This window comes from Fulvia fulva, chromosome 7 (assembly GCF_020509005.1).
Source record: "Fulvia fulva chromosome 7, complete sequence".
In the NCBI taxonomy this organism is placed as follows: Eukaryota; Fungi; Ascomycota; class Dothideomycetes; order Mycosphaerellales; family Mycosphaerellaceae; genus Fulvia; species Fulvia fulva.
The window spans coordinates 4,104,320-4,660,405 of NC_063018.1; the positions used below are offsets into that span (position 1 = coordinate 4,104,320).

Sequence of the window (556,086 nt, forward strand, 5' to 3'; positions counted from 1 at the left end):
AGCGAGAATGTAGGTGCGAAGTGCAGATGCAAAAGGGTATGGTATGATTGCTACACAAAACAAAAGACGAAGAAAGCAAGAGAGGCCTGGGGAAGGCCAGATATTTATACGCGACCCTCGCGAGTGCGTGTCCCCGCATTAACAGGGCTAACCCGTGCGAAGCCGCGCTCAGCAGCTTTGCTCAAAACCTTATTCCAACCTGCCCTACGTTCCGAGTCTTCCACGTGCTTCAAAGTTTGGTAGAGGGGTGAATTTGGAGGGCTGGGTCCCGTAGTGAATGTTGCGGGGCATGTGATTCTTGGCGCTCACACACCAAGCTGGACTGTCACTTCTTGACGACTTCTGAGCGCTCTGAGGCTCTTCTGTCCCCACCTTCTGTACACTCTGTGGGGAGACCATGACAGTAGCCCCCCCGAACAAAGCTGAGTTCCTACGAAGCCGTAGTAGTTCCACATATCGAGGATGTTCAGCTTCAGTACCAGGCCTAGGCCTGATGTCATGGTCGATACACCATTGGTAAGCCCCGTCGAAGAGCTCAGATTCGAAGAGCCTGCCGATGTTGACTTCTGGGCCGTCTGCGCGGGCGTGGTATTCTTCGATTGCTTGACGATTGAAGATGATATGTTGGATAGGTTCCCATGAGGTATCCCACTCAGGGCAACCTTGCCATTCGACTTCATACTTGATCGGCGGTAGTCCTTCAACGTCGTTAGGCTCTGCGCGGATTCCCCGGATCTTGCGGACGGCATAGTCGTCAGAAGGTAGGTTAATAGGCTCGTCGACTTCTACTTCATCGGGAGGACCTGGCATGTCTTGGTTTTGGTTCGGGAATGGGTCCTCAGCCGACGGCCGAAGGCGTACGGGATGGAAGACGTCGTGGATCTTCATGTTCGCAGGAAGAGCTAGACGGTAGGCGTGTGAACTGATACGCTCGGTGATCTCAAAAGGACCTAGGTTCTTCCAGTTCAGCTTCTTGGAGGGGCGGTCCGTCTTGATGTTCTTAGAGTTGAGGTAGACCATATCGCCTACTTGGTAGTCGGGAGCTGGCTGGCGACGACGATTGGCTTGATCCTCGTAGATTGCTTGTGCGTACACCATCTCGTCGTGAACTTCTTCATGGATCTGTGAGAGCATAGTAGCGAACGCGTCTGCTGCTTGCTCGTTTGCGTCTTCGGTAGGCGGGAGAGGTTCTTCTGGTTCCATGCCTGTACGAGGGTGGTAACCTCTCGTAGTATAGAAGGGAGAGTAGCCAGTAGTCTCCGAGTCCCAGTTACGAGTAGCGAACTCCACCGCAGGGATATGCTGAGGCCAATCCTTCTGGTGGTAGTCGACGAAGCAACGAAGGACCTGCTCGAGGATAGCGTTCGTAATTTCGGTCTGGCCGTCGGTCTGTGGCTGAAAACTGGTCGAGAGGTTATGCTTGATGCCCAGGATAGCACACAGACGCTTCCAGAAGTGCGAGATGAACTGGGTGCCTCTGTCAGAGGTGATGCTATCCGGGAGGCCTTGAAAGCGCCAGACGAATTCGTAGAACAAGCGAGCAGTCTCCTTTGCGGTCATGCTCCAGCACGGGATCATGTACCGGTCCTTGGAGTGACGGTCCACGATCACTAGAAGGGCCTTTGCTTTCACGCCGCTAAAGGTCTTGCCGTGAGGAAGATCGGTGATAAAGTCCATAGTGATGTGCTTCCACGGACGATCAGGAGCCGGGAGAGGGTGCAAGAGACCGTGGGGACGGTGGCGGTTAGCTTTGGCTCTTCGGCAAGTAGCGCAGTTCAGCACGTAGCGGCGGACGTCCTTCCAGGAATGCGGCCACCAGTAACACCTAGCGAGGAGCTTGTGGGTCTTGGCTACGCCTGGGTGACCCCCAGAGGCGGAGTCGTGGATGATTTGAAGAATCTCAGCTCGGATATTAGAGCCTTCGGGCTGCGGTACGTAAAGCTTCTTACGGAAGTAGACGACACCTTCCTGGAGCTCGCACTCGGACAGCGAGAAGCCCGGGAATGTCCTCGCGCCAGATCCAAGGGCCTGAACTAACTCTTGGGCGTCTATGTCGGCATCGTACGCTGTTCGTACTCGTGCCATAATGCCTTCGGGCTGCTCCTCATTATCAAACCCCTCAAAGTCTGATTCGGATGAGCCGTCGGTCGTTACTGAGCCCTCTTCATCGTCGTTCAAGTCCTCAGCGTCCGAGGCGTATTCTTCAGGCTCGGATTCATCGTCACTCTCGTCAAGGTAGGCAGGAGCGAGCACGAGAGTAGCAAAGGAAGCGGCGAGCGTAGGCTGGCCGTTCGATAGGTACTCTCGAAGCTCGGAAGAGAGGTTGTGCTCTTTGATGACTTGTTGCCCTGCGATTTGCCGGCCCCCTCTTCGATCAACTGGAGAGTCACCAGGGCGGCGGGTAAGGGCGTCGGCCATCGAGTTGGCCTTGCCGGGCGTGTACGAGATCACGAAGTTGAACCGGGAGAGGAACTCGCTCCAGCGGGCCTGGCGACGATTGAGCAGCTTGCTCTTCATAAAGTAGACGAGGTTCTTATGGTCGGAGCTTACTTGGACGGGCATAGCAGAGCCTTCGAGCTCGGGGCGCCACTCTTCGAAAGCTTTGACGATGGCGAGAAGCTCCTTGTCGTAGATCTCGTAGTTACACTCCGTAGCGGTCATCTTCTTGGAGAGGAAGGCGACAGGTAACCAGGGGGATTCAGGCGAGCGGCGTTGTAGCAGGACACCGCCCACCACGCCGTCGGATGCGTCGGTCTCTACACGGGTCTCCAGTTCGAAATCGAAGTGCCGTAGAAGCGGGTTCTTAACAAACTTCGCTTTGAGCAAGTCAAAAGCCTCCTGGCATTCGTCGGTCCAGGCGAACTTCTCACCCTTGCGCGTGAGCTTCGTCAAAGGGCGTACCACGCCCGAAAATGCGTGGATGAAGCGGCGGTAGAAGTTGGCAAAGCCTAGGAAACCCTGGACCTCTTTGACGTTCGTAGGAGCATCCCATTCGACGATAGCGTCGATCTTCTCTTGGTCCATCTTGATGCCGTCTGCGGTAATGATCAAACCAAGGAACTTGACTTCGGTCTTCTCAAACTCGCACTTGTCGATGTCGAGCTGCAAGCCGGCGTCTGCGAGCTTCTGAAGGACCTTACAGACGTGCTCGCGGTGCTCCTCCTTGGTCTCGCTGTAGACTAGGATGTCGTCGATGTAGGCAGTGCAGAACTGATCGAGGAACTCCTGAAGGATGTCGTTAATGAAGTTCTGGAAGGTACTAGGCCCGTTACAAACGCCGAAGGGCATAACGAGCGACTCGAACAGCCCGTAGCGAGTACGGAAGGCTGTGAGATACTCGTGTCCTTCTGCCATTCGTAACTTGTTGAACGCAGCGATGACATCGAGCTTGGTGAAGTACTTGGCCTTAGAGAGGCGCTCGAGCGTCTCCTGAATCAACGGTATTGGGTAGCGGTTCTTCTTTGTAACAGCGTTCAAGCCTCGGTAGTCTACGCAGAAGCGTAGACCACCGCCGGGCTTCTTGACGAACATGACGGGACTGCCAGCGCTGGAACGGCTCGCTCGAATGAACCCCTTCTTTAGGTTCTCTTCGAGGTATCTCTTGAGGACGATAAGCTCTTCTCGGGACATGGAATATAACGGTCCGAACGGTGTCTCTGCACCTTCTTCTAGCTCAATCTTGTGGTCGTGAGGGCGATGAGGAGGCAGCTCGTCTGCGGCTTTAGCATCGAATACGTGGAGGATGTGGTGTGCCCAAGGAGGGACCTTCGTAGCAGGGTCGGTAGGTGTACGCTTCTTGTCGAGCTTCTCGAGGGCGATGTCGATATCGCGGAGAGAGGCGGCGAAGACTTGAGCTTTGGGCTGCTTAGCAGCAGTGGTGAAGGCAGCGGCGTTCACCTGGAAGATCTTGGTATACTCAGGACCGCGCTGAGGCGGCGGAGAAGGCGGAGGTGCCGGAGGAACTTCTGGAGGGAAGCTGACAGTAAGGGAAGTCCAGTCGATGATAGGTCGGTGTCGTCTGAACCAGGGGAGGCCGAGGATAAACTTCTGATGCGGTAGGGACGTAAGGAAGCTGGTGATCGACATACGCTTGCCTCCGAGGGTGATTGACGTGTGTACAACATGAGTAATCTTACCAGTGGTAGTCTCCGTGCCGTCAAAGAGTTCAAGGGTGCGAGGGTACTTCAGTTCCTGGGGTTCGAGGTTGAGAGAGGTCGCGAGTTTATAGTCCATAAAAGACTCGCCTAGTGCGCCAGTGTCCATGAGAGTGAGATTGGAAGAAGAGAGTTTCTTTGAGCCGATATTTACATTCGTGACGAACGGTTTGCAAGCGTGGTCCTTGCCCGTCTCGTCGTACAGGTCTAGCTGTGCTGTATTGATCCTCAACTTCTTTCCTCTCTTCACTTTCGGTAAACGTTGTTCTTGGTCTTCATCGCGTCGATGAGGAAGACCTAGGCTTTTTCCTGCTCAGCGGGAGCAGCAGGAGCAGGCTCGATAGCGCCGACAGCGCCGCGAACCGGGTTGCGGGCGTTACGGGCAGCGAGCTGCGGACAGTTGGCTGCGATGTGGCCTGGACCGCCGCAGTAGGTGCAGAGTCCGGCCTGGCGACGGCGAAGCTTCTCTTCGGGAGTGAGCTTACCGTTGACGAGGCCCTGGACTCGAGGGACGGCGGCACCAGCGCTGAGATCCATAGCGTCACCTACAGAGACGGGAGGGAGAGCCGTAGGAGCGGCGGCGCCTAGTGGAGCAGCGAAGTGGCTTCCGGGACCACGAGGCTGACGACCTTGAGAACGGGAAGCGAGGAGAGAGGCGGTGTGTTTCATGTTGGAGTCGAGGCGCTGGCAGGTCTCGACGAGCTCACGGAAGCTCATAGCACCGACGTCCTTGTCCTCGAGGGCTCGAAGAAGCTCTGCTGACAAACCACGGCGGAGAGTGCTCTTCTTGGTCTCTTCGTTGTAGCCGGTGAACCCGATGTCGCGGTTGAAGGCCGCGAGGTACTCGGCGAAGCTCTTGTTCTTCTGGAGGAGGTTGTGGATGGCGTTCTGGGCGGTGGCTCTACGGTCTGGATCACCAAAGGCAGCACGGAGGTCCTGCATCAAGGTGAGGACGTCCGGGCAGCCGATAGTCTGCGTAGCGTTGTCGATGTAGTGTTGTACCTGAGCCGCGGCGTCTCCCCGAAGGAGGGAGAAGACGTACGTGACTTTGTCCTTCTCTTGCGGAAAGTGGTCGGCATTAGCCAACAGCTTGATGGTGAGCTGTGTCTCAAATGCCTCAAACTTGCTCTTGTTGCCGTCGAACTCGTCTGGGTCGTTGACCTTCTTGGAGAAGTGCTGGCGGCGGTTGTCGTCGGCGTGCGGGGCGAGGTTCTGGAAGGTGTTCACAATACCTTGAAGGTATGTTGCTTGGTTGTTTGCTTGCTCGACCTGCTGGGCGGTCTCGCGGAAAGAGGAGACGGTGCGGTTGATGAGAGCGTAGGCGGTGTCGGGGTTGGCGTTTGCCCAGGCACCGAAGGCAGCGGCGTTCGAGAAGGGGATGTCAGTCCACTCACTGAAGTGGAATGGAGTGTCTTGGTTGTCGAGGTTGACACCTCTATCGGTGGCGTGGTCACCCATGAGGATGACTCGAGTGGTTGACGGTTTGTTGGTCTTTTGTGATGTCAGGGCGAGAGCCTGGCCTGTGAGATGCAAGGGTGAAAGCGAGAATGCAGGTGCGAAGTGCAGATGCAAAAGGGTATGGTATGATTGCTACACAAAACAAAAGACGAAGAAAGCAAGAGAGGCCTGGGGAAGGCCAGATATTTATACGCGACCCTCGCGAGTGCGTGTCCCCGCATCAACAGGGCTAACCCGTGCGAAGCCGCGCTCAGCAGCTTTGCTCAAAACCTTATTCCAACCTGCCCTACGTTCCGAGTCTTCCACGTGCTTCAAAGTTTGGTAGAGGGGTGAATTTGGAGGGCTGGGTCCCGTAGTGAATGTTGCGGGGCATGTGATTCTTGGCGCTCACACACCAAGCTGGACTGTCACTTCTTGACGACTTCTGAGCGCTCTGAGGCTCTTCTGTCCCCACCTTCTGTACACTCTGTGGGGAGACCATGACATTACGCGAGCTATCTAAGAGAGCCCGAGAAGCGCGAGAAGATAAAGTCGCGTAAATCAAGCTAGCGGGTACTAGCGGCCGCTAGCGCGCGGGCGTACGGCCGACGATACTATATTACGAGGCAGTTCGTAAAAAGGGCTGTCTCGTAATAGGATACGAATGTTAGGGCGAGAGCCTAGCCTATAAGATATAAGAGTAAAAGCGAGAATATAGGTACGAAGTGTAGATATAAAGGGTATAGTATAATTGCTATATAAAACGAAAGACGAAGGAAGTAAGAGAGGCCTAGAGAAGGCTAGATACTTATACGCGACCCTCGCGAGTACGTGTCCCCGTATTAATAGGGCTAACCCGTATAAAGCCGCGCTTAGTAGCTTTACTTAAAACCTTATTCTAACCTACCCTACGTTCCGAGTCTTCTACGTACTTCTTCTAGGGTCTAGCGTAGTCGCGGGTACTCGCGGGAGTGCCGTAAGTCATATAGTTACGAGCCGAAGTAAATCTATTAAGGTTTAGTAGAGTAGTAAATTTAGAGGGCTAGGTCCCGTAGTAAATATTACGGGGTATATAATTCTTAGCGCTTATATACTAAGCTAGACTTTTACTTCTTAACGACTTCTAAGCACTCTAAGGCTCTTCTGTCCCTACCTTCTATATACTCTATAGGGAGACTATAACAGTAGCCCCCCGAACAAAGCTAAGTTCCTACGAAGCCGTAGTAGTTCTATATATCGAGGATGTTCAGCTTTAGTACTAGGCCAAGGCCTAATGTCGTAGTCGATATACTATTAGTAAGCCCCGTCGAAGAGCTTAGATTCGAAAAGCCTACCGATATTGACCTCTAGGCCGTCTACGCGGGCGTAGTATTCTTCGATTGCTTAACGATTAAAGATAATATGTTAGATAGGTTCCTATAAGGTATCCTACTTAGGGCAACCTTACTATTCGACTTTATACTTTATCGGCGGTAGCCCTTTAATATCGTTAGGCTCTACGCGGATTCCCCGGATCTTACGGATAGTATAGTCGTTAGAAGGTAGGGTAATAGGCTCGTCGACTTCTACTTTATCGGGAGGACCTAGTATGTCTTAGTTTTGGTTTAGGAATAGGTCCTTAGCCGACGGCCGAAGGCGTACGGGATAGAAGACGTCGTAGATCTTTATGTTCGTAGGAAGAGCTAGACGGTAGGCGTATAAACTAATACGCTCGGTAATCTCAAAAGGACCTAGGTTCTTCTAGCTTAGCTTCTTAGAGGGGCGGTCCGTCTTAATATTCTTAGAGTTAAGGTAGACTATATCGCCTACTTAGTAGTCGGGAGCTAGCTAGCGACGACGATTAGCTTAATCCTCGTAGATTACTTATACGTATACTATCTCGTCGTAGACTTCTTTATAGATCTATAAGAGTATAGTAGCGAACTCGTCTACTACTTACTCGTTTACGTCTTCGGTAGGCGGGAGAGGCTCTTCTAGTTCTATACTATTGAGAATATACAGGTCATAGGGTCAACATTAGGTGCTTAGGGGGATTAGTAATCAGGGCTTGCTAGTCAAGTCCTAAGTACAGCTGTCCCTCCTGAAACACCTATACTAACACCGGCGATACTGTATATAGATACACGCTATCCTATTAGGTCCTTCTTCGTCTTTCGTGTGATCCGCCGTCTTCTACTACTACGCAACTCGTACCTGTTTAACATATACCTATACGAGGGTAGTAACCTCTCGTAGTATAGAAGGGAGAGTAGCTAGTAGTCTCCGAGTCCTAGTTACGAGTAGCGAACTCTACCGTAGGGATATACTAAGGCTAATCCTTTTAGTAGTAGTCGACGAAGTAACGAAGGACCTACTCGAGGATAGCGTTCGTAATTTCGGTCTAGCCGTCGGTCTATAGCTAAAAACTAGTCGAGAGGCTATACTTAATGCCTAGAATAGTATATAGACGCTTCTAGAAGTACGAGATAAACTAGGAGCCTCTATTAGAGGTGATACTATCCGGGAGGCCTTAAAGGCGCTAGACGAATTCGTAGAATAAGCGAGTAGTCTCCTTTATAGTTATACTCTAGTACGGGATTATATACCGGTCCTTAGAGTAACGGTCTACGATTACTAGAAGGGCCTTTACCTTTACGCCGCTAAAGGTCTTACCGTAAGGAAGATCGGTAATAAAGTCTATAGTAATATACTTCTACGGACGATTAGAAGCCGGGAGAGGGTATAAGAGACCGTAGGGACGGTAGTAGTTAGCTTTAGCTCTTCGGTAAGTAGCGTAGTTTAGTACGTAGCGGCGGACGTCCTTCTAGGAATACGGCTACTAGTAGTACCTAGCGAGGAGCTTATAGGTCTTAGCTACGCCTAGGTGACCCCTAGAGGCGGAGTCGTAGACGATTTAAAGAATCTTAGCTCGGATATTAGAGCCTTCGGGCTATAGTACGTAAAGCTTCTTACGGAAGTAGACGACACCTTCCTAGAGCTCGTACTTAGATAGCGAGAAGCCCGGGAATGTCCTCGCGCTAGATTTAAGGGCCTAAACTAACTCTTAGGCGTCTAGGTCGGTATCGTACGCTATTTATACTCGTACTATAATGCCTTTAGGCTGCTCCTTATTATTCAACCCCTTAAAGTCTAATTCGGATAAGCCGTCGGTCGTTACTAAGCCCTCTTTATCGTCGTTTAAGTCCTTAGCGTCCGAGGCGTATTCTTTAGGCTCGGATCTATTGTCACTCTCGTTAAGGTAGGTAGGAGCGAGTACGAGAGTAGTAAAGGAAGCGGCGAGCGTAGGCTAGCCGTTCGATAGGTACTCTCGAAGCTCGGAAGAGAGGTTATACTCTTTAATGACTTATTGCTCTACGATTTACTAGCCCCCTCTTCGATTAACTAGAGAGTTACTAGGACGGCGGGTAAGGGCGTCGGCTATCGAGTTGGCCTTACCGGGCGTGTACGAGATTATAAAGTTGAACCGGGAGAGGAACTCGCTCTAGCGGGCCTAGCGACGATTAAGTAGCTTGCTCTTTATAAAGTAGACGAGGTTCTTATAGTCGGAGCTTACTTAGACGGGCATAGTAGAGCCTTCGAGCTCGGGGCGCTACTCTTTAAAAGCTTTAACGATAGCGAGAAGCTCCTTATCGTAGATCTCGTAGTTATACTCCGTAGCGGTTATCTTCTTAGAGAGGAAGGCGATAGGTAACTAGGGAGATTTAGGCGAGCGGCGTTATAGTAGGACACCGCCTACTACGCCGTAGGATACGTTAGTCTCTATATAGGTCTCTAGTTTAAAATCGAAGTGCTATAGAAGCGGGTTCTTAATAAACTTCGCTTTAAGTAAGTTAAAAGCCTCCTAGTATTCGTCGGTCTAGGCAAACTTCTTACCCTTACGCGTAAGCTTCGTTAAAGGGCGTACTACGCCCGAGAATACGTAGATAAAGCGGCGGTAGAAGTTAGTAAAGCCTAGGAAACCCTAGACCTCCTTAACGTTCGTAGGAGTATCCTATTCGACGATAGCGTCGATCTTCTCTTAGTCTATCTTAATGCCGTCTACGGTAATAATTAAACTAAGGAACTTGACTTCGGTCTTCTTAAACTCGTACTTATTAATATCGAGCTATAAGCCGGCGTCTACGAGCTTCTAAAGGACCTTATAGACGTACTCGCGGTGCTCCTCCTTAGTCTCGCTATAGACTAGGATATCGTCGATATAGGTAGTATAGAACTGATCGAGGAACTCCTAAAGGATGTCGTTAATAAAGTTCTAGAAGGTACTAGGCCCGTTATAAACGCCGAAGGGTATAACGAGCGACTCGAATAGCCCGTAGCGAGTACGGAAGGCTATAAGATACTCGTATCCTTCTACTATTCGTAACTTATTAAACGTAGCGATGACATCGAGCTTAGTAAAGTACTTGGCCTTAGAGAGGCGCTCGAGCGTCTCCTAAATCAACGGTATTAGGTAGCGGTTCTTCTTTATAATAGCGTTTAAGCCTCGGTAGTCTACGTAGAAGCGTAGGCTACTACCGGGCTTCTTAACGAACATAACGGGACTACTAGCGCTAGAACGGCTCGCTCGAATAAACCCCTTCTTTAGGTTCTCTTCGAGGTATCTCTTAAGGACGATAAGCTCTTCTCGGGACATAGAATATAGCGGTCCGAACGGTATCTCTATACCTTCTTCTAGCTTAATCTTATAGTCGTAAGGGCGATAAGGAGGCAGCTCGTCTACGGCTTTAGTATCGAATACGTAGAGGATATAGTGTACCTAAGGAGGGACCTTTATAGTAGGGTCGGTAGGTGTACGCTTCTTGTCGAGCTTCTCGAGGGCAATATCGATATCGCGGAGAGAGGCGGCGAAGACTTAAGCTTTAGGCTACTTAGTAGTAGTAGTAAAGGTAGCGGCGTTTACCTAGAAGATCTTAGTATACTTAGGACCGCGCTAAGGCGGCGGAGAAGGCGGAGGTACCGGAGGAGCTTCTAGAGGGAAGCTAATAGTAAGGGAAGTCTAGTCGATAATAGGTTAGTATTGTCTAAACTAGGGGAGGCCGAGGATAAACTTCTAATACGGTAGGGACGTAAGGAAGCTAGTGATCGACATACGCTTGCCTCCGAGAGTGATTAACGTATATATAATATAAGTAATCTTACTAGTAGTAGTCTCCGTACCGTTAAAGAGTTTAAGGGTACGAGGATACTTTAGTTCCTAGGGTTCGAGGTTAAGAGAGGTCGCGAGTTTATAGTCTATAAAAGACTCGCCTAGTACGCTAGTGTCTATAAGAGTGAGATTAGAAGAAGAGAGTTTCTTTAAGCCGATATTTATATTCGTAACGAACGGTTTATAAGCGTAGTCCTTACCCGTCTCGTCGTATAGGTCTAGCTATACTATATTGATCCTTAACTTCTTTCCTCTCTTTACCTTCGGTAAACGTCATTCTTAGTCTTTATCGCGTCGATAAGGAAGACCTAGGCTTTTTCCTACTTAGCGGGAGTAGTAGGAGTAGGCTTAATAGCGCCGATAGCGCCGCGAACCGGGTTACGGGCGTTACGGGTAGCGAGCTACGGATAGTTAACTACGATATAGCCTAGACCGCCGTAGTAGGTATAGAGTCCGGCCTAGCGACGGCGAAGCTTCTCTTCGGGAGTAAGCTTACCGTTAACGAGGCCCTAGACTCGAGGGACGGCGGTACTAGCGCTAAGATCTATAGTATTACCTATAGAGACGGGAGGGAGAGCCGTAGGAGCGGCGGCGCCTAGTAGAGTAGCGAAGTGGCTTCCGGGACTACGAGGCTAACGACCTTAAGAACGGGAAGCGAGGAGAGAGGCGGTATGTTTTATTTTAGAGTCGAGGCGCTAGTAGGTCTCGACGAGCTTACGGAAGCTTATAGTACCGACGTCCTTATCCTCGAGGGCTCGAAGAAGCTCTACTAATAAGCTACGGCGGAGAGTACTCTTCTTAGTCTCTTCGTTATAGCCGGTAAACCTAATGTCGCGGTTAAAGGCCGTAAGGTACTCGGCGAAGCTCTTATTCTTCTAGAGGAGGTTATAGATAGCGTTCTAGGCGGTAGCTCTACGGTCTAGATTACTAAAGGTAGTACGGAGGTCCTATATTAAGGTAAGGACGTCCGGGTAGCCGATAGTCTACGTAGCGTTATCGATATAGTATTATACCTAAGCCGCGGCGTCTCCCCGAAGGAGGGAGAAGACGTACGTAACCTTGTCCTTCTCTTACGGAAAGTGGTCGGTATTAGCTAATAGCTTAATAGTGAGCTGTGTCTTAAATGCCTCGAACTTGCTTTTATTACCGTCGAACTCGTCTAGGTCGTTAACCTTCTTAGAGAAGTACTAGCGGCGGTTATCGTCGGCGTACGGTACGAGGTTCTAGAAGGTGTTTATAATACCTTAAAGGTATGTTGCTTAGTTGTTTACTTGCTCGACCTACTAGGCGGTCTCGCGGAAAGAGGAGACGGTACGGTTAATAAGAGCGTAGGCGGTATCGGGGTTAGCGTTTACCGAGGTACCGAAGGTAGCGGCGTTCGAGAAGGGGATATTAGCCTACTTACTAAAGTGGAATAGAGTGTCTTAGTTGTCGAGGTTAACATATCTATCGGTAGCGTAGTCACCTATAAGGATGACTCGAGTAGTTAACGGGTTGTTAGTCTTTCGTAATATTAGGGCGAGAGCCTAGCCTATAAGATATAAGAGTAAAAGCGAGAATATAGGTACGAAGTATAGATATAAAGGGTATAGTATAATTGCTATATAAAACGAAAGACGAAGGAAGTAAGAGAGGCCTAGGGAAGGCTAGATACTTATACGCGACCCTCGCGAGTACGTGTCCCCGTATTAATAGGGCTAACCCGTACGAAGCCGCGCTTAGTAGCTTTACTTAAAACCTTATTCTAACCTGCCCTACGTTCCGAGTCTTCTACGTGCTTCTTCTAGGGTCTAGCGTAGTCGCGGGTACTCGCGGGAGTACCGTAAGTTATATAGTTACGAGCCGAAGTGAATCTATTAAGGTTTAGTAGAGTAGTGATTTTGGAGGGCTAGGTCCCGTAGTAAATATTACGGGGTATATAATTCTTAGCGCTTATATACTAAGCTAGGCTTTTACTTCTTAACGACTTCTAAGCACTCTAAGGCTCTTCTATCCCTACCTTCTATACACTCTATAGGGAGACTATAATAACGAAAGATATAAGAGGAGAGGAGAGTACTCTAGAGCGTACTCTAAGAGGGGGGGTGGCATTACCGTACCGGCGTATATTTACTTAAACCCGCGGGTACGTACCTAGACCTCGCGCCCGCTAACTAATCCGACTAGTAGCTTAGCGCCCGTATATAACTCTCGCGCCCTCCGCGCCTCCCTTAGATAAAACATCTATTTAACTTATACCTTACCCGACTACGTACTTATACCTACTTATAATAGTAGTCCTCTATTCGCCGCGGCTTCGCCTACGTTACGCGCCCGTCGCGCCTACGATGCTCTAGCGTAAGAATACTTAGCTCTCTCGTAGTAAGACGAGAGGTTCGTAGCCAATACTATATAAAGGTAATTCTCGTCGTCGACTAACCGCGGTAAGTAATAGGTGACTACCTTCTAGAAGAAACTTTATAAGATACTTCGTATAAGTCGTAAGCTAAGTTCTTTATACTACCTAGAAACTAATAGATAGTCGGAACGTACTAACTAAGTAATAGAATAGTATCTCCGTATATTTACTAACGAGGTATAAGATAACTAGGTAGAATAGCTTTGTCTAGCTTAGTTCGCGATTAATAACTACCTTTCTAAAACTACTAGTATATCGCTATTATACGCTACTTTAGGCTATAACCCTAAGTTTATAGAGCGCGTAGACCTAAGCGCTAGAAAAGAGGGAGGACTAACTACTCTCTAGCGACTAGATACGCGATTAGCTAAAGCCTTCGTACGCCGGATTTACGACCTTTATAAGTACCTTTAAGAAAATATACGGATATTATAAGCTCTCTAAGCTAAAGTAGTAAGCTGCTACTAAAGTATTCTACTAGACTATAAAGTAGGCGACTAGGTATACCTAAGTACTAAGAATATCCGTACGACTCGACTATCTAAGAAGCTCGATAGAAGATACGCTAGCCCGTACTAGATTATAGAAGTTATACTAGCTAAGCTCTTATATAAACTAAGATTGTCGGACGCTATAGTAGGACTCGATAACTACTTTTATACCTCGTTACTTTAGCGAGCCGATCATCCCGACTTCCTACTACTCGAACGCTAGTATCTAGTACTACTACCGCTAATAACTATCGAGCCTAATACTACCGAAGCCGATATAGTCGCTAATATAGTCGTAATACCTATATATATATAAGATAGAGAAGATCTTAGATATATATACCCGTAAGCGAGTAGGTAAAGTAAAGAAGGGGTAGAAGCGTTAAGTAGACACTTAGTATAAGGTGAAATGGCTTAGATATTAGAATAAGGAGGATAGTAAGACCTAGTAACCGGCTAAGAATATATTTAAACACGCGGCCGCCGCTATTATAGACTTTTACTATAACCGGCCGGAGTTGTCTACGCCTATAGGCTTCGTAGCTCTATCTAATTAGGTCCTCCTAAGTAATAAGGTACTCGGGCTTAATACGATTAGGGTTAATAGTAATACCGTTACGAATAAGTTGTCTCGAGCTATACCTCTAATAGAATCTACTTAGTATATATTTACTACGTACCGCTATACTAGCTAGGTTACGGGAAAGCCTACTATCTTTACTAAGGACTCTAGTATTACCTACTACCCTTAACTCTACGATAGTACCGGTAGTTATACCGATACTCTAGTAAAACCTATAGAGCCTAGATAAGGCTCCGCTAGTATAAAGCTTACGAGCTTCACGACCTCGTCTTTTACCTATTTAGGTAAGCCGGTAGCGCGGGTCTAAGCGGGCCGCTTACGTAGCCGTGACATTTCGTAAAGCTCTCCTAGGGTCTAGGATTCGAATACTAAGCACTAAAACACCTCGCTAGGATTTTCGGCCGTTAGGCTTACGGGCGTAGCTATTACTTACTTTCTACTTACTACGTACGGGCGTATCTACGTTACTATCGTCGAAGCGTATATCTTAAAGCCGCCTCCGGGCGTATTTACCTTAGTACATAATAGGGGCTAGTTATAACTAGTACGTAGGGTCTAAAGGTAAAGCGAGTGAAAAATAGATTACGCCCGGGAGCGCGTTATCTTAGGTTCCGAGACGTTACCCTTAGCGGGGGAGCTAGTATTACGGCGGTACTTAGGGTAGTCTATTATCCGAAGTAAGCCTAAATAAGGCTCCGCTAGTATAAAGCTTACGAGCTTTACGACCTCGTCTTTTACCTATTTAGGTAAGCCGGTAGCGCGGGTCTAAGCGGGCCGCTTAACGAGCCGTAATACTATAGCTACGTCGGCCCGGGTGAACCGCGGACCTTCCGTATCGGGTTAGCGCGGCTTGGCTTTACTTTATAACTTTACCGCGACCGCGCCTTACGCTCCTCTTTCGTAGCTTCGTAGAATAATAACTCTCTTATTCGGACTCTATAGTACGCGCGCCCTTATACTAACGGTCGTTCGCTCGGTTAAAGGCCGTTTTAAGCTCGGTAGAGCGCGAAACGAATCTCTCTACCTAGTTCTTACCTACCGGATCCGCGTCGGGTTTACCGAGTAGCTTATCCGCTATATCTACTACCTCGCTAAGGGTAGGCGCGAATCCTCGTAAATCGAGGTCGAGGATATATCGAACAATAGTCTATTCTTCGGTTAACGTAAGTTTATACTAGATAGGACGAGTATTAATACGAGGAGTAATTCCGTAGTACTAGCTAGTTAGCGTCGAATAAGGTACATAATATACTATAGCTACGCGTAGAAGACTTAGAAATTAGCCCTAACGATAGGTAGAGAGAGTAAGAGCAATTCTGCCTTCTTTATTAGACAATTATATATTATATTATTAAGACATAGTACGATAATTAAGAACTTAGTCGTACTAAGACAGGATTCCTAGCTTACTAGTATTCCTAGCTTACTAGTACTTTACGTTAAAGCTATTCTAAAGATAGAAGTATCTAGACCCTAAATCTAGTTATAAAATACTACGTTAATCTTATAATTCGTGTTACGAGACTATAGTACGAGAGTATAAGGGTGTAGTATTAACGAAGTCGATAGCTAAAGAGAGAAGAGAGTCTAAGAACGAGGCCTATACTTAAAGGCCGAGGTGTCGGGCGTTAGTATCGGGCCGAGCTTAGTTATTCGGGTTACGTAACCCGGGGTCACGTAATCAGATTCGAATCCTTTACTTACGGAGCGGCCGTAACACTACCCCCCCTCTAAAATACCTTCGTCTCGAAGCGTATATCCTTAAATCTCCCTTAGCGTAAATACGAAGGCTTTATTATCCTCTATATTGTTCGTTTCTATTAGATAGGTACGAGTTACGTAGTAGTAGAAGACGGCGGATTATATAAAAGACGAAGAAGGACCTAATAGGATAGCGTATATCTATATATAGTATCGCTAGTATTATTATAGGTAGATACTAGGTGTCTAGATGTTTACTAGCCTATAGGCTAGTAAACCCTAGTTACGTAATCTAGTTATATAACATACCTATACCTACATACTTGTCCTACGGCCTATATGTTCTTAATACTCCTACTTAGGCTATATAGTCTCCTATAATCCCTTTACGTAAGCTAGAGCTACCTTATAAAGTTTTAGAACTACTAGCTATTAAGGGGCTTTATTAACCTATTAGTAGCTATGTCCTTTATATAGTAGTAGTCTACTACAATCTTCTTCTACTACTAGAGATGTCTAATATAGTTATAGATAGATAGATAGATTTGTTATTCCCCTATTCTAGGACCCTATTCGGCCTATATAGGTATATATCTATTGTTATATATAAAGGGAACCCCGAATAGGTAAAAACCCTTCCCGCCCCCGACTTCTCCTTATCTAGATTAGCTTTCCCTCTAAACGTACGTAGTCTATATCACTACCCCGTTAGCCCCCGCTCCTAGCCGGTCTCGTCGCGCTACGCCGTATCCTCTCTTCCTATACTACTCCTACTAGGCGGTACTATTCTAGCTAGCCCTTCTCTAGTATCTAGTTCGTAATACGCCGTAGGTCCTTAACGTTATAAAGAAGTGCCCTAATTGTCCGGCTCCTCGCCTTTACTATCTACTCCCCCCTTCCTAGTAACTACCTCGGATAGACAAGGAGTACGTACCGTACGTTCTAGGAGTAATAGCCGTAGGGGTAGCTAGTATTTATATATTCTAGAACCTTCCTCTATAATAGGTACCCCTAGAGGCCGATATGTTTGATTCGTAGTTAGATTACTATACTACTCTATACCCTTATAAGGCGGTAGTAGATAAGCTTCGGGGGGTACTTAACCGCGGATTTCGTAGCTAACTATTCCTTAGGTTGTCCCGCTAGCTAAGGGCGTCTACTATACCCTATACCCTAGTTGTTCTACCTCTCTTTCTATAGTTGCTCTATAAACAATTTCTTACCCTCCTATTATATTACTAGCTATTCGTCCCTTACCCGGTAGTTCGGCTCGTTTCCGGATCGAATGCCCTTATACGCTAGTACTAATTCGCGGGCCCTTATAACTATACTAGCGATAACCTTCTATACTAGGTACTATACCGACTTGCCTAAGTAGGAGGTCCGTAGTCCCTAGATATATAGGTCGATCGGCGGTATAGCGGTCTCGTACTTAAGTATCCTTATTAGTATCGACTTGTATACCCCGGTGACCTTCCTTAGGCATTAGTTTTAGATCTTCGCTAGCGGCGCGACAAGTCCCTTCGATAGGCAGGCCCTCTCGCCTAAGGACCACACTTAGCTACTATAGGTAAGGACTGGCCGTATAATAGCCGTATATAGAAGTCGTGACTACCGGAAGTCCGCCCCCTATATAGACGTAGTGAGCCTCTGGCATAATGCTATATTCTGTTTAGCTTTCCGTAATATTGCCTATACGTACTTCCTCTACCGTAGCGCCGGGTCTACCTATAGTCCGAGGATCCTAAGCTGATCTACCGGGTTAGTCGTATGCTCCTATATCTAGATAGAAGCTTATATATTATAGAATCGTAGCCGGCGCGTAAAGTGTATTAGATTGTACTTTTCTAGGGCAAACCGAGCCCGTACCTCCTAGCCTAGTCCTCGTAGATCTTGTGCTTCTCTTCTAGTAGCCTATAGTTCTCCTTAGTCGAGGAAGACTACGCTAGGATGTTCGTATCGTCTACGAAGCCGCTCGTAGCGGTGTTCTAGGGTTCTAGGGCTAGGAGTAGCGTCGCTCTAAAGAAGAGGAATAGGATAGGTACTAGCGTTAAGCCTTACGGGATTCTAGTATAGACTACTTAAAATAGGCTTTTATACTAACCGACTAGGATCGACGTGCTACGGTTTTAGAGGTAGGACCGTACGAAGTTAATAAGCTACTTAGGGAGTCCTTTCGACCTTAGGATATAGAGTAGCCGCGGGTATAACACGTAGTCGAAGGCTCCCGATATGTCTAGGCTAAGTAAGGATGCTACCTTGTCCCTATTCTTATACTAGATAGCCTTTACCTAAGAGGTAATAAGTTCTATCGTAGATAGCGTCGATCGCTATAGGCGCGTACCTATCTAGGTATCCGGGAGTAGGGAGTATTCCTCTACCGCCTCGGAGAGTCTCGTTATAACTAGCTTCTTAAGCGCCTTCCTAAGAGTGTTAAGGAGCGTAATTAGGCGGTACGACTTTACCTACGTATAGTCTTCCTTTTACGGCTTACGTAGGACTACTATCGTCGATTGTTTAAATACTATTAGGTAGTATCCGGTCTATAGGCAGGCGTGAAAGATCGCTACGACAACTAGGGCTAGTTAATCTCTACACTTCTTTAGTAGCTCGTTTAGGATCCTATCCGGCCCCGGGGCTTTCTTCGCCGGTAACTTCCTAAGCGTAGCGGTAACTTCTCCCTCGGACACCTCCTATTAGACCGCGATACTAGGGGCTAGGGGAGTAGAGCTGTTTATATTGCTTAGATTAGCCTCGACTAGGGGCGGGAAGAACTTACTAGCTAGTAGACGCGCCTTGGCCTCGGGGTCGCTAACCGGGCTACTAGGCGATTATAGCGCTAGGATAGAGAAGGAGGGGCCCTATATAGGGTCCTATCGGGCCCATTTCGCTAGCTTCTATATCCTCGCTAGCTTGCCGGCGATTTCTTCTACTATAGCCCTCTAGCCGACTACTTTCTCCCTCCGTATTATAGCTTTCTTCTATTAGTATACTTCCCTATATACGTTCTAGGCCTCCTCGCTATAGCTACTCGTCTATACCCGGCGGGCTCTCCTTAGTTCTCTTACTACCGTAGTATACTTCGGCGTCTAGTATAGTTTAGACTATGTCGTTAGTTAGGTAAGCGGAACGTGAAGTAAGGTCGCTTTTCCTATTTCGTCTATTAACCCTTAGACTACCTCGTCTATCTCGTCTTTACTATTATATTACTACTACGCGATCTAGACTAGCCTCTCGGAGTTATCGAGGTACGCCTAAGTATTAGCCTAGTAGGCCTTTCCCTAGTTTAGCTTAGGGGTTCTCGCTAATATACGTTATATCTATATCGTAATAGAGGTCCTAACTAGTATATAGTCTAACGACGCCTCGAGTTTATGTTCGATCCTATAGTAGGTTACTATATAGTAGTAGCTATCTAAGATCTAGGAGAGGTCGATCGTGCCTTAGAGTCCCCCTCTCTTCTAGGTACCTAGGTCCTTCGGGGTATTAAGGGCAATTACGTTACTCGCTATCAAGTCGAGTACTTCGTCGGCTATAGGGTACGGCTATATAAGGCTTTCCTAGGAAGGGTAGTATATATTAAAGCCTCCTACTACGATATAGCACCCTTGTCTCTTAAGCGTACTATCTAGGTGTCTATAGACCCTAAGGTCGCGGCTAGACCTCGAGGCTAGCGGTTATATATATAGGTTGTATATCTAGGTACTACCTACGTAGAGGGAGGTAATATTGCCCCCGCCTTCTTCGTCTACGTAGTATACTACCTCCTGGTCGGATTCTAGTATGTCCTTACTAATATAGAAGTACGTACGGGGTCTGTCGTCGCCTCGTAGGTATGTCGTATAGCCTAGTAACTTGTAGGTCGTTAGTTTCTTATAGTACGGGTTAATCTATAGCTCCTAGATTACTAGGACGTAGTAGACGTACGGGTCCGCTACGTGTAGGAAATAGTTCTAGACTATATCCTTACTATAGTTAACGTTATACTAGATAATACTAAGCGTATCGAGGCTAGTTATCGTTATCGACAATTATTTCCTCTATAATGTCCTATGTCCTACTACCTTATACGTCCTAGTCTACGCCTATTAGCTATATACTAAAGGGGAGCCGGGCCTAGTTAAATTCCCTCGCCGTAGCTAGTAGAGCACGTAGCCTCCCGTACGCCCTAGGTTACGTATCCTTTATATTATTCTCTACTCTAGGGCGCTTATACCCGACCGCCGCTAGTTAGTTCCGGTATAGGCTAGCCTTACGGTCGCCGTAGAATCTTAGGGCGACGGCTCTGTTTATAATAGCTATCTTTTTCGCTAGTTTCCGCTATAGGCATTCCGCGCTATACGATAGGTAGTACCCCGGACAGTTCGCGTACCGTCTCGTAGCCGATATATAGTCCCTAGATATATAGTCTCCTATATAGTTCGAGTAGGCCTACTTGTTTATATACGTATAGGTTTAGTGTCTATACTATTAGCATTTGAAGCATTAGAGGACACGAAAGGATAAGGAGTGCTTTTCTACTATCTTAAGGCTATATTACTAGATTCGGCCTTGTTCTATCGCTAGATCCGCCGCTTTTACGTCTTATAGCTATACTATTAGCGCCGAGGCCTTCTTACCTTCTAGCCATTTCCTATAGACCTAAGTCGCCTTCTAGATTAGAGAGTTAAGAGTGACCGGGTTGTCCTCTTAGAGAGTATATAGGTGACCTTAGTTAGTTAGGTCGAACTCCTTAGGTATGTCGTAGACTAGGATCGTAAATTGCTTCGTTAAGACCTTCGCTAATACCGTAACCTTAGATCCCTACTATAGCTATACCTCTAGGTGCCTCCTAGTAGTAGTAGAGCTAGTATAGATCTATAGAGTACCGTTAGACTATTAGTTCACTACGACTAACCCAAGTTAATTGATTCGTTAGGCGAGCTCCTTATTTAATAGCTTCGTAACTTCGGCCTAGTCTTCCTTTACTGTAATACGGATCGTAACTATATCGTACGTTAGACGGGGGCCTAGTATCGATACCGCGACCGATACCTAGCTATAGGGGTATTGATTCCGGGTGGCCTTACTAATCGTCTAAGACGTCGTCCTTATTTCTTATTGCCCTCGGTAATACGATAGTATAAGCGCCGCATATAGCTAAGTGATCATTACCTATAGAGACCGGTATAGGAGCTAATCGTTAGTCTCTATACTTTTTACGTCCTCTATAAGTTGCTACTAGTTGTCTTAGGGGAGCTTCGCCTATAGAGCCGTAGGCGCCGGTAGTACCGTAGCCTAGGCTACTTCTACCTAGGAGTTACCTAATGTAGCTAGGCACCTCCGCGGCGTTTAGAGCTAAAGAAATAGGGTGAAGAGAACTTCAAGCTATCTAAATTAAATGAGGTAGAACTCCCTTAATTCTAGGGGCAGTGGCCTACTTTATAGATCGTTAGAATAGCCTTAATAAGAGCTTTCGAATATGTTGTGTTTAGCCTTTAGAGATAATATATAAGATCCCCTACGGCTATAGCATTTGTATTTGTAGGCTATATATATCAATAATATAGTTATATATAACATTAATATACTTTGACCTTTTATATATATAGGCATCTTTAATAAGTGTCAAAGCGGCTTAGTTGTTACCTATAAGCTTAACTAGCCTTAGCTCGTTAATAGTGCCCTTACTTACCCTTATACTCGGCTAGAAAGAGCTCTTTCCTACTAGTTCTAGGCACCCCATTTCCCTAAGGATAGTAGCAAGAAATTGTGACTGCTTTACGGCTACGTTTATAGCTATAAACTTAGCTTCTATTATTAATATTGTAATAGACTTCTACTTCCTACTTATCTAGGATATAGGTGATCTATAAAGGAACTACACGTATCCCAGAATTGAGACTCTATCCACTTTGTCTATAGCGTGGTTAGAGTCCGAGTATCCCTAGAGATTGCCCCCTCCCTTTCTATATATAAGACCTAGGTCTAGGTACGACCGTAGGTATCGGGAGAGCTTCTTCAAAGCCTTTATATACTACTACGAGGGATTAGTAATATATAAGCTAATTCTTCTAAGGGGGAATACTAAGTCTGGCCTTGTTATTGTTATTAGCTATATCTAGGTACTATTATGGCTCTAGTAATCCTATTTGTTACACCTCTTATCTATAGGAGCCGTAGGCACTAAATGCTCGTAGCTCTCTATAGGTAAGTAGGTTAGCGTAGCCTTCTCTCTAGCTATGTTCATCTTAGCTAAGTTAGCGTAGACATAGTGTCCTTAATTAAGCTTCAAAGTGCCTTAGGACCTATCTCTTATAATCCTTATTCTAAGGATCTTTATAGGTTTACTAAGATCTTTAATCTTAAACACTTTTCTAAGCTTAGCCTTAAACCACTAAACATCTAATAGCTTCGGAGCTATAATAGGTATATTATCTATATAGGTAAGGACTATAAGGTCTCTATCCGTATAGATAAGTAGGCATAGATCTACCTAGGACTAGGTAAATCTAATCTTCTCTAGCTTCGTAACATAGAGCTGGTTCTAGTCTCTAGCTGCTTGCTTAAGCCTATAAAGGCTTCGTAGGACCTTAAACACTATGTTTAGAGGTGCTTTAACTCCTAGGGGTGGGATTATATAGATATCTTTAAGAAGGCTACTTTAGGTAAAAGCATTATATATATCTACTAGGTGTATCTCGAGATCTCTCTTATACACTACTACTATGAATAATCGGGGAGTATTATGTCTAATAGTAGGTATAAAGGTCTTTTCGAAGTCAACCCTATATTTCTATAAAAACCCTCTTATAACTAGTCTTGCCTTAAACTTCTTAATAGCTCTACTAATCATTCTTTTTATATTAAAGACCTACCTAGAAGTAATTAGATTCGTACCCTTTAGCGGTACAACTACTTCCTAGGTATTGTTACTTACTAAGGCAATAAGTTCGTTCTCGATTGCCTCTCTCTATATATGTCCCTATTCGGGGTCTCCTACGGCTACCTTATAGGACTTTAGGATTAGCACTTCCTACTAATAGGCTATAGCCTACCTAATAGTAGCAAATATATATTCTTCTACGTCGTTTAGAATCTCCTCTACCTAGCTTATTATAGGGTCTAGATAGAACATCTAGGCGATAAGAGCCTTATAGTGTTTAGCCTTATACTCTTTAGAGTTATTATCTCCGTCCCCCCTTGACCTCTTATTACCTATAATATAAGGTGGCGCTAGGTGTTCGGATGGGTCGAACTGAACGACATCTTCTTTTTCTTTTATTAGAGTACCCTAATCTCTAAACTTCTAGTATTCCCTAATGTCCTTTAGGGGAGGGGGAAGTTATATAAATAGCGGTTACTATAGTATTAATGACTTAGATAGGTTCTGTATAGATCTACCGTTATCGGCCTTCGATAGTGTTAAAACCGCCTTAATGTTTTCTCCTAGCCTTCGTAACGGTGTCTCTAATAATCCCCTATCGGAAAATTTCGCCCTAAAGGGCTTCCCCCTAATAGGATTACGCTATAGCGCTCGACTCGGCTAGTTAGTATAGACGACCAACCACCCTAGTAAGTAAGGGCGCGCCTAGTGACCTTAGGATAGATTACGCGTAGGTATATATACTTGCCGGTCTACGGGCCGTAAAATATATATAGTAATCCTAAAAGATAATAAATCTGAAATTTTTAGATTCCCGTATTTTCACCTTATAGAGAGATTCTTCGTAAATCCTAACTTCCTACTAAGGTCGCCTCCTAACTATATATATCTTAGTAGTACCCCTATATACCCCTACTACGTAATTAACCGTTAAAGGTTAACGAGATTCGACGCGTAGATTTCAGGGTCTAAAGGGGGCCCTTAGCTCGTTAATATATCCTCCCCTATTACGAAACTATCCCTAGTTTCACCTCCGCTACGCTAATATAAACTAAGAAACTATACCTATAAGTCAACGTAAGGAAGGCGGATCCGGCGTCTAGTTAAGTAGTTAGTCTAGAGATATTAAGGAGATCGTAAGTTCATTCTATAAGGGGCTAAGGAGGCTAAGTCAAAGTCTAATCTTCGTAGTAAGCCTACTCTTAAATTAAGAATATAGCCTAGAAATTAGTTAAGCACGCTAGAAACTAGGTACTAGAACTAGAAGCTAGTTAAACTAAGGTCAGAAACTAAAACTACTAAGTAAACTCCTTACGCCTAAAAAAAAGAAATAATGAAGTCCTATCCTTCCTTTGACCTAAATCCTAGTAAATTTGGCTATCTCCTCCGTAGTAAGGTTATAAGGCCGTACCTATAGTCTCGTCGGCTTAGATTCTAGTTCCGGAGGTGTAGTAGCTCTATTAATACCTATTAGAAGTATATTGTCATCCTCTTCGTCGTTAGATTCGGACGTAGTAGGTCTGTTCTTATTCGGAAGATCGCCTTTTTCTATAATGTCTTTAGCTTTAGTAAGATTAAGCTCCGGGTCCGGTCTTAACTATAGGATTAGCTTCAGGTTCTCTCGGGCTTATATACCCTTTAACCTCGCTCTATTAAGCTCCTCGAGGACGTATATACTAAACCCCGAGTACACCTTAGCTATACGATACGGCCTAAGCTAGCGGTAACTAATCTTTCTAGATAGGTCATCCTTATACGGCTTGTCGAACTTAACTACAAGATCTCCGACCTAGAACCCCTAGAAGTTAACACTACGTTTAGTATCGAAGTATTCCTTACTTAGTGTACGAAGCCTTACTCTTCGTAACTATAACTCCTAAAGACTTATATCCCGTACCTATAACTAACGCGCCCGAATAGCTAATAGCTCCTCCGTTAATCTAATAGATCCCTATTTATAGTTCGCCTATATCGGGTATTCTACCTCGATCGGGAGAATAGTACGATAGCTATATAGAACCTCCGCCGGCGTTATAGCCGTAATTCTAGATACCGTAGTTCTATTAGCCTAAAGTACCGTAGTAATCTATCGTTCCTAGGACTTATAGGTGTTCTTAGTGAGCTTAGCTAATATAGCTAGAATAGGTCGATATCCTACTTCTATAGTTATATTTAACTACGGATAGTAGGGTAAGATCTAGATATACTTAATACCTATACTAATAAGCATCCTCTCTACCTCCCCTTCGTTAATACTAGCGTTATTAAGTATAATCTTATAGTAGTATCTATGCCGGCTAAACACTATCTCGTATAGGAACTTAGTAATCGCCCGCGAATTTAGAGGCTTCCGTACGACCTTCGCCTTAATCTACCTACTTAGAGCTTCTCGGGCAATAAGTAAGTACCCGTTTCTATATACGTAGACGGGATCGTAGTACTACCTCTCTCCTATAACCTACTAAGTCGATAAGTATATTTCTCCTACTCTCTAGTTACCTTCGCGAAAGTTATAAGGAGTATAAGTCCTTACCTAATTCGACACGACGGAGAAGTAGCCCTCCTAGTAATACCGACTAGTAATAAGATTATATACTAGCTCTATACTCCGGTGACTATACTTTTTGTGACAGTATATCACGATCTCTTTCTAAGTATTATTATTGTCTACTACTAGCTATATCGGTGCACCCCTTCGCCGCTAATAAAATAAGAGCTTGTCTCTTAAGTAGTACCGAGGACTCTTCTTAACGAGGTTTCGATACTTAGCCCGGGTAACCCCTTCCGGTCGTGTTCGATATACTAGAATATAAGCTATAAGCTCGGAATTATTACTATACTAGGGTTCGAGGAGTCGTTCACGCTCTAGAATAACGGGGAAAGTATTAACTAGCTCGGCGTAACGGAAGAATTTGTCGTCAATTATCTTATTAATATTATCGTTAGGTTCCGTAAGCTCCTTAGCTATAGGTAGTTTATAAGATAGTGTATCCGGTCCGGAGTACTTCTTCCTATCGATATGCCTTACTTTAAAGGTGAATAGCCGGATCTAAGTAACCTACCTTACTATTATAGAGTTTGGAATGTCGGATACTAGCCGATTTAACTACTATACTAGCGTTTTAGTATCAACTTCGAGGATAAAGTCTACTCCTACGAGGTAGCGCTATACCTTCTTAAGGCCCTTTAGCACTTCGAGGCACTCCCGCTTTCCTATATCGTACTTAGCCTCGTTTACGTTCTAGGTACCGCTCTTATACCTTACCGGGTGTCTTCGTCGAGTATTATCTAGTAATTCCTACGATATTATACAACCCTACCTAATACTACTCGTATTAATAGAAACGAAGATCCTACTAGCTCCTAGGGCGTAGGAGATAGTTACTAACGCTAGTACTATTACTAAGAATCTTACTAGGTTCTCTTTGGAGAACTACTTATTCTTAGTCTAGACAAACTCGACGTCCTTCCTTAAAAGCTTATATATTGGCCGAGCGACGATTACGAACTAGGGGACCTAAATCCGGAAGTAAATATAGATCCTAATATAAACTCGAACGTCCTTTACGTACTTTAGGGTTAGCTAGTTTAAGATCTTAGCTACTACCTTAGGATCTAGATAGCGGCCGCTCGGGCTAGTAATATAGCCTACGATCTTTAGGGTCTTATAAAGCCACTACGACTTCTCCTCTACGACTACCGCTCCGGCCCTCTCTAGGTCCGTAAGAACAAGATTAAGGGATATAATATGTTCTACGACCTATCGTCAAAGGCTAGGCTCTACCTTAGCGTTACTATAGTCCTTAGTAGGACCTTTTACGCCGATATCGTTAAGAAATAGTTTTTCTCGGTAAGAAATATAGTCTATTAACACCTTAGTTACTACCCGTACGAACTAAGTAACTAAGTTCGTCGTACCCTATAGTAACGTTATATACCGTATAAGCCTAAGAGGCGTTATAAAGGCCGTTAAGTCTCGGCTACTTTCGTTAAGCGTGATCTAGTCGTACCCCGAAAACAAGTCTACTAAAGAGGCTACTCTATACCTAGTAAAGTCTTCCGAGAACCCGTCCGTATCTAGGGGAATGTTTGTATCCCTTATCGTTACCTCGTTTAAGAGTATAGCGGAGTTGATCAACCTATATAGTATAGCTTCGCTATTTAGCTCGACCTTCTTCGCTACTAAGAACTAAGCATTTGTATAAGCACCTTGACTATACTTAAGAATTCTGTTCTTAATTCGAGCGCGGGTTATTTCTTCTATAATCGCTCGTAAGCTTAGGTATAACCGAATGTTCCGCGCCTACTACTGTTTATACGTAATCGTTATAATCTTCTAAGGAGGTATAACATTATGTCTAATCTACCGTATATAGCTAAAATCCTACGCTAGGACACCTTCTCGGTTAAAGAGCATTTCTTTAAACATTTGTCTTTCCTTAGCCGAGAGAGCGATACTAACCTTAATACTAGCGAGCCTTTTAGGTATAATCCTCGAGCCGCGCTCGATACTAGAGAACTTTTTGATAAGATACCTCCTATCGAACGGGCCTTACCCTACTAGTATTAGAGATTCCTAGTAAAGGGCCTTCCACTTCTAATCTATATTACTATCTACTTTCGACTAAGGCCTCTCGTAAATGCTCGTATTAATAGGTCTTTTCTTATTAGCTTTTCGCTTATATATAGTAAATATATACGGTATCCTAATACCGGGTCTATATAACCCTACGTCTCGTTTCGAAGCCTACCTATTAATCTGGCCCTGTTTCAGGATCTCCGTACACTAGTTGCCCTATACGGAGTATATATTTATAACGACCTACTCTCCTAGAGCGTTAGTAGTCACCTTAGCGCTAAAGTATTAGCGGTTCCCGAGTAGTTCTAGTAATTTCTTCGAATACGGGCTAAGGTCGAGGACATTTTCTCTTTATTATAATACGGAGCCACCGTAGTTCTTAAAGTAGTCGAAGATAGTCGTGTCTATAGGCTTAGGGCTTAGCTTCGTTATACCTTCTTATCAATATCGATACCCCGTATTATTAGAACACTCCGCCCCTAATATATTTACTAAGGTCTCCCTAACTAGACTCGAAAAGCGGACTTGTTTCAAAACCGGACTTCTAATACTTATAGCGGGTCAACTACCGTAAATTAACCCGCGTTCGTATTTTTCGAGGACTATAGTAGTTCTTAAAGAGTTTTGTACTTGTTAGTACCTATAATAGCCGTGAATATTATACTTTCACCTTTCTAACTAGCGATTGTTCCCTTCTATAATCTATCGTCGTAGTTACGGCCTATTAGTCGTACCTTCCTATACTAAGGGCGGCTAAGGATCGTAGGCGAATCTAGATTAGCGGAGACAAATATATCGATCTAGTAGTATATACTAAATACCTAAGTATTAAGCTTTGAAATTACCCCCTTAAACTTCGCTCTTCTACCCGCTCCTCGAAAGGACAAGTAGGCGCTAGGTACGATAGGTAAGCTAAACTTATATACTATCCTCGGGCTAATAATATTGACTTTAGATTCCTCGTTAAGTAGGGCTCGAGTCTAACCTTTACTAGTCCTAAGCTCGGTAACTACCTAAGGGCTAGGTACTATTACAAAATCGTCTAGTATACTAGAGAGACCGATCTTTTTAATGTTCTCGTACAACTCGGCGGTAGGGATAGTATCCTTCCTATATAATATCGTTAAGAACACACCTATAAAGCGAGCTTAATAATTATCCCGAAAGACTTCTTTATTAGCCTCTTCTTCCTCGTCTTTACAGGTAGCGACATAACTCGTACGGACTTTAGTCCCTTCTTAGCTAGCTAACTTACGGACGGTAGTAAGCTTAGGCTATAGATTAGGGGTATTTACTACTCTCCTAAACAAGGTAGTCTTAAACTAGCGACTATACCGAGACTAGTCCCGGGCATTAACGTTTAGAAACGTAGTCTAAAGGATTTAATCAATCTAATAGGTCACTCCCTCCTCCTTAGTAACGGGCCTATCTCCTATACCGTACTGTCGGACGTAGTTATTAATCCTTATCGTCTTCGTATTATATAGCCGTTTACGCTATACGAATAGGGTATTAATAGGCCCTACTAGCTATTCCGAGGGCGTAGGCCTTAACTTAGCTCGAGGCTTAGGTAGCCTTCTTCTAAGAGTCTCCCCTAACGCTACCGTTAACTAGCTTCTACTAGCCCTAGAACCGGCGTCTCTAATTATCTCTACCTCCTACTAACTATTACGGGTAGTAATCTATAAGACGATAGTATAGGGTTACCGTAAGATAAGCGTTGTTCGGTAAGGCTACGAAAGAGAAGCGCGAAGCGCGCGAGATATATAGATAGATAGATTTGTCATTCCCCTGTTCTAGGACCCTATCCGGCCTATACAGGTATATATCTATTGTTATGTACAAAGGGAAACCCGAATAGGTGAAAACCCTTCCCGCCCCCGACTACTCCTTGTCTAGTTTAGCTTTCCCTCTGAACGTACGTAGTCCATATCACTACCCCGTTAGCCCCCGCTCCCAGCCGGTCTCGTCGCGCTACGTCGTGTCCTCTCTTCCTGCACTGTTCCTACTAGGCGGTACTGTTCTAGCTAGCCCTTCTCTAGTATCCAGTTCGTAATGCGCCGTAGGTCCTCAGCGTTGTTAAGAAGTGCCCCAATCGTCCGGTTCCTCGCCTTTGCCATCTACTCCCCCCTTCCTAGCGACCACCTCGGACAGACGAGGAGTGCGTGCCGTACGTTCTAGGAGCGATAGCCGCAGGGGCAGCTAGTATTCGTGTATCCTAGAACCTTCCTCTATAATAGGTACCCCTGGAGGCCGATGTGTTCGCTTCGCAGTTAGGTTGCTATGCTACTCTGTGCCCTCGTAAGGCGGTAGTAGATGAGCTTCGGGGGGTGCTTGACCGCGGATTTTGTAGCTGACTATTCCTTAGGTTGTCCCGCTAGCTAAGGGCGTCCACTATACCCTACAACCTGGTTGTTCCACCTCTCTTTCCATAGTTGCTCTATAAACGATTTCTCACCTTCCTATTATGTTACTAGCTGTTCGTCCCTTGCCCGGTAGTTCGGCTCGTTTCCGGGTCGAATGCCCCTATGCGCTGGTACTGATTCGCGGGCCCTTGCGACTGCACTAGCGATGACCTTCTGTACTAGGTACTGTGCCGACTTGCCTAAGTAGGAGGTCCGTAGTCCCTAGATGTATAGGTCGATCGGCGGTATAGCGGTCTCGTGCTTAAGTATCCTCGTTAGTGTCGACTTATATGCCCCGGTGACCTTCCTTAGGCATTGGTTTTGGATCTTCGCTAGCGGCGCGACGAGTCCCTTCGATAGGCAGGCCCTCTCGCCTAAGGACTACACTTAGCTGCTATAGGTAAGGACTGGCCGTACAATAGCCGTATATAGAAGTCGTGACTACCGGAAGTCCGCCCCCTATATAGACGCAGTGAGCCTCTAGCATGATGCTATATTCTGTTTAGCTTTCCGTAATATTGCCTATACGTGCTTCCTCTACCGTAGCGCCGGGTCCACCTATAGTCCGAGGATCCTGAGCTAATTTGCCGGGTTAGTCGTGTGCCCCTGTATCTAGATAGAAGCTTGCATATTGTGGAACCGTGGCCGGCGCGTAAAGTGTATTAGATTGTACTTTTCTAGGGCAAACCGAGCCCCGTGCCTCCTAGCCCAGTCCTCGCAGATCTTGTGCTTCTCTTCTAGTAGCCTACAGTTCTCCTTAGTCGAGGAAGACCACGCTAGGATGTTTGTGTCGTCTACGAAGCCGCTCGTAGCGGTGTTCTAGGATTCTAGGGCTAGGAGCAGCGTCGCTATAAAGAAGAGGAACAGAATAGGTACTAGCGTTAAGCCTTACGGGATTCTAGTATAGACTGCTTGAAATGGGCTTCTGTACTAGCCGACCAGGATCGACGTACTACGGTTTTGGAGGTAGGACCGTACGAAGTTGACAAGCCACTCAGGGAGTCCTTTCGACCTTAGGATGTAGAGTAGCCGCGGGTGTGATACGTAGTCGAAGGCTCCCGATATGTCTAGGCTAAGTAAGGAAGCCACCTTGTCCCTATTCTTATACCAGATGGCCTTTACCTGAGAGGTGATAAGTTCTATCGCGGATAGCGTCGATCGCTATAGGCGCGCACCTATCTAGGTGTCCGGGAGTAGGGAGTGTTCCTCTGCCGCCTCGGAGAGTCTCGTTATAACTAGCTTCTCAAGCGCCTTCCTAAGAGTGTTAAGGAGCGCAATTGGGCGGTACGACTTTACCTACGTATAGTCTTCCTTCTGCGGCTTACGTAGGACCACTGTCGTCGATTGTTTAAAAGCTATCGGGTAGTACCCGGTCTGTAGGCAGGCGTTAAAGATCGCTACAACTGCTAGGGCTAGTTGATCTCTACACTTCTTTAGTAGCTCGTTTGGGATCCTATCCGGCCCCGGGGCTTTCTTCGCCGGTAACTTCCTTAGCACAGCGGCAACTTCTCCCTCGGACACCTCCTGTTGGACCGCGATGCTAGGGGCTAGGGGAGTAGAGCTGTTTATGTCGCTTAGATCAGCCTCGACTAGGGGCGGGAAGAACTTGCTAGCCAGTAGACGCGCCTTGGCCTCGGGGTCGCTAACCGGGCCACTAGGCGATTGTAGCGCTAGGATAGAGAAGGAGGGGCCCTGTGTAGGGTCCTGTCGGGCCCATTTCGCTAGCTTCCACATCCTCTCTAGCTTGCCGGCGATTTCTTCTACTATAGCCCTCTAGCCGACTGCTTTCTCCCTTCGTATTATAGCTTTCTTCTGTTAGTATGCCTCCCTATATACGTTCTAGGCCTCCTCGCTATAGCTGCTCGTCTATACCCGGCGGGCTCTCCTTGCTTCTCTTACTACCGTAGTGCACTCCGGCGTCTAGTATGGTTTGGACCATGTCGTTAGTTAGGCAAGCGGAACGTGAAGTGAGGTCGCTTTTCTTATTTCGTCTGTCAACCCCTAGACTGCTTCGTCTATCTCGTCTTTACTGTTGTATTGCTACTACGCGATCTGGACTAGCCTCTTAGAGTCATCGAGGTACGCCTAGATGTTGGCCCAGTGGGCCTTTCCCTAGTTTGGCTTAGGGGTTCCCGCTAGTGTGCGTTGTATCTATGTCGTAATAGAGGTCCTGACTGGCATGTGGTCTGACGACGCCTCGAGTTCATGTTCGATCCTATAGTAGGTTACCGTGTAGTAGTGGCTATCTAAGATCCAGGAGAGGTCGATCGTGCCTTGGAGTCCCCCTCTCTTCCAGGTGCCCAGGTCCTTCGGGGTATTGAGGGCAATTGCGTTGCTCGCCATTAAGTCAAGTACTTCGTCGGCTATAGGGTGCGGCTATATAAGGCTTTCCTAGGAAGGGTAGTGTATATTGAAGTCTCCTACTACGATGTGGCACCCTTGTCTCTTGAGCGCACTGTCTAGGTGTCTGCAGACCCCTAGGTCGCGGCTAGACCTCGAGGCTAGCGGTTATATATATAGGTTGTGTATCCAGGTGCTACCTACGTAGAGGGAGGTAATATCGCCCCCGCCTTCTTCGTCTACGTAGTACACTACCTCCTAGTCGGATTCTAGTATATCCTTGCTGACATAGAAGCACGTACGGGGTCTGCCGTCGCCTCGTAGGCATGTCGTATAGCCTAGTAACTTGCAGGTCGTTGGTCTCTTATAGTGCGGGTTAATCTATAGCTCCTAGATTATAAGGACGTGGTGGACGCGCGGGTCCGCCTCGTGTAGGAAATGGTTCTAGACTATATCCTTGCTATAGTTGACGTTATACTAGATGATGCTAAGCGTGTCGAGGCTAGTCATCGGCATCGATAATCATTTCCTCTATATCGTCCTATGTCCTACTGCCCTATACGTCCTGGTCTACGCCTATCGGCTATGTACTAAAGGGGAGCCGGGCCTAGTTAGATTCCCTCGCCGCAGCTAGCAGAGCACGTGGCCTCCCGTACGCCCTAGGTTACGCATCCTTTACATCGTTCTCGGCCCTAGGGCGCTTATGCCCGACCGCCGCTAGTTAGTTCCGGTATAGGCTAGCCTTACGGTCGCTATAGAATCTTGGGGCGACGGTTCTATTTGTGATTGCCTTGTTTTTCGCTAGTTTCCGCTGTAGGCATTCCGCACTATACGATAGGTAGTGCCCCGGACAGTTCGCGTACCGTCTCGTAGTCGATGTACAGTCCCTAGACATATAGTCTCCTACACAGTTCGAGCAGGCCTGCTTGTTTATGCACGTATAGGTTTGGTGTCTATACTGTTAGCATTTGAAGCATTAGAGGACACGAAAGGATAAGGAGTGCTTTTCTACTATCTTGAGGCTATATTGCTAGACCAGGCCTTGTTCTATCGCTAGATCCGCCGCTTTCGCGTCTTATAGCTATACTATTAGCGCCGAGGCCTTCTTGCCTTCTAGCCATTTCCTATAGAGCCAAGTCGCCTTCTGGATTAGAGAGTTAAGAGTGACCGGGTTGTCCTCTTAGAGAGCGCGTAGGTGACCCTAGTTAGTTGGGTCAAACTCCTTAGGTATGTCGTGGACTAGGATCGTGAATTGTTTCGTTAAGACCTTCGCTAATGCCGCAACCTTAGATGCCTACTGTGGCTGTGCCTCTAGGTGCCTCCTAGCAGTAGTAGAGCTAGTATAGATCTGTAGAGTGCCGTTAGACTATTAGTTCACTACGACCACCCCTAGTTGGTTGATTCGTTAGGCGAGCTCCTTGTTCGATAGCTTCGTAACTTCGGCCTGGTCTTCCTTTACTACAATGCGGATCGTAACTGTATCGTACGTTAGGCGGGGGCCTAGTATCGATGCCGCGACCGATGCCTAGCTATAGGGGTGTTGATTCCGGGTGGCCTTACTAATCGCCTAGGACGTCGTCCTCATTTCTTGTTGCCCTCGGTGATACGACAGTACAAGCGCCGTACGTAGCTGAGTGATCATTACCTATAGAGACCGGTAAGGGAGCTAATCGTTAGTTTCTATACTTTTTGCGTCCTCTATAAGTTGCTGCCAGTTGTCTTAGGGGGGCTTCGCCTATAGGGCCGTAGGCGCCGTTAGTGCCGTAGCCTAGGCTACTATTGCCTAGGAGTTGCCTAATGTAGCTAGGCACCTCCGCGGCGTTTGGAGCTGAAGAAACAGGGTGAAGAGAGCTTCAAGCTGTCCAGATTGAATGAGGTAGAACTCCCTTAGTCCTAGGGGCAGTGGCCTGCTTTATATATCGTTAGAATGGCCTTAATAAGAGCTTTCGAATGTGTCTTGTTTTGGCGTAGAGATCGATGAGCCGACGCGGGTAGAGATAATAGTCGACTACGCTGTTCGCGCGAGATATATAAGGAAGCGCTAAGGCGCGCGACGTTACGGTAGTAGTAAACCGTAATAGTACCCCCCCCTTTAGATCGCTATTCGTCCTCGGACGGCTCTGTCTCTATAGTAGTATATCTACGAAAACTATATTATCCTCTAGTCTATCTTGTTTATTAAGTATCCGAGCCTATGTCTACCTAGACTTAGTATAAGACCGTAGTATACTAGTAACTCGGTCCTTATTAGGTATCTAGTCGTACGGCGGCTTAAAGTTAGCGGGTATAGACTTTGTTAGAAAGTTGTAGTAGAAGTCTATAGTAGAGGCGGCTGCTCCTACTAATACTTCTAGTAGCTCCTAGCTCGGCTCGCGGTATCCTTTCTACTTCACTAGGTACTTATACTCGTCTTACTTCGGTAGTAAGTGTTTTAGTAGTCTTCCCTTTAGCTTGAAATATTTCCTATCGAGTATGTCCTCTACGAAGTACTCTTTAGATGTTTCGCTATCGTCGTCGCGGGTGATCTCGATTAGAGGCGGCGGTACTAGGATCTGTCTAGGTTCGGGGTTATTAGTAGCTAGTTATAGGAGTGAGGCGTAGAAAGTGTTATAGAGATTGCCTAACTAATTAGGTATTATAACGCGGTAAGTATTTTAATATAGGAGTGTTACGGTAATCTTATACGGCCCTACGTTCTTAATATCGAGCTTCTTAGACGGGCGTATTGTTAACTAGTTAGTAGTATTGATATAAACTTCGTCGCTAATGTTATAGTTCGGAGGTAGCTAGTAATATACGTTTATAAAATCTGCTTATAACGCTTAGGCTAACACAATTTCTTGCCTTAGATATACGTGTATCTAGTTTATACGCTTAGTAAACGTATTCGTAGATTCTGTATCGAGTCGTTGCTTATAGGGCATAAGCTTTATAGGGGTGGTTAGACTAGTATCCGTAAATTCTAGGTTACGACCGGTATTAGCGTAGAAGGGTAACACTCTAGTAGTAGCTAATATATAATTGTTAGTAGTAAACTCGGTAAGTAGTAACTAATCAACCTAATTATCTTAGGCGTAGTTAATATAGGCCCTAAGATAACGTTCTATAACCTTATTCGTGTTTTTAGACTATCTATCGGATTCTAGGTAAAAGGCTATCGATAGTCGTTATTAAATACCGAGTAGGGAGCAAACTCGTCTCTAGAACGTAGACGTCTACTAGGAGCCCCGATCCGAGACGATGCTCTTAGGAATGCTATAACGTACGAAGATGTAGCGGATAAAGATGTATACGATATATAGGGCGTCTATCTATAGTACTAGGATTAGGTGTCTCTCCTTAGTAAGCCTATCCGTAACTATAAGGACGTTCTTGTACGTTTGTCTATCGGTTAAGCTCTTATTTACGGGCAAATCTATAACGAAGTGAATCGCGATATCCTTATATACTCTAAAGGGTACCGGTAATAGTATAAAGAGGCCCTAATACTACTAATTTAACGGAACTATTAAACAGGTACGGGTAGATAGTAGCGGAGTAGAGTAAGAGATCAATCTTAACTGACTAATAGCACGAGCATATAGCAATATATTAGGAACCAATATGTTGATTATGTTGGATGTCTATCTAAGCTAAAGGGGAGAGAAGATATCTCCCTATAAGCTAAGTCATTGTAGATGCCTTAGGCTACTAGATCACTTCCTAATTGTTGACTCCCTTTGAGATGCTACATCTTAACACTCCTACTTATCTCGTATAGGAGGCTACAGTCTGCTCACTTCCTATCAATAGTACTTGGACCTTTTTATAACAGGTTCAGCTAGCTTATAAACCTCTAGAAGTATAGACTAGTCTTTAGTTTTATAAACCCGTCTATAACTATCTTAGAGGTTAGGGTGTACTGAATAGCAATAAGCCTCCTCTACTAAAGTTTCCTAATAGCGTTATAGGCAATATCAATGTGCTTCGACTTGTTATAAATATATGCATCTTTCACTAGGGTGAGGGTAGCTTGATTGTTACCTCTTAATTGGACTGGTCTCAAATTTGATACAGTCTCCTAGTTTCTAGTGATTCTTAGTTAATAGGAACAGTCTCCTACTAACTCTAGACAATCCATTTCTCTTAGTAGTGAAGCTAGGAATTAGGACTGCTTCGTATATACATTTATAGCTATGTATTTAGCCTCTATTATAGATGTTACTACAGACTTTTGCTTCTTGCTTATCTAAGAAACTAGTACCCTATAGAGGAAGAAGACATACCTAAGGATTGAGACTCTGTCTACTTTGTCTATTGTATAATCAGAATCACAGTATCTAATAAGGTGTCCTTTTCTAGACTTTAAGAACTGAAGTCCTAGATTAGGGTATGATCTTAGGTACCTAGTGATCTTCTTCAAAGCCTTTATGTAGTAGGTAGATAGGTCACTCACAAATGAGCTTATCCTTCCTAGGGCAAAAGCAATGTCTAGCCTTATAATTATTACTAGCTATATCTAAGTACTATTGATACTCTAGTACTCTGCCTTATTATACCTCTTATCTATATAGCTTGAAGGTTGAAGGGCCTTATAGCTGTCTATAGGTAAGTGTGTAGGTGCTACCTTCTTATAGTTCATTGCTATCTTAGCTAGGCTGTCCCTAACAAAGTGTCCTTAGTCAAGTTTTAGGATTCCTCTCTTCCTGTCCCTTAGGATAGCGTTCGTAATTTCGGTCTAGCCGTCGGTCTGTAGCTGAAAACTAGTCGAGAGGTTATGCTTAATGCCTAGGATAGCACACAGACGCTTCTAGAAGTGCGAGATGAACTAGGTGCCTCTGTTAGAGGTGATGCTATCCGGGAGGCCTTGAAAGCGCCAGACGAATTCGTAGAACAAGCGAGTAGTCTCCTTTACGGTTATGCTCTAGCACGGGATCATGTACCGGTCCTTAGAGTGACGGTCTACGATCACTAGAAGGGCCTTTGCTTTTACGCCGCTAAAGGTCTTACCGTAAGGAAGATCGGTGATAAAGTCTATAGTAATGTGCTTCCACGGACGATCAGGAGCCGGGAGAGGGTACAAGAGACCGTAGGGACGGTGGCGGTTAGCTTTAGCTCTTCGGTAAGTAGCGTAGTTTAGCACGTAGCGGCGGACGTCCTTCTAGGAATACGGCCACTAGTAATACCTAGCGAGGAGCTTGTGGGTCTTAGCTACGCCTAGGTGACCCCTAGAGGCGGAGTCGTGGATGATTTGAAGAATCTCAGCTCGGATATTAGAGCCTTCGGGCTGCGGTACGTAAAGCTTCTTACGGAAGTAGACGACACCTTCCTAGAGCTCGCACTCGGACAGCGAGAAGCCCGGGAATGTCCTCGCGCTAGATCCAAGGGCCTGAACTAACTCTTAGGCGTCTATGTCGGTATCGTACGCTGTTCGTACTCGTGCTATAATGCCTTCGGGCTGCTCCTTATTATCAAACCCCTTAAAGTCTGATTCGGATGAGCCGTCGGTCGTTACTAAGCCCTCTTTATCGTCGTTCAAGTCCTTAGCGTCCGAGGCGTATTCTTTAGGCTCGGATTCATCGTCACTCTCGTCAAGGTAGGCAGGAGCGAGCACGAGAGTAGCAAAGGAAGCGGCGAGCGTAGGCTAGCCGTTCGATAGGTACTCTCGAAGCTCGGAAGAGAGGTTATGCTCTTTGATGACTTGTTGCCCTGCGATTTGCCGGCCCCCTCTTCGATTAACTAGAGAGTCTCTAGGGCGGCGGGTAAGGGCGTCGGCCATCGAGTTGGCCTTACCGGGCGTGTACGAGATCACGAAGTTGAACCGGGAGAGGAACTCGCTCTAGCGGGCCTAGCGACGATTGAGTAGCTTACTCTTTATAAAGTAGACGAGGTTCTTATGGTCGGAGCTTACTTGGACGGGCATAGCAGAGCCTTCGAGCTCGGGGCGCTACTCTTCGAAAGCTTTGACGATGGCGAGAAGCTCCTTGTCGTAGATCTCGTAGTTACACTCCGTAGCGGTCAACTTCTTAGAGAGGAAGGCGACAGGTAACTAGGGGGATTTAGGCGAGCGGCGTTGTAGTAGGACACCGCCTACCACGCCGTCGGATACGTCGGTCTCTACACGGGTCTCTAGTTCGAAATCGAAGTGCTGTAGAAGCGGGTTCTTAACAAACTTCGCTTTAAGCAAGTCAAAAGCCTCCTAGCATTCGTCGGTCTAGGCGAACTTCTTACCCTTACGCGTAAGCTTCGTTAAAGGGCGTACCACGCCCGAAAATGCGTAGATGAAGCGGCGGTAGAAGTTAGTAAAGCCTAGGAAACCCTAGACCTCTTTGACGTTCGTAGGAGCATCCTATTCGACGATAGCGTCGATCTTCTCTTAGTCCATCTTAATGCCGTCTACGGTAATGATTAAACTAAGGAACTTGACTTCGGTCTTCTCAAACTCGTACTTGTCGATATCGAGCTATAAGCCGGCGTCTACGAGCTTCTAAAGGACCTTATAGACGTGCTCGCGGTGCTCCTCCTTGGTCTCGCTATAGACTAGGATGTCGTCGATGTAGGCAGTGTAGAACTGATCGAGGAACTCCTAAAGGATGTCGTTAATAAAGTTCTAGAAGGTACTAGGCCCGTTACAAACGCCGAAGGGCATAACGAGCGACTCGAACAGCCCGTAGCGAGTACGGAAGGCTATAAGATACTCGTGTCCTTCTACTATTCGTAACTTGTTAAACGTAGCGATGACATCGAGCTTAGTGAAGTACTTGGCCTTAGAGAGGCGCTCGAGCGTCTCCTAAATCAACGGTATTGGGTAGCGGTTCTTCTTTATAACAGCGTTTAAGCCTCGGTAGTCTACGTAGAAGCGTAGACCACCGCCGGGCTTCTTGACGAACATGACGGGACTACTAGCGCTAGAACGGCTCGCTCGAATAAACCCCTTCTTTAGGTTCTCTTCGAGGTATCTCTTAGGGACGATAAGCTCTTCTCGGGATATAGAATATAACGGTCCGAACGGTGTCTCTATACCTTCTTCTAGCTCAATCTTATAGTCGTGAGGGCGATGAGGAGGCAGCTCGTCTACGGCTTTAGTATCGAATACGTAGAGGATGTAGTGTGCCTAAGGAGGGACCTTCGTAGTAGGGTCGGTAGGTGTACGCTTCTTGTCGAGCTTCTCGAGGGCGATGTCGATATCGCGGAGAGAGGCGGCGAAGACTTAAGCTTTAGGCTACTTAGTAGTAGTGGTGAAGGCAGCGGCGTTTACCTAGAAGATCTTGGTATACTTAGGACCGCGCTAAGGCGGCGGAGAAGGCGGAGGTGCCGGAGGAACTTCTAGAGGGAAGCTGATAGTAAGGGAAGTCCAGTCGATAATAGGTCGGTGTCGTCTAAACTAGGGGAGGCCGAGGATAAACTTCTAATACGGTAGGGACGTAAGGAAGCTAGTGATCGACATACGCTTGACTCCGAGGGTGATTGACGTGTGTACAACATGAGTAATCTTACTAGTAGTAGTCTCCGTGCCGTCAAAGAGTTTAAGGGTGCGAGGGTACTTAAGTTCCTAGGGTTCGAGGTTGAGAGAGGTCGCGAGTTTATAGTCTATAAAAGACTCGCCTAGTGCGCCAGTGTCTATAAGAGTGAGATTGGAAGAAGAGAGTTTCTTTGAGCCGATATTTACATTCGTAACGAACGGTTTATAAGCGTAGTCCTTGCCCGTCTCGTCGTATAGGTCTAGCTATGCTGTATTGATCCTCAACTTCTTTCCTCTCTTCACTTTCGGTAAACGTTGTTCTTAGTCTTCATCGCGTCGATGAGGAAGACCTAGGCTTTTTCCTGCTTAGCGGGAGCAGTAGGAGTAGGCTCGATAGCGCCGACAGCGCCGCGAACCGGGTTACGGGCGTTACGGGCAGCGAGCTACGGACAGTTAGCTACGATGTGGCCTAGACCGCCGTAGTAGGTGCAGAGTCCGGCCTAGCGACGGCGAAGCTTCTCTTCGGGAGTGAGCTTACCGTTAACGAGGCCCTAGACTCGAGGGACGGCGGCACTAGCGCTGAGATCTATAGCGTCACCTATAGAGACGGGAGGGAGAGCCGTAGGAGCGGCGGCGCCTAGTGGAGTAGCGAAGTGGCTTCCGGGACCACGAGGCTAACGACCTTAAGAACGGGAAGCGAGGAGAGAGGCGGTGTGTTTTATGTTAGAGTCGAGGCGCTAGTAGGTCTCGACGAGCTCACGGAAGCTTATAGCACTAACGTCCTTGTCCTCGAGGGCTCGAAGAAGCTCTGCTAACAAACCACGGCGGAGAGTGCCCTTCTTGGTCTCTTCGTTATAGCCGGTGAACCCGATGTCGCGGTTAAAGGCCGCGAGGTACTCGGCGAAGCTCTTGTTCTTCTAGAGGAGGTTATAGATAGCGTTCTAGGCGGTGGCTCTACGGTCTGGATCACCAAAGGCAGCACGGAGGTCCTGCATCAAGGTGAGGACGTCCGGGCAGCCGATAGTCTACGTAGCGTTGTCGATATAGTGTTGTACCTAAGCCGCGGCGTCTCCCCGAAGGAGGGAGAAGACGTACGTAACTTTGTCCTTCTCTTACGGAAAGTGGTCGGCATTAGCTAACAGCTTGATGGTGAGCTGTGTCTCAAATGCCTCAAACTTGCTCTTGTTACCGTCGAACTCGTCTAGGTCGTTAACCTTCTTAGAGAAGTGCTAGCGGCGGTTGTCGTCGGCGTGCGGGGCGAGGTTCTAGAAGGTGTTTATAATACCTTGAAGGTATGTTGCTTAGTTGTTTGCTTGCTCGACCTGCTAGGCGGTCTCGCGGAAAGAGGAGACGGTGCGGTTAATAAGAGCGTAGGCGGTGTCGGGGTTAGCGTTTGCCTAGGTACCGAAGGTAGCGGCGTTCGAGAAGGGGATGTCAGTCCACTCACTAAAGTGGAATAGAGTGTCTTGGTTGTCGAGGTTGACACCTCTATCGGTAGCGTGGTTACCTATAAGGATGACTCGAGTGGTTAACGGTTTGTTGGTCTTTTGTGATGTTAGGGCGAGAGCCTAGCCTATAAGATATAAGGGTGAAAGCGAGAATGTAGGTGCGAAGTGTAGATACAAAAGGGTATAGTATGATTGCTACACAAAACAAAAGACGAAGAAAGCAAGAGAGGCCTAGGGAAGGCCAGATATTTATACGCGACCCTCGCGAGTGCGTGTCCCCGCATTAATAGGGCTAACCCGTGCGAAGCCGCGCTTAGCAGCTTTGCTCAAAACCTTATTCCAACCTGCCCTACGTTCCGAGTCTTCCACGTGCTTCAAGGTTTGGTAGAGGGGTGAATTTGGAGGGCTAGGTCCCGTAGTGAATGTTACGGGGCATATGATTCTTAGCGTTCATACACTAAGCTAGACTGTCACTTCTTGACGACTTCTAAGCGCTCTGAGGCTCTTCTGTCCCCACCTTCTGTACACTCTATAGGGAGACCATGACAATGTATCGTTTATATCTACTTAGTGAAGATGAAGATCCTTCTTATATATAATAGCTATAAAGACCCTAAGGGTATCCTGTCTTACTGTAGGTACAAATGTCTCTATAAAGTCAATACTAAACTTCTGTAAGAAGCCCCTTATAACTAGTCTAGCCTTGAACTTTTCAATAGCTCCACTAATGCTTCTCTTTATATTAAAGACCTATCTTGATGTAACTAGATTTGCTCCTTTTAGTAGAACAGAATTTTCCTAGGTGTTGTTACTCTATAGAGCATCTAGTTCCTTTTGGATTGCTTCCTTCTCAAGATGTCCCCATTTCTTGTTAGTTATAGCATCCTTATAGGATTTTGGAATTAGGACCTCTTACTTATATATAATAGCTTCTATAGTCACTATAAAGGCCATTTCCTTAACTTCTTCTAGGAATTCGCTATCCTATAGTATTGAACTGTCCACTAATTATATAGCTATAAAGAGAGCTTAGTGAAAAGCAGCAAGGTTCTCTAAGAGGTCTATTGCTTCTCCTACTTTAGTAGTTAGTTCGGGCTTAGGGACTATAGATTTTAGGGCTTTCTGTTTCATATTATAGCCCTTAATATCATAGTCAGCCTTTCTCTTTCTAAGGGATGATTTAGGGACCGTTACTTATGACCTAGTAACGACTATTTCCTAGGGATCTAGGGAGCTTCTCTTAATTGGCTAATCGATTTTCTGAAATTCCCCTACGTTCTCCGGAGGTTAGGGAAGTTGTATAAACAGCTTTCTCGACTAAGCGATTTTAGGGCTCTTAATTAGCTGATCTATTTCGGAGGTGCTCTAATAGACGCCTGAATAGTAGGTAGATTGTCCTAAGGATACAATCTTCCTCGTCGGCATTCCTAAGGGCTTCCTAGCTAGTGCGCTACTTAGTAGATTCAATGTTAGAACATTAAGACCTATATCACCTCTAGGCTGGTCCTTAAAGAAGTCTATATATGTGTGTTGTTTAACAGCTCTTATGTCTAGTTCCTAAAAGAGCTAGGCTTTAGCTATGTTTTTAATATACCTAATAAACACTACTTCTTTACCCCTATTTATTAGCTTGTCACTTCTTGCCTATTGAGGTTAGGATCTTATGTCTATATAGATAACAGCTTTGCAACCCCAAACTTTCAAATAGTTAATAGTCGGTTTGATACTATTAAAAGCGTTATCTAGTAAAACCTTAAACCTATCGTAATCTAGGCCTTTTAGTAGTTTGTTCCTTATATAAGTTTAGGCCTCTAGTACTTAAGGCCAAGACTCAACCGGCATTTTAGCCTCTTTAAGCATTGCCCTTATAGAGTCCTCTAAGGTTTGTATTAACCTCTCAACTGGTCCATTCTGTAGAGAGTTGTATGCCTTAGTCGGCTCGAGCCCAATCCCTAAATCCTTCTCCTACTACTTTACTAATACAATAAGTTCTTTTGTATTATTAAGTCTTACTACTTTCAGCTACGCTGATGATTTCCTCTCTACTTTGATCTTCTAGTTCTAGAGAGCAACTGGAGCATCTTCTCTTTTCCTAAGAGGAAAGGTCCACTTCTTCCTAGAGAAGTTGTTAACAATCTCAAGCTAGTATTTGAATCCTAGTCTTAAGATTAGTAGTAGGCCATATATGTTAATAGATATAAGGGCAAGTCTTTTAGGTCTTCTCTCTATAACTTTGCCTTTGTACTTCTTTATCTTTGCTATTAAACATACTCTACACTCGTTAAAGCTATCCTTAGGGATAGGAATAGGTTCTTTTAAGTCTATTACCTTATAAAGATTCTGGAGCAAATTCTTCCTAAATTGTACAAATCTTCTATACTAAAGCTCCTACTACTTCAGGTCGGTCTCTAATTAATTAGTCACAAAGGCATTCTCTATTAGTGGTGCACATAATGAGTAATGTGCCCGTTCTTATAGGAGAGGAGAAATCTCATTAATAAATAGAACCCCCCTAAGGAGCTTTGTCTAGACAACAGTCTTACTAGAGGGGGAAACAAGAGAAAATGATAGAGGTTGTACACCAAACTGCTTACTAAACTAGTTCTATGAAACTAGGTTCACTCCTAGCTTAGGTACAAGCAGGACATCTTCTAAAACAACTTTTCTACCAGCTCTCCTACTTATCTCTACATTCCCAATATAAGTGGCTAATAAAAACCCACCTCCTACTTTAATCTATTTCTTCCTTATTAAGGGAGTTATAGATCTAAAGAGGCAGCTTTAGTCAGTTATATAGGATAAAGTATAGGAGTCAAGTAACTACTCTAATAAGGGGAACTTGCCTTAGACTTCTATAGTTGAGTAAGCCACTTTAATATACTCATCATCATCAGACATTGTCTCTAGGAATGAGCTGTATAAGTTACGTAACTCTTAGGCGGAAAAACCTTTTCTAGTCTTCTTTGCTTTAGAGGTATAAGACTAGGCCTAGTTCTTCTAGAGTGACAGTATATTAGAGCTGAGTTTCTTCACCATTTTCTTAAGTTCTTCTATAGAGGACTTCTCTCTTAGTGTCCTCCTTGAAGTGGGTAGTAGAGTTCTCTTCTTCTTAATATATGTTATATTCTAGGAAGATAGTAGTTAGGAATGAGATCTAAGGACCTTTCTTGCCTTAGGCAAACTAGGGCAGTCCTTAATTAGATGATCCTTCTTATAGAGATGGTAGGAGAGTGGTCTTACTAGACCTAAGGGCTTGACCTAGGTGGCTACTATGCTATACTTAGCCTTAGAGGGATCTAACCTAGCTTCTTAAGCTTTAAGGATCTTTAAGGTCCTTTTATAGTCTATCTTTAGCTAAGCCATAATAGTATCCCTAGCTATATAGTAGTCAGGTAGTAGTAAGCTTAAGAGCTAGGTTATCCTTATATCAGCTTTCCTATAATACTAACCCTCTAGGTCAACATTAGCAATCCTTTTTCTAAGAGAAACTAGGTGTGTCTATACAGATCTAATAGTGAACTCTTTACTCATCTTAAAGGTCACAAATTGCTTTATGAGCTCATATATATAGGTTAGTAGCACCTAGCTATACTTGTTCTAGAGATACACCTACTTCTTAGTAGCTCTTCTAGATTTATAAGCCCTTAAGCTCAAATTCATCTTCTTCTATAATCCTACTAAGGATACTGAAGTTGTATACTACATTATGTCTTGTCTATATTAGCGTATTAAGGATCTCTTTAATTATAGCCTCTTCTTAGAGTTTCAGAGTCTTGCCCTTAATGTTATCAAAAGACACTTCTATTAGGTCATTAATTGTAAAGAATACTAATTAGCTCTCTATCTTATATCTCTAAAGCTTGAACTATCTCTTCTAATTATCCCTCCTAGGAATTGGGATTTTGCCTCCCTTCTCCTCTGTCTTCTCTTAGTATGAATCTATAATAGATTGGATGTATTGAAACAAGGTATATATGTTCTAAAGTGGTGGCTCAGATCCTACTAAGGCTTCTAGTATAGAATAGGAAAGTTCGTAGGTGTAGATACTAAGGCCTACTTAGTAAAGTAAAGAAGGAGCGGTTTGAGGTCTCGGGGCTAGGACATAGGTCTGTCTCTCCTAGTAGAGCTTCAAATAACTTACTTAAAGTCCTTCTTAATAGTATCTCGATGCAGTTCTCTCTATAGAGTATCTTCAAGGTATTGGCTTTAAGTAAGCCGTATAGAGTCCTTATCTAGGTTACCTATTACTTAGTATCGAACTAAGCTCCTTAATAGGATAGACGGGGTAGACTTCTGATTCCTAGATGTTTTCTACTACGATAGTAAGGGATATAAGTAACCTATACTAATATAGGTTGCTCTTATTCCTATATAAACCCGGGCTTATAGCCTATTAAATAGGTACGGGTAGATATTAGTGGAGTGGAGTAAGAGATCAATCTTTAACTGACTAATAGTACGAGTATATAGCAATATATTAGGAACTAATATGTTGATTATGTTGGATGTCTATCTAAGCTAAAGGGGAGAGAAGATATCTCCCTATAAGCTAAGTTATCGTAGATGCCTTAGGCTACTAGATCACTTCCTAATTATTGACTCCCTTTGAGATACTACATCTTAATAGGAACCGTTATTCTATATATAATATAATTACGGACGAATCTCTTAATCGCTTATACTATACGTAGCTAGCGGTAGTATCTACTAATCAACTCGAATGACTTTTTACGGCCGGGATGCCTAGCCGCGGGTATGTCGTAGAAACGTTTCGTAATTAGAGTACGAAGTTCTACTATACTAGTAACTTCTAGGACAAATAAGCTATATCCTCCGTAGGCGTTCTTTATATAGATTATGCTATCTTCTACTTTAGACGTACGATCGTCGATCTTATATTTACGTAATAGGGGTACTTACTAGTTCTAGGATAGCTGTTATATAGTAGCCTAAACGGTCTCTTCGTTATATAGAGCCTTAACTTATATAAGTAAATCCTACTATACTACCTACTACGCTACCTCCCCCTCCCGTAGCTCGCTTGAATTGAGCTTGATATCGAGGCGTACGGGCGGTAGGATGACCTAGCTCTAATACTATAGACGTAGATCGCTTAGATCCGACGATAGATCTTACGATCGTCTAGTAAGACTGTTAGGCTTTATACCCTATATACCTAGACGATAGGTGATTTTAAATACGAACTGTACTAGGAACTATACCTAGCGTACCTACCGTCTATTAAGTTGTTTCGTGCTTATAAAGTATTCTAGGTTCTTATAATCGGAGTAGATAATAACGGGGTTATTGTCTATATCCTTTATATTCTCGAAACGGTATCTATATTATCGTCCAAGTTGACGGTAAGCTTAGGTCTCTATTCTTCGAAGGCGAGGACGATAGCCAATAGTTCCTTGTCGTAAATCTCGTAGTTATACTCCTATAGTAACATCTTCTTAGATATATATACTACCGGTCTCTAGACGTCTTCGTGTTTCTATAAAATTACTACTATAGTAACGAAATCTAAGGCATCTGTTTCGACTATAGTTTCTAACCCTAGTACGAAGTATACGAGTACCGTGTTCGTTAAGAATGTATCTTTTAATCCTTAGAAGGCTACTTCGTATTCTATTGTCTAAACGAATAGTATCGGCTTGCTATTCTTACTAGTCTTTATCAAATTCGTAAGGGGTACATAGATTTTAGAGAAGTTCTATATAAACCTTCGATAGAAGGTTCCGAACCTAAGGAATGCTTATATATCCTTTAGGCATATTAGAGTAAGCTAGTTCTTAACTACGTCGACCTTTTCTAGGTCTATACGGATACCGTCGACTCCTATAATAACACTAAGGTACTTCGTCTCTATTTAGTAGAACTCGTATTTGTCGATGTCTAATTGTAGGCCGGCTTCACGTATACGCTATAGCACTTTACGTACGTGTTATATATATTCCTCGAGTGTGTCGCTAAAGATTAGGATATTATCTAGGTATACTAAACAGAAGTTATCGAGATACTCCCTAAGCGCATCGTTAATATATACTTAGAATGTTCCTAGAGTATTATATAGGCCGAAAGGCATTACTATACACTCGAATTGACTATAGCGAGTACTAAACGTAGTTTTCTATTCGTGGCCCTCCGTAATACGAATACGGTTAAAGGTAGAGATAACATCGAGTTTAGTAAAGTACTTCTTCCTATTTAGACGGTTTAGCGTTTCTTAGAATAGCGGTATTAGGTATCTACTTTTGACCGTAAGGGCATTAAGAACTCTATAGTCGATATAGACCCGTAGACCGCCGCCTAGTTTACGTATAATTAGCACTAGTATAGAAGCCGGGCCCGTGCTTTGTTATATCGCTCTAGATTCTAGCTAATTATCGACCTACTTCTTAACTACCTTATTCTCGCGAGACGACATTACGTATAGCCGCTTAAAAGAAGGTGACTTGGTTTCGTCTTTAAGGTGTATTTTATAGTCTTTACTAGGGCGGTAAGGTAGGATCTTCGATATATCCTAACGGTTAAAACAGTCCTCGAAATCGTATAGTTCCTAGGGCAAGTAGACCTTAGTATCTTAGTCCTTATCTTTACCTTTTATAAATCTATCGAAGTGGTTATTCACTATTATTATATATACTGTTAAGGGGTTTGCTAACTATACCTTCCGAAGGTTTATAGCGTAGAGCCTAGTAGGATCGAAGTCTTACCTAGTCGCTACTATTACGTAGGCTCGTAATAGATTAGCGTAGTGCTTCTAACTAGGTAGTATAATTCACATTATATAGACTTCCGCTCCTTTCTTACGAGCTAGTTTTACTACGTAGGCCGCGGAGATGTTTACGATATCGATCTCTAGTTCTAGTTCGACAACTCGTTACTTTTGTTTCGTATATCGGTACGGTCGCTTTAACGTCTTAACGCCGTCTACCGGCAACGGTTATCGAGTATATATACGGAAGTCATCCTCTTCGTCCTCGAACGTCGTATAGAACTGTAGTTAGGGTATATACTTAGGTAACGATAGCGTAGGAGCGGTGACTTCGTCGGGGTTATCTTCTACTATCGGCGGTCAATAATTGCCTAATAGTACTAGCGTAGCTAGATAGTTAATAGACTATACTATTAGGTACTTATTAGACCTCTAGTTTGCCTTATAGGTACGGCATTTCAAATGATTTATTATTATAATGCCCTTCTCCTATTATATCTCTAGTTCGTAGTCTACGAACTAACTAGAGCCGAGTACGATGTTATACTCTAGTAATTCTACTAAGTAGTAGCTAAGGATTTCGACGTGGCCGCCGACATTAAAAGGAAAGTACGTAGACTCGGTAATAAGCTCCTTAGCGGAGCCGCTATTAGCTAGTCCTAATTAAAGAGGTTCTTCCTAGAGTCGAGGAAGATTATATATACGAGCGTATATAGAATTTATGTACTAAGAGGTAGCACTATAATTAAGGAAGGCAAGAGCTTAATTACTATCTATACTACTAGGCATTATAAGGTAAGGGGACACTCTCGGCCTTAGTACCCCTCGTATAATAGGCGGTATTAGAGAGCTTACTAATATACGTAAAGCGTACTCTAGTCCTTATATTACCGTATCTCGCTATATTTCCTCCTTAGTATTATATTTATAAGTAGGACTAACGGTTATTATACTCAAGCGTTAGTCTAGCTATTTCCCTATTACTAAGGGTTAGCCGGTGGTCTATGTTATAGAGCTAGTATTCGCGCGCGGCGGAGGGCGCTTATACTACTTAATAGGGTAGTCTAGCGAGTATAAGTTATAGTCTATACGGCGGTAGCGGACATAACCGCCTACTACGATAATACTAGCCCTCTCCTTAGGCTCGAGCTTCTTAAGTTCCTTAAATTCGCGCGGTATCTAAGCGTATAGCTTAAGGCCTAAACCTTAGGCTACGCCGGGCGCGGTAGGTATAGTACCGTTACTACCGCTAGTACTACGAGGTAGTCGTAGTATAGCTAGGGTCTTTGACTTTAGGCGCTCGAACTTGGCTTCGAGCTTATAGTATAGGTCGACTAAGTCTTCGCGGTCCTTAGTCTCTATAGGTAGTGCCTCTATATATTTGTAGTTAAGCTTGCCCCCGAGTAGGCGGTAATTAGTCTTAGCTAATAGGTCGTATAAGTTACGCTATTCGTCGTACTTAGCGATGAAAATGGAAAATGACTCGTTCTTACCCTACTATAAGACCTAGAGCTTCTAGAAGGCCTTGCCTACGACGTCCTTCTTACTATACCGATCGATAAGGAATTGGATTATACTATCGATAGACTTAAAGGGGTTAACGTAATTACGCTTAGTACGCTTAGAGAGTACTCGCGGATTATATAGCTAGTACGGGTACCCGTCGAGGTAGTTAAGAATATAGCGTAGTCCGTCCTCGATAGTCTAGAACTATATTACGGACAGCTTGATCTCTAGCTAATCGAGCTAACGGTCAAAGTTTATATTCTTATTATCGAACTTACATTCTAGGTCCTTAACTAACTTGTTAGTATATATAATATTAACGGAGGGTTCGATAGTAGTGAACTAGCTAATAGCGGTATTACTAGTTACCCTAGAAGCACTACTAGGTGTGCCCTAGCGTTCTCGTCGTAAGGAGTTATAGCGTAGGTAACGGCGTAGTCGACTATTATCTCTACCTTTATCGTTATTATAGTTGTCTCCGCCGTTATCGCTACTACCTCTACTACCTCCTCGCCGGGTACCTCTACCTATACGGTCCTACTAAGTAGGAGGCGTAGGTAATCGTGAAACACCGTTACGACGAGGGGAGTAGACGCGGACCTAACGACTATAGTCATTATTATTATTACCGTTAGTACCGCTAGTATCGCTAGTACCGTTCGTGTCCTTAGCTACTAGCTAAGCCTTTAGCTCTATTACCTCCTTATTTAGAGCCTAATTGCGCTTAGATAGGGCTTTAATGTCCTTAGGTAATATACCTACCTACGACTCCTCGACCTATCCGAAGAGCGTATCGTTATCCTATCGGAGGCGCTAATTAGCTTCGTAAAGGTCTTATATCTAACTCTTATACTTCTAGTATTTGTTAAAGTAGAATATAAAGAGGCCCTTAATATCCTTATCCTTTTCGAGTTGACTAAGACTCTCGGATACGATGTTACGTTCCTTCTTAATATCGGCGTACTTACGCTATATAACCTTATTAGCCTTCTTTAGGGACTCGACCTAGTTAAAAAGTATAATAAAGTCTGACTATATCTAGCAAACGAGGTGAAATATAATCTCCGGGTATACTATAGTACGAGTCGCGAACTTAGCTAGGCTCTTAATAGTAGTATACTCTAAGGCGATTGCCTACTCCTTAGGTTAGCGTATGTTCTTAGTTTTACTATCTTGTATAGATATATTATCTCTTGACTCTATAATCTTATACACCTTGATTCCTCCTTCTTCTAAGATCTATTCTTCGTTAAGGAATTGTACGAAGTTAATAGGGTCGGAGGTTAAGGTAAACTACTATTCTTTAGGTAGTAGATCCTTCTCGATCTCTTGTTATTCGGCGGCGAAGTTCGAGTCGTCGTCGGAAGGGAAGGCACCTAGGGCGGTATCGGTGCCTAGGTTATCGAGTGTCTACGTTTTAGTAGATACGGTTAGGAAAAGCTTAGCGCGTACGAGCAACTAACGCTTATACTTACTAAGATCTAGATAAAGAGGTTACTTAGGTAAGAGCACCCCGTTAGTAGTACTACCGGGTGTAGCTATGTTGAACTATTACGTAGTAGATGAGACTGCTCTCTTAGTAGGTATATAAGGGCCCTATAAGAGTAGGGAGGCGCGCGTTTTACGCGAAGGAGAGAGGTGATCTATTGACTTAACTAATACGTTTATTTGCGCGACTATAGTTATTATTAGTACGCCTATACGCGCGACTCGACGGTTAGTAACTATAGTAAACTTGACCTGCCTTAACGCGTTTTACGCGAAGGAGAGAGGTGATCTATTGACTTAACTAATACGCTTGTTTGCGCGACTATAGTTATTATTAGTACGATTTGATTATAACTACTAGCCTAACTAGATAGGCCGCTTATAAGACCGAACAAACTATTACGGGTAGTGATCTATACGACGATAGTATAGGATTACCGTAGAACAAGCGTTATTTAGTAAGGCTACGAAAGAGAAGCGCGAAGCGCGCGAGATAACTAAGGAAGCGCTAAGGCGCGCGACGTTACGGTAGTAGTAAACCGTAATACTAACCGAGTTCTTCCTACCGGATCTCCTCTTCAAGTTCTTATCGTATAGCTTTAGCGGCCTCGGCTCGTACTCTTAATGCCTATATACTAGACCTAGTTCGAGGATTCGGGTTCTTTATAATTCCTACTAGAGCTTTGCCTCGAGATTTATTACTCTAGATTAGGTAGGCCTTAACCTTAACCTCGTCGTAGTTTATAATCCTGCTCCCTTATAGAGCCGGTTCTTCTTCTTCTTCTTCCTTAAACTAGATCTAGTAACTACTAGCGGCCGTCGGTTACTACCTAGATCTAATATCTTAAGGGCCGTATTCTATAAGGTGTCGGTTATTAGGTAGAGGTTTAGAGTAGTTAGGAAGCTTTACGCTTAAGACACCTATATAATCTCGACCTATCTATTGTTTCCGAAGCGTAGGGATTTTTATGTCCTTATTAAATAGAATCGGGCTATAGTGTTCCTTAAGCTACGGAAGTATATAAAGGAGCTTAGGTTTGCTATAGTCCTGTCGGAAGTTGAACTTAGGGGGATTTAGATCGGTCTTCTTTCCTAGGTACTACTAGTTATTCGTCGCTAAAAAGACATACCCTTATAAGATAAGGAATAGTATCGCGGGGTACCTATTAGCCTAATGTTCCGTACTACTATAGTTATAATAGCACCTATCAAGCGCTTTAGACTACTCGCGGTTCTATAACTACGGGCGCTATATTAAGTAAACCTATAGTTTAGGTACGCGATCGGGGTTCTCTAGTTATATAGACCTTTGATTTTCACTAGGGTTAAAGGATCTAACCTCCGCCGCGCGGCCACGTTAGTAAGCCTAAATACTCATTTCTACTATTTTCTAAATAAGGTCATTGTCGATAGTAGCGGAAATAGCTAGTTTATTAAGTATATTAATCTTAGGGATCAAGCGCGGTATCTGCTTTATAACTAACCGATAAAGCTACGGTAAAGTAAGTAGAAAGTCCGTATATACGGCCTTCTATCCTTCTTTACTATTAGCGATACTTGTCGCCTCGTCTAGTATCTTTTAAAAGCGCTAAAACTTCTTAGGCTACTTCGGATAGAGCCTATATTTCTTATAAACTACCTTAGTAAGTGACTCTAGGAGCTCCTAAAGTAGAAGACGGCTACGGGAGCTATTATCGAGGTCTTCGGGATCAATTAGGTCACTAGAGGCTACGAAGAGACGGATAAACTCCTTTATATCCTGTTCCTTAGGGCTTTTCCCCTTCTCGGCCCGGACTATCTCTTTAAGATATTCTCGACTTCCTAATATCGAATAGGTATCGAATCTCGAGAATTTAGCTAAGAAGGACCTCCTAAAGGTGCTCCGCCTCACTTACTATCCCTCTAACCTTATTACTAAACGTTAGATAGTAGTCTCGTAGTTACGCTCGAAACGACCCTAGAAGTTGTCTTTCTTAATTAATAGCCTTAGTGGATACTAGTCTATAAGATTATTAAACCTCTCCTAGAATTCAGTAGCGTTCCTACTATTAAAGAGGGGGTTTTCCGGACTCCCTAGAGTAGGGAAGCGAGGTCCTACATTTTCTATAGCAATAGTAAGACGGCTAAATAAGGCTACTATTACATCCGGACTATAGGGCATTCCTAACGTTATAGTGCCCTTATTTAAGTCATCCTCTTCTTCGTCATTTCGTCGTACTCTTTCCTTACCCTTATTAGGGCCTAAAGCCTCCGGAGTATTGTCTTTGTCGCTATCCGAGTCTTCTATCCCTTCTAGGATTATGGCCTCTCTATAAGGCCTATAGGCCTTTGTTAGACTTTCTAGTAACTCTTAGCTAGCTCTAATACTAGTAAACGACTCGAACCTTAATAAAGATATAACTGAAACTTATGACCTTATTCGTAACCGTAACCTTACTCGTGACGTTATACTTACTTTACTTAATACTAAGAACCTTGACCTTAGGTGCCTTAATACCTTAAGATTTCGACTTCGAGTCGACCTTAACCTTGATTTTACTAAAATGTACTAATAATGCCACCGGGTATATACTTGAACCCCCCCTTATTAACTACTAAAATATAGACGACTAACCACCCTAGTAAGTAAGGGCGCGCCTAGTGACCTTAGGATAGATTACGCGTAGGTGTATATACTTGCCGGTCTACGGGCCGTAAAATATATATAGTAATCCTAAAAGATAATAAATCTGAAATTTTTAGATTCCCGTATTTTCGTATTATAGAGAGATTCTTCGTAAATCCTAGCTTCCTACTAAGGTCGCCTCCTAACTATATATATCTTAGTAGTACCCCTATATACCCCTACTACGTGATTAACCGTTAAAGGTTAACGAGATTCGACGCATAAATTTCAGGGTCTAAAGGGGGCCCTTAGCTAGTTAACATTAGTAAAGGTAATACTAAGATCTATATCTCCCCCCTTCTTATTCTCAAACTAGTCGACGTGACTATACGCTTTTATAGCTCTTATATCGGGATCCTAGAACAGCTATTGTTTTGTAGTGTTTTCTAAGTAGCCTATAAACACGGCTTCTTTCCCTCGGTTTATTAACTTGTCTCTCCTTAAGCCTTAAGGTTAGGCTCTTAGGTCTATATAGACTATAGCTTTATATCCCTAGACGCGGAAATAGTCGACTGACGGTACTTAGCTAGTAAAGGCTTCTTCTAGTAAAAGAGCAATACTATTAATGATCGGACTATTAGGTAGTCTGTTTCTAATTATAGTCTATACTTATAAAGCTTCTAGCCAGAACTTAACTAGTATACTAGAGTCTTTAAGCATAGCCCGGACTATGTTCTTAGAGGCTTGAATTGACCTTTCTATAGGTCCATTCTAAAGAGAGTTATAGGCATTAGTTGTGTCTATCTAAGTGCTAAACTCCTTCTCCTACTCTTTTAGTAAGGCGAGAATTTCCTTTGTACTATTACTACGGATCGTAGATAGAAAGCACCTTGACTACCGTTCTACCTAGACCTTCTAATCCCGTAGGGCTATAGGAGCGTCGCTCCTAGCCTTTAAAGGGATTACCCACTTCTTCCTAGAGAAGTTGTCTATAATCTCAAGCCAATATTTGTATCCTAGCCTAGAGACTACGCCCTAAAAAGGCCTATAGATGTCAATAGAGACAAGGGCTAGCCTTTCTCCTTTTCTCTCTATAGTAGGTCCCTTAAACTTCCTTATATTAGTAAGGGAGCATACCTTATAACTTAGGTGTTTAGAAGGAATAGGGATAGGATCTTTCTTATTAGTGACTCTATAAAGGTTTCTTAGTAGTCCCTTACTAAGATGTACACATCTTCTATACTATAGCTCTAACTGATCTTCGGACTTAGTATTAGCTATAGCGGTACCGTTACGTTCTTAAGAGAGTATACTAGTATACTATAGCTTAAGAATTTCCGAGATCGAGTAGATAAACAGTACTCCTCCTTGAAGTTTAGTCTAGACAACGGGTTTACTAGACAAGGATTTTAGGGTGAAATTGGGTAGTTAGATAGCAAACTGTTAGCTAAACTAATTCTACGAAACAAGACTAACTCTAAGGCTAGGAATAAACAAGACATGTTCTAAGACAATTTGCTTTCTAGAAGGACTACCTATTGCTACACTTCCTATACATATAGCTTATAGATAGCCACCCCTAACCTTGATCCACTTCCTCTTTTAAAGAGGCTTTAGTGTCCTAAACAGTAAATCTTAGTCAGTTATATATAATGAATCACAAGAGTTAAGTAACTACTTGGACGAGGGGTACTTACCCTTAGCTTCTATAGTAGAATAGGCAACTTCATTAACATTATTATCTTCTAATAGTATCTTAGAGTCTAATACGTCTTCCTAGGTCGTATAGGCCCTTATAGGCTTCTTACTAGAGGAGGCCTTTAGCTTACGGCTCTCCTTTATCTACTTTATAAGGTCCGTTATTACCTTAAGGACATTACAAAGATTTAGTAATAATGACCTCCTACGAGGTAGTAACGGTTATCTCTTAGTAGGGTAGGTAACCCTAGCTAGTTTGTCCTTGTTCCTAACAGCCTACTAAGCTATAGAAAGGTGTGGGCACTTGCTTATAAAATGGTCACTATTATAGAGATAGTACGTAAGCTTGCCCTAGAAACCCTTCTTAGCGAATATAGCTATCCCTTAATAAATCATTGATTCTTACCTCTCCGTAAGAGTTATAAGAATGTCTTATAGTAAGAGATTTACCTAGGCATTAATTGTATCGCGAATTGAGCTAAATGAGTTTAGTAGAGCTACTAAGAGTTACTAGATCTTTCTGTCCTTAGTCTTACTGTCTTAGAACTAAGGCGAGATTAAAACAGCCCTCCTTACAATTAAGCTAAGCTCCTACTAGGCATTATCTATTGACTAGTCCTCTGTTATTACGAAATTAGTGTATTGCTAAAGCAAATTTCTTCTAGTAGCGAGAAGTCTTCTCTTATATTTAGCTTTAGCCCATTCCTATAACTCCTTCGTATACCGGATCTCGTATATTATCTCTTAATTATCTGTCGACAGATAGATATACATCTTATATAGGGCCGTTATATTATGCCGTCTATACGATACCTTCCTTATCGCTTAATCTAAAGGAAGGGATGACTCTAATAATGTAGAGGGTGTCGCTATAGATAGGGTTGTAGCGGAAATGTCCGTAATAATCTCTTCGAGGACCTAGTCAACCTACTTTAATACTAGGTATATTCTTATTAGCTTGAACTATGTTTCGTGGTTCTCTCTTATTAGAATAGGTGCTACTCTCTTTCTTAAGAACCTAGTCTCGTTCTCTATTTTTTATAAGTTAAGGGACAGGTTAGCTACTCTTAGGTAGAAGGATATATTCGGTCGTACGCGATCGGATCGAAATAGGATAAACCGAACGCGAGGTTAATAGCGGAGAGGTTAATAGCGGAGAGGATAGCTATCCGCCGGAAAGAGAAGGAAAGTCGGTTAGTAAGGATCGTATTAGTACTAAGACACTATAGCATAACTCTCTTAGTAGAGGGGGTTTCTAAGACACTACGGCTCTCTTAGAATAAATAGTTAGGCGATACGAACGCGATGTCCGGAGAGCGACTCTTCTTAGTAAGCTCGCCTACTTATCTAAGGTATTAGTATAGGCTCCCTAACTCGGAGTCTAATAGTGCCTTACTAGGCTCTTTTACGTCTTATATATACCTATAGCACGGCTATAGCTTCCTATATAAGGCGGGTGCGGCCTCTAGTCTACCTTCCTTTTGTTCTAAAGAGGAATAACTCTAATACGACTTTATTAAGGGTAAAATACCGAGTTACTAACTCGGGCTTATAACCTATTAAACAGGTACGAGTTACGTAGTAGTAGAAGACAGCGGATTATATAAAAGACAAAGAAGGACCTAATAGGATAGCGTGTATCTATATATAGTATCGCTAGTATTATTATAGGTAGATACTAGGTGTCTAGATGTTTACTAGCCTATAGGCTAGCAAACCCTAGTCACGTGATCTAGTTATATAACATACCTATACCTATATACTTGACCTACGGCCTATATGTTCTTAACGGTCGACGACGAGAATCACCTATACGTGGTGTCGGCTACGAACCTCTCGTCTAGCTACGAGAGAGCTAAGTATTCTTACGCTAGAGCGTCGTAGGCGCGACGGGCGCGTAGCGTAGGCGAAGCCGCGGCGAACAGAGGACTACTAGTAAAACGGGTATAAAAACTATCCGACGAGCGTGTACTCGTGTCGGGAGCGAGTCCCTCTTCTTTCTACGTATAAGAAGGGCGCGGAACCGTGGCCTATACGCTCGATAGGACACCTCTAGTATAAGTATAGAATTTTCACCTCCGGAGACCGTAAACCGAGCGGGCTAAGCGACGAACATTAGACGAGCGGACTATAGAACAACAACTAAGCGGACTATATAACGGCGTCGAGCGGACTACGAAACAATCTAGTGTTTGCTAGCGGGCAATACGGTAGGTAGGTAGACACGCGACGAAGCCTATAAGGGCCTATTAAACACCCGGTATAGGAACGAGGGTTTTGCCTTAGGCACTACCTGTCCCGCTACATAACGCACCTAGTCTAATATAGTAGATTACGACGAGGAAAAGACGATAGCCTAAGTAAGGAAAAGACGGCTATTAGGACGGGGAAAAGACGTATAATATAAGTAGATTAGTTCTGTGATCGGGGAGGATCGAGGGCAGGGTAATAAGGAACTTTATATTAGTTAGTAGGTAGAAACGTAAGGAGTACGCTGCCCGGCGTAGTGTGTGCCCCGAGCAAACCTACGAGGCATAGACGGCCGCTTTCTAGAGATAGGCTACGGTAACGCGAAGGGCGTCAAAACCTAGGGCGTAGTATATACTAGTAGCGACGGCTAACACTATCTATATAGCCCGAGAGGACGGATGCGTATGTCGGTCAATAGAGAGCACTAAAGGGCTTAGGCCTATAGAGGTAGATATTGGCTTAAGGAGCAAATAGGGAGGGAGGGCGTAGAGGGAAGCTTTTGCTCCGGGCTAACCTCTCGAAACGAGGCTATACGGTAGTGCTAGATAAGTAGGAAAGCGCGGTTAAGACTTGTTACCTTATCTCGTAGCTAGCTTACTAAATACGATTCCTTCCTTGCCCTAGACATAGATTAGGCGGTTAGCTCTAACATAGTAATAGGAGTTATAAGTAAGCTAAAGGGACGAAAAGCCCTAGGCCTAGACAGGATACTAAACGTACTACTAAAAGAGTATAGAGAAGAGATCGCGCCGAGCCTTACAAACCTATTTACCGCGTGCCTACGGCTAGGGTATCACCCGAAGCCGTATAGAGAGTCTATAACAGTAGTGCTACGCAAGCTATAGAAGGAAGACTATACTTAGCCCAAGTCGTATAGACCAATAGCACTTCTAAATACGATAGGGAAGGTCCTAGAAAAGATAGTAGCCTAGAGACTTACGTAGCTTACCGAGGACAACTACGTACTCCTAGTAACATAGATAGGGGGAAGAAGCTAGCGATCGACACTAATAGTAATAGAGCTAATTACGGAGCAAATTCAGACCCTCTAGCACTACGGTAGGAACCGAGCGGCGTCCTTACTATCCCTCGACATCGTAGGGGCCTTCGATAACGTCTTATACTAAAGGCTAATATATATCCTATAGCAGAAAGGCATCCCCTAGTAGGTAACGTCGTTCGTCTTCTCCTTTCTCTAGGAACGGACGACATACCTAGTCCTAGGAAGGTACACGTCCGACCCGGTAAAGGCAGAGACTGGAATACCTTAGGGATCTACTCTCTCCCCTATCCTGTTTCTGATATTTATATCGGATCTAATCCCCCTACTCACCTCTCCGTAAACCTTAGTATCGGGGTTCGTAGACGATACAAACATCCTAGCCTAGTTAGACTCGACAGAAGAGAACTGTCGCCTCCTTAAAGATAGGCACAAGAAATGCGAGGAGTAGGCAAAGAAGTATAGTGCCCGGTTCGCCCCTAAAAAGTACTAACTTATACACTTTAGTAAAGCGAGAACACACTATAATATAAAGGCGGCGGTAAGAATCTAAGGCTACGAGACCAAGCTATTAGCGGAGCTACGAGTACTAGGGATCTGGCTCGACCCGAAGCTAAGCTAGAATATATAGATTAAGAAAGCCTAGAGTCGAGCGCAAGTCAATAAAGCCTCGATAAAGAGGCTTACGGCATCTATATAGGGAGCAACATTCGACAAGGTAAGAGTAATGTATAAGGCGATCGTTAGACTAGCTATATTGTACGGGGCACAGATTTAGGGAACAGGAGGCGTAGGCAAGCCGATCCCGAAACGGATAGAGCAACCCCTAAACAGGACATAGGTAGGGAACCTACGTAGGGTACTAGGCGTATATAAGACAACGTTAACAAGCACGGTAGAAATAGAGACAGGAATACTACTAATCGGCCAGTACATCCGGGGAATAAGAATTTAATACGCGGCAAAGACGACAGGTTACCTAGCACAAACCACGATCTAGGAGGCAAAGAATAAGATAGAAAGCCGCTACCGGAGAGGGGCAGGATATAGGACAAGCCAAAAAGAGGATGACCTTACTACCTTTACGGCCGTATAGACAAGTACCGAATGGCTAGCACGAAAGGAGGAGGAGCGTAGGACTCGCTAGGCCGGCGGGAGCAAGGCCAAGACCCAAAACCTAGCGGAACAGATAGCGAGCTGCCTATAGGAGCAGGACTAGAAAAGGAAGCCCCCTAAGACAATAGGCCCGATAGCGCTCCGAGCCTTCTAGAGACACAATTACTAGCTATATAGGGACCTAACAAGGGCCGAAGCAAGCATAGCGATCCAAATCAGGTCCGAACACATTGGATTAAGGGCCTACCTGTTCAGGAGACGCGTACTAGACATCTATAGCCTAGCCTACTAGTGTGGCTACCTATCGCAAAACCTAGAACATATGCTACTACGATGCCCGTAGTAGGCGAGAGGCAGGGGAAATTGGAGGCACTAAGCGGGAAGGAGAGACTATAAGTTAATTATTAGGGACAAAGGCAACATTCGCCGAATCTCTCGGTAGATACTACAGTAGGGATACCTCTAGCAGTTTAGCCTCGCGAGCGAGACGGAGGAGTAGATAGACAAGAGGCGGAAGCGAGGGGGGTTGTAGATAGGGTAGTCATTAGGGCAGGCCTATAACACTAGCGTACCCCTAACAAGGGAAATTTAAGACGACAACGAGGAGGAAAAGACAGGCGGGAAGGAGGAGGGGTTTTCACCAACACGGTTTCCCCTCTATATATACAAAAAACAAGATAGCATAGCTGCATAGGCCAAAGGGCACTACAACAGCTTAATGAAATATCTATCTATCTATATGTTCTTAACAGTTTTGTCTATTAGCTCTAATAACTTACTAGAAGTAGGCACTAAAACCCTTTTAATATAGCTATCGTTAGTATTAGGCGTATAGTTATCCTTAGCTAGAGCTATAGGGCTATTACCTTTACGTAGAGGCTATACCGTTACTGTTAACTAAGGTACTAGATCTATTACGTTCTCGTCCGGCCTTATATCGACTAAGGTCTTATTCGGAATCTAATCTTCTAGCGGATAAAAGTTAATTAGTATAGACTTAGTTAGGTTATTATACTTAAAATCTACGACTACCTTTAGTATATCCTTATATACTACGCTCGCGGGCTCCTAAGTAGACTTACTATCTAGATAGCCCTTCTATTTTACTAGTATAGTAATGCCTCTACCCTTCGGCTTAGAATCTAGGACGCGTTTAACCTCCTAGGTCTTAAACGTATTACTAGTTTTATTAGTAACCTCGATCGGCGGCGGTCGTACTATTACCGTACCGGCGTATATTCACTTAAACCCGCGGGCACGTACCTAGACCTCGCGCCCGCTAACTAATCCGACTAGCGACTTGGCGCCCGTATATAACTCTCGCGCCCTCCGCGCCTCTCTTAGATAGAATATCTATTCGACTTATACCTTACCCGACTACGTACTTATACCTACTTATAACACTTCGAATAGATTATTACTAACGTATAGAGAGACACTAGAAGCTATGTTCGGGAGATTATAGAGAAACCGTGATAGTATACGAGGAAGTACTAAGATTAGGTGTCGTACTCGCTAAGTCGTACCTTAAAGTATATTATAGCTAATATAGTAATAATAGCGAGACAGACCGGTACCGGCGTACTAGGCGTAAGTATAGAGAATACTAATAGACGCGTTTATCGCGCGTCCCTTTATAGATCATCCTTCTTTACCCTACTATCCGATCTACCCGATAACGATAGCGCGAACCCGGCAATATAGACTTAAGGACGTAAAGAGGATATTGTAAATAGGCTCCTCGACGAGAATAACTAGTACCGTAAGTAGTATAAGAAGGTGTTTGACTAACTTAAGGCGATCAAGGAAGAGGAGGTCGAGATAGAGCTAGACTTAGCTAACATATATAGGGCGGAGTTTATCGAGGATAAGACAGAATATAAGAGTACTAAGGCACCGAGGAAGAGGAGGGTTACTATCGATAACTTCTAGGAAGCCTTCGACTCGTTAAACGGGTTGAATATAGACAAGTTCAAGAAGACGGTTAATAACCACCCCTAGTAGATCTATAAGATCTGTTAAGATCTAGCATCTTAAAGGGAGTTAATAACTAGGAAGTGATCTAGTAGCCTAAGGCATCTATAATGACTTAGCTTATAGGGAGATACCTTCTCTCCCCTTTAGCTTAGATAGACATCTAACATAATCAATATATTGGTTCCTAATATATTGCTATATACTCGTACTATTAGTTAGTTAAAGATTGATCTCTTACTCCACTCCGCTACTATCTACCCGTACCTATTTAATAGGCTATAAGCCCGGGTTTATATAGGAATAAGAGCAACCTATATTAGTATAGGTTACTTATATCCCTTACTATCGTAGTAGAAAACATCTAGGAATCAGAAGTCTACCCCGTCTATCCTATTAAGGAGCTTAGTTCGATACTAAGTAATAGGTAACCTAGATAAGGACTCTATACGGCTTACTTAAAGCCAATACCTTGAAGATACTCTATAGAGAGAACTGCATCGAGATACTATTAAGAAGGACTTTAAGTAAGTTATTTGAAGCTCTACTAGGAGAGACAGACCTATGTCCTAGCCCCGAGACCTCAAACCGCTCCTTCTTTACTTTACTAAGTAGGCCTTAGTATCTACACCTACGAACTTTCCTATTCTATACTAGAAGCCTTAGTAGGATCTGAGCCACCACTTTAGAACATATATACCTTGTTTCAATACATCCAATCTATTATAGATTCATACTAAGAGAAGACAGAGGAGAAGGGAGGCAAAATCCCAATTCCTAGGAGGGATAATTAGAAGAGATAGTTCAAGCTTTAGAGATATAAGATAGAGAGCTAATTAGTATTCTTTACAATTAATGACCTAATAGAAGTGTCTTTTGATAACATTAAGGGCAAGACTCTGAAACTCTAAGAAGAGGCTATAATTAAAGAGATCCTTAATACGCTAATATAGACAAGACATAATGTAGTATACAACTTCAGTATCCTTAGTAGGATTATAGAAGAAGATGAATTTGAGCTTAAGGGCTTATAAATCTAGAAGAGCTACTAAGAAGTAGGTGTATCTCTAGAACAAGTATAGCTAGGTGCTACTAACCTATATATATGAGCTCATAAAGCAATTTGTGACCTTTAAGATGAGTAAAGAGTTCACTATTAGATCTGTATAGACACACCTAGTTTCTCTTAGAAAAAGGATTGCTAATGTTGACCTAGAGGGTTAGTATTATAGGAAAGCTGATATAAGGATAACCTAGCTCTTAAGCTTACTACTACCTGACTACTATATAGCTAGGGATACTATTATGGCTTAGCTAAAGATAGACTATAAAAGGACCTTAAAGATCCTTAAAGCTTAAGAAGCTAGGTTAGATCCCTCTAAGGCTAAGTATAGCATAGTAGCCACCTAGGTCAAGCCCTTAGGTCTAGTAAGACCACTCTCCTACCATCTCTATAAGAAGGATCATCTAATTAAGGACTGCCCTAGTTTGCCTAAGGCAAGAAAGGTCCTTAGATCTCATTCCTAACTACTATCTTCCTAGAATATAACATATATTAAGAAGAAGAGAACTCTACTACCCACTTCAAGGAGGACACTAAGAGAGAAGTCCTCTATAGAAGAACTTAAGAAAATGGTGAAGAAACTCAGCTCTAATATACTATCACTCTAGAAGAACTAGGCCTAGTCTTATACCTCTAAAGTAAAGAAGACTAGAAAAGATTTTTCCGCCCAAGAGTTACGTAACTTATATAGCTCATTCCTAGAGACAATGTCTGATGATGATGAGTATAATGAAGTGGCTTACTCAACTGTAGAAGTCTAAGGCAAGTTCCCCTTATTAGAGTGGTTACTTAACTCCTATACTTTATCCTATATAACTGATCAAAGCTGCCTCTTTAGATCTATAACTCCCTTAATAAGGAAGAAATAGATTAAAGTAGGAGGTGGGCTTTTATTAGCCACTTATATTAGGAATGTAGAGATAAGTAGGAGAGCTAGTAGAAAAGTTGTTTTAGAAGATGTCCTACTTGTACCTAAGCTAGGAGTGAACCTAGTTTTATAGAACTAGTTTAGTAAGTAGTTTGGTATATAACCTCTATCATTTTCTCTTGTTTCCCCCTCTAGTAAGACTGTTGTCCAGACAAAGCTCCTTAGGGGGGTTCTATTTATTAATAAGATTTCTCCTCTCCTATAAGAACGGGCACATTACTTATTATATGCACTACTAATAGAGAATGCCTTTATAACTACTCCATTAGAGACCGACCTAAAGTAGTAGGAGCTTTGGTATAGAAGATTTGTACACTTTAGGAAGAATTTGCTCTAGAATCTTTATAAGGCAATAGACTTAAAAGAACCTATTCCTATCCTAAAGGATAGCTTTCACTAGTGTAGAGTATGTTTAATAGCAAAGATGAAGAAGTATAAAGGCAAAGTTATAGAGAGAAAACCTGAAAGACTTGCGCTCGTATCTATTAATATATATGGCCTACTACTAATCTTAAGACTAGGATTCAAATACTAGCTTAAGATTGTTAATAACTTCTCTAGGAAGAAGTGGACCTTTCCTCTTAGGAAAAGAGAAGATGCTCTATTTGCTCTCTAGAACTAGAAGATCAAAGTAGAGAGGAAATCATTAGCGTAGCTAAAAGTAGTAAGGCTTGATAATATAAAAGAACTTATTGTATTAGTAAAGTAGTAGGAGAAGGATTTAGGGATTAGGCTCGAGCCGACTAAGGCATACAACTCTCTACAGAATAGACTAGTTAAGAGGTCGATATAAACCTTAGAGGACTCTATAAAGGCAATGCTTAAAGAGGCTAAAATGCCGGTTGAGTCTTGGCCTAAAGTACTAGAGGCCTAAACTTATATAAGGAACAAACTACTAAAAGGCCTAGATTACGATAGGTTTAAGGTTTTACTAGATAACGCTTTTAATAGTATCAAACCGACTATTAACTATTTGAAAGTTTGGGGTTGCAAAGCTGTTATCTATATAGACATAAGATCCTAACCTCAATAGGCAAGAAGTGACAAGCTAATAAATAGGGGTAAAGAAGTAGTGTTTATTAGGTATATTAAAAACATAGCTAAAGCCTAGCTCTTTTAGGAACTAGACATAAGAGCTGTTAAACAACACATATATATAGACTTCTTTAAGGACCAGCCTAGAGGTGATATAGGTCTTAATGTTCCAACATTGAATCTACTAAGTAGCGTACTAGCTAGGAAGCCCTTAGGAATGCCGACGAGGAAGATTGTATCCTTAGGACAATCTACCTACTATTCAGGCGTCTATTAGAGCACCTCCGAAATAGATCAGCTAATTAAGAGCCCTAAAGTCGCTTAGCCGAGAAAGCTGTTTATACAACTTCCCTAACCTCCGGAGAACGTAGGGGAATTTCACAAAATCGATTAGCTAATTAAGAGAAGCTCCCTAGATCCCTAGGAAATAGACGTTACTAGGTCATAAGTAACGGTCCCTAAATTATCCCTTAGAAAGAGAAAGGCTGACTATGATGTTAAGGGCTATAATATGAAACAGAAAGCCCTAAAATCTATAGTCCCTAAGCCCGAACTAACTACTAAAGTAGGAGAAGCAATAGACCTCTTAGAGAACCTTGCTGCTTTTTACTAAGCTTTCTTTATAGCTCTATAATTAGTGGACAGTTCAATACTATAGGATAGCGAATTCCTAGAAGAAGTTAAGGAAATGGCCTTTATAGTGACTATAGAAGCTATTATATATAAGTAAGAGGTCCCAATTCCAAAATCCTATAAGGATGCTATGAATAATAAGAAATGGGGACATCTTTAGACGGAAGCAATCCAAAAGGAACTAGATGCTCTATAGAGTAACAACACCTAGGAAAATTCTGTTCTACTAAAAGGAGCAAATCTAGTTACATTAAGATAGGTCTTTAATATAAAGAGAAGCATTAGTGGAGCTATTGAAAAGTTCAAGGCTAGACTAGTTGTAAGGGGCTTCTTATAGAAGTTTAGTATTGACTTTATAGAGACATTTGTACCTACAGTAAGACAGGACACCCTTAGGGTGTTTATAGCTATGATATATAAGAAGGATCTTCATCTTTACTAAGTAGATATAAACGATACATTTACAGAAAGCACCCTCTATAAAGACATCTTTATATTACTACTACTAGGAGTTAAGCTTCTACTAAACATAGTGTTCAAAATCCTTAAAAGCTTATATAGACTTAAGCAAGTAGCTAGAGATTAGAATTAACTCTATATGTCAAAGCTTAGAGAGATTAGATTCATATAGTCAGAAGTGGATCTATGCCTACTTATCTATAAGAAGAGGGAGATCATAATCCTTATATATATAGATGACATTCTAATTACTATACTAAAGTTAATAGATGTTCTCTAGTTCAAAAGAGAACTTAGTAAGATCTTTAAGATCAAAGATCTAGGTGAACCTAAAAAGATCCTTAGTATAAGAGTCATAAGGGATAGGAAGAGAGGAATCCTAAAACTTGACTAAGGACACTTTGTTAGGGATAGCCTAGCTAAGATAGGAATGAACTATAAGAAGGCAGCACCTACACACTTACCTATAGACAGCTATAAGGCCCTTAAACCTTCAAGCTATATAGATAAGAGGTATAATAAGGCAGAGTACTAGAGTATTAATAGTACTTAGATATAGCTAGTAATAATTATAAGGCTAGACATTGCTTTTGCCCTAGGAAGGATAAGCTCATTTGTGAGTGACCTATCTACCTACTACATAAAGGCTTTGAAGAAGATCACTAGGTACCTAAGATCATACCCTAATCTAGGACTTCAGTTCTTAAAGTCTAGAAAAGGATACCTTATTAGATACTATAATTCTAATTATACTATAGACAAAGTAGACAGAGTCTTAATCCTTAGGTATATCTTCTTCCTCTATAGGGCACTAGTTTCTTAGATAAGTAAGAAGCAAAAGTCTGTAGCAACATCTATAATAGAGGCTGAATATATAGCTATAAATATATATACAAAGCAGTCCTAATTCCTAGCTTTACTACTAAGAGAAATGGATTGTCTAGAGTTAGTAGGAGACTGTTCCTATCAACTAAGAATTACTAGAAACTAGGAGACTGTATCAAATTTCAGACCAGTCCAATTAAGAGGTGACAATCAAGCTGCCCTCACCCTAGTAAAAGATGTATATGTTTATAACAAGTCGAGGCATATTGATATTGCCTATAACGCTATTAGGAAACTTTAGTAGAGGAGGCTTATTGCTATTAAGTACACCCTAACCTCTAAGATGGTTATAGACGGGTTTATAAAACTAAAGACTAGTCTATACTTCTAGAGGTTTATAAGCTAGCTTAATCTGTTATAAAAAGGTCTAAGTACTATTAATAGGAAGTGAGCAGACTATAACCTCCTATACGAGATGAGTAGGAGTGTTAAGATGTAGCATCTTAAAGGGAGTCAACAATTAGGAAGTGATCTAGTAGCCTAAGGTATCTACGATAACTCAGCTTATAGGGAGATACATTCTCTCCCCTTTAGCTTAGATAGACATCTAATACAATCAATATATTAGTTCCTAATATATTGCTACATGCTCGTGCTATTAGTTAGTTGAAGATTGATCTCTTACTCTACTCCGCTACTATCTACCCGTACCTGTTTAACAAGATCCTCTATAATATCTAGTCCGATTACTAACGTACGTATAAACTTAATACTACGCTCGATATAGCTAACCGTATCAACCTCCGTAAGGCGTAAGATACTAAGGACTAGATAGACCGACTCGAGGATATAATCGATACGGAATAGGCGACTAGATAGTCCCTAGAAGAGGAGGTTACGCGACTAAAGGAGGAGCTCGCTAAGCGCGATAATACTATCGTTATCGACCTAGACGAGCTTACGAGGGCTAAAGATATAAAGAAGGTATATCGTACGTAGTATAAGGTAGCGGAGAGTAAGCTAGTAGAGACCGAGACTAAGCTCGTAGTAGCCGAGAAGCGTATTACTAAGCTTGAGAAGCAAGAGATAGACCCTAGCCGGTCTAAGGAAAAGTAAGACCTACTACCTTAGCGAACCGAGTCTAAAGAGTTACTAGAGCGTCGGCAAAATAGAGGCAAACCTAATAAGAAGAAGTCGGACCCGGATTTATCGGACTTATTAGACGACGATAACGATAGTAATAAGGGCCGTAAGGATAGCCGTAAGGACGGTAGTCGTAAGGGTAGGAAGAATCGCCTAAGCACCGACTTAGATAGTAACCCTATCTCCGTATACACGACTTACGACGCCGACATAACTACTAGTATCAAGTCCTCTAACGAGCTAAAGGCCCCTACTAAGTTCGACCTACAGAGCGACGATATTAAGTTCTAAGAGTAGTAGCGTACTACTAAAGCTAAGCTCTAAGCCTCGAAGTACCGTACTATAAAGGACTCCCTTTAGAACGTCTAGAGCTAGTTAAAGAACGGTATATAGACCTATATCGACTTAATGATTCCTAGTCTTACTAAGTCTACGGAAGGTACGACTACTTAGTACGCTTCTATAGATAAGATAATAGAAGATCTAGCCCGGCGCTACGGTACCCGTAATGCCTATACTAATACTATAACTAAGCTTAATAGTCTATAGTAGGGTAATAAGGAGAAGTTTAGTGACTTTTACCTATCCTTCTATAAGAACGCCGATATCGTTAACCTTAATAACGGCGCGAAGGAAAAGAAACTCGAGAAGGACTTCCTACTCCGTAAGTTAAACTCGCGCTACGATAACCGTATTATAAACGAGGATATAGTCAATATGACCCTTAAGCAAGTCGTGTCTACGCTATATAACTACGAGGATAAGTTTAAGGCGTTCGACCTTAAGTACGGTAAGACCGGTAATAGTAATAAGACCTAAGGTAATAAGAAGACTACTAAGGGCAACGATAATAAGAAGGATACGGCTTCGAGTAGTATAACAGACACAACCCGTACTACTACCGATCCGAATTGTCGACGACGAACAATACGAAACCGATCCCGCCGAACCTAATTAATAGGAAGTTAAGCAAATTCTAGACTATAAGAAGAGATGGCCGCGAGGACTAATACCGGTAGGAGATAAATAGCTATATTAGGAATACTTAGTAAAATACATTAGATATAATAAGCTATCCTATAAAGCTACGAACTAGGTTATTAAGACCGCCGCCGCCTCCGTAGCCGACTTTTACTATAACTACCCGAGAGCGACTAAGCTACCTAGTTTTTAACTACCTATAGACTAGATACTAAATAAGAATGCTATAGGCATACGTATAGCGCGCTAACTAGCAAAAGTAGCGATGACTCTAATACCGATAGAACGAGGCCTCCGGGCTTATAAGAAAGAGAGCGATACGTATAGTCTAATAGATAGTCAGGTGTTTACGAAGGTAATAGGAGATATAATAGATACAAAAGATATAAGAGGAGAGGAGAGTGCTCCGGAGCGTACTCTAAGAGGGGGGAGGTAGTATTACCGTACCGGCGTATATTTACTTAAACCCGCGGGCACGTACCTAGACCTCGCGCCCGCTAACTAATCCGACTAGCGACTTAGCGCCCGTATAGAACTCTCGCGCCCTCCGCGCCTCCCTTAGATAGAACATCTATTCGACTTATACCTTCCCCGACTACGTACTTATACCTACTTATAACACGTATGTTATCTTCTAGATCTACCGGTCGGAGAAGATTTAAATAGAAGGAGTTATATACGCGGATCGTCTCTAGTAGGGCAATACTATACGCATTCTTACCGAGCGCGGTAGTAATTATTACCGGTCTAAACTATTTGTTATTAGGCTTCTTAGCTAGGCGTAATGACTTCTAGTTCTTAGTATTAATATAGATACGGTCGCCTAGGCTATATCGCGGTAGTATAGTACGTTATATATTAGCGTTATCTACTTATAGGGCTTAATCGTAACGTAAGTATTCGTATAGGTACGTATAGAAGCCCTTTATCTATTAAGTAAAACGCTCTACCTTTTCGGCGGATAGGCATTACTTAGTAGGCATTAGATGCTTAGGGAGGCTATCTCTATTAAAGTTACTAGTACGAGGATTACGACCTCGTTCGGTAAAGAATAGCGATATACCTATTACCTCTATAATGTAGTTATTCTTTACGAATTCCGCTAGCGGAAGCTACTATACCTAATCTCCTTATACGTAGTCGATAAAGATACGGAGGTACTTCTCTATCTCCTTATTCGTATTCTTAGACTGTCTATCGGTCTTAGGATAGAAGGCTATAGACAACTTATAGACTATCCCTACTAGTTCGTAGAAGCGTTACTAAAAAGCTAATAGCTACTAACTACCTCGATCTATAACGATAGATAGAGGGGCACTATATAAGCGGTAGTAGTCCCGGACAAAGACCTCGGCGATATATTCGGCTATTATCTCCTTTACTAGGATTATATAGCATCCCTTACCCGTACGGTTAGTAATCGTTAGGGCATTAGTATATATAACGCTATTATAATTAGTACTCTTCGGTAGTCCTACTACGAAATCTATAGCAATTTCGTCCTATAGTTTAAACGGGATTAGTAGGGGTTTTAGTAGCCCTAGGTATTACGTCTACGAGGGTTTTAACGAGCGGCATTCGTAGTACTTAAAGATCTTATTACGTATATACTACGAAAGGCCGGGCTAGACGAAGTCGTAAGTAATAAGCTCGTAGGTCTTTGTACGACCTAGGTAACTAGTAGAGGGGGTGCTATAATATACTTAGAAGACCTTAAAGCGTAAGCCCGATACGTCTAGTACGAAGACGTTATAGCCGCCGTATCTATTCTTAATATAGATAAGGCCGCCTATAGCTACCGCCTCGCTATTATCTATACGGTACTAGCGTAGTAGCGTATAAGGCTCTCCTACGTCTAACTAGCGTAACGCTTACTATAGCTCCGCTTCTCCGTATATAATGCGGATCTTAGTTATAATTTTATTGTCCTATCGGCCTAGACGGATCTCTATCGGCGAGATGTTAAGGAATCGGTACTTAGGTAGTAACGTCTATTCTTAATGCTGTCTTCGTAGGTCGTTATCGTTTATAGGGACGTCCTATAGCCGCCGTATTAGAGTATTAGGTTTAATATTTGTCTTACTAGGGATATAGACAATCTTGAAGTAGAACTATAATAAGAACTCGGACTAACGTGCCTAGCGTCTATTTAGAACCTTAGTACTCGTAAACTATTTAAGGTTCTTATAATTAGAGTATACTAGGATTAGCTTACCGCTTTTGTTAGTAAGGTTTTCGAAGTCGGCCTTATCTCTATTAACGTCTCTAGACATAAGCTCTAGCTTCTATTCCTTAAAGGCTTTTACGATAGCGAGTAGTTCCTTATTATAGATGTCGTAGTTATATTCTTACGGCGATATCTTCTTAGATATTAAATAGGTACGGATTGCGTAGCCGTAGAAGATAGGAATTATAGATTATATAAATGAAGAAGGACCTAATAGGATAGCGTATATCTATATACAGTATCGCTAGTATAATAGTATAGGTGTTTTAGGAGGGATAGCTATACTTAGGACTTGACTAGTAAGCCCTAATTACTAATCCCCCTAAGTACCTAATATTGACCCTATGACCTACATATTCTTAACATTAGACATAAAAGCTACTAGGCGCTATATACCGTCTTCTCCTCGCTACGACATTTCTATAGTAGTAACGAAGTCCGACGTATCCGTTTCGAGCTTTGTTTCTCGCCCGGGTACGAAATGTACGAGTATAATATCGTCCTTAGTAAACGCTTATTTTATACGTTCGAAAGCGTCCTAACATTTGTTACTCTATACCTATAGTACGTCTTTCTTAGTAAGCTATATTATCGGGTAGGCGATGCCTAAGTAGTTACGAATAGACCGCCTATAGAAGTTATAAAAGCTAAGGAAGGACAGAATATCTATTAGGTTACGAGGGGTCTCCTATTCTTAGATTACGGCGATCTTGTCCTTATCTATCTTAATGCCGTCCGCGCCTATAATTAAGCTAAGGTACTTTATCTCTTAGACGTAAAACTCGTACTTATCGATGTCGAGTTAAAGTCCTACCTCCTATAGCTTCGCTATAACCTTCTCGACGTAAACGATATACTCCTCTAGAGTGTCGCTAAATATAAGTACGTTATCGAGGTACGCGGAGATAAAATCGTCTAGGTACTCTCGGAGCGCGTTATTAATATATAACTAGAAGGTACCGGGTGTATTATAGAGACTAAGGGGTATTACTAGACATTCGAATTGACCGTAGCGCGTAGTAAATACCGTTTTCTACTCGTCCCCTTCCGCGATACGTAAACGATTAAAGGTAGCGATTATATCGAGCTTAGTAAAGTACTTCTTACTACTAATCCGGTTAAGGGTATCTTAAATAAGGGGGATAGGGTATCTCGATTTTATAGTAATAGCGTTTAGGGCGCGGTAGTCGAGATAGACGCGTAGTCTACTACCTAGTTTACGTACGATAATTACCGGTAATGCTATAGGTAAGTCACTACGTTAGATATTACCTTTCTAAAGTTAGTTATCTACCTAAGCTTTTACTACTTCTAACTCTCTATTCGAAATCGGATAGGGCCGCTTAAACGGTAGCCGAGTATCCTTCTTTAGCTTAATCTTATAATCTAGGCTAGGGCGATAAGGTAGTAGCTTATCTAACTCTAACTTCGAGAATAGAGCTTACTAATAATAGTATATAGCCGGTAGCTTACCGAGTACGTCGGGGTCCTTCTACTTCCGGTATAGCTTTTCTATAAACACGTTATAATTAGCTACGTTTATCGCGTAGGCCTCTACCTAGTACTCCTATCGATAACGGAGCGTTCTATAGTAGCTGTCTTTAATATATATAGCGTACGCAAATATAGCGTTACCGCCTATAACCTTTCGTACTATTATAGCGTAAAGCCCTAACGCTTATACTATAACTAGATCGGCCGCGCTCTTAGCCGTATATACTTCGCGTAGGTTAATCTATATAGTATATACTTCCGTACCTCTCGTATAATAGAGTCTCCGGAGTTTATATAAGTTAATCTGCTTAATATCGTCTCTATACTTAGCCCTAACTCTTTTAGCGCCGACTTCGAGGGGCTAAGGGACCGGTATGTCGCGGATGTCGGGTCGCTTAAGGCTATCGTAGTCGGGTACCGGCGTTAGTAGTAACTCGGGGATAGGTAACGTTACTAATAGGCTAACGTTCTTATAGAGAGAGTAATTCTAATAGTTAACGTCGTTAAAGGTAAGTACGCTTCGCTTCTAGTCTTTATAAGGGCTATGCTTCGCGTACTATCTAAGGCTAAGGACTATATCGTAGTAGGTATCGGTAACTAGGTATTTAACCGTCTCGATATAGCCTTGAAGGTTCAGTTCAATGTTTATAGCTTTAGTAATGATTATTAGTACTTAGGAGCTATCACCTAGGCCTAGCGTAAAGGGCTTAATATCGTAGAGCGGAAATTTGTGTTTTTGCGTAAAGGAAGTATTTACGAGTTTAGAGTTAGTACTATTATTAAGGAAGGTATATATATATATTCTATTTGCCCTACCCTCTACTATAAAGTAATACGAGACTTCGGGTCCTTTATCTACTTCTATAGAAGAGGGCGTACTCGCTCGGACTTATAAGTAAAACGCCTATACGGTACGGGTATATTTATAAGGTTTATAAGGGTATTAGTTCTAGTATAAGACTTCCTAAGGCGGACTATTATCTATTACGCTTAAATAATAGCTTAGGTATTTCCCGCTAGTGCTTAAGTAACCGTAAGGCCGTTATTATTAGCCTTCTTCTTAGGACGCTCGTATAGGTTAAGTAGGTAGCCGGCGGCGCCTAAGACGTAGCCGGTACCCCGGTAGCGTAGGTAGCTACCGCTAGTAATAATCTAAGTACGCTAATCTTAAGTAAGTTATATAAGGTTCTTATACTAATCAGGGCGGTCCTTCTACGGAAGGAGCGGCTAATTAGTATAAGGAGAGCGGCCGAGAGGTATACCGTTATCTAAAGGGAGTACCGGTAGTATAATCTACCCTACTATAGGAGGTACCGATACCGTACCGTTACCCTTAGGTATAGTCGTCTTCTTGTCCTTCTTCTCGTCGTTCTTAGTACGTAGTAGGTCGTGTTCAAGTTAAGCTAGCTCGCTCTCTAGGCGGTAGTATTACCGAGTAAGCTCCTTAACTAACTTCGCGTTAGGTAGTACGACTAGTCGATTACGGTACTTAAAGCTTAGCTTCTTCTTAAGCTCGATGACCTCGTACTTACGGCTCGCGCCTTATAGGAGCTAGGCGCGCTTATATTACAACTTAGTATAGAACTCGGAGAACTTGTTATTCTCTACTATCTTAAGCGCGTCTATATTATTACGCGCGGTACCCTCGGGATTATAGTCGCCGAAGTTCTTATCTAGGAAACGTAGGTATTTCTTTACGCTCTTAAATAGCCGGCTCGCGGAGAGAACCTTAGAGAAGACGATCTTCTAGGAAATATAGTTACGGAGTATAGAGTATACTAACCCTATAGTAGTTTCTTATACGAAACGTAGGGCGGATAGCACGTCCTTAAAGATAGAAGCGGCAAGCTTGTTATCGAGTTAAGTAGTCTACTTATTAAGTATCGGCGAGTCTTTACGACCTATATTCTCTCCTAAGAATTTAGGCTTAGGTACTTCGATACGGGAACTCGTCTTAAAGTTTTCTACTATAGTTAGGTCATAGCGTACGATATCTACGCTACTATCTATACTCTCGAAGTCGTCGTCGTCGACGATAACGGTCTCTTATCTCTTTCTCGATCTCTTATCCTTACCCTTACTCTTACGGCGCGGACGCTCTTCGAAATCGGAATTAGAGTCTAAGGACGAGTCGGAGGAATCGGGGTCGGAGAAGTTATTAGCGAACCGCTCCTTACGTTACTTTCGCGTAGGCTTCGTAGCGGGTTATTCGGCGGGCTTTTTAGCTAGTCTATCGCCGCGTCGACGTCGTAACTCGGAGAGAGAGCGGGCGCTACGCTCCCTAGGTTTCTCGGTAGTACGGCTACTCTTAGCTTCCTCGAGATCCTATTTAAGCGTAGCGATAGTCTACTATAGCCCTACTACGTCGGTAGCTATAGGGGCGGAGTCGTCCGGTACGAGTGTTTCTAGTTTAGCGACTTTAACCTTAAATATATCGACCTCCTTTTCGGCTCTCTTAGTAGAGCTGTACTAGTTATTAGCCTACTTCCTATACGTAGTAACGTCCTCGTTAGCCTTTATAAGGTCCCTATTAGCTTGTTCTAGGTCCTACTTACATTCCTACTTATACTTTTCCGTATATTATAGTTTAGTATATACTTCCTTAAACTTCTTCTTATTTAGCTCGTTAGCTTAATATAGCACCGCCCTACCTAGGATAGCTTAGCGGTAATTAGCCTCGAGTTTACGAAGGGCGTAGGCAATTGCCTCTAGTTAGTTCTAGACGTAGTCGTAAAACTAAGTCGCGTTAAGTAACCGTAGTTAGTCGAGTAGGATACGTTATATCCCGGTACGACCGCGGTCGTCTATATAGTTAATAGTAAAGTCCTTACGAGTATTATTAGTTGACCTATTCTTATCGAGGTGGTCAATAATATCGCCCTCGTAGAGTAATACTACGAGGTCAAAAGTATCTATAATTTTAGGTTAGGTATTCTCTCCTTCCTCCTCTTCTAGGAGCCTATCGAGAACCGCGCGTTCCTTATTAGCGTACTTAGTAAAGGGATCTAGTAGGACGGTATCGTCGGACTAGGTATACTAATCGGATTGTATAAAAAGTTCTAAGTTTCGAGTTAGTCGCGCGTAGCGCTCGATACGTTAAGTATTTACGCCGCCGCCGCCGCCGCTAGGGCTACCGGTGCCCTATAGCCTAGCTATAATATAGTAATACGCCTTCTTAGCGTCTTAATCTAGGGAGAAAGAGAGAGTACTACGCTACTGTTACGCTAGTATAAGTCGGGGATTTCGAGGAGTTATAATATCGCGATTTCTAGAGTCTTAAGCGGCGCTAAATATAGTAGCGTCCTTAATATAAGCTATCGAAGTATTATAAGACTATAGTACGAGAGTATAAGGGTATAGTATTAACGAAGTCGATAGCTAAAGAGAGAAGAGAGTCTAAGAACCAGGCCTATACTTAAAGGCCGAGGTGTCGGGCGTCGGCATCGGGCCGAGCTTAGTCATCCGGGTCACGTGACCCGGGGTCACGTAATCAGATTCAAATCCTTTACTTACGGAGCGGCCGTAACAATTCGATTAGACTACTTCTCTACTCTCTTTCTATATATAGGCTCTTTAGGCCGTTAATACTAACTATATCTATACTCGGTAGGATCTAATACTATCTATCTACTATATAAACTAATCTAAAAGTAATAAGTTATACGCTATATTTATATAGAGGGTATATATACTAAAACTCTAAACTTATACCGGGGCGCTTACTAAGTAATATAATCTAATACGAAGCCCTTAGGCTATATCTAATCCTTATACCCTATAGCGTCTTCGAGTAGCCGAGTTATATTTTAGATCCCGGCGGACCGATTCGCCTAGCAAAATCTAGGTATAGAGTTAATAAGCTAACATCGATCTAACGGTAGCTAGAAGCGCATTTTACTCGGCTATATAAAGACGCTATACGCTATCTAAATGTTGTTATTGATCCGTAGAGTGATTTGCCGATAGATTTTCCGTAGTTAGATATAGTGCCGAAGAAGGAGGCGAAGTTGTAGAGGATAGTAGGTTATATAGGATATGAACTTTGTTCGTCTACTTAGGGTATAGTGAAGTGTAATTAGTCAAATACACACGCTAACGGCACTCGCTATAAAGCCACATTCGTATTATTACCTTTGCTACTATCGGACTTATAATAGATTTAACGATCAATGCTATATACTATATCCGAATACTACCTTTACTATATTACGAGGATTTTCCTATACGGAACCTATCTTCGAGGCTATATCCTACTATTAGGGTGGACAGCTTGAAGATTTCTTCACCCTGTTTCTTTAGCTCTAAACGCCGCGGAGGTACCTAGCTACATTAGGTAGCTCCTAGGCAATAGTAGCCTAGGCTACGGTACGGACGGCGCCTATAGCTCTATAGGCGAAGCTCCCCTAAGACAACTAGTAGCAACTTATAGAGGACGCAAAAAGTATAGAAACTAACGATCAGCTCCTATACCGGTCTCTATAGGTAATAATCACTTAGCTACGTACGGCGCTTATACTATCGTATTACCGAGGGTAATAAGAAATGAGGACGACGTCCTAGGCGATTAGTAAGGCCACCCGGAATTAACACCCCTATAGCTAGGTATCGGTCGCGGCATCGGTACTAGGCCCCCGCCTAACGTACGATATAGTTACGATCCGTATTGTAGTAAAGGAAGACTAGGCCGAAGTTACGAAGCTATCGAACAAGGAGCTCGCCTAACAAATTAACTAACTAGGGGTAGTCGTAGTGAACTAATAGTCTAACGGTACTCTATAAATCTATACTAGCTCTACTACTACTAGGAGGCACCTAGAGGTACAGCTATAGTAGGCATCTAAGGTTACGGTATTAGCGAAGGTCTTAACGAAGCAATTTACGATCCTAGTCTACGATATGCCTAAGGAGTTCGACCTAACTAACTAAGGTCACCTACGTACTCTCTAAGAGGACAACCCGGTCACTCTTAACTCTCTAATCTAGAAGGCGACTTGGCTCTATAGGAAATGGCTAGAAGGCAAGAAGGCCTCGGCGCTAATAGTATAGCTATAAGATACGAAAGCGGCGGATCTAGCAATAGAACAAGGCCTGATCTAGTAATATAGCCTCAAGATAGTAGAAAAGCACTCCTTACTCTTTCGTGTCCTCTGATGCTTTAAATGCTAATAGTATAGACACTAAACCTATACGTATATAAACAAGTAGGCCTACTCGAACTATATAGGAGACTATATGTCTAGGGACTATATATCGGCTACGAGACGGTACGCGAACTGTCCGGGCACTACCTATTATATAGCGCGGAACGCCTATAGCGGAAACTAGCGAAAAACAAGGCAATTATAAACAGAACCGTCGCCCTAAGATTCTACGGCGACCGTAAGGCTAGCCTATACCGGAACTAACTAGCGGCGGTCGGGTATAAGCGCCCTAGAGTAGAGAATAATATAAAGGATACGTAACCTAGGGCGTACGGGAGGCCACGTGCCCTACTAGCTACGGCGAGGGAATCTAACTAGGCCCGGCTCCCCTTTAGTATATAGCCGATAGGCGTAGACTAGGACGTATAAGGCAGTAGGACATAGGACGCTATAGAGGAAATGATTGTCGATGCCGATAACTAGCCTCGACACGCTTAGCATTATCTAGTATAACGTTAACTATAGTAAGAATATAGTCTAGAACCATTTCCTATACGAGGCGGACCTATACGTCTACTACGTCCTAGTAATCTAGGAGCTATAGATTAACTCGTACTATCAGAGACTAACGACCTATAAGTCACTAGGCTACACGACATACCTACGAGGCGACGGTAGACCCCGTACGTACTTCTCTGTTAGTAAGGATATACTAGAATCCGACTAGGAGGTAGTATACTACGTAGACGAAGAAGGCGGGGGCGATATTACCTCTCTCTACGTAGGTAGTACCTAGATACACAACCTATATATACAACCGCTAGCCTCGAGGTCTAGCCGCGACCTAGGGGTCTATAGACACCTAGACAGTACGCTTAAGAGACAAGGGTGCCACATCGTAGTAGGAGACTTCAACGTATACTACCCTTCCTAGGAAAGCCTTATGTAGCCGTACCCTATAGCCGACGAAGTACTCGACTTGATAGCGAGTAACGCAATTGCCCTTAATACCCCGAAGGACCTAGGTACCTAGAAGAGAGGGGGACTCTAAGGCACGATCGACCTCTCCTAGATCTTAGATAGCTACTACTATATAGTAACCTACTATAGGATCGAACATAAACTCGAGGCGTCGTTAGACTATATACTAGTTAGGACCTCTATTACGATATAGATATAACGTATATTAGCGAGAACCCCTAAGCTAAACTAGGGAAAGGCCTACTAGGCTAATATCTAGGCGTACCTCGATAACTCCGAGAGGCTAGTCTAGATCGCGTAGTAGCAATACATTAGTAAAGACGAGATAGACGAGGTAGTCTAAGGGTTAATAGACGAGATAAGAAAAGCGACCTTACTTTACGTTCCGCTTGCCTAACTAACGACATAGTCTAAACTATACTAGACGCCGAAGTATACTACGGTAGTAAGAGAAGTAAGGAGAGCCCGCCGGGTATAGACGAGTAGCTATAGCGAGGAGGCCTAGAACGTATATAGGGAGGCATACTAACAGAAGAAAGCTATAATACGGAGGGAGAAAGCAGTCGGCTAGAGGGCTATAGTAGAAGAAATCGCCGGCAAGCTAGCGAGGATATAGAAGCTAGCGAAATGGGCCCGATAGGACCCTATATAGGGCCCCTCCTTCTCTATCCTAGCGCTATAATCGCCTAGTGGCCCGGTTAGCGACCCCGAGGCTAAGGCGCGTCTACTAGCTAGTAAGTTCTTCCCGCCCCTAGTCGAGGCTAATCTAAGCGACATAAATAGCTCTACTCCCCTAGCCCCTAGTATCGCGGTCCGATAGGAGGTGTCCGAGGGAGAAGTTGCCGCTACGCTTAGGAAGTTACCGGCGAAGAAAGCCCCGGGGCCGGATAGGATCCCAAACGAGCTACTAAAGAAGTATAGAGATCAACTAGCCCTAGTAGTTATAGCGATCTTTAACGCCTGCCTATAGACCGGATACTACCCGATAGTATTTAAATAATCGACGATAGTAGTCCTACGTAAGCCGCAAAAGGAAGACTATACGTAGGTGAAGTCGTACCGCCTAATTACGCTCCTTAATACTCTTAGGAAGGCGCTTAAAAAGCTAGTTATAACGAGACTCTCCGAGGCGGTAGAGGAATACTCCCTACTCCTAGACACCTAGATAGGTACGCGCCTATAGCGATCGACGCTATCCGCGATAGAACTTATTACCTCTTAGGTAAAGGCTATCTAGTATAAGAATAGGGACAAGGTAGCTTCCTTACTTAGCCTAGACATATCGGGAGCCTTCGACTACGTGTTATACCCGCGGCTACTCTATATCCTAAGGTCGAAAGGACTCTCTAAGTAGCTTATTAACTTCGTACGGTCCTACCTCTAAAACCGTAGCACGTCGATCCTAGTCGGCTAGTATAGAAGCCTATTTCAAGTAGTCTATACTAGAATCCCGTAAGGCTTAACGCTAGTACCTATTCTGTTCCTCTTCTTTATAGCGACGCTACTCCTAGCCCTAGAATCCTAGAACACCGCTACGAGCGGCTTTGTAGACGACATAAACATCCTAGCGTAGTCTTCCTCGACTAAGGAGAACTATAGGCTACTAGAAGAGAAGTATAAGATCTACGAGGACTAGGCTAGGAGGCACGGGGCTCGGTTTGCCCTAGAAAAGTACAATCTAATATACTTTACGCGCCGGCTACGATTCTATAATATATAAGCTTCTATCTAGATATAGGGGTATACGACTAACCCGGTAGATCAGCTTAGGATCCTCGGACTATAGGTAGACCCGGCGCTACGGTAGAGGAAGTACGTATAGGCAATATTACGGAAAGCTAAACAGAATATAGCATTATACTAGAGGCTCACTACGTCTATATAGGGCGCGGACTTCCGGTAGTTACGACTCCTATATACGGCTATTATACGGCTAGTCCTTACCTATAGCAGCTAAGTGTAGTCCTTAGGCGAGAGGGCCTACCTATCGAAGGGACTCGCCGCGCCGCTAGCGAAGATCCAAAACTAATGCCTAAGGAAGGTTACCGGGGCATATAAGTCGACGCTAATAAGGATACTTAAGCACGAGACCGCTATACCGCCGATCGACCTATACATCTAGTGTCAGGGCGAGAGCCTGGCCTGTGAGATGCAAGGGTGAAAGCGAGAATGCAGGTGCGAAGTGCAGATGCAAAAGGGTATAGTATGATTGCTACACAAAACAAAAGACGAAGAAAGCAAGAGAGGCCTGGGGAAGGCCAGATATTTATACGCGACCCTCGCGAGTGCGTGTCCCCGCATCAACAGGGCTAACCCGTGCGAAGCCGCGCTCAGAAGCTTTGCTCAAAACCTTATTCCAACCTGCCCTACGTTCCGAGTCTTCCACGTGCTTCTTCCAGGGTCCAGCGCAGTCGCGGGTGCTCGCGGGAGTGCCGTGAGTCACACAGTCACGAGCCGAAGTGAATCTGTCAAGGTTGGGTAGAGGGGTGAATTTGGAGGGCTGGGTCTCGTAGTGAATGTTGCGGGGCATATGATTCTTGGCGCTCACACACCAAGCTGGACTGTCACTTCTTGACGACTTCTGAGCACTCTGAGGCTCTTCTGTCCCCACCTTCTGAACACTCTGTGGGGAGACCATGACAGTAGCCCCCCCCGAACAAAGCTGAGTTCCTACGAAGCCGTAGTAGTTCCACATATCGAGGATGTTCAGCTTCAGTACCAGGCCTAGGCCTGATGTCATGGTCGATACACCACTGGTAAGCCCCGTCGAAAAGCTCAGATTCGAAGAGCCTGCCGATGTTGACTTCTGGGCCGTCTGCGCGGGCGTGGTATTCTTCGATTGCTTGACGATTGAAGATGATATGTTGGATAGGTTCCCATGAGGTATCCCACTCAGGGCAACCTTGCCATTCGACTTCATACTTGATCGGCGGTAGTCCTTCAACGTCGTTGGGCTCTACGCGGATTCCCCGGATCTTGCGGACGGCATAGTCGTCAGAAGGTAGGTTAACAGGCTCGTCGACTTCTACTTCATCGGGAGGACCTGGCATGTCTTGGTTTTGGTTCGGGAATGGGTCCTCAGCCGACGGCCGAAGGCGTACGGGATGGAAGACGTCGTGGATCTTTATGTTCGCAGGAAGAGCTAGACGGTAGGCGTGTGAACTGATACGCTCGGTGATCTCAAAAGGACCTAGGTTCTTCCAGTTCAGCTTCTTGGAGGGGCGGTCTGTCTTGATGTTCTTGGAGTTGAGGTAGACCATATCGCCTACTTGGTAGTCGGGAGCTGGCTGGCGACGACGATTGGCTTGATCCTCGTAGATTGCTTGTGCGTACACCATCTCGTCGTGAACTTCTTCATGGATCTGTGAGAGCATAGTAGCGAACTCGTCTGCTGCTTGCTCGTTTGCGTCTTCGGTAGGCGGGAGAGGTTCTTCTGGTTCCATGCCTGTACGAGGGTGGTAACCTCTCGTAGTATAGAAGGGAGAGTAGCCAGTAGTCTCCGAGTCCCAGTTACGAGTAGCGAACTCCACCGCAGGGATATGCTGAGGCCAATCCTTCTGGTGGTAGTCGACGAAGCAACGAAGGACCTGCTCGAGGATAGCGTTCGTAATTTCGGTCTGGCCGTCGGTCTGTGGCTGAAAACTGGTCGAGAGGTTATGCTTGATGCCCAGGATAGCACACAGACGCTTCCAGAAGTGCGAGATGAACTGGGTGCCTCTGTCAGAGGTGATGCTATCCGGGAGGCCTTGAAAGCGCCAGACGAATTCGTAGAACAAGCGAGCAGTCTCCTTTGCGGTCATGCTCCAGCACGGGATCATGTACCGGTCCTTGGAGTGACGGTCCACGATCACTAGAAGGGCCTTTGCTTTCACGCCGCTGAAGGTCTTGCCGTGAGGAAGATCGGTGATAAAGTCCATAGTGATGTGCTTCCACGGACGATCAGGAGCCGGGAGAGGGTGCAAGAGACCGTGGGGACGGTGGCGGTTAGCTTTGGCTCTTCGGCAAGCAGCGCAGTTCAGCACGTAGCGGCGGACGTCCTTCCAGGAATGCGGCCACCAGTAATACCTAGCGAGGAGCTTGTGGGTCTTGGCTACGCCTGGGTGACCCCCAGAGGCGGAGTCGTGGATGATTTGAAGAATCTCAGCTCGGATATTAGAGCCTTCGGGCTGCGGTACGTAAAGCTTCTTACGGAAGTAGACGACACCTTCCCGGAGCTCGCACTCGGACAGCGAGAAGCCCGGGAATGTCCTCGCGCCAGATTCAAGGGCCTGAACTAACTCTTGGGCGTCTATGTCGGCATCGTACGCTGTTCGTACTCGTGCCATGATGCCTTCGGGCTGCTCCTCATTATCAAACCCCTCAAAGTCTGATTCGGATGAGCCGTCGGTCGTTACTGAGCCCTCTTCATCGTCGTTCAAGTCCTCAGCGTCCGAGGCGTATTCTTCAGGCTCGGATTCATCGTCACTCTCGTCAAGGTAGGCAGGAGCGAGCACGAGAGTAGCAAAGGAAGCGGCGAGCGTAGGCTGGCCATTCGATAGGTACTCTCGAAGCTCGGAAGAGAGGTTGTGCTCTTTGATGACTTGTTGCCCTGCGATTTGCCGGCCCCCTCTTCGATCAACTGGAGAGTCACCAGGGCGGCGGGTAAGGGCGTCGGCCATCGAGTTGGCCTTGCCGGGCGTGTACGAGATCACGAAGTTGAACCGGGAGAGGAACTCGCTCCAGCGGGCCTGGCGACGATTGAGCAGCTTGCTCTTCATAAAGTAGACGAGGTTCTTATGGTCGGAGCTTACTTGGACGGGCATAGCAGAGCCTTCGAGCTCGGGGCGCCACTCTTCGAAAGCTTTGACGATGGCGAGAAGCTCCTTGTCGTAGATCTCGTAGTTACACTCCGTGGCGGTCATCTTCTTGGAGAGGAAGGCGACAGGTAACCAGGGGGATTCAGGCGAGCGGCGTTGTAGCAGGACACCGCCCACCACGCCGTCGGATGCGTCGGTCTCTACACGGGTCTCCAGTTCGAAATCGAAGTGCCGTAGAAGCGGGTTCTCAACAAACTTCGCTTTGAGCAAGTCAAAAGCCTCCTGGCATTCGTCGGTCCAGGCGAACTTCTCACCCTTGCGCGTGAGCTTCGTCAAAGGGCGTACCACGCCCGAAAATGCGTGGATGAAGCGGCGGTAGAAGTTGGCAAAGCCTAGGAAACCCTGGACCTCTTTGACGTTCGTAGGAGCATCCCATTCGACGATAGCGTCGATCTTCTCTTGGTCCATCTTGATGCCGTCTGCGGTAATGATCAAACCAAGGAACTTGACTTCGGTCTTCTCAAACTCGCACTTGTCGATGTCGAGCTGCAAGCCGGCGTCTGCGAGCTTCTGAAGGACCTTACAGACGTGCTCGCGGTGCTCCTCCTTGGTCTCGCTGTAGACTAGGATGTCGTCGATGTAGGCAGTGCAGAACTGATCGAGGAACTCCTGAAGGATGTCGTTAATGAAGTTCTGGAAGGTACTAGGCCCGTTACAAACGCCGAAGGGCATAACGAGCGACTCGAACAGCCCGTAGCGAGTACGGAAGGCTGTGAGATACTCGTGTCCTTCTGCCATTCGTAACTTGTTGAACGCAGCGATGACATCGAGCTTGGTGAAGTACTTGGCCTTAGAGAGGCGCTCGAGCGTCTCCTGAATCAACGGTATTGGGTAGCGGTTCTTCTTTGTAACAGCGTTCAAGCCTCGGTAGTCTACGCAGAAGCGTAGACCACCGCCGGGCTTCTTGACGAACATGACGGGACTGCCAGCGCTGGAACGGCTCGCTCGAATGAACCCCTTCTTTAGGTTCTCTTCGAGGTATCTCTTGAGGACGATAAGCTCTTCTCGGGACATGGAATATAACGGTCCGAACGGTGTCTCTGCACCTTCTTCTAGCTCAATCTTGTGGTCGTGAGGGCGATGAGGAGGCAGCTCGTCTGCGGCTTTAGCATCGAATACGTGGAGGATGTGGTGTGCCCAAGGAGGGACCTTCGTAGCAGGGTCGGTAGGTGTACGCTTCTTGTCGAGCTTCTCGAGGGCGATGTCGATATCGCGGAGAGAGGCGGCGAAGACTTGAGCTTTGGGCTGCTTAGCAGCAGTGGTGAAGGCAGCGGCGTTCACCTGGAAGATCTTGGTATACTCAGGACCGCGCTGAGGCGGCGGAGAAGGCGGAGGTGCCGGAGGAACTTCTGGAGGGAAGCTGACAGTAAGGGAAGTCCAGTCGATGATAGGTCGGTGTCGTCTGAACCAGGGGAGGCCGAGGATAAACTTCTGATGCGGTAGGGACGTAAGGAAGCTGGTGATCGACATACGCCTGCCTCCGAGGGTGATTGACGTGTGTACAACATGAGTAATCTTACCAGTGGTAGTCTCCGTGCCGTCAAAGAGTTCAAGGGTGCGAGGGTACTTCAGTTCCTGGGGTTCGAGGTTGAGAGAGGTCGCGAGTTTATAGTCCATAAAAGACTCGCCTAGTGCGCCAGTGTCCATGAGAGTGAGATTGGAAGAAGAGAGTTTCTTTGAGCCGATATTTACATTCGTGACGAACGGTTTGCAAGCGTGGTCCTTGCCCGTCTCGTCGTACAGGTCTAGCTGTGCTGTATTGATCCTCAACTTCTTTCCTCTCTTCACTTTCGGTAAACGTTGTTCTTGGTCTTCATCGCGTCGATGAGGAAGACCTAGGCTTTTTCCTGCTCAGCGGGAGCAGCAGGAGCAGGCTCGATAGCGCCGACAGCGCCGCGAACCGGGTTGCGGGCGTTACGGGCAGCGAGCTGCGGACAGTTGGCTGCGATGTGGCCTGGACCGCCGCAGTAGGTGCAGAGTCCGGCCTGGCGACGGCGAAGCTTCTCTTCGGGAGTGAGCTTACCGTTGACGAGGCCCTGGACTCGAGGGACGGCGGCACCAGCGCTGAGATCCATAGCGTCACCTACAGAGACGGGAGGGAGAGCCGTAGGAGCGGCGGCGCCTAGTGGAGCAGCGAAGTGGCTTCCGGGACCACGAGGCTGACGACCTTGAGAACGGGAAGCGAGGAGAGAGGCGGTGTGTTTCATGTTGGAGTCGAGGCGCTGGCAGGTCTCGACGAGCTCACGGAAGCTCATAGCACCGACGTCCTTGTCCTCGAGGGCTCGAAGAAGCTCTGCTGACAAACCACGGCGGAGAGTGCTCTTCTTGGTCTCTTCGTTGTAGCCGGTGAACCCGATGTCGCGGTTGAAGGCCGCGAGGTACTCGGCGAAGCTCTTGTTCTTCTGGAGGAGGTTGTGGATGGCGTTCTGGGCGGTGGCTCTACGGTCTGGATCACCAAAGGCAGCACGGAGGTCCCGCATCAAGGTGAGGACGTCCGGGCAGCCGATAGTCTGCGTGGCGTTGTCGATGTAGTGTTGTACCTGAGCCGCGGCGTCTCCCCGAAGGAGGGAGAAGACGTACGTGACTTTGTCCTTCTCTTGCGGAAAGTGGTCGGCATTAGCCAACAGCTTGATGGTGAGCTGTGTCTCAAATGCCTCAAACTTGCTCTTGTTGCCGTCGAACTCGTCTGGGTCGTTGACCTTCTTGGAGAAGTGCTGGCGGCGGTTGTCGTCGGCGTGCGGGGCGAGGTTCTGGAAGGTGTTCACAATACCTTGAAGGTATGTTGCTTGGTTGTTTGCTTGCTCGACCTGCTGGGCGGTCTCGCGGAAAGAGGAGACGGTGCGGTTGATGAGAGCGTAGGCGGTGTCGGGGTTGGCGTTTGCCCAGGCACCGAAGGCAGCGGCGTTCGAGAAGGGGATGTCAGTCCACTCACTGAAGTGGAATGGAGTGTCTTGGTTGTCGAGGTTGACACCTCTATCGGTGGCGTGGTCACCCATGAGGATGACTCGAGTGGTTGACGGTTTTGTTGGTCTTTTGTGATGTCAGGGCGAGAGCCTGGCCTGTGAGATGCAAGGGTGAAAGCGAGAATGCAGGTGCGAAGTGCAGATGCAAAAGGGTATGGTATGATTGCTACACAAAACAAAAGACGAAGAAAGCAAGAGAGGCCTGGGGAAGGCCAGATATTTATACGCGACCCTCGCGAGTGCGTGTCCCCGCATCAACAGGGCTAACCCGTGCGAAGCCGCGCTCAGCAGCTTTGCTCAAAACCTTATTCCAACCTGCCCTACGTTCCGAGTCTTCCACGTGCTTCTTCCAGGGTCCAGCGCAGTCGCGGGTGCTCGCGGGAGTGCCGTGAGTCACACAGTCACGAGCCGAAGTGAATCTGTCAAGGTTGGGTAGAGGGGTGAATTTGGAGGGCTGGGTCCCGTAGTGAATGTTGCGGGGCATATGATTCTTGGCGCTCACACACCAAGCTGGACTGTCACTTCTTGACGACTTCTGAGCACTCTGAGGCTCTTCTGTCCCCACCTTCTGAACACTCTGTGGGGAGACCATGACATCTAGGGACTACGGACCTCCTACTTAGGCAAGTCGGTACAGTACCTAGTATAGAAGGTCATCGCTAGTGTAGTCGTAAGGGCCCGCGAATCAGTACTAGCGTATAAGGGCATTCGACCCGGAAACGAGCCGAACTACCGGGTAAGGGACGAACAGCTAGCAACACGGTAGGAAGGTGAGAAGTCGTTTGTAGAGCAACTATAGAAAGAGAGGTGGAATAACTAGGGTGTAGGGCATAGTAGACGCCCTTAGCCAGCGGGACAACCTAAGGAATGGTTAGCTACGAAATCCGCGGTCAAGCACCCCCCGAAGCTCATCTACTACCGCCTTACGAGGGTATAGAGTAGCATAGCAACCTAACTGCGAAGCGAACACATCGGCCTCTAGGGGTACCTATTATAGAGGAAGGTTCTAGGATACACGAATACTAGCTGCCCCTACGGCTATCGCTCCCAGAACGTACGGCACGTACTCCTCGTCTGTCCGAGGTGGTCGCTAGGAAGGGGGGAGTAGATGGCAAAGGCGAGGAACCGGACGATTAGGGCACTTCTTAACAACGCTAAGGACCTACGGCGCATTACGAACTGGATACTAGAGAAGGGCTGGCTAGAACAGTACCGCCTAGTAGGAGCAGTGTAGGAAGAGAGGGCACGACGTAGCGCGAGAAGACCGGCTAGGAGCGGGGGCTAACGGGGTAGTGACATGGACTACGCACGTTCAGGGGGAAAGCTAATCTAGACAAGGAGTAGTCGGGGGCGGGAAGGGTTCTCACCTATTCGGGTTTCCCTTTGTACATAACAATAGATATATACCTGCATAGGCCGGATAGGGTCCTAGAACAGGGGAATGACAAATCTATCTATCTATCTATCTATATGCCATGTCCACTGGCAGTCCCTGGCTGCACCAGTATTGACTCAGTCTCACTCCATGGAAACCAAGCAAAGACGTGCGCTCCTGCGGCGGAGCCTCCAGCCACTCTTCACAGGACTTCGCTATGCTCGGTGGGTATCCTCCATGTGTTATTCCTACCTGGTGCGCGTGCGCCAGGGCATCCTTCTGCCATTTCAAGAACTCTCGTGCGTGTTCAGATTCGGAGCCTGAACTCTGCACCCGAACAATTCTAGCCAGTAGATCGACCGGCATGCTGCTTTCACGCGTTCGAGCCATGAGATAGCATCCGTACACGATCTGGTACAATGGGTCTTTTGCATTGTTGGTGTACATCACCGGTGGGTCCCGCTGGTTGTGGCCGCGGCAAGCGTTCAGATCTTTATCCAGCTGCGCGCTCAAGGGTCGAAGGTCTTCCCGTCGTAGGTACTCATGATACCACGAGAACGCACTGCAGAACAGTAGGCTGAGGGTGGCCTCCTGGTGCCAATTTGTAGCTGCAATCTGCCTGGTAGCATAGGTCTTTGCGTCTTCACGTTTCCAAGGATTAGAGTGAAGCATGTTCGCAAACTGCTCCACATCAAAGCGCTGAACACTTTGCACTTTCTCTTTGAGCAATACGTCCAGCATGCCTGGATGATATTCGATGATCGCCTTTCGTAGCTGGCGATGGATGATTTCAGTAGGATTCGGTAAACCATTGGGATAGTTGCTCAGCCATTCTTCGACTGCCCTATAGACCACCTGTAGCACAGCAGGCTTCCTCAGAGTCTCTCGCAATTGCGTCAAGCCCAGCTCGCAGAACGTCTCCAGCTCAAGAACTTTCCTTTCTTCGATTATGTCGAGCGGAAACCTGAAAATAGAGGCCAGTTCATGGGCGAAGTCGAGCGGCGCAGTGCCCCCTGCGTTCCAGTGAAGAAGAAGGTACTTGCCATAGACGAAAACATGATAAGTATCGGTCTTGTCGTGTGACGGTGTGACTTTGAGAGCGGAGAAGTTGTGATCCTGGAATTGCAGTCGAAGATTTCCAAGGTCGCTCAAAAGGTTGCTCTGACCACCGGTCACATACCATGACAGTATGCATTGCAAGGACAAGGCGTTGAGCGCTCGGCAGACCACGCTATTGGAGTCTCGGTAGTCTGAGCGTGGGTCGTCCACCAAACTTCGCTATGACTTTGCGAGTTCTTGTTCTTCGGGAAAGAGGCGCACGATTTGGGCAAGGTCCATGTTGTCATAGTTGGCGATGATGCGTAGCACAATTGGCTGGAGTTGGTTGAACTTGTTCGCGCCTTCAGCTGTAGCCATGTGAACAGAGTGTTGGTGCACTTTGAGAACTGTAGCTTCTGATCACCCAGCGAGCCTATATAGCTGGCATAGTGCAAGTGTTTGTCCATGCGACAAACCGCAGACTTCGAGACATTGCGAGATGCGGACTACCTTTGTCTCGACTTGATCGCGCAAGCATCTGGAAGAGTCCGTACGCAAATGTCCTTGGTCTCTGTCGGTTCCATGCTGTATGCAGTTGTGCTGCACCCAGACAAGGCCAGTGTGCTTTGGGCGCCTGCGGTGGTGCTGTGTGCAAGTCCGCTGTGATAGTGATACCCGTCTGTGTTAATGGGCGTGCATTGTCAATGACCCCGAGACTACCAGAGACAGTGGCTGTAACCGTGCTGCCACGGATGCTGTTACCCCAATGCTTACCGTAACTGCTAACCACGTTCATGTCTGCAATTTTGCCGTGGGATGTTTTGTCTTTGCTCTGATAGCTGATCATCCTGCTCTTTGCCCGACTTGCCGTGATTCTATGAAGGATCTGGAGGCCCCAAGTGATGCCATCAAGGCATAACAGGTCGCTGTTCCCTTAGCGACAGCCCAGCTCATCGTAGCAGATGTACTGTCGGTTTTCTTCGTACGGTTGGAGAGGATGTGTCGTTCTAGCAGACAATACCCGCTGACCATACCGCTCAAGAGCGAGCGTGCAAGTACAGGGGTTCAGTCACGGCTCATGGCCCTTTTCACGTGGCCTCATATGCCCTCTCGTAAGTGCGGTTGAGCATCCATCTCTTGGAAGAGACAGCTGCCATATCGCGTCGCGCTCATTAACCGGGGTGATGGGCTTTGGCGTAGGCGAGTCGATCGAGGTATTGCTCTGTGCACAAACTATTAGATCGACCGGTGCGATGATGTCGCTTGGTCGTGTGATGTCCAGCGAAGGTACGTGCAGTCATCAAGTATCGCAAGATCGCCCGCGGAAGGTGGAGAAGTCGCTTCTGGGTGAAACCCGGCTTGATCAACATCTCCTCATGACCCAACCACTTCTTTCCCACATCAACACCATGTTCCATGAAGACCACATGAGCCCTCCCCAGAGTCGGTGAGCGTCATAACTCAGCATACACCCCCATACTTCCCCATCCCGCCAAGCCGACAGCGACAGCGAACCTCGCAGCGGCGCTTTCTGCCAACCACTCACAAGGCTGGAACAAGATCAGGAATGACGCTGTTCAGGTCGCGTGTTTCAAGTACATGCATGCATCAAGAATACTTTTAGTCTTTCGGAAGGACGATGCACTGCTATCCGCTGAGCATACCTGCCGTGAAGGTCCACATCCGTGTTCTCCTACTTCCTGGACTTCCTGTGCTGTGCTGTGCTGTGCTGTCAATGATGTCGACCAAGGCGGGCATCAAGATCCGAGAAGTGTTGCTCGGCTGGACGATTGCTGTCATTAGGTGGGTAGGAAGCAGTTTCGAAGGTTCGTTATTGGCCTTTCCGTGCGGCTTCCGTTCAGCCATAGGCACGAGCGGCTTATGTGTGAGTTTGAGGTATAAGTGAGTGGAGGGTTTGTTTGAAAGGTATTCTTCCCTTCTCCCCTCGACCTTACTTATCCAACACTTCTCAACATCGCAATCACCATGACATTCACACTCCTCCACGCATTCCTCCTCCCCGCCCTCATCAGAGCATCACCGCTCCTAAAACGAGACTACCCACCCGTCGGCGCCTGCTCAGGCAAATGTCAAGGCCGCCTCCACGATCCCGCCGTAATCTACCGCGAAGACACATCCACCTACTACCGCTTCACCACGAACGACGGCCTCCACACCGCCACGGCCCCAAGCATCGAGGGTCCGTGGACAGACCAAGGCCCAGCCCTTCCGGACGGCTCCAGCATTGATTTACCAGGGAACAAGGATCTATGGGTATGCACAACCTTGCCATCACGCAGATAATCCATGCACGGCTTACTGATTGAACCCCCCCAACCCAGGCTCCCGACCTCTTCCACTACCAAGAAACCTACTACCTCTACTACTCCGTCTCGCAAATAGGCTCCAAAAACTCCTCCATAGGCGTCGCCACCTCCCCCTCCCTCGACCCCGGCTCCTGGACCGATCACGGCTCCATCGGAATCCCTACCTCCCCGGATTACAACCGCATCGATGCCAACCTCTACTACCCCAGCGGCGGGTCCCCCGTTTTGAATTTCGGGTCGTTCTGGCAGAATATCTTCCAATTCTCCATGGAACCCTCTCTACTGAAGATCACTGGTGAGGCGAAGCATATCAGCCAAAACACCACCACTCGTCCAGCAGGTCTAGTAACGGGAGCGCAAGAGGGCGCGTACCTGTTCTTCTGGCAAGGGTATCATTACCTCTTCCTCTCAGGCGGGAATTGCTGTAATGAGCCTGGCCAGGGGAGTGGGCTTGCACCCGCTGGGGAGGAGTATCATATCCTCGTGTGCCGGTCTTCCGAGGCGTCGGGTGGCTTTGTGGATCGGCAGGGACGGGATTGTCTCAATGGGAATGGGGGGACGTTGTTGCTTGGTAGTCAGGGAGATGTGTATGCGCCGGGTGGGCAGGGGGTGATGTTTGACCCGAAGTTGAAGATGGTGGTTGTTTATTATCATTATGTCAAGCCGAGTGTGTCGTATGCGTATGATGATTTCTTCTTTGGGTGGAATAAGTTGGATTTTGAGGGTGGGTGGCCGAGGGTTGTGGCGTAGGGGGTGGGAGATTGGAGATTGGAGCTGGGAGTAGATGAGATGGAGCGTATATACACTCACAAATCACGACTTGATGACATCCGACCACATCTTTCCCACTTCCTCGCTCGATCCCTACCCCGTCACCGTTGAAAACGCTACATCCTCCTTGCTCAGCGCCACACTCCTGTACTTACTGATGAAATCATCCCTCGGGATATACCCTCCACACATCCTCCTCTTCCCCGTAAACGCCGCCCGCCCATGCAGCACTCTCCAATTGTCGAAAATGACCATCGTCCCCGGCTCAAGTCTGAACCAATACACATTCTTCGCATCATTGAGTAACGCATCAAACTTCGCCGCAGCATCGTACCACCTCTCCATATCCTTAAAGTCCACGGCAATACCTGCGCGATCTGCATTGTTCCAGCGGACCTGCGTGAGGTAACCCCCTTCTGGATCATGAGATAGGGTAGAGAACGCGTGTGATGGCTGGATAGAAATCCCCTCATTCCCGGAAGCGTGCGCGTACACTCCCGTCTCGGCGAGGATCTTGTACGCCTCCCGGTCCTCGACATATAACTGTGTGGCAGCGCCAAAGCCGTCGACGAGGCTTGATTCGCCGCCCGTGCCGTCGGTATGGGAGAGCATGTGTAAGGCTTGCAGACCTGCGGGCTCGGTGAAGTAGGTGTTGTCGGTGTGCGGTTCGAGAGCTTCGGAGGTGTAGGCGGTGTCTTTGAGGGAGAGGTCGGAGGTGAAGTCGTAGAAGCCGCCGTAGTGGGTTTCGCGGATGGGGCCGATGGATTTGAGGAGAGTTTCTGTGGCTTCGGGGGTGACGGGTATGTCTTTGATGAAGCAGAAGCCGTGGGTGCGGATTTGGGTGAGGAGGGAGGCCATGCCGGGCTGCTTATCTACGGTGGAGTAGGAGACGGATGGTGGCGAGTTCGAGATGTCGGCTTGCCAGATGGTGATGGGTGTGAGGCCGTAGCGGGACTGGGTCATTCTGTGACCTCTTCGCTTGAGGATCGAGGCGACTGGTATTTCACTCGTGTGGCCATCACCGAAGGTGACTGTGACTGTGCTGTCGTTCGGTCCGGACAGATCGCAGCTGGTGATCTCTGTGTTCATGTTACCCTTGAGGACATTGATCTGGCGTTGGGCAGTGTCGACATTCCGACATTGAGAGCATGAGCAGTTGTCTCGTAGCCAACGTCCAGATATCGTTGTGGTGTGGTTGTCGGCCTCGTTGTAGAATTGCAATTTGCCATCATTAAACTGCAGTGTTAGTTCCGGGACCCCTTCGCCTTCAAATCTTGGTATGGGGTGCTAAGATGCATCAGTATTGGTCCATTACTCCCGATGAGAAGCATACTTACAGCAAGGTAGTCCGCATTCTTCAGATGATCAGGTTTTGCCGATGCTTGGAATGCCTTTGGCTGTGCCACCGCACGTTCGAAAGGTGCATCTTGTCCAAGTCGTGGGCTTTGGGTGTTCAGAGCAGGCTCTGCCCTCGCAGTCGTTGTATTCAGCTGTCTTCTACTACATCGGTGTATGTGTGTGAGTCGTCCAGTCGTGAAAGTGGTCCTGCCAAATTGACAGCCGAGGTGCTTCCTGCCCTGGTCAGCCAAGGAAAGAGGTCGGGGAGGTCATTGAGAGAGCATGGTACCTTGTCGTACCACGAATGGCAAACGAGAGTGTAGACATGGTACTTCTGGCTATGTCAGCTCATCACGGTGTGCATGGTGGATTCATGTCACCGACAAGGTCGAGGGACATGTGAAATACACATGTAGCTCGGGAAAAAGCCCCACTCGAAGCTGATTGGACCACCAGGAAGTGGCGGTACGAGATAGTCAAAAGGCGAAGATATTGGATTCGTGTATACTTAACGTACACGGTAGAGAACCCACATCATAGTTTCAGCTTATCGTGTACGACTAACATACACTGTTAGGAGAACTGCCGCATCCGTCTGCCGGATGTTACCCAAAAATCGTCGCATCGTGTTGCAGCAAAATGAAAGCTCCAGCGAAAAGTATTCATGCCCATCGTCCCCTTGCCAATCGTATACACTCCACTCTCTCAACTTCGGAAAACAATGGTAACCTGGTCCTCGACAGGCGCTGTGACCAAGAGTCTGCCAAAGTATCATACCTTCTTTCTCCATAGTTCACGCCTTACAAATTTTCATCGTCAGTGGCTCCCTCCTCATCTTCGTCGCCAGACAGATCTCCAGTGAGAGCGAGAGTGGTCGCCACCATGAGCCCGCTAGTCTGGTCATAAAGACCAACATCATCGGTGTCGTGATCCTCCCTCAGCTTCGTTGGCAGCACCTCCTTCGAGTACGAGAGCTGCCATCTCTCCTCCTTCGGGTTCGCGCTCTTGATCTTCCGAAACCTCTCTGCGCCATGGCTGTTGGAAGTGACAATGTCGCCCAGCAGCGGGAACATGCGACTGAGGGACTCTCGGTATGATGCATCCACCAGTAGAGTGATGATCGCAACTCCGACTGCCTCGTTCTCCACACCGAGTTGAACATAGCGATCGACTTCGGCTGGGTAGATAGTTGCAGTGCGAAGGTTGTACATGAGTGTGCGTGCGCGCATCATCTTCTTGTTAAGGTGAGACACGGCTTGGAAGTCGGACGTCCAATCTGCCTGGTGGTATTGGACCCAATCCTTGATGACGGCAGGGGTGAATAGGAAGAAGCTGGCCAAGACGTAATCGAGGGTGATGTGACTGATGAATTGCAGCTTGTTGTAGCGCAGGGCCAGGGTGCGAGTTAGCTTTGGCGAAGAAGATCGCTCTAGAGCGAAGCGGAAGTTCATGCGTACGGCATCGTAGAAGATGATTCTGGCCTCGCGGTGGAACTGCTTGTTGATACGCAGCAGAGCCATACCAGTTACGTGTAGACGATGGCGTGCCTCCATCTTCTCGTAGTGGTGCTTCATCGGGGATGGTGGCATGACTGGCTCCGTGTCTTGGGCAAGAGCCGACGGGGGAACGTAGACCACGGCAATGGGACGCTCGAATGCTGCCGCCGCCACGAGCTTGTAGATGACATTGCGCAGTTCCGGGGCCAAGTCGAAGAAACGGAGCTGGTGGAGCTCGCCCGCCTTGTCGAAGAAGCCGTACATGTTGCCTGGGCTCGTGGCACCTCTTGTGGATAGTTCGACTCTCCTCCTATCTCTGCTGAAAGGCGGGCAGATAGAGACAAGTTGTGAGAAAGAGTCTCTCCTGAGGTACAAGAGGCGCCTTCACGTGTCGTGTGTTGTGAGAGCGTGACTTCCCATCGTGGCGTAGACCAAATCTGCGTTGGGAGAAGTGAATGGTCCATCTTGCAGCTTCGCGAGCGCACCTTTGGTCGGGGAAGTGAACCGACGGCTGCTTAGATCAGTGATTCAATGTTGTCTATCCGTCATCTTCCCAGTATATGTGTATACAGATTGAAATGATAAGGAAAGCGAGGAGAGCCGGGTGTTCTCTTCACTTCGCAGCGGCCGTGTCTTATCATATAGGGTCGCTGAAAGTCGACACAAAGGAGCTGTGCAACATGCATATGACCTCTACTCGTGGCTTTTGTATCATGTCTGGCCATTGGCTATGCATGTTCGACATCATCAGGCTTGTGCCCACTGCTGCAGGCTAGCAGGAAATTCCGCTGCCCCTTCGGCAGCCAGCCTGTGCTGTAAAGGGAAGGGCTCGAATTCATCCAAATCCAGGACATATCGAGACTCGGCTGCTGCGCTGGAAACAGCGGACAACGTTTGACGTCCGCGAAGTGCCATCTCCATTCTTTAATCCCCCAGGTCTTCCGCGCTGATTACCTTTGTGCCTGCTCTTTCGTGCCGGGTCGATATAGCAAAGTCCTCGATGTCCATGGTCCGGAAGTATGCACTGTCTCATCATATGGACCGCTTGTGTCGTGGCTTTCGTTATGGTCGCCGCTTCCGCACCAAGGAAGACAGAAGAACACGCACGATGGATGCTCTACTGTTTCAGACAGCACTGTGATGGTTCCGCGATGGAGCATGTCCAGACCATCGTAGTCCTCCATATCGGCGCTTGCTATCCATGACACCAATGTCCTCCTTCTCTTGCCTTGATTCTGCAACCCCTCTTTTCAGCCCAACACTCCAGTGCAGCAGCATGATATGGTGCACGAGCATGATGCACGTGCAAAGGAGTTCGTCGATGTGTGGTACAGCTGGAGCAGATGATTGTGGATATCTAAATTTAGCGCGGCCGGAAATGGACGCAGCAGCAGCAGCTTCCTTTTCGAAAAGTCGTTGGCAGCTGCTCCACCAACAGAACGACCACCACAGACCAAGAAATCGCTCGTCAGGAAGATACCTGGCGACTTCTTAGACACCCCCAACACCACATATACCGCGATCGATGGGCTACTCCGCTCCCTCAGCCACCACCTTCACCGCACACGGCGACCTTCTTCTCGCACCCTTCTCAGCAGGAGCTGCTGGACTGTCGCAGACCGACTCGAGCTTCACCACGCGCCTCTGGCTAGCGGTATTTGGCCCACCGTAGAGGACACATCCTTCAAGGTGGGCGAAAACTGCTCCAATACAGGCTCTGCGACACTGGATTCGTCCGGAAGAGCCGCTCATCACCTATACATACCTCTTTTGGAAGAACCTGTTTGCACAAGCAAACGAATGAGGACCACTAGCAAGGTCTTCTTATGCGATAGCTAGACACGCCATCACCCTGTCCACGCACAGAACTGTGGGACAGCCAAATTTCTAAGCGACTCGAAACAGACTGCTATGATGCCAGGCATGGACATCGAAATCAGCAGCGGCCATGCGCTTGAGATACAGCAATCGCCACCTACCAGGATCAGTTCTCCACGCCCGCGCGAGGTACCCGCCGAGGCAGACAGGATGCCAATACCGAAACTCGACCACGAGGCGCTCCGAGAGAAGGCAAAGAAACGTAGGAAGAACAAGAAGAAGGGCATGCAGCCTGCTGCACCAGCGGTGAACGTGATCAAGGGGTTTCAGACACCGGTCACGTCTGGCGGCGAGGAGTCAGATGCGTCTACGAACGGGACACCTCGGTTTGGCGCGGCTAGAATGCAGGACTTCTCGAGTGTAGCATCAAGCCCAGCCTTGCGTCCTGCTACGCCCGGGAATATAAGTGCTTTGAAGGCACGTCTAGATGCACTGGACCTCGACGAGCACGCCAAGATGCCCAGTCTGGCCAGGGTCATGAGCAGCAAGTCGGACTGCGACAGCGGCCTGGCGACACCATCTTCCCGTGGCAGCGATGGTGACAAGACGGAGATGGAGGCCTACGATGTGCCACTTGACCAGGACTTCATCAGTCCGGAAGCTGGGTCTGTCACACCGCTGTATGCTTCGCAGGCAATTGAGGGAGGGTTGCGAACCGCATCGATCCACCGTAAGATGCAGGCGGATGACTTCAAACCTCTGCGATGTCTCGGTAAGGGCGCTTTTGGCACAGTGCATCTTGTACGACAACAAGCAAGCGGCCGGCTCTATGCTCAGAAGCAGTTCAAGAAAGCGAGTCTCACGGTGCACAAGCGTCTGATTGAGCAAACCCGCACTGAGCGCACCATTCTCGAGTCTGTAAACAGGCATCCCTTCGTCGTAAAGCTGTTTTACGCTTTCCAGGACCAGGAGAAGCTGTACCTTATCTTGGAGTACGCACAAGGCGGCGAGCTGTTCACGCATCTGGCTATGGAACGCATGTTTTCCGAGGACGTGGCGGCCTTCTATCTGGCGGAAATGGTTCTCGCTTTGGAGCACCTTCACCACAATGTTCGTGTCATCTATCGCGATCTTAAGCCCGAGAACTGCCTTCTCGATGCCGAAGGTCATCTACTACTTACCGATTTCGGTCTCTCGAAGGTCGCTCTTGACGATGACGAGGACGGATCTCGAGCAAATAGCTTCCTTGGCACCATCGAGTACATGGCGCCGGAAGTCATCGAGGGCAAAGGCTACGACTTCTCGGTCGACTGGTGGGGACTGGGTGCTATCGCATGTGACCTGCTTACTGGTAAGCCTCCGTTTGGAGGAGGCAACCACACCAAGATCCAGCAGAATATTCTCAAGCAGAAGTTGCAGCTGCCGTACTTTATTGGGCCGGATGCCAAGGACTTTCTTACCCGCCTTCTGCGCAAGGAGCCACACAAGCGTCTCGGTGGTGCGTCTTCCAAGGATGTGAAGGCTTTGAAGGCACACCGTTTCTTCAGGAAGATTGATTGGAAGAAGCTGGAAAGGCGTGAAGTCGAACCAGTAAGTATCCGCTGCTGCGTTCTCGTGATGCATATACTGACTACTCGCAGCCCATCCAACCTGTTGTCACAGACCCTGAGCTTGCGGAGAACTTCAGCAGCGATTTCACGGATCTTCCACTTAGCCCCGTGGTCACTCGTGGCAGCAAGCCTTTCGACGATGATGGTGATGATCCATACGTCGCGGCCGAGAGCAATCCTTTCGGCGGCTTCAGCTTTGTTGCAAGCAAGAGCTTGCTTGATGACGACCAATTCATGCTGGACGCTTGACTGCATGGACGCAACGGCAGCTCTTTTGGTCTGAACACGTCTTGTACATCGTTGCACAGGCAGTACATGGAAGCACGTGTTGTGCGACTTGGACACTCATCTGGACTGCATATATTGTTAATACTAATGAAGGAGTCGCACCTACCGCACATTCATTTGAACCACATCGAATCAGCTTTGAATCATTAAACCTGTCTCTTGCAACGTAGTCGCGTCCGTCTTTGTCGTCGCCAGGGTTTCTCGCGTTGGTCAGATCGACCTCAGCAATCTCGGCTGACTGCCGACAGGCAGATCCTTACACAACGTCATGCTCGAGCACAACAGCTTCACGAGCGTTGTGAATGTGCAACCATCCTCAGGTACGTCGCCAGAACATCATGCTCCGTGACTGTCCATCAACAAGAAAGACGAAGTACTGTTGATGTTGTGACCATGTCACACGCCCATGCCGGATCGCAGCTTCCGCGTCTCCACATCTTCCTCCACGTCCCGCCAAATTGTGAGCGGCCGCTAATGAAATAGAGGTTCGCCGATCATATCCTGTTCCTGAAAGGCCACAGTGGTCATGTTGCATCGATCATGCTTTCACGGCACCCCTCTTTCTTCATTCTCTTCGCCCGCACTGCACTCCGCTGCGTTGGCATCCGCGTGTGCCTGCAGGACTACTATTCGATAGCGGCGCATGACTGTGCTGACGGAACAGGAAACAGAGCTTCGAAAGAGATGATGACGGCGATCTCATGCCTTGTGCGTTGGTAACGCTCAAAGGAGCTATTTCGTGTGGACCAGTAAATCTGGGTCGGAGACTATAACGCATATGCACGACACCGAACTTACTGCAGCTATTTATTGACAAGGGTTGGGAGTGCGGCACGAGATGGACAGGGAGGTGGAATTTATTCTGTCATGAGGTTTGTTGGGCCACACGTTTCTATTTGTTCCTCGATCCTCTTCGCGAGATTTGCGTTGGTTCAGTGCTTTGCCTTCTAGTTTCCTGCTTCGATCAGCAGCACCACTGTCGTTGACTCCATAACATTCTCAGTTACACAGCATGCGATCCCTTTCCATCATCGCTGCAGCGACTGCTGTAGCAGCATTTCCTCAACAGTACCAGCAACCTCCTACCCACGGCGGCGGCAACGATGGAAAGCCCAGCTATGTAGGGACCGGAGAGTCAGCACAAGAACGCCAGGAACGCTCCGCAGCCGTAAAGGAAATGTTCGAGTTCGCCTGGAACGGCTACTACAGATACGCATTTCCCAACGACGAGTTACAGCCTGTGAACAACAGCTTCAGCAACTCCCGTAATGGATGGGGTGCTTCGGCTGCTGATGCACTTTCTACTGCGTTGGTTATGGAGAGTGGCGAGATTGTCAATCAGATTGTGAACTATGTTCCAAGTATTGACTGGAGTGTGAGCAAAGATGATGAGGCAGTGAGCTTGTTTGAGACGACGATCAGATACCTTGGTGGATTGCTTTCTGGATATGATCTTCTGACGGGGCCACTCAAGGAGCTGGTCGATGATGAGAGTAAAGTGCAGGCTTTACTGGACCAGGCACAGAACCTTGCGAACAACCTCAGCTATGCTTTTGATACGCCTACTGGTATTCCCCACAACAACTTGATCTTCAGCAACCGCAGCAATACTGGAGATACCACCAACGGTCTTGCTACGATCGGTACTCTGGTTCTTGAGTGGACCCGACTTTCAGATTTGACTGGTGACGAGACATATGGACAGCTCGCACAAAGGGGAGAGAGCTACCTCCTCAACCCACAGCCATTGCCCTTTGCTGAACCCTTCCCTGGAATGGTTGGCACGAACGTAGCAATCGACAACGGATCCTTTGTTGATAACTCTGGAGGCTGGAACGGCGGCGATGACAGTTTCTACGAGTATTTAATCAAGATGTTCGTCTACGATACGAGCAGGTTTGCTGAGTACAGAGATCGGTATGTACAAGATCTCCTGCACCTGCCACTCACCACTGACACATCGATAGCTGGATCCTCGCAGCCGATAGCAGCATCCAATACCTTGCCTCGCACCCCTCCTCTCGTCCCGATCTAACGTTCCTCGCCGCATACAAAGGCACCACGACCATCAATAGCTCACAGCATCTGGCATGCTTCGACGGTGGCAACTACCTCCTCGGTGGTATCGTCCTGAAAGAGCAGAAGTACACAGACTTCGGCCTTCAGCTGGTCGACTCGTGCGAGGACACCTACAGTCAGACCTTGACCGGCATCGGCCCAGAGTCTTTCTCATGGAACACGACTACTCTGCCGGCTAACCAGACGGAGTTCTACGAGAGGGCAGGATTCTGGATTACTAATGGAAACTACATCTTGAGGCCTGAGGTTATTGAGAGCTTTTATTACGCATACCGTGTTACTGGCGACCGGAAGTATCAGGATTATGCATGGAGTGCTATCCAGGCTATCAACGCTACCACGAGAGTTGGCTCTGGATTCAGCAGCATTAACGATGTGAATGAGGCTGGAGGAGGAGGTTTCATGAACTTCCAGGAATCATTTTGGTAAGTCGCGCCCCGTGCTCCACCACCGATATCGCGCCTTGAAACGGCTGCCGCGTGACTTGATGGCACAGCTAACGGGTTGAATTTGTATAGGTTCGCGGAGGTGCTGAAGTATTCATACCTGATTCACGCTGAGGATGCAGAGTGGCAGGTGAACTACGAAGGCAAGAACGAGTTTGTTTACAACACTGAGGCGCATCCCATGAAGGTTGCTGGCACGCCCATATAGAGGGGAGGAAGTGTCGGGGGGATGGTCAGCATGGCTCTTTGGGTAGCGTAAGGCATAGTAACGACAGATATTCCGTATTCGCTTGTTGATACCAGGCTGCCGCGAGGCGCAATGAAGGTCAAGAGTGCTGAACAACAGCAAAGACTTTGGATTCGAGTTGAGATGGCATTGCATGAAGCGCGAAAGACGGGTGGGTTTCAGATCTGGCATGTGACAACGCGCTAGTCTCGGCTTGCGCCGAAAACGCTTGCAAGGATTAACAATAACAAGACTCGTTTATTGTGCAAACTTCACCCGCACGCGATTTTGTTCACTCGCGAAATACACTTCTTCCATCGCAACCACAACGCCATCACAGCAGCAGCACCACCACCACCACAACCACCACAACCACCACGATGTCGGGTTTGCGCTTGCCGCCCCGTGCCGCCGCTCAGCAGAGCACGATGGCTCCGCCATCATCACCGCCACCACCACAGCAAGGCACCAAGAGAGGTGCAGAAGACGACGACGACGACAAGCACGGCGCAAAGCGCCCACGACAAGACTCGGCCGCACCAGCAGCCACCACAGCACCACCACCGCCACCAAAAGGCACCAAGCGCAAGTCGCAAGACGCGGGAGGTCGCTCCTCCAAGCAGCAGAAGACAGGCGGCACCTCTGCTCGACAACTCGAGTTGTTGAGAGAGAACCTCTTCTTGCTGGAGGAGCGACGCGACCGCGTCGCGGGACAGTACCAGGACTTGCCGCTTGCGGTCCGCAGAGACGTGCGTCACATGCACGGCAACGAGCAGTTTGTGTTGGCGGCACTACTGCAGCACATCACAACGCCATACGCCGCAGCAGCACTGCCGGACGTCGAGGCAGAGCTGCCGATCGCGGAGTTGTGCCCGCGTGACGACCATCTCCTACGTGAGTCCAAACAGGCAGTAGGAGAGGCGGCGGCGAGGGGCGATGAGCTCACGCCAGTACTCAGCCAGCTAGTGCTGGACACGATCACGGCGGCCAATGCCAGGCTCGAGATGATCGAGGCCATGGTGGCGAGGTTGAAGCGCAGCTACGCTGAGAGCACTACAAGGTTTTCGGAGAGGGCCATGGTGCTGGCGTGGAACGTGGTCTGCCAGCAGATACAGCGAGGCGACGATGTCAACGACGCGTACCAGTACGTCAAGCAGTTTTTGGAGGCGTGGGCAGCACTGGATGACCTGGTTGCCACCAAAAACGAGGAGCGCCGCTTCTTCTCCTAGGACACTTCGAGCTTGTTCTCGGCCAGCGGCAGGGCCACGGAGACTACAGAAGACGAGACGGAGACGGAGACGGAGAGCGTGGCGAGCGATGAGGAGAAGACTGAAGAGAGCGCGGCCCACCAACCACCAGCACCCACTATGCCCAAGCCATTTACGATACCTCCCGGCACCCTGTTGCCCTTGGATCTTGACCAAGATTTGCCCTCGGATGCTGAGGAGGATCTCAAGGCCCTTTTTGGCGAGCGTGTGCTGGGAGACGCTGGAAGAAAGAAGAGACAAGACGAGGCGCGAAAAGCCAAAGACAAGTCGAAGCGAAAGACGACCGGATCAGGGATGTTTGACACAATCTTTCTCGACGAACATGTCCCAAACCCACCACCGCCGCCGTCACCCGCCAACGATGCCACACAGCGTGCTACGCCGCCGCCGCCACCATCATCACCACCGCCAGCCAATGATACTACACAACCACGACCATCCGACCACAGACAAAACGCACCGCCACCGGCCACTGATGCTACACAACAGGCCATACGGCCACCCGCCACTGATACTACACCACAAGCCGCACCAGCCATTGCTATCGGAGTACCACAAGAGTCATTTGCGGCATACAAAGATGCATGGGAAAAGATAGGATCAAACAAGTGCAGTCCTGCAGACCTACCGCTTCCCCTCTGCACTACTAATGTCCAGATACTACGTACTCAGCTACGGAATGAGGTGAAGGCTCTTCATGCAGCAACATCCCGTTGGGAGGTGCTCAGGCGAGAGCACTTGGAAATGATCAATACAAAGACCCGCGATGAAAAGTACACAGGTTACAACATCTTCAAACTCCGCACAGAAATGTTCCTGGCCGATGGAGTCTTCGCCGACTGGAAGGTGGAAGAAGAAGGTGGACATGCCGTTGTCAAGCTGTACTGGGACGCAGCCAGAACCAAAGATCTGGACGCAAGTGATACGGAAGAGGACCTGAGACTACATAATGGCAAGCTGGCGGCTCTCCAAGAACACTTCAAGAAGGAGAAATTTAGAGGGCATCAGGATCAGCTTGATAGACGCACGAATTGCACGCACCTTGACGTCGAGCGGAGGACCAGCCAAAACATGATGGTCAAGGCGATCTACAATGGCATCATGAACTTGAAGGAGCAGACCGAGAAGGCCATCAAGCGAGGTGGAAAGAATCCACAACAAGAAGACATTGATGCAGAGAAGTGGGTACCAGATCGAGATCCGGAAGAGTGAACGAGCACAAGACGATTGTCGGAGAACAACATTGTCGACGGAGATGCACAAGGCCGCATTCGACAGTGTACAATGGAGCCACGGAGACGCACAGCAAGACGTGTTGCAGGAGAGTGGTTTTGGATATACAACATGGCGCTCGGAGATGCATAGGAGTGCAACTGATCAGGAATTGGACGAGTTGTCAAAAACTTCATGGAGGACACGAGTAAGCACGGAGATGTACAGGAATGCATCTGATAAGGAACACATGTGGTGCTATGAAGCTTTGTGGAGCTGGGGCTTGGACCGATCGGGAAGGCATGTGTCGACTGGCGAACCGAGATACCTTGAGCTCTTTCCCACTTTGTGGTTGAAATCGAGCCAGGTACAAACGGACATTGCCGTCACACACACACTTATGACCAACAAGCCAGCAGCCGGCAAGCAACAACAAAGGCACAGGCACCGAGCAGCCTTCGCGACTCTTTCCCTCCCACACCTCGGGACAGAAATGGAGTTGGGCTGCTCACGAGACAACGGCAAACTTACTAGTCAGAACTCCCTTCCTCCTCCTCCTCCTCACACGGACGGAAAAGAAGGTAGAAGGTCGACTAGAACAGATCGTCGTCGTGCGCCCGCACCTACGAATATGACGACGCCATTCCCAGTCTCGAGCCAGTTCTGCGAGTAGTAGTATAGCTCCAACGGCAAAAAACGCTTAAACCGGCAATTTGTGCACATCACTTGTACTACTTCGCACCTTCTCTGCTTTTTCTCTAGCAGCACCAACCTTGCACCTCTCTTTCTCTTTCTTCCTTACCTGCGTACGCAGACCCTGATCAACCAAGCCTTTCTGCCCGCATCAGTTTGACGTATGCCAGATTGTAGATCTCTGCCACCACCCATCACGTCGGTAAGTCGTCGATCCGGGAATATGTTTGATCAGATTATCAGCCGAGCCAGCGTGCCAGTGTACCAGTTTCACCGTCGACGTCGACTCGCCTGCCTCGCCTGGCAACACTACAGCAACCGAGCGGTAGAAGGTACACAGGTACCGCACGAGGAAGTACGGGGTCGTGGAGCACGCCATCATGATAGCATGCGGAGTCAAGTCCAGTAGCACGTGTATGTCAAAGTCAGTCGCAACTTCCTCCAAGGCAAGGCCATGGCCAGGACTGCACCCGGATCTTCTTCCATCTATCTTCTCATGCCACTGTTCAGAAGAAATCTGTCCCTCTCTCTACTGCCATCACCTCTTCCACCCTCACCGTAACCATCAATTCAACACCACAAACCATGGCCTCACCACCCCTCTCCCCAACGGTGACCCACACCCTCGAAGCACACGGAATCCTAGGCTCCCTGGTAAACCAACCCATTCCCTCCTACCTCCAGCGCGAACGTTCGCGAAAACTAACCCCCACCCCCTCGCCAAACAGACCTGGGCAATCCTCTTCCCCCTCGGCGCCATAATCCTCCGCCTCATCAACTCGCCCAAAGCCTGGCTGATCCACGCCGCCATAATGTCCTTCTCGCTCATCGTCTTCGCCGTCAACGTCGGCACGGGACTCTGGGTCGTGATGGATTCGTGGGGGACCAAGGTAAGCTTGCCCATTCTCTCACAACACAACGGAACAAGGATGCACATGGGCTTCGCTAAACCTGCACCGCACCCAGGTCGGCGACCTCAACCGCGACCTCGGCATAGGAAACGCCCACACCATCCTCGGCCTCGCCACATTCGCCTTCGCAGGGCTGCAACCTTTTCTCGGTCTAATCCACCACTTCATGCAAAAAGGCAGCGGGTGGTTGACCAAGAAGACGTTCATCGGGGCTGCGCACGTCTACATTGGCCGGTTACTGATCTTGCTCGGAATCATCAACGGCGGGATCGGCCTGCTGTGGGGGCGCACGAGCTCAAGGGCTCAGAATATCGCGTACGGCGTGGTATGTGCGGTGGTCTGGGTGGTTTATATTTTGATGTCGCTGGGTTACGAGGTTAGGAGGGAGAATAGGAGTGTTGAGACGGCGAAGGGGCTTGTTGAGAGGAGTTGGGCGGGGAGTGGGAGCTTGGATAGTAGTCCGACTGAGGGGGAGGGGAAGTTTAAGGTCTGAGTGTGATGATGAGGATGGGGACGGTTGGGTCGGCGGCCTGTTGGATAAATGAATGTATGACCGTGAATGAAATGTATAGAAGAGAAAGCATACAGTGAACGTGCGCTAGCCAGAGCTTCTTTCTTGACTGTACATGATACGACAGGAGGGACTATGTGCAAGTAGATAAAAAGAAAGCGCCTCTGTGTGGCGTCTAATCATTGACTTTTCGCCTTTTTCTCTAGGCGGTCGCACATGGGCAGTGGGTCTCGGTGTGGGTAGTCCAGATGGTGATGGTGGTGACACCATCGTCACCGACGTAGCTACCGGTTGGGGGAGATTGTACACCGCCGTTGCTGCCAGAGCCGATGGTTGGCTTAGCTGTTGGGGCAGGTCCAGCGCTACCACCGTTGTTGTTGTTGTTGTTGTTGTTGTTGTTGTTGTTGTTGTTGTTGTTGTTGTTGTTGTTGTTGTTGGAGGAGGAGGAGGAGGAGGAGGAGCCTGATCCTGAGCCGTAGCTTGGGGCAGAGCTCGAAGAACTACCAGTCAGTCCACCAAGCAGTCCTCCTACGACATGGCCAGCATCCTGAGCCAAACCGTAAGTTGGTGGGCTTGCCTCGGAGGCACCACCAGACTTGTTCTCAGTGACCTTGTAGTGTGGGAGAAAGCTAGACCACTGTGGCAGCGAGTACTGGCCAGCCTTGCTGGAAGTCGAGGAGTAGACGGAAACCTTGAAGCCGGGGACATCGTTTGGTACAACAGCCGCTCCGTTGGGACCGAGAACCTTCCAGACCAAGTTCTGCTTCATCCATGGCACGCAAGAGTCCTCGCTCATGTCAGCGATGACACCGGAGGACACAAGCTTCTGCAGGGTACGGGTGAGTGGGACGGATCCCGTGGAAAGCAGGGAGTTGACCATATCGCCACCAGCGACGAAGGACAGCAGACCGATGAGGTTGGAGGCGGAGAACCAGGTGGACACATCCTCGGAAGCTGGCTCGCCGTTGAAAAGCAGGACATAGTATGATCCGTTCAGACCGTATCGTTGCGACTCGCAGTTGGCGACGTACTGCCACTCGCTGCCGTTGTTTGGTGAGACATACTTTGGTGGGAGTGCGACAGAAGTGTATGGCTTGGTGCTCATGGCGACTGCGGAGGTGGAGCGGTTCTGGAAGATGCCGCCAGACATGGATGGGAACGATGCAGAGCTCGTGATCGAGGCGCTGGATCCAGAAGAGCCAGAGCTAGCGGTGCTGGTACTGAAGCCAGAGGACACGCCGCTGCTTGCTGCACTAGAGCTTGTAGACATGGCAGCCGATGAGCTGCTTGATGAGCTCCCCTTGTCGTTAACTGGAGTGCCTCCGGCGCACATCGTAGCGCTTGGGCCGTACAAATCGTTCACCAAGCTGGCCACAGCACCCTGGCTGCCATCGCCGCTGACGAGCTCTGGGTAAGTGTAGTGGAATGAACCCGCAAAGTCACGAATGCCGTTGGTGGTCCAGAATCCACCAGCGGTATCCTTGTGGAATGGCTTGAGTGGCGAGTCGGCGTCCTGAGTGGTGCCCTGCTCGATAGCCCAAGTCATGTGAGGTGCGACTTGCGATGCGCCGAAGCTGTCTGGGTGGAGCGTCTGCCAGATGGCGAAAAGACCTAGGAACGATTAGTGTGGTCAGAACCATGGGGGAAATAGAGATACTTACGATCGACGTTAGCGTGGTGTAGCCAGAAAACTGGATCGAAGCCAGCAAGTGGGAGGTAGGTCATGTGTCCGGCGGAGACGCCGTCAATGACTGGTCCACCCAGCGTTCCATGGACTGTGTTGTGAATAGCCTCAAGAGAGCTGGCGCACGAAGCGCTAGCCGAGCTTCCAAGATCGTTCGAGAAGGAAAGGTAGTTGTCGCAAGTCGACATCAGCTGGTAGACTTGGTCTTGAAGAGAAGGCTGAATGTTGTCGAGAGCATTGATGGCTGATTGCTGCTGGCTGGTTGTAGAAGGATCGTTGCTGCTCGGGTAACGAAGGGTCTTGTCCCATGAAGTGAAAGGGCCGTACACAAGGTTGCTTGGGTCCTCGAAGGTGTATGAGTAGAGTGGGTTGTCGAGTGTCTGCTGTCCATTGGGCCCAGTGATGGTGATCTGTTGGCCGGAGATGGACGTTGGCAGGACTGAGCCAGAGCATGCCTTGGCAGCCCAATCCCAGTAGGGCATACGCAGGTTCGCTGCAGCTGTTTGGTAGGTTGCTCTCGAAGATTCTGGGAACGAGTCGGCGATGCTCTGTGCAGTTGCGACAAGCTCCTGCTCGAAAAGGGCGACGTAGGCTCGGTGCCAGGCTGGGAACAAGACACTGTCGTGTGTGCAGTACCCGTCGGCCTGATCGCATCCTTGGCAGGGCTCGACACCATCCCAGCTCACACGGGGAACACCGTGAACACCTGAAACCTGGTAGTAACTCGTAGTCTCGCTGTTGTCAGCGCCCTGCCATTGCTGCATGGCAAGGACGAAGAGCGCCCATTGTTCTGGCTGTGTAGTGGCCAACTGTCGTACTTCCAATCGTGGTTGGGTGTCTCCAGGAACACCGTTGATAGCGAGGCTCTGGGCAAGAGCAGAAGAAGCGAGCCCGATGGCTGTAACGAGTGTCTGCGCCTTCATGGTCGCAAGGATGTAGAACGAAAGACTAGACTACGAGAAAAAAAATTAGATTGACGAGAAGGCTTCAGAACATCCGATGTTATTAGTCCTTGTTCCAGTCCGCGAGATCCACAACAAAGGACGAAGATGAAAGAAGCTGTAAATGGGAAAATTATGCAAAGGAGTGTAGCGAAGGGGCGGCTATCATATCATGCAACATGTACGAGGCAGTACCAGAAAGGGAGACGGAAGAGCGGGTCGTCGAACGGAAGTGGGCTCTTTACGGCTTCCATTATTGGACACGCAGTAGTTGAATCCATGGGCATGAATTGTTCAGTGTTAGCCGCTCGTTTGCGAGCACAACATGCAGGTACGCGTGGTCAAGCTTTGACTGGCTTGGAGGCGTGTCGGCGACTAATTGCTGGATAAGTCGGGCCCTCCACTGAAACATCGTATCGAAGTGCCGTGATGCCGACACTCCACTTCTCTGCGCTGATTGAGTGTGATCATCGCGGCCACTCGACCTCATCAGGCCATAGATCGGCACGAGGGCCCACGTGCAGTTGCTTGAATTCGGTTGATGAACGAGTGCTAATTCCCGTGAAAGCGAACGCTTCATGAACAGCTGCTGGTGTTCAGGTCGCGGTGGGAGGTCTGGCGTGTGGCAGCCACCTAGGTCGAATCCTGACCTCATGTCTTGGAAGACGTTTTGCATTGTCATGCCACGCGTGAGACTGTGCTATTCGTGGTTCGGGGCGTCTTGAGGCAAGTGGTTGAGTGTTTGCTGAACACACGTCGGTGCAATGACGTGCGAAACACGCTGTCGCTCGTTGGGCATCGCGCGGGTTGATGAGAATATTGCATGGTGCAGACACGAGCGGTGGTGGTGGTCGTCTCGCATCCTCTCGGTCGCCGGTCGCTAGACGCGGCCGGGCAAGTGGGCGTGCAGGCAGCAGGGCGAGCTGCTCGCGATGGGGAGCTCTCTTGCAGCGGGAGGACAGGAGTCGCGTTGCTCCTGCTCTGGTTGTTGGCGTTGCATACATCGGCCTGTGACCTGCGACCAGAGGCACGTTGAACGGTGTCACTCCTGAGCAGTGGTGGCCGCTCCTTCCACAGCACAGCACGGGCGTGTCTTGCCGCAGAGGGTCGCGAATCGGTGTGTGCCACCATGTCCAGTATTACGCGTCGGTCGTTGGTGGCTGTCTATCTCTACCTCCTCCTGCTCAGTCATGACCGCTGGAGTGTCGACTCTTCCGGAATTGAGAGGCTGTGTCGAAAGCCATGCTGTGATAAGGCCGATCGGCATGTTATTAGTATTGCATTGTGAAAATGCAGGACAGAGTCCTGGGTGAGCAGTGTGTTGTTTCTACGTGGGATCAGTCAGATATCGGTGTCTATGCAGCACTGAGTCCAAGGTCGTGCCTGCTGATGAAATGTGCTCATACCGACGCATTCCGCATTCCGCTCAGACCCCTGTCAGTGTCACGAAATCCAGGCCACATGTCGTCGCCAAGTTCGTGTTGCTACTTTCACACGTCATCAACATGATACCTCGCCTGCCATTGCACTATCGCCGCCATCTCGATGTGACGTCTAGTCTATTCATACGAGGATGGACTGCATCGTGTTCCACAGCAGGTTGGGCGGCTCCAGCAGGTCAGCTCCCAACCTTTGTCCGCTCAAAGGAAGTAGGCTGCCGGAGGTGGATAAGTCAGTAGGCCACACTCACCCTTTGGCGGGGTCTCCAGGTATGTATGAGCGGTAAAGATGCTACTCATATCGCACTCAAAGCCATCGGAATCGGCCATAAGCATCGAAAGGAGTCCTCACGTCCCATGGCAAGCTGCACAACATGGACATCTCAGCCATCGCCGCAGGCTTTGACTCGCTGACCGGCAGCTTTACCCAGCTCAGGATCAAAGGCATTGACTGAAAGGTCCTCGAAGCGAAGTGGATAACAGATCGAGGTGCACCCTCGTGGCTGGCCCTTGCAATGGCAGACTTCCCGGAGCGGCAAGTTGGCTCCTTTCGCCTGGCTTTCGAATGGACTGGCCCCTGTCTGTTTAACTCATATGGGCCACACGTACGGATAGCGTACGGCAATGATCCCATCATCGCTGACCCACAGTGCGCCTCGATCGTGGAGGCTATGAAGAGAATGCACGGTACTGCCGAGACGGTGATCACGCGAAGTCGGAGTGTAGGCAACGGAAGAAGACGATCAACTCACTCCATGCTACGACCCTATTGTTCGTGGGACATGGGTGAGTTAATGCACCGCCGGGCTCTGTTCCAGTCAAGCTGACGGGCGACATTGGCGAAGACCTCCGTGAGCGAGCAGAGGCAAGGTACGTGATTGGGCCCATTAATAAGAGGACTTTCTACGATGGTTCCGAGGTCCACAACACTGATCACAGAGGACCGTGTACGTACGACATTCGAGTGCTAGCGGCTTCTACTGATCAAACACAGGGTCGAAAGCATTAGACTTCATTCGATCATCCGTGCAAATAGCACACAACAGACTGATGGACGAAACATGGCGCCTAGATCATCATAAATTCCTGGGTCCCGGTATCGTCAATGATCCCAGCGAGTTATGCATTCACACATGCCAGAAACTACTCGAACGAGTGGACGCTATTGTCCCATATATGACTCCCAAGGACCCAGAGATGACCAAAGCAACTTTGTGGCACAGCGATCTCCACCACAACAACATCGTCCACAAAGACGGTCAGATCTCAGCCATGGTCGACTGGCAAGGCGTATGGGCCTGCCCCCTCTACCTTACCGCCAAAGATCTGAACCCCATCCAGCTGCCCCCTGACTTCGGGGAATTGAAGCTCTAGCTCTTCAAAGACTTCCATCAAATCGAAGACCAGGACGAGAAAGACCGCATCGAGAAGCGAGTGGTGCAATCGATCAACAACTTTGACTACGCACTCTCGACCCGAAAGCACAATCCAATCTTATCAAAGATCCGCACTCACCCAGGGCGCTACTGAGTCTTGGGATTCATGTACAGCTTGGCGATATGCGACAAGCAGGATATGAGGATTGTGACGCAGTGTTTGCTTAACTTGATTAAGCTGTGGGATGAGATTGCCCCTGGAACGGCCTGTCCTATCAGGTTTACGGACGCTGAGGTCGAGAAGCATTGCGAAGGCAGCGAAGAGCATAATAGCACTAATGAGTTTTGGGCTAAGCTGCCGATCGGTCGTGGTGGTTACTGTCGACACTTTGAGTATCAGGAGATGTGGGAGATGTTTGACAAGGTGCGGCGCGATGGATTACGGGATCTGAAGGGAGAACAACGAGAGGCGATAGAGAGATCGATGCGGTGGATGGAGACGGGTAAGTCATACAATCCAAGGTGAAAGATCAATGACATTGAAGGACTCGTGCTACTCGGATTACAACTGTAAGAGAGCGGGATCTACACTTACCTCCAGCATGCGCGCTGTAGCTATACCACTCAACTTGTTTCTAGCCGCCTTTGGAGCCTCCTTTGCCGCCTGTAGGGCTCTTGCTTCGGCTGCGGACTGGACTCTTGCTCTTGGACCTCGATGGACTATCCTTACCTTGACTGCTCTGTGAGCCCGACCGCTATCGATCACAATGATTAGCTTCGCGTTTGATCGTCCAACACTAACTACTCGACGGAGGTCACATACCTTCCTCTGCCCCTTCGGCGCTTCCCTAATCTCCTCGAACGATTCCTCAAGATCAACTTGAAGCTGGACCATATCCGGGTCCTTCTCGGTATCCCAAACCGCTATGGCAACATCGTGTACCAAGTTGGCGGCCCTGCTGACGCTGGGCTCGTTGGCGTTCTTGTTGGCTTGCATCTTGATCTGGATGAGCTTCCCGTCCTTGTCGACGGACCCGCAGTCCATTCGAAATCCCAGCTGGGGGTCTTTGTCCTTGGTGGGCAGGAGGCGTGTGCCGATGTGAGCTGGGAATATCAATCAGTAGTTTACACAGGATATGATGGCTTTCGCGTGCGACATACCACCACGCGCCTTCTTCGCCACAGACGTCGCGTTCTGGGATGTACACATGATCTGGAGCGCGCCTCGGAAGAATTTGATGCTGATATTGTGTCGTGTCATGGTTAAATGCGTGAGTTGTTATTGATTTGGTATCCTTGGTATGTAATTACTGATCAAGGAGTTCCAAGATGTCCTGAAGAAGTGCATTGGTGCGGACATTGTGCATTGTTCACAGCGGTCAATAGCTGCCACTCGTGAAGCATTGAGGCGCGATGTTCGCGTGCATGCGTGACTACGGGCATTCGAAGTCTGTGGCCCGATTGCTGCATAGACGGCTTGAAGTCTGTCGCGCTGCCCTTGTACAGCTTCAAGATTGTCTCTTGCGACTCTGCGCAGAATGCTCTCTGCAGCTCGACAGTACGCCAGTGTATGCGAGCTAAACGCCTCCGCGAAGGATCGCAGACGGATCTATGAGATATGAGTCAGCTGTAAAAGCTGCACAGTGCATCTGGGTTGGCGTTTGAACACTGTCTGCAACATGTGACGCTAGTGGGGCATATCCTGTAAGTGAATGTTGCGGCACAAGCCCCTCGTTCCGGATGAGTCAGAATTGTCAGAACTTCCATCGTTGAGCAACTTCACTTCTTGCCGCCAACGCTTGAACTTCTCGCACCTGCACGACATTGCAGACCAACATGGCGGCGCTGCGTCCCAGCGCGAGTAATACTCTCAGCAGACTACTGTCGCGACCTGCACGACATCTGACTCTGCCCTCGCACATCACTGTAAGGTATCGCCGCCACGCCACTAAATCTTCTTCAAGCACCTTCACCCGACCGAAGACTCAATTCGAGTCACTTTACCACTATGATAGCGGCCGCTGGCTTTGGAACGAGGAGGAACAGCTACGCAAGCGATACTCACCGTTCAATGTGTCCGGACTCGAGAAGGTGGTAGCACAGGCGGCAGGCGTGACATCATGCAAGCTACTGGGGAAGGGCGATGAAGGCAACTACAACAAAGCAATGGCGTGCAAGTTACCCGACGGCTCTGTTGTCGTTGCGTGCATCCCAACTCCTCATGCTGGCGCACCTTTCCTCACGACAGCATCTGAGGTCGCCACGATAGAATTCGTAAGTCATCGCATGTCTGCTACACAAGCATTGAACTCACAGTGTACAGGTCCGCACCGTCCTCGACATCCCTGTGCCCAAAGTGCTGGCATGGAGTGCGACCAAGGACAACCCTGTGGAGAGTGAGTACATCGTGATGGAGAAAGTGAAGGGCGAGCAGCTCGGTGTCGTGTGGGACGACATGGGGATGGATGAGAAGCGTCGGATTGTAGAAGACCTGGTCGACATCCAGGTCAAGTTGCTATCTGTGCCGTTTGAGCGGTATGACAAGCACCCAGGTAATGCGAGGCAGTTCGCTGACAAGTGAAGCAGATTCGGATCTCTGTACTATCGGGATCATGTACCCAACAACGCGATCACGGTGCAACTGCAGGGCACCAATCTTGACGAAGAAGTGAAGCTGTGGATAGAGAAGACGTTCTGCATAGGACCCATGTCTGGACCTGACGTTCACTTCTCCGGACGGAGTAGTGTGCGCATGGATGTTGGACCATGTAAGGCCCCAGAGACCCTAATTTGGACGTCACTGACGATGTGGGCAGGCGCCACAGCCACAGAGTATCTTCAAGCTATTGCGAAGAGAGAGAGAGAGTGGCTTTCGAAGTACGCTGATCCTGAGCGTCCACCTACCAGGTTCCTCAGCCCGGGCGTAGAACACTCCGACTGCGACAACGAGCCGAATGCTCACATAGAGCTGTACCGACAGTTTCACGACATCGTACCGCACTTATTCAATCCCGCGAAGGGACTCGATCGAGCCACCTTGTGGCATCAACACCTTGACCTCGAAAGCATCTTCGTGGAGGATGGGCATATTTCTGGCATCCTCGGCTGGCAGCACACCCGTATCATACCACTCCGACCACTTGCCAGTTTGCCACGTCTCGTGGAGTGCAGGAATGAGGTGCAGCTGAACTTCCCAGAAGATTACCACCAGATGCAAAACGAAGAGAAGCCGCCGATCCCATTAGAAGTACGGCTACCAAAGATCTTACACGAAGCGGAAGATGTGGAGGTCAAGAGGGTGATCAAGAATCGGACGCACAAGGCCCTGACTCTGATCCATTACCTGGATGTTTGCCACACGAAGTGCCCGGATTTCGCCAAGTGGCTTGATCGTGATGAGTACGGGCTATTGCGAGATCTTATGGTTGTTCTTCAGGAACCGACGTGGAACCGTCAAGACCTGAGCCTCCTTAAGCACTGCCTGATCAGATTGCAGCAGCGATGGTCCGACATTGTGGGCGAGGAGGTACCGTGTCCTCTTAAGTTCACTGAAGATGACACGGAACAGGTCATGAAAGATGTTCTGGTAAGTACAGTGATCCTCCAATGCACAGTAACAGCACTGACTGAACGCGTGTAGGACTACAACAAGATCGCCGATGTATGGGATATCCTTCCAATTTGGCGGAGTGGCTTTTGTAGCCATGAGCAGTACGATCAGTGGCTCGAGACCTTTCGCAAGCAGCGTGAAGAGAGCATGGAGAGCGATGATCAGGAAGTACGGGAGGTAGCTGCTCGAGGCATGGCCTGGGTGCTGGATAGCAAGTTGACTGCCGAGGAGTGAAGTGTGGATGCTATTGTGGTTGCTCTGGTGGCTCGCTTGCTTTTGATATACCCTGTACAATTAGTCTCTCCCCTCTTGTGAACGCAGACTGTCGCGATGACTTTGATGGTGTTGTTGCCACTTGCTGCATGTGACTCTGGCGACACATCGGATATACTACTATTTCCGGCGTTTTGTGCTTACCTTACCAACCTTGAAGCTCCAAAGATCATACTGAAACAGAGCATCCTACAACAACATCACAATCAGCCATGTCGACACCTAGCATATCGCGAACTTGCACACAGTGCCTACGAGCATCCAAAATCGCGATCCAAACGACCCCAACACTCTCAGCATCGCGACGAAGCTTCCAAACCTCGGCGCCACTCTACCTCGACTTCCTCGCTCCGTCATGGCATAATCAACCCATATCCGCCTCGCCTTCGCCAGCACAACCACGAATCCCAAGATTGCGCCATGAAACCCCTGCATCACAAAGGCGCTCCATCTCCGCCACATCGCGCCGCTTCGCAAAAGCCATCATCAACCCACGAACCTCCTCCTCCGGCGAACCCATGACCATAACCATAACCCCCCGGGCCGCGCACCGCCTCGAAAAGATCTCCTCAACCGACTCCAACCCCGACCTTGCGCTGCGCGTTTCTGTCGAATCAGGTGGATGCCACGGGTTTCAATACCTCATGAGCCTGGTCTCCGCGAAAGATGTTGATCTGGAGGAGGACACGGTTTTTGAGGAGGAAGAGGTGCATGGGAAGGAGGGCAGTTATAGGGCGAAGGTGGTGATGGATGAGCCGAGTTTGGAGTTGTTGAGGGGGAGTCGTGTGGATTATACGATGGAGTTGATTGGGAGTCAGTTCAAGGTTGTGGGCATACCCGGGGCGAAGAGTTCGTGTGGGTGTGGGACTAGTTTTGATATTGCGGCGTGAGAGGGCACAGGAGATGGATGAGGGAAGGAAGAGTACAAGATCCTGGGAGGAGGCGTCGATGGGAGCGTAATGATGCGAGGATATGGGCTTGAGAGCGCAATCAACAGCACCAGACGGCCATGATTCTACTGCGTGGTACCGCCAAAGAAGAAGTCACAGGATATTGGCATGGAGAATACACGCCCGCGTGGCACAGCATGAAGGCTCTCTGGTCTGAAGCGTTCGGGCACGAGAAGTGATAGCGCAAGTATCGCTCTCGCAAGTCAAGAGGCTATGGAGACGTTCTCGTTGCCTTCTGTGCATTGTTGCCCTGTCGCCACGCACAATGGTCTACCACAATCGACTTGGGAGGGTGGCTGCATCACGACGATGTGGAATGTGATACATTCAGGACCCATTGCAGCTGCAGGGACAACGGTCATACAGCAACGATCTATGCCGGAAGCCATTCCGCGCGACGATTCACCTAGTAGCATTCATCAGGCATTTTGATCAGAGCACGTTGCTAGGGATTGGTTGGTTCTCAAGTTGCGGCGACTGACGGCGGTGTGCAGTATGACAAGAATGTCTGGAGCTGCAGAGACGGCGATGGTTGAGAGGCTGCAATGGGTTGAGCCCATCATTATACAGGTGACCCCACCGTGGATCTGCAGGGATCAAGTAGTCTACAGCTTGGAGGGGCAACTTTGCATCACTCGCGGGAAACATTTCACTCTTTCTCTCCAACCACTTCTCTCTTTTTCAACAAACACCCCACGACGACACGACTGCGCCTTTTACTTGATCACATACCCCAGAGAACCACAATCATGAGCGTCAAGGACGTCCAAACGAAGCCATACGGCGACCAGAAGCCTGGAACTTCTGGCCTTCGCAAGAAGGTACGATGCACAAGTGAAGCCATGGCACGAAACACATGCTAACACCGTCCTCCTACAGGTCAAGGTCTTCCAGCAAGAGAACTACTCCGAGAACTTTGTTGCCTCCATCATCCAGTCCATCCCAGAAGGTGCACAAGATGCCTTCCTCGTCATTGGCGGTGACGGCCGATACTGGAACCCAGAAGTCACTCAGCTCATTGCAAAGATTGGTGCTGCATACGGCGTCAAGAAGCTGCTGATCGGCCAGAACGGCATCCTCTCGACACCCGCTGCATCACATCTCATCCGCATCAAGAAGGCCACTGGTGGTATTCTGCTCACAGCCTCCCACAACCCAGGTGGTCCCGATGAGGACTTTGGCATCAAGTACAACCTGGCCAACGGCGCCCCAGCACCAGAGGGCGTCACCAACAAGATCTACGACTTCTCAAAGAGCATCACATCCTACAAGATCGCCGACATCCCAGACATTGACCTGAAGACCATTGGCACCAAGACATACGGCCCGATCGAGGTTGAGATCGTTCACAGCACAACCGACTACGTGCAGATGCTCAAGGACATCTTCGATTTCGACCTTATCAAGTCTTTTCTCAAGCAGCACCCAGACTTCAAGATCCTCTTCGACGGCCTCAGCGGTGTCACTGGCAACTATGGTATCGACATCTTCGAGAAAGAGCTAGGACAGAAGGGTAGCACACAGAACTGCGAGCCAAAGCCAGACTTTGGCGGACACCACCCAGACCCCAACCTCGTATACGCCAAGTCGCTGGTCGACCGCGTTGACAAGGAAGGCATCCACTTCGGTGCTGCCTCTGACGGAGATGGCGACCGTAACATGATCTACGGCGCCAACGCTTTCGTCTCGCCAGGTGACTCGCTCGCCATCATCGCACACTACGCCGACCTGATCCCATACTTCAAGAAGCAGGGCATCTACGGTCTTGCCCGCTCGATGCCTACCTCCGCCGCTGTCGATCTCGTAGCAAAGAAGAAGGGCGTCAAGTCTTACGAGGTCCCAACCGGCTGGAAGTTCTTCTGCGGTCTCTTTGACTCTGACAAGATGAACATCTGCGGCGAGGAGTCGTTCGGTACCGGCAGCAACCACATTCGTGAGAAGGACGGTCTCTGGGCGATCGTTGCATGGCTCAACATCATCGCCGGTGTCGGCCAGCAGAAGAACGAGACACCATCAATCAAGAGCATCCAGCACGACTTCTGGAACGAGTACGGCCGCACCTTCTTCACACGATACGACTACGAGGGCTGCGAGAGCGAGGGCGCCAACAAGGTCGTTGCACACATGACCGATCTCATCACCACCAAGAAGGGTGAATTCGTCGGCAGCAGCGTGGCCGGCCGCAAGGTCGTCGAGGCCGATGACTTCAGCTACACCGACCTTGACGGAAGCGTGAGCAAGAAGCAGGGTATCTACGTCCAGTTTGACGACGGCAGCCGCATTGTGGTGCGTTTGTCGGGTACCGGCTCATCTGGCGCTACCATCCGTCTGTACATTGAGAAGCACGAGAACGACAAGAGCACATACGGCCTGGACGCGCAGGACTATCTGAAGGACAACGTCAAGCTCGCGACGGATTTGTTGAAGCTGCAGGAGTTTGTTGGCCGTACTGAGCCAGATGTCAAGACTTAGGTGTCTTGCAAATTGCAAATGGCGACAAAGCATTTGAGATGTTTTCTTAGCGGAATGATTGTGCATGTGATGACATGAGAGATGTGTAGATAGCGATACAGAACAGACGGAGCCTTCAAACTAGCTCCGAGGACTGGTACAATGCAAGTGTGTTGTCACCACTCCATCCAAGACCTTCCTCATTCCGACGTCAAGAAACGATCGGAGTGCTGCATGTAAACGATACGGCGTACGCTTTGCCATGCTATCATAGGCAAGAAAGACACTCAAGAAGTACACATCCTCTCTCTTCATCCCCCTCAGGCCCCGCCCACCCCAACCTCAACCTCATCAACCGAAATTCTTCTTCTCCTTCGTAGGACTCTCCAACGAAAACTCCGCCGAAAACAAACTCTCCCACCCGGACTTCTTCTGCTGCTGTTTTGCCGGCGAGGGTTTCGGTGCTGTATCGAGATGCTGCTGTAGAGATCGGACAGATTTCGATGGTGATTTGGAGCGGGTGCGTGGTGACATGCCGCCGCCACCGCCACCTCCTCGGTCAGCGGTGCGGCCGGAGGAGGTGGGACGTTGTGGTGTTGTTGAGACGTGCCGGATCTGGAGGGGAGAGGGCGTGTTAGAAGTCTGCCATGGGGTCGTTGAGGGTGTTGAGGAGGTCTTGTGGTGGTTTTTGTGCTTGAGTTTGGGCTGGGGTTGGGGTTGGGGTTGGGGAGGGGCGTACCTGATCATGCTGCTGCTGCTGCTGCGGAACGGTGGAAGGGGGTTGCATAGCAGTCATGAAAGTCCTATCCGTACTCGCCGAAGCATTCGTCATCGTGGAATCATTCGTACTGACAATTCCCAACCCACTCCCCGCGGGTGCTGGCAAAGGCCTCATATCCTGTGAGCTAGCCTTACTCTCCGGTCTCTGCCGCGTATCAACCGCCACGGCCGCAGTAGTAGGCGTGGAGGCGAGATTCACACCCTTCTTCGAAGTCGAGCTACTACGACGACTATCCAAGCTCTTATTAAGATGCTTGCTAGCATCGTCGCCTTTGCTGCGGGGTTTGATTCGAATGCTGCCCTTCGCGTCGACGTTCGCGGCTGCCACTGTCGATTTGCCTAGGCCGGGTGTGGTGGGTGCTGCACCCGCGCCGCGTTCTTCGGTGGCGTGGACCATCCACCATGTCAGGCCGTCTGAGAGGTCGAAGGGGTTGTCGTCTTCGACGTTCATGGATGAGGGCGCGTCGGATGCTTCGCCGAGACTTCTGTTGTCGTTGTGGTGCGAGGCGCGTTGACCGCTTAGGTCCACGACTTTCTGCTCGACTTTCTGGATTCTGGCGACGATAAAGTCTCGCGTGCCGAGTCTCATGCCTTCTCTTTCCGCGAGGAAGTAGTGCGGACATCCGATATTGAAGGCAGCCCAAGCACCCTTGACCTGTCCACCTCGTGTCGGCAAGAACAGTGCAAGATCACCTTCCTTAAAGTCTCTGACTGCAATCTTCGCGTGACCCTCATTCCTCAGCTTGACAGCACGTTCCTTATACGCCTCTGCCCGCTTCGTAGAATCTTTCGCCTCCTTGCTATACTTCTTGGCCGTGTACTCAAAGTCCTTGACTCGCTTCGTGACCGCATCCGAGAAGACATCCAGATCGAAGCGCGAAATGTGGTTCAAGAATGCCTCATACTGTGCACTCTCCTCTTCCAGACTTGCCGCGTCAGGCCAATGAAGCAGGCGGAGATCGTTCGCAGACTCACTATCTGCCGTCGAAGACTTCCTAGTCGGCGGCGGCGACGTGACCGAGACTTGTCTGCTCATCTGTGAATGCGGGTCCATGATCACGGTACTAGCAGCCATCTTCGACGCACGTTCGATCGTCATAGCATCACCTTGGTATGACATGACGAGGCCCAGTCGTTCAAGGAGTCGGCCCAAGCGCTGGTTCTGCAAGTAAAGCTTTTGCGACACCTCTTTCGCGCGATCTGCCCGCTTTCCTAGACGTTCGGCAGAAGCCTCTGCTGAGCTTTGGTGCGCCTTGTGCTTCTTTTGCAGCCGGAAGAGTTCGACATCGAGGCTATTGATATGGGACTTGGCTTCTGCCAGCTCGGACGCCAGCTTCTTCGCCTTGTCTTCCTCGTCTGTGACGCGTTGACGTAGCACTTCTGAGCCAGTCTCGCCTTCAGCAAACTTGCTGCGCAGCATGCGAAGCTGTTCTTGTTCCTCGTTGAGCTGCTCTTCGAGTGACTTCGCCTTCGCCTCTTCAGCAGACAAATTCTCCTGTACTTCCCGGACTTGCTGTTCAGTTTCGCTCTGTCGCTGCTCGGCATCGGTAAGCTCACTCTTCTGACGCTCATTGCTCGACCAGAGAGACTGGTTCTCGCTCTTAGCAAAAGCCACAGCTTCCGCCAAATCCTTCGCATGTGCAGCAGATTTGCGAGCAAGTTCCTCGAGCGCGGTCGCCAAGCCGACGAGACCATCTGGTGTTTCTGCGTTCGGCGAGAGGTGTGAGTGTGCAGTCGCGAGGGACTGTAACTGTCCTGCCTCTGTCTCTCGCTTCTCTTCTTGCTGCAAACGTGCTTTCTGCAGCTCTTCCTCAGCTTGAGCTTTGGCAGCCTCAGCAACTTGAAACCTGCGTTCCAGAGCACTTCGAGCATCATGCTCCGTCGCAGCTCTGGCAGCATGACCAGCAGCGTCCTCCTTGAGTCTGGCGATCTCACCGTCTACGCCATCTCTAGAGCCTAGTAGACGTTCGACTTCGTTCTCTGCTTCCTCGAGTTTCTCTCGCATATCTGCAAGGTCTTTCTCCAGGTTGCGCCTTTCTTCAGCGAACTCTCGTTGCTGCGCGTCCATGTTCTCCATCAGGTCTCGCTTTGTAGATGTAGCTTCCTCAACCTGTTTCTGAAACTCTGCATCGGAGTTCTTGCGAGATGTCACCTCATCTTTATACGACTGCACTTCAGCCTCAAGATCAACCACCCGCTTCGCAAGCCTCTTCTCCTCTGCTCCTGGACCCGCTGTTGATGGCCTCCGCTGCTTGATCAGCGAAGGAGGATTGCGAATCATGTCGTCCGAAGGAGGGGGCGCAAAATTGCCCACTGGCGGCGTGGAAAACGGCCGAGCAAAAGGGCCTTCACTAGAGGGCGTGAACACATCACCAGTGCTTGCTCTGCTGCTCTGTGTCTGACGATGAAGGAGATCCTCAAGTTTGCGTACACGGCTCTTCTGCGCTTTGAGCTCTTCTTCCAGCCTCACGTTGCTATCGCGTAGGCCTTTGTATTGCTCATCTCCGCGCAGCAGGAGTGACGTGTCGCCAAATGCAGCTTCATGCATGCTGCCGTTCTTGAAAGCTCGTGCGTGCTTGATCTGCTTGCGTGTGGGTTTGTCCAGATCCTTGATTGCTTGCTCGATCTCATCCGTGACAGGTCCTTGTCCATGGACTGATAGAATCGTTTGCAGGTACTCGTCCAACTCATCCCTTGTCGTCATCGGCCAGCTGCCACCTTCATTCTGAAGCCCAAGCTCGATACTAAGCACGCGACTTTGCAGTGCCTCAGCTGGGACAATGTCTTCCACAACACGCATCCACTTCTTCCGTCTCTTGTCTTCTTCCTCTTGATATGTCGCGACCTCCTCTTGCAGCGTAGCAGAATCCCTCTTCATCTTCGCGACCCACTCTCGGCGCCTGACAGACTCAACCAAGAGCTGCCCATACACCGATGGCAGGCGTGCGACAATAGAAAGTGTTGCAAGGGATTGATCTTGCGTCTCGAAAGCTTCCACTTCTCTCACATCCTGTTGCAGATTCGCTATCTGCTGCTCGATAGCTGCCAGCTTCCTCATATGCTCGAGAGCAGTATCCGCAGCAGCATCCCGTTGCTGCTTCCTTCTTTGCGTCAACTCATTGATCTCGTTGCAGTAGTCGAGGAGGTTCGGGACATAGCTCTTCGTGTGCAGGAGAGCCATTTTGGAAGCCTGGGCGATGTGTTGAGGTGCCTTTGGTAGAGCTTGGACGTGTTCGAAGTCGCTGCTCATCTTGTCGACGACAACTCGGATCTCGTCGATGAGCGTCTCGTGTTCGGTGGAGCTCTCCACGATCGAACGTTGAGCGAGCTGTTCCACGGCCTGCAAGAGATCGTTGCTATCCTTCGTCGCAGAGTCAAGATCGTCGCGGATCTGATCGACTTTACCCGCCAGACCAGACGTCTGTGATCGCGTGTTCGAAGCTGCCTGCTTCACTGTCACAACATCCACGAAACCCTGCAGCGTCGTGATGTGCTGCATCGAGTTGCGCCTCGAGCCCGACGCGGGAGCCATGGGCTCAATGAAGCGCGCATACTCTGCTCTTGCAGGAATGCTCCTCAGACTCCCCAAGTTATGCTCCCAGTTATCCGCGTGCGTCTGCTGGTCCTGCAGGATCTCCGTCGAGTAGTCCGCTGCCCTGGCATACTGTTTCTCCGAGTTCTTGATGTGCAACTGCAGACTAGCCACCGCCACACTGACACTGCGCTCAATCACAGACTGCTCCTCCTGATATCGCTCCGCCTGTTGCGCGCGCGCACTGCATCCATTCAGCAGACCCGCCGCCCAGCTCTTCCTCAACCTGAACAGGTTCTGCCATGACTGCAGATCGTTCTGATTCGCTATCGTATCCGGCGCAGTTCCCGGACTAAAATCGGCACCATCTGCACTATTCACAGACTCCTTCGACGGACTAGCAGCCTTCTTCCCATTCAACCAACTCGAATCGAAGACGAACAGCCCACTTTCCGTCAACAGCGTCTGGCTCCTGACCTGTTTCCCCTGAGCCGTAAGCAATATCTGACTACGCGGCTGAATACCCGTCTGCGACGTGATCCATGACCTTAGAGCGTCGAGGGATGTGGTAGTACTCGGATCGAGGTTCAAGCACTGCCCGGTGTGGCCAACAAAGACGGCGATCGACATGGGCTCCGCTTGCCGCGACCTCTCCTGCTGCTCCTGGGCGTTGGAGACGTGTGCGTGGTATCATACAGTGCCTCGTCCCGGATGAAAATGCTGGTAGAGATGTTGTGGTCGGAGAGTTGCGTGTGACTGTGGCTCACATGCTCCCAGCTGCCTGTCGACGCGCCGCTAAGAGTCGAGCTAGGCGGCATTTGGCGCTTTAACCTTATCGCGCCTTATCGCGCGCGACGACGGGGATCATGCAGCTGATGTTTCAGTGTTCACGCAAAGGCTCTCTCAAAGCAGTGTATGCCATCTGGGAACACAAAGCACCAAGTGACTGTTGCGAATGCGTATAAGTCTTGACGTTCTCCTTCGGCAGTGCCACAGAAGTCACATGCGGACCTATGCACGAGGAATTGGACACGAAGTGGCCCATTCACTCACAGATCATACAATCTATGTACACGGACTTCAGAGCAACACCTTTGACGCTCAACCCGCTAATTGTATGGATGTTGATGGAAACGGCTATGCTAGATCTGGTACTGCTCACTTTGCCTTTCGGCATGTCATACATAATCTTTTCCACGTTAACATCGACCAAGTATTTCTATGACTTCGCCGTGGTCACAACTCCTTCGTACTCCCTCGACCGTATGTAGTCGAGTGTCTTTTGGAAGTGCTTTCTCGGGTGTTCAAGTCCACTCGCGTTCTCCGTCGTGTTAAGGTTGCTGTGGATGAGCTCGACCAGGCCATTGAGGTATTTCGTCGTGACTGCGTCGTTCTCTTGGTCGAAGTAGTAGACGTAGCGGTTGAGGATCTCAACGAAGAGCTCCACGGAAACCGCAGTGTCCATGCAAGCGTCGGCCACTCGTAGTGCACGTTGTAGACATTCAAGCACACGCTTGCCGTCGCGGTAGGGCTGATGCACAGTTAGCAAGGAGCCTCTGCAGGAAGTGTTGGTCGGGCTTACCTCTTTCGATTCGACACCCTCTGGCTGCTCGGCCTTCTCGACTGACCACCACAAGTGACTGGCAAGATACACAGCTCGACACTGGTCCGGTTTCTTGAGTAGCTTACTACCGTGCAGCGCTGCTTTCGTGATCAAAGTGTCGTAGTTATCCCGACTAAATCGTTCCGAGCAGCCCGAGAGTGCACCTGAGATGATGCAAATGGCCTGGAATTGCAGCTTCGAATCCGATATTGACTCTTCGTAGACAGTGAAGGCTTGCGCAAAGTACTCGTATGCCACATCTTCGCTTTCGCATTGACTCGCAACCTGACCGCAAGCCACGAAAAGTCGCAGCACAAGATCCGGAACGCCAGACGATGACACCCTGGTGTAAAGTGCGGAGATTGTGGTGTGGATGAACTTGTAGAGCGCCGAGGACTGCGCGGAGTAATCGTCGCTCGATAGATGTTCCCTTCGCTTGAACGAGCGGGCAAGCTTGAGAGATTGTGTGATTATTGCTGGTGTGGTGTATTTCGTCCGTTCGTTTCCTTCCTGGAATGCGCTTCGTGCTGTTTGAAGCAGCTTGAACTGTGATACATTGTCCGCTCCCTTGATGAGATGGACTATCCGCGCGAGCCAGCCTTGTTCTTCGACAGTCTCTTCAGTCTCAATGGCGTTTCTTCTGGCAGCAGCACCAGTGTAGCCTGAGGATGGCTGCATGCCTTCTTTGATCAATACAGACAAGATTGACAGCACGCCGTCGAGATGTGCTTGGCTCGTAATCTTGGTCTCGTTCCGTAGGATGTTGCGTGCTGTTTCTCCTGCCACCGCTCGCCGTGTTGGATATGGTTGCTGTTGGAAAAGAGGTACAAAGCTTGGAAGCGCTAGAGCTGTGAAGAGCGAGAAGTATGCCTTGACCGGAGCATGAAGCAAGGCAAGCAAACTTTGCTGTGCCTGTTGTGAGTGGAGGTCGGCTGAGTTCTGGAAGCGTGCTACTTCTTTCGTTGCATGATGCAAGACTTGGTCGACATAGTCCAACCGCTCGGGGTAGATATTGAGAGCCAGATTGACCAAGGACACCAGTAGCGGGGTGATATCTTGTATAGGTAGTCTTTGCATACCCACGATGTGCACCACTTGCTCGTAGAAGATCTCGAACAGTTTGATATTCGCAGGAATGCCATTGTGCTTCTGGCCGTTCGTTTTCGGTTCCTCTTCGTCCTTGGCGGATGTCTCTTCCGCTGCTTCGGAGGAAGCTGGCTCTTCTGTGTTCGGGGCTGTCTCGTCATGAACCTCTTCGCCGTTCTCTGTCGGCTTGACCGGCTCTGCATCTCCAGCCTCCTTGGACAATTTAAGCTTCTCCAGCAAAGAAGTCACCGACTTGTCCTCAATCTTCTGCCGCTGTTCGGGCGTCTTGGTCTCAGATTCTCGTGCCGCATACGCCGATAGTCTATCCATAAGCCCAATGACAATCTGCTTGACGTTGACGTGAGGATTGAGTCTCGCGGTCGCCGCCAGAAGCTGATCGAGGGTATGTAGGTGGAACTCATCAGGGAAGACCTGTGTTATAACCTCTAGCAGATACTCTTGCGCCAGCACATCCCGACATTGCACCACTTGCTCCAGCAGAGGTTGTAGTATGCCGTTCTTGTAGCTTTCCAGATCGACCAGCTGGCTCAAGCGAACAAGATTACTACCCACCAGTAGTTGCAGCTCCTGCCGTTCCTTCGTTCGTTGCTCTCGTTCTCGTGAATGTCCCTGGTGTTGCAGTCGTACCCAAAGCTTGTTCATCTCAACGAAGTTGGTCAGAATGAAGCTTATACTGTCCTGCAGATTGCCTTCGGGTCCATCTCCCTCTCCGGTAGGCAGGGCGTCTCGTGCTTGGCCAGACAGGTAATATCGCAGGAAGAGACCTCGGACTGGGTGCTGTACTCCACGGCTCATCTCCATCATGTCCTTCATGATCTCTTTGACCGGTGCATCCTCTATGCTCATATACACTGTCCCCACCGTGATCATGAGATACAATCTAGGTACAATGTTGCCCGCATATTGAACCAGCTCGTAAAGATCGGCGAGGTGATTGACGGGATGTGATTCGCGGAGGTAGACGGAGAGGTGTCGCAGGGCATCGAAGACGGACATGTACAGCTCGTAGTACTGCTTGGGGCCTAGACTGCTGGTGCGCAGTTCCGATACGAGGGTTGAGCTGCCATATCGTCAGCAGGGCAGGGGAATGAATGTAGTATTGGACGTCCTACCTGCACTTCAGCGCATCCATCAGCTTGCCGGGAGTCTCGAGACATCGCCGCATCAGCGTCGTCTGCTGGCGCACGACACTCAGGGCATCTTCCAACAGCCGCGCCTGGTCCTCGACCGGCGGCGGCGAGCCCATTCCGTCGTCCAGCTTGGCGGTTGTCGCTCAGCCTTAGAGTGCTCCAGAATCAACGTGCCAGAATGTATTGGTCATGTGCTCTCATACTGCAGTGGGAAGAGGAGAGGGCAGATTTGTGGTGTATGGGCAGCCAATGTCTACCTCAGCCAAGTAGGAGGTAGCTGCCTTCGAGACAGCTGCACGCTGCACGCCCGCCGACGCAGCTCGCTTAGACTTTCATGTCTCGCTTGGTACGTGGGTCTAGTGCTCTTTTGGTCTTCTCTTAGGGGGTTAAGTCAGGCGGCATCGGGCGTCGCTCTTGACAACAGCCGGAACCTCGTGACACGCGGATCGCGTCCTGCGATAACAGCCACTTCACACGAACACGAAATACATGACATGACCAACCACATTTCACGCGTTGCAGAGTCTCAGCACGCCAAGATGGAATCACCGTCGAATCACTACGCGCACGACGTAGAGCCCAGCATCATGCTCGACATCGACGGACCCCCCAGCTCGCCCTTCCAATCGCACGTTGAGAGCCGAATGATAAGTCAACAGTGGGAGTCGCGGCCAGAGACGGTGACAGAGGAGCGAACAATGGACATCTTCGCGACGCCAGCAAAGTCTGTGCAGTACTTCAGTCAGATCGATGTGATGGAGGATAAGGAGAACATGCCACAGTCGGAGAGGAAGACATCGAAGCTGGCCTCCTCTACCCACAAGATGTCTGCGCCACGACCGACGACACCAGAGCGAACGCCGCTTCCAGCCGATGACGAGCATCTCGCACCCGCGACGGAGCAGAGGAGAGGCAGTAAGGATTCTGACCTTATGCCACCACCGCCGTCAACGCGAAGAACCCCCAAGCGTGCACCACTACGACCCTCCGAAAGCGCCGCGAACACACCTCGAGCACGACCTACTCCAAGCTGTGGCAATTCCACCACCAGTCTCGAGCGAGTGGAGACCAACTCAACACCAAGCTCCACATCATTCCAAGCCGGCCTCGATTTCCGCGCATCGCAACTCTCACACGCTCCAACGCAGGACCACAGCGGCCTAGACGACACCTGCTTCAGCGCCTTCTCCGAGATCCCAGAAATGACCGTCTTCGCCAAACTCGGACAAAGCCCCACAAAGCGCATGGAACAGACAACAAGCAACTCGCAACGAACACCAGGCAGGCATGCCGAAGCCGCACCTCGAACGACCCACAAGCGCCCTTCTCCTTCGCGATCTCCATCTCCTACGCCTAGGCGGCAGAAGACTCCGGCGAATCATGATGGTACCACCTTCTTGATTGACTTCACGCAACAGATGGACACGATCGGCGGATACAGCACCAAGTCACCGAGCAAGTCTAATACACAGCCGGATCTACTGAAGTACATGAATCAGCAGAGGTATGTGTTGCAGGCGGGTAAGCAGTGGCTGTTTGAGCACATCTAATAAAAACAGGTCGCCGCATAAGAACAATCGCTCCAGCTATGCAACGCCGCGGAAGGAGAATCCGATCATGAACCTTCTCGACTTTGAGCTGCCACCAGCGCCTACTCCTCGTAGCGTGCCCACGATCACAGTCAGGCAAGTCAATCCCGGCCATCGCGATGCTTGAAACCACCACAAAGCTCACGACGATCCTTCTCCCGCGAACTTCACGACTAACATGATAACAGAGAGTTGGAGTCGTTGAAGTCATCGTACCTCTCACAGATCTCTTCGCTGAAAGCAACATTGTCTGGACGAGAAGCCGAAGTCGAGAGCCTTAAGCGAGCAGTCGTGGACGCGGAACGACGGGTCGGCGAGGCACAAGAGAATCTGCGGGATGAGAAGAACAAGCGAGAATGGGCAGAGCAAGAGAAGGCAGGTTGGGAGAGGCGTGGACAAGAAGTGGAGAACGTGCTTCAGAGTGTCAAAGAGGAGGTCATGAAGGGTGAGGCCGAGAAGGAGGATCTTCTACGAAAGATGGACGACTGCGAACGTCGAGCTGAAAATGCTGAAGCCCGCGCCATGAAAGCTGAAGAGCGGTTCGCGGACGCTTTGGCTGCTAGGGCCAGCTCAGGTGACGGCGACGCTGCCGATGTTGAGGATCAAGTCCAGCGTCTTGTTGCGGCCCAAATCGACTCGAAGATTGAGGCTGTTAGCCGCGAGTTGCACACGGTCTACAAGGAGAAGCACGAGCGGAAGGTCGCCACTCTGAAGAAGAGCTACGAGGCACGAAGCGAGAAGAAGTGCGCCGATCTGCAGCACCGTCTCTCTGAGCTGGAGAGGCAGAACGAAGATCTGCTGGCCGCCAAGGATGCCACCTTCTCTGGACCTGTGCCAGGTGCCTCGCCAAGCAAGGAGCAGAAGGAGCGAGAAGCACGGCTCAAAGCGGAGATCGAAGAGCAACGCGCCTACCTGGCACGCATCGAGTCCGAGATGCAAGCTTCCCAGCAACAACAAGACCAACTAATGCGCGAACTCGAGCAAGAACGCATCGAAAAGGGCGATCTCGTCGCCGCCGTAGACGAGATGCTCGCCCTACAAGCCGAGCAGAAGTCAGCAGCTGGCGACCAAAGCGTTGTCGGCGACACCAGTGTGGTTGAAGACTTCCGCAAATCTATCAAATCAATCAGCAGACCATCGGGTCTGCGCGCACCCGGTGGCGTTCCGACGAGTAGAATGGCTCCTCCTACTGGTATCGGTAGGGCGAGGACGGGGACCGCTGGCAAGTCGAGCATTCTGTCCAATATTGAGAGGATGGGACGTGCTGGTGGTGGGGCACCTGCTGCGCCTGCTGAGCAGGATCCTGTGCCGAGGTGGTTTTAGATGGTTGGACAAGGGATTTGGTGTTGGGACGGCGTATTGACTGGACATACTGATTTTTGTACAGTAATGGAGAGATGACTGGGCGTTTGGCATGGCGTTGGGTGAGGATGGGGTGATGTGCTCCAATGACTTGGACGCGGTATCGTGCTATGATTGTATTTGGTAGCTCAAATCGAGCGATTTTCCCTCAAGCCACCCTGCACATTTCGGGGTAGACACTTTGACACGACGGTGACAACATGGCTGGACCCTGTCTTGGATATTATACCATTGCTGGCTGCCATGACACCGCTTCAGTAGTCTAAAAGCTGACGGTGTCTTAGTCACAGTCACATTTTAGACTTGAACAAGACAACATCGCTTCGAAACTAGCATAATACACTCCTTGTGCGAGCTCGACTGACAGTGGAATGATGTCCTAGATTCTCCTATAACACCCTATGACCCAGCTCACCCTTCTCCACCGTACAGCAAGCTCAACAGCCTCAATAGCGACACCTGACACCACGAGACCTCCACCATCGGAAATGAGCGACGACGCATGGGCAATTCCGGGCTTTGGTGCCCCCAGAGCCCAACGGGAAGAAGCGCTTGAGCGCCTGGACACTGTGGTTGGAGAACACGTAACGTTATGCTTACAAGCCAGCGCCATCAGCTCCTGGCAGGTTGTGCAGCCCAAGCATCTTTCGCCCTCAATCAACATCATCGAGCAAGAGCGCATGATGTATCAAGGTCTCAAGCAGCAGAGGCAAGGTGAAATCGAGACATCACGATCTCGGCTGGATCTTTATTTCGCATGGCTCTGGAAACTTGAGGACGATGTGATGGGTTATGTCATCAGAGTCACAGACAGACTGCACAAGGACATCAGAACGCACCGAGAAGCATACAAGCCCGTGGACAGGGACCAAAGGTTTGTACTACTACCCTGGAAACCTGATGTTTCCACAGCCCAGGAGCATCATGACGGTTGCTCGAAAGCCCTGGGAAGATTGAGAACAATCACAGCCGACGAGACCAGACTACATCAACAGAGCCAGGAATGTCCGCAACAAATTACAAATCCCTGAAAAGCAGCTGGAGGGTAAGAATAACCTCAGCTGCGGCTGGGCGGAAGACAAGTACTCAAAGAAATACACAGAGATCCATGCACAAATCTCGACGCGGCTTCTTGAAATGCAGGCTGAGATCGCAAGCGCAGACGCCTTGCTCAAGAGGCCCAAGAATTTTCCGACGAGCAGCAACGGTTGGCGACAGAACGAGAAGAAGAGAACAAGCGGAGGGAGGAGGAACGACTGGTCGAAGAAGCGGCTCGAGCGCTAAGAGCCCAAGAGAAGTCGGAACGTGAAGCAACAGCTGGCAGAGCTCGAGCTGAAAAGCATCGAGTATGGCAAGAAAATGCGCAGCGAGAGTGGGAAGAGGCACGAACCGCACGTCAAGAGCAGGCACAAAATGACCAACCAGAGCGCAATAAGAACGCCAGTCAAGAACGGCGGCGAAGATCTCAACAGGAGCGAGACAGAGCCCAGCACCATCAGGGTCGGAAACGTCAGGAAGACATCAAGCACCGCAATCGACAAGAACCTAAACCCAATAGAGCGTGTCCTACAACGAGCGCATGGCAGACGGCAGTCTTTAAATGGTACATGCGATACACAATAGCCTTCAACAACCGCTCCCAGCTTACAAGCTTTCCAGAGCCTACCACTGGCATCTGCCCCGGCCCAGGCACGTGTCCGGAGTCGCGGTCCCAGCAACAGCTGAAAGCGTGCACATGCGAGATTCGAAGTGCCTTCTGGGAGATTGATAGTCATCAGAAGAAGCTTAAGGATGCACGGCTGGCATGGCGTCCGGAATCTTTTGAGCACTGTCCCAAACAGCATCGTGAAAAGTTCAAGAAGATGGCCCGGGAGATCTTTGTTGTTGTGGATGACATGCTTGAGCAGGGGGTCTAGAGCATGTGCTGTGCTTCAGTGATGGGTGGACTGCTTGTGACTGTAGCAGGGTGATCAGATTAGGCTGGAGGCTGGGTCGATGCCAAGTTTTTCATGTGCAATCAGAAGATACCATGTCAGTCACATCTTGCACAGACCGGAAATGTTTCTCTCCCACTTTAACTCTAACTGTGGCGGCTTCAACTCGTCGGAGCAGAGTAGACCATCGAAGGCCAAGATGAAACAGTCGATCCTTTGTTTTATTAGGAATAGACCGTCTTCATCCGTGTGATACATTGCAACAGACATGTCTTCACCAGTGCGAGGTTATAAGCTCCTCTGGCTCCCATCGAACCTCGCTACATCTATTCCCAATCTTTCTAATCTACTCACTGCCGTCACTTTACGCACAACGATGCCCGATATCATACCGCCGGCGCTGTACGATGGCAGTCTCCGTAGGGGCCTTTGCACCGCCAGAGCCCGACGCCAACAAATAGCACTCCAGCTCAGAGAAGCGATCAACGGGCATCAGCAGTTCCTAACGGAAGGACGATACGGCGTACATCCCGAAGACCGCCTCCCAGCCATCCTGTGGAGCTACGACTACCCTTTTCGCCACCGGTACGTCGACTCCGATGCTGGTGACAGCTGGACGAAGCTACACATCATCTCGACATGCCTGGAAAAAGTGATCTCAACCCTGCAAGAAGCTCAGCAAAGTGTCAGGATCTCCCTCAGCTGTTACTTGAGAGGACTGGGTGTACAGTACAATGTAGACCGATCTTACATCAACAAACTGGACGATAGAAACTGCAACGACATCGCGCTCCTCCATGCCGAGCTTACCTTCTTCTACTGCAAGATCAAACAGAACGAGACCACGATGGAGCGCGAGCATTCCCGGGCTATCATGTGTTTGCTGGAGAAACTTTGTGGTATACACAAGAAGTCCGGAGCAGGCGGTTCATTCAGCGAGGTAGTGCGCACGCGTTGGTATGAGTACCATCATTCGCTGGAGCATCAATCCGTGACTGCTGAGTTTGAGGCCGCAGAACGCAAGCTTCATGATGCGAAGCGAACTATCCAGGGTCAACCGGACTGGTTGCTCGCTTGGCATGGCAAGTGTCCTTTATGTCCGAGGCGGATTGAACGAGAATATTACTCCGTCCGAGTCTGCCGCAAGTGTGCGGAGAAGGGAAGAGTAAATCGCACGGAATGGCCTAAACAATTGGGTACCACCTGATGGGGTGTGATTTTGGAATGTTGGTATGTAATACCTTGATCGCCCAGTCTCGGAGGACTTCGAACTAGACGTCGAGCACGCTTGATGATGCTCCTATTGCCTTGACTGTTCGAATGCTAAGGTTAGGTGTGTCGTAGCCCCTGAAAAGTCTCTCTGAACGGGCCTGTATATGCCGCGTATCGATACATGCCTTGCTACTAAACCTGTGCTTCCACAAGCTCAGAGCTCATCACACCCCTCCAGACCCTCATCCGCATTGATCTGCATCTTATGAAACACAGCCTCCCGTAAGTCATCGTTATCATGCAAGAGCCTCTGCAAAGCACCCGCATGATTCTTCGCCAGATTCCAGAACTGACTAGCAACAGATCCCACGAGCCAATTGACCACCTTCTCCTCTGCATCACTATGATCATCCATTGGCGGCGCCCGAGTGAGTATAAGCGCAACAGCCAGCAGAGCAATCGGAGGCAGCGGATAGAGAGCATTCAGCTTCTTCTCCACCAGATCCTGAAGACCCACGAGTTGGAGCTTGGTTGCTGTCACGAAAGCGAAGGCTAGTTGTATTGCGGCTTCTTCTTTTCTAGCATCAGATAGTTTGCCGAAGGGTTGGTAGTCGTCAGGGTCTTTCAGGAACTTCAGGCCGAGATCGCCCCTCCAGAGGTAGTCCCAGATCCCGGTTAGGTCGGCGTTGGTCAGTTTGAGTTGGACAGCTCTCTTGCTTTCGTTGAGGTCGATGGTGTGCTCGCGGCGCTTGTCGTCGTACTGCTCGAGTGGCTTTAGGTATCCAGACTCGGCACAGCGAGCTCTGCGTGCGATTACGCTTTGCCCGTTATCGCCGATGAGGATTCTGCACTCTTTATCTCTGGTATCCGTCAGTACTGAATGATTCTGTGGTGTAGGGGAAGGCCAAGGGACTCACGTCATCTGCGGTGGAGACATGCCCTTGGAAGATGGTCTTGCTCGAACGATCTTGCTGTGGCCTTCAACCGAGCCCTTGGTAGAATGGTCGAGCTTTGTACTGGGCCTTACAACGATGATGGAGTCCTCTTCGTCGGACTCCTCCTGATCGGAAATCTCAATAATTTCAGTGGAGACTTGCTTGCCGTTTGGAGTCGTCTTTGGAGTCGTCTTTGGAGTCGGCAGTTGCGTCGATCGAGCATTGCTGCTCCTTGTCGTTCGGCCGTACCACTCGCCGCCGTACTCCGGCGAGGTCGAGCTCGATTGAGACCGGCGCTTTGCACTGGCGATCTCAGCATCGTCAGAGTCCTCGGAGTATTGGCGATTCCTCTTCCTCTGTAGTCTGCGCACCTCCGACTCGCTGAGAATATAGTTATGCCAGTAGCTGTGATCGTTCAAGTCTGGCGCTTCAACCTTGAATGCCATGCGGCGCAGCTTCTCGTCCCTGATCTCTTCGCTGTCGTGCTTCTGCACATCAGGCTGCTCAAACACCTCGCATTCGGCTGCATAGTCGTAATTGGGATCGTACTCCTGCAACGTCTCATTCGTGACCCAAACGCTGTTCATTAGTCAGCAAACTCCAGCAACCCGCCACTGCCAGCTGTACTGACTATTTGTGCCTGCCAAGCAAGATGGCCGGGACGTGGAACTCCTTGGAGCGCAGTTTGAACCACGTTTCCGGCACAGTTTAATGGTCGCAGATCACGACTGGCCAGACTTTCTTGTTGTAACAGTGAACCCAGGTGCTGCCCACAGCGACCTCTCTTGGAGGAGCCTCAATACTTGGGACTGGCTTATCAGCCATGATGGTCGAACCGTGAGATGTAGTTGTGAAAGTAAGTGTGGCTCAAAGCCTCCTTGTGTTGGTGTAGAAGTTGTTGCTGCGGTCAGTCGTTGAAGTGCGAAGGTGATAGAGCATGATTGAAGTCACACGAAGTCCGAAAAGAAGTGTTGTGACTTAGTAACTTGGTCCTAGGCACACGGCGCTGTAGCACATGATTGATCCTTCGACCAATCATGTTGATAGGGTACTGAGAGTGAAGTGAAGTGAAAGGCGATGGCATCTATACAGAATAGTCCTGGTGGTGCGCGTGAGGCTCCGGAACGTGGCATCTTCGTGCTTTGATCGCCTACGATATGGTTCCGTCGCGTGAATCGCGCCAGTGGGCGAATATGCCCAGCGGTACGCATGTTTCTGGGTGACATGGGCACGATATAGGCACAATTGTACGCATGTGACGGTAGACATCAAGAAGTGAAGTTGAAACTGAACCTGCAAGATCTCCAGGGGTTCAAGCTCAAGCTTCTCGGCTCCTGCCGACCATCCCCAACTTGGAAACATCACAGCTGGCAACGACTCTCCACGATCCACACCTCCAATTCCCCAACACCTCCGACAACACGTCGCAAATCCTGCCCACCCCCCCTCCCAACACCGCCACCATGCTCGGCTCCCTCGCCTCCATGCAACCGCGCCAACTCGCCGCTCAAGTCCTCAACTTCGCCCTCGTCCTCTCAACCGCCTTCATGCTCTGGAAGGGCCTCTCAGTCTTCACCAACTCCTCCTCGCCCATCGTCGTAGTCCTCTCCGGCAGCATGGAGCCAGCCTTCCAACGGGGGGATTTGCTGTTTTTGTGGAATAGAGGGGTCGAGACGCAGGTGGGCGAGGTTGTGGTGTATAATGTGCGTGGGAAGGATATTCCGATTGTGCATAGGGTTATTAGACGGTTTGGGGGAGGGTGAGTACCTACAGCATATACTGGGAGTGAAACGGGGAGGTGTGTGCTGACTTGAGGGAATGACAGGGCTGCGCCGCTGCAACTTCTCACGAAGGGAGATAACAATGCCGCTGATGACACGGAGCTTTATGCGCGTGGGCAGAATTACCTGGACAGGAGCAAGGATATTGTGGGGAGTGTGATCGGATATGTCCCTTTCGTGGGATACGTGACAATTCTGCTGAGCGAATACCCTTGGTTGAAGACGGCGATGATGGTCTTCATGGCGCTTACGGTGGTGTTGCAGCGGGAATAGGGCTATCGGCCATCGCGCTGCTGATTTCATGGGCATAAGCGAGGAGTTTGGCGTTAACAAGAGCAGTTACCACTGCTATAAAATATCGAACTGGGAGACTTCAGAGGGTATGCGGAATGCCTATTTGTGACCCTCGTCGCGCAGCCGCTGCCTCACATTCGTGATCGCCTTACCCAGTCGATTCTCACCCCACTTGTCGCGGTTTGCCTCTGCGTCAGCAGCACCGAATCCGATTCCCCATATGCGATCTGATGGAGATGCCTGTCGGCGCTGTCAGTACACGCCAATATGCACCGCTTCAGCGGAAGAACGACTCACCTCAACAAGTTCCCTATCCCCCGTCGCCAACAACTTCGTCCTCATATCAGCACTCTCCTTCCCCTTCGTGAACTTGTGATAATTCCCCTCCTCCACAATGCGACTCTTATGCTCATCCCACTTCTTGCGATCGAATCTGCCAACACCCATAGGTTAAAATCGCATCAACCAAGCAACCTGCATGTAGATCGTGAACCTCATCTACCCGCAAATACTCACCCCTTCGCCCTCCGTCCCAACGCCTGATGCTCCCTCGGCACCGCCGTCTTCATCATCTCCCGTGCAATCTCCTCATCCCCAAATAACTTCGCCTTCTGAATCATCATCCACATTTCCGCCGTCTGGTAGGTAACACCATCGACTTCAAAGGAAGATTCGTACCATTGAGACATGAAGCCGTAGGGAGATTCGAATTCGCGCCAGAACCAGACTGGGCCGACGGAGGGGTCTGGAGATATGGTGGGGGGTTGTGACATGGTTGAGATTGCGGTTTTGGAGAGATTTGTTGAAGGTTCTGTTAGGAGGTAGGTTTGGTGTTTGGTTGTGAATGTTGTTGTGATAGTGGCAAATGATGATGATGTAGTGATGAGCTAGTCCATATGCAGTAGGTACCTAGTAGCTTGAGATGGAGCTGTCCAGCAGCAGGTGGCATACGGGCAGTATAGTGAGATCAGCTTGGTTGTTTTGCTTCATTACATTCATTCTCCGGTTCTATTTACTGTCTCTTCTGCAGTATCCATATCTATAGACTGTCGTTGTCGCTATACACATTAGACCCTCTTACGCTGCACTAGCAGAGCGGCCACAAACTCTTTTCCCAATGCCGTTTATTTTGTCCATTACCGTGCCCATTCATGCCCAGTGCGCATTGTTGTATCAATTCGCTCGCTCGCTAAGATGCTGTGCAAAACGATATGCAAACGTGCCATAATTCCCGTCCCGCCATTTTCTTCGTGTTCATGCCTCAATCGACACCGATATCCGTCTCTTCATGTAAATCTGCCAGTGGAGCACAGCCTATCCTAATAGCTCGACTTCCCGGCGTCCTCATCTGGGCAAGGCACGTTTGTGGGATACCTTGCATACACCGCAGTACCGGCGGTAGGGTATGTGGTAGTGGTCATGGTCTGATTCCACAGTCCATGGCTAGTGAAAGCGCCCTTGAACGTCGAAGTGTATATCGAACTCGAGCTGGAGGATGATGAAGAAGACTGCACAGCGGTTGCGTATGCCGGCTCTGGCACTGTGTTGTAGACAGTCTCGGTCGCCTCGGCCGTAGTCTCTGTGACAGTCGAAGGTGATACGTTGGTGATGATGACTGGCAAAGGCGACATGGTGACGGTGTAGGAGAAGGCTGGCATCGCGGTGTTCGGCACTGTGATGGTCGTGCTCTGTGTTTCGGTGATGCTGGCTTGGCTGGGTGATGCCGTGACTGTCACAGTTGCCGGCTTCGAGGTGGATGTGCTTGTCGGCGGGAGTGTCTCTGCTGGCGGAGAGTTGATCGAGCTCGATGGACCGCCGACATCGACGACTTGATACGTCGCGGCTGGTCGAGGATTTGGCAGTGCTGTTGCGCCGAGCGTGAAGTAGGCTGTAGCGAGGATAGTAGGTATCGAGGAGCGCATTGTGAGCGTCAGCTCGGCGATGTTGTTCTGTTGTATGCTATCTGTTTTCTTTTGTTGTCTTTTCAGTGCTTAAATGTCTGGTGCTGGTGGTTGCTATGGTGTCTCGATCTGATCTGGTTGTCAGGTCAAGGAGGATTGCGAGACGGTTGCGCAAGAGGTGCAGGATTGTGTGCAGGGACACTTAGCCTTCTTGCTAGGGGACATTCTACAACGGCCCTGCCTATAGCCATCTTTGAGCATGTGAAGAGGCTGGATAATTCTGGGCTATCATGTTGTGGAATGCGCTTCGCGAGGCTGGGAAGTGAAAGATGTGGCTGGGCGATCCGGCTGACTGGGCCCGGAGCTGTCTCCGGTGGCGCCAAAAGACCCGCTTGGAAGGAACCTCCGAGTGACACCTGAACAACCAACTTCACGCAATTACATCTCACCGTTCTACTACAACTTCTAGTCCATCTCACTGCCAATATTGATGCCGGTTTCAATCTGCTCTTTGACTGGATCATCAGCATAATGGTTCCCGGCAGGAACTACACCGCCGCCCCTTTAGCGACCACAACGACCGGGCCTATGGACATCACATGCACAGCACTGCCAGTCACATTCAGGGGACCGAAATTTTTGCAAAGCTTGACGTGTTCTACCATTCTCTGCAATCTAGTCAGCCTCAAAACGAGTCACCAGAAGCGACCTTCTCCTTCTTGAAGGCATCAATGACCTTCTCCGTACCCGCACGTGAGTATGACCGCCGCCGGGACATCTTGCTAACACGTAAGCGGACGGCTGAGATTCACTCAGCTCTCCATCAATCTCAATCAGTGTGGTCCTCAAGCCAGCCAAGCCAAGCTGGAGGTTAGTGGCTTGCTTGGCTTAATTAGACTACTAGCTTAGCTTAGCTCGGCTTTAAGCTAGCATCCCCTAGCTTAGCTAGCTTAATATTTTAAGCTAAGTAGAGAGTCTAGCTTATAGCTTAAGCTAGCTCGTTATATAATACGGATTCAGCCGGAATAGAGGTTTAATTAGCTCGGCTAGTCCTATAGATACCTCTATCTTTTATAATAAGAATACGTCTAGGGAGGAGTTTAGTAAAAATACGAGATCGACGTAGTATTATATAACCGAATTTAGAGTCCGGATACCTCTATCTTAAGAATAGCTTTATAGACACTTCTATAATATACTTTACTACCGAGCGGGCTATACTACTAAGCGGGCTACTTTTACTATTAGGGCGAGAGCCTAGCCTATAAGATGTAAGGGTAAAAGCGAGAATATAGGTAAGAAGTGTAGATGCAAAAGGGTATAGTATAATTGCTATACAAAACAAAAGACGAAGGAAGCAAGAGAGGCCTAGGGAAGGCTAGATATTTATACGCGACCCTCGCGAGTACGTGTCCCCGCATTAATAGGGCTAACCCGTACGAAGCCGCGCTTAGTAGCTTTGCTCAAAACCTTATTCTAACCTGCCCTACGTTCCGAGTCTTCTACGTGCTTCTTCTAGGGTCTAGCGTAGTCGCGGGTACTCGCGGGAGTACCGTGAGTCACATAGTTACGAGCCGAAGTGAATCTGTTAAGGTTTAGTAGAGGGGTGAATTTGGAGGGCTAGGTCCCGTAGTGAATATTACGGGGCATATAATTCTTAGCGCTTATATACTAAGCTAGACTGTCACTTCTTAACGACTTCTAAGCACTCTAAGGCTCTTCTGTCCCTACCTTCTATACTCTCTATAGGGAGACTATAATAGTAGCCCCCCCGAACAAAGCTAAGTTCCTACGAAGCCGTAGTAGTTCTATATATCGAGGATGTTTAGCTTTAGTACTAGGCCTAGGCCTAATGTTATAGTCGATACACTATTAGTAAGCCCCGTCGAAGAGCTTAGATTCGAAGAGCCTACCGATATTGACTTCTAGGCCGTCTACGCGGGCGTAGTATTCTTCGATTACTTAACGATTAAAGATAATATGTTAGATAGGTTCCTATAAGGTATCCTACTTAGGGCAACCTTGCTATTCGACTTTATACTTAATCGGCGGTAGTCCTTTAACGTCGTTAGGCTCTACGCGGATTCCCCGGATCTTACGGACGGTATAGTCGTTAGAAGGTAGGTTAATAGGCTCGTCGACTTCTACTTTATCGGGAGGACCTAGTATGTCTTAGTTTTGGTTCGGGAATAGGTCCTTAGCCGACGGCCGAAGGCGTACGGGATAGAAGACGTCGTGGATCTTTATATTCGTAGGAAGAGCTATACGGTAGGCGTGTGAACTAATACGCTCGGTGATCTCAAAAGGACCTAGGTTCTTCTAGTTTAGCTTCTTAGAGGGGCGGTCTATCTTAATGTTCTTAGAGTTAAGGTAGACTATATCGCCTACTTAGTAGTCGGGAGCTAGCTAGCGACGACGATTAGCTTGATCCTCGTAGATTACTTATACGTACACTATCTCGTCGTAAACTTCTTTATAGATCTGTAAGAGTATAGTAGCGAACTCGTCTGCTACTTACTCGTTTACGTCTTCGGTAGGCGGGAGAGGTTCTTCTAGTTCTATACCTATACGAGGGTAGTAACCTCTCGTAGTATAGAAGGGAGAGTAGCTAGTAGTCTCCGAGTCCTAGTTACGAGTAGCGAACTCTACCGTAGGGATATACTAAGGCCAATCCTTCTAGTAGTAGTCGACGAAGTAACGAAGGACCTGCTCGAGGATAGCGTTCGTAATTTCGGTCTAGCCGTCGGTCTGTAGCTAAAAACTGGTCGAGAGGTTATGCTTAATGCCTAGGATAGTATATAGACGCTTCTAGAAGTACGAGATGAACTAGGTGCCTCTATTAGAGGTAATGCTATCCGGGAGGCCTTGAAAGCGCTAGACGAATTCGTAGAACAAGCGAGTAGTCTCCTTTACGGTTATACTCTAGTACGGGATTATATACCGGTCCTTAGAGTGACGGTCCACGATTACTAGAAGGGCCTTTACTTTCACGCCGCTAAAGGTCTTGCCGTAAGGAAGATCGGTAATAAAGTCTATAGTGATGTGCTTCTACGGACGATTAGGAGCCGGGAGAGGGTATAAGAGACCGTAGGGACGGTAGCGGTTAGCTTTAGCTCTTCGGTAAGTAGCGTAGTTTAGTACGTAGCGGCGGACGTCCTTCTAGGAATACGGCCACTAGTAATACCTAGCGAGGAGCTTGTGGGTCTTAGCTACGCCTAGGTGACCCCTAGAGGCGGAGTCGTAGATGATTTGAAGAATCTTAGCTCGGATATTAGAGCCTTCGGGCTGCGGTACGTAAAGCTTCTTACGGAAGTAGACGACACCTCCCTAGAGCTCGTACTCGGATAGCGAGAAGCCCGGGAATGTCCTCGCGCTAGATTCAAGGGCCTGAACTAACTCTTAGGCGTCTATGTTGGTATCGTACGCTATTCGTACTCGTACTATAATACCTTCGGGCTGCTCCTTATTATTAAACCCCTTAAAGTCTGATTCGGATAAGCCGTCGGTCGTTACTAAGCCCTCTTTATCGTCGTTCAAGTCCTTAGCGTCCGAGGCGTATTCTTTAGGCTCGGATTTATCGTCACTCTCGTTAAGGTAGGTAGGAGCGAGCACGAGAGTAGTAAAGGAAGCGGCGAGCGTAGGCTAGCCGTTCGATAGGTACTCTCGAAGCTCGGAAGAGAGGTTATGCTCTTTAATAACTTGTTGCCCTACGATTTGCCGGCCCCCTCTTCGATTAACTAGAGAGTTACTAGGGCGGCGGGTAAGGGCGTCGGCTATCGAGTTGGCCTTACCGGGCGTATACGAGATTACGAAGTTGAACCGGGAGAGGAACTCGCTCTAGCGGGCCTGGCGACGATTAAGCAGCTTGCTCTTTATAAAGTAAACGAGGTTCTTATAGTCGGAGCTTACTTAGACGGGTATAGTAGAGCCTTCGAGCTCGGGGCGCTACTCTTCGAAAGCTTTAACGATAGCGAGAAGCTCCTTATCGTAGATCTCGTAGTTATACTCCGTAGCGGTCATCTTCTTAGAGAGGAAGGCGATAGGTAACCAGGGGGATTCAGGCGAGCGGCGTTATAGTAGGACACCGCCTACTACGCCGTCGGATACGTCGGTCTCTATACGGGTCTCTAGTTCGAAATCGAAGTGCCGTAGAAGCGGGTTCTTAACAAACTTCGCTTTAAGTAAGTCAAAAGCCTCCTAGTATTCGTCGGTCTAGGCGAACTTCTCACCCTTACGCGTAAGCTTCGTCAAAGGGCGTACTACGCCCGAAAATGCGTAGATAAAGCGGCGGTAGAAGTTAGTAAAGCCTAGGAAACCCTAGACCTCTTTAATATTCGTAGGAGTATCCTATTCGACGATAGCGTCGATCTTCTCTTAGTCTATCTTAATGCCGTCTACGGTAATAATTAAACTAAGGAACTTGACTTCGGTCTTCTTAAACTCGTACTTATCGATATCGAGCTATAAGCCGGCGTCTACGAGCTTCTAAAGGACCTTATAGACGTGCTCGCGGTACTCCTCCTTAGTCTCGCTATAGACTAGGATGTCGTCGATGTAGGTAGTATAGAACTGATCGAGGAACTCCTAAAGGATGTCGTTAATAAAGTTCTAGAAGGTACTAGGCCCGTTATAAACGCCGAAGGGCATAACGAGCGACTCGAATAGCCCGTAGCGAGTACGGAAGGCTATAAGATACTCGTGTCCTTCTACTATTCGTAACTTGTTGAACGTAGCGATAACATCGAGCTTAGTAAAGTACTTAGCCTTAGAGAGGCCCTCGAGCGTCTCCTAAATTAACGGTATTAGGTAGCGGTTCTTCTTTATAATAGCGTTTAAGCCTCGGTAGTCTACGTAGAAGCGTAGACTACCGCCGGGCTTCTTAACGAATATGACGGGACTACTAGCGCTAGAACGGCTCGCTCGAATAAACCCCTTCTTTAGGTTCTCTTCGAGGTATCTCTTAAGGACGATAAGCTCTTCTCGGGACATAGAATATAACGGTCCGAACGGTGTCTCTATACCTTCTTCTAGCTTAATCTTATAGTCGTAAGGGCGATAAGGAGGTAGCTCGTCTACGGCTTTAGTATCGAATACGTAGAGGATGTAGTATGCCTAAGGAGGGACCTTCGTAGTAGGGTCGGTAGGTATACGCTTCTTATCGAGCTTCTCGAGGGCGATATCGATATCGCGGAGAGAGGCGGCGAAGACTTGAGCTTTAGGCTACTTAGTAGTAGTAGTAAAGGCAGCGGCGTTCACCTAGAAGATCTTAGTATACTTAGGACCGCGCTAAGGCGGCGGAGAAGGCGGAGGTGCCGGAGGAACTTCTAGAGGGAAGCTAATAGTAAGGGAAGTCTAGTCGATAATAGGTCGGTGTCGTCTAAACTAGGGGAGGCCGAGGATAAACTTCTAATACGGTAGGGACGTAAGGAAGCTAGTAATCGACATACGCTTGCCTCCGAGGGTGATTAACGTATGTATAACATAAGTAATCTTACTAGTAGTAGTCTCCGTACCGTTAAAGAGTTTAAGGGTACGAGGGTACTTCAGTTCCTAGGGTTCGAGGTTAAGAGAGGTCGCGAGTTTATAGTCTATAAAAGACTCGTCTAGTACGCTAGTGTCTATAAGAGTGAGATTGGAAGAAGAGAGTTTCTTTAAGCCGATATTTATATTCGTAACGAACGGTTTATAAGCGTAGTCCTTGCCCGTCTCGTCGTATAGGTCTAGCTATACTATATTGATCCTCAACTTCTTTCCTCTCTTCACTTTTGGTAAACGTTATTCTTAGTCTTCATCGCGTCGATAAGGAAGACCTAGGCTTTTTCCTACTTAGCGGGAGTAGTAGGAGTAGGCTCGATAGCGCCGATAGCGCCGCGAACCGGGTTACGGGCGTTACGGGTAGCGAGCTACGGACAGTTAGCTACGATATAGCCTAGACCGCCGTAGTAGGTATAGAGTCCGGCCTAGCGACGGCGAAGCTTCTCTTCGGGAGTAAGCTTACCGTTAACGAGGCCCTAGACTCGAGGGACGGCGGCACTAGCGCTAAGATCTATAGCGTTACCTATAGAGACGGGAGGGAGAGCCGTAGGAGCGGCGGCGCCTAGTAGAGTAGCGAAGTGGCTTCCGGGACCACGAGGCTAACGACCTTAAGAACGGGAAGCGAGGAGAGAGGCGGTGTGTTTTATATTAGAGTCGAGGCGCTAGTAGGTCTCGACGAGCTTACGGAAGCTTATAGTACCGACGTCCTTATCCTCGAGGGCTCGAAGAAGCTCTACTAACAAACCACGGCGGAGAGTGCTCTTCTTAGTCTCTTCGTTATAGCCGGTGAACCCGATATCGCGGTTAAAGGCCGCGAGGTACTCGGCGAAGCTCTTGTTCTTCTAGAGGAGGTTATAGATAGCGTTCTAGGCGGTGGCTCTACGGTCTAGATCACTAAAGGCAGCACGGAGGTCCTACATTAAGGTGAGGACGTCCGGGTAGCCGATAGTCTACGTAGCGTTGTCGATATAGTATTATACCTAAGCCGCGGCGTCTCCTCGAAGGAGGGAGAAGACGTACGTAACTTTGTCCTTCTCTTACGGAAAGTGGTCGGCATTAGCTAATAGCTTAATAGTGAGCTGTGTCTTAAATGCCTTAAACTTGCTCTTATTACCGTCGAACTCGTCTAGATCGTTAACCTTCTTAGAGAAGTACTAGCGGCGGTTATCGTCGGCGTACGGGGCGAGGTTCTAGAAGGTATTTACAATACCTTAAAGGTATATTATTTAGTTGTTTGCTTACTCGACCTGCTAGGCGGTCTCGCGGAAAGAGGAGACGGTACGGTTAATAAGAGCGTAGGCGGTGTCGGGGTTAGCGTTTGCCTAGGCACCGAAGGTAGCGGCGTTCGAGAAGGGGATGTTAGTCTACTTACTAAAGTGGAATAGAGTGTCTTAGTTGTCGAGGTTGACACCTCTATCGGTGGCGTGGTCACCTATAAGGATGACTCGAGTGGTTAACGGTTTGTTAGTCTTTTGTAATGTTAGGGCGAGAGCCTAGCCTATAAGATATAAGGGTGAAAGCGAGAATATAGGTACGAAGTGTAGATACAAAAGGGTATAGTATGATTACTACACAAAACAAAAGACGAAGGAAGCAAGAGAGGCCTAGGGAAGGCTAGATATTTATACGCGACCCTCGCGAGTACGTGTCCCCGTATTAATAGGGCTAACCCGTACGAAGCCGCGCTTAGTAGCTTTACTCAAAACCTTATTCTAACCTGCCCTACGTTCCGAGTCTTCTACGTGCTTCTTCTAGGGTCTAGCGTAGTCGCGGGTGCTCGCGGGAGTGCCGTGAGTCATATAGTCACGAGCCGAAGTGAATCTATTAAGGTTTAGTAGAGGGGTGAATTTGGAGGGCTAGGTCTCGTAGTGAATATTACGGGGCATATAATTCTTAGCGCTTATATACTAAGCTAGACTGTCACTTCTTAACGACTTCTAAGCACTCTAAGGCTCTTCTGTCCCCACCTTCTATACTCTCTATAGGGAGACTATGACATTTACTAAGAACTATACTACTTCTACTTTAATTACGACGGTATCTTAATACGACGACATTCTATAGAATCGTTACTAGGAGAACAATTCCTCTTTAGATTCTTCGCTATCTAGTAAGTCTACTTAATAGGTATATACGTTATGCCCCGACTCGCTATATCGCTTATAGCGTCGTAGCCTTAGTACTAGCCGAACACTATCTAGCGACTCTCTACTTACTTCCTACCTCCTAGTATCCTCTAGAGGTATTAATTGCGACGCCTTATCGAAGGTTAGAGACCCTCTAGACTAAATGTACTTACGCTTTCGTACTTTCCGCTATATAAGGGCCTCGTTATAAGGGCGCGCGTACTATAGAGTCCGAACAAGATAGTTGTTATTCTACGAAGCTACGAAAGAGGAGCGCGAGGCGCGGCGAAGTTATAAAGTAAAGCTAAGCCGCGCTAACCCGATCCGGAAGGTCCGCGGTTTAGCCGGGCCGACGTAGCTATAGTAGGGGGTCGCGGGCTACCCGTAATAGTACCCCCCTTCCCAAAATACGCCTTAGTCCTCTAAGCGTTATCTACCTTATAAGGCCACTTACCTATCGAGCTCTATAATTACGCGAACGCCTAATCATCCTCTAGTACCCTATCGTTATCCGATAATATCGTATTCGCTCTATTAAGACTATCCTCGACCGGCTTCCTTCGAGAAACATATTACCTAGTTAGCTAGCTTACCCTAGACCTAAGTCTGTCTTCGGCTAGTACTCGCGTATAATCCTTATAACTAAAGTTAGGTATTATTGTAGGCTCTATAGGCTCTACTCGAGTATCGAATATATACGGAGTAGATTCTATTAGAGGTAAGGCTCGAGGCGACTTATTCGTAACGGTGTCTTTCGGAATAACCCTAATCGTATTAAGCCCGAGCACCTTAGTAGCTAGTAGGGACTAGTTAGATAGAGCTATAAAGCCTATAGGCGTAGATAACTCCGGCCGGTTATAGTGAAAGTCTATAATAGCGGCGGCTACGTGTTTAAGTATATCCTCTATAGATTACTAGGTCTTACTATCCTCCTCGTTCTAATATCTAGCCTATTTCACCTTATACTATATATCTACCTTACGCTTATACCCCTTCTTTACCTTACCTACCCGCTTACGGGTGTATATATTAAGGATCTTTTCTACCTCGTATATAGACGTAGGTACTACTACTATATCGGCTACTATATTAGCCTCGGTAGTATTAGGTTCGATAGTTATCGGTAGTAGCGGCGCTAGATACTGCCCTTTAAGTAGTAGGAAATCGGGGTGGTCGGCGCGTTATAGTAGTAAGGTATAGAAGTAGTTATTAAGTCCTACTAGAGCGTCTAATAGTTTTAGTCGATAAGAGAGTCTAGCCGGCATAACTTCCGTAATCTAGTAAGGGCCGGCATATCTCCTATCTAGCTTCTTAGATAGTCGAGTCGTACGGATGTTCTTAGTACTAAGATATACCTAATCACCTACCTTATAGTCTAGAGGAATGCTTTAGTAGCGGTTTACTACTTCTACTTAGAGAGCTTATAACATTCGTATATTCTCTTAAAGGTGCTTATAAAGCTCGTAAATTTGACGTATAAAGGTTTCTACTAATCGCGTATCTAGTCGCTAGAGAGTAGTTAGTCCTCCCTCCTTTCTAGCGTTTAGGTCAACTCGCTCTATAAACTTAGGGTTATAGCCTAAGGTAGCGTAGAACGGCGACACACTAGTAGTCTTAGATAGGTGATTATTAATCGCGAACTAAGCAAGGCATAGCTATTCTACCTAGTCATCCTGTGCCTTATTAGTAAATATACGAAGATACTATTCTATTGCCTAGTTAGTACGTTCTGACTGTCTATTAGTTTCTAGGTGATACGAAGAACTTAGCTTACGATTTATACGGAGCATCTTATAGAGTTTCTTCTAGAAGGTAGTAACCTACTACTTACTACGGTCTAATATAATAGTATTAGGAAACCCGCGCCGACAGAACATATATTTAAGGAAAAGCCTTGCCGTATTCTATACTATCATTACGCTAATAGGGATCAGCTCGACTTTCTTAGTAAGCCTATTAGTAACGGTTATAATATTATTATAGACTATGCCGTTAAGAGTACTATCTAGGAGTCCGATAACGAAGTCGACTATAATGTATTTCTAAGGCCGATCTAGAACAGGAAGTAGCTATAATTATCCTAGTGGCTAGGAGTATAGAGATTTTGTTATACGGTAGGTACGGTAATTCGCGGTATATCTACGTACGGATCTCGCTAATCTAGGCTAGTAGAATTCACGTACTACGAGTTTATAAGTACGAGCTCGTCCTAGATAGCCTACTACTAGAGCGTTATAGTTTATCTTAATTATTCTAGTCTATAAGGCTTAGTCATTTAGTACCTATAAGCTCTAGCCGTCGTATTAATTTCGAATATATAGTAGGTTGCTATCTACTTTATAGTGTACTAGGTAAATCTTCGCTCTCTATAGTAGTATAGGAGTACGGTCTTTCTATAGGTCCTTAATCGCGGTCTTAAGCTCGTTATCGGTTACGTACGCCGTCGATATTTGATACTCGAGTTCGGCTTCCCGCTAACTTTTACGCGTCGCTAGTTATTTAGTAGGCGCATCTCGTTCTATAGGTATAAACTCTTTAGCTTTAGGGTTTAGCTATACTAGTTCCTCTTCTTCCGGCGTATCTTCTACTATTACCTATAGTAAGGCGATCTTAAGGAATCGCTTAGGAGGTAGTAATGTCTAATGCTAATACTAGTTCCGAGGGTCGTCTACCCCCTACGGAAGGTCCTAGCTACGTCTCGTTAGGCTGTCTAGCTTTATACCTTAAAGTCCTAGACGGTATATTATCTTGAAGTTAAACTATAACAAGAACTTAGCCTAACGCGCTTATCGCCGATTTAGCTACTTTGTCTTTATAAAGTATTCTAGGTTCTTATAGTCGGTATAAATCTTAACTAGCTATAAGTCCTTATTATCTACTTCGTAGGCGAGCTCGGGTCTCTATTCCTTAAAAGCCTTAATAATAGCTAATAGTTCCTTATTATAGATTTTATAATTGCACTCCTATAGACTTAACTTCTTCGAGTAGAAGGCTATAGGATATAGTATACCCTTCTCGTTATACTACGAAAGTACGCCGGCGTTTATAAAATCTAAAGAATCTGTCTCTACTACCGTTTCCCTACCTAGTATATAATGTACGAGCATACCGGCTTTACTAAACGTAGCTTTCAGATTGTCAAAGGCTCGTTAGCAATCTAGTGACTATTGAATTCTTCTGTTCTTATGATTGCTTAGTCCGTCCGACTTAGTCAGGTTTATAAGAGGAGTAGCTATACGCAAAAATGCTTCGATGAACCGTCTATAGAAGTTAGTAAATCTAAGGAAGGCCTAGACATCCTTTAGGTTCTTAGGAGCTTCCTATGTCTAAATATATTCGAGTTTCTCGGAGTCTATCTCGATACCGTTAGGGGTTATAATTAGCCTAAGATACTTTACCTTCTATTAGTAGAATTCGCTTTTATCGATATCTACTATAAGTCCTATATCGCGTAGCTTAGTAAGAACCTTCCGTACGTGTTTAATATCCTCCTCTAAGGTATTACTAAAGATAAGTACGTTATCTAGGTAGGCCGATATAAAGTCGTCTAGGTGTTCTTATAAGACCTTGTTAATATATAATTAGAACAATACTAGTCCGTTATACAAGCCGAATAGCAATACTAGACACTCGTAGATACCCTATCGTGTCGTAAACGCCGTTAACCACTCGTGCCCTTTAGCTATCCGTAACTTGTTAAAGGCTACTATAATGTCTAGCTTCGTGAAGTACTTCTTACCGTATATACGGTTAAGCGTCTCTTATATTAAGGGAATCGGATACCGGTTCTTAATAGTGATCGCATTTAATCCTCTATAGTCGATATAAACACGTAGCCTACCTCTAGGCTTACGTACTACTAGTACTAGTATAGGAGACTAGCTCGTCTTTTGCCCTACTTTCTATACCTTCCCTTTAGATATTTACTTATCTAGCCATTTCTTAACTACCTCGTTCTCCTTCTTAGCTAGGCCGTAGGGCTTGCGGTATAGTGGCTCTTATAGACTATTAGGCTTAATATAAATCTTATGATCTACGCCTAGTCGGTAAGGTAGGAGTCCTTTATAATCCTTAGCTAAGAAAGCGTCCGTAATATCGTAGTATATCGGCGGTAACTTCTCCTTCGGGTTGTGATTAAACTACTTGTTTAAGAATTAGTCTAGATTATTAGTAGCTATTACACTTAGCTTAAGCTCTCCGCCGTCGCTCTTACGCCTAGTAGGCATAATATAGAAGTACTTAGCCCTAGGCCGATACGCGTACATCCCCTACGCGCGTTAAGAAACGCCCTAGTAGTCTACTTCTTTATTATCTATGTCTTCTAGGTTATATAATAAGACGTTTAGCTCTACCCCTCCTACTATAAAGCTCGCTACTTCTCTAGTAAAGGGCTCTAGTCCGTACCGTACTAGTGCCTACTTCTTCTTCTCGCGGTAGTTTAGGGATTGTACTATTATCGATGTCTTATTCTATAGATAGTGACCAAAGCAGTAATCCGATCTAAATGCCACCTCGCCTATCTCCTAGAAGATGTTTAGGTTGTACGCTATAAGCTACGGTAGGCTAAAGACGATGTCGTATTCGAGGTTAGTGACGTAGTATAATATTTACTCGTAATAATCGCCGATAACTACGTCTATAAGGGCCGCGTATATAATCTGCCGCGTAGTGGCCGTTCTATCTCCTAGTATTAGTCGTCGGCTTTACGTTAAAGGGATTAGGGGTATTATATATTTACGTATAAATTTCTAGTTAAGAAAGAGAGAGGTAGAAGTAGAATCTATAAGGCCTCGAGCCTTTCTATATTATATCATTACGGGTAATACTATATAAGGGTATATAGCTAGCTGTTACTTATCTAGTACGTATAACAATATCTTAAGCTCCTTACTATAGTCTATTACCGTCTCTTACATTCCGTGTCTCTTAATCTTATACTCTTTCTATTCTAGGAAGTTTAGGTAACCGCTATCTACTACGCTTAGGTAGCGGTCGTACTATTTCCCTACTACGGATCGGCGGCTAGGGAACTGAGGTTTACGTTCGGATTCGGCGTAGTATTACGTAGACGCGGTAGGCGATAGTCGTTATCGTACCTATATATTAGGTATTTAGGGTTAGTCGATACGTAAGAACCTATACGGTAGCGGTAGTACTTACCCTACTTCTTAAGGTCTTCGCGCTACTTACGGTTAAGCGTAGGTAGGTTCTATAGATATATCGGTAGATCCTCCTTCTTCTTAGTACTAGCGTACTATAGTAGGCGCTATACTAAGGTACCTACTATACTAGTAGCGGTACTAGTAACTACGTTACCGTTATTCTAGTTATTCTAGCCGCTATTACCGTTCGAGTTACTATTACTACGGGGGCGCTCCTTCTACGGGTATAGTCGATCTGTCTCGTAGAAGCTCTTGTCTAGTACGGTATACTCCTCGATAACGTCTTATATACTATCTAGGCGGCGGTCGACTTCGCGGTCGCCGAAGGTCTTAATAAAGTACTTACGGTTTAGTCGGTTACGGGATAGTATAAGCTCGGTCTTATCGGTCTATAATATCTAGGCGCGTAACTTCGAGTAGCGGGTATAGAAGGCTATAAAGGTTTCGCCTTGTTCTTACTTATAGGTAGTAATGTTAACTATAGCCTTAGTTCCTTTATTACGTATACTATATTAGCGTATTATCTAATCTAATAACTCTTCTCTAGTCTTGAACTCGTTAAAGGACTACTGTCTAGGTATAGAGATCCTCGGCTTAATACTTCGCTAAGGATTACCTTACGTTTATCTATATACGAAGCGTAGACTATCTACCTTAGTACGGGAGGTTACTATAGTTAGCTTTAGGAGAACACTACTATACTAGCTATCAAAATTAGGGTCATTATCGTTCTTAAAGTGCTTAGGGTTAGGTACACCCTTACCGATCTCTATACCGCGAGTAAGGGTACGGTTAATAGTAAAGAGACGTTCTAGGAGGTTAACTAGTAGTGTCTAGGTACGGGTGTTACGTATTCTCGAGTCACGACTATTATTAGGTCCTAGTCGCGGACGGTCGTTATTACGTCCTTAGCTATTATTACTACGGTTATCGTCGTCTCTATCGTTATTACTACTACCGCTACCGCTACCTCTACTAGTAGCTTCGCGATACCTACGTAATAGCTACTCGAGTAAGGTCTCGCGTAGGCGGGAACGAGAGGGTCGGCGGCCTAAGCGGCCCCTACCTCCGTTCTATATAGTGTCTCCTACCTTAAGCCGAGCCTTTAGGTCATCGACTTCTTATTATAGGGCCTAGTTCTTCGCCTTAGCATCTTATGCCTTCTTCTTCTCCTTCTTATAGATCTCGCTAAACTGCTTATATAGGTTATTAGCTTCCTTATATTTCTTCTCTAGCTCTTATAACTTAGCTAGGTCGTAATCCTTCTTACTCTTAAGATCTACTACCATTTTCTATATAACAAGCTCTTCACTTCGTAGCGTCTTATAGATACGGTCGTATTCGGTATATAGCGTAGTATACTAGGTGTTCTAGAGGTCGTTAGCTCGCTCTATTATATCGAGTTGTCTACCCTTAGTAATCGCCGTATTAACTACTTATAGTACGAAGTCGTAGGTAGTCTTCGGGTGTTAGGATATAAGGGTCGTAAGGTTGTCTAGGGTGACATTCTAGTATTTAGATACGAGAATATATTCTACCTCGTCGAGTAATAGATACACCTCGTCTAGGTCGCCGCCTAGGTTCTCTTCGAGCTTAAACTCGAACAGTTCTATAAAGTCAATCTTACTACCTTCTTCTCGCTCGAAGGCCTTCTAGTAAGCTTTATTAATCTCTTATTATAGCGCGACACCGGTGTCTACTATAACCGGCCGGTTGTTGTCCTATATCTAACTCTAAGGAAAAGAGGAGAGGTCGGGGAAAAGAGATATACGCTACTTGCTTTTGCCCTTAGGCTTAGGTAGCGGTAGTATACCGCCGTTCGCTATTTATAAAGTTATGTTGTCTAGGTTCGGGGGAGGCGTGACGGTGCTTATATCCTGACTGTCTACGAGCGCGCGACTACCTACTAATAATGTCGCCGCGTTACGTTCTCTAGGTATCTACGCGCTATACGCCTTACCGTATTCTATATTCTAATACGACTCTACGCGTTCTCGAGTTCTACGGTTCTATCTATTCCTATTATTACGCGTCCCTTACCTAGATCCGCGATCTAGGTAGGGTAGTAGAACAAACTATAAGGGCGCGCGTACTATAGGGTCCGAACGAGATAGTTATTGTTCTACGAAGCTACGAAAGAGGAGCGCGAGGCGCGGCGAAGTTATAAAGTAAAGCTAAGCCGCGATAACCCGATACGGAAGGTCCGCGGTTTAGCCGGGCCGACGTAGCTATAGTAGGGGGTCGCGGGCTACCCGTAATACTCATTAGACTTACGTAGCTTACTAATCTCGCTTCGTATAAGAGCTATCTAATACGCTATCTCTCTACTCCCTCTCTATTGCCCTATTAAACGACCTTTCTCTTTCTACTACGCCTTTCTAAACCCGTAACGACGCTCTAAGACGTAATAACACCTATTATAAACCCTATCTCGTTAAAGTTATAGGTGTCCTAGTTAAGGATACTATACTTCTCCTTTATATTACGTATAAGTAAGAACCACTTCTCGATAACGTCTAGATCTTCTATTAGGGCTCGCTAACGATCGTATCTACGTATTATACGAACCTTTAGCTCACGATGCCGCCTAATAAACCTGTCTATCTAATTAAGACTAGCGGGCTTAAGACCCTTCTCTTATAGTAATAAATCGGCCATTGCTCGTATACTAGCCTTTAATAGTAGGAAACCTCTAAGATCTAGCTCGAGTATATACTTAAGTATCACCCTCTCTTCTAGCTCTATAAGCTTCTTCGAATTAGGCTTATAGTTAGCCCGAGGAGGTCGTCTAGCTAATCGATACCCTAGTATAGTTCGAGACGCGTCGTATACCTTTATAGCAAGTCGATTCGTAATTATCGCGTCGCGTTTCGTGACCTAGATAGCTAAGGTCAGTTTAGCCTCGTTTAAAGACAATATACGCTATAATAGTAGTTATATAGCTATATCTATAGAAGTAGTACTATTATAAGTAGGTATAAGTACGTAGTCGGGTAATATATAAGTCGAATAGATGTTCTATCTAAGAGGTGCGCGGAGGGCGCGAGAGTTATATACGGGCACTAAGCCGCTAGTCGGATTAGTTAGCGGGCGCGGGGTCTAGGTACGTACCTACGGGTTTAAGTAAATATACGCCGGTACGGTAACACTACTCCCCCTCTTAGAGTACGCTCCGGAGTACTCTCCTCTCCTCTTATATCTATCGTATCTATTATATCTCTTATTACCTTCGTAAACACCTTATTATCTATTAGACTACGCGTATCACTCTCTTTCTTATAAGCCCGGAGGCCTAGTCCTACCGGTATTAGAGCTATCGCTACTTATACTAGTTAGCGCGCTATACGTATATCTATAGCATTCTTATTCGGTATCTAGTCTATAGGTAGTTAAAAACTAGGTGGCTTAGTCGCTCTCGGGTAGTTATAGTAAAAGTCGGCTATAGAGGCGGCGGTAGTCTTAATAACCTAGTCCGTAGCTTTATAGGATAGCTTATTATATCTAATGTATTTTACTAAGTATTCCTAATATAGCTACTTGCCTCCTACCGGTATTAGTCCTCGCGGCTATCTCTTCTTATAGTCTAGAATTTACTTAACTTCCTATTAATCGGGTTCGGCGGGATCGGCTTTATATTATTTGTTATCGACAATTCGGATCGGTAGTAGTACGGGTTATATCTATCCTATAACCGGCGGATAAACTAGTATAAGAAGGTATAAGTAGAAGCGATTGTCGATATTTAAAGTAGGTAGGAGCTCTACTTTATAAGTATTACCTAGTAGTACCTCCGTAATTACGTACGGTCTAGACTACTTTACGTCTATCTTACGAGAAGGTCTCTCTATTGTCTAGTTCTTAGTGCTTACCTATACTTCGTCGCCTTTAGCGTACCGTAGTATAGGTATACGCGTCTAGTTTACGTACTTAGCTTAGACAACTTATACTAAGGCTATCTACTATCGTAAGTATTAGTATATCTCTTATATCTTAGCTATAAACTTGTCCGCGGACTCGGCGTCTAGTCGCTATTTATATAGTATTAGTAGTATAGGTAAGTCTAAGTCGAACTTAGAGAACCTTAGATTACGCCTAGTATTAGTATAGAACGGTAAGACGCCTATTATTACGGATACTATATTGCTTGCTATAAACTTAGCTAATAAAATCTAATCTAGCTAGTCGTCCTAGGTATAGTTAATAAAGATACGTAGGTATTGCTCTATTACTTTATTTATATTCTCCGACTGTCTATCTATTTCTAGGTAGAACGACGAAGATAGCTTTCGATTAATACTAAGTAGCGCGTATATCCTACACTAGAATACGGAAACTTATTACGTACTACGATCCGAGATAATAGACTTCGGGAGCCTATGTCTACTAAACACGTACTTAAGGAATACTAGTACGTAATACTCTACTATTATCGAGGTGATAGGAATGATATATCGCTCCTTAGTTAAGCGGTATATAACGGTCATAATGTTCTCGTACGTTTGTCCGTCGACTACGCTTATTCCCTTCGGTAGTTTAACTACGAAGTTAATAGAGATATCCTCCTAAGCGCTAAATAGTACTAGTAGCGGTCTTAATAGCCCTAGGTACTAGATATTAGTGTTCTTGTTCGTACGGCAAGCGCGGTAGGCACGTATATAGCTCTTAATAAATCGTACGATGCCTAGCTAGGTATAGTTACGAGCTACTAATTTATACGTCTTCTCGTCCCCTAAGTGACTAGCTACTATATAGTCGTAGAACGCTCGGGCGGAGTTAGTCTAGACACGATGATAGCGATCGCAGGAAACGACCAGGAGTAGGAGAGTAACGAGTGGAAGGAGGTCTGCAGGAAGGCAGAAACAATGGCAATGGCAGGAGATGGCGAGCACCCAGAAAGAGCACTTAAGGGGATGATTTTGGAGCTCCTTGGAGGGCTAAAGGCACTAAGGAGCCAAACAGGACAGTAGCAGCAGTAGCAAAGAAGAGGACACAGGAAGGCCAGAAACTAAGCCAACCAACCTGGGCAGCAGTTGCATCCCAAAACCCTCCCCCCTAGAAAACAGCTATCAAGGTCTACATTTCCGACCAGCAAGAGCAGAAAGAGATTGAGGGCCTGTCAGGCAAGGAGATTATACAGAAGATTGGGATACAAGGCATCATTGGAGCCAGGAAAGAGAAGGGAGGTGTCCTTAAGCTGTTCACAGCACAGGAGCAAGACAGGAAGAGGCTAGAGACACAGAAGGAGTGGACAGTCAAACTAGGCAAGACGGCTAAGGTCTCACACCAACAAAATATGGTTATTGCCTATAGGATGACCACAAAGTTTGACATTGAAGGAGACCTTAAGAGGCTGCAGGACCAGAACCAGGCTGTATGCCCAGGGCTACAGATCACAAAAGCAGCATAGGTCAACAGAAAGACAAAGGACACAAAGAGAGAGTCTTCTCTAGTGCTCTGGATAGGCACTGTAGAACAGGCAAACACCGTGCTTGACAAGGGCATCTTCTAGGAATGTGAAAGAATGGACATAGAAATCCATAGGAGCACCCACAGACTACTGCAATGCTTTAAGTGCCAACAGTATGGTCATATCTCTACTAGATGCCCAAGCCAAAAGGACACTTGTTCCCACTGTGCTGGTAGCCACAAAGTACAGAATTGCACAGCCCCAAAGAGTGAAGCCAGATGTGCATGCTGTGGAAAGAAACACCCTTCCTGGTCCCAAGACTGCATAGCTAGGATTGAGGCAAAGAGGAGGGCAAGAGAAGCCAGGATCAACACCCCTATCAGATTCCAGACAGGGACAATCACCTAAGAACCCCTAAGGACTGTCTACAACCCTCTGAAAAGAGGCAGAACAGAAGAGACCACACAGGCCCAAGGCCACCCTGCCCTAGGTAGACCAAAATCAATTGTGGTTGCAGGAAGAGACCCGTCTCAAAGCAGGCGCAACCTTACCACAATCCCAAATAGCAGCCAGCAGCAGGAAGCACGAGAAGACCAGCAGGAGACTAGCATAGATGAGTCATGATTGAGACACCCAATCTTACCACTATCCAGTACAATGTCAACAAAAGCCAGCACAAGGTCTAGAGAAGCTTTCTCCAAGCACTGGACCCAAAGAAACACCTAGTCATTGCAGTCCAGGAACCTTAGATTAACAGCAAATCTAACAGACCATCTACTGCTAACGACCCAAGGTATCACACACTCCTAGCCAAACAAGGCACCCCTAGAACATGCATGTACATCAGCAAAGAGATGGCAACAGACAGCTGGGAACAAATCCAACAGGAAGGGGGAGACATCACCTCAGTCAGACTCAACACCAACCAAGGCAGCATCCACATCCACAGTGTATACAACCCACCCCCAGCTCCAGAAGCAGCACCCAGCTGGGCACACTACAACAGCTGCCAGACATCTTGCAGAGTGACTCCCAACACATCGTGCTGGGAGACTTCAACTTGCACCATCCTACATGGGGATCAGACTTTGCACCTGCCCATCACTTCCTAGCTAACAGACTCCTCTCCACTACCCAACGCAACAACATGCACCTAGTTACCCCAAAGGGCCTAACTACCTGGTCACAGAGAGCAAGCTCAAGCACCATTGACCTGTGCTTTGCATCACATGACCTGCAGCAGAAGGTCACCAGATGCTGGGTTAACCAGGACTTGGAGTCCTCATCAGATCACCTCCCAATTCAGGTCGAGTTTGAAACACAGACACAGCAGGAAGGAGACCTAGAACCTCAGCTGGCCTGGAAGGCAGCCAACTGGGAACAGATCAGACAAGACCTGGAACAGAAGCTAGCTGGACTAGAGACCAGGAGACTGGAAACAGCCTTAGACATAGACCAAGCAGTGGCAGAACTGGTTAGAATAATGCAGGAAACTGCAGCAGCCCACACTAGAGAAAAGAAACAGTCACTGTACCAGAAGCTATTCTGGACAAAGGAATGCTTAGAGAAGGTCAAGGCAGCCAGGCAGGCCAGGAGAGCCCTTACCCAGAGTCACTCCCAGGAAGCATGGGACAGATACAACCAGGCAACCAGAGACAAGAAGGCCCAGATCAAGAGGGACAAGATGCTGGAGTGGAGGTCAACAGTTGGATCCATTACCCAGAATCCTGAGAAGATGTGGAAACTAGCAAAGTGGGCAAGACAACCCACACAGGACAGAAACATGCTGCCCCAGTTTCCAAACATTGAAGACCAGGAAGGAGTAATCCAACACACTCTTCCAGGAAAGGCACAGGCATTGGGGAAACATTTCTTTGGCACACAGGTAGAAGCTGACCTGCAGGATCTGGAGGGCAGTGTGTATCCAACACCACTAGAGCAATCCTGCACAGTGGGAGAGGGAGAGATCAAGAGCATCATTAAGAGACTCTCAGGAAACAAGGCCCTAGGACCAGATGGGATTCCAAACTTGTTCATCAAGACATGCAAGGACCAGATCTCCCCTGTACTGTCAAACATCTTTTCACAGTGTATAGCCTAAGGACACTGCCCTAAACACTTCAAGGAGTCACTGACTGTGGTCTTGAGAAAACCACAGAAAGAGGACTACACAAAGCTAAAGGCATACAGACCTATTGCCTTGCTCAACACACTAGGCAAACTCCTGGAAAAGATCATAGCAGAAAGGCTGACAAACCTAGCTGAAGAACATGGAATCCTTCCTGAAGAACAGATGGGAGGCAGGAAACAAAGATCAACACTAACAGCTGTAGAACTTATCACAAAGCAGATCAAGATCCTATAGCACTTTAGGAACAACAAAGCAGCCACACTCCTCTCACTGGACATATCAGGAGCCTTTAAGAATGTCTCACACCAGAGGCTGATCCACATCCTGAAACAGAAGGCTATCCCCACCTAGACAGTCCAGTTCATCCAGTCCTTCCTCAGAGGCAGAACCACAAGACTAAGACTGGGCAGATACAAATCTGACAGCATGCCTACAGAGACAGGAATCCTATAGGGATCAACAATGTCTCCAATCCTGTTTCTCCTCTTTATAGCAGACCTGCTAGCAAAGCTAAACTCTAGAAACACATCAGCCTCAGGGTTTGTGGATAACACAAACATCCTAGCCTGGTCAGACAGCACAGAAGAGAACTGCAGAATCTTGCAGAAGAAACACAAGGAATGTGAGGAATGGGCCAGGAAACATAGAGCCAGATTTGCCCTAGAGAAGTATCAACTCATCCACTTCAGTAGAGCCAGAAACAGACACAATATGCAAGCCCTAATCACCATTTAGGGACACACAACAGAACCCTCAAGTGAATTAAGGGTGCTAGGAATATGGCTGGATCCAAAGCTCAGCTGGGGACCATAGGTCAAGAAAGCACAGGCAAGAGCAGACAACAACAGGCAATCAATTGACAGGCTTACAGCCTCCATATAGGGAGCCACATTTGCGAAAGCAAAGGTTATGTACAAGGCCATTGTGAAGCCAGCCATGCTATATAGAGCCCAGATCTGGTCAGCCCAAGACAAGATCCCAAAGAGAATTGCAGATCCTATCAGCAGAGCCCAAGCCTCCTATCTGAAAAAGGTGCTTGGAGCATACAAGTCAACTCCAACAAGGGTGGTCGAAATGGAGTCTGGCTCCCTACTAGCCAAGCTCTACCTTCAAGGGTTGAGATACTAGCATGTAGGAAAGACGTCTGCATACCCAGCCCAGCTAGTAATCCAGAAGGCAGTCAACAAAATCAGGAGCCAGTGCACAAGAAGGCACAGACAAGCAAGACCCAATCCAGCCCCACAGAAGCAGCAGGACCTGCAGAAGTTCAAAGAACTAACAGAACAGCTGCACCTAGCCCAGCAGGAACAGGACAGAAGGGCTCAAGGGAGAGGATCAGCAGCCAGCCAAGGGAAGAAGCAACAGTCTCTAGCTGAAAGGATGGCAGGACTCCTCTGGAAGACTGAATGGACAAGAACCCCACAGAGGCCAGGAACCCCAAAGGCACTCCAACAGTTTGGTAGCCACAACTACCTACTGTACTCAGACCTGACCAGGTCAGAAGCAAGCATAGCAATACAAATCCGCTCTGAACACATCGGAGTCAGGGCATACCTGCATCAGAGAAAAGTCCCAGGTATCGAAGACAAGAGTTACCCATGCGGCTACCTGTCCCAGAATGTCGAACATAGACTTCTGGTTTGCAAAGAATGGAGTACAGGGAGAGGTGAATGGAGGGCAAGGGCAAGGAACAGAAACTTCCAAGCCATGATCAGCAATAAGGGAGACCTCCAGAGAATTACAAGGTGGATCATCTACCAAGGATTTTTGGAGCAGTTCTCTCTTACTAGGGAAACAGAAAGATGGATTGAGGAGAGAAAGAAGGAGGAGGAGAGCAGGAAGAGGGGGACAACTCCAGGGTTGCAGACAAGGTAGTCAGAGGCTAACCACCATGACACTAGTGCACCCTAATAGAAGGAAAACTGAGAACTCATGGCAAGGAAGCTATTAGAGAAGGAGAGGAGGTTTCTACCTAGGAACAGGTTTCCTACCTTATGCAGCAACATATATAGACATAAACCCGCATAGGCCGGAGGGCACTATAACGGGTAAATGAATCATCTATCTATCTATATAGTCGTAGAAAGCCTATACGATACGAGTACGTACCGGGATTTCACCTTTATCTAGATTGTCTTCTAACTCCGGAGGAACGAATAGGCTATAACTACTGTATATATTCTTAATATATATTATACCTCCGGACTAGGACTATATAACGGTTATCAATACGGTACTTCCTTAGTAAGGTGTATAGTTTATCTCGTTCTAGCTATTAAACAGCTTTCTTAGCCTCTAGTTACGTATAGAGTCCTCGAATAGCGGTCGTAAGCGGGGTTATAACGTTGTTATTATATACCGATAATACTCTAGTAGACGATAGGTTTAGGATACGATCTAGGCCTAGTAATACCTAATACTACTATTGGTTTCGTAGGTTATCTAGGTCTCTAGGCTTCGGTAAGTCCTATAAACGTCGGGTTAAGCTGTCTAGCTTAGTAGCTTAAACTCCTAGCCTATAGACGATCTTAAAGAAGAACTACGAGAGAAACTCGGCCTAGCGAGCTTGTCTACGGTTCAATTACTTCGTACTTATAAACTATTCGAGTTTCTTATAATCGGAGTATATAAGCGTCGGCTTGTCCTTAGATTCCGGGTCTAGTAGATTCTTATAATCGTCGGTACCGTATTCGTTAATAGTTAGCTCCGGTCGCTATTCCTCGAAAGCTTATATAATAGCTAGGAGCTCCTTATCGTAGATGTCGTAGTTATATTACTAGGGATCTATCTTCTTAGATATATAAGCGATAGGATGTAATACTCCTTACTCGTTACGTTATAAGAGTACTACTACTATTACGTAATCTAAGGCATCTATTTCTAGAATAGTCTCTCGCCCTAGGAAGAAGTGTTTTAAGGTAGACGTATCGATAAATACTTGCTTTAATACCTCGAACGCCTATTAATATACTAGAGACTAGTCCTATAGTATATTCTTCCTCGTAAGCTTCGTTATAGGTAAGTAGATCTTACTAAAATCCTTAATAAACCTACGGTAGAAGTTAGTAAACCCTATAAACGACAAGATATTAGTGATATTCGCGGGTATAGGCTAATTCTTAACGTATTTAATCTTAGCTAGGTCTATCTTAATGCTCTTATTTGTGATAATGACACCTAGATAAGTGGTCTCGTGTCTAAAGAACTCGTATTTATTAATATCTAACCCGAGCCCGGCGGTATCTAGCTTTCGTAGAACCTTTAGGACATATTAGATATACTCTTCTCTTGTCTTACTAAAGACAAGTACGTTATTAAGGTAACATAACACGAAGTCATCTAGAAACTCCCTTAGTATATCGTTTATAAATAACTAAAACGTTCCTAGTATATTATATAGTCTAAAAGGTATAACTACGTACTTAAACTACCTATATCTAGTAGTAAAGGCCGTTTTCTACTCGTCTCCTACTATAATACGGATACGATTGAACGTAGCAATAACATCTAGCTTAGTAAACTATTACGCGCTAGTAATACGATCTAAGGTCTCTTAAAATAGTGGAATCGGATAGCGACTCTTTGTCGTAAGCGCGTTTAGAGCTCTATAGTCTACGTATACTCGTAGCCCTCTACCCGGCTTTTTGACTATTAGAACAGGTACTACTACTAGTAATACGCTTCTCTAAATAAGACCTTTCTCAAGTTGGTCGTCGATCCACTTCTTAATCACCTCGTTCTCTCGTATAGAGAAGGAGTATAGTCTTCGAAATAGCGGTATCTAACTATTCTTTAGCTTAATCTTATAGTCTACGCTAGGCCGTCGCGGTAGGACCTTGTCTACTTTCTTACGGCTAAATAGCCTAGCTATTTCCCTAAACTCTACTAGTAATAAAGGGATAGAATCCTAGTCTTTATCCTTACCGTTTATAAAACGTTAATAGTCGTTAGCTAATATAGTAGAGGCGTTAAGTATCGCGATCCGAGCGTATATATAGGCAATATCCTATTATTAAAACTTAAGGCTACGTACGCTAAGAATTAGGTAACTAATTAGTCACCTATAGCCTCTTTAAGAGCAACACTTGTCTATTCTAGATAGACATATACAATACATAACCTGCTTTTGAAATACCCTATATAAGCCCGTATAATAACTTCCTACACTTCTAACGTAATAGTTATAAGCCCGGTTAGCGCTTACTAATATTCGCTACGATAAGGAAGCCCTAAAGTAGAGTTTGTATCGTCATAGCACTACTACTATAACTAGTACAGTAGTATCCCCTAGGCCTAGTAAACCCGCGTAGAACTTTTACTAGCCTATAACCCATTTTATAGTTATAGCTACTACCGAGACCCCGGTAACTACCGGTACCCTACCTTAGGGTACCGTAGTTCTAAAGAGCTATAACTAATAGGACAAGTTTGACCGTTAGCTAGAGCTCTACGTAGAGTCTTTAAATGTCTAGAAGTATATAGATCCTTACTAACTAAGTAACGAGCTAATAGAGCCTACTTACTTAACGTTTAAGGAAATCTAATAAGTATATACGGTAGGAGACGCTATATTAAGAGATCTTATTAAGCTACGACAAATAGACGTAGACCAAAGGTAACGGATGTACGATATCTTTACTACTACGTAATCAAAGCTTATTACCTACCTTATCCGTACGACGATAGAGCTAGGGTAAGAGCTAATATACGGCTAGAACACCCTTAGAGCGAAATACTAGGCTCTTAAGGATCAGTATAGTCTAGACGATATACTACGTAAGCGGTAGCTTACGCTTAAGCTGTCTAGGCTTTAGAAGGCTAGCGTACGTAGAATCGATAACTAGTGCTTAGACTAGTTAGTTTTATAGACTAAGATACGTAAGTATAACTACGCCGAGTACGACGACCTTAGTAGACACTTCCTACTTACTATTTAGTAGAAGTAGGCTCTAGCCTACGGTGCTTCTCTATATAACGAGTAGAAGCGTAACAAAATGTTACTATAAAAGCTTACTAAGCGTTACCTCGAATAGATACGCGACACCGTACTAGTAATAACTAACAGTCGATTAGTCTTCGTAACCTTCTCCGGAGAAACCTTAGTAGAGGATGAAACAGTACCTATAGGTACTAGTTAAAAGGAGGGTGACCGCAGTAGTAGCCGTAGTAATAACCGTAGTAATAGCCGCGATAATAAGGGTCGTAGTAGTAGCCGCGGCGATAAGAATAAAGATAAGGACAACAATAGGGTAAGCGGCTACTAGAACATTACCGGCGAGCCTAAGGACACCTATTATAAGGGCCTATTCTTATGCGATGTAATTAACCCCGATAAGCGCCTAGTAAAGGATTAGCGCTTAGAGTAGTAGAAGAAGTACTAGAAAAACTTCATTAACTACTACTTAAGCGACGACGGCGAGCGTCTACTTAGCGTATTGAATCGTAACAATCGTAAGGACTAGGAACGTAATAAGGCTATTACTAATACGAAGAAGGTATTACTAAGCGATAAGGGCTTTATTAGCCTTACTGTTCTTTCTAGCTTAATTAGCAAGTTAAGCGTCAACTTTAGGGATTACTAGGTATATAATAACTGTTTAGACACTTATATAATCAATTATTATGACTAGGAGGGTATAGAGTTTATTATAGAGCGCCTTACTACCTTAGAAATCTAGGCTAGAACAACTACCTTTCTAATTATAGCGTTAGGGCGTATTTATATATTAATTAGGGGCTATTTATTTACCTTACTAGATATAGCTCACTGCCTAGGCTTGTATATAAACGTTATCTCTTATATACGTATAGAAACGGCCGGACTCTAGTAGTACGGACGTAGTAATTCAATGTAGTATAACGACACTAAATTGATAGACCTATACCGCCCTACTAGTACAATCCCTTTCTTCAAGGTAGTTATACTACCTAAGTTACCTATCATTTACTAATAGCCTATAAAAGAGGGCCTAGTACTACCGAAGGTTACTAAAAAGATACGTAACGCGCACTTTATTAGCACTATTAGTAGGGGTACAAACATCGGCGATAAACCTACTAATAGCGTAGTATCTCTAACTACTTAAGAGGATAGTAACCGTACCGTTCTTGTAGTTATAAACAGTACTAGGGCTACTAAAGGTATAGCTACGTCTAGTAGGACCCCTATTAAATACCGAAAGCTCTCTAGCCGCTAGTAGTATCAAATCTTTAGTTATATTAGCGCTAAACGTATTAAGTAGTTACCGCTTAGAGTTAAGGGGGTAATTATTAACAATAGTCTAAGCGTACCGCTTACTACACATTATAGAGTATATAGGCTTAGCAAAGCTTATAAGGTATATAATCGGTCTTAGCCTATTAGGGTAATGACCCTATACGGCTATATAGCTATAGACTTAGTAGAATTCACTATCGCCTATAACGGTGATAGGTACCTCGTCTACTTCTACGATCTAGATACCTATAGACACTTCTAGTTTACTATTAAGAATAGGGATTAGCAATCGGTATTAGCTTACTTTAATAGCCTACTAAGCTTTATTAACTTTATTAGTCGTAGGTTCGTATACTTCTATAGCGATAACGAGCCCGCTATTAGGAAGGTGTTTCGCTTAGTTATTAATAATAACAAGATTAAATAGTACGTAACCGCGGAATACGCGCCTACGTAGGACCTAGTAGAAAGAGCTAGAGCTCTAATTATTACTATAAGCAGAACTATTCGTATCTACGTACGATTACCGGAAAAGCTTTAGCTAGAATATACTATAGTAGCGGTATATATCCTCTAGCGATCCCCTATCTAGTTAAAGGGCTAGAAGACTATATTCGAATTAGTAATAGGACGAATTCCGAACGTAGGTTATATAGTAGTATATAGCTCCCTTATATACGTATTTATCTATAGACTAGATCAGCCTAGTAAGAGCGAGAAACTCTAAGAGAGAGCGCTTATAGGCTACCTTATAGGATACGACTCTACTAATATCTACCGCGTATAGGACCTATTAAAAGATAGGGTTATATAAGTTAAGGACGTCCTCTTCGATAAGACTACGTTCTATAACCTATTACGCCTAATAGTAGGGTATACGACCCCTATCGAGAACATCGTAATAGCGGAACCGGCTAAAGAGCCTAAATAATACTACGACCTATATATCGCTTATTACGAGTAAGATATAGTATAGGCCGAGGGGGTGGAAGAATAGGCTTAGTAGCCGTATACCTAATAACCTCGAGACGCCTACTAAAAGCTCCTTAGGTAAGAACTATACTAGCCGTAATACCGCGAGTTAGTAATTTATAACTAAAAGGACCGGCAAATCGAGTACGTAACAGATCACGTGACCTAAGACAATATATAGTAGTTAGTATATAACACTACTAACTACTACGACACCCTATAGTAGTAGATAATAGATACCCTTACCGTAGAAGACCGTAAGGAGATTATAGGTAATACGGACCCTAATCGCGAGCTATATCTATTTATATTTATACTACTAGAAGACGCGTTAATAAATAACGCGTCTAATATACTACTCTTCCCCCTAGAGCTAGAGCTCTATATACTAGAGGAGTCTAACTATATAGTTATAGAGGTCGACGACGAGAATTACCTATACGTAGTGTCGGCTACGAACCTCTCGTCTTACTATAAGAGAGCTAAGTATTCTTACGCTAGAGCGTTATAGGCGCGACGGGCGCGTAACGTAGGCGAAGCCGCGGCGAATAGAGGACTACTAGTAAAACGGGTATAAAAACTATCCGACGAGCGTATACTCGTATCGGGAGCGAGTCCCTCTTCTTTCTACGTATAAGAAGGGCGCGGAACCGTGGCCTATACGCTCGATAGGACACCTCTAGTATAAGTATAGAATTTTTACCCCCGGAGACCGTAAACCGAGCGGGCTAAGCGACGAATATTAGACGAGCGGACTATAGAACAATAACTAAGCGGACTATACGACGGCGTCGAGCGGACTACGAAACAATCTAGTGTTTACTAGCGGGTAATACGGTAGGTAGGTAGACACGCGACGAAGCCTATAAGGGCCTATTAAACACCCGGTATAGGAACGAGGGTTTTGCCTAAGGCACTACCTATCCCGCTACATAACGTACCTAGTCTAATATAGTAGATTACGACGAGGAAAAGACGATAGCCTAAGTAAGGAAAAGACGGCTATTAGGACGGGGAAAAGACGTATAATACAAGTAGATTAGTTCTATAATCGGGGAGGATCGAGGGTAGGGTAATAAGGAACTTTATATTAGTTAGTAGGTAGAAACGTAAGGAGTACGCTACCCGGCGTAGTGTGTGCCCCGAGCAAACCTACGAGGTATAGACGGCCGCTTTCTAGAGATAGGCTACGGTAACGCGAAGGGCGTCAAAACCTAGGGCGTAGTATATACTAGTAGCGACGGCTAATACTATCTATATAGCCCGAGAGGACGGATACGTATATCGGTCAATAGAGAGCACTAAAGGGCTTAGGCCTATAGAGGTAGATATTAGCTTAAGGAGTAAATAGGGAGGGAGGGCGTAGAGGGAAGCTTTTGCTCCGGGCTAACCTCTCGAAACGAGGCTATACGGTAGTACTAGATAAGTAGGAAAGCGCGGTTAAGACTTATTACCTTATCCCGTAGCTAGCTTACTAAATACGATTCCTTCCTTACCCTCGACATCGTAGGAACCTTCGACAACGTCTTATACTAAAGGCTAATCTATATCCTATAGTAGAAAGGCATCCCCTAGTAGGTAACGACGTTCGTCTACTCCTTTCTCTAGGAACGGACGATATACCTAGTCCTAGGAAGGTACACGTCCGACCCGGTAAAGGTAGAGGCTAGAATACCTTAGGGATCTACTCTCTCCCCTATCCTGTTTCTAATATCTATGTCTAATCTAATCCCCCTACTCACCTCTCCGTAAACCTTAGTATTAGGGTTCGTAGACGACATAAACATCCTAGCCTAGTCAGACTCGATAGAAGAGAACTATCGCCTCCTTAAAGATAGGTATAAGAAATGCGAGGAGTAGGCAAAGAAGTATAGTGCCCGGTTCGCTCCTAAAAAGTACTAACTTATACACTTTAGTAAAGCGAGAATATACTATAATATAAAGGCGGCGGTAAGAATCTAAGGCTACGAGACTAAGCTATTAGCGGAGCTACGAGTACTAGGGATCTAGCTCGACCTAAAGCTAAGCTAGAATGTATAGATTAAGAAAGCCTAGAGTCGAGCGTAAGTTAATAAAGCCTCGATAAAGAGGCTTACGGTATCTATATAGGGAGTAACATTCGACAAGGTAAGAGTAATATATAAGGCGATCGTTAGACTAGCTATGTTATACGGGGTACAGATTTAGGGAACAGGAGGCGTAGGCAAGCCGATCCCGAAACGGATAGAGCAACCCCTAAATAGGATATAGGTAGGTAACCTACGTAGAGTACTAGGCGTATATAAGACAACGTTAACAAGTACGGTAGAAATAGAGATAGGAATACTACTAATCGGCTAGTATATCCGGGGAATAAGAATTTAATACGCGGCAAAGACGATAGATTACCTAGTATAAACTACGATCTAGGAGGTAAAGAATAAGATAGAAAGCCGCTACCGGAGAGGGGCCGGACATAGAATAAGCTAAAAAGAGGATAACCTTACTACCTTTACGGCTATATAGACAAGTACCGAATGGCTAGTACGAAAAGAGGAGGAGCGTAGGACTCGCTAGGCCGGCGGGAGCAAGGCTAAGACCTAAAGCCTAGCGGAATAGATAGCGAGCTACCTATAGGAGCAGGACTAGAAAAGGAAGCCCCCTAAGACAATAGGCCCGATAGCGCTCCGAGCCTTCTAAAGACATATTTACTAGCTATATAGGGACCTAACAAGGGCCGAAGTAAGCATAGCGATCCAAATTAGGTCCGAATATATTAGATTAAGGGCCTACCTATTTAGGAGACGCGTACTAGACATCTATAGCCTAGCCTACTAGTGTAGCTACCTATCGTAAAACCTAGAATATATACTACTACGATGCCCGTAGTAGGCGAGAGGTAGGGGAAATTAGAGGTACTAAGCGGGAAGGAGAGACTATAAGTCAATTATTAGGGACAAAGGTAATATTCGCCGAATCTCTCGGTAGATACTATACTAGGGATACCTCTAGTAGTTTAGCCTCGCTAGCGAGACGGAGGAGTAGATAGATAAGAGGCGGAAGCTAGGGGGGTTATAGATAGGGTAGTTATTAGGGCAGTCCTATAATACTAGCGTACCTCTAATAAGGGAAATTTAAGACGACAACTAGGAGGAAAAGATAGGCGGGAAGGAGGAGGGGTTTTCACTAATACGGTTTCCCCTCTATATATACGAAAACAAGATAGTATAGCTATATAGGCCAAAGGGCACTATAATAGCTTAATGAAATATCTATCTATCTATATAGTTATAGAGAATAGAAAGCGCCTACGAACGGCCTACTTCTACTATATACTATACTAGATTATAGTCGCTAATATTATTATCGGCTACATATCTAGTATATAATCTAGAACACGCGCCTATTACGACAAGAGCGATCGAAGCCTTATACGAAGAGGCAATAGCCCTCTAAGGCGTGTTAATACTACTATCTCTATATACCGTAATGACCTTCCGCCCGAACCTTCTAACTACCGAGCCGCTATAAAACACCGCTTCTCCTAATAGTAGATCGAAGCTATAGCTAAGGAGTTTACTAAAGCCCTAGTAATAGGTATATTTAGATAGGTAATAAAGGAAGAGAAGGATTAGGATGCTTAGTAAGAGGAGGGACTTTAGCTACTACTACCGCTTAAGTAGGTATATAAATATAAACTAGACGAGTACGGTATACTAAAGAGCTTTAAGGCTAGGCTATACGTAAGAGGCGATTTGTAAGGAACATACTTAGACATATACGCCGCTATACTACTAGTAAGTATATTCCGCCTCTACTATACTATAGCCGCGAGCTTCGACCTAGAAGCCGAACAATTCGATATTATTAACGCCTTCCTAAACTCGGACCTACTATATACTATATATCTATAACCACCTCCTAGAATCGATAGGCTATCCTATAGACACGCCCTTAAGCTAGTTAAGGCCCTCTACGGTCTAAAGGAGTCCCCTTAATTATAGTATAACTCCCTAACCGAGACGCTAGCCTCCCTTAGACTAGTACCCCTATCGGACTCCGAATATATCTACTATAATAACAAGGTTATGTTCTTCTTTTACGTTAACGACCTAGTTATACTCTACTACTATAAGTATAAGGCCTATACTACTAACATTAAGTAGCGGCTACTTACTAAGTACGAGATATATAAGCTCGGTGATCTCTTCTAGTTCCTAGGAATTAAGGTTACGCGCGATAGAAACAAGCGCTTACTATAGCTCTCTTAAGAAGACTATATTATAAAGCTAGCCGCTAAATTTAGTATATCTACAAATGTACGCAAAACGATAGTACTAGTAGATTAACACCTTAATTAGACCGTTCTAGAGGGTCATTAACCCACCTCTATCGCTATCCTTACGTACTAATAACGTATAGGATCCCTTAACTTTACCGCTATATATACGCGGCCTAATATCGCCTTTTCCTTATCTATACTATTGTAGTATCTAACTAAGCTAACTAAGATATACCTTAAGCTTATAGATTAGTACTTACGCTATCTCCTAGAGACTAAGAACCTCTACCTTATATATAGCGCTAGTAAACATATTACTAGGCTTTGTAGCTAACTAGAGCACCTCGGTAGTAACTACGAGTTCTTTAGAGCATCGGACGCGTCCTACGGTATAAATAATGATAGGACTAGCTTAAATAGCTAGGTCTTTATACTGTTCGGTAGACTAGTAGATTATAAGGCATCTAAACAAATCACTATTACTAAGTCCTTAATAGAGGCTAAGCTACTCGGGCTTTCGTAAGCCGCCTTAGAGCTTATATAGTAGGAACGAGTCTTCGCTAAGATATACCTTTAGTTTAATTAGCGTACCTACTTATACTACGATAATACGTAGACTATCCGCCTTATTAACTAATAAGAGCAAAAGCTTAATACGAAGCTACGCTACGTTAATATCTACTACTACTAGCTCCGATAGCGAGACTAGCGCGGAGACATTAAGATCAAGTATCTTAGTACTAACGACATACCTATAGACGGGCTAACTAAGCTACTTCTACTACAGAAGTATAAGCACTTCGTTAAGCTACTTAATATAGCTAAGGAAGGCGTAGACCTACGTACCTTAGTACCCTCTATAGCCGTATTACGAGGTAACGGGCTAATAGACGCCTAAGAAGCCCGTAGTAGCGGCCTTACCTTATCTCGAAACGAACACCGAACGGCTTTATCTTTACGGACACCTCTCTAGAAGCGCTAGTAGGCGTAAAACGCGGCTACTAGTAGCTACTAATACTATAGACGATAACGAAGCTAGGGTAAAGTATCTACTATTTACCGGTACGGCCCTAGTACTATTATAAATAGGTATTTCTCGGACTCCTATTAGCTAATAGCGTAAGGGCGAGAAACACCCCTATTACCTTAGCTTACTTTACTTAAAACAGCTGACTTACCCTTACTATAGTAGTAGTAATACCGAGGGCCTAACGTTACTACTATAGGTAGGGGGGTAGTTATAATAGGGTATACGCGATTATATAGGAATCCGCTCATTCACTCTAGCGTACGAGCTAAGGGGGTGTGTCGCGATCCGAGCGTATATATATGTTAAGAATATGTAGGTTATAGGGTCAATATTAGGTACTTAGGGGGATTAGTAATTAGGGCTTACTAGTCAAGTCCTAAGTATAGCTATCCCTCCTAAAACACCTACACTAACACTAGCGATACTATATATAGATACACGCTATCCTATTAGGTCCTTCTTTGTCTTTCGTATAATCCGCCGTCTTCTACTACTACGTAACTCGTACCTATTTAATAATATAGGCAATATCCTATTATTAAAACTTAAGGCTACGTACGCTAAGAGTTAGGTAACTAATTAGTCACCTATAGCCTCTTTAAGAGTAACACTTGTCTATTCTAGATAGACATATATAATATATAACCTACTTTTAAAACACCCTATATAAGCCCGTATAATAAGTTCTTATACTTCTAACGTAATATTAAGTTACCGCTAGGTATAGTCACCCCGGGGCTCCTCCTATCTGTCTATAGTTTCTTAAGTATTAGTATCTACTAATATCGCCGCGCTACCTCCTAGTACTAGCTTCGCTCTTATACCGAAAGCCTTTAGTATATACGTAGATAGCGGGTCTTACGGAACTTACTTATTAAGATTTTCTTTCGGGTTAAATATCTCTATTATATATACTTTTGTTACGAGACTATAGTACGAGAGTATAAGGGTATAGTATTAACGAAGTCGATAGCTAAAGAGAGAAGAGAGTCTAAGAACGAGGCCTATACTTAAAGGCCGAGGTGTCGGGCGTCGGTATCGGGCCGAGCTTAGTCATCCGGGTTACGTAACCCGGGGTTACGTAATCAGATTCGAATCCTTTACTTACGGAGTGGCCGTAACAACTTTATAGCCCTTTCTCCGGCTTATACGCCGAAGTACTTCTATATTAATAGGCTTAATATCGATCTCCGGCTTAGTCTCGACCTTTAGTTCTCTCTTCGTTCGACGCGCTAGATACTTAAGTATTTTAACCCTATCGGCGGGTAGTAGCTAGCGGACGTAATAAGACAGTTCCGGTTTATCGTAGATATCGACGGTATGTCGTATTACTACCTTCGTCGTATACGTCTCCTATACTACTATAGGTTCGTCTTTAACCTCTACGTAGGGTTTAACGTAATTAGATAGAGCTTAAGGTCGCGAACTCTCTAGTACTAGTATCTCGGTCTAAAGAACGCCTCTTAGTATAATACCCTTATCGTTAATAGACTATACGTATACTAGTTTAGTTCCGAGTATATAGTTCTGTTAATAATATAGTAAGAATAGGGTTATAGTTCCTAACGTATAGTAGAACGTAGGTTAATACTCGTCGTACTAGGGACGGCTAAGGACTATATTATATTCTAGTAATACGTAGTAGCTAGACCTAGTCTCTACGTAGTTACCGATCTGAATCTATACCGTTGTTCTATAAGTAATAAGGTTACTAGTAGGTCGGCTATCTACTAATATTAGCCCTAACGGATTAGGTAGCTATATTATATTAAGGTTATTCTTATACGTAAAGTCGATATTAAAGTACGTAGAGTTAGTACTATTATTATAAAGGGTTTGAGTAGGGATCTTTCTATTTACTATAGATAGTATAACTAGATAAGAAGCTATTACTAGATTATGTTTATCTATAGAGTAGTTTATAGCTAGTAGGGAGTATACCGATATACTTAAAACCTTGCCTCTCTTAGGAGGCCTATATTTAATTTATACTTTTTCTCGTTTTCTCGTAACTCTAACTTATACGGTCTACTACGTATTACGCTTACGGAGTAGACTAGGCGTTTCCCGCGCCGCCGGTATTATTAGCGTTACTACTATTACTACCGTTACGGCGGTTATTACTTAGGTTATAGCCTAGCGTAAATAGGCGGCGGGCGACATCTCGAAGGGGGTACTAATCGGTATCGACACGGCGGTGACCTTCTTATTCGTACTTAAAGTACTAATTCTAATCTATATATTCCTAGGCGCGAGTAGTATCTAAAGGTTAGATATACTAGAATGCCTAAGGTCGATTAGCCTACTTAGTCTTAGCGTTCGGGTTAGTATTATTACCGTTACTACCCGAAGCCGTATCCTTCTTATCGTCGTTACCCTTAGTAGTCTTCTTATTACCTTAGGTCTTATTACCGTTACCGGTCTTACCGTACTTAAGGTCGAACGCCTTAAACTTATCCTCGTAGTTATATAGCGTAGACACGACTTGCTTAAGAGTTATATTAACTATGTCCTTGTTTATAATACGGTTGTCGTAGCGCGAGTTTAACTTACGGAGTAGGAAGTCCTTCTCGAGTTTCTTTTCCTTCGCGCCGTTATTAAGGTTAATAATATTAGCGTTCTTATAGAAGGATAGGTAGAAGTCACTAAACTTCTCCTTATTACCCTACTATAGACCACTAAGCTTAGTTATAGTATTAGTATAGGTATTACGAGTACTATAGCGCCGGGCTAGATCTTCTATTATCTTATCTATAGAAGCGTACTATTAAATAGGTACGAGTTACGTAGTAGTAGAAGACGGCGGATTATACGAAAGACAAAGAAGGACCTAATAGGATAGCGTATATCTATATATAGTATCGCTAGTATTAGTATAGGTAGATGCTAGGTGTCCGGATGTTTACTAGCCTATAGGCTAGCAAACCCTAGTCACGTGATCTAGTTATATAACACACCTATACCTATATGCTTGTCCTACGGCCTATATGTTCTTAACACTCCTACTTAGGCTATATAGTCTCCTACAATCGCTTTACGTAAGCTAGAGCTACCTTATAAAGTTTTAGAACTACTAGCTATTAAGGGGCTTTATTAACCTATTAGTAGCTATGTCCTTTATATAGTATTAGTCTACTATAATCTTCTTCTACTACTAGATGTTTCATTACGTTAGAAGTGTAGGAAGTTATTGTATAGGCTTATATAGGGTGTTTCAAAAGCAGGTTATGTATTGTATATGTCTATCTAGAATAGACAAGTGTTGCTCTTAAAGAGGCTATAGGTGACTAATCAGTCACCTAATTCTTAGCGTACGTGGCCTTAAGTTTTGATAATAGGATGTTGCCTATATACACGCTCGGATCGCGACACACCCCCTTAGCTCGTACGCTAGAGTGAATGAGCTGATTCCTATATGATCGCGTGCACCCTGTCATAACTACCCCCCTATCTATAGTAGTGACGTCAGGCCCTCGGTGTTGCTACTACTATAGTAAGGGTAAGTCAGCTGTTTCAAGTGAAGTGAGGTGAGGTGAGTAAGGTGAGCTTTGTACCCCTTCCCTTATTCCTCACTTTTACTACTGCTATTGTTACCTATATAATAAAGTATAGAATATATAACTGTTACCGGTAAGATAGCTTAGGTAATAGTCCCGTTATACGGACTTTCACTTAAGTATACAATCATCTTACCTACCGGCAAATATTAGAGGTCCTGAGTTTAATCTAGGGGTAGCCTTAGTCCTATCGTATGCTTAAACATATATTGTCGTCCGCTCAACTTATTGAATTGTCCGATAATTACTCTATACTAAGTTATTTCGCTCCGGCGAATAGTAAGAGAGCTCGCTCTGCCCCTAGGGAGTATGAGATACTAGTTAGTGGCGCAATGCACTAGGCTGTCTACAATAGAGCTTGCACTATATAAGGTGTAATAGGGCTCTAATAGGTAACACCGGAGTAACGGTATCGGAAAGTTAAAAAGGCACCTTTAGGGTGCCTTACTTTCTACACTTTTAAAGGTCATCACCTTAGGGTAGTAACACCTTTTTGTTTTAGGCAAGTGTGTGCTATATATAAGGTGCGAAAGTAGCGGATGATATAGTGACAAGGTGGTAGTGTTGTTACTAGTAGTAAGTTAGAGGCGTTTCTTGCTTTCTAATTAGACGCGCTACTTTTGTCGCGCGCGTACGCTACTACTAGTAACAGGGGTGTTTCTCGCCCTTACGCTATTAGCTAATAGGAGTCCGAGAAACACCTATTAACAATAGTACTAGGGCCGTACCGGTGAATAGTAGATACTTTGCCCTAGCTTCGTTGTCGTCTATAGTATTAGTAGCTACTAGTGGCCGTGTTTTGCGCCTACTAGCGCTTCTAGAGAGGTGTCCGTAAAGATGAAGCCGTTCGGTGTTCGTTTCGAGATAAGGCAAGGCCGCTACTACGGGCTTCTTAGGCGTCTATTAGCCCGTTACCTCCTAATACGGCTATAGAGGGTACTAAGGTACGTAGGTCCACGCCTTCCTTAGCTATATTAAGCAGCTTAACGAAGTGCTTGTGCTTCTATAGTAGAAGCAGCTTAGTCAGCCCGTCTATAGGCATGTCGTTAGTGCTAAGATACTTGATCTCAATGTCTCCGCGCTAGTCTCGCTATCGGAGCTAGTAGTAGTAGATGTCAACGTAGCGTAGCTTCGTATTAAGCTTTTGCCCTTATTAGTTAACAAGGCGGATAGTCTGCGTGTTGTCGTAGTATAAGTAGGTACGCTAATTGAACTGAAGGTATATCTTAGCGAAGACTCGTTCCTACTATATAAGCTCTAAGGCGGCTTACGAAAGCCCGAGTAGCTTAGCCTCTATTAAGGACTTGGTGACAGTGATTTGTTTAGATGCCTTATAATCTACTAGTCTACCGAACAGCATAAAGACCTAGCTATTTGAGCTAGTCCTGTCATTATTTATGCCGTAGGACGCGTCCGATGCTCTAAAGAACTCGTAGTTACTACCGAGGTGCTCTAGTTAGCTATAAAGGCCAGTGATATATTTGCTAGCGCTATATACAAGGCAGAGGTTCTTAGTCTCTAGGAGATAGCGCAAGTACTGATCTGTAAGCTTAAGGTGTGTCTTAGTTAGCTTAGTCAGATACTACGATAGTATAGATAAGGAAAAGGCGATATTAGGCCGCGTGTATATAGCGGCGAAGTTAAGGGATCCTATACGTTATTAGTACGTAAGGATGGCGATAGAGGTGGGTTAATGACCCTCTAGAACGGTCTAATCAAGGTGTTAATCTACTAGTACTGTCGTTTTGCGTGCATTCGTAGATATGCTAAATTTGGCGGCTAGCTTCTTAATGTAGTCTTCTTAAGAGAGCTATAGTAAGCGCTTGTTTCTGTCGCGCGTAACCTTGATTCCTAGGAACTAGGAGAGATTACCGAGCTCGTATATCTCGTACTTAGTAAGTAGCCGCTGCTTAATGTTAGTAGTAAAGGCCTTATACTTACGGTAGTAGAGCATAACTAGGTCGTTAACGTAAAAGAAGAACATAACCTTATTATTATAGTAGATATATTCGGAGTCCGACAGGGGTACTAGTCTAAGGGAGGCTAGCGTCTCGGTTAGGGAGTTGTACTATAATAAAGGGGACTCCTTTAGACCGTAGAGGGCCTTAACTAGCTTAAGGGCGTGTCTATAGGATGGCCTGTCGATTCTAGGAGGTAGTTGTAGATATATAGTGTATAGTAGGTCCGAGTTTAGGAAGGCGTTAATAATATCGAATTGTTCGGCTTCTAGGTCGAAGCTCGCGGCTATAGTATAGTAGAGGCGGAACATACTTACTAGTAGTATAGCGGCGTATATGTCTAAGTGTGTTCCTTACAAATCGCCTCTTACGTATAGCCTAGCCTAGAAGCTCTTTAGTATACCGTACTCGTCTAGTTTATATTTATATACCTACTTAAGCGGCAGTAGTAGCTAAAGTCCCTCCTCTTACTAAGCATCCTAATCCTTCTCTTCCTTTATTGCCTATCTAAATGTACCTGTTGCTAGGGCTTTAGTAAACTCCTTAGCTATAGCTTCGATCTACTATTAGGAGAAGCGGTGTTTTATAGCGGCTCGGTAGTTAGAAGGTTCGGGCGGAAGGTCATCGCGGTATATAGAGGTAGTGGTGTTAATACGCCTTAGAGGGCTGTTACCTCTTCGTGTAGGGCTTCGATCGCTCTTATCGCGATAGGCGCGTGTTCTAGGTCGTATACCGGACATCTAGCCGATAATTATATTAGCGACTATGATCTAGTATAGTATATAGTAGAAGTAGGCCGTTCGTAGGCGCTTTCTATTCTCTATAACTATATAGTTAGACTCCTCTAGTATATAGAGCTCTAGCTCTAGGGGGAAGAGTAGTGTATTAGACGCGTTATATATTAACGCGTCTTCTAGTAGTAGGAATATAAATAGATATAGCTCGCGATTAGGGTCCGTATTGCCTATAATCTCCTTACGGTCTTCTACGGTAAGGGCATCTATTATCTACTACTATAGGGTATCGTAGTAGTTAGTAGTGTTAGGTACTAACTACTATGTCTTGTCTTAAGTCACGTGATCTGTTACGTGCTCGATTTGCCGGTCTTTTTAGTTATATATTGCTAACTCGCGGTGTTACGGCTAGTATAGTTCTTACCTAAGGAGCTTTTAGTAGGCGTCTCGAGGTTATTAGGTATACGGCTACTAAGCCTATTCTTCTACCCCCTCGGCCTATACTATGTCTTGCTCGTAATAAGCGACATATAGGTCGTAGTATTGTTTAGGCTCTTTAGCCGGTTCCGCTGTTACGATATTCTCGATAGGGGTCGTATACCCTACTGTTAGGCGTAATAGGTTATAGAACGTGGTCTTATCGAAGAGGACGTCCTTGACTCGTATAACCCTATCTTTTAATAGGTCCTATACGCGGTAGATATTAGTAGAGTCGTATCCTATAAGGTAGCCTATAAGCGCTCTCTCTTAGAGTTTCTCGCTCTTACTAGGCTGATCTAGTCTATAGATAAACACGTATATAAGGGAGCTATACACTACTATATGACCTACGTTCGGAATTCGTCCTATTACTAATTCGAATAGGGTCTTCCAGCCCTTTGACTAGATAGGGGATCGCTAGAGGATGTACGCCGCTACTATAGTATATTCTAGCCAAAGCTTTTCCGGCAATCGTACGTAGATACGAATAGTTCTACTTATAGTAATGATTAGAGCTCTAGCTCTTTCTACTAGGTCCTACGTAGGCGCGTATTCCGCGGTTGCGTGCTATTCAATCTTGTTGTTATTAATAACTAAGCGAAACACCTTCCTAATAGCGGGCTCGTTGTCGCTATAGAAGTATACGAACCTACGACCAATGAAGTTGATAAAGCTTAGTAGGCTATTAAAGCAAGCTAACACCGATTGCTAATCCCTATTCTTAATAGTGAACTAGAAGTGTCTATAGGTATCTAGATCGTAGAAGTAGACGAGGTACCTATTACCGTTATAGGCGACAGTGAATTCTACTAAGTGTATAGCTATATAGCCGTATAGGGTCATCACCCTAATAGGCTAAGACCGATTATACACCTTGTGAGCTTTACTAAGCCTACATACTCTATAATGTGTAGTAAGGGGTACGCTTAGACTATCGTTAATAATCACCCCCTTAACTCTAAGCGGTAACTACTTAATACGTTCAGCGCTAATATGACTAAAGATTTGATACTACTAGCGGCTAGAGAGCTTTCGGTGTTTAATAGGGGTCCTACTAGACGTAGCTACACCTTAAGTGCCCCTAGTACTGTTTATGACTACGAGAACGGTGAGATTACTATCCTCTTAAGCAGTTAGAGATACTACGCTATTAGTAGGTTCATCGCCGATGTTTACACCCCTACTAATAGTGCTGATAAAGTACGCGTTACGTATCTTTTTAGTGACCTTCGGTAGTACTAGGCCCTCTTTTATAGGCCATTAGTAAATGATAGGTGACTTAGGTAGTGTGACCACCTTGAAGAAAGGGATTGTACTAGTAGGGCGGTGTAGGTCTATCAATTTAGTGTCGTTATGCCATATTGAATTACTACGTCCGTACTACTAGAGTCCGGCTCTTTCTATACGTGTGTAAGAGATGACGTTCATATAAAAGCCTAGGTAGTAAGCCACATCTAGTAAGGTGAATAAATGGCCCCTAATTGATATATAAACGCGCCCTAACGCTACAATTGGAAAGGTAGTTGTTCTAGCCTAGATTTCTGAGGTAGTAAGGCGCTCTGTAATGAACTCTACACCCTCCTAGTCATAATGATTAATCACATAAGTGTCTAAACAGTTATTATATACCTAGCAATCCCTAAAGTTGACGCTCACCTTGCTAATTGAGCTAGAAAGAACAGTAAGGCCAATAAAGCTCTTATCGCTTAGTAATGCCTTCTTCGTATTAGTAATAGCCTTGTCACGTTCCTGGTCCTTACGATTGTTACGATTTAACACGCTAAGCAGACGCTCGCCGTCGTCGCTTAAGTAGTAGTTAATGAAGTTTTTCTAGTACTTCTTCTACTGCTCTAAGCGCTAATCCTTTACTAGGCGCTTATCGGGGTTGATTATATCGTATAAGAACAGGCCCTTATAACAGGTGTCCTTAGGCTCGCCGGTGATGTTCTAGTAGCTACTTGGCCTATTGTTATCCTTGTCTTTATTCTTATCGCCGCGGCTACTACTACGACCCTTATTACCGCGGCTGTTACTACGGTTATTACTACGGCTACTACTACGGTTACCCTCCTTTTGAACAGTACCTGTAGGTGCTGTTTCATCCTCTGCTTCTACTAAGGTTTCTCCGGAGAAGGTTACGAAGACTAATCGACCGTTAGTTATTACTAGTACGGTGTCGCGTATCTATTCGAGGTAACGCTTAGTAAGCTTTTGTAGTGACATTTTGTTACGCTTCTACTCGTTATATAGAGAAGCACCGTAGGCTAGAGCCTGCTTCTACTAAATAGTAAGTAGGAAGTGTCTACTAAGGTCGTCGTACTCGGCGTAGTTATACTTAAGCATCTTAGTCTATAAAACGGACTAGTCTAAGCACTAGTTATCGATTCTACGTGCGCTAGCCTTCTAAAGCCTAGATAGCTTAAGCGTGAGCTACCGCTTACGTAGCATATCGTCTAGACTATACTGATCCTTAAGAGCCTAGTATTTCGCTCTAAGGGTGTTCTAGCCGTACATTAGCTCTTGCCCTAGCTCTGTCGTCGTACGGATAAGGTAGGTAATAAGCTTTGATCGCGTAGTAGTAAAGATGTCGTACATCCGTTACCTTCGGTCTACGTCTGTTTGTCGTAGCTTAATAAGATCTCTTGATATAGCGTCTCCTACCGTATACGCTTATTAGATTTCCTTAAACGTTAAGTAAGTAGGCTCTATTAGCTCGTTACTTAGTTAGTAAGGATCTATATACTTCTAGACATTCAAAGACTCTACGTAGAGCTCTAGCTAACGGTCAAACTTGTCCTATTAGTTATAGCTCTTTAGAACTACGGTACCCTAAGGTAGGGCACCGGTAGTCACCGGCGTCTCGGTAGTAGCTATAACTACAAAATAGGTTATAGGCTAGTGAAAGTTCTACGCGGGTTCACTAGGCCTAGGGGATACTACTGCACTAGTTATAGTAGTAGTGCTATAACGATGCAAACTCTGCTTTAGGGCTTCCTTATCGTAGCGAATGTTAGTAAGCGCTAATCGGGCTTATAACTATCACGTTAGAAGTGTAGGAAGTTATTGTACGGGCTTATATAGGGGGTTTCAAAAGCAGGTTATGTATTGTATATGTCTATCTAGAATAGACAAGTGTTGCTCTTAAAGAGGCTGTAGGTAACTAATTAGTCACCTGATTCTTAGCGTACGTAGCCTTAAGTTTTGATAATAGGATGTTGCCTATATATACGCTCGGATCGCGACATATCTAATATAGTTATATATAATATTCTAGTCTATATAGACCTAAGGATTATATAACCCTACTCTATATAGGGACCTAAGAGTTAGAAAAATGGCGACGACGACGGTAGTAGACGACCGAGAGCAAGGGGGAGACGAGTAGAGGACGCTCTATAAGAAGGCGGAAGAGATAGTAGCGGTAGAAGAAGGGAGGTTTCCGGAGAGAGCACTAAAAGGAGTAATAAGCGAACTGCTCGGGGGACTAAAGGCGCTTAAACGATAAACAAGCACTACGATCAACATAGTAATCGAGGTAGCAATACGAAACGTAAGAAACAACCCTTAAAGAGACCCGAGACAGACCTAGGGCCTAACAACCTAGGTAATAATCGCGAGCCAACCTACCCCCCCTTAAAGTATAGTACTACGAGTCTATATTACGGACCAGAAAGAGAAGGAAGAGAAAGGAAAGATGACCGGGAGGGAGATAGTCGAGAAGATCGGAGTAAAGGGAATAGTAGGGGCAAGGGTAGACAACAAAGGGGTCAAGCCGTTTATAGTATACGTATAGGACAAGAAGGCCCTCGAAATAAATAAGGAGTAGACACTGAAGATCGGGAGCATAGCGAAAGTCTCCTATCAATAGTATATAGTAATTACGTATAGGGTCCTACGAACCTTTAATATACAAAGGGATATACCAAACCTCTAGAGGCAAAACTAGGTAATAGTACTAGGACTACAGATCACAAAGACAGCGTGGGTTAAGAAGAAGATAGAGGAGGGTAAGAGGGCCTCCTCGCTAATCTTATAGGTTATAATACTAGAGTAAGCAAACAAGGTCTTAGACTAAGGGTTGTACTAGGACTTTAAGAGGCTAGATGTAGAAATCTATCAGAGCAACTATAGAATCCTTCAATGTTTTAACTGTTAACAGTACGGACATATTGCCCTAAAGTATAGTAAAGCTACACTAGTCTACTTATACTATGCTAGTGATCACGCGACCTAAGAGTGCCAAAAACGGAAGGAGGACACAAGATGCGTAGTATATAGGAGAAAACACCCGGCATAGTCAAACTAATGCCTAGTTAGACTATTAGCCTAGTAGAGAGCGCGGGAAGCAAGGGTAACAACACTAACTAGGTTCCTAGTAGGTGAATAGAAACAACTAGAGAGAACTACCCACCCGAATAAGAGACCCCGGCTATAAGAGGAGCTACAAATAGTGCTAGCAATAGGGAGACTAACGTTCTTATATAAGGTAGCGTAGAGTAATAGACAAATGAGAATCAACCAAATAATAGGGAGCTAACCCTAAAGGGAAGAACAGGAGGAGGGACGGGAAAACTAACAGCAAGACTAATAGCAAGACTAAACGGACCTAGACACAAACATGTCCTAATGCCTCACACTAACAGACTATTAATCATTTAGTATAATGTGAACAGAAGCAAAGACAAGGTCTAAAGGAGCTTTCTACAAGCCTTAGACCCGGAGGAACACTATATTATAGCAATATAGGAACTATAGATCAACCTACACTCTAGGATTCTATTAACTGTACGAGACCCGAGATACTACGTAGTAATAAACAGAACCGAGGGAGTCCTACGAACTTGTATCTAAGGGATGACTCCGATGATATAGAGGGTGTCGCTATAGATAGGGTTATAGCGGGAATGTCCGTAATGATGTCTTCGAGGACCTAGTCAACCTGCTTTAATACTAGGTATATTCTTATTAGCTTGAACTATGTTTCGTAGTTCTCTCTTATTAGAAGAGGTGCTACTCTCTTTCTTATAAACCTAGTCTCGTTCTCTATTTTTTATAAGTTAAGGGATAGGTTAGCTACCCTTAGGTAAAAGGATATATTCGGTCGTACGCGATCAGATCGAAATAGGATAAACCGAACGCGAGGTTGATAGCGGAGAGGATAGCTATCCGCCGGGAAGAGGAGGAAAGTCGGTCGGTAAGGATCGTATTAGTACTAAGATACTATAGCGTAACTCTCTTAGTAGAGGGGGTTTCTAAGACACTACGGCTCTCTTAGAATGAACAGTTAGTCGATACGAACGCGATGTCCGGAGAGCGACTCTTCTTAGTAAGCTCGCCTACTTGTCTAAGGTATTAGTATAGGCTCCCTGACTCGGAGTCTAACAGTGCCTTACTAGGCTCTTTCACGTCTTATATATACCTATAGCACGGCTATAGCTTCCTATATAAGGCGGGTGCGGCCTCTAGTCTACCTTCCTTTTGTTCTAAAGAGGAATAACTCTAATACGACTTTATCGAGGGTGAAACACCGAGTTACTAACTCGGGCTTATAACCTATTAAATAGGTACGAGTTGCGTAGTAGTAGAAGACGGCGGATTACACGAAAGACGAAGAAGGACCTAATAGGATAGCGTGTATCTATATATAGTATCGCTAGTATTAGGATAGGTAGATACTAGGTGTCCGGATGTTTACTAGCCTATAGGCTAGTAAACCCTAGTCACGTGATCTAGTTATATAATACACCTACACCTATATACTTGTCCTACGGCCTATATATTCTTAATACGTACTAAGTAGTTATACCTTCCGTAGACTTAGTAAGACTAGGGATCTTTAAGTCGATATAGGTCTATATACCGTTCTTTAACTAGCTCTAGACGTTCTAAAGGGAGTCCTTTATAGTACGGTACTTCGAGGCTTAGAGCTTAGCTTCGGTAGTACGCTACTACTCTTAGAACTTAATATTGTCGCTCTTTAGATCGAACTTAGTAGGGGCCTTTAGCTCGTTAGAGGACTTAATACTAGTAGTTATATCGGCGTCGTAAGTCGTATATACGGAGATAGGGTTACTATCTAAGTTGGTACTCGGGCGATTCTTCCTACCCTTACGACTACCGTCCTTACGGCTATTCTTACGGCCCTTATTACTATCGTCCTCGTCGTCTAATAAGTCCGATAAATCCGGGTCCGACTTCTTCTTATTAGGCTTGCCTCTATTTTGCCGACGCTCTAGTAACTCTTTAGACTCGGTTCGCTAAGGTAGTAGGTCTTACTTTTTCTTAGACCGGCTACGGTCCTTCTCTTACTTCTTAAGCTTAGTAATACGCTTCTCGGCTACTACGAGCTTAGTCTCGGTCTCTACTAGCTTACTCTCCGCTACCTTGTACTACGTACGATATACCTTTTTTATATCTTTAGCCCTCGTAAGCTCGTCTAGGTCGATAACGATAGTATTATCGCGCTTAGCGATCTCCTCCTTTAGTCGCGTAACCTCCTCTTCTAGGGACTGTCTAGTCGCCTATTCCGTATCGATTATATCCTCGAGTCGGTCTATCTAGTCCTTAGTATCTTACGCCTTACGGAGGTTAATACGGTTAGCTATATCGAGCGTAGTATTAAGTTTATACGTACGTCGGTAATCGGACTCGATATTATAACGTACTTTACTACCGAGCGGGCTATACTACCGAGCGGGCCACTTTTGCTAAGAACTATACTACTTCTATAGATATAGCTATATAACTACTATTATAGCGTATATTATCTTTAAACGAGGCCAAACTGACCTTAGCTATCTAGGCTACGAAACGCGACGCGACAATTACAAATCGACTTACTATAAAGGTATACGACGCGTCTCGAACTATACTAGGGTATCGATTGAATAGACGACCTCCTCGGGGTGACTACGAGCCTAATTCGAAGAAGCTTATAGAGCTAGAAGAGAGGGTGATACTTAAGTATATACTCGAGCTAGATCTTAGAGGTTTCCCGCTATTAAAGGCTAGTATACGAGTAATAGCCGATTTATTACTATAAGAGAAGGGTCTTAAGCCCGCTAGTCTTAATTAGATAGACAGGTTTATTAGGCGGTATCGTAAGCTAAAGGTTCGTATAATACGTAGATACGATCGTTAGCGAGCCCTAATAGAAGATCTAGACGTTATCGAGAAGTAGTTCTCGCTTATACGTAATATAAAGGAGAAGTATAGTATCCTTAACTAGGACACCTATAACTTTAACGAGATAGGGTTTATAATAGGTGTTATTACGTCTTAGAGCGTCGTTACGGGTTTAGAAAGGCGTAGTAGAAAGAGGAAGGTCGTTAAATAGGGCAATAGAGAGGGAGTAGAGAGATAGCGTATTAGATAGCTCTTATACGAAGCGAGATTAGTAAGCTACGTAAGTCTAACGAGGCCCTTATATAGCGGAAAGTACGAAAGCGTAAGTATATTCAGTCTAGAGGGTCTCTAACCTTCGATAAGGCGTCGCAATTAATACCTCTAGAGGATACTAGGAGGTAGGAAGTGAGTAGAGAGTCGCTAGATAGTATTAGGCTAGTACTAAGGCTACGACGCTATAAGCAATATAGTAAGTCGGGGCATAACGTACGTACCTATTAAGTAGACTCGCTAGATAGCGAAGAATCTAAAGAGGAATTGTCCTCCTAGTAACGATTCTATAGGATGTCGTCGTATTAAGATACCGTCGTAATTAAAGTAGAAGTAGTATAGTTCTTAGCAAAAGTAGCCCGATCGGTAGTATAGCCCGCTCGGTAGTAAAGCACGTTAGAGGATCTTATAGATCCACTAGGGATAGTCATTAACCGTCTTCTTAAACTTGTCTATAGTTAACCCGTTTAACGAGTCGAAGGCTTCCTAGAAGTTGTCGATAGTAACCCTCCTCTTCCTCGGTACCTTAGTACCCTTATCTTCTATCTTATCCTCGATAAACTCCGCCCTATATAGGTTAGCTAAGTTTAGCTCTATCTCGACCTCCTCTTCCTTAATCGCCTTAAGTGAGTCGAACACCTTCTTATACTACTTACGGTACTAGTTATTCTTATCGAGGAGCCTGTTTACGATATCCTCTTTACGTCTTTAAGTCTACGTCGCCGGGTTCGCGCTATCGTTATCGGGTAGATCGGATAGTAGGGTAAAGAAGGGTGATCTATTAAGGGACGCGCGATAAACGCGTCTATTAGTATTCTCTATACTTACGTATAGTACGCCGGTACCGGTCTATCTCGCTATTATTACTATATTAGCTATAATCTACTTTAAGGTACGACTTAGCGAGTACGATACCTAATCTTAGTACTTCCTCGTATACTGTCGCGGTTTCTCTATAATCTCCCGAATATAGCTTCTCGTATCTCTCTATACGTTAGTAATAATCTATTCGAAGTGTTATAAGTAGGTATAAGTACGTAGTCGGGTAAGGGTTAAGTCGAATAGATGTTCTATCTAAGGGAGGCGCGGAGGGCGCGAGAGTTATATACGGGCGCTAGGCCGCTAGTCGGATTAGCTAGCGGGCGCGGGATCTAGGTACGGACCCGCGGGTTTAAGTAAATATACGCCGGTACGGTAATAGATAGATTTGTTATTCCCCTATTCTAGGACCCTATTCGGCCTATATAGGTATATATCTATCGTTATATATAAAGAGAAACCCGAATAGGTAAAAACCCTTCCCGCCCCTAACCTCTCCTTATCTAGATTAGCTTTCCCTCTAAACGTACGTAGTCTATAATACTACCCCGTTAGCCCCCGCTCCTAGCCGGTCTCGTCGCGCTACGCCGTATCCTCTCTACCTATACTACTCCTACTAGGCGGTACTATTCTAGCTAGCCCTTCTCTAGTATCTAGTTCGTAATACGCCGTAGGTCCTTAACGTTATTAAGAAGTGCTCTAATCGTCCGGTTCCTTGCCTTTACTATCTACTCCCCCCTTCCTAGCGACTACCTCGGATAGACGAGTAGTACGTATCGTACGTTCTAGGAGTAATAGCCGTAGGGGTAGCTAGTATTCGTATATTCTAGAACCTTCCTCTATAATAGGTACCCCTAGAGGCCAATATATTCGCTTCGTAGTTAGGTTACTATACTACTCTATACCCTCGTAAGGCGGTAGTAGATTAGCTTCGGGGGTCACTTGACCGCGGATTTTGTAGCTAACTATTCCTTAGGTTGTCCCGCTAGCTAAGGGCGTCTACTATACCCTACACCCTAGTTGTTCTACCTCTCTTTCTATAGTTGCTCTATAAACGATTTCTTACCTTCCTATCGTATTACTAGCTATTCGTCCCTTACCCGGTAGTTCGGCTCGTTTCCGGGTCGAATACCCTTATACGCTAGTACTAATTTGCGGGCCCTTACGAATATACTAGCGATGACCTTCTATACTAGGTACTATACCGACTTGCCTAAGTAGGAGGTCCGTAGTCCCTAGATATATAGGTCGATCGGCGGTATAGCGGTCTCGTGCTTAAGTATCCTCGTTAGTATCGACTTATATACCCCGGTGACCTTCCTTAGGCACTAGTTTTAGATCTTCGCTAGCGACGCGACGAGTCCCTTCAATAGATAGGCCCTCTCGCCTAAGGACTATACTTAGCTACTATAGGTAAGGACTGGCCGTATAATAGCCGTATATAGAAGTCGTAACTACCGGAAGTCCGCCCCCTATATAGACGTAGTAAGCCTCTAGTATAATACTATATTCTATTTAGCTTTCCGTAATATTACCTATACGTACTTCCTCTACCGTAGCGCCGGGTCTACCTATAGTCCGAGGATCCTAAGCTAATTTGCCGGGTTAGTCGTGTGCCCCTATATCTAGATAGAAGCTTATATATTATAGAACCGTAGCCGGCGCGTAAAGTGTATTAGATTATACTTTTCTAGGGCAAACCGAGCCCCGTGCCTCCTAGCCTAGTCCTTATAGATCTTATACTTCTCTTCTAGTAGCCTATAGTTCTCCTTAGTCGAGGAAGACTACGCTAGGATGTTCGTATTATCTACGAAGCCGCTCGTAGCGGTGTTCTAGGATTCTAGGGCTAGGAGTAGCGTCGCTATAAAGAAGAGGAACAGAATAGGTACTAGCGTTAAGCCTTACGGGATTCTAGTATAGACTACTTAAAATAGGCTTTTGTACTAGCCGACTAGGATCGACGTACTACGGTTTTAGAGGTAGGACCGTACGAAGTTAATAAGCTACTTAGGGAGTCCTTTCGACCTTAGGATATAGAGTAGCCGCGGGTATAATACGTAGTCGAAGGCTCCCGATATGTCTAGACTAAGTAAGGGTACTACCTTATCCCTATTCTTATACTAGATAGCCTTTACCTAAGAGGTAATAAGTTCTATCGTAGATAGCGTCGATCGCTATAGGCGCGTACCTATCTAGGTGTCCGGGAGTAGGGAGTATTCCTCTACCGCCTCGGAGAGTCTCGTTATAACTAGCTTCTTAAGCGCCTTCCTAAGAGTATTAAGGAGCGTAATTAGGCGGTACGACTTCACCTACGTATAGTCTTCCTTTTACGGCTTACGTAGGACTACTATCGTCGATTATTTAAATGCTATCGGGTAGTATCCGGTCTATAGGTAGGCGTTAAAGATCGCTACGACTACTAGGGCTATGTTACGGATCGAGTCGTCTGGACCCTACGAGCCAACCGATTTCGGATCACGTGGTGCCGAGCCAACTAGCGGGCACTCCCGCTGCAGCTCGCTCGCAGCGATTTCTACGCTCGGTACGCCTTCTAGAGAAAGCACAGAAATGATGGAAAGCAAAGAAAGCAATACCCCTGGGCATAAGGGGATCTCCTTTGTATTTAGGAACGCTGAGAATCCCTTATGGCTTCGAGGCGTTCAACTCACTGTTTAATATCACTGTTTGGAATACACCACAACACAACCTCTGCCTCACTGCTACTTGATCTCTGCGAGACAAGACAGCTACTGCTTCATCACCCTCCCTCAACTTCCCATCGGCCCGAGAACAAACCCGATTGAGCTTGGTCTTCTGATCTTGTGATATCATTAGGTTATACCAAACCTAACAGCTTTGAACGCCCTCTACGATGGGAGACCGACAGAGTGACCGGGGAACACCCGCCCCCAGTGAAGCAAGCAGAGCCCGACGACCTCAGACCGCGAACGATGCTATCAATGCCTTGGCTACTCATACAGGCAACGACACCCTCAAGATTGGCAAGCCAGATTTCTACTATGGCGACCGAGACAAGTTCGACACTTGGGTTGCTCAGATGGACATGTACTTCTTGTTCAACTCCATGGCTGAGAACCTCAAGCCTGTCTTTGCCACTACCTTTCTTCGAGGACGAGCACAGCATTGGGTCAAACCATTCCTTAGGAAGTACCTGGACAGCAATGGAGAAGATAATGCCGACGGAGTCTTCAAGTCTTACAATCATCTCAAGCATGCTATGAAGAGCGTCTTTGGGGTCTCCAACGAGATTGCCACTGCCGTTCGTGTAATTCAGCACTTGACTCAGAAGACATCCACCGCCGAATACGCTGCCAAATTCCAGGAGTACGCACAACTTACCGATTGGGACGACGAAGCACTTCAGGTCATGTACCGACGAGGACTGAAGGAGCATGTCAAGGATGAGTTAATGAGGGACGGTCGGAGGATCGATGGCTTAGGCGACCTAGTCCAAGTCACGATTGATCTTGACGACAAGCTCTACGAAAGAGCTATGGAACGACGATACGACTCCAAGGTATCCGGAAAGGCCGGATACACACCAGGCTACGACAACCGTAACGAAGGCTTCAACGACAACTACAACCACAAGCCTAACAACAAACCATATTACGGACCTCAACCAATGGAGCTCGACGTTACCGAAAAAGGTCGCAAGATCAGGAACAGCAAGGGGAAAGGAAGACCCCCGAGTTCAGGAAGAGAAACACGAACCTGCTATGGATGTGGCGAACCTGGCCACCTAGCAAGGGACTGCCGCGGTAAGAATATGGTGCGCCGCGAACAGTTCAACATGATGCAACCCCGAACTAGTAAATCTGAGAGCAGTGTTGGATCTCCGGGAGATACCGACTATACTCAGAGAGTGGAGGAGAGAGCTAGCAACAGAAGCACGAAGCCTCTCCTGGACCCCTCACAAGGACGAGGAGGATACCATGGGCAGCGAATGGAGGTCATTCCATTCGGACTGCAGAACCGACCACAACAGTTCAACATGATGGCACGAAGAGTCGATTACGAGATCGAATCCGAATCTCGAAATGGTCATGGAAGCCTTCATTGGCGATTCTGTTACCAAGACTCGTGTCAAGTTCACTACTCCGCAAAGGCTGGAGCAGGGTATTGGCCTCAGCAACCGCGAGGAACCCTGGGAGCGACGCATAGGCAAGACGCTACGCTCCGAGAAGTGGACATCGACGAATCCTGCTTCGACGACGACGACAAGGAAAACCAGGACCCAGGATGGAATGGATCGTGGTCACCGGAACCACAAGAACGTCAAGAAACCACCGGGCTGGATACGATCGAAGAAGACCAGGATCCGGAAGAATCAAGCCAAGAAGATTCCTCCGAAGGAGAAGAGAGCGACACTGACGACGACAACGAACAGTTGACCTTCACGATTGATGCACCTAAGAAGCTATTCGACATGATCGTACATCTACAGAGAAGGCATGAAGAATTCCTACCGAAAATATCGGGACGGCGAATGCTACACCCAATTGAGTTCGACAAGACCCTCGACACGCTACGGGCAGTGGTATGGACATACCCAGCTGTGAGCGTCACCGAGAACCTAGCAACAGCTGTCATCGAGAGACCACCGATAGGAAGCCATATGATAGGACCAGGATACCTTACACCGTCAGGAACATTCGTATCGAACGAATTACGACACGCCGTACAACACGTACGATCTCTCTACTCAGAAACGCAGAAGATCCAGGAACGTCACCGACTACAGGTGTGGACACAGAAAGGCTCGCGCCAGGTTCAAGCGGAGGCCTCGAGACACGAAGCACGACGTTCCACATACGAACAGGGAAAAGGATCGACTCCTCAGGAATGAGCGACCGAAAGGAGTTATGCAACACAGAAAAGGCTCAAGCATCGACTACAGTGTTTCGAACGAAGATTATCGTCAATGGGCATCGGACATATGCCATGATAGATTCCGGAGCGAGCGGGAACTTCGCCTCCGAATCATTTGTCAAACGACACGGGCTAGCTACCCGCAGAAAGAAAGAGGGTTATGAATTGATCGCGGTAGACGGATCATCCTTACCCAGTGTGGAGCGCGAGACGATACCGCTACCACTTGCAATCCAACAGCACCACGAGGAAATTACCCTGGATGTCACTGACATGGCCAGTCATGACATTGTACTCGGTACACCTTGGTTGAGAAAGCACAACCCAGTAATCGACTGGAGAACAGGAGTACTCAGATTTGAACAATGCGATTGCGTTATCGCTATTGAACCTACGCAGCGGCAGCGTTCGCTGGTGGATGAGGTAAGACAGCTAAACAGGATACAGCTTGCACCGACCAGAAGGACAGAAGAACCACCTTCGACTGGGATAGACACCGACTTGGGGCAGTTGGGTCACGAGATCACCAGAACGGATGGAAGTAACGCACCATCGAAGATGACTGGAAAATCGGAGCCAGACATCCCTCAGGAATATCGCAGATGGTCACGACTATTCCGAGAAGAGGAAGGCAAGAACGCCTTACCTAAACACGCACCATGGGATCACAAGATAAACATTCAGCCAGGAAAAGAGCCTCCATGGGGACCCCTATACCAAATGTCCGAGAAAGAGCTCCAAACCTTACGAGAATGGCTGAAGGAGAAGCTGGCCAAAGGATGGATACGACGATCCACCTCGAGCGCAGGAACTCCATGCATGTTCGTTCCAAAACCGAACGGGAAACTACGACTCGTACAAGACTACCGAAAGTTGAACGAGATCACAATCAAGAACCGATATCCGCTACCCAACATCGAAGAAGCACAAGACAGATTAACCGGATCGGACTGGTACACGAAGATTGACCTACGAGATGCCTTCTACGCGATACGAATGGCAGCTGGAGAAGAATGGAAAACCGCCTTCAGAACAAGATATGGACTCTACGAGTTCTTGGTCATGCCTATGGGACTGACCAACGCACCCGCATCCTGCCAGGACCTTGTCAACGAAACGCTTAGAGACCTGCTCGACGTGTGCGTCATTGCGTACATGGACGATATACTGGTCTACACAAAAGGATCCCTCCAGGAGCACACCAAGCAAGTTCAGGACGTCTTCGAACGACTCACCAGAGCCGGGTTCAAGACGGCACCCGAGAAATGCGAGTTCCACAAGAAGCAAGTCAAGTTTTTAGGCTTCATCATCAGCACAACAGGAATCACCATCGATCCTGCGAAAACACAGTCAATCAGAGAATGGCCAGAACCAAAGACAGTCAAGGAAGTACAATCGTTCCTTGGACTCGCCAACTACAACCGGAAATTCATCAAGGACTACTCAAAGACAGCAACACCAATGACGATGCTTACAAGAAAAGACGTCAGCTGGAAATGGGGAAAGGAACAACATGAAGCGTTCACGAAACTCAAGGAACAATGCGCTTCAGCCCCAACGCTTCGACTATTCGATGGTAGTAAGGAAGTCCACATCGAGACCGACGCGTCCGATATGGCAATAGGCGCATGTCTTACACAGACACACGAGGGGAAACGACACCCAGTGGCCTATTATTCCCGAAAAATGACCACAGCGGAACAGAACTACGACATCCATGACAAAGAGCTTCTAGCCATTGTTGCTGCCATGCAACATTGGAGAGTGTACGTCGAGGGCCCACCGAAGTTAACGATTCTTTCAGACCACAAGAATCTTACGTACTTCACGACGACGAAAGAACTTACCCGAAGACAAGCCCGCTGGTCGGAGCTGCTAGGACAGTACAAGTTTGAAATCAAATACACTCCAGGAACAGAGAATGGCCGCGCAGACGCGTTGAGCCGACGAAGCGACTACATGGAAGGAAAAGAACCAGTGCAACACAAGATACTTAAGACGAACCCCGATGGAAGTCTTAGTGCCAACACGAAAGAGTTCAACAACATCGTACAGATCCTAGGCGACAAGGAAGAACAGTTCCCTATATCGCAAGGAAAATACCAAGTACCGAAGGACCGAGAAGAAGAGTGTATACAACAACATCACGACGAGCCAACTTATGGACACCCTGGAACTACGAAGACGGTTGACCTTATACAACGTAGCTTCTCATTCCCACAAATGAGACAAAAAGTATTACGCTACATTAAGCAATGCGTACACTGCCAACAAAACAAAGCTGCGAGACACGCCAAGTACGGTCACCTACAGTTCAGGACACCACCGACGAAACCATGGGACGAAGTTACAATGGACTTTATTACAAAGCTCCCATTGTCGAAAGACCAAGTCACGAAACAAACGTACGACATGATACTGGTCATGGTCGACAGACTCACAAAATATGCACACTTCATTCCTGCATCGGAGACATATACAGCAGAGCAGCTCGGATACCTCGTACTAGACAGATTGATCCGATACCACGGATTCCCGGAAACATTCATCACGGACAGAGATAAGCTCTTCACGTCCAACTACTGGAAAACACTTATGGGAACGATCGGGATCAAGCACAAGTTGTCAACAGCATACCATCCAGAGACCGATGGACAAACAGAAAGAACGAACCAAACGCTGGAACAATACCTAAGACACTACATTAACTACGCACAAGACAACTGGGTTTCACTACTGCCAGTGGCGCAGATTGCACTAAACAACCACAAATCAGAGACAACTTCAACGACGCCATTCTATGCGAACTTTGGCAAAGATCCTAACCTGTTCGGAACACCTGGATCTCACCCACAAGCCGAGAGAGCAATCGTGACGACGGAGACTCTCAAGGAGGTGCACAAGGAAGCACGCAAAGCGATCGAAGATGCACAACAAAAATTGTCTCAGCAACGGCAAAACCAAAGAAAAATGGCACCTCTACTAAAAAAGGGGGATAAGGTCTATCTCCTCACAAAAAACCTGAGAACGAGAAGACAGACCAAGAAACTGGATCATGTTAAGGTCGGACCATTTTTCATCGATAAAGTCGTAGGACCAGTCAACTACCGGTTACGACTACCACCTGACGCCAAAATCCATCCAGTCTTCCACATCTCCAAGCTGGAACCCGCAGACGCCAAAACACCTTGCCAAGAAAGCTTCCATTTCGAGCCGGAAGCAGAAGACGAATTCGAAGTCGAAAGAATCCTAGACAAGAAGGGTCAGAAATACCTTGTCAAATGGAAAGGATACGACGAATCAGAAAATACCTGGGAGCCAGAAGAAAACCTCACGAACTGCTGCCAGCTCCTGCGACACTTCCGCCAGGATCAACAAATAAAGAAGGATCGAACCGGAGGGTCCCAGAGACGCCAGCAAAGAAATCTGAGGAATCCAGGGACGGGTCGTTTGCCCAAGTAAATGGAGACAAAGCAAGCTCGGGACCCAGGGAAGCTACCCCCTCCGGAAGAGATGATAACGAGCGCTCCTCAGCCTCCGCCTCCAGAGCGTTGGCCTCCGCAACCGACACTGCATTATCCGCACGACGATCCAACAGCTCCAGCTGTTTCGCCAGCCGCTCCTCCTTCGCTAAAGCCGTTGATGTGGCCTCGCGAGCCCGCGCGACGATCTCGCGCTCCCGATCCATCGCAGCGGCAGAAGCCAGACGCGCATCTTGAATTTGGGACAGCAGCTTTGCGCGCTCCTTGCTCAACCTCTCCCATTCCGACGCAGTGATCTTAATGTCACAACCCTTCAACCCGTGGATGTTGCACTCGCTGCAGCGACCTGATCTTACGTGCACCTTGCACACCCGACCTAGACGACGACAATTCGAGCATGCCCGAGGCATGATTTCGCCGTTCGCGCGAATAAAAATTCCAAGACGCTTGCGATCGTCGGAGGAAGAGCGTTTTGAAGAGGACGCCTTTGGCATGGCGAAGGAGAAGAAACGGTCATAACGACCTACGAATAGAAGGGACCCCGCAAGCTTATGATTAGCTCGGGACGAGCTAGACTGGAAGGGGGATGGTGTTACGGATCGAGTCGTCTGGACCCTACGAGCCAACCGATTTCGGATCACGTGGTGCCGAGCCAACTAGCGGGCACTCCCGCTGCAGCTCGCTCGCAGCGATTTCTACGCTCGGTACGCCTTCTAGAGAAAGCACAGAAATGATGGAAAGCAAAGAAAGCAATACCCCTGGGCATAAGGGGATCTCCTTTGTATTTAGGAACGCTGAGAATCCCTTATGGCTTCGAGGCGTTCAACTCACTGTTTAATATCACTGTTTGGAATACACCACAACACAACCTCTGCCTCACTGCTACTTGATCTCTGCGAGACAAGACAGCTACTGCTTCATCACCCTCCCTCAACTTCCCATCGGCCCGAGAACAAACCCGATTGAGCTTGGTCTTCTGATCTTGTGATATCATTAGGTTATACCAAACCTAACAGGCTAGTCAATCTCTACACTTCTTTAGTAGCTCGTTTAGGATCCTATCCGGCCCCGGGGCTTTCTTCGCCGGCAACTTCCTAAATATAGCGGCAACTTCTCCCTCGGACACCTCCTATTAGACCGCGATACTAGGGGCTAGGGGAGTAGAGCTGTTTATGTCGCTTAGATTAGCCTCGACTAGGGGCGGGAAGAACTTACTAGCTAGTAGACGCGCCTTGGCCTTAGGGTCGCTAACCGGGCTACTAGGCGATTATAGCGCTAGGATAGAGAAGGAGGGGCCCTATATAGGGTCCTATCGGGCCTATTTTGCTAGCTTCTATATCCTCGCTAGCTTGCCGGCGATTTCTTTTACTATAGCCCTCTAGCCGACTACTTTCTCCCTCCGTATTATAGCTTTCTTCTATTAGTATACCTCCCTATATACGTTCTAGGCCTCCTCGCTATAGCTACTCGTCTATACCCGGCGGGCTCTCCTTACTTCTCTTACTACCGTAGTGTACTTCGGCGTCTAGTATAGTTTAGACTATATCGTTAGTTAGGTAAGCGGAACGTGAAGTAGAGTCTCTTTTCCTATTTCGTCTATTAACCCTTAGACTGCCTCGTCTATCTCGTCTTTACTATTGTATTACTACTACGCGATCTAGACTAGCCTCTTAGAGTCGTTAAGGTATACCTAGATATCAGTCTAGTAGGCCTTTCTCTAGTTTAGCTTAGGGGTTCTCGCTAGTATATATTATATCTATATCGTAATAGAGGTCCTGACTAGTATATAGTCTAACGACGCCTCGAGTTTATATTCGACCCTATAGTAGGTTACTATATAGTAGTAGCTATCTAAGATCTAGGAGAGGTCGATCGTACCTTAGAGTCCCCCTCTCTTCTAGGTACCTAGGTCCTTCGGGGTATTAAGGGCAATTACGTTACTCGCTATTAAGTCGAGTACTTCGTCGGCTATAGGGTACGGCTATATAAGGCTTTCCTAGGAAGGGTAGTATATATTAAAGTCTCCTACTATGATATAGTACCCTTGTCTCTTAAGCGTACTGTCTAGGTGTCTATAGACCCTAAGGTCGCGGCTAGACCTCGAGGCTAGCGGTTATATATATAGGTTGTGTATCTAGGTACTATCTACGTAGAGGGAGGTAATATCGCCCCCGCCTTCTTTATCTATATAGTATACTACCTCCTAGTCGGATTCTAGTATGTCCTTACTAATATAGAAGCACGTACGGGGTCTACCGTCGCCTCGTAGGTATATCGTATAGCCTAGTAACTTATAGGTCGTTAGTCTCTTATAGTACGGGTTAATCTATAGCTCCTAGATTACTAGGACGTAGTAGACGTACGGATCCGCCTCGTATAGGAAATAGTTCTAGACTATATCCTTACTATAGTTAACGTTATACTAGATAATACTAAGCGTATCGAGGCTAGTTATCGGTATCGACAATTATTTCCTCTATAGCGTCCTATATCCTACTGCCTTATACGTCCTAGTCTACGCCTATCGGCTATATACTAAAGGGGAGCCGGGCCTAGTTAGATTCCCTCGCCGTAGCTAGTAGAGTACGTAGCCTCCCGTACGCCCTAGGTTACGTATCCTTTATATTATTCTTAGCCCTAGGGTGCTTATACCCGACCGCCGCTAGCTAGTTCCGGTATAGGCTAGCCTTACGGTCGCCGTAGAATCTTAGGGCGACGGTTCTATTTGTAATTACCTTGTTTTTCGCTAGTTTCCGCTATAGGTATTCCGCGCTATACGATAGGTAGTACCCTAGACAGTTCGCGTACTGTCTCGTAGCCGATATATAGTCCCTAGATATATAGTCTCCTATATAGTTCGAGTAGGCCTACTTGTTTATATATATATAGGTTTAGTGTCTATACTATTAGCATTTGAAGCATTAGAGGACACGAAAGGATAAGGAGTACTTTTCTACTATCTTAAGGCTATATTACTAGATTAGGCCTTATTCTATCGCTAGATCCGCCGCTTTCGCGTCTTATAGCTATACTATTAGCGCCGAGGCCTTCTTGCCTTCTAGCTATTTCCTATAGAGCCAAGTCGCCTTCTAGATTAGAGAGTTAAGAGTGACCGGGTTGTCCTCTTAGAGAGTACGTAGGTAACCTTAGTTAGTTAGGTCGAACTCCTTAGGTATGTCGTAGACTAGGATCGTAAATTACTTCGTTTAGACCTTCGCTAATACCGTAACCTAAGATACCTACTATAGTTATACCTCTAGGTACCTCCTAGTAGTAGTAGAGCTAGTATAGATCTATAGAGTACCGTTAGACTATTAGTTCACTACGACCACCCCTAGTTAATTAATTCGTTAGGCGAGCTCCTTATTTAATAGCTTCGTAACTTTAGCCTAGTCTTCCTTTACTATAATACGGATCGTAACTATATCGTACGTTAGGCGGGGGCCTAGTATCGATACCGCGACCGATACCTAGCTATAGGGGTGTTAATTCCGGGTGGCCTTACTAATCGCCTAAGACGTCGTCCTTATTTCTTATTGCCCTCGGTAATACGATAGTATAAGCGCCGTATATAGCTAAGTGATCATTACCTATAGAGACCGGTATAGGAGCTAATCGTTAGTTTCTATACTTTTTACGTCCTCTATAAGTTGCTACTAGTGATCTTAGGGGAGCTTTGCCTATAGAGCTATAGGCGCTAGTAGTACCGTAGCCTAGGCTACTATTACCTAGGAGTTACCTAATATAGCTAGGCACCTCCGCGGCATTTAGAGCTAAAGGAATAGGGTAAAGAGAACTTTAAGCTATCCAAATTAAATAAGGTAGAACTCCCTTAATTCTAGGGGTAGTGGCCTACTTTATAGATTGTTAGAATAGCCTTAATAAGAGCTTTCGAATATATCGTATTTTACGAGTATATAGTAATATCTATATATATAGATGACATTCTAATTGCTACACTAAAGTTAATAGATGTTCTCTAGTTTAAAAGAGAACTTAGCAAGATCTTTAAGATTAAAGATCTAGGTGAACCTAAAAAGATCCTTAGTATAAGAGTTATAAGGGATAGGAAGAGAGGAATCCTAAAACTTGACTAAGGACACTTTATTAGGGACAGCCTAGCTAAGATAGGAATGAACTATAAGAAGGTAGTACCTATATACTTACCTATAGATAGCTATAAGGCCCTTGAACTTTCAAGATATATAGATAAGAGGTGTAACAAGGCAGAGTACTAGAGTATTAATAGTACTTAGATATAGCTAGTAATAATCACAAGGCTAGACATTGCTTTTACCCTAGGAAGGATAAGCTCATTTGTAAGTAACCTATCTACCTACTATATAAAGGCTTTAAAGAAGATCACTAGGTACCTAAGATCATACCCTAATCTAGGACTTTAGTTCTTAAAGTCTAGGAAAGGACACCTTATTAGATACTATAATTCTGATTATATAATAGACAAAGTAGACAGAGTCTCAATCCTTAGGTATGTCTTCTTCCTCTATAGGGCACTAGTTTCTTAGATAAGTAAGAAGCAAAAGTCTGTAGCAACATCTATAATAGAGGCTAAATATATAGCTATAAATATATATACGAAGCAGTCCTTATTCCTAGCTTTACTACTAAGAGAAATGGATTGTCTAGAGTTAGTAGGAGACTGTTCCTATTAACTAAGAATCACTAGAAACTAGGAGACTATATCAAATTTAAGACTAGTCTAATTAAGAGGTGACAATCAAGCTGCCCTCACCCTAGTAAAAGATGTATATATTTATAACAAGTCGAAGCACATTGACATTGCCTATAACGCTATTAGGAAACTTTAGTAGAGGAGGCTTATTGCTATTAAGTACACCCCAACCTCTAAGATAGTTATAGACGGGTTTATAAAACTAAAGACAAGTCTATACTTCTAGAGGTTTATAAGCTAGCTTAACCTATTATAAAAAGGTCCAAGTACTATTAACAGGAAGTGAGCAGACTATAACCTCCTATACGAGATGAGTAGGAGTGTTAAGATGTAGTATCTTAAAGGGAGTCAACAATCAGGAAGTGATCTAGTAGCCTAAGGCATCTACAATAACTTAGCTTATAGGGAGATACCTTCTCTCCCCTTTAGCTTAGATAGACATCCAACACATTCAACATATTAGTTCCTAATATATTACTATATGCTCGTGCTATTAGTTAGTTAAAGATTAATCTCTTACTCTACTCCGCTACTATCAATCCGTATCTATTTAATATCTATCTAAGAATTAAAGAGATACTCTTAAGAAGGGTATATAGGTAACTTATTTATATTACCTTATTCTTAGCGGCTACTATATTAGGTTTAATAGGCTAATACCTATATATACGCCGGATCGCGGTAAGTAATAGTTCCCGTTATTGTATTAATATACTATAGATTAGAATAGTAGTAAGAAAGAGATAGATATTTATTTACCTTAAGAGTAGTCTATTTATATACTATAAGCTACGGCTCTTACTATATAAGCTATTAGATTATAGTAGTAGTACGGTAACCCCTATATATTTTACGAGTCCTTAGTAGTATTAATACCTTAAATTATATTATCTATTTTAGCTAATCCGAGTACTTTAGAGTCTCTATATCGTATTGTCTTACTATAAGCTACGGTAAGAGAATATATATTCTAGAGAAGCCTTAGTTACGTACTGAAGTAGCCGATCTTAACTTCTAATATACTAGGGGGCCCTATTACTTTCCTAATCGTAGTATAGTAGATACTATTAAATAGGTACGAGTTGCGTAGTAGTAGAAGACGGCGGATTATACGAAAGACGAAGAAGGACCTAATAGGATAGCGTGTATCTATATATAGTATCGCCGGTGTTAGTATAGGTAGATACTAGGTATCCGGATGTTTGCTAGCCTATAGGCTAGCAAACCCTAGTTACGTAATTTAGTCACATGACACACCTACACCTACATGCTTGTCCTACGGCCTATATGTTCTCAACACTCCTACTTAGGCTATATAGTCTCCTACAATCCCTTTACGTAAGCTAGAGCTGCCTTATAAAGTTTTAGAACTACTAGCTATTAAGGGGCTTTATTAACCTATTAGTAGCTATGTCCTTTATATAGTAGTAGTCCACTATAATCTTCTTCTACTACTAGCGATGTCTGACATAGTTATATATAACATTAATATACTTTGACCTTTTATATATATAGGCATCTTTAATAAGTGTTAAAGCGGCTTAGTTGTTACCTATAAGCTTGACTAGCCTTAGCTCGTTAATAGTGCCCTTACTTACCCTTATACTCGGCTAGAAAGAGCTCTTTCCTACTAGTTCTAGGCACCCTATTTCCCTAAGGATAGCAGCAAGAAATTGTGACTACTTTACGGCTACGTTCATAGCTATAAACTCAGCTTCTATTATTAATATTATAATAGACTTCTGCTTCCTACTTATCTAGGACATAGGTAATCTATAAAGGAACCACACGTATCCTAGAGTTGAGACTCTATCCACTTTGTCTATAGCGTAGTTAGAGTCCGAGTATCCCTAGAGATTGCCCCCTCCCTTTCTATATATAAGACCTAGGTCTAGGTACGACCGTAGGTATCGGGAGAGCTTCTTCAAAGCCTTTATATACTACTACGAGGGATTAGCAACATATAAGCTAATTCTTCTAAGGGTGAATGCTAAGTCTGGCCTTGTTATTATTATTAGCTATATCTAGGTACTATTATAGCTCTAGTAATCCTATTTGTTGTACCTCTTATCTATAGGTACCGTAGGTCCTAAGTGCTCGTAGCTCTCTATAGGTGAGTAGGTTAGCGTAGCCTTCTCTCTAGCTATGTTCATCTTGGCTAAGTTAGCGTAGACATAGTGTCCTTAATCAAGCTTTAAAGTGCCTTAGGACCTGTCTCTTATAATCCTTATTCTAAGGATCTTCGTAGGTTCACTAAGATCTTTAATCTTAAACACTTTTCTAAGCTTAGCCTTAAACTACTGAACATCTAATAGCTTCGGAGCTACAATAGGTATGTCATCTATATAGGTAAGGACTATAAGGTCTCTATCCGTATAGATAAGTAGGTATAGATCTACCTAGGACTAGGTAAATCTAATCTTCTCTAGCTTCGTAACATAGAGCTTGTTCTAGTCTCTAGCTGCTTACTTCAGCCTATAAAGGCTTTGTAGGACCTTAAACACTATGTTTAGAGGTGCTTTAACTCCTAGGGTTAGGATCATATAGATGTCTTTAAGGAGGCTACTTTAGGTAAAAGCATTATTTATATCTACTAGGTGCATCTCGAGATCTCTCTTACACACTACTACTATCAATACTCGGAGAGTATTATGTCTAATAGTAGGTACAAAGGTCTCTTCGAAGTCAACCCTATATTTCTATAAAAACCCTCTTATAACTAGTCTTGCCTTAAACTTCTTAATAGCTCTACTAATCATTCTTTTTATATTAAAGACCTACCTAGAAGTAATTAGATTAGTACCCTTTAGCGGTACAACTACTTCCTAGGTTGTCAGGGCGAGAGCCTGGCCTATAAGATATAAGGGTGAAAGCGAGAATGTAGGTGCGAAGTGCAGATGCAAAAGGGCATGGTATGATTGCTACACAAAACAAAAGACGAAGAAAGCAAGAGAGGCCTGGGGAAGGCCAGATATTTATACGCGACCCTCGCGAGTGCGTGTCCCCGCATTAATAGGGCTAACCCGTGCGAAGCCGCGCTCAGCAGCTTTGCTCAAAACCTTATTCCAACCTGCCCTACGATCCGAGTCTTCCACGTGCTTCAAGGTTTGGTAGAGGGGTGAATCTGGAGGGCTGGGTCCCGTAGTGAATGTTGCGGGGCATGTGATTCTTGGCGTTCACACACCAAGCTGGACTGTCACTTCTTGACGACTTCTGAGCGCTCTGAGACTCTTCTGTCCCCACCTTCTGTACACTCTGTGGGGAGACCATGACAGTAGCCCCCCCGAACAAAGCTGAGTTCCTACGAAGCCGTAGTAGTTCCACATATCGAGGATGTTCAGCTTCAGTACCAGGCCTAGGCCTGATGTCATGGTCGATACACCATTGGTAAGCCCCGTCGAAAAGCTCAGATTCGAAGAGCCTGCCGATGTTGACTTCTGGGCCGTCTGCGCGGGCGTGGTATTCTTCGATTGCTTGACGATTGAAGATGATATGTTGGATAGGTTCCCATGAGGTATCCCACTCAGGGCAACCTTGCCATTCGACTTCATACTTGATCGGCGGTAGTCCTTCAACGTCGTTGGGCTCTACGCGGATTCCCCGGATCTTGCGGACGGCATAGTCGTCAGAAGGTAGGTTAACAGGCTCGTCGACTTCTACTTCATCGGGAGGACCTGGCATGTCTTGGTTTTGGTTCGGGAATGGGTCCTCAGCCGACGGCCGAAGGCGTACGGGATGGAAGACGTCGTGGATCTTTATGTTCGCAGGAAGAGCTAGACGGTAGGCGTGTGAACTGATACGCTCGGTGATCTCAAAAGGACCTAGGTTCTTCCAGTTCAGCTTCTTGGAGGGGCGGTCTGTCTTGATGTTCTTGGAGTTGAGGTAGACCATATCGCCTACTTGGTAGTCGGGAGCTGGCTGGCGACGACGATTGGCTTGATCCTCGTAGATTGCTTGTGCGTACACCATCTCGTCGTGAACTTCTTCATAGATCTGTGAGAGCATAGTAGCGAACTCGTCTGCTGCTTGCTCGTTTGCGTCTTCGGTAGGCGGGAGAGGTTCTTCTGGTTCCATGCCTGTACGAGGGTGGTAACCTCTCGTAGTATAGAAGGGAGAGTAGCCAGTAGTCTCCGAGTCCCAGTTACGAGTAGCGAACTCTACCGCAGGGATATGCTGAGGCCAATCCTTCTGGTGGTAGTCGACGAAGCAACGAAGGACCTGCTCGAGGATAGCGTTCGTAATTTCGGTCTGGCCGTCGGTCTGTGGCTGAAAACTGGTCGAGAGGTTATGCTTGATGCCTAGGATAGCACACAGACGCTTCCAGAAGTGCGAGATGAACTGGGTGCCTCTGTCAGAGGTGATGCTATCCGGGAGGCCTTGAAAGCGCCAGACGAATTCGTAGAACAAGCGAGCAGTCTCCTTTGCGGTCATGCTCCAGCACGGGATCATGTACCGGTCCTTGGAGTGACGGTCCACGATCACTAGAAGGGCCTTTGCTTTCACGCCGCTGAAGGTCTTGCCGTGAGGAAGATCGGTGATAAAGTCCATAGTGATGTGCTTCCACGGACGATCAGGAGCCGGGAGAGGGTGCAAGAGACCGTGGGGACGGTGGCGGTTAGCTTTGGCTCTTCGGCAAGTAGCGCAGTTCAGCACGTAGCGGCGGACGTCCTTCCAGGAATGCGGCCACCAGTAATACCTAGCGAGGAGCTTGTGGGTCTTGGCTACGCCTGGGTGACCCCCAGAGGCGGAGTCGTGGATGATTTGAAGAATCTCAGCTCGGATATTAGAGCCTTCGGGCTGCGGTACGTAAAGCTTCTTACGGAAGTAGACGACACCTTCCTGGAGCTCGCACTCGGACAGCGAGAAGCCCGGGAATGTCCTCGCGCCAGATCTAAGGGCCTGAACTAACTCTTGGGCGTCTATGTCGGCATCGTACGCTGTTCGTACTCGTGCCATGATGCCTTCGGGCTGCTCCTCATTATCAAACCCCTCAAAGTCTGATTCGGATGAGCCGTCGGTCGTTACTGAGCCCTCTTCATCGTCGTTCAAGTCCTCAGCGTCCGAGGCGTATTCTTCAGGCTCGGATTCATCGTCACTCTCGTCAAGGTAGGCAGGAGCGAGCACGAGAGTAGCAAAGGAAGCGGCGAGCGTAGGCTGGCCGTTCGATAGGTACTCTCGAAGCTCGGAAGAGAGGTTGTGCTCTTTGATGACTTGTTGCCCTGCGATTTGCCGGCCCCCTCTTCGATCAACTGGAGAGTCTCCAGGGCGGCGGGTAAGGGCGTCGGCCATCGAGTTGGCCTTGCCGGGCGTGTACGAGATCACGAAGTTGAACCGGGAGAGGAACTCGCTCCAGCGGGCCTGGCGACGATTGAGCAGCTTGCTCTTCATAAAGTAGACGAGGTTCTTATGGTCGGAGCTTACTTGGACGGGCATAGCAGAGCCTTCGAGCTCGGGGCGCCACTCTTCGAAAGCTTTGACGATGGCGAGAAGCTCCTTGTCGTAGATCTCGTAGTTACACTCCGTGGCGGTCAACTTCTTGGAGAGGAAGGCGACAGGTAACCAGGGGGATTCAGGCGAGCGGCGTTGTAGCAGGACACCGCCCACCACGCCGTCGGATGCGTCGGTCTCTACACGGGTCTCCAGTTCGAAATCGAAGTGCTGTAGAAGCGGGTTCTCAACAAACTTCGCTTTGAGCAAGTCAAAAGCCTCCTGGCATTCGTCGGTCCAGGCGAACTTCTCACCCTTGCGCGTGAGCTTCGTCAAAGGGCGTACCACGCCCGAAAATGCGTGGATGAAGCGGCGGTAGAAGTTGGCAAAGCCTAGGAAACCCTGGACCTCTTTGACGTTCGTAGGAGCATCCCATTCGACGATAGCGTCGATCTTCTCTTGGTCCATCTTGATGCCGTCTGCGGTAATGATCAAACCAAGGAACTTGACTTCGGTCTTCTCAAACTCGCACTTGTCGATATCGAGCTGCAAGCCGGCGTCTGCGAGCTTCTGAAGGACCTTACAGACGTGCTCGCGGTGCTCCTCCTTGGTCTCGCTGTAGACTAGGATGTCGTCGATGTAGGCAGTGCAGAACTGATCGAGGAACTCCTGAAGGATGTCGTTAATGAAGTTCTAGAAGGTACTAGGCCCGTTACAAACGCCGAAGGGCATAACGAGCGACTCGAACAGCCCGTAGCGAGTACGGAAGGCTGTGAGATACTCGTGTCCTTCTGCCATTCGTAACTTGTTGAACGCAGCGATGACATCGAGCTTGGTGAAGTACTTGGCCTTAGAGAGGCGCTCGAGCGTCTCCTGAATCAACGGTATTGGGTAGCGGTTCTTCTTTGTAACAGCGTTCAAGCCTCGGTAGTCTACGCAGAAGCGTAGACCACCGCCGGGCTTCTTGACGAACATGACGGGACTGCCAGCGCTGGAACGGCTCGCTCGAATGAACCCCTTCTTTAGGTTCTCTTCGAGGTATCTCTTGAGGACGATAAGCTCTTCTCGGGACATGGAATATAACGGTCCGAACGGTGTCTCTGCACCTTCTTCTAGCTCAATCTTGTGGTCGTGAGGGCGATGAGGAGGCAGCTCGTCTGCGGCTTTAGCATCGAATACGTGGAGGATGTGGTGTGCCCAAGGAGGGACCTTCGTAGCAGGGTCGGTAGGTGTACGCTTCTTGTCGAGCTTCTCGAGGGCGATGTCGATATCGCGGAGAGAGGCGGCGAAGACTTGAGCTTTGGGCTGCTTAGCAGCAGTGGTGAAGGCAGCGGCGTTCACCTGGAAGATCTTGGTATACTCAGGACCGCGCTGAGGCGGCGGAGAAGGCGGAGGTGCCGGAGGAACTTCTGGAGGGAAGCTGACAGTAAGGGAAGTCCAGTCGATGATAGGTCGGTGTCGTCTGAACCAGGGGAGGCCGAGGATAAACTTCTGATGCGGTAGGGACGTAAGGAAGCTGGTGATCGACATACGCTTGCCTCCGAGGGTGATTGACGTGTGTACAACATGAGTAATCTTACCAGTGGTAGTCTCCGTGCCGTCAAAGAGTTCAAGGGTGCGAGGGTACTTAAGTTCCTGGGGTTCGAGGTTGAGAGAGGTCGCGAGTTTATAGTCCATAAAAGACTCGCCTAGTGCGCCAGTGTCCATGAGAGTGAGATTGGAAGAAGAGAGTTTCTTTGAGCCGATATTTACATTCGTGACGAACGGTTTGCAAGCGTGGTCCTTGCCCGTCTCGTCGTACAGGTCTAGCTGTGCTGTATTGATCCTCAACTTCTTTCCTCTCTTCACTTTCGGTAAACGTTATTCTTGGTCTTCATCGCGTCGATGAGGAAGACCTAGGCTTTTTCCTGCTCAGCGGGAGCAGCAGTAGCAGGCTCGATAGCGCCGACAGCGCCGCGAACCGGGTTGCGGGCGTTACGGGCAGCGAGCTGCGGACAGTTAGCTGCGATGTGGCCTGGACCGCCGCAGTAGGTGCAGAGTCCGGCCTGGCGACGGCGAAGCTTCTCTTCGGGAGTAAGCTTACCGTTAACGAGGCCCTGGACTCGAGGGACGGCGGCACCAGCGCTGAGATCCATAGCGTCACCTACAGAGACGGGAGGGAGAGCCGTAGGAGCGGCGGCGCCTAGTGGAGCAGCGAAGTGGCTTCCGGGACCACGAGGCTGACGACCTTGAGAACGGGAAGCGAGGAGAGAGGCGGTGTGTTTCATGTTGGAGTCGAGGCGCTGGCAGGTCTCGACGAGCTCACGGAAGCTCATAGCACCAACGTCCTTGTCCTCGAGGGCTCGAAGAAGCTCTGCTGACAAACCACGGCGGAGAGTGCTCTTCTTGGTCTCTTCGTTGTAGCCGGTGAACCCGATGTCGCGGTTGAAGGCCGCGAGGTACTCGGCGAAGCTCTTGTTCTTCTGGAGGAGGTTGTGGATGGCGTTCTGGGCGGTGGCTCTACGGTCTGGATCACCAAAGGCAGCACGGAGGTCCTGCATCAAGGTGAGGACGTCCGGGCAGCCGATAGTCTGCGTGGCGTTGTCGATGTAGTGTTGTACCTGAGCCGCGGCGTCTCCCCGAAGGAGGGAGAAGACGTACGTGACTTTGTCCTTCTCTTGCGGAAAGTGGTCGGCATTAGCCAACAGCTTGATGGTGAGCTGTGTCTCAAATGCCTCAAACTTGCTCTTGTTGCCGTCGAACTCGTCTGGGTCGTTGACCTTCTTAGAGAAGTGCTGGCGGCGGTTGTCGTCGGCGTGCGGGGCGAGGTTCTGGAAGGTGTTCACAATACCTTGAAGGTATGTTGCTTGGTTGTTTGCTTGCTCGACCTGCTGGGCGGTCTCGCGGAAAGAGGAGACGGTGCGGTTGATGAGAGCGTAGGCGGTGTCGGGGTTGGCGTTTGCCCAGGCACCGAAGGCAGCGGCGTTCGAGAAGGGGATGTCAGTCCACTCACTGAAGTGGAATGGAGTGTCTTGGTTGTCGAGGTTGACACCTCTATCGGTGGCGTGGTCACCCATGAGGATGACTCGAGTGGTTGACGGTTTGTTGGTCTTTTGTGATGTCAGGGCGAGAGCCTGGCCTGTGAGATGTAAGGGTGAAAGCGAGAATGCAGGTGCGAAGTGCAGATGCAAAAGGGCATGGTATGATTGCTACACAAAACAAAAGACGAAGAAAGCAAGAGAGGCCTGGGGAAGGCCAGATATTTATACGCGACCCTCGCGAGTGCGTGTCCCCGCATCAACAGGGCTAACCCGTGCGAAGCCGCGCTCAGCAGCTTTGCTCAAAACCTTATTCCAACCTGCCCTACGATCCGAGTCTTCCACGTGCTTCAAGGTTTGGTAGAGGGGTGAATCTGGAGGGCTGGGTCCCGTAGTGAATGTTGCGGGGCATGTGATTCTTGGCGTTCACACACCAAGCTGGACTGTCACTTCTTGACGACTTCTGAGCGCTCTGAGACTCTTCTGTCCCCACCTTCTGTACACTCTGTGGGGAGACCATGACATAGGTGTTGTTACTTACTAAGGCAATAAGTTCGTTCTCGATTGCCTCTCTCTATATATGTCCCTATTTAGGGTCTCCTATAGCTACCTTATAGGACTTTAGGATTAGCACTTCCTACTAATAGGCTATGGCCTACCTAATAGTAGCAAATATATGTTCTTCTACGTCGTTTAGAATCTCCTCTACCTAGCTTATTATAGGGTCTAGATAGAACATCTAGGCGATAAGAGCCTTATAGTGTTTAGCCTTATACTCTTTAGAGTTATTATCTCCGTCCCCCCTTGACCTCTTATTGCCTACAACCTAAGGTAGCGCTAGGTGTTTAGATAGGTCGAACTGAACGACATCTTCTTTTTCTTTTATTAGAGTACCCTAATCTCCAAACTTCTGGTATTCCCTAATGTCCTTTAGGGGAGGGGGAAGTTATATAGACAGCGGTTACTATAGTGTTAATGACTCGGGTAGGTTCTGTATAGATCCACTGTTATCGGCCTTCGATAGTATTGAAACCGCCTTAATATTTTCTCCTAGCCTTCGTAACGGTGTTTCTAATAAACCCCTATCGGAAAATTTCGCCCTAAAGGGCTTCCTCCTAATAGGATTGCGCTATAGCGCTCGACTCGGCTAGTTAGTAAAGGTGATACTAAGATCTATATCTCCCCCCTTCTTATTCTTAAACTAGTCGACGTGACTATACGCTTTTATAGCTTTTATGTCGGGATCCTAGAATAGCTATTGTTTTATAGTGTTTTCTAAGTAGCCTATAAACACGGCTTCTTTTCCTCGGTTTATCAACTTGTCTCTCCTTAAGCCTTAAGGTTAGGCTCTTAGGTCTATATAGACTATAGCTTTGTATCCCTAGACGCGAAAATGGTCGACTAACGGTACTTAGCTAGTAAAGGCTTCTTCTAGTAAAAGAGCAATACTATCAATAATCGGACTATTAGGCAGTCTGTTTCTAATTATAGTCTGTGCTTATAAAGCTTCTAGCTAGAACTTAACTAGTATACTAGAGTCTTTAAGTATAGCCCGGACTGTGTTCTTAGAGGCTTGAATTGACCTTTCTATAGGTCTATTCTAAAGAGAGTTATAGGCATTAGTTGTGTCTATCTAAGTGCCAAACTCCTTCTCCTACTCTTTTAGTAAGGCGAGAATTTCCTTTGCACTATTACTACGGATTGTAGACAGAAAGCACCTTGACTACCGTTCTACCTAGACCTTCTAATCCCGTAGGGCTATAGGAGCGTCGCTCCTAGCCTTCAAAGGGATTACCTACTTCTTCCTAGAGAAGTTGTCTACAATCTTAAGCCAATATTTGTATCCTAGCCTAGAGACTGCGCCCTAAAAAGGCCTATAGATGTCAATAGAGATGAGGGCTAGCCTCTCCCCTTTCCTCTCTATAGTAGGTCCTTTGAACTTCCTTATATTTATAAGGGAGTAGACCTTGTAATTCTAGTGTTTAGAAGGAATAGGAATAGGATCTTTCTTATTAGTGACTCTATATAGGTTTCTTAGCAGTCCCTTACTAAGGTGTGTACATCTTCTATACTATAGCTCCTACTAATCTTCGGACTTAGTATTAGCCATAGCGGTACCGTCACGTTCTTAAGAGAGTATACTAGTATACTATAGCTTAAGAGTTTCCGAGATCGAGTAGATAAACGGTACTCCTCCTCGAAGTTTAGTCTAGACAACGGGTTTACTAGACAAGGATTTTAGGGTGAAACTAGGTGGTTAGATAGTAAACTATTAGCTGAACTAATTCTACGAAACAAGACTAACTCTAAGGCTAGGAACAAACAGGACATTTTCTAAGACAATTTGCTTTCTAGAAGGACTACCTATTACTACACTTCCTATATATATAGCTTGTAGATAGCCACCCCTAACCTTGATCTACTTCCTCTTTTAAAGAGGCTTTAGTGCCCTAAATAGTAAATCTTGGTCAGTCATATATAATAATGTATAAGAGTTAAGTAACTACTCGGACGAGGGGTACTTGCCTTTAGCTTCTATAGTAGAATAGGCAACCTCATTAACATCATTATCTTCTAATAGTATCTTAGGGTCTGATACGTCTTCCTAGGTCGTATAGGCCCTTATAGGCTTACTAGAGGAGGCCTTTGGCTTACGGCTCTCCTTCATCTACTTTATAAGGTCCGTTATTACCTTAAGGACATTACGAAGGTTTAGTAATAATGACCTCCTACGAGGTAGTAACGGTTGTCTCTTAGTAGGGTAGGTAACCCTAGCTAGTTTGTCCTTATTCCTAACAGCCTACTAAGCTATAGAAAGGTGTAGGCACTTGCTTATAAAATGGTCACTACCGTAGAGATAGCACGTAAGCTTGCCCTAGAAACCCTTCTTAGCGAATATAGCTATCCCTTAATAAATTATTGATTCTTACTTCTCCCTAAGAATCGCAAGAATGTCTTATAGTAAGAGATTTACCTAGGCATCAATTGTATTACGAATTGAGCCAAATGAGTCTAGCAGAGCTACTAAGAGTTGCTAGATCTTTCTGTCCTTAGTCTTAATGTCTTAGAACTAAGGCGAGATTAAAACAGCCCTCCTTATAATTAAGCTAAGCTCCTACTAGGCGTTATCTATTAACTAGTCCTCTATTATTACGAAATTAGTGTATTGCTAAAGCAAACTTCTTCTAGTAGCGAGAAGTCTTCTCTTATATTTAGCTTTAGCCTATTCTTATAACTCCTTCGTATACCGGATCTCGTATATTATCTCTTAGTTATCTATCGACAGATAGATATACATCTTATATAGGGCCGTTACATTGTGCCGTCTATACGATGCCTTCCTTATCGCTTGACCTAAAGGAAGGGATGACTCCGATAATGTAGAGGGTGTCGCTATAGATAGGGTTATAGCGGGAATGTCCGTAATAATGTCTTTAAGGACCTAGTTAACCTACTTTAATACTAGGTATATTCTTATTAGCTTGAACTATGTTTCGTGGTTCTCTCTTATTAGAAGAGGTACTGCTCTCTTTCTTATAAACCTAGTCTTGTTCTCTATTTTTATAAGTTAAGGGACAGGTTAGCTACTCTTAGGTAAAAGGATATATTCGGTCGTACGCGATTAGATCGATAGGAGGTGAACCGAACGCGAGGTTAATAGTGGAGAGAATGGCTATCTACTAGAAAGCGAGGAAAGTCGGTCGTAAGGATAGTGTTTCTAAGACACTATCTCGTATTAGTACTAAGACACTATAGCGTAACTCTCTTAGTAGAGGGGGTTTCTAAGACACTACGGCTCTCTTAGAATAAACAGTTAGTCGATACGAACGCGATGTCCGGAGAGCGACTCTTCTTAGTAAGCTCGCCTACTTATCTAAGGTATTAGTATAGGCTCCCTAACTCGGAGTCTAATAGTGCCTTACTAGGCTCTTTTACGTCTTATATATACCTATAGCACGGCTATAGCTTCCTATATAAGGCGGGTGCGGCCTCTAGTCTGCCTTCCTTTTGTTCTAAAGAGGAATAACTCTAATACGACTTTGTCGAGGGTGAAACACTAAGTTACTAACCCGGGCTTATAACCTATTAAATAGGTACGAGTTATGTAGTAGTAGAAGACGGCGGATTATACGAAAGACGAAGAAGGACCTAATAGGATAGCGTGTATCTATATATAGTATCGCCGGTGTTAGTGTAGGTAGATGCTAGGTGTCCGGATGTTTGCTAGCCTATGGGCTGGCAAACCCTAGTCACGTGATCTAGTCACATGACACACCCACACCCACATGCTTGTCCTGCGGCCTGTATGTTCTCAACAGATACTACTATATTAGTAGTGAGAACTATGTTAGAATTAGGCGCTTGTGACTCCAACGCTTCCAGACGCTGTACTAGCTCCAGCGCTCGATTCAGGCCACATCGATCTGGATCCCTAGCCTTACACGTGAGCTTGTTCGAGGTAGGGCCGGGCCGGGCAACGTCGCCCACACCTTCCGACTTCGCATTGGTTCAGTGTGCTCTCGCAGCTCCTTTAGCTTTGCATCTTCGCATCCGTCACTCCTGCTGTCTTCTCCGGGCCACTACCTATAGCGAGCCATTTTCAGGTGGCAATGTGGTATGCTGATGGCAATGACGGTGGGTTGCCAGTGGGGCGCGCTACGGGGATTATACGATCAATCCCTGCCAAGTAATTGCTATCAAGTATCTCATAAAGGAGTGCCATATTTCGACGGAGAGGCAGACGCCGCTGAGACTTGCCATCTGGCCATTGTTCCTCACAAATTCGGCCGACCATTTGCCATAGTTGCTTCTTTTCGCCATGCGTCTGTTTGCTTACACATGGCTCTTTGCCAGCCGAGCATGGGCAAACCCTATGATCCAGCGCGACATCAAGACACTAGGTTATCCTCTCATCCCTATGCCTTTCAACCAGCCTCTCACACAATCGCGTCTAGTATCTCATGACCTCTACAACAACCTCGCCACTTACGCCGGCTTCACCCAACTCTCCTCGGGTTCCTGCTCAACTCTCCCCAACGGCGCCACCCTAATCACAGCCTTCGACATTCCCGCCACCGACACACAAGCAGTCCTCTGGAAGTTCCCCGCCAAAAAGCAACTCGTCGTCTCCTTCCCTGGCACAGCATCCGGCCAAGACTGGCTGACAGATCTCGTCTTCTTCCCAGTACCCTATATTTCCGCGAACATTGACTGTCCACTCTGCTCAGTCCACGTGGGCTTTCTGGCGGCGTGGAACTCCATCTCGGCTTCGCTGATGGAGGAGCTAAGAAAAGCCCTCGAGGGGAATGAGGGGTACACAACTATCATTACGGGCCATTCGCTTGGCGGGGCGATTGCGCAATTGGCGTTTGCGAGTTTGAAGGAAGAGGAGTGGAGGGTCGAGGCGGCGTACACGTACGGTCAGCCAAGGGTTGGCAATTTGCTCTTCTCACACTACATTGACAGTATCTCGAAAGCTTCTGATGCAGACCCTGGGAACTTCTACCGTGTTACTCACGCCAATGGTAAGTTATTCACGGTCAAAGATAGAGAGAAAGGTCCTGACGATCTTATAGATGGTGTTCCATCGCTTCCTCCCGCGTTGCTAGGCTTCGTCCACTCGCGCACGGAGTACTGGGAGAGTGCTGAAAGTCCTGCTGCTAATTCGACATTCCGGTGTGATGGGAAGGAGAACATTGGTTGTAATGCTGGGCAGTTCAGCCTGGGGATTAATGGAGCACATCTTAGCTATGGTGGGTTTGACTTGCAATGCGTTCCAACATGAGCTCCGGAACAGCCCGATGAGCGATCACATCCAGACTGGATATTTCAAACTCACCCGGGCAGATGCAGAGTCGTTGTAATTGTTTGGAGAGACAACCAAGAAGTGCAGCAAGGTTTTCATTGATACATAGTTCTGGTGGCTAATGCTTACGCCCCCGGCACTTCTCTGGTACAGCCTGGAGACTGGCAGATGAAATACAAGAATTGCACGCCAAGCCTCCAGCAGAGTACCAGACACACAACATACATCCTGGACATGTATTCCGCCCTTGATACGTCCTTCGTCATGCGTCAAGCAAATGGAAAACGTCTGTAATGTCGCTATCATGACGCCAACCCAATCGAAAAAAAGCAAATTGGCCGCTGACACGTTCTCTCAATGTCATGCCGTACACGCCTCCCATACTTGCGTCATATCAGCCATAGCCAGCAGTTTCCTTCTCATACGCTCCCCATGTAACATCTCAATCTAAGTCAAACGCCGCTCGGTGCTCAAAGTCTCTTCTGACTCCGATGCAGCGTAGCGCGAGCAATCACAGGCTGCCTGCTGAGCATTTGCTGGCGAAGTATCGTGCTATGTCTCGGGAATGAAGAGAGAGTCGCCATCGAGCTCATCATTGCTGAGGAACTGGCCAGTGGCGACAGCAAGTACCATCATAAACCGTCGCTCAACGGATCGCAATGCCCTGGCAGTGGCGTGGTTCTTCTTCTCTCTGGGAGACTTTGCCTTCCTCTCCTTCTTTCTGAGTCTTGCGATGGATCGCTCGAGCTGGAGTGCACGCTCATTGGCGTATTCGTGGAGGTACTCGTGCTCGCGACTCTCCCCTTTGGAGATGTTGGTCAAGCAGTCGTGGATCTTCTTTCTGTAGGGTAACATGGAAGGACGGCCAGATGGATTGTTGTAGTCTTCAGCCGAGACGGCAGCCTGGACCTCCTCGTCCTGATTGTTGATGTCTGGAAAGATGCCGTGGGTCGCAAGGATGTCGAGCAGCTGGTTGTTCTGTCGGTTCCTGTTGGCCAGCAGGTCACGCAAGTAGTCGTTATCTTCTTGAGTGATTTTGGCGGGCTTGCGCTTCGAGTATCCTGGCAACATCATGGCGTAGTTAACTGGCTCCTCGGGGAACTCGCGTTGCCGGTAGTCAGTGGCCTTGTTCCTCCTCTTTCGCTTCTTGGCGCCCTCGAGAGCCTTGTTGAGCAATGCCTGCTGGAATAGACTCAGAACTCTCTTCTCCTTCTTGCTGGGCTGGTTGGCCGTGGGTCCTGAAGCCCGGCGTCCTTGTCGCAGCTGACCCTTGCGTGATTTGCGACTCGGTGTTGCCCAAGGGAGCACGACCTTGCCACGTCGGGCCGCCTTTTTGACCAGGAAGCTCTGTGTCGCATCTGCACCATGCAGTTGGAGTTCTTGGATGTAGGTAGCGATGAGACTTGCGGCAACACGGCATCGCCATTGCCGGTCCTCCTCGCGAGTGCCCAAGCCTTTGGACAGCTTGTGGATCGCAAACATCAGACGCTTACGTTGTCTCTCCTTGGTGCTGCCTTCCTTCATGTCGAGCAAGTTAAGTTCTCATTCAAAAAGCTTTGCGGTGTCGTCGCCAAGATTGAGCCACTTCGAGGACTTCAGTCCGTAGTTGTCTCCGAGCATGGCGTAGTTGACAAGGTCGTACACGTCGCTGGTGATCAGGTCCGTCAGTGTCCTAGAAGAGCCTCTCGAGATGGTCCACGCGCAAATGATGTCGGGTGATTTTTGGTCGTCGACGGCTGTCTCCAGAAGATCTGGCGGGAACGGGTAGGTAGACGCCACGACTCGGGAGGTGTAACGCTACATGCACCGTGGCGAGTAGATGTAGTTACGAGTGACAAGATTCTGGTGCTGGTGACTATGCCTTGTCAGAAGAGTAGAGCCAATCGCTTTGTCGCAGACTTCGTACTTGGAGACCGCAGTGTCTGCACCTGGCTTCGTGCCTGGCGATGAAGTTGAGGTAGCGGAGCGCTGTGTGCAAGAGGCGAGCGATCCAAGAAGACTTGCGATAGGAAAGTGATAGACAGCAAGGCTGAACGTGGATGAAGCGAGATAAAAGCTGCGGTGCATTGAGAACTTCTTGAGACGCTCTGGAGTCAGTGCGGCGGAGCTTCCCGGACGAGCATGTGACTGGAGTGAATACGCATCCCCAGACGTTCATTCACTCCTCGAGATACGGACCATAGAGAAACATCACCGTGCGCGAAGCACTGCTGAAACTCCACTGAGCAACGCACGATGCCTGAGAGGCGTGGTGATAAGCGAGAAAGAGGTACATCTCTGTGGAGAAGAAAGATCAAGGCTATGGACAACCTTCTTTGCCGCCGACCGCGATGTCTACCTTCGTCAAACCCAGTATCACTTGTACCATCCGGGGAGCCATAACGATGTGTGGGTTGTAGCGACCTACGCGAAGCGCTCGCAAGTTGTCTTATATCCATAGTCCGGAAGGACCCGACTGTAAATGTTAGTTATTGCAATGATCCCACTAGCGTCGGCCTTGTGTCAACAGCCTTTGAACGAATTACGTGCGGCATGAATTGGAAGCGATTTTACCAACTATGTGGTCGAGTTGTACTGAAACTTGCTCTGCGTCACCCCCTTCATGTGCGCTTATCCACAGAGTATGCGCCCTCCTCCACACGCCAGCCATGTGGCTAACATGCTGATGGAAAGAAATATGAGATGACAGTGTAGAAAGAACATACGAGATCGAGACGACAGAAGACAGGAGGGTGGAGGTAAGGCTGGAATGTTGGGCAATGTTGCTGAGGAGGAGATCGGGTTGTCGATTGGCGCTTGGTGATTGGAGTGACTGTTCAAGAAGAGCGCGACCGACATTCGAAAGTGGGTCATGAATTATCGCGTCACGTGGTCGCACGAAGTGAATGAAACCTCCACAGCCGTCGTTTTGTGGCAAAGACATGCCATTCCTGGACAAGGGAAGGTTGTAGCAGAGCTACTCGAGACAGTTCTCTCTAGCAAGTTGTCATAGGGCTGTGTCTCTCTAAACCTTCTTCTTGCATTCTAGGGTCGAGACAACTCTGAGACTGGTATATGTCCAACCTACAACGCTGGACAAGGTACAAGCTTGCCAATAAAAGCGACAATCGACCTCAGAATGGGACTGAGTACCATTGGAGGCATTCATCACCAAGGCTTCCCGAAGGCTCCATGGCTATAAGCGAACTGGACATCCACCTTAAGGTAGATATTTGGCAGATGCTCTGACCATTGAGCTAGTCGCTCTCAGCGAGTGTCGATATGTCTCCGCCTCTCCATACGTATACGTAGCCTGTAACCTACTGCAACCGTGAGAACGGAATGCTTCGTTACAAAAGGCATCAAATCATGCGTTGTACAATGTCTGTCTTGATACTGTATTCCTGCAGGACATCTTCCGCCATCTATGCTTTATGCTTCATGCCCTATACTCAATGCAAAACTCCAACGTATAAGCAAGCGTAGCTCAACCATCAAACGAAAATCCATGCTCATCCTTGATACCTTCCAGAAGATCCATCCTGCCCTCGTCTCGCACGCGCTTCGCAGTGATGCGATCGGGGTAGTTTCGCATGAACATGTTCGTGAAATGGGTGCCTTGCAGTATCGTTAGCATACATCAACAGTCATATTCAGAGCTCAGACTCACCATAATGCACCTCCTCCTTCTCGGCCTCGCTGCCATCTCTGAATTCGGGCAGTCGTTTGCAGACGGCATTGAAGTTCGGCTCATGGAAATAAGCGAACGCAAAGCGCTCCCGTGTGTTCAGTCCGACTTTGTGAGGTGTTGACGGAAGATACGAGTTCGTCATGAACTGCATCATATCTCCTGGGAAGACCTATGCGTTTGATCAGCACCCACCCCAGCCACGATCCGTAACCTGTCACTTACAGTAAACACATTCTCAACCGGCGGCACATAAACCCATTTCTCATCGCTCTCATGCGCACCCGCCGCACTGTTCTTCCAATTCTCATACTTCTCTCCCTTGATGGGCGGACGAATGAAAAGACCACCGACCTCATCCTGCGCCGCAATCACCAGAAGTCCATAATCGGTATGGCTTCCGATTCCACGTCCCGCTTTACCCTTGCCATTTGTCTGATTGGTAGGTGGGAAGCGGAGGACTCTCATATGGTGCCATCCATCCTGCGTGAGCTGGTTGAGTGCCCACGGATTCCAAAGGTTAAGGCCGAGGGCTGTGAGGTGGAGCAGCTTCTCGCCGATGCGACCTTTGTAGTCCATTAGGGCGGTGATTGCTTGCTCGTAGGTCTTTGATGGCCATGGGTTGGGACCGTGGCACGGCCATTTGGATTGAACTCGCGGGTCGGATGAGGTGAGGTCCTTGGTTACTGTGAAGATTTCGGAGTAGTCGGCTATGCCGTCTGTGATCTCCTCGCCGGATCTGAGAGAAATGTGAGCTGGATAAGATGATGGTGGCAGCGAGTGTGACTTACGCGATGTAGCCAGCGAAAGACTGTGAGTCGACGCATTTCGCTTTGGCGTCGTGTTGTTGGGCAAAGAAGGATTTGCTCTGTTTGATGGCATCCGAAAGAACTTGCAGGCGTGGTGGGAATTGGATCTGAAGAATGCCTATCGAGGATCATAGAGTCAGCATCGAGTTTGTGAGGCTCTTGATAAGTCTCTTACCATCTCTGCGCCAAGCAGCGACAAGCTCTTTGCCAAGTGCACCTATGCAACAGTTAGCACTCGTCACAATGCTTGCGAGCCACATCGCTTACGATCAGCGTCACTACCAGTGACCTCTTCTGGCAGCATGAAAGTCTGAAGCTCCCGTATCCGAGCAGGATGATTTGGTGGAAGAGTCTTGGCGGCCTTGCTCACACTGAAAGCTGGTCGTTCTGATTTCCATGCTGGAACTTCGCTTGTGAATGGAGTGTTCGAGGCAGCGAGTGGCAGAGGTGGGACGTTTGCCTTGAGGGAATTGTGCTCTGCTACCGATGCTTTATTGCCGCCAGTAGTTGCTGCACTCAAAGCACGGCATGATTGTCGACCAAGCTTGAGGCAGGCCTGCTGCTGAACCATCGAACAGTTCTTGAATGGAACTCTCATCTTTGCGGCCATTATCGAAGAGCACTGAGTCGTAGAGGTAGGCGTGGCGAGAGAATGTGCTTGAAGTAACCTAACATCCTGCTCGAGACCGTACTCTTATATGCTGCAGCCAACTGCGCATCTGCGTGGTGCCGAATGGCGATGCCGTCCTGGTCAACACAACCTTGCATCTCGGTACTGATACGAATCTGCTCATGACCCGCGTGGTGGCCGAATGGCGATGCCGTCCTGGTCAACACAACCTTGCATCTCGGTACTGATACGAATCTGCTCATGACCCGCGTTGTGGCCGAGTGGCGATGCCGTCCTGGTCAACACAACCTTGCATCTCGGTACTGATACGAATCTGCTCATGACCCGCGTTGTGGCCGAGTGGCGATGCCGTCCTGGTCAACACAACCTTGCATCTCGGTACTGATACGAATCTGCTCATGACCCGCGTTGTGGCCGAGTGGCGATGCCGTCCTGGTCAACACAACCTTGCATCTCGGTACTGATACGAATCTGCTCATGACCCGCGTTGTGGCCGAGTGGCGATGCCGTCCTGGTCAACACAACCTTGCATCTCGGTACTGATACGGATCTGCTCATGACCCGCGTGTCAAGTTCCGCGATGCGGATACGGACACACGTTAGCCTCTCGTCAGAGCGGTTCCTTGGAGGCGAGTACGAGCATTCGCGCCTTCGAGTCAAAGAGAGTAGTAGCATGGCAGATTGCTTCGCCACCATGCTCAAACCAGTTTCAGTGCGACACAAACTAGAACGATCGATCCCAGTCCATATGCCGCAGCGCGCTTGAGCGGCAGACGAACTATATGCCAAGAGGTGTCGTTGCAGTGCTTAGTTGCACTTTTGCGTGTTTCACGGAAACGGAAGCGGAGATCAAGTACCGTACGGGTCGCTGAAGGCAAGTTGTTTTCACGTGTCTGGTCTGGACCTCAAACAACGTCATATGGCCACGCTCCGTGGTCTATATGGTGCAGTCTTGGCAGTCAGCGCAAAGATGATGACTGTGCTCCGGAGTATTTGACTGAGTCTCGGCTCGGTCCAGTCGATCCGTTTATCTGGCTATGCAAACTTCTGCTTGAATACGACTGCCCAGAATGGGTAAGAACCTTCGGATAAAGACGGTACGCTGATCTGTACTGCATCTTTGAACAAGGACTGTCTGTCGGGAACGTTTCGAACCCGTCTCGGATCCTTGTCGATGCCAACAAACTCGTAAATGCAACAGTCGCCGCGCTTTTTCACGTTCAACAAATCCCAGCTTTGCCATGCCGATTTGTTCATTGCAAAACTTGGTCAGATCACACTGGCTGACATAACCTGTCGAGCGGACGCTTCACTGTGCTGACTCGTGCGGACCGGCGACTCGCCAAGGCACACATCATGCACAGTCCATCAGTCTCGTGTGCAGCCTTGGAATTATTTGGGCGGCGATCGTATGTTCAACCAGGTTGAACCAACGAGCCATGGCTGGCGACGATTTAGCTCATTCGTTTAGCTCACTTGGTGGATGTTCCACCTGAGCCCTTCCACGACACTTCAGTGTCAGCGCGGATGTGCGCGGTCCTCATTCAACGGCCCTCGCATTGGATGGAGATCGAGGGAACAACTTCGCGGATATGATTGCATGGGTATGGTGGTGGACACATTCTCCTCATTTCCAGGCGCTGGCAAGCTTCTCGGCAGAGCTTGTCTGCGGCCGTTCGGTCACGCCACAAGCTTCGCCGCACCCCAGCAATCGCCGCACCCCAGCTCGGATTCTCGCGTTCCGACACATGGTGTTGCTGGCTTGTATCAATTGCCACACACGCTCAAAATACACGATATGTAGCTCAAATTGCTCAGAATAGCATCGCGAATACAGAATTTGAGAGCCTGTGGGCACTATAGTGGGCTCCATGGTGTGTTGTTGTGTGTGGTGAGGTGGTGAGAAAGCAAGAAACGCGTGAATCTCGACACGGGCGCATGAAGCTTTGGTGGGGCTCTCACCAAAATCCCATGCCGAAGCGTCAACACCAACCTCTCGGCAACACAACGTGTTTTTACGCGTTATGAGTATGCAGAATACGGAAACAGATAGCTGCGAACACATTGGGAAAAGAATCAAGTTGATATGAGCAATATTGGTGGTGTTGATGATCAAAAGTCACTGGGGTGCGGCGATTGCTGGGGTGCGGCGAAGCTTGTGGCTTCGGTCACCTCTTCAATAGCACGGACAGGCCATCTGAACCACAAGTGTTTGGATTCTGGACTTCAACAGTGTCTACGGAGTTCCGTCAGCTAGCGCCAGGTCGGAAGACAGACCGACCTGTGTACCGTGCGGCAGGACGTTTGCACTGTTGTTGAGCCTGTCATTGTACGGCCAAGGACACTGTGTAGTCGATTGTGAACGCAAACGATACTGCGTGCGTTCCAAGGCGCTGCCACGTGTGCTGAATCCTTGAGAAGACGGCATCACGCCATGGCTGCCATCGTCGGAACATAAGAGCCAATGCCACCCGGAATTTGGTGTGCGGATGTGATGTACACATGGCTGGCTGGCTTGGCTAGCTCCATTCAGTATCGTCCATCGAAGAGATTGCGCAAACAATGGACGCTGCAGCCAGGGATGGACCCGCAGACTCCGGACATTGGGTGAGGTGAAGTTGAGATGCAGCCAGTGGAACCCCGCTAGCTATTGGACCTATGAGAAGCCAGCTGAGGTGAGCATGATTATCACAGGTTTCAATTAACGTCAGTAACCACACCAGATGGCCTTAGTGAGACGATCTGTGCTACCCGGTCAGAACATACAACCGGATCTAAGTGCATCGCCAAGGAGTTGACCTTGGCCTGAGGCACCAAGAGACCTCCAAGCACCCAAACGAAGAGCGCCTTGACCAGGTATATATGGTACCATGGACGGGTAGTGATCCCTCAGACAGGAGAATCAACAGCGTTGACATGCTGAAGCCTTGCTGGTTGAGGAAGTGACGTCCGCGGGTGCGTGGGGAAAGACGCCGCCCGCTCCGCGCTGAGACAATGCTGACTTCAGACTTCTTGCGTATGGGGGTGGTGACACCGGTCGCATAGCCCTTCCGCGGGAGGTAGGAGTCACGATTCCGGTAACTTGTTGCCGGTCAGGAGCATGAAGTGGTCGAGATACGGTGTGGTCGAACCTCTATCGACCATGACGTTCAATGCCATATTGGCTCTTGCCTTACAGGAGCTCACAATTTGTAGAGGGACTTTTCTGTGCCCTTCACTCTTGTTGATCACGCAACAGCCTCGCGGCCACCACGTACGCGAATACCACCCCGCCGACGATCCACCATCTGTTCCGCAGAAGCCAACTTTGCTGTACTTCGGCAGGTGCTCGTGCCGCAGGAACCTTCTTCCGTCTAATCGCAGTCTCCAGCTCTTGAGCATCGGCCTCCACCGCAACAGCACCAATCTTCTGGCCCGTTTGTGGATCGATCTTCTCCTGCTCCATCCACTTCCAGTTCTCCTCGTCGAGCTCCGGGAACTGCTCCTTGAATCTCTTTCCACCATCGCCCGCCTTGATCGCACCAAAGCCTCTGTTACTTCCACCCCCTAATCTCTTCTCCTCATTCACGGCTCCACTCCCGAGCGTCCTCGTTGTGCTGCCACCGCCAGTGCTGTTCCACCACCTCGTATTCGCAGCAAAGACGCTCCTCTCCTCCGGCTTCGCACTCACGCTGCCAGTCGTCATCTCCTCGCTAGTCATAAAGCTCAGCACGCCTAGCAAGATGGTGCTCACTTCCCATGCGGGGTTGAAGGATTTGGGGTGGAAGTCGCTTATGGAGAGGCAGAGGCGTTCACTGCAGCGGAAGCGGCCAGAAGGGGTGTGCATACGGATGGCGGGTGGTGCGAAGGGGTAGTCGGAGGGAAAGACGAGGGTGCCCCAGTACTGGCCGCCGGCGTAGACTGTGTCGGGTGGGCCGGTGAGGATGTAGTGCCATTCGAGGATGTTGGTTTCTGATGGGTGGGCCGAGATGAACTCCGGTGGTGACTTTTGGATGGCTTGGTATTCGCGTGTGAGGCGTTTGTGGGCGGCTTTGGTGGCCATGTTGACCGTGTGGTATGTAGGTAGATGTGCTCAGTCGTGGATCGTGTGCTGGTGTCGTCGAAGGAAGCAAGGAAGCGCTTGTTAGTGTCGTACATGTACTTGTCCAATCTGATGTGCCACCGAGATTCAATGGATCGGTGCATCAATGTGTGATTGCGAAGTGAATAGAAAAGGACAGAGTGTTCAACCAAGTGTGCAGCCGAGTGTTTGGACGACAATCGACGTAATGTGAGCTTGAGCTTGAGGTCAGACCCCATATTTCACTTTGAGCTTAGCGTGCCCAGGGTCTGATGTAGGAGACAAAAGCATACATGTATTCACTTCCCTTCATTCACTCACCACACCATCACAATGGTACTGAATTCTTCCGCTGTCTCTAGTGCTATGGTGAGCTCAGCCAGCACATCACGTGCGGGCTCCCAGAATGGCCATGCTCGCGTATGCACGTTGCACGACATGGACTGGGGCTCAGCCATCGGCGGATGCTTCCAACCTTCCTCGGGTCCTGAGCTGCTGTCATCACCTTAGGTCGACTAGATCCTGTGTCACGGCATGTCCTATTACCTGATTGATGGCACGCTTGCAATACCGGCCTTTGGACTACCCAAGTTATGAGATTCGCCTGCTCAGACTGCTGCCAGCCAAGACGGACTGCGAACACTCTGACATTGAATGTAATCTGCAGCATTTCTCGTTGTTGCATCTGCCCCAGAAGCAATGCACACATCCTAACAGCAGGCCAGAATACATCGCTTTGTCATACTGCTGGGGAGTAGTCGATGCCACGGAGGCGATCTCCGTCAATGGATGCGAATTCCAAGCAGGCAAGAATCTCGTGGCTGCCCTTCGAGAGCTCAGGAAGCCCCAAAGGGCAATTCTATGGCTTTGGGTAGATGCAATATGCATCAATCAGCACGACATTGGGGAAAAGGGCGCCCGGATCAGCAGGATGGGCCGTATCTTCGCGCGGGCGAGACAAGTCATTGCTTGGACTGGACCTCACGACGGTACCTCAGCACAAGCGTTCGAGGCCGTGGACATAATTGCGCCGCTATTTCGAGACAAGAATCCAGCGCTTCTACTTCGGGAATCCGAGATCTCCTCCCTTCGAGGGGTGTGCTACATACGATTGCTCTTCGAACGACCTTATTGGAGGCGCAAATGGATCATCCAAGAACTTTCCAAAGCTTCCACAGTCTCGGTCATCTGTGGCAACTCCACTGTCTCGCTCCGAAATGTGATCATAGTATGTGTCGCTCCCGCTGGCCGCCACATCGCACCGCCCGAGACCCGCGACTTGCTTATATCACTGCAGCAGTTCAGGATGCGTGAGAGACCTCGATCAACTTTGGCACCAAGAATGTCTCTCTCCGAGGCGTTGATCAAGACCTGGCACTCGAAGGCCAGTGATCGGCGCGACTGCGTGTTCTCCTTGCTGGACCTCACTAAAGATGGCAATGATCTTGTGCCTATGCCTAATTATTATCAGTCCCCGGAGCGTACGTTTCTGGAGCTCTCCTGGAATATGTTGGCCCTGCAGCGACAGAGCCCCCTGATGTTACTTGTAAGAGGAGATCCAATTGTGGCTGCTAGATCACGCGCATCATGCGATCATGTGTCCTCGGCCTCTCCCGCGGTATCAGAGACGGGGGATACACTGCCATCGTAGTCACCCGACTGGTCAAACTTGGCCGCTCGAGTACCACCGTGGGTACTGGACTGCATTGCAGAGGGCCAAGTCACATTGCGTAGTGTCACATCCACCCTCACACTTGTTATCTCACAGCACGTACAAACATACTGCATCTTCGAGGCGTGCCCTGAGGGCGTCTCATAGCTGTCGCGGGGCTTACTCGATTCTTCGAACAAGCTTACATGACCTCATCGCAAGCATCGAAAGCGTGACAGTGCTTTCAGCTCTGTGGGATGCTTTGACGACCTGTGCACCGAAAATGCTGCCCAGACCAGATTTGTCGCTGATGCAGAAGGCTTGCATGATGATACTAGCACAGGGCCCCGGAGGTCACGGCGGATCTCAAGCAGAAAAGCTGATGCCGAGATACTGGAGCGCCATTGCCCGCCTGCCGTATGGCAGAGCCGACCTTGAGCAATGGTGTCACCACTTCCGTTGGCTGGGCATGCAACATGAGAACACCATGTCCAGGGACCCGCTCCTGGAGAGCCACAGTCGGACAGGAATTGACTCTGGTTTCTCTACGCCTTATCGGGAGCAAATCATCCCCGCAGCAACCCCGTGCACCGTGACTACGGATCTGCAATGTGAGCACAACGAGCACCCGGATGACCATACTCATGCGAATCAGCGAAAACGACCGGATCAAGAGCCAGCTGAACGTTGCGACCACAAGCCGAGATTGACCAAGATTCAGGCTCGGACGCAACCCTGTTAAGCAACATTACAGACTGGATGACATCGTCCAAACCCGACTGTGCTACCTCCACATGGCTGGAAGAGACCATGCTTGACTACAGACCGGCATTCGACTATCTGGAAAGCAGCCTACATGCCATGAAACTTCACCGAATGCGCCTCGTCATCACTGGTACTGCCCAATTTCGCATTGCCTATGACAAGGCCAGGATCGGAGACCTCATCTTCCAGCTCCAACACTGTTGACTTCCTGTGCTCTTTCGACCCAACACGAACTACGACACTTCATCGGAAGCAGTGATGACTTACATTGGCGAAGTTCGTCTGCACCCTGGACTCCCGGCAAGCACATTATCGCAGGCAAGTCTGCAGGACATTCTGGTTGCGTGAGTGATGCTCTATAGCCAGCTTTGCAAGCCCACAATATCGCGACCTACTCTCCGCGTAGCATCTATCGTCGGCGGCAAGAACATTCAACCCATCTGCGATCAGAGATTCGAAACTCATGCGTATTACCATCGCTCTCAGTGAATTTGGACGCACAGGTGTGAGCAGAGATGATTGAATTCTGCTATCTACTATACCGCAATCTCCAATAGTGGGACGCTGCATATACCCGAATACGACTACATTGGTACTCGTGCTCGCAAAAGCCCCGATGCTGAGAATCTAAGCCTTTCAGTCACGACCGTTGGAAGCATCGTCGTCATCGTAGTGATCGAAAGTATCGTAGTCACGGATAACACCGGAAATAGGGTTACGATTGGAAACATCGGAAACCTCGTAGTCGTCAGAGCCAGTTCGACCACGGCCGCCACGGCCGCCACGGCCACTGCCACTGCGGCGGTTGGTAGAGCAAAGCTGGTAAGCCTTCTTGACATCTGTCATATCAATTAGCACAGTCTAGGCCCACAGCCATGTATGCTGTCACTTACCTCCTTCACGCTTGTAGGTGCTGACACAGCCCGTGTAGCACTGCCTGAGCTCCTGCTTGTCATCGCAGATGCAATCGAGATAGTCATTGTCCTGTGTAAATGGCACGCTGAGGTCGCGCGGGCAATTGGCTGCGGTGTTGATGAATTTCCCGCAAGACTCGTCGTTCTGACATTGGTCCTGTCCTGGTGTTATTATCCTCATCCCAAGACCAGGATAGAGGTGGATTCTATGCTTACAGGAATATCGCCGGCGAAGTCGATCTCGCTCTGCTGGCGTGAGGCAAGCCTGGCGGAGACAGAGACGGCCGCGGCCAATGCAAGAATGGTAGCTGCGTTGAAATGCATGTTGGATGAAAAAGCCGAAGATGCAGTGTGTATACAATAGGAAGCTTGGAGAAATGGTTGATGGATTGATGGTGAGGACGCTGAACTGGACGCTGGCCTACACCTTTATACCAAACGCCTACGCCTCAGCATTCTCAGCATCACGATCAAGTGAGGCTGTCAACTCGTCACGCACGACTCCAAGAACAGCAACACCGTGCTGCGACTGTGGTGCGACACCTTCACGTGGAGTCCAAACTCGCAGCACAGCCGTCAAAGTGTCAGCATTTAGCCTGCCACACGGCCACTCCCAAACATTCCATCCCTGGGGTCATCACACAAATAGCACGACTACGAACGTTACCAGCGCACCTGAGACAAAGTGGATATCGAGCCGCAAAAGTATAGGATCGGGACAAATTTGACTTTCTTACGATGACGACTTTGGACCTGGTGGACAAGGACCAACCTGGTAGGGGACGCGAGGCTGCCACATGGGCATGGACTGATTGTTGGCAAGCGGAACGGCGTCGCAAACGGAGTGTGTTTGGGTATACGATATCTCCGGGGTGCTCGATATCGCGCGCCCATCCGAGCATGGTAGGTCGTTCGTGATGGAGGGTCGGCAAGTGGGCTGGGGAGGGTTCTGGTGGCGGGATTTTTGGGTGCGGACGTGGGGGCAGGGCATGGCGATGCTGGGAATGTCTGTAGTACACGTCACTGCGGTCGAAATCATGGTCTCAGACTCTGGTATGACCGCGTGTCCATGGCGAACATCTCGAGAAGTCCGACTATCCGTATAGTTCTGGACCGCTTTCGATGCCAATTGATTTGCTTAAAGAGGCGCACGGTCCAGCATATGACAAGCTTCGATAGAAGGACTGGCTTCCGGATCAGGCAGACCGACTTTGGTGCGAACAGGAGAACGGCGTACGTTATCGCGGAGTGGTATAAGGAGAGGCACACTGCTCAGGTACCAGGACGCCACCACTAGTCGCAGTCCACGGATCTGGGCATGACCTTGGGAGGACATATTGTGATCTCGTGTGGAGACGACAGTTCGTGGTCTCTGACTAAGGGGCAAAGACTGCGACTGAAGATGCGAGCAGCATGGATTTCGCGCGGCATGGAAGGGCACTCTGAGACCCGGGCACTCGCTACTATCATCAACGGCTTATCACGTATGCAAATTGTGGGGATTGCTTCAGTGCATTTGAGTCTGTCAGGGCGGTTGTCGTCCCATCATCGCGCAAGATGGTGTCGGCCTACTGCACCGGGCGTGTTTGCCTGAAACTGATGGTCTACAGTGTGTGTGTGAGCGTAGCGAGCCGCCGGTGCGGCGGCTCGCATATCGAGTGAGGGGAGAGATTGTTACCAAAAGACTAAGCCCACTTGCCGCCCGCCGCTCCGATATGCGACGCCTCAGTCAAGTCGTGGTGTCGGAAGTCGTGTGCCGGTTCACGGACCGCATGGTCGACAGCGAGATCGCTAAAACATGGGCTACAGCATCACCCAGGGATCCACGTGAAGGCGCCCCCGTAGTGACGGATCAACACAAAGCTTCTCAACTCAAAGGGCTGTCTGCGAGTCTTGGAAGTGTCGATTCACGACTGTCAGTCTTGCCGCCGCTGGTCGCCATGCAAGTCAACACCATCACCGCCACGCCACAACAACTCTTCTTCTCGAGACGCTGAGCATGAACCTACATGAGGGCGCAATCGCAATCACGGAACCTCAACCGGTAGGAACTGGCGCGACCTCGAGTTTCCAAGTGTGTGGGCGTAGATGTGGTGGTGTCGCTCTGCTTGTGGAAGAAAGAGACAAAGATTTGCGAGTGAAGGTAGAGATTGATACGCGAGCTTTGCGGCCGCTTCGCGGATTGGTGCACGGATCCCAATCACAGCAGTGAATGTTCCAGGCAGAAGTTATCCAGTCGACACATGTGAGTGCTGCATGATATCAACACACGACACACGGATGCTGCGACAATAAATATGCCACTGGTGCTCCACTCAAGTATCTACCACTCTTCAGCTTGTTGCGCACAGTCAACTTGTCCTGACCTTCTTGTCAGTTACAGATCTTGGAATCAAGCACCCAAGAAAGATAATCGCGATCACAGACCGCTCAACGAAAATGGACGACAAGGTGGATCTGCCTCCAAGACGTCTTCCATCGACAGCCGCACTGACATATCAACAGCATGACCAGACCCAGGATCCGCTCGAGTCGAGCGTATGCTTCTCTTGAAAACACGATCGGCTTGTCACGCACGCAAGTTGAGGAGGGCTGCGAGAGGGTCCGAGTCTGGAGTATCGCATGTTCGACTGATTAAGCGTAGCGACCGAGCGCTAGCCACACCGGAGTACGAGCTTGCGAGTACGTAGGTGAGGCGTCAGCGAGGGAGTGAAGCTCTATACCAGCCCTCAACTAGCCTTGGCGCCCGCTCTGATTGGTCAACTTTCGAGTTTTCGGGTCACGTGACCTACCGCACTGTGCCTGTTGGCGAACTCGCAAACATATCCTCGTCGCTAAGGCCTATGTCGTCGTATAATAAGCACTGTACGTCGGGTAGCGGTAGCGTGGATCGCACGCTACTTTGTAGTCTAGAAGGGTTAGTAGAGAGCTCCACTCCGCTACGCTTACCTTTGGAGGTTCACAACCGCCAACAGCACATTTGTTTCATCGGAAAGCAAAAGTTCGTCCAAGTACGGCGCTCCATTCGCGACATAGGAAACGAAGAAAAGGAGTCCCAAAGACGACACCAGCTGTCCGTCTGTTGCGGCTGTCGACAGCTTCCCTTTGGAACCCAAGCATAGTTTAAGCATTCGAGCTGGACACTTGTCGCCTACAGCCAAGCAGGTCTGACCCTTCGTGTACTACCACTAAGCACTCACAGAGGAGGTTTAAGCGTCCCGTATATGCCAACATCGAATCCTCCATCAGTGGGAAGCTCGCACCATGTGTACAAAGCTCTGCTCAAGATTCTTTTCGGTCAGCTCATGCGACAGCATTCCCGCTCGCGCTCTGAGCCGTGCGTCCGAGTCGGACCTCTGAGGCCAGGAGCGAAGCTTTAGCAGCCTTTGCACGCCTGTCCTCGCCGTCTCGAGCGGCCGCTTTTGCAGCAGTGTCGGCCTGCGACGCCTTCAGCTTAGCATCGAGGTGGTACTCGGCGATTTCGATGAGCTCTTGCTGGGTTCCCAAGTGTAATCTGAGGGCAGCCTTGTGATCTTGGTCGTCCGCATTCACAATTTGCGTCTTGCACGACTTGACAGTCGCCTTTGATCTGTTATAAAGTTTCAAACTGGGCGACACTCATGCTCGCCACAGTCTTCAAAGTGTCGGTAAAGGCTGTCGCCTGAGTGTGAGTGGGTACCTGGAGTAGAGAGTCAACCAATGGAAGTCTCGCTGTTCCGTTCGGGGACACTTTCAGCTGTGCGTGGCGGTCGGTGCTACTGAAATCGTAGAACTGGCCGCGAGCTGCGAGTCCCAACTGCATGGTGGCGATGATGCGTTCCTGCTCAGCAACCTTCTGCATTAGGTCCTCGCTCGAGATGTAGCGTGGCGGTGGTGCTTCTGGTAGAGGGACATCGACAACGTGGAAGACTGAATCGGCAAGACCGTAGTCAACATGATTGTCGTGGCGCTAGAATCTGTCGTCTTTGCGCAGTAATCTCTTGCGAAGAGCGTGCTTGCGACATGCTCTCAGTAGCTCCCGTGGCCCCTTACGCTTGGTCTCGTGCTGGCTGCGCTCATCGAGATCATACTCCGGTGCACCCGATGATGCCTGCTGGCTGATGATGGTTCTCGCGCTTGGATCACCCGTGGCAGCGTTGCCCTCCCATGCGTCCACCTCACGGCCACCGAGCAGGTTGAAGAAAGGTCCGCCATCCTTTGGCTTGCATGATCTCGAAGGCTCTCGATGACGGTAAGTAGAGGGCCCAGAGCAACATCGCACCGCCAATGACGCTCCTCGCTTGCGACAAACTTCCTTACAGGTCGCCATGGTACACCACTCTGGAGCTTGCTCAGTGTCTTGATGGTGCGCGTCTCTAGTTGCTGAACATCATCGCCGACCTTGGAATTTAGACTCTGGATTTGATCATCGGATAGACTGCTGACCCTCTCACATCAGTCCTTGAGCTTGCTCTCCCAACGGCGACTGTCAGGGCCAAGCACTTGACGTAGTGCAGCCGCGTGTTTGCGAGAGTCGAAGAGAAGTCAGAGGAGTGCAAATTTGCGGCATCACCCTGACTTTGCAGAGCGCGAATTTCATTCACCCACCGCGTTCCACCGCACGTGATAGTGAAGAATGAGTCAGAGCTTGCAGGCTGTCTGCAGCGTCCGTGCTTTGCCCCATCACGCGTCCGAGCTTGCCTCCCTTAAAAGTCATGCTTTTCTCTCATCAGGCTTTCTTCCTTTCTTCCACACCACGCAGAGCACCATCTCTCAACCACCACCTGCACACCCAGAGGCTCGACTTCGCGCCAGTTCCTACCGGTCGATGGATCCGTGATCACGATTGCGCCCTCATGTAGGTTAATGTTCGGCATTTGAGAGCCGAAGGGTCGTCGCACTGATGGGGAGGCGATGTTTGCTTGCCAGGCGCTGGGCAATGACCAACCCGACCGGCGAGGACCTCCACCTCCAGTACTTGCAGACAGCCCTCAGCTCGTGAAGCTCTATGGAGATACCGTCCCTACGGAGACGCCTCCATGCAAGATCGTTGGGGTGTTGCTGCAACCCATGTTTTGGGTGTTCTTGCCGTTGGCGACGCCGTTGCCCACGCGCTTCACAACTTCCGACTACACCATGACACGACAAGACTGAGGCGTCACATATCAAAGTGGCGGGTGGTTGGTGGGCTCAGTTTTTACAACATGTTACATGACGATCATGTCTACCTTTTCATCGGCTTGCTCCAGAGAAGAGAGCTCACATGAACACATATGAATCAGGCAAAATTGGCTGCCGACCGCATTGAAGGCAGCCTTTGGACAGTACAGAACGTTGTGAAGAGTGACAATTCTGTGGCTCTTACTACAGCCACGAGAAGTGTGCGTCATGACTTCGGGTTCGACTTCTCTAATCCCGAGCACTTCATGCTTGGTGTCTGCGCTGTAGATGGAATTGAGGTAATTTCCAAAGGGGGGGGGGGTAGTGCGTGAACCAATCGCGATCGGTGGCGATGTGAACGTGCGATGCACTGGACACTCGCCAGTCCATTTCATAAGCCTTGCCTTTCGGCGCCATGTTGGATTGTGCGTTTGATCCAGCAGGCCATCACTTCCTCAACGGAAGTGTCCTGAGCATGGCAAGACGTGCACGGACTTGTGGCCCTTCACATGCTCGGGCCGAACTCGGTTAGTCAGCTTCAACACAGCAGACGCACGTTCTAGGTTCCTTGCTAGCTCGAGGCAGGTTGCAGCATTGCGATGGAAACGCGACACGAGATCGAGGTACTGGTAGATATTGTAGTCGAATCATGAGAGAGCAACCAGTCTGCTTCACTTGCAAGTTTCGCCCCGGATCTCCTTCTCTTCCTTCACTCTTCTCCGCAAGATCTCTCTTCCAATTCGCTTTCTATGCTCCATCCAAGAGCACCAACACACCAGCAAGAACCTCCTGCCCCGTCGGCGAGATCTGATTCGCCGGAAGCACGAAGCCAAACTGGCCCTTGTCCCTCAACTCCATGCAGTACGAATACTCCGCACCAGCACGATCATGCGCATAATCATTGCTGCTGCCCGTCGTGGGGTACAAAGTAGCGCCCGAGGGGCCGACGGTGTACTGTGTGCCCCATACAGCTAGTAAACACTTCGTTAGCATACGCGCTCGAGAGAACCAAAGAGATTCGTAATGCTCACCTCTGATAGCCGCAGCCGCCTTCTGTTCCAAGCTCACTTGCTGATTGCTATTCGCCGGCACCGCAGAAGTGTAGCCATAAGGCGATAGGATGTAGTTTCCGTAAGAGTGGAAATCGATGTACTGCGTCAAGTTTTGCGAGCGAGAGACGGACTGCATGTGTGAGGTCAGGGCCTGGATTTCGGGTGTGTCGCCTGCAGCCTGGCCTTTGTAGGTCAGGGCGCACGGGTTAGTGGAGGCGCCGTTCGGATCGCCAGTCCATTGGTATGGCCAGTTGCAGTTCATGTCCGTGCCGAAGCATGTGCGACCGTTGGAGAGGCGGACTGGTTTGCGTTGTTTGCGCCAGCTGGAGTATATATGTCAGTAAATAGATAGATAGATTTGTTATTCCCCTGTTCTAGGACCCTATTCGGCCTATGCAGGTATATATCTATTGTTATGTACAAAGGGAAACCCGAATAGGTGAAAACCCTTCCCGCCCCCGACTTCTCCTTGTCTAGATTAGCTTTCCCTCTGAACGTGCGTAGTCCATGTCACTACCCCGTTAGCCCCCGCTCCCAGCCAGTCTCGTCGCGCTGCGCCGTGTCCTCTCTTCCTGCACTGCTCCTACTAGGCGGTACTGTTTTAGCCAGCCCTTCTCTAGTATCCAGTTCGTAATGCGCCGTAGGTCCTCAACGTTGTTAAGAAGTGCCCCAATCGTCCGGTTCCTCGCCTTTGCCATCCACTCCCCCCTTCCTAGCGACCACCTCGGACAGACGAGGAGTGCGTGCCGTACATTCTGGGAGTGATAGCCGCAGGGGCAGCTAGTATTCGTGTATTCTGGAACCTTCCTCCATGATAGGTACCCCTGGAGGCCGATGTGTTTGCTTCGCAGTTGGGTTGCTATACTACTCTGTGCCCTCGTAAGGCGGTAGTGGATGAGCTTCGGGGGGTGCTTGACCGCGGATTTCGTAGCTGACCAATTCTTAGGTTGTCCCGCTGGCTGAGGGCGTCCACTATGCCCTGCAACCTGGTATGTCAGTAAATACAGACAACAGGGACGGGAGGCAGCTTACAGGCGATCATTCGTCTGGGAGTAAGCGAAACCATCCGGGTTGACGGCAGGTAGAATGTAGAAGTCGAACTCGTCAAGGAGGGCGCGGTATTTGGCGTTATTGTTCTTGTAGCCATTTATGATGTTGTAGGCTAGGTACTCCACAGTCATGGTCGGGATCCACTCGCGAGCATGAACTGTGCCATGCCAGATGACGGCTTTCTTAGAGGCTCCAGTGTTGGCACCGAAGAGCTTGAGGCCTAAGATTTCTCGGCCCTCAAATGAGCGGCCAGCCACGAAGCGCTCGGAGTTGCTGGGGAAGGCTGCGCGCAGATCGTTCCAATACTGGACGTGCTCGCTGTAGCTGTGATAGCTGTTGAACCAAGGTACAGCCGGGAGTGCGCCGTTTTGACGACGCTGGAGCACGGTAGCTTGATACTCGCTGGAGTCTGTAGTCTCGGCGGCGATATCTGCCCCAAGATCTTCGTGCATGATGGAGGAAGTGAGGCCGAGGGTTTGGAACTTCTCGTAGTCCTCGTCGGAGACTGAGATGTCGACATATTCTCCGATACGGGCACTCCATTGGTCGTAGTTGAGAGCGGAGAGAGTCTCCATGACGGCGGCGGCATCTCCGTTGGTGCTCACACGAAGCACTTTGTAGCCATCGTAGTTGGCGACATCTCGTGGCACGACGCTGGCCAAGGCCAGGGGCAGCAGGGAGAGGATGTTGAGGGTCAACATTGTGACAACGGCTCACCAAGGAGAAGTGCGCTGAAGGCTTGAGAGAGTCGTGTCAGGAGATGGGGCACTGTTTATATATTGTACTGAGAGATTGGGGGAAAGGTGTGCCTTCACCTTGGCCTTCACGTCTCGCTCACTTCGACTGAAGCTGATAAGCTATTCCACCACTTGAGGTGAACTGAATACGAGTGAAGCTTACCTCCTCCCTAATCCAGCATAGACATCACGCATGCTGCATGGAAGGTCCAGACGCAAGGTGAGGTCGGATCAATAGCATTCGTACCAAGCATCGGAAGCTATGGCTATGGTTGGAGAAAGTCCGATATCAGCTTGCGCCATCAGCGCGAGCACGAGACCAATAGTCAACCGACCTGCCTTTGTAAACACTTGGTATAGCTGTGCAAAGCGGATGTAAGTCGATCAACTGCTCTATTGGTGGTCGTGTGGCTTGGCGCCCAGTCAGCTTACCTGTTGCGGCAGGTCAGTGAAGTCTCGGCGATGCAGGCTGAGGCTTGAGCAGTGTTCACGAGCTTCAACTCTGGCGACACCATCAGGACATGCGTCCGTTTGTCCCTCCATGCTCACCTACTTGTCTCTCAGCGCGAATCTGTTAGCATCCCAGCCGAACCACTTGCGCAAGCGCTTGCCCATTGCCCGTAACATGATCGGATCGATTGTCGAATCTGGATGCGGCTTGTGGAAGACGATTCTGCCTCCGCCATCGACGCTCTCGAAACTTACTGCAGAGCCAGATGCGTCTGCGGCTAAAAGTCCAGCCTCTGCCATGGCTTGTACGAAGGTCGACCATCGGACGTTCTTAGCTTTTGTGGGGGCATCATCGTGGGCGTACATTCGATTGAACATGTTTAGCGTCTCCTGCTTGACATAGATGACAGGCAGCGACTTTGTAGGCTTTTCATGGGCACCTTCGATGGCTCCATCGAGGTTGGGATTGTCCAAGCCATCGGAGAGGTCGGCAACAGAGTTTCTGACGACTCTGGCTTTGGTCTGCTTTCGCTGCTTTGGTCGGATCCCCTCTGATGAGCCCCAATTCCATTGAATTGGTCCCTGGTCCGTTGTTGCTGCGGTAGCGGCAGCTGCTTTCCTCTCATCGTTGGTCGCCTTGCACTTCTGGCGTTCGACTTCCAGTGACTCAAGATGCCGCATTTCCTTGTCGAATGAGAAAGCCGCCGTGATTGCTTCCACAAGATCAAACGGACCTAAGCCTTGCCAAACCTCGATGGTCTCTTCACGAACTACATCCCATAGTTCCCGCAGTCTCACGCGACACTTTTCGGCCTTTTGAAGCCAGATAAGGTCGCGAGTCCCTCTCGGCCAAGGTGTCGCGTGGAACCCTTTGAAAGCTGACGACAAACGACGCTTTGCTTGGGGGCAGAATCCAACCAGCCCAGTGGTATGGAATTCACCTCCCGCGCTCTGCTGACGTTGTCTTTCGCCACTTTCTTGCCCGGGCTCATCTGTCACGATCGATATCCGGGGTGCTGGCTGCCCATGCTGAGACCACCGCCGAGCCACAAATAGCTCAGCAGTCAAGATCATATCTGATAGCTGTTCATAGAGTCTTGCGTCCAGCATGTTCTGCTGCTGAAGCTCGTGCTCGAGCAAACGAAAGACCGGCCTAGCTCTCACAGCGGTCGTATCTTTCATGGCGTTGTTCAGAAGCTCGACCAGCTCCAATAGTTTCGTACCTTTCTGTGTGCTGGGCGGAGCGATCCTGGCGCGATGCCTCAAGACCCCATTCGCTTCAAAGAACCAAAAGCTTGCTCTAAGTTGGGCCGACGATGGCAGCATCGAGTAGAATGTCCGGGTCTGTGATCCTAGTCGAGCGTGAAGGATGTCTCCGAGATTGTACAGTGCCTGCTCCACCGTTGATTCTACTGCGGCTCCGATCGTGATGTTGCCAGACTGGAATGTTTCGTTGACTTTTTCAAGCCCGTGGATCACTTCCGCCCACTCCGTCACGCGGCTACAAAGCTCAGCCGTCATTGTCAGTGCGACTCTACTCCAGAGAGCCTCGTTACTGACATCCTGCTTGAGCGACTTGAAGTGCTTCTTGCGCGATGAGACCACGAGGTGCATATATGGTGGATCCGTCTGCATTAGCCAGAGTTCATCAAGCACATGCTCGCGTCTAGCGACGGCTTCTCGCAACATCCTCTCAGGGTCGAACAACAATGGGGCGGCGAAAGTAGGATTCGTGTATGAGCTCCAAGGTCCATCCTGGCTGGCAGGATGAAGACCATTGTTGACCAAGACCTGCCATCGTGTATTCCCATTCGCAATTGCTCCGTCGACAAGGCTGTCGACTAGGAGGCATAGTACAACCATGAGACGTTGCTGAGTTTGCAAAGTCATAAGAGCACGCGGAAAGCCCATACGTGCGAAGCTGTGCATAAGATTCTGGTCCCAGTCGTTGAGAAGCTCGCCTATGTCGTCGCCGCACATTTTGACAGTTCTACCATTGAACAGTGTCGGAAACCGTGAGTAGCGAAAGGTCTGAGCCGTCGCTCGAGTGTCGTTGACGATCCAGGATGAGTTGTGGTGGGCAGTTCTTACGTGCAGCAGCGAGAGCAGCATCGTCTTGTCTTTGCAAAAGTCACCAATGTTCAGCCACTCCATGAGAGGCCAGCGATCACCCCTAGCCGATGATCTCCAGAGCGAGGCCCAGCGTGTACCCCGGAATGCATCCAAGTCGTCGCTGTAGTCAGATATTATCGTAGTGCTCGAGGATTCTGCAAATGCTGAAGAAAGAGCATGGCGGACTTTCTGCTTTCTGTAATCTTGACTTTTCTTCTCCCAACGACGCGAAATGATGTCGCCATAGGACTGTAGCATTCCTTGTAAATGGTTCCGGGACGACTCGACATCTGCCAGGTGTGCTTCGATCAAGGCTCGAGCTGTGTCATCGCTCAATATGCCTGCATATGCCCTAGTGGTATCCGATTGCCACTCCAAAGGACGATAATGACTTGAGCAAATGTCGCAATGCTCGTGGAAGTCTAAAGGAGGCGCACAGACAATGCGTTGATCGGGCTCCAAGTGAGTCCCAAGGCCGTCCACATACTCTATCAATTTGGAGTTCCTCAAAGCCTTGATGCTCAGGTGTTCCACGGGTCCAGCTTGGTTGTCCATGATGCAGGACTTTGCTGTTACTGCTGTTACTGTTGTAATCTAATGAAGTGTCAGAATGGTGAATGATATCGGCATGGGGACAAGGTCCACATACGTTTTATTACCTTGTGGCACTACGCAGACTTACACATCTCAGACCGATCGTCTCATGCTGTGTTCACGAATGAGACCTGGACATAACCTCTTCCTAGTCCAGAGATCTGCACTGTCTCAACTCGTCTCGTTCCTGTCTGTCACAACGATCCGACAATCTCCAAAACCTCTTCCAAGTCCAGAGACCTCCGTTGTCTCACCTCACCTCATTCTTACCCCTCAGCACAAACCGCCCAGCGCACCATCCAAACGACTTGCTAAGTCGTCTCCCCATAGTATGAAGCATGACCAGATCAATCACCGGATCTGGATGCGGCCTATGAAACACAATACGACCCTGCCCATCGCTCGAAAAGTTAACAGCGGACCCCGAGGCATCAGTAGCGACAAAGCCAGCATCTGCCATAGCCTGAACAAAGACATCCCAGCGTACGTCAGATTTTGTCTCTGCGTCGCCGTCCGGGAACATCTTGTTGAAGAGGCCGAGAGTTTCGTGCTTTACTGGTATGGGCGGAAGGCTTGGGGTGGGCGAGTTTTCTGTCGTGGCAGCGCCGATGGCAAGTTCGTTGGTTTTGTCGCTGAGATTGTGTGCAAGCCGAGCGGCTTTCGCCTTCGTGAGCTTGCGTCGAACAGGTCTCACCTCGTCCCTATCGGACGATAAAGCTGTTACTGTCCCCGGATCCGCTGTGCGTCTAGCGGTTGCAGCAGCAGCATCCGCAGCGGTGCGTAGCTCGCATTCTTGCCGTTCCTGCTCTACACGCACAATGTGACTCGGAGCGCTATCGAATTGTATCTTCGCAAGAAGTCTATCGGGTGAAGGGTGTCCTGCTACTTGCTCGTTCCGGTCGATCTCTTGACGCATGGCTTCCCATAGGCTGGCCAGGCGCGAACGGCACTCTGTTGCCTTCAGGAACCATGACGTGTTCTTGCGGCCCTGAGGCCACGGCACTTCCAGGAAGTCTTTGATGGCTTTACTGATGCAGCGAAACGAGTCTGCGTCTGGCGTGACCATCCTTGCGTTTTGGCATTCAGTCAATCCGTTCTCGCTGTACGTGTCAAGCTCTTCAGGCTCATCCGTGCACTTGCCGGGGATGTATTAATGATACTTGTATCCAGACCACAGCTCATCGATGAGCATGAAATCCGATATGAGCTCATACAGGCGTCTATCCAACGGTGCGGATGTGCCATAGTCCGAAAGGTCGTCGAGCAAGTCTGTAACTTCAATCGCCAAGTCACAAAAACTGCCGCTGATGATGTGTCTCCGTATGTCGTCGGTGGTGGACTTGATCATTGCGCTTACACCATCGTACGGGGCTCTCGTCCTCCTTGTGCTCTCTGATGCAACGTACCGGTCCCTCATGATGCGGGCGCCTGGCAATATCGCATTGAGAGTGTAGCTATGGAGACGCATGCGGTCATCCAAGGCGCAGAGAAGCACGCCCTTTGCCTCGCTCGTCTTTGCATCAAGCACGTCGCCCACGACCAATGGTACCTCGCGTTCCTCGAAGCATTCCCCCACATGTCGCAGCACCGTGCTAATCTGGTTCCAGGTGTTGAGTCTGTTCATCAAGTCGACCAAGAGATTCATACCAACCCTCTCCCAGATGTCACTGGACCGTCTAACATCGCCGTTGGTTTGGATATCAGCTTTGATTGAGCGGAGTAGAGCTTGCATATATGCTGACCCAGTTCCGATGGCGAAGCCTCGCTAAGCAATCTTCCGCGTCTTTCCTTGTTCCATTTCATCCATCGGGTCATGATAAGGTCGCCGTGTGTTCGAAGTATGTCTTGCAGATAGCCTCGGGTTTGCTGAATAGCTGCGATATGCGCATTGATGAGCTGTTCTGCTATTGCATCCGGCAGCTCTCCCTCGTAGGCCTTATTTAGAACAGACGGCGGAGAAACTCGATAGTGTTGGCGGCAAACAGCACAGTTGACTTGACAGCCAGGAAGTGGTTGATAGACGTGTTCGCTCTTAGGTGTATGGGCATTCGTCAACAGCAACTCGATCATTGCGGCGGACTCGTTGTGCTGTGTATGGATTGCATCCAGCGCAGGTGTGGCCGCGGATCGAGAGCTAGCAGCGTCGGAGCCGGAAGGCTGTGAGCTAACAGTATGCCAGCCGGCGTCGTGTCCGACATTGCAGGCGGTGCCCTCCATATTGACGGAACAGCTCGAGTACTTCTTCGCAGTGCGGATGAAGGAAAAATGTGATGTTGCACGGTGATCGTGCAATGGCATGGCCAAGTGACGAGCTGTGCGAGCAATATTCGACTTCGGCATTTAGTTGTTGTCCTAAAATGTGCTGTTGGCGGTTGTGACCCTCCAAGGGTAAGCGTAGCGGAGTGGAGCTCTCTACCAACCCTTCTAGACTGCAAAGTAGCGTGCGATCCACGCTACCGCTACCCGACGTACAGTGCTTATTATACGACGACATAGGCCTTAGCGACGAGTATATGGTTGCGAGTTCGCCAACAGGCACAGTGCGGTGGGTCACGTGACCCTAAAACTTGAAAGTTGACCAATCAGAGCGGGCGCCCAGGCTAGTTGAGGGCTGGTATAGAGCTTCACTCCCTCGCTGACGACTCACCTACGTACTCGCAAGCTCGTACTCCGGTGTGGCCAGCGCTCGGTCGCTACGCTTAACTATGCAGTAGGGCTCGAGGAACTCGTCACGTGAGGTAAGGTCACGTTATTGCGGATTGAAATGCACCAATAAGAGCGCGGTTTGGCACTTCCCTCAGCTGAATATAGCCCGCTCACCATTGCCCTCAGCACTACTCTCTCACTACGTCGTGACCTACGGTCGCAAGCTCCCTTCGGAACGACTAGTGACAACGTAGCTTCAGGAAATGGTTCACTTGGCCAATAAAGGAAGAGTGTCAAGAAGAGAGAAAGACACGCTCGAGACTCGGGCGTTGAGGTACGCGAGCACCACACGCGAGTCAATGCTCTCGATAATGTAAGGACATACCATTCACTCAGAAATTCAAAGACATGTATGTGGTGTAATGAGTGGGCTCGGCGCGCTCCCAGGGGATCAAGGGATGTGTATTGGCGGTCGCTGGAAGCCAAGCAAGCTGGTCTTCCGCGGTAAAAATCCCATATTGAGTATCGGTAGCACATCATATCCTGGGTTCACGCGGCATCAGGACAGGTGCCGAGCATGGTCGTGCGCATCTTGTAGTGCTGGACTGTGTTAGTTGAAGGCAAGAAGGCGTGCCGAATTAGAGTTCGTGTCCGTTGCCCGCTGCCACCGCGCCCGCTTTATTTAGACGCGCTAGTGCTGCGGAGATCGGCTACTCGTGTTGCCCGCCCATCTCCCGAAGCCAGGAGGCTTCGAAGTTCGAGGCTTGGGATCTCACCAGCAGAGGACGGGACAACATTCTCTGCCTTCTGCTTCAGAGCACCTCCAACCCATTGCCATTGCCATACCGACATTCGCTTCTATCGTTCAGACGACATTCACCCGTCACACGTGACAGTCATCTTCAGTCGCTCGCTACCGATCGCCGCTTCCCGCTACACCCACCGATCCAGACGTTGGGAAACCACGGATACGAGGGGGACGCGCAGCCTGCATAATACAACCACAATCACCACACTCCCAACACATCGACATATCGCGATATAGACCACCTCGAATAGCTTCATCAACACTGTTTGACGCTCCTGAGCGCACATCAATACCAACACCGGCGCCATGCGGCCTTCCGAGCTCCTCGCCTCCGTTCTGCTTTTCTCCACTGTTTCCGCTGCTGGGCCATCAGGATGGGACCCAGTTGAGGCTATAAATCACGACATCGCACCACTCCTCAGACGACAAGACGATCAAGAGACGACATCAAAGTTCGACTTATCGTTCACTGGCGTACAGGGCAACACCGCCACCACCGACACCCAGGCAGAGGAGACATCAACGGGAGACTCAGAAGCCACGTCGACCGGCGACAACGAATCACAGACAACCGATGCACCCGAAGAGACCGGCAGCGCGACCGGCTCTGAGCGCACAACGGGCACAGCCAAGCAGACGGGCAAATCGACGGGCACCAACAAGTCCGGGCAGTCAACAAGGACCTTCGATGCCAGACTACCAGCTGGTGGCGTGTCCATGATCACCCCCAATGCCATGACCAGCAAGTACTACAAGGTCAAGGACTACGTGACCTTTGCCTGGAACTACACCTCCCTCTCGGTCACGCCGTCATATGTCGACGTGCTCGCATCCTGCAGCATGAACCAGCAAACCTACACAATCGCCGCCAACGTATCGGTGGAGGAGACACAGACTGTCGTGTGGGACACTGGCAAGTACCAGGCGACTGGCACTATACCTCTCCTTACCGAGACATACACCCTCATCATCCACGATGCCGCCAGAGAGGTTACACAACAGGCGCAGGCCGGATACCTAGGCACTTACAACCAGTTCACTTTCGGCATGTACATCCCGCAGGCATACACGCCCATGTCAGAGTGGGTCTGCGCCACTTGCAACGGCGCTCTGTCGCAAGCAGAGAGGCAGGTCATGTGGGCTGTGCTATCTATGGCTGGCCTGACGGTACTGAGCTTCACGTGGTTCACCGGAGTCGCTGGGCTATGGTAGCGAAACGAAGAGCTAGGATGAAACAACTTTGTGTACACTGCATTGCGAACGGCGCTTGGGAATAACGACGACTTGGACAAGTTCTATATGATGCCAGCACTCCTTACGTGGACGGGTCTCTGAAAATGGCTAGGAGCGGGGGTTGAGGAAAGGGAAACGGATATGGTGTTCAAGGTGTTGGGAATGTAGGTGCGTGTGTGTGTCAGTGTCAGTCACGCAGAACGGTATGACCGGAAGCGAGAAGAGTATATAATCACGTACAGTAATGCCGGAAGAAAGTTTTAAAACAGCCGCTCCTGGCATGCACCCTTCTTGAGTTCCTACACTCGGCTGACTATTCTGGTCGACTACACGGCGTCTGCCATTGTTTCGTGTGGGTATGGCTTTTCGCAGCCAGACTGCTCCCAACCGGCAATACAGCTGCTCGGCATGCCGACGGACACCCAGCGACCGCGAAGTACCTCACCAACACGCCTCCCGTAACAGTCGCGTCACGCCATCCAGCGTTTGATGTGCTATGCGCCCCTTCAAGCAACCAGACAGACCCCGATACACGGAGTCGCTACTCGGCAGCTCAACGGCGCCTAAGTTAGTGTAACGATAAGCAGAGGAAACAACAGAGGGCGCAGTGATCCGCAAGGCTGAAACACTAACACCTGTGAAGATATACCAAAAGCATATAACATGGCCTCACATCACCTTGCTCGAGCTCCCGCCAACAGACTCCGTCAATTGTGATCAGCATGCCTCACATCAACACAAGCCTCCTACTCCTCTCACTCCCCTACCTGACCCTCACCAAAGCCGACTCGAAAGCATGCTACTACCCCAACCGCATCGTAGTCCCACACCAAGACGACCTCGTCCCCTGCGACGCCAACGGCGCGACTCACTCCCCTTGTTGCAGACGCGACGCGGTGTGTCTAAGCAACGGCCTCTGTTTCCAGCAAGCAGCGTTCGGCAACCGGCTGGCGCGAGGGGGGTGTACGGATGGTACGTGGAGTGATGAGAGGTGTCCTGGGCATTGTGTTGATGGTGGGAGTTGTGCTACACTGAATTTGGTACGGAAGCTGACGAGGAGGGCACAGTCAAGCCGTCGAGATCTGTAACGATCGTCCTCGGCGCGGGAAGCAATGAGAGTGAATTTGGCGCTTTTTGTTGTGGTCAGTATGATGTTGATGCAAGACTGTGTCGGACTCTTACGCAGGGCACGGCGGAGCCGTTTAATTTGCCGAGGGGTAATGTGCTTTTTCCGAATACGTCGATGAGTCTGCAGGATTACGCTACAAGCATCGCGAACACAACACTCGCTGAAGATATCCTCACGCCCATAACCAACGGTACCAGCACGACCAGTGAGCAGTGCGCCGCTCAACAGCGAACACTCGGACTTGCCGTCGGAGTAGCGCTTGGCATAACTGTGTTGTTAGCTTGCGCCTGCTTCATCTGGTTTTCGAGACGGAACAGGACTTGTTCAAAGAGCTAGATTACGTTAAGAAGGATCTGAAGGGGTCAAACTTGCAGCTGCTGGATCATATTTCGACTGAGTCTGTCCCACGAAGAAGCACGAACTATTGGAACCAGGTCTATGCGAACGAACTGCCAGGCGAACGGCCTGCTGTTGAAGTTGAGCAGGACGGTGGTGTGCAGGAGCTGGATGGGAGGTTGTGAGAAGTTCCATCTGCAGAGGCGATTTATGCACTTTCCGAATACGGCAATGACGGTTGACGGATATGGAAGAAACATTTTGATGGTCCCGGACGCTCCTACCCTCCAGGTCACACCAAGCTGTGACACTCGGACGCGCATTGTTGGAGTTGCGACCGGATTGTCTTTCGGGATAAATCTGCTGGCTGTATGTCGTTTCCGTGCAATAGGGAAGATAAGAACACTGCAGAAAGAGCTGGCAATGGTGGGGAAGGAAGGGCACCTACTCGTAGGATAGAAGGCGCCCAATGCCGCCAGCAAAGATGCATCATGCCCATTAGACACCTCGCATCGATCTTTATGGAAAGTGCTACCACAGTAGTCGAAAGTGCCACAGGAGAACGCACTGCAGGAGCTATATACGAGGATCTGGCAACCACGATGGGGTCGTAGGCAAGAGGACTCTTATTGCATGCAACACTCGGAACATGGAACTGCCATCGTTCGACCAAAGGACAACATACACTACTCAACACATCCGGAACGCGCCAGGAAGATATTGTTACAACCATCGACATTGTGCAGAGCCAATATCAAGCGTCCGAACTATGGCATCATCATCATCAGAGAGGTGTGTCCACCTGCCTCTCTGAGAGCGAAACCCCTTGATACATTGATTAATGGACAACGCAGCACTCGTCCAACAGCCAAGCACCGCATTCGTCGAAGACTGGCCAGTGGCAAGGCCTGCCCGCGATGCTTCCGGCTAAAGGCTGCTTGTGATGGTAAGCAACTCTCATTCTGTGACCATCTCACGCACTTGGCACCGGTGCAGGATCACCGTGATATCCGGCTGACACGTTTCCTCCCAGGAGAGCGACCGTGCGACAGGTGTCTTCGAGCTAGGCTTGGAACATTCTGCACCCACCCGCCAGCCCCCTCGTTGCCAACACCTCCTGGCGGCCGGCTGGTCAAGGATACCGACAAAACGATACTACGGCATTTCGATCAGCTTCAGGCAAAGCATGATGAGCTCGAGGAAGAATGCGCTCGGCTTAGAGAGGAGTTGAGGTTGTCGGACGAGAAACATAAGAATCTGCTTCAGGCGCTTACGGACCTCGTGGAGTACATGGAGACACCGGAGTACAAGGAGTACAAGGAGGCACAGGAGGCACGGAAGGCACAGGAGGCACGGGAGGCACGGGAGGCACAGGAGGCATGGGAGGCACAGGAGGCACAGGAAGCACAGGAAGCACAGGAAGCACAGGAGTTGCAGCAACAGATACAGAGGCCTTTTTGGGAGTATTGATTGACTTTGACAGCAAAGATTGGACCGGAATTGATTGTCCATCCTAAGACCGCCGCATCGTCCAGCGGTAGAATCTGCTGTCGGAAAGCACTCCGTCGTAATACTGACACGAGACTTCTGCTCGAACAGACTGACGTTCGACTCGTGGCTAGTACTGCAGTGGTGCGCGAAGGTGCATGCGACTGTCGCTGCTCTTACTATGTACCTGAAGGCCCTGGAGTCTTCTCGATCTGCAGCCTTTGTCTACAACCTACAGGAGTAAACTCTTGCCAGGCTCTGACAGATTATCTTTTTGCTGCCCTGGCCGTCTCGTCAGTACCCTCACATTTCCAATAGTCTATCTCGCGAGGCTTTGACCAATGGATCGATCAGGAAACAACCAGCACGGCCAACATCTCGCAGGCGCTGGACCAGCCCCTGATGCCACTGCCACTCCAATCGCTCATCGCATCGACCACGACGGCCCGGACTCTGCTTGGGACAACGTCAACCTCTTCCGGGACCTCTGCTGGGGCGAATTATTCGATGGGTTGATACATCTAGATGACATTTGCGGTACTTTCATCCTGGGGCTTATTCCAATCATCACTCACGGAGATCTGAAGGACAACAACAATGCTCTGTGTGCAAGAATTCCTGGAGCTGCGCCAATCAAGGACAGTGGCGTCACGGATCGGTGGGAGGATGCTTTACGACATGCTTGTCCAAATAATGTCGAGTACGAAGAGGAGCACAAGAGGATCTGCAAGGCTCGTAGAGCGACTTACGATAAGCCAAGGAGGCTGTAGAAAAATGCTGCAGTTGCCGCTGCCGCTGAGGCTGCTCAGCAAATTGGCAATACGGCGACACAGACAGATGGCATTCAGCGTGTACGACAGGCGTTGAGACACCTACGGCAGATGGTGTAAACTTTCGACTGATGATAGCGAGACAAGCGATGCTTATTGGTCGGCAGGCTCAGTTGATCAAGATGCTCTAACTCAAGATTGAGAATGCAAAGCAGACGTAGGGTGATGCTTGAGGAGGACTGATGTGCGTAAAGATATGTAAAACGAAATGGTGGTGCTGATACATAGTCAGCCGTCAATGAATGGATGGAACATCGAGAACGTGACAAGTCCCAAGCAGGGGAGATCTGCTATAACTGTCCCAATGGAAAAGCTGAATCATTCTCCCCGGGATGCTGTCTGTCACCTGGAGGACATGGCCATGCTGGGTAATCTGGAAGGACCGCAGACGTATGGGTTCCTGGGCCCTACACTCCGGCTCTTACTACCTTCGAACTTGCTTTCAATGAGCGGCACCACGATTTGCCAAGCTCATATGCCATTGTCACAAGCTATCGGTACACATACACATGCATGATCAAGTCGTAATCAAGTCGTCGATAACCGCGTGAAATGGTCACACTAGATGATCTCGTGGTCAACTCACAAGCTGGCGTCGCCGGCTGTCTACTTGAGCCTCTCAATGGCTGAGCAACTACTTCATCTACATCATACAAGCAGCAGACTCATCACGGACAGATCCAACCACTTGATCAACAACCTCACCAACGATGAATGCACTAGAGAGCCAGCGGGCTCCAACCAGACCGACACGGCACCGCTGGAACATCCTAGTCATCGTCATAACCCTCCTGGTGATCTTCATTGCTACTCTCAGCTCCCACCTACCACACGAAGGAAATCCTCGATCTAACCCGATCGGATTTCACAAGCAAGCTGTACAGGAGCACGACTGGAGCAATGGGACCTCCAAAGTACAGCCATATGTCTTCCCGAAACTCCAGAGCCGTGCTACCTCCCTGGACTGGAGCACAGCAGTCGATAAAGGCTGGCGCCTCGCTTGCGACATGAACAAGCCCGCAACCGCCATCCATCAATCGGAATGGGTGGGCATTATTGCGCTGGACAAGTTCGGCTGGGCCTCTGCAAAACCAACAACACAAATCCAGGCAGTCTTCGACGGCCTCGGACTGAACGATGCATTGAGAGGTCTCCAGGTCAGCACAGACGCTTCCAAATACAAGGACATGAACATCAGGAACAACAATAAAGTCAAGTACGAAGGCCAAGAGTTCTTACCGACCTATGCGTGGTATCACAACATGTTCAATGTGGAGGACGGTGTCATCATCGCTCGCGACAATTACGGTCCTGCTTACTCGGCTTCGCGCATGGACCCGCCAGTTGCTAAAGAGAAGATCACAATACTCAGGAACTGGTCCGACCTTATCTGGCTGGCGTGGCAGGATCTGTCAAAGTCGTCAGCTAAGAACATCAGGCACTTCATTCGCTACGGCGTGAACAACGATCAGACTATACAACTCGTTCGCATGGCCAGGGCTGGAAAGGGTGGGGACTGGCAGAGTGTTGACGATTTTCCACCTCAGGTACGATAATCTCGCTCTCGCTTCCTCTTCGATAGCTTGATTGCTGACGTTCCTCGCAGTGGCCGGGATGGCAGTTCAATATCAAAGAAGATGGTGCCAAGCTGATCTTGCAATCTTCCAACGGCGTTGGCCCAGCACACTTCTTGATCCAGCACAAGATGCAGCTCGGTGTTCGGATGATTCACAAGATACATGCCTTCGACTGCCCGAATGACATGGATCCCCAGCTTTGTATCTACTTTCATGCTGTGGATGGTCCGTTGGACGAGGAGGAGTTCTCCTGATGGCGAGATCCACCATGATTCTTTCATGAGGGCATGCTGCGAGCGACGATCTCTTATTTTCGCAAGAGGCTATCCTACGAGCGATGATTTCTGTGGTTGTTGCTGAAGGTTCAGCCTTCAGCGACCAATAATGATAATAAAGCCAAGTAAGTAGTGCTGTGTTCTTCAGATCTGGGGAATACAGGTCATGCGTGCTACGGTCTGCGATCCGGCATGTTGTCGATCCATCTATGTGCTCCCGTGCCACAACGAGCTCCAATGTCATTGGCAGCTGGCGAACATGACACTTGTCTTTGGACGGCCTTGCTTGCTCTACAACACCAGAGAGATCAGTCCTGAGCCGACCTCTATACAGACCACGGCCGTACTTGTGACACTCACTGCCCTTATCGTCAGCGATCTTCCGAACACCTGCCGCGTGAGTCTTGGACCTGATGGCCGGCTACTGCTGACCCTCCGAACTCACTGCGTAGGCCACATTACCATGTCCCGCTGCGAAGCGTATCTGTCCGCCATTGCACGAGCACACGCCATGGCCGCGAAGCGAAGTTCATCACGGGCTACTCATTCGCGCGATGTAGCACATGCTACTACCCAACAACAAACTACTAGAAGCTTGTCTGCTTCTCCCAATGGACTATCCTCACGACATATTCGATAACGCTCAGGAGCTCTTGTAAGAAGCGACATTCTACAGGCTTCCTTACACCACGACAGTACTACAATCATGCCAGTCACGCTGGCCATGAACAACACAGCATGTTCCAAGGCTCTTGGTCTGGCCGCCCTCGTGGCTATTGCGATCGTGTTTGGACTCAGCACCATGAATGCCAACCCCCATGACAACACCAATATCGCCCGAAACATCCACAACGAACGCCATTCCAACATCACCATCTACGAGCCCCCCTACAACACACATAACGCCCCTCACTCAAACCTCACAGCCCGCGACACCATCTGGGAAGACAAAGTCTACAAAGGCCACTGGCTAGCCTGCCTCATGAACGCCCAGCCCGAACACGTTGAACAATCCCACTTCACAACCAACGCCGACCTCACACAGAACGGATGGCAAACCACCGAGCGCCCAGCCGCCAACCAAAGAACCTTCAACCTCCGAGGCTACGTCGGCGCCCTGAAAGGCTTAGGCCTCGACACGAACTTCGAACACTGGATCACTGTCCAAGGGAGACATGCCGGCACAGGTGGCCAGTACACGAACGCCTACAATCCATGGGGTGGGATCCTTATTGCGGAGTCGAATCACGGGCCGGACTTCGTTATTGGGGAGAGGACGAAGAAGGGAATAGCGGTTGGCCCGGCCCCGGCGCTGAAGAATTGGTCTGATGTGGTGTTCCTGGTTTGGGCTATGCTCTGTCGTCGAAGCAACATCGACCAGAATCCGCAGGGCTTGGAGCATGTTTTCCGGAGTATGGTTGTCAATGAGGCGACGACGGAGACGCTTCGACAAGCGCGAGGGAATGGGAATAGTGATGGTGTTGATGACTTTCCTCCTAAGGTACGTGGTCAGCTCCATATCCCCCAGTCCGAAGTCAGATACTGACTTTATATCTCACAGTGGCCAGGATGGTCATGGAATATCGATACTGACCCCGGTCGAGCTGCGATAAGCACGCGCAACGGCGTAGGAGTGGCGTACTTCCTCTTCCAACACAAGGAGGCGCTCGGCATAAAGGTAGTCGATCGCATCCATGCGTTCAACTGCCCAGATTACACTGAGGCGCCAAAGTTTTGCATGTACATGCACCTCGTGGACGGACCTATCGATGACATTTGAGACATCCATCTGCATCAGCCTGTTATGCTTAGACCCAACGTTAGTGCTTAATTCCAGCGGAATGTAGCGGTGATGCTTACCAAAACCAGGACTGCTCTTGAGAATTGAATGAAGCGAGTGAAGCGAATAAATATTTCAACCCAAGAAAAAAATGCTTTTCATGCTTCTCAAACATCCTGTATGTACTATGATACACACCTCTCAAACAAAAAGAATGACTATGCCTCTATCAGCATTACCCCTCAATCCTGCTGTGCTGTACTGTACTATCAGGAGCGCTGTGTTGCTCCCACTCATGAACGGGCATTAGTATACATCGCGACGATGCGTTTAGTTGCCCTTGCCACCGTACGATGGAGGAGCTGGGCTCTTGCTGCCGCCGTTCTGGCCTGGCTTCTGGCCTGAGGTGGGGCTGGTTTCGGGTTTACCCTCATCACCCTTGCCGTTGTTGTCGCCGTATGGCTTTGGAGATGGGTGCTCTTTAGAGTCACCAGGAGTTTTGCCTGGTACTGGGCTGGTCTCGGTGTTGCCGTTCTCATCGCAGTCCTCGCCTTGGCATTCGTCAGAGTGGCCTGAGCTGCCGTAGCCGACTGGCTTTGGGCCTGATCCGGATGGTCCGTTGCCGACTGGGCTGGTTGGGGTACGTCCCGGCTGGTTCTGGCCTGGCTGATGTTGGCCTGGAGTCTGCTGGCAGCCTGGGTGGGTGCTTCCGGGGTAGCATCCAGCTGGTGGTGGGCGGACGCCGCCGGGGCCTTGTGGCTTGTATCCACCTTGGCCTGGAGTTGGGCTGACGATCACACCCCCCGAGCCGTAGCCATTGTTGTTACCAGAGGGGTGATCTTTTCCACCCCATCCAGCTCCAATACCACCATGAGCACCGCCCCCAATGGATCCTCCAATGCCTGATTGACCTGGGCGGCTGCCACCAACTGGAGACACGACAGCGCCTCCTGAGCCGTAACCATTGTTGTTACCAGCAGCGTGTCCTTTGCCAGACCAGCCAAAGCCGATACCACCGTGAGCTCCTCCCCCGATGGATCCACCGATGCCTGACTGGCCATTCCCGTACCCTGGACGTCCTCCATTGACTGGGGAGACTGCAACGCCTCCCTCACCTCGACCCGAGCCGCCAAGACCTGCCCCCACGCCACCACCAAGCCCAGCGCCAATGCCTGCACCGCCGTGAATGTCGCCACCGGCCTGCACTATATGTTAGCGTTGTTGTAAAAGATGGGAAGTTTCGAAGCATGGTCTTGGCATCCGCGCACGGGCCTAACACATGCCAAGCTCGGTCGAAGAACAACTTACACCTCCATGGCCATTGTAACCATTGTTGTAGCCACTGTTGCCACGGCCCTGAACGCCTGCTCCTGCACCGGCTCCGAAGTTAAAGCCCGCGCCACCCTGCTTGTTGCGTTAGCATTACTCCTCGATTTGGAGACTGCGCAATGGAGCATGTCACGCAGGACTGCTTCCTGCGGACGACGGACGAAAACTTACTCCAGCCCCTGCGCCGACACCCGATCCTAGGCCTGAACCGACGCCGACGTTTCCGTTGAAGTTGCCACCAGCCTTTTGAAGTCAGTAAAGAAATTTTGCTGCGGCAAAAACAGTTGAGTGAGACTCACGTTGAAGCCAGCCCCTCCTCCGGCCTTTCCACCAAGACCGAGAAGGCCGGTGACTGGAGAGAGGAGACCACCAAGACCACCACCCAAGCCGCCGCCAAGACCCAGCCCTTTGATGAAGTCAGCATGATTTCCTGTTTGCAAGAAAGAGGATCTCGTCCTACCACCCATGATGCCACCTCCAGCGCCTGTAATGAGTGAAAGGTTAGCGTAATTCTCCAATCTGAAGGTCTGTGACTCGTGATGAGAAAAGTCCCAACAACTCGTGGGTCGAGCAGCAGTCCTTGAAGTGGTTGCTGGTTCAGAGAAGCACGATCGTTGAACTTCAGGGTCGGAATTGCTGCAGCTCTGATTGTATTCTTTGCAGAACCTCAATGGTGCGCCAAGCAGCCCAAGCCGAAAAGTCGTGAATATCGTGTCGTCCATTCAAGATTCGAGGAGTGAAGAAGTGTTGACTTACCACCCTTCACACCTCCACCAAGACCTGCTCCAGCTCCCACATTCGCCCCAGCCCCAAACGAACCGCCAGCTCCAGCGCCCGCACCCGCACCACCCGACACAGGGCTCACAGCAACGCCGCCCTGGCCATGACCGTAAACAGAGCCCTGACCATAGCTGTCTGGACCACCGACGTTCTTGTGGTATCCGGCAGAGCCCGACTTCTCCCAGGAGTTGGAGTTGTCGACGTAGGCTGGTGCAGCATAGACGAGAGCCAGCGAGGCCGCGCCAACGACGAAAGAGTACTTCATCTTGAACGAGTGTAAGAAGTTGTTTTGATGTAAGGTACAGTAAAGAGTGGTGAAAAGTTTGAATGTCAAATGTCAGAGACTGCTCAAAGGGATGCAGAGTTGCTGATGAAGGAGTGGAAAGTATGCACCTTGGCTGGGCCCTTTTGTATGTACTGCTTAGCCTTTGGCGGTACCCGTGCGCTGAGGCTCAAACTGGTGGACAGGAGTGGAAATAGATGCACATGATCTTGATGCTGCTTCCAGGTCTTGGGTTTCCGATCCCGCGAGTCGAGTGGTCGTCGAGTCGCGGTATGTAAGTCAGTTTCGCAGCCGCTCTCCTAGCAAGCATTGAGGTCTGTGGGCGGTACAGCTCGAGACGGGAGCCACAAGAGGATGGAGTAAGTATTGATACATGTATCACAAGACTAGATTCGGCGTTGAGACTTCGCTCTGCTCTGCTTTTGGTTAAGATCGCGTGTAGCATGCCTAGGAGATCCCGGCGATGAGGTGAAGCATGAGTGTGGAGGTGAAGTAGTGTCGGGATGTTACTCAACTCGTCAAGGCGCATTGAGGTCGGGTCTGGTCTGTGCCTGGTTAAGGTTGGTGAAACGCGATCGTGGTGGATCCGGGCAGGAAGCTAAATCCGGCCCATGTTGCCTGCGCTAGCCCACAAGGTCCTGTATAGGACGTTGTATGTATAAGGGACGTGCCAGCGAGTGTGTGTATCTAGACATATGGTCGCCAGATGCAACACGATGATCTTGATTCTCACTGGGATGGCGGTGAATTCCAGCTGGACGTCCCCGTATTCGGCGGATAGAGAGGTATGTCAAATCAGCCGACTGGGAGATTGCAAAGGCGTCCACTTGGTGTTTGGGATGCTCAAGAGGCCCGAGTCGTATACCACGGCCCTCTATGAAGGATGAAACAGCCCTGTGGGGTGACTTGACTCGCCAAGTCTAGGCCTCGCTGTCTGTTCTGCTCAACCCCGGGAGGCAATCGGCGACGACCGAATGTAGTCCATCACCGCCGCCACGAGGCATTGGAGTCAGTCGTGTTCCGACGAGATGGTGCTTCTGCAATCTGGTCAGCGTGGATTGGAAGCCACAGAATCGCGGACCTGTGGGAATGAGTCGACGCTCTGGAGCCATCGCTATCAAGCCCGTTGAGCGTCATTTGTGGCGTCGCTGCGCTGCGTGTTCGAATGCAGCGGATGAAGTGCGACGACGAAGGAAGTCGCATTGGGGAGGCAAGGCAAGGGCGGATCTCGGAAGGCTCCGCAGTGCAATGATAGTCGCATGCGGCCTTGGCCAATGTCTTCAGTTTGATCCACGGTTCACTCGTGATTGATTTCTGGGGGTGGGAAGTGCATCGTGGTATGCTTTCTGCCATTTGAACAGCGTTCAGCCGAGGGCGTGGAGGCTTTGATCAGACTGAGTCGACATGACCAGCCTGGCAGGACCGACTGTCACTCCACGACGCAGGTGATGACTACCTTACGTAGCCGCAACGACTCCTCGATACAACATATAATGGTCGTTGATGAAATTGATGTTGATGACAGGACAGAACATGGCATCAGGAGACAATCACTGCGCTTATCCATCAAATGGGAGGCGTTCCGGCGCAGGACCCTTGCATGTCCCAGCGATAACGGTCGGAGCTGGCTGCCCGCCAGCTTTTTCTGCGATTGCTCACACCTACCATCTTCCATCCACCACTCACTTCGTATAAGTAGCCATTGGCCTTCGCAATCACCTCCACACCCTCTCCTCATCTTAACAGAACACACATCAACAGTATCATCACTCATTACGCCCAGCATGTCGAAGGGAAAGGTCTGTTTGGCCTACTCAGGCGGTCTGGACACCAGCTGCATCCTCAAGTACCTCTTGGACCAGGACTATGAGGTGATCGCCTTCATGGCCGACGTTGGCCAGGAGGAGGACTTCAAGGCTGCAAAGGAGAAGGCATTGAAGATTGGCGCTACCAAGTGCTACATCGAGGACCTTCGTCGCGAGGTAGGCAACAGTCATACCATTGCCGTAAGCAAACAGCTAACACATTCGCTAGTTCGTCGAGGAGCTCTGCTACCCAGCCATCGCTTGCAACGCCATCTACGAGAACGTCTACCTCCTCGGCACCTCCCTCGCCCGCCCAGTCATCGCCCGCGCTCAGGTCGCTGTCGCACAAAAGGAGGGATGCTTCGCTGTGTCCCACGGCTGCACCGGCAAGGGCAACGACCAAGTCCGTTTCGAGCTTGGCTTCTACGCTCTCCAGCCATCCATCAAGGTCATCGCACCATGGAGAGACCCAGAGTTTTACAACCGCTTCAAGGGCCGACAAGATCTGCTTGACTATGCTTCCGAGAAGGGCATTCCAGTCACCAGCACCAAGAGCAAGCCATGGAGCATGGACGAGAACTTGGCACACTGCAGCTACGAGGCAGGCATCCTTGAAGACCCAAATGTCACCCCACCAGAGGACATGTGGAAGCTCACTGCCGACCCGACCCAGGCACCAGATCAGCCAGAGGACTTCGAGCTCACCTTCAAGAAGGGTCTGCCAGTCGAGCTCAAGCTTGCCGACGGTAAGACCGTCACTGACCCAGTCGAGCTCTTCTTGACTGCCAACGCTGTCGCCCGCAAGCACGGTGTCGGTCGCATCGACATTGTCGAGAACCGCTTCATCGGTCTCAAGTCCCGTGGCTGCTACGAGACTCCCGGCCTCACCATGCTCCGCGCTGCCCACATCGATCTCGAGGGTCTCGTCATGGACCGTGAGGTCCGCGCTCTTCGTGACCAATTCATTACCTTCAACTACGCCAAGGTACTCTACAACGGCCTCTACTTCTCGCCAGAGCGCGAGTTTCTCGAGCAGAGCATCACTTCTTCGCAGAAGAACGTCAACGGCAGTGTACGATGCCGTGCCTACAAGGGCATGTTCAGCGTCGTTGGCCGCTGGTCCGACACGGAGAAGCTCTACGATGCCAGCGAGAGCAGCATGGACGAGATTGGCGATTTTGAGCCAAGCGACACCACCGGCTTCATCAGCGTCAACGCTATTCGCCTGAAAAAGTACGGCAAGGCCAAAGAGGAGGCTGGCGAGAGCCTGGTTCAGCATGACATTGCTGTCTAAGCGACATCGCTACGCTTTCGCGAGGAACACCACTTGCTTTGGTAGGTGGCAAGCCGTCCGAGCGTATGCTTGGAGGCCTCTGTTCAGCACGTTGTATGTCATTTGACACCGTTGCTGTCCTCGTGACTTTCTTTGGTTGCACTGTAGCATAGACATGATAAAGAAGATTCACACTTCGTCTTGAATTCTCACCTCTCATAGGACTATACTCTCTTGATGCAAACATGCTGTAGCCTAGCTAAGTAGGCTGTCAATACCGCCAGCCGCCTGGTTGCGCCTGGAATTGGAATGTGCCTAGACCTACTTGACTACCACCTGCGAATAGTTCTGCCACTCATCATCGGAAGCTACCCTCATCATCTTCTTCTGCTCACTTACGCGCAGAGGTGAATTGAGCCAAAGTGTATTACCTGAATTGTGCACGTGCAGGCTAAACGCCGGTTAAGATCGGTGCTAAACTCTAAACCCTCGAGCTTCACAACAAAAGCTTCAGCACACACAACACACAACCACAACCCATCAAAGCTCCATTGCACCACGACTCTTCACACACAACACGCTTCACGACCTTGTACGATACTTTGACGACGATCATGGCACAGATCAAGTACATCAAGAAGACCAAGACATCGACAGAAACAGACGCGACCATGGCCCCAAAGAGAGCGACCAGAGGCGCGTCAGAAGCCGCAAAACCAAAGGCCAACACCAAGGCCAAAGTCACCAAGCCTGCCCCAGCACCGAAGACCAAGACAGCGGCGTCGAAAGCGAACGGCACAGCCAAGCCAGCAGCACGAGGACGCGCCACAAAGTCGAAAAAGGAAGACGCAGCTGAGACTGATGGAGAGACTGAGACAAAAAAGCCCAAGGCCACCAAAGGTAAGCAGTATCGTAAGGGGTCGATACGCCATGTTGTGCGCGTGGTTGCTGTATAGCCGTCCATCGCGTGGTAGCAAGCATGGGTGTCCTCCGCTATAGTGGTCCGCGCGGTCGCTTACACGATTCTACAGGCACAACAGCTACAAAGAAAGCTCCAGCAAAGAAGGTCGCCGCAGCGACCAACGGCACGACCGCTCCGGCGAAGGCGTCGCGAAAGCGCAAGGCAGACGACGACGAAGCGGCCGCGGCGCCTGTGAAGAAAGTGAAGACACTCACAAAAGGCCCCATCCTCATCGAACCACCCACTCAGCGCCTCAATGTATACGTTTTCGGCGAAGGAACTGCAGGCGAACTCGCACTTGGCACAGCAAAGAACGCGGTGGACGTCAAGCGACCACGACTCAACCCGAACCTCAGCGCACAAACAGTTGGCGTGACACAGATTGCTGCGGGTGGCATGCACGCGATCGCGATTACACACGATAACAAGATCCTCACATGGGGTGTCAACGATCAGGGCACGCTCGGACGAGACACTGAGTGGGATGGCGGTCTCAAAGATATGGACGAGAATGCTTCAGACAGCGATGAAGATGAAGCAGAGGACAACGGCCTCAATCCGAAGGAGTGTACACCAGGAGAGGTCGACTGGTCGAAGACAGACGTGGCAGAAGGCACACGGTTCGTGCAGGTCGCTGCTGGCGACTCGTCTTCTTTTGTCCTCACAGACGACGGCAAAGTCTACGGCTGGGGCACATTCCGCAGCAACGACGGCATTTTCGGCTTCATCGAAGGAGTCAAGGTCGCTACACGACCAGTCCTCATCCCAGCACTCAAGAACATTACAGACATCAAGGCTGGCGCAAACCACGCGCTGGCAATGGACACGAAGGGTGCAGTCTTCGCGTGGGGCTCAGGTCAGCAGAACCAACTCGGCCGTCGTATCATAGAACGTACGAAGGAGAAGGCTTTGACACCTACCGAGTTCGGTCTGCCCAAGGGACCCAAGAAGGGCATCTCCTCGATCGAGACTGGCAGCTACCACAGCTTTGCCATCGCAAAGACAGGCGAAGTGTGGGCATGGGGATTGAACAACTTTGGTGAGACAGGCATCATGGACAATGCCGGCCAAGACGACGCCGTCATCATCAACCCGAAGGTTGTCACAGCACTGAACGGAAAAAACATCACCAGCATCAAAGGCGGAGGACACCACAGTCTCGCAGCCACTGCAAGCGGCGAATGCCTCATCTGGGGCCGCATCGACGGCTCCCAAACCGGCATCGCAGAAGAAGACATCGCCAAGCTCCCAGCTGAGTCCGTCATCAAGGACGAACAAGGACGTCCACGCATTCTCGCCGCACCGCAGAAGGTCAGCGCTATCCAGGGAGAAGTCACACACGTCACGACAAGCTCCGACCACAACATCGTCCTCACCAAGGACGGCAAATCATGGTCATGGGGATTCTCGGCCAACTACCAGACTGGCCTTGGAACGGATGACGATGTTCCTGTTGCGACTATGATTGATAACACGGCGGTGAAGGAGCAGAAACTGAATTATGCGACGACGGGAGGACAGTTTAGCATTCTCACGTCGCCGGCGGCGGATGTGAAGGATGCATAAGGAGGAGAGGAACGGTGTTTTCGGCTTGCTGTTTCGAGATTCTCATGGTGTGTTGATAGAAGGGGAACCGACTGAAGGGCTTGGCTTGACTTGGGTTAGTTTGGCTACTTGTTGCGTTTTTGGCTGGGTGCATAGCGGAATACTAGAGGTGTGAAAGAAATCACACTGTAATACGAAAAGATGGTCGCGCACAATACAATTCAAGCTCCTCGGGTTTCGTCTTCATTCGCTCCAGCGCACAAGACTGAGAGGTGTTGCGGACGATCCTATCACGATCACGGGAATCATTGAGAGAAGAGAGAGCCACTAACAGAGCCTGAGCTCAACACCACACCCGCCACTCATATTCATTCCATGCGATCTGGTGTAGTAGACCGCGTGCACCTAGACACCCACCCTATCCACAACCCCCTCCGGGTCCAACTCCCGCGCAATCAACACCCCATCAAGCCGCACCACCCCAACCCTCCACTCCGCAGTCCCACCATACTTCACCTCAAAGACCTCAACAAGCCCCCTAAGCTCAGCCCCCCGGAGGTACCCGGTGCCCCGCCCCTCCCCTCCTTCGTTGATGCGATGCTCTCGGGGAGCCTGCAAGCACGCGACCAGATCTTTCAGACTCGCGCCACCGGGGAACGTGGAAGTAACCGCGGACGGCAGTATTCACGTTCCCAGTGGATTGGATACAGATGTGGCTGGATTCGACGGGGGAGGAGGTGAGGTGTATAGCGAGGTAGGGGAGTGGGAGGCCAGGAGTCTGGCAGTGAGGGTGTCGTCTTTGGTCCAGGGTGGACGGGAGGAGGAAGGATTTAGGCGCTGGGGGATCTTCTTGATCTTGATTGTGGTGCGGACTTTCTGCCCTGGCTGGAGGCGGGTGCAGTGTTTGACAAGGCTGCGGTCCCGTCCGATGGTCCAGCGCTCGTGGGTGTCGCTGTGTGTGCGGAGGAAGAGGTGCTGTTGGAGTTGGGGGGAGGTTGTGAGGAGGTCGCGGAATTGGCGGCAGATGCGTTGAGCGAGGAGGAAGGTGGAGGAGGGGAGATGGAGTAGGATTCGTTCTAGTAGCTCTGCGGTGGAGAAGACGGCGCGGCAGGAGGCGGCGGTGGTCATGCTGCGAGTCGCGCGACGGGAGGCGGTGGGGGTTGGGGTTAGTCTAGGCCTCTGGTGTGGGTGTCAGCTGGGTTGTGGGGGTAGGCGAATGGCTAGAAGCGTTTACATTACTGGCAGGGACAGTGTGCTGTCATGATTTGCGCTTGGCCATGTCGAGGGTGCCTCTGTTAGTGTCTCTCGGTCTGTGCTTGAAGACTATTCAAGCATTCCTATAGAGCCAGAGCGAGAAAGAGTCGGCAAGTGCATCTTTGTCGTCCGCTATCATATGCAACTTCCGGTGTGGTGAATGCTCGAGACTCGCAAGACTCGAAGCCACTTCCAGACTAGACTCGTCAACCTTCAGCATCATCTTGCTCTTGGCAATGATGCAGGCATCAAGTGCCGTAGACCGAAACGTGACCCAGCATGGCAAGGCAATTCGGTCGAAGCTTCCCACACTCGTCAAGTCCGTCGTGTAACTGATGTAGCTGCCTAGGTAGGCCTTGATCGACCAAGACCGGGGATCGCCGCGCGAGTACCATCAAGACAGCTCAAAAGAGCCATCGTTCCTCTTCCCTGCTCTTTGGCTCAACGACCACCTCAATCCAAAAGTCACAGCCACTACGAGACAACCATGACAGACCACCAAGCCATCGCTAAAAAATTCATCGAATCCTACTAGAACATCTTCGATAATGACCGCTCCTATCTAGTCCCCTTGTATCGGGACTCTTCCCTCTTAAATGGAGCACACAGGCTACCAATGTACAAGGCAGCAGTGCCATCGCAGAGAAACTTGTGTCTATACCCTTCGCTGAGAAAGTCCAACGCATCATCACCTCGTTGAACGCGCAGCCGATCATGGGCGGGGATGAAAATGCTAAGGAACTCATCAGCGCCCTCGTCTTTGGCGGGCTGGGAGGCTGGATTGAGAAAGATGCCGATGGGGAAGAGGTGGAGGAACATGAGCAGTCAGGAGCTCGAATGTTTGTGGAGAATTTTGTGATTAGAGACGATAGGGCTGGTGGGTGGTATATCCAGGGTCAGAGTTTTAGATGGGTTCACTAGTGGATGTGTGAGATGGAGCTTCGATGAGGGCTGGGGTCGTGTTGTATTCGGAGCCGGATGTTGATGTTCGTGTATCAGGTTGGACAGAGCTGAAGGGGCTTTCGGATTTTCCGTATTGTTCTGCTTGTCGTCGTAATGCAACCACAATAGCGCACCAGACTGTAGAAGCCCCGGCCAGCAAGACGGAGCAGTTCGGTCGAAGCCTTCCATGTTCACCCCAAGTCTGTCGTGGAACAAGATGTAGCTGGGTAGACAGGCCTCGACCGAGCATCGCCGTGCCAAAGCGGGAAGCTCGAGTGCCGTCAAGACATCTTAAGTAGAGCCGTCAGATCGTCTTTCCACCATCTCGATTGCAACGACGTTCCAGCAAAGCATCGACATACCAAGCACCCTTCTCAACCCGGACTCACAGCCGTCTCAGAGTCAGATTTTCAAGTTTGTTTATCGGTGAGGTGGAACGTGGAGGGGGTTTGGTGTAGTAGATGATGGCTTGGGGGTTTGACGTTGCATGTCGTGGGGAATGGGATGTGGTGGGAAGAGGGTTGGGGGCACTGCGGGAGATAATGTCATACATGTAGCCCGAACCTCAGCTTGCAGATGCCATATCTCGCCTTTCAGCAAGACTCATCTTCACCGGGCTGTCAACAAGTTCCCACCCTCCCTCCTCGTCATGCTCCACCGTCATCAACCGATCCCTCTTAAACAACGTCGCAGTCGAAGTCTGCGGCAAGTTCCTCCCGAAAATAGCCTTAAGATGCTCAATCTTCGTCGCATCATCCTCACTCTCATACCCATCAAGATTACCATAAGTCTGCCCACTATCAACAGCAACAGGACGCTGAAGCCACTCCTTCCTCGCACGATACCTACTCCCAGCCCGCAGCTTACTCTGCCAGATCGTTTCGTACCAGTAGGAGTCAATTGCGGAGGGAGTCATGATGTCGGCTTTCATGCGGCTTTTTCCGACGTAGTTGGGGCGATAGGTTGAGGAGAGTCTGTCCAGCCATGAGACTCGCTCTTGCAGCGATTCCGAATCGAGCTGGTGGGGTGAGATGTTGGAAGCACCTGCAAGCTGATCGAGTTGAGATGGCATGTGTTCGGATTGGTATGCTAGCCAGTCGGACCATGGGATGGTGTAGATGCACTCTGGCACGTAGTGGTAGCCGCCACATGGTTGGCATGGACATAGGCCTGACGCAAGTCCCTGTGGTGCTGGGGCACCTTCGCCGGATCCAATCCTGAGGTTGTCAATGGATACGTGGGTAGCCTTGTCGGTTGAGGTTATCATGGCATCTGTGCTGCGCTGGAAAGACATTATTTATTGCTGTATGTTAATCTATGGTCAGTCGGTGTCAGCGCCATAGAGGCTACACATCAAGCTCCATCCGCCAGCGAGAACGGCGTTCAAGCTCAGCCCCTCATGACCTCAAGACGTAATGTCGCTGCCTGAAGGATTGTGCTGCCACACTCATGTGCCTTGTACGCTGGCACGGCATGTCATCGGTCAGGTGGTGCCAAGCAAGAGAGGTGAGAGTCGCGTTGGGCGCCAACAGATCCGGGACACGTCGAGCTTCATATTCAACGAGTCATCTTCCCCTCCTTGCATCTTCCTCAGACATATCCTGCTTTTCACACCTCTCGCATATATCAGCCGTGCTGCTAATGTTGTCAAAGGAAGAAGCAAAAGGTCATGAGACGGGAGATGGCTGCCCTCTTGTGGGCTGGCGCAGGGGTCGCCGTTGCCGTAGTGGTCAGCTGCTGAGTGCTTGCATCATAGCCATGTCCGCCAACATTTGCCTTGATCCTCAGGTCGAGATGCCTCTGGTAGGTGAATGACATCTCATATCTCGGATCGAGAATCCAACTGCAGAAACACTCCCATCTAGGACGATCGAAATGTCACAACATCCCAATATCACGAGATCGGAACACAAACACATGCGGTGATAAACCCGAGACACGCGAAACGGCACTCGAATCTTCACACCTGCAGTAGCACGAGAAAAGCTGCAACCTACCGACAACCCACAGCATGCACGACTGAACAACATCCCATCCAACCCTCCAACACCGCTCCACGATGGGCTCCACCTCACCACCCACCTCCCTCGAAGCCAAGATCGTCGTCCTCGGCTCCCAAGGCGTAGGCAAAACAACCCTCGTGCACCGCTACGTGAAAAACACCTACATCCCCCCAACCAAAGCGCAAAGCACCATCGGCGCCTCCTTCCTCACCACCCGCGTCCACGACCCCGAATCAAGCTCCACCCTCCGCCTCCAAATTTGGGACACAGCCGGCCAAGAGCGCTTCCGCTCCATCTCCCGCCTCTACTACCGCGGCGCCAACGCAGCGATTCTGTGTTACGACGTCACGTCAAAGAAGAGTTTCGACGAGATGGGCGTGTGGTTGAGGGAGTTGAAGGAGAATTGTGGGTTGGAGGCGGAGCATGATATGATTGTGCATGTGGTGGGCACGAAGGGGGATATTGTGGCGCAGGATCCGAGGCGGAGGGAGGTGCCGTTTGAGAGGTGTATTGGGTATGTTGCTGAGCAGCTTTATCCGGCTAGCATTACGCCGGGGATGTCGTCGACGGCGTGGGGGAGTCCGCCGAGTACTGCGAATGGAAGAGGAGGACTAAGGCCGGTGGAGCCGGTGAATAGTCCGCATAGTAATCGCTCGAGTGGATTCTGGGGGCAGGAACATATTTGGGACTGTTGTCATGAGATCTCCGCGAAGGATGGGGAGGGGATTGAGGAGGTGTTTAGAGTGATTACGAGGAAACTGGTGGAACAGCACGGGAAGAGGCAGGAATTACAGAAGATGATGGAGGACGCAATGCTCGGCGGCAGAACGCCTGGTCTGGACGGACAGCCTGGGACGCCTGGATACTTTGATCTTCCAGGTGGTGGAACGGGGAGTTTTAGAGTGGGACATGGGGATAAGAGACGGAGTTGGCTTGGGGCGTTATCGACGCCGGGTGGGTTGACGCACTATAGTGATGATGGGATGGAGGATGAGGTTAAGAGTGGTGCGAGGAAGGGGCGGTGTTGTTGATGATGGTAATGGGCGTTTCGGTTGTGCTTTGGAGCCATGGCGTTTTGGAACGGGACGGCTGTATTGTATGTGAGAGTATGATTGGGTGATTGATGTAACAGTACTGGGCACCGAACACAGCTTGGACTGCCAGGGAAGAGCGAATACTGTCTTGATAGGAGTAATGTCATGATCACGTTCCTGACGGTCTTGAGCATGGAGTGCAAGATCCTGTGCGTTTCTGAGAACGTTCCATAGCTTTAGCCGATCTCCAGTACAGACCTGTGAGCGCTAGACTTCATCGGCTCATACATACCAGAACAACGATACCACATTGCCAATACATCGTGTTTCCTTAGCACCCAATACTCTCGGCTCTTGAAGCTTCACTTCTTTTTTTGCTTATATTGTTTATTCAAGACTGCTTACATAAGATCGGGGCGCTTGGTCTAGGGGTATGATTTGTGAGTCAACCCATTGAAACTCTGGGTTTCGCTCGGGTTCTGATAATTATTCAGTCGCTTCGCATCAATGCTCCTGCATTCTATGCGTATTTGTGAGTAGTTCCACGAACTTCTCTATGAAATTAGGGTTCTGATGATGGTTCAGGTGAAAGGTCGTGGGTTCAATTCCCACAGCGTCCAACTATGGCCGTGGTTGCTTACGGCTACTGTACTTTTTGTTTGCAGAAAGTGGTTGAGGGGTTCGTTTTGTGTCGAGACCGTTCGCGGGCGTAAATGTTCCATTAGATTGTGTCGTGCTGTGCCAACGTGGAGACGCTTTGGATGCCGAAGCATTATTTCCACGTTTTGGCTCATTGTGTGCTTGAACCCCATCCTTCGCTCGCTGGTCAGAGTGAACGACATGGTCCAAGTTGTTAAACATTGGACATCATGTCCTTTTGACAACTATTATCGTAGCTCGAAAGATCACGTAAAGCCTCTGCAATGCACAATCAATGCCGTCACTCATATCCATATCCATTTTCATCTATGTACTGCCTGATCCATATACTCATACAATCTGTGTTCAACGAATTCCGTCTCGTTCGCCTTCACTTTTCATTCTGCCTGTAAATGCTACAGAAAAATCATATTCAACGATTTTCATGACCAACTGAGAAGTCCCGAAACCGCGGCCAGCTAGCCGGTATGCAAAACTCCTTGACATTAAAATCATCCTCATCCACGAAGAGCGCGAGCATGTCTACGCTCAGCCGGGTATCCATACGCAGCTGGTGGGTTAACATAGCCCGGTGGTGCCGTCGACTGAGCTGGCGAGACCTCGGTCGAAGTTTCCTCGCCATAGGCTGGAATTGTGGCGGTGGAAGTAAGGGTCGATGATGCGCCATATGATACCATCGTTGCGGAAGTAGTGGGAAGGGGAGCAACTTCTGTGCTTGAGGTTGTGGGACCGTACGCCGGTGGTGCGGTGTATGAAGATGATTCGACGGGCGAGCCTTCTGTGCTGGACGATGATGTTGGGGCGTATGCTGGCGGTGCGGTGTATGAAGACGATCCGACGGGCAAGCCCTCTGTGCTAGAGGAAGATGATGTGGGACCATACGCGGGCTGAGTCTCTGTTGGTCCATATGCTGGCGGTGCGGTGTATGAGCTTGACTCAACGGGTGAGCCTTCCGTGCTCGTGGAAGACGATGCATACGGGTATGGAGGCTGCGTTCCTGTTGGTCCATACGTTGTGGTGTTGGCGGGGATGTTGGGGTAGCCAGTCCCAGTGCCAATGGGTACATAGCTTGAAGTGGAGTCGACTGGTGAGCCTGGTGTGCTGCTTGAACTTGGGTAGGCATATCCTGGAGCCGACATTGATGAGCTGGACTCAACTGGAGATCCTTCTGTGCTGCTGCTGCTGCTGCTGCTTGATGGGGCGTATGTGTAAGCCGGAGCAGTGGTGTCGGCTGGGACGACGGGGTAGCTAGTGGGAACGACGGGAATTGAGCTGGAGCTCGAAGTGATGGCTGAGCCTTCAGTGCTGCTGACGGAAGGTACGTAGCCTGGTGGCGCTGTGTATGCGCTGGATTGAGATGAAAGAGTGGAGCTGCTCTCGACGGGATATCCTTCGGTGCTCGATGACGAAGGGTAGTAAGCCGGTGGCTGTGTGCCTGTGGGTCCGATAACAGTGCTGTTCTGTGCTGCTGACGAGGGAATGGAATATGCCGGTCCAGGGATGCTGCTACTACCCGGAGATCCAACTGTGCTAGACGTTGAAGGAATGTATGGCACACCTGACGTCAACGTCAGAGTGCAGAGAGTCGTCGAGACTGGAATCGATGTAGTTCCTGATGCAGAGTAGACCGTGGATGTCGAGTATGAAATGTACGTTGGGGTGCTGCTCGAGTACACCGGGACGATCGGCACGCCCGTGCCTGTGGGCGAGACGACTGTGCTGTTGGCAGGTACGTAGGAAGGAGGAGCTGAGCTGCTGGTGGGTGCTGCGCTGCTCTGAGATCCGGTTACAGTGAGGGTGTAGATCGATGGTACGACCACGGAAGTGCTGCCTCCGGGTACTGTTACTGTCGAGCGATAGGATTGTGTGAATGTAAGCACGATGGTTGAAGTCGACTCAGGTGTACCTTCGCCGCCAGTCTGGACGACGGTGGTGGTGTAGATCGAGGCCGTTTCGGTTGGAACGACATCCGATTCAGAGATGGTGACCGTATACACAGGCGGTGAGCCTGGCGCCGAGGTCTCGGTGGGAGATACTTCGGTACTGCTGTCAGGGTAGCTTCCGGGCACTGTGACTGTAGACTGAATGGTCGTGGTAACCGTGGAAGTCGTCGAGTAGTCGTAGGTCGTTGTCATAGTCGTGCCGCCGGTAGTCAAGACGCTGCTTGCTTGGCAAGTTGTAGTGTACACCGAGGTGATGTCGGTGACAGTCACTCCACTTGGCATGGACGATGTCGATGCCGGCGAAACGTCTGTGCTACTCAAGCTAGAAGAGCCATAGCCAGGGATTCCGGTGCCTGTTTGGTATGACGGCGCGCTGTCGGAAGGCACTGGGTATGGGGCAGCAGAAGACATGTCAGCAGGATAGATGATGCTGCCGCTGCTTTGCGAGCCATAGCTTGGAATGCCCGTGCCTGTTGGCAGAACCGATGAGTTGCCTGGGACCGGATAGTATGGAGCGCTGGATGGTACGACTGGCACTGCGGTGCTAGAGGTCACCACAGAAGGCTGGCCGTACCCATTGGTGATCGTGACCGTAACGACAGAGTAGCTGTATGAAGAAGCGACACTGCCAGTTGTAACGGGGGAGACATCGGTCGAAGTAGCTGGTACGACTGTGCTGGACTCGATGACAGATGGCTGTCCACCAGGTGCAGTGATTGTGACCGTGACGATCGAATAGCTGTAAGATCCAGACTGGCCTGGGAGAGTGAAGGCGCTACCAGTGCTGGACGCGGCGCCTGTCAGACTCCCACCGTAGCCAGGTGGTGCCTCATAGCCTGGCTGTGTTGGAGAGATGATGGTACCCGAGCTGTAGATGGCAGTCTCCGTCTTGGTCTCTGTCTGTGTGACGGTGATCGTGCTAGCATAACCATTGGGCGTGCAAGCACAAGTCATTGGATCCGGCTGACGGTTGTCGAGCTTTGGCGCGGCGTGGACCATGCCAACCATGCCGGCTGTGGCCAGGAAGGATGAAAGATACTTCATGCTGACGAGCTTGTGGTGAGATGGTTGCTGGATGCGACTAGGATGTTAAAAATGGCTGAGGCACCAGTGCCTGAACGAATGGCAGTCGTCTAGACTGAAAGAATGGATGACAGTGCTCGCGGAGCGCAAGGAAATGGCAATGCAGTACAGGGCAGTGTGCAGAACAAAACTCAACGACAATACCTCTTCCAAGCCAGCTTGCAGGCGGCGTTATATACACCACCTCTGGCCTCGCAGCGTCCATCCCTCCAGCATAAGGTTCCTAGACGCTGTCCGATACAGTCTCGGCGGGTATCTGCCTGTGACAATTCTGGCCATCACGATCCCAAGACATCGACTGCCACAAGAGGCGTGGCCCTCAACCCGGGTCGCGGCAAAGGTGGGCAAATGGCGGTTGCAGAAGAGGCTCCGTCGACGCACGCAGGCGCTTCGGAAATGCGGAGGACGTCCTTGCTCATCTCGACTGAATGCGGGTTGAGAGATGGTCGATGTGGTTGAAACATGCTACGTTTGAGATGGGATGCAGTCGCGAAAGGAGAATGGAGGCCGGGAGGAACACAACAAAGCTCGGTAAGCTAGTTCGCGACGACGCTAGACGGGATATTCTAAGCTGCTTGGCCTCCGGATCTACCCTGACGTCGATAAACTGGGAAAGTATCTTTCGGCCAGCGCTTCGTCCAAGACATGCAACCAGTCGGAGACCAAACCTGCCTCCGGCCTCTTCTCGCCATCGCAAACACGTGCAGACAGCCGGTGCACGAGCTCTTGCGATCGACAGTGTGAAGCAGGAACAGAGCCCTTTCATCCGGTACCGCGACACGAACAGCGCGTACAGGTGACAACAGCCTATTTTGAGCTCGCTAAACGCGTTGCTGTAGGACTTTGCTGTAGACATCGCTACACACGGGCCGCCAAACCACCAACCGCTGCAAACCACTCAGCACGACCTACTATCGCTGCTTGGACCAATATGGCGCCTATCACGGAGCCTTCCCATCTACTCAACCCACTCGCCACTTCCCTCCAGCTCGAGACCTCAGCAAGTCAACTCGATGGCCTGCCTAGCGAGCTCGAGGACTCAGTGCGGTTCGAAACAGCACGACTCACCCAGGCGGCTGGCATCCTACTTCGTCTGCCTCAGGAAATAATCGCTCAAGCCATCGTCATTCTGCAGAGGGTTTGGACTGGTCCTGATGGCGGCAGTCTGCTTGAGCATGATTCAAAGGTCCGTGTCAACACATGCCGCACGCTACGCACTTTCACTACTTGACAGACTAACTTGAACCAGGTTACCGCCGCAGCAGCCCTCTTTCTTGCAGCCAAGCCGTCTTCTCAACCTGTGACTCCGAGACAGGTGCTCACGTCATTCGCCTACCTGACGAGTCTGCCACCCGGGCAGCTTGCGTCGTCCGCGGCAGAGGGCAAGCTGGATTCGTCATGGCATCTGTCAGAAGGCCAGTACGAGATTAAGGGGAACACACTCTACGAGATTGAAGCGCACATCCTCCGCGTACTAGGCTTCCAGACCCATGTTGCGCTCCCGCACACACTGTGCATCAACTACCTGCAGACACTAGACGTCTTCCAGTCCTCCGCCGGCACCCTTGTCGCAAAAGCAGCATTTCAACACCTGAACACGGCCCTGCTAAGCACACAACTTCTCTACCTCACTCACCAGCCCTCGGCACTTGCTACAGCTGCCATCTACCTAGCTGCGAAGGACGTTGGCGTGAAGCTGCCGGAAGTTGAATGGTGGGAAGTGTTTGATCTCGACCGGGAAGAACTTGGATTCTTAGTCGTTGCGCTCAGAAGTGCCGAAGGCTTTTCCTTGGAGGAGCAGCGAAAGTGGGGTCGGAGGAAAGTGCCAACTTCAGTAGAGGAACTTCAAGCGGAGATAGAGCGGTCTCGCATGCTGGAGAATGGCCAGTAGTCTGTTGCAAGCTGCTTGCGGATGACTTGATGTTCTGGCTTCGCTTATGGCCAGCTCCACATGCCAAACGACTCCCTTGGCTGCCAACCCTCACTCTGAGCTTCGCGGGCAGTAGACGACGCCAGAGTGTGTCAAGAGTCAAGTATAATGTGATGGATTCGTGGCATATGAAGGAAAAGTGCGGAATCCATGCCATCACACAAAAAGTTGCGAGCATATCCCTCCCTGGACCGGACCCTGCGACCGATCGTCAGTGTCAGATTGAATGATGGCGTAAGTTCAGGCCCTGTTCTACGTTCGTGAGGCATCACTTGCTGCGCTCGAAACATGCTATGCTGCACAGGTCAATGCAGATTGGTGAAGGAAACTTCAATGTCAGTCTGGACCTCAACGGATTCGACTTCTCCTGAAGTGCTTCCGGCCGGCTGCAAAATGAGGCCCTCACTCGTGGCCGACGCATAGGTCAAGCAGCAATGTTGACAGCGGCATCAAGCATTGCTTTCGTGGCTCGCTAATCCCCAGCAACGACCTATTCACAAGATGGAGCCGTCTCCACGGTGCTATACTTGCCAAAATCTGGCGTCTCCAGCTGAACAGCTTCCCCTTGCCCGCGCAGTAATGGTCTGTATGCCCACGAGATGCGCTCGTGAAGATATGTTGTGAAAACAGAGCTAGACCTGAGCTGACTGGCTGAACGGCTACAAGGCACTTTTGCACTCTCAGCGCGCTCGCGAGGCAGCAGCTCTCGGAAGGGGCTCGAACACGTGAAGCAAGCTTCGACGCCGCAGCACCAACACATGATGTCAGCCAATCGAAGCGATGTGCGGAGTCGTGCTGTACCAAGGAAAGCACAACGAATGTTGGAAAGTAGCGATGTGCTGAAGAAATTCAGCGGCGCTGCAAACAATAATCATCACACGGCCAAAGCGACCGACCCAGAGATCGCGGAACGTCATAGGACAGCTTCAAACATCACAAACCGAAGATGGCAGAAGACGCCGCAGCTGCCGGCTTCGCCTGCGATACTTCAGCGTTGCCCGAGCAGTACCTAGACGCACAGTCGAGTCAGTTCAACCACGCCCTGGACGTCTTGATAATCTGCAACCTCATCTTCAACGACGACCGCGTCCTCCTCTATCGGACCGCCGACGAGCCCAAATCCTGGAAAGACAAAGTCGGCGTCCCCATGTTCAGACTCCGGCGCTCCGACGACCAAAGCGGCCTAGAAGGCGTCCTCAAATCCAAAGTCGACCAAGTCATGTCCGAGGACGTATCAGTAGAAGAATACGCCCGTGTCGCCTGTCGTGTCCAAGTCGGTCTGGATCCAGCTCGGTTGCAGCAGAGTACGTCGGCCATGGCGCTGCATACTGCGGTCAGCTCGCCGTTGATTGAGGATAGTGTGTGGTTGAGGGCGAGTTTGTTGTGGAAGATTGAGGATGGGGTGGAGTTGAAGCCGGATGGCCATGTTTGTAGGGAGACGTTTTGGGCGAGCGCGGAGGCTGTGGAGAAGTTGCCGGAGGAGAGTTTTTTGATGGGGGTTAAGCCGGATATACAGGCTGCGCTGGAGTTGAGGAAGAGGAGGGTTTCGTTGGCTTGAGGGTTTCCTGGCTATTGTATCGATCTTGCTCTATGGCGAAAGCGAGGCTTGGTGCTAGGTTTGATTGCTGCTGAGTGCCTTGCCTTGTCTTTGAGCGGGACCTTCCCGAACGCCCTCCAGGAATCGTGGTATCTGGACCGCGCGAACCTGAAGCTCATTCGCCTGGCAGGGATGAGGTCAACGCGACTGCTCTGCTTTGTTCTTTCTCTTCGACAATGTCACACTTTCTGATGCTCTCATGCTGGAGACATCACTATGCCGGCACCTGGGTGCTGAACTGGAGTATTCATCACGCCCGGAGATTTTCATGGCTCGACGGCGAGGGCGCAGCGACGCGCACGTCTCGCGGAATATCGGTCCTTAGAACTTCTCTTTGGAGGGCGCGTGGATGGCGAAAGACATGTCACTTCATTGATCTCGTTGGACTACTCGCAGAAGTTCGTTATGCGGTTCGTCTTGAGCGGCGATACCTCTTCCGCGGATGCGTGGTATCGTGGTGAGCAGCCACGTCAGTCTGCAATGAGCCGCTTACCTTGCTGGCCGAGCTTTTCTCGACCATTACCTCGTACGATGTTCCAATGGAAACTCGGATGTCTTTCGTCCACGAGATGAAGAGCACTGCGTCCACCTAAACCGAACATCGTCACAAACAGAGCAAGATGACAGCGACCCGAAGTATTTCCTCCTACGATGAACATGGGTGTTTCAACAATCTGATAACCCAGAACCCGCATCATGCATCGGACTTACTGCCGTGGACCCGATTTTCAAGGTTCCTGGCAGCGCTAATGCTTGATCCTGGTAAGACTTTACGACAACATGGCTCTCGGCTCCATATCATGAAGTCAGCGTGATGCACTTTTTCATCTCGCAAAATTGTTTCACAGCAGCTGTGGCACGATCGCTTGCACGCTTCGTCCGGCTTGCAAGGTCGAATCTGACGTTTATGCAGCAGAATATCACTCTTGGCAGGCATCATGGCCCGATCATGCGCATAGAGGTGGCAGCGAACCAATAACAAGATGGCAGGCCACGAGTCGCTCTTGAAGCATACACATTCGCCACCGATCTGATCGACGCAACAACGACGAACATTATCCAAGATGTGACTGTGGGCCTTGCAGCGAGATCGGTTCAACTTCCGAACAAATCCTCTTTGAGCTTCTCCAGCGCGAGCTAGGAGAGGACTCCAGGTCTAACGATACTCTCTGCATGCCGGCTCCGGTTTCGCGCCGTGAAATACCACATTTGTAAGTCTTGTGCCTGTGAAGAGTGCATGACGATATATCGATGCTGGCACGGCAGGCAATAGTGCGGCAACATGCCTGTCGTGCAGGCGATGGCGAATGCATGTCATATAATGCTGTCTCCTCATCCTCGACTGCATCCTTTCCCTCCTCACCTCAACCCGCCTTGAGCCTCGCACATCGACAAGATGTTCACCAGATCCCTCGCTTCTGCTGTGGTCCTCAGTGGCCTTGCAGCTGCTGTGCCTGCGCCACAAGCCGTTGACATTTCAGCTGCTGTGAACCTCGCAGTCGGTTCTCCTGCAGCTTCTGGCGATGTCGCCGACAACCAGTCTGGCAACGTCCCTGGCTACGAGAACGCGGATGCACCATACGCCGATGACGAGCCAACTCCAATCACTGCAGTGCCAACCAGCTTTGGCCAGAACAGCATCATCTCGGCCATCTACACCACTGCACCAGTCTCCGGCCCAGGCGCTGCTGGCCCTCAGAGAAGCTCCATGCCAACGGGCACCACAACCCACGGCCCCTTCTCTGGCACAGCGACCACAACCGGTGCTGTATCGAACTCGCCGCTCGCTGCAACAGTCCCAGAGCTAGGACCAAACCCTACTGCAACCTACTACAACACCAACGGCGAGCTTCAGAACCCACAGCCAATTCCATACACCCCAGCTGGTGGTCTCGGCACGAATGGCACACTCCCTCGCTACATGGTCAACAGCGACTTCGACTACGAGTCGATCACTCTCGGTCTCTACCAGGAGTGGATTGAGCTCGACACCTTCAACAACGCTGTTGCGACTTTCTCCGAGGAGGACTTCTTGGCTGCAGGCCTTGGTCCAGAGGACATCTCCCTGATCCAATTCATGGCTCAGCAAGAGCAGGGCCACGCTACACTCCTCTCGAACATGCTCGGCGAGACCGCACCACCACAGTGCACCTACAACTACCCATACACCAACGTGCGCGAGTTCGTCGACTTCAACCAGCGCCTGACTCGCTGGGGTGAGTCCGGTGTCTGGGGCTTCATCAACCACCTGGACTCCCGCGAGGTCGGCCAGCTCCTTGCCCAATCCATCGCCACCGAGGCCCGCCAGCAAATGACCTTCCGCCAGTGGTCCGGTCTGCACCCCTACCCAGTCTGGTTCGAGACCGGTATCCCCCAATCCTGGGCCTGGACCTACCTGGCTCCCTACATCAGCTCCTGCCCCGAGAACACCACCCGCGTCGCGTGGCAGAACTACCCAGCCCTCCACGTCGTCAACGACGCGAACATCAACCGCGTCTCGCCAAACGACACGGCGCCGTTCGAGAAAACCGATAACCGCACTTCGTCTCCAAACACTATCCCACTACAGGACGAGAGCTGCATCAACTTGAACAAAACCGGCTACGGCTGCGGTCCAGCCATCGCCCACAACCGCTCCGAGCCCCTCTCCTTCCCCGGCAAGCAGGTCAAGCTCATCTGGGACGATCCCGGCCAAGCCGTCGGTCCCAACAACAGCTACGTCACCGCTGCCGGCGGCGTCGCGGGTGAGCCTAAGTACGTGTTCTGGGCGGCGCAGCTGAACTTGACGTATACCGAGTTGACCGTGACTGGTCCAAACGAGGGCTACACGTACCAGCCTGCTGGCGATGTGTATGCGGGTGGCCAGGGGATTGTTAATGAGACTACGTTTATTGGTGTGACGGATACGGATATGTTCCTGACGCCTTTCAATCTGACCATGTTGAACCCGCATATTTTGGCGCTTGGGTTATACCAGGCTGGTTAAATGTGCGTAGTAAGTAGGAGGGAGAATTGGTATGATGAATGTGATGTCCTGTGGAGGATATTGCGTGGATGAAGATATGATACCATATATGTAGCATAGCGTGAGCATCGTTGGATGCTGATAGATTGTGAATAGTAAAACACTATTGTAAAAATGTGATGTTGCACGGTGATCGTGCAATGGCATGGCCAAGTGATGAGCTGTGCGAGCAATATTCGACTTCGGCATTCAGTTGTTGTCCTACTATGCAGTAGGGCTCGAGGAGCTCGTTACGTGAGATAAGGTCACGTTATTGCAGATTGAGATGCACCAATAAGAGCGCGGCTTGGCACTTCCCTCAGCTGAATATAGCCCGCTCACCATTGCCTTCAGCACTACTCTCTCACTACGTCGTGACCTACGGTCGCAAGCTCCCTTCGGAACGACTGGTGACAACGTAGCTTCAGGAAATGGCTCACTTGGCCAATCAGCTTGATCCTCTAACTTTGACTCATCATCTCTGCCTTTTCATCCTGTGTGTCCTACTTGAGCACATCTCACCTCTTCCGCTAAACCCGTACAGCCATTCAGAGATTTTCCCAAGTTGACGAGAAAACTCACCTCCCTTCATCTCCGTGACGCCACGGCATAGATTGTCGATCCATCAACACTGATGTGATCGAGGCATGAAAGTTGCGAAAAGTGTTGTGCTGTGTTCAGTGCCGCGAAGGCAAATTTGAGTGGTATCTCCGATGTCCCATCGTCTTACTGCCATTACGGCTACCTGTACAAAGACCTTGGATCCTGTCCATGCCCATGCTCGCATGTCACGAGCGCCGCGAAATGCCGTTGTGTCTGCCATATTATACATCGTCATACAGCCCTTCCATGTTCATCGTACACTCCCTCTTTCGCCCACTCATGCTCCACAAGTTGGCGCTCGCTCCTCCTGCTTCGCCCCTCCCTTTTGAATCGCATCGCTTAGAGCCTGTTCACCATCACCAGTCAGCTCATCTGCCCTCCCCTCTATCCCATCACATCGCTGTCTACTACTCACGGTGGCAAAAGAATCTCGCTCCAACTGCTGTGCAAGAATGCAACTCCTGCGGCGAAAAATGCTACGCTTGTCACGACGCTTCGGTTGTCTGGAGATGTGATGAAGGCGTAGGTGTCGCTGGCGATGCGACTCTTGCGGGGAGCGCCGCCGCGGCCGGTGAGGGCGTTTCGTTGTTGGGGCTTTGGAGGCATTGTGTCGATGTGTTTGGGAGTTGTGAAGAGGAGTGGTTGATGCGCTCCGCGATGATGGTGGTAAGTTAGAAAAGCTTTGGTCTCAGGTCAGCTCAGGCGCTTTGGGACTGGGGCTATGGTAGGTCTGAGCTGAGATATGACAGCGTTGACGATTGCACTTCCTTCACTTTGCTTCATCGTAGCAACATTGTCACATGCTCAGGCATCGGATTCAAGGCAGCAGAGACATTTATGGTCTCACTTCTGCGGCGGCAGTACGCGTTGCTGCATGGGCTTCACTGCGAAAGTGAAGCTCTGAGACGCTGATATGACCTCCTAGAAGTTGAACGCCTACTGGATGTGTGTCTTATAGCAGGTCCGATATGGTCTACAAAGGCACATTTGTAGTAATACTATGAGCATGAGCACTGATATAATGCCAGATATTGTTCCTTCGATGCCCATGGCAAGCATCTTGTTGTCCCAGTGCTTCCTTGATCACAGGTCAACACATCTTCATGTGGCTGGGAGGTGCATAAAACGTCTTCACTTCCTATTGTCGCGGCAGTAGAAGTGAGACAGACAGTGAGTCTGAGCTTTCATTGTCGATGGCGACAATGGTAAGAGCAAATACTTCTTCTCTTCTCAACTCTCAACTTCTCCTTCTTCAACTTCTTCCGCAACCACGACTACTTCTTCACGACCAACGGCAACTTTCTCACCAATATCAACCATCTCTATCTTCATATTGACCAGTACCCAGAGACACACGACCAAAATCACGATCCAGCCAGAATCTAGACCATCAGTATCATCAACATGGCATACATCGCTACCACCAAGTGTCCTGACGTCGACGAGAACACCACCAACTACTGCGATGCCTACTTCAAGGACATGATCCACACCGCAAACCTCTGCGGAGACACCATCTTCACGCCAAAGCTGCTCTCTCTCAGCCTCGGCCACGGCGCTCTCACTCTGAACAGCAACGGCTACGTCCTTGTTAGTCTCCCCCCTTCCAACCATGCCCTCTCAGTCCGCTCATCCAGCTAACAACATCACGGCAGCCATCACTGAACAACTATATCAAAATCCCCCATCGCCAATTCTCCGAAGTCTCCTCCCGCCTCGGCCACCTCGAGCTCGTCAGCACCGACATCAGCGTCTTCCAACCCAACGCCGAGACTCTCTGGCGCCGCATCTTCAAAGACATGATCAACCTCCACACCCTCGTGATCCAATGTTACCCCTCAGAACTCAACGACTTCCAAACTCTCGTCGACATCTTCCTCCGCTCCCCAGACCTCCCAAGTCTCCGCTCCCTCACCATCGTCGGACCCAAGCCAGGTCCCATCCCAATCGACAGCAAGGCCCTGCTCAACTTCCTCTCCTATCACCAAGACCTCGAGATGCTGGGCTTGCTGAACGTCTTACCCATGGAGGAGGACGGGGCTGGAGGTCTCGCGAGGAATGTCTTATCGACGGTTCATGAGCTTCGTCAGCACGCTGGTCTTCGCGGCGTGGGATTCATCGTCGCGCCGTACGAGGGGGGCTTTCATAGTGGCAAGGAGTGTCAGAAGCCGGAGCAGTATGGTGTGGTTAACAAGTGCTTCTGCAGAGAGTGTGTGTCTGAGGCGCTGCAGTGGCTCAACAAGGGCATGGACGTGCCGATTGAGGCGGGAGGATATCAGTACGCTGACCTGGTGTGGACTGGCCCGATGCCGGATCTCAAGGGCGAGGAGGAGGAGATGGAGTAGAGAGGCGCTCTCGAATGCTTTGAGAGGGGTTGTGGTGCTGAAGAGAGGGTGCGATGATGAGTTTACGAGGCGATGATGATAGCGCCTCGAGGCGCTTTACGGTTTTCACGATGAAGACGATACGACTACGAGATGCAACGAGATTATGACATGACTTGCCACTCTCTCTACTTCTCTCCATCTCTACATTGCCATATCCTTGTCATGCCGTCCAGAGATGCTACTCAAACACAACTATCTGTATGACCGCAATGCCGCAAAAGCATTTCGTACAGTGCTAACACGAGCACGATCCAGCTCATCAGAAAGGCTTTCCATCCGTCCGGCGCTGCCACCGAACATTGTGACAATCTTTAGGGCAGGTGCACAGGCATTTAGCCTCAGCTTGATCCAGCTGGACGCATGACAAACCATGGGTCGCCTCCGAAGAGAATACACGAATGGTCAGCCTCGGCGAAGACCGTGGGCTACCTGCGGGCGTGTCACTACTCAGCAGCAGTAGTCTGCAGCAGTATGTCGGTGAGGCTTGCACGCTGGTTCACATTTGCTCAGGCTGGTGATGAAGATCTCATGCCTTGCTCTAGAGATTCTCTACATACTGTGCAACGTCGGATTCTGCCGATATTTGCCGGTGTATCACCTGTCATCCACGTTGGTCGTCCGGTGATGACGATCAAGTAAGTCTACACCTCCACCAATTGTCCTTCCTCTTCAAGCCTGAATCACCTCCCTAGCATGCACCAACCTTCCCTTCACCCACACCGCCAGCGTATTCCTATCATCACCCGTAAACACCCACTTCTCCATCTTCTCACTATACCCCAGAGAACCAAATATATCCACAGGCCCATCCCTCAAATCCAGCCCAATCTCATCTCCCACGTCCGCGAACGTCACCATCTGCGCATCCCAGTCCATGCCCACCTCAAAGCCTCCTATCCGATCTTCCAGCCCAACGACCTTTGCACCACCGCGAGTTGCAAGGTAGAGTGCTTCCTCGACGGAGAGTTTTGCCTCGTCGCCGTCGATCATGGCGCGGTGTCGGGAGACCATGACGGCTTCGCGGGCTTCGGCGAGGAGGCTGGTGGTGTAGCCGCCGCTGATGTCTGTGCCGAGGCCTATGTCTAGGCCTTCGTTGAGGAGGTGCCGGATGGGTGCGGCTCCGGATGTTAGGGCGGTGTTGCTGGCGGGACAGTGGCTGATCTTGGCCTTTCGGTTCCTTAGTAAGGTGATTTCTTCGGGTGTGAGGTGGACTGCGTGCGCGAGGATCGTCTTCGACGTCAGGAGGCCGGCGGTGTCGTAGACGTCTGAGTAGTGTTTGGAGTCGGGGAACATGGCTTTCACGAATTGAATCTCGGCTTTGTTCTCGCTGAAGTGAGTCTGGACTGGGAGGCCCGTCTGTGCTTGGAGCTTTCCCAGAAGTGCTAGACTGTCTGAACAGCAAGAAGGAGCGAATCGTGGTGTTATGATGGGCGTGACGAGCTCGAAATCTGGGTCGATCTGGCGAATGTGTTCGATACACTCCTTCGTGCGATCGAGACTGTGCTGAGCAGACTCATCGCGATAGTCATCCGGTCCCAGGGTGTCCATACACACTCTCCCAACAAACGCCCGTTGCCCACGAGATTGGCAGATGTCCGCTAGAAGATTGGTCGCCGGCACATGAATAGTCGCAAAATAGCACGCCGTCGTCGTCCCATGACTGAGCGTCCTCGCAATAACCCGATTATAAACCCTCGTAGCCTGCTTCAAATCCTCAAACGACCTCTCCAGGGGAAATGTATAAGTATTCAACCAATCCAGAAGCGTCGACTTGCCAAAAATGCCAGCATTCGGGTACTGTGAAGCGTGGATATGCGTATCTGCCCAATCATCAGCCATCCTTTGAACCTCGAGACTACCTACTCCTTCACGACAACGCACCTATGAATCCCGGAAAGAAAAATCCATGCCTCGCATTGATCCGCACAACTTTAGCATCTTCCCACCCTTCCTGTGTGGGGATCTGTTTGCCTTTCGCATCTCGTAGGACAAACGCAAGCTTGCCAGCCTCGTCGACTCCGATCATGCCATTTACAGCGACGTCCAGTTCAGTCAAAGATTCACAGTGGACAAAGGGGCCGATGTATATCGTTCTCTCCAGGGCCATGTTGCTGATAGTCTCGTTTGCAATTTCGCCCATCGCGCTGCTCTGGCCGAGTTTAAATTGCGGAATGCCGGTCAGAAGAATACGACTGGAAAATCAAAAAGAGCGATAGAGTCCATTCTGATGGAGACGTGCTATCTTTCGGCGATTGTGATGGAGTAAGGCAGGCCCGATGCGCTTCCAGAGGTAGCTAATCCTTGTCGGCCGGATCCGCCCAAACAAACGCGGGAGCTGAGACATTGCCGAAGGCAGGCACCGGTGTTGGAAGCATCGGCTCAAACGCCTGATGATGGACTACATGTAAGAAGAAGGGGAATGTTGCCAGGTGATGTCGCAAAGAACGTGATCATCCAGTGCGTGATCTGCCTCCTTGCAAAACAAGGTTCGTGCCACTGACGAGTGGGGCCACAACAGCGCACAATGTGCAACACGGCAGAGGCACACAATGGTATGAGAGTGGAAGGAGGCACAAGTCATGAACATCAGGATACTCGATGGTATCCTTGAATAGCAGATCTTTTGTTGTGGTGATGTTACAAGACTACCCTAGTTGGACTAACCAGTCAACTGAGTCCATCACTCCAAACGCCGTGAGTTTCGTCCCCATCGTCACCCATGGTGCGGTCTTCCTGACCTCTAGCTGTCCCCTGTAATTGCTCCGATAACGCCATCCGTGTCTGGTCTGCCTGTGCTTGTTTCTTCGCGATCAGCTCTACCCTCGCCCTTTGAACTTCATCGGGTGACTGCCGCGCAAGCGCATTCGCGCCCCCCTGTGGTGCGCGCAGGCCCGTCGCAGCATTAAGCCGCGCCAGACGCCCGGGCGTCGACCGCAGAAGTCGCGGAGTCATCGATGAGATCGTCGAACGAGAAGAGTGAAGTGCCGAAACTTGCATCAAACGCGCCATTCGCGAAGGCGAAAGCGTCCAAATCGCCACCAGAAGAGTGCGGTAGCAAATCTGAAGGTTCATATTCATCAGATAGAGGAAGAGAGTCGCCCACCAGGAGGTTTGCGAAGTCGTGCTGCTGCTCAGGCTGCTGGACTGACACTGCAGGTCGCACAACATTGCTGCAGAATGTTGTGTCAAGTCGAGCGGCGAGAGCATAGACGACTTCGAGTCGAGATTGTCGAAGGCTGGTGGGAGCATGCTAGGATATGCATTGTCGAAGGGTTCTTGCTTAATGGTGGGTTGGCTGAAGGTGCTTTCAGCTGGTGACGCGGGGCTTGGCGCCTCGTACACCGACCCGTGAGATTCGACAAGCGATGGTGCGGGAGTGGATGCAGTTGCTGCTGGTGTTGGTGCGTCCTCGCTGTGATATATTAGCATGTGATGGGATCATAACCAAGGTCGTGATATGACATACTCGACTCTGCTGAGAGTCACTTCGGGGAGGACGATGTGGGCGGGCAGTGGGCCGTGCAGCTTCTTGTAGGCGTCGAGTTCTGCCTGAAGGCGAGCGTTGGCGACCGCGAGTGTTTCGGTCTCTTGTCGTTTGCGCTCCCTCGAGTTGTGTGCAGCGGCGCGGTTGCGCTTGATCCGCTCGATACGGCGCTGCTCCTTCTCGTCATCGGTCTTCGCCCGCTTACGGGGTGGCAGGGCGGTCTTGGGCTCAGGGAGTTCTTGGCCCCATGACTTCCGCTTCTTCGCCGGCTTCGACTGCACGATCACCGGTGGAGGTGATGCTTGAGATAGTGCACTGTGGTCGAAGGAAGGTGCTGGCGGCGACGATGACTGGTGTAGGTCTTCCATCTTGAGAAATGATGTTGGTTCGGAAGACATGGTGTTAAGCGAAGTGGTGTGTTGTAGAGATAGAGTCTCCATGATGAACGAGTGTCCTCATGATCTGATAGCGAAGTCGAGATGCAATCTGTCCTCAGGTGTGCGCGTGTGATTTATCGCAACGGGCGTGGGCAGGCAGCGCTTTTCAACTTGACAGTTGGCAGGAACGAAGGGACAATGAGGACCCGGCTGATTGGCTCATCCCCAACTCACGCTTGCCCCAGGCCTCTTGGTCAGGGGTCCTGGTCGAGAAGGTTCCTTCTTTAATTGGAACACCTCAGCTTCCGCTCAATCCGCGAAATGGCTGACAAGGGCGACATTCTGATACGACACTCCTGTTTCACGACCACGAAGGGGGGCATGTGCATCGACCTGCGTTCACTCGAGATTGCAAATATATCAATCTGGTCGCACGTGCGTCGGCACAAGAGTGATGCAGAGTGCAATTCTCGCACCACGACAGCCGGCTTATCGTGCACCTAATGCGGACACCAACACATATGCGACCGCATACTACTGGACAGGCTCAGCTCCAACATGTGCACTGCCTTCGCGAAGGCTATTGCATGATTAGCTCTTATATGAACCCACGAGCTGCTGGTCTTGCAGAAATGTTGCCATGGTCAGCTCATGTGCATTCTCGGCTCATGGTTCAGGAGTACGAGCCGGATACCAGCTACCACAGTCGGTCGCCGAATCCGCAGGCGAGTTGGGAGCCGAGTATTCCGCTTAGAACATCTGGATTCTCACGTCGATGCCGTGTATAATGATTCATGCTGTATATAACACGCATTGATGGCTCAGTGGAGTCCAGAATTCGAGGTTACTTGCCCCATTGCGAAGTCAAGAGTTGATCCGGGTTGGAGCGCGTTCACTGACGGTATTGGTACGCATCGATCGTGAGGCGACACGATCCGGATACAGCAGTATTGTTACCCAATGCGATATGGCGAATGCTGATTGAGCGATTCAATTGCCTGCCTAGGTAACATGCACCGGCTTCTCTCGATCATAGGAATGCCATGGATTGAAAGTTCAACATCGACCGGTCTTCCTCGCAGATATAGGCTATCCTATCTTATGAGTTACTAACTTACCTTGCTATTGGCTGCTTTAGCTGCTTACTTTCCCTCGAAGAGCCTCGATCTTTGAATCCTTACAATTTTGGTTTTCCTATGACAGGGAATAAGAGCAGCCATTAGGCCTCCAACAAGGCGTGCCAGCTGTCCTTGTGAGTACTAGGCACCACAATTCCATCGAAGAAGGATGAACTCGATGCTCACACAGGCAACAAAGTCGGCAGCTGGTGACTGTATGAGCCCTGGATCGACCCTGGTGGCATGTCTCTGAAGTCATCGCACTGTTCAGACCACGTAATAAGACTGGACTGCGTCGTGGCATTGCGTCGCATGAAGACGCTGCCTTCATGTGGAGCACATACAATTGCGGCACGGACAGCTGGAAAGTACTCCTTACCTTCTGGATGGCATCTCCGACAACTGCCAGCTTCTTCTCACGATGGTCTCTCTCGAAAGAGAGGACTTCGATCGTGCTTGTGGCCTTCCGGATCACCATGGCTGCATGTCAATTCCAAGGGTAGCTGGGGGGGCTCGATGCCAGCAAGGTAACCAAGCAGATGCTGCTAATCCTACAACTGATTCTATAACCACAGAATACACTTTCCCAACACCACCTCGTGCTAATAACCTTGCCAACAAAGTTCGAAGCTAGAGTATCGTCTGAGCAGCATAACTCAGTACTCCTTCTGAAGAACCATCATCAGCCACTCGCAGTTGACCTTTTGCTAGACTCTATCGTGGGCGACCTCGATGCAACTCTGACTGACCGTTCTTTCCACCACGGTTCTGGCTCGTAGTCGACATACCCTGGTGTGCCAGATCCTTTGGTATTGCAAAGCTTGCCGCGAAAGCAGAACAAGCTACCGCAGCTGCACGTTGGTGGCATCATCCAATCGTCGTCTTCCCGCTCTAGCAGAAAGTGGACTCGGTAGTCCGACCTCGATGTTGGTCGCTCGCTCATGGGAACATGCTGCACTCTCGTCAGCTGCCATAGCCAGTCCTCGCTATCAGCGAGTTGCTTACTGATGGAGCAGCGAACGAAGCAGATTTCGAAGGCTTGAGCCTAGCTATGGGTGAGACGCTTCAGCATCAAATAAAGGTGTCTTCAAGCAGACTGTCATTGAAAATTAGCATTCTACGTCCACACTGACATGTTGAGGCATTCCACCACCAGAGCAGTACCTATCGTTGAGCTACCCTGTACGATATGTAGGAGGCTGTTCTGAGTTTCTCGACTGCCGTGCAATACCGGTATCTCAAAAACAACCACATCCGTGGCACCAGTAACTGCGGACACCATCAGCCTTATCTACAACAACGGTAGCATTACATCCCGCGCGACTCCAGGCGAGTTCGTTGCATGTGCACCTCATCCCTCCACGCTCACCGAGACAGTCAGCGCGCTGACGCCACACACCATCTCAGGAATCCCCGTAAGGCGTATAGCATGCCTAGTTATACCTCTTGGGTAGCAGTCAGCAGACCCAACGTGCCGCCCATCGACGAACACGTCTGTTTCAAGTGTCGTTGCCGAACCGAGGACGGTCGATCTCGAGGGATGTCATGGCCACAAGCTTCGCCGCACCCCAGCAATCGCCGCACCCCAGCTCGGATTCTCGCCTTCCGACACATGGTGTTGCTGGCTTGTATCAATTGCCACACACGCTCAAAATACACAATATGTAGCTCAAATTGCTCAGAATAGCATCGCGAATACAGAATTTGAGAGCCTGTGGGCACTATAGTGGGCTCCATGGTGTGTTGTTGTATGTGGTGAGGTGGTGAGAAAGCAAGAAACGCGTGAATCTCGACACGGGCGCATGAAGCTTTGGTGGGGCTCTCACCACAATCCCATGCCGAAGCGTCAACACCAACCTCTCGGCAACACAACGTGTTTTTACGCGTTATGAGTATGCAGAATACGGAAACAGATAGCTGCGAACACATTGGGAAAAGAATCAAGTTGATATGAGCAATATTGGTGGTGTTGATGATCAAAAGTCACTGGGGTGCGGCGATTGCTGGGGTGCGGCGAAGCTTGTGGCCATGTCATGCAGCTGCAGCTGGAAGGAACGAGCCTCGGGATTCTTTTGCCGTAGTCAAGCGCTGCACCGCGAGACTAGTACTACCGTGGGTGACCACGTGAGAATGCTGTATGGTTGCTGCCGAAAGAGACGAAGACGACTTTACATCACACTGTTTTCTATGCACCAACAGACGGGACTCTCGCGTTGTACTTCTATCGAATCCAAATGTCTATTACACTAAACCTTCAATGCTTGCTTTGATCTGCAACGCAAGATGTCGTGAATAAATTCGACACAACGCAAGACTTCCTCCCATAAACCACAGCTTCGGATGACCAGAAGGCCGCCACATCTAGTCGACAGTCAGCATAGATAAAACGAGATCGAGAACACACGGAGCGAATGACACTTACAGCATTGACTTCACCTTCAGCATCCAAATTCCACACATCCTTGCATCGATCCGCAATCCTGTCCCCCAGAATCTTCCGCACAGTCGTTCTCATATTATCATACCCAGTCGCCAAGACCACAACATCAGCCTCAAGCTCTCGACCATCTGCAAGAACAAGAGCGCGCTCCGAGAACCCCTTGATGCCCTCGGGGCTCTGCTCAACCTTGACCTTCCCATCGATAATCAACTGGGAGCATCCGACATCGATGTAGTACCCTCCCCCTATCTCAATATACTTCCGGTATATCCCAGATCCATCGTGCCCAAAATCAAGCTTGAATCCCGCCTTCGTCAAGCCGTCGATGTTGGACTTCTCAACGGTCTTGATACTCTCCGTCAAGCCAATATTCAGCGCGAACTGGACCGGGATCGGGAGACTCTGTCCTGCGACGTCTGCATCCTTGGTCGGTGGACTGTGTTCATCGTACATGCCCTCGTGCAGCATGAAAAGGCCTTGTTTGGCGGAGATTACGTATGTGCCCTTCCGCTGTAGCTGAAGCGCCGGTTTCGTGGTAGTTCTGGGCGATGTCGTGGCCGGAGTTGCCGGTTCCGACCACGACGACTTTTTTGCCGGCGATGTTGTCTTGGAATGTGGCGTCTTTGTGCTGACTGCCATGGTATACTGCGCCTTCGAAGAGCTCATGGCCAGGGAATTTGGGAATGTAGGCCTCCCCGGCGTGTCCTGTGCACATGACGATGTGCTTCGGCTTCATGCTTCGGTGGCTTCCATCGGCTCGGAGTACGTCTGCACTCCAGGACTGACTGCCTTCATTGTATTCTGCAGATCTCACGGTGGATCTCAGCCACTTGACACAATGATTAGAACTACTCTCTTTATGTCTATGATGTCTCAGAACTAGGGGGTTCTGGTCGGAATGTTACTCACAATATTCAGCTCCATGGCACTGGCGTACAACTCAAACCAATCGGCGAGCTTATCCTTAGGAGTGAATAACGGCCAGTTCTCCGGGAACTTCATGTACGCCATGGGGGTGTACTGAACCGGATCATGTGTGACCAACGTCCGATATCGATGTCTCCAGTTGTCGCCAACTCTCTCATTCTTGTCCAGAATCAGGACAGAAAGACCCAAGGCCTGGAGACGGGCACCTAGATTAAGTCCAGACTGGCCAGCACCAACGATCAGTACCTCTGGCTCGTCATCGAGGAACTTTTTTTGACGCTGCCGTCTCTCGTACCAGTTACCCTCAGCCACGCCGCCTTTGAGAGAGTTGGTACCTCCGTGCGGACGCAGATCGCCCTTCAGTTCTGGAAAGTCTCGGAGTGCTTGTAGTGAGGTGTGGATCATGTGCGCTTTCCAGACATTACTAGGCGAAGTGGCTAAGCGGACCATGCCCTTCCCGTGGCCGACGGATGTATCGAATGAGAACATGAACTCGATCCATTCCAGCTCCGGGATCGGTTGATCTTTGTGTGGTGCGAACTTGCCATTCTCCTGAAGGTGAAAGTTGTGTAGGCCAGCATTTTCGAGCAATGGACTAACAAAGTCAAGGATCTGGCTACTACCACGAATGGTACGCAGATCCCAACTCAGAGCAAGATGATCTCGCCACCAACTATCTTCATGGAGTAGAGGCCCAAGCTTGATGGCGTCTTGGTTGGCTAGGACTTGTTCGAAGGATGTCAACCATTTCTGTGCAATTTCGTAAGGCTGTTCAACCTTTTGCGGCGATACAGTAGGGCTGGCTCCGCCAAAGTGAGGTAGTGTGATGTCGTGTGGACTCTTTGGCAAGATGACAGCGGCCATGTTTAGCAAATGCGTGAGTTGGTGTAACTTGAAGGGAAACGCAGTGCGGGCGTGCGTACTCTTTGCGTTCACCTCGAACGGCGGTCTTTATAGACCTCTCTGGGACTGACCTGCGGATCCAGTTCCACATGATGACCGTCCAGCGAATACTGCAGGCCACAAAGGCATGTCGACGTGTGGGTAGTCGGCCATGTAGTAGGCTCGGAACACCTGCTCTGCGGAGACTTCACATGTTCTCTCTCCGGGCCATGTCGACTCCGGTGCCTGCAGGAGCTCCGTGCAAGCAGCATTGGAATTCGAAATCCGAACGAACACGCATGCTCTTGGCTCCAGAACAGTCGTTGCTCGTAGCACAGCCGACATGCAGTTCGGCAATTCTGCTTGATTATGACATGGTGGACTGTGATACTGGCTGATTCCGTCAAGGTAACATGTCAATCAATGCGCCTGTACATTGACTCTAGAGGCGCAGGATAGCAATTGGTCGGCTATTCGTCCGCACTATGCCCGCGTATAAGGACACCTAGTTCATCCATATCATTTCGTGACCGGCTCAACAGCCACCTCCTCGATGAAGGTAGCATCAGCACTGTCTTTTCGATCGACACGCTTGGAGTCAGTGGCCAATGCGATTCGTCTCAGTTCAGCTTCGACAGCTTCGGCAGGCCGTTGATGCTGCTTCGCAACCTTATCACTGAATGGGATCGGTATCTTGTGTGGGGAGTCCTTGTCGAAGTAGTCGTCCAAATCTTCAAGAGTCCTGTTCAACAGGGTATCAGCAAAGAGCGTCCCAGGGCTGGTCTTAATGAGGCATACCTGTTCGCAGTCTCGGGGTACAAGAAGTACACCACCGGAAGAAATGCAATGTTGAACACGGCAAACATGACATAGAATTTGTAACCAAGCTGCCGGATTCCGACCGATGTGAACTGTGTGCAGACGAACCCAAAAGCTGCTCCCGTATTAGCATGTATTCGAAAGGCGTGAGGTCAATAGTCGACACGCCCTCGTGACAAGTGAGGATGTCTCGCGGTCACGAGGTTTACCCTACGCACGTACCCAGTTCATCGACGTTGCAGCAGCTGCACCTTTCACTCTCATAACAAGATAATTGACTTCTGCTTGATATACCCAAGAAACCATTCCCCAGGTGCATCCGAACGCCGCGTAGTAGAGAAACAAGAACGAGATGGCCACAGCGCCCCACTGTTGCGGCGCAGATGCGAGAAGGCCAACTGATATGGCTACTATGATGTAAGCGAATCCATGAAGGCCAAGGCCCCAGAGCATCAAGAAGCGTCTGCCTGCTCTCTCAATCATCCAGAAAGCCAGGGCCGTGGAAATGCAGTATGTCGTAGCATTGACACCGGTCAGTACGCGAGCCATCAGCTCGCTCATGCCGAGGTTCTGCTCCAGAATGATCGAGAAGTAGTAGTTCAAAGCGTTGATGCCGCCCATTTGTTGCATGAACTGAGTTCCCATGCCGAGAAGCATTCGAATGAGATGATTCGAGCGATCTCTGAACCGTATAATTTCCTTGAACGAGATCTTCGAGCTTCGCTCAATCTCCAAAGCACCTCTGATTGACTTGTATTCATCCTGGACAATGTCGTCGTCAGCAGATAGTCCTTTCCCGAGATACCTGCGCAAGGATTCAATGGCCTCTTCATGTCGATCGCGTAGTAAAAGCCAGCGTGGACTTTCAGGCAGCAGGAACAGGAACAAGACATGAACAATCGCCGGGAATAGCTGGAGAGCGAACGGTATCCTCCATTGGCCGGCATTGCGTAAGTATGATGTTCCGAGAGTGAGCCAGCTGCCTAGCATGTAGAAGACAACGTTGTGCGTGACGACGATGACCGAGAGTTTTCCTTGACGAGAGCCACGACAGCTTTCAGCTTGATAGACACCGCAGGTCGAAGATGTCATGCCATTGCCAATGCCGTTGACTGTTCTTCCAAACATAAGCTGGGCGAAGGAGTTCGATGAGAATTGTAGGATGGCGCCGACGGCACTAATCGCGGCTCCGACTCGAAGAGTGTTCTTGCGTCCCAGTCTGTCGCTGAAAAGTGCCGCAACGATGCATCCCAGAAGATTTCCTAGCTACTGATATCAACTTTCATGCTTGGCTGTTCATGCTGAGTTGCACCAACCGAAAATATGCTTGTGAATGTGCCTTCTAGGACAGGTTTCTTGATTTGGGGGAACCGATTCACGAAGCGATCGCTGACCAAAATGCCGGCAATGATTCCCTTGAGATTGTGAGCGAGCGTGTTGCAAGTATCATGGAGTCATCCGCTAACCTGGTCGTATCCGTACCACGCTTGGGCTGCTGAGTTGACGGTCGTCAATGCCACCTCTAAAGCGTAGCCTTCCAACATCATGCAGTCAATTCGAGGTGTTATATGAGAGTGGAAGACGGTCGCTGCATCAGGGCACTACAATCGTTCCGCAGGCGAGGCATAGTGTCGGCCTTATACATTGTTCAATGGATCCCAGGCCAACCACGTTTGATACCCCGTGGGGAACCCCATGGGAGACCGCACGATCGGCAATGAGCCCACAGTCAAGCCTCTCGTGGTTCATCCAGGCGACGGTACTATTCCAGGTTTGAGCCTGGAACGCAGTCGAGATGGCCCGAGCAAGGATCAAGCTCCATCCTGACCGGGCAGGTTCTCCGCACTCAACCCCTCGTCTCCAAACCCATATTGCACCTTCGGAGTAGAGACGGCACGCTCGACGTTTGTTTGCCTTTGACACAGACAAGCAAGTTCGATAGGCGTGATCATGCCATCCGACAGGTCTTCCGAGAGAAAAATCGCGTTCGTCGACAACACATCTCGGGTTCGGATGATGATGATCCGCTAACGAGGAAGCAGTTGCAACGCGTGTCGGCAGAGAAAGACTGCGTGTGATAGAGTGCATCCGAGTTGTGGACTGTGTGTTCGTGGCGGCTTCACGTGCGAGTACGCTCATCGACAACGGACCCCCGGGCTAAGAGCGGGATATGTTGCGCATTTGGAAAAACGCATAGGTATAACTCCCCAGTGCGCAGCGACCGATTGCTGATATGTTGCAGGACAACTCGAGGGACGTCTTTTGCAAGTCGAATCCAGAGTGAATGGCCAAACGCCTCAGACTCCGGCTGTGGCTGGACCAGCAGGCCAGACCGCCGACTTTCATGGATGAGCTCAGTGATGGACTGTTGCAAGGAGAGCAGTCATCGCCGGCGAGGGTCCCGAAGGTTATGGATAGGCAATCCGATGAGACGTTGGTTCTTTCGCGGTCCATGATGTCCGACCTATGCTCGATCTGGTTCGAGAAGTATCATCGCTGGTTTCCCATTTTGCACCAGCCAACTTTCGACCAGATCATAGATCAACCGAACGTCGTAGTACCATCGGACCGACGAATGGTGATAGATGCCATTGCAGTCGCGACAATGGAGCACTACGAGGTGCTGTCGGTCGACCCCGCCCAAAGGCAGCAGTTGCAAGACAACATAGCTGCTTCGGTGTTGAGAAGAGCGATTGCCACGGCGTCATTGGCATCGGTACAGGCGTTGTTGATCTTGTCTGCATTGTCGTATGGCCATGGGAAGCTGATGGAAGCGTGGAATATGCTCGCGATCTGCCGTCGTATCGCCTTACATCTGAGTTCCGACATAATGACTGACCAGAGCACTCCGACCGCCACGACTCCAACAGCACTTCGAAGGCTGCCGACGCATACCAACCTCGTGGTTACGGACGAAGGAAAGATACGCGCCTTCTGGATGACGAGAATGCTCGAAAACATTTCGGTAATCGGGGCCAGATATGAAGCGGGTTCTACAACTGTTCCGGGAGACCCGCTGTTACCATGCAGTGACTCTTTCTGGACATCCCCGAATATGGTCATGGGCGAGGGCCAAGTCAGGCCTTTCGGGTATTATTGCTCAGCTTTCAGTCTCAGCATCATACTGGCAGTTAGTGAGCTGTCGTACGTCCATCAATTTCTCCGGAAGCCTGTCAATATGGCTTGCTTTGCAGAACGCGACACTTGGCAAAGTGAAGCTCAGCAGATTGATGAGAGGTTGACAGCTTGGCGGGATGAGTTCGTCGCAGCATTCTTCCGGCTAGCGAACGCAGAACATGCCCATCACGAGCGGGCGGAGATGGACGCTTACATAGTTCTCACCGACTGTGTATTGAACACTGCGGTCATCACTCTGCTTCATAGAAGATCGCCTTGTCCAGCCGGCATCGATCAGGTCGTTGAGCCGTGGGCATTCGCAAGTAGTAGATTCGTGTATGCGAGCGAGAACACAGCCTTCAAGATCCGACAGATGCACGAAGATGAACTTGTGAACTGTCATCCTCACTCGCCATTTTCGATATTTGTGGCAGCCAGGTTCTACATCGTGCATTCCAAGGCGCTGGATGCCAATGTTCCAACCAATCTGCATTCGCTGGCCTTCGCTTTGCACACGTGTGGAAAGCACTGGGCTCTTGCCCGACTTTTCGAGCGCATCATACGCATAGCTGTGGCAGAGTATCGAACGCCGATAGCAGCTTCGACAGTTCCGAGGGAGTTCTATGATCTGCGACTGACGACTTTCGAGATTGCAGAGTCACTGATTGAGTGGGCCCAAGGTCCGGGGACACATGCAGCAGCAAATATAGGGTCAACGCAGTCCCATGCGACTGCTACATTCATGCGAATGGCAGTGGATGTGCTTGCCTGAAGAGCTGTTGGCTGACGAGATGCTGTGGAGCTTCACTCTGTTGTAGCTTTGACTTTTGCCCGCCAACCGGAGGGACATGGCCCGGACCATGCGATCACGAGGAGCGGCCACCAGTATGACAACCTCCGGAGTGATGTGGTATTCCACTACCCGATGGACATTGACGAAATTGCTTGACTTTAAAGCAACTCTGAACAGTTGCAACGTCAAAATTCCACACCTAGTTCGCCGCAGTATGTCAGCCCAACCGCTTCCATTGGAGATCTCAACTTGCAATGGCCTGCCCAGCGGAGTACGAATTGGACCAAACGGGCCTCCGAAAGAAATGCCCAGGCATGTTCCAGGGGATCTGTTCAGGCTGGAGCGTCAAACTGTCATCGGTACGTGCGGTCGTGAGCTTGAGATGGAAGTTTGTTGCTGAAGGTACCAGTGACCGGAGGTCTTGGCAGTGTAGGGACTGCATTGGCCGAAACACTGTCGCACTATGGTGCCGACGTTGTCTTGATAGACCTCCCTCCAGCTCCAGCGAAGGAGGTCTGGAGTAAGTACCGAGGAGCAAGAGCCATCGGGTGAGGCTGATATGCTGCAGATACTCTCAATGAAGCTGTTGAAGGCACGGATCGAAAGTTGTTCCATGTTTCCTGCGACGTGACCAGCGAAGACAGCGTCAGCGATGCTTTCAACACAGCCAAGTTTCTCTCGCGCTACCCCATACGAGGTCTCGTCACTTGTGCTGGATTGTCAGGGCGATGCCCAGCGATTGATTATCCAGTTGAGAGCTTCCGGAGGATCCTTGGAATCAATGTTGTCGGAACCTTCCTGTGTGCTCGAGCGACAGCGCGCATCATGCACGACCAGCAGGTTTCTGGCAGTATTGTCATGATTGCCAGCATGTCAGGTACAAATGTGAACAAGGTAGGTGCAACACACGCATGGCGCTGACTAGATATGTTGCTGATGATGACCCAGGCTGTTGACACGAGTGCCTACAACACTTCGAAGTCTGCAGCTCTTCAACTTGCCCGTAGCCTGGCGGCAGAATGGGGCAACGACGGTGGACACGCTCCGATTCGCGTCAATACCATCAGTCCAGGCTACATTCTGACACCGATTACCATCCCGACCTTTCAGGAGTTCCCGGAGCTTCAGAAGATTTGGCCAGAGGGCAACATGCTAGGCCGTATGTCCACGGTAGAAGAGCATCAGTCGTCGGTGGTCTTCCTATTGAGCGACGGATCATCTTATATGACCGCATCGGATCTCCGTGTCGACGCAGGCCACTGCTCATGGAAGAGGCTTTGAGGGATCGGTTAGAGGTGCCGAAGAACTACTTACGCTGGCACGGTTGATGGTGATGATCGCGGGAAATCTCCCAGAAACACTCAGATGGTGCCGATGCCGATGTGCCAGCGGCCCGTCTTCTTCGTTCGAGGCCTTCCACTGAAGATTCAGCTTTGCCGAACGCCCTGCATGTCATGCGCCGCGCGAAACGCCCTAGAGATAGTGCGACGTCACACTTGATTCGTGGACAAGCACACGAGTCAAGTTTGTGCAGATGATGTGCATTCGATATGTGCGTGTGAAACGGAAGCATGTGTATCGGTACCTGAGCGTAGCCCTTTGTGGAAGTGTTAGTATAGTGTCCGAGAGCGTATGCAGTGGAACTGAATCGAGTTGGGCGGCCCAGAGGTTCTTGACCGCCTTGACAAGTCCTTCATAATGGGCCGAGGGTGCCTCCTGCGTTTGTGATTTTTTATTTTGCACAATTCCCATCGCCCTGGATCTGAAGAAAAATATGGATTCCTACATCGCGAACGTGGCAGAACACAGAAGAACATCCTCAAGGCGACCCAGCTCCTTCGTATGGTTCGTCGAATTACCCATTATACGGCCAGTACATCAGAAGATCCGCGACCACAAACGACGACATGATGTCCAAGAGATGATCTCAACATCGACGGAGGATATTCAAAAGTCCATTGTCGAAGATGGTGTAACTGCCTGGTCAGACTCTGTACGCAGCCAATTCGTAAGTTGTCGCTCCCTTCCCTGCAGGCCTTGACTGTCGCTAAATGGAATCGCAGCCCCGAAACTCGAGCCTTCGTTGGAAGAAGCGAAGACGAATTGCGCCTCTGGCACAGGAAGGTTTTATGGGAGGACCGCCTCGATATAGCGCTGTTGGCGCGGCATGTTGAACGACGAATGAAGGTTGAATGACTGATGAGAAACGGATCATGTATACATATTGAGAAAGCAGCCTGTTCGGTAATGAAATTTTGATGGGCAAACTCGACTGTGGCACTCGGTCGGTCTGTGCAGTGGCTCAGCACTCCTGCATCCACTTTCACCCAGCTCGACTTTCGGCTAAATTCATCAAATTTAAGCGAGTTTTATCCAGAACGAAAGGCACGATGGCCGAAGCGCTCATCAACGACTACCTCCGGAGCAAGGGCTTCGAGCCCAATGAGTTGTCTCTCGTCGGGAAGGCGATGCTCGCTGCACGCCTGGGAGTCGCAGCGCGGCGCGCTCCTCCTCCTCCCACATAGTCTGTGGGAGAGGAGATCCGCATCGCCCCCTGCGCCTACCCATCACCACCACGGCTGTACGATCCGGAAGACCCCTTCGCCGACATTGTCGGCCTCACCCCGCGCAAGGCACCAAGGCCTCCACCAAAGTTCTGCTTGCCGAGCGCGGCCGAAACGCCCGCTCGAGCACCACAGACCGCGTCGGACGTGTTTGCACCACCACCACGCGCGCCCACTCCACCACCTCCACCACCGCCGCCGGCCATGCAATCAAGGCTGCAGCCATTCGCGCTGGCAGACCGCAGCAGAAGAAGGCCAAAACTGACGGACCCATACCCGGAGCTCGAAGGGCTACTACACCACCTCCCACAATCAGCACGCGAGATGCCAGCACCAGCACCGCAACCAGCACCACAGCCGCCAGTCGTCACCAAGAGACGAGAGCGCAAGATTGATATCCTCATACGCCAGAAGATCGAAGACGAGGTCAAGGAGGGCAGAGTCCCAATCATCACGCCATGCTACAACAACCTGGACGACCCGGCGCGTCCCATGCCTCAATACCTCAAGGAGCGTCTCGAAGGCACATCAGCAGCACAGCCGACACGAAAACACGCCAAGCAACCAACACGCGACGCGCCGAAGAACTTCATGCTCCCACCCATGACAGACGTGACGGATCGAGTCAACAACCGGTCGACAGTCCAGACGTCTCACACCGACGCGAAACCCATTGTCAACGACGCACGAAAGCGTGTCAGACGACCTAGATCGCGCCCGGACACTTCGTATCTCACAAGGCCTCAAGAGAGCGCCACAGTCACATCAGCACCACAGCACCCACGCTCAGCACTCGAAGATATCATCCGCGACGCGCCTAACGATGTGATTGGTGAAGAAACATACGCCTCCCTCAGAGGTATGGCGGAGGTAGACAAAGATCACCTTGAGGAGAAGCCAGAAGAGCACTCCATTGACAGAAAAGACGACATCCTCGAAGAGGAGAAGTCGCATCATCTCAGCGAAGATGAGGAACATGACCTGACCCAAATGGAAAAGGATCAACGACAGGAAGACCTCGCATTAGAGGCCCTGAACAAGCGGCTGAACATCACACACACCACTGTACAGGACGCCAACCGTGGCTTGCGCCGACTCTCGAACCAGATGAATGTTGCTAAGGACATCAAGCCGCTGCTGGAAGAATCTCGAGCAGAACCACCACGAAGCATTGCATCTCAGCATACAGAGCAACCTCAGATCATCGCGACCCAGACTCATGTCTGCTGCGACTGCCACAAACATCATCAATCCGTCTGGGGACAACTTTGGACAGAATTCTCAAGCAATTTCTACACGTACGACGCGACACGGAATTTCTATCACAACATCACTTGGCTTGGTTGGACTGTCATCCTTTGGATAATCTGGTTCATGACCGAGATGGCACTCTATCCATATTACGCCAACGAGCTCTTTGGACCATTGTTCCCGTTCGTGACGATGAACGTCTGTCTTCGACCATTCATGCCTATTCTTGTACCAACATTCCGATTCTTATCATGGGCTATTGGCACGCTATTCAACATTGCTTTCGGGGAGACAGCTACTAGTAATGGCCGAGCACCACCGGGCAGAGTCACAAATCGAGTATTACATACAGCAGCGAGCATACCTGCAACGACGGCGAGCATCACTAAGGATATCGTGTACAGCACATGGGAGGCAGTGAACGAGCTGAACGAGCATATGGGCATGGGCTATGATGATTATCTTTGAAAGCGCGCGCGATTGGATGATCACTGGATTAGCGAGGCGTTTGGAAACTTCGATTGGGATACTGCTTGCATGAAACGCGTTTGAGTGTGTTGAGGCTCGTTGAAGCGTTCAGAGCAAGGCGTTGGGAAATGGTTTGGGATACTGCACTGTGCATAACAGCATAGGAAAGCGCTTTAGCGCGCCGTAGAGGACTATGCCTCCGGCTTGATGATGAACGACTGTACGACTGATCTGTGCTCACATCTGTTCATTTCCTTGTCCACACGCGTGCTTCTCATAATAGATCTATGTGCCAACTCCGACTCCTTCCATCCAACTGCTCGTTTTCGCTTGGCCCCTGCATTTGACGTGTGCAAGCCACGTCTTCGAAAGTGGAAGGGTCCAACACAATCCACAAAGTCTAAAGGAGGACACATCTTCCTGTCTACAACAAACAAATCCCACCAGGCAATCACTTTCATGCTCAGAGAAGTCGAAGCTCTGCATACGACTCGAGACATACCGCAAACTGAGCAATAACACAAAAGTCTCAACAACCAAGCAGCAACTCCCGAACGACAAACGAGCGCGCACGAAACTTCGACCTCCCTCCCTTCCGCAACCATGCCTACATTATGGCTCTCAGACAGCCAGAAAATCGGCGTAGCCTTCTGCACAGGTGGTAAGTACTCCGTCCATTCCTCCCTCCAACCCAATCCCACCCCACCTCAGCACTAAACTAACACCGTCCCCCTTCCACCAGGCGGCTTCTTCCTCCTCTTCGGCCTAATCCTGCTCTTCGACCGCGCCCTCCTCGCCATGGGCGACATCCTCTTCCTAATCGGCATAACCCTCCTTCTCGGGCCCAGTCGAACCTTCCTCTTCTTCGCGCGAAAACAGAAATGGCGAGGGACCGCGGCCTTCTGGGCTGGGATTGGGCTCATTTTGGTGCGGTGGCCGTTCGTGGGGTTTGTCGTGCAGTGCTATGGGATGTTTATATTGTTTGGGGAGTTCTTCAAGACGATTGCTGGGTTTGCATATAATGTGCCGGTGGTGGGGCCTTATCTTGCGAGGGCGTTGAGTGTGGCGGGTGATAAGGCCGGGGCGGAGGAGAGGGCGCATAAGGATTTGCCGGTGTGAGGGAGAGGGCGGTGAGGGAGAGTTTGGGAAGAGATGGGCTAAGAGCATTGGGCCAAGAGGATACATCATGAGCTTTTTGAGCGCGAGGTCTACCAAGCGGGCACGCTGACGTGGACTGGAACGGTATGCGACTTCTATGGTATACGGCAACCGCGCCTCAAGTCCTCCGACGACGGCGATGGGCACACATCTCTAGTGAGAGCCATTGACGCCGTTCGCCGACTTCTTCGAGCGTCGTTGCCTGACCGCATCGGCGAGGTTCTCAAGCGTCGAGATGGTGGTGTCCCAATCAATACATGCATCGGTGATGGAGACACCCTTCTCGAGAGCGGCCAGGCCGCCGGTTGCTGGGACCTTCTGGTTGCCCTCCTTCAAGTGCGACTCAATCATAACAGCGACGATGCCGGTCTCACCCGCGCGAAGCTGCTCGGCGATGGTCTCTGCGACCTTCGGCTGGTTGCGGTGGTTCTTGAGGGAGTTGCCTGCCAAATGTTAGCGCTTTGCTCATGGAGTGGACTGACGCAGATCCGTGATCGGAAAGCTGCCAGCTGGACGGGGTCACAGCAAGACGCTCCCGTCACTCTAGACGTAGACTTACCATGCGAGCAATCAATCATCATGACCTCTGGCAAGTTTTTCTTCTTCAATGCCTCACGAGCTGCCTTGACGCTCTCCGCATCGTAGTTTGTGCCCTTTGTACCACCACGCAGAATGACGAAGCAGTCTGGGTTGCCAGCAGTCTTCGTGATAGCTGCGAGACCCTGCTTGGTCACACCCATGAAGTGATGCTTCGCAGCTGCAGCGCCAATGGCATCCACAGCGACTGTCAGACCACCATCTGTGCCGTTCTTGAAGCCCATTGGGAAGGACAGACCGGATGCCAGCTCTCTGTGAAGCTGGCTCTCAGTCGTCCTCGCACCAATGGCTCCCATCGAAATCAGATCCGCGAGGAACTGAGGACTGATGGTATCCAGCATCTCGCTAGCAATCGGCATGCCTTGCGCAGTCAAGTCCAAAAACAACTTCCTGCTCACTCTCAACCCCTTGTTGATCTGGTAGCTTTCGTCGATGTCAGGATCGTTGATCAGGCCCTTCCAGCCAACAGTCGTGCGTGGCTTCTCGAGGTAGGCGCGCATAATGATGCAGAGGTCATCTTTGAGCTTGTCGGCCAGTTCGACAAGGCGGGTGCAGTACTCGACGGCTGCTTGGGGGTCGTGGAGGGAGCATGGTCCGACCATGACGCAGAGACGGTCATCGCGTTGCTTGATGATCTCGATGGCTTCGGCGCGGCCTTTGCGGACTGTCTGGAGGGACTTTTCGGGTGCTGGGAGCTCGGAGAAGAGGAGTTGTGGTGGGATCAGAGGGTCGTAGCCAAGGACTGGTGGGAGTGGTGTTAGCATTGTGGACACGATGCATGTCTTGTCTGTTCATGTGCATACCGCGGACGTCATCGGTGTAGTGTTGTGCTTCTGCGTCGACTGCCATGGTGGTGAGTGTGTTCTGCTGTGAGGGCAGCTTTCAAGGTTGATCTGTGGCGCGAAAAGTGCGTGGTGTGACGCTGGTAAGCAGTGTGCTGACGGCTGGTTTGAATGTGCGTCGAAGATGCTGCCAATAGCTCTGTGGGAGGATCGAGGAAACGAAGGAAGATGTCGGGATGTAAGAGGTAGAGGAGTCACTGCAGAGTTTCACGATAATAGTCACCGCTCTCGAATTCCTTTGAAGCCAAGTTATGCCACCTGTAGCAAGGCAAGGATCGGCCTCGGTCCTAATATGACGGATGACGGCCAAATCCTCATTCACGTGGGACGTATGTATCCACCGTGCTATCGATAGTAGGTCATCCACGATCTGCAGTGTGAAAGAGTGAAGATATCGTGTCTAACACTATTTGACTAGCGGCCTCGGCCTGATGCGATGATTCTCGATGCAGCAAGCAAGCGGTTCCGGAACTGGTCACGCCACGATATTGACACCATGCCGGCAAACGCAGAGTGTCAGATATGAGCACTCGCAGCTCAAGATCGATGCAGCAGAAAGCTGGTCTCCTGCGTACATCGAACAAAAGAACAATGCGAAGAATTTCAGCGATAGTATTGCAGTTGCCACAAACTGCCAACAAGCACAAACGAGCACGTGGAGGCTCATCGCGCGACCACGCGACCACTCAATGCAAGGCATCTCGCTGTATCGAACTTCACCATCGCTTGAGAGGAGTGTGCAGTACCTGATATGCTTGATTATTTTGAACAGAGTCACGGTGGACTCGAAGCCGGAATAGAACTATTCTAAGCTTTGTCGCACCTTCCATCGGCCACCCCGCCTTGCCATTATTGTGACCCCACCTCGTCCTCACGCGGCCAGAAATTCTTGACTCATTCATTTCATTCGACACACACTGCGATCACATACCACAGTCGCTACCAGCCAGGCTCCACTCGCTGGCTATATCGACACCATATCGACATACGCTGGCCACACAACACACTGTCGTTGGAGTACTTCACCTGTGGCGGTCGGGTGAGCACCACAATATAGCACTGGCGATTGGATATCCATACAGGAACTATATCCGCAGCAGAATCACACATGAAAGACACCAATCTACAGCACATGCAACATGGCGCCGACAGTGCCATCTCGTCGACCACCCGGTAGACTTGCCAGTTTGAAAGGCGGACCGCCAAAGAGACGTGGGCCGCCGAAGAAGCCCGCTGCAGCAGCCAAGAATGAATGTCCAAATTGTAAAAGCACCGAGCTCGAAGAGACCGACGGCCTGATTGTGTGCAAGCAATGTTATCAACAGGTGGGCGAATCCAACATCGTTGCAGAAGTCACCTTCGAGGAAAATGCTGGCGGGCGCGCAACTGTTCAGGGTGGCACCGTCAACGACAACTCTCGCCACGCAAGGACTCTGAACTCGGCTACCTTTCGCAAGATTGGTGGTGGCGAGCGTAATAGTATGGCAGATGCTCAACAGGCAGGAAAGAAGGCCTTGGAAGCGATTTGTCCCAAGCTGGGTGTGGAGTCCAACGTGAAGACTCAAGCCGAGTCTATTTGGATCATGGCCGCGGGCATCAACTTCTCCGCTGGTCGCAGGACAGATGAAGTCGTTGCAGCATGTCTATACGCCGCTTGCCGCCGACAGAAAGAGAACAATGTTCTACTGATGGACATTGCCGAGTACCTGAAGATCAACGTCTTCAGGCTGGGTGAAGTGTACAAGGACCTGTGCAAGGAGCTATACCTCAACAACGAGAGCGTCGGTAACCAGAACCTCGTCGAGCTGGAGCCGCTCATCTTCAAGTACTGCCAGAAGCTGCAGTTTGGAGACAAGACCAAGGATGTCAGCCAAGATGCTCTGCGCATCATCAAGCGTATGAACCGTGACTGGATTGTGTCTGGTAGACACCCGGCTGGACTGTGCGGAGCTTGCATCATCCTCGCTGCTCGCATGAACAACTTTCAACGCAGCGTTCGAGAAGTCGTGTATGTCTCAAAGGTTGCCGACATCACCATCGCGAAGCGAGTCGAAGAGTTTCGACGGACGAAGAGTGCTGGCCTCAACGTCACCGATTTTCGCAATGTTGCCTTGAAGATCAAGCACCAGCACGATCCACCTTCCGTGTACCTCGATGAACGCAAGGACAAGATCATGGCCCGGAGACGAGCCAAACGAGAGGAGCACGTTCGCATGAGTGTCGCTCGACGATCTGAAGGCCGCGAGTCTCAGCCTATCGATATACAAGATGGCGCGACCGATGCCTCGTCTCGCCTATCATCGCTCGTCCCTGGAACACCAGCGCCCGATGCGCCTCCTTCAGCTCAACAACAGGCTCCGGTCGCACAAATGGTAGCACCCCAGATGACACCGCCAGCTACACAAGAAACTCAAGCTCAAAGTACAACAGCGGAATGGAGTCTAGGCCCGCCCATCCCGCAGTTGACACCTCCCGCGACACAAGAATCGAACAAGAGAAAGTCTCCCGAGCATGACGATACACCTAATGACCAGAACAAGCGACAGCGCACCGGTTCAGAGCAGCAGACAGCACCGGGCTTACCACCTGGTGAAGTACAGCCGCCGTTGCGCATCGATGCCGATGGCTATGCAATCCCTGCGTTGCCTGTCCCCGTGGACGCCCCAGCTGTCGTCGTAGTAGTAGAAGAAGAAGAGCCAGCGCCGCCGCCGAAACGTGGTCGAGGTCGGCCCAAAAAGGTTGAGCCCCCGCCAATTGATATCTCTCGCGAGGAACTGGACGCCGAAGACTACCTCGAACTGCAGATTGAGCAGGCATTGAAGAACGGCGAGGTCCAGGAGTCCATGAGCGAGGTCGAGAAGGTGCGAGAGGATGAGGAAAGAGAGAAGCGGATAGCCGAAGAAGCCGAACGAGCTCGATTGCTGGCTGAGAAACAGCAGAAGATTGACACCGACAAGATCAAAGCGCGCAGAGAAGCACGCGGTCAGAATTGGTGGGGAGAAGCTCCTGAGTGGAGTCCCGGTGAGATCCTTACTGCGGAAGAGCTTGAGAAGGAGTTCGCAAACGACCCCGAGGTCGGCAACTGCTTGCTCGATGCAGACGAGGTCAGAATCAAGGAGCAAATCTGGGTGGCGCACAACGAGGACTGGCTGCGGAAACAAGCTGAGAGAGACTTGCTTGCCAAAACCCAAAAGGCCAACGGTGGCAATAAACCTGGCAGAAAGAGCAAGAAAGGCGACAAGATCAAGAAGAAGCGTAGCAAGATGGGCGACGGTTCGGTCTTGACGGAGAGCAACACACCCATTGAGACCCCAGCCGATGCTGCTCGAGCTATGTTGGAGAAGCGTGCCCCACAGAAGTCTGCCCACGTCGACTTCAGCGCGCTGCAACGTATCTATGGTAGAGAGACGCCTTCGAGAGCCAGCAGCTCAAGCCCAGACGACAGTGGCACACCAAGCAGAGAGCAAAGCCGAAATGGTAGCGAATCTCCAGGGCCTTCAGAACCTGATGATCGTGGCGCTCCAGCTCGTCGCCGCCGCAGCAGTGCAAGTGCCCAAGCTGGTGATCAACAAGAGCCGGCTGCAGAGAATGATCCGTGGGCTGTCTTTGGCGAAGATCCGCCGAGAGAAGACGAGGAAGAAGAGGCAGCCGACTTCAACAAGGCCACCGACGAGTTTGGTGCCCTTCAATTCGACAATGGGAGTGACGACGGGAGTCCACAGCCTTATGATTATAACGAAGATGACTACGGCGACCAGGAGGAGGTATAGCCTGTCCGTGTGGTCGGGCAAGATGCATGCTGCGCGCTGTGCGCAATACGATCCAGTTCCGATCAACTCTTGAACAACGACAGAAGCTTGTGTCTTGTAGATAGTCCACTTGCAACGATGGCCATTGGCTACATGCTACATAGTGACCTCCCAAGGAAAGTGTACGATTGTGCTCAAGTCTGAGGCTCTTGCGGCTTCAAAATCCGCATACGGTAGACGGTGAGCAGCACTATCGCCATTTCCTTTTACCTCCAGTCTAACAGTCGCCCATGTTCTGCGAGAGGTCGACGGAATTTGCGTCTCGCATACTCAGCTGCCGCTCTTTGGCGGTCTGGGCGTGGTGTAGTCTTGTGTATCTGAGTCTCGCTGCCGACCTCGATGACCGACTTGCTGGTATGTACGGCACATGGTATGTTGACAAGCACGCTCTGCAGGGACGTGGTTGGTTGAAGGAGTCCGCATCGATCATTGAGCCATGTTTGCTTGCCATGGCTGTTGGTCCTGGCTATCTGCCAGCTATCGTCGTTCCTAGACTATCGAACCAGGCTCCAGGACCGTCAGGAGAGAGATTGGGGCCTGGGTGATGCCGAGACGCTTCTCAGATGGACTAAGACAAAGCGAGACTGGATCGATGGGTCGGCGTTACGGCCTCAGACTCGAGAGCGGAGCTTCGAGAAAGCCCTGCTGGGGTCCGATCGATCTCTATGAGTCAAGTGCTCTCGTTCTAACGCACGCGTAGCCTTGGTCCTATTTGATGCGTGGCCTGCCTGCATAATGGGCCATCGTTCTGCTCTGCCCAAGGGTTTCTGGGAACGTCCGAAGCATGCAGCTCCACACAGTCCTCCTTGACGCACCGAAGACACAATCCCCTGCATGAGGTTTTTATCACTCGTTTTATTGTCGCCAACATCTGGTTCGCGTACGATTCGCATTGCCCTGGCAGGGCACAGCCATCCGCGATGTACTCGAATGGCTCAAACAGGTCCAGATACCCGATGGCGTCGCGAATGGTTATGCCTCGTGCCAAGAAGGGCGGAGGCCAGGTACTTCCGTTGTTGAATCCGTCAATGATGTGCTCCGTCAAGGTCTGGCTCATGTCGGATTGTTGACATGCATAACACCACATGTTGCTCACAGTGCTCGCATTCAGGTCATAGCCCAGTCGTTCGAAGAGTAAGCTTCGTCGTCCCTCGAGGAACACTGTAGAGACTGCTAGGATGGCGACACGGGCACTTCATCCTTCTACGCTGATACTTACAGCGCGCGTTGAAGGGGGACAGCTTGCCACCGATCGTCTTTCTCAAGTCTGAGAACTGCGTTGTGCTGTGCTCAAGCATCAGCCGTGTTGCAATATCAAAAGCACGTTGTTGATCAAGCAGATACGCCGCTGTAGCGATGTGGATGGTGTACGCCGCGTCTTTTTGGCCCTTTGCGTCTGCTGGAGCATCATGTAGCAGTCCCTGAGAGGCGAGCCGTAGCGAGTCCACACAGCAATACTTGTCAATAACAACCGCGAGAGCAAGAATGCGCTCTGGTCCGCAAGTCTGGAGCGCGGGAGGGTGTTTCAAGTGCAGAAGATTGCACATATCGGACATTGCGAGTGATGCATCATCTGGGAGTCTGACAGTGGCCGGGTGGGCGGGGCTGCGGTCTTGCTCTCCTTCCAAGAAACGAGGGCCGAGTAGAGCGGCGAAGGACCGCGATGCCATACTAAGGACTGCAGATGACACCAATAGCTGGACGGGTTCGTCTTCCACATCTCTGGCAACCTCAAGTTTGACATCGCCGTGTGCTGCTATTTTCTCTGGACCATCTTGAGATCCCTGCCAGGACAGACATCAGCTCCCAATCACGCCACCATGAGATCGTAGACAGAGTTCCAGCAAAGTCTGCGTCCCGGAGGTGGGAAATGTGACATGCGTTGATTCTACAGAGAAGTCCGGAAGAAAGAGCTCCTTCGTCCTGTTTAGATCAGGCACCGCTGGCACCGCCAAAGCCATAAGCTAGCGTGTGATATACCACCACCAATCACATCTCCAAACACAGCCTTTGGACCAACAACCTCACCTCGCATCCAAGCACTTCCCTGCAGACAATAAGGACGACACCCACCACGCCGGCAACACCTCAAAGGCTTTGAAGCCTCACGAACAGCCTCCGTATGCACTGTTCGTAACATAATAAGATCTGATTACAATCCATCCACGGCACTTCCACAACACGACCGAACCGCACAACCGCAATGCCGATGTCGTGCTTGCACCGCTGGGCTGCCGGTCTCACATCATTCGCCAGAGGAGCTGCAAGCTCACTCTGAGCGATTCTAATGCCCATTGCTTATGTCCGTGGGTGCTGGTATACCGCTATCGCCATAAGAGGGCATGTAAACATTGTAGGTCAATCATCACAGCTCTGTTCTGCTCTGCTCTCATTGTACTCTACTTCCTGTCTCGTCTTGGCCTACCACTCGATTCAGCTACGACTCGATCCAGCCAGTACCCACACAACAGCCCACCATGGCGAACGACCACCCTCACAAACAACTACACCTCACAGCCTTCATGCGCCCAGTATCGCTACACACTGGCGCATGGCGATATCCCGGCGCCGCCCCCGACGCAAACTTCAACCTCTCCCACCTCAAAACCTACATCCAGACCCTCGAAGCCGCCAAATTCGACGCCTTCTTCATGGCCGACCACCTCGCCGTCCTAAACATGCCCACCGCCGCCCTGCAACGCTCCCACACCACCACCTCCTTCGAACCCTTCACCCTCCTCTCGGCCCTCTCCCAACACACCACCCATATCGGCCTCGCCGCCACAGCCTCAACAACATACGACGAACCCTACCATATCGCGCGGCGCTTTGCGAGTCTGGATCATTTATCCGGGGGCAGGGCGGCGTGGAATATTGTGACGACGGGGAATCCGGAGTCTTCCAAGAATTTTGGCTTCGAGGAGCACATGCAGCATACGGATCGGTATAAGCGCGCGAGGGAGTTTTATGATGTGGTGACGGGGTTGTGGGATTCTTTTGCGGATGATGCGTTTCCGAGGGATGTAGAATCAGGAATGTACCTGGACCCAGAGAAGATGCACGTCCTCAATCACAAAGGCGACGATCTCTCGGTGCGGGGGCCTTTGAATATTGCTCGCCCTATTCAGGGCTGGCCGGTTATTGTGCAAGCGGGTCAGAGTGAGCCGGGACGACAACTGGCTGCTGAAACGGCGGAGTTGGTGTTCTGTTCGCCGAAGGATTTGAAGGGTGCGAAAGAGCTGTATGCAGATATCAAATCTCGCGTGGAGAAGGCAGGGCGGAAGAGAGAACATCTCAAGATCTTGCCCGCGGCGATGATAATCGTAGGTGATTCGGCCGAGGACGCGCAGGAGAAGAGGTTGTTGCTGGATAGTAAGGTGCACTACGACAGCGCTATTGCCAGTCTTTCCATCGCCCTGGGCTGCGACGCGAGCCAATTCGAGCCTGATGCGCCGCTTCCAAAGGTCATGCCGGAGACGAATGCGAGTCATACAGCGAGGCAGGGAGTCATCAATCTAGCGGAGGAGGAAGGGTTGACGGTGCGGCAGCTGGCGCAGAGGTATGGTGGGTATTCTGGTTTGGCGTTTGTGGGGAGCCCGGACAGTATTGCGGATGAGATGGAGGTGTGGTTGAGGGAGGAGGGGTGTGATGGGTTTACGTGTACGATGCCGTATCTGCCGCAGGGGCTTGATGATATTGCGAAGAGACTTGTGCCGGTGTTGCAAGAACGAGGTTTGTTCAGGAAGGAGTATGAGGGCTCGACGTTGAGGGAGCATCTTGGATTGCCACGGCCGAAGAATCGATTCTTCCCGGATGCGCCTGCTACGGATGGGACGAACGGCGTGAATGGCGTGAACAGCGCCAAGGAGGAGCCATATCGGTATGTCAGCCAGTCGATGAGTGGTCAAAGCACGCCAGTATTCCAGAATGTCAGGTATCAAGGATGACGACAGCTTCTGAAAGTATGTCTCATTTCTTCGCTGCTGCCTTGGTAAAGAAGCTACTCATCTTCTTCATGCCGGTCGTGTTCACCTTGGCTAGCTGCTTGACACCGTGGCTGGTATTCTTCTTGCGGGCGTCTTCTTCCTCCTTTTTGCGCTTTTTGGCCTCTGCTTTGTCGAGAGCTTCTTCGTCGTCCACGGCACTTCGTTTGTGGGAGATGTTGTCGCTTAATGAGCGCAGGGCTTGGGCTTGCTTTTTGAGGGAAGCGACGTGTTCGAGGTGTTTGTCTAGCGGCGAGAAATCGATTGATGTGACGGTCTCGTCTTTGAGGAGAGGTTGTATCTTGCTGCGGATTGCCGGTGCCACGTAAGATGCAAGCATGAAGTCGAGTGCCACACGAAGTCGCAGGAGCTCGACAGCTTGGCTTGGTGGTAAAGTCGTGTCTTCTGGCAGTGCGACAGATGTGGCAGCAGTCGAGACAGATGTGACTGTGGTCACTGAAGCGTCCGTTGCCTGCGACTGCGCTTCAGAAGCAGACTCGCTCTCAGCACCAGGCGTAGCATCGTCCGCAGCAATGCTGATACTGCTCTCCTCCCGCTTTATGCTCAGCACCGGCACGTCCAGAGCTCGCTTGACGAACTTGTCCTCCATGCTGGCGGGCAGGCCCTTTTGGGTCATTTTTCTCGCCTTCGAGACCAGCTCTTTGACCAGCTTGGGGAGCGACAAGGCATACATCTTCTCATCGCCCACGTCCATGTAGTCACATACTGCTTCCATTCGTGACTCCATGATCTTTTCGAGCGGTCCGGGTTGATTAGGATGTATGATGTGTGCCAGCTGTTTTGAGTGCTCTGTGAGCTTTGCTAGGTAGTCTGACGGTGCCAGATACTCTTGTCCAAGGCTTTCGACATCGCCAGCCAGGGAGGGAAGGAGCATGCATAGAGGGTCGACGGGCGTCGCAACGAGCATATTCGGTGCCTGAAGAACGTATCCTGCGTCCTTGCCGTCTTCCTGAGCCTGTTCTGTCCCATCCTGATTCCGATCTGGCGCCAGCAGCCAACTTCTTTGCTCCCTCTTCGGCGCTCCAACTTTTGTGAACTCGTAGAATCCCTTGTTTGGACATACCAGATACCGACTCGGAATGTCTGTTGCAGGATCTGGTATCGTCACGATTCGTGCTTCCGACGACGTTTCCTTTGGCAGCACGAAGACGTGTGGAGGGTTGGGGACACTCGCATCTATTCTCTTTGTCGTTGGCTTGGTGGACCCGCGTTCATCTTTCTTCGTCGCAGCTGCAGGTTTCGATCGTGTTTTTGCCATGGTGTATGATCTTCATCCAAGTCGCAAGATCAAACAACGCGACATCCAACAGTCCAAGATGTGCAGAAAACAAATTGTCGATGTTGGGTGGTGAAGTAATGGCTCAGCAATGTGACGCGACTTGATCACGTCCACGACACGAAGTCCAGTTCTTGGAAGCTTCAACTCTGGAACCATGGTCCTGGCTGCTTTACGTGACACAGACAAACACTCCTGCGACAACATCAACACAACATGCGCCCTCGAGTGTATCGTCTGCCACTGCCACAATGGTAGTCGTCCGAGAGTCGCCGCGCTCCAAATTGTCTCCCGACAAGAACACGACCCAATGGCCGCCCAAATCACCTTTCCAGGCTTTGCTCTCCTCGCCGAGCGGTAGGAAGAGATGGCAGGATCGCCAAAGTCGCGCAGGTGACAGGAGCCCGTCGCCGAGTCCCTCGAAACCTTTGCGCAGTACGAGAGCTCTTGACGAGTTGGCAGATATGGACGACGAGGATGGAGACGAGGACGAGGAGACGCTGCAACTGCAGCTGCAGGCAATACAGGCTAAGCTGAAGCTGAAGAAGCTGCAAGCGAAGCAGAGGTCGAGTGGAGACGGCGCGAGTAGTGGACGAGAGAGCAGACAGGACAGTGTCAGATCATCTTCCCCGAGGACGCGCAACATATCGCCCACGAGACTGTACAAAGCTGCTGTAGAAGTGCCCCTTTCGCCGGTGAGGAACGTCAGGGAGCCGCAGGAACAACTATCACCAGCACGGCAGCGATTGGGTCTGCCAGCAGTTCGTCGGGCAGAAGCCGTGTCACTCAAGAGATCAAGCCATGGAAACCAGATCAAACGTTCGAGGTCACACCAGTCGCTGCAATCCGCGATCAAGGACGATATCCCCAAAGTCTCGAGCTTCAGCCAGCGATTGGCTCAGAGCAAGACTGAGTCGGATGAGAAGAAGGCAAAGCAAGAACGCATTGAGAAGGTGCGAAGCTCTGGATTCGCCCACAGGCAGGATGATACCGTAAGGACACAACAAACACCAAATCCTCGAACGGCGCGGACCCTAGATACTGCAGAGAGGCCTTTGTCAGCCGGACAGGCGCGCGGGCGAGAGCCAGCGACCTCAGGTATCCGTCGATCGGACTCAGCACGAACTCCACGAGAGGATCAGCAGCCTCGAGCACGGCCGAAACCGATCAACCCGGGAGCGTACGGTCAAGATTCGGGTACAGGACATGCTGGCAATGACAGTGACAAATCTCCATACGTCGAGGATGTCGACGATGATGCTGGCTACGACCCCTTCTCGAAAGTTCACCTGAAGAAGCGCCACATTCAGCACTCTGTTGTGGCACGGGAGATGGAGGGTAAAGAAATATACACCCTGCCGCGGTTGCTGAAAGAAGTGAAATCGCCGGAATACGAGCCTCCAGATTGCGAGACAGACTACATTCTGTTTGCCGTCCTCGCCTCGAAGTCCAGTCCGCTCGATCAGCAACAATCCCATAAGAGTGCAGATAAGTCGAAAGAGGACTACGATACGCCTCGCAACAAGTTCATGGTGCTAAAGCTGTGTGATTTGAAGTGGGAGATTGACTGCTTTCTCTTCGGCACAGCGTTCAACCAGTTCTGGAAGCTCACACCAGGCACACTGCTTGCTATCATGAATCCCGCTATTCTTCCACCCAAAGGCAACCAGCACGATGGCAAGTTCTCTCTGAAACTTGGGAGCAGCGAAGATGCGGTGATGGAGGTTGGTCTCGCGCGCGATCTTGGCTACTGTAGTGCTACCAAGAGGGACGGGCAGAAGTGTACAGAGTGGATCGACAAGCGCAAGACTGAAGCGTGCGAGTTTCACCTCAACCTCCAGATTGAGAAGGCACGCAAAGGCAACATGACGGTTAACACAATGTTCCGCGGTACAGGCAATCCCCAAGACCGGATTAAGAGTAAGGTCGCGAAGGATGCTGAATTGCGCAAGAAGAAGATTGGTGGCCAGCACCATCGCGAATATGGTCAGCTCTACCACGTCGCCGGAAATGGTAAGAGTGCCGCGAGTCTTCTTGACTCTGAAGACATGGATGCTTTGCACAATATGACTCAAGAAGAGGCTTCACGCAAACGCCTCGCGAATGCACAGAAGGAGCGTGACCTAGCGAAGAAGCTAGGTGAGATGGGCAGCGGACCCGGAGCAGAGTATCTTCGACCGAAGCATACCACAACCACCACTATCACATCGACGACATCACACAAGGCCACAGCCTCAGAAGAAGCCCGAAAGGAACTTTTCGCCAAACCCTCCGCCTCAGAACTCGGCCTGCTGGGAAAGAAGTCTACAGACGTCCACATGTCCCCACCCAAAGACCGCAAGAAGCACTTCGGCCTCGGAGCTATCTCCATGGCGAACAACAGCAGCGGCAGCAAGTCCTCTACACCCATGGGCTGGGGCGGCGCGAAGAAGGCTGGCCTCATCCAGCCGAAGGAGAGTCGACTCGGCAGTCCTGAGCGTGGTCAGACGAAGCTCTCCATTGAGAATACACGGCCTGATCTGGTACGACCGAGGTCGCAGAATAGTAGTCTCAGAAGCGCTGGGTCGTCGAGTCCGATCAAGAAGAAGGCGAGGTATTTGTTAGAGGAGAAGGGGATTAGGACGCCGGGACGGGATAGTTTACCTGGTGCTGGGGTTGGGGTGGAGGATGATGATGATGATTTGGATATTGTATAACGAGGCCACAGGCTCATAACGCAGGACTGCGTGTGTTGTAGGGTAAGCAGACTTGCAAAGGCCATGCATAGCGCGATGAATATACGATGTTATGACTGTGGCTACCCGGTAGCGTTTCTTTTGGACAGCACCCAGGGGGAGCGGTGCGAGGGTCTATAGAACTACAGTACTCCGAAGCACTAGGATCCTCGCGGGCATTCTGCCTACAGTATGAGCTTGTCGTTGCGTTTATCGACCCTTCGTCGGATCCGATTGGTCAAGCGCAGCAGGAGTCAGCAAATGGTTGGTCTGAGAAGTCGCGGATACAGGGTATCCCAGGATGCGGAAAGGCTGATACATTGCCCACGGTACTTTCCCAAGCCACGCGACTCGGTATACAGAACCCCGACTCCATACCTCGACACGCATCGCCATCTTATCCACTCTAAACACCATTGTATCCTACCATCTTCGACCTTCTGTTCCGAGGAAGCTCTCTCAATCTATAAGAACATTCCATTCAACCGACTCGACCCAAGAGATAAGATTAACTTCTCTGATACCCTGCTGCACAAAACTTGAGTAAGCTGCCATGCTCCGTTTCGGGGAGAGTCAGACCTGGGACACCTTGAGTCGAAAAGGTATTGCCCTGGAGCCACGACGAGGGGCAGCTATTGTGTTCGACCTCATTTTGCTGCCCCTTAGCACAATCGCACTGCGGATTCCGTCGACGACGATACTGACAGACTGCACGCTCCTTTCATCACGACGCGCATTGCTGAATACTGGAGTAACGACACATCCATTATCTTGATATCTTCTGCGCATCACATTCCTTCACCATGAAGTCCACCCTCGCCCTCGCCTTATCCATCGCGACCCTCGCCTCAGCCCAGGTCCAGGACTTACCGAAATGCGCAGTACGTCATGTCTAGCACCCATCCGACACTTCGATGCCACCCATTCGCATCACCACGCTGACTGTCGTTCACGTCTGAAGGTCCAATGCTTCGCAAAAGCCCTCGCCTCCACAACCTGCGCAGCCACAGACGCTCACTGCGCGTGCACGACCGGAGCGGCAGATTTCATTAAAGTGGCTATTCCGTGTCTGTGTGAAGCGGGCTGTTCTGTTGAGGAGTTGAAGAGTACGTCTGCCCTCCTCTCTTCCTACCCATTCCATCACCTCCCTCTTCTTGCTCCTTTCCCAGTCCCTTACGCTGACCCTCGCTGACGCTCGGCAGGAATCGAAACCTCAACCAACAACCTCTGCGCCGCCGCCCTCAGCGCTAAAGGCGAAGATTATACCCCCGCGACTCTGGACCCGAAAATTTGTCAGGCGGTTGAGACGGGGACTACGAGTAGTGCGAGTTGCGCTAGTGTTAGTCTTACGAGTGTTACGGGTACTGCTACTGCTACGCAGACTGCGAGTGTTACGGAGACTGCTACCGCCACCGCGACCGATACGGCGAGCACAACGGCCACGGCTACGGCGGCGGAGACGGCGGCGCCTGAGAGTACGGGGGGAGCGAGTGGGAATGGATTCATGGTTCATGGCGTGCTTGTGGGGTTGGGGGTTGTGGGGTTGGTTTTGATGTAGGGAGACACAATGGAAAATGGGGAGCGTGAAGGGAAGAGGCAGATCGGCACAGAAAAAGAGGATGTCGCGTACAAGATCAACAGTGGCGAGGAGGGTAAGGGCAAGCTCCCTATTCGGAAATACTGAGGTATGCGGGCGACATACCACGTCGTGGCGGCTGGCGAACTTTTGAGGGACACAATCATGTCAAAACACAACCTGCTTCGCTCGCGCGTTGTGCAGTAGTCCATCCGTGTGTCTGGGCAGCGACGGACAGTCATTCGCTAGTAGCAGAAAGTAAGTTATTGTTGGGCAAGTTCAGCTTGGCTCGTCTTCTTTGTGTCCAGCAGAGATACATAGATCGGAGTAAGTGCACTAGACCACCCCGATAGCCTCTTGACAGGTCAGGCAGGATTCGTACAACCGGATTATGGTGCCACAGCGTGACGTTGCGACGCGGAACAGACTAACGGATAGCACTCTCTCGATTCGGAATAGCGTCTCAAGACTTCGCGCTTTAGCGCGAGGCTGGTCACAGTACAACAAAACGGGTAATATAAGAGAAGCGCGTAGTGTCTAGTAGGGATTGCGAAGATCCGGTAGAATATATAGTATCTAGAGCTAAACAGGGCCTAAGTCTTAGTCATCTCGTAAGTCTGGGTAGGTAAAATATAGAGAACAAAAACAATAGCGATAAATATCGATATCGACGTATGTCGAATTCTATAAGAACTTCGTTCTATAAAGTCTTCGTAAAACGAAGACTGTCGGTCTACGACTTTGCCGTTTTACGGCCTTCGAATCTACGGTATATCTATTCAATATAATCTCAAAATATTAGATTCTAAATTCTTCGAAGAAACGAACGTACGGCTTCGCGATACGACGACGACCGACGACGACGACCGACTAGGACACGACTTGTAACAGTACGGGAGCCCGCGGAAGCGAAGGTAGGGATATCGGGCAAATAGGAATGTTTCGGGGCAAAAGCCCGGGTAGCTAGGTATAAAACAAGCGCAATGCCAATGTTGTTGTTCGAACAGACACGGTTTTCCAAGGGATCAGATGACCCTTTGCACCTTCTCTCGGTCAGAGTTACTCCAAAGTCAGCTTGTCCGCTGCCAGCTCCATCCTTATCTAATACGTCAACGACAGGCATATGGGGTTCGCACGGACATGGACTTACACCTCGAACAGGTATAGTAAGGCTAAAGATGCTGGTTTAACGCGAACTAGATTCTGTCGACGAGTTTGCAAAGGAATGCCGATGTCTCACTTCCAAGCTATTTCTCGTTGGTTCGTGTACGCGTATCTGAGCGGGAGGCCAAGGCGACCATGTAACTTCGACAGTATATCTTCGATCCTCTTCCAGAAAACACAGAAACCAAAAGACAACCATCGCCACAACATCCCTTCAAGCCAAAACATGCAATTTTCAATCCTCCTGACGACCCTCTTCAGCCTCGCTATCACAGCCATGGCAGACATTCATGACGGAAAGGTACGTCTACGTCGACTTCTTTGTTGTATGGTTGCGCTGACGATGATGTAGCCAGTATGTGCACCAAACGAAGCCAGACTATGCTGTTCCTGTGGAGGCTGTAACGCCAATGGAAACTGCCCGGCTGGAAGCCCGGACGCCGGCTGCCCTTGTATCAAGGCGGATCCCAGGTTGGGAAATGTTTGCGACGGCCAGCCACCTTTTGAGGGGGTGCAGTGCTGAGGTGGCAGTTGATGAGTACGTTGGGGATCCGGTGGACGGCGTGGATTTTTGCCAGACGCGTTGAAGGGGTCATCAGGCCGATATCTGAGGGATTGTGCCGATGTCTCACTTCAAGCCACTTCTCATTCGTTGGTTCGTGTAGGCGGTTACGAGCGGTAGCCAAGACTGTTGTATACACTCGAGTATATTTGCGCATTGCGAATTCCTCTTCCAGAAAACGTACGACCAGATCACCGCTACAACACAACTTTCACCCACATGATGCAGTTCTCTATCGCTCTTACAGCTCTCTTCAGCTTCGCTATCACCGCCATGGCAGGTTCCCCTCTGTATGCTCATGAAATGCCATATGCTGACCGTTACTCAGGCTCAGTGTCCCCGCGCGAACGAGTTAACTTTTTGCTGTGGCTGTGGAGGCTGTGACGCCAGCGGACATTGCTGGCTGACCTTGTATCAGGGTGCCTACGCAGCTGGGAGATATCTGCCGGGGCCAACAACTAGCTCCGGGCGTGGTGTGTTGAGGTGGGAGTGCGTGGGAGATTTGGCGGACGGCATGAGAGTTATGCGAACGTGGCCGTCATGCGAGAAGTCCGTATTCCAGGCCAGGCGATGGCAGCAGGGATATATGCTTGAACACTGCCAGTCAGGACGCTCGTGGAGGACCAGTGCGAGTGATTCGAATGAAGGCTGCGATCGAACGCTACGCCAAGTCATGCAAAGAAATTCACCCAATTGCCTCCTCCCACTTCTGACTCCAGGTCGTGAACTCGTCCTCCTTCCCGTCCTTCAACTTAGCAATCTTACACGCCTCCTTCGCATGTCCAACGCAAGTCTCCAACGCCACTTTCACATCCTCCTCATTCAGCTCATAGAAGCAATTCGCCAGATCATCCACATCTTTCTGCACGCTTCTCAGCATCTCCACGACAGCATCCAGCGCCTTCACCTTGCCTTTCTCACCGTCCTCGAAAGGCTTTAGTCTTCTCCTGATCAACGCATTGAACAACAGCACAATCTTCTTCAGCTTCCCTTCCGCTTGCTCGACCAACTCTTTCAGTTCAGGCCGATCCTTCGGCAGACTGTTCGCGGCGTTGAAGATATCTTCCATGAGATCCGCATCACCGTCAATGCCTTCATCGTCTCCATCTAGCAGTTCATCAACACCCTCATGTTCCAGGTCTTCGCCTTCTTTCCACTCTTGCAGCTCCTCAATCGCGTCCTTGACCGCATCGCGATACTGCTCCGCTTTCTTCACCGCGAGTCCCGCAAGGCCCATCTTCTCCAGCTCTATCAGCGCATCGCATGATTCCCATACGACACCCGTTGAACTAAGACTGTCGCGCCTGGCCGGTGCACTCCCGCCATTCGCGATGGATTGTAGTTCATTCAGGAGATTCTCCATCTCGCGGAAGACTCTGCTTACTCGCGCTTGAACTTCCTTCTCGACCAGCGTGCTGTAGGAGGCTTTCTCTTGCGTGCAGATTTGCACCGCGCTCATCATGGCGGGGAGACATGTCGAGGTCAGGTCGCGGAGGACTTTGGTGATCGCTGAGGGCGTGAAGGGTTTGTTGATCGCGAGGAGGGAGACCTTCGTTGTGTGGGCCTTTAGGAGCGAGGCTGAATCGCGAAGGACTCGGAGCGGGTTTGGAGGGTTGTCGATTGCGGGCGTAGTCGATGCGGTGGAGATGGACGGACGGAACTGCTTGACAAGCGCAAGCGTTGAAGCGATGAGATTGTTCAAAACTTTGACGTCTTCTGCGCTTTGAGGCGCCATTTTGGCCGGCAGTATGATGTTGATGTACAGTTGAACGATATACAGTCTCTCAGAAATGACACATGAAAGTGGGATGCGGCACCAATCCCGCTTCGGCCGCACCTCTGCGTATAGAACTATCCTGTCTACCTTCTCTAACCTCAAACAACATCCTCTTTTCATCCAACCATGGCCAAATCAAAAACGACAGCCACAACAACACCTTCATCAAACAGCTTGGGGTCCAGGACACTGATCTTCGACAATGGCGCCCACACCATAAAAGCCGGCTTCAGCACTCCCGGAACTGCCCCATCTGTTGAGGACTGCCACCTGATCCCCAACTGCATATCTCGCTCCCAGCGCGACAAATTGACTTATGTGGGCGCCGATCTCGACACCTGCGGCGACTTTGGCGAACTACAGATCCGCCGGCCCGTCGAGAAGGGCTACATAGTGAACTGGGAAGGCGAGAAAGCCGTCTGGGAGCGCACGATATTCGACAAACGAAGTCCGCTACAATGCTCTCCCCATGAAAATAACCTAATACTAACGGAAGCGTCAAGTGCGCCGGGAGCGCTGCAGAGGAATGCAGATGAGATTGTGTTTGAGGAGTTTGAGTTTGCGGGTTTGTGGAGGGGTGTCGGGGCGGGATTGAATGCGTACTCACATGGAGAGGATGGGAAGGCGGCGGAGAGTATGATGGTTGTGGATGCTGGACATTCACACACTATGATCACGCCACTATTTCATGGACGGCCGATCCACCCGGCGTGTAGGAGGTTGGAGGTTGGTGGCAAACTTCTAACGAACCATCTAAAGGACCAGCTGAGTCGGACAATGGATATGCATCGCGAGGAGTGGATCTGTCAGGAAATCAAGGAGGATGTATGCTACGTGTCCAGTGATTCGAGTGATTTTGCCCGAAGCTTGGAGCGGGTATGGAAAGGAGGACAGAAGGATCCGAGAGAGGTTGACGCAAGCATTGTCGTCGACTATGTGCTCCCAGATTACGAACAGCTAAAGCGAGGTTTCGCACGACCGCACGATCCCAGCAAAGGCGCAAAGATGCGACGCCTGGGAATCGGCGGTGCAAGCGAGATGGTTCTGCCAGTTGGGAATGAAAGGTTCACAGTGCCAGAGGTAATCTTCACACCCAGCGACATTGGGATGCAGCAAGAGGGCATCGCCGGGGCTATCATGCAGAGCTTGAACGCCCTCCCACAAGGTCTCTGGCAGTCGTTTCTGGCGAATATCCTGGTGGTTGGCGGAACTAGCAAACTTCCAGGTTTCGTCGAGCGCCTCGAAGCTGATATTCGAAGCAAGATCGATGATAGCTATCTCGTGCGCGTGACTCGCGCTGACGATCCGCTGAAGAATGCATGGCTCGGTGGCGCACGGATCGCGCAGAACGAAGATCTGCTGAGATCGATGATGGTGACGAAAGGGGAATACTTTGAGCATGGCGATCTGTGGACAAGACGAAAGTTCGCAGGCAAGGTCGCAAGATGAAAGTCGTTCAGCTCGGTGCTGCCTCAGCCGTCTCAGTATCCCTGCCTTCCTGGAGCGACTTCATGACCTCCACTGCCAGGTCCTTGAACTTTTCCTGGATAGTCGGGCATTCTTTACCCAAAGCCTTGAGCAACTTCAAGCCGTCTTGCTTGATCTCGGGCATATCATGCCTACACAAGCGCTCCAACACTTGCATCGATGCCGGATGTTTGCCAATGCGCTCTCGCGCCGTCACAGAAGGACGAGTCAGCTGGGTCAGTAGCCCAGCAGCGGAGTGCAGCAGATCCTTATCGACGCTGAAGAGGTCTCGGTTCCATACGATGGCGAAGACGAAGTCGTGGAGATTTTCCTCGGTCACCAGATACTCGTAGCTCTCCAGCGGCAATGCCCAGAGTGCGTTACCAATGACCTGACAAGCCGCGGTCACCAGCGTACTCGTCATGTTCATCTTGACCAACTCATCGCCGACCATCGCCACACCACCCTCCGCTGTCATCACAGCCATAATATAGTCCAGGAAGAACTTCATATCCGACCCATCAAGCGGGTAGAACTTCGTGAACTCCTCATTCGCAGCCACGTCCGAGAGACACCACACCAAACTATTACTCAACGGCTGCAACGCTTTCAAATCCTCCTTATCCTCCTCCCTCTCACTCTTCTTCAACATACTAGCCTTCGCATCCGCAATTTCCAGAATGTTCCAAATCCCATTTACCTTCTTTCCCTCAATAAGTTGCTTCTGCACAGTAGTGTCTTGCAGAAACACCAAAGTGACATTAGCAACCGAGCCAAACTTCTCCACATCTAAACCCTTCGGATCCTTCCCGTAGAGCTGCGGATCCTTCCCGTAGAGCTGCGGCAGTAACAAAATCCTAACCAGCAAATCCGCCGGTAATGGTTCCCCCAACGTCGGCTCCACAGTGGCCTTATGGCCCGTAGCCCAGAACAGCACATCGATAGCGCAAGCATTGTGCTCAGACTCCTCGAGGGCGAATTTCGAACTGCAGTACCGTACTAGTTCTGCATCGAGTTTCTCTTTGTAGACTTGTTGCTGCGCGGGCTCGTAGTCGTTGCAGATGTTGTACAGCACTTTGGTAGCTAGGAGTTGGGTTTGATCATTGCCTGTTGCGAGGCATTGGGATATGGAGGTGAAGCCTAGACCAGTGATGACGCCTCTGGCATCGTTGTTGTCGATGCAGGCGTTTCCGAGGCAGCGGAGAGCGGCTTGGACTGTGGAGGGGGAGATGGTGAGACTGCTTTCTATGGTTTCGACGAGGGATTTTATGGCTTCTGGAGAGGCTAGGCGGGTGCGGACTGCTGGGTGTTCTTTGCTTGCTTGTGCTAGTGTGGCGATGGCGGTTGAGTCGGAGGTGTTAATGGTGAGGGCTCCGAGGGCTTGTTCGACGGCATCGAGGTCGGGAGAAGACATTGTTGCGAACGTGTTCTGTTCAACCACTTGGTTTCTCAGAACATGTCAATGCACTTCACATGAAGTCAAACGTGAAGTCGAAGTAGTGGAAGTAGGACAAAACGCTTAGTCATTCATCATCCATCACCCATTGACCCTGTCGAAGCTACCACGTCTCCCAAGAAAGTGAAGTCGCGACAAATTAAAGCCATACAATTCCAACACCACCGCAGTCACTCCTTGCAACCAACGCCCGCCAAAATGACACGCGCCCAACAACAAATCTCCCTAGGCCTCCTCGCCACAGCCGTAACCCTCCCCCTGCCCTCCCACCCATCTCCACCACCAAACTGACCCTCTCCCCCCTGCAGCTCTACAGCATCTTCTTCCTCGGCTTCCTCCCGATCCCCGACGTATTCCAGAACGAGATAATACCAGTCGTAAGTGCACCTCCCCCTCTCCTGTTGCCTCGTCGTGCTCACTACGTTCGCAACAGCTCCCATTCTGGGCCCTCGTCTCCTTCGGCGCATACCTTCTAGGCACACTCGGCTACGGCGTATTGACGTTCAACGACGTCCCTCAAGCACACGATGAATTGATGAAGCAGATTGAGCAAGCGCGGACGGATTTGAAGAAGAAGGGGGTTTCTGTGGACTGAGGAGGGGGTTTATACATGAGTTTGGTTGGGTTGGGAGCGAGGCGTACAGGGAAAACAACTGGACATCGGAAAGGGAGGGCCAGGGAGGGGACAAGATACTGTATCAATAGGGTGGCATTCACATGACTACGGCTATGGACATGGCTAGGTACTGCCCTGAAAAAGTCTACTCATACCTCTCCCATTCCCCCGACCTCGGCGGGCTCGAATCAAGAATAGGACTCAACCCTCCCACGCTGACACGATATACACTTGGTCCTAGGTACGATTCTCTATGCGCAGCATCCCTCGTCTTCAACTTCGATTTCGTCAACACGAACGAATCCTGCGAGTTCATCAAGTGCTGGTTCATATGGCCTCCTTCGATCTGATGTCTCATGAGATGACCATGCGTAATTTCGACCGAGTCGCGATGCGAGCGGAAGCGTAAGTCGCCTGTTGCTAACTCGGACAGCTGTCGAGGAATGCTCGGTGAGGGTGGGAGGCTGCTGCGTCGAGGCAAGGCGTGGAAGTCGTTGCGTGGTGTTGAGCTTCTCGTTGGTTGTGCTGTGTGCGGTCTGCCTAGAATACCATTGACATCAAGAAGGAGAGGTGAGCCTTCTGACGAGTCGTCGTCTGCTGTCTCATTTGCGGGACTGTGTGGGAGTGAAGGCTTTGCGGATGACAGCAGACTGTCCCGTGCAGTGTTGGGTGGCGCGACGGGGCCATCATCACCGGAGCCTGGTTCGGGGTCTGACGAGCGTCCGCGTCGTCGACGCTCGTTGGTATCCAACAGTGGCAACCATCTATGCTGTCTTTCGTGGTCGTCATTAAGGTGCGCCAGTGACCTTTTGCGCCACGCTGCAAGCTTTATCTTCACCCTCTCCATCCTTGGGCTTGGTGGGGCATGTCTATTCTCTTCGCCGGCGTGCGGAGACTCTTGCTCTGGACTCTCCGCCCAATACATCGAGGGTTCCTCCCAAAGTATCTGATACATGCCATAGTCCGACTGTATGGTCTGAGCAGTCTGCCTGGGTACGTGACTGGTAAGTAAGTTCGTAGCGTCCTCGTATACAGTGTCGAGCCTCGGTGGTTCGAAGACGTGGACGGTGCATGCAGTCAATGCTGGACTGGCTGGTGGCGCTTTCTGGACGAAGGCGGGCGCCTTCAGGTGTCCTCTGATACGACAGAATGCTGTCATGGAGTTCGATCGACGGATGCCATCAGTCACGTACTGTGGCCACGCACGAGTAGGGGTGTCGGAAGAACGGCGTTTCGCATCGTTGAACGAGTCCGAAGAGGTCTGGTAGAATGCTTTCCGCTGCGAACAAGCCTCTTCTTCGGCGAGCAAAACTTGTTCGGAAACCTCATACTCCCAGGGCAGCCAGGCAGAAACTCGCTGAGCCGCAGAAGGTATGGAGCCCATCTCCTGGGCATAATTGTCATTCAACTCGAACTGTTCGGTCTTGCGATTGCTGTCATGTGCCGAGTAGATGGAAGAGGCCTGCGAGGCACATGATACAGAACGACCTTCGTCATCGGCATCATCGTTATCTCCCCAAGTTGCCGCCATGCTCGACACAGTGCCATTCTTGGGATCATCAACATCGTAGGCTGGCTCCTAAGCTGACGTTACGAATAGATCATCTTCACTACCGCTATATGCTCGCGGCACAGTCTTTGGCGGCGCAGTCAGTCGTCGCTTGTTCCTCGCAACACTCTCGCGGGCTGATGGTAAGCTGTCAGTTTGCCAGCGCCGTACTTTTGGCTCAGTCTCGAGGTGTGCGTCGTCAAAGTGAGCAGATTTCTTCTGCTTTGATGGCCCGCCCGAAGCTGAAGCACTTCCGTAAACCGATGATAGCTCTTTGGGCTCCCGGTAGTAGTTACTGGTGTAGTAAGTCACCGGCCGGCTGACTGAACTGTTGACTTTGCACGCTGCCTCACCTTCCTCCTCATTGTCTCCAGAAGAACGACTCCGCTGGCGCCATTCTTCTTCGCTCGACCACCAGGTGTTTCTCGGAGTCACACCGCAAAAGCCAGCACTCATGACTTCCTCTTCATCGCCTTCGCTTGCGTCTTTCTGACGTATGCTTCTCGCTGTCTGTCCAGACTGATCTGCTTCTTGGTCGGTCCCGCTAGCACCAGCTTGGCTTGATGCCTGGCCTTCCTGGATGGCTGCATGGTGGGACTCGTGATGTACTCCGGTGGTGGCGAGGACGGGTTGACTACTCTGGGCGCCATTTGTGGTACGAGCTCCACCGTTCGCAATTGAGAGGGCACCGGCTGAGCGATGGGCATTGACATCATCTGTGGCATTTGCTGTACTTGCAGCGTAATCGGAGCCATCGGAGCCTGCTGGTACATGACCACAGGCGGCTGCTGAACTGGCATCAGACGACGAACCTGTGGCTGCATCTTTCTCTCCTTGTGGTTTCGGCGCCATAGCTTCCAGAAGAGCTTCAAGGGCAGCACCAAGAGCTTGTAGAGGATCCGGCAACGAGGCTCTCGATGATTCCAATGCACATCGCAAGACAACGATGCGCAATAAGTGATGATACTTATATGGGTAAGGCGAAAAGGCTCAGGAGTGCTGCTGGGTTAGGTGATGTACATGGAGGAGATATTAAGTTCTGTCGGCGAGTGTACGTGAGCAGAGAAGATACCTACCTTACTTTGAAGTCGCCTGGCGGGCTTGCCGTCCATTGCTCGACTTGCATGAGCCATACATGAGGCAGTAGTGATGGGTTTGGTTGTGGAAGGTCCTATGTATGGTCGATATGAACAGCAGCTGCTCTATTGCATCGTTCTCAACTGACACATTCAGCCACTCGTGGCAATCAGCCGACAGACGGCATTGATGCGAGCGTGACAAGCCTGAGTCAATGGGTTTTGATGTGGATGAAGCTGTTCAAGTGTTGATGGAACCGAAGTGGAAGTGGCAGCTGCGGTCGAGATCTTTCTCCACAGCGACCCTGATCCCTGCTTGGCGATCTGCATGTGGGAGAACAGCTATCCATTGCACTTTAACGCCAGCAAACCATCTTCACTTCGACATTGTGTTTATATGATCCCTGGCAACGATGAAACGTGTAGTAGCGGCGCTGGTAGCTGCTCAGTATGCGGCTACAGCAGCGGCAGCATCCTCTCCTCGAGGAGTTGGGCCAGAATGTACGTTTCCCAAGCTACAGGCATTCCTGAACAGCTCTCTACAGTCGCTGCTCCTATGCTGACCTTGTGAGAAAGTCGCCAAGTTCTATGAAGACACTTCCAGCTTCACGTGTATATCGAACCCCTCCGTCAAGATACCTGCGTCACGCGTAAACGACGACTACTGCGACTGTCCAGATGGCTCAGACGAACCAGGCACTGCCGCTTGTGCACACCTCTCCGACCTCTCACCCCATACACTCGCAACGAATGGTACCGGCCAGCCAGCACTGCCAGGCTTCTATTGCCAGAACAAGGGACACATTCCCAGCTATGTGCCCTTTACCAATGTCAACGATGGCATTTGCGACTACGAGCTGTGCTGTGATGGAAGCGAAGAGTTCCAAAGTGTAGGTGGGAAGTGTAAGAACAAATGTGACGAGATTGGCAAGGAATGGCGGAAACACCACGAAGTCCGACAGAAAGCGGCGACCAATGCACTTAAGAAGCGCAATGAGCTTGTCAAGGAGGCTGCTCGGCTGAGGCAATCTGTGAAAGACAGACTACAGACACTCGGCACCGAGATCGAAGGAGGGGAGATCAAGGTCAAGCAGATGGAAAAGGAGTTGTCCGAGATCCAGAAGAAGGAAGCTGGCAAGGTTGTGACCAGTTCTGGTGGTCCTGGCGGAAAGCTGAGTCAATTGGTGGAGCTGGGCAAGCACAGAATGGAGGAGCTGAGGAAGCACTTGATCTCGACAAGATCTGATTTGACGATGAAGAATGAGAGGCTGCAGCAGTTGGAGCAGATCTTGAAGACATTCCACGAGGAGTACAACCCAAACTTCAACGATGAGGGAGTCAAGCGGGCTGTAAAGGCATGGGAAGACTACATCGCCAGCAATCCTACTGGATCGGACACAAATGCTGCAGCTGCACGCGATCTGGATGAGATTACCAAGACTGATGAGGAGAACGGTCTCAATTGGAGCGAGTACATCGAGGCAGAAATGGAGGACGAGACCGCAGTTTGTACGTTGGCTTATATGCTCCATCAAGATGACGCGCTAACAATGGACAGTGTACTCATTCGTCAACTACCTTCCACCTTCCCTCCGCAGCTGGGTCGACGACAAGCTCCGCGACCTCCGCCAAAGCCTCATTGACGGCGGTATCCTCGCAGACAACGGTAGCGCCAGCGTTGGCGAGTCCCAGAAAGTCAAAGACGCCCGCTCCCGCCTTGACTCAGCCAAGAAAGACCTCGAGAAGCAACAGAAGGACATCCAGGAACATCGTGAGGACCTCGAGAAAGACTTTGGACCCGACGACGTCTTCCGCGCCCTCAAGGGTCAATGTGTCGAGAAGGACTCTGGCGAGTATACTTACGAGCTCTGCTTCCTGGACAAGACGAACCAGAAGCCAAAGAAGGGCGGTGGGCATACCAATATGGGTAACTTTGTCCGGACTGAGAGAATCACTGTCGACGAGGAGCTTCCGGCGAACGGAAAGGGCCTGGGCAGTGGAGAGAGGTATGCGATGAAGCATGAGAATGGTCAGCACTGCTGGAATGGACCCAACCGCGCGACGACTGTCATCTTGGCCTGCGCTGAGGAAAACGAAATCTGGAAGATCATGGAGGAGGAGAAGTGCATCTACCGCATGGAGGTTGGTACACCAGCCGTCTGCGAGCAGAGGAAGAAGGTTAAGACCGGCCAGGTGGTCAAGGACGAGCTCTAGAAACGCGCATCCCCAATCGCCAGATGTTTGGCCTGCGCAGACTACGTGACCGAGCCTTTCTGTCCACGATTCTTGCGGTGGTGGCTGTGGTGTCGTCCAGCTGCGGCTGCTAGGAAAGCGTGCTGGAAAAATTTCTCAACCTACGAGATACTGACGTCTTTCCGGGAGTATCTCCAAGAGGCTATGGGGTTGGCAGAAACGGTGGCAGCGCGACGTTATTGCTGCCAGGACTTGCAGGATGCGACTACCTGCTAGAAGCAGAGACTGGTGCAGATGATATAGATAGCGGTCTACGTAGAAGTTGTACATCAGGACAGTCATACCTCGCATGAGACAGACGGTGCGTTAGACTGGCTGACGTCCACGGGGTGCATAATCTAGCTATGTCTTCATCAGCCATCCTCGAGGGTGTCTTGTTTGGGCTTGTTCGAGTTGTGGATGTTGCCGTCATTGATCGCAGTGCTCGACGTCTCCACGGCCATGCAGACGATGGAAGTCAGCCGCTGGTCAGCTAGGAGGTCCGCCCATTCGGCTTCAGTCCACTCTAGCTCGTGCTGGCGGTACACGATCATGCCGGGGATGCTCTGAGCAGCCTTGCGAAGCATAGATGCGCACTTGGATGGGATGGAACTGGCTCTGGTCGCTGAGGATTGGCGTGGCAGCGCATGAGCGGCGTAGGAGGATTGCCACATTGCGTCCAGGTTTTGCTTCCTCTTTTTCTGCTCAAATGAAGTGTTCGATATGTGTGCGACGTGGATTCGAGTCAGAGGAGTGACGAACGGGACAGCAGCGATAGTCCTCATTGAACTGCCATTGCGAGGCTCTTCTGGCCGCATCTCGTACTGTAAAATGCAACGATGATCGCGTTGGCCAGAAGACCTGCCCTGCACTCATGCTGAGAGCCATTCATCGTGATGGATTGCTTATAGAGTTTGTCCAATGGGGATCTCATGGCGTGGCGTCTCCTCTGCGCTGTCCTCCCAGTGCCTCCTTCGATGAAGTGCAAAGTCCGCGTGTAATCAACGAAGATCTTCTACTCCTCATACGGTGAGTGCAGGATATCCCGATTGGGAATTGATGAGCTTTGCAAGATCGCAACGGCGGTCTGGCCGGTCATGATTCTCGCAAATGCCTGTGGTAAGAATGGGTGTGAGATGTCAGCAACATGATTTGTCCGTTGTCTTGGACTTTCGACTCTTGCTTACCAAGAATATGTCCAGTCCGCGGTGATCTCAGTACATTTGAGTCAACAGTGGCTCTAGAGCTCTTGTTCTGGCCATGTGTTGTCTCCTCGAAATCTGATGACCGGAATGGTCGGAGATCAGCCATGGCTCGATGCATAGAGATGATCATCACTGTCACCCTCTTCATCATGCCAAAGTGAAGAAGAACCATCCAGCACGCGGTCGAGCTGAGACGTGAACTGCCTCACGATACGGACTGTACGTTTCACCAGCTCCTGTTATCGTTCTCGAAGCTGACAGAGATCGTCGAATCTGTTCTCACTCAACTGCCGACAATATCGGGCTCCATCAGCACTCACTCGCTCACTCGTCACACAACATCACATCACCACATCACCGACAATTACAAGGCGACGCGACGAGACGAAAACAATAACAAACAACATCACATTCCACGCAGGGCCAACCCTTCCACGCTCTCCACGATGAACCCAGCTGCGTAACTGCGTCGCGCTCTTCGGAAGTTTGATCTCGTGTCCGGAACTTACCAGGAACCGACTTCGTCCGAGTAAACAAACCATCCTCGCCATCTTGATGTGTGCATGACTCTCGGAGCTCGGAAATCTTGTTCCAGCCAAAGCACCACAGTCTCGAAGGCTTCAGTGCCTTTTGCCACAAAGTGATGCTGCCTGCGCCTCATCACGATGTTCGCATTCCTGGTTGTTTTTGAGACGAGAGTTGCGTACATCTTGCTTTGATCCGAAGGTCTGTCGCGAGGCTGACAACAGAGACCGAGTTGATTCGTTGCTCGAGATTGGTGGTCCAAGTTTTCTCGAAATGAAGTCCTTGCGTGTCTTGCGATGGTACGAGTGCAAGAGTGGGTTGTCCTATATCGTCAGTGCTGTGGGATTGGGACAGCTGCTGTCTCCCGAATCGCGAGGCGTGGGATGACAGCAGCGACAGCAGCAGCATTTGACGTTCAAAGTGTAGTGGAACGTCGTTGGTGACAACGTGCGTCGCCAAAGATCAACCACTATGGGACATTCGCGCCTGGCGAACTATTGTCATAGCTCTGTATTAATCTTGCTGGATGATTGCGCGCCGTTAGGCGGATGCGCATCCGGAAGGTGTCCGAGAAGCTTGAGTCGTCCGAGCATTCGGAACTCATGCGCGTAGGTTGTAAGATTTGGTGTATATGCCGACGCTGTTATAGCCACAACAACCGCGCGCCTTGGAAATGCTTCGCGGCATGATGTGTCCGAGAGTATGTCGCGCTTTGGCTTCTGTTGACGGTTGCTTGCATGACTTGACGTTGGTGCAATCACTCATCAGTGGAAGATTGCGTGCACCTGCTGAACTCGCTGCTTGGGACGCTGCTTGCCCTAAGCAACACATTTGCGCCCTTCTTTACGGCTGGCTGCTGCTTTGAAGATTAGTCTGCCAATAGATCATAATGGCGTGACGTCGCGACTGGCATCGGCGAGTCGGAATTGGCATAAGTCAGCCTTGCGGCGCTGTAGTTGACCTTGACTTGTGCTAGTCTTGACGCGGTGTTGACCACCCAACGTTGAGGCTGACCCGGTGAAGAGCAGATGCTGGTGGGCGAACAATGCTTCCCAGCAACGTTCGGCCCGGTCTGATAAACCGTTTGACGGCGTGAGCCGAGGCAACGGTTGCTGTCACCAGCAGAACACGACCATGTCGCGCCTCAAGGCATCCCGCGTCTGATGAGATGTTCATTGCTGAGACACCACTTTGTGAGAGGATGAGACAGGTAACCGCATGCTTCTTGAAGAGTGCTGTTGCGATGGCGATGTTCGGCAAGCCGGGTGCGTGAGCACCTGGACGAGATGAAACACATGCATCTCCCAACGTGATGACGAGCATTGCCTGGTGAGATGTTCCAATGTTAGCGGACCACGCACATGTTCGGGCGAGACAAAACATCGAGAATTGGGCGAACGATGTCCACATCCTGGCTGCACGGATTCCAGACCATCAGAGCGAACGATGTGTTCGGGATGTGTTGAGTATGTGAGGCGCCGGATGTGGAGCTTTCGATCTGGGACTGGGAGAGCATCGGGTACGGGCATATTGGTGTTGTTGTAATTCGTGGTGAGATGCATCCGCGACTTCAAACAGCAGTCTTTTGATTGCAGTTGGCGGCACAGCAACGGCGATGCTGTATGAGGTGTTGTTGAATGTACTTCTCCATGTGATCCCATCGCCAGAGTCTCTGTGCAACGCATGATGGCTAGCGGCATGAGCTTGACCACGCTGTGAGCATGAGATGGTGGCAGTAATGCAGGTACGGAGTGTGCTCGCTGCAGGGATGGGGACCGCATGTGGTCGGAGTAAGGTGTGCTGTAGAACTCCAACACGAGGCCGGCTTCTCGAGCACCTGTTTCACAGTCAGTCTCTGTACGCCGAGCGCTTTCATCACACGCCGGCAGTAGTAGGGAGTGCTTCATCGCTGTCCGACTCTGCAGTGCATGATTCGAATTTTCTTCGACGATACAGGCCTGCAGTGAGCGACCGAACAAACGGCATCGCAGACACCAGGATCTTGGACAGCATCGAGATCAATTCAAGACAGATGGGTGCCGGGCCTGCCCTCCGCTGCTGCTATCTTCGCCGCTAGGGACTCCGGCAGCGAGGTGCTTCCTGCACAGTGACAGGAATCGCTTGGAGCCAAACCATGCGCCCGCGGGTAACAAATCCCACACCATGTCGCATGTGCTACGGCAGACCCCCCTGACGCCGTCCTGCCCTTGTTTCCTCGTCGCTCGATGCTCGATCGCAGAGCTCAAGTGACTGCCTGCCAGATGGAAGGAGTGCACACGTAGTGGTCGCATATACACTTTGGAGGCGGAAAGCCATTGGACAATCGGCAATGAATAGGCTCATGGTACCTTGCAGATGGGGCTTGCTCCTGATCCCTCATGCATGGCCCAGTGAAACGCAAAAAAAAAGCTTCGGGGCGGAGGATGTGACGGCAGAAGAACATTGCCTGTACGCCGCCCCCAGCTCATCATCGTGCGGGTGGCGAAACTGTTGCAACGAGCTCTGAGAGGACGTACCATCGACAGCGCTCCTTTGCGGTCGGCGGCGCATGAATTGTGTGTACTACGCTGACGAGATTAAATGTCTTTAGCGCGCCCGGCCGTGCTTCTGCAGCACTCCTGATTAAGCGGCCTGATCTTCCCGTCCAACGCCAACGGCTTTTCTGCCAACTGTGACTCCATAGGCCGGAGCAACGTCCATTCCCTCGCGTCCCAGACATCGCGTCCCAAACACAGGCACTGCCCGCTCGCTTCTGCTCATCAGCGCACAAACAAACACACCCTCACGCATTCGCCATCCACCGAGACGTGTCGACCACGAGGAGCGGAAGTTGACGCTGCCATCTCCGCGCGCGAATCGATTGTTTGCAAACTTGCATGCCACACCCGGCTGCCCACAGACGCGACACCACAGCACCACCTCCCATCTCCGACCCGTTCACCCACTGCAGCACCAGCACCGAGTCACACATCGATCCAGCGACACGCGAAGCGCATGATTTCAAATGCTCCCTGGCCTTGCGACACGCCGACATAGGAGCATTCTACGTCTAGCGACCACCCACTACATCACACCAAATCTGCGCATCAGCACCTGCGAGGGAAAGGGCAGTGAAGGCCCTCGCCGGCTGTCGCACTGATCACTGGACCGCGGCATCATAGCATCCGGCATACTCGAGGCAGCCTCGATCCACACTCATTTGCAGGTACGTGCTGCACCTTCTGCTTTCAATGCCTGTCTGCCCGCCTTCCTTTCCTGCATTATCACACGCGCACACCCATGGAAGCTGCAGAACCTCACTCACCGCGACCACTCCAAGGCCAATGCCGCACCAGCGCGAACGTCACTTGTACTGACTTATATAGCGTCACCATGTCTAAGCTGTTCTCCAAGAAGAAGGCCAACAACGATGCCACCCTCTCCAACGAACAGGCGCTCAATGCGCTCTCACAGCCGGCTTCACCAACACTCAACAAGAAGTCTTCCAGCAGCCGGTGGAAGAAGAGCAAGAAGCCACAGCCCGAAGCAAAACCACAGCTCGACCTCTCAGCAGCACTACCATCGACAGACGACTTCCGAACCAGTTTGCTCATGCCCAGCCTATCGACGCGATTCAGCATGCTTAGAGAGCAGGACGATCCGAACTCGTTGATTGGCAAAGCGAGCGATGACAGCGTGCTACAACCCCGGCGGAAGTCACGCATGATGAACGACTTTGGCTTTGCATCCACGGCGCTGGGTGACATTGCAGAGGTCTCTTCCATCCAGGGCTCCGTTCGCCCGCCGTTTACCCGAAGTAGTCGCGAGAACTCATATGTCTCAGATGACGGCGGCTATGGCAGTGAAGCTGATGCCACGCAGAGCGTCATGAGTCGATCAAGACCGGGCGAAGGCAATGTTCTGTTTGGAGGTCGCCAGAAGGTCTACAAGATCCCGAACAGTGGTGCAACCTCCACCCGCAGTTTAGGCAAGCTTGTCTACGAGGATGATGTCGGCATGTCAGCATTCCAGAAGTACCGGCACAGAGAAAGGGAATTCGATGAAAGCCAATTGCCTCGCCCCTCAGATGAGAGTCAGGGGTTTAACTTCGGCCTTGAAGGTTCCCACGATGGGCTCGACACCTTGCCTAATGACTCCGCCAAAGACCTGTCTCACTCACCATCGCTTTCTTCTTATGAGAAGAAGAGGTCGACAACATCGTCCATGGCACGCTCAGATGCACGTTCTTCTACAGCAGCGACATCTATTGCTTCTCAACAAGCAGTGAGCGCGCAGCCATCTCCTGGACACGCACCAGCAGGTGCAGCTACAGCCGCGACATCGAGCACAGCCGCGAATGTCGCCCCGATCACAATGTCTGCACCACTACTCGAACGACCCAACCCCAAAGCGCGAAGACTCTACGATCAAGGCCTCGATCAACACATGCACGAGCAACAGTCGTCTGCCATTACTCGACTCAACTCGATTCAAAAGCAACGCACTATCGGCGGTATGAAGTCTCCACCGTTTTTGCAAGGTGCAAAGAGCACCGGTAACCTCAACGATCGATCGACTGAGCCATTTACAGCTTTCCGCGGACAGTCGCCGCCACCCACTGCACCACTTCCCGCGCTGACAACTCTTGGATCGTTCAGACACCCTCAGTCAGGTTCCTCGAGTCCGGCGCCAAGTGGACCGGCGTCTCCAATTGACGCCCCAAACAATGTGTTGACTCAAGCTCTGGAACCAGCTGATCGTGGTAAAGCGACCGCGATGGGTGCATTCAACAAACCGGCACATGCATTCGACGAGAACCAATATCTGGAACGCCAGAAGGCACTTCAGCGATCAAACTCCAGCGCGGTGATGAAGAAGTCGGGCAGTATTTCTGCTGCGAAGCCACGCACAGAGAGGTCTGAATACAACGGCAACCAGTCCCCAGATCTCTTTGCTCGCAGCAGAACGCCATCCGATGCTCCGAGTCACCATGAGATGACCAAGAAGGCTTACAACATGTTTCAGAATGCGGCGAATCACTTGCCAGCGCCATCTGCAGACCAACGCTCAGACTCGCCCGCCAAGTCACCACCGCTCCCAGACACGCATCGAACCTTCTTTGGCAATATCAGCGCCAGCGACGACGAGGATGATGGAGAAGAGGAGCGGATTGCACAGTCATTCGACCAGCCGGAGTATGGCTACGGCAACTACCAGACACGATGGCAGCCTACACCACTTCAGTCTGTGTCTGAGCACCCCTCCACCCAGAATGATAGGTGGAAGACGACCTTGGTCGAGGAAGAGGATGAATTTGATGTGAAGCCACTGGCTCCGAAGGCTTCAGCCTCCTCGCTCCGCATCAATGCTCCTGCGGCGTCGTTCCAAATTCCACAGCCGCTGGACTCTCCAACGCTAGGTCCTCAAGCGCAAGCCTTGAACGGCATGGTCCATCATCTCCGTCAACGAAGTAACAACTCTTCGATCTACCCAACAGAGGAGGTGGCACAACAAGAAGATGAAGAAGAGGTTCCAGAAGTGCCGGAACTGCCTTGGACCACCAAAAAATCGGATTCGTTCAACCGTGTTGCGAACACAACCCCGGAAGCTCAGTCAGCACGTGAGTCGACCTATGCTGTGTCGAATCCTTGGGACCTCGATGAACAGAGCGCGGGTGCATCTCGGGCAAGTCGCGCTTCTGAAGCTGTGAGCACAGTGGACCGATCCTCGAACGCATTGAGTCCAGTGGGTCAATCTTTGATGGCTCAGTTCAGTCCAGTAGAGAGGACATCGAGTCCTCGATTCCCGTCAACAAGTCGGCAGCCATCAGTCGTCCAGGACTCGTCATCAAGATTCGCACATCCGACTGCACGAGATTCGGAGGCGTCGTTCTCCAACGAGAATAGCGTACCTACTTGGCAACAGGAACTGCACAAACAGCACACTCGAGATGCAAGCACAGCCACTCAGCAGGAACGCGAAGCCTTCCAGAGCGAGTTGGCAGCACGGCGCGCCGCTATCCAGGAAGGACTCAAGCAGAAGGTCGAGTGGGAAGCTCACTCACGGGGCACTAGCCCTGCGCCTGGTGCAATGAGGGCGTTCGGAATGCTGCGATCGAAGACTAGTAGAGAATCGTTCGTCCACGCACAAGATCAGCCTCAAAAGGGTGTTCGAGCTCTGGGCATTAACGGCGCCAGCAGCACCAGCCTGGTCGACTCCGTTCGGCCTCGTGGGAACTCATCGCCAAGACCTCCACTGCCAAATGCTCAGCATCCTGCCTTCAAACAAGATGGTCCAGGTCCATCAACAAGAGATGCGGACACTGTGCAGGGCGCTAGAGAGCTGGCATCGAGTCGAGGTCCAGCAAGTCGTGCTCGTAGCCGCTCCAATTCCACTGCTACCACGGGACGTTCTCGCAGCCGCACAGGTCCATACCGAGACGATCTGGAGAAAGCTATGATCGAGGGTCACGGTACCTCTGCAGCGGCACATACACCAGATGTGTCGCCGTTTCCTGGTGCCTCACCGGCCATTGGTAGCGACGGAACCGGCCGCCAGAGCGACGAGGACAGACGCAATGCTGCCAACTATTTCGAGGCCCGGGCTGCACCCGCCAACAAAGGTCCATCGCCGAATGGTCTGACTCCTACAGTATACACGCCTGGTCGCCCAGTTCCTGTGGCGAATCCGTATTCGCAGAATCACACTCCTGCGCTCAACGGCACTAGTCCGTCAATTGAGTTGTCGCACTCTCCAATCACCCCGTCTTCCGCGCGCCCCGGTGGCTTGCGCAAGATTACAATTTCCAAGGCAGATATCTCTGAGCCAAAGCTCATATCTTCCACCTCCAATGTCGACACAGTCGACCTGCCTCCTGGAGCGTCGCTGAAGAACGGCATGGAAGATGCTCCACCGATCCCACCGATCAAACCAAAACGTCGGGGGACACGAAAGCTCTTTAGCAGAAACCGGTCGGACTCCACTGGCGACCACGAGATCAAGGCAACATCGTCCGATCCATCTCTCAACACATCGCCTAAGCGCGAGTTTCAATTCCCGCCCAGCAACGTGGTGCGCATGCCAGCAATCGTCTCGCCACAAGACTTTCACTCGAGCCCAGCCGTGCCACAAGTCGGCTTTGTCACTCCAGGCTCACCTGAGCGCGTCCAGCGCTCCACTTCTACCACCACAGCTCCCAAGCGATCAGTCACAGCTCCGCTGTCAGCGCCTCTGGATGGTAGCATGTTCTAATGATACACAAGATCTCGTAGCTGCGATTTGAAATCAGCAGACGACGATAGACGCGCATCGACCGCGCAAACACTACGGAGGCAACTTCACTTCATTGTACGACTATTACAGCAGAAAAAGGGGCGTCGGCCATGTCCCCGGCGCATGACTGCTTTCGAAACAAAACAAGATTCCCCATGTAGCGACTACGAACGACTTTACGGATGTGTGGCGAGGTTCTACAGGAATGTGAAAGGACGGCGTGAGGAGGATGAGGAGGAGAGGGGTGCTGGGGAAGACGAAACTGCTTGTTTGTTGCGGGATTGCTTTTTTCATCTTTGATGTGGATTTAGCGATGCACGATACCATCAGATGCGAAGCAAGGCTGTTACGATGAGGGCGTGCTTTTAGTGTGTAGCGATGATTGAGCCCCATGGGGACGAAGAAATAATGTCCTACACCATGAATGAGCTGTATCAATTCACAGTATGGGCGATCCTGCCGCCACGGCTAACATTGTGGCATAGCAAGTCGAGCAAGTCTGCCACGAACTAGGACCTCAAAAGACACAGAACACGAAGAAGCACAAAAGTTCGGCGGTATCTCAGTTCTCATTCAGTTGGTATCATCGCTTCGTACTAGTACACACATTCCCCAATCCAATCTTCATCTGGCTAACCATGCCACCCACGCGCCGAGTCACTGGCACGACTCTCCCTTCGTAACGCCTCGCTTCATCTCATGCCTGCCTTCGCTAGTAGTACATCCAATCCTTCCAAGCAAGACCTTCTACTTCCTCGTCGTAAAATCCGTCTCAAGATCTGACGAAGCTCCCGATCCTGAGGTCTCGGTGTTGTTGCAGTTACAGCTGTTAGCGCTGCGCTTGCCGCATGCACATGCGTCGCCGGCGGCGGGCTTGGCGTTTTCTGTTGGGGCGCGGGAGCAGGTGCAGGAGTTGGCTGGGCGTTGGTCTGGAATGGGATGTCGTGTTAGTAGACTGTATCGAGGGTGTGGTGGTTTGAGGGGAGGGAGTGGGGCAAGAAAACGTACGGCAGGAACATCTCGCGCCGGAGAGGTTGTTCTCGACTTGTGCTTGGGAGCAGTTGCAGTGGAGGGCGGGTTTTTTGCCGCAGGAGCAGGTGGCTTCTGTTGCGCAGGCGCAGGCGCCGGCGGGGTTTTTGTTGCCGCAGCAGGTTGAGGGGATTGAGGTGGTGGGCGTGGAGGACATGGTTGGTGAGTGAGTGAGTGGGAGTGTTGTGGTTGTGGGAGGGTTGGTTGGTGGTGATGATGGAGGACAGGATGTGGTGGTGGTGGTAGTGGTGAGTGTTTATTGTTGGATGTGAGTTGGATGTTGATTGAGAAGTAAGGTAGGTCGTGTGTCTTTATGTACCTCGATCCTCGCAGGCAAACATCTGATATCCAGACCCAGACTATCTGATGTCGGTCATTCCTTTGACGCGTGTGTAATCACAAGCACCGTGATTCGCTCGCTTATCCTCCCACTAACCACACATGGCAATCTTTCTCCCCTCTAGCACGAGTTTCCATGACTGATCTTGCCACTTGGTGGTCAATGGCAATGGAATGCTTCCGATTGCATGTGCTTCCTGACCTCGCCTAGGACGTACCCGCTCCCATTCACAATGGGTTACGACGCGTTTACTGGTTCATGAGCAGATACATGTACGCACTATCGGCTCTTCGCTTCAGGCTTTGTCATCTAGTGTTGAGGTAACATGCCAGGTAAAGTCCCGGGACACGAGGTGGCGGCGACGCTGAGGTCGGGTGTGCTTTTTGCGTTCTTCGTAGGTCTCTTGATGCTCTTGTGACAATGTCTCGTTGATCTCGAGACCTTACGAAGCTGCTGTCACGTACTTTGCGTCTCGCAACAGCGCAAACGGTAATTCTTTGAAGCATCCGACAATAAACACACGACATCCATGGCATCGGCAAATTTCAAGGCGTCTCCATCTCACGAGCTCTACACCGATGGCGACAATGACAGGCAAGATGATGGGGACCAGGTCTGAACATGATGAAAAATCGCAGTGATGCCATTTCTAAACGTCATATAAAACATCTATACGCCCATCCCATCCATGCCTGCTTCCAGAACAAGAAACGCCATGCCCCAACATCAGAGGTGTACACGCTTCGCTTCTATGCCACGCCGTCTGTACAATACATTGTAATCACATTTCACGCCAATCGCACTTGCATCCGCTCAAAAAGCCGAGATCGCCACGGCGATGACCTGAGCGTCACTGTGGCTGATGGACACAGTCGTCGACTTAACGCCGGCCTTCGAGGCGGCTTCTTTGGCTTGGCCGTGTAGCTGTGAAGGTATGTTAGTATCTGTCCATTGGTTATGGTGTTGTGGGTGGTCACTTACAGTCACCTGAGGCGCGCCAGACTCATCAGCGACGATCTCAATCTCCTTCATAGGCTGGCCGGCTCCCTGGCTGGCGACCTTCAAGCTCTTGAAGATAGCCTCCTTCGCGCTCCACCTGCCGACGAAGCTGGCTTGAGGTGAAGACGCCTTGCGGCAGTATGCGATCTCAGCCGGTGTGAAGTTGCGCTCAATGAAGGTATCGTTCGTGATGTCAATCGCGTCGATACTCTCAATGTCGACACCTGGATTCGAGTTGGCAGATGCATTGACCTTCATCAAGGTCTCGACCATTTCGGTGGTGTTCTTGTCAGTTGGCTTGACAGGCGACTTCTTTGGGTAGGTGAACTCGGCGCTCTTCTTGTCTGCAGAGACGCGAGCATCTGGGTTGAGGAAGACCTGGCTCTGCTGTGCGTCCTCGTATGGCGACTTGCTCTTGGCGCGGAACATGGTGTTGTTAATGAGGCCGTCGTGGAAGTACCTGTATGCCTTCTTCTGGCGAGCCTCGACCTTCTGCTTGTATGTCTGGAACTGGGTCTGGTCCAAGGTAGCGAACAGGTACTTGGGGTGGATACCGATCGCTTGTGCACCCTTTTGACCGAAACCGAAGGATGTGACCGAGAAGGCCTTGATGCCATCAGTCTGGATGCTTTGGCTTGGGTAGACAATGTAGTCAAACTTCTCCATGACCTTGTCGACGTTGTCGGCGTTCCTGTTACCAGGCACGAGACCCGTGTTGAGCACCTGCAGACAGCCGTTGAACATCCATGCACCAGCAGCACCTTTGGGGTGACCAGTCAAGTACTTCTGGAAGATACCGAGCAGGGCGTTGCCCTTCTTGCGACCGAGATGCTTCATCTGCTGGCAGATGACATCGGACTCGTTCTTGTCGTTGGCGACGGTCGAGGTACCGTGGAACGAGGCGACATCGAGATCATCGATGGTCAAGCCCCAAGTGGCAAGTGCACCTCGAAGTGGCGCAATGCGAGAGTCTTGCTTCCAGAAGTTGTTGCCCAGCTGTCGCAGAGCATCCTTCTCCTGTCGTCGGGCCTCGCGTTCGATGTGGCCTGCGCGGTCTGCCATGTATTCAGACTCGCTGAACTCCTCGGTACTCTGTTGCTTCATGGCCGCGACCTCTTCCTGCAAGTACATGAGCTCAGACTCTTGCCAGTTCTTGATCGCCTTGCGGCGAAGGTCCATCTGTCGCTTCCTGTACTTGATGTCAAGGAGTGGCGATGGGAACTTGCTTGGCTGCTCACGGGCAGTGGTCAAGACACCCTGACCAGGAGCTGGCACGGAACGACCAATCTTGTCAGTGGCTGTAGCAGTGAAGCCAAGCACACCGTAGATGGGCACACCCATATCAAGAGCGAGCTGAGCATCCATGATGACTTGCATACCGCAACCCTGCGACTCCATGAAGCCGTTTCGGGTGGTGGTGGTAGGACGCGACATCTCCTGTGGTGTGCGGCCGCGAGCCATTTCGTCCTTGGCATTGCTGGTGGCGCCCATGTTGGCGAATTCGTACGAGCCTTCTTCCTGAAAGTCATCGAAACCACCGACGAAGCACATGCGGGCCTTGCCTTCCACAATGCAGTCGTATCCAATGTCAATGGACTCAACAGCAGTTGCGCAAGCACCAACAGGTGTGCGGATTGGACCGGTGGATGAGATGAGCAACATGTTGATCCAGGCACTCATAGTGTTGATGAAGGACTCCTGCAGAATGTCTTTCTGCAGAGGCTTGTCAAGGAAGCGGTCCTTATACATTCCACGTAAAGCGGTAGTACCGCCAATACCGGAACCTATGCAGTTACCGACTTCCGAGATGTGCACATACTTGTAGAACTCGTATGGATCAGTGATACCAGATGCCAACAGACACTCAGCAGTGGACACCAGGACGTAAAGGGTGACAGGGTCGACTTGGGAGATGATGTCGTCTGGAACACCGTACCGCTTGGCGTCCCATCCGGTGGGAATTTGACCAGCGACCAGGCGGTCGAATCGAAGGGCCTTGGGGATGAGAAGAGTGGCGCCCTTCTTCAGACGGACCTGGTACTCGCCAGATTCGAGCTCGAAGGTCTCGACCTTCTCGCCGTGCTCGCGCTTGAACTCGGCAGCGGTCTCCTTGGACGACTCGAACGGATCAAGGTCCTCCTCGATCTGAATCTCCTGCATAAGTTGCTTCTTGTTCGGGTCGTAGCCATTGAACAGCTCCGGCTCAATAAGGCGGATACCAGCATGGTCGAGGATGTGCTTCTCGTACTTAGCCTTGATGTCCTTGTCATCGACAGGCTCACCAGACTTCGCATCAACCCAGCCGGAGTAGCTCTTGCCCTTGAGGGGACCGTTGTGGTTCTTGATGAGACCCATGATCCAGGCCATTTCGACACAGCCCTCAAGCGAGAACTGGCCATATGCTTCCATCTCCCATCGAGTTCTGGAGTTACCCCAAGGACCAACCTCAGAGAAACCAGTGACCACAACGACCTTCTCAAGATCAACCATGCCCTTGAGGTCGGCGTTGAGTGGCTCAACTTCCGACTTCCAGTCTGGGAGCTTGGGGAAGTCAAATTTGAGGTTGGCACGCTTGTCGACCTTGACAGTCTTGTAGAATGCCTCGCTGTCCTCACCGTTGATGATCTTGTTCTCAACAGAAGTCTCGCGAGTGACAGCGCGGCGGATCTCAGCAGTTTCTGTGATCTCCTTGCGCAGGCGAGTCATCAGATCCTTGAGATTTGGCAAGAACTGGAGACCACCGTTCAGATCAGCAAAGACGGGCTCCTGCTGGCAGAGGTTGACGATTGAGGGTGACATCAGACCGAGCAAGTTGAAAGCCATCTCTTGCTGCGAGAAAGTGCGGACACCGTACTTCTCGACACCTTGGGCGACAATGTTGTTGCCACCCATGAGACCAGTGCCACGAGTCCAACCAATAACGGCACCACAGATGGTGAGGAAGTTACCCCAGCTCTCAGAGTACCATCTGTTGAACAGTGTTTCAAGCGCCAGCTTCGATTCCGAGTACAGACCATCGTTCCCGAAGGTACCGTGGTTTGGCGAGAGTGGGAGGATGACCTGCGCTGGACGAGTCTCGAAGCCGCGAGTAGCCTTCTGAGCCTTGACCGCACCAAGCATGCGCAACAGATTGGTGAGCATGATGCGATGGGCGAGCTCAGACTTGCTGTCGATGCTGTCGATCTCACGACCATTCTCTGGGATAGCAGCGAACGGCACGATGAAGTCGAGGTCCCAGCCGAGGCCCTTCTTCTCGTCGTAAATGTAGTCGACAAGGGCGTTGACATCCTGCAAGCTTCCCTGGTTGAAAGGAACGACCACAAGCTGCGACCCACGAGCGCCATAGCGAGCGTACATGGCTTGGTAGTACTCGGTGACCTCGCGCGAGAAGCGAGATGTGGTGACAATCACCTTGGCGCCACCGCTGACTAGACCTTGAAGGACATCGGCACCAATGGACCCAGCACCAGCACCAGTCATCAGAACGTGCTTGCCCTGGTATGTGACACCGCCGCTCGCTGCCTTCTCGAGGCCATCAAGATACACGCTCGTGAGCTTCTTGCTGTATTCCCAGCCGTGCTCTTCCTTGCGCTTCAAGTGCAAGAATGGTACAGTCTCGACCTTGCCGGACTTGACAGCCCCGTTGACACGCCCGTTGCGACCGGCCTTCTTGATGTGGCCGTTCGCCTTACCATTCTCGGTGGGCATGATCTGGCCTTCATTCATCGAGAGCGATCGGACGATGTTGCTGTAGAGCGACTTGATCTCGAGCTGGGATGACTTAGAAAGCTTGTGTTGTTGTCGGATGAGCTTGTAGACTCGCTGGAGGTCGTTCTGCACCTTGGTCCTGTTGCCGTATTCTGAGATCTTGCCTCCCTCGGCCATCTCCCGAACGTAGTGCTCGAGCTTGCGGACGCTGGCACGTGGCTGCTCTTCGTAATCCATATCACCACGAGGTGAGATGGTTAGATGTGGTGCAGTCGGCATTGCGACGTCCTTGTAGACGGGTGCCTCACCCAGGACGTCGCGGCAGTTCTCAATAAGCTGTTGTCCCAACTCTTTTGCCAGCTCGTACGTCTCGCCTCGTTCCGTGGGACAGTGGTCGATGTGGTACTGCATGAATTCGAGGAGACTTGGGTTGGATCTGTTCATGATAAGGATGCATCGGGAGACAATCTCGCGATCAACAGCCTTCAGGCGCCCGAAGATGATATCGTAGTACATCGTAAGTGCATCTTGTCGTGCCCAATTCCAGGATGAGTCGTAGACGCGTGCCTTGAGTGGGCTGAAGGAGGGCTCAATGCCAGCGGCGTAGAATTCACCGTGTTCGGTGTTCCACAAATCGAGTTGTGCCTGGAGTGCAGCCTCATTCCGCTTCGTCGCAATTGCCGCCTTGTCTCCTGCTCGTAGGTCCATCTTGAGGTATCGAGCGAAGAGCTCAAGCTGCTGCTTGAACAATGCTCGCTGATCCTTGGTGAGGGCATCGATGGCAGCTGGGTCCATCATCATGCCACCCCCAGCAGCACCGCCCTCTCCAGCAGCAGGTCCAGTCGACAAGCTAATGCCAGCGTTTGCAGCATACTTCTGTGCAGTGTCGTCCAACCATGACTTGGCGTCATTTTCGGAGCCGAGACGCGACGCGGGTTCACTGGTAAGTGCAAGCAGCAGAACGCCATCTTGTCGCCCAGTTCCAAGACCCCACTTTGTTTCTAGGTGTTTTCGCACAGCTGTGATGTTGAAGCCACCGGGCATCTTGGAGGAAACCATGCGGGCGATGAGCGAGGAGGACTGCTTGCCAAGCTGACCATTGAAGGTAGCCTGCATCGATGCACCTAACTCATCGAGAGGAGTGTCTTCCGGCTTCTCTGGTGTTGAGCCGAACTCTTTTCCGAGGTCACCAAGGATTTCGTTTTGAAGGGTCGACTTGCCTGTAGGAAATGATGTTAGCAGATGGATTAGGTGAGCCGCACATGACAATGCCTACCTCCAACCAAGTCCTTGATGGCTTTGCTGAGTGGAATGTCTGCGAGTGGCTTCTTGAGCTTCTGGGCAACCAGGGCTCTCAAGATGTCGACAGCGCCCACTGGTGCATCTGCCACGGCCGCCGCTGGTCCAGAGCTTGCCGCCGCCGCCGCCGCCGGCGGAGCAGCAGCTGCTGGAGCAGGGGCTGACGAGGACGCTGCTGATGCTGCTGCTGCAGGCGCGGCGTTTCCAGCACTTGGTGCAGCAGCCGGCGCAGGCTCATCTTCCACGGGGTCCACATCGTAGTAAATATCCTTCGCGTCCTTGTTGTAGCACAGAATCTGCCGTTGTACTGATCGTGCGGCATCGTATGCTTCATACTTTGCTGCTAGTGTCCGCTTCGCCATGCCTCCAAGTGTGTCTGCAGGACCGACTTCCACTATCCTTTCTGTCGTCTTCTCGCCAAGGATGACGTCCTGGGTCTCGATCCATCTCACTGGCGATGCGAATTGGTACGCCAGGAGCTCCACGAGCAGGGTGTGGGCCAGATCTTGCTCGACCTCGGGACGCATGTTTGCGGTGTTTCCAATCGGGTGTAGGTGTGTAGATAACGATCTAGCAAAAGAGCGTGTACATCAAGCGAATGATGCGCCGGACAGCGTCAATGGCAGGGTGGTGTACAGGTCCGGTGGGAGTAGGTGGAAGAGAAGCAGAAAGGTTGATGATGATGGACCAGGAATTTTCGGGTGTACTGAGGATGAGGATGGGTATCGAGGCTGTCTCGTGTCGCGCGAGGGTGCGGAGGTTGGCTGTAGGTGAGATAGGATTCCAGCGACGAGTTGCTGCTCGCCGTCTCAACCCGCGCGTGTGCAATTGGTGAGCTGCGGGCGGGTGTATGGGTGTGGAACGTTGAGTAGATACCGAGTTGGAGTTGACGCCTCAGCAGTATGGGACTGAGCTTTCTCCACACCGGCAAGCGAACAATTGCTGGGACGAGGTGCAGCACCTTCAACCTTGCCGGCCTGCATTCGCGCCGTTGGCCTTGTGCTGTGCGGAGACGTCAAGTCCCGGAATTGACTTTGCTTAGTTGTGTGTAGGACGGTGAAGGAAATGATGGATGTCGTGGTCAATGTGAGGCGGAAACAACGATACTTGTGACAGACAATTGATCAGTAGGGACTCTACCATCTGAACAACTGTTCTCGCGCAAACAGGCTGCCATTGCTGAGCAATGCGTGGGCATTCGCTCAAAGTGTCGAGACGCAGGTTGACGGCACTAGCAGCGATTGAATGGCCCCACCCGGCGGTAATCCCAGGCCCAACCATCGCCGCCTGCCGCATCTTCAGAGCTCACTCGGCTCATCACACTTTCGTTGGACGATATGCACAAGACGTCCTCGTGTCCGCCGCGTGCCCAGGCTGACCTCGACATACACTTCCTCACCGTCACCTCCTCTCACCCTCCTACATTCACAACGTGTTGCAGCGTCGCTCATTCATCACCACCACCTAGACACACCGCCGCGGGAGTGCCAGTTGATTCTGCCGCCGCTGTCTGAGCGCTTCCAGATCCGCGCTGCAGACTACGCCGCAATCGGACACAGTGCTGGAGCTCTGCGCAAAAACAGCTGCCCAGTGTCAAATGAGATTTTAGGCACCTCCCTTACTACTGCTCAGAAACGTATGTGCCCTCGTTTTCGTTTTCCACACCCATCGTCACGAGACCACACGTCCGCAAGCCACTGTCGCAGGCAGAGAGACACAGAAAAGCTCGAGTCTCCGTCGCAGCAGCCACGCGCTAGTTGTAGCACAAGCAGCACTCCAGCAATCCGCCCACACCATTGAAAGTTGTTGGCTGGGGAGCGGCGAGCTTGACTGCGGAAGCGCACGACCATTGAACACTCCAGCTCAACGATGATCACGACCCTACAGCAATAATGAGCACACCCACGCAAGAGCTGACGCCCGCTGTACAGTTTGACCAGCCTGCCTCACCTACTTTGCAGCGACCCAGCAGTCTCAGGCGGACGACTTCGAGAATGTATGGCTCTGGATCACAAACAGGCGTTTCTACGCCGCGATCGCAAGCCGTATCTCGACCACTCACCATCACACACGGCACTCTCGAATACAACTTCTTAATACCTACCGCGCTTCACTTCAATGCCACGCAACTGAAGGACGCTTTCCTCCACACACTCCCCGAGGCCACCGAAGAGCTTGCACAGGACGATGAGCCGTCGTCCGTCACTGAGCTGGTAGCTCGCTACATTGGCTACGTTGCGAAAGAGGTCGAGGAGGGAGAAGATCCAGAACTCTTCACTGAGGTTCTGAAGCTGCTGGTTCAAGAATTTGAGCGAGCTTTCCTGCGCGGCAATGAGGTGCATGCGGTGGCCGCAGCCCTTCCAGGCATCACCGAGAAGAAGCTAGTCACGGTGGAAGCGTACTATGCAGCTCGTGCAGCAGTGAAGCGACCCATTCGCGCGCATGAGTCTGCTCTCCTCCGCGAAGCCGCAGACGAGAATGCCTACATCTACGCAGTCTTCGGAGGCCAGGGCAACATTGAAGAGTACTTCGATGAGCTCCGCGAAGTCTACAACACATACCCTTCACTCGTGAGGGACTTCCTGAATGTCGCCGCACAACATCTTCAATACCTATCCCGCGACCCTCGAGCTTTCAAGAGCTACGCTAAGGGTCTTGACATCCTGAGATGGTTGGACAACAAGGAGACCCAGCCAGACACCGACTACCTGGTTTCCGCGCCAGTCAGCTTCCCACTAATCGGTCTCACTCAGCTTGCACACTACGTGGTGACTTGCAGAGTGCTCGGCACACACCCAGGCCACGTCCGCGACAGGCTCTCTGGTAGCACTGGCCACTCACAAGGTGTTGTCACTGCTGCTGCAATTGCCGCCTCATCGAATTGGGAGACTTTCGACAAGCAAGCCCGGAATGCGCTCACGATCTTGTTCTGGATTGGTGCTCGCAGCCAACAGGCCTACCCACGCACATCACTCGCGCCCAATGTCCTGCAAGACTCCATCGACGCAGGTGAGGGTGCGCCGACGCCTATGTTGACAGTCCGCGATCTTTCACGGGAAACGGTTGACAAGCTCATCGAGACGACCAACCACCACTTGCCACAAGAACGACACATTGGCATCTCACTGGTCAACAGCGCAAGAAATTTCGTTGTGACTGGACCTCCTATGTCGCTTTACGGTCTCAACCTTCAGCTGCGGAAGATCAAGGCACCCACTGGTCTCGACCAGACTCGCGTGCCCTTCACTGAGCGCAAGGTCCGCTTCGTGAACCGCTTCCTGCCAATAACTGCGCCTTTCCACAGCCCATATCTCGTAGAAGCCATCAAGCACCTCCAGACCGATCTCGCAGACATCAACATTCCAGCCACAGAGCTCGGCATCCCAGTCTTCGACACCCACACGGGCGAGGATCTGAGAGAAAAGAAGGATGCGAACATTGCACCACTCTTGGTCAAGATGATCTGCGAAGAGCAAGTACTTTGGGAGAAGGCAACAGTCATGCCAAACGCGACACACATCCTCGACTTTGGCCCTGGCGGTATCTCCGGCCTAGGTGTGCTCACCAACAGGAACAAGGACGGCACTGGCGTTCGCGTTATCCTTGCAGGCACAATGGATGGCACAAACACCGAGGTTGGCTACAAGCCTGAGATCTTTGACCGTGATGCCGAGCACGCTGTCAAGTACGCTGTGGACTGGTTGAAAGAGTTCGGACCAAAGCTTGTGAGAGACTCGACAGGACAGACATTCGTGGACACCAAGATGAGCAGAACGCTCGGTCTGCCTCCAGTCATGGTTGCGGGCATGACGCCCTGCACCGTGCCGTGGGACTTTGTTGCCGCGACCATGAAGGCTGGCTACGAGATTGAACTTGCAGGTGGTGGATACTACAACGACAAGAGCATGACCGAAGCCATCTCCAAGATCGAGAAGGTCATCCCAGCCGGACGCGGAATCACTGTCAACTTGATCTACGTCAACCCTCGAGCAATGGCTTGGCAGATCCCACTCCTAGGCAGACTGCGGGCTGAGGGTGTGCCCATCGAAGGTCTGACCATTGGTGCTGGTGTGCCGTCTATTGAGGTCGCCAACGAGTACATTGAGACTCTGGGTCTAAAGCACATTGCTTTCAAGCCTGGATCAATGGAAGCCATTCAGGCTGTCATCAACATCGCCAAGGCCAACCCGGGCTTCCCTGTCATGATGCAGTGGACTGGAGGCCGTGGTGGTGGTCACCACTCTTTCGAGGATTTCCATCAGCCAATTCTGCAGATGTACAGCAGACTTCGACGATGCGAGAACCTCGTCTTGCTCGCAGGATCTGGCTTCGGTGGCGCAGAAGACACCTACCCTTACTTGACTGGTGAATGGGCTCGCAAGTTTGGCTACCCACCAATGCCATTCGATGGTGTTCTCTTCGGCTCTCGTTGCATGGTCGCCAAGGAAGCTTACACTTCAAAGGCCGCAAAGCAGGCTATTGTTGATGCGCCCGGTCTCGAGGACAGCGACTGGGAGAAGACATACAAGGGCCCTGCCGGTGGTGTCATCACTGTCCGCTCCGAGATGGGCGAGCCTATCCACAAGCTTGCCACTCGTGGTGTTCTCTTCTGGAAGGAGATGGACGACAAGATCTTTGCGCTTGACAAGGCCAAGCGTATCCCAGAGCTTAAGAAGAACCGTGACTACATCATCCAGAAGCTCAACGACGACTTCCAGAAGCCATGGTTCGGCCGCAACAAGGCCGGCGAGTGCGTGGACCTTGAGGACATGACCTACGGAGAGGTTGTCCGTCGCCTGGTCGATCTGATGTATGTCAAGCACCAGAAGCGTTGGATCGACAAGTCCCTCGCACGTCTGACTGGAGACTTCATCCGCCGCATCGAAGAACGCTTTGCTCCTGGTGACAGCGCTAGCTCTATCATCCAGAACTACAGCGAGCTCGACGATCCATTCAACACCGTGAAGAAGGTGTTGGAGACATACCCAGAGTGCGACGTCCAGCTGATCAACGCGCAAGATTGCCAGCACTTCCTGCTACTCTGCCAGCGTCGCGGTCAAAAGCCAGTGCCGTTCGTACCATGTCTTGATGACACATTCGAGCTCTTCTTCAAGAAGGATTCTTTGTGGCAGTCTGAGGACTTGGACGCTGTTGTTGACCAGGATGTCGGCCGTGTTGCCATCTTGCAAGGACCTATGGCTGTGAAGTACTCCAAGATTGTGGATGAGCCAATCAAGGACATCCTTGATGGTGTTCACCAGGGCCACATCAAGTACTTGACCAAGGACCTGTACAACGGCAACGAGGCGAAGATCCCCAAGATCGAGTACTTCGGTGGCAAGTTGATCGAGGCCAGTGGCGACATCAACCTCGAGGGTTTGACAGTCAACGAGACCGAGCACAAGATTCTGTATCGACTGTCAGCTGTTTCTGGTACCACTCTGCCACCAATCGACAACTGGATGCAGTTGCTTGCAGGCAGGAACCACACATGGCGCCACGCCTTTTTCACTGCCGATGCGTTCGTCCAAGGTCAAAGATACGACACGAACCCAATGCGCCGTATCTTTGCGCCAACTCCTGGCATGGTTGTTGAGATCAACCACCCCAACGACCCGAAGCGCACTGTCATCAGCGTCAAGGAGCCCACACACGGCAACCAGTACGTGCAGACTATCGAGGTTGGTCCATACAAGAACAACGAGATCTTGGTGAACATGATCGAGGACCGCACTGTTTCCGGCAAGCCTGAGGCACTGCCGCTGCGCTTCACATACCACCCAGAGACCGGTTACGCACCAATTCGTGAGGTCATGGACTCGCGCAACGACCGTATCAAGGAGTTCTACTACCGCATCTGGTTTGGCGACGAAGCTGTACCATTCGACACCCCAGTCACGAGTCGTTTCGACGGTGGCAGAGCAACAGTCACTAGCGAGGCCATCAACGACTTCGTGCACGCAGTTGGCAACATGGGCGAGGCTTTCGTTGACCGACCAGGCAAGGAAGTCTTTGCACCTATGGATTTCGCCATCGTTGTCGGCTGGAAGGCCATCACCAAGCCCATCTTCCCACGCAAGATCGACGGTGATCTGCTCAAACTTGTGCACTTGTCCAACGGCTTCCGCATGATCCCAGGTGCAGCACCACTCAAGAAGGGCGATGTCCTCGACACCACTGCTGAGGTCAACGCTGTCATCAACCAGGACTCTGGCAAGATGGTCGAAGTCTGCGGCACTATCACTCGTGATGGTGAGCCTGTTATGGAAGTGACAAGCCAGTTCCTGTACCGCGGTGCATACACTGATTTCGAGAACACCTTCCAGCGAAAGGTCGAGACCCCAATGCAGATTCACCTAGCTTCCAGCAAGGACGTGGCCGTTCTGCAGTCCAAGGAGTGGTTCAAGATCGATAACACCGATGTCGATCTGCTTGGTCAGACCCTCGTGTTCAAGCTTCAGAGCTTGGTGCGCTACAAGAACAAGACCGTGTTCTCGTCGATACAGACCCAAGGTGACGTTGAGCTCGAGCTGCCCACGAAGGAGATCATCAAGGTTGCCACCGTTGAGTACGAAGCTGGTGCATCTTACGGCAACCCAGTCCTGGACTACCTTACGCGCAACGGATCTGCTCTCGACCAACCAGTCAACTTCGAGAACCCAATTCCTCTCAGCGGCAAGACCCCATTGGTCCTCAAGGCTCCTTCTTCCAACGAGACATACGCTCGCGTTTCTGGCGATTACAACCCTATCCACGTGTCGCGCGTCTTCTCGCAGTACGCTGGTCTGCCTGGCACCATCACACATGGCATGTACTCCAGCGCTGCCGTGCGCAGTCTTGTTGAGACCTGGGCAGCTGAGAACAACGTCGGTCGTGTCCGCAGCTTCCATGCTTCTCTCGTGGGTATGGTCTTGCCAGATGACACGATCGAGGTCAAGCTGCAGCACGTTGGTATGGTTGCTGGTCGCAAGATCATCAAGATTGAGGCACAAAAGGCAGAGACCGAGGAGAAGGTTCTGCTCGCTGAGGCCGAGGTCGAGCAGCCAGTGTCCGCCTACGTGTTCACTGGTCAAGGTTCGCAAGAACAGGGCATGGGTATGGATCTGTACAACTCCAGCGCTGTCGCCAAGGAGGTCTGGGACCGTGCCGACAAGCACTTTATGGACAACTACGGCTTCGCCATCACGCATATTGTCAAGAACAACCCGAAAGAGTTCACCGTGCACTTCGGTGGAGCCCGAGGCAAGGCCATTCGCAAGAACTACATGGACATGACCTTCGAGACTGTGGCATCCGATGGCAGCATCAAGTCGGAGAAGATCTTCAAGGAGATCACCGAAGAGACCACCTCGTACACCTACCGCTCGCCGACTGGTTTGCTCTCCGCCACACAGTTCACTCAGCCTGCATTGACTCTTATGGAGAAGGCATCTTTCGAGGACATGATCTCGAAGGGCCTAGTTCAACGCGACAGCAGTTTCGCTGGTCACTCCTTGGGAGAGTACAGTGCCCTTGCCGCGCTTGCCGAAGTCATGCCAATCGAGTCGCTTGTGTCGGTCGTGTTCTACCGTGGCTTGACTATGCAAGTGGCTGTCGAGCGTGACGAAGCTGGGCGCTCCAACTACTCCATGTGCGCTGTCAATCCATCGCGTATTGGCAAGACGTTTAGCGAACAGGCACTGCAGTATGTTGTCGAGAACATCGCGGAGACTACTACCTGGTTGTTGGAGATCGTCAACTTGAACGTCTACAACCAGCAGTACGTCTGCGCTGGTGACCTGCGTGCATTGGACTGCCTTACGAATGTGCTCAATTACCTCAAGTCGCAGAAGATCGACATCCAGCAGCTGATGCAGACCATGAGCCTAGAAGACGTCAAGTCACACCTGGTTGAGATCATCAAGAAGTGTGCCAAACAGACCGAGGCCAAGCCAAAGCCAATCGACCTTCAGCGCGGTTTCGCTACTATCCCACTGAAGGGTATCGATGTGCCGTTCCACAGCACGTTCTTGCGATCTGGTGTCAAGCCATTCCGATCATTCTTGCTCAAGAAGATCAACAAGACGAGCATTGACCCCAGCAAGCTCGTTGGCAAGTACATCCCCAACGTCACTGCTAAGCCATTCGAGCTTACCAAGGAGTACTTTGAGGATGTCTACCGTTTGACCAAGTCTCCACGCATTGGAAACATCTTGGACAATTGGGACAAGTATGAATCGGATGAGCCGAACGTGCAGAGGCCGAGAGCGGGAAGTGTTGCTGTGCCTTCGTCATAAGGGCTTTGTGATTCGATTGCCAATGAGCAGGGTGTTTGGAGTTTGGGCATGAGCGCGATATGGGCGCTGCGCTTGGGAACGAGGATGATACTCTTATGTACAGAATTGTAGATGTCAGCAGATGACGATGGGAGCTTTTAGATAGAGTGTAACAGTTCGTGCGACAAGCCGTCTCTTCGATTCATCGGCAGTTCTGGAATGGTGAGGGCCATGCGCCATGGAGGCGGTCAGCCGCATGGCACCGCGTTCGTCACTCAGCAGAAGCGAGAGAGATTGGCTATGCGCTACTGAAGGAACGTCAGCTGTCAAGCTTGTCGAGCACGTTCTTATGGTTGTATACCTTCATCAGCCGCATGTAACAACGGACTTGGGTGTGCGCTAAGTGGACAGGACCAGACTTGAAGAGGACAATCATGGTCAACGCGCGGCCTTCCATTCCTTGGAACCATCAGGACAGACTTACAGTTCCAGCCAAACGCTCATCCAGAAAATCTACCTCCCGCGCGCCGAACACAATGCTTCCCACAACCTCACCAACTCACATCCTGGCTCTAAACACAATGTCCACCACCCACCCCCCATCCCCAAACCCACCCCACCGCCGCCGCCGCCTTAATGCACGCCCGGACATGCAACGATACCGCCGATTGCGCCGCACTGGAGTGCTGAGTTTCAGTCTCTGCACGCCAGAACATCGTATTGACGACCTACGGTACTCAAACCACGTCCTGTACAACGTCTACGCTTACTATGGAGTATGCACTGTTGCATGATCGACGCATGATACTGGAAACTGTGTAAAGATCATGAACATGCGGAGCTCTCGAGAAGCCGTCTTGCCAAGTACGCAAGAAGCTACGAAGCAAGGACAAAGATGCATGGAAACCTGCCCTGAGAGATTCAGTGAGTGATGAGAAGCGTGATCCAGCTCTAGCTGGGAGGATCAGTTGATTTGGTCAACAAAGACCATGGATTTGGCAAGCCGGAAAGACCAATGCGGAATGACCTCCCTTTGTCCCGAGAACAACAATTCTCGTTCCAAGCCAGAGACTTGCAGAGACTTCTCCCAACCAATGGCGACTCACCCACCGCAGCCAGACTGTGACGACCGCATCAATCACCCGGCCAGGAACGTACCTGGGGCACCCAACTGTTCCTCTACGGGCACGACTCCTGCGAATGCATGGTGGACCAGGCGTGACTGCTTTGTTGGCGTTAGATCTACCAACCATGGTGCAGCTCACCAGATCTGCGGGGGGTGCGACAATGTGACGCAAACTCATCCTTCTGTTGTGCAAGCCCTCGCAGATCCGATACTCATATCCCCGCAGCCACAGGCTATCTTATGGGGCGCTCCTGGCGGCGCTGGACCACCGAATACATGGACTGCGCGGTTCACGAGACTATGTAGCTCGTGTGCCAACCAGGAACGCATGAAGTATTGGCATTGGTGCCACAATTACGGCGGGCCGGATGAATATGGAGCTAGAATGGTGATTGCTGGAGGAAGTGCACGCGCTACGTGGAAGCGGTATGTCGTTTGGTTTCTAACAGATCGTGGAGGATACTCATGCTGTGTAGGTGGCCTCGCAGAGGTTGCAAATGCTGGCTTTTAATCAATGGCCAACAAGGTCCGCCAGAAAGAGGCGGCGCAGCCAGGAGGTGTCTAAACGATCAGCTGGACCTCGTCAGAAGGGTTTATGACCGGCGCCACACCAACGACCAGTGGCTGCGAGATCTCGCCCTGGATCATAAGGGTCGCTTGTGTCTCGCGAGCGCGAAGCGCAAGAGACCGAGGGACCGCAGAAATGCATCAACGTATCGTGCTTGTCGTTGGCGGCTCCGAAGTGGACACCATGGGAATTTCTGAGATGTAAGCAAATACTCCGCCCGTTATGGCATCCGCCGTGACTGACCTTGACACCACAGATATCAATGCTTGGTTTGCCAGGGAATCGTACATGATCGGTTTCCTGGTCCTCTCCCTCCCCCTGGCACCTGCCCTGCGTGGGCGCTGCCGGCCGCCAGTGTGCCGCCGTCAGTCAGCATACCCGGCGCCATCGAGGTACAACCTGCGCACTCGACCGTCTCCGTATCGGCGTACCGTGGGCGATCTAAGCCTTGGGCGAGCTCGTATAGAACAGACATGCTGCCAGCTCAGTGGCGGACGATGCTTGGTCCCTTGCCATTTCGGCCCGACTGATCAGTGCAGTGATGTCATGCCGAAGCTCGCGTCGATGCGAAGCACGTGCGGCCAAGTGGGAGTCCAGAATGGGTGTAGATCTCCCTTACGAAGCAATCTTGAGACGCTTACGAGTCCCGCGTCACAATCACCAATATTCTTGCCATTGATCCAGCTCCAAGGTTTGCTGCAAAGTTGCCACGACCGCAACGACTACCAAACGCCAATGGAGCGCTGAAGGGACAAACGACACGATGAAGGATATCCTCCCCATCGCCCACTTCAACAATCGTGTTGCTCACGGATCCGCTGGCCACGTGAAGACGAGCACACCTACAGATGGCGGCTCCAAGAACGAGCCGCCGGCGAGAAAGCCAACAGACAAACGGAGGTCGGCCTTTGGCTTGATCCCGCACCACCAGTACATCTCCAAGAAGAACGCCATCTACCAAACGCAGTCACAGCGACCACGATGGGTGCTACACATGCAAGCGCAGATGTGGCGCTTCCTCATGAGCATCGGCATGTTGCTACACAGACTGGCTCCTCCGCGACCACCGAAGCCCAACTTCTACCGGACAGTACCCACCCACGTATCCGGCACGCCTGGAGATATTATCTTGTACTTTTACGTGCCGTCAGACTACCATACGCAGAAGAGGCTATGGACGGACCGGGACGATGAGGACGATGAGGAAAGTGCACAGCCTCGTGATAGGAACAAGATGAGGATGAGCATTGGATCGATCGGTGACGTTGTCATGAGAAGGAGCAAGAGCTTCAAGAGATGGGGCGGATACCCGGTGGTTATCAACTTTCACGGCGGAGGCTTCACTCTTGGCTCACCTCACGACGACGCTCGTTGGTGTGGAACAGTGGTCCAAGAGTGCAATGCCGTCGTGGTCAGTGTTGACTATCGACTCGCGCCGGAGTTTCCCTTCCCGACTGCTGTCGAAGATGGTGTAGACGCTGTCCTGTACATTCATAAACACGCTGAGGAGCTTGGCATAAATCCGGATAAGATCGCACTATCTGGATTCTCGTCTGGTGGTAACATGGCATTCACTGTCCCCCTACGGCTCTATGACCAACAGACTGGCTTCGCTCGAGACGACTCTCGTCTTGACGTTTCCCAGCCAAATGGTGCTCAAGCGGGCGTTGACACACAGACGGGCAAAGTGGAAGTCCACGATGCACCCGCCTCATCCTCATCAGACCTTACAGGCTCCAGCTCATCAACGCAGGTCCCTGCAGAGCACAACACCGCTGAGATTCTCGACCCCAACGGCCCACCACCCGACCCGACCAGGAACGTAAAGCAATCCGCAACCTTCACCGAGCGCAGCGTCCCAGACGAAACAGGCGACATCCTACCCGAAGTCCGTATCAAGTGCATAGTCCCTTGGTACCCATCGCTGGACTACACGCGCACCCGCGAAGAACGCCGCGCAACCTGCGTCCGAGCCGACCAAGAGCTTCCCTCCCTCTTCACCAACCTCTTCGACGATTCATACCTCCACCCTCCGAAAGACGTTTCCCTCGACTCTCCGTACCTCTCTCCCGGCGTCGCACCAACCTCCCTCCTCCGCAACGCCCTCCCACAAGAAATCATCATGCACACCTGCGAATGGGACATGCTCCTCGACGAAGGTGAAACCTTCCGCGAACGTCTCACATCTGACGATGTCGGCAAGAACGTCGTATACACCATGGTCGAAGGCGTACCGCATGGATGGGACAAAGCGCCGAATCCTTGGAAACCAACACCCGGTGTGAAGGAGCACTATCTCAAGGCTTGCAAAGAGCTAAAGAGGGTCTTTGGAGATCTGCCGAGACGCGGGACGGGCATGTCGGCTGCTGCTGTGGCGGCGGCGGGGGATCAGCCGAGGAAGAGTATTGTGCGGTAGGACGCGAGATGCGGGTTCATCTGGACGTGTGTGGAGTTTGATGTTGAGGCTTTGAAGCGTGGGAGCGTACTTAGCGGGAGTTTGCGGGAAAGGGAACTGGGAAGGGGAAGGGAACGTGTAGGATACGTTCAGTGAACAGACCGATGGGTAGAGGCGCATAATTCGAGGAATTGTTATCCAGTCTCGGTCCGCCAAGGATTGAAGACGTATTCACCATCACCCCTATCGCTTTCCCGCTCCAAATTGGTAGAGCTCGATCTCAAAGGCCTTCTAACCATATGATAGCACTCCCAGTTCGCGAAATATGGCGTTTCCTGGGCTCTCTCCGCGGACAAGTCGAAGATCTCCACGCCAGAATGGAGGACTGAATCGACCCGATTACCGCTGGTGGACCGCTTGTAGCTGGCTCGTTCCGGGGTTTCGTCCAGGAACGCTTCGATCCTTGGGAGATACAAATCATACAGAGATCTGGAGTACTCCCGGATTTCGCTCTGTCGTCTGTCCTCCTGAGGCCGAGCTGGATGAGGGTTGGCCTTGGAGTGTTCATCCGGGATCTTGTCGCGCTCCAAGGCATTCGCAATTTCTACTGCTCCCAAGACCACGATCGTTAGCATGACTACAGTGAAGATTGCGGTCTGCTTTAAGAGGTTCGTGAGCTTTCGCTTTGCTTTGCGGGCTAGTTGGTGGGCCTTTCGGATGATTAAGGCTACTGTTCCAGCTAGGGCTAGGAGGATGCATAGATAGGCTGTTATGGCTAGGAATATTATTGTGCAGATGGGCCAGGTTGGACGGGTTTGCCCCGGTCTTGGTGTATGAGGGCTTGGGGTTTGTTGGTGTGGACTGTGGAGGCGTGGTGAATCTCGTGGTGAGGATCTGGTGCGGACCATTGCGGACGGGTTTGGGAGCGTTGGAGGGACTTGGAGGTTGAGGAGAGAGACGGTGGGTGAGAAGAAATGTGTGAGTAGTGTGAAAATGCTGATCGTGATTAGGAAAAAATGTCAGCCTTCAAGAAGAAGCTACCTCCGACAGGATCTCTGGTGAAGGTTTTGTTTGAAGCAGCCACATGGGTATGTCTTGGCATCTCATGGAAACGGCACGTGCCATTATTGCTTGATTTTTGGCCTTCCATACCCGCTGTCGATATGCAGATACATCGAAGGGGCTGAAGAAAGAGAGTAAGAAACAGTACAAGACAGCAAAGAAGCAACATCTTGAAGAGAGTAAAGAGCATCACTTTCAGACTTACCACCACACGAGGCCAAAGGTCGCAACTTAATCTTCCCTCATAACGACCGGCCCATCCACAACGTGAAAGTCTAGGCACATCTCAAAATCATCCTCTTCATCCTCAGTGCAATCGAAAGCCCGTATGGAATCAAGACCCTTGAGTCCGAAGTACGCTTTATGCTGCACGAGGAAGTAAGCTGTTCCCGCGCCATTGGCAGTGCCCATGATGGCTTCAGCCGCTTCTTCGTGGATCTTCCATTCCCAGCCTGGATACTATGGAATACGTTAGCAGTCGATCTCGACACCTTCGCCGAGGCCTGATCGACTGTACTTACCCCTGGCGGTCTCTCTTGCCCACCCGTCCTAACACCGCCGTTCCGTGCAGCTCTGGCTGTGGAGACAGTCTCCTCATTACGGATCTTGATTCTTAGAAAGTGTTGGATCTTCCTCTTCTGCTCCTCACTGCTCCCAGCCTGGTGATGTAGTTCCTGCCAGTCTAAGAACACGATATCAGACCATTGCGTCAGCGCTGGGGCGGTAACGTCGAGCTCGTTCAGCTTGATCTGATAGTCGGGTGAGTAGTTAAAATCTGCCACGAGGACGCCGTCGGCAAGACTGAAGAGGTTCTGGTAGGAGGCTTCACTCGCTGGGTGGTCGTGGTCCATCTCGGTCCAGGCTGATGGGGTGGTGGACCTCTGGGAGAGCCCGAAGATTTGGAGGACTGTGCGGATCTTGAGGGCGCGGATGGCTTTGAGGAAAGGGTTCTGGGGGTAGAGATGTTAGCGCTTGAATGGTGCAAGTCATGCCGTGCCTCGTGCATGCACTTACATCGCCAGGCTTGTCGAGAGTCCACTGCTCTGTCTCCCATCCATTCTGCTCGAGAGCTGCGAAGTCTGTCCACTGGGCTTGTGGCTTCACTTTTTAGATGTCCATGTTCATTGCACAGACAAGCCAGTGTCCCTTCTTGACCTTCTTGTCCCACCAGTCGTCTCGCTTCTGGAATGCAAAGGGTTCATGAGCTGGTATCGGTTGCCAGACACTGCTAGCGTTTTGTACTACCAATTCTGTAGTGCTGCGGGTGTTGTAAGACAAAGGCGGAGCGATGGTGCAGATCGACAGAAGTGAGATAACAGCCACGACGATGGTCGCCGTGGCCACTTTGAGCCATACTCGCTGTGCTGTTCGCGACCGTGTCTCTGGAGCTTTCAGTCCTGGCTCAGTATCCGTGTTGTCTGGTTGCGACATGGTGGAAGGACAGTCAACGGTCTACGTAGAGATTAGGCGGCATTTCTTTCAGCGGCAATATGAATGTTGTGTTGCAGTAAAAGCATAGCCATGTGCTCAAGTGCATTCGGCCGGCTCGAGGACACCTGGCATCCGCGAGTCCGCGTTAGAGTAGCGAAGACAAAGATCTGCACATGTTCGCGGGTCTGGAAGGCATGTATTGAGCTTCTGAAAGCAGGCTTAGTACGTCTAGCCATGTGCCTGCTAAGTATGTTATTATTTATCCTTCGTGCTTTGGATCCACTATACGAGTTACAACGAGTCCCTACTGCTGTCTCTTGACAACAAGAGATACAGAAGCAAAAGCTTTATCTTGACTTACTCCAGAACCTACAAAGTTCTACATCACCTACCACTCTCCCTCAAAATGCAACGGTCCCTCCGCAACATGGAAGTACAAGCACATGTAGAACTTTTCATCTCCTCGATCGTGACAGTTGAAAGCATGAATCCGATCCACGCTCCTTATGCCAAAGGCGTCCTTGTGCTGTGCAAGGAAGTATCTTGGAGTGTTAAGGTCAGCGGGAGTCCACGAGATTTTAGATGTTTGTTCAAGTCTTGATGACACTTACGCCACACCGGCACCGTTCGCCGTACCCATGATGGCATGAGCTCCCTTCTCGGCAATGTTCCACTCCCAGCCTGGCCACTACCCGACTGTCAGTGAGTCCACGAGCTTGACGATCTCCAGCAGCTTCAAACTTAACTCAGGGGGATTCTGCTCTGGCCCATTAGGAAGCCCATCATTCCGTGCTGCTCTGATCACATCCAGTGTCTCCTTATTCTCGATGCTATTCCGAATGAAATGCTCAATCTTCTCGCCAGTCTGTCTAGTCTGATGCTGCAGCTCCTGGTAGTCGATGAACACAAGATCGGACCATTGCTTAAGTGGTGGTGCTTGCTTCTCCTTCTTGGACCGTTGAATATGGTAGTCTGGCGAATGATTGTCCTCCCCCGTGATTACGCCGTCGACAAGGTTGAACATGTTCCTGTAGCTGCCTCGAGTCTTCTTGTGGTAGTTGTCGACTGGAATGAAGTTCTGGTAGTTCGAGCTGATCCCGAGATCTTCGAAGGCGAGGCAGTAGTTGTTTTTCTTTGTGTTACAAGTGAGGTTAGCAAGGATCGTGGATACTAAGAATGGTCCGGCCAGCACTGACCTGATCAAAATCAGCCTGGTCTTCAAACTCGTCTCGAGCGAAGTTCCAGCCATTGTCCTTGATCGCTGCAAAATCCTTCCACGGAGTCTGAGGCGTGACTTGCGAAGCTGGCATGTTCATCAGACAGATTAACCAATGACCTTCCTCTACCGGTTTCTCGTAGGACTCATCGCGCTCCTCGAATAAGTGGAGCAAATCCTGGGGTGTGTTGCGGGTGCACCATGTTTGTGAGAGCTGTGGGTCTTTCGTTGCGGACACTGTGATGTGTTTGGAAAGTGCCGGAAGTGATGACTGAAAGGGAGAGGACTGCCCCAATGATGGCAGTAGCAGCCACTTTTAAATATGCTGATCTCGCAGAATACGGTCGGCGAGCGGAGTGCTCGAGGCCTGGTTCGATGTCCATGTCGACAAGTCGCGTTCCTATGCGTGTGAGTCGATCGAAGATGACAAGTTCGTCTATCGTCTATAGGTACCGCTGGCGGTAGTCAGTGTTGTTTCAAGAGGAAGGCGGTTCAGTCACAGCAAGGTGATTGATGTCACAATAGAATGCCCATTTGCACGTGCGAGCTCACGCCAAATGACCTCGTTGCGTCACCTGACTTGACAAGCTGATTGCTGTACACTGAAGCCGCTATAAACGACTAACGAAGCTTTTGGAAGTTGTCGCCAGGGAGACCTCATGTCGTCTAAACGGTACGACGCGCTACGGCTTCTTTCACAGCATTAAGGGTCCAGCATGCAGCTGTGCAGCGGCAGCTTTGAGCAAGAGCATTCGCCATGACAGTACAGCCTAGTGCTAGGTGGCAGGAAATCGGTCACTGGACCTTGTGCTTAGCGAGTGCTGCAGTCTATGATCTGATCATGCCTAGCAGTTGTAAGATTCTGACTTCTTATACCTTAGCCTCATCACCCGAATCATCAGGAGTCGGCAACAACGGCCAAGGCCGTGACTTCGCCGCCTTCTCCAAATCAGCATTTCAACCCACCATATTCTTTGTCAACAGACATACCTCAGCAACCTCCAGAATCCCCTCCAACACCGCCTCAACATCCTTCGTCCTAAAAGGCACCCGATGTCCATCATCAAATTCATACAACCTCGCCGTCCCCTCCGCGCAATAGTCCTTGAACAAACACCAATGCCACCTCACATCCGGATCCCTCGTCCCGCTTACATGGAAGGTGGGACACTCTAATCTCTCCCCATTGCTCTCAATCCTCTCTTTACTTCCCTCAGGAGGCGGGATCAACATGCTCCCTGGATCCGTGAAGCTTCCGCTTCCCTCAGTGTCTACACTCAAACTCGCCGGCCTGGCATAACCAGCAATAAAGATGCCGAATTTCCACCACTCCCCCGCAAAGCTCCAGGCAAAACTCCCCGTCCTCCTCCGCACCTGGTTCTCGAGTAGAATACTCGCTGCCACAGCAGCACCCTGACTGAACCCCAACAATCCGACCCACTCCCCACTGCCCGCATCATTGACCATGGCGCTCATCATCGCGTCTTCAATGTCATCGACGGCAGCGGTCTTATCAACGACAGGATGATGTTTCTCCCAGCGAAACCAACGGGTGTACGGGCCCATGTTGTCGAAGACGGGTTTGGCGGCGTGGTGCACTTCGCTTTCGAAAGGGGCGTTGACGAAGACGAGGCGGAAGTGGGGGGCGAGGCAGGCGGTGAAAAGGCGCATTTGGAGTTTGAAGATGTGCGCGTTGAGGCCGCCGCCGGGGAGGCAGAGGATGCGAGGGAGGGGAAGGGTAGATGGAGGTGAGTCGATTTTGGACATGGTTGGGTGGATTCTGTTGTGGTTGTGTCTCGGTGTGGTTGAAGGATCGTTAGCTTGTGTAAGAGTCGCTGTTGTCGCTGTTAGGAGAGTGTTTGTCGTTGTGCAAGTGTGCTTGCTCTCTAGCTGGAATGTTCGCAGTCCGATGCTTGGCTGATGGTATTCTTGGCATGTTGTCGAACTTCCTCTTGGAGTCTAGCGTCTATTTCGATCGGAGAGCGACATAGTGGTAGTAGCCGTCTGGTATGACTCTTGAGATGTGTAATTCTTCTCGTTTTAGAGCAAAGATGAAGCACTACAATTCAGGAAGGTTGACAACTACGAAAGGTGTGGCATCATGCGGACTGAAGCTTACATGAAAGAGATGCTTAAGCGTGTTTGTTTGACCGTTGGCGATGGCTACGTGTAACGGAGATCTTGAACAAAGTGCTGAGCAAGATGGGCTCAGCGGCAAAGTATGTCGTATTTCGTTACTCGTCCATGCTGTAGCATCAGCGCCATGCTGCAGTAGCAGATCCACGGTATCGGATAGACCATGCCGTGCAGCCACTGCAAGTGAAGATACCGGAGCATTGCCACATTCGGGCGAATGCGTTTCTGAGTAGCGGTCTGCTGGAGAGCTTCCACCTGTTTGGCGTTTGCAAGACACCAGCTAGGTGACGTGGCCTCGACGTCTCGTCTCTGCTGTATTGCAGGAAGACTAACGGCATTCTGTTTCCACGCGTCCTGCAGCAGGCACCACATTTCTTGCTCGTCCAAGTCGCTGGTGACTTTGTGATTTCCGTCGAACGTGTGACATGAGTTCGACATATGTGTTGCGTACCAGAGCATGTCCTTGACCGCAACTCCATCGGGATTGGCACCTGCCTCAAGCAACAGACGTATGTTCTCGACATTGTTGTCCCTAAGCACGCAGAGCAGCGGCGTCTTAGACGATCCTCCGTGTTCCGTGATGACAGGCTCATCCAGAGCAGATCGACTGGTCCGTAACTGCTGTTCAAATCTGCTGCAGCTTCCTGTAACACCTCCGAGTGTATCAGGTCTCGCAAAGGGCGAGAATCTGCCTTAGCAGCGGCGCGCCAGTATCGCAGGTTGCTAAAGAGCATTATTTCATCGCAGCCTCTGCTCAGTTCGTAGGATGTTTGCATTGCGGTGAGTCGGTTGTACTGTCAAGCCGAGGGAAACCGGCGGTGTGGTATTCACGATTCCCGTTGAGCCGTCCATCAGCACGAGTTTTGACACCAGCTTCTCGCTGGGACAGCATAGTCGGCAGGTCATTTCTCATTGTTCACGGGCTTGTGCGCTGGCGAGCTCCTTGGGAAAGGCAGATCTCTGCCACGCCGCCAGTGCGAAGCCTGCTCTCGTGTAGCCAGGTTGTCAGCATGATCATGCCATCTGTTCAGTCCGCGTGTGATTAACTGCAGAAATCTGTCCGGCTGTCAAAGGCTCCGACAACTTGCTGTCCTCTCAGCTGTAGGCATCTGCTTCCTGTAACGAAGTGCTCGCGAGCGGCTAGGGCGGCTGGCTTGGTAGCATACCGGACTCACGCATCTGCCCAATCTTAACACAGACACGTCCGTGCGGGCGGCCAAGTTCACGTGCTACTTCCTTTGTTGTCGCTTCACTCTCCACAAGCGTTCTGATGGTCGTTCTTTCGCCGTCACTGAATGGTCCCGTAACCAATTCCTTCCCAGATTCCAAAGCATTCACATGGTCAAAGGCGAAAGCCACTGATATTTTCATGTTGTACGCGATCTCTCTGAGTTTCATGCCAGATACAGCCATGGATCTGATGCGGTCGATGTCGTCTGCCGAGATCCGCCGTCGCGGTTGCCAGCCCTTTTCTATCGGTGAGGAGAGTCGTTCCTTCTGCTCTTGCAACACCTGCATGTCTCTACTGCTGAGCGCCCTGCTACCGCTGGTGAGGTTCATGCCCTGCAGCTTGCTGGTAATTTGATCGGGGTTGCGGGAAAGCTTTCGAGCAATGACATCTAGCCTCTTGCCATCTTGAAGTAGTTGCAGCAGTTGTAGCTGCTCTTCGACGGTCCAGGCTCGAGTCTGCTTAGATGGAGCTGGATCTGTCGGCCGGACAAATGGTATCTCAAGCTCATCATCGGTATGTCAAGGCCCAAGCGCTCCAAGATTGCTTGATAGGACAGCCCTTCTTCACGCAATCGTAATACTTGTTCGCGATCGCGGTCGCTCAGCGTACGCGGCCTTCTCACAGCAAGCAGATCTCGCGCTCGCATAGCCAGCCCATCCTCACGGTTTTCGTCTTGTGCGATCGTGTGAAGCTTCTTCTCGCGCGATTTTGGCGACCGGCCTGGCAGCTGTTTAGAGATGTGCTTGAAGCTCAGTCCAGCCTCGCGCACTTCCACCAATCTCCGCTCCTCATGCTGGGTCCACCTTGCCCGAGTCCGCTTGTCCTTTCCGTGGCTCTCACGTCTCTTGCTATGGTCACTGTCAGGAGCATCTTCCGGGGAGCTTGGTATGGTGGCTTTCGAGGCGAAGGAACGAGCGCGATGAAGGTATGCGAGGCTCAAACAGTCGTGGAGGCGCTTGCTGCCGTGTGATAATGTTGGCTGAAAAGGAAAGAAGTTCCCACACGTAGGTTGTGTTTGTTCACAACTGAGAGATGCACATCGCATGCATGCTGGCGTACTGTAGTTCCGCCATCGGTCTCGTGGGGAGTACGGACGACCGTTAGCGACTTCTGTGCAACAACTCAAAATAGCAACAGCGGCGCCGGACAAGGCCCGGTGCTATACTCTATTTAGATCTATATCGATAAGGTAGAGGTAGAAACATACTATAACTATCATACTCTGCGGTTAATTATAAGATATATATAAATTAATAAAGTTAACTAAGTAATGTTAACAGTTAGAGTATTAAGTAAAACTTGAACTAAGTTATAACTTCCAGTTACTATAATTATAATTAACTTCCTTAGATCTTTATAAAGAACAACTAAAACTTAATAGACTTAAACTTTATATTCTAAATGACTAAGTTATAGGGTAAAAACTTTAACTTTAATCTTGTTTCTCGTACTTCAATTTTACTTCCTTTATAACTATAAGTTAACAACAAAACATAACTTATAACTACGACGAATAAATTAGATAGTATTTGTCGTAGAGAGATTTCCTATTCTCCTAAGAATGTTTCTTCTCGATTTCTCGGATCTTCAAATTTTAAAGTTCTGAAATTTTTACATAGATTGGCTAGACCCTAAAATTTGAGACTCTTAGTAGAAACACGGTCGCAATCCGACCCCGTTGCGTTCTTCGAATACGCTTTCTACGACTACCTATCGCTATATAGCTTTCGTATATAGATAGATCTCGTCGTGCGAGTTGTCGCTACGTTTGTATCCATGTTTATCTTTTACTTAAAATACCGGTATTTCGATACCACGGGGTGTAGCATAACGACGAGTAGCTTCGTACTATAGCCTATTTTGAGTTGTTGCACAGAGGTCGCTAACGGTCGCCCGTAGGGGAGCCAACTGAATTTGATGGTCAAGTCAATCAAAGCTGCACTATTTACTCCACAGCACAGTATGGGACCAGCCGACGTATATCACGCACGCTAGAACTACCATACCGTCTGAGACGAGCACGTTGCACATGGGCCCAAGAACCATGCTACACCTTTCAAAACAGTGTATGAACGGGACACACTTTATACCAGCACATAGACGCGACCTGAGCAGGAGATGCGCACTAGGCATGAGCTCTGCTCTGTGATCGACTCTGACCCGATCTACCTCCTAAATCAGACCGCTGCTGCACTCGGTGGTGTTGAAGTGAAGCGAGCGTCTGATTTAGGAGGTAGGACCCGATCAGGGACTGATGCTGCCAGTGGTCCACTTTGCGGCAACTCTTGTCGAGCCTTACCCTCGCCATCGGAGCCCACGAGGGAGACTGGTCTAAGGTTGTCCGTACCACATGTGCACGGAGGACTGTGGCACCTCATGCAGTAGCCTTAGCGACTACGCCATCCACGCGGCGCGGCAGCACCGTAGCAGCACATGGTCTTCATAACCACTCTGGACGGTTTCTAATTGATATCAGGCTTGGCGTTACTGTGGGCAGAAACATACCACGTCCGAGGCACTTTCCACTGGATGAGGGCGAGACGTCGATCACTTGGCCTTGTACCCAGATCGACGAGAACTCCACGGCGACCCTCAACGAGTGAAATCACAACCATCTTGCGGGTCAAGATGGGAGATCTCGTTAAGACGATGCCGGTCCGGTAACTCATGACCTGTTCGCCGCGTTGAAATGGCGACAAAATGATGGACTTCTGGATTCTCCTCTTGGCTTATTCCTGTCTGCCCCGAAAGGCATATTCACGCTGCCAATGGTTCGAGACGGTCCCTGTCAGCACTGGTCTAATGCATCCTATCCCCTGACGTGGCCTACTGAACCAGCTTTCTCGCTGTCATCGATTGGTCCCACTGTAGCATTGATGGGACGCGCATGGCTCGCTGGCGTCGCTTCTGACCGCGATCTTTTGCGACTTGCTTCCAATGTGGTTCGAGTCTACACACGCTCTGGATGGAACCGCACCTTCTAAAAAGGCTGAGATGAGTGCGCCAGGCCTCAGAACATCGGGCTGCTGCTCAGATCGTCATCTTGTTATCGAACCCGATTACTATAGATTGACCAAAATTTGCTGAGTCTTCAATCGTGCCAAAGGCCTGCCGAGGAGTGTATATGCCGTCGGATCAAGTATTGAATCGTCAGCCTGTCCTCGTTCAGCAGGCGCCCGCACGGTATGAGCAGCTTCCACTCAAGTGGCTATGGTATGGCAGCCAGATGCGATGTGGCTGCCAATGGGAGATTTCTGATTACTGCCTCGGCACTATACCTCATTCCGCTGTACCTTGCCGGTGGGCGTAGGCGCAAAGCTGACCGCATCGTTCTGATTGTGCTAACTGGTAAGGACATTCGAGGCCTATGTCTAGAGTAAGTCTTGATGAGTCTGTGTGTGTGTGTGCGCGTGTGTGTGTATGTATACTATACTACTACTTCACTCGAGAGGAGCGAAGAGAAAAGCAGGCCTGGCCCTCCGCAAGCTCCGGGAGGCCCTTTTTTTTCTCTCTCCATCTCTCGTTCTTCAAAAGCAACCGTGATTAGTACTAAGTTGCATGTTTCTTGGCCAGACGTAGTCGTGGTGTTCTTGCCCTGGGAGGATTGTGTCACCGAACTCAGGGTCGGATTCGTTGATGCCAGCAAACTGGAGCTTGCTCGCTCGTTTGGCATTGTTGAATGATGGTGCGGCGAGTGCCAGCGCAGCCATTCCAGCTGTTGCGACGAGGGTGGAGAAATGCATGGCTCAGACGATTCGTTTTTGTGAGAGCTATTGGTCTTGTTCACCGCTGCTGCTTTGATGGATATTGATCCATTCAGCTTGTATATATACCCCTTGAATGTGCTACATCTTTGCTCCACGGTCTGCGTGTGTTCGACTTACAAGACTGTGATTGTCTTGCTTCATTCCGCTACTCTTCTGGCACGGATGAGCTGCTCCGTATATTCATGAATGTAGGATTCGAATCTGAAGTTGACTTGTAGAGCCTGACCTGCCACTGCTGGTAATGATCCTCCAAGGTCTCAAGAGATCTGTGCTGATCCCCGGTGAGGCGTCCCAGGCCTATAGTCATACCGTCAACCATCGAACGGCGCAAATGCCACTCCGGCAACGTTAACGGTGCTGATCCAGCAGTTTTGGGCTGTAAGGATATGTCTCCCGCGCTGCTATGAGTTGCCGTCACTTGCCGTCGGTCTTGTGCTAGCGTAGGACTGTCTTTGAAGCTTGCGCATCCTTGCTCTATCAATACTGAGTATGTACTTGATACCAGCAGTTCTCTTGTGCCATGTGCTGCAACGCCTCGCCTACTCGCCGTGTTAGCCTGCCCTGAACAAGTATCTGGAAGCCAAGCTTTCGAATCACATGGCGGAAAGACGGGCCTTGCGAGCCTTGGAAGTTGGTGCTTCCTTAAGCTGGGCGCTGGAACCTTGTTTCGAGCCATGAAGTCATGTCCAGAGGCACGTGTCTGCAGCGAGCCCGGTCTGTTGTCCAAGTAAGGAGTTGATGCTACGAAGGCTTGTTTGAGATAGTCGTTTCGAAGAACGCAAGCGTAAATTTTGACTAGTCCGAGATAGGAAGGTACCAGATTCGCTGTCCGACCATGGTGGTGATTCTGACTCTCTGTGCTCGACATCACACCGGTCGACTATTGACCGTCATCGTAACATAAACCTGATAGAGTTGTTCTGATAGAGTTGTTCTGATAGAGTTGTTCTGATAGAGTTGTTCTCCAACTCCTGCAAGCGAGCCGAAGAGCTGCCCTACTGCAATTCGTGTAGTGCCGTAGACATCGGCCGTAGCAAATCGAGCTTGCACGTTTAATATCGCTGTGTTCACAGTGTCGCTTCCATGACCGCCAGCCATAACATCCGCCCTATCCAGAAGCTTGTTTACCGAAGCACTGAACAGACATGCTTACCTCTTCGGTGAGGATCGCTTCGGTCCTGTCGATCAGGACCGCAGCACGCGTAGCCATCCTGCAAGGTCCTTCATAGGTGTGAAATTCTCCACAGAGATACAAGATTTTGCTTCCAAGACCTCCAAAGTTCTTAGACGACTTGGCAGGGCGGCCTTGTGTCTTTGTCGAGCGAAGCTGAACCTCACACTTGAGATGACGCTGCGCGATGCTGCGCCTCGGGTAGGGCAGACTGGTTGTGACTGGCGTACGAACCAGAAAGTCGTCTCCAAGAGCACTATATGCGCGACCAATGCAATCATGCTTCAGCAGGACTCATGCATTCGATTGTAGCCGACCGAAGCATTTGCGGAGGCATTGAGCGTTCGCGACTTCAGCTTCTCGGAGTAGAGAAGACCGGGCCATCGACGCTTCGGAGAGGGTATAAGGAAGTCTTACATCTCCTGAGACAGTAGCCAGCAGCACCGGATTCCAGAGACTTCAGATCCATCAAAGAGATCCAGATCAACTCCCAGCCTCCAACCAGCATGCTCTTCACCCTTACCCTCCTCGCGGCAACAGCCATCGCCTCACCCCTCTCAGACCTAGAAGCGCGGGCCTTCAGCTTCCCTATCCCTTCCTCCAAGGGCAGCGTAACCTACAGCAGCGCCCAAAGCATCTCCGGAACCTTCGATGGCGGCCTCAAGACATACGGCCGCGGCCTCAAGACCTACGGCCGCGGCGTCAGCTGCACCGGCGATGCCGAGGGCGGCGACAAAGACGCAGTCTTCTTGCTCGCTGATGGGGCCACCCTGAAGAACGCCATCGTCGGCGCAGACCAGATTGAGGGAGTCCACTGTCTCGGCACCTGCACTATCGAGAGTACGTCAAACCCCCTCCCGTGGCCATACAAATGCTAACCAGAACCAAGACGTCTGGTGGACCGACGTCTGCGAAGACGCCCTAAGCATCAAAGGCAACGGCAACGCCAAGACTACAGGCGGCGGCGCCCGCAACGCCGACGACAAGTACGTCCCTCCTCCTTATCCCCCACAATTCCACCCACCCCTTTCCACCCATCCTTCAGGCGGCAAGCTACCCCACAGAATCGTCCAACACAACGGCATCGCCACCGTAACAATCAACAGCTTCTCCGCCCAAACCTTCGGAAAACTCTCCCGCTCCTGCGGAAACTGCCCAGGAAACGGCAAAGCGCGCACCGTCGTGATCAAGAACGTCAAGGCCTCTGGCGGGTCGGTGCTTGCGGGGGTTAATTCCAACTATGGTATGTCCTCAAGCTCGTTTCGTTTCGCTCGTACGATCCGTGAATACTTCGAGACTCCTCCAGAGCGCAGAACTCTAGCTGACATCCTTTCTTCCTCTCAATTAGGCGACACGGCAACAATCGAGTCCTCCACCTGCGCGACAAGTGTCAAGCAGATCTGTAACCAGTACACGGGTAACAACAGTGGTGCTGAGCCGCCGCTGATTTCCTGGGGGCCGAGTTCGCATTGCAAGTATAGCACGATTGCGGCGTGTTAGATCTTGGGTCGATCGATGAGGCAGCTGCTTGTGGCGGGTGGTGGGGAGTCGTAGTTTTGTTTGTTCGTTCGTAGCGTGGTAGTCAAGTAGCATGGTATTACAGACCGGGCTGACAGAACGACATCTTCAGCAAGACTTAGTGCTACGTTGTTTGCCGCCATGTTCGGTGATGTCGCTCTGTCTTCGTGGTCATCTGGAGCTCGCTTGTGTTGGTTGTGTCAGGACGACACACGGTAGAGCATGTGTGCTTCCATCCGCAAGGAGCGGCATAGGTACAAGTCTCAACAATGTTGGTGAAGCCTACTCGACCGACTCATATCAGCCAAACACACGGCAAAAAGTATCATACCCAATTTGCTCGAAGGCTGTTGCTCCTACTCCTACTCCTATTCATCATCACTATCATCAATAATAAACCCAGCCCTCACATTCCTCCTCATCGCCGCAGGTTTGCTCACAGGCATGTCGTCTTCACTATCGCTGTCCACAATCTTCGTCGTGCCTGCATTCGCCGACACTTCTTTCAAAGGCTGCGAGGATGGCGCTTTCTTTGCAGGAGTGGGTGATGTCGATGGAGTTTCCTTTTCCTTCTCTGCCTCAGCGTCACTGTCCGCCGCCTTGTCGCTCTCATTGTCTTCCAATTCTGATGATGAGGGATCGTTGTCCGATAGTTCGATGGGCGCGGCTCTAGTAGATGTGCTGGGTGACGCTGTTTCGGAATCTGACTCGTCACCGGCATCGATCATGATTTGGTCTTCGTCGGAGTCTCGGTCGTTGGCTTTCCTTCTCTTCTTCGCAGGCTTCCTGACGCTCTTTAATGCGGCTTTAGCGTTCAAAGCCTTTGCTTTCGCAGCGCTCTTCTTCTTGCCCTTCTTTCCAGTTACGACTTCCGTCTCCGCCTCCTCCATCTGCTTCAACAAAGCCCCACGGATGACACCATCTGTCTTCTTCCGTCTCTCTTCCTCCTGTCTGAAGAACTCTGCATCAGCTTCTTCGTCGCTCTCGTCGTCTTCCGCGGTGACGTAGAGGTTCGACTTGATCTTGGCGTTCTTCTCCCGATCTTTCTTCTCCTTCGCTTTACGCTTAGCACTGAGCTCCTCCTCCGTGAGCTCGATCGCGATGGGATCTCGCCTTCGCCTCTTCTTTGGCCGCTCTTCATCGCCTTCAGCCCGCTTCTTGCGCTTCTCTTTGAGGTTCGGCGGGAACATTGCTTCGTCCAATTCACCACCACTGCCAGCAGCGCCATCAGAGTCGGAGTCGTTGTCATCGAACGTTGGTCGCTTCGCTTTCGAGCGTATAAAGTCCTCAGCCTTCTTGTCGTCTTCGAATGTAGGCGGATCGAATTCCGCTTTCCGGATCTGGTCGAGTGCTTCTGTGAGTTGTGACGAAGTTAGCTCGGAAGGTATGATCCAGCTGGCGTCGACATCCTCCGCAAGTCCAAGACGCTGGAAGCCGAGTGTCGTGAGCAGAAGTCGTAGATGCTTGTCCTTGAACAGAGCCATCTTGCGCTCATCTGTGTCTGGCACAAGGAATATCGACGGACAGGAGGCTGGCTGGATTGCTGCTCCATCCTCGCCCTCGTCCATCATGCCCAGGTGGACAGCTTGCCCTTCTTCCCAAGCTTGCCGTTCTCTTGCAGCGTCGTCCAGCAGCTTCTTGACCCATGTGACACTGTCTGCCTTTGCTTGTTCAATCATAATCGAGACCGCCACACCGACTCTCTGCTCTTCTGCCACGGTCCCTTTGATCTCCAGCTCAGCAGGTGGTCGTGGCGCTCTCTTCTCGACGACCCTTTCGAAGCCATTCTGCAGGTAGAACATCGTGCCCGGGATCTTGCTGAAGAGCATCTCGACCACAGCCGCTTGTTTCCAGCCTTCACCCTCGGTCTCACGTTCCATCCACTTGATACACCGCCTGAAGACTTGCTGTACAAGCTGCTCCCAGTCTTTGAAGCCATCCATCGCCGAGTCGAGACCTTCTGGGCCTTTGATCATCTTCTGAAACAGTGCTAAGATGTCTGCTCTGAACAAGAGCACCCCCAATTCGTGCTTGAAGGCCAGACGGTAGAAGAACCGATGTGCTCGCTTCAACTGGACCGGCGACAGGTCGCGGTAGAAGTGCGTCAACGAGATGAAAGTGTTCACACACTGCTGAGAGAGAAACTTGGTCGAGAAGCGTGCGAAGTCGAACTTGCGTTCCGAGACCGTTCGATGTGCATCACGCTCGTCTTCAGCGGCATCTTCTGGCTCCCCTTCTGCTCCACCCTCAGTAGTGCTGGTCTGCTTCTGCTTCTTTCTCGCTCGTCGCTTCGATCGGATCTGCATGTCAACGTTCTGCTTCGCATATCGCTCCAGCATGCGTACGAAGACATGTACGCATTCTGTCACGGCGTCGAGATATGCGAAACCTTGATGTGTGTAGCCACGAAGGATCTGTACGATCCGATCGTGGGTGGCTTCCTCGTAGAAGATTCGATTTTGTATGTTCTCCGCAATCTCCAAATCTTCCTCGTCTTTGCTTTCGGACATATTTTGCACAGTGAGCAGGATTTGAGTGAAACATAGCAGAGTAGCCCGTAGATCTTGCCAGCTCTTGTTGTCGAAAGCGTTCTGCATCTGCCTATTCAGCAGAACGAACGTCTCCTGATCCAAGACAGCAGCAATGTATGCGAATGTGTTGTCTTCTGGATTGGTCTGAGTAGCGCGGTCTGCATTCCAGGTGCTGTCTCTCCTAGAGGTATCACGGCGTGCAGCCTCCGCAGACAGAAACCAGGATATCAGGAAGAAGTACTGCTTGTTGTGCATACTCGACAGTACACGGTCTGCCTCACGTTCAATGGCCTTTCGCAGGCTCACAAAGAGCGGGTTGAAGGAAGAGTCGAGGAAGTCCTCCACGAACTTTCGCAGGTGCTCCCTTGCGTTCTCAGTCAGGTCGACAGATGCGCCGAAGTCTGAGTTCTCGTCAAACTCTTGTGCGAGCATTCCTCGGTATTGTGGCTTGTTCCATTTTTTGCTGGAGTCCATCTGCTGCAAAGTCGTGTTCTCATCTGTGATACTGGTCTGTCCCGACACGGTCGACATCTTCATCTCATCCCGCTTCACCCAGATCATGGTACCAAAGCGATTGTGTCTCGTCGGCGCATGCTTGTTGTAGCTGTTGATCATAGCCTTCTCTTTCCGCATCAGGTTCTCCAATTCGGTTGTCGCCTCGGTTGTGACTTGTTCCTTCTTCATGAATAGCTTCCTCGCATCGACTCCCTTCAGCAGGTGGAACAGGATCTCCAACAAGATGACATCCTGCTCTTGAAATTCGTCACCCATGCCAGATCCCAATGTAAGCAGTGCACTGAAGACATCTTGCTCATGGAACGCTTCGATTGTGGAAGACCTGCTGATCTCGTTCTCGTCGCCTTGAGATGGTAGATGTTGCGGCTGCGTGATCATGGCAATGTTGCGGAAGAAGTACATGACCAGCTTGAGGATACCTTCGTCTCTTCTGCTACGCTCTCGTCTGGGTGTTGCCATCGGGGCAAGGCCTACTCGTACGGCTGTCCGCAAGATCTTGGCAAACTCGAAGTGCAGCACTGCACGCTTGTAGCCCACTTGCGCCAATGAGAGGTATGGGACATGTCTGTGGTGGTTGACTGTCGCCTTCTCGTCCTCCAGCGCGATTGGCCATGTCAGCGGTACCAGCAGTTCCAGACATGCCAACGCCAGCTTCGACTTGTGTTTGTTGTCCTGTGCATCTTCTGGCCATAACGCGAGTATCTCCAGCAAATCTCCTTTCACCAGATTCGCCTCTGCCAAGCATCGCTTCACGTCCAGTCTGTTCGTCTTCTCGTCGTAGAGGCGTAGCCATCGTTGCAAGTCCTTGAGCACGGCAATCGCATCGTCTCCCACCGAGTAGGAATCATCGTACGTCGAGCGACCACCGACGGCATTGACGAGTGAAGTGACGTATGCTCGCACTTCCGGGTCTACCGTCGACGACTTCTCCCACGGGTCCATGTTGGTGGAGGTGTTGCTGTGGTCTATCTACACTGACATAACTTGAAGACGCGCTGGAACGCGTTGTCGCGATCCGGCGTTTCAGAGCCGGGAGAACTTTGTTCCGCGCCACGTGACGCGCCCAAGCAATCTTTCTCTCGTACAAGGATCGACTAGATAGACGCATGCAATCATTTGCAATGACACATGTCACCACACTATTCACTTGTATGAGCCCAATTTACACCGAGACACACTAAGAACGCGACACTTCGCGCCAGGACGCGACGCGCATTACTTTCTTCCGACCAACCTGGAAAGTGCTCTTTCACGACTTCCGCCAAGTCAAGACATGCCATCCTGCTCACTTCATGGTTATCCACTTGACGTCGCTGCGGCTGGTCGCAATCCTGCCGTGCTGTCTTCCTGTCCATGTTCGTATTCCCGTGCTTCGCGCGCCAGCATCTCGATCAGAAGCTCTCCAGCAGCGCCTCGGTTCCCGCCATCTTCCAGACGAGCACCTGATGGTCTGCTACTCAAACATTACCCATGTATCATCGTGCAGCTGTAGTGCTGTCGCCTTGCAGCTGTTTCCATCGGTTGAGCAAGGTCGTCGCTGCAAGACATGCACATGTCAACTCTCCGGCGGATCAAGGAGCTTGCAAAGGTCAGCCGGAACTTGGAAGCGTCACCTCTGGGCACAGCTCCAGTCTCCACATTCACGACCTCGGCACCTCGGGAAAGACTACCGACGTGATCTGAAATGCCTCCGTGTCTCTTACATCCCACCAACTTTACCTCCTAGTTGCAGCGGCCACACTTCCCAATATGCTATCCAGACGAGTACTATCCCACGCCGTGGGCAAGCCCGTCGTCTCACCGGCCTGTCTGCAATGCCGCTCCTTCTCTTCATCTCGCCCGGCATTGGCTGAAGCTCAAGCCGCGAATGTAAAGAAGCTGGGAGTCGTTGGTGCTGGCCAGATGGTATGCTCGTTATACCCTCCCTTCCACCCAATCGCATTCCTGTCAATGTAGCTGACAATGCTGATGCACAGTGAACGCAGGGTCTCGGAATCGCCCTCGTGGCTGCTCGCGCTGCAGGCGTCCCCGTCACGCTCGTCGACACATCACAGCAGTCCCTCGACAAGGGCCTTGCCTTCGCCGACACGCTCCTCAGCAAGGATGTCTCCAAGCAGAAGATCTCGCAGGAAGATGCCGATACTATCCGCGGCCGCCTCACGCCCACGACTAAGATGGACGATCTGGCAGACGTGGACATGGTCATCGAGGCTGTGCCCGAGATAGTTGACCTCAAGACCAACATCTTTGCCCAGCTCGCTCAGACTGCTCCCGCCCATGCCATTCTGGCCACTAACACGTCGTCGATATCGATTACGCGCATTGCCGCCTCCACGACAAAGGTCAGTCCAACACGCGTACTATTCCAACCACATGAAGTCACCCTGCCATACCACACCCCTGCAGCACTGCCAACACTCAGCCTTCACTTGCATACCACTACCGAACTTTAACACTGGTCATCCTCATTGCTGACCCTCCGATAGGATCCCACCGACCTCAGTGCCTCCTCCCGCGTCGTCTCTACCCACTTCATGAACCCAGTACCTGTCCAAAAGGGCGTCGAAATCATCTCGGGCCTGCAAACCTCTCCCGAAACCCTGGCAACCGCCATCGAGTTCTGCAAGCGCATGGGCAAGGTCCCCTCCACTTCCGCTGACTCGCCCGGCTTCCTCGCCAACCGCATCTTGATGCCGTACATCAACGAAGCCGTCATCTGTCTAGAGACCGGCGTTGGGCAAGAGAAGGACATTGACGACATCATGAAAAACGGGACAAACGTGCCCATGGGTCCACTGCAGCTTGCAGACTTCATTGGATTGGATACATGTCTTGCGATCATGGAGGTGCTGCACACGCAGCTTGGTGATAGCAAGTACCGGCCTGCTGTGAGGCTGAGGCAGATGGTAGATGCCGGCTGGCTTGGCAAGAAGAGTGGCAGGGGTTTCTATACGTACTGAGCCACGTGCAGGATCTATGCGTGTGGTAAGTGGGATTAGATCGATGCTGATTCGTTAGAGACCACTACAGGCATTGTTGCAGGAACCATGTGCAAGTCTACGTACTGCTTGCTTGCTTGCCTGTAGGTCGGTGGGGTCTATGAAGCTGCATGTCTTGTGATTGATGATGATGTAGAGTTGTACATACACACCAGCTGACGGACAAAGACGATCCAAAGCTCAAAAGATGATCTAGCTGCCTTTGCTCTTTCATTGAATCACCTCCAATCATCGATACCAATCACATCACGATCTCAAGATCCTCCAACCAAACAACGCAAGCACATCAACTCCACCAAACACCTCCCAAGAACCAATCAAACCTCACCCATATCACCTTACCCTCTTTACCCTTATCTCATCTCACCTCACCTCACACCCACACCACAATGTCCCTCCTCGGCTCATACCACTTAACACATACCCAACTCTCTACCCTCCAGCACCAGCAAACAAGATCAGACACCACATCACTAACACCACCAGATAACCCACTCCGGCCAGGACGTCCCTCTCCACTTGCGAGACTTGAGCAGTCACGAGAGGAGAGGAATAGCAGGTATGTGTACATGTATATGCCGATTGGCGGTAGTACGAGGTGTCTGCTGAGGATTTAGAGAGGTTGTTGGATGGGGTGAAGGTGGCGAGCAGGGAGGAGCAGGAGGGGAAGAGGAAGGGGGAGAGGGGTGGAGAGGTGGAGAGGAATGTGCTGATGGCGGGGTTTGGGAAGGGGGGGGGGTGTTGATGGGTGATTGTTGATGGATTTGGGGGAAGGGGGAGTTGGGGTGGTTTAGGGTGTTTGGGGGGTGGCGTTAGGAAATGGGCTTGAGGATGGATACTGTATTATATAGACTCGACTGTGGCCGAATCGCACGTTGCTGTTGGATTATTGTAGCTGTCGATACTGAAATACTATGAGTAATACGTTCGCTTCCTGGCTTGAGACACGTTTTGATCCATGCTTGCATCGGATCTTGTGATCCTCGACCAAATTGATAAGGCACATGCAGCTACCCTTTGGTAGAAACCTCGATTCACTCCTCGCCTCGGTCTTCCGTCTGTTGAGCCTGGCTCGACGGCGTGTCGTCGCTCGCAAAGTTGTTGTTGCGTGGAGTGTCATCTTTCTCCCACGTCATATCTTCCGCCTCCCTAACGGCATGTAGGTATTCAGTCGTCACCCTCGTCGTCCTTCCCGTGGCCTTTCTCATCCACCTTCACGTTCTCCTTCTCGTCCACCTTGCCGTCCACCTTCGCAGCCCTCTCAGCTTCGACCGTCTGCCAGAACTCCTCTGGGGATACGCACGTTGCTCTAGGCCATATGTGCCCAGTAAATTTGGAGTTTCGGGGAGATCGCAGTTTACTGACCTTGTCAAAAGCCCTCCCAAGCCTACAGTCGGCTGACAAGGTTTCCCCATCGACCCATCCTTTCCCCGGAATGCTCTCGAAACGCGGCGGCTGCATGAGAACCATGTTCCGCCAGGACGGCGTCACGTTGGATTTGGATATTTGGCGTGGCGGAGATGCCCACGTGAGCAGATGTTTGTCCAAGCCTTTCCACAAGTCGACGTAGATGAGGAGTGGGTTCAGGACTGCGTAATCTGACGATGATTTTGATGGGGATATGTAGGGGCAGACCATTTCAATGCTTGGGTTGCCAGGTGCTTTGGCGCTCGAGGCCGGAGCGATACCGAGGGTAATGATATCCTGAGTAGTCGCCGGCTTGAGGAAGAGCTTCTTTTGGAGATATGGTGAAGTCGATATGAGGGCGCGCCAGTATCGGCTGACTCGCTGCGAGAGCAGAAGTGTGCGGACAACTTCGACGTTGATGAGGATTTGCTCGAGTAGCTCGCCGGTGTGCAGTGTGTCGTGGGTAGCTGTCATTATTGCTGTGATGATAGTGGTGGTGGCGGCGGCGGTGATGGTAGTGGTGGTAAGCGGAGAGATCGAGGTTGTTGATTGCTTTGGTGAGAAGAGGGAGCAAAATTGGAGGAAAGTGCGGTCATGAATTGGTGGTCACATGCAGAAGGCTGTCTTACGTCAGAACTCTCATGTTCATCTCTTCGACTTCTTCGACTTCCTCGACTTTCTTGACTTCCTCAACTGGCTTTGCTTGCTCGGCTTACTCGAATCTCTCCTCTCGGCCTTGGATGTCTCGCTAACCTCCTCCTCCTGTCCCTCGTCCTCTTCCTCCTGCTTCTGCGCGGCCTCCAGCTCTACTATCTCCCAAAATTTGCTCGAATTGGTACCATCACCCCGCACCAGAATACGTATTCCTGAACCACCAATACCCGAAGCCGATTGAACTCCATCAGCCTTTTCGAATATAGCCGCAACCGTCGTATCAGCTGCAATCCTTGCCCAGCCGGTGCTATTGCAAGCGAACATGTTGGCGAAGGGTGGCTGCTGGATAAGCATCTGCCGCCAGGATGGCTGAACCTGTGTCTGCCCGCCAGTGGCGTTCGAACGCTCAGGTCGCGTGGCTTGGGGCATGTCGTACCGATCGGGGGCGCCGAACTAGGCGAGCAGAGGGTTGAGGACGGCGAAGGAGGAGACTGGAGGCGTGGTCTTCCATAGAACGCCCGACTGTAAAAGGTGGATCATGTCGACGGCTTGTCTGCGGTTGCGAGGAGGTGCGATTGCAAGGCTGAACAGTTCTTGAGTAGTCGCAGGCCTGAGGAATAGCTTCTTCTGAAGTGGAGGAGAGTTGATGATCAGATCGCGCCAGTATGTGCTCATGCGCTGTGCGAGTAGGAGTGTTCGCGGGTCGAGGTTCGTGAGGATGAGCTCCAGCAGCTCGGCTGTGTGTAAGGTATCGTCTGAGGCCGTCATGGTGATTTTCGTGGTGGTTTGCGACGACGAGACGAGCTGTGAGATAAGATCACTTTGTGGGTAGTAAGGTCGTTGCGTTCATTCAAGTTGCGATGTCGAATCTCGTGTTATCGGAGATCCAGTCGCATTCACATGCAAACGCTGCTCGGCCCCGCTTCGATTCACTCCTCGAGGGAAGATGTATTCGAAATACCCGAGTCGAGTGAGAGTGCTGACTTGCACTCAACATAGCATGAGGCACAATTGTTGCTATACGGCATTGTACGAGATCGATCTGTGTATTCTCTACATCAGCCGATTGACGTGTAAGGCGATGGACTGTTAGTTGACAGTACGTACCTTGGTAGCAATCCTTATGACTCGACGCCACCGTCTCCCTCGCCCTGCCTACTTGAGGCCAACGCACGCTCCTTGTCTACCATCTCCCAGAAGATTGCAGAAGAGTGCACGGATGCCCATGATAGTACTCCACGTTGTCCTTCCTTTCCCCACTGCTCGTACACTCTGGTCGGCGCCATGATACCCACCTCCGTAACGTTGCGGAAAAAGTGAGGGCGACCGGCTGGTGTATTGCCTGCGATCAGCTTTTCGTTGTTGCACCGCTTTTGACCCGTCCAGAGCTCGAATTGAGGAGGCTGGGTCATGACCATCTTGTGCCATGAGGGAGTCACCTGATGTCGACTGAGATCCCTATTATCCCTGTCTGGCCTCGTGCAGATTGGAATGCTAGGAGTAGCAAAGAAGCGAGTGCGCTCCCAGTCAAACAGAGGGTTGAGGACCGAGACGTCGGACGGTGTTGGGGCCTTCAGGTTGGAGTCTACGACCATTGACTCGACCATGGAGTTCTGGGAAATATTCGATGCTATGTTGAGCTTGATGATATCTCCGCTCGTGGCAGGGATGAGGAAGAGCTTTTTTTGAAGTTTCATAGAGCCTTCGATGGACTCAGACCAGTAGCGGCTGACACGCTGTGCTAGAAGCAAAGTATGCATGTCGACGTTGATGAGTATCATCTCGAGTAGCTCTGCTGTGTGCAGCGTATCGTGTACCGCTGTCATCTTGTCGTGAGTTGCGCGGTATGTTTTGCAGTGTTGAGGTTGTCGGTTGCTGTGTGAGGCAAGGACAACGGTAAAGTGACTTTCGAGCTGGAAGTGGATCGACGTGCTGTTACGGGCTGTCACATGTGTGGAGCGGCGGTGCTTCTCATTCTTCGACTACGTGATGAATTAAACTGGTGCATGCGCTCTGGTGATTGTATGAAGGACTTCGTGGCTCCCGCGGCGATCGAGTGGACAGACAATTGGGCGTCGTGTGCGCACTGCATCCGCAGCTCACAAGTATTAGGCCGATGAGAACGAGCTCTCATCTCCCATCGAGTATATCACTCCATCTCGCTTGCGTCAGCTGGATCTCAGATGCGCTTGAAGTCATATGCATGCACTTCTAGGACCTCGAGGACACGACGTGAATGCTGCGAATGGCATATGCCTTGGACACCATCGAATCCCACCACGTCGTTCTGACTCTGACCCAGCTAACCGTGTCGTGTCCGCTTACGTTCGCACGGCACGGCTCTTCCTGACCAACTCTTACACAGCACCGTGGTCGTGGTTTCGCGAGCAGGGCCGGTATCGTCTCACATCTGGTGGGCAAGCTCATAATGGCATGACTTCTATAGTCCCAGGCGGTATACCTCGCTCCATTCACTTGCGGCCATATTTGTCAGATGGTGCGGTGACATGTGATCGTTCGAGGCGTGATGGAAGTCGTCGTTTCCAGCGAATGGTCCGTGGACCCGCGACAGGGATCGTGACTTGACTTCATAAATCTCGTCTTTGCTCTTTCATCACTCCAACGACAACATCACCATGCTCAACCTCCTGATGCATCATGGCCGGCAAACGACTCTTGCTGGCTCTCGCATACCACATTACAGAGCCTCAGGCATAACACCCCGACAAACACCATCGAGGGCTGCCATTCTTTCGACCTTCCTCTTCCGGCCACGCCTCTCCTTCCACGGAAGTGGAGCAGTATACGACGTGCACTATCCGAACCTCGTAAAATCAGTTCCTGGCCTCCGCTGGTCTCCGAGGTATCCAACACGAAGTCTCGCGTGTTCTCTGGGCAAAGACGCACGCAATGATGCAGTGAGCTCTGAGCTTTCGGGAGCTGTTCTGGTTACTGATTAGATCCGTGCCGATCTTATCTCCCTCGGATCTTGGCCATCGGTAGCAAGAAGACCATCGCCACGCCACCTTGTGCCGAGATCAAGACTACTGCCAGACTATAAGGTGGCTTCAGCCATCCTGGGTACGCTCCGAGCATGGGTCTCTCGCGTCCACCTTGGCCGGCAAACATACGGCTCCAGGTCTCGGCATGGAAGCCACAGCACAGGGCGCACGATACGGGAGTGAGAGCATCCTTGCAAGCCACTGCAGCAAGTTTAGGATGCACTGCAATTCGCAATTACCATGATTGCCGTGAACAAATGAGCTACGTAAGGATTTGATTCTCAATTGCGAGCATCGCGAGCGCTGCGTGGCCGCCAGACACTTCACCGCGATGCCCAGATGTTGGAAAGGAAGTGGTTTGAAGGTATTGTTTCAATTGAAATGTCTACATCCTTTTTGCCATGCCGATACGCCTTGCTTGATGTACTGATGCCCAGATCTCTAGTCATTACGAACGCTGCACAATTACACAGCGAGTTGGGGTATCTTGTTCCCAATCCATGTACTTCATTCTTCTATTGCAACTGGAAGCTCTGCTCCACGTGCCGCCTCTGGCTATCTTGGGAGTACCCAAAAATGCTCTCAACCATCTCGCCACCACGAACGGCGAGAATCGACAGAAGACTGTCAGACAGACCATGTGTCTTCTCATTGCAGCCCTGAAGCCACACGCCAGCATCCTCTGCAACAGTCCCTGGCTCGAAGTCGACAGCGTAATCTCTCTGCACAGTCCAGGACTTGTCATCTGCGTAGCCACCTGGCATGAAGTCACGGAGTCCTTCCAGCATCTCCTCGTGCGCATTGCGAACGTAGCCGCTTGCGACGATGACCAAGTCTACATTTAGCGTTTCCTGGCGGGATTCCTTGTTCGCGCAGTAAAGGCCAGAGTTGTTCTGGATCTGCAGTTCGAGAGCTGGCTTGCCGTCCAGCGTGATATCGCGGGTGCCAGTTACAGATCTGTAGTTCTGCAGACGGTGTGGCCAGTCCTCCTCGGAACGATGTGTGAGTTGGTACGAGTACATTTCGTTGTAAATCTGTTCCAGCAGCTCGATTCGTACAACGCCGTAGTTTGTCGCCTTGTCCAGCTTGATGAGCTCTTCCCGGACACGAGGATCTTGTGCGAACACATCGTCAACCTTCTCGGGGTTGAATAGCTCGTTCACGCTGACGAAAGTTAGCTCTCGAGTCTAAATTACATCTATCATTCCACTTACAAAGGCGAATCGTCACTTGGCTTAAGAGCTGCTCCTCGGATGAGAAGCACTGACTGCGAACCTGGGAATCTGGAAGGAATGTCGCGCCAGCACTCTGCCGCACTCTGTCCACCGCCAATCACTGCGACAGTCCTTGGCTGCGTGCCTTCTGGGAAGATCTTGTGGATGTGGGTTGCGTATTGAGAAGAGTGGATGATTCGTGGGTGGTTCTGCGGGAGGCTCTTTGGGATGTTTGGCCTTCCACCTGCCGCAATGACGACGTTCTTCGCCTTGACAGTCTGTGCCTTGCCGCTGTGCGAATCTACCGAGGTGACGTTGAAGTACTCAACAGCGCCGGTCTTCTCGTTGAACTTGCCAGGGTTGACATTTTGAACGCATTGGCTGTAGTCAACGACTTCGTCGAAGTGCTGAGCACACCAGCGCATGTAATCCTCATACTCCACTCGCTGGGGTAGGAAGGTTCCCAGGTTGGTGAAGGATACGAGCCTGTCCTTTTCGTGGAGGTAGTTTAAGAAGGTGAACTCGCTCTGGGGATTTCTCAGAGTGGCCATATCCTTCATAAAAGTGATTTGCATCTTCGCGCCAGGAAGCAGCATGCCGGCATGCCATGCAAAGTGGTCCTGCTTCTCCAGGAATCGAACTCTGGGCGAGCGGGTCGACAGCCTGCTCCCTCTCGACTCGAGAGAATCATGCAGTGCCACCGCTATCGCCAGTGACGCTGGTCCGAACCCAGCACACACAAGGTCATGGACCTCATCGTCGCCGTATCGCTGCAAGTTCGAGCTCCTCGTGTCGACAAGATCCGGAATATCGCTGCTGGAAAAGGTCGGCGACCCATACGACGACACATCCGTCGACGGCACCGCGTGTGGAGACATGGTTGATGACAAGCGTAGAATGATGGTAGTCCAAGAAGGATGATGTGTTATGATGATGGAACAGCTTCCCAGGAACCACGAGCAACACCAAAGTTCGATGCTATTATGGAGGAAAAGAGGATCGATCAGGGAAATAAATGTAGCACAACGATGTGTGAGCCCACAAACAAGGCGCTGCTGCAATCCGATGGGGTCAGGTTTGCTCTTGAACCGAACTCGGCCGGTGTTGCTGTAACGCTGGTCTGTTCGTTCAAGGGTATGTGCAGAGATGGCGCGACCAACAAGACAAGGCCGTAGGCGAGGTGTGATAATAGTAAGTGAGTTAGTAGAAGTGACCAACACGGCCAGGCATGCAGCTGGCGGAACTTCTTGTTAGGCGCCTGTGTGCTCCAGCACAACAGAAAAAGTCATGTCGTCAGCTCTGACTGCTAGAGGATTGAGCGCCCCCGGCCACTCCCACGCCGACGGAAGCATACAGTTAGTGTATTCGCGACTTTTCCGGTTCGCAACATCTTATCAGATGTGTCTGCATCGATCAAGATCATTGTGCTCTTTTCGCGGGTGCTTGGGAATCTCTGTCGTGGGCTGCTTGGGATGGTGGAATGTTGGGCAAGCTATCAGCCCACACGTCACACTGCCGAAGTTCTTCGGCGGATGGGGTGAGTGAGCCGACTGATGTTGCAAGGCAAGGGGGGTGGTTGCAACTAAGTTATCTAATCAGATGATCAGAGATTTCACTCGAGCAGGGAAGAGGCCGCTAAGATCATGCTAGCCTTGGTAGCGCTGTGGATCGTCAGACGGCTAGGTGCATGCAGGTGTGCTCCGTATGTGCGATGTGCATTTACGTAACGTGATGTATGCGAACAGCTTCTGGGATTCCGCGGTGCAAACGGGAAACGTCTTCACCAATGCAGCTCCTGCAGTGACATGCTGCTGTCATATTGTGCTGCATGTGGTTGTACGCATGCGGGCATGAAGTTCATTTTGAGTTGGGGAGGCTTCTCCGAACATGGCCGATGATGCTGAAACGTGCGACAGGATCTCCACCAGAACGCCTGACACCTTGCTGAACTACATATCAATCAAGTAAGACTTTGGGCCTTGGCCATGCTAGCGTAGAGACCACCCTGCTCAACCAGCTCTGCGTGGGTACCTTCAGCAACAAGCTTACCGTGCTCGAAGACGAATATTCGGTCCACGTGCTGTATACTCGCCAGACGATGGGCAACCATTACTGTCGTCCTGCCTTTTGCGGCTTCGGCCAGTGCGGTCTGAACGATAGCTTCACTATGCGCGTCAAGAGCGCTTGTGGGCTCGTCTAGAAGCAGGACCTCTGGATCGCGAACCAACGCACGGGCGATGGCGACTCTTTGCTTCTGTCCTCCGCTGAGTTGTGAGGAGCTGCTGGAGCCGCACTGGGTGTTGTAGCCATCCGGGAGACTCATGATGAAATCATGTAAGCCACATCTTCGACATGCCTTCTCAACTTCGGCGTCGGTAACTGTCTGCCCAGAGGGAGCACCAAGCCTGATGTTGTAAAGTATCGACCCTGAGAATAGATCGGGATCCTGTGATACGAGACCCATGTGACTTCGCAGTGTCTTGACGTCGAGATCTCGAACGTTGACTCCGTCGAAATACAGATCACCCTCTGTAGTGTCATAGAATCGCTCAATCAAGGCCATCGCTGACGACTTTCCAGCTCCAGACGGGCCAACGAAAGCGACAGTTTGGCCACGTTGTACGCGAAGATCGATTCCGCGCAAGGAAGGCCGTGAAGCATTTGGATAGCTCAAAGACACTTTACTGAATTCCAGTTTTGGCTGATCCACCGCTGTCTTCTCCGAGGAGAGGGACGAGTCAGTTGCCTTCTCCAGAGATGGGGTCGAAGGAGATGTCGAAGCCATGTAAGCGGCCTCGTCAGAGGGCAAAATGGTTGAGCGTGCTTCCAGCATGCCAAAGATACTTCGAGCAGCAGTTTTGGCACGCGCGATCTCCGGGCTTAAGCTGAAGAAGTGTCCGGCGGACTGTGCTGAGAATAGCAATGCCGGCAAGACGGTGAAGAAATCTGTGGTGTTGTAGGTGCCATTTCGAACTTGCTGGGAGCCCCTGTGTGAAGTGTCAGTGATCTGCAAAATGGAAAGATCGGAGTCCACGTACCACCAATAAGCTAACGCGTAAACAAAGTAAGTCACAGAGAAGCAAAATGATAGCAGTGTGTTAGCGTAGAAGACAAAGTTCCTGATCTTCCGGTAGGGCTTGCGGAGAGACTGGTGGTATTCCTTGACGATGTGTTCCTCCAGACAGAGGGCAGTGACGGCCCGCCTGTTTCTGCAGGCCTCGGCCGCAAGACTTGTAGCTCCACTATAGGCCTCTCGATGCTGAACTTCAGAGTGTGTCAGAATACGCAGTCTTGCATAGCCAGCAAAGAGCATGACAGGTACGGCTGCCAGCAGAACGACAGCAATCTTCCATGCTACAACGTGAGCCAAGATGATGCCGCCCATGACGGAGGTGATGATGGTGAAAATTGCGCCAAGTGCAACACCGCCCAGCGCAGAGACGTCCCCGGGATCCTTGGTGAAGGCCTCCATGAGTCGGTGGGTCGAGTGGCCTGGTTCGGCGAACCATTGGATGTCCAGGTGGAGAATCTTGTGCAGCAGGCGACCCTGAACCCGGCCAGTAATTCGAGTGGAAGTTACTCCAAAGGCAGTGCCACTTGTCATGTATGAAGCAAGTGCAATCAGTGACAACACAAAGAACATGAGCGAGAAGAAGTCCGCTCGCGACTCATAGTTGGGGTTGGCGCGACCTTGGTTCAGAAGCTAGATCAGACTTGTCAGCATTCAATCTCGACTTGAATGAGAGATGGCACCTACATCGACAAGTCGACCAAAGATCAAAGTCTGGCCGAGCAAGATGCCGCCGCTGATGATGGAAGCAACCAGGCCCGCAGCTGCTAGCCAGACCTCTGGCCGTGCGATACTGCCAATTCGTTTGCACAGCTCCCACGCTCCCATTTTCGGGCCCTTGCTCGTCTGCTCGCTATTGTCTTTTGCAGCTTGTGCATCGGCGGCTGAGGTGATACCAGAGGGAGCAGATTTTGTGCGAGCAGCAGTCAAGTCACTCATCTCGTCCGGACTGCTATCCCTGTCCTCGAAGTTGGTCTTTTGTGCATCGAGGAGGCCACGGAATACTGTTCCTTCCGCTGATAGCTCCTTGGGACCCCCTTGTTCTACCACTTTCCCGTTACTCATAACGGCAACATGATCCGCCGTCAATGTAGTGCTCAGGCGGTGAGCAATCATGATGACAGTTGTGCCATTGGCCACAACGTTCTTGACGGCATCCATGACTGCTACCTCACTTCTGGCATCCAGGGCACTAGTGGGCTCGTCCAGGATCAGGACAGCAGGACGCTTAATCAGTGCCCGAGCCAGACACACCCTCTGCCGTTGGCCACCGGAAAGTTGAGTCTCGTTGCCTAGAATAGTGTGCACACCATGTGGAAGGAGCTTCAAAAAGTCCACGTTCGCGTCTCTGAGCGCTTGCTGGCAGCGTTCTTCCTTCTCCTGCTCAGACAGAGTCTGGCCCATCAGTCCATAGCACACATTATCGAAGAGACTGCCGGTGAACAAGATAGTGTCCTGATCCAGCACGGCAATCTGCGAACGAAGGTGATTCGAATCGATGCTTTTCACGTCATCATCGCCAACCATTATACCTCCTGAATAGTTGTAGATGCCAAGTAACAAGGCGACCAGAGTCGATTTTCCACCACCAGAGGTTCCCACGACGGCTGTAAAGGTGCGAGCCCGAAAGGTGAGATTGACTCCATCGAGTGTCTTTACTGTTGGTCTTGCCGGATACATGAACTCCACACCCTGTATCTTGATGTCTTGGCCATGGAGACTAGGCTTGTTGTCGGATCGATGGTATGTTCCAGCATTCGCGGCATCCCTGCGAGTGTCGAGAAGATCCTGGATAGTACCCTTTGCTGCAGCTGCTCGCGCGAAGATTTCAAGAAACGGGGCAAATTGGCCGACCACAAAAGATGCATCCAAGATGAGGAACACGACCGCGTACACAGTTCCGGCATTGCCATTCGAGGCAATTCTGCTGCCAACGTAAAAAGCCAAAGCGTTCGCAGCATATGCAATGAAGTACACTGACCCTGATTGCATCGCAGCCAGGACGGCTTTCTTCACACTCAAACGTGTAGATTGCTCCATGTACTCAAGATGCCTGCGATAGATTTCTCCGACCATGTCGAAGGCTTGCACCACTTTCACAGCGCCAAGTGCGCTCTCGACGATGTCATTGGCTTTTTCGTTCTGCTTTGACACAGCTCGACTAGCTTTCGACACAGCAGGCGACAGAAGTGCAAAGCTCAGAGCGATCGCGGGTACCACAGATGCAAGTAGAATTCCAGTCAGCTTTGCGTCCAGGATGAAGCCGACAACAAATGCAGCAACGAAGTACGACATTGCTTGGATGAAGATGCCGACCTTTTCAGAGCACCCAGCCTGGATGGTATCCATCTTCTCGGTGAGGTAGCCATTGACGTCGATATCATGTGTGTCCAGATAGGCTTGGTCCAGGCGCAGCAGACATTCCAAGAGTTGTCTGCGTAATTTGACCGACACATTTTCGGCTGTCAGCCCGAAGCCAATGGTATAGATTGTCGTGACCACAAAATATGCCACGGCGACTCCAAGAAGTTGGACGAGTCTTTGGTAGAGGGCATCCTCTGGAGGCGGAAATTCGTTGATGATCTGGCCGAATATGTAACCGATCACAGGCAACGGCACTCCAGCTACGATCGCGAAGAAGGCACTGCTGATAGCGATAGTCTTCTCAGCGGCGGAATCCAGAGGGTCGTAAAGACTCAAGTAGGTGGATTTAAACGGGTTTAAGCCTAGCAATTGTTGGTAGACCTTCTTGAAGGAAGGGCTCATCGGTGCGCGCCATGTTCGAGGTTTGGCCGTGTCGAATGTTGCGATCTGGGGCTCTGGGAATGATTCTGCGTCGGCGAGCGTTGCAGACACTTGACGGTCTTGAGTTGAGCTGTACCTCTCGGACGGTATGTCTAGCTGCACCGAAGCATCATCGGCTCGCGATTGTCTGCGAGTCTGGACATCGAGGCTGTCTTTCGTGGCCATGCCGTGCAGAAGTCACAGCTCTCAGGCCGCGAACAGTATCCAGTCGAGTCTCGCTGGAGGATCAGATAAAGGTCGGGCTATTCTGCTGCAACTTCGCAAGTGACAGTTCTCCCAAAAAGCTTCATTATGGAGCTGCTGCAGCTCAGAGCATCGCCACACCCACGGTCGAATAAATTTGCATCACTAGGTGACAGGACTCAGGAGCACAGTCAACGGATGCAGTCGCATCCCGCTGAAAGCGATCCGGACAAGTCTGGTTGTGCTTGCCATTCCGTGACTGCTGGCCTACCGAGCAGTAGCACGAGCCAGCCCTCTCGCTCGTAAGCTTGTCGTTGAGACTTCAGTATGCATATTTGCATACCTCGGGAAGCTGCCATATGACGCAGAATCAAGTGTGGTGGTAACTCTAACGGCTGCTTTTCGCGGCGCGGCGCCCTGCAGTAGCGATCAGAGATTTGACATCCTGACAATTTGACATGCAGAGGTCCACGCCATCCTATATGCGCATGTCGTGCATTATTGGTCCATATGCATTGGGCCCTCCTCAACATCAGTACTTCCCGTCTGCGTTCCGAGGAAATGTCCACGAGACGGGGTGGTGCCTTCGCCTGGAGGGCATGATGTGACATAGCACAATTCGATCTGCAGGAGCCATTAGCGGGCGGCAGGTGAAGACTGAGTTGTCGTAGTGCAAGCCACGCGTTCGGTGAAGGTCCCATTATCGATCTGATTAGATTCGATCGCGCGATGCTGCCACGCGGGGATCGACTGACTACTGATGAGCACCGTCATCTTCACCCCCTCCAACCTCCACCCTCCTCGCTGGCGAGCCAAGCCATCGCAGTGACATCTCACCGCGTCCGACCGTCGTGCTGCTGATGAGAGTGTGGGTGGCTCCTGCGATATCGGGATCGATTAACACGCGCCGCTGCCGTGCACGGTACCGTGTGCTGGATATGACATGCGGTTCAGCGTAATGCCAACGACATGTGAGATGCCAGATGCAGGTCCCGGGCGACCAGACAGCTGTGTACGCGCGTGCATCGCCGCGTGGTACCCTGGCATATGCGTTGAGTTGCGATGGAAGTGAAGGTTGTGAAGGTGATGTTTCCTCACCACGTCGTGAGTTTGTTGCCACCCAGGGATCCAGGCAACCAGGACCGTGCCTTCGGTAAATAAGGTTCGGTCGAAGCCGCGCCAGTGATTGGTCCATTGATTACATGCGCCATCACAACTCTTCCTCTTCAGTCTCTGCGTACGCAACAGTCAACACCCGTGGCGTGACACACCAACGATACCGCTACTTGCACCCCATCGGCAATCCCTCTGACTTTCGGCTGCAGCGCCGTACAGCACGAAACGGCCCAGAGTCCTTGTCCGTGCGCTATGTCCCAGAGATACGTTCGCGTGGCGTTCATCCTCATCAGAGGTGCAGGTATTTGTTTGTATAGCGAGGTTTTCATCCGTACTGCTGTGACGGCACAGCCTTACAGTCCTCTGCGCACAACACCCATTTCTCACTTGTCACAGCATGGCGGTCCCTTTATCTATATCTAATGGCACGCCAAGAAAGCTTCCTGGACCTCAGTTGCTCCATGAACTGGTCCCCCGTCAAGGAAAGGATGGCGCAGTGGCCATCGAACATACCAACGAAGACGGCAGAACATCACTATTGGATTACGACACATTTCACACCCAAACCGATGCCCTTGCACGGCGAATCACCTCGACTATCAAGCGTTCAGCGACACATAGCAAGCGATTGATCATTCCCATATTGATACCCCAAAGTCCGGAGCTGTACATATCGCAACTGGCAACACTTAAAGCTGGTGGTGCCTTCTGCCCCATCGTTCTAGATGTGCCAGAGGACAGATTACGATTCATCTTGGCGGACGTGAGCGCAACAGTCCTTCTCACGATTTTTACTTTCAGACAACAATTACCCGATCTGGAAGATGTACGAATCATCGAAGTCGACGATGTTGGCGATGATACTGAAGACGTTGCCGGCACCAATCTTCCGTCGGTCACGCCTCAAGATCCAGCATATATAATGTATACAAGTGGCTCGACCGGCCAACCCAAGGGGGTGGTACTCTCACATTCAGCGGCGACGCAGGCGTTGCTCGCGCACGACTTGCACATACCGAACTTCTCTCGATTTCTACAATTCGCCAGTCCGACCTTCGACGTCTCGGTCTTCGAAATCTTCTTCCCGTGGTTCCGCGGCCAGACTCTGATCAGTTGCGACAGGCGGCGGCTACTGAACGATCTGCCTCTAGCTATCAACGAGCTGGATGTAGATGCTTGCGAGCTCACGCCTTCGGTGGCGAGTAGCCTTCTCCGCGGCCGAGCCAGCGTGCCTTCTCTGAAAGTCCTGCTCACTATTGGCGAGATGCTCAAACCCTCGGTGGTGGAAGAATTCGGCGGTAACACAGACGAGCCAGCTGTACTACATGGAATGTATGGTCCGACCGAGGCCACCATACATTGTACTTTGCAGACGCATTTCCCGAAGGACAAGTCCTGTAACGCGATTGGTGTTCCGCTAGAGACCGTCTCAGCATTTGTCATCAAAGTGTCTACAGAGTCAGAATCAACGAAGGCACCCGCTATTGAGATCTTGCCCATTGGGGAAGAAGGAGAACTCGCTGTAGGTGGATATCAGATCGCAGACGGCTATTTGAATCGAGATGAGCAGACTCGATCTGTATTCGTACCACACGCGGACCACGGCATCATGTACCGGACTGGTGATCGCGCCAAGATGCTGCCAGATGGTAGCTTGGAGTGCCTAGGACGCATTTCCAGTGGACAAGTCAAGTTACGTGGGCAGGTAAGTCGCGCGCTCGCTTATTAGCTGATCGATACTTCGCTAACGTCTGCAAGCGTATTGAGCTGGGAGAGATTGAACATGCTGCATCACGCACGCCAGGCTGTCGCGATGTTGTTGCAGAAGTGCTCTCCGGCTCCTTGGTTGTCTTCTGCGTTCGCGAGGACAAGACTGTAGACAGAAGTGCGATTCTCGCAACATGTCGAAAGTGGCTACCAGCTTTTATGGTTCCTGCGGACGTTGTGATGCTGGAGGCTCTACCATATCTCGCTTCGGGGAAGTGCGATCGGAAGGCTCTGCGCGCTCAGTATGAGGAAAGCCAGACGCCAGAGGGAGACGGTGAGCCTGCAGATAGTGAGACGACGAAGAGCGCGATCGAAGTCCTCGGCAAAGTGCTACAGTGCAAGGTCAGCTCTGGGTCTAACTTGGCTGCTCTCGGCCTGGACTCGCTAGCATCCATACGTCTGGCCTCGGAATTGCGCAAAGCTGGGTTCAGGCAGCTTGATGCGGGAGACATACTCAGCGCAAGGAATCCCGTCGATCTTGAAGCTGTGCTCGAAAAGGTCGATGAGTCTCAAACGATAGAACCTCACCTCGAAACCGAGCGTTCTTACAGAAAGGATCTCGACAACGCCCTATCAAGCATGCTGCCGTCAGAGGTCGTGGACGCAATCGACACGGCATTCCCTTGCACCCCAGTCCAGTCGGCTATGTTGGTAGAGACGGACAAAGACCCTCAAGCGTATTGCAACTGGGTTGAACTCCGCGTTCATGATCAAAATGACTTGACCGTGCTGGTGGAAGCATTCCGCAAGTTGGCTGAGATGCACTCTCTACTACGAGCAGGCTTTGTGGCGATCAATGGGCTAAAGTACAGCTATGCCACGGTAGTCTGGAAAGACTTCCTGCCAGATCAGATTCAGCAGATGCAGAAGCTGAAGTACGACTTCCGCCTGGAAAATCGCCGTGACCTCCAACGCGCCAGCCGCTTTCAATTTGTGCGGAAAGGTACCAGCTCGCACATACTACTTCAACTTCACCACGCGCTTTTCGATCAATGGGCAATCGATATTCTCAAATCTGACCTTGTCAGTATACTAGCAGGCCAGGAGCTGCGCCAGATCGAGACTTTCCAGGCTGTGTCCAACTACCACATCAGCAAGGCGGATGAGGCCCAATCAGCTTCTGCGATGGACTTTTGGCAACAGCATCTTCGGGGCATGACGCCGACGACTATACCGCTTATGAGAGGTCAAGATGTATCGAGTAATCTGCAACGGACCGAGTGGAGGACATTGTCCTGTCAGTCATCGATGGTGAAGAAAAAGGCGAGGGAATTTGGCTGCAGCAGCCCAGCTATATTTCAGAGCGCGCTCGCCATTGTGCTGGGAAGCTACGTGGGTCTTTCGGACGTCACGTTTGGCTCTGTATTCTCTGGACGGACTATCCCGGTTCAAGGGGTTGATGGCATCTTTGGACCCTGTTTGGCGACCTTGCCGTTTCGCATAGACTTCAGCACTGCAAGCACGTGTAAAGACCTGCTCGGTGCGGTGACTGGCCTGAATCGTGCGATGCAGGAGCATGTCTTGACCCCTCCGACGACAATCAGACAAGCCGCAGGCGCTGCCCCAGGGGTACCGTTGTTCGACACTCTCTTCGTTTGGCAGGAGACTGCATTTGCGATCGATCAGGAATGTCATATTGAGGTCATCGACTCTCAAGATCGTCTGGAGTTCAATCTGGTGCTGGAATTTGAGCCAACAGGTACCGGCATCAAAACACGCGCAACATACCAACGCAAGCTCATGAGTGCCTCCCAGGCCGACATTCTCCTCCAGCAGATTGATGCCATTGCCGGCATGTTACTGGACCATCCGGATGACTCGACAGAAGGACTACTCGACCATCTACAACCAGAACTCCAATCCGTCTCCAACCCGGAGCCAACCACTTATGCCAGCTCATTTGAGCTCACAGAGGTGATTCAGTCCAGAGCAAATCAAGACCCTGAAGCTACGGCCATCCTGTTCGCTGACAGCCTCGACGTAAAGGAGCCCAGATTCTCCTCGATGACCTACTCTAAACTGGACGGACGGGCAAACGAGATGGCGCATCGCCTTATCGCCGCAGGTCTCAAGCCAAGCGGGACTGTGTGCATATGCATGGAAAAGTGCATTGACCTCTACGTCGCAATGCTCGCGTCTCTCAAGGCCGGTGCTGGGTACCTTCCGCTCGTTCCCGAGACACCGGCTGCAAGAATCCAAGCTATTCTTGCACAAGCAGAGGTCTCGGTATTCGTCTGCAACGATGACACCATCGGCATTTTCGAACCACTGACGAATCGCCCAATACTCACCATCGATACCATGAGCCTGGCCAGTAGTCCCGATACGGATCCCAAAATTGCACAGACAGGTTCAAGAATCGCTTATCTCGTCTTCACCAGCGGCTCGACGGGCGAGCCCAAGGGTGTAGCTGTTACGATGGACAACCTCAAAGGCAATCTTGCGGTGCTCGCTGAGCTGTATGGCCCACAGCCAGGCGATCGCCTGTTGCAGTCATGCTCCCAGGCATTCGATGTGAGCGTATTCGAGATCTTCTTCGCATTCTACACCGGAATGTGCTTGTGCTCCGCTACAAAGGACGTCATGTACCGGGACTTCGAGCATAGTATACGGAGCTTCCATGCCACCCATCTGTCTTTGACCCCAACAGTCGCCGCCCTAGTCAACCCAAAGAACGTACCAGAAGTGCATTTCCTAGTCACAGCGGGCGAAGGCATAACAGAGAAGGTCCACAGGCTATGGGCCGGCAATGGTCTACACCAAGGGTACGGTCCGTCCGAGACCACCAACATATGCTCCGTCAAGATGAACCTATCGCAAGACGATGTACTTGGCAACATCGGACCGCCTTTCAAGAACACATCCGCTTTCGTGCTTGCGCCAGAAGGGGACTTCCGAATACTTCCTACCGGCGCGTACGGCGAGTTCGCTTTCGGAGGCGAGCAGGTTTTCAGAGGTTATGTTGGCAGAGATGACCTCAACGCATCGAAGATCATCGATCATCCAGTCTATGGGCGAGTGTATCGCAGCGGTGACATGGGCCGCATACTTCCCGATGGCACTCTTCTGATCGCAGGCAGACTTGACGATCAGATCAAGATTCGAGGCAACCGTGTTGAGCTGGGCGAGCTCAACTCCATCGTGTCCGATCATCCTGGGGTCCATGACTGTACTACGATCGTCCTAGGTGAAGGAAGTAATGATCAGACTTTGGCCACATTCTGGGTCCCCTCGAACAGTAGAAGCTTAGCAGAGGACGCCCTGGTTGTGGAGCCGTCTGGATCACAGCTCGTGGGCCAATTGTTTGATCGACTTGAGGACTCCGTGCCTGCCTACATGGTCCCTAGTTTCTTGGTGCCACTCAGTCGATTGCCAATGACGACGCAAGGGAAGCTAGACAAGCGGTTGCTGAGGAGTACTTTCGAAAAGCTAGAGGGCAGCGCCCGCGAATCGTTCTCCCGCGCTCAAGAAAACTCGACAGGCGATGGTCCCGAGACTCCAATTGAGAGTAGCATCGGCGATGCCCTCGCTGGCATGCTGCAGATACCACTGGCAAACATCTCACGGCACTCTTCCTTCTTCGCGCTTGGCCTTAACTCACTAAATGCTATCCAGCTTGCACGCTCCCTGGAGAACAGCCTCGGAACTTCACTCAGCGTTACTACCATTCTGAGACATTCGAGTGTTGCTCGCCTTGCTCGAACACTCTCTCAGGCTGTAGATGATACCGAGGACTCTGTGATAGACGTTCACGAGGTACTCAAAGGAGATTTCATCGAGGAGATCAGGACGGCGTTCGCTAAGCGCGGCTATACCATCGACACAATCCTACCGTGCACGCCACTACAGCAAGCCATGCTGTCCGCAAGCGCAACCCAAGAGAAAGGTGCTTACTGCAACAGTACCAAGCTGAACGTTCCTGGTGACCTGCGCAAGCTACAAGACTGCTGGTATGAGATGATGCGTAGACACGCAATCTTGCGGACATCCTTCACAGAGACGCCATTGGCAGCTCATCCGTATGCGCAAGTTATTCTCGAGGACCCACCTTTACCATGGTACAACATTCGAGAGCCTGCCAGATCGCCCGCCAAAATGAACGGACACGCCAATGGCCATGTGAACGGTCACGCAAATGGCCATCCTACTGGAACCTTTGGCACACAGTCTGACGTTCCCGCCGTTACGCCTGAGGCGCCAATCCGAATCGATCAAGATGGCTCGGATATCTACCTACACATGCATCATGCCATCTACGATGGTATCTCCGTGTCGAATCTGTTCGAAGAAATCCAATGCTTGTACGACGGGCAGCCTCTGCCGCCTTCAGTGTCATTTGAGCCCTTCCTGAGCCGAGTTCTTGCTCAGAACGGGCCTGATGCTGTTGATTTCTGGTCATCTCGCATGAAAGGCTTCCATCCGCATCCCCTGCCGATTCGTGCCGAAGCCGGTCAGCACGACGAAGCCGTATTCGAGCGTACGATAGCGCTAGAGCCCACGGAACTGAGCACTTTCAGCGAGAGATACGCCTGTACCAGCCTCGTTGTCCTTCAAGCTGCTCTGGTCAAAACGTTAGCTTGTCTGCAGAACGTCACGGATGTCTGCTTTGGCAATGTGGTCAGCGGCCGATTGATGCCTGTACAGAACATCGACCGTCTTGTGGCGCCATGCTTCAATACGATCCCACTGAGGACCAGACTTGATTCTATTCGCACGAACCTGGACCTGATTCACGATCTGCATCGCACCAATGTGGAGACATTGAAGTTCCAACTGACGGCGCCGCGCCACATCCAACCTTTGTCCGCGACTCCTTCAGAGCATTTGTTTGACTCAGTGTTGTTGGTCCAGCCTCCGCCGTCAGATGCTGATCTATGGGCCGTTGAAGAGGATGATATGGACATGGGCATTCCACTGGTGATCGAGATCACTCCTCGCATAAGTCACTTCCATCTGACAATGCACTACATGCCGCAAAAGGTACCCGCTAGTCTTGTTTCAGGGATTACAGATGGATTCATAGCCGGTCTGATGTCCTGCCTGAGGTTCCCATCCAGCCCTGTGGGCCAATTCCTGGACTTCAACACAGCGCGCATCGCTAATAAGCTCCCACCGACAGCTTCCACTACTTCCGCCAACGGAGTGCAGGAAGCCGATGACAACTCAACTGAGTGGGATGCCGGCGCCAGTGCTGTACGAAGCATCTTCGCGAGACTGGCGAACATTGACCAGACCAAGATCGGCAAACAGACGTCCTTGTACCAGGTCGGACTGGATAGTCTTAATGCAGTGCAGGTAGCATCTAGGTTGCGTGAGCAAGGGTTCAAGGTAGATGCCGCCGATGTCATGCAGTACCAGTCGCCTGCTGCCTTGGCTTCGTTCTTCCAGTCCAGACAGGTTGACTCGACTCATGGTTCCGGATCCAGTGTTGATCTTGCTGCGTTCGAGCTCACTCACAAGACAAGAATTGTGGAGAGCCTGGGCCTTGAAAAGGATCTCCTAGAAGCTGTGCGGCCGTGCACTGCGACACAGAATGGCATGCTGGCGCAGTATCTGCAATCCCAAGGAGCATATTACTTCAACCACAGCACGTATGCAGTACCGAAGGAATACAGCTTTGAGGATATCAAGAGAGCATGGTCGGCCGTAGAACAGAAGAATCAGGTATTGCGCATGGGCTTCTGCCAGCTGGACGATGCTGCCCAACCCTTTGCTATGCTGATCTACCAGCCTCAGACTCTCCTCGACAAGGCTTTCATCCACTGCGATAATCAGGATGACAACGAGGTCGAGCGATTGGCTAGCAAAGAAGTGTTCAAGGCGTTGCACCTACCTGCTTGGCGTGTATCTCTGATCGACTTGCAGCAAGGACGACGAATGTGTCTTTCCATACACCATGCGTTGTACGACGCCAACTCACTGCGCATCCTGATGGACGACTTTGCCAGAGCGCTTCACTCCCAGGACCTAGGGCCTGTTGTGGATATAGATAAGGAACTCTCCACACAGCTCGAAGGAGCTCAACAACAGAAAGACGAGCGTGAAAAGTACTGGAAGACCACTTTGCAGTCTGCTCAACTTCTGAAATTTCCAAGCTTAACACCTGCTATGATCAAGGACGCCCGTGCGAGTAGCACACAACTGTGGTCACAGGTCGACTTGGCGAGGCTTGAGCAGTTTTGCAAAGTCGAGGGCGTCACCGTACAAGCTTTAGGACAGACCGTATGGGCCCTGCTGCTCGCTGCGTATCTGGGCGAGCCGGCGGTCACGTTCGGCACCGTTTTCTCAGGCTTTGCAAGTCATGCTGCTAAGCCTGTTGCATTTCCAACGATATCGACGGTGCCTGTGTTCTGCAACACCAGCAAGGTTTCTAGCGAAATTATTAGAGACATGGTCTCGTACAATGCAGCGGCGCAGCGGCACCGCTTCGCTGCACTGGCCGACATTCAACGCTACGCTGGGTCTGCTGGTCAATCGCTTTTCGACACTATCTTCATCTATCAAAAGTCGGCTTCAGGCGGTGAAGACCATTTCAATTGGCAGTCCATCAGCGACTCTCTTGGCATAGACTACACAGCATCTATGGAGATGGAAGCTCAGTCATCTGGGAAGCCTTCGTTGCGCTTAACCTACGACACGAAGCACCTTCCGGACGACCATGCTGTGTTGATGTTGGAGCAGTACGATATGATCTTGGCAGAGCTCATCGACAAGAAGCAAGGAAATCGAGCGAGAGACAACAAGCTCCTGTCTTATTCAGCACCAAAGGAAGACACGCTACCATCCCCAGTCAGCCTTCTTCACGAGTTCCTTGAGGTCACTGCTCAGCAATATCCGGACAAGCCTGCGCTAGAGTTCATATACGACCTCGACAATGGCCAGAAAGGGCGTAGGCACTGGAACTATCGAGAAGTCAACCAGAGAGCTAACCAGGTTGCACATCTGATCCTGGAACAGGACGTACAGCCAGGAAGCGTCATAGCCGTGTGCATGAGCAAATGTCCGGAAGCATCTTTTGCTTTCGCTGGTATCTTGAAAGCAGGATGTAGCTTCTTGGCTATGGATCCCGAGCTTCCCATCGCTCGTCGCACCTTCATTGTTGAGGACTCGAAGTCACAATTACTGTTTGTGGACAGCGGCAAGCGTGACGATGAAATAGCTCGGGTTGTGAAGAACATTGAGCTCACGGAGCATGTTCTCAAGGACCTGCCTAGCCATGGTGTCAAGATACCAAGAGTTGATCCGAGCGCCACAAGCTACTGCCTGTACACAAGTGGCACTACTGGCACACCGAAAGGATGTGAACTGACGCATGAGAATGCTGTACAGGCCATGCTCGCTTTCCAAAGACTATTCGCGGGCCATTGGACGGAATCTTCAAGATGGCTGCAATTCGCCAGCTACTGGTTCGACGTGTCGATTCTCGAACAGTTCTGGAGCTGGAGCGTTGCGATTACCGTCGTGGGTGCTCCTCGAGATCTTGTCCTGGAGGACATACCTGGCTTCATTCGGGAGGCCAACATCACCCACATCGATCTCACGCCATCTCTCGCACGGCTGGTCATGCCCGAAGAAGTGCCAAGCCTCCACAATCACGTCTTCATCACTGGTGGTGAGGCTCTGAAGCAAGAGATCATCGATAGGTGGGGTCCATACAAGACGATTTGCAACGGCTATGGTCCTACGGAAGCGACTATTGGCGTCACCATGAACCGCTTCATTGGTGAGGATGCGAAACCTTCGAACATCGGACTGTGCTTCGACAATGTTGGCGCCTACGTTTTCATCCCGGGCTCAGATGACATAGTGATGCGTGGTGCTGTTGGAGAACTTTGTATCTCTGGCAAGCTTGTGGGCAAGGGCTACCTCAACCGACCTGATTTGACGGCCAAAGCATTTCCCTATCTCAAGCGGCATGGGGAAACGGTCTATCGCACTGGTGACTTGGTCCGGCTGCTAGCAGATGGATCGGTGTCCTTCATCGGACGAGCCGACACACAGGCGAAACTTCGAGGGCAAAGACTTGAGATCGATGAAATTGATGCTGTCATCAAGGCCTGCTCCGAGCAAGTTCACGATGTGGCATCGCTTGTGGTCAAGGCAGATGGTAATCGAGAGATGCTTGTCTCGTTCCCCGTCGATGCTTCCGCGCGAAGTCGCGACCTTCACTTCGTGAGCTCGACGGACAGTACCAAGCTGGTCCAGGTCGCAGACCGAGCCTGCCGCGATCACTTGCCAGGATACATGGTTCCAACCCATATTGTTCCTCTGTCGAAACTGCCCTTGACTGTCAACAACAAGGTCGATACCAAGCGATTGGTGGCGCTCTTCTCGAGCTTGACCACACAGGACTTGCAACAGCTGAAGGGAGAGCAAGCGAATAGTCGAGCACTACGCCCTGCTGAGCAAAAGGTAGCCAAGGTGCTCGGACGCCTGTTATCGACCAGCACAAGTGAAATGACGCCGAGCTCGAACATCTTCTCTCTGGGCTTGTCTTCGGTCTCGGCTATCAACTTTGCAACGCAACTCAAACGAGCCGGTTTCGAGTCGGCCAATGTGGCCAAGATCATGAAGCACCCCAACATAGATCGACTGGCTAAAGCTATATCCAGCGAGGAAGCGGAAAGTCAAGAAGATCGCAATTCGATTCGACAGGCACAGCTTGCAATGACCGCATTTGCGCAGCAACATCGTGGGTCAGCTGCACAGACACTGAACGTTCGAGCGTCCGAAGTCGAAGCCTTGGCGCCTTGTACACCTCTACAGGGAGGTCTCTTGATTGAGTCTTTGAAGAGTTCGAAGAGACCTTACTTCAACCACTTCTGGTACGATGTCACGGCATTGGACAAGGAAAGACTAGAAGCTGCTGTACAGAAGCTCATCTCCTCTATACCTATTCTGCGTACCGCCTTTGTGCGTACAGATGAGGGCTTCGCTCAAGTCGTGCTTCGTGAGCGCAAAGATCTGCTAGAGAGCATCACGACCGACGGCAATGACATCGAAGCCTTGCTCGGGAAACAGAAGGCACACTGGGCAAAAGAAGCCGATGACGATGTGTCACGGCCACTGGAAGTTCTGCTTGTCTCCTCGTCAACACGGACCGTGATGTCCATGCACGCCCACCATGCTACATACGACGGCATCTCATGGGATCTGACCATGCAACGGCTTGCACAGCTTTATGAAACTAGCGACCCTATTGAGTGTGGGCCGAACCTCTTTGATGTGCTTCCTTATGGTCCTCTGTGCCATCGCCAAGACGCGAGCGTGTTCTGGCGGGATCGACTGGGCAATGTGCCTTTCGTTCCACTCAGAAGCAACGCAAAGGGTTCAAATTCGGGATCACTCTCTCTCCAGGCGCAAGTGCCGAACAGTGACGGCCTCGAGAAGCTACGAAGAAAACTGGGAGTGTCCCACCAAGCTCTCCTGCAGGCGGCATTCTGTGTTGCTGTGCATCAATTCTCGCCGCAAACGCAAACATATGGCGTCGTGCTCTCCGGCCGATCTATCGCTTACGACGATGCAGGCACAGTCATAGGGCCCATGTTCAACACTCTGCCATATACCTTGAGCCTCCAAGCGTCGCAGACTTGGACTCAGTATCTCCAGCGCGGCCACCAGACAAATGCTGAGACTCTTCCTTTCCAGCACACTCCGCTTCGGGAGATCAGAAAGGCCTGCAGTCGCGATCCTTCAGATCCCATGTTCGACGTGCTCTTCGTGTTTCAACGTCCTGAGGCTGACGAGACTTCCGCGGACGCTCTGTTCAAGCCGATGGAAACTTTCATACCCGCAGAATACCCTCTGGCTGTCGAAGTAGAACTCCACAACTCCGGCGAGATATCTATCACTGTCGATGCTCAGCATGAGTGTGCAGAGGATGCAGATCTGCAGGAGATCATCGACTCGTTCCAGAGGGCACTTGACGCAATCAGTCAGAGCCCAGACCAGGCCATCTCAGCCTCCTTCGCTGTTGTTGAAAACGAGACTCCGCCTCCCGAGCAGAACCGGTCGAGGCGCGACCTTGAACAGCTTGATGGTGTTGTGGACTTCGATTGGACTGACAATGCGAAGTTGTTGCGAGACGCCATTGCCCAAGTCGCTGGATGTAGCAGCGATGATGTGACCGAACACTCAGCCATCTTTACCCTTGGACTGGACAGTATCGACGTCGTGAAACTCGCATCGCGCCTCAAACGAGCTGGCATATCTGTACCCGTTAGCAAGATTCTCCAAGCTCAGACCATCCCTAGAATCCTGGACTCAGTGCAGGACACCAGCCAGAGTGCTGCACAGGCGTCATCTGTGAGCCAGCTCGCGGCCCTGGAAGACAGATTGCAGGCAATGCGCAAGGGCTGGAGCTCCGATTTCGTGGCCAGCGTCGAACGCGTATTGCCTGCTGCACCTGGACAAGAAGCCTTGATCGCGGACATGATCAAGTCAGATTTCAAGGACTACTACAACTTCGACGTGCTGCGCCTACATGATGACGTGGACATGGAGCGCCTGAAGTCCGCTTGGCAGACAGTCGTAGATGCTTCTGCGATTTTGCGGACCACTTTCGTCGAGGTCGCCGATCCCGACATCGATGTCGTCTTCGCACAGGTAGTACACAAATCGACACCACTGCGTTTTGCAGAGTCTTCTGCATCAGATGTCGACGAGCTCGGTGCCAAGATCGAAGAGATTAGAGAAGACGTCCGAAGCTCTCACGCGAGGTCATCTCCAACACGTCTCAGCATTGTGAGAGTCGGTCGTGACCAGTATTTGATACTGTCGCTGGCCCACGCGCAATACGATGGTCACAGCCTTGCGCTACTGCATCTGGATGTCGCAAATGCCTATCAGGGTACTTTCGAACCGAGACCTCTATATGATGAAACGATCGACCTAGCTCTCAGCGCCATCAATGACAACGCGCTAGACTTCTGGCGGAGTACCCTGACGGGTGCCAAGATCACTCGGTTCAGCAACGCTCAGGATGATGCCAATACCGCCACTCACTATCGAGACCGCACCTCATCAACATCTGGCTCTGCAGCCCGTGCCATCTGCAAGAGACTTGGCGTGTCTGTTCAAGCTCTCATGCAGACTGCTTGGTCGCTACTGCTGGCCCACTATACTCAGGAGTTTGAAATTCTTTATGGGCTCGTATTGAGCTGTAGAGACAGTGAGCACGCCCAGGAAGTCTTATTCCCGACCATGAACACGGTCCCGATGCGAGCCACGCTCCACGGGACTGGTGTAGACATGCTGCGCTCCGTGCAGGCAACAATCAACGATGTGCGCCAATATCAAAGAACGCCGCTACGAGCTATCCAGGCCGCATGCTCCAAGGTGATCGACACATCTGGATCACTATCGCACGGCGGTCTGTTCGATACTTTGTTCATCTATCAGCATCACGAGCAACATGGAAATGAGCAGGACTCTAAGCTCTACGAGTCGGTAGATGGAAGCTCGAGCATCGAGTATCCTATTGCTGTAGAGGCCGAAGTGGTTGAGGATGAGATCATGATCCGCGCATCATGTAAAGAACAAGCGCTCGATCAACGTGCGACTGAAGGTCTGCTCAAAAAGTTCGATCACGTCCTAGACTTCCTGGTCAGCTCTGCGGAGAAGCCACTGATGGACTTCCAGCCCGGCCGCGTTTCGATTTGTGGGCTGCCCTCTTTCCCCATGCGTGACGAATCCTTGTCGCGCCAGACCACCAATGTCACCATTCATGACGCTGAAGAAGACGAAGAGGAAACAGATTCTCCACAGCTGGCTTCTATACGCGCGGCGATGGCCCGGGTGGCCAAAGTGCCAGAAGGCGAGGTGACATCGCACTCCAGTATCGATTCGCTCGGGATTGACTCGATATCTGCCATCAAGGTAGCGGCGCTGTTACGAAAGCAGTCAGTCAAGCTATCAGTCAGCGAGATGCTCAAAGCCCAGACACCGCTTCGCATGGCGCGATCAGTACAAAGTGCTTCAGCAAACCCTCGCCCCAACGGTGTCACATCGAAGGAAGTCATCTCCACTGCTTTAGGCGGTATTGATCGCCAGCATGTCGCAAAAGCTGCTGGAATTGAGATGGAAGATATTGAAATGATCATGCCTGCCACTGCCGGACAAGTCTACATGCTGTCGATGTGGCAGAAGACTGGAGGCGAGCTGTTTTGTCCGACATTCAGCTACCATCTCAAGGGCAAGAGCTCAACCACTGATGTCAAACGAGCTTGGCATCAAGTTGTCCGAAGCAACTCAATCCTGAGGACAGTCTTTGTGCAGCCACCTGGCGGGCAAGACTTATTGCAGCTCGTCTTGACTGAGCCCGCGAACAGCTTTTCGGTCGGCAGCGGTGAGCCCAAGCTTGACTCGCAACCTCTGGTCGCACTGAGAATGGAGCCTGGCGAAGGCGCTACCTTGCTCAGGCTCAAGATTCAACACGCTTTGTATGATGCTGTATCTCTTCCTCTGCTGATACACGATTTGCAAGCCGCTCTCAATGGCCAGCGATCCGCGATGCCCAGCATCAATTTCACGGACTTTGTGGCACAGGCTGTGAGTGCTGATGTCCGAAGAGCACGCGAAGACTTCTGGACTCGTTACCTTGCAAATGTTACGGCCCTGAAACTGCACAAGCCACGACCTAAAGGCAGCAGGAAAGTGCAAGTCTTTCAACCTTCAGTCTTCACTTCCTGTGACCAACTGCGGCAAAAAGCCAGGTCTGCTCAGGTCACAGTGCAAGGCTTGTTGTTCGCAATGTACGCAAAGATATACGCATTGCACGCCGATGGCTCTGTTCCTGCAGAAGATGTCGTCTTTGGAGTGTACCTTGCCAATCGGTCGCAGCTGGCCGAGCTCGATAGACTGCCAGCGCCAACTCTTCACCTAGTGCCAATTCGGGTAGGATCGCCACGCAAGAAGAATCTCTTTGCTTTAGCCAATGACATCGACAATGACCTTCGAGACATTGGCAAGGCGGACAATGCGACAGCGTCACTCGAAGAAATAAGGCGATGGACTGGCGTCAAAGTGGATAGCTTTGTGAACTTCTTGAACCTGCCGGACGCTGACGAAGAAGAGACGGACAAGTCAACAGATACTATTGACATTACACAAGCAGATGACGAATGGTCTTCAGAAGTGAGTCGTGTGGTGGAACGTCCAGCGACTTCTGGAAGTGCGCCGGAGTCTCTGCGCAACTTTGCTGTCAGTGATGCTTATCAGGTAAGTGAATCAAGTGCCCAGGCTAGCGGTGACAAGACACTGACAAATTACTCACAGCATGCGGTTGATGTCGAGATATCGATGGACAACCACCGACTCGGTGTTGGCTTCTTCTGCTTGGAAGACATCTTCAGCCTGAATGAAGCTCGAACAACAATCGAGGAGATCAAGGAACAGCTCAATGGGCTCGTGCATGACATGTAGATTTGAGACGAAGTTATATTGCGTGGCGTTTTTGGGGGTCTTCTGCATAGCGAAGGATAGAGTGAGCATAGATCTGAACATAGGTTGTACATAATGGTGCCGGAGACATGACCAAGTGAAACCAGTGTCTGTGCGGCATTCTGGAAGGTTTGCCATGCGTTGGCACCACCTCCCTCGCTGCATTCCACCTTTGGTCGGGCGCGCGATAGTTCCCTTCGCTGACACCTGGACATCCTAGATCGCTCACTCTTCTAGGACACACCTTCGATGATTCAGTAAGGGTACCACCAGCCTTTGTGTTCTAGCTGGTCCGCAACATGTACCCATTCAACTTGCTGGTAGGGCAGATTTCTCAGTCCCGAGTGTCACGCATGCACGCGATCCGTAAGCGGAGACGACCAACGATGTGAGTGGTTGAGCTGTACGATCCGCCTAAGGTCATTTCCCACGGACTATGGCCGGTAGTGAGCGTACGCCTGTGGTGTGGGGCTTTCACGTAGTAGAATGCCATATCCAGCTGCACACCGCTGTGTCAGCCCATATGATTCAGCCCGATCGCGACAAGAGAACCCAAGTGGGCGGGCAGACCAGACCAAACCAAGCTCTGCCAAGATTCAGCCCATAGTCGACCCATGGTGTGCGACAGACAAGCAACACTCGCAGGGATCTTGGCTCTTCGATTGCTTGGGGACGATGACATGACACATTCCATGTCGTCGAGTGGGCGTCGGGCAATAGTTAGGATGCTGTGGCATTGAGTCCTTCAAAGGCAACACTCTGCTTGATCCCAGGGCCGCTGGCAGCGAGAGCCACGGAGCTGTGGCGGACGAGGAAGTACGCGAGAGGGAATGTGGCATGATGATATCTTGGAGTTGCATGAGAGGTATGGACCTGTCGTCCGCATTGCGCCGAATGAAGTGAGCTTTGTCGATAAAGCGGCGCTTGTCCAGGTGTACGGGCACAGTACTGGGTGGGACCAGGAAGGTATCATTTGCGCGGCACAATCCAGGGACGACATCTGCTGATTCTCTTGACAGATTTCCTGGTACGATGTCTGGTCCATCGCTGGGAGCGACAAGACACACATGGTATGGTGTTCCAGAGTCGGTGGTTCTATCTCTGGTGCTAACATTTGTTGCAAGGTCTTCAGCGTCACGGGACCCGAAGCGGCATTCGTTTCTCCGCAAACGACTGGCCACTACCTACTCCATGTCAACACTGCTATCCCTCGAGCCGAAGATGCAAGAAGTGGCAGACGTCATGTGGACCAGACACTCCATGCCGTGGCAAAGCGAGGCGGGATCGTCGATGTCCAGGATGAAACCTCGCACTTCGCCTTCGACATCGTCAGCAAGCTGGGCCTGGGCGAACGCTTTGGCTTCGTTGACCAGTCTGCAGTCGGAGTTGACCACATTATCCCTTCGGTCCATGGGTTCTTCTACATTAGCGCCCTTCTTGGGTACATCCCTGGGCAGGTATGGTGGGTGCAGAACTCGCTCTCGCAGAAGCTGCTCAAGGCCTTCGCTCCGCCTTGGATGAACGGAGCAGCGAGCTTCAGAGCGTGGACAGACCAGCAGGTCCGGAATCGCATGGATGAGGAGAGGAAGACTAGTGATCATGATCGAGACATGCTCGACCACTTCGTTGATATGAAAGGCTTGAAAAGCCAATTTGCCACGGCCGCGGAAGTCCAGATCGAGGTCGGGAATCTAATCGGCGCCGGAGCAGACACATCAGCAATTGGTATCGCAGTCGTCCTCGGTCAATTGGCTACACATTCCGAAGACTATCGCCGCATACAGCAAGAGATCGACACAGCCTACACAGAGCATAACGCCGATAAGTCGTAGTCTCTAGCCTTCAAAACAGCATCAAAGCTGCCATACTCCAAAGCTTGCACCAAGGAGGCGATGAGGATGCGTCCAAGTATCCTCTAGCAGCTTCCTCGGGAGGCACCCGCTGAAGACATCGAGATCGCCGGCCACTACATCCCTAGCAGTGCCACGCTTTCAATGTCCCCGATCGCGCACAATCCAAGTCGAGAGATCTAGGGCCATGATGCAGACGAGTTCCGCCCAGGCCGCTGGATTGTTGGAGAGGGATACTCGAGTGAGGAGTATGTGCGTGAGATCGAGAAGTATAGCGTCTTGGTGAGTGGCTCCAATGTAAGAACACCAACACAAAGCTAACCTCTTAGTTCGGATTCGGATCACGGACGTGCATTGGGAAGCATCTTGCCCTTATCGAGGTCCATAAGTTCGTCGGGCAGTTCGTTCGCCACTTCGACTGCGAGCTCGTCAACAAGGAAGTGCCCTACGTGCGCAGGTCGCAGTGGTTCTGCTTGCAGGAAAATTTGCTGGTGAAGCCTCACGAGCGTCATCGGAGTAAGACCCCATAGGAGTCTTGTCAAAAAGCGCGAATAGGTAGAGACATCCTAGGCTGGATTGCAACAGGTACGAGGAAGGCCCAGTCCGCTGGTTCGGGCTTCCATGCAATTAGGGCTCTTTGGACTTGGAGTGTGTCTCCTCTAGGAGATCAGCGATAGAACGCAGTACGGTCCCCATCCGGGCTGTGACTATGAGACAGTTTTAGCATCAGCCGTTGCAATCATGATCACGAAACTCACCTCCCCAGACCCACTCATCACAGAACAACGAGAAGAAGCGTGCTACTGCCGCCGCCATCGAACCCTCGGGCTCGATATTGCAGCCCTCATGCTCAAGCGTAGCAGCGACGTGGTCTCGGAGTGCTTGCTCGCCAGACTCTGTGTCAGTACTGCTCTCGTGCAGCCACTTTGTAAGCAACAAGACCGAATCCCAAGCAGCAATCACATGTTCGAAACTCCACACGAGACCCGCCGTCTTGCGGATCAGCAATATGCCACCTCGGTCCTGGAAGACAAAGGTTTCGAATACGTTCTCCACGGCAGCGAGAGTTGCAGGAGTGCGAGGTATGGGCTCTTGGATGTAGTCACGCATAGCAGCCGTACTGGCAGCAGTATCACCTCGCAACATAGCTGATCGATCGGTAGTCGCCAGGGCTGAACATGAACGGCTGTATGCAATCCGAGAGATCGCGCTTGCGTTGAACAGAAAGTCTGATCTTGGCTCGATTGACCCCGTCAGAGGTGGCGCACCATCTTGTAGTAGTCGCCTGGATGCTGAGAGGCCGTGAAGTATGCTCTCAGACCCTGATCCGCCGAAGCTATTGGCACTATGCCATGTATGGACTGAAAAAGCGTGCATCAAAACCGTGACCGCAAACGTTGAGCTAGTCGGCAGATGGGCTAAGGTGGCATGGTCATCGCTGCAAAGCACCTCGACAGCCGCCTTGATTGTAGGTGATGGCTGCGCGTCGCCAACCGATACCTGCCACTCAGCCGCCGTGGTCGCCCACCACAGTGTGTCGTGGCACGAAAGCTGAACATCACCATGCAAGGGGACCGATACGCCGGGTCGGATACCATAAACGGCCGTCGACAAATTGCACGCGACCCAGATACCGTGAAGTAAGCGTCGATGACTTTCCAACCGCAACCAGCCTGACCAGCCGATCGAAGAAGCAGGCAATTGGCTCTCACGCTGTACGTTGCGCGCTATACTGTGATATGCATTGGCCAGTCTACCCTGCCTCCCAATGGCATTTTCGGACACTTCGCGATTGCCACTAAAGGCACCGAACAGCATCAGGAGGAGCAGGGTCCTAGCATCGGCTAATTTGATGGTCTGTATGTTGTCGACAGCTGCGTCCGGTGAGGCGAGATCTCCGGCGTAGAACAGATCGGCGCATGTCTGGTCGGATACGAAGGTGGCATCGGGAAGACTTGCTTCTGCTGCAAGGTACAGATATGTGGCTACCTTGCGCTCCAGACGATACAATGCACCGATTGCCGCCATTGCTAGCAGTAGCTGAGGTGGTTCATCAGTGTATTGAAAAGTCGGCTGATGGATCAAGGGCAAGTGGACGTTGAAGGATTCGAAGTAGGCTGCTAAGCATACGCGGACCAGGTGTGTGCTGGGAGGGTTTGTGTTATCGATGAGAGAGGGACCGGGAGTGTGGTTGAGGAGGTCCTTGACCACAGACTCTGGGACAACGGCGGCAGATTCTTGATCGTTATTGCTCATCGCTGCTTCACCAGAGCTGGAGGCTGTCGGATCCTCTGCTGTCTGCCTCATGACGGTGGCGTTTGCACTCTGCGACGGCTGAGTCACGGTCCAGTCCCAAGCATCTGCGCCATCGCTCGGCATTCGAAGTGCTGGATCCAAGAACTCCTCGAAGCCATTCGCAGAAGGTGCTGCGTAGTGTTCAAAGTTCTCGATGGCTTGTGTCGATGGGTATGTCGGTGATACCGTGGCCGCCAAGGACTCGATGCCATCCCAGGGCTCATTGGTCTGTGGCGAGAGCACATCGTTCATGCCAGACTTTCCACTGGTGGGACTAAGATGGTTACTCGCAATGGCCGTGCTCGGTCTTCGCACACCGGTGGGAGATCGTGTAGGAGAGCCATCGTTGGCGTGCAAAGTCTTTTCGTGCCGGGTGACGAGATCTCTGCGTGCGAAGCACTTTTGACAGAATCGGCATTCAAACGGCTTCTCGTTAGTGTCTATATCTCGATCAGTACTGTCGCGAACATCATCTGGTATTGTGGGCTCAGCTCACGGCTCCGAGAGTGTCTCTGCCAATGTTCTCTCCGCTTGAAAGACTTGGGGCAGTATTCGCACTGGTGCTTTCTGATCCCAAGTGGGCCATCTCGCGCGTCTGTCATGGCCTTTCCGACGAGTGTGGAGGATCAGCCCCATCATGTGACCGGCATGTCTGGTGGACTTACAAAAGACTTCGACGTTGCTCGAGCGTCGCGTTGAGCACAACCGGCACCGGTGCTCCTCGGGATCGTGGCTGGAAGTGCCGCACATTATGCACGCTAAGAAAGTGGAGCTGCATAATTGTGAATCGTGCCGTGATGAAAGTGGAACACGTCCTTTCGCGTGTGTACAGCGACTGAAGAAAATGCTAGACTACAAATGTGAATAGCGACTCTACGACTCGCCTGGGAAGGCGACATCTCGCAGACGGCCTTCATGTCAGACGCGTACGCATCTCGGCCAGCGGCTGCTGCCGAACCAAGCATAACGTACCCTAGCCTGAGGCATCTAGTGTTGAGGCAGCGTGCTTGAAAAACCACCGGTACAACGACAACATGGTCTACAGGCGAGTTTGTAGCCTCGTGGTTATAGAGTTGTGTCACATGTAGCCATCTCATAATGCTTGCCAACTTTTGCGCTACAATATATATATATATATATCTGTTGAAACCACTTCCCGAAGGATGTGACTATCAACCAGTCCACATTGGCCCCGTCCTCCTGACCATCGCTTCGACGTGACAATGAAACTGCGAACCGCGTCGAAACAGCCATGATCCTGCTCCCAGAGCATTAATTCAACGCCGAAAGCTATGCAAGAGACTCAAGACACAGTACCCTTTGACCCATCCCATCCCAACCCCCAGTCCTCACCCACCCTCAAAAAATCGCAACAACATTCGGCGGACTCGCCACACCCCCAGGCACATAATTCACCTTCCTAACCAAAAAAACCCCTCCACCTCCCCTGCTCCTCACACTCCGCTGCCAACTTCTCCAAATCAAAAAGCTCCCCAATCGGCATCCCCCGCCCCGCCAACATGACCTCATGCAAATGATACTCCTCCTGCGTCGGCTACGCCTCCCATGACGGATGGTCCCCCGCACACGCTGAGAAATTCTCCCACATGAACGCCATCATGTCTTCGGATTGCTCGACGCCTGTGAAACACAGGAGTGATTCCGAGCGGAGAGACTCGAGAGAGGGGCGGGAGAGGAGCGAGTAGGCGTGGAGGTAGCCGGTGCGGAGGAGGAGGAGGAGGAGGATGATGTCGCCGTGGTGGATTGGGGGTGTTTTTGGGAGGCGGCGACTTGTTTGAGGGTTGCGGCGCTGATGGAGGCGGCCGAGAAGGCATCGTTGTGGGGGAGGTTGTTCTTTAGGCGCCAGGTGTGATAATCTAGTAGGATTCCGCGTCCTACAATGCCTTTCTCCGCCCACGCGCCGATTCCTAGGTTATCCGTCTTCTCGACCCCGTTCCGGCCGTGGATCTCATCCATCGTCACACCATTATACAACACCCCCTCCTTCTGATACCCAAAATGCCGCACCCCATCCCACTGGGAACTACTCTGCGTATTGAAAGTCCAGACATCATCATTCACAATCCTCGGTGATTTCTGGTACGCGGTCTGCTCGGAACTTTGCCGGCCGAAGAAGGGCAGGCGATGGGCCAGTCGAGGTTTATGCGCGTGCCGGTGCGGATTTCGGAGGCGGCGCGCGCGACGACGGCGTCGGTGAGGCGGTTTAGGGTGCCGAGTTGGTCGGTTGGGTCGTAGAGGCCCCAGGCGTTGTGGTGGGGGCCGGATTTGTCGAGGGGGAGGGAGGAGAAGGGGGGGATTGGAATGGTGGTGGTGGTGGTGGTGGTGGTGGAGGAGGACATTGTGGGTGATGGGAGGACCTTGATGGATGGGATAAGAGGTGGAGCTGAGAGGAACTTACTGTTGTGCTGTTTGCCTATAATGAAGCTTGAGCTTGGGACTGTTGCATGTCGAAAGCCCCTCTCGTCGCGACGGCGATGTCGCTGTGTGAGAGCTGGAGATGAGGAGTGATGAGTGGGGAGCGGAGAGAGCTTGGCCGAGCATGGCATTTCCGCTTAAAAGTTCATTTATCCGCCTATGTCTTCATTCAAACGAGACGTTACGTTGAATCAAAATAGATACTGTAATACATCATACTGGCGATTCTATTCAACTCCTCAGATACTCAGCAACAGGCTCGCGCCACACGACACCTCGCTTGTAAAAATCCATCTCGGGCACGTTTCCCTGCGACAACCCTTCCATCGCCTCTGCTAGCTGCTCTGCATAGCCGTCCTTCTTGACGTCGGCCAGAGTGTATTGATACGTCTTGAACGAGAACACCAGGGCTTTCGTCTTTGGAAGTCGAAACAAAGTCTGTCGTTCTGAGCGCAGTCGGCAGTGTTTGATCACCACCTCCTTCCGTTGTCGGAGGATGTCATCTTTCAGGTTCTTGTCGTCGGACTTTGTGTCGTCCACGTCTTTCTCCTCAGCATACATGTCCGTCTTCCCGTTGGCATAGAGGTGGTTGCCGCCCTCTGTGAACAACAAGGGGTGCGTTGTCAGCGCCCAATTCGAGCGTTTCACAGCTCGCCCGCATTCGATCTTTGCGAAGAAGCGATCCATCGACTTTTCAAGCTTGGCCTTGTAGCCCGGCACGGGAGTGTGAGTTTCAGAGAGCGGTAGCCCAAGTTTCTTCTGTGTGCTGAAACCAGATGGGAAGCACGTCACGAATGCCTCCAGGTGGTAGATGGGTGAGCCATCTGCCGCTGTTGAAGACGGCAGAAGGAGCAGGAAGTCAGTGTCGATGTGGTCACCCAGGGTACGTAGTGCTGCCATAGGTGATTTTGGCTGAGAAGGAATGGTTTCGCTGTTGACGGTGTTTAGTGTGCCTTTTGCCGTTCGATGATATATTCCTGGAAAGCGCTTTGGCAAGAAAGTGTTGATCATCCAGTCATAGAGCTCAAGGACTGCCGGCTCGCAGACATAGTTGCAGCGTAGTGTGGCATCGGGGTGTTCGTCCATGACAGTGCGGCGGGTCTTAATTCGTTCGGCGTAGGTGTTGTCCATGGCCAAGATGTCTGAAAGAGATATGTTCTCTAGCGCTATACCAGCTTGTGTCAGTCGTGAACGCGGGGTGCGCAATGTTGGGTGCATGCTTACCCATTGTGAGATGGTACTTTGGCTTCAATGGCGAGTTCCTTATTGGCGATGTTGTAGACCAATCGAAGTCTTGCAGAGGTTCGATATCATGGTAAGGGTCCTGTTCGGGAGGTCGACTCTTCTCGTCAACATTGCCTCTCACTTGCTGTATGTCTCGCGATCGGATGATATGCCATAGGATGTATAGCACAGCAGAGATGGCAGGTAAGAGACAGACCACGATCAGGTCCATATTGCCGGCTAAGCAGTAAGGCCGTGGAAGAAGCTGATGTCGGCAGCAGCTTGACGATCGACTCCGAGACGACTCTGCCTTAGAGAAACCTGTTGACTTGCTTTGGTCAGAGTTGAGACTGTGCGACCTCCATGTGTTGATATGTATCTGAGATCCAGTGGCCAGAATGTGTGTGGAGTAGTCGGAATGACGAACAGCCAGTAATGCGCGGCAGCACAGCTCGAGCTCAACGCCTGCAGCTGCCGGAAGTGGAAACACTGTCCTCGCGTGTGGAGCTTATCTTTACTGTGACGCTCTTCGCCTTTGCGTTGGCCATTATTGCGCTGCCTCCGCTACCTTAATGCCACGGCCGTCGTGTCGCACAAGGACTCCGCGGCATCAGGCTTGGACGGTGCGAGATGAGCTGTTCCGCCAAAGGATAGGCTCCAAGATGTCCGAGCAGTGCTGCGCGACTGAGCACTGGCTGTGGTACATAACATGTGCAAAGATTGCTGTCGAGAAGTGAGAAAGTCATGCCGCGTGACTCCGTACGCTGACAGGATCTGGTCGAGTCGATAGTCATCCATGCACATCAGATCGTCAATAGGTTGTGGAGCCAGGAAGTCATTTGGGTAGTATCCGTTCGAGCATACCATTGGATGTATCTGGTGGTGCGATCCAAATGCATGTAAGGAACCATTCATAGTCAATGCCTCCATGTTGCGTCTGCAACGTGTTAGCGGCGATTTCCGTTGTGGCAGAAAACGTTTAATCTACCAACCTTCTGATCATGTCTTCCGTGTGATAACGAGCACGTATGTCGATGTCAGGCGCAAGAGGCATTCGTGGTGGTGCTGAGCGAAAACTGCTAACACCAGGTCCGAAGTAGTCGGAACGAAGGGCATCGCTATAAACGTGTTGTCCGGACATGGCGTGAGCTCCGTAGGGACTCCTGATGTCTGGCATGACACCAATAGGAGAGCCTGGGGCGGAACGAAAGGACGAGTCGTCCATGAAGCGGCGGCCGGAGTAGGCAGAAGCCATGACTGGGAACTGATAGCGGCTCGACGAATACACGGCATCGTCTATGCGGCGGCGACGGATTGCCTTTAAGCTGAACTTGCCCTCTCATTTTGTCCAACCATCGCAGCTGACCGGCCGTCGGACACAGCTATCTGGCAATGACCAGTCATGAGGTACATTGCAAGAATTGCTCGAAGCAGCACGATCGTCAGATGTAACACAGTCTTGCAGGGTAGCGATAGAGCTGCATGAATGCCTTTGCCATCTACCGGCCGGGGGTGTAACGAAGCGGAGAAGTTCGTGTGACGGAACTGAGCTAGTTTCAAGCTTGCTCGCGTGGGATCGAGAGGTGATACACGAAGGACTCGTGAGGCGTAGGATGTGGAGGTAGCATTCAGGTGACTCGCGGCCCATCAAGACTTTGGCCTGTCAAGACCTTCGCCGACCGTCCTGACTCACCCGTCAGGCACTGTAGTCAAGCAGATCAGAAGCTGACTATGAATCGTTCTTTCCCATTGATGCAAAACTGCCCTGGGCATTCATGCAGCTTCCCGTACAATGGCTACAGCTGCCAGGTTGTCGGCATCCGAGGCAATAGAAGGTAATAGGTGACACCTCCGCTGCCTGTTCGGTGGTCTGAAGTCCCGGAAGTACTGGTATGTGCGGCCTGGAGCACGCCCTGCTGGCTGTCACATTGAAGCGTAGTCGAAGGCAACGTGTGCGACTGACGTCAAACGACAGATGACCGGAGGTGAGAAAGGTTGCTAAACGAGCGAACTTGATGCCTCCCCTTCAATACCCATTGCGAGCCAGGCTTGGCAAGTGAAGTTGTGTAACGCTTGAACAAACATAATCAGTCATGCTGCTCCGCCCGCAGTTTGGAGGGTGTTCGCGGAATGGTGCTGCTGTTACTCCGCGTTTCCCTGGTGGACATCGTCGAAGTGTCATGGTCCGAAGTGCGTCGCGAGATTCCCGGAATACTGATCCTGCGCTTATGTCCGGAGGGACGTTCGTTGATGCTTGGAGCTCGAGGCCGCTGTCTACCTCGTGCTCGCCCTCCAATGACTGGCAGTTCGTACGTGGCTGCTCGCCAGAAGTACAGAAGGATGTCGTATACTATGATGAAGAGCCAGGGGCCGAAGACCAAGAAGGCAAATAGCAGCTTTGCAACATCTCAGCATTTATCGCAGGTGTCACAGCATTCCATTGGGTGGCTTACGAAGAGTCGGACGAGCCACGTTTCAACCGTCGAGAACTGCTCCGGCAGAATCGACAGCCAACCCATTGTGCCGAAGACGTGCAATGCTTGAAGGGAGAGTTCGGTCGTGATGATGTTGTTGTTGTTGTTAATGTCATTGCGGCTCAAGAATCTCAACGACATGCTTCATCGTTACAGGGATAGATTTAGGTTGAGCAGGGTCCCCGGAGGCGCCGGCAAGCGCGAACCACAAACGTGGCTGGTGGGGCTTGGCCGCAGCTTCCAACGCGACTCTCTTCTTTCATTCCACCACCATCGCACTGCATCGTCACTGCCATTCTGGCCAATGTCTACCTGGCCGCAGCGAAGAGGCGTACTGCCAAACGACACATCTCTTGTTCGTGCAGTGCTTCTCATGCAGACGCGATGAGGAACAGTCACCCGGGACCAAACGCAACGCTGTGCGGTTTCCGTGGTGTTCGCCCTCTCTGAGTCAAGCGGTAAACAATTTGTCCTATCATCTCACAGCGGTATAGACATTGGTTCATGCCAGAGGTACAAGCTGTGGCTCAGCCCCGCCTCTAGCCAATGGCAGACGCCGTTCACATGCTGAGAGCTCCGGGCGGAGCTGCAACTCAGCTGGTGTGCCAGTGGAGGGGCGCCTCGTGACTCCGCCTGAGCCTCTTACGTCTGCATTCACAGGTAGGCTCGTCAAAACGTTTACAATGCTCTGAATGTAGACAGGACAGCGTCATCTACCCAGGTCCTGGCTCAGCTTCACCGACGCGGCCGCGCCGTCACCAGAGTCTTACACAATGGACAACCCGAAGAACTTCTCCTGGCCAGTTCTGGCTCCAACGAACAGCTCGCGCTCAGGATCACCTCATCCAGCTGGTGCCTGCGGAGAGATTCAGAACGACATTTCTATCGGACACGGCGACCCGAACAACAATAATCTTGCCAGAAAGGACAGCTTTGAGTCTCTTCGTGCAGCGCATGACCTATCATCCGAGGAAACAACCATAGGTGCGTGGGAAGCTCCACAGCCTCAAACACATCCCTGATTCCAATCGACCATAGCAGCAGCAGGAAGGAAGAAGGAAGGGCGCGAGGCGTTGTTGACCATCTATCATAGAGCTGGCTGTGTTGGCGCCGACCGCTCTTGTTCTAACACATTTCCAGACCAGACATCGCCGAAGCGCAAGATGCACCACGTGGGAAACAAGTCCCCTTCTTACATGTCGCGGTCGAGTCCCTTCAGCATGGATCCACCACCACAGAACGGCGAGCCTCACAACGAATGGTCCTTCCTGAGCTGGTACCCAAAAGGCGATGCTACCATCACATACCCGAACGACGACGGGGGATCTGCGGTCATACCTGGACTACATAGGTCGATCATCGAAGAGCGCTCTGAATTGATTGCTCAGGCATTTGAATCATTTCGCGAAGGGCACCAATTGCATCTGGACTGCCTCGACTCGGCCACAGCACTTCCTCTTGTGAGATATCTCTACACTGGATCTTACGCACCAGCAGGGAACCACTACGAGGATGTACCGACTTCACTGCTACTGCATTGCAAGATGTACCGCCTTGGTGATCTGTTCGACCTTGCCGATCTCAAGCAGCAAGCTCAGGTGAATGTGATCAGACAGTGCGAATTCGGCTGTTCGAGTCCATCGATACCCATTGACCTCTGCGAGGCTGTCGCATATATCTATAGGGTCCTACCAGAACACACCGGTTTGCTCGAGAACATCATCTGCTACTGCGTGACTTGCTTCCTGCGGCACCGCTTAGCTCAGGACCAGGAGTTTCAAAGTTTGGCCTACAAGCTGCGTCCTTTTCACCAGGATCTCTGTAAGGAGAGCATGAAGCGCGAAGCGGACGAAGATGACAGTGAGTAGACAGCATCCCACGCATAGAGACATTGCTGACGAGTTGAAGCTGCGGCCGCGATTATCCAGATGCCGTTCGAGCCCTACGTACCACAAACCTACGCTTCCCGTGAAGGCGTGTCCCACGATCGACTTGAGGACGTTGTGTATCACTTCCACGGCACAGAAGACGAGGGCGAGTTCAAGAGGCGCAAGACTGAAGAAAATGGGAGACCCAACACCACAACGCTGCCGATGCGCATGAAGCAAGGAGTGAAGCAGGAGGATGCTGCAGAGGACACATGCATCACCGCTTTCATGCCTGCGCAGCGCGACAATCGGAGCCGCAGCAGCCCAGTCAAAGCAGATTCCTCTTCGGGCAATGTCACACCAGAGCAGATCAAGGTCTTCCAGAAGGAACATCCTATGTTGGCGAAGGTGAGACGCTTCGTCGAGGAGAGAAATGGACGGAGTCACGACCACTTCGCCCCGGCTAGCAACGAACTCCCACGTCTCGGGCGACCAGGATTGCCGCTCCTCACCAAACCCATCGTAGGCGAATCGCGTCGCAACGCCTCGCATGCCCTCGCAGACTATCAAACGCAGTTGATGCTGCTTGAGCAGCAGAACAAGCAGCGTCTTCTCAAAGCGAAGGAAGAGCAGCAGGTTGACATGCTAGAACAGCAGCGAGCAGCCGAGCGAAACGCTGAGCCTCAGTTGGAGAGCACGGCTAGCAAGCTGGCGGCGCCGACAACCGCCAGCAGCGATATTGTGGTGATCAAGACAGAAGCAGAAACACCAGCGCAGATCGAGGATCTTTTTCTCGATAGCTTCGAATCGGACTCGGAGTACGAAGTCGTAGCTCGACCTGCATCAGTCGAGGCGTTGAGCAGCTCAGACAGCGAGCCCGATGCGGACGCTGTGCTTGTCGACACACCCTTTGCAGATTTTGTGCCGGGATCCCGAATTCCGGACTTCACTGGCCCTGTAATGCGCGCGTGTGGAAAGCAGAGCCGGGACGCAGACAGCAATTCTGACTCTGACTCTGACTGGGACATGATCTGATGCTTCCTCACAGCAACCAGAGACTGGAATTTTGGCAAGATTACAGCTGTCCACTTTACGACCTATGAAGATATATTGAAACAAGAACGAGCTTGGATGAGTGAACGAAAATCTGCAACGAGAATGTTGACGAGCGTGGCGTTGGGGATCGAGGAAGATACGGCACAACGATGAGCGAGTCAAAAAGTCGTTATATAATGGGTATCTATTCTATCATGCGTTCGTATATATTCATGCATCCCGTCTTGAGTCTGTCATCTACTACGACTGTCTTTCCCTGAAACTGGCGATATTATATCCCCCCTCGACGACTTCGACGAGGCTTTCTCATTATCATCCTCCCCCGCCCTCATTCCCAAACTCTTCTCCACATCCGCAGCACTCACCGCCTCCTGATCATCCCGTCCATGAGAATATTCATGCCCATCATGTCGCGTCTTCTCAACATTACCATCACTCCCCCCCCCCCGCCCCAACCGCTCCCTTCCCATCCCCTCTCAACCCATTCCCCAGTTCATCCGCCTTCCCATCCGCACTCATCCAATTCCTCTTCCTAACCCCCGCCCCGCCATGCCACCCCACCCACCCCTCCTCCCACGGCCCCCTCGAAACCGTGACCCCCAACGCCACCCCAATAGCCCCCACACTATACCTCCCACTCGCGCGCCCACCCCCCCGTTTCAAACAACTCCGCCCCCACCGCCGTGCCTGCCAACTGCCCGGCAAACGTAAACACCATGGACGCGGTCTTTATCCTATTCCTAGCTTTCTTTCGGCTCGACCGTGAAGATGGCGGAGCGGAACCGCCGGCGAGTTGGGACGGTTGTACAGTACAGTATCCCGAAGTCGTTGAAGATGGCTAGGAGCACGGGCCCCGCGACGCTGGAGGTGCCGGTGTAGGTTCCGATGTTGATGCCGAGGAGGCACCGGAGCATGGCGAGGTAGACGGTGGAGAGGGGCACGGAGCGGTCTGTGATCTGTTTGGCGTAGACGAGGCCGAGGCACATGGTTGCGATGCCGATGCCGATGCCGATGAGGGCGGAGAGGCTGGTTGCTAGGGGGGGTAGGGGTAGGGGTAGGGGTAGGGATCCCCGGCGAGGAGGAAGGGTAGGGCTGTGCAGAAGGTTGTGGAGGTGGAGGAGACGAAGGAGGTGATGGGGCAGGCTTGGACGAGGACGGGGTGGCGGGGGAATATGGGGGGGATGGAGCGGAGGGGTTTGAGGTAGGTGAGGCTGCCGGGGTTGGTGGTGGGGGGGTAGTTGGGCATGGAGAGCCAGAGGTGGGCGAAGATGAGGTATTGGAGTCCGACGGAGAGCCAGTAGATTGTGCGCCAGGAGGTGTATTGGGTTACGACGCCGGAGAGGAGGCGGGCGAGGAGGATGCCGAGCATGAGGCCGCTGGTTACGATGGAGAGGGCTGCGGCGCGCTTGTGAGGGGGTGCGAGGTCGCCGACTAGGGGCATCACTAGTTGGGGGGTGACGGTCATGACGCCGGTGATGTACTGGATGGCGGAGAAGACGTGGACGTTGCTTGTTATCGGGAGGCCGATGCTGTGTTTCGAAATTATCAGCACATTGCATCCTTGATCCCTACGGAGTCCACGTGGGTCGTCTTCACTACAGTACTTACCAAACCGTGGCCGTAGCGAAGACCAACGTCAACACAAATGGTCTTCGCGGTAAGAGGTCTCCCAGCGGACACAAGAATAACAGGCCTGTAGCATATCCCGCTCGGGCCAGTGTCGGGATGTTGGCGACTTCGACATAGCTTACGCCAAAGTCTCTAGCCAGAATGTTCAAGATGGGATGATTGTAGTACAGGTTGGCGACTGTGAAAGCGCCAGCAAATCCAAACAGAATGTTGTGCCATATGTTGAATTGAGGAGGGTTCACGGGGTCCCATCGCACATGGGGCGGGCACCAGTATATGGTGTCGTAGATACGACTCCGTGTTGAGGGCTGGTCATAGGATGTAGGAGTGATGTTATCGTCTGATGTTGTCGCTGGATGCTTCTCATCAACTTCGGGGCCGGTCTTGCAAGGGTCCTGGGCCGGATCAATTGACTTTGGGCCGTCGCTGGGATGATGACGCAGATCATGGTTTGACATGGCAGCCATGACTGCTAGGATCGTGCAGGAAAGTTAAACATGCTTGAGGAGGATGTGAAGACGAGGACAAGACGGATCAAGTGCGCAACAGTGGCGAGCCGAAGTCCTGCATGTTGAATGCACATCATCACCGCTCTGTGCTCTGAAGTGGCCGAATGCCGGACGAATGTGTGAGGTGACGGTACACCAAGTCCTTCAATGTTCTGTCTGCCTGTGTTGTATCAAGTCATAGAGTATCGCTCAAGCTCGGTATAGCTTGCCTCACCTTTCCTACTGCTCGAGCTGACGCTGAGATATTCCCTAATGATATACTCTTCGCGGGAATTCAAGTTCCTTCCAGAGACCGCTGCACAACATGTTTGTCCTGCACCTACAAGGCTCTCTTGACATGGCGGTGCGACCGGTTCACTTGCAGACCACACTGCCGTCAAGCTCTTACATAGGTGCAGTGCCAACAACAGAACAGTTGTGGAATGTGTTGAGCGGGAAGTATAGAGCAGGCTCTCAGCACAGTCACACTGCGTAGACGGCGTGTATTTTGCAAAGCTGGTCCCAATTCGTCACAATTGGCCTCGATAACTGCCAACCAGATGGCAGGATTGTCATCGGACACGTCCCGTGTGCAGGTGTAAACGACTCGACTCCAGGAGAAAGCGAGAGAGTTGAAGCGCCTGTATTGAAGCCTTGTGCTGAGGTCAATAATAATGGCGAGAGGATGCGGGCGGAAGTGGCACATGCAAGTACCGGGCAATTGAACGTGCCCTTCACATGCAGAGCCTGGCCAGGCACATGGTGCTGTCATCGAATCCGTCCATTACCTGTAACATCTGCCAGGGCCATTTCGCATCCTCAGCATCTCGCAAGCGTGCGGGTAAATGATATGTCCCGGTCGTAAGAGGATTTATTCGCGCGCTTGCGAGATGCTGAGGATGCGAAATGGCCCTGGCAGATGTTAGTCCAGGAGGAAAGTGCAACCGTGTTCAATATTTGATGGTGCTGAGAACGTGGGCATGTCAAGCCCGGTCCATCAAGATTTCATGGTCATTTGATTAGATAGGACTGCCATGCGGCCTGAAAGTGGAGGGGGGCGAGATCCGTTTTCTCCGAAACCATCAAGGGACGAGTTCCACCAACAACACCCATCCCCGCATATTGTCCTTGCTCCCACTCCTCCCGCAGCATTATCCTCCGTCACCCGGCTCGGAGAGTAAGCGCTCTGGGATAGCCCTCTATAGAGTCGGCATTGACCTTGAGCGATCGAGAGCAACTCCGAACGGCGTCAGACATCCGGTCGCAACAACGAAGTAGCAAGCACAACGCGCTCTTCTCGCCGGTGGGTGGCGTCCTGGCCAGCAAAGCAAAGGGGACTTCCTGCTCATCGGATGCTTCCTCAGACATCAACAGCCATGTTTGAATACGTCGCGAGCAGGTCACACCTAGCGAAATCTCGAGGGCAGACGCCAACTCACTCGACATGTTATGGCCTTCTTTGATGTCAATAATGGACCATCCATGAAGCAATGGTGACCTTGAATCAGGAGAGCGTCTGTTTTGATCTTGGCAATCTCTATGATCAGCGCGCTATGAGATTTGGTTCAAGCAGAATGGCAGATCTGCCGAGCCTAACTGGTCCAATGGGAATTCCCGCACCTCACAGTGTCACAATGCGGTGCCTGTGGTGCGGCTGCGCCCAACACCATGGCATCAGGACTCTTCATCACGGTTGAGACGGACCTGCAGAGCACAGATTGCCACATTCCAGTGCCACCGTTCACGCATTCTCATACAGCAATACGGCAGCGGCGGTTCCAGGCAATTCCAGACGCCCTCGCTTTCAATCCCTTTGAAGGTTTCCGCGGGTTAGTGGCAAAGAGTCAAAGACCTGGTCCGCGCGATCAGGCTGATTAGAATAGACTGAGTAGTACGGTACTAACACAGATTAGCGCAGGTACCGCCGGGCAGCATGATGCAAACGACTCCAACGATAGCATCCGCCAAGAGCCGTATCCGTATTGAGTACAGTAGTACCTTGTCTCGCTTGAAGTATAATAGAACCGTAATTTAGATCACGAAGGAGTGCCGGTATAAGACAGTGTGCACTGCAACATGCGAGGTGCATCCTTCGCTCTTCATCCTGCAGCAACATTACATCAGCAGTAATACCGATACACAACACTCGCTACACCCACAAAACACACTCACTTCCGCAAACATGCTTTACGCCGCAACCACACTCGCCCTCGTCGGCGCTGTCTTCGCCCAGGAATACGTTCCCACCGCCACTCAGGGCAGCGACTTTGGCGGTTCAATCCAGTGCAACCCAGCGCGCTCATCCTGCGTCGAGGTCAGCGGCACTCTCGTCCCAGCACCAACCAACGGCGCTGCCTTGGGTGGTCCAATTCAGTGCAACCCAGCACGTTCGTCCTGCGTCGAGGTCAGCGGCACTCTCGTCGCAGCACCAACCAACGGCGCTGCCTTTGGTGGTCCAATTCAGTGCAACCCAGCACGTTCGTCCTGCGTCGAGGTCAGCGGCACTCTCGTCCCAGCACCAACCAACGGCGCTGCCTACGGTGGCCCAATCCAGTGCAACCCAGCGCGCTCATCTTGCACTGAGATCAGCGGTACTCTCGTCCCAGTGACCACCGCCGCACCATCTACCCCAGGCAGCGGTTTCGGCGGCCCAATTCAGTGCAACCCAGCTCGCTCGTCGTGCACGGAGATCAGCGGTACTCTCGTCCCAGTGACCACCGCCGCACCATCTACCCCAGGCAGCGACTTCGGTGGCCCAATCCAGTGCAACCCAGCTCGCTCGTCTTGCACGGAGATCAGCGGTACTCTCGTCCCAGTGACCACCGCCGCACCATCTACCCCAGGCAGCGACTTCGGTGGCCCAATCCAGTGCAACCCAGCTCGCTCATCTTGCACGGAGATCAGCGGCACACTTGTCCCAGCATCCAGCCAGCCTACCGTGACCGCTGCCATTACCACCGGTGGCAGCAGCTACGGCGGCGCAATCCAGTGCAACCCAGCCCGCTCGTCGTGCATCACCGTCAGCGGTACCCTCCTCCCAGCACCAACCGGCGGCAAGAACGCAACCGCCACCACGGGCAAGCCAGCTGTCTACACTGGTGCTGCCGCTGCTCACATGATCGGTGGATTCTTGGCACCAATCTTGGGCGCTGCTGCTGCGCTGTTCTAAGCGCACGATGAGGAGGAAGTCGACAGATGGATGGCGATAAGATCACGACGACAGTACGCATGTACGATGACACAGACGTCTTGCGGAGGAATAGAAGGATCGATAGGCTTATTGATCCTCTTGTGTATTTAGCTTTCAATATACCTAATGACTTTGGACCCCGCAGCCACCATGCCTTTCTATCACGTTGTCTGACCGACTGACCTGTTCCGCCCAATTTTTCGACACACATTGGGTAGAGCTTCGTTTCCTGTCGTGTCTGACGTGGAGAAGATGACAGACAACAAGTCTCTCAATGTACAGCAGATTGTTCATACCACTGACCATGCTCGAAGACAACCCTCCTTGGCCTGCGGGGATGTCGTGGACTAGAGGTCGCTCAACTACGCCAGACCATTCGCGATCATCTCTCTCATACCACATCACCAACGACCCACAGAATGTCCCACACACAGCTATACGACCAGAACTCAACCTCACCCATATCCTCAACCAGCCAACCCAACACCCCCCAACCGGCTCTCCGCGACGACCTCAGTCTCAATCTCAATCTCAACTCCCCTCAACCCGCCGTGCACGCATATCCGCGGCCCTGACGTCGTATAAATTGACGGTCCAACAGCGGAATTTTCAGATCCTGCAAGTTCTCGTCGAACCATACGGAGGAGGAGATCCAAGAAGCACGTATCGCGCCAACTCATACGGAAGAGGAGGAGATTGAAGAAGCACGTCTCTCTATGAGCTCGAGCTGTTTGAATGGTATCTACTCGGACTGGGATCTAAAGAGGTGATTTCGCTCCGCGAACTCCTCCACCCCGAGAACCGCGAGGACAGCGAGGAGCTCGTAGAATCCCGTGAACTAGACGGCGTAGAACCCCCCCCCCAGTCCCAGTCCCAAGCAGACGCAGTGCGAGGCTGGGTCCCACATCATCTAGTAACGTCTCCTTGAGCACCGTCATGCCAGAATCCTTACCCGCCCCCAGATCTGGAGTATGTCATGACCCTCGCTCGCTCGCTCGCTCGCGAGCGGAGTTCTCGGACCACTGGCTGGTGAAAGCATCGTTTGTGGCCTGAGTTTGTGGGGTGGTGGGGATTTCACTACATGCAGTGTGCACTCTGGACTCATGTGAGTGAGTGAGTGAGTGAGTGGGAAGTTGCTGTTGCTGTTGCTGTCGGTGTCGGTGTCTCGATGGGGAGGGGGGGGGGGAGTGCGAGGTGCGGGGTTTGTTTTGTTCTGTCGGGCGAGGAAGTGAGGAAGTGAGGAAGTGAGGAAGAAGGATGGGGTGAGAGAGACGGAGCGGAAGGAGAGAGTGGAAATGGCGACGATACTGTATCCAAGAGTCCTTCTGGGCGTCGGAGTTGTACGATTCTATCGAAGAATTTCTAGCGTGGTATGCGCGTTGGCGAGGGGAATTTGGATTGGAGGTTATGCCGGTAGGGCAGTATCTTTGGAGCGCCGAGGAGGTTGAGGAGACGGAGAGGTGGGTTCGGGGTGAGGGTGGTTGATGTTGATGGGATCGTGGCGATGGCGTGCAGGAAATGTAGATTCCTGGTTGACCTCTGCTACATCGGTGTTTTTGATGAAATGGATAGCAGTCTGTACCCTGCAAGACGGACGAGGATTGCGATGGTGTACTCGTCGTGAGCAGCCGTGGCAGCTTTTGTTGTCATCATCATAACATATCATATGGCCAACTGTCTGCTCCGAATGGGTGCCAACATCTCAAGTGGCCAGTTGCCTGACAGCATTGTACATTGTGCTATTTGCACAGAGCTGCGATCGAGGGGTCTATATGTACAAGCTGCCGTGTCCCGCCATGAGACATTCGTTGGTCTCGGGGTCTCGAGGAGGCATTGTCGCGTGTTCAAGAGCTGAGCCGCGCAGGACGTGATACTCGGGTTCTGCGCGGAGCTATTTCCTGCAAGACCAGCCTATGATGACGCCGTGGCGACAGGCTTCTTCGGCAGTACCCTGTTCACCGTATTCGTCGCACTCGGGCTCGCCGTTGCCGACTTGTACGCCGTCGCCGCCTTGGGCGCCACACCACCGCTCTGTGTATTCCCAACCGGCGAGCTCTGCCCTGGGAAAGTAACCTCCTTCAATGGATACTTCAGATCATCATCTTTTCGCATCCAGTGCTTCCTCCTCTTCTTGGTCACAACGTGTTCCACCATCATCTCTTTACCCATCTCCGCCATGAACTTCCTGATGAAGCGAGGATCCCAGAGCTCGGATGCGATGCCCAAATCCTTGCAGCAGCGCATGAGGGCGTTGGATTTGCAGCCTTCAGTGGCGGTGGGGATGCCGTCGGGGTCGAAGTATTGTTGTTCGCCGCGGGCGATGCTGATCAGTCTGGGGAGTGTGTTAGTGAAGTCCGTGTACATGTCGCATGATTGATCGCACCTTCCGCCAGCGACGAGACCATACTCTCGCGTAACGATGTTGCCTGTGACTATCGTCTCTCCGCGTGGCGCAAGCCCCCATCCGCCTGGTCCGAATGCCTGGTTCAGGATGCGGCGGTACTTGATCTCGGGCAGGTATACAATGCCATCTGGCTTGATCTCGATGTCGTTGAACTCTAGGCGCTGCTGCAGAATGTCGGACTGCTCTTTGGCGAAAGGCGCTGCGGAGAGGCCATGGAATGATCGCGTCCAGTCGACCTGCTTCTCATCCTCGCCGAGTACTGGCGGTGGATCATCCAGGCCTTCCGTCAATGATCGCCGTGGTTCCGACTCGTCTGACGGAGATAGCTCGTTTGCGACTTGCGCTGTGTTCACTGCTGCTCGCGATGGGGATGGGGTCGTTGGCGCTGCTGCTGGTTGTTGCCATCTCCGGGCAGTCGTCGATACCGCGCGCGATTGGAGTGCCGCTCGCCGGCAAGCTCGATGTACAGGGTGTCTGCATAATGGCGCTTCTACCAGGGCGACGAGGCCAGCGACGGCGTGTCGCGATGCCGTCCAGTTCATCACGTGTGTGCTCGATCACTTTCCGTCGCTCGGAACATTGGAGTCGACAACTCCTGGTCGCGCAGCGGAATCAGATCCGATGTCCGTGCTCAAAAAGATGGCATGCACTTGGACAGAGCTCGCATGACTGGACATATCCTGTTCGATACCATCCATATTGTACACTGTCTACACTCACACTCTGTCTGGAGTGACTGCGTAGCGGCGCACTATACAAGACACGATCTGAGAGGAGCGTAGTCTAGCCAGCGCCACGCCGACCAATGCCGCACACCTGAACACGGCGGACGGACGTCAGACATCCTTCGAGTCTGTCCTCTGCTCATTGCCCTGCCGCTTCCAGCATTGCTTGAAGGCCTCCATCTGTGATGCGGTGGTCAGTCCATTCCCTTCTCGCCGCAGATCGCTGTCACAGGCTGAAATCCGGTAGGCTCCGACCTCGGTCAAATTACTGACCTCGTCTTTACAAGCTCGCCAGTCCTTCTTATCCCGAAAGCAGTCATTCAAAGTCGCGTTCTCGTCTGCTACTGATCAATTGCAGCTCCTGCAGGCCCGCAGGGCTTGTGCCACCATACATACCTGAACAGCCAGTGCTGAAGATTCTCTTGTCCCTGGACTTTGTCAGCTGCTTCCAAGGTCGTCAAGGCGGGATTGGAAGGCACCATTCATCAGCTTCATCATCTTCGTCGGGCTTGGTAGCATCTGTCTGGCCTTTCTGCGTGTTCGACATCACCATCGTTCGAATCAAGTAATCTTGTCAGAAGGCAAGAAGAACGGAACAGAAATCCAACACATCATCATCCCCACACGTGACCGCTAGCTCACAAGCACGAAGGATAATGTCGAGCCAGAAGAGGGTCAATGTCCTCATCTATGCCGGCGCCGGTGCTTCCCTGTCATCAGTCCGCCATGCAACATGGTCTCTGCGCAGGCTTCTTGGACCGCACTACTCCATTCAGGCCATCTCAGCCGACCAAATCTTGAAGGAACCATGGCCAAACACATGTGCGCTTCTCGTCTTCCCAGGTGGAGCTGACACGGGCTACTGTCGTGCTCTGGACGGAGCTGGCAATCGCCGCATCAAGCAGTACGTGCGAATGGGCGGCAAGTATCTTGGCCTTTGCGCAGGAGGATACTATGGATCGAGCAAATGCGAGTTTGAGGTTGGGAAGAAAGGCATGGAAGTTGTGGGAGACAGAGACTTGGCCTTCTTTCCTGGAACATGCAGAGGACTCGCCTTTCCAGGATTCGTCTACCAGAGCGAAGCGGGTGCACGAGCGGTGGAGCTGAGCATCAGCGAGACTGCGTTTCCTCATACAGTGCTTGATGATTTCATCAGCTACTACAATGGCGGTGGTGTGTTCGTCGACGCTGAGAAGTACGCAGAACAAGGAGTGGAAGTCTTGGCACAATACCACGAAGAGCTCAACGTCGAAGGAGGAGAGGCGAAGGCCGCTGTAGTATACTGCAAGGTTGGTGAAGGTGCAGCGATTCTGACTGGTCCACACCCGGAGTAAGCTTCCCTTCCTATTATCAAGCCACCGTGCTAACATTTCAGATTCGCCGGCAACAACCTCAACCGCACCGAAGAATCCAACCCGAACTATGCCTCGTTGGTTGACACTTTGCTCGCCGACGACGAGAAGCGAACAGAGTTTATGAAAGCTTCGCTCAAGAGGTTGGGGCTCGAAGTGAGCGAGGACACTTTAGCGGTACCATCCCTCTCTCGTTTGCACCTCTCTGCAGCACAGCCCGGCCAGATTGAAGAGTTATTGCAGTCGTGGCAGAAAGCTGGCCTCGTCAGCTCCGAGCACGACGGCGACTTCATCGGAGGCGAGCAGGATACTTTCAAGGTCGAAAAAGATGATAGCTGGAACATGGCCAACATGAAAGATGCTCTGCCTTCGCCTGTGAAGAAAGCAGCAGACGTCTTGATGGACGCTGTTTCAACGCCTTCGAAAGCCAAACCTAGGCCTTCAGCGACCACCCAAGAGAGTGATCGGGCGCAGGCTGACCCAAGTCCTGACAGGCCTCTCGACTATGACGCTCTCACGAAAGGCATGACATTGCACGTGAAGTCGCTACCCGATCTGAAGGCTACGCCGCACTTCAGCCACCATCAATTCTTCCATCACCTCAAAACAATCCAGGCCAAGCAGCCGGGCATCTCTGGCGACTTCGGTCGTATATTGATGTACGGCGAAGTGGTCACGAGCACGCAGACTCTACTCGAGAAGAACACCACTCTACTATCACACCTCCCCATTGGCACAACCTGCACAGCAACCACCCAGATCTCCGGTCGCGGTCGAGGAACAAACGTCTGGGTTTCGCCGCCAGGCACCTTGGTCTTCAGCACCGTCATGAAACACAGCATGTCGAACAAAGCAGCCCAAGTCGTCTTCGTGCAATACATCGCCGCTCTGGCCATCGTAGCTGGCATCCAGAACTACGGCTCAGGCTACGAGAAACTCCCCATCAGACTCAAGTGGCCCAACGACATTTACGCGCTGAAGCCCACCTCAGACCCCAGCAGAGAAGAATACGTCAAGATCGGCGGCATCCTCGTCAACTCCTCCTACTCCGGCGGCGACTACACTCTCATCGTCGGCATCGGCCTCAACCTCGATAACGCCGCTCCCACCACTTCCATCAACCAGCTAGCCGCAAAACAATCCCTCGAGCCCCTAACTCCCGAGCCCCTCCTCGCGTCCATCCTCACGCAGTTCGAAATGCTCTTCGCCAAATTCTGCGTCAACGGATTCGATCAACGGTTTGAGAGCCAGTACTATGAGAGTTGGCTTCATACCGATCAGCTGGTGACGCTGGAGATGGAGGGAAATGTAAAGGCGAGGATCAAGGGGATTACGAGTGATTATGGATTACTGGTGGCGGAGGAGGAGGGGGGAGCGGGAAAGAGGTTTATGTTGCAGAGTGATGGTAATAGTTTTGATTTTTTTAGGGGCTTGGTAAGGGTTAAGGGGTAGATGGAGTGGATGGGTTGGGGGTGTGAGGGGATGTGAGGTGCTGAGGGGTGGAGGGTGGTGAATGGCGAGCTGTACGTCCTTGGGTACGGCTACAATGGGTCAACGAACGCCATTCACCTCTTTCACAGATTCCCGTGCTTTGATGTCGACAGAGCACAGACTTCGCACAAACATTTCTCTGGATGTATTAAGAGGTAACGTACTACATGCCATCACTGAACCGATTTTCTTCTCAAGATCAACATTTCAGTAAACATGACGGCTACTAACAGCAGAGGACGAGGAGCTGGTACTTACAGTCGTGACAAGGAGGTTTACCAGGATCGCTACCGAGGGAACTTTAGCGATCGCGATCACTACCGGTCCTATCGGGTCCTTGACTCGAGAAGTGAAGCCGAAGCAGGGAGCAGACCAAGATCCAGAAGGCACGCACAAAGCCGGGGCACTGGCTCGAGCGCTTCTTCTTCGTCATGGCGCGGTAAGAGTGAGGACTTGGGGCATGACAGACATGCGCCAAGGGAGAAGGGAATCAATGAGTCAGAGGAAGGAGAGCGAAAGGGAGCGGGAGCGGAGAGAGAAGAGAGAGAAGAGAGAGAAAAGGAGCAGACTTCTGCGTCGACTTGGGTCAGCCTTCAAGGTCGTTGGGGCATTCTTCATGTTTCTTGGGACGTGGGATAAAAGGTAGTGGGGCTTGTTGTCACATGCTGAAAGCTCGTAGCGGGAAACGGATGAGCCGGCGTAAAATACTTGCTTTTGCAGCTGGACGTTTCGGGTATCTACACTTTTGCGCCCTTCTCTCGTGCAACACAACGCTTTCGGCATTTTCTTCCTCGATCCCCGGTCGACTCAGCCTTTGCATTTATTCGAGGGCAAGTGAGTTGGTACGTGTGCACAGTCTCTGTCACCATTCTTGGGACATACTTCCGAAGTCACGACCATTCTCTTTACAACAACGGTGCAACTTTGCAACACCTGTGCGCTGTCATCACCAACAGAAGAGTACCAACACCAACACCGGCACCGGCACCACCATCACTGTCGCAAATCTCTGCACGGACATCATAGTATGCTACACAGTCACGCCGTTCCCGGCCTTGCTAACAACACGCAGTCAACCGTGGAGAGTAGTACCACCTCACAGTACGAGCGTGGCTCACAGTCTACCAAGTGCAATCTTCTCGAGTTAGCAGCCGAGTTGCGTCTCATCATCTACCACGAGCTAGTCGCCGCCATGGTCCTCGACTGGGCTCACATGAGAACCCTCAAGACCCTGTCGTCTCCAGCTCTTCTCTCGACTTGCAAGACACTCCGCGCCGAGGCCGGCGAAGTGTACTTCGACTGGCTGTATGAAGAGGCCGCTAAGCACAAGACTCTCTGCGGTGAGGCCCATGCCAAGAAAGAAGTCAACGAAGAGGACATGGGGCGGCCCACAGGTCCTGATGAAGTGAGTGCGTGGTTGAAAGGCTTGGTCCTGGAATCAGTGTGTTCTGTACTGGACAAGGATCAGGTCTTGGTTGAGGCACTTATCGGCAAGGCGTTGGATGGGTGGATGGCGGAGGGGCATGAGTATACGAAGAAATGAGACATCTGGTGGCGATGGGATAGTTGCGTGGGTAGTGGACAGGATGGCGGCGGTGACAAACGAGTTCACAGACCGGAAGAGCCTTATCTCGGATGAGTGTTGCTATGTTCGTTCTCTTGGAGCTTCAGACAAGAGGGAGAAGTGATTTGTTCACTCTGCTAGCACACTACTCACCAGACTCGTTGTGTTGTACATCAGATCGCATTCACTTCGCACAAACTGGGTCCGTGCTCATGATCAGGCTCGGTTCCATATAATTCAAGTCTCCTTCTCCCAATTCAGACTTTCGACCACAACATCAGCACAACCAACTCCCGACCATGGAACCACCAAACATGGCCGACACCACCACAGTGGCGCCACAAACAACATCCAGTGCTAAATACCACCTCCTCGACCTCCCAGCCGAACTCCGCCTTAACATCTACAACCACGCCTTCGCAACAATGCCCATCGACTTCCTCCAAATCCAAAGACACAGCAGGCTCCCTACCCACGCTCTCCTCGCCACCTCCAAGACCCTCCGCTTCGATGCCGGCAAGGCCTACTTCGATCGCATGTACGGGGCTGTCGCGAAGCTAAGGAAGCAGGTCGACGAGGCAGATGTCGAGTACGAGCGTCCGATGGTTGAGAAACGTGAAACTACGAATGAGTTCGGTAAGTACCATCTGCTGCAACTTGTCACAGAGACGTTCGGAAGGATCCAACATCTGGATAAGAGATGTGTTAGAGTCAAGAGGCTTGTTGATGACGAGTTGAAGAAATGGAGGGAAGAGGGGCTTGAGTATGGGAAGAAAATCAGGGGCTGAGTTGAAGTCGAGGTGGGTTGAGGTCATCACCTGCTCATGTCGACTCGCTTTCTTGGGTCACCTACATGACTTAGATACGGCAGTTGCAACTGGGCCGAACAAGCCTTCCAAGCGACACTCGCAACGCCCAGACTGCCCGAGCTTTTGCCATGCCCAATTCGTCCTACACAGTTCAGTGGCCGAGAGGCACCTGTCCATGACCATTTGCACCATTAGCATCACCACTCGTTGCCACCACATTCGACATCACTCCAGTCATAGCTGGAATCGACGGTGAGAAGAAGTACTCTCCTCCTCGAGGTACTACGAAGCGGTTGATTCCTGGCAGCTGAAGTTCACGATTGGCATCTTGTGGGAAGAGGCCCTTCATGCCGACGGTAGGAGAAGTATTGGTCTGGCCCATCACTGCATCGACTCCAGCGCCAGGGAAGCGGAATGTAGTGCTGTTGGCCCAGAACTTCTGGATGAAGTCGAAGCCCTGGTCAAGATCGCTTTGGTAGCAAGCAAAGAGCAAGCCACGCTCAGCTGAGGGGTCCTGTTCTTGCTCGGGACCATATGGAATGCCTCGGCGAAGGATACGGTGAGGGTTGACGTTCTTGCGTGGATCGTCGTTGGGACCGAATTGATCTCCCCGAGGGTTCGTCTTGCGGATGTGGGCACCGATGGGACAGACAAGGCGCATGCCAGACGTGATGGTGAAATCGTTGTTCTTGTCTAGACCCGGTGGGTCGTACTCGAAAAGATTGTTGCGCATCTTGTCTTTGCCAATGTTGACATCATCGAAGTCTGCTTGGAGGTTGATTGGGCAGCCCGACTTCCAGCGACCGATGAGACGAGCACCGAGTTGATCTTTGAAAGTACCGAGGGTGTTGGAAGACTGTTGCAAGAAGTCGTCCCAATCGGCGACGTTCTGCTTGAGCTGTCGAAAGACTAAGAAGCTGCCGTCGAGCATCCACGGCGGACGGCTTTGGGCTTGAGCATCGCCTGGACGGCCGCACAGTATGACGCCCTGGTCAATGATATCCTGCCCGGGTGGAACGAATGATTCTTCTTTGGTCAGGCCCGGCAAGCCTCCAACGATAGGCTGTGAGATGCCGTCTTGGTAGCCGAAGCTGGAATCGTCAGCATGGACAGCGTGACATGCGGTTCAACCTGTGGGACTTACTGTTCTTTGCCTCTCTGGTCGCCAGGACGGACATTGCCGTCAATCTTGAAAGCGATCTTGACAGCTGCTCCGAAGAGTTGCGTGATGCGGTTGAGCTTGTCTTGTACAAGCTGAGTTGTCTGCCCGGCCACGAGGAGTACACCATCCAACTGGTTGTTCAGCCACTGATCAGTCCAAGCAGGGTCTTGGGTATCCGGCTTGATAGGATCTTGCAAGCCACTGACGGCGGTTTGCTTCATGCCGCTGCCAAAGCTGCCGCCACTTAGGCTCTGTACATCGAGACCACTCACGACGCGGGAAATCTGTGTGCAAAAGTTAGCATCTGCAAGAGCAGTGCCGTAAGATTGGATAACAGGTCACCTTCTGCAGACCACTGAAAGTGAAGGAAATGTTTGCCCCGACCGTTGGAACTCTTGACATTACTGCGCCCAACTGAGGATCGGAACGACAATCTCTGATATCTCGCTTAGTAGACAGAGCGTTTTGAGTTGATGTGATCTCTTCCTGTGCAACATTGCGTAGGGCTCGTGCAAAGGCTGCTTCTTGTCCGCTAGGAATGTTGAAAAAGGCAAAGGTCTCCACCTCTTTGTTGAGTCCATCGAGAAGGATGTCTCCTTGGACGTTGCTGAGATCTGTGATGGAGCCCATGATGCTGTGAGTCACTACAATGGCCAAATGCGATGAAGATGGCAGACAAAGTTCGTCCGTCAGAACAGCATACCTTTATAGACTTACACCAGTCCACCCTGTATTGCCTTCGCAGGCACGTTCGAGGCCCCAGACCTCACCTCAGAAGAATGCATGGTCTACTCGTATAGATGCTACACGTAAGCATGCCACTTCCCGCAGCTGAACTCGCCAGCAATGCGAGCTTTTGACTCGGCGTAAGCCATTGCTCGCTGCAGCTGAGCTGTACCTGAGAAACTGCTCTTGCGGGTATTGGAGCTCGTGCTACCATGTAGCATGTCGAAACAGCACGTTGCAGGGCCTAGTGCTTGTTCTGTGGTACTGTCTATGCATGTCAGCCAGCCACAGGGGCATTGGACACAAGCGGGACTGGGAACCAGTCGAGGGAGTCTGCAATTGAGTGACCAATTGATACCATGCAAACGTTGCTGTGGCATGGCCATAAGCTTCAACATGGGTGGTCACAGCTGAGGTCGTGGGACGAGGTGAACGCAAAGGCGTAAGCCACCGTCACGAAGCAATTGGCCCAGACCTGCTTAGACCAAACAGCAGTTCAAGGACTCTTGTCCAGCATAGAGTGCTCGATCAGGTCTGCACGACTTTCCTTGGCGGCGTAGGAATGCTTTGAGCAATCAGCCCTGGAGCTGCGCTTCGGAGATCGTTCTCCATTGTGTCACGAGTTTCGCGCAATGTTGTCAGAAGCTGAACAGCTGCAGCGATCATGTCTGCTCGGCCAAGGCTGCAGAGCCAGTTAGCCAGTCCATTCCCACCACTCCAATGTCATCAGTGGGGTATGGATTGAGCACGAGGCATTTGGAGATTGTGTCAGACATGTTGTGGTGAATGAAGAAAGCAGAGGTCCACGTCGAAGAGAAATCGCGAGATCCGAGACCGAAGGACGCTAACCATATTCGGACGGATGCGCTTTTGCCATCAGCAACCAACAAATCATCTGAAGAACGTCATCCTCAGACATACCACTTGCTTTGATCGCATCTGTCCTCCAAATCATAGCCACTGTAGAGCTCACGTCGAGGGTGAGCCTGGTCACTGACCACATCACAGCCGTTATGCCTCCTGTAAGTCATCCCGCTCTTCGAACCTCACCAAGTTCTGACACCATCACACAGCGAAGTCAACCCCTGCCACAAGCAACAACTGAGTCCGCTCGCGAAGCGCGTAAGGCTTTCTTTTGTGATCTGTGTCAAAAAGGCTACTCCCGCATGCCCGAATTCGAAGCCCACGAATCCTCATACGACCATCTCCATCGACGCCGCCTAAAAGAAACCCGCCAAATGACCAAAGACCCCGGAGCCGCTGCGAGAGCCCGTGAAGCCGACTCGCAAAACTCCGGCCTCAAGTCGATTGCGCTTCCCGCCGGCGGAGGAGCGGGCGCGGGACTGAAGAAGAAACCTGTCTTCAAGAGTACGCTGCAGCCGCAGAATGCGAGTGTTGTGCCGGCACAACCAATCGATGTGATGGCGGAGGGTAGAGGGGAAGGCTGGGATCTGAATGGAGCTGTGAGGAATGGGTGGAAGGAGGATGAGTATGATCCTGGCAATCCGTTGCCGGATGTCAATTGGGACTTCAAGCTTACTGATATCATGACGGAGGACGAGTTGGCGGAGATGGACGAGGAGATTGCGATGCAGGATGATCCGAGGCTGAGAGCGAGGTGAGGTTGTGGTTGGGGTTTGTGGTGTCATGTTGGATTAGCGAGGCGTTTGATGGAGTTTCTGTCGGCCAAGCGAGCTATACTTGGACTCCTAGATGTCCCTCGCATGCGGATCGGTTGTATGCTCGCTCCTCCGTGTCCTGCTGTTCTTCCAAAGATCTGCCTCCATCTGCGATCTGCTGCGAGATAAGCTCTCGGATCTTTCCGCAAGCTGAGTAAAGCCCGGAATTCTGTTGGCCGACATGTGAAACTCGCTGTCCGAATCCAGTACATCTTCACGAAGCCCACACCTTCAACTCCCACTGTCTCAGCACCGTCGAGATGGCAGACGACCTCTCCGATCTCGAAAAGCTAGAATCAGGTCTCCACGCCCTCGAGCCGATCCCCACCCACGAAGCCGTCTTCGAACAACAACCTTCCTCCCATGACGATAAACCCTCCCACCCCAAACGAACGTCAACAACAGGTCTCGGTCTCTCCCAGCACTCCGCGATATGGTACCTCACGCGCGTCCAGAAGTACTCGACCTACGTCTTTTCCGCTTTCGCCGTAATGCACATCACCAATACCTCCCTCATCCCTCTCGCCCTGCAATCCGTCCCCGCCAGCGAACCTTACCTCCTCCTCACGCGGCCATACTACCAAGGACCGCCCGCTGAGCCGTTGGTTGTGATGCTTCCGCTGTACTCGCATATCATCTCGGGCATTGCGTTGAGGGTGCTGCGAAGGAATATTGCAGCGAAGCGGTATGGCGAAGCACACAGCAAGGAGAACAAAGCTAGCTTCTTCACGCGTTTCTGGCCGAGTGTTAGTGGGATAAGTAAACTGGGATACCTCTTCACACCGCTGGCGATTGGACACATGTTCATCAACCGCGCCATCCCGAATCACTTCTACGACAATGCCGATAACGTCAACCTGTCATACGTCAGCCATGCCTCCGCGCGGCATCCCATCATCTCATATGCGGGCTTCAGCGCCTTGCTTGGTGTAGGATGCTTTCACATTGTATGGGGATGGGCGAAGTGGCTTGGCTGGACGCCGGATCAGAGTACGGATATGAGTGGACACAGAGCGGTCGGGAAGAAGAGGAGGTGGTATGCGATTAATGTCATTGCGGCTGCAGTGATGGGGCTGTGGATGGCTGGTGCGTTTGGGGTCGTGGCAAGAGGTGGGGAGGCGATGGGATGGGTCGCGAGGCAGTATGATGAGATGTATAGGATGGTGCCGATTGTGGGAAGGTGGATGTGATTGTACAGAGAGCAAGAGCATTGGGTGCAATAGCATGGAGTCGTGGGTACAGGATGGCGTCGATGGTGGTGATACATGATACAGAGATACCCTACTGATGCGTTGATGGAATGTACAGTACGTCGAGCATGCTACATGTCGCTGGTCAAACATGCCGCATGGATACCGCACTCGGTGTGCCGCGCTGAACGCACGGGAGATTACTGTCTGCTGCGTCAGCAGCTGCTTTGAACCTGCACTCACGACAGTCGTACAGCATGAGGCTTTTGGTGCGTCACATCGTGCCCGAGTACTTGCCAAGCAGAAAGTGTTCAGCACGGTGTGAGTCGCCCAAGCAGTGTTGATGGCATCGTCGTCTGCTCCAAGGTCAAACGTGATGGGGAAGGACAGACTGATTGTACTACAGTGACGCTCGTCCTCCAATTAAGCTTGTTTCTTTCATTCAAAATGTCAGAGGCTCTCTCTGCGATTGCATAGACTGCAGATCCCAGCCGGCTCGCAGGCGCCATCGGGATGATACTCGCGTCTACAATCGACACCTGCTCAAGACCATGAATCCGTAAGTAGGGATCAACCACGCCTCCAAGCTCAAGTGGCATCATGGGGCAGGTCCCCGACGGTCTCGCAATCGAGGCGAACGCCCCACCAGTCTTGATCAGCTGCTGCATGATACCTTCGGCGGTGTGGAACTCAGGGCCAGGACTGGAATTTGTCAGCATATCGAGACTGTGTGTTCCTGGTGCATACATGGTTTCAAGCGGCTGCAGCGGGGCCATTGCATTTGTCTGATAAATCTTGCGGGTAAAGTTCACCATGACACCTAGCATGAGGCTGTCAATGGGATTGGAGAAGGAGTTGAGATCTACTTTGGGCAGGCCCATAGGATCTGCCGGATCAAGCAGCACGGCCCCACGAGACAGCGGTTTCTGAAGGATTGCGGCGATAAGTTCCCCACCGTCAAACGGCAGCTCGAACATGGAGCTATCAGATCTGTTCAGACGGGCCTGCAGGATTGTGTACTGCATTTCGTAGCCCCGCCTGGCTTCCGGCCCATATGAAGCAGGCAGATATTCCCCACCATCTTGCGTACGGATGCGAGATACAATGTCGTCTTTGCTGTCTGGTGCAGTGGCTGCAAGACTCAGATATGCCACACTCTGAGGCCGAGCCTTAGCGAGAGGTCCAGTCCGAGTCTGGAGATACTGTGCAGCAACCTGATGCTCATAGGCATTGTCTGGTAAAGTGGCTCCACCATGAGCCACTTGTAAAAGCATATCTAGCGACGATTCGACATCCGCGGCAAGATTGAAGCGCAAGAGCGCGCCTGGCGCTTCCTGTAGGTTAGTGCCCACTCCTGGAAGTCCGTGCAGGACCTGCACGCCTGCATCCTCGAGGTCCTTTGGACCAATCCCAGACTTTTGGAGAATGTTTGGGGTGTTGAGAGTCCCTGCCGCGAGGATGGTCTCCTTCTTGGCGTGGATGTAGATAGATTCGTCGTCACTATCCTTCACCCTCCGTACCTCAACACCCGTGACTGACTTGCCCTGCAGTGAGAGCTTTGTGACTTGACACCCAGTGAGTAGATCAAGGTTCACTCGACCGACGATGGGATCATAGTATGCTGGACGTGCAGTGACGGGTGTTTGCGAGCTCGGGTCTTGGGTCGAGGGCATCTGCAAGAAACGTAGGCACACTGTTAGCCCGTATACTTTAGCTTGACGTTCCTGGGCTGCAGATCCATTGAGAGAAAGCGACTCGGTGGGATATGTAGGCATGGGATATACGAGTCCAAGTGACACCGACGCCTGAGAAGGCTTCATCGATCAGGAAACCTAGCTCTGCGGTCGCGTTCAACAGATGAGGCAATTGCGGGTACTGGTTGGTGGAAATGTCAATGTCACTGGTCCAGAAGCGCCCCACGCGATCGGATCCACTTTGTGGCCATATTTGGAGATGGCATCAGGATCTGGAGCAACGTACCACGTTGATCTCTCGAAGTACGGCTGCAAACTCCCCAGGCTCCAGCCTGGATTGCCAAGTGCTTCCCAAGCAGCGAAATCAGCTGCGCTACCCTTGACATGAACAAGGGCATTGATGGTCGTGCTACCGCCGACGGTGCCTCCAATCGGAATGCAGTATTGCTCATTGTTGCGGCATAGTCGAAATATTCAACGTGAGGCCCTTATCAAGAATGTGGGAGAAAAATGGGATTGCATCCTTTCGCGGTCAGCTAGCTGGCCATATTCCACCATCAACACCGAGATGATCGGATCATCTGTCAGTCGATTCGCTGCAGTAAAACCTCCTGCACCAGCACCAGCGATCACAAAGTCATACTCTTGCTTGACTTGTCTAGGATCCTCAAGGTGAGCCGCGAAGACGACGGCAGCGTTGACTGAGAATGCAACAATGGCGTTGCGTGTCGGAGACATTGTTTCGTCGTTTGGAAAGTGGTGTGATCAATGCTGTGGTCGGGTACGCTCTGATGTTTGATTTGCTGTGCAGCATGGCAGATACTGACCAACACATCACCATCACGCCCGTGCGAGGTCATACCTGTCAATATTGACTCGAGGCACTAGGCGTGACTCCCCAGGACTGTGCCCGTGGAGACCTACGTCTACTGTCATTGAACTGCACATTTTGTTGACAACGACAGACCTCAACAAGTAAGTTAGTCCGGTATGTTACTCTTGAGGCCCTGTAACCAGGTTACCTGGTACTGAACTTTGTCGACCAAATTTCAGAGGGATCGAGAGGGGGGGCACAGCTTTTGTCAACCTCGGAGTGAACATCTTTATGTTAGTATCCGCGCTGGCCGACTCGCTAGAGTCCAGGGTCTCGCTGGGATTAGACCAACCTGATTAGACAGCCTGCATCACAAGATCAAAAGTGGCTCCGCTACTAACAGATTCTACGCTCGGCCCACAAGTTCTACCGACTCGTGCCGTTAAATGCCGACATTCGCGAAGTTATTGCGGCGCTTGGAAGGCTTGTTTTTCGGCACTTCGAGGATGGGTCTAGACCTAGGTAGCTAGAAGCAGCACATGCATAGCTATCCCAACACCTCCAGGGATTATATCGGGCTCTTAGCATTTCGATAGCGCGCGGATATATCCTCTCGCGGCAAGTATACATCGCCCGACAAAACGGCGTACTCTTCGACACACTTCCGAGATGCTGAGTGCGGTATGGCCGCTGGAGATGTCACATGTCTGATGATGCTGAAGCACGGCCGTGCCGCTTTGGGACCCCGAGCGGCTACCCTCATACGCACTGCCGTAGAGGAGGACTGGTGAGGAGCATGCAGTAGGCGTGGAAAGACGGATGCGCTGCGACACAGAGTGGATTCTTCCGGGAAGCAGGATTTCGAACACACTTTGTGCTCATACAAGCGTTCAGCGGCTACGAAGCTTCTAATCTGCCTTCCCACTCGAGCAAGCTGGGATGATGATGGTCGTCCACCTCTGCATGAGTGTGTATGTGTCGAAACCCTCGGACCCATACAAGCCTCGCGTCCCAATTCTTACACGTCTTACGACTGGTACTCATGTCCACCACATTGTCTCCGTTCTTGGTCGTCATCCATGGCCATAACACCAAGTCACTTTCACACTTGACCATAGCCAGTAAAGTATCGAGACAATGGCTGGAATGTTTGATCGTCATGCCCTCCGAGGCGTTCCACGAGAGGCTGTGTATGTCGCAGTAGTAATCGTGGTTGCATCCGAGACCTTGGTGGATGAGATTCTGACAGTGAGTATAGTGAGTCGATGCAACGTCGCTCAAGTAGTAAGTAGATGCCTTCAAGAAGGTGGACTGTCTCGTCGTCTGCCTCAAAGACCAGATGTTCTTCGCATCGAAGCCGAAATCAGAAATCCACTTCTCAGGAACAGGTATTGCTTTGACTATTGTTTTGTCAGCTTTTTCATGGAACGAAGGGTCGTCGTCTAGCGGATTGAAAGCACACCGTATGAGCTTGCTTTGTTGGCGCTGTTAGTACGAACAGCAGTGTTAGAGGAAGGATGGTTCCGATCGTTTATTACTCTGCTCTCCGCTCACTCGGTTCTGTTGGCATGGACAGCATTGGTGGAGGAAGGATAGTTTAGTTCCGATCGGCGGCGGACGGTCAGCTCACGAAAGCCACGACGCAACACGGTCGCAAGAGCTCACTTCGGAACGACTGGTAAACGTAGCCTCGGAAAATGGTTCAATTGGCCAATCATGCTTTCATTTTTCTAAGGCGCACACTCCAAGATCGATCTTAACATAAGTGAACATCCAACTTGTTGAAAGCTTGGATGCTCCTGCTGCACATTGCCAAAGCCGCCTTAAGCGGGCACTGTCAGCCCTGCGAGGAGACGACGCCGTGTACTACGAAGTGCTCTTCGAATTTCCCCCTCTTGACCTGCTCTACTGTCTCTTCTTGCCCCTCCCGTGCAACAGATGGACTGCCAGGAGGCCCGCACAGCCATCGCTTCTCCTTGTCATCGAGGTCCTCAGATAGATGGAGTGCCAGGAGGTCCGTACAGCCATCGATCGGGCGTTTCGGGAGCGGCAACGGCTTCTGGACACTCTATTAGATCTTTTGTGTGTGCACAGGGATCGAACAGCATACTTCTCTCCACTGGAGTCGCTGTTACCAAGTTGAGTCCTGACGTAGCGACTAGGACGTAGAGAATCGACTTCATGATTCGATACATGGCGTACTGTTAAGACAGTGTGACTGAAATGTCGGAATGCTTGATGATTTTACTGTTGTGGAAGGACGTTTGTTGTGGAGTAGCACTTGCAGTATATATATATATATATATATATATATATGTCCTCGTTGCACCCACTAGTACTTAACTTGGATCACGGCCTGTAACATGTGACTTCCGGGTTCCAGGCCGTAGGGAGATGTTGGGGATGCGGGGAGAGTTCAGTCACATGCGGAGGCATATTTTGAAGGGGAATGCTTAGGTTACGAACATCCTATACGTGGCAAGACATCATGCGTACTTCTGGCTTTTCCCGTGTGCGGCAGAATCCTAATGTCTAAAACTTAGGTTGCCACCACCGACTAACTACCGGAGCTACCCCTTCTGTTTATGAAATTGCGGTCATACCATCTTCATCCCTACCATAAGTTTCCAACAGCTAGGCGGAGACGGCAGAGCCGTACAGTGCTAGCAAGTTGAGGGCTGTGCCAATCGTAGGCTTTAGGCTTGGAAATACCCCAAAATTAAGCTCAAAGCCAAGTACCCTGCGATGTTAGATGCCTATGAAAGTAAAGCAGACGGTGTGACAACTACTACCATCGACTGACATTGCTGCTAACGGCTACCACTACCGCGAACCGGCTTTGTGCTACGACAATAAGGTCGTGCACATTTGGCGTGTCGGAGTAGTATCGTCACCAACGAAGTACAAACGAAATATGGCCGACGGTGGCATATTCCGCATTCGTCGTTCACGAGTGCCGTTCGATCTTGGACCAACGCTACGAAGTTTAAATTGAGTATCGGTGAGCTAACTGGTCAATGAAAACATTGAGCTCACGGGCAGAATAGGAATGGAAAAATTTTGCTGTGCTTCATCTCCATCTCGACTAGAGAGCTGACGACGACTTCCTTCCTCCAACGGCCAATTTGCACATTATCTTATTAATTTAACTCCTCTCCACATCTGTGACGAACAGCTTCACTACACAATGTCCTACACGGACAATGGTTTTCACGGACAGCAGAGAGGAGAATATGACCTTCTATCGAACGCCGAAAGGCCAATGTCTGCCAAAAAGGGTTTGTCAATGCGCTGGATCCTCGTGGCACTTTTGACCACAAATATGATTTCGATCTTGTTGACGAACTCATATACTCGCCGGCAGGACATTGATGCACTTTCACCGGACCTCAAAGGCAGTAAGTTCTTAGGGGCTTTCCGCTCAACTGCATTGCTGACAGATTTAGCCGAAGCAGTTTACGATGGTGTTGACAGGGAGATGTCCATCAAAGCGTTTGACCCATTTGACCCTTATGACAACGAAAGCATATACACAGCTACTCCCAGCCAAGACGTCGAACGTGCATGGCGTGAGCTTGGAGCAGAAGTTGGCTCCTGGCTACTCCCGAAACAGTATGGTCACATCTACGACCTCGACATCAGTCGATATATGTATCAGGACAAGGATTTCGCCCCTGGCGGTGCAGAAGGCTACCTCGTACAGTCCTGGGCAACTCACGACCTTCACTGCGTGGTAAGTTCCCATCCGGATGCTGTATTGTGGTTGTCTCGAAGCTAAGTGATTTCTCCAGAATTTGCTTCGAAAGAACTTGTACTACAACCACGAGCATTACGCAGGGCGTATGAGCCATGAATTGCAGGAGAATGAATGGTTCAACAAGGCCCACATCAGTACGTTCTCTCGCCAAATGTGCGGTTCCCGTGCTCAAGACTTCACTAGATCACTGCGTCAATGCGCTACGCCAGCGCGTGATGTGCACAGCAGACAGCGGAGTAATCCCCTTCGCTTGGAAAGGACCAGGCGAGAACGACCACAAGCCTGATTTTCGATCTCCACACAAATGCCATGACTATGAGTCTTTACATCGGTGGATGACGCAGCAAGAGGCAAAGGTGCATCGTGGCCCGACAGGAATTCCTGTGCCTCCTGGATCAACATTCGATGGAGCAGGGTTTCGTTGGGCCGGACCACTATACAACCATGACTCCCAGAGTCATCGTTGACGGACACTCTTTTTCCATCGTAGATAGTCAGAGGACGATGACGAGCCATCATAGTCACCCAAAACATCCAGCGGTCGTCGTGACTTCGGAGCCAGCGCTCTGGAAGCCGGTATGCGTGCGCTGTCGCTCCACTACGTTTTCGCCGAAGATGCTTATTGTATCCGACTGCGGCTCTGTGAACGGCCGAGCTGCTGCCAATCGCCAGGTGAGAGACATGTGTGATCCGTTCTCGTGATACAGATTAAAGTCGTGGCCTCGCAAAAGAGGTGAACAGCGATCGTGAATAGCTCGCCACAGCTCACGCACATGCCGCAACCCTAGACGAATCAAGTTAATAATGAATTTATCTTGCTCTTCACACGTTGCATCGTACACCACGGGCCCCGCAGCCATTCGCAGTGACGCAAGGCTCCATCGATAGTGAGTGGCAGGATAACTTTTGTTTGCATTCTTCAACATGTGTAGAGGGGAGCGTAGACATTGTGCAGTGATGAACGGCGTATCTAGCTGGGGAGAGCCCTCACAGCTCCGACATTGTCGAAAGTCTTGGCAGCCATGTAACATCTTCCGTAGAACTTGGAGAGCTGCTGCTTTTGGAGTTTCGGTAGATGCGCTCTCAATCATTTTGAGCTACTTGAGTAGATTGAGTACCCGAACTAGACATCTGTAGTACTGGCTTGAAAATTGCGTATGCGTGGCTCCTGGGCGAGATTCCCACGTCAGATCAAGCTGATCTGCAGGGATCGCAGCGAAGATGTATTGGTCGGTAGTACCAGGTTCAGCAGTAGCCACGCTTTGGAGTTTGGAGGTATATTGCAGCCAGAAGTTGGACTCGCTCAGTTGTACATGATTCAGCATATCAGGGTTTTGCAGTGACTCCCCCCTCCCATCCTGAGAAGTTTTGTGTCTGCTTCAACATTTGTCAGTGCACTATCATAGCATACCCGGATGTGGCAGTCTAACAGTCGTCGCAGACGGATACGATGCTACCTCGATTGAAGTTCCGCTGACCAATAGCTGGTCGTCACTGAAGCAGCCCTGTACAATGCCGATGCGTACTGCATGCTGGATAGCCGGACTGCCAATGTTTGGTCAGCATATGCATACACGCTTCGCGCATGACATGCTCGATTACTCGGAACGGATCACTCGCTGGCAGCCGCCGTGCTTGATGTCTCTGGACTGGGATCAATGTCGCTCGGCTGCAAGCGCTCACACAAAGCTTCGTGGTCGTTCATGAGCGACTTTCGCTTCCTTTGTCTCCTGTTCTCCAGGTTGAAGGATTTTCGCGGTCTGCCTCGAAGGTTCTCGGGACTGAACACGCGAATGTAGTCTGATTTGTGGCACTTGTCGCAAGGAGAGCCACCCAAACACTTGACATTTGCTCGGTGGCAAATATCACATGCAGGACGTAAGCCCATGTATGAACCCGGCTGCTCGTACTCGGCTTTGCCTGTGGCTGTTAATCACCTCATATGGTACTATACTACAGCAGCTAGACGGATTGAAGAACATTCTCTCGGATTAATAGACAGCTTTTGCAGTCGGTCGTCTCTGCATTCGAGGAGGCACAGCATGAGGCACAACAAAGTTTACCTGCCCGTTCGGGAAAGCACGGTTTCTGCGTACGAAGACATCTGAAGCGCTTCATGGGACCGCGGCGTTCTTTGACCTTCATGCATCCCGCAATCGTGAAAGTGTCGTCTTCAACCTGGGTGCTTTCGGATGGGCAAACGCTTTTTCCGTGCACATCTGTGCGAAGGGTGCACGGAGGATGGACACCTGGAGCATGCCTCAGCTATGCGCCACTAACTTTCCACGAGGCTTGCATGTACGCGATCAAAGCTATTGGGCTGCTTCAGCTTTGGTGTAAAGAGCGATAGATGTAGTCTCAGCCAGTCAGAACACCTGACCGCCCGTAAGCGGGCTCGCTTAGCCGCCTAATAGGAACAAGTCCTAGCTACTAAGGCATACGTACAGCTTCGCGCCCGCTTGCGGGCTTGCGTATAAGCTAAGACTACGTAGGCTAAGTACCTAAGCTTATAATAGATAGTAAGAAAGATGTTATAAGTAGGTATAAGTACGTAGTCGGGTAAGGTATAAGTCGAATAGATGTTCTATCTAAGAGAGGCGCGGAGGGCGCGAGAGTTATATACGGGCGCCAAGCCGCTAGTCGGACTAGTCAGCGGGCGCGGGGTCTAGGTACGTACCTATAGGTTTAAGTAAATATACGCCGGTACGGTAATACTACCCCCCCTCTTAGAGTACGCTCTAGAGTACTCCCCTCTCCTCTTACGTCTATCGTATCTATTATATCTCTTATTACCTTCGTAAACACCTTGTTATCTATTAGACTACGCGTATTGCTCTCTTTCTTATAAGCCCGGAGGCCTAGTCCTACCGGTATTAGAGCTATCGCTACTTATACTAGTTAGCGCGCTATACGTATACCTATAGTATTCTTATTTAGTATCTAGTCTATAGGTAGTTAAAAACTAGGTAGCTTAGTCGCTCTCGGGTAGTTATAGTAAAAGTCGGCTATAGAGGTGGCGGTAGTCTCGATAACCTAGTCCGTAGCTTTATAGGATAGCTTATTATATCTAATATATTTCACTAAGTATTCCTAATATAGCTACTTACCTCCTACTAGTATTAGTCCTCGCGGCTATCTCTTCTTATAGTCTAGAATTTGCTTAACTTCCTATTAATCGGGTTTAGCGGGATTAGCTTCGTATTATTTGTCGTCGATAATTTGGATCGGTAGTAGTACGGGTTACATCTATCCTATAACCAGCGGATAAACTAGTATAAGAAGGTATAACGTACTTTACTACCGAGCGGGCTATACTACCGAGCGGGCTACTTTTACTAAGAACTATACTACTTCTACTTTACTTACGACGGTATCTTAACACGACGACATCCTATAGAATCGTTACTAGGAGGACAATTCCTCTTTAGATTCTTCGCTATCTAGCGAGTCTACTTAATAGGTGCGTACGTTATACCCCGACTCGCTATATCGCTTATAGGGTTGTAGCCTTAGTACTAGCCGAACACTATCTAGCGACTCTCTACTTACTTCCTACCTCCTAGTATCCTCTAGAGGTATTAATTGCGACGCCTTATCGAAGGTTAGAGACCCTCTAGACTAAATATACTTGCGCTTTTGTGCTTTCCGCTATATAAGGGCCTCGTTAGACTTACGTAGCTTACTAATCTCGCTTCGTATAAGAGCTATCTAATACGCTATCTCTCTACTCCCTCTCTATTGCCCTATTAAACGACCTTCCTCTTTCCACTACGCCTTTCTAAACCCGTAACGACGCTCTAAGACGTAATAACACCTATTATAAACCCTATCTCGTCGAAGTTATAGGTGTCCTAGTTAAGGATGCTATACTTCTCCTTTATATTACGTATAAGTAAGAACTACTTCTCGATAACGTCTAGATCTTCTATTAGGGCTCGCTAACGATCGTATCTACGTGTTATACGAACCTTTAGCTCACGATACCGCCTAATAAACCTGTCTGTCTAATTAAGACTAGCGGGCTTAAGACCCTTCTCTTATAGTAATAAATCGGCTATTACTCGTATACTAGCCTTAAATAGCGGGAAACCTCTAAGATCTAGCTCGAGTATATACTTAAGTATTACCCTCTCTTCTAGCTCTATAAGCTTCTTCAAATTAGGCTCGTAGTCACCCCGAGGAGGTCGTCTATTCAATCGATACCCTAGTATAGTTCGAGACGCGTCGTATACCTTTATAGTAAGTCGATTCGTAATTGTCGCGTCGCGTTTCGTAGCCTAGACAGCTAAGGTCAGTTTGGCCTCGTTTGAAGACAATATACGCTATAATAGTGGTTATATAACGTACTTTACTACCGAGCGGGCCACTTTTACTAAGAACTATACTACTTCTATAGATATAGCTATATAATAGGTATTACCCGGTAGTACCTCCGTAATTACGTACGGTCTAGACTACTTTACATCTATCTTACGAGAAGGTCTCTCTATCGTCTAGTTCTTAGTACTTACCTATACTTCGTCGCCTTCGGCGTACCGTAGTATAGGTTTCCGAGTCTAGTTTATGTACTTAGCTTAGACTACTTATACTAAGGCTATCTACTATTGTAAGTATTAGTATATCTCTTATATCTTAGCCGTAAACTTGTCCGCGGGCTCGGCGTCTAGTCGCTATTTATATAGTATTAGTAGTATAGGTAAGTCTAAGTTAAACTTAGAGAACCTTAGATTACGCCTAGTATTAGTATAGAACGGCGAGACGCCTATTATTACGGACACTATATTATTTACTATAAACTTAGCTAATAGAGTCTAATCTAGCTAGTCGTCCTAGGTATAGTTAATAAAGATACGTATGTATTGCTCTATTACTTTGTTTATATTCTCCGAATATCTATCTATTTCTAGGTAGAACGACAAAGATAGCTTTCGATTAATACTAAGTAGCGCGTATATCCTACGCTAGAATATAGAAACCTATTACGTACTACGATCCGAGATAATAGACTTCGGGAGCCTATGTCTACTAAACACGTACTTAAGGAATACTAGTACGTAATGCTCTACTACTATCGAGGTAAGAGGAATAAGATATCGCTCCTTAGTTAGGCGGTATATAACGGTTATAATGTTCTCGTACGTTTGTCCGTCGACTACGCTTATTCCCTTCGGTAGTTTAACTACGAAGTTAATAGAGATATCCTCTTAAGCGCTAAATAGTACTAGTAGCGGTCTTAATAGCCCTAGGTACTAGATATTAGTGTTCTTATTCGTACGGTAAGCGTAGTAGGTACGTATATAGCTCTTAATAAATCGTACGATACCTAGCTAGGTATAGTTACGAGCTACTAATTTATACGTCTTCTTGTCCCCTAAGTAGCTAGCTACTATATAGTCGTAGAAAGCCTATACAATACGAGTACGTACCGGGATTTTACCTTTATCTAGATTATCTTCTAACTCGGGAGGAACGAATAGGCTATAACTACTATATACATTCTTAATATATATTATGCCTCTAACTAGGACTATATAACGGTTATCGATACGGTACTTCCTTAGTAAGGTATATAGTTCATCTCGTTCTAGCTATTAAACGGCTTCCTTAGCCTCTAGTTACGTATAGAGTCCTCGAATAGCGGTCGTAAGCGGGGTTATAACGTTATTAGAATATACTAATAATACTCTAGTAGACGATAGGTTCAGAATACGACCTAGGCCTAGTAATACCTAATACTACTATTAGTTTCGTAGGTTATTATAAGGGCGCGCGTACCGTAGGGTCCGAATAAGAGAGTTTTTATTCTATAAAGCTACGAAAGAGGAGCGCGAGGCGCGGCGAAGTTATAAAGTAAAGCTAAGCCGCGCTAACCCGATACGGAAGGTCTGCGGTTCACCCGGGCCGACGTAGCTATAGTAAGGGGTCGCGGGCTACCCGTAATAGTACTCCCCCTCTTAAAACGCGTCTTAGTCCTCTAAGCGTTATCTATCTTATACGGCCACTTACCCGTACTACTCTATAACCGTACGAAAGTCTAATTATCCTATAATACCTTATTACTGTCTAGTAATACATCTATATTTAGTCTATCTATAACTAGCCTATCCGCGACCGGCTCCCTTCGAGAAATACTTAGGGGGACCTAATTAGATAGAGCTACGAAGCCTATAGGCGTAGATAACTCCGGCAGGTTATAGTAAAAGTCTATAATAGCGGCGGCCGCGTATTTAAACATATTCTTAGCCGGTTACTAGGTCTTACTATCCTCCTTATTCTAATATCTAAGCTATTTTACCTTATACTAAGTGTCTACTTTACGCTTCTACCCCTTCTTTACTTTACCTACTCGCTTACGGGTATATATATCTAAGATCTTCTCTACCTTATATATATATATAGGTATTACGACTATATTAGCGACTATATTAGCTTCGGTAGTATCGGGCTCGATAGTTATCGGCGGTAGTAGTACTAGATACTAGCCTTCGAGTAGTAGGAAGTCGGGATGATTGGCTTACTAAAGTAACGAGGTATAAAAGTAGTTATCGAGTCCTACTATAGCGTCCGATAATCTTAGTTTATATAAGAGCTTAGCTAGTATAACTTCTATAATCTAGTACGGGCTAGCGTATCTTCTATCGAGCTTCTTAGATAGTCAAGTCGTACGGATGTTCTTAGTACTTAGGTATACCTAGTCGCCTACTCTATAGTCTAGCGGGATGCTTCGGTAGCGGTTTACTACTTTAGCTTAGAGAGCTTATAATATCCGTATATTTTCTTAAAGGTACTTATAAAGGTCGTAAATCCGGCGTACAAAGGCTTTAGCCGATCGCGTATCTAGTCGCTAGAGAGTAGTTAGTTCTCCCTCTTTTCTAGCGCTTAGGTCTACGCGCTCTATAAACTAAGGGTTATAGCCTAAAGTAGCGTAGAATAGCAATATACTAGTAGTTTCAGAAAGGTAGTTATTAGTCGCAAACTAAGCTAGACAAAGCTATTCTGCCTAGTTATCTTATACCTTGTTAGTAAATATACGGAGATACTATTCTATTACTTAGTTAGTACGTTCCGACTATCTATTAGTTTCTAGGTAGTATAAAGAACTTAGCTTACGACTTATACGAAGTATCTTATAAAGTTTCTTCTAGAAGGTAGTAATCTATTACTTACCGCGGTCTAAAGTAATAGTATTAGGAAATCCGCGTCGGGAGAATATATACTTAAGGAAAAGTCTTACCGTATTCTATATAGTTATCGCTCCGATTAGAATTAGCTCGACTTCCTTCGTTAGCCTATCTATTACGGTTATAATGTTATTATAGGTCATACTATCGAGGGTGCTATTAGGAAGTCCGACTACAAAGTCTACCGCGATATACCTTTAAGGTCGGTCCGGTACTAAAAGTAGGTATAATAATCTAGGTAGCTAGGAGTATAGAGATTTCGTCGTATAGTATATACGGTAATTCGCGGTATATCTACGTACTAATCTTACTAAGCTAGGCTAGTAGAATTCTCGTACTACGAGTTTATAGGTTCGAGCTCGTCCTAGATATCCTACTACTAGAGCGTTATGATTTATTCTAATAAGCCGAGTCCGTAGGGCCTAGTTATTAGGTACCTATAGGCTCTAACTATCGTACTAGTTTCGTATATATAATATATTACTATCTACCTTATAGTACGTAGGGTATATCTTCGCCTTCTATAAGAGTAGAGGGATAGTACTATCTTTCCGTAGTATCTTAATTGCCGCCTTAAGTTCTTAGTCTAGGGCGTAAGTACTCGTTATACGGTACTTAAGTTTAGCTTCGACTTCGGCTTTATTTGTAGTCTATACTTCCTAAGCTAGTACTAGCTATATTTATAGTACCTATTCTAGTTCTAGAATAAACTCGATTGCTTTAGGATTTAGAGAAGTCGTCTTTTCTTCTTCGGTCGTATCTTCGATAGTAGTTCGTATAGAGTCGATCTTAAGGAATCGCTCTAGCGGAAGTAATGTCTAATACTAGTACTAATTTCTCGGATCGTCTACCTCCTACGGAAGGTTCTAGCTACGTCTCGTTAGGCTATCTAGCTTCGTTCTTTATATACCTAGGCGGTATATAATCTAGAAGTTAAATTATAATAGAAATTCTACCTATCGCGCTTATCGGCGATTTAGCTACTTCGTAGTCATAAAATATTCGTGGTTCTTATAGTCTATAAACACTTTGACTAGATCGCCGTCCTCGTCTACTTCGTAAGTAAGCTCCGGGCGCTACTCTTCAAATACTTTAATAATCGCGAGGAGTTCCTTATCGTAGATCTCGTAACTATACTCCTAGGGGCTTAGCTTCTTCGAAAAGAAAGCTATATGATATAATACTCCCTACTTGTTGTATTATAAGAGCATACCTATATTAATAAAGTCTAAGGAGTTAGTCTCGACGACGGTCTATCTACCCGGTATATAGTATACTAGTATACCCGCCTTACTAAACGCTACTTTTAACGCCTCGAATGCCCTCTAATAATTATTAGTTTAGTTGATTCTACGGTTCTTATGATTGCTAGGCCTATCTAACTTCGTTAGGTTAGTTAATAGGGATGTAATACGAGAGAAGGCCTCGATATACCTACGGTAGAAGTTCGTAAATCCTAGGAAGGCTTAGATATCCTTAAGATTAGTTAGTGCTTTCTAGGTCTATATACATTCCAATTTCTCCGGGTCTATCTCGATGCCCTAGGGTGTAATAATAAGGCCTAGATATTTTATACGTTCCTAGTAGAACTCGGACTTATTGATATTAATAGTAAGCCCGGTATCTTGTAGCTTAATTAATACCTTTCGTACGTATTCGACGTATTCCTCTAGAGTGTCGCTAAAGATAAGGATGTTATCTAGATATACTAATATAAAGTTATCTAGATGTTCCTATAGAACCTTATTAATATATAACTAAAAGGTTACGGATCCGTTATAGAGGCCGAACGGTAATACGAGGTATTCGTATATACCGTAGTATATTACGAAAGTTATTAGCTACTCGTACACTTCCGTAATACGTAACGTATTAAAGGCTACTATAATATCTAGTTTCGTAAAGTACTTCTTTCCGTCTATAGGGTTTAGCGTTTCCTATATTAATAGAATAGGATAGCGATTCTTAATAGTAATAGCGTTTAGCCTACGGTAATTAGTATATACTCGTAGCCCTCCTCTAGGCTTTCTTACTACTAATACCGGTGCCGGTGACTAGCTTGTTTTCTAACCGGCCTTACGTACCTTACCTTATAAAGGCTATTTGAGTAACTATTCCTTAACGGCTTTATTCTCCTTCTCGACTCGTCCGTATAGCTTTCGATATAGCGGTTCGTAAGGTCTACCGGATTTAATATAAATCTTGTAGTCGATACCTAGTTAGTAAGGTAGGAGTCCCTCGTAGTCCTTTACTAAGAAAGTATCTATAATGTCGTAGTATATAGGCGGGAGCTTCTCTTTAGGATTATAGTTAAACTACTTATTTAAGAACTGATCTAGGTTTTTAGCTACTATCGCGCTTAGTTTAAGGCTATTATCGTTATTATTGTTATCCTCGCGCCCCGTAGGTATAATATAGAAGCACTCGGCCCTAGACCGGTACGCGTATATCTCCTATACGCGCTACGAGACTTCCTAGTAATCTACCTCTTTATCTACCTCTAGAGCGGACATATCTAGCTCCATCCTTCCGGCTATAAATCCTACTAATTCGCTAGTAAAGGGCTTTAGTCTATATTTCGTTCTACTAATACAGTTTAGAGATTATACTATTGTCGATGTCTTGTTATATAGATAGTAATCGAAGTAGTAGTTAGATCTAAACGCTACCTTGCTAGTTTCCTAGAAGATATTCGGGTTATTTCGTTCTACTAATATAGTTTAGAGATTATACTATTGTCGATATCTTGTTATATAGATAGTGACCGAAGTAGTAGTTAGATCTAAACGCCACCTCGCTAGTTTTCTAGAAGATGTTCGGGTTATACGCGGAGAGCTACGGTAGTCTAAAGACGATATTATATTCGAGGTCGGTAACGTAGTATAGTATTTACTCGTAATAACCGTCGATAACTACGTCTATAAGGGCTATATATATGATCTAACGCGCTATAGCCGATCTATCTTCTAGTATTAATCGTCTATTCTTCGTTAAAGGGATTAAGGGGGTTATATATTTACGTATAAATTTCTAATTAAGAAAGAGAGAGGTAGAGGTAGAATCTATAAGGCTACGAGCCTTTTTATATTATATTATTACGGGTAATACTATATAAGGGTGTATAGCTAGTTATTGTTTATCTAGTATATATACCGATATCTTAAGCTCCTTACTATAGTCCGTCTCTTATATTCTATATCTCTTAATCTTATACTCTTTCTATCTTAGAAAGTTCGGTTACTAACCGCTATCTACTACGCTTAGGTAGCGGTCGTGCCATTTCCCTATTACTATAGGTCGGTAGTAAGGGAGCTAAGGTTCGGGTTAGCGTTCGCGTTATTTCGTAGGCGTAGAGGGCGGTAGTCGCCGTAACAACTATATATCGGGTATTCGGGGTTCGTTAAATACGTACGAGCCTATACGGTAGCGGTAGTACTTACCCTACTTCTTAAGGTCCTTACGCTACTTACGGTTTAATAAAGGTAGGTTCTATAAGTAAACCGGTAGGTCCTCCTTCTTCTTTATACCTACGTATTATAGTAGTCGCTAGACGATTATAGCGGTCGTACTAGTAGCTACGGCGCCTACGGTATTACTACCGCCCTATACGCCGTTATTATACGAATTAGGGTTACTACGTAGGCGCTCCTTCTATAGATATAGTCGGTCGGTCTCGTAGAAGCTCTTATCTAATACCGTACATTCCTTAATAACATCCTATATATTGTATAAGCGTCTATCTACTCCCCTATCGCCGAAAGTCTTAATAAAGTACTTACGGTTTAGGCGGTTACGAAATAGTATTAGCTTAGTCTCGTCGGTCTACTCTATCTAAGTACGTAGCTTTGAGTAGTAAGCATAGAAGGTAATAAAGGTCTCGCCCTACTCCTACTTATAGGTAGCAATATTAACTATAGCCTTAGTTCCTTCGTCACGGGTACCGTACTAGCGCGTTATCTAATCTAGTAGTTCTTTATTAGTCTTAAACTCGTTAAATAATTATTGTCTAGGTACGGGGATCCTCGGCTTAATACTTCTCTAAGGGTCACCCTATATCTATCTATATATAAAACGTCGTACGTCCACTACGTCCTAGCAATCTAGGAGCTATAGATTAACCCGTAATATAAGAGACTAACAACCTACAAGTCACTAGGCTACATAACATGCCTACGAGGCGACGGTAGACCCCGTACGTGCTTCTATATTAGTAAGGACATACTAGAATCCGACTAGGAGGTAGTGTACTATATAGACAAAGAAGGCGGGGGCGATTCTACCTCCCTCTACGTAGGTAGCACCTAGATACACAACCTATATATACAACCGCTAGCCTCGAGGTCTAGCCGCGACCTAGGGGTCTATAGACACCTAGACAGTACGCTTAAGAGACAAGGGTGCTACATCGTAGTAGGAGACTTCAACGTACACTACCCTTCCTAGGAAAGCCTTATATAGCCGTACCCTATAGCCGACGAAGTACTCGACTTGATAGCGAGCAACGTAATTGCCCTCAATACCCTAAAGGACCTAGGTACCTAGAAGAGAGGGGGACTCTAAGGCACGATCGACCTCTCCTAGATCTTAGATAGCCACTACTATATAGTAACCTACTATAGGATCGAATATATACTCGAGGCGTTATTAGACTACATACTAGTCAGGACCTCTATTACGACATAGATACAACGCACACTAGCGAGAACCCCTAAGCTAAACTAGGGAAAGGTCTACTAGGCCAATATCTAGGCGTACCTCGATAACTCCGAGAGGCTAGTCTAGATCGCGTAGTAGCAATACATTAGTAAAGACGAGATAGACGAGGCAGTCTAAGGGTTAATAGACGAGATAAGAAAAGCGACCTTACTTCACGTTCCGCTTACCTAACTAACGACATAGTCTAAACTATACTAGACGCCGAAGTATACTACGGTAGTAAGAGAAGTAAGGAGAGCCCGCCGGGTATAGACGAGTAGCTATAGCGAGGAGGCCTAGAACGTATATAGGGAGGCATACTAACAGAAGAAAGCTATAATACGGAGGGAGAAAGCAGTCGGCTAGAGGGCTATAGTAGAAGAAATTGCCGGCAAGCTAGCGAGGATATAGAAGCTAGCAAAATGGGCCCGACAGGACCCTATACAGGGCCCCTGCTTCTCTATACTAGCGCTATAATCGCCTAGTAGCCCGGTTAGCGACCCCGAGGCCAAGGCGCGTCTACTAGCTAGCAAGTTCTTCCCGCCCCTAGTCGAGGCTGATCTAAGCGACATAAACAGCTCTACTCCCCTAGCCCCTAGTATCGCGGTCCGATAGGAGGTGTCCGAGGGAGAAGTTGCCGCTATACTTAGGAAGTTGCCGGCGAAGAAAGCCCCGGGGCCGGATAGGATCCTAAACGAGCTACTAAAGAAGTGTAGATATCAACTAGCCCTAGTAGTTATAGCGATCTTCAACGCCTGCCTATAGACTAGATACCACCCGATAGCATTTAAACAATCGACGATAGTAGTCCTACGTAAGCCGTAAAAGGAAGACTATACGTAGGTAAAGTCGTACCGCCTAATTGCGCTCCTTAATACTCTTAGGAAGGCGCTTAAGAAGCTAGTTATAACGAGACTCTCCGAGGCGGTAGAGGAATACTCCCTACTCCCGGACACCTAGATAGGTGCGCGCCTATAGCGATCGACGCTATCCGCGATAGAACTTATTACCTCTTAGGTAAAGGCTATCTAGTATAAGAATAGGGACAAGGTGGCTTCCTTACTTAGCCTAGACATATTAGGAGCCTTCGACCACGTGTTATACCCGCGGCTACTCTATATCCTAAGATCGAAAGGACTCCCTAAGTAGCTTATTAACTTTGTACGGTCCTAACTCTAAAACCGTAGCACGTCGATCCTAGTCGGCTAGTATAGAAGCCTATTTTAAGCAGTCTATACTAGAATCCCGTAAGGCTTAACGCTAGTACCGATTCTGTTCCTCTTCTTTATAGCGACGCTACTCCTAGCCCTAGAATCCTAGAACACCGCTACGAGCGGCTTCGTAGACGATACGAACATCCTAGCGTAGTCTTCCTCGACTAAGGAGAACTATAGGCTACTAGAAGAGAAGCACAAGATCTACGAGGACTAGGCTAGGAGGTACGGGGCTCGGTTTGCCCTAGAAAAGTACAATCTAATACACTTTACGTGCCGGCTACGATTCTATAATATATAAGCTTCTATCTAGATATAGGGGCATACGACTAACCCGGTAGATCAGCTCAGGATCCTTAGACTATAGGTAGACCCGGCGCTATAGTAGAGGAAGCATATATAGGCAATATTACGGAAAGCTAAACAGAATATAGCATTATACTAGAGGCTCACTACGTCTATATAGGGCGCGGACTTCTAGTAGTTACGACTCCTATATACGGCTATTATACGGCCAGTCCTTACCTATAGTAGCTAAGTGTAGTCCTTAGGCGAGAGGGCCTGCCTATCGAAGGGACTCGTCGCGCCGCTAGTGAAAATCCAAAACTAATACCTAAGGAAGGTCACCGGGGCATATAAGTCGACGCTAATAAGGATGCTTAAGTACGAGACCGCTATACCGCCGATCGACCTATATATCTAGGGACTACGGACCTCCTACTTAGGCAAGTCGGCATAGTACCTAGTATAGAAGGTTATCGCTAGTGTAGTCGTAAGGGCCCGCGAATTAGTACTAGCGTATAAGGGTATTCGACCCGGAAACGAGCCGAACTACTAGGTAAGGGACGAATAGCTAGTAACACGGTAGGAAGGTAAGAAGTCGTTTATAGAGCAACTATAGAAAGAGAGGTAGAACAACTAGGGTGTAGGGCATAGTAGACGCCCTTAGCTAGCGGGACAACCTAAGGAATAGTTAGCTACGAAATCCGCGGTCAAGTACCCCCCGAAGCTTATCTACTACCGCCTACGAGGGTATAGAGTAGTATAGCAACCTAACTACGAAGCGAACACATCGGCCTCTAGGGGTACCTAATATAGAGGAAGGTTCTAGGATATATAAATACTAGCTGCCCCTACGGCTATCGCTCCTAGAACGTACGGCACGTACTCCTCGTCTGTCCGAGGTGGTCGCTAGGAAGGGGGGAGTGGATAGTAAAGGCGAGGAACCGGACGATTAGGGCACTTCTTAACAACGCTAAGGACCTACGGCGCATTACGAACTAGATACTAGAGAAGGGCTAGCTAGAACAGTACCGCCTAGTAGGAGCAGTATAGGAAGAGAGGGTACGACGTAGCGCGAGAAGACCGGCTAGGAGCGGGGGCTAACGGGGTATTAATATAGACTACGTACGTTTAGGGGGAAAGCTAATCTAGATAAGGAGTAGTCGGGGGCGGGAAGAGTTTTCACCTATTCGGGTTTCCCTTTATACATAACAATAGATATATACCTATATAGGCCGGATAGGGTCCTAGAACAGGGGAATGACAAATCTATCTATCTATATAAAACGTAGGCCGTCTACCTCGGAGCGGAAAGTAGTTATAGTTAGCTTAAGAAGTACGCTACTATACTAACTATCGAAGTTAGGGTCGTTATCGTTCTTAAAGTACTTCGGGTTAGGTACGCCCTTACTAACCTCGATACCGCGTATTAGAGTACGGTTAATAGTAAATAGGCGTTCTAAAAGTTCGGTTAGGGGAGTCTATATACGGGTAGTACGCGCTCGAGAGTCGCGACCGTTATTATTATTAGGTCGTAGACGGTTTCTATTACGTCCTCGGTCGTTATTACTATTACCGTTATTATTATCGTTACTACCGCCTCCGCCGCCGCCGCCTCTACTAGTAGCTTTACGATACTTACGTATTAGCTACTCGAGTAAAGTCTCGCGCGGAGGTGAGTAGAAGGGTCGGCGACTAGAGCGACCCCTACCTCTATTCTATATAGTGTCTTTAGTAGCTTAGAGTCGAGTCTTTAGATCGTTAACCTCCTTCTATAGAGCCTAGTTCTTAGCTTTGGTATCCTATACCTTCTTCTTCTTCTTTTCGTAAATCTCGCTAAATTGCTTATATAGATTATTAGCCTCTCTATACTTCTTCTCTACCTCTTATAACTTTACTAGGTTATAATCCTTCTTACTCTTCAGGTCTACGGCCATCTTCTATATTATAGCCCTCTCGCTTTATAGCATCTTATAGATACGGTTATACTCGGTATATAGCGTAGTATACTTAGTGTTCTAGAAAATATTAGCTCGCTCTATTATATCGAGTTATATACTATTAGTAATCGCTATATTTACTACCTATAGTACGAAGTCGTAGGTAGTCTTCGGGTACTAGGATACGAGGGTCGTAAGTTTGTCTAGTATAACATTCTAGTATTTAGATACGAGAATATACTCTACCTCGTCGAGTAATAGGTATACCTTGTCTAGGTCGCCGCCTAGATTCTCTTCGAGCTTAAACTCGAATAGTTCTTTAAAGTCAATCTTACTACCTTCTTCTCGCTCGAAGGCTTTCTAGTAAGCTTTATTAATTTCCTATTATGGCGCGACACCGGTATCTACTATAATCCGCCGTTCATCGTCCTCTATCTCACTCCGAGGAAAAGAGGAGAGGTCGGGAAAAAGAGATATACGCTACTTACCTTTACCCTTAGGCTTTAGTAGCGGTAGTATACCGCCGTTTGTCTATAAAGTTATATTATCTAGGTTTAGGGGAGGCGTAACAATACCTATTTCCTAACTATCTACGAGCGCGCGACTACCTACTAATAATATCGCCGCGTTACATTCTCTAGGTATTTACGTACTATACGCCTTACCGTATTCTATATTCTAATACGACTCTACGCGTTCTTCGAGTTCTATAGTTCTATCTATTCCTATTAGTCGATAATGAGAATCACCTATACGTAGTGTCGGCTACGAACCTCTCGTCTTACTACGAGAGAGCTAAGTATTCTTACGCTAGAGCGTCGTAGGCGCGACGGGCGCGTAACGTAGGCGAAGCCGCGGCGAATAGAGGACTACTAGTAAAACGGGTATAAAAACTATCCGACGAGCGTATACTCGTATCGGGAGCGAGTCCCTCTTCTTTCTACGTATAAGAAGGGCGCGGAACCGTGGCCTATACGCTCGATAGGACACCTCTAGTATAAGTATAGAATTTTTATCTCCGGAGACCGTAAACCGAGCGGGCTAAGCGACGAATATTAGACGAGCGGACTATAGAACAATAACTAAGCGGACTATACGACGGCGTCGAGCGGACTACGAAACAATTTAGTGTTTACTAGCGGGCAATACGGTAGGTAGGTAGACACGCGACGAAGCCTATAAGGGCCTATTAAGTACCCGGTATAGGAACGAGGGTTTTACTTAAGGTACTACCTATCCCGCTATATAACGTACCTAGCCTAATATAGTAGATTACGACGAGGAAAAGACAATAGCCTAAGCAAGGAAAAGACGGCTATTAGGACGGGGAAAAGACGTATAATATAAGTAGATTAGTTCTATAATCGGGGAGGATCGAGGGTAGGGTAATTAGGAACTTTATATTAGTTAGTAGGTAGAAACGTAAGGAGTACGCTACCCGGCGTAGTCTATGCCCCGAGCAAACCTACGAGGTATAGACGGCCGCTTTCTAGAGATAGGCTACGGTAACGTAAAGGGCGTAAAAACCTAGGGCGTAGTATATACTAGTAGCGACGGCTAATACTATCTATATAGCCCGAGAGGACGGATACGTATATCGGTCAATAGAGAGTACTAAAGGGCTTAGGCCTATAGAGGTGGATATTAGCTTAAGGAGTGAATAGGGAGGGAGGGCGTAGAGGGGAGCTTTTACTCCGGGCTAACCTCTCGAAACGAGGCTATACGGTAGTACTAGATAAGTAGGAAAGCGCGGTTAAGACTTATTACCTTATCTCGTAGCTAGCTTACTAAATACGATTCCTTCCTTGCCCTAGACATAGATTAGGAGGTTAGCTCTAATATAGTAATAGGAGTTATAAGTAAGCTAAAAGGACGAAAAGCCCTAGGCCTAGATAGGATACTAAATATACTACTAAAAGAGTATAGAGGAGAGATCGCGCCGAGCCTTATAAACCTATTTACCGCGTGCTTCCGGCTAGGATATCACCCGAAGCCGTATAGAGAGTCTATAATAGTAGTACTACGTAAGCTATAGAATGAGGACTATACTTAGCCTAAGTCGTATAGACTAATTGTACTTCTAAACACGATAGGGAAAGTCCTAGAAAAGATAGTAGCCTAGAGACTTACGTAGCTAGCCGAGGACAACTACGTACTCCTAGTAATATAGATAGGGGGAAGAAGCTAGCGATCGATACTAATAGTAGTAGAGCTAATTACGGAGCAAATTCAGACCCTCTAGTACTACGGTAGGAACCGAGCGGCGTCCTTACTATCCCCCGACATCGTAGGAGCCTTTAATAACGTCTTATACTAAAGGCTAATATATATCCTATAGTAGAAAGGTATCCCCTAGTAGGTAACGACGTTCGTCTACTCCTTTCTCTAGGAACGGACGACATACCTAGTCCTAGGAAGGTATACGTCCGACCCGGTAAAGGCAGAGGCTAGAATACCTTAGGGATCTACTCTCTCCCCTATCCTATTCCTAATATTTGTATCTCATCTAATCCCTCTACTTACCTCTCCGTAAACCTTAGTATCGGGGTTCGTAGACGATATAAAGATCCTAGCCTAGTCAGACTCGACAGAAGAGAACTGTCGCCTCCTTAAAGATAGGTATAAGAAATGCGAGGAGTAGGTAAAGAAGTATAGTACCCGGTTCGCCCCTAAAAAGTACTAACTTATACACTTTAGTAAAGCGAGAATATACTATAATATAAAGGCGGCGGTAAGAATCTAAGGCTACGAGACTAAGCTATTAGCGGAGCTACGAGTACTAGGGATCTAGCTCGACCTAAAGCTAAGCTAGAATGTATAGATTAAGAAAGCCTAGAGTCGAGCGTAAGTTAACGAAGCCTCGATAAAGAGGCTTACGGTATCTATATAGGGAGTAATATTCGATAAGGTAAGAGTAATATATAAGGCGATCGTTAGACTAGCTATATTATACGGGGTATAGATTTAGAGAATAGGAGGCATAGGTAAGCCGATCCTAAAGCGGATAGAGTAACTCCTAAATAGGATATAGGTAGGTAATCTTCGTAGGGTACTAGGCGTATATAAGACAACGTTAATAAGTATAGTAGAAATAGAGACAGGAACACTACTAATCGGCTAATATATCCGGGGAATAAGAATTTAATACGCGGTAAAGACGACAGATTACCTAGTATAAACTACGATCTAGGAGGTAAAGAATAAGATAGAAAGCCGCTACCGGAGAGGGGCCGGACATAGGATAAGCCAAAAAGAGGATGACCTTACTACCCTTACGGCCGTATAGACAAGTACCGAATAGCTAGTACGAAAAGAGGAGGAGCGTAGGACTTGCTAGGCCGGCGGGAGTAAGGCTAAGACCTAAAGCCTAGCGGAATAGATAGCGAGCTACCTATAGGAGTAGGACTAGAAAAGGAAGCCCCCTAAGACAATAGGCCCGATAGCGCTCCGAGCCTTCTAGAGACATAATTACTAGCTATATAGGGACCTAATAAGGGCCGAAGCAAGCATAGCAATCCAAATTAGGTCTAAATATATTAGATTAAGGGCCTACCTATTTAGGAGACGCGTACTAGATATCTATAGCCTAGCCTACTAGTGTAGCTACCTATTGCAAAACCTAGAACATATGCTACTACAATGCCCGTAGTAGGCGAGAGGTAGGGGAAATTGGAGGCACTAAGCGGGAAGGAGAGACTATAAGTCAATTATTAGGGACAAAGGTAACATTCGCCGAATCTCTCGGTAGATACTATAGTAGGGATACCTCTAGTAGTTTAGCCTCGCTAGCGAGACGGAGGAGTAGATAGATAAGAGGCGGAAGCTAGGGGGGTTGTAGATAGGGTAGTTATTAGGGCAGGCCTATAATACTAGCGTACCCCTAATAAGAGAAATTTAAGACGACAACTAGGAGGAAAAGATAGGCGGGAAGGAGGAGGGGTTTTTACTAATACGGTTTCCCCTCTATATATACGAAAATAAGATAGTATAGCTATATAGGCCAAAGGGCACTATAACAGCTTAATGAAATATCTATCTATCTATCTATCTATTCCTATTATTACGCGTCCCTTACCTAGATCGCGGATCTAGGTAGGGTAGTAGAACAAACTACAAGGGCGCGCGTACTATAGAGTCCGAATAAGAGAGTTTTTATTCTATGAAGCTACGAAAGAGGAGCGCGAGGCGCGGCGAAGTTATAAAGTAAAGCTAAGCCGCGCTAACCCAATACGGAAGGTCCGCGGTTTACCCGGGCCGACGTAGCTATAGTAAGGGGTCGCGGGCTATCTATAATAACGCCCTTCGTAAACTCGAGGCTAATTACCGCTAAGCTATCCTAGATAGGGCGGCGCTATATTAAGCTAACGAGCTAAATAAAAAGAAGTTCGAGAAAGTATATACCGAACTATAATATACGAAAAAGTATAAGTAGGAATAAAAGTAGGACCTAGAACAAGCTAAAAAGGACCTTATAAAAACTAACTAGGACGTTACTAAGTATAGGAAGCAGGCTAATAACTAGTATAGCTCTACTAAGAGAGCCGAAAAGGAGGTCGATATATTTAAGGTTAAAGTCGCTAAACTAGAAACACTCGTACTAGACGACTCCGCCCCTACGGCTACCGACGTAGTAGGGCTATAGTAGACTATCGCTACGCTTAAAGAGGATCTCGAGGAAGCTAAGCGTAGCCGTACTACCGAGAAACCTAAGGAGCGTAGCGCCCGCTCTCTCTCCGAGTTACGACGTTAACGCGGCGATAGACTAGCTAAAAAGCCCGCTAAATAACCCGCTACAAAGCCTACGCGGAAGTAACGTAAGGAGCGATTCGCTCATAACTCCTCCGACCCTAGTTCCTCCGACTCGTCCTTAGACTCTAATTCTAATTTCGAAGAGCGTCCGCGCCGTAAGAGTAAGGGTAAGGACAAGAGATCGAGAAAGAGATAAGAGACCGTTATCGTCGACGACGACGACTTCGAGATTATAGATAGTAGCGTATATATCGTACGCTATGACCTAACTATAGTAGAAGACTTTAAGACGAGTTCCTGTATCAAAGTACCTAAGCCTAAATTCTTAGAAGAGAATATATATAGTAAAGACTCGCCGATACTTAATAAGTAGACTACTTAACTCGGTAATAAGCTTACCGCTTCTATCTTTAAGGACGTACTATCCGCCCTACGTTTCGTATAAGAAACTACTATAGGGTTAGTATACTCTATACTCCGTAACTATATTCCCTAGAAGATCGTCTTCTCTAAAGTTCCCTCCGCGAGCCGGCTATTTAAGAGCGTAAAGAAATGCCTACTTTTTCTAGATAAGAACTTCGGCGACTATAATCCCGAGGGCACCGTACGTAATAATATAGACGCGCTTAAGATAGTAGAGAATAATAAGTTCTCCGAGTTCTATACTAAGTTCTAACATAAGCGCGCCTAGCTCCTATAAGGCGCGAGCCGTAAGTACGAGGTTATCGAGCTTAAGAAGAAGCTAAGCTTTAAGTACCGTAATCGACTAGTCGTACTACCTAACGCGAAGTTGGTTAAGGAGCTTACTTAGTAATACTACTGCCTAGAGAGCGAGCTAGCTCAACTTAAATATAACCTACTATATACTAAGAACGACGAGAAGAAGGACAAGAAGACGACTATACCTAAGGGTAACGGTACGGTATCGGTACCTCCTATAGTAGGGTAGATTATACTACCGGTACTCCCTTTAGATAACGGTATACCTCTCGGCCGCTCTCCTTATACTAATTAGCCGCTCCTTCCGTAGAAGGACCACCCTAATTAGTATAAGAACCTTATATAACTTACTTAAGATTAGCGTACTTAGATTATCGCTAGCGGTAGCTACCTACGCTACCGGAGTACCGGCTACGTCTTAGGCGCCGCCGGCTACCTACTTAACCTATACGAGCGTCCTAAGAAGAAGGCTAATAAAAACGGCCTTACGGTTACTAAAGTACCGGCGGGAAATGCCTAAGCTATTATTAGAGCGTAATAGATAATAGTCCGCCTTAGGAAGTTTTATACTAGAACTAATACCCTTACGAACCTTATAAATATATCCGTACTATATAGGCGTTTTCCTTATAAGTCCGAGCGAGCACGCCCTCTTCTATAGAAGTAGATAAAGGACCTAAAGTCTCGTGTTACTTCATAGTAGAGGGTAGGGCAAATAGAATATATATATATACCTTCCTTAATAATAGTACTAACTCTAAACTCGTAAATACTTCCTTTACGTAAAAATATAATTTCCCGCTCTACGATATTAAGCCCTTTACGCTAGGCCTAGGTAATAGCTCCTAAGTACTAATAATTATTACTAAAGCTATAAACATTAAACTAAACCTTTAAGGCTATATCGAGACGGTTAAATACCTAGTTACCGCTGCCTACTATAATATAGTCCTTAGCCTTAGATAGTACGCAAAGTATAGCCCTTATAAAGACTAGAAGTAAAGCGTGCTTACCTTTAACGACGTTGACTATTAGAATCACTCTCTCTATAAGAACGTTAGCCTACTAGTAACGTTACCTATCCCCGAGTTACTACTAACGCCGGTACCTAACTACGATAGCCTTAAGCGACCCGATATCTACGATATACCGGTCTCTTAGCCCCTCGAAGTTAGCGCCAAAAGAGTTAGGGCTAGGTATAGAGACGATATTAAGTAGATTAACTTATACGAACTCCGGAGACTCTATCGTATAAGAGGTACGGAAGTATATACTATATAGATTAACCTACGCGAGGTATATACGGCTAAGAGCGCGGCCGATCTAGTTATAGTATAAGCGTTAGGGCTTTACGCTATAATAGTACGAAAGGTTATAGGCGGTAACGCTATATTTACGTACGCTACATATATTAAAGACAGCTACTATAGAACGCTCCGTTATCGATAGGAGTGCTAGGTAGAAGCCTACGCGATAAACGTAGCTAATTATAACGTATTAATAGAAAAGCTATACCGGAAGTAGAAGGACCCCGACGTAATTGGTAAGCTACCGGCTATATACTATTATCGGTAAGCTCTATTCTCGAAGGTAGAGTTAGATAAGCTACTACCTTATCGCTCTAGCCTAGATTATAAGATTAAGCTAAAGAAGGATACTCGGCTACCGTTTAAGCGGCCCTATCCGATTTTGAACAGAGAGTTAGAAGTAGTAAAAGCTTAGGTAGATAACTAACTTTAGAAAGGTAATATCTAACGTAGTAACTTACCTATAGTATTACCGGTAATTATCGTACGTAAACTAGATAGTAGACTATACGTCTATATTAACTACCGCGCCCTAAACGCTATTACTATAAAATCGAGGTACCCTATCCTACTTATTTAAGATACCCTTAACCGGATTAATAGTAAGAAGTACTTTACTAAGCTCGATATAATCGCTACCTTTAATCGTTTACGTATCGCGGAAGGGGACGAGTAGAAAGCGGTATTTACTACGCGCTACGGTCAATTTAAATGTCTAGTAATGCCCTTTAGTCTCTATAATACACCCGGTACCTTCTAGTTATATATTAATAACGCGCTCTAAGAGTACCTAGACGATTTTATCTCTACGTACCTCGATAACGTACTTATATTTAGCGACACCCTAGAGGAGTACATCGTTTACGTCGAGAAGGTTATAGCGAAGCTATAGGAGGTAGGACTTTAACTCGATATCGATAAGTACGAGTTCTACGTCTAAGAGACAAAGTACCTTAGCTTAATTATAGGCGCGGGCGGTAATAAGATAGATAAGGACAAGATCGCCGTGATCTAAGAATAGGAGACCCCTCGTAACCTAATAGATATTCTGTCCTTCCTTAGCTTTTATAACTTCTATAGGCAGTTTATTCGTAACTACTTAGGCATCGCCTACCCGATAATATAGCTTACTAGGAAAGACGTCCTATAGGTATAGGGTAACGAATATTAGGACGCTTTCGAACGTATAAAATAAGCGTTTACTAAGGACGACATTATACTCGTATATTTCGTACCTAGGCGAGAAACGAAGCTCGAAATAGATACGTCGGACTTCGTTACTACTATAGTAATGTCGTAGCGAGGAGAAGACGGTATATAGCGCCTAGTAGCTTTTATATCTAAGAAGATGTCGCCGTAAGAATATAACTACGATATCTATAATAAGGAACTACTCGCTATTATAAAAGCCTTTAAGGAATAGAAGCTAGAGCTTATGTCTAGAGATATTAATAGAGATAAGGCCGACTTCGAAAACCTTACCGACGAAAGCGGTAAGCTAATCCTAGTATACTCCGATTATAAGAACCTTAAATAGTTTATAAGTACTAAGGTCCTAAATAGACGCTAGGTACGTTAGTCCGAGTTCTTATCGTAGTTCTACTTTAAGATTATCTATATTCCTAGTAAGACAAATATTAAACCTAATACTCTAATACGGCGGCTATAGGACGTCCCTATAAACGATAACGACCTATAAAGATAGTATTAAGAACAGACGTTACTACCTAAGTACCGATTCCTTAATATCTCGCCGATAGAGGTCCGTCTAGGCCGATAGGACAATAAACTTATAACTAAGATCCGCGTTATATACAGAGAAGCGGAGCTATAGTAAGCGTTACGCTAGTTAGACGTAGGAGAGCCTTATACGCTACTATACTAGTACCGTATAGATAATAGCGAGGCGGTAGCTATAGGCGGCCTTATCTATATTAAGAATAGATACGGCGGCTATAACGTCTTCGTACTAGACGTACCGGGTTTACGCTTTAAGGTCTTCTAAGTATATTATAGTACCCCCTCTACTAGTTACCTAGGTCGTACAAAGACCTACGAGCTTATTACTTACGACTTCGTCTAGCCCGGCCTTTCGTAGTATATACATAATAAGATCTTTAAGTACTACAAATACCGCTTGTTAAAACCCTCGTAGATATAATACCTAGGGCTACTAAAACCCCTACTAATCCCGTTTAAACTATAGGACGAAATTGCTATAGATTTCGTAGTAGAACTACTAAAGAGTACTAATTACAATAGCGTTATATATACTAATGCCCTTACGATTACTAACTATACGAGTAAAGGATACTATATAATTCTAGTAAAGGAGATAACGGCCGAATATATCGCCGAGGTCGTCGTCTAGACTACTACCGCTTATATAGTACCCCTCTGTCTATCGTTATAGATCGAGGTAGTTAGTAGCTATTAGCTTTTTAGTAACGCTTCTACAAACTAGTAGGGATAGTCTATAAGTTATCTATAGCCTTCTATCCTAAGACTAATAGATAGTCTAAGAATATAAATAAGGAGATAGAGAAGTACCTCCGTATCTTTATCGACTACGTATAAGGAGATTAGGTATAGTAGCTTCCGCTAGCGGAATTCGTAAAGAATAACTATATTATAGAAGCAATAGGTGTGTCGCTATTCTTTACTAAACGAGGTCGTAATCCTCGTGCTAGTAACTTTAATAGAGATAGCCTCCCTAAGCGTCTAATACCTACTAAGTAACGCCTATCCGCCGAAAAGGTAGAGCGTTTTACTTAATAGATAAAGGACTTCTATACGTACCTATATAAATACTTACGTTACGATTAAGCTCTATAAGTAGATAACGCTAATATATACTGTACTATACTACCGCAATATAGCCTAGGCGACCGTGTCTATATTAATACTAAGAACTAGAAGTTATTACGCCTAGCTAAGAAGCTTAATATCAAATAGTTTAGACCGGTAATAATTACTACCGCGCTCGGTAAGAATACGTATAGTATTGCCCTACTAGAGACGATCCGCGTATATAACTCCTTCTATTTAAATCTTCTCCGACCGGTAGATCTAGAAGATAACGTACGACCGCGGCCGATCAAGGTTACTAATAAAACTAGTAATACGTTTAAGACCTAGGAGGTTAAACGCGTCCTAGATTCTAAGCCGAAGGGTAGAGGCATTACTATACTAGTAAAATAGAAGGGCTATTTAGATAGTAAGTCTACCTAGAAGACCGTAAGCGTAGTATATAAGGATATACTAAAGATAGTTGTAGACTTTAAGTATAACAACCTAACTAAGTCTATACTAATCAACTTTTATCCGCTAGAAGATTAGATTCTAAATAAGACCTTAGTCGATATAAGGCCGGACGCGAACGTAATAGATCTAGTACCTTAGTTAACCGTAACGGTATAGCCTCTACGTAAAGGTAATAGCCCTATAGCTCTAGCTAAGAATAACTACATGCCTAATACTAACGATAGCTATATTAAAAGGGTTTTAGTACCTACTTCTAGTAAGTTATTAGAGCTAATAGATAAAACGAATAATATAGAGGATAATAAAGCTTTTGTATTTACGCTAAGGAAGATTTAAGGATATACGCTTCGAGACGAAGGTGTTTTAGAGGGGGGTAGTATTACGGCCGCTCTGTAAGTGAAGGACTCGAAACTGATCACGTGACCCGGGGTCACGTGACCCAGATGACTAAGCTCGGCCCGATACTAACGCCTAATACCTCGGCCTTTAAGTATAGGCCTCGTTCTTAGACTCTCTTCTCTCTTTAGCTATCGACTTTATGAATACTATACTCTTATACTCTCGTACTATAGTCTCGTAATAGTACTCTTTTCTTAGAAGCCGCCGCTTAAGGCGTAACTTATATTATAGCTAGAGTAAACGGCTATAGCGGCGACGATACTTAACGTATTAGTCGCCTAGCTAGACTAACTCGAAAGTTAGAACTCTTTACCCGAGCCGACAAATATACGTAGTTAGACGATACGATAGTTAGACTCTATTAAATAGGTACGAGTTACGTAGTAGTAGAAGACGGCGGATTATACGAAAGACGAAGAAGGACCTAATAGGATAGCGTATATCTATATATTGTTAGGGCGAGAGCCTAGCCTATAAGATGTAAGAGTAAAAGCGAGAATATAGGTACGAAGTGCAGATACAAAGGGTATAGTATAATTACTACATAAAACAAAAGACGAAGAAAGTAAGAGAGGCCTAGGGAAGGCTAGATACTTATACGCGACCCTCGCGAGTGCATGTCCCCGCATCAATAGGGCTAACCCGTACGAAGCCGCGCTTAGTAGCTTTGCTCAAAACCTTATTCTAACCTGCCCTACGCTCCGAGTCTTCTACGAGCTTCTTCTAGGGTCTAGCGTAGTCGCGGGTACTCGCGGGAGTGCCGTAAGTCACATAGTTACGAGCCGAAGTGAATCTGTCAAGGGTTAGTAGAGTGGTGAATTTGGAGGGCTAGGTCCCGTAGTGAATACTACGGGGTATATAATTCTTAGCGCTTATATACTAAGCTAGGCTTTTACTTCTTAACGACTTCTAAGCACTCTAAGGCTCTTCTGTCGCCACCTCCTATACACTCTATAGGGAGACTATAACATATATAGTATCGCTAGTATTAGTATAGGTAGATACTAGATGTCCGGATGTTTACTAGCCTATAGGCTAGTAAGCCCTAGTTACGTGATCTAGTTATATAATATACCTATACCTATATACTTGACCTACGGCCTATATATTCTTGATACTCCTACTTAGGCTATATAGTCTCCTATAATCCCTTTACGTAAGCTAGAGCTACCTTATAAAGCTTTAGAACTACTAGCTATTAAGGAGCTTTATTAACCTATTAGTAGCTATATCCTTTATATAGTAGTAGTCTACTCTAATCTTCTTCTACTACTAGAGATGTCTAATATAGTTATATATAAAATCAATATGTTTTGACCTTTTATATATATAGGCATCTTTAATAAGTGTTAAAGCGGCTTAGTTATTACCTATAAGCTTGACTAGCCTTAGCTCGTTAATAGTGCCCTTACTTACCCTTATACTCGGCTAGAAAGAGCTTTTTCCTACTAGTTCTAGGCACCCTATTTCCCTAAGGACAGTAGTAAGAAATTGTAACTACTTTACGGCTACGTTTATAGCTATAAACTCAGCTTCTATTATTATTAAATAGGTACGAGTTACGTAGTAGTAGAAGACGGCGGATTATACTAAAGACAAAGAAGGACCTAATAGGATAGCGTATATCTATATATAGTATCGCTAGTGTTAGTATAGGTAGATACTAGGTGTCTGGATGTTTACTAGCCTATAGGCTAGTAAACCCTAGTTACGTGATCTAGTTATATAACACACCCACACCTATATACTTGTCCTACGGCCTGTATATTCTTAACAATTATTAATGTTATAATAGACTTCTACTTCCTACTTATCTAGGATATAGGTGATCTATAAAGAAACTATACGTATCCTAGAATAAAGACTCTATATACTTTGTCTTAAGCGTAGTTAGAGTCCTAGTATCCCTAGAGATTGCCCCCTCCCTTTCTATATATAAGACCTAGGTCTAGGTACGACCGTAGGTATCGGGAGAGCTTCTTTAAAGCCTTTATATACTACTACAAGGGATTTGTAATATATAAGCTAATTCTTCTAAGGGGGAATACTAAGTCTAGCCTTATTATTGTCATTAGCTATATCTAGGTACCATTATAGCTCTAGTAATCCTGTTTGTTGCACCTCTTATCTATAGGTGCCGTAGGCACTAAATGCTCGTAGCTCTCTATAGGTAAGTAGGTTGGCGTAGCCTTCTCTCTAGCTATGCTTATCTTAGCTAAGTTAGCGTAGACATAGTGTCCTTGATCAAGCTTCAAAGTGCCTTAGGACCTGTCTCTTATAATCCTTATTCTAAGGATCTTCGTAGGTTCACCAAGATCTTTAATCTTAAACACTTTTCTAAGCTTAGCCTTAAACCACTAAACATCTAATAGCTTCGGAGCTATAATAGGTATGTCATCTATATAGGTAAGGACTATAAGGTCTCTATCCGTATAGATAAGTAGGTATAGATCTACCTAGGACTAGGTAAATCTAATCTTCTCTAGCTTCGTAACATAGAGCTTATTCTAGTCTCTAGCTGCTTCCTTAAGCCTATAAAGGCTTCGTAGGACCTTAAACACTATGCTTAGAGGTGCTTCAACTCCTAGGGGTAGGATTATATAGATGTCTTTAAGAAGGCTACTTTAGGTAAAAGTATTATTTATATCTACTAGGTATATCTCGAGATCTCTCTTATATACTTCTATAACGGTTTATAATCGTGTTAATACAAAGTAGCTAGGTACGTAGGAAAGAGGAGCGCGAGGTACGCCGAGGTTATATATAGCCGAGGCGCGCTAGTGACGCGCGGTCACGTGACCTATATACTAGCTGACTATTTACTAGGCCTAGGGCCGTGACACTACCCCCCCTTCAAAATCGCTCTCAGTCCCTTAAGCTCGTATTATCGCTACTACGAAAGCAGTGTATCCTCTATATCGTCATTTCTATTACTTCTATTATCTATTCTATCCGCTATCGTATCGTTATTACTACCTCGGTCGGTATTATCGTATCCTCTACGGTAGCTAACCTAGCCTATATAAGTCGTAATTTCGTGCTTACTATAGCGATTTACGAACTCTACGAAAGAGTTCGTTATAGCTTCTATTACTTATATTAAGGAAGAGCTATAGTACCTATTACTAACTAATATTAGCGGTGTAGCTATAGTTACTTAGTTAAGGGAAGATTACTATTTACGTTAACGCTTATCTTATACTTACCTACTATTGGTCATCTTTCTTAAAGTAGCCGCCTACGGGTCTTTACTTATACTAGTCTTCGGCTCGTAGCTCTTAACCGGTAGTAGAGCTATAGGCACCTACGTAATTAGTATACGTAGCCCTCCTATAGTTACTAGGTTAGACGTAGCTATTAACGAAGCGTTTATAGCATCGCTAATTATGCCGTCTTCGGGTATATCCTCGTTCGGAATCCACCCTAGTAGTAGTATAAAGCCGGCTAGCCTATCTTTCGTAGGATAGTTATAGTAGAAGTCCGCAATAGAGGCGGCGGTAGTATCTATTAACTCCTTAGCGGGCTCCTAAGTAGGCCCACTATGACTAACCTATTGTACTAGATACTCGTATTGTCTCTCCTTTCTTCTACTACGTAGCGCTAGTCCCGGTAATAGCGTACTCTTTATATCTAGTATCGTATCTAGTAACTAATACGTACTTATATCGCTATTATCGTCTTCTACCTCTATAAGTACTAGTAGTAGTTATACTTAGCCTAGTATTGGTTTGTATACCGGTATTAGTAGGTTAGCGTAGAAGCCGTTATATAAGTTACTTAGCGATCGCGGTAAATCTAGGCGATACGTATCGTATAGTAGTACTTTAGTAATCGTATAAGGTCCGGTATAGCGGTAGTTAAGTTTCTTTAACGGGCGCTTAGTACGCTAGTTACGAGTACTAAGGTATACTATATTACCTACTTCGTATCGTAGTACGATCGTATAGTATTTATTTACGTACTCGACTTACGACGCTTATACTATCTCTATCGAGTCTCTTAGTTTATAGCGAAGCTCTATTATACGCTATACGAAGGTATTTACTAATTCCGCGTCTAGGCGTTGTTTGTATAGGAGTAGCTATATAGGTAGGTTAAGCTCTATATCCGCGTATCTCGGATTCTTACTAATGTTAGCTATAAAGGGGCTTATACTAGTCGTTTTAGAGACATAGTCATTAGCTATAAATTCTACGAGCGGTAACTAGTCCGGCTAGTCATCTTATATATAGCTAATAAATACGCGTAGATATTGCTCTATTATCTTATTCGTATTCTCGCTCTATCTATCGGTCTTAGGATAATATCCGGTAGAGATCTTACGCCTGATCTATAGTAGTTTATAAAGGCGTCCCTAAAAGGCTAAAATCTATTAATGTCCGCGGTCCGATATAATCGTCTTTAGTAATCCGTAGCGTAAGAAGATGTACTTAATATAGACGTAGGCGATGTATTTAGCTATTATTTCGAGAACTAGAATATAGTAGCGCTCCTTACCTAGTCTATTAGTCACCGTAAGCGCATTCTTGTACTATTAACCGTCGGCCGTATACTTCGCTCTAGGTAAGTCGATAACGAAGTCTATAGCAATATTATCCTAAGTATCGAAGGGGATAGGTAGTAGGGCTCAAAGTCCGTACTATAGTTCGTTAATACTACGGCTATTACGATATATCCGGTAGGCGCGTACGAAAGATCTAATAAAACGGGTTATCCTTAGCTATATATAATATCGTAATACGAGCCTACTCGTAGTAGTCTTACCTAGGTGTCCGGCTGCCGGTATATTGTAAAAGGCTTTAACTATACGTATATAGATAGTGTTCTCCTTATCCTCTATAGCTAGAATAAAGAGGCTATACCCGCTATATCGGTTCTTAATATATATTATACCGTCGACTAGTATTACGTACTTATTGTCTATCTTGTTCTTTCGGAGTAGTTTCACTAGTTCTCCTACCGCGAGTTAGGTAGTAGCTTCGACTACGTTATCTTGTTTATATAGCTTACTAATGTCTACTACTAGGGCTTTGTCTATAACTACTCCTTCTACTTTGGATACGGATAGTCTTACGATCTAGCTTACGCTAACCGATAGGAAGTGTTCTAGTTTTAGTAGTACCCTATCCTATTAAGTATAACGCGGATCTGACTTGTTATATAAGATAGCGTCTTAGGAACGTCGAGTAAGGCTATCTAGCTTCGCTCCTTATACTCCTAGTCAGTATACAATCTTAAAGAAGAACTGTAATAAGAACTCGGCCTACCTAGCTTAGCGTCTATTTAGCTACTTAGATATTATAAAGTATTCTAAGTTCTTATAGTCGCTATAGACGAGTATAGGGTAGCCGCTTAGGTCGGTAAAGTTCTTGAAGTCTAGTTTATCGATATCGCCGGCTATTAGCTCTAGCTTCTATTCCTTAAACGCCTTAACGATTACGAGTAACTCCTTGTCGTAGATGTCGTAGTTATACTCCTACGGGCTCATCTTTTTCGATAGGTATACGATAGGGTAGAGGATGTTATCCTCGTTATATTACGATAGGACTACTACGGTTATAAAGTCGCTTACGTTAGTCTATAAGACGGTACGTCTCCCGGGGATAACTATCGCTAGTACTGTTCCCTTAGCGTCGGTAAATACTTACTTTAGTCCTTCGAACGTATTCTAACATTCGTTTGTCTAGTACTAGGGGTTGTCCTTCTTAGTTAGCTTTACTATAGGCAGAACTATCTTGCTATAGTCCTTAATAAAGCGTCGATAGAAGCCTAAGAATCTATTAAACGTAAGGATATCCTTTACGTTAGTAGGAGTCCCCTATTTACATATTGCTTATACCTTAGCTAGGTCTATTAATACGCTATCCTTACCGATAATTAATCCGAGGTACTTAGTAGATTGAGTATAGAACTCGTATTTAGAGATATCGAGCTAAAGGCCTACCTTACTATACTTACGGAGTACCTTCTTTATATACTCGATATGTTCTTCGAGCGTATCGCTAAAGATTAGGATGTCGTCGAGGTACGCGGACGTAAAGTCGTCGAGGAACTCTCTTAGGGTATCGTTAATATACGATTAAAATGTCCCGGGTACATTATATAGTCTAAACGGTCTTACTAAGTACTCGAACTAGCTATACCGTACCGTAAACGCCGTAAGCTATTCCGACCCTTCCGCTATACGTATACGGTTAAAGGCGGCGATAATATCTAGCTTAGTAAAGTACTTCTTCCCTATAATACCGTTAAGTGTGTCCTATATTAGGGGTATAGGATACCTAGATTTTATCGTACGTTTGTTTACCTATCTATAGTCGATATAAACTCTAAGTCCTCCGCTAGGTTTCTTAACGATAAGTATAGGTAAAGATACGTCTACCCTTCCTTCGTATCTACGGATACCCTTCTAGGCCAATTGTTCTTAGACCTAATAAGCTATTACCTCGTCCTCTTAGTTTGATATACGGTAATGTCGGCTAAAGGGCGGAGTCGCGCTAGGCTTCAGTTTGATCTTATAGTCGATACCTAGCCTATACGGTAAAACCTCCTTCGTATCTTACTTAGAAAAGACGTATATAAACTCGTAATAGATAGGTAGGAGGTGATCCTTCGGATCGATTGTCTCCTCCTTTTTCTTTATAAACTTATTAATATCAGACTATACGTATATCTTATAAGCGGATAGTGTCGGGCTAGTACGCTACGCTACTAGTACGAGCGCCGCTACTCGAGCATCTAGTCGTTCGATAGTCTTGTTATTAGATAGTATCCTATAGCTAGTATCGGGCCTATATACTACTACCTTACGTATATTCCGAGCACTTATAGTATAAGCTATTAAAGGGTCCGTTACGCGGAGATCCCCTAGTTACTATTATTCGTTCTTATCGAAAATAAATATTATATATACTTTAGCGCCCTTTTACCTAGCTATCCTGTCAATAGCCGCTTTGCTAACTTCCTAGATATCGATATCCGGTAGTTTCGGTACGGGCGGCGTCTCGGTCGATGTCTCGGGCTTAGGTCGTTACTTTATAATCACGTCGGAAGTTATAGTCTAGACTAGATCTCCTTTATCGTCTTCTTTAACGGTGGCTTAATATAGTGATCGGGTCTTTAGAGCTACTTCAAAGCTTTGCTTAGTAATTATAGGCTCCTACTTATTGTTAATACTTGTTGAGAATATGCAGGTCATAGGGTCAACATTGAGTGCTTAGGGGGATTAGTAATCAGGGCTTGCTAGTCAAGTCCTGAGTACAGCTGTCCCTCCTGAAACACCTACACCAACACCGGCGATACTGTATGTAGATACACGCTATCCCATTGGGTCCTTCTTCGTCTTTTGTGTGATCCGCCGTCTTCCACTGCTGCGCAACTCGTACCTGTTTAACAGGTTATGAGCCCGAGTTAGCAACTCGGTGTTTCACCCTCGACAAAGTCGTATTGGAGTTATTCCTCTTCAGAACAAAAGGAAGGCAGACTGGAGGCCGCACCCGCATTGCACAGGAAGCTACAGCCGCGCTGTAGGTGCATATAAGACGTGAAAGAGCCTAGTGAGGCACTGTCAGACTCCGAGTCAGGGAGCCTGTGCCAATACCTCAGACAAGTGGGCGAGCTTACTGAGAAGAGTCGCTCTCCGGACATCGCGTTCGCATCGACTAACTGTTCCGTCTGAGGGAGCCGTAGTGTCTCAGAACACCCTCCCCTGAGAGAGCTACAGACAGTGTCTCAGAAACACGATCCTTACGACCGACTTTCCTCGCTTTCTTGTGGACAGCCATTCTCTCCACTATCAACCTCGCGTTCGGTTCACCTCCTATCGATCCGATCGCGTACGAACGAATACCTTTCTTCTGTAGGCAGCCATCCTGTCCTATATATAAAAGCATGGAGGAAACCGGACACAGCACCCTTGGTAGGAGGAGAGCAGCACCTATCCTAACCAAGGACAACTAGAGGACATGGTTCTCATTGATACAAGACCATCTTGAAGCTCAAGATGTGCTTTGGGTTGTAGATGGAGGCCATCTATTATCAAGCACACCCAGCTCCTCAACACCATCTGAGTCATCAGATCCCTTACCTGGACTTGAAGAGTCAAGATACAGTCCAGTTGGGAGGAAAGCAAATAGATGAGACAAGCTGGAGAGATCTGGCTCAAGATGAGGGCAAAGTACAGCAAGGTTCATGCTGCATATGCAATGACAGTTGTTCAAGAATTGATCAACTTCAGAATGATAGATGGCATGACCATCAGACAGGCCTGGGTCCACCTTGGCAATCTTGTAAGAAGGATTGCTGAAGTTGACCCAGCAGAGGCTCACTACAGAGAGCCTACAAGGAAGCTGAAGCATCTGCTTCAAGCCCTGCCTGAGGTGTATCTTGGGACCAAGAACACTATCCTGGCCTAGCCAGGACTGTCATATGAAGATTGTCTACAACTGCTTGAGTCACATGAATCCAGGCTGGAAGTTGCATCCAAGGAAACAGCAATGTTTGTAGGAAGAGGTTTCCAGGGCAAGATCACCTGCCATCTCTGTGATGGTGATCATGTGATCAAGGATTGCCCACACCTCTCTGGAGCCAAGCATGCTGTCAGGAAGGACAAGCTCAACAGAGGAAACACCTCTGTTGCAAAGAGACAATCATCACCACCGAGAACGAGGTCCCCATCCCCAAGCCTGAGGGACATCCTAGTGGTGATGAAGGACCTTACAAGGAAGAGCCTGTGCAACCCAGGAAGACTTATCAGACCCTGAGACACCATCAGAGGATGATGAAGTTGATGAGGTTGCCCATTCAACTGTGGAAGCCAAAAGCAAGTACCCCTCCTCAGAGTGGTTGCTTGACTCTTGTGCTTCATCCCATATGACTGACCAGGATTCACTTTTCAGGACCCTGAAACCTCTTCAGAAGAGGAAGTGGATCAAGGTTGGGGGTGGCTACCTACATGCCACACATGAGGGGAGTGCAGTGATGGGTGGTCCTTCTGGGAAGCAGATTGTCTTGAAGAATGTTTTGTTTGTTCCTGGCCTTGGAGTTAGCCTTGTCTCTTGGAATCAGTTCAGCCAACAGTTTGCTGTCCAACCGCCCAGTTTCACCCTCAAATCCCTTCCTGGAAAACCTGTTGTCCAGACAAAGCTGAGAGGGGGTGTTCCATTCATTCAAAGTGTTTCAGAGCAGCTTGAAGCTATGCCTCAAGCATATGCCTCTCTATAGGAGCATGACTTGGATCTGTCCAAGTTAGGTACACATTTTGAGTGTGAATTGGAACAGGCTATGACTGCCACTGAGTCCCAGGACCAGTGGGAGCTATAGCATAGAAGATGTGCACACCTTAGCAAGGGACTGCTAAGAAACCTGCATAGAGTCACTGACAAGAAAGATCCCATTCCTGTTCCTTCTGAACACCAGAACTGCAAGGTCTGCTCCCTTGCAGACATGAGGAAGTTCAAAGGACCTGCCACAGAGAGGAAAGGAGAGAGGCTGGCCCTCATCTCTATTGACATCTGTGGGCCTTTTCAAGGTGCAGTCTCAAGACTTGGCTTCAAGTACTGGCTTGAGATTGTAGACAACTTCTTGAGGAAGAAGTGGGTAGTCCCTTTGAAGGCTAGGAGTGATGCTCCTACAGCTCTAAAGGAATGGAAGGTTCAGGTAGAGAACAGCTCAAGGTGTTTTCTATCTGCAATCCGTAGTGATGGTGCAAGGGAAATTATTTCCTTGCTAAAACAGTGTTTGTGCAACTTCCCCAACCTCCAAAAGACATTAGAGAGTACCAGAAGATTGGAGTAGAGGGGACTCCAAGAAAAGAAAAGGAAGAGGAACTTGTTCAGGAGGATCAACCTCAACAGCCACCTCAGCTTGCAGGCAACAAGAGGTCAAGGGGGGATGAAGATGATGGCTCTGCTGAGCATGAAGCCAAGCATCATAGGGCATTGATTGCTCAGATGTTTCATCTTGATCCAACTATGAGCTGGGTTGAGGAAATCCTGAATGATGTGGAGGGATATGCATTTGCTGCTGTTAGGCAGGCCATAGCCTACCGGCAGGAAGTGCCAATCCCAAAGTCCTATAAGGAGGCAGTGGGAGACCCCAATTGGGGACATATGTGGAAAGAGGCAATCCAGAAAGAACTTATTGCCTTAGGAAGCAACAACACCTTGGATCCAGTTGTACTACCAAGGGGTGCAAACCTGGTTACATCTAAGTGGGTTTTTGATGTGAAAAGAATGATCAGTAGAGCCATTGAAGAGTTCAAGGCAAGACTGGTTGTAAGAGGGTTTTCACAGAAATATGGTGTTGACTTTGAAAAGACCTTTGCACCTACTGTTAGGCATGATACCCTTAGGGTCTTCATGGCTGTAGTATGTGAGAGAGATCTTGAGATGCACCAGGTGGATGTGAACAATGCTTTCACCGAAAGCAGCCTTCTTGAAGACATCTACATGATCCCACCCCCAGGTGTCGAAATTCCACCAAATATGGTCTTCAAGGTCCTTAGAAGCCTGTATGGACTGAAGCAAGCAGCTAGAGATTAGAACAAGCTCTGTGTTGCCAAGCTAGAACAGATTGGATCCACCTAGTCCCAGGTGGATCCATGCCTACTCATCCACAGAGGAAGAGACATCATGGTCCTCACCTATGTGGATGACATCCCCATTGCAGCTCCAAAGCTGTCAGATGTTCAGTGGTTCAAGGCTGAATTTAGAAGAGTGTTCAAGATCAAAGATCCTGGGGAACCTGAGAAGATCCTTGGAATGAGGATTACAAGAAACAGGTCCCAAGGTACTGTAAAGCTTGATCAAGGACACTACATCCAAACTAACCTTGCCAAGATGGGCATCTCTCCAGAGAAGGCCACACCCACACTCTCACCTATGGACAGCTATGAGGATCTGAGACCTTCAGCTACTATGGATGAGAGGTGCAACAAACAGGAGTACCAGAGTTGCAATGGTACCTGGATGTGGCCAATGACAATGACAAGGCCAGACCTTGCTTTCCCCCTTGGAAGAATCAGCTCATATGTTGCTGACCCTTCAAAGCAACATCTTAGAGCCTTGAAGAAACTCTCCAGATATCTGAGATCATACCCAGACCTGGGCTTGATGTACAGAAGAGGAGGAGGTATTCTCCAGGGATACTCAGATTCTGATTATGCCATAGACAAGGCAGACAGAGTCTCAATCCTTGGACATGTGTGGTTCCTTTGTGGATCACCTGTGTCCTGGATGAGTAGGAAGCAGAAGTCTGTTACCACATCAACAATGGAGGCTGAGTTCATGGCCATGAATGCAGCAGCTAAGTAGTCACAGTTTCTTGCTGCAGTCCTTAGAGAGATGAGGTGTCCTGACCTGGTTGGAGAGTGTTCATTCCAACCTAGGATGAAGGCAAGCAGTACTGTTGATGAGCTGAGACCCGTGAAGCTTATGGGTGACAACCAAGCAGCTTTGACCTTTGTCAAAAATGCCCATGTCCATGACAGGTCAAAGCATATTGATGTGGCATACTACTATGTTAGGAATCTCTAGTGGCAAAAGAAGATTGCAGTGGATTACTGCCACACAAAGGACATAGTTGCTGATGGGCTGACTAAGCCCCTCAATGGCCAGCAGTTTCAAAACTTTGTGAGGCAGCTCTAGCTTGTATAAGGGATTGTTTGAGACCTTCTGACCTGAGTGGGAGTGTTGAGAATATGCAGGTCATAGGGTCAACATTGAGTGCTTAGGGGGATTAGTAATCAGGGCTTGCTAGTCAAGTCCTGAGTACAGCTGTCCCTCCTGAAACACCTACACCAACACCGGCGATACTGTATGTAGATACACGCTATCCCATTGGGTCCTTCTTCGTCTTTTGTGTGATCCGCCGTCTTCCACTGCTGCGCAACTCGTACCTGTTTAACAATACTCTATACCTAGACTGGCTTGTCGCTCTATAGGCAATGTTCCTTATAGTACTCCAAGTCGAGGGTTATTATACTAGAGGCAAAGTAGATGCCTAGCTAATGTTTATTATACTAAGGTCTACCTAGTACTATATTATATTCTAGATAAGTAACCTAGAACGTTCTCGTTTCTCTATAGCTATTACTAAGCGTGAATTCTATAGTTATATAGTGTTCGATCATTTCCGTAGCTATAGATCTATTAGCTAATCCGAGTACTAATAGGTTATTAAGCTTAGTTAAGGGCAGGTTATGTTTACGCGTATAAGAAGAGTTAATATAATCTAAGTTAGCACCGTTATTAAAGAAAGTCAATATATATTGCCTATTAGCTACGCCCGGTATTACTAGGTATAAGCTAATAACTAGGTTATGTTCTATTTCTACTATCCTAAGAACATATAATAATAGATTAAGTCCTTCTAGTAGAGGCTCTACTAGTAGTACTTCTCTTAATTCTTTATATAACTGTTCTTATTTATATCTACTTGCTTCTACGCTTAAGTAGTAGACTACGTATTTCCCGCCGGTAATTCGACGACGTTAGTACCGCTAGCGTTAGTACCTAGACGTGCCGGCATTTCGTACTCGAAGAGCTCGTAGGTACGCTATTATAAGCGGTGACCGGGCTTACGGCACTTCTTATAGAGGCTCTCGCGTATATAGCGAGTATTCTCGGCTTCGTCTAAGGTCTTACCGAGACTACTCTTAAAGGGCTTAGGACGGGTCGACTAGGCCTTACGAGGTAGCTTACCGGGAGCTACGCCTACTAGCTTATCGTCCTTGTCCTTACCGTCCTTCTTATTATTCTTAGGCTTCTTATTACGGGGGTAGAGGCTGTCTAAGATCTTAAAGTCTTTATTAGCTTAATAAAGGTTATCGACTTCTCGCTAAGAGAGGTTAGCCGATACGTTAGATACTTATTAAGGTAGTAGACTATTAGCTTACGTTATAGGTAGTCTATCGCGTCTTTACCCTTTAGGCCTAGGATATTTACGTTCTAGCGTTACTTCGGGTAGAAGGACTAGAAGGTGTCCGAAGGACTAGAAGGTGTCCTTACCGTCTATCTTTAGAGAGTATATACGCTCGCGGGCTCGGCCGATAGGGTTACGGTCACTATAGCGATTAGCGAGCTCTTAAATTAGGTCGTTAATACCCTTATATAACTTCTTATTACTCGTAAGGACGCTAGAGATAGTAGGAATCTTAGGTCTGACTAACTCCTACGCGTTGCTAGGAGAGGTAAGGAGGTTATAGATAAACTTTAATACTACCTTCTTATTACGGAAGACTATATAGTCGACGATAGTCTCTAACTCTAAGAGGAACTTCTTAAGGGAGGGTCCTAATAGCTTACTATCGATAGTACCGATAAACTTCTCGGGCTTATTAATACCGCGCTAAGTCTTAAAGGGCTAGCTAAGTTCGGTATTGTACTTGACTAGAGACTTAAAGTCGTATACCTACTTCTTCTTCTTAGAAGAGCGGCAATAAGTACGGGCATCGCTATCCGACTCCGAGTCTTCCTCTAACTCTAAACCTTCGAATAACGGGTCCAAGCTGTCATTATCTATCTTACGAGAGTGTTTCTTACCCTTCTTAGTTACTCGTCTACCTGCCGCCTTATTATCCTTACCTCTTAAAGAGTCTCGACCGTTCTATAGTACGCGGCGTTATAACATTACGCGTGATAGCGACGAGCGTACCCTAGACCTACTACGATCCTCGAGTTACTTCTTAAGCTCGTCGACCTAGTTTTACTAGGATTAATTCAGCTCCTAGATGTCCTTCTAGTAGGTTTAAGCCTCTGTCTTGTATATATCGAGGTCTAATTCAAGTGCCCTAATCTTAGAGTCGTTATTATTAAGCTATTATAGTACTTCCTTAGCTTACTTCTTTAGAGACTTGTTTTATACTACGAGTACGGCGCTAGAGGAGGGTTTAGGTTAAGCCTTTAGGTTGTCGAGTTCCTACTAGACCGTAACAAGCTACTACTTAGCCTAATTCATCTCTACTCGTACTATACCTAAGTCCTTCTAAAATATATTACGGTACTTAGTAGCTTCCTCCTTCTTAGTCTTCTATATATCGCGGTCCTTAACTAATACGTTATACTCGTTACGTATCCTCTGTTCGTAGCTCTTCTATTTCCCGAGTTCCTACCCTACCTTACCTAGTTATTTATAAAGGATAGTAGCTATCTATATTATGTTCCTATACTCTTATACGGCGCGGCGTAGGATAAAGTAAATAGCCGCTACTGTCTCGGGATCTTATATTAGCCTAACGAGCTAGTTAGCATCGAGTTAGAGGAAGTTATTAACTAGGATACGGAGGGTTTTCGCGACTTGTTATATTTCTTCTCCTTCGCCTTCCTCGGTCGCGCCGTCGTTATCGTAGTCGACTACCGCTATAGCTATACCGTTAACTTCTTAAATCTCGTCGTCGGTAAGGAGGTCGTATAAGTTGAACTTAGTAGGTAGGTAGGTAACTAGGCGCTATAAGTTCTCGAGTCTCTACTAGATAGCGTCGTCGGTAGGCTACTACTATTCTTAAGTTTATCCTTAAGTCTATATATTAAATATAGACTCGCGCCGTACTACTAGGCGTATAGCTAGTAGCGAGCCTCGCTATCCTTAGGGTCGTACTATATTAGGTGCTACTTAGCCTAAGGTAGTCTCTTATACTACGTCGTACTCTTCTATTGTACGCCGCGATTTCTTATCGCGGTTATTAATAATCTACGCTCTTATAGATCCCGTCGTAGCTCTTCTACGTATATAGAGACCTAGCTAAGTGTAACGGTTTATAATTGTGTTAATATAAAGTAGCTAGGTACGTAGGAAAGAGGAGCGTAAGGTACGCCGAGGTTATATATAGCCGAGGCGCGCTAGTGACGCGTGGTCACGTGACCTATATACTAGCTAAATATTCACTAGGCCTAGGGCCGTAACAACTACTACTATAAATACTCGGAGAGTACTATATCTTATAGTAGGTATAAAGGTCTCTTCGAAGTCAACCCTATATTTCTATAAAAATCCTCTTATAACTAGTCTTCCCTCAAACTTCTTAATAGCTCTACTAACGTACTTTACTACCGAGCGGGCTATACTACCGAGCGGGCCACTTTTACTAAGAACTATACTACTTCTACTTTGATTACGACGGTATCTTAACACGACGACATCCTATAGAATCGTTACTAGGAGGACAATTCCTCTTTAGATTCTTTGCTATCTAGTAAGTCTACTTGATAGGTACGTACGTTATACCCCGACTCGCTATATCGCTTATAGCGTCGTAGCCTTAGTACTAGCCGAATACTATCTAGCGACTCTCTACTTACTTCCTACCTCCTAGTATCCTCTAGAGGTATTAATTACGACGCCTTATCGAAGGTTAGAGACCCTCTAGACTGAATATACTTGCGCTTTCGTGCTTTTCGCTATATAAGGGCCTCGTTAGACTTACGTAGCTTACTAATCTCGCTTCGTATAAGAGCTATCTAATACGCTATCTCTCTACTCCCTTTTATAAGCTAATGTACCCCTTCCTATAACGAGTTTAGCGATAAACCTGCCCGGGCACGCATTTTGTTCGTTACTAGTGTCGATTAAGAGTCGAATTCTTTTGTAGTTCGTAGTGTCTTCGACTCCTAAGGGGTAGAGTCCGGAGCTAGAGGGGTTAGCGTACGTAGCTTAATATTAAGCTTATCTATTACTACCTATAGATTAAATAGAACTGAACTAGGGCCTCTAAAGCTCGATAGGATGTTCTCCTGTCTAAATATAGCGTTATAGGCTGCCCGGAAGGCGCGTAGGAACTCTACTTTATCGATATAAGTAATACGCTAGCGTACTAAGCCCGAGAGCTAAGTACCGTATACCTTCTTTAAAGGCGAATAGCAACCTACATCTAATAGCTAGAGTAAGTACGAGGCGTACGATGGTATATATAGGGCCAAGATCTTGTATTTCTTATATAGATTCTAGAATGCCTTCGAGTTATAGCTCTCGTAGCTATTGATAATAAGTAGTCTCTATACCCTAGTCGTACGAGCTATAGTATACTTCTAGGAATGCTCTAGCTACCGTATACCGAACTTATTGTTAGTCTAGCCGTTCTCTATTAGCCCGATTGTCTAGTCTAGACCCAAGTTGCCGTCTTAGTACTAGATACTAATATGCTGTTTGCCTATAAGGCTAACGTAGGGTAGGAGCGCTATTCCGTCTATATAGATAGTCTTAATCACTATTATCTATTCTCTATTACCCTGTTGAACGACCTTTCTCTTTCTACTACGCCTTTCTAAACCCGTAACGACGCTCTAAGACGTAATAACACCTATTATAAACCCTGTCTCGTCGAAGTTATAGGTGTCCTAGTTAAGGATGCTATACTTCTCCTTTATATTACGTATAAGTAAGAACTACTTCTCGATAACGTCTAGATCTTCTATTAGGGCTCGCTAACGATCGTATCTACGTGTTATACGAACCTTTAGCTCACGATGCCGCCTAATAAACCTGTCTGTCTAATTAAGACTAGCGGGCTTAAGACCCTTCTCTTATAGTAATAAATCGGCTATTACTCGTATACTAGCCTTAAATAGCGGGAAACCTCTAAGATCTAGCTCGAGTATATACTCAAGTATTACCCTCTCTTCTAGCTCTATAAGCTTCTTCAAATTAGGCTCGTAGTCACCCAGAGGAGGTCGTCTATTCAATCGATACCCTAGTATAGTTCGAGACGCGTCGTATACCTTTATAGTAAGTCGATTCGTAATTGTCGCGTCGCGTTTCGTAGCCTAGATAGCTAAGGTCAGTTTGACCTCGTTTAAAGACAATACACGCTATAATAGTAGTTATATAGCTATATCTATAGAAGTGGTATAGTTCTTAGCAAAAGTAGCCCGCTCGGTAGTATAGCCCGCTTGGTAGTGAAGCACGTTAATCATTCTTTTTATATTAAAGACCTACCTAGAAGTCATTAGATTCGTACCCTTTGGCGGTATAACTGCTTCCTAGGTATTGTTACTTACTAAGGCAATAAGTTCGTTCTCGATTACCTATAAGGGCGCGCGTACCATAGGGTCCGAATGAGATAGTTGTTGTTCTACGAAGCTACGAAAGAGGAGCGCGAGGCGCGGCGAAGTTATAAAGCAAAGCCAAGCCGCGCTAACCCGATGCAGAAGGTCCGCGGTTCAGCCGGGCCGACGCAGCTACAGTGAGGGGTCGCGGGCTGCCCGTGACAGTACCCCCCCTCCAAAAACACGCCTCAGTCCTCTGAGCGTTATTCACCTTATAAGGCCACTTGCCTGTCGAGCTCCATAATCGCGCGAACGCCGAATCATCCTCTAGTGCCCTGTCGTCATCCGATAACATCGCATTCGCTCTATTAAGACCATCCTCGACCGGCTTCCTTCGAGAAACATGTTGCCTAGTTAGCTAGCTTGCCCTAGATCTAAGTCTGTCTTCGGCTCGCACTCGCGTATGATCCTTATGACCAAAGTTGGGTATCATTGCAGGCTCTGTAGGCTCTACTCGAGTATCGAATATGTGCGGAGCAGATTCTATTAGAGGTAAGGCTCGAGGCGACTCATTCGTGACGGTGTCTTTCGGAATGACCCTGATCGAGTTAAGCCCGAGTATCTTAGTGGCTAGTAGGGACCAGTCAGATGGAGCTACGAAGCCTATAGGCGTAGACAACTCCGGCCGGTTATAGTGAAAGTCTGCAACAGCGGCGGCTACGTGTTCAAGCATGTCCTCTGCAGGTTGCTAGGTCTTACTATCCTCCTCGTTCTGATATCCAGCCCATTTCACCTTGTACTATGTATCTACTTTGCGCTTATGCCCCTTCTTCACCTTGCCTGCCCGCTTACGGGTGTACATGTCAAGGATCTTTTCCACCTCGTACATGTGCGTAGGTACTGCCACTACATCGGCTGCTATATTAGCCTCGGTAGTGTCAGGTTCGATAGTTATCGGTGGTAGCGGCGCCAGATGCTGCCCTTCAAGTAGTAGGAAATCGGGGTGGTCGGCTCGTTGTAGTAGTGAGGTGTGGAAGCAGTTATTAAGTCCTACTAGAGCGTCTAATAGTTTTAGTCGATAAGAGAGTCTGGCCGGCATAACTTCCGTGATCTGGTAAGGGCCGGCATATCTCCTATCCAGCTTCTTAGATGGTCGAGTCGTGCGGATGTTCTTGGTGCTAAGATACACCCAATCACCCACCTTGTAGTCTGGAGGAATGCTTCGGTAGCGGTTTGCTGCCTCTGCTTAGAGAGCTTATGACATTCGTATATTCTCTTGAAGGTGTTTATGAAGCTCGCAAATTCGACGCACAAAGGTTTCTGCTGATCGCGCGTCCAGTCGCTAGAGAGTAGTCAGTCCTCCCTCCTTTCTAGCGTTCAGGTCAACTCGCTCTATAAACTCAGGGTTGTATCCTAAGGTGGCGTAGAACGGCGACACACCAGTAGTCTTAGACAGGTGATTGTTGATCGCGAACTAAGCAAGGCACAGCCATTCTGCCTAGTCATCCTGTGCCTCGTTAGTGAACATACGGAGATACTGTTCCATCGCCTGGTTAGTGCGTTCTGACTGTCTATCAGTTTCTAGGTGATACGAAGAACTTAGCTTACGATTTGTACGGAGCATCTTGCAGAGTTTCTTCTAGAAGGTAGCAACCCACTGCTTGCTACGGTCTGATGTAATAGTGTCAGGAAACCCGCGCCGACAGAACACATGTTTAAGGAAAAGCCTTGCCGCATTCTGTGCTGTCATTGCGCCAATAGGGATCAGCTCGACTTCCTTAGTAAGCCTGTTAGTGACGGTCATAATGTTGTTGTAGACCATGCCGTTAAGAGTACTGTCTAGGAGTCCGACAACGAAGTCGACTGCAATGTGTTTCTAAGGCCGATCTGGAACAGGAAGTGGCTATAGTAATCCTAGTGGCTAGGAGTGCAGAGATTTTGTTGTACGGCAGGTGCGGCAATTCGCGGTGTATCTACGCACGGATCTCGCTAATCTAGGCCAGTAGAATTCACGTGCTACGAGTTCATAAGTGCGAGCTCGTCCTAGATAGCCTACTGCTAGAGCGTTATGGTTTATCTTGATTATCCTAGTCTGTAAAGCTTGGTCATTTGGTACCTATAAGCTCTAGCCGTCGTATTGGTTTCGAACATATAGCAGGTCGCTATCCACTTTGTAGTGTGCTAGGTGAATCTTCGCTCTCTGTAGCAGTGTAGGAGTGCGGTCTTTCTACAGGTCCTTAATCGCGGGCTTAAGCTCGTTATCGGTTACGTACGCCGTCGACATTCGATACTCGAGTTCGGCTTCCCGCTGACTTTCACGCGTCGCCGGTTGTTCAGTAGGCGCATCTCGTTCTATAGGCATAAACTCTTTAGCTTCAGGGTTTAGCGGTACTGGTTCCTCTTCTTCCGGCGCATCTTCTACTATTGCCTGTAGTGAGGCGATCTTAAGGAATCGCTTAGGAGGCAGCAATGTCTGATACTAATGCTGGTTCCGAGGGTCGTCCACCCCCTACGGAAGGTCCTGGCTGCGTCTCGTCAGGCTGTCTGGCTTTGTACCTTGAAGTCCTAGACGGTATATTATCTTGAAGTTGAACTGTGACAAGAACTCAGCCCAACGCGCTTGTCGCCGATTTAGCTACTTTGTCGTCATGAAGTATTCCAGGTTCTTGTGGTCGGTGTAAATCTTGACTGGCTGTGAGTCCTCATCATCTGCCTCGTAGGCGAGCTCGGGTCTCTATTCCTCAAAAGCCTTGATAATAGCTAACAGTTCCTTATCATAGATTTTATAATTGCACTCCTGTGGACTCAACTTCTTCGAGTAGAAGGCCATAGGATGTAGCACACCATTCTCGTCATACTGCGAAAGCACGCCGGCGTTCACAAAATCTGAAGAATCTGTCTCTATTACTGTTTCCCTGCCTAGCACGTAATGTGCGAGCATGCCGGCTTTGCTGAACGTAGCTTTCAAATTATCAAAGGCTCGTTAGCAATCTAGTGACTATTGAATCCTTCTGTTCTTGTGATTGCTTGGTCCGTCCGACTTGGTCAGGTTTGTGAGAGGAGTAGCTATGCGCGAAAATGCTTCGATGAATCGCCTATAGAAGTTGGCAAATCCAAGGAAGGCCTGGACATTCTTTAGGTTCTTAGGAGCTTCCTATGTCTAAATACATTCGAGTTTCTCGGGGTCCATCTCGATGCCGTCAGGGGTTATGATTAGCCCAAGATACTTCACCTTCTGTTGGTGGAATTCGCTTTTGTCGATGTCCACTATAAGTCCTGCATCGCGTAGCTTGGTGAGAACCTTCCGCACGTGTTCAATGTGCTCCTCCAAGGTGTTACTGAAGATAAGTACGTCATCCAGGTAGGCCGACACAAAGTCGTCTAGGTGTTCTTGTAAGACCTTATTAATGTATAATTAGAACGATGCTGGTCCGTTACACAAGCCGAATGGCAACACTAGACACTCGTAGATGCCGTATCGTGTCGCAAACGCTATCAACCACTCGTGCCCTTCAGCTATCCGTAACTTGTTGAAGGCTGCTACAATGTCTAGCTTTATGAAGTACTTCTTGCCGTGTATACGGTTAAGCGTCTCTTGTATCAAGGGAATCGGATACCGGTTCTTGATAGTGATCGCATTCAATCCTCTGTAGTCGATACAAACACGCAGCCCACCTCCAGGCTTACGTACCACTAGCACTAGTGTAGGAGACTGGTTCGTCTTTTGCCCTGCTTTCCGCACCTTCCCTTTAGATGTTTACTCGTCTAGCCATTTCTTAACTGCCTCGTTCTCCTTCTCAGCTAGGCCGTAGGGCTTGCGGTATGGTGGCTCTTATAGACCATCAGGCTTAATGTGAATCTCATGATCTACGCCTAGTCGGTGAGGTGGGAGTCCTTCATGATCCTTAGCTAAGAAAGCGTCCGTAATATCGTGGTATATTGGCGGCAACTTCTCCTTCGGGTTGTGATTGAACTGCTTGTTCAAGAATTGGTCCAGATCATTAGCAGCCATTACACTTAGCTTAAGCTCTCCGCCGTCGCTCTCACGCCTAGTGGGCATGATGTAGAAGCACTCAGCCCTAGGCCGGTGCGCGTACATCCCCCACGCGCGTTGAGAAACGCCCTGGCAGTCCACTTCTTCATCGTCTATGTCTTCCAGGTCATATAATGAGACATTCAGCTCTGCCCCTCCTGCTGTGAAGCTCGCTACATCTCTGATGAAGGGCTCTGGTCCGTACCGTACTAGTGCCTGCTTCTTCTTCTCGCGGTAGTTCAGGGATTGCACTATTGTCGGTGTCTTATTCTGTAGACAGTGACTAAAGCAGTAATCCGACCTGAATGCCACCTCGCCTGTCTCCTAGAAGATGTTTAGGTTGTGCGCTATAAGCCACGGCAGGCCAAAGACGATGTCGTATTCGAGGTCGGTGACGTAGCATAACATTTGCTCGTGATAATCGCCTATGACTACGTCTACAGGGGCCGCGTGTGTAATCTGCCGCGCAGTGGCCGTTCTATCTCCCAGTGTTAGTCGTCGGCTTTGCGTCAAAGGGATCAGGGGTATTGTGTATTTGCGTGTGAATTTCTAGTCAAGAAAGAGAGAGGTGGAAACAGAATCTACAAGGCCTCGAGCCTTTCTCTGTTATATCATTACGGGTAACACTATGTGAGGGTACATAGCTAGCTGTTGCTTATCTAGTGCGCATGCCGATATCTTAAGCTCCTCACTATAGTCTGTTACCGTCTCTTACGTTCCGTGTCTCTCAATCTCATGCTCTTTCTGTCCTAGGAAGTTCGGGTGACCGCTGTCTACCACGCTTAGGCAGCGGTCGTGCCATTTCCCTGCCGCGGATCGGCGGCTAGGGAACTGAGGTTCGCGTTCGGATTCGGCGTAGTATTGCGTAGACGCGGTAGGCGATAGTCGCCATCGTACCTATACATTAGGCATTTAGGGTTGGTCGACACGTGAGAACCTGTACGGTAGCGGTAGCACTTACCCTACTTCTTAAGGTCTTCGCGCTACTCACGGTTGAGCGTAGGCAGGTTCTATAGATGTGTCGGCAGATCCTCCTACTTCTTAGTACTAGCGTACTGTAGTGGGCGCTGTACTAAGGCACCTGCTACACCGGCAGCGGCACTAGTAACTACGTTGCCGTTGTTCTGGTTGTTCTGGCCGCCATTGCTGTTCGAGTTGCTATTGCCCCGGGGGCGCTCCTTCTACGGGTATAGTCGATCTGTCTCGTAGAAACTCTCGTCCAGTGCGGTGCACTCCTCGATAACGTCTTGTATGCTATCTAGGCGGCGGTCGACTTCGCGGTCGCCGAAGGTCTTGATGAAGTACTTGCGGTTTAGTCGGTTACGGAACAGCATGAGCTCGGTCTTATCGGTCCATAACATCTAGGCGCGCAACTTCGAGTAGCGGGCATAGAAGGCTACAAAGGTTTCGCCTTGTTCTTGCTTGTAGGTAGCAATGTCAACTATAGCCTTGGTTCCCTCATTACGTGTGCTATATTGGCGTGTCATCTAGTCTAACAACTCTTCTCTAGTCTTGAACTCGTTGAAGGACTACTGTCTAGGCACAGGGATCCTCGGCTTGATGCTTCGCTAAGGATCACCTTGTGTCCACCTATACACGAAGCGCAGACTATCTGCCTTAGTACGGAAGGTTGCTACAGTCAGCTTTAGGAGAACACTGCTGTACTAGCTGTCGAAATTAGGGTCGTCATCGTTCTTGAAGTGCTTAGGGTCGGGCACACCCTTGCCGATCTCTATGCCGCGAGTGAGGGTGCGGTCAATGGTGAAGAGACGTTCTGGAAGGTCAACCAGTGGTGTCTAGGTGCGGGTGTTACGCATTCTCGAGTCACGACTGTTGTTAGGTCCTAGTCGCGGACGGTCGTTATCACGTCCTCGGCTATTGTCGCCACGGTCATCGTCGTCTCTATCGTTATCGTTATCACCACCACCGCTACCGCCCCCTCCACTAGCAGCTTCGCGATACCTACGTAACAGCTGCTCGAGTGAGGTCTCGCGTAGGCGGGAACGAGAGGGTCGGCGGCCTAAGCGGCCCCTGCCTCCGTTCTGTATGGTGTCTCCTGCCTCAAGCCGAGCCTTCAGGTCATCGACTTCTTGTTGTAGGGCCTGGTTCTTCGCCTTAGCATCTTGTGCCTTCTTCTTCTCCTTCTCGCAGATCTCGCTGAACTGCTTGCATAGGTTGTTGGCTTCCTTGTATTTCTTCCCTAGCTCTTACAACTTAGCTGGGTCGCAATCCTTCTTACTCTTGAGATCTGCTGCCATTTTCTGTGTGACAAGCTCTTCACTTCGCAGCATCTTGTAGATGCGGTCGTATTCGGTGTACAGCGTAGTGTACTAGGTGTTCTAGAGGTCGTTGGCTCGCTCCATTACATCGAGTTGTCTGCCCTTAGTAATTGCCGTGTTGACTGCTTGTAGCACGAAGTCGTGGGTGGTCTTCGGGTGTTGGGATGCAAGGGTCGTGAGGTTGTCTAGGGTGACATTCTGGTATTCGGATGCGAGAATGTGTTCTACCTCGTCGAGTGATAGATACACCTCGTCTAGGTCGCCGCCTAGGTTCTCTTCGAGCTTGAACTCGAACAGTTCTATAAAGTCAATCTCACCACCTTCTTCTCGCTCGAAGGCCTTCTAGTAAGCTTTATCAATCTCTTGTTGTAGCGCGACACCGGTGTCTACTGTGACCCGCCGGTTGTCGTCCTGTGTCTGACTCTGAGGAAAAGAGGAGAGGTTAGGGAAAAGAGATGTGCGCTACTTGCTTTTGCCCTTAGGCTTAGGTGGCGGTGGCATGCCGCCGTTCGCTGTTTATGAAGTCATGTTGTCTAGGTTCGGGGGAGGCGTGACGGTGCCTGTATCCTGACTGTCTACGAGCGCGCGACCACCTGCTGATAGTGTCGCCGCGTTGCGTTCTCTAGGCATCTGCGCGCTGTGCGCCTTACCGTGTTCTGTGTTCTGATGCGGCTCTACGCGTTCTCGAGTTCTACGGTTCTGTCTATTCCTATTGTTACGCGTCCCTTACCTAGATCCGCGATCTAGGTAGTAAGGTAGAACAAACTATAAGGGCGCGCGTACTATAGGGTCCGAATGAGATAGTTGTTGTTCTACGAAGCTACGAAAGAGGAGCGCGAGGCGCGGCGAAGTTATAAAGCAAAGCTAAGCCGCGCTAACCCGATGCAGAAGGTCCGCGGTTCAGCCGGGCCGACGTAGCTACAGTGAGGGGTCGCGGGCTGCCCGTAACATTACCTCTCTCTATATATGTCCCTATTCGGGGTCTCCTACGGCTACCTTATAGGACTTTAGGATTAGCACTTCCTACTAATAGGCTATAGCCTGCCTAATAGTAGCAAATGTATATTCTTCTACGTCGTTTAGAATCTCCTCTACCTAGCTTATTATAGGGTCTAGATAGAACATCTAGACGATAAGAGCCTTATAGTGTTTAGCCTTATACTCTTTAGAGTTATCATCTCCGTCCCCCCTTGACCTGTTATTACCTATAATCTAAGGTAGCGCTAGGTATTTAGATAGGTCGAACTAAACGACATCTTCTTTTTCTTTTATTAGAGTACCCTAATCTCTAAACTTCTAGTATTCCCTAATATCCTTTAGGGGAGGGGGAAGTTACATAAATAGCGGTTATTATAGTGTTTATGACTTAGGTAGGTTCTATATAGATCTACCGCTATTGGCCTTCGATAGTATTAAAACCGCCTTAATATTTTCTCCTAGTATAGACAACTAACTACCCTAGTAAGCAACGGCGCGCCTAGTGACCTTAGGATGGTTTACTCGTAGGTATATATATTTGCCGGTCTACGGGCCGTGAAATATATATATAGTAGTCCTGAAAAAAAAGAGATAATAAGTCTAAAATTTTTAGATTCCCGTATCTTCGCCTTATAGAGAGATTCTTTGTAAATCCTTAGCTTCCTACTAAGGTCGCCTCCTAACTATATATATCTTAGCAGTACCCCTATATACCCCTACTACATAATTAACCGTTAAAGGTTAACGAGATTCGATGCGCAAATTTCAGGGTCTAAAGGGGCCCTTAGCTCGTTAATATATCCTCCCCTATTACGAAACTGTCCCTAGTTTCACCTCCGCTACGCTAATATAGCCTAAGAAACTATACCTATAAGTTATACGTAAAGAAGGCGGATCCGGCGTCTAGTTAAGTAGTTAGTCTAGAGATATTAAGGAGATCGTAAGTTTATTCTATAAGGGGCTAAGGAGGCTAAGTCAAAGTCTAGTCTTCGTAGTAAGCCTACTCTCAAATCAAGGATATAGCCTAGAAATCGGTCAAGTACGCTAGAAACTAGGTACTAGAACTAGAAGCTAGTTCAAATAAGGTTAGAAACTAAAACTACTAAGTAAACTCCTTACGCCTAAGAAAAAAAAGAAATAATAGAGTCCTGTCCCTCCTTTAACCTAAATCCTAGTGAATTTAGCCATCTCCTCCGTAGTAAGGTTATAAGGCCGTACCTATAGTCTCGTTGGCTTAGATTCTAGTTCCGGAAGTATAGTAGCCCTATTAATACCTATAAGAAGTATATTGTCATCCTCTTCGTCGTTAGATCCGGACGTAGTAGGTCTGTTCTTATTTGGAAGATCGCCCTTTTCGACATTCTCGACATTAACCCTATCTTCTAGCGCTATAATGTCTTTAGCGTTAGGAAGATTAAGCTCCGGGTCCGGTCTTAACTATAGGATTAGCTTTAGGTTCTCTTAGGCTTATATACCCTTTAACCTCGTACTATTAAGCTCTTCGAGGACGTATATACTAAACCCCGAGTACACCTTAGCTATACGATACGGCCTAAGCTAGCGGTACCTAATCTTTCTAGACAGGTCATCCTTATACGGCTTGTCGAACTTGACTATAAGATCTCCGACCTAAAAACCCGAGAAATTAATACTACGTTTAGTATCGAAGTATTCCTTACTTAGGGCACGAAGCCTTACTCTTCGTAACTATAACTCCTAAAGACTTATGTCCCGTACCTATAACTAACGCGCCCGAATAGCTAATAGCTCCTCCGTTAATCTAATAGATCCCTATTTATAGTTCGCCTATATCGGGTATTCTACCTCGATTAGGAGAATAGTACAATAGCTATATAGAACCTCCGCCGGCGTTATACCCGTAATTCTAGATACCGTAGTTCTATTAGCCTAAAGTACCGTAGTAATCTATCGTTCCTAGGACTTATAGGTGTTCTTAGTAAGCTTAGCTAATATAGCTAGAACAGGTCGATATCCTACTTCTATAGTTATATTTAACTACGGATAGTAGGGTAAGATCCGGATATACTTAATACCTATACTAATAAGTATCCTCTCTACCTCCCCTTTGTTAATACTAGCGTTATTAAGTATAATCTTATAGTAGTATCTATACCGGCTAAACACTATCTCGTATAGGAACTTAGTAATTGCCCGCAAATTTAGAGGCTTCCGTACGACCTTCGCCTTAATCTACCTACTTAGAGCTTCTGAGACAATAAGTAAGTACCCGTTTCTATATACGTAGACGGGATCGTAGTACCACCTCTCTCCTATAACCTACTAAGTCGATAAGTACATTTCTTCTACTCTCTAGTTGCCTTCGCGAAAGCTATAAGGAGTATAAGTCCTTACCTAATTCGATACGTCGGAGAAGTAGCCCTCCTAGTAATACCGGCTAGCAATAAGATTATATACTAGTTCTATACTCCGGTGACTATACTTTTTGTAATAGTATATTACGATCTCTTTCTAAGTATTATTATCGTCTACTACTAGCTATATCGGTGTACCCCTTCGCCGCTAATAAAACAAGAGCTTGTCTCTGAAATAGTACCGAGGACTCTTCTTAACGAGGTTTTGATACTTAGCCCGGGTGACCCCTTCCGGTTGTGTTCGATATACTAGAATATAAGCTATAAGCTCGGAATTGTCACTATACTAGGGTTCGAGGAGTCGTTTACGCTCTAGAATAACGGGGAAAGTATTAACTAGCTCGGCGTAACGGAAGAATTTGTCGTTAATTATCTTATTAATATTATCGTTAGGTTCCGTAAGCTCCTTAGCTATAGGTAGTTTACGAGATAGTGTATCCGGTCCGGAGTGCTTCTTCCTATTGATATGCCTTACTTTAAAGGTAAATAGCCGGATCTAAGTAACCTACCTTACTATTATAGAGTTTAGAATATCGGATACTAGCCGATTCAACTACTATACTAGCGTTTTAGTATTAACTTCGAGGATAAAGTCTACTCCTACGAGGTAGCGCTATACCTTCTTAAGGCCCTTTAGTACTCCGAGGCACTCCCGCTTTCCTATATCGTACTTAGCCTCGTTTACGTTCTAGGTGCCGCTCTTATACCTTACCGGATATCTTCGTCGAGTATTATCTAGTAATTCCTACGATATTACACAACCCTACCTAATGCTACTCGTATTAATAGAAACGAAGATCCTACTAGCTCCTAGGGCGTAGGAGATAGTTACTAACGCTAGTACTATTACTAAGAATCTTACTAGGTTCTCTTTCGAGAACTGCTTATTCTTAGTCTAGACAAACTCGACGTCCTTCCTTACAAGCTTATATATTGGCCGAGCGACAATCACGAACTAGGGGACCTAAATCCGGAAGTAAACATAAATCCTAATATAAACTCGAACGTCCTTTACGTACTTTAGGGTTAGCTAGTTCAAGATCTTAGCTACTACCTTAGGATCTAGATAGCGGCCGCTCGGGCTAGTAATATAGCCTACAATCTTTAGGGTCTTATAAAGCCACTACGACTTCTCCCCTACGACTACCGCTCCGGCCCTCTCTAGGTCCGTAAGAATAAGATTAAGGGATATAATATGTTCTATGACCTATCGTTACAGGCTAGGCTCTACCTTAGCGTTACTATAGTCCTTAGTAGGACCTTTTACGCCGATATCGTTAAGAAATAGTTTTGCTTAGTAAGAAATATAGTCTTTTAACACCTTAGTTACTACCCGTACGAACTAAGTAACTGAGTTCGTCGTACCCTATAGTAACGTTATATACCGTATAAGCCTAGGAGGCGTTATAAAGGCCGTTAAGTCTCGGCTACTTTCGTTAAGCGTAATCTAGTCGTACCCCGAAAACAAGTCTACTAAAGAGGCTACTCTATACCTAGTAAAGTCTTCCGAGAACCCGTCCGTGTCTAGGGGAATATTCGTATCCCTTATCGTTACCTCGTTTAAGAGTATAGCGGAGTTGATCAACCTATATAGTATAGCTTCGCTATTTAGCTCGACCTTCTTTGCTACTAAGAACTAAGTATTTATATAAGTACCTTGACTATACTTAAGAATTCTATTCTTAATTTAAGCGCGTATTATCTATTCTATAATCGCTCGTAAGTTTAGGTATAACTAAATGTTCCGCGCCTACTACGGTTTATATATAACCGTCGTAATCTTCTAAGGAGGTATAATATTATACCTAATCTACCGTATATACCTAAAATCCTACGCTAGGACACCTTTTTAGTTAAAGAGCATTTTATTAAATATCTGTCTTTCCTTAGCTAAGAGAGCGATACTAACCTTAATACTAGCGAGCCTTTTAGGTATGATCCTCGAGCCGCGCCCGATACTAGAGAACTTTTTAATAAAATACCTCCTATCGAACGGGCCTTACCCTACTAGTATTAGAGATTCCTAGTAAAGTGCCTTCCGCTTCTAATCTATAATACTATCTACTTTCGACTAAGGCCTCTCGTAAACGCTCGTATTAATAGGCCTTTTCTTATTAGCTTTACGCTTATATATAGTAAATATATACGGTATCCTAATACCGGGTCTCTATAACCCTACGTCTCGTTTCTAAGCCTACCTATTAATCTGGCCCTGTTTTAGGATCTCTGTACACTAGTCGCCCTACACGGAGTATATATCTATATAACCTACTCTTCTAGAGCGTTAGTAGTCACCTTAGCGCTTAAGTATTAGCGGTTCCCGAGTAGTCCTAGTAATTTCTTTAAATACGGGCTAAGGTCGAGGACATTCTCTCTTTGTTATAATACGGGGCCGCGGTGATTCTTAAAGTAGTCGAAGACAGTCGTTAAGCTTTGAAATTACCCCCTTAAACTTCGCTCTTCTACCCGCTCCTCGAAAGGACAAGTAGGCGCTAGGTACGATAGGTAAGCCAAACTTGTGTACTATCCTCGGGCTAATAATATTGACTTTAGATCCCTCGTTAAGTAGGGCTCGAGTCTAACCTTTACTAGTTCTAAGCTCGGTAACTACCTAAGGGCTAGGTACTATTACAAAATCGTCTAGTATACTAGAGAGACCAATTTTTTCAATGTTTTCGTATAACTCGGCGGGAGGGACAGTATCCTTACTACATAATATCGTTAAGAACACACCTATAAAGCGAGCTTAACAATTATCCCGAAAGACTTCTTTATTAGCGCCTTCTTCCTCGTCTTTATAGGTAGCGACATAACTCGTACGGACTTTAGTCCCTTCTTAGCTAGCTAACTTACGGACGGTAGTAAGCTTAGACTACAGATCAGGGGTATTTACTACTCTCCTAAACAAGGTAGTTTTAAACTAGCGACTATACCGAAACTAGTCCCGGGTATTAACGTTTAGAAACGTAGTCTAAAGGATTTAATCAATCTAATAGGTCACTCCCTCCTCCTTAGTAACGGGCCTATCTCCTATACCGTACTGTTAGACGTAGTTATTAATCCTTATTGTCTTTATATTCTATAACCGTTTACGCTATACAAATAGGGTATTAATAGGCCCTACCGGCTATTCCGAGGGCGTAGGCCTTAACTTAGCTCGAGGCTTAGGTGTCCTTCTAAGAGTCTCCCCTAACGCTACCGTTAACTAGCTTCTACTAGCCCTAGAACCGGCGTTTTTAATCATCTCTACCTCCTACTAACCGAGTTCTTCCTACTAGATCTCCTCTTCGAGTTCTTATTATATAGCTTTAGTGGCCTCGACTTGTACCCTTAATACCTATATACTAGACCTAGTTCGAGGATTCGGGTTCTTTATAATTCCTACTAGAGCTTTACCTCGAGATTTGTTACTCTAGATTAGGTAGGCCTTAACCTTAAACTCGTCGTAGTTTATGATCCTACACCCTTATAGAGCCGGTTCTTCTTCTTCCTTAAACTAGATCTATTGACTACTAGCGGCCGTCAGTTACTACCTAGATCTAACACCTTAAGGGCCGTATTCTATAAGGTGTCGGTTGTTAGGTAGAGGTTTAGAGTAGTTAGGAAGCTTTACGCTTAAGACACTAGTATAATCTCGACCTATCTATTGTTTCTAAAGCGTAGGGATTTTCATGTCCTTATTAAATAGAATCGGGCTATAGTGTTCCTTAAGCTACGGAAGTATATAAAGGAGCTTAGGTTTACTATAGTCCCGTTAGTAGTTAAACTTAGGGGGATTTAGATCGGTCTTCTTTCCTAGGTACTACTAGTTATTCGTCGCTAAAAAGACATACCCTTATAAGATAAGGAATAGTATTGCGGGGCACCTATTAGTCTAATGTTCCGTACTACTATAGTTGTAATAGTACCTATTAAGCGCTTTAGACTGCTTGCGGTTCTATAACTACGGGCGCTATATTAAGTAAACCTATAGTTTAGGTACGCGATCGGGGTTTTCTAGTTATATAGACCTTTGATTTTCACGAGGGTTAAAGGATCTAACCTCCGCCGCGCGACCCCGTTAGTAAACCCAAATACTTATTTCTACTATTCTCTTAATAAGGTTATCGTTGATAGTAGCGGAAACAGCTAGTTTGTTAAGTATATTAATCTTAGGGATCAAGCGCGGCATCTACTTTATAACTGACCGATAAAGCTACGGTAAAGTAAGCAGAAAGTCCGTATATACAGCCTTCTATCCTTCTTTACTATTAGCGATACTTGTCGCCTCGTCTAGTATCTTTTAAAAGCGCCGAAACTTCTTAGGCTACTTTAGATAGAGCCTACATTTCTTATAAACTGCCTTAGTAACTAACTCTAGGAGCCTCTAAAGTAGAAGACGGCTACGGGAGCTATTATCGAGGTCTTTAGGATCAATTAGGTTACTAGAGGCCACGAAGAGACGGATAAACTCCTTTATATCCTATTCCTTAGGGCTTTTCCCTTACTCGGCCTGGACTATCTCTTCTAGATATTCTCGACTTCCTAATATCGAATAGGTATCGAATCTCGAAAATTTAGCTAAGAAGGACCTCCTAAAGGTGCTCTACCTAACTTACTACCCCTCTAACCTCATTACTAAACGTCGGATAGTAGTCTCGTAGTTACGCTCGAAACGACCCTAGAAGTTGTCTTTCTTAATTAATAGCCTTAGTAGATACTAGTCTATAAGATGATTGAACCTCTCCTAGAATTTAGTAGCGTTCCTACTATTAAAGAGGGGGTTTTCCGGACTCTCTAGAGTAGGGAAGCGAGGTTCTACATTTTCTATAGTAATAGCAAGACGGCTAAATAATACTGCTATCGTATCCGGACTATAGGGCATTCCTAACGTTATAGTGCCCTTATTTAAGTCATCCTCTTCTTAGTTATTTTGTCGTACTCTTTCCTTACCCTTATTAGAGCCTAAAGCCTCCGGGGTGTTATCTTCGTTGCTATCCGAGTCTTCTATCCCTTCTAGGATTGTGGCCTCCCTATAAGGCCTATAGGCTTTTATTAGACTTTCTAGTAACTCTTAGCTAGCTCTAATACTAGCAAACGACTCGAACCTCGATAGAGATATAACTAAAACTTATAACCTTGCTCGTAATCGTAACCTTGCTCGTAACATTATACTTGCTTTACTTATTACTAAGAGCCTTGACCTTAGGTGTCTTAATACCTTAAGATTTCGACTTCGAGTCGACCTTGACCTTGATTTTGCTAAAATGTACTAATAATGCCACCGGGTATATACTTAAAACCCCCCCTTATTAACTACTAGAATATAGACGACTAACTACCCTAGTAAGCAAGGGCGCGCCTAGTGACCTTAGGATAGTTTACGCGTAGGTATATATATTTGCCGGTCTACGGGCCGTGAAATATATATATAGTAGTCCTAAAAAGATATAATAAATCTGAAATTTTTAGATTCCCGTATCTTCGCCTTATAGAGAGATTCTTCGTAAATCCTTAGCTTCCTACTAAGGTCGCCTCCTAACTATATATATCTTAGTAGTACCCCTATACACCCCTACTACGTAATCAACGAAGAAGTTTGCTTTAGTAATACACCAATTTCGTGATAATAGAGGACTAGTCAATAGATAACGCCTAGTAGGAGCTTAGCTTAATTATAAGGAGGGCTGTTTTAATCCCGCCTTAGTTCTAAGACATTAAGACTAAGGACAGAAAGATCTAGTAACTCTTCGTAGCTCTACTAGACTCATTTAGCTCAATTCGCGATGCAATTAATGCCTAGGTAAATCTCTTACTATAAGACATTCTTATAACTCTTAGGGAGAAGCAAGAATCAATAATTTATTAAGGGATAGCTATATTCGCTAAGAAGGGTTTCTAGAGTAAGCTTACGGACTATCTCTACGATAGTAACTATTTTATAAGTAAGTGCCTATACCTTTCTATAACTTAGTAGGCTATTAGGAAGAAGGACAAACTAGCTAGGGTTACCTACCCTACTAAGAGACAACCGTTACTACATCGTAGGAGGTCATTATTACTAAACCTTCGTGATGTCCTTAAGGTAATAACGGACCTTATGAAGCAGATGAAGGAGAGCCGCAAGCCAAAGGCCTCCTCTAGTAAGAAGCCTATAAGGGCCTATACGACCTAGAAAGACGTATTAGACTCTAAGATGCTATTAGAAGATGATGATGTTGATAAGGTTGCCTATTCTACTATAGAAGCCAAAGGTAAGTACCGCTCGTCCGAGTAGTTGCTTAACTCTTATACATTATTATATATAACTAACTAAGATTCACTATTTAGGACACTAAAGCCTCTTTAAAAGAGGAAGTGGATCAAGGTTAGGGGTGGCTATCTATAAGCTATATATATAGGAAGTGTAGTAATAGGTAGTCCTTCTAGAAAGCAAATTGTCTTAGAAAATGTCCTGTTTGTTCCTAGCCTTAGAGTTAGTCTTGTTTCGTAGAATTAGTTTAGCTAATAGTTTACTATCTAACTATCTAGTTTCACCCTAAAATCCTTGTCTAGTAAACCCGTTATATAGACCAAACTTCGAGGAGGAGTACCGTTTATCTACTCGATCTCGGAAATTCTTAAGCTATAGTATACTAGTATATTCTCTTAAGAACGTGACGGTACCGCTATAGCTAATACTAAGTCCGAAGATTAGTAGGAGCTATAGTATAGAAGATGTACACACCTTAGTAAGAGACTACTAAGAAACCTATATAGGGTTACTAATAAGAAAGATCCTATTCCTATTCCTTCTAAACACTAGAACTATAAGGTCTACTCCCTTACAAACATAAGGAAGTTCAAAGGACCTACTATAGAGAGGAAGAGGGAGAGGCTGGCCCTCATCTCTATTGACATCTATAGGCCTTTTCAGGGCGTAGTCTCTAGGCTAGGATACAAATATTGGCTTGAGATTATAGATAACTTCTCTAGGAAGAAGTAGGTAATCCCTTTAAAGGCTAGGAGCGACGCTCCTATAGCCCTACGGGATTAGAAGGTCTAGGTAGAACGGTAGTCAAGGTGCTTTCTATCTACGATCCGTAGTAATAGTATAAAGGAACTTCTCGCCTTACTAAAAGAGTAGGAGAAGGAGTTTAGCACTTAGATAGACACAACTAATGCCTACAACTCCCTTTAAAATGGACCTATAGGAAGGTCAATTCAAGCCTCTAAGAACATAGTCCGGGCTATACTTAAAGACTCTAGTATACTAGTTAAGTTCTAGCTAGAAGCTTTATAAGTATAGACTATGATCAGAAATAGACTATCTAATAGTCCGATTAGCAATAGTATTGCTCTTTTACTAGAAGAAGCCTTTACTAGCTAAGTACCGTTAGTCGACTATTTCCGCGTCTAGGGATACAAAGCTATAGTCTATATAGACCTAAGAGCCTAATCTTAAGGCTTAAGGAGAGACAAGTTAATAAACCGAGGAAAAGAAGCCGTGTTTATAGGCTACTTAGAAAACACTACAAAACAATAGCTGTTCTAGGATCCCGACATAAAAGCTATAAAAGCGTATAGTGACGTCGACTAGTTTAAGAATAAGAAGGGGGGAGATATATATCTTAGTATCACCTTTACTAACTAGCCGAGTCGAGCGCTATAGCGTAATCCTATTAGGAAGAAGCCCTTTAGGGCGAAATTTTCCGATTAGGGATTATTAGAGACACCGTTACGAAGGCTAGGAGAAAATATTAAGGCGGTTTCAACACTATCAAAGGCCGATAACGGTGGATCTATACAGAACCTACCTAAGTTATTAACACTATAGCAACCGCTATTTATATAACTTCCCCCTCCCCTAAAGGACATTAGGGAATACTAGAAGTTTAGAGATCAGGGTACTCTAATAAAAGAAAAAGAAGATGTCGTTCAGTTCGACCTATCCAAATACCTAGCGCCACCTTAGGTTGTAGGCAATAAGAGGTCAAGGGGGGACGGAGATGATAACTCTAAAGAGTATAAGGCTAAACACTATAAGGCTCTTATCGCCTAGATGTTCTATCTAGACCCTACAATAAGCTAGGTAGAGGAGATTCTGAACGACGTAGAAGAACATATATTTACTGCTGTTAGGTAGGCTATAGCCTATTAGTAGGAAGTACTAATCCTAAAGTCCTATAAGGCAGCCGTAGGAGACCCCGAATAGGGATATATATAGAGAGAGGCAATCGAGAACGAACTTATTGCCTTAGCAAGCAACAACACCTAGGAAGTAGTTGTACCGCTAAAGGGTGCAAATCTAATGACTTCTAGGTAGGTCTTTAATGTGAAAAGAATGATTAGTAGAGCTATTAAAAAGTTCAAGGCAAGACTAGTTATAAGAGGGTTTTTATAGAAATATAGGGTTGACTTCAAAGAGACCTTTGTACCTACTATTAGACATAATACTCTCCGAGTATTTATAGTAGTAGTGTGTACGAGAGATCTCGAGATATACCTAGTAGATATAAATGATACTTTTACCTAAAGTAGCCTTCTTAAAGACATCTATATAATCCTACCCCTAGGAGTTAAAGCACCTCTAAGTATAGTGTTCAAGGTCCTACGAAGCCTTTATAGGCTTAAACAAGCAGCTAGAGACTAGAATAAGCTCTGTGTTACGAAGCTAGAGAAGATTAGATTTACCTAGTCCTAGGTAGATCTATACCTACTTATCTATACGGATAGAGACCTTATAGTCCTTACCTATGTAGATGACATACCTATTATAGCTCCGAAGCTATTAGATGTTTAGTAGTTTAAGGCTAAGCTTAGAAAAGTGTTTAAGATTAAAGATCTTAGTAAACCTACGAAGATCCTTAGAATAAGGATTATAAGAGACAGGTCCTAAGGCACTTTAAAGCTTAATTAAGTACACTATATCCACGCTAACTTAGCCAAGATGAGCATAGCTAGAGAGAAGGCTACGCCAACCTACTTACCTATAGAGAGCTACGAGCATTTAGTGCCTACGGCACCTATAGATAAGAGGTGCAACAAACAGGTTTACTAGAGCTATAATAGTACCTAGATGTGGCTAATAACAATGACAAGGCCAGACTTAGCATTCCCCCTTAGAAGAATTAGCTTATTTGTTGCTGATTCCTCGTAGTAGTATATAAAGGCTTTAAAGAAGCTCTCCTAATACCTACGGTCGTACCTAGACCTAGCTCTTATATATAGAAAGGGAGGGGGCAATCTCTAGGGATACTCGGACTCTAACTACGCTATAGACAAAGTGGATAGAGTCTTAATTCTAGGATACGTATAGTGCCTTTATAGAACACCTATGTCCTAGATAAGTAGGAAGCAGAAGTCTATTACAACATTAATAATAGAAGCTGAGTTTATAGCTATAAATGTAGCCGTAAAGTAGTCACAATTTCTTGCTGCTGTCCTTAGGGAAATGGGGTGCCTAGAACTGGTAGGAAAGAGCTCTTTCTAGCCGAGTGTAAGGGCAAGTAAGGGTATAGTTAACGAGCTAAGGCTAGTTAAGCTTATAGGTAACAACTAAGCCGCTTTGACACTTGTTAAAGATGCCTATATAAATGAAAGGTCAAAGTATATTAATGTTATTTATAACTATATTAGACATCTCTAGTAGTAGAAGAAGATTATAGTAGACTACTACTATATAAAGGACATAGCTACTAATAGGTTAATAAAGCTCCTTAATAGCTAGTAGTGCCAAAACTTTATAAGGTAGCTCTAGCTTACGTAAAGGGATTGTAGGAGACTATATAGCCTAAGTAGGAGTGTTAAGAACATATAGGCCGTAGGACAAGTATATAGGTGTAGGTATATTATATAACTAGATCACGTAACTAGGGTTTACTAGCCTATAGGCTAGCAAACATCCGGACACCTAGTATCTACCTACACTAATACTAGCGATACTGTATATAGATATACGCTATTCTTTTAGGTCCTTCTTCGTCTTTTATATAATCCGCCGTCTTCTACTACTACGTAACTCGTACCTATTTAATAATTACTACTACTAGCTCTAGCTCTCTAGTATTTAGGTCTATACCGAAGATTAGCGTATAATCTTCTAAACATCCTAAGAGTATACTTACTAGTCATACTAATACAACTGCTCGGGGTGTACTATACGACTAGTTAGCTCGATCGCGCGAAGTTAATTAATAGTCTCTTTAATATATAGGGTAGCCGTTACTTTCCCTAATAGAACTAATACTTCCCGCCGGTATAGTATAGGAGTTATCCGAGTACAATTTAATAAAGCAGTTGTTGTTAGTAAAACTATTACTACTAGTAATAAGGATAGATATCGTCGGGGCACTAACTATACTAAGAGGGTAGCAATCGTAGCTACGTAAAAGTGAGCTACCTCCTAGGTATATATTGTTCCTTAGTAGCTATACTTACGTAGATAGGAATATACCTGTCTTGTCGTAGACCGTATACGCTTCGCTTCTATAGCTATAGTCGCTAGAACTTACGAAGCTTTAAACGGTGAGCTGAGCCTTAGAGTTAAGAGCCTCGATAGTAGCGGATAGGACGCTAATTGCGTACTCGAGAAGTGCTAATAGGCTCTAGTATTTTATGATTGCGAGCGATTGCTTAAGATTAAGTAAATAGAGTATAGGGCGAAGGGAGCTAACTACTTATATCGCTACGCGGGAGAATACGTTTATATCTATTATAGGTATAGACCGGTATTTTCGATCCGTATAGTTCTGAGCTAAGATGTACTCTAATCCTTCTATTTACGATCGTGGTCTAAAGATAATACTACTAAACCCTTTGTCTCGGAGCTAGCCCTCCGATATACTACTATCTCTTACGTAGTACGTTATCTAATCTCGACCGCGTACTTATATTAGCGTAGTATAAAGTTCGTATTACTATCCTATAGTAGTATAGAAGTTCGTTAACTATAGATTATCGCTTATACTAGCTCTTACTAAGTCTATATACTAACGTCTAGAAAAGGATCTTAATACTAGTCCTTACTCGGACTCTAGCTAACGCCGGGAGCGTATATATCCGTAGCCTTTGTATAGTCCGAAGCTAATGTTATAGAAAGCTAGTGATACGTTATACTCGTTACTTAACTTTACCGCCGACATATATTCGCTATAAGACTCATACGAAGTCGTAGGGATTATTCCTATTAATACGAGTTATAAGTCTCCGTTAGGATAGCGCCTCCTACTAGTAACCGCTACTATAGCCTACTATTATTAGATCTAACTAAGCTCGGGTTTTCACTTATAGCACGGGCTTGAACCTCTCTCGAACCTCTATAGCTAGCTTAGTAATCTAGTAGGTACTACGCTAACGTAGCTATAGAAGTTCCGTAGGCGGTACGCCGTTACGACGTCTACGCCTAGGCCGTAAAGGCTAATAATCGTACCGAAGCTAATAAAGGGGCCCTATTACTACCGATTGCGCTAATTATAATAGCTAGGTAAACGCCTACTAGCGGCACGGTTAAGTCTATAATCTAACGTTAGTTAGTACTAGTAGGAAAAGGCATATAAGCGGACGGGACTATTTACTAATACGTAATTATATAGCTTCTATAACGCGGAACCGCTACTTAGAGGCCACTTTGTAGCTATAATGCTATACGAGTGCTGCTTATAGGTCCTTCTACGTGCTACGCGAGATGTTGCCTATAAGTATATTTATAGCTTAAATATCGTATACTTACTAGTCGGATACCCTATTAGTAGCTTATTCATTTATATAGTTAAAGCCTTCTCTATAGCCGTTACGCTAGCCTAGTATACCCGAAAGCTTCCTTCTATAGGCATATAAAGCCTTAGCGTTATCTTGGTCTCTTAACTATCCTTTCTTACTATAAGACTACTAAGGAATAGTAAATAACGGCCTCTAAAGCCTTTATATAAAAGTAACTTATACTCTTAGTCTACGTATAGCTTTACGTCTACTTATAGTGTTACGAGGCTATAGTAGGCGAGTATAGTAGTAGTTTATTAATAAAGTCGATAGCTAAAGAGAGAAGGTAGTTCTAAGAGAGAGAGGGCTTCTTAAGGGAAGCCGAGGTCGCGCTCGGGCCGAGCTAAGTCATTGACGTCACGTGATTTTGAGTCACGTGACCCGATCCGAATTCTCTACTTACGGAGCTACCGTAACACTACCCCCCCTTAAGACACGTTTGTCTTAAAGCGTATATCCTTAAACCTTTCTTAATACGTATATAAAGGCTTTATTATCCTCTATATCTATCGTGTCCTCTAGTAGCTTAACTATATAAGCTTATATTATTAAATCTAGTCCTTCGCGGTTAGCGCCGTTAGCCTATCTCTTACTATAGCTAATATAGCCGTTACGAGCGTATAAAGGTATAGCCGAGCTAGTATTCTTACTTAGATAATCACTAGAAGTAGTTACTAGTATAACCCTCCTATTATAGCCTATAGTAATATTATATTAGGGCGAGAGCCTAGCCTATAAGATATAAGAGTAAAAGCGAGAATATAGGTATAAAGTGTTAAGATGTAGCATCTCAAAGGGAGTCAACAATCAGGAAGTGATCTGGCAGCCTGAGGCATTCACAATGACTCAGCTTGTAGGGAGATACCTTCTCTCCCCTTTAGCTTAGATAGACATCCAACACAATCAACATATTGGTTCCTGATATATTGCTGCATGCTCGTGCTATTAGTCAGTTGAAGATTGATCTCTTACTCCACTCCGCTGCCACCTACCCGTACCTGTTTAACAGGTTATGAGCCCGGGTTTATGCAGGAATAAGAGCAACCTATATCAGTACAGGTTACTTGTATCCCTTGCTATCGTAGCAGAAAACATCTGGGAATCAGAAGTCTACCCCGTCTATCCTATCAAGGAGCTTAGTTCGATACTAAGTGATAGGTAACCCAGACAAGGACTCTGTGCGGCTTACTCAAAGCCAATACCTTGAAGATACTCTGTAGGCAGAACTGCATCGAGATACTATCAAGAAGGACTTCAAGTAAGTCATTTGAAGCTCTGCTAGGAGAGACAGACCTGTGTCCTAGCCCCGAGACCTCACACCGCTCCTTCTTTACTTTACCAAGCAGGCCTTGGTATCCACACCTACGAACTTTCCCATTCTACACCAGAAGCCTCAGCAGGATCTGAGCCACCACCTTGGAACATACACACCTTGTTTCATTACATCCAATTTATTATGGATTCATACCAAGAGAAGACAGAGGAGAAGGGAGGCAAAATCCCAATTCTTGGGAGGGACAATTGGAAGAGATGGTTCAACCTTCAGAGATACAAGATGGAGAGCCAATCAGCATTCTTTGCAATTGATGACCTAATGGAAGTGTCTTTTGACAACATCAAGGGCAAGACTCTGAAACTCCAAGAAGAGGCTACAACCAAAGAGATCCTCAATACGCCAACATGGACAAGACACAATGCAGTATGCAACTTCAGTATCCTTAGTAGGATCACAGAAGAAGATGAATTTGAGCTTGAGGGCTCATGTGAATCTGGAAGAGCTGCTGAGAAGTGGGTGTATCTCTGGAACAAGTATAGCCAGGTGCTACCAACCCATGCACATGAGCTCATAAAGCAATTTGTGACCTTTGAGATGAGTGAAGAGTTCACCATCAGATCTGCATGGACACACCTGGTTTCTCTTGGAAAAAGGATTGCTGATGTTGACCCAGAGGGTCAGCATTACAGGAAAGCTGATGTGAGGATGACCCAGCTCTTAAGCTCACTGCCACCTGACTACCATGTAGCCAGGGATACTATCATGGCTCAGCCAAAGATGGATCATGAAAGGACCTTAAAGATCCTTGAAGCTCAAGAAGCCAGGTTGGATCCCTCTAAGGCTGAGTATGGCATAGCAGCCACCTAGGTCAAGCCCTCAGGTCTAGCAAGACCACTCTCCTGCCTTCTCTGTGAGAAGGATCATCTGATCAAGGACTGCCCTAGTTTGCCTGAGGCAAGAAAGGTCCTTAGATCTCATTCCCAACCACCATCTTCCCAGAATACAACACATGTCAAGAAGAAGAGAACTCCACCACCCACTTCAAGGAGGACACCAAGAGAGAAGTCCTCTATGGAAGAACTTAAGAAAATGGTGAAGAAACTCAGCTCTGACATGCTGTCACTCCAGAAGAACCAGGCCCAGTCTTATACCTCTAAAGCAAAGAAGACTGGAAAAGGTTTCTCCGCCCAAGAGTCACCATGCAGCTCATCCCCAGAGACAATGTCTGATGATGATGAGTATGATGAAGTGGCTCACTCAACTGCAGAAGTCCAAGGCAAGTTCCCCTCGTCAGAGTGGTTACTTAACTCCTGTGCTTCATCCCATATGACTGACCAAAGCTGCCTCTTTAGATCTATGACTCCCTTGACAAGGAAGAAATGGATCAAAGTGGGAGGTGGGTTTTTATTGGCCACTCATATTGGGAATGCAGAGATGAGTGGGAGAGCTGGCAGAAAAGTTGTTTTGGAAGATGTCCTGCTTGTACCCAAGCTAGGAGTGAACCTGGTTTCATGGAACCAGTTTAGCAAGCAGTTTGGTGTGCAACCTCCATCATTTTCTCTTGTTTCCCCCTCTGGTAAGACTGTTGTCCAGACAAAGCTCCTTGGGGGGGTTCCATTCATTGATGAGATTTCTCCTCTCCTACAAGAACGGGCACATTACTCATCATGTGCACCACCAATGGAGAATGCCTTTGTGACTGCTCAATCAGAGACCGACCTGAAGCAGTGGGAGCTTTGGCATAGAAGATTTGCACACTTTGGGAAGAATTTGCTCCAGAATCTTCACAAGGTAACAGACTTGAAAGAACCCATTCCTATCCCTAAGGATGGCTTTCACCAGTGCAGAGTATGCTCAATAGCAAAGATGAAGAAGTACAAAGGCAAAGTTACAGAGAGAAGACCTGAAAGACTTGCCCTTGTATCTATTGACATATGTGGCCCACTACCAATCTCAAGACTAGGATTCAAATACTGGCTTGAGATTGTTGACAACTTCTCTAGGAAGAAGTGGACCTTTCCTTTTAGGAAAAGAGAAGATGCTCCAGTTGCTCTCCAGAACTGGAAGATCAAAGCAGAGAGGAAATCATCAGCGCAGCTGAAAGCAGTAAGACTTGACAATGCAAAAGAACTTATTGCATTAGTGAAGCAGTGGGAGAAGGATTTGGGGATTGGGCTCGAGCCGACTGAGGCATACAACTCTCTACAGAATGGACCAGTTGAGAGGTCAATACAAACCTCAGAGGACTCTATAAGGGCAATGCTTGAAGAGGCTAAAATGCCGGTTGAATTTTGGCCTGAAGCACTAGAGGCCCAAACTTATATGAGGAACAAACTGCCAAATGGCCCAGATTACGATGGGTTCAAGGTTTCACCAGATGAGGCTTTTGATGGTATCAAACCGACCATCAACCATTTGAAAGTTTGGGGATGCAAAGCTGTTGTCTATATGGACACAAGATCCCAACCTCAATGGGCAAGAAGTGACAAGCTAATGAATAGGGGTAAAGAAGCAGTGTTTATTGGGTATGTTGAAAACACAGCTAAAGCCTGGCTCTTTTGGGAACCAGACATGAGAGCTGTTAAACAACACACACATGCAGACTTCTTTGAGGACCAGCCTGGAGGTGATATGGGTCTCAATGTTCCAACATTGAATCTACCAAGCAGTGCACCAGCTAGGAAGCCCTTAGGAAGGCCGAGGAAGAACGTATCCTTAGGACAATCTACCTACCATTCAGGCGTCCATCAGAGCCCCCCCGAAATAGATCAGCCAATTGAGAGCCCTAAAGTCGCTCAGCCGAGAAAGCTGTTTGTGCAACTTCCCCAGCCTCCGGAGAACGTAGGGGAATTTCAGAAAATCGATCAGCCAATTGAGAGAAGCTCCCTAGATCCCCAGGAAATAGACGTTACCAGGTCACAAGTGACGGTCCCTAAATCATCCCTTGGAAAGAGAAAGGCTGACTATGATGTTGAGGGCTATGACATGAAACAGAAAGCCCCAAGATCCATGGTCCCTAAGCCCGAACTAACCACTGAAGTGGGAGAAGCAATGGACCTCTCAGAGAACCTTGCTGCTTTTCACCAAGCTTTCTTTGCAGCCATGCAATCAGTGGACAGTTCAATACCATGGGATAGCGAATTCCTGGAAGAAGTTGAGGAAATGGCCTTTGCAGCAACTGTAGAAGCCATTGCATACAAGCAAGAGGTCCCAATTCCAAAATCCTACAAGTTGCTGTGAATGACAAGAAATGGGGACATCTTTGGAAGGAAGCAATCCAAAAGGAACTAGATGCTCTACAGAGTAACAACACCTGGGAAAATTCTGTTCCACCAAAAGGAGCAAATCTGGTTACATCAAGATGGGTCTTTGATATTAAGAGAAGCATTAGTGGAGCTATTGAAAAGTTCAAGGCTAGACTAGTTGCAAGGGGCTTCTCACAGAAGTTTGGTGTTGACTTTATGGAGACATTTGCACCTACAGTAAGACAGGACACCCTTAGGGTGTTTATGGCTATTGTGTGTAAGAAGGATCTTCATCTTCACCAAGTGGATGTGAACAATGCATTCACAGAAAGCACCCTCCATGAAGACATCTTCATGTTACCACCACCAGGAGTTGAGCTTCCACCAAACATGGTGTTCAAAATCCTCAAAAGCTTGTATGGACTTAAGCAAGCAGCTAGAGATTGGAATCAACTCTGTGTGTCAAAGCTCAGAGAGATTGGATTCACACAGTCAGAAGTGGATCCATGCCTACTTATCCATAAGAAGAGGGAGATCATAATCCTTATACATGTGGATGACATTCCAATTGCTGCACCAAAGTTGACAGATGTTCTCTGGTTCAAAAGAGAACTTGGCAAGATCTTCAAGATCAAAGATCTAGGTGAACCTGAAAAGATCCTTGGCATGAGAGTCACAAGGGACAGGAAGAGAGGAATCCTGAAACTTGACCAAGGACACTTTGTTAGGGACAGCCTAGCCAAGATGGGAATGAACCATGAGAAGGCAGCACCTACACACTCACCCATGGACAGCTATGAGGCCCTCAAACCTTCAAGCCACATGGATGAGAGGTGTGACAAGGCAGAGTACCAGAGTATTAATGGTACTTGGATGTGGCCAGCAACAATCACAAGGCCAGACATTGCTTTTGCCCTAGGAAGGATGAGCTCATTTGTGAGTGACCCATCCACCTACCACATGAAGGCTTTGAAGAAGATCACTAGGTACCTAAGATCATACCCTGATCTAGGACTTCAGTTCTCAAAGTCTGGAAAAGGACACCTTATTGGATACTGTGATTCTGATTATGCAATGGACAAAGCAGACAGAGTCTCAATCCTTGGGTATGTCTTCTTCCTCTGTGGGGCACCAGTTTCTTGGATGAGCAAGAAGCAAAAGTCTGTAGCAACATCCACAATGGAGGCTGAATACATGGCTATGAATGCATGTGCGAAGCAGTCCCAATTCCTAGCTTCACTGCTGAGGGAAATGGATTGTCCAGAGTTAGTGGGAGACTGTTCCCATCAACCAAGAATCACTGGAAACCAGGAGACTGTATCAAATTTGAGACCAGTCCAATTAAGAGGTGACAATCAAGCTGCCCTCACCCTAGTGAAAGATGCACATGTTCATGACAAGTCGAAGCACATTGACATTGCCTATAACGCTGTTAGGAAACTTTGGTGGAGGAGGCTTATTGCTGTTGAGTACACCCCAACCTCTGAGATGGTTGCAGACGGGTTTACAAAACCAAAGACTGGTCCACACTTCCAGAGGTTTGTAAGCCAGCTGAACCTGTCATAAAAAGGTCCAAGTACTATTGACAGGAAGTGAGCAGACTGTAACCTCCCATACGAGATGAGTGGGAGTGTTAAGATGTAGCATCTCAAAGGGAGTCAACAATCAGGAAGTGATCTGGCAGCCTGAGGCATTCACAATGACTCAGCTTGTAGGGAGATACCTTCTCTCCCCTTTAGCTTAGATAGACATCCAACACAATCAACATATTGGTTCCTGATATATTGCTGCATGCTCGTGCTATTAGTCAGTTGAAGATTGATCTCTTACTCCACTCCGCTGCCATCCACCCGTACCTGTTCAACATAAAGTATAGATATAAAGGGTATAGTATAATTACTATATAAACGAAAGACAAAGAAAGTAAGAGAGGCCTAGGGAAGGCTAGATACTTATACGCGACCCTCGCAAGTACGTGTCCCCGTATTAATAGCGCTAATTCGTACAAAGCCGCGCTTAGTAGCTTTGCTCAAAACCTTAGTCTAACCTGCCCTACGTTCCGAGTCTTCTACGTGCTTTTTCTAGGGTCTAGCGTAGTTGCGGGTACTCGCGGGAGTACCGTAAGTTATATAGTTACGAGCCGAAGTAAATCTATTAAGGGTTAGTAGAGTAGTGAATTTAGAGGGCTAGGTCCCGTAGTAAATATTACGGGGTATATGATTCTTAGCGCTTATATAGATAGATAGATTATTCATTCGCCTGTTTTAGTGCCCTTTGGCCTATATAGGTCTCTCGCTATTTAGGTCTATTTATGTAGGTAGGAAACCTAATTAGCGGATAAAAACCTTCTCGTCTTTGCCCTCCTCGTTCTTTCCTATCTTGTCCTAGCGCTTATATACTAAGCTAGACTTTCACTTCTTAACGACTTCTAAGTACTCTAAGGCTCTTCTATCCCTACCTTCTATATACTCTATAGGGAGACTATAATAGTAGCTCCCCCGAATAAAGCTAAGTTCCTACGAAGCCGTAGTAGTTCTATATATCGAGGATGTTCAGCTTTAGTACTAGGCCTAGGCCTAATGTTATAGTCGATATACTATTAGTAAGCCCCGTCGAAGAGCTTAGATTCGAAAAGCCTACCGATATTAACCTCTAGGCCGTCTACGCGGGCGTAGTATTCTTCGATTACTTAACGATTAAAGATTATATATTAGATAGGTTCCTATAAGGTATCCTACTTAGAGAAACCTTACTATTCGACTTTATACTTAATCGGCGGTAGCCCTTTAACTTCGTTAGGCTCTACGCGGATTCCCCGGATCTTACGGACGGTATAGTCGTTAGAAGGTAGGTTAATAGGCTCGTCGACTTCTACTTTATTGGGAGGACCTAGTATATCTTAGTTTTGGTTCGGGAATAAGTCCTTAGCCGACGGCCGAAGGCGTACGGGATAGAAGACGTCGTAGATTTTTATGTTCGTAGGAAGAGCTAGACGGTAGGCGTATAAACTAATACGCTCGGTGATCTTCAAAGGACCTAGGTTCTTCTAGCTTAGCTTCTTAGAGGGGCGGTCCGTCTTAGTGTTCTTAGAGTCAAGGTAGACTATATCGCCTACTTAGTAGTTAGGAGCTAGCTAGCGACGACGATTAGCTTGATCCTCGTAGATTGCTTATACGTATACTATCTCGTCGTAGACTTCTTTATAGATCTATAAGAGTATAGTAGCGAACTCGTCTACTACTTACTCGTTTACGTCTTTAGTAGGCGGGAGAGGCTCTTCTAGTTCTATACCTATACAAGGGTAGTAACCTCTTGTAGTATAGAAGGGAGAGTAGCTAGTAGTCTCCGAGTCCTAGTTACGAGTAGCGAACTCTACCGTAGGGATATACTAAGGCCAATCCTTCTAGTAGTAGTCGACGAAGTAACGAAGGACCTACTTAAGGATAGCGTTCGTAATTTCGGTCTAGCCGTTAGTCTATAGCTAAAAACTAGTCGAGAGGCTATACTTAATGCCTAGGATAGCACATAGACGCTTCTAGAAGTACGAGATGAACTAGGAGCCTCTAGTAGAGGTAATACTGTCCGGGAGGCCTTCAAAGCACTAGACGAATTCGTAGAATAGGCGAGTAGTCTCCTTTACGGTTATACTCTAGTACGGGATTATATACCGGTCCTTAGAGTAACGGTCTATAATTACTAGAAGGGCCTTTACCTTTACGCCGCTAAAGGTCTTACCGTAAGGAAGATCGGTAATAAAGTCTATAGTAATATACTTCTACGGACGATTAGGAGCCGGGAGAGGGTATAAGAGACTATAGGGGCGGTAGCGGTTAGCTTTAGCTCTTCGGTAAGTAGTATAGTTTAGTACGTAGCGGCGGACGTCCTTCTAGGAATACGGCTACTAGTAATACCTAGCGAGGAGCTTATAGGTCTTAGCTACGCCTAGGTGACCCCTAGAGGCGGAGTCGTAGACGATTTAAAGAATCTTAGCTCGGATATTAGAGCCTTTGGGCTACGGTACGTAAAGCTTCTTACGGAAGTAGACGACACCTTCCTAGAGCTCGTACTTAGATAGCGAGAAGCCCGGGAATATCCTCGCGCTAGATTTAAGGGCCTAAACTAACTCTTAGGCGACTAGGTCGGTATCGTACGCTATTCGTACTCGCGCTATAATACCTTTAGGTTGCTCCTTATTATTAAACCCCTTAAAATCTAATTCGGATAAGCCTTCGGTCGTTACTAAGCCCTCTTTATTATCGTTCAAGTCCTTAGCGTCCGAGGCGTATTCTTTAGGCTCGGATTCGTTATCACTCTTGTTAAGGTAGGTAGGAGCGAGCACGAGAGTAGTAAAGGAAGCGGCGAGCGTAGGCTAGCCGTTTAATAGGTACTCTCGAAGCTCGGAAGAGAGGTTATACTCTTTAATAGCTTGTTGCTCTACGATTTGCTAGCCCCCTCTTCGATCAACTAGAGAGTTACTAGGGCGGCGGGTAAGGGCGTCGGCTATCGAGTTAGCCTTACCGGGCGTATATAAGATTATAAAGTTGAACCGGGAGAGGAACTCGCTCTAGCGGGCCTAGCGACGATTAAGTAGCTTACTCTTTATAAAGTAGACGAGGTTCTTATAGTCGGAGCTTACTTAGACGGGTATAGTAGAGCCTTTAAGCTCGGGGCGCTACTCTTTAAAAGCGTTAACGATAGCGAGAAGCTCCTTATTGTAGATCTCGTAGTTATACTCCGTAGCGGTCATCTTCTTAGAGAGGAAGGCGATAGGTAACTAGGGAGATTCAGGCGAGCGGCGTTATAGTAGGATACCGCCTACTATACCGTCGGATACGTTAGTCTCTATACGGGTCTCTAGTTCGAAATCGAAGTGGTATAGGAGCGGGTTCTTAATAAACTTCGCTTTAAGTAAGTCAAAAGCCTCCTAGCATTTGTCGGTCTAGGTAAACTTCTTACCCTTACGCGTAAGCTTCGTTAAAGGGCGTACTACGCCCGAGAATACGTAGATAAAGCGGCGGTAGAAGTTAGTAAAGTCTAGGAAACCCTAGACCTCCTTAACGTTCGTAGGAGTATCCTATTCGACAATAGCGTCGACCTTCTCTTAGTCTATCTTAATGCCGTCTACGGTAATAATTAAACTAAGGAACTTGACTTCGGTCTTCTTAAACTCGTACTTGTCGATATTGAGCTATAAGCCGGCGTCTACGAGCTTCTAAAGGACCTTATAGATGTGCTCGCGGTACTCCTCCTTAGTCTTGCTATAGACTAGGATGTCGTCGATGTAGGTAGTATAGAACTGATCGAGGAACTCCTAAAGGATATCGTTAATAAAGTTCTAGAAGGTACTAGGCCCGTTATAGATACCGAAGGGTATAACGAGCGACTCGAATAGCCCGTAGCGAGTACGGAAGGCTATAAGATACTCGTATCCTTCTACTATTCGTAACCTATTAAACGTAGCGATAACATCGAGCTTAGTGAAGTACTTAGCCTTAGAGAGGCGCTCGAGCGTCTCCTAAATTAACGGTATTAGGTAGCGGTTCTTCTTTATAATAGCGTTTAAGCCTCGGTAGTCTACGTAGAAGCGTAGGCTACCGCCGGGCTTCTTAACGAATATAACGGGACTACTAGCGCTAGAACGGCTCGCTCGAATAAACCCCTTCTTTAGGTTCTCTTCGAGATATCCCTTAAGGACGATAAGCTCTTCTCGGGATATAGAATATAGCGGTCCGAACGGTATCTCTATACCTTCTTCTAGCTTAATCTTATAGTCGTAAGGGCGATAAGGAGGCAGCTCGTCTACGGCTTTAGTATCGAATACGTAGAGGATATAGTATACCTAAGGAGGGACCTTTATAGTAGGGTCGGTAGGTATACGCTTCTTATCGAGCTTCTCGAGGGCGATGTCGATATCGCGGAGAGAGGCGGTAAAGACTTAAGCTTTAGGCTACTTAGTAGTAGTAGTAAAGGTAGCGGCGTTTACCTAGAAGATCTTAGTATACTTAGGACCGCGCTAAGGCGGCGGAGAAGGCGGAGGTACCGGAGGAGCTTCTAGAGGGAAGCTAATAGTAAGGGAAGTCTAGTCGATAATAGGTTAGTATCGTCTAAACTAGTAGAGGCCGAGGATAAACTTCTAATACGGTAGGGACGTAAGGAAGCTAGTGATCGACATACGCTTACCTTCGAGAGTAATTAACGTATATATATGTCAGGGCGAGAGCCTAGCCTATAAGATATAAGGGTGAAAGCGAGAATGTAGGTGCGAAGTGTAGATACAAAAGGGTATAGTATGATTGCTACACAAAACAAAAGACGAAGAAAGCAAGAGAGGCCTAGGGAAGGCTAGATATTTATACGCGACCCTCGCGAGTACGTGTCCCCGCATCAACAGGGCTAACCCGTACGAAGCCGCGCTTAGTAGCTTTGCTCAAAACCTTATTCCAACCTGCCCTACGTTCCGAGTCTTCCACGTGCTTCAAGGTTTGGTAGAGGGGTGAATTTGGAGGGCTGGGTCCCGTAGTGAATGTTACGGGGCATGTGATTCTTAGCGCTTATATACTAAGCTAGACTGTCACTTCTTAACGACTTCTAAGCGCTCTAAGGCTCTTCTGTCCCTACCTTCTGTACACTCTATGGGGAGACCATAACAATATAATATAAGTAATCTTACTAGTAGTAGTCTCCGTACCGTTAAAGAGTTTAAGGGTACGAGGGTACTTTAGTTCCTAGGGTTCGCGGTTAAGAGAGGTCGCGAGTTTATAGTCTATAAAAGACTCGCCTAGTACGCTAGTATCTATAAGAGTAAGATTAGAAGAAGAGAGTTTCTTTAAGCCGATATTTATATTCGTAACGAACGGTTTATAAGCGTAGTCCTTACCCGTCTCGTCGTATAGGTCTAGCTATACTATATTGATCCTTAACTTCTTTCCTCTCTTTACTTTCGGTAAACGTTATTCTTAGTCTTTATCGCGTCGATAAGGAAGACCTAGGCTTTTTCCTACTTAGCGGGAGTAGTAGGAGTAGGCTCGATAGCGCCGATAGCGCCGCGAATCGGATTACGGGCGTTACGGGTAGCGAGCTACGGATAGTTAACTACAATATAGCCTAGACTGCCGTAGTAGGTATAGAGTCCGGCCTAGCGACGGCGAAGCTTCTCTTCGGGAGTAAGCTTACCGTTAACGAGGCCCTAGACTCGAGGGACAGCGGTACTAGCGCTAAGATCTATAGTATTACCTATAGAGACGGGAGGGAGAGCCGTAGGAGCGGCGGCGCCTAGTAGAGTAGCGAAGTGGCTTCCGGGACTACGAGGCTAACGACCTTAAGAACGGGAAGTAAGGAGAGAGGCGGTATATTTTATATTAGAGTCGAGGCGCTAGTAGGTCTCGACGAGCTTACGGAAGCTTATAGTACCGACGTCCTTATCCTCGAGGGCTCGAAGAAGCTCTACTAATAAGCTACGGCGGAGAGTGCTCTTCTTAGTCTCTTCGTTATAGCCGGTAAACCTAATACCGCGGTTAAAGGCCGCGAGGTACTCGGCAAAGCTCTTGTTCTTCTAGAGGAGGTTATAGATAGCGTTCTAGGCGGTAGCTCTACGGTCTAGATCACTAAAGGTAGTACGGAGGTCCTATATTAAGGTAAGGACGTCCGGGTAGCCGATAGTCTACGTAGCGTTATCGATATAGTATTATACCTAAGCCGCGGCGTCTCCCTAAAGGAGGGAGAAGACGTACGTAACCTTGTCCTTCTCTTACGGAAAGTGGTCGGTATTAGCTAATAGCTTAATAGTGAGCTATGTCTTAAATGCCTCGAACTTACTCTTATTACCGTCGAACTTATCTAGATCGTTAACCTTCTTAGAGAAGTACTAGCGGCGGTTATCGTCGGCGTACGGTACGAGGTTCTAGAAGGTGTTTATAATACCTTAAAGGTATACTACTTAGTTATTTGCTTACTCGACCTACTAGGCGGTCTCGCGGAAAGAGGAGACGGTACGGTTTATAAGAGCGTAGGCGGTATCGGAGTTAGCGTTTGCCTAAGTACCGAAGGTAGCGGCGTTCGAGCAGGGGATATTAGCCTACTTACTAAAGTGAAATAGAGTGTCTTAGTTTTCGAGGTTGATATCTCTATCGGTAGCGTAGTCACCTATAAGGATAACTCGAGTAGTTGACGGTTTGTTAGTCTTTTGTAATATTAGGGCGAGAGCCTAGCCTATAAGATATAAGAGTAATAGCGAGAATATAGGTACGAAGTGTAGATATAAAGGATATAGTATAATTGCTATATAAAACGAAAGACGAAGAAAGTAAGAGAGGCCTAGGGAAGGCTAGATACTTATACGCGACCCTTGCGAGTATATGTCTCCGCATTAATAGGGCTAACCCGTACGAAGTCGCGCTTAGTAGCTTTGCTCAAAATCTTATTCTAACCTACCCTACGTTCCGAGTCTTCTACGTGCTTCTTCTAGGATCTAGCGTAGTCGCGGGTGCTCGCGGGAGTGTTGTGAGTTATATAGTTACGAGCCGAAGTGAATCTATTAAGGGTTAGTAGAGTAGTAAATCTAGAGGGCTAGGTCCCGTAGTAAATGTTACGGGGTATATAATTCTTAGCGCTTATATACTAAGCTAGGCTTTTACTTCTTAACAACTTCTAAGTACTCTAAGGCTCTTCTATCCCTACCTTCTATATACTCTATAGGGAGACTATAATAGTAGTATTAGTATAACGACTATACTACTAAGACTCTAGGCTAGCTATACGTTTATAATACTATAAAGCTTCTTAAGGTAAATAGACGACGATCTACAAAGCTACTACTATAGCGTTTCGACCTCTATTAGTTCGTTCAGTTCGATAAGATAAGGCTACTTAAGAAGGTATAGCTACTACCTCGAATATAAGAGCCTAATATCTACTTTAGTAACCGTAAGCCTATAGTAGGTAGTATAACGTTATATTCGACGAAGCGAGTACTTACTACTCGTGAATTAGACGACTTGAATAAGGCTACTATTGAGAGAGCGAAGCCGGCTATAGTAACGACTAACGTACTTTACTACCGAGCGGGCTATACTACCGAGTAGGCTACTTTTACTAAGAACTGTACCACTTCTATAGATATAGTTATACAACTACTATTATAGCGTATATTGTCTTCAAACGAGACCAAACTGACCTTAGCTGTCTAGGCTACGAAACGCGACGCGACAATTACAAATCGACTTACTATAAAGGTATACGACGCGTCTCGAACTATACTAGGGTATCGATTGAATAGACGACCTCCTCGGGGTGACTACGAGCCTAATTCGAAGAAGCTTATAGAGCTAGAAGAGAGGGTAATACTTGAGTATATACTCGAGCTAGATCTTAGAGGTTTCCCGCTATTTAAGGCTAGTATACGAGTAATAGCCGATTTATTACTATAAGAGAAGGGTCTTAAGCCCGCTAGTCTTAATTAGACAGACAGGTTTATTAGGCGGTATCGTGAGCTAAAGGTTCGTATAACACGTAGATACGATCGTTAGCGAGCCCTAATAGAAGATCTAGACGTTATTGAGAAGTAGTTCTTACTTATACGTAATATAAAGGAGAAGTATAGCATCCTTAACTAGGACACCTATAACTTCGACGAGACAGGGTTTATAATAGGTGTTATTACGTCTTAGAGCGTCGTTACGGGTTTAGAAAGGCGTAGTAGAAAGAGGAAGGTCGTTTAATAGGGCAATAGAGAGGGAGTAGAGAGATAGCGTATTAGATAGCTCTTATACGAAGCGAGATTAGTAAGCTACGTAAGTCTAACGAGGCCCTTATATAGCGGAAAGCACAAAAGCGCAAGTATATTTAGTCTAGAGGGTCTCTAACCTTCGATAAGGCGTCGCAATTAATACCTCTAGAGGATACTAGGAGGTAGGAAGTAAGTAGAGAGTCGCTAGATAGTGTTCGGCTAGTACTAAGGCTACAACCCTATAAGCGATATAGCGAGTCGGGGTATAACGTACGCACCTATTAAGTAGACTCGCTAGATAGCGAAGAATCTAAAGAGGAACTGTCCTCCTAGTAACGATTCTATAGAATGTCGTCGTGTTAAGATACCGTCGTAATTAAAGTAGAAGTAGTATAGTTCTTAGTAAAAGTAGCCCGCTCGGTAGTATAGCCCGCTCGGTAGTAAAGCACGTTACTACCTTCGTTCTTAAGCCTAGAGTATTACTTACTTAATTAAAGAAGATAGTACCTAATTGTAGCTATAATAGTAGCTAATGCCGTACTTAGTAATACCCTTACTAACGAGATAATCGAGTATATAGTCCTACCTATTACGCTACTAGATACGAGTACTATAACCCTCGGTAAGAGTCCTTATAACCAGCTCCGCCGAAGTAGCTAAGTGAGGTCGATATACTACGCTAACGACTCGCTAAGATAGAGGCTCGTAAGTAGTAGCGACAATATACTAAGGAGGAGCGAGCAAGATTATAGGCTAACTACTATTGATAGTAAGTAATATTAGCTAAGTAATACCGTCGATAGGTTACGCTATAATAGCACTAATTATAGTAGTTATAGTAGTAACGGATAGTATATCTATCGACTTAGCCAGTAAGGCCTCTATACTATAGTATCGTCTAGTAATAGCACTTCTAATAGTCGTAGTATTAGCTAGGTGAGTATCAACATTAGTAACAGTAACAATAGGCCTATTATATCTAGTAGTAGTAACGATAGCTTGATCAGTATAAAATAGTATATATAGCGCGTAGATATAGGGCTATAGGGTAGACGCTAATAGGCCCTAAGTAGATAATAGTAATAACACCTTTTCTTAGCCTTATTCTAATATGCTCCTTGTAGCGAAGTGATAATAATACTAAGTATACGATATAGGCGTAAATACGCTATACTACGTATATTATATATCGTCGATTATTACTAGGGGGAAGGCGGCAATCTAGGGGGAACGGAAGTATCGAGGCCCTCCTCTTCGCTACCTCGACAAATTCAACCCTAATAACCCTAGCCGCATTAGACGTCTCTACCTCGAAGTTAGCGGTCGCGATTAAGGCTAAGTTACCGCGTAAGATAGATATAGCTAGAGCTAGTTTAAGCTAGGCAAGAGGAAGAGTACGATAGGTATAATAGAAGAGGTAGAGAGGGGACTCGTCTAGTATAGGAACCCTATAGCGGGGATACAATTTAAGGAGTAGAGGCTTATATATAATACTAATGATCCGGAGAAGACGGGAGAGGCGTTATAAGAGTAGGTAGAGGGGTTAGAGAATAGGGATGTGATTTGTATTATACCGATAGCGAGGTTTAGGGGTAAGGAGTATAATATTAGGAGGGTAAGCATTGAGGTTGAGGTGGAGGTTTAGAGGTGATAAGATAGAGAATAGATATAGAGGGAAGATATTAGACACTAGACACCGCTAGAGGATAGGCTCGAGAAACTATAGTTAAGAATACCGGTTTAGATAGCTAGTAACGAATACGCTAGTAGTCATTATAGTCGAAATATCATAACGCTTACTAGTCGTTAGATTGCTACCCTACGCTACGAGCGACCGTCTTAGATCGGATGTCTAAGATGATCTAAGACACAACGCTAGAACTAGACCGGTCTATCTTTCGATTCTTAAGTATAGTAATATAATACTTTCTTTACCATAGCTTTATACTAGAGTCCGTATCGTATTAAAACGCATAATTCGAAGAGACCTCGATATTTACTAGCTTATATCAGTTTCTATAGACCTTCTAGTATAGCTCGCTTTCAATAGTAAGTAGAGCCCGAGTTTAATAATACGACATTTTCTTCTATCTACGAAGAAGTATAACTTCTGAACTTTACTTTACCGCGTAATACTATATATCGCCTACCGGAGACAATGTACGAACTCCTATAGACTTGATCTTCTCGTAATTTGCCTAATCGCGTTAGCTTCGAAACGAACTATACTATCGCTAATAAGCTTCTACGCTAGAAGTTCTCGATCTCTACCTAGAATAAGCCGAGCTCGTACGCTATATAGATAAGACGACGGGCTTATTTGCTTATATATTATCGGCGACGACTCTTTTCTACTTCCCTCTTTCGTCCGAATACTCTCCGGCTTATATTCTAAAAGTAGAATCCTACGACCTAAGTGACCTAGCTTAGCGGAAGTAATATATATCTAGTAGGCATACTACCTACTACTAACGTAGGAACGGTATCCCTTCTTCTAGACTATAATCAGTGCTTCAGAATGCTCTACCGGTATAATGCCTATAGCGGGCCTATTCTAGGTATTACGCCTACTATAGAGAGTACGTAGGCGATCGGTATTAAAAGAGTCTACCCCTACGATAGAGACAATCCTTTATACTCCCCGGGATCCTAGCTTCTTTATATATAGCGATAAAAGCGTATAGTTACGTCGACTAGTTTAAGAATAAGAAGGGGGGAGATATAGATCTTAGTATCACCTTTACTAACTAGCCGAGTCGAGCGCTATAGCGTAATCCTATTAGGAAGAAGCCCTTTAGGGCGAAATTTTCCGATAGGGGATCATTAGAGACACCGTTACGAAGGCTAGGAGAAAATATTAAGGCGGTTTCAACACTATCGAAGGCCGATAACGGTAGATCTATACAGAACCTACCCAAGTTATTAACACTATAGCAACCGCTATTTATATAACTTCCCCCTCCCCTAAAGGACATTAGGGAATACTAGAAGTTTAGAGATTAGGGTACTCTAATAAAAGAAAAAGAAGATGTCGTTCAGTTCGACCTATCTAAATACCTAGCGCCACCTTAGGTTGTAGGCAATAAGAGGTCAAGGGGGGACGGAGATAATAACTCTAAAGAGTATAAGGCTAAACACTATAAGGCTCTTATCGCCTAGATGTTCTATCTAGACCCTATAATAAGCTAGGTAGAGGAGATTCTAAACGACGTAGAAGAATATATATTTGCTGCTGTTAGGTAGGCTATAGCCTATTAGTAGGAAGTACTAATCCTAAAGTCCTATAAGGCAGCCGTAGGAGACCCCGAATAGGGATATATATAGAGAGAGGCAATCGAGAACGAACTTATTGCCTTAGTAAGCAACAACACCTAGGAAGCAGTTGTACCGCTAAAGGGTACAAATCTAATGACTTCTAGGTAGGTCTTTAATGTGAAAAGAATGATTAGTAGAGCTATTAAAAAGTTCAAGGCAAGACTAGTTATAAGAGGGTTTTTATAGAAATATAGGGTTGACTTCAAAGAGACCTTTGTACCTACTATTAGACATAATACTCTCCGAGTATTTATAGTAGTAGTGTGTACGAGAGATCTCGAGATGCACCTAGTAGATATATGTCATAGTCTCCCTATAGAGTGTATAGAAGGTGGGGACAGAAGAGCCTTAGAGTGCTTAGAAGTCGTTAAGAAGTGACAGTCCAGCTTAGTGTGTAAGCGCCAAGAATTATATACCCCGCAACATTCACTACGGGACCTAGCCCTCCAAATTTACCCCTCTACCAAACCTTGACAGATTCACTTCGGCTCGTGACTATGTGACTCACGGCACTCCCGCGAGCACCCGCGACTGCGCTGGACCCTAGAAGAAGCACGTAGAAGACTCGGAACGTAGGGCAGGTTAGAATAAGGTTTTGAGCAAAGCTACTAAGCGCGGCTCCGCACGGGTTAGCCCTATTGATGCGGGGACACGCACTCGCGAGGGTCGCGTATAAATATCTAGCCTTCCCTAGGCCTCTCTTACTTTCTTCGTCTTTTGTTTTGTATAGCAATTATACTATACCCTTTTACATCTGTACTTCGTACCTACATTCTCGCTTTCACCCTTACATCTTATAGGCTAGGCTCTCGCCCTGACATTACAAAAGACTAACAAACCGTTAACCACTCGAGTCATCCTTATAGGTGACCACGCTACCGATAGAGGTGTCAACCTCGACAACCAAGACACTCTATTCCACTTCAGTAAGTGGACTAATATCCCCTTCTCGAACGCCGCTACCTTCGGTACCTAGGCAAACGCTAACCCCGACACCGCCTACGCTCTTATCAACCGCACCGTCTCCTCTTTCCGCGAGACCGCCTAGCAGGTCGAGCAAGCAAACAACTAAGTAACATACCTTCAAGGTATTATAAACACCTTCTAGAACCTCGCCCCGTACGCCGACGACAACTACCGCTAGCACTTCTCTAAGAAGGTCAACGACCCAGACGAGTTCGACGGCAACAAGAGCAAGTTTGAGGCATTTAAGACACAGCTCACTATCAAGCTATTGGCTAATGCCGACCACTTTCCGTAAGAGAAGGACAAAGTCACGTACGTCTTCTCCCTCCTTCGGGGAGACGCCGCGGCTTAGGTACAACACTACATCGACAACGCTACGCAGACTATCGGCTGCCCGGACGTCCTCACCTTAATATAGGACCTCCGTGCTGCTTTTAGTGATCCAGACCGTAGAGCCACCGCCTAGAACGCTATCTACAACCTCCTCTAGAAGAATAAGAGCTTCGCCGAGTACCTCGCGGCCTTTAACCGCGACATCGGGTTCACCGGCTATAACAAAGAGACTAAGAAGAGCACTCTCCGCCGTGGTTTGTTAGTAGAGCTTCTTCGAGCCCTCGAGGACAAGGACGTCGGTACTATAAGCTTCCGTAAGCTCGTCGAGACCTGCTAGCGCCTCGACTCTAACATAAAACATACCGCCTCTCTCCTCGCTTCCCGTTCTTAAGGTCGTTAGCCTCGTAGTCCCGGAAGCCACTTCGCTACTCTACTAGGCGCCGCCGCTCCTACGGCTCTCCCTCCCGTCTCTATAGGTCACGCTATAGATCTCAGCGCTAGTGCCGCCGTCCCTCGAGTCTAGGGCCTCGTTAACGGTAAGCTCACTCCCGAAGAGAAGCTTCGCCGTCGCCAGGCCGGACTCTGCACCTACTACGGCGGTCCAGGCCACATCGTAGCTAACTGTCCGTAGCTCGCTACCCGTAACGCCCGCAACCCGGTTCGCGGCGCTGTCGGCGCTATCGAGCCTACTCCTACTGCTCCCGCTAAGCAGGAAAAAGCCTAGGTCTTCCTCATCGACGCGATGAAGACTAAGAATAACGTTTACCGAAAGTGAAGAGAGGAAAGAAGTTGAGGATCAATATAGTATAGCTAGACCTGTACGACGAGACGGGCAAGGACTACGCTTGTAAACCGTTCGTCACGAATGTAAATATCGGCTCAAAGAAACTCTCTTCTTCCAATCTCACTCTTATAGACACTAGCGTACTAGGCGAGTCTTTTATAGACTATAAACTCGCGACCTCTCTCAACCTCGAACCCTAGGAACTGAAGTACCCTCGTACCCTTGAACTCTTTGACGGCACGGAGACTACTACTAGTAAGATTACTTATATTATATATACGTTAATCACTCTCGAAGGTAAGCGTATGTCGATCACTAGCTTCCTTACGTCCCTACCGTATTAGAAGTTTATCCTCGGCCTCTACTAGCTTAGACGATACTAACCTATTATCGACTAGACTTCCCTTACTATTAGCTTCCCTCTAGAAGCTCCTCCGGCACCTCCGCCTTCTCCGCCGCCTCAGCGCGGTCCTAAGTATACTAAGATCTTTTAGGTAAACGCCGCTACCTTTACCACTGCTACTAAGCAGCCCAAAGCTCAAGTCTTCGCCGCCTCTCTCCGCGATATCGACATCGCCCTCGAGAAGCTCGATAAGAAGCGTACACCTACCGACCCTACTACGAAGGTCCCTCCTTAGGCACACCACATCCTCTACGTATTCGATACTAAAGCCGCAGACGAGCTGCCTCCTCATCGCCCTTACGACCACAAGATTAAGCTAGAAGAAGGTGTAGAGACACCGTTCGGACCGTTATATTCTATATCCCGAGAAGAGCTTATCGTCCTTAAGAGATACCTCGAAGAGAACCTAAAGAAGGGGTTCATTCGAGCGAGCCGTTCTAGCGCTAGTAGTCCCGTTATGTTCGTTAAGAAGCCCGGCGGTAGTCTACGCTTCTACGTAGACTACCGAGGCTTAAACGCTATTATAAAGAAGAACCGCTACCTAATACCGTTAATTTAGGAGACGCTCGAGCGCCTCTCTAAGGCTAAGTACTTCACTAAGCTCGATGTTATCGCTACGTTTAATAGGTTACGAATGGCAGAAGGACACGAGTATCTCATAGCCTTCCGTACTCGCTACGGGCTGTTCGAGTCGCTCGTTATGCCCTTCGGCGTTTGTAACGGGCCTAGTACCTTCTAGAACTTTATTAACGACATCCTTTAGGAGTTCCTCGATCAGTTCTACACTGCCTATATCGACGACATCCTAGTCTATAGCGAGACTAAGGAGGAGCACCGCGAGCACGTCTATAAGGTCCTTTAGAAGCTCGTAGACGCCGGCTTGTAGCTCGACATCGACAAGTACGAGTTTGAGAAGACCGAAGTCAAGTTCCTTAGTTTGATCATTACCGCAGACGGCATTAAGATGGACCAAGAGAAGATCGACGCTATCGTCGAATAGGATGCTCCTACGAACGTCAAAGAGGTCTAGGGTTTCCTAGGCTTTGCCAACTTCTACCGCCGCTTTATCTACGCATTTTCGGGCGTAGTACGCCCTTTGACGAAGCTCACGCGCAAGGGTGAGAAGTTCGCCTAGACCGACGAATGCCAGGAGGCTTTTGACTTACTTAAAGCGAAGTTTGTTAAGAACCCGCTTCTACGGCACTTCGATTTCGAACTGGAGACCCGTGTAGAGACCGACGTATCCGACGGCGTAGTGGGCGGTGTCCTACTACAACGCCGCTCGCCTAAATCCCCCTAGTTACCTGTCGCCTTCCTCTCTAAGAAGATGACCGCTACGGAGTGTAACTACGAGATCTACGACAAGGAGCTTCTCGCTATCGTCAAAGCTTTCGAAGAGTGGCGCCCCGAGCTCGAAGGCTCTACTATGCCCGTCCAAGTAAGCTCCGACTATAAGAACCTCGTCTACTTTATAAAGAGCAAGCTGCTTAATCGTCGCTAGGCCCGCTAGAGCGAGTTCCTCTCCCGGTTCAACTTCGTGATCTCGTATACGCCCGGCAAGGCCAACTCGATGGCCGACGCCCTTACCCGCCGCCCTAGTGACTCTCTAGTTGATCGAAGAGGGGGCCGGCAAATCGTAGGGCAACAAGTTATTAAAGAGCACAACCTCTCTTCCGAGCTTCGAGAGTACCTATCGAACGGCTAGCCTACGCTCGCCGCTTCCTTTGCTACTCTCGTGCTCGCTCCTGCCTACCTTGACGAGAGTGACGATGAATCCGAGCCTGAAGAATACGCCTCGGACGCTAAGGACTTGAACGACGATAAAGAGGGCTTAGTAACGACCGACGGCTTATCCGAATCAGACTTTAAGGGGTTTAATAATAAGGAGCAGCCCGAAGGCATCATAGCACGAGTACGAACAGCGTACGATGCCGACATAGACGCCCAAGAGTTAGTTCAGGCCCTTGAATCTAGCGCGAGGACATTCCCGGGCTTCTCGCTGTCCGAGTACGAGCTCTAGGAAGGTGTCGTCTACTTCCGTAAGAAGCTTTACGTACCGCAGCCCGAAGGCTCTAATATCCGAGCTGAGATTCTTCAAATCATCTACGACTCCGCCTCTAGGGGTCACCTAGGCGTAGCTAAGACCCACAAGCTCCTCGCTAGGTATTACTAGTGGCCGTATTCCTAGAAGGACGTCCGCCGCTACGTGCTGAACTACGCTACTTACCGAAGAGCCAAAGCTAACCGCCACCGTCCCTACGGTCTCTTGCACCCTCTCCCGGCTCCTGATCGTCCGTAGAAGCATATCACTATAGACTTTATCACCGATCTTCCTTACGGCAAGACCTTTAGCGGCGTGAAAGCAAAGGCCCTTCTAGTGATCGTAGACCGTTACTCTAAGGACCGGTATATGATCCCGTGCTAGAGCATGACCGTAAAGGAGACTACTCGCTTATTCTACGAATTCGTCTAGCGCTTTCAAGGCCTCCCGGATAGCATCACCTCTAACAGAGGCACCTAGTTCATCTCGTACTTCTAGAAGCGTCTATGTGCTATCCTAGGTATTAAGCATAACCTCTCGACTAGTTTTTAGCTACAGACCGACGGCCAGACCGAAATTACGAACGCTATCCTCGAGCAGGTCCTTCGTCACTTCGTCGACTACTACTAGAAGGATTGGCCTCAGCATATCCCTACGGTAGAGTTCGCTACTCGTAACTAGGACTCGGAGACTACTAGCTACTCTCCCTTCTATACTACGAGAGGTTACTACCCTCGTACAGGCATAGAACTAGAAGAACCTGTCCCGCCTACCAAAGACGTAAACGAGCAAGTAGTAGACGAGTTCGCTACTATACTCTCACAGATCTATAAAGAAGTTCACGACGAGATGGTGTACGCACAAGCAATCTACGAGGATCAAGCCAATCGTCGTCGCTAGCTAGCTCCCGACTACTAAGTAGGCGATATAGTCTACCTTAACTCTAAGAACATCAAGACAGACCGCCCCTCTAAGAAGCTGAACTAGAAGAACCTAGGTCCTTTTGAGATCACCGAGCGTATTAGTTCACACGCCTACCGTCTAGCTCTTCCTACGAACATAAAGATCTACGACGTCTTCTATCCCGTACGCCTTCGGCCGTCGGCTAAGGACCTATTCCCGAACCAAAACTAAGACATGCTAGGTCCTCCCGATGAGATAGAAGTCGACGAGCCTATTAACCTACCTTCTAACGACTATGCCGTCCGTAAGATCCGGGGAATCCGCGTAGAGCCTAACGACGTTAAAGGACTACCGCCGATCAAGTATAAAGTCGAATAGTAAGGTTGCCCTAAGTAGGATACCTTATAGGAACCTATCCAACATATCATCTTTAATCGTTAAGCAATCGAAGAATACTACGCCCGCGCAGACGGCCTAGAAGTCAACATCGGTAGGCTCTTCGAATCTGAGCTCTTCGACGGGGCTTACTAATGGTGTATCGACTATGACATCAGGCCTAGGCCTAGTACTAAAGCTGAACATCCTCGATATATAGAACTACTACGGCTTCGTAGGAACTTAGCTTTGTTCGGGGGGGCTACTGTCATAGTCTCCCTATAGAGTGTACAGAAGGTGGGGACAGAAGAGCCTCAGAGTGCTTAGAAGTCGTCAAGAAGTGACAGTCCAGCTTGGTGTATAAGCGCTAAGAATCATATGCCCCGTAACATTCACTACGGGACCCAGCCCTCCAAATTCACCCCTCTACCAAACCTTGACAGATTCACTTCGGCTCGTGACTGTGTGACTCACGGCACTCCCGCGAGCACCCGCGACTGCGCTGGACCCTAGAAGAAGCACGTGGAAGACTCGGAACGTAGGGCAGGTTGGAATAAGGTTTTGAGCAAAGCTACTAAGCGCGGCTCCGCACGGGTTAGCCCTGTTGATGCGGGGACACGCACTCGCGAGGGTCGCGTATAAATATCTGGCCTTCCCTAGGCCTCTCTTGCTTTCTTCGTCCTTTGTTTTGTGTAGCAATCATACTATACCCTTTTGCATCTGCACTTCGCACCTACATTCTCGCTTTCACCCTTACATCTCATAGGCCAGGCTCTCGCCCTAACAATATAAATAATGCTTTTACCTAAAGTAGCCTTCTTAAAGACATCTATATAATCCTACCCCTAGGAGTTGAAGCACCTCTAAACATAGTGTTCAAGGTCCTATAAAGCCTTTATAGGCTTAAGCAAGTAGCTAGAGACTAGAATAAGCTCTATATTACGAAGCTAGAGAAGATTAGATTTACCTAGTCCTAGGTAGATCTATACCTACTTATCTATACGGATAGAGACCTTATAGTCCTTACCTATATAGATGACATACCTATTATAGCTCCGAAGCTATTAGATGTTTAGTAGTTTAAGGCTAAGCTTAGAAAAGTGTTTAAGATTAAAGATCTTAGTGAACCTACAAAGATCCTTAGAATAAGGATTATAAGAGACAGGTCCTAAGGCACTTTAAAGCTTAATTAAGTATACTATATCTACGCTAACTTAGCCAAGATGAGCATAGCTAGAGAGAAGGCTACGCTAACCTACTTACCTATAGAGAGCTACGAGCATTTAGTGCCTACGGTACCTATAGATAAGAGGTGTAACAAACAGGTTTACTAGAGCTATAATAGTACCTAGATGTGGCTAATGACAATAACAAGGCCAGACTTAGTATTCCCCCTTAGAAGAATTAGCTCATTTGTTGCTAATCCCTCGTAGCAGTATATAAAGGCTTTAAAGAAGCTCTCCCGATACCTACGGTCGTACCCAGACCTAGGTCTTATATATAGAAAGGGAAGGGGCAATCTCTAGGGACACTCGGACTCTAACTATGCTATAGAGAAAGTGGATAGAGTCTTAATTCTAGGATACGTATAGTTCCTTTATAGATCACCTATGTCCTAGATAAGTAGGAAGTAGAAGTCTGTTATAACATTAACAATAGAAGCTAAGTTTATAGCTATAAACGCAGCCGTAAAGTAGTTACAATTTCTTGCTACTGTCCTTAGGGAAATGGGGTGCCCAGAACTGGTAGGAAAGAGCTCTTTCTAGCCGAGTGTAAGGGCAAGTAAGGGTATAGTTGACGAGCTAAGGCTAGTCAAGCTTATAGGTTGTTGAGAATATGCAGGTCATAGGGTCAACATTGAGTGCTTAGGGGGATTAGTAATCAGGGCTTGCTAGTCAAGTCCTGAGTACAGCTGTCCCTCCTGAAACACCTACACCAACACCGGCGATACTGTATGTAGATACACGCTATCCCATTAGGTCCTTCTTCGTCTTTGGTGTGATCCGCCGTCTTCCACTGCTGCGCAACTCGTACCTGTTTAACAGGTTATGAGCCCGGGTTAGCAACTCGGTGTTTCACCCTCGACAAAGTCGTATTGGAGTTATTCCTCTTCAGAACAAAAGGAAGGCAGACTGGAGGCCGCACCCGCATTGCACAGGAAGCTACAGCCGCGCTGTAGGTGCATATAAGACGTGAAAGAGCCTAGTGAGGCACTGTCAGACTCCGAGTCAGGGAGCCTGTGCCAATACCTCAGACAAGTGGGCGAGCTTACTGAGAAGAGTCGCTCTCCGGACATCGCGTTCGCATCGACTAACTGTTCCGTCTGAGAGAGCCGTAGTGTCTCAGAACACCCTCCCCTGAGAGAGCTACAGACAGTGTCTCAGAAACACGATCCTTACGACCGACTTTCCTCGCTTTCTTGTGGACAGCCATTCTCTCCACTATCAACCTCGCGTTCGGTTCACCTCCTATCGATCCGATCGCGTACGAACGAATACCTTTCTTCTGTAGGCAGCCATCCTGTCCTATATATAAAAGCATGGAGGAAACCGGACACAGCACCCTTGGTAGGAGGAGAGCAGCACCTATCCTAACCAAGGACAACTAGAGGACATGGTTCTCATTGATACAAGACCATCTTGAAGCTCAAGATGTGCTTTGGGTTGTAGATGGAGGCCATCTATTATCAAGCACACCCAGCTCCTCAACACCATCTGAGTCATCAGATCCCTTACCTGGACTTGAAGAGTCAAGATACAGTCCAGTTGGGAGGAAAGCAAATAGATGAGACAAGCTGGAGAGATCTGGCTCAAGATGAGGGCAAAGTACAGCAAGGTTCATGCTGCATATGCAGTGACAGTTGTTCAAGAATTGATCAACTTCAGAATGATAGATGGCATGACCATCAGACAGGCCTGGGTCCACCTTGGCAATCTTGTAAGAAGGATTGCTGAAGTTGACCCAGCAGAGGCTCACTACAGAGAGCCTATAAGGAAGCTGAAGCATCTGCTTCAAGCCCTGCCTGAGGTGTATCTTGGGACCAAGAACACTATCCTGGCCTAGCCAGGACTGTCATATGAAGATTGTCTACAACTGCTTGAGTCACATGAATCCAGGCTGGAAGTTGCATCCAAGGAAACAGCAATGTTTGTAGGAAGAGGTTTCCAGGGCAAGATCACCTGCCATCTCTGTCATGGTGATCATGTGATCAAGGATTGCCCACACCTCTCTGGAGCCAAGCATGCTGTCAGGAAGGACAAGCTCAACAGAGGAAACACCTCTGTTGCAAAGAGACAATCATCACCACCGAGAACGAGGTCCCCATCCCCAAGCCTGAGGGACATCCTAGTGGTGATGAAGGACCTTACAAGGAAGAGCCTGTGCAACCCAGGAAGACTTATCAGACCCTGAGACACCATCAGAGGATGATGAAGTTGATGAGGTTGCCCATTCAACTGTGGAAGCCAAAAGCAAGTACCCCTCCTCAGAGTGGTTGCTTGACTCTTGTGCTTCATCCCATATGACTGACCAGGATTCACTTTTCAGGACCCTGAAACCTCTTCAGAAGAGGAAGTGGATCAAGGTTGGGGGTGGCTACCTACATGCCACACATGAGGGGAGTGCAGTGATGGGTGGTCCTTCTGGGAAGCAGATTGTCTTGAAGAATGTTTTGTTTGTTCCTGGCCTTGGAGTTAGCCTTGTCTCTTGGAATCAGTTCAGCCAACAGTTTGCTGTCCAACCGCCCAGTTTCACCCTCAAATCCCTTCCTGGAAAACCTGTTGTCCAGACAAAGCTGAGAGGGGGTGTTCCATTCATTCAAAGTGTTTCAGAGCAGCTTGAAGCTATGCCTCAAGCATATGCCTCTCTATAGGAGCATGACTTGGATCTGTCCAAGTTAGGTACACATTTTGAGTGTGAATTGGAACAGGCTATGACTGCCACTGAGTCCCAGGACCAGTGGGAGCTATAGCATAGAAGATGTGCACACCTTAGCAAGGGACTGCTAAGAAACCTGCATAGAGTCACTGACAAGAAAGATCCCATTCCTGTTCCTTCTGAACACCAGAACTGCAAGGTCTGCTCCCTTGCAGACATGAGGAAGTTCAAAGGACCTGCCACAGAGAGGAAAGGAGAGAGGCTGGCCCTCATCTCTATTGACATCTGTGGGCCTTTTCAAGGTGCAGTCTCAAGACTTGGCTTCAAGTACTGGCTTGAGATTGTAGACAACTTCTTGAGGAAGAAGTGGGTAGTCCCTTTGAAGGCTAGGAGTGATGCTCCTACAGCTCTAAAGGAATGGAAGGTTCAGGTAGAGAACAGCTCAAGGTGTTTTCTATCTGCAATCCGTAGTGATGGTGCAAGGGAAATTCTTTCCTTGCTAAAACAGTGTTTGTGCAACTTCCCCAACCTCCAAAAGACATTAGAGAGTACCAGAAGATTGGAGTAGAGGGGACTCCAAGAAAAGAAAAGGAAGAGGAACTTGTTCAGGAGGATCAACCTCAACAGCCACCTCAGCTTGCAGGCAACAAGAGGTCAAGGGGGGATGAAGATGATGGCTCTGCTGAGCATGAAGCCAAGCATCATAGGGCATTGATTGCTCAGATGTTTCATCTTGATCCAACTATGAGCTGGGTTGAGGAAATCCTGAATGATGTGGAGGGATATGCATTTGCTGCTGTTAGGCAGGCCATAGCCTACCGGCAGGAAGTGCCAATCCCAAAGTCCTATAAGGAGGCAGTGGGAGACCCCAATTGGGGACATATGTGGAAAGAGGCAATCCAGAAAGAACTTATTGCCTTAGGAAGCAACAACACCTTGGATCCAGTTGTACTACCAAGGGGTGCAAACCTGGTTACATCTAAGTGGGTTTTTGATGTGAAAAGAATGATCAGTAGAGCCATTGAAGAGTTCAAGGCAAGACTGGTTGTAAGAGGGTTTTCACAGAAATATGGTGTTGACTTTGAAAAGACCTTTGCACCTACTGTTAGGCATGATACCCTTAGGGTCTTCATGGCTGTAGTATGTGAGAGAGATCTTGAGATGCACCAGGTGGATGTGAACAATGCTTTCACCGAAAGCAGCCTTCTTGAAGACATCTACATGATCCCACCCCCAGGTGTCGAAATTCCACCAAATATGGTCTTCAAGGTCCTTAGAAGCCTGTATGGACTGAAGCAAGCAGCTAGAGATTAGAACAAGCTCTGTGTTGCCAAGCTAGAACAGATTGGATCCACCTAGTCCCAGGTGGATCCATGCCTACTCATCCACAGAGGAAGAGACATCATGGTCCTCACCTATGTGGATGACATCCCCATTGCAGCTCCAAAGCTGTCAGATGTTCAGTGGTTCAAGGCTGAATTTAGAAGAGTGTTCAAGATCAAAGATCTTGGGGAACCTGAGAAGATCCTTGGAATGAGGATTACAAGAAACAGGTCCCAAGGTACTGTAAAGCTTGATCAAGGACACTACATCCAAACTAACCTTGCCAAGATGGGCATCTCTCCAGAGAAGGCCACACCCACACTCTCACCTATGGACAGCTATGAGGATCTGAGACCTTCAGCTACTATGGATGAGAGGTGCAACAAACAGGAGTACCAGAGTTGCAATGGTACCTGGATGTGGCCAATGACAATGACAAGGCCAGACCTTGCTTTCCCCCTTGGAAGAATCAGCTCATATGTTGCTGACCCTTCAAAGCAACATCTTAGAGCCTTGAAGAAACTCTCCAGATATCTGAGATCATACCCAGACCTGGGCTTGATGTACAGAAGAGGAGGAGGTATTCTCCAGGGATACTCAGATTCTGATTATGCCATAGACAAGGCAGACAGAGTCTCAATCCTTGGACATGTGTGGTTCCTTTGTGGATCACCTGTGTCCTGGATGAGTAGGAAGCAGAAGTCTGTTGCCACATCAACAATGGAGGCTGAGTTCATGGCCATGAATGCAGCAGCTAAGTAGTCACAGTTTCTTGCTGCAGTCCTTAGAGAGATGAGGTGTCCTGACCTGGTTGGAGAGTGTTCATTCCAACCTAGGATGAAGGCAAGCAGTACTGTTGATGAGCTGAGACCCGTGAAGCTTATGGGTGACAACCAAGCAGCTTTGACCTTTGTCAAAAATGCCCATGTCCATGACAGGTCAAAGCATATTGATGTGGCATACTACTATGTCAGGAATCTCTAGTGGCAAAAGAAGATTGCAGTGGATTACTGCCACACAAAGGACATAGTTGCTGATGGGCTGACTAAGCCCCTCAATGGCCAGCAGTTTCAAAACTTTGTGAGGCAGCTCTAGCTTGTATAAGGGATTGTTTGAGACCTTCTGACCTGAGTGGGAGTGTTGAGAATATGCAGGTCATAGGGTCAACATTGAGTGCTTAGGGGGATTAGTAATCAGGGCTTGCTAGTCAAGTCCTGAGTACAGCTGTCCCTCCTGAAACACCTACACCAACACCGGCGATACTGTATGTAGATACACGCTATCCCATTAGGTCCTTCTTCGTCTTTGGTGTGATCCGCCGTCTTCCACTGCTGCGCAACTCGTACCTGTTTAACATAGGTAATAACTAAGCCGCTTTAATACTTATTAAAGATGCCTATATATATAAAAGGTTAAAGCATATTAATGTTATATATAACTATGTTAGACATCTCTAGTAGTAGAAAAAGATTGTAGTAGACTACTACTATATAAAGGATATAGCTACTAATAGGTTAATAAAGCTCCTTAATAGCTAGTAGTTCTCAAACTTTATAAAATAGCTCTAGCTTACGTAAAGGGATTATAGGAGACTATATAGCCTAAGTAGGAGTGTTAAGAACATATAGGCCGTAGGACAAGTATATAGGTATAGGTGTGTTATATAACTAGATCACGTAACTAGGGTTACTAGCCTATAGGCTAGTAAATAGTATCTATCTATACTAATACCGGCGATACTATATGTAGTTACACGCTATCCTATTAGGTCCTTCTTTGTCTTTTGTATAATTCGCCGTCTTCTACTACTACGTAACTCGTCCTATTTAATATATACTAATACTAGCGATACTATATATTGATATACGCTATCCTATCAGGTCCTTCTCCGTCTTTCGTATAATCCGCCGTCTTCTACTACTACGTAACTCGTAACTATTTAATAGTATACTAGCCTTTCATAGCGGGAAAACTTGGAAATCTAGCTCGAGTAAATACTTAAGTATTACCCTCTCTTCTAGCTCTATAAGCTTCTTCGAATTAGGCTCGTAGTCACCCCGAGGAGGTATTCTATTTAATTAATACCTTAGTATAGTTCGAGATACGTCGTATATCTTTATAGTAAGTCGATTCGTAATTATCGCGTCGCGTTTCGTAGCCTAGATAGCTAAGGTTAGTTTAGTCTCGTTTAAAGATAATATACGCTATAATAGTAGTTATATAACTATATCTATAGAAGTAGTATAGTTCTTAGTAAAAGTAGCCCGCTTAGTAGTATAGTCCGCTCGGTAGTAAAGTACATTATAAGCTATTACGCTACGACTAGGCACTATAAGTAAACAATACTAATATATACCGTATAGACCCTCCGCGATACTAGGTAGGCGACCGCATCTATATTAATACTAAGAACTAGAAGTTCTCTAGACCCGCGAAGAAGCTAGACGTTAAGTAGTTCGGCCTAGTAACTATTATAGCTATATTAGGTAAGGACGCTTACCGTATTACGTTACTAGACACTATCCGCGTATATAACTCGTTCTACTTAAACCTACTTCGCCTAGTATACCCGGAAGATAATACGCTACCCCCCGGATCGAGGTTACCGATAATACTAGAAACACTTTCTAGGCCTAGATAGTAGAGCGTATTCTAGATTTAAAGCCTAAGGGTAGAGGTATTACTATACTAGTGAAATAGTAAGGATATCGTAAGCCGATATTAGAGCCCGCGAGCGTAATATATAAGGATATACCGAAGGTAGTCGTAGATTTTAAGTACTATAACTAAGACAAGTCTATACTAGTTAACTTCTATCCGCTATAGGACTAGGTACTAAACGAGACGCTACGCGACCTTAATAGACACTTAGCCAAAGAAGATATATACGCTATAGATCTAGCGTCTTAGGTAACTTTATTTATACGACTACTTCGTAGTACCGGCGATATAGTTCTACCTCCGACTAACTATACGCCTTATAATATATTATAGTCTCCCTATAGAGTATATAGAAGGTGGGGACAGAAGAGCCTTAGAGTGCTTAGAAGTCGTCAAGAAGTGAAAGTCTAGCTTAGTATATAAGCGCTAAGAATTATATACCCCGTAACATTTACTACGGGACCTAGCACTCTAAATTTACTACTCTACTAACCCTTAATAGATTTACTTCAGCTCGTAACTATATGACTTACGGCACTCCCGCGAGCACCCGCGACTACGCTAGACTCTAGAAGAAGTACGTAGAAGACTCGGAACGTAGGGCAGGTTAGAATAAGGTTTTAAGTAAAGCTACTAAGCGCGGCTTCGTACGGGTTAGCCCTATTAATACGGGGATACGTACTCGCGAGGGTCGCGTATAAGTATCTAGCGTTCCCTAGGCCTCTCTTACTTTCTTCGTCTTTCGTTTTATATAGCAATTATACTATACCCTTTATGTCTACACTTCGTACCTATATTCTCGCTTTTACTCTTATGTCTTATAGGCTAGGCTCTCGCCCTAATATTACGAAAGACTAACAAACCGTCAACTACTCGAGTTATCCTTATAGGTGACTACGCTACTAATAGAGGTGTCAACCTTAACAACTAAGACACTCTATTTCACTTTAGTAAGTAGGCTAATATCCCCTTCTCGAACGCCGCTACCTTCGGTACCTAGGCAAACGCTAACCCCGATACCGCCTACGCTCTTATAAACCGTACCGTCTCCTCTTTTCGCGAGACCGCCTAGTAGGTCGAGTAAGCAAATAACTAAGTAGTATACCTTTAAGGTATTATAAACACCTTCTAGAACCTCGTACCGTACGCCGACGATAACCGCCGCTAGTACTTCTCTAAGAAGGTTAACGATCTAGATAAGTTCGACGGTAATAAGAGTAAGTTCGAGGCATTTAAGACATAGCTCACTATTAAGCTATTAGCTAATACCGACCACTTTCCGTAAGAGAAGGACAAGGTTACGTACGTCTTCTCCCTCCTTTAGGGAGACGCCGCGGCTTAGGTATAATACTATATCGATAACGCTACGTAGACTATCGGCTACCCGGACGTCCTTACCTTAATATAGGACCTCCGTACTACCTTTAGTGATCTAGACCGTAGAGCTACCGCCTAGAACGCTATCTATAACCTCCTCTAGAAGAACAAGAGCTTTGCCGAGTACCTCGCGGCCTTTAACCGCGGTATTAGGTTTACCGGCTATAACGAAGAGACTAAGAAGAGCACTCTCCGCCGTAGCTTATTAGTAGAGCTTCTTCGAGCCCTCGAGGATAAGGACGTCGGTACTATAAGCTTCCGTAAGCTCGTCGAGACCTACTAGCGCCTCGACTCTAATATAAAATATACCGCCTCTCTCCTTACTTCCCGTTCTTAAGGTCGTTAGCCTCGTAGTCCCGGAAGCTACTTCGCTACTCTACTAGGCGCCGCCGCTCCTACGGCTCTCCCTCCCGTCTCTATAGGTAATACTATAGATCTTAGCGCTAGTACCGCTGTCCCTCGAGTCTAGGGCCTCGTTAACGGTAAGCTTACTCCCGAAGAGAAGCTTCGCCGTCGCTAGGCCGGACTCTATACCTACTACGGCAGTCTAGGCTATATTGTAGTTAACTATCCGTAGCTCGCTACCCGTAACGCCCGTAATCCGATTCGCGGCGCTATCGGCGCTATCGAGCCTACTCCTACTACTCCCGCTAAGTAGGAAAAAGCCTAGGTCTTCCTTATCGACGCGATAAAGACTAAGAATAACGTTTACCGAAAGTAAAGAGAGGAAAGAAGTTAAGGATCAATATAGTATAGCTAGACCTATACGACGAGACGGGTAAGGACTACGCTTATAAACCGTTCGTTACGAATATAAATATCGGCTTAAAGAAACTCTCTTCTTCTAATCTTACTCTTATAGATACTAGCGTACTAGGCGAGTCTTTTATAGACTATAAACTCGCGACCTCTCTTAACCGCGAACCCTAGGAACTAAAGTACCCTCGTACCCTTAAACTCTTTAACGGTACGGAGACTACTACTAGTAAGATTACTTATATTATATTGTTATGGTCTCCCTACAGAGTGTACAGAAGGTAGGGACAGAAGAGCCTTAGAGCGCTCAGAAGTCGTTAAGAAGTGATAGTCTAGCTTAGTATATGAGCGCTAAGAATCACATGCCCCGTAACATTCACTACGGGACCTAGCCCTCTAAATTCACCCCTCTACCAAACCTTGAAGCACGTGGAAGACTCGGAACGTAGGGCAGGTTGGAATAAGGTTTTGAGCAAAGCTACTAAGCGCGGCTTCGTACGGGTTAGCCCTGTTGATGCGGGGACACGCACTCGCGAGGGTCGCGTATAAATATCTGGCCTTCCCTAGGCCTCTCTTGCTTTCTTCGTCTTTTGTTTTGTGTAGCAATCATACTATACCCTTTTATATCTGCACTTCGCACCTACATTCTCGCTTTCACCCTTATATCTTATAGGCTAGGCTCTCGCCCTGACATATATATACGTTAATTACTCTCGAAGGTAAGCGTATGTCGATCACTAGCTTCCTTACGTCCCTACCGTATTAGAAGTTTATCCTCGGCCTCTACTAGTTTAGACGATACTAACCTATTATCGACTAGACTTCCCTTACTATTAGCTTCCCTCTAGAAGCTCCTCCGGTACCTCCGCCTTCTCCGCCGCCTTAGCGCGGTCCTAAGTATACTAAGATCTTCTAGGTAAACGCCGCTACCTTTACTACTACTACTAAGTAGCCTAAAGCTTAAGTCTTTACCGCCTCTCTCCGCGATATCGACATCGCCCTCGAGAAGCTCGATAAGAAGCGTATACCTACCGACCCTACTACAAAGGTCCCTCCTTAGGTATACTATATCCTCTACGTATTCGATACTAAAGCCGTAGACGAGCTGCCTCCTTATCGCCCTTACGACTATAAGATTAAGCTAGAAGAAGGTATAGAGATACCGTTCGGACCGCTATATTCTATATCCCGAGAAGAGCTTATCGTCCTTAAGGGATATCTCGAAGAGAACCTAAAGAAGGGGTTTATTCGAGCGAGCCGTTCTAGCGCTAGTAGTCCCGTTATATTCGTTAAGAAGCCCGGCGGTAGCCTACGCTTCTACGTAGACTACCGAGGCTTAAACGCTATTATAAAGAAGAACCGCTACCTAATACCGTTAATTTAGGAGACGCTCGAGCGCCTCTCTAAGGCTAAGTACTTCACTAAGCTCGATGTTATCGCTACGTTTAATAGGTTACGAATAGTAGAAGGATACGAGTATCTTATAGCCTTCCGTACTCGCTACGGGCTATTCGAGTCGCTCGTTATACCCTTCGGTATCTATAACGGGCCTAGTACCTTCTAGAACTTTATTAACGATATCCTTTAGGAGTTCCTCGATCAGTTCTATACTACCTACATCGACGACATCCTAGTCTATAGCAAGACTAAGGAGGAGCACCGTAAGCACATCTATAAGGTCCTTTAGAAGCTCGTAGACGCCGGCTTATAGCTCAATATCGACAAGTACGAGTTTAAGAAGACCGAAGTCAAGTTCCTTAGTTTAATTATTACCGTAGACGGCATTAAGATAGACTAAGAGAAGGTCGACGCTATTGTCGAATAGGATACTCCTACGAACGTTAAGGAGGTCTAGGGTTTCCTAGACTTTACTAACTTCTACCGCCGCTTTATCTACGTATTCTCGGGCGTAGTACGCCCTTTAACGAAGCTTACGCGTAAGGGTAAGAAGTTTACCTAGACCGACAAATGCTAGGAGGCTTTTGACTTACTTAAAGCGAAGTTTATTAAGAACCCGCTCCTATACCACTTCGATTTCGAACTAGAGACCCGTATAGAGACTAACGTATCCGACGGTATAGTAGGCGGTATCCTACTATAACGCCGCTCGCCTGAATCTCCCTAGTTACCTATCGCCTTCCTCTCTAAGAAGATGACCGCTACGGAGTATAACTACGAGATCTACAATAAGGAGCTTCTCGCTATCGTTAACGCTTTTAAAGAGTAGCGCCCCGAGCTTAAAGGCTCTACTATACCCGTCTAAGTAAGCTCCGACTATAAGAACCTCGTCTACTTTATAAAGAGTAAGCTACTTAATCGTCGCTAGGCCCGCTAGAGCGAGTTCCTCTCCCGGTTCAACTTTATAATCTTATATACGCCCGGTAAGGCTAACTCGATAGCCGACGCCCTTACCCGCCGCCCTAGTAACTCTCTAGTTGATCGAAGAGGGGGCTAGCAAATCGTAGAGCAACAAGCTATTAAAGAGTATAACCTCTCTTCCGAGCTTCGAGAGTACCTATTAAACGGCTAGCCTACGCTCGCCGCTTCCTTTACTACTCTCGTGCTCGCTCCTACCTACCTTAACAAGAGTGATAACGAATCCGAGCCTAAAGAATACGCCTCGGACGCTAAGGACTTGAACGATAATAAAGAGGGCTTAGTAACGACCGAAGGCTTATCCGAATTAGATTTTAAGGGGTTTAATAATAAGGAGCAACCTAAAGGTATTATAGCGCGAGTACGAATAGCGTACGATACCGACCTAGTCGCCTAAGAGTTAGTTTAGGCCCTTAAATCTAGCGCGAGGATATTCCCGGGCTTCTCGCTATCTAAGTACGAGCTCTAGGAAGGTGTCGTCTACTTCCGTAAGAAGCTTTACGTACCGTAGCCCAAAGGCTCTAATATCCGAGCTAAGATTCTTTAAATCGTCTACGACTCCGCCTCTAGGGGTCACCTAGGCGTAGCTAAGACCTATAAGCTCCTCGCTAGGTATTACTAGTAGCCGTATTCCTAGAAGGACGTCCGCCGCTACGTACTAAACTATACTACTTACCGAAGAGCTAAAGCTAACCGCTACCGCCCCTATAGTCTCTTATACCCTCTCCCGGCTCCTAATCGTCCGTAGAAGTATATTACTATAGACTTTATTACCGATCTTCCTTACGGTAAGACCTTTAGCGGCGTAAAGGTAAAGGCCCTTCTAGTAATTATAGACCGTTACTCTAAGGACCGGTATATAATCCCGTACTAGAGTATAACCGTAAAGGAGACTACTCGCCTATTCTACGAATTCGTCTAGTGCTTTGAAGGCCTCCCGGACAGTATTACCTCTACTAGAGGCTCCTAGTTCATCTCGTACTTCTAGAAGCGTCTATGTGCTATCCTAGGCATTAAGTATAGCCTCTCGACTAGTTTTTAGCTATAGACTAACGGCTAGACCGAAATTACGAACGCTATCCTTGAGTAGGTCCTTCGTTACTTCGTCGACTACTACTAGAAGGATTGGCCTTAGTATATCCCTACGGTAGAGTTCGCTACTCGTAACTAGGACTCGGAGACTACTAGCTACTCTCCCTTCTATACTATAAGAGGTTACTACCCTTGTATAGGTATAGAACTAGAAGAGCCTCTCCCGCCTACTAAAGACGTAAACGAGTAAGTAGTAGACGAGTTCGCTACTATACTCTTATAGATCTATAAAGAAGTCTACGACGAGATAGTATACGTATAAGCAATCTACGAGGATCAAGCTAATCGTCGTCGCTAGCTAGCTCCTAACTACTAAGTAGGCGATATAGTCTACCTTGACTCTAAGAACACTAAGACGGACCGCCCCTCTAAGAAGCTAAGCTAGAAGAACCTAGGTCCTTTGAAGATCACCGAGCGTATTAGTTTATACGCCTACCGTCTAGCTCTTCCTACGAACATAAAAATCTACGACGTCTTCTATCCCGTACGCCTTCGGCCGTCGGCTAAGGACCTATTCCCGAACTAAAACTAAGATATACTAGGTCCTCCCGATAAAGTAGAAGTCGACGAGCCTATTAACCTACCTTCTAACGACTATACCGTCCGTAAGATCCGGGGAATCCGCGTAGAGCCTAACGAAGTTAAAGGGCTACCGCCGATTAAGTATAAAGTCGAATAGTAAGGTTTCTCTAAGTAGGATACCTTATAGGAACCTATCTTATATATTATCTTTAGTCGTCAAGTAATCGAAGAATACTACGCCCGTGTAGACGGCCTAGAGGTCAATATTGGTAGGCTTTTCGAATCTAAGCTCTTCGACGGGGCTTACTAATAGTATATCGACTATAATATTAGGCCTAGGCCTAGTACTGAAGCTGAACATCCTCGATATATAGAACTACTACGGCTTCGTAGGAACTTAGCTTTGTTTAGGGGGCTACTATTCTAGTCTCCCTATAGAGTATATAGAAGGTAGGGACAGAAGAGCCTTAGAGTACTTAGAAGTCGTTAAGAAGTGAAAGCCTAGCTTAGTATATAAGCGCTAAGAATTATATACCCCGTAATATTTACTACGGGACCTAGCCCTCCAAATTTACTACTCTACTAACTCTTAATAGATTTACTTCGGCTTGTAACTATATAACTTACGGCACTCCCGCGAGTACCCGCGACTACGCTAGACCCTAGAAGAAGTACGTAGAAGACTCGGAACGTAGGGCAGGTTAGAATAAGGTTTTGAGCAAAGCTACTAAGCGCGGCTTTATACGGGTTAGCCCTATTAATACGGGGACACGTACTCGCGAGGGTCGCGTATAAGTATCTAGCGTTCCCTAGGCCTCTCTTACTTTCTTCGTCTTTCGTTTATATAGTAATTATACTATACCCTTTATATCTATACTTAATACCTATATTCTCGCTTTTACTCTTATATCTTATAGGCTAGGCTCTCGCCCTAATAACTACTTATAGCCATAGCTATACGTAGAGTGCTTGATCTTATTACTAGTATCGTGAACCCTATAGTTATTATAGAGCAATACTTCTACGCGCTTATAAAGCTTAAGTACTTCGAGTAGTACGTAGTTACTAATATAGCAAGTTACGCTCTACTAGAAGTAACCGGTTAATACCTTATAATAACCCTTCCGGTTATTAGCGAGTTTACTACGTCGATGGTCGTGGCCCTAGTTCTACTAATTTATTCACGACTCGAAGAGTATAAAGACATCGTAGCGGCTACTATAGTTAAGCCACTCCTTAATACGGCCGTAATATACTTTAACTCGTAATATTGTCTTCTCGTTGAAGTGCCTAATCCCGTTTGTCTAGTAATAGACAATGTTAAGAATATACAGGCCGTAGGACAAGCATATAGGTATAGGTGTGTTATATAACTAGATTACGTAACTAGGGTTTACTAGCCTATAGGCTAGTAAATATCCGGACACCTAGCATCTACCTATACCTATACTAATACTAGCGATACTATATATAGATATACGCTATCCTATTAGGTCCTTCTTCGTCTTTTGTATAATCCGCCGTCTTCTACTACTACGTAACTCGTACCTGTTTAATAGGTTATAAGCCCGGGTTAGTAAGTCGGTGTTTTACCCTCGACAAAGTCGTATTAGAGTTATTCCTCTTTAGAACAAAAGGAAGGCAGACTAGAGGCCGTACCCACCTTATATAGGAAGCTATAGCCGTGCTATAGATGTATATAAGACGTAAAAGAGCCTAGTAAGGCACTATTAGACTCCGAGTTAGGGAGCCTATACTAATACCTTAGACAAGTAGGCGAGCTTACTGAGAAGAGTCGCTCTCCGGACATCGTGTTCGTATCGACTAACTGTTTATTCTAAGAGAGCCGCAGTGTCTTAGAAACCCCCTCTACTAAGAGAGTTACGCTATAGTGTCTTAGTACTAACACGATCCTTACTAACCGACTTTCCTCCTCTTCCTAGCGGATAGCTATCCTCTCTACTATCAACCTCGCGTTCGGTTTATCCTATTTCGATCCGATCCGATCGCGTACGACCGAATATATCCTTTTACCTAAGGGTAGCCAACCTGTTCCTTAACTTATAAAAAATAGAGAACGAGACTAGGTTTATAAGAAAGAGAGCAGTACCTATTCTAATAATAGAGAACCACGAAACAACGTTTAAGCTAATAAGAATGTACCTAGTATTAAAGCAGGTTGACTAGGTCCTCGAAGACATTATTACGGATATTCCCGCTATAACCCTATCTATAGCGACACCCTCTATATTATCGGAGTTATCCCTTCCTTGAGATTAAGCGATAAGGAAGGCATCGTATAGACGGTATAATGTAACGGCTCTATATAAGATATACATCTATCTGTCGATAGATAACTAAGAGATAATATATAAGATCCGGTATACAAAGGAGTTATAGGAATAGGCTAAAGCTAAATATAAGAGAAGACTTCTCGCTACTAGAAGAAGTTTGCTTTAGCAATATACCAATTTCGTAATAACAAAGGACTAGTTAATAGATGACGCCTAGTAGGAGCTTAGCTCAATTATAAGGAGGGCTGTTTTAATCTCGCCTTAGTTCTAAGACATTAAGACTAAGGACAGAAAGATCTAGTAACTCTTAGTAGCTCTACTAGACTCATTTGGCTCAATTCGCAATACAATTAATACCTAGGTAAATCTCTTACTACAAGACATTCTTATAATTCTTAGGGAGAAGTAAGAATCAATAATTTATTAAGGGACAGCTATATTTGCTAAGAAGGGTTTCTAGGGCAAGCTTACGTACTATCTCTACGGTAGTGACCATTTTATAAGCAAGTGCCTATACCTTGCTATAGCTTAGTAGGCTGTTAGGAATAAGGACAAACTAGCTAGGGTTACCTACCCTACTAAGAGACAACCGTTACCACCTCGTAGGAGGTCATTATTACTAAACCTTCGTGATGTCCTTAAGGTAATAATGGACCTTATAAAGTAGATAAAGGAGAGCCGTAAGCCAAAGGCCTCCTCCAGTAAGCCTATAAGGGCCTATACGACCTAGGAAGACGTATTAGACTCTAAGATACTATTAGAAGATAATGATGTTGATGAGGTTACCTATTCTACTATAGAAGCTAAAGGTAAGTACCCCTCGTCAAAGTAGTTACTTAACTCTTATATATCATTATATATAACTGACTAAGATTTACTATTTAGGACACTAAAGCCTCTTTAAAAGAGGAAGTAGATCAAGGTTGGGGGTGGCTATCTATAAGCTATATATATAGATAGATAGATAGATTTGTCATTCCCCTGTTCTAGGACCCTATCCGGCCTATGCAGGTATATATCTATTGTTATGTACAAAGGGAAACCCGAATAGGTGAAAACCCTTCCCGCCCCCGACTACTCCTTGTCTAGATTAGCTTTCCCTCTGAACGTACGTAGTCCATGTCACTACCCCGTTAGCCCCCGCTCCTAGCCGGTCTCGTCGCGCTGCGTCGTGTCCTCTCTTCCTGCACTGCTCCTACTAGGCGGTACTGTTCTAGCCAGCCCTTCTCTAGTATCCAGTTCGTAATGCGCCGTAGGTCTTCAGCGTTGTTAAGAAGTGCCCCAATCGTCCGGTTCCTCGCCTTTGCCATCCACTCCCCCCTTCCTAGCGACCACCTCGGACAGACGAGGAGTGCGTGCCGTACGTTCTGGGAGCGATAGCCGCAGGGGCAGCTAGTATTCGTGTATCCTGGAACCTTCCTCCATGATAGGTACCCCTGGAGGCCGATGTGTTCGCTTCGCAGTTGGGTTGCTATGCTACTCTGTGCCCTCGTAAGGCGGTAGTGGATGAGCTTCGGGGGGTGCTTGACCGCGGATTTTGTAGCTGACCATTCCTTAGGTTGTCCCGCTGGCTGAGGGCGTCCACTATGCCCTACAACCTGGTTGTTCCACCTCTCTTTCCATAGTTGCTCTATAAAGGATTTCTCACCTTCCCATTGTGTTGCTAGCTGTTCGTCCCTTGCCCGGTAGTTCGGCTCGTTTCCGGGTCGAATGCCCTTGTGCGCTGGTACTGATTCGCGGGCCCTTGCGACTGCACTGGCGATGACCTTCTATACTAGGTACTGTGCCGACTTGCCTAAGTAGGAGGTCCGTAGTCCCTGGATGTATAGGTCGATCGGCGGTATAGCGGTCTCGTGCTCAAGCATCCTCGTTGGTGTCGACTTATATGCCCCGGTGACCTTCCTTAGGCATTGGTTTTGGATCTTCGCTAGCGGCGCGACGAGTCCCTTCGATGGGCAGGCCCTCTCGCCTAAGGACCACACTTGGCTGCCATAGGTAAGGACTGGCCGTACAATAGCCGTATATAGAAGTCGTGACTGCCGGAAGTCCGCCCCCCATGTGGACGCAGTGAGCCTCTGGCATGATGCCATATTCTGTTCAGCTTTCCGTAATATTGCCTGTACGTGCTTCCTCCACCGTAGCGCCGGGTCCACCCATAGTCCGAGGATCCTGAGCTGATTTGCCGGGTTAGTCGTGTGCCCCTGTATCTGGATAGAAGCTTGCATATTGTGGAACCGTGGCCGGCGCGTAAAGTGTATCAGATTGTACTTTTCTGGGGCAAACCGAGCCCCGTGCCTCCTAGCCCAGTCCTCGCAGATCTTGTGCTTCTCTTCTAGTAGCCTACAGTTCTCCTCAGTCGAGGAAGACCACGCTAGGATGTTTGTGTCGTCTACGAAGCCGCTCGCAGCGGTGTTCTGGGATTCTAGGGCTGGGAGCAGCGTCGCCATAAAGAAGAGGAACAGAATAGGTGCTAGCGTTGAGCCTTGCGGGATTCCAGTGTGGACTGCTTGAAATGGGCTTCTGTACTGGCCGACCAGGATCGACGTACTGCGGTTTTGGAGGTAGGACCGTACGAAGTTGACAAGCCACTCAGGGAGTCCTTTCGACCTTAGGATGTAGAGAAGCCGCGGGTGTGACACGTAGTCGAAGGCTCCCGATATGTCTAGGCTAAGTAAGGAAGCCACCTTGTCCCTATTCTTATACCAGATGGCCTTTACCTGAGAGGTGATAAGTTCCATCGCGGATAGCGTCGATCGCTGTGGGCGCGCACCCATCTGGGTGTCCGGGAGTAGGGAGTGTTCCTCTGCCGCCTCGGAGAGTCTCGTTGCAACCAGCTTCTCAAGCGCCTTCCCAAGAGTGTTAAGGAGCGCAATTGGGCGGTACGACTTCACCTGCGTATAGTCTTCCTTCTGCGGCTTGCGTAGGACCACTGTCGTCGATTGTTTAAAAGCTATCGGGTGGTATCCGGTCTGTAGGCAGGCGTTGAAGATCGCTGCAACTGCTGGGGCTAGTTGATCTCTACACTTCTTTAGTAGCTCGTTTGGGATCCCATCCGGCCCCGGGGCTTTCTTCGCCGGCAACTTCCTCAGCACAGCGGTAACTTCTCCCTCGGACACCTCCTGTTGGACCGCGATGCTAGGGGCTAGGGGAGTAGAGCTGTTTATGTCGCTTAGATCAGCCTCGACTAGGGGTGGGAAGAACTTGCTAGCCAGTAGACGCGCCTTGGCCTCGGGGTCGCTAACCGGGCCACTAGGCGATTGTAGCGCTGGGATAGAGAAGGAGGGGCCCTGTGTAGGGTCCTGTCGGGCCCATTTCGCTAGCTTCCACATCCTCTCTGGCTTGCCGGCGATTTCTTCCACTGTAGCCCTCCAGCCGACTGCTTTCTCCCTCCGTATTATGGCTTTCTTCTGTTGGCATGCCTCCCTGTATACGTTCCAGGCCTCCTCGCTATGGCTGCTCGTCCACACCCGGCGGGCTCTCCTTGCTTCCCCTACTACCGCAGTGCACTCCGGCGTCCAGTATGGTTTGGACCATGTCGTTGGTTGGGCAAGCGGAACGTGAAGTGAGGTCGCTTTTCTTATTTCGTCTGTCAACCCATGGACTGCTTCGTCTATCTCGTCTTTACTGTTGTATTGCTGCTGCGCGATCTGGACTAGCCTCTTGGAGTCATCGAGGTACGCCTGGATGTTGGCCCAGTGGGCCTTTCCCCAGTTTGGCTTAGGGGTTCTCGCTGGTGTGCGTTGTATCTGTGTCGCAATAGAGGTCCTGACTGGCATGTGGTCTGACGACGCCTCGAGTTCATGTTCGATCCCACAGTAGGTTACCGTGTGGTAGTGGCTATCTGAGATCCAGGAGAGGTCGATCGTGCCTTGGAGTCCCCCTCTCTTCCAGGTGCCCAGGTCCTTCGGGGTATTGAGGGCAATTGCGTTGCTCGCCATCAAGTCGAGTACTTCGTCGGCTATAGGGTGCGGCTGCATAAGGCTTTCCCAGGAAGGGTGGTGTATGTTGAAGTCTCCTACTACGATGTGGCACCCTTGTCTCTTGAGCGCACTGTCTAGGTGTCTGCAGACCCCTAGGTCGCGGCTAGACCTCGAGGCTGGCGGTTGCATGTATAGGTTGTGTATCCAGGTGCTACCCACGTGGAGGGAGGTAATATCGCCCCCGCCTTCTTCGTCTGCGTAGTACACTACCTCCCAGTCGGATTCTAGTATGTCCTTGCTGACATAGAAGCACGTGCGGGGTCTGCCGTCGCCTCGTAGGCATGTCGTGTAGCCTGGTGACTTGCAGGTCGTTGGTCTCTTATGGTGCGGGTTAATCCATGGCTCCTGGATTGCAAGGACGTGGTGGACGCGCGGGTCCGCCTCGTGTAGGAAATGGTTCTGGACTATATCCTTGCTATAGTTGACGTTATACTGGATGATGCTAAGCGTGTCGAGGCTAGTCATCGGCATCGACAATCATTTCCTCTGTATCGTCCTGTGTCCTACTGCCCTGTGCGTCCTGGTCTACGCCTATCGGCTGTGTACTAAAGGGGAGCCGGGCCTGGTTAGATTCCCTCGCCGCAGCTAGCAGAGCACGTGGCCTCCCGTACGCCCTAGGCTACGCATCCTTTACATCGTTCTCGGCCCTAGGGCGCTTGTGCCCGACCGCCGCTAGTTGGTTCCGGTGTGGGCTAGCCTCACGGTCGCCGTAGAATCTTGGGGCGACGGTTCTGTTTGTGATTGCCTTGTTTTTCGCTAGTTTCCGCTGTGGGCATTCCGCACTATACGATAGGTGGTGCCCCGGACAGTTCGCGCACCGTCTCGTAGTCGATGTACAGTCCCTAGACATATGGTCTCCTGCACAGTTCGAGCAGGCCTGCTTGTTTGTGCACGTGTAGGTTTGGTGTCCATACTGTTGGCATTTGAAGCATTGGAGGACACGAAAGGATGAGGAGTGCTTTTCTACTGTCTTGAGGCTGTATTGCCAGACCAGGCCTTGTTCTATCGCTAGATCCGCCGCTTTCGCGTCTTGTAGCCATACTATTAGCGCCGAGGCCTTCTTGCCTTCTGGCCATTTCCTATGGAGCCAAGTCGCCTTCTGGATTGGAGAGTTAAGAGTGACCGGGTTGTCCTCTTAGAGAGCGCGTAGGTGACCCTGGTTGGTTGGGTCAAACTCCTTAGGCATGTCGTGGACTAGGATCGTGAATTGTTTCGTTGAGACCTTCGCTGATGCCGCAACCTTAGATGCCCACTGTGGCTGTGCCTCTAGGTGCCTCCTAGCAGTAGCAGAGCTAGTATAGATCTGTAGAGTGCCGTTGGACTGTTAGTTCACTGCGACCACCCCTGGTTGGTTGATTCGTTGGGCGAGCTCCTTGTTCGATAGCTTCGCAACTTCGGCCTGGTCTTCCTTTGCTGCAATGCGGATCGTAACTGCATCGTGCGTTGGGCGGGGGCCTGGTATCGATGCCGCGACCGATGCCCAGCTATGGGGGTGTTGATTCCGGGTGGCCTTGCTAATCGCCTGGGACGTCGTCCTCATTTCTTGTTGCCCTCGGTGATACGACAGTACAAGCGCCGTGCGTAGCTGAGTGATCATTACCTGTAGAGACCGGTAAGGGAGCTGATCGTTAGTTTCCATGCTTTTTGCGTCCTCTATAAGTTGCTGCCAGTTGTCTTAGGGGGGCTTCGCCTGTAGGGCCGTAGGCGCCGTTAGTGCCGTAGCCTGGGCTGCCATTGCCTAGGAGTTGCCCAATGTAGCTAGGCACCTCCGCGGCGTTTGGAGCTGAAGAAACAGGGTGAAGAGAGCTTCAAGCTGTCCAGATTGAATGAGGTAGAACTCCCTCAGTCCTAGGGGCAGTGGCCTGCTTTTTATATCGTTGGAATGGCCTTGATAAGAGCTTTCGAATGTGTCGTGTTTTGGGGGGGCGAATATAGTTACCTCTAAGTAGGTCTTTCCGGGTCCGAATATAAGCTATATATATAGGAAGTGTAGTAATAGGTAGTCCTTCTAGAAAGCAAATTGTCTTAGAAAATGTCCTATTTGTTCCTAGCCTTAGAGTTAGTCTTGTTTCGTGGAATTAGTTTAGCTAACAGTTTGCTATCTAACTATCTAGTTTTACCCTAAAATCCTTGTCTAGTAAACCCGTTGTCTAGACTAAACTTCGAGGAGGAGTACCGTTTATATACTCGATCTCGGAAATTCTTAAGCTATAGTATACTAGTATATTCTCTTAAGAACGTGACGGTACCGCTATAGCTAATACTAAGTCTAAAGATCAGTAGGAGCTATAGTATAGAAGATGTATACACCTTAGTAAGGGACTACTAAGAAACCTATATAGAGTCACTAATAAGAAAGATCCTATTCCTGTTCCTTCTAAACACTAGAATTGCAAGGGCTACTCCCTTATAAATATAAGGAAGTTCAAAGGACCTACTATAGAGAGGAAAGGGGAGAGGCTAGCCCTTATCTCTATTGACATCTATAGGCCTTTTTAGGGCGTAGTCTCTAGGCTAGGATACAAATATTGGCTTGAGATTATAGATAACTTCTCTAGGAAGAAGTGGGTAATCCCTTTAAAGGCTAGGAGCGACGCTCCTATAGCTCTACGGGATTAGAAGGTCTAGGCACAACGGTAGTCAGGGTGCTTTCTATCTACGATCCGTAGTAATAGTATAAAGGAAATTCTCGCCTTACTAAAAGAGTAGGAGAAGGAGTTTAGCACTTAGATAGACATAACTAATGCCTATAACTCTCTTTAAAATAGACCTATAGAAAGGTCAATTCAAGCCTCTAAGAACATAGTCCGGGCTATACTTAAAGACTCTAGTATACTAGTTAAGTTCTAGCTAGAAGCTTTATAAGTATAGACTATGATCAGAAATAGACTACCTAATAGTCCGATTAGTAATAGTATTGCTCTTTTACTAGAAGAAGCCTTTACTAGCTAAGTACCGTTAGTCGACTATTTCCGCGTCTAGGGATACAAAGCTATAGTCTATATAGACCTAAGAGCCTAATCTTAAGGCTTAAGGAGAGACAAGTTAATAAACCGAGGAAAAGAAGCCGTGTTTATAGGCTACTTAGAAAACACTACAAAACAATAGCTGTTCTAGGATCCCGATATAAAAGCTATAAAAGCGTATAGTGACGTCGACTAGTTTAAGAATAAGAAGGGGGGAGATATATATCTTAGTATCACCTTTACTAACTAGCCGAGTCGAGCGCTATAGCGTAATCCTATTAGGAAGAAGCCCTTTAGGGCGAAATTTTCCGATAGGGGATCATTAGAGACACCGTTACGAAGGCTAGGAGAAAATATTAAGGCGGTTTCAACACTATCGAAGGCCGATAACGGTGGATCTATACAGAACCTACCCAAGTTATCAACACTATAGCAACCGCTGTTTATATAACTTCCCCCTCCCCTAAAGGACATTAGGGAATACTAGAAGTTTAGAGATTAGGGTACTCTAATAAAAGAAAAAGAAGATGTCGTTCAGTTCGACCTATCCAAATACCTAGCGCCACCTTAGGTTGTAGGCAATAAGAGGTCAAGGGGGGACGGAGATGATAACTCTAAAGAGTATAAGGCTAAACACTATAAGGCTCTTATCGCCTAGATGTTCTATCTAGACCCTACAATAAGCTAGGTAGAGGAGATTCTGAACGACGTAGAAGAACATATATTTGCTACTGTTAGGTAGGCTATAGCCTATTAGTAGGAAGTGCTAATCCTAAAGTCCTATAAGGCAGCCGTAGGAGACCCCGAATAGGGATATATATAGAGAGAGGCAATCGAGAACGAACTTATTGCCTTAGCAAGCAACAACACCTAGGAAGCAGTTGTACCGCCAAAGGGTGCAAATCTAATGACTTCTAGGTAGGTCTTTAATGTGAAAAGAATGATTAGTAGAGCTATTAAAAAGTTCAAGGCAAGACTAGTTATAAGAGGGTTTTTATAGAAATATAGGGTTGACTTCAAAGAGACCTTTGTACCTACTATTAGACATAATACTCTCCGAGTATTTATAGTAGTAGTGTGTAAGAGAGATCTCGAGATGCACCTAGTAGATATAAATAATGCTTTTACCTAAAGTAGCCTTCTTAAAGACATCTATATAATCCTACCCCTAGGAGTTGAAGCACCTCTAAATATAGTGTTCAAGGTCCTATGAAGCCTTTATAGGCTTAAGCAAGTAGCTAGAGACTGGAATAAGCTCTATATTACGAAGCTAGAGAAGATTAGATTTACCTAGTCCTAGGTAGATCTATACCTACTTATCTATACGGATAGAGACCTTATAGTCCTTACCTATATAGATGACATACCTATTATAGCTCCGAAGCTATTAGATGTTTAGTAGTTTAAGGCTAAGCTTAGAAAAGTGTTTAAGATTAAAGATCTTAGTGAACCTACAAAGATCCTTAGAATAAGGATTATAAGAGACAGGTCCTAAGGCACTTTAAAGCTTAATTAAGTACACTATATCTACGCTAACTTAGCCAAGATGAGCATAGCTAGAGAGAAGGCTACGCTAACCTACTTACCTATAGAGAGCTACGAGCATTTAGTGCCTACGGTACCTATAGATAAGAGGTGTAACAAACAGGTTTACTAGAGCTATAATAGTACCTAGATGTGGCTAATGACAATGACAAGGCCAGACTTAGCATTCCCCCTTAGAAGAATTAGCTCATTTGTTGCTGATCCCTCGTAGTAGTATATAAAGGCTTTAAAGAAGCTCTCCCGATACCTACGGTCGTACCTAGACCTAGGTCTTATATATAGAAAGGGAGGGGGCAATCTCTAGGGATACTCGGACTCTGACTACGCTATAGAGAAAGTGGATAGAGTCTTAATTCTAGGATACGTATAGTTCCTTTATAGATCATCTATATCCTAGATAAGTAGGAAGTAGAAGTCTATTATAACATCAATAATAGAAGCTGAGTTCATAGCTATAAACGTAGCCGTAAAGTAGTCACAATTTCTTGCTGCTGTCCTTAGGGAAATGGGGTGCCTAGAACTAGTAGGAAAGAGCTCTTTCTAGCCGAGTGTAAGGGTAAGTAAGGGCACTATTAACGAGCTAAGGCTAGTCAAGCTTATAGGTGACAACTAAGCCGCTTTAACACTTGTTAAAGATGCCTATATACATAAAGGTCAAAGTATATTGATGTTGTATATAACTATATTAGACATCTCTAGTAGTAGAAGAAGATTGTAGTAGACTACTACTGTTTAAAGGACATAGCTACTAATAGGTTAATAAAGCCCCTTAATAGCTAGTAGTTCCAAAACTTTATAAGGTAGCTCTAGCTTACGTAAAGGGATTGTAGGGGACTATATGGCCTAAGTAGGAGTGTTAAGAACATATAGGCCGTAGGACAAGTATATAGGTGTAGGTATATTATATAACTAGATCACGTAACTAGGGTTTACTAGCCTATAGGCTAGCAAACATCCGGACACCTAGCATCTACCTATACTAATACTAGCGATACTGTATATAGATATACGCTATCCTATTAGGTCCTTCTTTGTCTTTCGTATAATCCGCCGTCTTCTACTACTACGTAACTCGTACCTATTTAATAGACAATACGTATCTCAAAGCGCTACTAGTTAACGTATAAGTATCGCTTATATATTAGATATACTATATCAAGCTTCGTAACGTTACTATTAAACTTGTCTTTAGACTAACTCCGTACGGTATAAGTAAATAGCTTCAAGAATTAACTAGTAGATAGACTGTCCGTCTAATAGCCGTCTTACCTAACCTGTCCGAATTTACCTCTCTCCTTCCGTATACGTATAAGGATGTCTTACTATAGATACTAATCGTATATAATATTCGTACTTTCTAGAAAGACCTCGTCGACGGCAAATATAAGTGCCTCTTTACGATTTGTACTGAAGACCGTAGGTATTAGACAACTAGTCTATTCGAGGCCCTTACGAAGAGAGCGTAGCAATTCGACAAAGTATAACTTATTAGGCTTAGGTCGAATCAAGCTAACGCCTAGCTCGATTATATTGTTTACAGGACTAGTAGATATAATGTCAACAAGCTCTATATTATATAGGTTTGTGCTATAGGTTAAGTCAATACAGATCGTATACAGCGTATTCTTAAAGGCTTTAAGGCTCTTTAGATAGAGGGCTATTATACTTCGAATTAAGCCTGTCTCGGAGTCCGTATAGATGTTATAATATATAGACTCACTGTTGAGTAGATTGACTATCCTCTCTACTTGATTATGCTCACGCCGAGCGTTAATATTACGAGCCTAAGCAATGTTATGAATGTCGTAAGGCTTTAGCAACATACGCCCCCTAAAATAGGCCATAATCTTCGCTGTCGACATACGTGTTTTCTAAAGGCGTTCAAGCTCCTCTAAGAACGTAGCAGTCCTTGAACGTTAGCGGTGTATAACAAGCGCTATTACATCGTCCGGCTTATAATGTGTCGACAGTGTTTAGGCTTGTTCGAATGCCGTATCTCCCACTCCCCTTTAGGCTCGTCTGGCATAGCAGCAACAGCGTAGAAGTAGAAAGGGCAACTATATCGCTTAGACTTCTTCTTCGCCTTGTTCTTATCGGTCTTAGCAAAGCTAGCACAGCAACACACTACCTTGTAGCGATACCGCTGTCCAGCACGGTTGCAATCCTTGGAGCCCTTCGGATCTGGTCTGTATTCGAAGCTCTCCTCTTTTCCAAACGCGTGGTAGTAATCGGTCAATTCCTTCTCGCTAGAGAACGTGTCTTCTCGCAGCATAGGACTATCTGGCACCGGCTTCATAATGAACGCGTGCTTCTGAGGCCGTGGTGATACAGAGCGTGTCGAATATTGAGGTCGTATGAAGGTGTGAGAGGTGATAGACCGCGTTCTTCGACGCCTACGCGCATCTGAGTCGGAGCGGTCAAAACAAGGTGTTTCTAGCAGCACAGGCGGTTCGGCGGCGGCGGTGAGGTCGATAGCAGGTGGCTGTGATGCTAACAACACCGTCTCGTAATCGTCCATGTCGCTATTGAGGTGGTAGTGTTGCAATGGATGAGATTAGGCTTGAGAAAGTGCGAAAAATGAGGTCCTGGGAGGGCGGATTTCGAGATCACCTCCCAGTGCCACTGCGAGCCCACAACAACTTAACAACGCGATTAGACGCGATAACATTAGCTTGAATTGATGCGACATTGAATGCCATTCGATACAGGAGCCTATATGGCTATATCTGAAGTGTGGGTATTGCTGGGGGGAAGGCGGCGATCTGGGGGGAACGGAAGTATCGAGGAGAGGAGGGGCTTCGAGGTAGGGTGTTTGGGGCGTTTCGGGGCCTTGGCTGGTCTGGGTGTAGGGATGGTCGGCTGCGGCGTGGAAGTGGACGCTGCTGTAGTCTGCGTAGGGGAGGATGACTTTGAAGAGCTCGGGTGGGAGCTTGAAGTTGGAGGCACGCGAGAGCCAAAGGATGGCGCCATCGACGTCGGCGGGTGTGCGAGGGTAGCGCATCGTGGGTGCTCTGCTTTCTGACATGCGTTCGCTGCAGTCCTGTACGAGTAACCGATGCTGATACATAGATGTATGGAATATCGTGAAGCTCAAGTGTTTCAATGCTTGACTCTCGAAGCGTCATCAGCGGACGAGCGGAAACAGCTCCGCTCAAGATCCAGATCGTCATTGTAAATGCTCTATCGTGAGAATACCTACTGCTTCTGCTGTCAGTCGCTATACATGTCAGCGTCATGGAACAAGTGATGATCTGGCTGAGTGTGGTACAGCTCTGTGTGTGTGCGCGATGCACAATGATTAGGTATTGAATACATCTTTGAAGCAATGTAGCTCACAGTCATACTACCTTTCTGCCGGGCTCTTTCGTCTCATTATCATGGAGTACCAGAGCCGGGACCAGTACTCTGGCTCATCGCTGCGGCTATGTCGGTCCTATAGACATGTGTGAACACGCCGTGCTTGTCTTCGTCTTCAACCAGGTACTGCAAATCTTCTGTTTCTGGAGGAAGCGTACTCATCAGTCCTTGGCCTGGGGTAGGGTAGTTTGGCGGATGAGTATCTGGACCGTAATTGTCGTCGTCAGGATGCGCGGCTGGTATTGATGGACGGACAGAGCCTAGGTGTGGTTGTGAAGGTGGCGCGAAAGCTGCTTTCGATGTCGAAGTGTGTCCATTCGTACCATTCGTACCAGCGGCATTTGCTTGCTGCTTCGTCTTGAACTCCGGAGCGAATAGAGGCAAGTCAGGTTTCATCGTCGTGGCTTTGGTGAGCAGTGTTACGAGCATACCCGGAGGCAGCCGTGAGAAGTACTGTTGACGCTGCAGGAATGTCAGTAGATGCGGTAATCGAAGAAGACGACATGCACACCTCTTCAGCTGGGATACCTTCTCCGCTCACAAAGCTGGCAACCTCTGCTTGAGGAACAGGAACCACCCTCTCACTCTCACACTCGGCGCAAAACCATTCCTTGTCGACATCTTCAGTGACTGCGCTTGGTATCGGCGGCTTATGGCACCACTGATGATATGGCGCATTGCATCCATCGCAGAAAACAACCTGGTTGCTGGCAGGACTAGTACCACGCAAGCAGACTTTGCAGACTGCGGATTCTGGATTCTTTCGGTTCGTGTAGTGTCGTCTTCTCTTGTTCGTCGTGGGAGATGGCGGAGGCGGGACAAAACTGGTTGGTTTCTGTATTGAACGACCTGACTTTGTCATTGTGGCAATGGGTGTGATCTCGTCGCTGGAGTCTGAGGCACCATCATCGTCCTCATCCCGCTTTCGCTTCCCACCACGGCCTCCACCGCGCCCTTTCCCTCTGGGTCGGCCACCGCCTCTGCCGCGACCTCGTCCTCGGGCAGTTACTGGTGTGCTTTGCGCCATGGCAAGTCCGGTATCAATCATCATCGCATCCGTGCCTCCAGTCCCTGCAATACTTGCATGACTTCCTCCACGACCTCCACGCGCTGGTGTACCGTTTCCTCTCGAGGGTGTGCCGTTGACTTGAACTGAAGTGGTTATGTCTTCGCGGAGAGCTTCGCCATCTGACGGTCCGGCCTTGGCAGCACTTTCCGCCTTCGCATTCGCATCGATTGGCTTCAAAAGGTCGTCTGTTTGCGCGTTTCCTGGTCTATTCCCCGGCGCGACTACAATGTTTGAATCATCGCCAGCAGTTGCACCGATCTGAGCGTCTAGCTCCTCTATCTCTGTAAGATTACAATCAGAGGCCGGCGGAGCCGCGGATACTCTTTCCTGGTTCGTGACCACATTGTCGGGTGCGACCTCCGCATGCGCGTTTCCATCGTTGTGTTCCTCCATCTGGTTTCATGAATACGTGTGAGAGGATATGGTGGGCATCGTAGATGTCGCAAACATCATCAACCATTGCTAGTGATGGAGGAAGGAGTGATGTCAAGAGCAGACGCCGATGTGGAGACATGAGACATCAGGAGAGTGCCTGCCAAGCGCGACAACCTCAAGACTCCGCCGATGCTTCTGACCATGGTTGTTAATGACATCGACATCGACATCACCTGCTCGTGGACGTAGAACGTCCTCTGAGACCCAATCCGCATCACCCGTGGCCTCCAACGTCCATACTACCGTCCGCGAATCCTCTATCCGTTCTGCCGCGATGCCCGCGAAATCGATTCGAACACGACGCTTGAGCCTTTGAGCACACAAACAAAACGTACGGCCGATCTGCTGCGTGACCGTCATGGCGAAGGAAGCAGGACTACGTTCTGTGAGATATACACCACGGTGAAGCACCACACTGCTCATCGGCTTCGAATCTTCAAAGCAGCCATGGTGTGTCTCTTGAGGAATACCGAGAGAGAGCTGGTGGAAGAGAGTTGCATACAAGCAGGCGTTCGTGATGTTGAGAAGGCTGTGCTATGAGGTGAGAACTTTCTCCCTGGATGTAGGTGACAGGTAAGTTCGTGCCGGCGGCGACACCGACATGCAGCTTGTAGGATCACGGTGAGAATCAGATCATACTGAGTACGCACTACGGGCTCGTGTGGTATGCATCGGCTGGTCTGCTCTTGAGTCCATACATATCTCTCTGCAACTGCCATCCTAGTATGAAACCAAAGCCAAGATCGCGCCTTCTTGTTTCGCAACCATGCTCAACGGCTGCGCTTCCGCCATGCGAAAGCAACTTCACACCACACCTGGGCACCTGATCAGCCCTTCAGTTCGAACAACACTCACGCCACCTACCGCTCCACCAGAGAGCGTGGCACGGGCAGCATCTTCACTATCCAGTGCGCTGCCCAGCCAACACTGACCAAATGAACACTGACACGATGCACAAGGCAGGCGACCCAATGCTGTCAGCGGCAGAGCGAGTCTCCGCCATCATCGAGCTTGCAGAATCCATCCTTATCGACGTCGACACACAAGACTTGTTTGTGCTACAGCGCGTCAGCCGCACCTTCCGACACATCATCACCGGCTCCAAGCTCCTGCTCCAGAAATGCTACCTCCTAGATGACCCAGACTGAACTCCCAGCTGGCCTTCGAGATTCTCTGGCGACGCACTTGACTACTCTCTTTCCGAGTTCGGAAGCTATCTCAACCATCGCACGATCCGGTATCTCACCACCTCCACAAGAGAGGAACACTGCTCGCAGAAATCGACCAGGATGCCTATTCCCACCATGTACTTCGACTACTGCGCTCGATTCGATGACCGAGTTGCATTGCCACATCGACGACTTGGCATCAGTGGCCCAAGCAGAACTCACGACACAACGCAATCTTGGGAGAAGATGAGGCTCAATCGTAAGCCATGCGCTATCATCATTAGCACAAGGGTGCAAGTCTGGCGCAATGGGACATTCCGAGGCACATATGTTGATTGGCGTCGCTTTGGCAAGGGACCATGGATTCTCGGCGACATGTTCGATGCTTTAGGCCAACCTCCAGCGACGGCAGCTGAGAGATCACATGTACCATCTCAAGACGGGATCTCCATCTGTCCACATCTCATCGCCGCGTCGTCAGCAAGAGGCAGATCAGGGCAGGTGGATTCTCGGTACTGGACTGGCTTTGCGGCATTACCACTTCTCCTTCGGGAACCACTCTCCAAGCAGGTGGTGGTCCAGTGTTCGCGCTCTTCAACAGCTTACAGTCACAGGCGGTCCTCGTTCTGCTGTGTATCAAAAGGCTTTGACGGAGGTCATAGCGCCACGAATCTTCGCACCTGGTCTCGCAACAAAGCCCCGGCTGAAAGCATCTGAATCTACAAACGCCCCTTCGCCTGCTTCACAGAAGCCTCTCCCGAAGACGATGCCATCCTACGCCGATATGGTGGAGGCTGGCAGATGACAAGACCGTTGACATAGCAAGCACAGGGCGAGGAACATGGTGGGTCCGCGTTGTGGTGCCGCACTGGTGCGCAATGTTCGCAACTATTCACACAGTCATACATTGTGGGTATCACACGCCATTGAACAAACAACTCTACCAATAGCTCATCATTCATAGTCTTTTACAATTGCTTCTTCTCGTCACCATCTTCCACGGTTGCCGACTTGGCCACCACCTTTGTGCTGTCAACCCACCCCTCGCCCCTCAACGAGCTCACCAGTTTTCTCACCACGCCACCCTGCACAGCACCAGGCTGCGCCTCATACACCACATTGACCGACGCCAAACTCGCCACAAACAACAACACATCCCCATTCCTGATCCCTCTCCACCATCCCCTCTTCTTCCCCACCTTGTACAGCGAATCAATGCTCAACCTCATACTGTACAAGAAGTTGTCCCTCTCGTCATTCCTCGCGACCCAAGCCCATAGACCTCCCAAGAACCCGCCCAGGAACCATCGTTGCGTGGGCAGAACAGAACGGGGAAGGACGTTGTTGAATAGACAAATCGAACCCCACGACGTTCCAATCGCGCCCGTAATGAAGAGGGACATTTTGATGATGCGTTGACTCACGCGGTTGGCGAAGACGCTCGGGTTGGCGAGGAGTTTCTTATACCCCAGCATGGCGAAGGCGCCGCAGATGAGGGAGAAGAATTTGAGGACTGGGGGGAACGCGGCGATCCAGTATTTGAGGTATGTTCGTGCGCAGGACGGATCGCGGGGGTGGAGGAAGGCGCAGGATGTGTATTTGATTGCTGGGTGGGCGGGTGCTGTTATCGGTGCGAGTTTCAGCACTGAAGGTGAGAGTGGTGGTGTTTCCTTTGCGGCTGGGAAGAGGATGGGTGAGACGAAAGCTGGCCAGCGGAGTTTGCTGAGTTCCGCCAATGCGTCGACGATGTCGAAGGTTGAAGGCCAAGGCTTTCCCGCGGGGAAGTCTTGAGGCCGAAGCTGGATGTATTCTGGTGACCATTTCAAGATCGTCTTGCCGTAGCTTTCGGGGAAGCAATCGCGGTCGAACACGAAAGCGTGCAGGAGCTGGCCTGCGGCGAAGGGCATGACGAGCCAGCTCCCGAACCACCAGGGTCGCGTTTTACCCTTGGGCCGGATGTAGCCGTTGTCGGAGAGGGTGTTGTAGCTGTATTCGAGGCTTCGCGAGAAGATGTAGATGGCGACTGTCATGCGGAGCTGATCGTTGGGACCGAGGCCCAAGCAGAGACCTGCGAGGGATGCGCCGATGGCGGGTGTGTATTGTGATGTGAGGATCTTTGCGGTTCGAGGATTTCGTTCGCGGAACGGTTCGGCGGAGTCTTCTTCCAGAGCTGCCTTGAAGCGCTTGAAGAAACGATGCAGGAGTCGATGGAAGAGGAGGATCGAGGAGAAAGACAGCGCTATCCTG

General features: G+C 49.0%; 119 protein-coding genes across 119 annotated transcripts in view; 59 read left to right on the plus strand and 60 right to left on the minus strand.

The window, feature by feature from the left end:
- Positions 1–87,541: 87,541 nt before the first annotated feature.
- On the minus strand, positions 87,542–88,866 carry CLAFUR5_10649 (uncharacterized protein; the record flags this gene model as incomplete). Its single annotated transcript, XM_047909797.1, has 3 exons — positions 87,542–87,571; positions 87,703–88,681; positions 88,736–88,866. 3 exons carry the CDS (start codon positions 88,864–88,866, stop codon positions 87,542–87,544), a joined length of 1,140 nt encoding a protein of 379 aa, XP_047764423.1.
- A 128-nt stretch (positions 88,867–88,994) lies between these two features.
- On the minus strand, positions 88,995–89,335 carry CLAFUR5_10650 (uncharacterized protein; the record flags this gene model as incomplete). The annotated part of the gene is made up of 2 exons (XM_047909798.1): positions 88,995–89,122; positions 89,263–89,335. The coding sequence occupies 2 exons, from the start codon at positions 89,333–89,335 to the stop codon at positions 88,995–88,997; spliced, it is 201 nt and encodes a 66-aa protein (XP_047764005.1).
- Positions 89,336–90,474: 1,139 nt separating this feature from the next.
- On the plus strand, positions 90,475–91,565 carry CLAFUR5_10651 (Arabinan endo-1,5-alpha-L-arabinosidase A; the record flags this gene model as incomplete). The annotated part of the gene is made up of 2 exons (XM_047909799.1): positions 90,475–90,762; positions 90,831–91,565. 2 exons carry the CDS (start codon positions 90,475–90,477, stop codon positions 91,563–91,565), a joined length of 1,023 nt encoding a protein of 340 aa, XP_047764006.1.
- Positions 91,566–91,679: 114 nt separating this feature from the next.
- CLAFUR5_10652 (Trimethyllysine dioxygenase) lies at positions 91,680–93,251 on the minus strand (the record flags this gene model as incomplete). The annotated part of the gene is made up of 3 exons (XM_047909800.1): positions 91,680–92,873; positions 92,924–93,158; positions 93,214–93,251. The coding sequence occupies 3 exons, from the start codon at positions 93,249–93,251 to the stop codon at positions 91,680–91,682; spliced, it is 1,467 nt and encodes a 488-aa protein (XP_047764003.1).
- Positions 93,252–93,724: 473 nt separating this feature from the next.
- On the minus strand, positions 93,725–94,684 carry CLAFUR5_10653 (uncharacterized protein; the record flags this gene model as incomplete). Its single annotated transcript, XM_047909801.1, has 1 exon — positions 93,725–94,684. The coding sequence occupies one exon, from the start codon at positions 94,682–94,684 to the stop codon at positions 93,725–93,727; it is 960 nt and encodes a 319-aa protein (XP_047764004.1).
- A 1,647-nt stretch (positions 94,685–96,331) lies between these two features.
- On the plus strand, positions 96,332–98,097 carry CLAFUR5_10654 (Serine/threonine-protein kinase; the record flags this gene model as incomplete). The annotated part of the gene is made up of 2 exons (XM_047909802.1): positions 96,332–97,828; positions 97,879–98,097. 2 exons carry the CDS (start codon positions 96,332–96,334, stop codon positions 98,095–98,097), a joined length of 1,716 nt encoding a protein of 571 aa, XP_047764009.1.
- Positions 98,098–99,148: 1,051 nt separating this feature from the next.
- Positions 99,149–100,869, plus strand: CLAFUR5_10655 (Mannosyl-oligosaccharide alpha-1,2-mannosidase; the record flags this gene model as incomplete). The annotated part of the gene is made up of 3 exons (XM_047909803.1): positions 99,149–100,053; positions 100,104–100,640; positions 100,734–100,869. The coding sequence occupies 3 exons, from the start codon at positions 99,149–99,151 to the stop codon at positions 100,867–100,869; spliced, it is 1,578 nt and encodes a 525-aa protein (XP_047764010.1).
- A 446-nt stretch (positions 100,870–101,315) lies between these two features.
- Positions 101,316–102,116, plus strand: CLAFUR5_10656 (uncharacterized protein; the record flags this gene model as incomplete). The annotated part of the gene is made up of 1 exon (XM_047909804.1): positions 101,316–102,116. The coding sequence occupies one exon, from the start codon at positions 101,316–101,318 to the stop codon at positions 102,114–102,116; it is 801 nt and encodes a 266-aa protein (XP_047764007.1).
- A 138-nt stretch (positions 102,117–102,254) lies between these two features.
- On the plus strand, positions 102,255–103,367 carry CLAFUR5_10657 (uncharacterized protein; the record flags this gene model as incomplete). Its single annotated transcript, XM_047909805.1, has 1 exon — positions 102,255–103,367. The coding sequence occupies one exon, from the start codon at positions 102,255–102,257 to the stop codon at positions 103,365–103,367; it is 1,113 nt and encodes a 370-aa protein (XP_047764008.1).
- A 1,278-nt stretch (positions 103,368–104,645) lies between these two features.
- On the plus strand, positions 104,646–105,464 carry CLAFUR5_10658 (uncharacterized protein; the record flags this gene model as incomplete). The annotated part of the gene is made up of 3 exons (XM_047909806.1): positions 104,646–104,714; positions 104,789–104,950; positions 105,027–105,464. 3 exons carry the CDS (start codon positions 104,646–104,648, stop codon positions 105,462–105,464), a joined length of 669 nt encoding a protein of 222 aa, XP_047764011.1.
- A 220-nt stretch (positions 105,465–105,684) lies between these two features.
- CLAFUR5_10659 (Tyrosinase) lies at positions 105,685–108,089 on the minus strand (the record flags this gene model as incomplete). The annotated part of the gene is made up of 2 exons (XM_047909807.1): positions 105,685–107,093; positions 107,144–108,089. 2 exons carry the CDS (start codon positions 108,087–108,089, stop codon positions 105,685–105,687), a joined length of 2,355 nt encoding a protein of 784 aa, XP_047764012.1.
- Positions 108,090–110,061: 1,972 nt separating this feature from the next.
- Positions 110,062–110,920, plus strand: CLAFUR5_10660 (uncharacterized protein; the record flags this gene model as incomplete). Its single annotated transcript, XM_047909808.1, has 3 exons — positions 110,062–110,332; positions 110,392–110,493; positions 110,541–110,920. The coding sequence occupies 3 exons, from the start codon at positions 110,062–110,064 to the stop codon at positions 110,918–110,920; spliced, it is 753 nt and encodes a 250-aa protein (XP_047764397.1).
- Positions 110,921–111,557: 637 nt separating this feature from the next.
- Positions 111,558–112,183, minus strand: CLAFUR5_10661 (uncharacterized protein; the record flags this gene model as incomplete). The annotated part of the gene is made up of 3 exons (XM_047909809.1): positions 111,558–111,677; positions 111,746–112,026; positions 112,084–112,183. The coding sequence occupies 3 exons, from the start codon at positions 112,181–112,183 to the stop codon at positions 111,558–111,560; spliced, it is 501 nt and encodes a 166-aa protein (XP_047764456.1).
- A 575-nt stretch (positions 112,184–112,758) lies between these two features.
- CLAFUR5_10662 (Altered inheritance of mitochondria protein 9, mitochondrial) lies at positions 112,759–114,766 on the plus strand (the record flags this gene model as incomplete). Its single annotated transcript, XM_047909810.1, has 5 exons — positions 112,759–113,196; positions 113,246–113,457; positions 113,509–113,690; positions 113,739–114,508; positions 114,563–114,766. 5 exons carry the CDS (start codon positions 112,759–112,761, stop codon positions 114,764–114,766), a joined length of 1,806 nt encoding a protein of 601 aa, XP_047764455.1.
- Positions 114,767–115,017: 251 nt separating this feature from the next.
- Positions 115,018–115,695, plus strand: CLAFUR5_10663 (Iron-sulfur assembly protein 2; the record flags this gene model as incomplete). The annotated part of the gene is made up of 1 exon (XM_047909811.1): positions 115,018–115,695. One exon carries the CDS (start codon positions 115,018–115,020, stop codon positions 115,693–115,695), a length of 678 nt encoding a protein of 225 aa, XP_047764454.1.
- Positions 115,696–116,504: 809 nt separating this feature from the next.
- Positions 116,505–118,227, plus strand: CLAFUR5_10664 (Phosphoglucomutase; the record flags this gene model as incomplete). Its single annotated transcript, XM_047909812.1, has 2 exons — positions 116,505–116,576; positions 116,635–118,227. The coding sequence occupies 2 exons, from the start codon at positions 116,505–116,507 to the stop codon at positions 118,225–118,227; spliced, it is 1,665 nt and encodes a 554-aa protein (XP_047764453.1).
- Positions 118,228–118,557: 330 nt separating this feature from the next.
- CLAFUR5_10665 (Autophagy-related protein 11) lies at positions 118,558–123,148 on the minus strand (the record flags this gene model as incomplete). Its single annotated transcript, XM_047909813.1, has 2 exons — positions 118,558–118,821; positions 118,946–123,148. The coding sequence occupies 2 exons, from the start codon at positions 123,146–123,148 to the stop codon at positions 118,558–118,560; spliced, it is 4,467 nt and encodes a 1,488-aa protein (XP_047764452.1).
- A 589-nt stretch (positions 123,149–123,737) lies between these two features.
- On the minus strand, positions 123,738–126,474 carry CLAFUR5_10666 (Vacuolar protein sorting-associated protein 35; the record flags this gene model as incomplete). Its single annotated transcript, XM_047909814.1, has 3 exons — positions 123,738–124,049; positions 124,101–126,288; positions 126,341–126,474. The coding sequence occupies 3 exons, from the start codon at positions 126,472–126,474 to the stop codon at positions 123,738–123,740; spliced, it is 2,634 nt and encodes an 877-aa protein (XP_047764572.1).
- A 423-nt stretch (positions 126,475–126,897) lies between these two features.
- Positions 126,898–129,270, plus strand: CLAFUR5_10667 (uncharacterized protein; the record flags this gene model as incomplete). The annotated part of the gene is made up of 3 exons (XM_047909815.1): positions 126,898–127,862; positions 127,918–128,043; positions 128,136–129,270. 3 exons carry the CDS (start codon positions 126,898–126,900, stop codon positions 129,268–129,270), a joined length of 2,226 nt encoding a protein of 741 aa, XP_047764571.1.
- Positions 129,271–129,797: 527 nt separating this feature from the next.
- CLAFUR5_10668 (uncharacterized protein) lies at positions 129,798–130,593 on the plus strand (the record flags this gene model as incomplete). Its single annotated transcript, XM_047909816.1, has 2 exons — positions 129,798–130,183; positions 130,305–130,593. 2 exons carry the CDS (start codon positions 129,798–129,800, stop codon positions 130,591–130,593), a joined length of 675 nt encoding a protein of 224 aa, XP_047764390.1.
- A 129-nt stretch (positions 130,594–130,722) lies between these two features.
- On the plus strand, positions 130,723–131,225 carry CLAFUR5_10669 (uncharacterized protein; the record flags this gene model as incomplete). The annotated part of the gene is made up of 2 exons (XM_047909817.1): positions 130,723–130,912; positions 130,969–131,225. The coding sequence occupies 2 exons, from the start codon at positions 130,723–130,725 to the stop codon at positions 131,223–131,225; spliced, it is 447 nt and encodes a 148-aa protein (XP_047764389.1).
- Positions 131,226–131,619: 394 nt separating this feature from the next.
- On the plus strand, positions 131,620–132,450 carry CLAFUR5_10670 (uncharacterized protein; the record flags this gene model as incomplete). The annotated part of the gene is made up of 1 exon (XM_047909818.1): positions 131,620–132,450. The coding sequence occupies one exon, from the start codon at positions 131,620–131,622 to the stop codon at positions 132,448–132,450; it is 831 nt and encodes a 276-aa protein (XP_047764040.1).
- A 219-nt stretch (positions 132,451–132,669) lies between these two features.
- On the minus strand, positions 132,670–134,215 carry CLAFUR5_10671 (uncharacterized protein; the record flags this gene model as incomplete). The annotated part of the gene is made up of 4 exons (XM_047909819.1): positions 132,670–133,315; positions 133,373–133,969; positions 134,022–134,062; positions 134,117–134,215. 4 exons carry the CDS (start codon positions 134,213–134,215, stop codon positions 132,670–132,672), a joined length of 1,383 nt encoding a protein of 460 aa, XP_047764041.1.
- Positions 134,216–134,853: 638 nt separating this feature from the next.
- On the plus strand, positions 134,854–135,444 carry CLAFUR5_10672 (Signal peptidase complex catalytic subunit sec11; the record flags this gene model as incomplete). Its single annotated transcript, XM_047909820.1, has 2 exons — positions 134,854–135,149; positions 135,216–135,444. The coding sequence occupies 2 exons, from the start codon at positions 134,854–134,856 to the stop codon at positions 135,442–135,444; spliced, it is 525 nt and encodes a 174-aa protein (XP_047764495.1).
- A 120-nt stretch (positions 135,445–135,564) lies between these two features.
- Positions 135,565–136,238, minus strand: CLAFUR5_10673 (N-glycosidase; the record flags this gene model as incomplete). Its single annotated transcript, XM_047909821.1, has 3 exons — positions 135,565–135,705; positions 135,763–135,898; positions 135,982–136,238. The coding sequence occupies 3 exons, from the start codon at positions 136,236–136,238 to the stop codon at positions 135,565–135,567; spliced, it is 534 nt and encodes a 177-aa protein (XP_047764496.1).
- Positions 136,239–136,784: 546 nt separating this feature from the next.
- On the minus strand, positions 136,785–137,387 carry CLAFUR5_10674 (uncharacterized protein; the record flags this gene model as incomplete). Its single annotated transcript, XM_047909822.1, has 1 exon — positions 136,785–137,387. One exon carries the CDS (start codon positions 137,385–137,387, stop codon positions 136,785–136,787), a length of 603 nt encoding a protein of 200 aa, XP_047764042.1.
- Positions 137,388–211,007: 73,620 nt separating this feature from the next.
- Positions 211,008–212,447, plus strand: CLAFUR5_10675 (putative feruloyl esterase A; the record flags this gene model as incomplete). Its single annotated transcript, XM_047909823.1, has 2 exons — positions 211,008–211,176; positions 211,618–212,447. The coding sequence occupies 2 exons, from the start codon at positions 211,008–211,010 to the stop codon at positions 212,445–212,447; spliced, it is 999 nt and encodes a 332-aa protein (XP_047764497.1).
- A 573-nt stretch (positions 212,448–213,020) lies between these two features.
- On the minus strand, positions 213,021–213,992 carry CLAFUR5_10676 (uncharacterized protein; the record flags this gene model as incomplete). The annotated part of the gene is made up of 1 exon (XM_047909824.1): positions 213,021–213,992. The coding sequence occupies one exon, from the start codon at positions 213,990–213,992 to the stop codon at positions 213,021–213,023; it is 972 nt and encodes a 323-aa protein (XP_047764043.1).
- A 1,942-nt stretch (positions 213,993–215,934) lies between these two features.
- On the minus strand, positions 215,935–217,554 carry CLAFUR5_10677 (2-oxoglutarate-dependent ethylene/succinate-forming enzyme; the record flags this gene model as incomplete). The annotated part of the gene is made up of 6 exons (XM_047909825.1): positions 215,935–216,065; positions 216,118–216,307; positions 216,361–216,874; positions 216,927–217,062; positions 217,120–217,161; positions 217,212–217,554. 6 exons carry the CDS (start codon positions 217,552–217,554, stop codon positions 215,935–215,937), a joined length of 1,356 nt encoding a protein of 451 aa, XP_047764044.1.
- A 3,235-nt stretch (positions 217,555–220,789) lies between these two features.
- Positions 220,790–221,617, minus strand: CLAFUR5_10678 (Ubiquitin-conjugating enzyme E2 6; the record flags this gene model as incomplete). The annotated part of the gene is made up of 1 exon (XM_047909826.1): positions 220,790–221,617. One exon carries the CDS (start codon positions 221,615–221,617, stop codon positions 220,790–220,792), a length of 828 nt encoding a protein of 275 aa, XP_047764093.1.
- Positions 221,618–223,569: 1,952 nt separating this feature from the next.
- On the plus strand, positions 223,570–224,255 carry CLAFUR5_10679 (uncharacterized protein; the record flags this gene model as incomplete). Its single annotated transcript, XM_047909827.1, is given in 2 exon segments — positions 223,570–224,023; positions 224,041–224,255. The coding sequence occupies 2 exon segments, from the start codon at positions 223,570–223,572 to the stop codon at positions 224,253–224,255; spliced, it is 669 nt and encodes a 222-aa protein (XP_047764094.1).
- Positions 224,256–224,687: 432 nt separating this feature from the next.
- CLAFUR5_10680 (Ecp19-1) lies at positions 224,688–225,289 on the minus strand (the record flags this gene model as incomplete). Its single annotated transcript, XM_047909828.1, has 3 exons — positions 224,688–224,890; positions 224,945–225,122; positions 225,182–225,289. 3 exons carry the CDS (start codon positions 225,287–225,289, stop codon positions 224,688–224,690), a joined length of 489 nt encoding a protein of 162 aa, XP_047764490.1.
- A 2,979-nt stretch (positions 225,290–228,268) lies between these two features.
- CLAFUR5_10681 (uncharacterized protein) lies at positions 228,269–228,767 on the minus strand (the record flags this gene model as incomplete). Its single annotated transcript, XM_047909829.1, is given in 2 exon segments — positions 228,269–228,554; positions 228,574–228,767. The coding sequence occupies 2 exon segments, from the start codon at positions 228,765–228,767 to the stop codon at positions 228,269–228,271; spliced, it is 480 nt and encodes a 159-aa protein (XP_047764489.1).
- A 2,084-nt stretch (positions 228,768–230,851) lies between these two features.
- Positions 230,852–232,907, minus strand: CLAFUR5_10682 (Metallocarboxypeptidase A; the record flags this gene model as incomplete). The annotated part of the gene is made up of 2 exons (XM_047909830.1): positions 230,852–231,479; positions 232,189–232,907. 2 exons carry the CDS (start codon positions 232,905–232,907, stop codon positions 230,852–230,854), a joined length of 1,347 nt encoding a protein of 448 aa, XP_047764492.1.
- Positions 232,908–233,492: 585 nt separating this feature from the next.
- Positions 233,493–237,165, minus strand: CLAFUR5_10683 (uncharacterized protein; the record flags this gene model as incomplete). Its single annotated transcript, XM_047909831.1, has 2 exons — positions 233,493–236,099; positions 236,359–237,165. The coding sequence occupies 2 exons, from the start codon at positions 237,163–237,165 to the stop codon at positions 233,493–233,495; spliced, it is 3,414 nt and encodes a 1,137-aa protein (XP_047764491.1).
- Positions 237,166–237,249: 84 nt separating this feature from the next.
- Positions 237,250–237,831, minus strand: CLAFUR5_10684 (uncharacterized protein; the record flags this gene model as incomplete). Its single annotated transcript, XM_047909832.1, has 1 exon — positions 237,250–237,831. The coding sequence occupies one exon, from the start codon at positions 237,829–237,831 to the stop codon at positions 237,250–237,252; it is 582 nt and encodes a 193-aa protein (XP_047764486.1).
- A 2,028-nt stretch (positions 237,832–239,859) lies between these two features.
- CLAFUR5_10685 (uncharacterized protein) lies at positions 239,860–240,765 on the plus strand (the record flags this gene model as incomplete). Its single annotated transcript, XM_047909833.1, has 1 exon — positions 239,860–240,765. The coding sequence occupies one exon, from the start codon at positions 239,860–239,862 to the stop codon at positions 240,763–240,765; it is 906 nt and encodes a 301-aa protein (XP_047764485.1).
- Positions 240,766–241,508: 743 nt separating this feature from the next.
- Positions 241,509–243,721, plus strand: CLAFUR5_10686 (uncharacterized protein; the record flags this gene model as incomplete). The annotated part of the gene is made up of 2 exons (XM_047909834.1): positions 241,509–241,758; positions 243,285–243,721. The coding sequence occupies 2 exons, from the start codon at positions 241,509–241,511 to the stop codon at positions 243,719–243,721; spliced, it is 687 nt and encodes a 228-aa protein (XP_047764488.1).
- A 359-nt stretch (positions 243,722–244,080) lies between these two features.
- CLAFUR5_10687 (uncharacterized protein) lies at positions 244,081–244,509 on the plus strand (the record flags this gene model as incomplete). The annotated part of the gene is made up of 1 exon (XM_047909835.1): positions 244,081–244,509. The coding sequence occupies one exon, from the start codon at positions 244,081–244,083 to the stop codon at positions 244,507–244,509; it is 429 nt and encodes a 142-aa protein (XP_047764487.1).
- A 770-nt stretch (positions 244,510–245,279) lies between these two features.
- On the plus strand, positions 245,280–246,400 carry CLAFUR5_10688 (uncharacterized protein; the record flags this gene model as incomplete). Its single annotated transcript, XM_047909836.1, has 2 exons — positions 245,280–246,116; positions 246,176–246,400. 2 exons carry the CDS (start codon positions 245,280–245,282, stop codon positions 246,398–246,400), a joined length of 1,062 nt encoding a protein of 353 aa, XP_047764494.1.
- Positions 246,401–247,127: 727 nt separating this feature from the next.
- On the plus strand, positions 247,128–248,201 carry CLAFUR5_10689 (uncharacterized protein; the record flags this gene model as incomplete). The annotated part of the gene is made up of 2 exons (XM_047909837.1): positions 247,128–247,922; positions 247,983–248,201. 2 exons carry the CDS (start codon positions 247,128–247,130, stop codon positions 248,199–248,201), a joined length of 1,014 nt encoding a protein of 337 aa, XP_047764493.1.
- A 330-nt stretch (positions 248,202–248,531) lies between these two features.
- Positions 248,532–250,575, minus strand: CLAFUR5_10690 (uncharacterized protein; the record flags this gene model as incomplete). The annotated part of the gene is made up of 6 exons (XM_047909838.1): positions 248,532–249,401; positions 249,510–249,605; positions 249,702–249,773; positions 249,830–249,936; positions 249,991–250,014; positions 250,287–250,575. The coding sequence occupies 6 exons, from the start codon at positions 250,573–250,575 to the stop codon at positions 248,532–248,534; spliced, it is 1,458 nt and encodes a 485-aa protein (XP_047764066.1).
- Positions 250,576–252,377: 1,802 nt separating this feature from the next.
- On the plus strand, positions 252,378–253,692 carry CLAFUR5_10691 (Argininosuccinate synthase; the record flags this gene model as incomplete). Its single annotated transcript, XM_047909839.1, has 2 exons — positions 252,378–252,575; positions 252,628–253,692. 2 exons carry the CDS (start codon positions 252,378–252,380, stop codon positions 253,690–253,692), a joined length of 1,263 nt encoding a protein of 420 aa, XP_047764696.1.
- Positions 253,693–254,285: 593 nt separating this feature from the next.
- On the plus strand, positions 254,286–256,198 carry CLAFUR5_10692 (uncharacterized protein; the record flags this gene model as incomplete). The annotated part of the gene is made up of 2 exons (XM_047909840.1): positions 254,286–254,571; positions 254,703–256,198. The coding sequence occupies 2 exons, from the start codon at positions 254,286–254,288 to the stop codon at positions 256,196–256,198; spliced, it is 1,782 nt and encodes a 593-aa protein (XP_047764064.1).
- Positions 256,199–258,145: 1,947 nt separating this feature from the next.
- Positions 258,146–258,352, plus strand: CLAFUR5_10693 (uncharacterized protein; the record flags this gene model as incomplete). Its single annotated transcript, XM_047909841.1, has 1 exon — positions 258,146–258,352. The coding sequence occupies one exon, from the start codon at positions 258,146–258,148 to the stop codon at positions 258,350–258,352; it is 207 nt and encodes a 68-aa protein (XP_047764065.1).
- Positions 258,353–258,938: 586 nt separating this feature from the next.
- Positions 258,939–259,667, minus strand: CLAFUR5_10694 (uncharacterized protein; the record flags this gene model as incomplete). Its single annotated transcript, XM_047909842.1, has 1 exon — positions 258,939–259,667. One exon carries the CDS (start codon positions 259,665–259,667, stop codon positions 258,939–258,941), a length of 729 nt encoding a protein of 242 aa, XP_047764062.1.
- Positions 259,668–260,432: 765 nt separating this feature from the next.
- On the plus strand, positions 260,433–261,407 carry CLAFUR5_10695 (Ras-like GTP-binding protein; the record flags this gene model as incomplete). The annotated part of the gene is made up of 1 exon (XM_047909843.1): positions 260,433–261,407. The coding sequence occupies one exon, from the start codon at positions 260,433–260,435 to the stop codon at positions 261,405–261,407; it is 975 nt and encodes a 324-aa protein (XP_047764063.1).
- A 1,160-nt stretch (positions 261,408–262,567) lies between these two features.
- CLAFUR5_10696 (uncharacterized protein) lies at positions 262,568–265,057 on the minus strand (the record flags this gene model as incomplete). The annotated part of the gene is made up of 1 exon (XM_047909844.1): positions 262,568–265,057. One exon carries the CDS (start codon positions 265,055–265,057, stop codon positions 262,568–262,570), a length of 2,490 nt encoding a protein of 829 aa, XP_047764061.1.
- Positions 265,058–266,027: 970 nt separating this feature from the next.
- Positions 266,028–266,987, plus strand: CLAFUR5_10697 (Cyclin-L1; the record flags this gene model as incomplete). Its single annotated transcript, XM_047909845.1, has 2 exons — positions 266,028–266,282; positions 266,346–266,987. The coding sequence occupies 2 exons, from the start codon at positions 266,028–266,030 to the stop codon at positions 266,985–266,987; spliced, it is 897 nt and encodes a 298-aa protein (XP_047764694.1).
- A 985-nt stretch (positions 266,988–267,972) lies between these two features.
- CLAFUR5_10698 (uncharacterized protein) lies at positions 267,973–268,584 on the plus strand (the record flags this gene model as incomplete). Its single annotated transcript, XM_047909846.1, has 1 exon — positions 267,973–268,584. The coding sequence occupies one exon, from the start codon at positions 267,973–267,975 to the stop codon at positions 268,582–268,584; it is 612 nt and encodes a 203-aa protein (XP_047764067.1).
- Positions 268,585–270,019: 1,435 nt separating this feature from the next.
- Positions 270,020–271,609, plus strand: CLAFUR5_10699 (uncharacterized protein; the record flags this gene model as incomplete). Its single annotated transcript, XM_047909847.1, has 1 exon — positions 270,020–271,609. One exon carries the CDS (start codon positions 270,020–270,022, stop codon positions 271,607–271,609), a length of 1,590 nt encoding a protein of 529 aa, XP_047764068.1.
- A 2,025-nt stretch (positions 271,610–273,634) lies between these two features.
- On the plus strand, positions 273,635–274,575 carry CLAFUR5_10700 (uncharacterized protein; the record flags this gene model as incomplete). Its single annotated transcript, XM_047909848.1, has 2 exons — positions 273,635–273,820; positions 273,886–274,575. The coding sequence occupies 2 exons, from the start codon at positions 273,635–273,637 to the stop codon at positions 274,573–274,575; spliced, it is 876 nt and encodes a 291-aa protein (XP_047764588.1).
- Positions 274,576–275,286: 711 nt separating this feature from the next.
- CLAFUR5_10701 (putative guanine deaminase) lies at positions 275,287–276,757 on the minus strand (the record flags this gene model as incomplete). Its single annotated transcript, XM_047909849.1, has 2 exons — positions 275,287–276,437; positions 276,499–276,757. The coding sequence occupies 2 exons, from the start codon at positions 276,755–276,757 to the stop codon at positions 275,287–275,289; spliced, it is 1,410 nt and encodes a 469-aa protein (XP_047764589.1).
- A 527-nt stretch (positions 276,758–277,284) lies between these two features.
- CLAFUR5_10702 (Transcriptional activator) lies at positions 277,285–278,541 on the minus strand (the record flags this gene model as incomplete). The annotated part of the gene is made up of 2 exons (XM_047909850.1): positions 277,285–278,029; positions 278,084–278,541. The coding sequence occupies 2 exons, from the start codon at positions 278,539–278,541 to the stop codon at positions 277,285–277,287; spliced, it is 1,203 nt and encodes a 400-aa protein (XP_047764590.1).
- Positions 278,542–281,837: 3,296 nt separating this feature from the next.
- Positions 281,838–283,827, minus strand: CLAFUR5_10703 (putative indole-3-pyruvate monooxygenase; the record flags this gene model as incomplete). The annotated part of the gene is made up of 4 exons (XM_047909851.1): positions 281,838–281,957; positions 282,019–282,552; positions 282,614–282,865; positions 282,946–283,827. The coding sequence occupies 4 exons, from the start codon at positions 283,825–283,827 to the stop codon at positions 281,838–281,840; spliced, it is 1,788 nt and encodes a 595-aa protein (XP_047764591.1).
- A 537-nt stretch (positions 283,828–284,364) lies between these two features.
- Positions 284,365–286,211, minus strand: CLAFUR5_10704 (MFS-type transporter; the record flags this gene model as incomplete). The annotated part of the gene is made up of 5 exons (XM_047909852.1): positions 284,365–284,587; positions 284,644–284,779; positions 284,883–285,930; positions 285,981–286,079; positions 286,131–286,211. 5 exons carry the CDS (start codon positions 286,209–286,211, stop codon positions 284,365–284,367), a joined length of 1,587 nt encoding a protein of 528 aa, XP_047764584.1.
- A 737-nt stretch (positions 286,212–286,948) lies between these two features.
- On the plus strand, positions 286,949–288,553 carry CLAFUR5_10705 (Notoamide biosynthesis cluster transcriptional coactivator; the record flags this gene model as incomplete). The annotated part of the gene is made up of 1 exon (XM_047909853.1): positions 286,949–288,553. One exon carries the CDS (start codon positions 286,949–286,951, stop codon positions 288,551–288,553), a length of 1,605 nt encoding a protein of 534 aa, XP_047764585.1.
- A 325-nt stretch (positions 288,554–288,878) lies between these two features.
- Positions 288,879–289,855, plus strand: CLAFUR5_10706 (Short chain dehydrogenases/reductase; the record flags this gene model as incomplete). Its single annotated transcript, XM_047909854.1, has 4 exons — positions 288,879–288,933; positions 288,984–289,094; positions 289,143–289,468; positions 289,523–289,855. The coding sequence occupies 4 exons, from the start codon at positions 288,879–288,881 to the stop codon at positions 289,853–289,855; spliced, it is 825 nt and encodes a 274-aa protein (XP_047764586.1).
- A 1,109-nt stretch (positions 289,856–290,964) lies between these two features.
- Positions 290,965–292,857, plus strand: CLAFUR5_10707 (uncharacterized protein; the record flags this gene model as incomplete). The annotated part of the gene is made up of 2 exons (XM_047909855.1): positions 290,965–291,030; positions 291,100–292,857. The coding sequence occupies 2 exons, from the start codon at positions 290,965–290,967 to the stop codon at positions 292,855–292,857; spliced, it is 1,824 nt and encodes a 607-aa protein (XP_047764587.1).
- Positions 292,858–293,460: 603 nt separating this feature from the next.
- On the plus strand, positions 293,461–293,976 carry CLAFUR5_10708 (uncharacterized protein; the record flags this gene model as incomplete). The annotated part of the gene is made up of 2 exons (XM_047909856.1): positions 293,461–293,518; positions 293,600–293,976. 2 exons carry the CDS (start codon positions 293,461–293,463, stop codon positions 293,974–293,976), a joined length of 435 nt encoding a protein of 144 aa, XP_047764592.1.
- Positions 293,977–294,168: 192 nt separating this feature from the next.
- CLAFUR5_10709 (Phospho-2-dehydro-3-deoxyheptonate aldolase) lies at positions 294,169–295,461 on the minus strand (the record flags this gene model as incomplete). Its single annotated transcript, XM_047909857.1, has 3 exons — positions 294,169–294,458; positions 294,575–295,354; positions 295,416–295,461. The coding sequence occupies 3 exons, from the start codon at positions 295,459–295,461 to the stop codon at positions 294,169–294,171; spliced, it is 1,116 nt and encodes a 371-aa protein (XP_047764593.1).
- Positions 295,462–296,593: 1,132 nt separating this feature from the next.
- On the plus strand, positions 296,594–299,224 carry CLAFUR5_10710 (Transcription factor IIIB subunit; the record flags this gene model as incomplete). The annotated part of the gene is made up of 1 exon (XM_047909858.1): positions 296,594–299,224. The coding sequence occupies one exon, from the start codon at positions 296,594–296,596 to the stop codon at positions 299,222–299,224; it is 2,631 nt and encodes an 876-aa protein (XP_047764113.1).
- Positions 299,225–301,740: 2,516 nt separating this feature from the next.
- CLAFUR5_10711 (Nitrilotriacetate monooxygenase component A) lies at positions 301,741–303,210 on the plus strand (the record flags this gene model as incomplete). Its single annotated transcript, XM_047909859.1, has 1 exon — positions 301,741–303,210. The coding sequence occupies one exon, from the start codon at positions 301,741–301,743 to the stop codon at positions 303,208–303,210; it is 1,470 nt and encodes a 489-aa protein (XP_047764112.1).
- A 22-nt stretch (positions 303,211–303,232) lies between these two features.
- On the minus strand, positions 303,233–304,525 carry CLAFUR5_10712 (uncharacterized protein; the record flags this gene model as incomplete). Its single annotated transcript, XM_047909860.1, has 1 exon — positions 303,233–304,525. The coding sequence occupies one exon, from the start codon at positions 304,523–304,525 to the stop codon at positions 303,233–303,235; it is 1,293 nt and encodes a 430-aa protein (XP_047764111.1).
- A 269-nt stretch (positions 304,526–304,794) lies between these two features.
- CLAFUR5_10713 (DNA replication licensing factor mcm10) lies at positions 304,795–307,239 on the plus strand (the record flags this gene model as incomplete). The annotated part of the gene is made up of 1 exon (XM_047909861.1): positions 304,795–307,239. The coding sequence occupies one exon, from the start codon at positions 304,795–304,797 to the stop codon at positions 307,237–307,239; it is 2,445 nt and encodes an 814-aa protein (XP_047764110.1).
- Positions 307,240–308,060: 821 nt separating this feature from the next.
- Positions 308,061–308,941, plus strand: CLAFUR5_10714 (uncharacterized protein; the record flags this gene model as incomplete). The annotated part of the gene is made up of 4 exons (XM_047909862.1): positions 308,061–308,138; positions 308,219–308,363; positions 308,460–308,764; positions 308,816–308,941. 4 exons carry the CDS (start codon positions 308,061–308,063, stop codon positions 308,939–308,941), a joined length of 654 nt encoding a protein of 217 aa, XP_047764117.1.
- Positions 308,942–310,223: 1,282 nt separating this feature from the next.
- On the plus strand, positions 310,224–310,520 carry CLAFUR5_14672 (Ecp18; the record flags this gene model as incomplete). Its single annotated transcript, XM_047913820.1, has 2 exons — positions 310,224–310,298; positions 310,350–310,520. The coding sequence occupies 2 exons, from the start codon at positions 310,224–310,226 to the stop codon at positions 310,518–310,520; spliced, it is 246 nt and encodes an 81-aa protein (XP_047764161.1).
- A 724-nt stretch (positions 310,521–311,244) lies between these two features.
- CLAFUR5_10715 (uncharacterized protein) lies at positions 311,245–312,294 on the minus strand (the record flags this gene model as incomplete). The annotated part of the gene is made up of 1 exon (XM_047909863.1): positions 311,245–312,294. One exon carries the CDS (start codon positions 312,292–312,294, stop codon positions 311,245–311,247), a length of 1,050 nt encoding a protein of 349 aa, XP_047764116.1.
- A 168-nt stretch (positions 312,295–312,462) lies between these two features.
- Positions 312,463–313,785, plus strand: CLAFUR5_10716 (Actin-like protein; the record flags this gene model as incomplete). Its single annotated transcript, XM_047909864.1, has 1 exon — positions 312,463–313,785. The coding sequence occupies one exon, from the start codon at positions 312,463–312,465 to the stop codon at positions 313,783–313,785; it is 1,323 nt and encodes a 440-aa protein (XP_047764115.1).
- Positions 313,786–313,792: 7 nt separating this feature from the next.
- On the minus strand, positions 313,793–315,217 carry CLAFUR5_10717 (uncharacterized protein; the record flags this gene model as incomplete). Its single annotated transcript, XM_047909865.1, has 1 exon — positions 313,793–315,217. One exon carries the CDS (start codon positions 315,215–315,217, stop codon positions 313,793–313,795), a length of 1,425 nt encoding a protein of 474 aa, XP_047764114.1.
- A 240-nt stretch (positions 315,218–315,457) lies between these two features.
- On the plus strand, positions 315,458–315,854 carry CLAFUR5_10718 (Dolichol-phosphate mannosyltransferase subunit 3; the record flags this gene model as incomplete). Its single annotated transcript, XM_047909866.1, has 3 exons — positions 315,458–315,505; positions 315,568–315,636; positions 315,693–315,854. The coding sequence occupies 3 exons, from the start codon at positions 315,458–315,460 to the stop codon at positions 315,852–315,854; spliced, it is 279 nt and encodes a 92-aa protein (XP_047764109.1).
- Positions 315,855–316,020: 166 nt separating this feature from the next.
- CLAFUR5_10719 (uncharacterized protein) lies at positions 316,021–317,406 on the minus strand (the record flags this gene model as incomplete). The annotated part of the gene is made up of 1 exon (XM_047909867.1): positions 316,021–317,406. The coding sequence occupies one exon, from the start codon at positions 317,404–317,406 to the stop codon at positions 316,021–316,023; it is 1,386 nt and encodes a 461-aa protein (XP_047764108.1).
- A 48-nt stretch (positions 317,407–317,454) lies between these two features.
- CLAFUR5_10720 (uncharacterized protein) lies at positions 317,455–318,276 on the minus strand (the record flags this gene model as incomplete). The annotated part of the gene is made up of 1 exon (XM_047909868.1): positions 317,455–318,276. One exon carries the CDS (start codon positions 318,274–318,276, stop codon positions 317,455–317,457), a length of 822 nt encoding a protein of 273 aa, XP_047764555.1.
- A 637-nt stretch (positions 318,277–318,913) lies between these two features.
- On the plus strand, positions 318,914–320,714 carry CLAFUR5_10721 (Glucosidase 2 subunit beta; the record flags this gene model as incomplete). Its single annotated transcript, XM_047909869.1, has 3 exons — positions 318,914–319,001; positions 319,077–320,009; positions 320,059–320,714. 3 exons carry the CDS (start codon positions 318,914–318,916, stop codon positions 320,712–320,714), a joined length of 1,677 nt encoding a protein of 558 aa, XP_047764556.1.
- A 392-nt stretch (positions 320,715–321,106) lies between these two features.
- Positions 321,107–321,550, minus strand: CLAFUR5_10722 (uncharacterized protein; the record flags this gene model as incomplete). The annotated part of the gene is made up of 1 exon (XM_047909870.1): positions 321,107–321,550. One exon carries the CDS (start codon positions 321,548–321,550, stop codon positions 321,107–321,109), a length of 444 nt encoding a protein of 147 aa, XP_047764553.1.
- Positions 321,551–325,834: 4,284 nt separating this feature from the next.
- CLAFUR5_10723 (uncharacterized protein) lies at positions 325,835–329,692 on the plus strand (the record flags this gene model as incomplete). The annotated part of the gene is made up of 1 exon (XM_047909871.1): positions 325,835–329,692. The coding sequence occupies one exon, from the start codon at positions 325,835–325,837 to the stop codon at positions 329,690–329,692; it is 3,858 nt and encodes a 1,285-aa protein (XP_047764554.1).
- A 768-nt stretch (positions 329,693–330,460) lies between these two features.
- Positions 330,461–330,899, minus strand: CLAFUR5_10724 (uncharacterized protein; the record flags this gene model as incomplete). The annotated part of the gene is made up of 2 exons (XM_047909872.1): positions 330,461–330,642; positions 330,722–330,899. 2 exons carry the CDS (start codon positions 330,897–330,899, stop codon positions 330,461–330,463), a joined length of 360 nt encoding a protein of 119 aa, XP_047764551.1.
- A 996-nt stretch (positions 330,900–331,895) lies between these two features.
- Positions 331,896–337,615, minus strand: CLAFUR5_10725 (Fatty acid synthase subunit alpha; the record flags this gene model as incomplete). The annotated part of the gene is made up of 3 exons (XM_047909873.1): positions 331,896–332,006; positions 332,064–337,009; positions 337,066–337,615. 3 exons carry the CDS (start codon positions 337,613–337,615, stop codon positions 331,896–331,898), a joined length of 5,607 nt encoding a protein of 1,868 aa, XP_047764552.1.
- Positions 337,616–338,980: 1,365 nt separating this feature from the next.
- Positions 338,981–345,364, plus strand: CLAFUR5_10726 (Fatty acid synthase subunit beta; the record flags this gene model as incomplete). Its single annotated transcript, XM_047909874.1, has 1 exon — positions 338,981–345,364. One exon carries the CDS (start codon positions 338,981–338,983, stop codon positions 345,362–345,364), a length of 6,384 nt encoding a protein of 2,127 aa, XP_047764549.1.
- Positions 345,365–347,800: 2,436 nt separating this feature from the next.
- On the plus strand, positions 347,801–349,453 carry CLAFUR5_10727 (AB hydrolase superfamily protein; the record flags this gene model as incomplete). Its single annotated transcript, XM_047909875.1, has 1 exon — positions 347,801–349,453. The coding sequence occupies one exon, from the start codon at positions 347,801–347,803 to the stop codon at positions 349,451–349,453; it is 1,653 nt and encodes a 550-aa protein (XP_047764550.1).
- Positions 349,454–349,626: 173 nt separating this feature from the next.
- Positions 349,627–350,067, minus strand: CLAFUR5_10728 (uncharacterized protein; the record flags this gene model as incomplete). Its single annotated transcript, XM_047909876.1, has 1 exon — positions 349,627–350,067. One exon carries the CDS (start codon positions 350,065–350,067, stop codon positions 349,627–349,629), a length of 441 nt encoding a protein of 146 aa, XP_047764547.1.
- A 658-nt stretch (positions 350,068–350,725) lies between these two features.
- CLAFUR5_10729 (uncharacterized protein) lies at positions 350,726–351,925 on the minus strand (the record flags this gene model as incomplete). The annotated part of the gene is made up of 4 exons (XM_047909877.1): positions 350,726–350,953; positions 351,016–351,444; positions 351,509–351,592; positions 351,629–351,925. The coding sequence occupies 4 exons, from the start codon at positions 351,923–351,925 to the stop codon at positions 350,726–350,728; spliced, it is 1,038 nt and encodes a 345-aa protein (XP_047764548.1).
- Positions 351,926–352,313: 388 nt separating this feature from the next.
- Positions 352,314–353,241, minus strand: CLAFUR5_10730 (uncharacterized protein; the record flags this gene model as incomplete). Its single annotated transcript, XM_047909878.1, has 4 exons — positions 352,314–352,467; positions 352,537–352,606; positions 352,667–353,057; positions 353,122–353,241. 4 exons carry the CDS (start codon positions 353,239–353,241, stop codon positions 352,314–352,316), a joined length of 735 nt encoding a protein of 244 aa, XP_047764089.1.
- A 770-nt stretch (positions 353,242–354,011) lies between these two features.
- On the minus strand, positions 354,012–354,908 carry CLAFUR5_10731 (Esterase; the record flags this gene model as incomplete). The annotated part of the gene is made up of 2 exons (XM_047909879.1): positions 354,012–354,080; positions 354,132–354,908. The coding sequence occupies 2 exons, from the start codon at positions 354,906–354,908 to the stop codon at positions 354,012–354,014; spliced, it is 846 nt and encodes a 281-aa protein (XP_047764088.1).
- Positions 354,909–361,952: 7,044 nt separating this feature from the next.
- On the plus strand, positions 361,953–362,946 carry CLAFUR5_10732 (Pectate lyase E; the record flags this gene model as incomplete). Its single annotated transcript, XM_047909880.1, has 3 exons — positions 361,953–362,286; positions 362,336–362,689; positions 362,795–362,946. 3 exons carry the CDS (start codon positions 361,953–361,955, stop codon positions 362,944–362,946), a joined length of 840 nt encoding a protein of 279 aa, XP_047764091.1.
- A 386-nt stretch (positions 362,947–363,332) lies between these two features.
- On the minus strand, positions 363,333–366,953 carry CLAFUR5_10733 (Topoisomerase 1-associated factor 1; the record flags this gene model as incomplete). The annotated part of the gene is made up of 1 exon (XM_047909881.1): positions 363,333–366,953. The coding sequence occupies one exon, from the start codon at positions 366,951–366,953 to the stop codon at positions 363,333–363,335; it is 3,621 nt and encodes a 1,206-aa protein (XP_047764090.1).
- An 807-nt stretch (positions 366,954–367,760) lies between these two features.
- CLAFUR5_10734 (putative 3-hydroxybutyryl-CoA dehydrogenase) lies at positions 367,761–368,971 on the plus strand (the record flags this gene model as incomplete). Its single annotated transcript, XM_047909882.1, has 3 exons — positions 367,761–367,916; positions 367,997–368,353; positions 368,498–368,971. The coding sequence occupies 3 exons, from the start codon at positions 367,761–367,763 to the stop codon at positions 368,969–368,971; spliced, it is 987 nt and encodes a 328-aa protein (XP_047764085.1).
- Positions 368,972–370,177: 1,206 nt separating this feature from the next.
- CLAFUR5_10735 (uncharacterized protein) lies at positions 370,178–370,891 on the minus strand (the record flags this gene model as incomplete). The annotated part of the gene is made up of 1 exon (XM_047909883.1): positions 370,178–370,891. One exon carries the CDS (start codon positions 370,889–370,891, stop codon positions 370,178–370,180), a length of 714 nt encoding a protein of 237 aa, XP_047764084.1.
- A 171-nt stretch (positions 370,892–371,062) lies between these two features.
- CLAFUR5_10736 (uncharacterized protein) lies at positions 371,063–371,500 on the minus strand (the record flags this gene model as incomplete). The annotated part of the gene is made up of 1 exon (XM_047909884.1): positions 371,063–371,500. The coding sequence occupies one exon, from the start codon at positions 371,498–371,500 to the stop codon at positions 371,063–371,065; it is 438 nt and encodes a 145-aa protein (XP_047764087.1).
- Positions 371,501–371,524: 24 nt separating this feature from the next.
- On the minus strand, positions 371,525–371,839 carry CLAFUR5_20318 (uncharacterized protein; the record flags this gene model as incomplete). Its single annotated transcript, XM_059463154.1, has 1 exon — positions 371,525–371,839. One exon carries the CDS (start codon positions 371,837–371,839, stop codon positions 371,525–371,527), a length of 315 nt encoding a protein of 104 aa, XP_059319070.1.
- A 353-nt stretch (positions 371,840–372,192) lies between these two features.
- Positions 372,193–372,897, minus strand: CLAFUR5_20319 (uncharacterized protein; the record flags this gene model as incomplete). Its single annotated transcript, XM_059463155.1, has 1 exon — positions 372,193–372,897. The coding sequence occupies one exon, from the start codon at positions 372,895–372,897 to the stop codon at positions 372,193–372,195; it is 705 nt and encodes a 234-aa protein (XP_059319071.1).
- A 1,691-nt stretch (positions 372,898–374,588) lies between these two features.
- CLAFUR5_10737 (L-ornithine N(5)-monooxygenase) lies at positions 374,589–376,165 on the minus strand (the record flags this gene model as incomplete). The annotated part of the gene is made up of 2 exons (XM_047909885.1): positions 374,589–375,237; positions 375,288–376,165. The coding sequence occupies 2 exons, from the start codon at positions 376,163–376,165 to the stop codon at positions 374,589–374,591; spliced, it is 1,527 nt and encodes a 508-aa protein (XP_047764086.1).
- A 1,082-nt stretch (positions 376,166–377,247) lies between these two features.
- On the minus strand, positions 377,248–381,327 carry CLAFUR5_10738 (ABC multidrug transporter; the record flags this gene model as incomplete). The annotated part of the gene is made up of 3 exons (XM_047909886.1): positions 377,248–378,274; positions 378,326–378,990; positions 379,045–381,327. The coding sequence occupies 3 exons, from the start codon at positions 381,325–381,327 to the stop codon at positions 377,248–377,250; spliced, it is 3,975 nt and encodes a 1,324-aa protein (XP_047764083.1).
- A 1,531-nt stretch (positions 381,328–382,858) lies between these two features.
- Positions 382,859–397,650, plus strand: CLAFUR5_10739 (Nonribosomal peptide synthase; the record flags this gene model as incomplete). Its single annotated transcript, XM_047909887.1, has 3 exons — positions 382,859–384,166; positions 384,220–397,446; positions 397,504–397,650. 3 exons carry the CDS (start codon positions 382,859–382,861, stop codon positions 397,648–397,650), a joined length of 14,682 nt encoding a protein of 4,893 aa, XP_047764082.1.
- Positions 397,651–398,735: 1,085 nt separating this feature from the next.
- CLAFUR5_10740 (uncharacterized protein) lies at positions 398,736–399,500 on the plus strand (the record flags this gene model as incomplete). Its single annotated transcript, XM_047909888.1, has 1 exon — positions 398,736–399,500. The coding sequence occupies one exon, from the start codon at positions 398,736–398,738 to the stop codon at positions 399,498–399,500; it is 765 nt and encodes a 254-aa protein (XP_047764576.1).
- A 645-nt stretch (positions 399,501–400,145) lies between these two features.
- CLAFUR5_10741 (Transcriptional regulator) lies at positions 400,146–402,415 on the minus strand (the record flags this gene model as incomplete). Its single annotated transcript, XM_047909889.1, has 3 exons — positions 400,146–400,225; positions 400,277–402,253; positions 402,310–402,415. The coding sequence occupies 3 exons, from the start codon at positions 402,413–402,415 to the stop codon at positions 400,146–400,148; spliced, it is 2,163 nt and encodes a 720-aa protein (XP_047764577.1).
- Positions 402,416–403,172: 757 nt separating this feature from the next.
- CLAFUR5_10742 (uncharacterized protein) lies at positions 403,173–404,173 on the minus strand (the record flags this gene model as incomplete). The annotated part of the gene is made up of 5 exons (XM_047909890.1): positions 403,173–403,233; positions 403,274–403,368; positions 403,399–403,603; positions 403,678–403,862; positions 403,934–404,173. 5 exons carry the CDS (start codon positions 404,171–404,173, stop codon positions 403,173–403,175), a joined length of 786 nt encoding a protein of 261 aa, XP_047764578.1.
- Positions 404,174–404,480: 307 nt separating this feature from the next.
- CLAFUR5_10743 (uncharacterized protein) lies at positions 404,481–405,705 on the minus strand (the record flags this gene model as incomplete). Its single annotated transcript, XM_047909891.1, has 2 exons — positions 404,481–405,415; positions 405,474–405,705. The coding sequence occupies 2 exons, from the start codon at positions 405,703–405,705 to the stop codon at positions 404,481–404,483; spliced, it is 1,167 nt and encodes a 388-aa protein (XP_047764579.1).
- A 603-nt stretch (positions 405,706–406,308) lies between these two features.
- CLAFUR5_20320 (uncharacterized protein) lies at positions 406,309–406,728 on the minus strand (the record flags this gene model as incomplete). Its single annotated transcript, XM_059463156.1, has 2 exons — positions 406,309–406,410; positions 406,462–406,728. The coding sequence occupies 2 exons, from the start codon at positions 406,726–406,728 to the stop codon at positions 406,309–406,311; spliced, it is 369 nt and encodes a 122-aa protein (XP_059319072.1).
- Positions 406,729–407,560: 832 nt separating this feature from the next.
- Positions 407,561–407,992, minus strand: CLAFUR5_10744 (uncharacterized protein; the record flags this gene model as incomplete). Its single annotated transcript, XM_047909892.1, has 2 exons — positions 407,561–407,869; positions 407,927–407,992. The coding sequence occupies 2 exons, from the start codon at positions 407,990–407,992 to the stop codon at positions 407,561–407,563; spliced, it is 375 nt and encodes a 124-aa protein (XP_047764580.1).
- Positions 407,993–409,110: 1,118 nt separating this feature from the next.
- CLAFUR5_10745 (uncharacterized protein) lies at positions 409,111–410,850 on the plus strand (the record flags this gene model as incomplete). The annotated part of the gene is made up of 2 exons (XM_047909893.1): positions 409,111–409,807; positions 409,856–410,850. The coding sequence occupies 2 exons, from the start codon at positions 409,111–409,113 to the stop codon at positions 410,848–410,850; spliced, it is 1,692 nt and encodes a 563-aa protein (XP_047764581.1).
- Positions 410,851–411,611: 761 nt separating this feature from the next.
- Positions 411,612–411,857, minus strand: CLAFUR5_10746 (uncharacterized protein; the record flags this gene model as incomplete). Its single annotated transcript, XM_047909894.1, has 1 exon — positions 411,612–411,857. The coding sequence occupies one exon, from the start codon at positions 411,855–411,857 to the stop codon at positions 411,612–411,614; it is 246 nt and encodes an 81-aa protein (XP_047764582.1).
- Positions 411,858–411,904: 47 nt separating this feature from the next.
- CLAFUR5_10747 (uncharacterized protein) lies at positions 411,905–412,967 on the minus strand (the record flags this gene model as incomplete). The annotated part of the gene is made up of 2 exons (XM_047909895.1): positions 411,905–412,400; positions 412,480–412,967. The coding sequence occupies 2 exons, from the start codon at positions 412,965–412,967 to the stop codon at positions 411,905–411,907; spliced, it is 984 nt and encodes a 327-aa protein (XP_047764583.1).
- A 1,689-nt stretch (positions 412,968–414,656) lies between these two features.
- On the plus strand, positions 414,657–414,974 carry CLAFUR5_10748 (uncharacterized protein; the record flags this gene model as incomplete). Its single annotated transcript, XM_047909896.1, has 2 exons — positions 414,657–414,817; positions 414,902–414,974. The coding sequence occupies 2 exons, from the start codon at positions 414,657–414,659 to the stop codon at positions 414,972–414,974; spliced, it is 234 nt and encodes a 77-aa protein (XP_047764654.1).
- A 196-nt stretch (positions 414,975–415,170) lies between these two features.
- On the plus strand, positions 415,171–416,157 carry CLAFUR5_10749 (uncharacterized protein; the record flags this gene model as incomplete). Its single annotated transcript, XM_047909897.1, has 1 exon — positions 415,171–416,157. One exon carries the CDS (start codon positions 415,171–415,173, stop codon positions 416,155–416,157), a length of 987 nt encoding a protein of 328 aa, XP_047764655.1.
- Positions 416,158–418,089: 1,932 nt separating this feature from the next.
- Positions 418,090–419,124, minus strand: CLAFUR5_10750 (Mitochondrial genome maintenance protein; the record flags this gene model as incomplete). The annotated part of the gene is made up of 2 exons (XM_047909898.1): positions 418,090–418,510; positions 418,562–419,124. The coding sequence occupies 2 exons, from the start codon at positions 419,122–419,124 to the stop codon at positions 418,090–418,092; spliced, it is 984 nt and encodes a 327-aa protein (XP_047764464.1).
- Positions 419,125–419,418: 294 nt separating this feature from the next.
- CLAFUR5_10751 (Cytochrome oxidase assembly factor 4) lies at positions 419,419–419,854 on the minus strand (the record flags this gene model as incomplete). Its single annotated transcript, XM_047909899.1, has 4 exons — positions 419,419–419,487; positions 419,581–419,645; positions 419,704–419,735; positions 419,787–419,854. The coding sequence occupies 4 exons, from the start codon at positions 419,852–419,854 to the stop codon at positions 419,419–419,421; spliced, it is 234 nt and encodes a 77-aa protein (XP_047764463.1).
- Positions 419,855–419,963: 109 nt separating this feature from the next.
- CLAFUR5_10752 (Biotin--protein ligase) lies at positions 419,964–422,111 on the plus strand (the record flags this gene model as incomplete). Its single annotated transcript, XM_047909900.1, has 2 exons — positions 419,964–420,637; positions 420,683–422,111. The coding sequence occupies 2 exons, from the start codon at positions 419,964–419,966 to the stop codon at positions 422,109–422,111; spliced, it is 2,103 nt and encodes a 700-aa protein (XP_047764462.1).
- A 1,902-nt stretch (positions 422,112–424,013) lies between these two features.
- On the plus strand, positions 424,014–424,502 carry CLAFUR5_10753 (uncharacterized protein; the record flags this gene model as incomplete). Its single annotated transcript, XM_047909901.1, has 1 exon — positions 424,014–424,502. The coding sequence occupies one exon, from the start codon at positions 424,014–424,016 to the stop codon at positions 424,500–424,502; it is 489 nt and encodes a 162-aa protein (XP_047764461.1).
- Positions 424,503–424,674: 172 nt separating this feature from the next.
- On the minus strand, positions 424,675–426,315 carry CLAFUR5_10754 (Dye-decolorizing peroxidase; the record flags this gene model as incomplete). The annotated part of the gene is made up of 3 exons (XM_047909902.1): positions 424,675–425,614; positions 425,668–425,969; positions 426,028–426,315. 3 exons carry the CDS (start codon positions 426,313–426,315, stop codon positions 424,675–424,677), a joined length of 1,530 nt encoding a protein of 509 aa, XP_047764460.1.
- A 1,109-nt stretch (positions 426,316–427,424) lies between these two features.
- On the plus strand, positions 427,425–428,033 carry CLAFUR5_10755 (uncharacterized protein; the record flags this gene model as incomplete). Its single annotated transcript, XM_047909903.1, has 2 exons — positions 427,425–427,433; positions 427,485–428,033. 2 exons carry the CDS (start codon positions 427,425–427,427, stop codon positions 428,031–428,033), a joined length of 558 nt encoding a protein of 185 aa, XP_047764459.1.
- Positions 428,034–428,350: 317 nt separating this feature from the next.
- On the plus strand, positions 428,351–429,280 carry CLAFUR5_10756 (uncharacterized protein; the record flags this gene model as incomplete). The annotated part of the gene is made up of 1 exon (XM_047909904.1): positions 428,351–429,280. The coding sequence occupies one exon, from the start codon at positions 428,351–428,353 to the stop codon at positions 429,278–429,280; it is 930 nt and encodes a 309-aa protein (XP_047764458.1).
- A 311-nt stretch (positions 429,281–429,591) lies between these two features.
- Positions 429,592–431,100, minus strand: CLAFUR5_10757 (GMC oxidoreductase family protein Mala s; the record flags this gene model as incomplete). Its single annotated transcript, XM_047909905.1, has 2 exons — positions 429,592–429,982; positions 430,028–431,100. The coding sequence occupies 2 exons, from the start codon at positions 431,098–431,100 to the stop codon at positions 429,592–429,594; spliced, it is 1,464 nt and encodes a 487-aa protein (XP_047764457.1).
- Positions 431,101–431,130: 30 nt separating this feature from the next.
- CLAFUR5_10758 (uncharacterized protein) lies at positions 431,131–431,426 on the minus strand (the record flags this gene model as incomplete). Its single annotated transcript, XM_047909906.1, is given in 2 exon segments — positions 431,131–431,246; positions 431,261–431,426. The coding sequence occupies 2 exon segments, from the start codon at positions 431,424–431,426 to the stop codon at positions 431,131–431,133; spliced, it is 282 nt and encodes a 93-aa protein (XP_047764165.1).
- Positions 431,427–434,975: 3,549 nt separating this feature from the next.
- CLAFUR5_10759 (uncharacterized protein) lies at positions 434,976–436,012 on the plus strand (the record flags this gene model as incomplete). Its single annotated transcript, XM_047909907.1, has 4 exons — positions 434,976–435,186; positions 435,235–435,521; positions 435,580–435,679; positions 435,729–436,012. The coding sequence occupies 4 exons, from the start codon at positions 434,976–434,978 to the stop codon at positions 436,010–436,012; spliced, it is 882 nt and encodes a 293-aa protein (XP_047764164.1).
- A 79,405-nt stretch (positions 436,013–515,417) lies between these two features.
- Positions 515,418–515,566, plus strand: CLAFUR5_20321 (uncharacterized protein; the record flags this gene model as incomplete). Its single annotated transcript, XM_059463157.1, has 2 exons — positions 515,418–515,455; positions 515,512–515,566. The coding sequence occupies 2 exons, from the start codon at positions 515,418–515,420 to the stop codon at positions 515,564–515,566; spliced, it is 93 nt and encodes a 30-aa protein (XP_059319073.1).
- A 35,618-nt stretch (positions 515,567–551,184) lies between these two features.
- CLAFUR5_10760 (SWM histone demethylase complex subunit) lies at positions 551,185–552,628 on the minus strand (the record flags this gene model as incomplete). The annotated part of the gene is made up of 2 exons (XM_047909908.1): positions 551,185–551,628; positions 551,678–552,628. 2 exons carry the CDS (start codon positions 552,626–552,628, stop codon positions 551,185–551,187), a joined length of 1,395 nt encoding a protein of 464 aa, XP_047764605.1.
- Positions 552,629–553,436: 808 nt separating this feature from the next.
- CLAFUR5_10761 (uncharacterized protein) lies at positions 553,437–553,818 on the plus strand (the record flags this gene model as incomplete). Its single annotated transcript, XM_047909909.1, has 2 exons — positions 553,437–553,578; positions 553,634–553,818. 2 exons carry the CDS (start codon positions 553,437–553,439, stop codon positions 553,816–553,818), a joined length of 327 nt encoding a protein of 108 aa, XP_047764606.1.
- Positions 553,819–554,807: 989 nt separating this feature from the next.
- CLAFUR5_10762 (uncharacterized protein) overlaps positions 554,808–556,086 on the minus strand; it is a gene marked incomplete at both ends in the record, with an annotated part of 1,662 nt that continues 383 nt past the window's right edge. Inside the window, one exon of the mRNA XM_047909910.1 lies at positions 554,808–556,086. This exon is cut by the window's right edge and continues 383 nt beyond it. Coding sequence (XP_047764604.1) covers positions 554,808–556,086 — 1,279 coding nt within the window.